We start from the raw sequence: 576,716 nt of genomic DNA, 5'->3' as shown, positions 1-576,716 counted from the left end.
ACAAATTCATTTCTAAACTAATGTTGAGCTGCCCCTGCTTCCTATGACCTCTGGCATTGACACCTTCTGCCTGCTTTCTGAAGAGGAGGGGATGGAAAATTTGAAAAGCCTGAGCTCTCATACTGAAAGAACTGATGATGTGTATATTGACAAGGACTCCGAAGGCAAGGATTCCTTGTACAGTTGAAAATCAGACAGCTAGAAGGAATGTCTGTTCTTAAAAGCATGCACACTTCTTGTGCACGGCTTCCCTGCAATCAGAACATCTGAGTCAACAGGTTTTCAGGACTGGAAACTCTGAGTGTTGTCTTAATTGTTTATACTGCTGCAGCAAACTTTTAAACAAAAATGTTTGGAGTTCCTTTGCATACTTTGCCTACCATATGCTGTACCAAACAAAACAATGACATTCTTTTAAAACCGTCTTGGCAACAGGAAAAATGCTTTGGCTAGACAGCATCATAAAAAGTTGCTGTTAGTTAGATGATAGAGTTATTGCAAGATACTGCTATTGATGCATGCATGAACATACTCATTTATAATAACAGATATATATGCAGATGTAGATACGTATACATTGAATTAAAATGGGTTCTGGTCCTATTCGTGTAGGAACAGCACAGCAAAGTACAACTTTAGAGCTGTTTCCTATAAGCAGTTGAAAGGAGTCTTAAGCCATTACTTAGTAAATATATATATTCTGAGCTCTTACTGTGTAAGTGTTAGGGGAAAAGAACTGTGAAAGAGTTCAAAATACACCATATCAAGGTTGCATTTTTTGGCTGGAATGTTTTAGGAACAGAATCTTTTTTCCAGTATGCAGAAGTCTGCATTACAAATTGGATCAGCTACAGCAACTTGTCCGGTTCTATTGCAGTCATCTGACAGTCCCTGCAACTCTTTATTGCCAAAGATGCTGTGTTAAATTAAAAAGAAAAAAAAAAAGAAAAAAAAAAAAACCAACACAAAAAAGCCCTCTCACTTTTAACAGTTAAAGCTGCTTCATCTGATTTTATAACTTCCACTCTAATTTTTACATGAAAGGTTGTTTCTAAAGTAGTTTGCAGCTCACTTTCTGTCTTGATAAACTCTCCAAAAGGCTTCAGACTTTTTTCCTTCACCATCAACTCTGCAATCCAGTACTTTACTGCAAGTACTCTGGCTTCACAGACACAGTTTGGAGGACCCTGCTGCAGCCTGACTTCCCTGTGTGGCTGACTGTACTTAGCAAGTGTAAGCTGTAGCCAAGACTAAGTCAGAAAAGTCAAATTCCTTTGGAGTCCTATACCACCCCCCCCATCCCATTCCTTCTTCTCCCTTCCCCCAAGTCTCATCCTACAATCTTTCAGAAAACATTGCTGAGGAGAAGAAAATAACTTAATTGCAGTTTTGGCACAAAGGATATTTTACAGTTTTGCTTTTCAAGCACTCACCTGATTCTGCAAAAGTGATGATTTCTGAGGTTTGCTCCACGACTTCATTCATTTCAGCTCTTCTTCCAACATCATCCTCTATTTCCACATAACCATCCTCTCCCACCTTTCCCACATGGAGTTTTTTGATGGCATTTAAAAGTGCTGCCTTGGGCACCGGCTGGGTGATATTAGGTCTGTCCCTCAAGTGCAACATGTTCAATATGTGCTTCTTTACTGCTTCCACCATCTCAGGCTGTGAGCTGGGCACATCCTTTGAAAGCGTGGCAAGGGCACATGATGGACAGTCAGTGACTGAACTGTGCCCCTCGGATCCTGGGGTTGGGGAACTCCTCACTATAATCCAGCAAAGCACCAACAGAAATCCTCTCTTCCAAAGCAAAGGCATCCTGGCAGCAGAAGTTGTTGTGATTCCCTTTTTGAAAGGCCCTGCTTTTCCTCCCCCTTCACGAACAGTTTTTTTTTGGGGGGGCTGGTTTAGTTAGTTTGTTTGTTTGTTTGTTTTTTCCTTCTCTTCAGCAAATTCTCTGGAACAAGAACCAAAAGTTTTCTGTGAAGTTTTGTTTGCAGGTTCCCTCTCTGAATGCAATAAGTGCTGTAGATGTTTGTGGCTGTCAGGGAGAAGAGTTCTGACTCTGTCTCAGAGTAGGAGAGAGACACAGAGAGAGGGAGAGAGAGAGAGAGGACGGATTGGCCTAAAGTGAGTGAGTGAATGAGAGAGGGAGGGAGTTTTGTCTGTGAGTAAAGGCTATGATTAGGAAGGGGGAGGAACAGGCAGGCTGGCTTCCTTATGCTCATTGCTCCCCTAACACACACCTCTCTTCAAATATCACTACTCGTGGTTCCTTCCCTCCTCCCTTTCTAAAATCTCTTCTCATTCCTGTAAATTTACTCTTCTTTTTCTCTCTCCGTTCGACCCTCCCCCCCAGCTGTCATTTCCCCCTTTTCTTTTCCTTTTTTTCCCACTTTCTTTTTGTTTTGTTTTGTTTGTTTTATTCCTTCGACGTATCACTGGCTTAACTAAACAGAGGAAACATGAATGAATGAAAAGGGTGAAATCTTTAACGAGCACCTTACTCTTGGTCCTGCCTGCTATTGTTAGGGATAGCAGGAGATGTTAAATAGCTTGTGAAAGAGATGGGGATGAGGGGAGTGGCTCCAAATATTTTGGAGAGAACATTATTCTGCCCTGAGTAGAGAAAAAGATCTTTTCTGGAGGTTATTAACACTGGCAAGAGATCTGAAGGGTGCAAAATCACACTGTTATTTGGAGGGCTCTATAATACATGATACACTCCCCAGCTGCAATATGCAGTCAGGCACTGAGAGTCTAAACATGAGCTGGTACAGCACATATCTGTGATGTGAAGGTAGTGCCCTCCCACCAGAAATACCCCTACTTTTATGCTAGTCTGTGCCTAGAAGTTCTCAGGTAGTTATATTTAGGTTTGGGGTTAATCAAGCAATGCCTGAAAAATGTTTTGAAGGTAAAAATTGTTACATGTCATCTGGCCAAATCATACTTGGTTCTGGCTCAAGCAAATCCCTCATCGATGCCAATAATAATTCTGTCTGAGTGAAGGCTGAGTAAGATCTTCTACATTTGGCCCATTGTTATTAAAAGGCATGTATTGCTTCATTCATTTAAATCATGCAGAGCAATCATAATATTAGAATAAGACAGTAGGAATTAAAAGAAATCTAAAGCATTACTAGGAGCAGGAGTTTCAACCAGTGCTGGTAGCCCCTTGACAGTTTATGCTCTACAGTGAAAAAGCATTCCCGATGTCACTGCCATGGCTTCATGTTGCCTTCAGATTCTGTCTCCTCTCCATTCTGTTCCTTACTGAGCGAAGCTGAAGTTAGCCAACTCGCTCACATTTGAATTTGATAATGGAAAATGGAAAAATTACAGCTATAACTATAACTTTTTGGGATTCTTCCCCTCTGGATGTTAACTTGTACAGATTTTCTTAGAACAGCTTCTTCTTTTTTAAGTGTTTACCCTTTTCCTTCCTTTCATTCTCTTTCTAACACAGGTCTATCTTCTCAGGTGTGCTTACCTCCGACCCAGCAAATATTCCACTTTCAGTATATTACCATCAACCATTGTATTTCACAGTGGAAAGGAATAATTTATAAATATAAGCATTTAGAAGTCTCTAATTTCCATGAGATGACTACAGGCACATGGGCTAAGAGACAGGCAAGGAATTATAGTTAGAGTAAATGAAACACACAGAAGTAATTGAACAATCAACCAAAGTTTTACAAATGTTATATATTGCAAGTCCTTTTCAATTAAGCTCTTTTATAAGTCTTTTACTGTTATAAGGCATCCACAGTACACCCTCATCTGTGTTTTACTGACCTCAGTTGCTATACAGTTATATACTGTTACACTTACAGGTCTGTCAGCATTATAAACCCTGCAGCCATTCTTATAAACACATCTTTGTAACACAAACCTCACTATAATACATTGAAATTTCTTGGATCTTGTGAACAGCCCAAAGTCTGTTGTAATTATACGAAGTCTGAAAGTCAGCTTGAAATAGAACTAAAAGTTTAATTGGACGAAAAAATAATTTCAGATGAAAATATGCATTCATGATTAGATGTACTAACAGATGACATAATTAAAGGAGTTATTTATAGTTCTAATATAGCACCTATCCCAATAGTGTCTGATGAAAAGGAAAAGATAGACATAAACCAATATAAAATACAGACAAGTATGTTTGGGTTCTTGCTGTGGAGTATACGTTGCTTGCCATCTACTAGAGGTACACTTATCGCATACAATCTCTATTACATATAGGGATAGCATATTTCACTTGCATGCCATGATGATGACAGATTTAACATTAAAGCATAACTTTCTAAAAACCACTATTTTCTAAAAGAGTCTGTCAATACCGCTGATTCCAGTTCATTTGTACTTACGTGCATATACATATGTGTACAAAAATACATAGCATTTGAATACATACAGAAATGGTGGTTCAGACTCTTTCTATAAAATTACCTGAGCTGCAAAGGTCTGTATATGTATTCATGCAATATAACCCTAGCAATATGCAACAGCATGCACAGGAATTAAAAGTTTCGGTTTTAAAAGAAAAAAGCCCATTTAAAGTTTTACCTCTCTAGTCCTGACTCTCAGAAGGAGACTGCTGTATTGTGCACTAAGAACTGCTGAAGTTCCTCTTTGTGGTATTTATAATGCGAAGCTTTGTACTGTACTTCTCATGTGTACACTCACATATAACGTCTGTCAAAAGTAAGTGGGCCGGATCACTGTGCTGGATTGGTTAATCCTGTTACATCAGCATTGACTGTTTTTCCTGTATGAGACATACTTCTGGTAATTATCTAATGGAAACTCCTAATTGTCTAGCATGACAAAATATCGTGGATTCAACTTGTAGTGGTGATCTCCATTTAAAGGATAGAACTTAACATCAGACTGAAAGCAAACATTATGAGTCAGGAAGACACACTCCAGCTTGTTTCATTGCATAGCTATATAGATATTATTAGATGTAGATTTCACTGATTTAGTTTAAATATAGTATTTGCCAGATATTTAATTACCAGTTTGCAAATTGTTTTCTTCTTCTTTCATACTTCAGGATATATCAGATACTCTTTCTGCAAATTTGGATCCTTTTCAAATTCAGGAAAATGCATTTTAGTAAGAATCCTTTTGCTGTGGATGATTTTTTTTTTATTCAATCTCTGAATAAATATGTCCTTCTGTTTAACTTAGGGATCCCTTTAAAGCTCTTAAAAAATGAATCATGTTACTCCTGCCCAAGTCTCCTGGCTTTTTGACATGCAGATTGCATCACACTATTAAAAATGGCTTAGACATCTAAAAATAAAATACAATGAATGACAAGTCACATTTTTTGCAAGTGTGATATTAACACTTGTGGAATAAAATAAAAATCAGTTTTCATTTCATTTTACCTTAATGAAAATCAGAAATAACTATGCCAATTAGGCAGTACAGAAGTAATATATATATATAATATATATATCATATATATATATATATACACATATATGTGTATACATATATATATATATATAAGGTCAAAAGTAAATCTAAAATCCATCTCCTTTCTTAAACACACATAATAACTGGCTTTATGTGGTACCATTTATGACAAATGGCATGATCATGCAGTCTTTACTCATTCAAAACACCCACTGATTACCAGAAAATCCCCATCCTTCAGATTTTTTTTTGGCCTGAATCGTACTTATAATTGTATTTTTATGTCCTGTTGGTAATGTCAGTTTAATCTGTCTTGGAATATGGCTGATCTGGATCAGAGAAGAAAGATTTAAAACTTTCAGTTTACAGTGATACCAGAGAGTCCTTAAAGCAGTGTTTATCCCAACTAGAGCATGTGCTGTATTCACACAACAGCTTTGGTAGAATGAGCAAAAAATCAGAAGTTAATGGGAAACATATGACCAGATAGGTTGTTTTGTTTCCCATTTTTAATGTGCATATAAGAAATTTTCAGGCTGTAACATGATGTGGATTGAAGCCTCTTGAAACAGGTTTCAGTAGCTTTCCTGCAGTCTGATTTTGGTGGTTCCAGTTGTTATAAAGAACAGCTTTTTTATGGTTTCTTTTTCCTTTTTTTTTTCTTCTGTAGCAGTGAGAGACTTGCTTCAAGAAACAGAAAATGAGCATGCATATACCTAGCTATTCACAGTTATTTTTAATGGGGATCCTAAACTGAGTTTTGGAAAAAGACTTTTCCATTTTGCAATTCTGTTTTTCTCGGGACCAGAGTGAGTTTGGTTTTAACTGTCATCCTAAAACTCTTGAAATTAGTTACATACTGGTAGTGCAGGGACTGTTGCAATTTGGCAGCAGACGTGCTCAGCAAGGGATCTTGTATTGCACTGTTTTTACAGAGAATGGAAGATTTGCCCTGAAAGTAACAGAGCTATCTTCTCCTTGGACTCACAGTAGTGTGGTGCTCCACTTGCAGCAGCTGGTATGAAGGCTGCTGACCATCTACTGATGCAGCACCCAGCCAGTCCGGAACTTCTCCCGCAACGGCAGCGAGTCAGAGAATTCCTGATGAGAAAGCGTGTGGTCTGTGACAAAAAGAGAAAGCTACCTAGTGAAGTACAGCAGGCAAGTATGTGATTTATAGTGCAGGATAACTTCTGAAAGGAGTTTAGGAGAAGTGAAAAGCATTATTCATTTCAGAGCATGCTCCTTATTGCCTCAGGGAGTTTGTGTATAGCTTTACCAAAGGCCTAATGAAAGCTTTACTCAGTGACTAATTTTTTTCGCACCTATTTCTCTCTTTATAAATATTTTTCTCCCCATCCCCCCCGCACTTCTTTTCATTTTGTAGAACACAGCAACACCTGCTGGCAGTGATCCGGGAGTACTGCTGGAAAGACCCACTGATCTAACTCTTCAGACCAGCTGCCATTAAGCACTGCCAAGCCATATTAATGAGCTGCCTCTATTTTTACCCCTTCCTGCCAGAAAGGGCAATTGCTCTTGGGAAAGACTGTAGCTGGTTTTTTTGGTTTTGTTTTTGGTTTTTTGGTTTTTGTTTTTGGGGGTTTTTTTCTGATTTTTTTTCCTGTCAGCTTCATAGTCCAGATAATCATTGTTCATTCAGTGAAGCTGGGATTTCTAGTTTAAATTCTGATACCACTGATTGAGTCTACATAAAACATCAGAGTGATGCTGAGCTCACATGCATATTTTAGTTCTAAGCTGGATCAGAAATAACTAAAGGAATGGGACTGAGAAAGAAAGGTTAGTATTCCGGTAACCTGTCTTCTTTTTCCTCAGTTGTGGATTTTATCTTACAAACCATAAAAAAGTGATCCAATGCCACTTCATTATTCACTCAGTGGATACTGTGTGATTTACTGACTACTTTGGAATCTCAAACTGCACACAACATATTTTTCCATGTCCATTCCTGCTTTGAAGAGCAGCCGTTAGAAAACATATTGGCACAGATTTCTTTGCAAATCAGCTGGAATTTCACTCTGTTGTACCTTATTTTCCTGTAATAGCAAGAAAAGATATGCCAGAAACTTATATTTAGAAGGTTTATGTTTCTACTTTTATGTAAGTGGACCAATTAAGGCTGATCTTGCTGTTGCTACTAACTCAAATGCTTATGTGCTCTTTAGAGGGGCCAGTGATTTCAATAATAATTAGTGAGCTGGTCAAAAAATAAAGTTCATCTGAGGATAAGAACTCGGTCTAGAGCGTAGGGTAGATAGTAGCTTTCAATTTCTCACTTTTTTTTTTTTTAATATTGATGGATGACACTTTTTGTAGGGGGGCAGGATAAGTATAAATGTTCTGTTTTACAAAAATCTTATGTAAAGTCAATCTGACTAACAAAAGCAAGTATGTTAATTTTCTTTCTAAACTATACCTATATCTTCTGACCTGACATTTATTGATCTTTTTTCTTGCCAACTCATGGAACAGTGAGCTTTAACAAGGATATTTCATGTCCATGCTATTTTAGCATTTGTATTGCCTTCTTATACTTAAAATAAAAACCAAGGCATATCAATACATAAGGTGGGTGACACAGATGATGTTATTAGCATGATGGGATATCACTTAAATATGTGTCATAATCAGAACTTGCTCAAAACTTCCCATTTGGGGGCAAACCTATTTACAAAGGGAATTTTCTTGAATTTATAGAAAGACTATGTAGTTAAGTTGTAACTGGAGAGAGTAGTCCAAGGAACCAAAGTTTTTCACACAGCTTGTTCATTTGACAGGGAATTTTTCATTACATTACTGGAAAAGTAATCTTTTTTTTCTTGAGAAACAGCTCTGTAATGTGTAAAATGTCTTCAGTGGTGCTGTCCTCAAAGATATTTTGAGGTTATGATTAAAGTCACATCAATGATTCAAACCACACAGGGAAGGACCACCAGGTGATAGATCCTGTTTGGCTCCATGTAGGGTGAAAAATTTATGGCTAAAGTTGGAGCAGCGTTTAACATTTACATGTGAATTTAAGCTACTATTGAAAGTCCACTAAATTAATTTGCATGCTGTTGAAAATTTAGACCGTTGCACAAAGCATACATTGGAATAATTCCTTGTGTAATTGTACTTCAGTCAGCATAGTTTTATCAAGGACGTCTTTGGACCAAGTTCAAAATAATGGGAAGTAGCATTATTTCTCTGACAAGCGCTGAACTCTCTGCTCTGTGTCCCTTTTACTACAGTTAGTCAAATCACAGCACAGACAACAGTGTAAGTACAGACTACTGTTATCTTTTGGCTTCTAGGACCAACTCCCACTGCCACTGAAGTTAGTGTTGACTGTGGGAGTAAAAACCAAGTGAATCAAGCTTTGACTCTAAGGATAAGTATTAACCATCAGTGGATGGAAAGAGACACAAAAAATCAGGCCTCAGACAAAAGCTGTTCAGATGATTATTCACTGATGTACTACCCAAAGTAACATTGTCTGTGGATTTTAGAAAGATTTACAACTGTTTTTGCAACAGGAGCATTAGACCCTTAGTTAATGTAAATGAAGGTACCTCTTCTGACTTCAGAAATTGGGTTGCATCAGTAGAAGATCTGATGTAAAGTCTATTTGTTTAATTTAACTTCTATGTATTAATGTCTTGTTTTTAGCTTTTCCTTTTAAAAACAAATCCTAGTTTTCGTCTTGTATGAAAGGTCCAATTTCATCTTGTTTTAGGTTCCTCAGTAATGGGGATACACTTTGTCTATTATGTTTTGATTACTTCTAAATCTGCTGATGTATGGAAGGGAATTGAATGAAGCTCATAAGATTGCCCCTTTTGTTGAGCTGAACTCAACTACACTCGAAAATCTTCCAAGGTAGTCATCATGCACAGGTCATTGGGAAAAGTTGCAGTGCCACACATCAACAGATATTCCCATCTGTGAGAGTGGCCAGCAGAGAATTGCCATAAGTGAAATACTGAGGACACGAACAAGTGACTTAAAAAGGATATAGATCTTCTGCATTGTTGCTGCTTTGTCATTGTAAATCCTCTGTAGAGCAAATCACTGTAGATAAAGTGAATACATCCTGCAGCGAAAATGGTAAGAGGACTCCTGACTGCTTATAACTATTTAGTGTACAGAGTTTTAAATGGGGACAAGAAAATCTGGATTCTATGGCTCTGTTCTTGACTGCAGAGGACAAGCACCTCATGTCCCCCTCTGTAAAGCTGAAAGAATCAATATCTGTTCTGAGATCTGTGGGGCAAAAATATCAAACCAGCCCTTGCTGCTGTTTGGTTTCTCATGGCCACTGGTTTCCATGAGGGTTATTTAAACTAGTGTTTGGACTCATGTCCAATACAAACACAGGTTAAGTCTGAGAGATGGGTTGAGCTTCAATGATCATTTTCATGGAAGCACAAGAAATTACTGAGAGCACTTCACATGTGGGGAAGTGAGGGGAGTGAAAGGAACAGTTATCAATTACTGAGGTAATGAAGGTGCCCGCCTTCCCCATACATAGTCTCCCACCTCCTGCCTCTGTTTTAACAAGCACTAGAGATTACCCTGAGATTCCAGGTTCAAATGTAAACCTGCCTAAGTTTTGAGAATTTATCTCAGATTTTTCCTCAAATCTGGGGATTTAACACTTAAGATTTGACTTGGTAGCAGGAAACTGAACCTTTGGAGTGGATATGGCATTACCCAATCTGGATTTAATTCACTAATCCACTTCCGTTAATTTTTCTCATGTGACTTCACATTTTATGGTTGAAATTTTATACTTGTGGTTCAGTGCAGGTGGGACGTGTAACACGTAGTCAGTTAAATACCTACTTGCCAGGTGTCTGATTACAGACTGCAATGTGCAGGAACTATTTGGTTTAAGTCTGTTTATTGGTGAGCACAAAATAATACCCGCCAAGCTCAGAGGTCTTGGAGAAGTGCTCTTAAAATGAGCTTTATAACACCCAGTAACAGTTAGGGGAACAGAGGGTTGATAGGCAGCAGTGATGGCCAGTTGCCTAGAATATCAGTTCCTCTTCAATAACTTTTGTATGCCAACTATGAACTTATAAACAGTTATTTTCTTTATTCATTGTCTGCTTATTGGTGTCATGCCCTCATGATGACTCCTGCTAAAAGGGGTGACATAAGGTAGCTCAGAATAAAGTTTTTGTGTGCAAACAGGGCTCAACTGTGTGTCTATGCACACATTTTTTAATTGCTCCTTTGAAGCTGCCCATTCAGGGACAGTAACCAAGCATCTAGGAAGTATAAAAACAACAAAGAAGTGTTCAGATGTTTCTCATAAAGCACATTCTTTTTGGGGGGTTAGTTCTGGTTCTTTTTTTTCCCCCTTAAACTGAATTTAGATCACGTGATCAGAGTCAAATTGACAGCTTTGAACAATAACTTAATCTGCTTGCTCACAGGAGAGAATAGCAGGGACAGCCACAGGACAATGTTCCTCCCTTACCCATGTTCTTGGGTACACAGAGACTAGCTCATGCCCTTGGCTCAACAAGTTCTTGAGACGTTCAACAGAGTTGCCTGTTGTAGTGTTTTGCTTTGAGTGGGAGCTGAGCTGAAAGAAGTGAATGCTTTCATACAAATCAGCAAATAGCCAATCTAGAAGTGGCATTCAGGGAAATATTCATGAGGGATATCTGCAGACTAGGGAGAGAGGAATCTTGGATGTATTATTTAGAGGTCTCCAAACTTAAAAGTGTAATGTGAAGTGGCAGTTCAAAAAGGCAACAAAATGTTGGATGTTGTCAGGAAGAGTGTGAGAGCAAGACAGAGGGTACCATTTTGCCACTAAATATATTTGGTGCACCCACGAAGTGAATGCTGTCTGCAGTTCTAGTCTCTGCATCTCAAGTAGGATATATTAGAGTTAGAGAAGAGACATTAAAATTATTAAGGTTTTGGAGAAGCTGCTTAATAAGAAGAAAGGGAAGAGCAGCTTGGAGAAGAGAAGGCTGAAAAACCATATGCTTGGGGTTTAGAAAATCATGAAGATGGCAGATAAGGTGAATGCTGAACTGTTATTCCACCAAATCCTGCAGCACTAGGGGGAACTCGTTGAAACTAGTAGGAGAAGATTTAAAACAGATACAGTGCTTACACAATGAAAAGGGAGCTTCTGGGATTTGTTGCCACAGGAGGCTGTGGAGGCAGACAGTATCAGAAGACTCAAAAAGGTCCATTAAAAACTACCAGAGGGAATAGGCAGGGACATATCCTTTAACATCCTTAATACAACAATTGCAGATGCTGGGGAGCTTGAAGGGACTGGCCCACAGAAAGCAGCCAGGCTCACATTCTCTCTCCAAATAGCATCTACTATTGCCACTGCTGGAATGAAAAAGGGGGTTAGATAGACCACCAGCACAACCACTCAGGGAGTGTCCTTATGTAGTAGTGAGGCACTCCTGTCTCCATGCTGTGGAAAGAAGAAAGCTCCTGAAGGTGATTCAGAGTAAGATCCAACTGTTCCTGCCCTGAATCACCCTCAGGAAAGCCCATCACTCATCACCAATTTCAAAGGAAATTTACTCTAGACAAAAGGAAGTCTTGTGAATAACCACGTTAATCACAACAGACACAAGCTGAGTTTGAACTCTTGCTCTAGAACAGAAAAAAGTGTCATATATAAAAACTCAATCCAGGCACTCCACAGTCATTTTGGTGAATGTTTTTAGGAGCAAAAACACTGTATCAGATTATTGGTTAACTTTGATCACCAGCAATTGGAAACATTTCCTCAGCCAGTGATGTTGAAGCAGTATGTCAAGCTCTGGTTAAGATGAAAAGTTAAGAAAACATTTTTTGTATACATTAGACTGCTTTCTCATAGTCTCAAAGCTGAATCACTAGGAAAGACTGCCTCTGCTGTCTAGCTGCAAAGCTGGTCTGAATCGCCCAGGTATGGCCAGATGTCCTAACATTTATGGGAAGTCTGCTGCATGTTAGCATCTGGAAATGAAACAGGCTGTGAGGCTGGAATAGCAGGATGACTTCTGACTCAGAAAGAAGGGTGAAAGTCAGGATGTGATTTTTTTATGTAAAAGCTACCCCAGTAGATTCATTTGAGCACTCCAGCTCAGAGACATGAAATAACTGCTTAAGGGACAATTAAGTATTTCATGACCTGATGTCTATATACAGTGAGCTATTTGGATGTGCAAATATAGACATATTTGGACATAAATTACTAGAGTTACACATGTGAAACATTTTTAGGCATCTGCTGAAAACCTGGTCACTCCAGAAAAAAAATTAGTTATTCCCAAGCATATTCTGAGATTCAAGAAAAGGCTAAAATACAGTACAAACTGCATAGAATCTAAACTTACCTTTTGAATGTTTTCTAACTGTGAAGTTAATTATAAGGGATAAAATGACTGATCTCTGGTAGCACAAATACTTGGTATATAAATTTTCTTCAGAAATCAGCTAATTAATCACCACTAAATCCTTTGAAATAGCTATATGTCTCTTTTAACTTTGAAGATACAAGGTGGGAGCTTGCTCACGGTACTTAATTTGCTGTTCAGGACTACCAAAGAAGTCTGTGGTCAGGATGGAAATGGGAACCTACCACGATTCTGAAGCTTTTTTCCTACTTGCTAAAATATGTTTCTACCTACTTATGAACTGTAAAACCACACAAAGCTGCACAAAGCCTCTGACAGAAATGTTTAGAATACAGTTAACTGGTCTGCAGTTGACTATTTCAGTATCTATAGTACTCCTCAGCTCATCTTCTGGCTGAGTTTCCAGATATTACCATTGGGACCATTATTCACTGATTCAGTTTAGAAAATTCTGTTTGTTTCACTCACAAGAAGTCTTTTGTGAAAGTGAGAAGTACAATGTTATTAGTGTTTGGACAAGTAAACAGTTAGCTTGCACACTCTATCTTTTGTTTAATTAATGTTCAGAAAGGGCATTTGAATTTCCCAGCTCAGAGACAATTTTGGTAATATAATGTCCAACCTCTGCAGCTCCAATTTGGAACTGTTTTCTTAGTGCTTGTGGGACAGAGAAGTTGAAAGTAGTTTCATATGGCCTTTATATTATCAGTGCAACTGCTGTACACCTCGCACAAAGAAGTTAGTTTGATGGAAAGAGCCCAAAGTATCTGACCTTCTCTCAGAGCACCCCCTACTTATAGTCTGGGCTGCACAATGTAAATGCTGTTACTCCACAGGGGTAAGAATTCAATTTATACCGGTAGTGCTTTCACAAGAGCATTTCAGTTCAGTAGGTAAATATTTCCAGGTGGCCAAGTCTAATTTTAGGGACGGCAAATTTGCAGGGGTTAAACAGCAAACAAAACTGTTATAAGTTTCTATCAATTTGAAAAAAAGAAAATGTAATTTAATACAGCATTCTTCTAAAGATTAACCAGAGGCTTGACACACTACATAGCATGTCTGACTGCGTTGTTGCTATTAAAATCCATGTTCCAAACATTCGTAAGCTTCTTTTGTAAAGATATTCTGGAATTAGCAATGAAGAAAAAAGATATCACAATACCAGTAGATGAAGCAGAAGATGTGGATCATGCAGCTTTATGTTGGAAAGGCCATTAGGGGAGTTTTTTACTAGTTCTGAGTCTGAGTGTGTGTGCATTGAATGAACAGAGAAAGGGAAGAGCCTGCTTCAGGCCAACAGAAATATCTTGCAAATGTAAAATGAAGCAGAAGAGTTTAAATGGTGGCTCCTATTCAGAAGTTCCACTGGAAGTGTCCTTCCAGTTTCAAGGGCCCTTTGTGATGTCAGATGCTGTTAGCCCCTTGTTAGTCATTGCCAGAGGGGAAAAAAAAAAACCTCAGCAACACACAACGAAATTTGGTCAGTTTGCTCAGCTGCTGTTGATGTCACCCCTTGCCCACTAAGAGTAAGTTACTGTAATAATCCTCCCCTTTTATTAATCACAACTTTGTAGAAAGCAAGAACTGGGTGACATCTTTATTGAAGAGGACTGGGTCAGCTTTAGTCAGCTTTGCTATAACATCTCTTGTGTGTCACATGAAAATAATTACCAGCTCTCACTTTCCATGTCTGACCAATCATCCCCTTTTTTCCCCCTTATGAGGCTCAGTCCCCCTACAAGCCTCAGTCAATTTCAAACACCTGCTGAAGGTGTAATATATTTAGAGGTGAAAGAGACTATCTTTAACTGGAAGTTGGGATATTCCAGAGGAACCATATAATATGAGGCCACTTGCCATATAAACCATTAATGGTATTTATTATAGTAAAAGCATCATCTTCCATGGTATAACATATTAAAGTGCCTCAGATACAGGCTATCTCACACTCTGAATGTGATTTCAGCATTGGTATATTCCAGTATGTTTTTGCTGCTCTGCTTTTGTTTTGGATAACATAAAATGTTTGTCTCCTTGAACAACTATCTATATAAAAAGACAAATAAGCTAAATTTCAAGGGCATTTTTTTCATTGTTGATTTTTTGAAAGATATTTAATTAGTTATTTGCTAAGAAGTCAATGCCTTTTTGTTTGCTGACCTATTGCCTAAGACTGAAGAAGAAGAGTCAGACTCTACTCTTCACTTTTGCCTCCATATTTCAGTCATTTTCAGGACAAAAATACCTTCTTACTTCAAGAGAAGTGCAGTTGAGAAGAGGAATTTAGACAGTAAGGGAAGGTTATTTCATTAGGGCAAGTGATTTTTTCACACCACTGAAGAAAATACAGGAGTTTGAGTTAGACAGCCTGTCATGTGTCTGTCTTCTAATTGAGATGTTTTCACTATCTGATACCTTCTCTTGCTGTAGAGACTTGAAAACTGTCATTAAAGTTACATATTAACATTCTCTTTGGAAAGTTAGCTGTTTGAGATTCATAAGTTTTTCACTGATGAACAGTCTCCTCAGGTGAAGTTATTCTTGTATTTTTTCCAAAACCTTTATGATTTTGTGCCCCTGCTTCAAAATCTCTTTTTTTAAAACAAAAACAAAACAAACAGGAAAAAAACCAAAACCCCCAAACAAACAAACAAACTTTGTAGTTTCATAAACAGAAAAAGGTTGTTACTTTTTTGCAATACAATACAAGGAGCTTTGCTCATTTTGTTTATTTACTGTGATCTTTTAAGGTTTTCCCCTGGGGCAAAATGCCACCTGCTGTATGACAGGTATTCTCTGTTGGAAGGTGCATTGCATTGGTCTCCATGGTACTAAGAAATCTGTAGCGCACTTGAGAAGAACTTGAAGTTTGGTCAGCATGTAAGATAGGTCACCTATACAGATCCATTGTCAACTAAGCACTCTGCATAATGATCTATATTATTATTATTATTATTATTATTATTATTATTATTATTATTATTATTATTATTACTTTGACACCAAACTTGCATTGCCTTTAGCAGTTTCCAGCAATGATTTAATATTATATTCTATGCTGTGTATTCAGATTGCAATACTGAGACATTGGAAGGTTGAGTGGAATTAAAATGATTTGCACTGTTCTAAGCAGTTCCCAATGTGCGATAGAAATTCTTACCCTGTGTACCAGTTCTAAACTTAGGAAACTCTGAATTTTTAGGAATCAGATAGAATGTAATGAAACTAAGCCTTTTTTTAATAGCTATAAAAATATTAAAATAATTTTTAATATTTCACTATATTTTATAGTATTTATAGATAAATATTTAATTTATGTAATGCATTTTACACTTGAAAAAATGCATTTAATCTGGGTTTTGTTAACGTAAATACATTATGGCAAACAACATCTGTAGTTATTGCTAAACTTGAAAGTAATCCATTATAAAATATGCATGCAGTCTCCCATTTTCTTTTTTACAGAAAAAAAAACATGGAACAGAAATATTTATCATTCATGTTCGCTTTTTTTCCTTCATTACTGCTGACATAAAAATTCCAAATAGAATTTCACTTCATAAATTGGAGGTGTTCCATTTATGCCTGATTTATAAACTAGTTGGGACAGGAGGTATTTATTTTTGCAATTAACATGTATTGATCATAGAGTTTCATTAATACTTTTAGCGTTCCTCTGCATCTAATTTATATTCATTGAAATATCATGCTGTTCAATATTTCAGCAGAATCTATGATTTTAATGGGTTATCAAGAGCTTTAGGGGAAAAGGAAAATCATATCACTAAAGAACACCCATAAAATAAGATGATTTGGAGAAATACACATTACTACAGATAAGTGACACTTAATCTGATGTCAACTGATCAGGTTTAATCTTCCAGTCCACTTAGGCTAACCATAAATTGCCATAATGTTTAAATTATCCACCTTTCTCAAGGCTGTCTGATTTATATTTAACATCATGATATTTGTCATATATACCATTTTGCCTGATTTTCTACTTCAGTCTGTCTTGAAATGATTCTGTGTGATTCTGTGAAATATGCTATAACCTTTAAAAAGAAGTTGACCATGTCAAGTTTGAACAGTGTTACTGGAAGAATACAGGAAACTTGCACTGCTTCTGGCTCTAAGATACTGTATTTCGTGCATAAAGGGGATTTTGGTCCCCAAGCCATTAATCTGGCACCTTTCATGAACACTAAATTCACAGCCAAAAAGGTTTAGCCTAGGAAATATAGAATTCTGTATCCTTTTCAAATCTCAAGGAAAATATAGGCAGTTGGAAGTTAATTAGAAGCTTAGAATTTGGCTGGAATTACTTAATGTGCTTATTCATGAAATTCAGTGTGCCTAGATTTGCTAACTTGCCCCATATGACCTCACTCCAGTATTTGCATTTTCACGTGATAATACATTTGAATGCGTATTAGCATCACGCTGCAAAACATGCTGCTCTACCAAGCAACATTATAAACTTAAGTTATAAAAAATTTTATGTTGTGTAGTATTGACTTGATTAAGTGAGTTTCTGTATGTTCATGTATGATTGCATCTACATATGTATATATATAGACATGAATAGGTGAGTATGATTTTTTATGTGTGTGAAGCCAAGTGCTTCACTAGCCAATTTTTTAGAAATAACAGGAAGGAGGTAGACTTTTAAAGTATTTCTATACGGATTGTCCTGTCAGTTTATGTTTTTTAAGCACAATTTCTTTGGCCTGTATACGCACCACAAATATCAACCTCATTCCCTCAGAACAAAGAGCAAGGGCAGATTTAGGCACTGCACATCTTCCTAATGGTTGTGACAGTAGGGTTGAGCATTGTAAACACTGCATTGTGGCATTCAGGTAGATGAAGCCCACTGTTGATTTCTTAACTGCATTTAGTTATCTTATGCAGTTATAAATGACTGAGGCTTCCCTTTTTCACACCAAGTGCACCAGGCCAGTTCAGCAGCTCTCAGTTCATATGGTGTCTTGCCAAATGTTTTCTTGACACTTTTCTTGTGAAAGCCTTCTTGTCAAGGGTTTTGCATCTTATTTCAGTTTCAGACTGTGACATTCATTTATTATATTTGAGGGAGTAACACTCCTGGAGTCTCATCTCCAGGGATTCCTCTTTGAAAGCAGATTTCTGCTCTTCTAGAAACTAGTCTTTCTTTTTCTAGTACAAGACAGAGATTGCACAATAGGAACATCATGCTTATAATTGCTCACAAGGTGACCGAGGCTGTTATGACTCCTAACACCTCAGGGAGACAAGTGAACAGACCACTGGAAAGACTGGATGCTGGTCATCATCCCTCATGCCAGTCAAAAAAGGGTCAAAGTACTTCTGAGTTTACCACAGGCACTGACGCAAAGCATGGCTGTCACCATAGGCCTGTGAGATCCATCAGCTGTGGTCCCATTTCTCATATTTCCATTTCAGTGGTTGTGTGCTTATTGCTATGAGATGTGGCAAGTTTGGTACTGTAGAATAGATTGATAACTCTTCTACCTGTCAAACTTATCTTTCAGGGCAGAATTCTCCAACTCTCATGCATTTATAATGCTTGCCAAGCTGAGTGTCACTCCTGATTGGCATCTTTGTCCTTGGATATTTCTTCTTTATACTCAAGATTTAAAGTCTCTTCCAATGACAGCCCAGATTGCCAGTAATATAAATGTCATTGCAACCATTATCTCTGGTCTTTGTAGCTGTCTTTCAAAGTTTTTTTCCTAGGAGTCCTATTAGTCCTAACTAATTACAGGTCCCATTTTCAACCATCATTCTCTTGGAGTTCCTGAAGACTTTAATTAAAAAAATCCAGATTATTTTCCTCAGAAAATCACTGGGAAAGTTCTACTCAATATAGAGGAGAATTTTTGAAAATATCAAATGTTCTCCATGCTCTGTTTTGGGACATGGCTGAACTTTAAAGCACAATACCTCTTAAAGTTCCTAATAATTTCTGTTGGAGTATTATAACAAATGTTTTCTTGAAATACAAACTGTCTTACTTTTCTAGGAAGTTGCTGTTAATACCATAGAAAGATTTGTGGATGTTCTGGCACACAGTATCTCTGATGAAACCCTGTTCACTTTTTACTATTCAGCTGCATGTAGCTACATGCCCTCAATTACCCTTTTCTTTAAAGCCCTCATGAGATCAGTCAAAAGTCCTTTTTTTGCCTGGATCACATTTCCCCCCAATATCTCTGGCAGCCACACTCAAAATTTGCCAGTAATTCAGTGCTCCCACAGCTTGACAGATTGATTAACAGATTGTTACCAGGCTTACTGTTTAACAAGCCAATTTTTTTAAAAAAGAATTTGGGATGGCAGTTACCTTGTGATTTGAGCATGCTTAGCTGTTTCAGTTTTGGTTTTGCTTCAGATGTGTCCATTACAAAATCTCGTTTACATTCACTCTATAACCTTCTCCTTTAGGCTCAACAGCTGCATCTTTGCTTGAAAACTGAGGCACCGCAATCAGATCGTTGTTGGAGCCACACCTTGAGTCCTGTCTGACCCTTTCCACACAGCAGTAATTCTTGTTATTTTATTATTTGTATCGAACAAAGGACCTTTTCCTGTTTTCTTTAAGAAGTGTCAGGAAAGCCATGAAGTCTGTGTGACTCAATATAACTTCACACTTCTTGACCTCCAAAATGCAGTCCTGTTCATGCATACTTAGTTCCTTTTCTATAAAAGCATTTCTACATAATTCTAGTTTTCTTCTTGTATCCTTGTCTGCCCTGTTAGATCTAGAGCCTTTTTCAAATGACTTCTCGTATTTTATGAAACACAAGGTAAAAGAAAAGGAATACTTGAATCTACTGAAGTCCTCAGAACTGGCAGTAAAGAATAAGGCATGAAAGCTGTTAGAATATTTTAAAGTTTCTCAAGCTGCAACAGAATAAAAAAAAATAAAAATCTGAATAAAACATTCAGTTTATGACATTTTCTATCTACTTCAACCATTTTTATTTTTTCTACATGTTCATACTATAATTATTTGAGAATGCAATTCGAAAAGTGTTTTCAAACCCCATTTGTCAATTTCTGAATGATTGGCACTTCTGCTGGGACAAAAATTGAAGGTACTTTTTCTGTCTTTATTTCCCAGGGAAGATATAAAGGAAAACTTCCCTTTTCTATTAAGCTTCAGCTTAGCCAAGTCAACATTTTTTCTGGAAAAAAAGTTGCATATGATGGAACATTTTCCATCCAAATAAATTCATTTAAATTTTATTATCCAGAACTGCATTATAATGCAGTGTCATATTAAGCCACTACCTTCTGTCACTTGGCTGTCCCTTTCATTTTACAAGATGCAAGTTCATTATATGCTGTAGTATTCTGATTCCAAGTGATTTAATCATACAAGCTAGGGTATAAAAAGTGTAGCAATTTGCCTTCTGCCAGGTCCCATCATTTTTTACTGTATCGAGTTAAAATTATATGGATGGATCAGCATTAGATGAAAGGTATCTGTGTGAATGGAGGAGGCTGATGAAAAAGAGGGTTTTTTCTTTTAAAAGAACATGTAGAAGTATGTCAGAAGCTGAAAAGATTAGTACTGGGATAGAGATAATCCTTTGGGAGCATAAGCAAGGCCAAATTTCTGCCCACTTGCTGTCATTAAGTGTCCCAGGCTAAAGGAACTTTCAACAAATTATCTTCTTCAGTCTTGCCTCTTGGACCAGTTCTTACTTGACAGTTACATCCTATTGATCTAACTTTCCATCACAGTTCTACCTGCATGGTATCCTTCTCAAAGCCTTTCTTCACAGCAAAGCTATAATGTTTAGAAGTTGTCATCCTTCACTTCTGAGCTATTTGTGCTCAGCTACCGGGGAAAAGATCATGCAGTCCTAGAATCATAGAATATGCTGAGTTGGAGAGGACCCAAAAGGATCATAGAATATGTTGAGTTGTAAGGGACTCATCAGGATCATCAAATCCAACTCCTGGCCCTATACAGGACACTCCAAGAACCATTGAGTCCAACCCCTGGCTCTGCATAGGACAGCCCCAAGATCACACCATCTGCCTGAGAGTATTGTCCAAACACTTCTTGAACTCTGTCAGGCTTGGTGCTGTGACCACTTCCCTGGGGACCCTGTTCCAGTGCCCAACTACCTTCTAGGTAAAGAATCTTTTCCTAATATCCAACATAAACCTCCTCTGACACAGCTTCATACTGTTCCTTTGAGTCCTATCACTGGTCACCAGAGAGCAGAGCTCAGCACCTGCCTCTCTGCTTCCACTGTAAGGAAGCTGTAGACCATGATGAAGTCTACCCTCTGTCTCCTCTTCTCCAGGCTGAACAAACCAAGCAACCTCAGCCTCATGCAAATTCCCCTCCAGCACTTTCACCATCTTTGTGGCCCATCTTTGGATACTTTCTAATAGTTTTATATCTTTCTTGCATAGTGGTGCCCAGCACTGCATACAGTACCTGAGGTGGGCCCACAACACAGGTGCAGAGTAGAGCGGGACAATCCCCTCCCTTGACTGGCTGGCGATGCTTTGCCTGACACCCTCTAGGAAAAGGTTGGCCCTTCTGGCTGCCAGGGCACACCGATTATTTATGTTCAAGTTGCTATCAACCAGGACCCCAAGACTCCAGTGTCTCATTCCCCAGTCTGTATGTACATCCAAGGTTGCCCCATCCCAGATGCAGAATCTGGCACTTGTCTTCATGAAGCTTCCTATGGTTGGTGATTGCCCAGTCCTCTAGTTTGTCAAGGCCTCTCTGCAAGGCCTCTCTGCAAGGCCTCTCTGCCTTCAAGGGAGTCAACAGCTCCTCCCAGTTTACTATCATCACCAAACTTACTGTGTGTAACTTTGAGTCCTACATGCAAGTCATTTATGAAGAGCCTTGAGCCTAAGATGAAGCCCTGTGGAATCCCACTAGTGACAGGTCACCAGTCTGATGTTACCCCATTCACTGTTACCCTCTGTGCTTGACCTGTGAGACAATTGCTCACCCACCACATGATGTTTATCCAGCTGTGTGCTGGACATTTTGTCCAGAAGGATACTGTGAGAGACAGTATCATAAGGTTTACTGAGATGCAAAAAGATTACAAGTGGCTTACCTTGGTCAGCTCGGTGGGTAACCAGGTTATAAAAGAACATTAAGTTTAACACACTTTCTTCTCTTGAAGCCATGCTGGATGTGACCAATTACTTCAGGTGTTTTTCAACAACTCCCAGAATAATTTTCTCCATAATTTTACCAGGCACTGAAGTGAGACTTGACAGGCTTATAGTTACAAGGGCCATCCCTCTTGGCCTTCCTGAAAATTAGGGCATTTACCAGCTTGCAATTCACTGAGATGTCTCCAGATTTCCAAGACCACTGAAAAATCACTGAGAAATGTCTGCGATGATATCAGCCATCTCTTTGAGTACCCTGGGATAAATACCATCAGGCCCCATAAACTATAAGGATCCAGTTAGTGAAGTGCATAATGCTCATTTTCATTTGTGATTGTAGAAGGATCAGACAGCTTCAAAACTGTTGTAGTAGCTACCACAGATCTGATTTCTACCACCTGTATGCTTAATTTCACCTTTTGCTCTATAGACAAAAAAGTATGTGTATTTCAGTGAAATTTAAAATGTGTTCATTTTTTTATGCTCCACAGATCAAAAGTACAAAAGTTATATTATAGTGTGGAGTCAATATAACAAGATTACTCTTTTTCAGACTTTCTCAATGGAAACTGGAATTCTTCTGAGAACAGTGGCTCAGCAGATAGTGTATTCTTCTTTTTACCATTGTTCATTTAGAAATAAAATTCATTTATAGCTCTGTCTTCCTGACAGACAGTAATTTGTATCTTGAAACTTAAGACCACTAACTCATAATTTGCAGAACTTGACCATTTCTGGTCAGGAAAGTTTCAAGTGTGAACTCACACAGAGACTGAATTATCTCTGTCCCCATGAGAAATAGTCCCTCCAGGTCATGGTTGAGGTCATTATTAGAATGTTTTCTAAAGGCTTGTCAGTATTCAGAGCATACTGTTTGCTTGTTCTTGGGGGATTTAACCCTGCAAATTGCTGAGCATTTCTGATAGATACTGAGCACCATCAGCTTTCATTAGGATTAAGATAAAATTGAGGACACTCAATCTGTCTTGCAAATGTTTAGTATTTCATAAGATTGAACCTTGACTGATTTTTTTTTTCACTTTACAGTCCCTAAAGAATCTTAAATTTAATTACAAAAATTCTGCTGAAGCTCAGGCAGAATGGACACTAGTAAGTGCCAATGGTATTTGAAACTGTCTGTCAGTGGAGTATTGAATTGCTCAGTCTGGGTTTTAATAGTTTGTACTTTCTAAATGAGTACAAAAATATTATTTAAATCCTATGTAATGTAAAAGTAAGTAAAATGTAATTTTAATGCAAGACAGTACTTGTAGAAATTGTTGGATATCTCTTCTGTACTTAGGGGGGAAAAAAGACATTGGGCTTAGGAGCTCTTTTTAAAAGTCTAGTGAGGGCTTAACATTTTTCTATGCACTCCTTCAAATCAGAGATAACTAAATGATGAGATAAGTGGGTAGCTCTTTTTTTGTTGTTTTTAATTCAGTGAAGGCCTCCCAGTGCATATTCCTGTTGGAGTTGATGAATAGCTCCTTTGGGGTACTGTAAGCTCCACTCAATGTATTTATGGAATATCTTCCATTTACACAGACCACATTTTTCTTGATCAGCCCATAAGGATGAGGAGAGACAAAAGGAAGCTGTAGGTTTCTTTTCTTTTTTTTTTTTCCCTTCTTGTCACTGTTTTATGCTCTCAGATTCCATCTGACCTTAACCTTAGAAGATATCCTCCCAAACCTTAAAGCCATCCAGTTAAAGGGTCCATTAGCCATTACTCTTCCTTTTTAGGTTAAACAGTCGCACTCTACTTACTTACTTACTTACTTACTTACTTACTTACTTACTTACTGGGAATGAATGGTAAGAAAGGTCTGTTCTTCACCCAGCTCATGAAACAGCAGCATTTTTGATGGACTGTCTTTTTCAGCTATACCTTTAACACAGCCTCAAATGTTTCTTATATTTCCCTTACGGTGCCACTGGCAGCAGATCAGTCAGTGTACTGCAACAACATCCTTAGAGTTTTGCAGTATGTATCAGGTCATGTGAGTTGGCCCAAGGTTGCATACCTCCTCCATGGGCTTCTCTAGCTTTTTCAGACCTGCCTAAAATGGCTAAAATGGCTAAAATACAGTGACCGTAGCACTGTTGATGGGGGGAAATGAAAAGGAGATGAATTACAGACGATAACACATGCTTCCATCATGAACTCCTCTCCTATAAGTGAGTGGGAGGTGAATCTGATTCACACACTCCAAGCTAAATGGATTGAAAAGTTTTAGGTAAAGAAAAAATATTCCTCTGTATCAGTGTAGTGTATGCTGGGATGTTTCTGGTTTTGCCTTTTTACAGCAAAACTCATGCTTTATGTCTCAAAATCATTCTACCCTGAAATGATGATAGTTCCCAGTACTTAAATGCTGATGATGCTTGATGCTGTATTCTTCCTATGGCACATTACAGTTCTGGATGCTCATTATTAATCATCATCTTTCTTAATTGTGTTACATAGGAACTGTTTCATGGCCTGTGACATGTGGAGTAGATGTTCTGTGCACTGTTTATAATTAAACATCTAATTCATAGTAGCCTACAGTGCAAGGAATGGTTCACAGATGGTTCCAGATGGTCCTTTCCAGTTCTGTGTTCTCACATTTTTATTACAGTTAAAGGGTAGCACCAGCAAAAGGTAACTGGCAATCTCTGTAACTTCTCTTCTGTGGATTTAAAATGCTGTTTGATCTCCATTTCCTTTGAAAGAAATAAGGAAAAATATGTTACTTAAAATCAAATGCAGAAATGAAGAGTGAAATGTAAAATTAAATTATTTTGCTGTAGTTAGTTAGAAGGTTCTCACAACTGTATTTTATTCATTTTGTGTTGAATGGCAGTGCAGCTACCAAACCAAGAGCTCACCAAATGTTTTCATCCCTCAAACATCTAAGAACATCTTGCCTCTTCTCTGTTATTAGTAGATCTAAAATGCCCATGTGTAGGAAAGCATCAAGACTTTCCAAAACTATACAGATGCTTATCTATATCTATGCCTTTATCTGTACTTATATCTTGCTAATAACTTGCATATGAAACACTTCATATCTTGCAAAACAGACACATGACACTTTTGCTGCTGCGTAAATATTCCATGCTAATGTTCCCACATGCTTTACGTAACACACACATGCATTCTGACACAGGGGAATGAAGCAACTTGGTGGGGGAAGCTGCAGACCAAAGAGGTCACTGAAATGCAGAAGTGGGAGAACAACAGATCTGCTACAGGAAAGGTCCCAGACCTCCTCTGCAGCAAGTAACTCATGAAGAATTACCACAGTAATCCATTCCACTGAGTGTACAGCTTGTCCATGTCAGACAGGCACACACACAAAATATACCCTAGTTAGCAAGGCCAGGGTAGTACTGAAGAGCTCATTTTACGCATAGTCTGTAACACTGAGTTTCATGCTCCTTCAGTCATTAGTTATGGGGATAAGGATTCAATTAAGCCGATATATGTTTGAAAGTTCCCACTGAGGGAAGTGCATGTGTCTGTGTTTCTGTGATTGTGTCGGTGACTGTGGCTCTTTGTACTAGAACTGTGGGTGAACAAAACTCTAAATCCAGAATTAGGGAGACACAGGGTAGACTTTGAATTCAGACCATAATCTTGTAGTTCAGATTCATCCCTGTTGTAAGAGTTTGTGTGGCTCTGGATGAGTGGTAGTGCTTATCAGTGTCTGTACAAGCAATTGCGTAACTAAGACTGACACAAGAGAGTGAGATGGCAATAGGACTAGTCTTGCCCTTTTGATGAATCAAAATTTCTTTTCAATTGAAAGACTCTGTAGTGTCACTCTAGCATATTTTAAAACAAGAATTGTTTTTTTTAAATTCTGTTTTCTAAAAATTCTGGCTGTGGGCCAGCACTTGGAAGGAAAATCTCTAGTTGGTGAATAAAAGTTAGCCAATCTTTGAACTAGACCAGGATCTCAAAGCTGAGAAGGAGAGGGTAAATCATGAGACAGTTGTCTCCTGACACTGCAGCAATTTATGGGAAATGAGAGGCTGCAGTGCTTTTAATATTAACCGATTTTTACCTGAAGAGTAAATATTCTGGACCAAATCTATGCCCCAGACCTGTTCCTTAAGGCATTCAAGAAAAGATAGATTTGGTTTGCTATGTATAAACCCATTTTTGGTGTTTCAGCCTGAAGGGGTATTCAGCTGGAGGTAAAACACTGGATTTAATTCTCCATTTGAATAAGTAATGGGGAAAGAAGCCTAATCTGATATCTTTTTTCATCATGGTTTTCATACATTTGATTTTTTTGTTTTCTCTTCAGTCTGTTGAAGTCCCTAGAGTGACCTTGACAAGTGATTTCTCTCACTTCTTCTCAGTGTGAATAATCCAAATTTTTTCTGTGCTTATGGATTTCCTTGAGACTAAAAGGCTTGAAATAGCAGCTTTTATCTTAAAATGTTTAAACTTGATTGAGTCACAATAAGTCTCTAGCTGCCTGGATATGTAGATAGATATCTGTTCTTGGCACCTATATGGCCTTCACTGATATAGTCTTCAAGCATCTAGAAATCCTAGCAGGGTTTTAGTCCCACTACCCCTGCCGATGGAAAACTAAAATGTGGCACACAGGGAGGCGGCCTGTCCAGAGGCTCCTGGGAGGTCCAAGTGCAAGTTCACAGCAGCATCCACGAGATCAAGCCTATCTTCTCACCATATTATCAGAGCAGTTGTGGGAAAAAAGGGAAAAGAGCCTTCTTTATCATATGTTAACACACTTTCAGGCTAAATTTGCCCCTTCATAACAGTCATAATGGTTTAAAAATAAGTTTAAACATGGAGAATGTTGTTTTAAAAAATACACATACAAGCAAATCAAATGGATAGCTAAGGGCAAGTTCTCTTACCAGGCTGTAATAAAAGCAGACTGATTAAGACTCAGGGACTTCAATAAACCAGTTCTGGATTTGTGGTGGAACTTGAAGAAGCGAGTGAGCCAGCAGAGTCAACACTAGTGAGCATCTGTAATGACAAAAAGTGACAATCCTTTACCTGCTATCATTGAAAGAAACTTCTTGGTCATTTCAGATGAGACATTTTTCTGGTTGGCCCATCAGAAAATGCCGTATTTTCCTTCAGGATTGATGTACACCATCAATTAAATTGATGTTCATACATACAGTGAATCCAGGAGTGTAACTGATATGTAATCTAATGTAACCCGTCCCACACTCTGTTTACAGAGTTTGTAAAAGAAATGTGAACAGGGCAGCGTAGAGAGGAAGGTGGTGGTTTGCTGAGGCTATCAGCTTACAGGTTCTGCTATGGCTGGCTTCACCTGAAGCTTTTTTAGTCCTTAAAATTGACTTACCCATCCAGACCTTTTGCTTCTGCAGTGTGAAATGGGAATAAGGATGTACTTATCCAGAACCAAGAATCACAGAACCATTTGGTTTGGAAGGGAACTTTGGAGGTCACTGCCCAAATTCCTGTGCAGAATAAGGCCAACTTGAAGCCATACCTGGGTTGGATCAGGGGGCCCAGGGATGTCACCGTTTCTGCCTGGTATGTGAGACCTCATGCATCAGATTATAGGCTAGGGAGAGGGGGCAGAGGGACCCCTTGGGGCAGGGTCTTCTGAACATTATTTCCTGATGCAGGTATTAGAGGGATGCTTCTGGCTTTCTGAACATCACGGGAGGCCAAGGCTTGACATGGCAGGTGGGCGAGATGTGGGGTCTTCACTCCAGAAGCCCCTTGGTTGTCTCCTCACCATGCAGGATACATGCCAGGCCTAACAGAGAGGTAGGACATGACAGAGTAGCAAGAGGACAGAAGCCAGCGTGCCATACCTCTTGCAGGAGCAGCTGTGGCTTCCCCGCGTGTCCATCCCTGCATCTACAGTAGGCTGGGAAAGGGCAGCAGTAGATTGAGTGAGGAATCTCACAATCCCCATTTATAACACAGGGTACAGAATAGCCTTATTGCTCCCCTGCCTTGGGGAAGAATTTGGTGAGTGTAGTGAAACAGGAAAGTAAAAAGAGAAGCTTCTGCAGATGAGCTGCGGTCGCTGCTCTCCAGCAAGCCTGTGACCTGCGCCCTGGCCACCGCTGTTCTGCTTGCACCCTCCTCTGCATGCGAGCGAGCTAATCCCGCGGAACGGGAGCCTGCAGCCGGAGCGGTAATTAGCCGCGAGCGCTCATTAGTGTAACTCCCGCGCTTGGTTGGTGTTCGGGCGCCCTCTCCTGGTGCGGACCGGCCGTGCGGGGGGCAATGTCCAACGCCAGGGAAGGGAAAGGGGAAGGGAGACTACCTTTATCCTATGCCTTGCTGCCTGTGTGTAAAATCCTGTACCGCCTGTAGGACGTTGCTGAGCACTCAAAACTTGGTCTGGTCAAGTTTCCCAGACGCCCTCCTTTCCCCCTTCCCCACCCACTAAAATTCTTCCCTTTTGCTTCCCCTTCCTGTGTTTTTTAGTGTCTGTGAGAAAGGTTGAATTATCTTGCATTTTTTATGTCACTGGCTTCTCTGATGGTCTATAGAGACAGGCATTAACATTGTTCTGTCCCTGTCATAATTTTGAACTATCATCTCTTCCAAACACCTGAGTCTGTGTTGCTGCAGACAGGTCCTGGACCAGTTAATCTGAGGAACTTAATGCTGGTTGCATATTGGCATATATGAAAGATTCTTCAAGAACAGCCTTATAATTGATTGTATGCATCTTACTGTTTTGACACCATGACGCATAACTTAAAAAGGCACAGTAGCTAGAGTAATGATCTTGCAGTGAAAGTAATTATCCTGCAGAACAGTCTGGATATAAGTATAATTTTCATTCATTTAAGTAACTTCTGCTACATTCAATGAGCTATAATCCAGTGTAGACTTTTTTCTTCCTTCAATCTGTTCCACAAGGAATTCTTCAGCTTCTTATAGCGGATGAACTCCAGCAAAATAGGAACTGCATGAACAACCACAGTCATTTGCCACAGGGACCAGCAAAGACTAAGAGCATGAGAAAAAAGGAGCAACTTCTACATAGCTGTGAAAAAGTACCTGGGCTGCCAGAAAAGGGAATTGCTCTGTTATTGGACACAGATTGCTGTCACATGAGCAGGAGGTTCAAGGAAGCTGGGTTGAATGAGGCAGGAACATTCTTCAGAGTCAGAGAAGACCCTTGTTCTGCACTGAGATCAAATGTTTAACATCCTGTCTGCTACTATCTGTAGCCTGCTCTCAGCTTTGTTTCTCTCACCCAAAGATCCAGGGAGAAGTCAGTAATTGTGTAAGGCTGGAGATGCCATGTGGTATGCAAGGGAGTGGGAAAAAAAGCAAACCTTTGGCTTACAGGCCACAGAGTTGACATAGACTGAGGTTGTGGGCCAGCCACAATTGTCTTGGGACTGCTGTTCTCTTCTGCTGGCACGTCATCTGCCTGCAACAATATGCTGACTGAGCCTGCTTGTCTGTTGTAGCGCTTATCCTACCACTCCTTTGCCCTGTATTTCAGTTGTAGATCATAGCAGCTAGTCTTTTTCTGTTCCTCTTCACTCAAGGCAGGAACAGAAGCAAGAGATTTTCTTGTGAGCACAGATACCACCCTAGGATGTGGGAATGGGCTCCTCAGATTTCTTTTTGCTTTTACCAACCTGTGAATCTTTCTTTCATATTCGTGAAGTCCATGTCAGCACTTCAAGCTTTGGTTGTGGTATGATAGCACAGAAGAGTGTCACACAGACAGCCTACCTCTCTGCAGAATCTGACTACACAATGCATGTTGCAGTGCTGTGGGTAGTACCCCACATATCCTAGTAGCCTACAGAAGGTAGTAGTAGTATGTATTCCTAGAAAAGAGAGTAAGGAGAAGTTAGAGATGAATGTGTTTTATTCAGTGAACTATCTGCAAACACAGACTTCAGAAGAAGCTTCCTTTGAGAAGGGTTCCAAAGTGCTTGTGGAACTGGCATGTGCAGATAGCAACCAAGATGCCTATGGGTAAAAATGTGTATCAAAATAAAAATAAAAAGAACAGCTTAGAATTAAACTTTGGCTTCTCTTTCTGTGCTTCCTCAGGAAAGGATATAGACTAGCAGCAAAATGTTCTCAGCATCAGCAAAAACTCTGGTGCTGTCAAAAAGATCTGACATGCGTTAAACTTCTGCAGATGCAAACTGAAGTCATGTCAGATGTGATCACTGAAGGAACTGTGTGCCCTGAAATTTCACAAGAAGACATTCCCCGCAGCTCTCTGAATGCCCATTGGGACACAAGGTTCCACTTACAGTCTAAAATATGGGGAGGAGGAGTCGTAAGCATTCTTCTTTCAAAAGTAATTTTCTTGCCATTGTGGCGAATATGGATAGTTATATTGACAGCATGAGACGAAGAGGTGTAACAGTGCATGTGGCCCCTTGAAGGACCTGTGGGAATAACTGGTACTGCTGTATAACAAATAAGTATCCAAATACTGGAAATTAGCTGAGAGCTATGATTCCCAGCTGAGAGTTATGATTCCCAGCCCAAAAGGAACAGAGAAGACTAGAGGCACATCTTTTCAAGGGATAGACTTTCAGAAGGGTCGAGGGACTAAGAGGCTGTTGCTAAGTGAAAGAGTTTTTATTCCCTCCTAGATTAATTTTAAAGTGCATTTCTGTCCAGCTTGCTCAAAAAATGTTTATCACACAGCTATGGCTTTTGTTGTCCTTGGCTGATAGAAAGCAAAACCAACCTCAACTGTGTACTCAAAAAGAAAATTGTGCTTAATGTACATTTTCCCTCATCATCATTCTGCTGTTCTCTAACCTGCTTTGGAGGAGGATTATCTGGAGGTGACCTTAGATAATGTCATTGTCTTTTGAATGCTTGACCTCCCTACTAGGGTTAACCAGAGGGTTGCAGTGGTGCTTTTCATGGTACTGCATGAACAGGACTGCAATCACTAAACTTATTTTATTCATTTCAGGATGCAGAAAGTAGATCACAACAACTTCAAGTCATTAGTGTAATGTTTGACACATTTTCTGTTTCACTTTCATAGATGTTGCTTATTCCAGCACTTGAGACTGAATTTGCATTAAAGGCATACTTGGAAGAGGTACAGATTTTACCTGGAAAATTCAAAAAAATCTACATCACTACAGATAAGCCCATTCCTTCTGGCATTTTGCCACTTCCACATAAAATTTATTCCAGAGAATTCCAGTAGAAAATTTAAATCAAAACTTATTGAAATAAATGAAAATTATCATTCAGATCTCAGTATTTCTGTCTGAGTGTTGGTAAGGTTGTGAATGGGAATTATTTATATGAGCTGTTTCCTCCATTGCTAGTAAAACCTTGTCTGCTGATAGTTGCCACTATGGCTTGATACTCAGCTGGGTGTGGGAGGCAGGTGTGGGCAGGAGAATGCAAATGTGTCTAAGGTGCTCTTCTCACACACTCTTACCTTTTAGAGCTGTTGTTACCTGTTTTATAACAGCAAATCTAGATCTCGGCAAAGCTCAGTGTTACGTTATGTTTCTGCTAAAATAAGGATGAACTCCCTCCTCTCTACTGAATTGTACTTAGTCCTCATCACATATGATCCCCTCAAGCTGCAGTGTGAGGCCAGTTTTCACCTCTTGCTTCACACTGCTGGCTAGCTGGGATGCCACTTGGATACCACACAGGCAGCTGGGACAGCCATATCCACTGTCTGTGGTTGAAAGCCTAACCCAATTGTGACATTTGTTTCTGACTTGAGACATATTTGGTCTGTTCTCAGGTGAATATTCTGGCTTGGCATTGTGGCTGTGACCATCAAGCCGGGGAATAGTTTTCTATGTGTCATTCCTGACAGAATGTTTTTCCTTTGCTGTTTAACAGAACTGTAAATACACTATTGTACTTATGTATTTATGACATTCTGAACATCAATGCCCATATTCATACATTCAGCAGCATCAACGCTGAAGAAGCCAGTCCTGTTCAGTGGTGCACTCAAAGATCCAGTCGGATCCAGTTACACATCTTTACTAGCACTTTGTGCTGTGTTTAAGGGAGTGAGGTTGCTGCAGCCTTTCTCAGCTGTCTCATTGCCCCATGAATGTTTTGAGCAACTGATACACCTCGTTGGCTGTTCATTTAGTAACTTGAACTGCTGATATTCTTCGCCTTGCACATCATGATTTAATATGCATAAGCATTGACACTGTATAATTGTTTATTAGTTTTGGCTTCTCTTTGAATTTTAGAGTAGAAATCATATTCTAAGAAATAGGCTTTTAGGTCAAATTCTCTCTTGCTTTTCCCATAGTCTGTCATTTCGTGAACTTGAATCAGTTTTTTTCATTTGTGTTCTTTGGAACTATCATGTCTTTTATCTAAGCATATATCCCAGGCCATAATAAAACTTGCCTTGCCTTTTGCTAACCTTTTTCAATACCTTTAATACTATGTTTTTCTTAAACTGCTGAAATCATCATATTTCTCCTTCTGACACTACAAGGTTCTGTTAGTTCTTTTCTTTCTCAAATGCCGAGATTGTGGGGCTTTAAATGTTATTTGCTTACTCCATCCTTATAAAACTGTGGATTTTAATTAGTGCAAAGCTAGAGGGGAGAAATATATGTCTGGGATAATTTTCATACTCTGTGGAATGAAAAAGAATGGATTTTATTGAATGGGCTTTATTTTTAGTTGATGTAGATCTGTTTATTGACTAGCTAAGCATACAACTTCTCTTGAAGTTGAATTATTTTCCATATCGGTTGCAGTTAAAGACTAAAAAAATAAGTTTGTAAAATACATTTTTCAATTGGAAAGCAGTTAATTTATATAAATAAAGTATTATGCTGTAACAATAAACCCTGTCAAAATTCTCTATATTAATACAGTATTTGTGTTCCATTTAGGAGCAAAAGGTGGCTGCAGTGTTGTTGAGAGACATTGGAATAGATAAATCACTGCCCTTTCTGCAATAAGTACCTGTTCTTCTGAGAGATTCATAAACAAGAAGGTAGCTTGATCAAAAAAAATATTTTAAAATAAATAGACAGAATTCTTGGTGGCTGAATTGTTTGTCTCTATGTGTCTCAAGGCAACACAAAAATTACTTTTTACAGGAATATTTTCAGTAAGATACGGAACATTCCTCTGTGGCTTACTGCAGTTGAAGACACCCACAGAGGTTATTAAAAATTGCCAACATCTTCAAAGTGGTGTATTTGCTTCAGCTTTCCTTCCCATCATACCAGAGTGCGCTATGTTCTGCAGGGTGCAAATGATGCCAGCCATTAACTTGCAAACAGTTCAAGCATGGACTGCACAGGTGACCTCATTCACATGCTCACAGGATGTGAGCACAGGCCAGGGAACAGAGGATTGGGCACTTGTCCCCCTGTGACAAAGTACCCCAGCAGCAGTTGTTGAGGCTGGAGTCAGCATACTCCTGCAGGAGTGAGCTATGGCATAAGGAGCACGCTGAAGCAAGGAGATACCTGAAGTAGTAAAAAAAAAAAATGCTGTTGTAAATCAACTCTTTCTACTTGGTTTTGATTCCTGGGTAGGTGGTGTCTATTCAACCAGATTTAAGTTCAGCATATGTTTCTGTATTACACAGAAAACCCGTCTATGTCTTTCAATATGATCAACCTAAAAACTCTTCTGTAAACTGAGTCATTAGCTATTGTAAATCCATCACTTCCCTCTTTCCTCAGGGATCACTGAGACTGATTTTAGGAGTGTTTAGGGAAAGAATAATACTGACTTAGCAGACTTTATTTTATATACCTTATAATTACTGTGAATGTAGAAAATTTTTTTCTCTAAGCAAGTTCATCAATGAGTTTTTTTAACGTGTCTGCAGCAGGTCAGTCAGATATATGAATGCTCTGTTTGACATTGGGCAGATGGCACAGAGAGGTTGTTCTTCCTTTTCAGTAATATGTGCAACAAGTCCAGTGCTATGGCTGGACTGCAAGAAGGGTTTTATGAATCTGCAAATATTTTTGGTGTTGGGCTTCATCTGTATTATCAGGCTGAATTTTTATAGAAGCCCTTAGTCAATGGAATTTCTTTTGGCAGAAGGATCATTACAATTATTGATTTGCATCTCTTTGTGAGACTTTTTTTTTCCATATCATATAGATCTGAGGGTTGTGCTGGTTAGCCTCACTGTACATGATCTATAACATCCACAGCAAGAATCTTTTCAACTAATATCAAAGCTGAGCAAGTATTTATCCTAACATCCGAGATACAGCTGTGTTTCTGACCTAGAGGACCATTGTTTCATTAGGCCTGATTAACTACAGCATTATTCAGGTTTGCTCTGTGTGGATTTATATCAGTGTACAACTTCAGTAATATGATAAATTAAAACCAGTGCGCCAAAACCTGATTCAGCTGAAGTCAATAGCAGCAGTGCTGCTGACCTCACGTAGCAGAATGACCTGTTTGAAAGCAGTCGTAACATCCTTCTATCTCAACTTCCTCATGGCTTTTTATGACTGAAAGTGGAAAGAAGCCAGAATTTTTTGTTTGTTTTAGCTTTTTGTGTGCTCTCAGCAGCATGCAATTGTGCTGCTTTTGCAAAACACAGTATATATGTTACAGTCTCCAGTTCAAAGGATGCAGCTCTGCTGCTGTTGTCTGTTTAGTTATTGTTTGCCCTGCATTTACTAGGCCTACAAAAAGATCTGATTTACTGCCTTACTGTTACCCAACTGAAGGACATTTTTGTGGCTTTAACTGTTTCATGTATCCTTAAGAATGGTTTTAATTTCCTTTTTAAAGCATAATTGATCAAATAAAGAAATATTTGCTGCCCACGTGCTTGACCCTTATTTAATGAACAGGAGCTTTTCTTTCTCTGCGAACCATTTATTCTTCTTGAGCTTGCTATCTGGATTTTCACACTTTAAAGTCTTTTTCTGATAATGTAACATGCACTGTGCCATTTGATAGTGGGGTTTTAACACCATTTACCTCAGTGCGGCTCTAACAGCTTTACCAATTGAGGATTTGGCCCTGATCTCTGCTGCATTAATTCACACAGGGTCCCTTCCAGCATCTCTGGTCAAGGTTAAATCAGCTTTACACAGCAGTCAGAGAAAACATTGTTGATTCATTCTATATGGTACATATGAGCCTTGATATTTTTCCTGACTGTTTTGAGATGTTTATGTCAAGTGCCAAGCAGCTATCTAAACACCGAATATCTCCTTGTAATAGAGTTACATGGTTCCCTTAAAATCATGTTTGAATTCCAAGTTTTAAGTCAGTAACATGAATCAGCCATACCACAGTGCCCGTGGTGACAAATGAAAGACAAAGGCGACAGATATGTGACATAGTTCTTGAGATTACTTTGTTTCTTACATGTGTTATAACCTCTCTCTCATGGTCTTTACTCTTTTCTCGTGTGAAAGTGCTGTGTATGTACAGGGAGAAGCGCCATCACATGAAGAAATGTCACTAAGTACATGTGAGGAGCCTTCTCTGTGAGGAAAGGTATATAAACTGTCACATAAAATCCAGTTCTCCTGCTCTAGTTTTTTCCAGTTGTAGTGAAATTTTACTAGATTGACAACTCAAGCCTTGTTGGAATAAAATATCTACCCCTCCAAAAATTCAGGAGTGCTGTGCCTCATACAGACTATATCATATTTATTTAAGGAATAAACACTCAGCTTAAATATATTTTGTATAGCTTCTGGAAAACTATAGCTTATGTTGGGCACCTTTATTAACTTACTTTGAACCTCTTGTCACTGATTTAATAGCATAAAAATTCCATTCTAATATCATGGTACCTATATTTACAGTGTTCACACCATGTCATGTATATCATCTTTGGAGGCATCCACTGAATATGGGAAAATCATATAACTCCAGCTGTTGTTATTACTTTTAACCCAGTGAGCTTTTGGGAATTATTCCTGCTGTCTCTTACATTATAATAGTGCAGTGCATAGTTTTGTATAACATCTCAATTTTGTTACAATTAATACAGAGTCCATAATGTAGCAAAAGAAAGTTTTGATCTGATTTATGAAAGAGTAAGGAGGAGTGGAGAAAGAATGTTAAAAATTTCAGAGATTTTGATATTCTTTGGCAATGACAGTTGTAGATCTGTTCTACACAAATTAATCCTGCATGAAAATGTGATTGGCCTTATGCATACCCTAGCTTCACTTGAAATGGATGTCCATCTAACTCCCATTGGTAGATTCATGTCAAGGAAATATTTGGATATGCTACTAAACCAGTTTTGCAACCACAACCTGGGTTAAGATCTGGATTTACTTTCCAGTTTTCCATATGAGAAACTTTATAGGGGACACCTGCTTCCATACAAGTGACATTCAAGTTCTGCTGGGTTTATATGAAAAACAAAACATTCGGTACTTCACCCGGGACGTGTCAGGAGGTTGTGCTTTCATGTTCTATTGCACAGTAGGAATGATAATACAGCCACATCATTTTGAATGCTGTTGCTTCATTTTCCACCTGCCTTAAATCTACTTTGCTGTGCACCAGCGTCTCAGCAAATGTCAATTCCCAGGAGCCGCATCTGCCAGTTTCCTGCCATAACCACCAAACCACACATGAAGGATTCTTCCCAGTACATGATGTATTCATTTGGCCTTGGAAACCCAGCCCTGTTGTGCCTGATCATCTTTAGACAAAGTCCCTCAAGGTGCTAAGAGACAAAGAAATTTGTAATGAAGAAAACTATATGGTGTCCCTCTGTTTAAATCTCATGGGCAGATCAGAGGTATATTGTTCCTATGCAGAGCAGCAAGGGAAAAATCATTTTCTTTGCTGTTGCAAATGGAGAGATCATGACACTGGAAGAGCAGGACAGAAAAACCTCAGATAAGACTCTTTTTAAACACCTTTAACTAACAGCATAAGGGTTTTCTTCCTTTGACAACCCATCATTTTTACATTGCCAAATTCCAACTCAGACTGATTACAGTGGTTTCAAAATGCTGTATCCATACCTCTGCATGGGCACTTGACCCGTGAAAGGGGAAGCTATGTTATGTGGCCTCCATGTTTCCCTGATTACAGGTTTCAGGCAGGAGGATGGGTAGTTCTATGAGGCTGAGGAGTCATAGCTGATCCTGAAAGAACCAAATCAGTAGCAGGAAAGATTTTGTATGGCCAGTGTAGATGCGGGCAGTTTCTGTACCAGCCTTGTATATCGGGTATCCACTAGTTGAAAGGTTTTGTACTGACAGTAATTTTTTTCTCTATGTCTTAATAAAAATTTTCTGCCTGCAGCTGTTTGCATTGCAGAAGGCCTATGTTAATGCCACTTAATCTGAAACAAAGAAATCTGAATAATGAAAGTGATTGGGACTTCTGGAAGGAATGATAGTTTTAGGATAATTTCACACGTTCAATGTGTTTGCTGCTTGATATTTTATTTCCATAGCAAACATCCATTTTTCCATTTTACTGTGCAACAAAGCATGAGGTAAATTTGTTCTGTGAATCTGAATACCCTCAGTTCACAAGTTCCTGAACTTTAGTTGCTGGGAGTATCAAAGTCTGAGCCAAGCTGAAGGGCAGCCCATTTCTGTAACGGTCAGAGTAAAACCCTTGATCTCAAACATCTTCACTTATCCAAGAATCAAACTCTGGCCCAAGCTTCACAACTTTAGCCTGATCTCTCACAGTGATACTAACATTCCGCTTTTATCCAGAGGGTGCTACCAAGAAACCACTTGTAATATCATTAATCGCAAGATGTGCTTGTAAGTGTAAGAGAAGCTTAGTGTTGCTTAGTGTTCCTCACCTCGGCTCCTGGCAGAGTTTGCATGGCCAGTTCATAGCAAAGAAGGGACATGCTGCACTAGCTTGCTGCTGAGCAAAGAAAGTGGTTAACCTCGCATATGTCTGCACTTCTGTCTCTCTACAATGTGCTCGTTGTTGAACTGGACAGCTATCGTGGAAAGACTGCTGATTCTCTTCCCATGTTCTTTAACTGTAGTCACATGTGGCCAAGCTAAACCCCCGCAGTGCAACTGTTTTTTCCTATTTACACATGTTACTAAGAAACATCAGCTAAGGATATGTTATTACAAGTTTGTGAATGACCCTATTCTTGGCACAGGGCCAAGCCAAACATTTTATTTCATTTAAAAAAGCAAAATGTGATAAAGTCAGTAGTTATGATTGACAAGCAGAGGTGGAGTGCTACTATGAAACAGAAAGACGGGAAATTCCAATGATCCTAATTAATAGGCATAGTCATTAATTCCATCAGTGGAATTATGAAACAGAAATGTTATTCTGTCTTAAGAGCAGTTAGGCCAGGAAAGGTTACAGGAGACAAACTGTAAAACAAAGACTGATTCATTGATCAAGGCACCTTGATATGACAAAGATGATTTTTTAAAAATCTTATTTTTGTTAGATTCATTAAGATTCAAGTCTATAACAAAAAATAAGGGGGAAACTAAAAAACAGAAATATGATTTAAGTAGCAAGGGTAAAAAATGAAGGGTAAAAAATCAAGAGACAATTCTATGAAATAAATTAAGTAGAATCTAAAAAACTTTTAATTATCTCTAAGCTCAACACAGAATGCTTTCTCTTTGTCACGTGAGTACTATCGTAACCAATTTTTCACTCCTCCCTTTCATGTGTTTATATGTACAAGAAGGAATATGTCATTTTCTCTTTAATGGTCTTGTTAGAACATATAAACCAGAACATTCTAGGAACAAAATTACCCTCTTTTTGTGGTTATTTTCTGAGGACAGATAGTAATTCAGAAATTATTTTTTCCCCCTCTTTGTACTGGTTATATCATTGCAGACTCAAAGTGCTGGCATGAGACACACTGACTGCACTTGGAGTAGAATTTGGAGGGGATGTTACTGGTGCACTCACTTGCACCATTCTGCTTGAGAGTTTGTCAGTGTTTCGATTGCAAACTGTTCCTTGCACAGATTTATAATTAGGTCATAAAAGTTCCCTCCCAGCTAAAATTTGTACTTCTTTTAAGTTTTATGACACAAGCACAAAATAAAAGTTGGGATTTTTTCATGGAATATATTTCATCATAAGCCATAAAGATTTATGCACTTAAATCTCATTCTTGTTTGGAAGAGTTACACATCAAACTCCATGTGCATGCATCAGCATAGAGTTATAGAGGCAAATCATCACCTGGTTGTCCCTAACGTCAGTGAAGCCCACAGAACAACACTGATTAACACCAGCCAATCTGGCTCATGGTTGGTGTTCTTCATTTGCTGGCTGTGACCAAATTGTTTTTGTTAGCTCTTTGATCAACGCGCTTGCAACAAACGTGGGTAGAGCCCTTCCCAAATCTTTGTTCGCGAAGCCCAGCCATGATGATGATGATCAACATAATTTCAGTATGATTTCTAAACTAATGGTAAAGGAGAGGGAGGCTCCATTTCAATGTACCTTATAAATCTGGAGTAAGGACAAAACATAACAGATATTAGAGAATGAAATACACTTTTTTTTCATCTATCAGAACTAACAGCCTGAATTGAAAATAAGTGGGGCCCATGATGCCCATTGGCCTCATTGTGTCTTGTCAAAAACTATAGAAAGGAACAGCTGGAAAAGCATCCAGAATATCCACAGTCCCGTTTCACAGGATGATCTCCACTGTTATGCCAGATACAAGGTTTTATCACAAACTCTGAAAGAATGACCATTTATTTGTTTATGAATTATATTTCATTCCAGACATAAGAACTGGTGCACTATTTTCATGTCTGTTACTATTTGTGGGAAAAACTGTGCTTCAGTTCATGAGCGCCATTCACCAACATTGTATAGGGCTGGCTGCTAGAGAAGCATATGGGCCATTGTATCAAAGGTTCACTTCCTTCCTGAAGATTTAGCAGCCCTATCAGTGATTTGTTTCTTTCCCAAGAGTACTGACTGTTCTTCCTCAGTTACTGTGGATTCTTGGAAGATCTTACCATTCATCCGAAAGCCAGATCTTCAGGTAGTTGTGGTGAAAGCTGTGGGCTAGATAATTAAAGGATAGTGCAGTTGAAATGGTGCCAAATCCATTCTAAGTGCAGGTTTTTTGCAAAACCACCACAAAAATACTTAGGCTGTCATTTCACGTTATACTTTTTCTAATAACACTGCTGCTATTTTACCAATCTAGTTTTCAGGGATTTCGTTCTCTTTTGTAGACACAGCCATACTGTATTTTCTTAGCCAATAACTAGGGCTGTGTGAAATACTCTCTCTCAAATCCCAAACCACCAGGCACTGTCCTGGTTTCAGCTTTCTTTATGCAGTGAAAATTCAGACTAGGAGGGTCTGTTGAGAAAAGGGTTTGTTAAGGTTCACAAACCTTGCAAACAAACTTTGGGCCTATTTTGATTAACTCTGTTTCTAATGGGTGGAGGCATGTTTGAAAATCAGGTTGAAGATGGCTCCTCCTGATGCATTTCCCAGGTCTTTGGCTAAGCCAACCAGACAAACCAAGCCTCCACTTAGACACTGCTTCTGAACAAAATTTGTAGCGCAGTCTGGCACTCTTTACCTCTCAGGTGGTTAACCTATGTTGGAACATAACAGTGAAAGAGCCATTTCAAATTATTTTGAAACATGCCTCATTCTCAGTACAGGCATGGAACTAGCTAACAAGAGCTGCATGGATATAGTGTTCAGACTTCTTGGTCTTCATCCAAGGGTAGTCATAGCTCAAGGTCTTAAGTTACTGTTAGCTATATATTCAGAACAGAATGACAATTTTAACTCCTAAATAAGGTGATTAAAAAGAAAGCTCCCCTCACCCTCATTTTTAACTCTCTGAAACAGCTCTCACTACAGCATTAAATGTGCAAGCATGTATATGCATGATGGAGACACTTTTGCTTTTGTTTTTTGTCTTTCCTGATGTTATATTCCTGAAACACTGTTTTATCACCAGATGAAAGTGTTGGAAGTGAAATATTGCCGTGTGGCTTACATTAGTGATAGTAATAGTCTGCTCCAAAATTACCCACCCAAAATGCCTTTGAATTTGTTTGATTGAATTGACCCGACAAGGTCTTGGACATGGCTAATTTTTGTTCTCTGGCAGCTTGTCTTCATTAGGATCCTGCAGAAGCAGCATTCTGCTGGAATAGTGTCATTTCACAGTATGAAGTGCTTAAGGTTGGTAGATTTGTTGCCTCACATTTAATAAGTATTGAATTTTTCGTGATTTTGGTTTTTTTCTGTTTTTTCGATATGCATTCTAGCTCCAAAACTGGGGTTCCTCATATCATCTCCTACTAAATGGGAAGCTAAAATAGGCAGACTGTACAAAAAGGGAAACTCTCTGTGTGGGAGAGGCACTAAATCGAGCATAAGTTGTGGCACTGTTGAAGCTAATTCTGGCTAGCAAATATGAATGAGACTGAGTAATGCTGCAATCTATCATATCTCACCCAGGGCAGTGTGACAGCACTTGCAAGGCATCCCATGTAAAAATAAAACATATCTTAAAAAGTGTTAGAAACTGGTATGAGGTGACCTGCTTGATTTGAAACACGGAGTTATCAAAGAAACCAGCCCTCTGTCAGTTCAGGTGTACCCATGAAGTAGCAGTCCATAGTGCATGTGCTGTGGGTTTCTAAAGTGCCCATTGTTTAACACCAAGCATCACAACATTACCTGAAGGTTGGGACATATATTGAACATAAAAGAAACACATCCAAAATTGATCAAAAAAATCTTTTTGTCCTTTTTTAATCTGCCATAGGCACTGCCACAAGATGTTCTTGAGATTAGGAAGAAAATCTCAAATTGTCTGGAGAAAGGGACAATGTTTCAGATGGAAGAATGATGAGAAGACTACAGGAACCAACAGAAGAAAAAAAGAAAGTGATGGTGGATAAGATGGATGAACTTAGTGCTGGCTTGAAAAGGAAAACAGAATTAGAATATACCTGAGCAGGGGAAGGAAGAGAGGGAGGGAGGGAGAGGTGTACTAAAGAGGAGTCTAAATCATGAAGCTGGAACTAACTGACTGGGGAAATCTTTAAAGGCAAACAGCTAATGACAAGGTAGGTACAAAGACTGTATATATCCTATGTGTTGGAATACTGGAAAGGGACATACGGCAACAAGGAAGGGTAGGTGGTCAGGGGTAGTTGCCCAGAGGCTCACTGCCATAGAGCAGCAAGAATGAATAGATAAGGAGCTACAATGTAAAATGGTAATTGAGGCTGTCTGGACAATAAGACTGGGACTGGGAGAAGAAAAGGGACTGTGCACAAGCACTCTGAGGACTCAGATGAAGAAAGAGATGTGCTGAGAGGAGCAAGTGGAAAGGTTTCATGACAAAGATGAAATCTGGATTCTGAGGCAGCAGCAGGAAAGAGACTAATGAAGGCAAAGCTGTGTCAGAGGAGGCGAGACAGGAGATTTAATGCTGACATGGCATAGACAAATAGCTGAGGAACATGGAATAGTACATGTGATATTTAGGTCCACTCACAGTTCCTTTGCCGTCAGCAAAAGTCTGTTTAAATGCTAGCAGAGTGTGTGTCATCCCACATCAGTGTTGCCAATAAAGAGGTCAGCAACCTATTACTATAAGCTACTCTGTTAAATTAAATTACTTAGACCTGTATGGAAAATTCATATGGTTGGCAGTGCAGCACTTACAAGTAGTTTCATGATGTAACTTCTGTTTTTTCACTTTGCTTTCAAAAAACGTAAAAATAAGCACAGAAAAATGCATATTGATAGTACTATTAAAGTTTCATTTAAGCACCTGGAAATTTTAAAATTTCCAAAGCACTCTGAACTTAGCAATCATTATTATGTTTCCCTGCCCCATCCCATAAATTTGCTCTCCAATACCATATTTAATTGCAAGCATACTGAGGTTTTTTGTTTTGTTTTGTTGGGTATTTTTTTCTCCACAGGCCATTTGCACACTGACCTGCTTTGGGAGTGAATGAGTACTGGGGAAAGATATTGTCTTTAATACTATTTCTTCATTTGTTACACAAACCAATGAGATGCATAGTGATGGAACAAGGCGACTGTAGGAAGGAGAAGAAGAAATCACATGGCTGTCCTAATTGAATACTGGCTCATGCAGTTGGATTCTCTCTCTTTCCCATTACCATTCAGTCCCTGATTGCCAGGCATCACACTTTTCCACAGGTGGTCACTAATTGTGTTTTCCTCATTTCTGAGGTCCTGACAGGAGACTCTAGGGTCTGGTTTGCAGAAGTGCTGAGCATTCACAGCTGCAACTGAAGTTAGTGGTACTTGCGTTTTTAACACATAAAGGACTATGTAACATTATATACTCTGAAATATCCATATGATAAATTTTAAGTGAGCTGGTTAGTGAAACCAACTGGCATGAAAAATACAGGGATTTGAATGTGGGGGGAGTTTGGAATTTCTCAAGTCAAAAGCAAAAATCTTTCTGTAATTTGGATCTCAACAAGGTGGGTGGAAAAGACATACCAAAAGGGCCCCAGCTTCAACTGAATGAATAACCATCTCGAAAGGGATATTAAGACTAAGCAGGGAGCTTACAAGGGATGGAAAAAAGGATCGACCAGCAAAGAAAGCTATATCTTGGATGTCAGAAAGTATACAGGGAAAGTGAGAACTGCCAGGAATCAGACAAAGTTGAACTTTAAAAAGAAAATTAAAGTAAGCAGCAAGAAGTTCTTTGGCTATAGAAATAAATAGAGAACAAAAGAAGAAATGAGATGAAATTGCAATGATATATAAACTAAGGATATGGCAGGGATTAGATTCTCAAAGTATAACCAAAAAAAAATAAGGAAGTACTTTACCTCACTTTTCAAATACGGGGGTGATGGATGGGTAGGTTGACAAGTAGGAATGAGAACCTGGAGAAACCAAAATGACGTGAAGCAAAATCCAAAATCCTTGCTACAATGAAGTGAGGAGAGTGGATAATCTCCACTTCTGAATACTGGCACACGAAATTGCATGTCACAGGTAAAGTAATTTAATAAATCTATAAAAAGGTTAGTACCAGATAACTAGCAAGAGTAAATGACACATTACTTACAAAATTATATTTAATATTTCTAGTAAAATGAAAGAACAGGTTTAGTGCTCCTGAAAGGAAGGTAATCTGATTTGGAGAATTTACTTGCCTTCTAGGCTAACCTCCCTAATATGCAGCATTTTAGTCTATATTTTAAAGATAAGTAGAATTGGAAATGGTGGGGAAAAGAAATAAATTGCAGTCGGAGTGTATCACATTTTGTCATGCCAGGATAACCTAATATCTGTGTTTGATATTTGGTGGATTTTGTCTGTGTGTATTTCACAGAAAATTTCTTCTACATTATATATGGATTAAGGAGCAACAGACAGGGCTTAACATTGAAACTTCAAGGTGGGTAAAACAGTATGCAGGAATTGCTGAGACTTCCTGCTGGCAAGGGAAAACACGTAGGCATTCACCATGATTGGTTTTGTGACTACCTATTTGAATATTTTCATTAATGATGCTGTCTCAGAATTAATGGTATGTTAATAAAATCTGCTCTTGAGCACCGTCAAAAAAAGGAGATATCCAAATATCTTATGCAAAGAATCGTATGACACTCAGGACTGGACTCTTTGTGAGTTCATGCACATTAAGAGCTAAAGCCAGAAATTTCTGCTCTAGGCTAAGAACCCATCAGTTTCCCAATGCATGAGGAGGATAAAGGACTGGGGTTTTGGATCGCATGGTGACAACAAACATTCATGTCATTTGAGGGAGCCCAGGAAGAAGCAAATGAAACTCTTGAATTATGTCAAAGATAACTTCAGTAAAGATAGAGAAGAATTAATACTATTTTATAAGTCACAGATGAGAGCCGAGAAGGGTATGCCTTGAACAGTTCTGGCCCTGTGTAACAAAGAATGATGAATTTAAACTAGAACTTTTATCTTATAGGAGAAATAAATAAAATAAATAAAAACAGCTTTGCTTGCTTTGTCTGGTAGAAAAAAAAGGCTAAGGCAGGAAATTGTTAATCTCTATAAATACATGGGAAGAGGTTTGAAGGTATGGGGGCAGTGAGAAGGAGAATATGCACTACTGGATTTCAAGGAAGAGTTCTCTAAGCTAAAAAAAAACTAAGGGCAAAAGAATTCAGTGATAGGAACTACATGTGTATGCATTAGCCTAGGAACTGCGATGAACTCTGTATCAGAAGTCTACTGAATAGCTTCTGGTAGAAGAGAGGTGACCATAAAGGCTATGCCACAGCTGTAGCTAGCATCTCTCCACTGCATACTGACTTTCCTGCTACTTTCTTTCCCTGTGACTGGCAGCAGTCTGGATTCCTCCCTCTAACCTCCAAGCGGGTTGCTACATGTTCCCTTTAAAATACATTTGTTATTGCCATGTTCTTTGTGCCAGTACTTGCTGATTTTCTGAGGCCAGACATTACAAGCACATAAGTCACAAAAGAGACAAGGAATCTTGTCTTGCCAGCCCATTACAGCGTCATAAGTCTCACAGATGTTCAAATATATTGGTTTTGAAATTAAACTCCCACTATGTGGTTGAATTATTGCTGCTAGTGAAGGACCTGCTTCCATCCTATCTGACCTCCCTTTATTGTTTGGTGACGTTTTCATGGTTGTTTGCGTGTACTGGCATATCTTATTTCCAGTGATGGCAAAAGCTCCGAATTTCCAAATACTAGACTTGTTTCCATTTGTTATAACACATGGACTGCTGCTCTTATCCCATAGCAATATTCATGTTTTTCTCTACCCCTGTCTTGCATTTGCCCATGACAGTGGGCTGGGTTAAATTTGAAGGTATCCCTAATCCAGTATCTAATTTCTGAGGATGCTCAAGGCCAGATGTCTGAAGAAGGCTGTGGGAAGAGGAAAATGTAGTGAGACTTCCTCAAAATACTCTTCAGGTTCCAGGAATTTGTGGCTCAGGCAATTCCTGAGCCAGAGATGGGGCCTTTGTTTTTAATAGCTCTGATGGATTTTTCTTCTGTGAATTTGTTCATGAATTTTTAAATGCAAGTTAACTTGTGGTATGCCACAACATCCTGTGGTAAGGAGTTAGCTGGCTTTGCTGTGAGTTAAGAAAGTTAAAAGCTACCTTTTTATTTGCTTGAAAAATGCTTCCTGCTTTTCATTTGATGCCCTCTGGCTTGTATACAAGAAGTAGTGTGTAGTTGTGTCCTATTTACCATGCTTATGCCACTTGTGATTTTGCAGACATCTATCATATTGCCCCCTAGGCTGAAGGGTCTTACCGTGTTTAATTTTTCCTTAGATGGAAGCCAGTTCATAACTTTTGTCAGCCTTGGTATCCTGCTCTGAACATTTACCAGATTTACTAATTATTTGGGTGTAGTGGATAATGGTTCCTCCTATGACAGTTAGTACTGGGATTTCATGGCCAGCCAGTACTGAAAGGCAAACTGATAGCACCCTTGAATTCCAAGGAGTTCATTATGATGGTGGTTTGTTTTTGAGCCTTTAATGTGGCTCTGTCCAGTGCTCGAAGCAGTGCTCTGAGCTGCCAGCTTTGCAGACTTCCTCAATGTGTGTAACACTGTCCCCGTTCTTCCTTTACTTATTTCTGCCACTCCCTTTTCATTGTCATTATGCATACATCCTCTCTGGCTTTATGCAGACCCTTTCACCCCATCTTGAGTGTCTCCATCTCAAGAATAACAAACATAGCTCTAAAAAGTAAATATCTTCTGACTTACAACTTCAAATGCCAGCAGATCCGAGCCAACCTAGGTTACCTCTCCCCCACATTCCCAATCTTCAGTTGCTAGCACCTACTATCAATTCCTACCTATTTCTCTGGTTTTCTATTCCCAAAACCCTAGTGTGTCTCTTCCTCACTGTCTCCTGCCCTTGCACCTCCTGCCTATGCTAATGCCTCTGGCATAGTCATCATAGCTATTCCCCATTTGGTAGCTGCATGTACAGAGATCTTCAACCTAATCTCAGCCTTTGGTCCTGTCAGGTTCTTATCCCTCTACCACTACCAGCTCAAAGTGAATGCCCTCATTTCAAGTGGCTGTCAGAGAAGGGGAGAAGGCTTCCAGAAATTAAGAAAAACAAAAGAATGCAGGAAAATGTGAGAAAATTTTGAATTGCTTCTTTCTGTCCTCTTTCTTGCAATTGTCTTGAGACCTCACAAGTGAGATAGCCCATCTCAAAGCTTCTGTCTTCTCTACCCCACAGACTGAGGCACTGTAGATTATTCTTACCCTTTTTCCAGGTCCATTTGGGACCACACCTGTGTGGTAATATTGTATGTTAATTGTCTAAGGCAGAGCTTAGAGGAAGCAAAGGCCAGAAAACCAAAGGGCCGTACATGTAAACCAGTGGACTTCCCCTTTCATCTTCTGGTCTAGGTATTGCTTTTATCTCTCTCTTTCTCAGGTCTGACCAGTACCTCTCAGAGATCAAAAGATGTCTGGCTTCCTCTTGTCTGCATTCAGATACATTAAACTCTTAGTACTTGCTTGGGAATTGGTTGTGACTGTTACCATGTGATTAACTGTTCTTGCCACCTTTGGTCACCTTTGGCTGCTGCAACAAGACTTGATGAACTACACGCTTGGTGCTTCTGAGTCCCTCTAGTTAGTGACAGGTCTAGTTCTCAGAAAACTTGGGTAGCTACATTTGTGACAATAATATTGAGACTAATGATAAATTTCAAATGGGATGGCAAATAGTCAGGTGACTGGTTCAGCACCTCAAGCCAATGCTGACATCAAAGACACTGAGCACTTTTGCCCAAAGCAATTTTGGTAGTAACCCCCCACCTTACTGCGGTAGTGAAAATCTTTTCAGGATTCTATTATGTAGCACCCTTTCACCTTCCTTTGAAGACTTTCTCTTGATTAGTAGATCACTAGTTTATTTTGTACTAGTTTTTCGCTGTAATGGTTAATGATCATTCATAGAACTACTGTTAGTGACTTTATCATGGCTAGAATTTGAGCTGTACATGGGAAGTCATTTCTGGCTTCAGCTGGTCTGGTGCCTTATGAAATGTGGCTTTCTATGCTAGAAAATATTAAACAAAGTAATTATTCTTGTCCTGTCTCATAATGAGAAAAAAATCTGATTTAGTTACATGATTTGTGCTGACCTGCTATTAGTAGGTTGGCCTGTCAGTGACACTAAGCTTTGCATTCTAATATGGTTTTGTGTACATGAATGTATTTGTTTCTTCCTGAAAATTTGCACTGAATAATAATTAGTGAACTGATAAATTAATCCAGTCTCATATTTCTTACCTACCAGTGCTGTATTTCCAACAGACTGGAAGTCTGATAAGTTTGTTAATCTAATACATTCATAGAAACCTTTCTGGTGATAGATTAATTAAACATGAAAGACACTTTAACTTATCATTTGCTTGCTACCAGTCCAAATCTTTGCAGAGGCCAAAATTGCCATCTGTGCGAACTGTTTGCTACATTATTCCCATGGCCTACTGATGCCTAACTGCCCTGAACCACAAATCATTTGCTCATTCTTGTTCAAGCCATCAGTCTAGCCCTCTGGGCTTTCCAGAATCCAGCAATAAATCTAGCTCTGACGACCCAGATCTTCTGAACCCAAACCTTAAAATTAGGGTTAATAGTCCAGAGACCCCTAAAAGCAAGAGAATTAATCACAAGCCATTTGTCTCTGTTAGTCTAGCTGCTAGTCCTACAAGTCATGCAGTACCCAACAATAAAACTACCTCTTTAGTCCTTGCTGTCCCGAAAGTAATCTGAACCCTAACCCTAGCTTTTAATGTAACCTGAAAATCAGTATCATATCCTGAATTAAGAAAGTGTCTTTAATCTGTGGTACAATTAAGAGATCAGTTAGACTTGATGTAGATGACATCAGAAACTGAAAAATAATGGCTTACAGTTATCTGCTGTCAATTTCCATGCTAACCCACTCATGACAGCAAGTCACCAATGAGTAACGATAATTTCTGATGTTATTATGGTTAGAAATGCAACTGAAACTAACTGGCAGGAATGTTTAGTTTTGTGGCTGTGATAAACGGTCAAGTTATAATTAGGAGTATATCTGGGTATAGAAAATGAGGAACTGATGAATTAGCTTTGCAACCAAATAATTTCCTCTTCAATGAGGCAAGGAAAAGATCTGGAGCAAGAATCTTCTAAGGCTGGAAACACAGAAAAATGTAGAGGTAGTCTGGGCAGATGCTCCTATATTCTTCTGATCTGAAAGTACTGGCCTGAAAAAGGTAAGCTGAAATATCTAATATTGAGATGATCCTTATTCTAATACCTACATAGAAACAATCCTCTTCAGCCTTGCAATCTACAGAGAAACAATTTGTCTTCAAAACCCTAGACCTAATCTATGCAATTTCCAAGTGGCCAAGTGTACTAAACTACATGTTCTTGCTGAGCTCCCATCACCCTTTGTCTGAAGGACTTAAAAAATAATAATAAAAATATTCTCTCACAGTATCTCCTACTCAGAAACTTTCCTTGTTCCAAATGCTACTGTTGTCTTAATGCTAGTATACAGGCCAAGAATAGGTAATGACTCTTCTGGTACCTTCTTTTAGTATCTGGTCTTTGAACATGGCTAATCTGCAGTCCTGCAATAAGACCTGCCAGGTAATAACAGCCTAAAGTACTCAGTTCATGCTACTCTCAATGCTAAACCTAGCCCAGCAGTTTCCATGTGCTGGCAAGGAGAAAGGACATCTTCTGATTTGCATTTGAATATAGGAGTGTTAGAAAGTAGTTTAGGTTTACAGGAAGCTTCACAGAAAGTGAGAAATTTTGAGGCTTACTTTACAGAGAAATTCTGCTTTCTCAAAATTAACAGAAACTTTGCGGTGGCTGGCACAAGATTTACCAACCCTGGTAGGTTGCTTTAACTAAGTCAAGTTTACACTTATTGCTTAATATTGATTACTGCTGAAAACCCGTGGGGGCGTGGCTAGGCAAGGCGTTTTGGGCTACAACTGGAGTGGTGTGCCTGATGCCTGCTCCTGCTGTCTTTTTAAGGTGCTGAGGGCATTTTCACTGGGATGCGGATACTTGCATGTATATATTTGGCAAGAACTAACTGTAAGGTTAGGACTAAGTCTTTTTTGTCCTTGGGTATGTGCAATAGCTGTCTTAACATCTTCAGTGTTATGCTTTATTGTAAGCTACAAGGACTAAGGCTGTTTTAGGCATAGTGATTATTATTGGGGCTTGTTTTAGTTGTAGTGATAGTTGACATTGATTTAAGGTTTGTTTAGTGGTTGGAGAAGTAGTTCAATTGGATAACAAAAATGTGTTGTTGAGGGGCTTTATTGAACAAAGGAAAAAAGTAAGCTCCAGAATATTAATTTTTTTCCTCCTTATAAAACATGAAGATAAATACTGGTCTTCATACAGGTGATATTAAAGCCTCATATGCTGGAAGGCTTGCGTGCAAACTTCTGGCACTGAGGCAGCAGCGGAAGCTCTCCAGCTGTGTTCATTTCTCGTTATCACTCTTTATATCCCTTCCAGTTTGAAGAATATCAATCGAGGAAGGAAATGTTAACAAAGCACACTGAATATTTAACAGGTCAGCTGAGTCCCTGCACCTTGCAAGCTGGGAACTGAGACAATAAGGGAAAGGTGCATGCAGTGTTGATTTTTTGAAGGAAAAGCCTATGGGATTGGGGTGCTTTGATCCTCTCTTTCCTGAGGTAGGAAGACACGAAAAACACAGCTCCAGGCAGTTCTTGCCAAAAATGACACTAAAATCAAGAAAATCAGCCTACTTTAGCTGGTAGCAGAGGAACAGGCACTTCTTGGTCTGCCTCAGTGCTGGCCTTGGGTGATCACCAACAACACTGCACATGCAGCTTGTTCTCAGTCCACCTGCAACCTGCTATTAATTTGATCACACATATTAGGCTGGAAAAAACTCCAGAGAAAAACACCCATTTTATGGATTGGGTTTCTTTAAAAAAATTGTTTGTCATCCTCTGTATCCTCTTCAATACTGACTCCCATTTTGTTCAGTAAGTTTTAATTTGTTCATCAGTGACTTGGATGAAATTTTCCTCAGAAAATTTGCTGATAACACAAAACTGGGACAAGTGGCTGATACCCCAGAGTACTGTGCTGACATTCTGCAAGACCTGGAAAGGATGGAGAGTTGGGTGGAGGCACCTAGTGAAGTTCAGCAAAGACGAGTGCAGGTTCCTGAACATGGGGAGGTACGACCCATGCACCAGTACAGGCTGGGGGCTGACCTGCTGGAAAGCAGTTTTGCAGAGGAAGACCTGGAGGTCCTGGTATCCATAAGCCAGAAATGAGCTCCTGTGGCTAAGAAGGCCAAGGGTATCCTGGGACACATCAGGAAGAGCATTGCCAGTAAGTTGAGAGGTGGTCCTGCCCTTCTATTCAGCCCTGGGGAGGCTGCATCTGGAATTCTGTGTCCACTACTGGGCTCCTCAGTACAAGTGAGACACGGAGCTCCTGGAGAGGGTCCAGAGGAGGGCAACAAAGATGACTAGGGGACTGGAACACCTCTCTTGTGAGGACAGGCTGAGGGAGCTGGGTTTGTTTAGCCTGGAGAGAAGAGTGAGAGGGGTTCTTAACAATGTATATAAGTATCTGAAGGCAGGGTGTCAAAAGGTCAGAGCCAGGCTTTTCTCAATGGTGCCAACCAATAGGACAAAAGACCATGGGCAAAAACTGATGCACAGGAAGTTCGACCTAACATGAGGACAAACTTCTTTACTGCACAGGTGACCAAGCACTGGAACAGACTGCCCGTAGAGATTGTGGAGTCTCCCTCACTGGAGATATTCATGAACTGCCTGGATGAAATCCTGATCCATGTGCTCTAGATTGACCCTGTTCAAGCAGGGAAGTTGAACTCGCTCTGGTCCCTTCCAACCTTACCCATTTTGTGATTCTGTGATTCTCTGATGAGCGTGATTCCTGTCATGGACTTCAGGCTTCTCCTTCAGGGTAGGGTTTAGGCAGTGAAAACTGTGGAGCTAGATTTGTTCCCAAATCTAACAGCCACTGAGAGGGGAAGATGTTGCATAAAGTTAGTAGGGGAAAAGAAGTTATGACTAATATCTGATGCCTCATCAAGTGTGACTAGATTAAAACAGACTAGGACTAAACAATCTGCAACGTCATGTGAACCATAAAATTAATCATAGGCCATTTGATCTGGAGGCTACTTACCTCATGTTGGTCCCGTTGGCTAGTTCCCAGAAGAAAGTTCCTGAAGTTCTAGACTTCCTCTTACCCGTTTTACTTCTGCCCCAAAAGACAGGTTCTTGAAGTGTTGAAATTATTTTTTGCTGCTATCTATGCCTTTCATCTTACCTGTTATTTGAGGGACAAAAGTGTAAGACTATTCAGAGACATTGTTCCTCTCAGTTTCAACCACGAAAGAGGTTTGCCTCCTTACAGAAACAAAACTTAAATTTAATTTCTATCAAATAAATGCATGACTCTGGCAGAAATTACAAGATTCTAGAGTAATATTTTTACTTCATCTTTTCTGAAAGAAATTCTATCAGTACACCTAGCCATATGTTCTGAAACAGAAATCACAAACCACTAAAGAAAGGAGTTACCTGTGAACTAATTCTTCCTGCTACCTACATTGCTCTGTCTTATCATAGCAAGACTTGCAAGACTCAGAAATAAACCTCAATTTATATTTCTCCTCTTCTTTTCCTACAAATCCTAAGCATCTGAAAGACATGCTTACAACTCAAGAAAAAGTATTTGAAAATCCAAGGTTTTATGTTAGAACTAGCTCTGTTAGTTTTCTTTTCTTTAAAACTGACCTAACTATAGTATTCATTCTGAGCTCAGAGGCTAGACAGAAAAAAATCAATCACACACCTTTACTCCACTCTAACAACTGCTTTCTTCATCCTTCTTTACCAGCACCTGCAAGACTGAGGGTTGTGTTTCATTCTAGTTTTCCTTGTACTAAATTTCAGCCCTGGAGCTGACCCAAACCCTAGGCTAAAGGCAGTAAAAGTAATCCAAGACAGTTTACATTACAAACTTTTTTGCAAAATTTTACATCGCAAACTCACATTTTTAAGCTGTATCCTTCACCTGCTTTTTTGGAGTTCCAAGATTCAAGAAGAAAAGCAGCTTCTTGCTTTCTAATCCCAATCCTTGTTGGAAACACACTGGCTGTGCTGCTACTGTGTGCCATGGTGCTGCTAGGCATCCCAATGAGTGCTTGGGCAAGGCAGTAGGAGAGCAGCCAGGCGAAGAACGTGAAGTTTGCTAAAGCAACCCATATGCACATCTGGCTAAGTAGAAAGCCAGGGTTGATCTTTATAGGGACAAATATGTAACTGGCTGCTGCAGCTGCTCCTTGAGCATACAAAAGAGAGTAAAGATGTCCTTCCTAGATAGTTCCTAGTTTTATCTGCTGAATTTCTCATGGAAGACCATTTTTTCAGGCAGTGACAAATTAACTCCTTCTCCAGGGTACACCGTCTTATTCTGTTTATTGTTCTTTGCCATAAGATGTCCAAACACACCTCTATTTCCCCTGTTCTGTGGTAGCAGGAAGTGTGGAAACTCAGTGGGCAGTCTGTGGAGCTCTGGCCTTGAGATTTAGGTCTGCAAAGTTGTCAGGTACAGAGGTTGTCATGGACAGATCTTTTCTTGGTCTCTGTACCTCAGGTCTTGAAGTGGTGTGAGGGATGCCCAGAGGCTACCCACACTGAGGTGTCCACTGCCTCCTCCTCCTCCTTTCAGCTGACCATGGCATGCTGTTGGGAACCCTGGGATGCCAAGATCTGTACTGAGAAGTGGGATTGTTTGCTGCAACATCCTAGCTGTCAAAGAGCTGCTCGACAGAAGCAAAACACCTATTTCTAGCAGTTTTGTACTGCAGAAAAGCGGTTTCCAGTGTTCAGGAACAATTCAATTTATTGATGTATGTATATCTTTATACATAAAAACTAATCTGTGGGAACTTCTTCTACAGGTGAAGGCATCGGTGGCATAGTTTCCTCCTCATTACACTCCTCCTCCTGACCCTGGAGGCTCTACTGGATGCATCAGAAACCATACCTCTTCTGCTTCTGGTTTCTGAATTCCAAAACAAACTTAGGCCTGTTCTGAAGAGTAACCATGAACCACATCTGACTCTGCCCATGCAGACAGATCTTACAAGAGCCATACAAGGCCCAGTTATAAGTAAGTTAGGCATTTCTGTTCTGGAAGGAAGAATGTACAGGGAGAGTATGATAAGGGTTTATAAATCTTTGGTGGAATGGAAAGAATCAGTGATGATCATTTGTTCACTATCTCATTCAATACAAACCTAGGGTAATCAATTTAAATCAGAAAGATGCCACAGTCCGAAGGGGGGATGGGGCCGGGACACAGCACGGATGGGTTCAGGAGGCAAGGTAGGGTGCAGGTAGAATGCTTTACTGAAGCGTGCACGCAATTTTTTATCAGCTCAGGAGGGGAAAGGGCCAGAACACAGGGTGGAGCATGAGTCAGACAAGCGGAGGGACAAATCGGGATAGGGACATGGGCAAAAGGGGGAGGAGTGTAGGAGGAACAGGGGAAGGAAAGGGCGAATGGAGGCTGTCTCCTTCTGCAGCTTCTCTAGCCAGTCAACAGGGAAGCAGGGAAGTGGACAAGCCTGGACATGCCCGGGAGATACAAATTCTGGGGAAACATACAATATGTATATACATAATAACTGTAAAGTCTGCATCATAAAGTCCTTTCAATCGCTGTCAATTTTTCCACTTCTGAAATCGTTCCCATTCTGATTCTTGGTCCTTCACAGAAAGAGGCATGTTTCAAAATGCTGAGGAAGTTGATTCTTTTCAGATCATATAACTAAGGCTGGATGACTTGGGGATAGTGTTTGCATGTGTTCAAGGTGAGGTGAGACTAGACAAGTTCATGAAATTGAAATCCATGGCTGAATGTGTGGTGTATTATCAGCTTACTCTGTTTTATACTCTAGGCATCTTCCTATTATCATTCTCAAGGCCAATTGGACTGTTGGTTTGACCTTCTAAGGCCAATTCCATGTTTCTAAGTCCAAGCTCTACATGGCTTTATCGAATCCGATCAGTGAACTGAAACAGCCACAGATCCAACCATAGCCACAAGCTGCTCTCACCTGCCACATCAAATCAGTTTCCTAGCCAAGCTGAGCTCACAGTCAAGAAGCAAATCAAACGGGCCAGTCCCTGCTCTTCTAAATCCTAACCCTGACCTTAATGTGTCCCTTGAGTCTGGGACACTAATTACAGTTCACTTTTCTTTGAAAGACATGCAATAAAGGATTGAACATAGCTTCTCAGACACTGTCATTTTGAAGTTTAAGCTGATACTATAGGTGTAGCCAAAACTAAAGGTGCCTCAGAAATAATCTTACCTTTCACCCTTCCTTATTCTGTTCCTGCAAGTCTTGAAGGACGTAGCAGTAATGACGTTTATTTTCATCTCTGCTTTTCACATCTCTAACACTTGCACTATACCACAGCTTTTTGACGTCTCATGTCCCAAACAGTAAGCCCTTTGCCAGCACTGGCAGTGCAAGCTTTCCACTTGCTCTGTGAGTCTTGTAGGATCTGGCAATGAAATTAAGCTCTTTTACAAACCTTAATGCTGTCATCAACCTTAATGTTAGTTTTCCCAGTCTTTCCTTTAATCCTGACACCACCAGTGCTCTTGCAATCTCTTCATCTGCTGAAAGCTGTTCTTCCTTCTCAACTGTCTGTCTACTGGGAAAGATTTGTTACACCCTGCACTTGTATTCAGTGGCTGAGAATGTTAATTTCTGACTTTCATGTTCTTTCCACAGTAGGTACTCTGAGCCATGATTTTCAGTCTAGCTGTGTCCTGAGTCATTGGCTTCTTTATCTTGCATCAACGTACTTGTTCTGCACACTAATGGCTGCCATCGGTTTGATTTTTCCCTTGGACAACTCCTGTGCTATTGACATGTATATGCATTTCCCCAGGGTAGGAGATGATTCTCTTGATATGTTCTCCTGAAAACTAAAATCACTTGTCTCACAAATAATGCTGCTTCTGATTAGAGATTCTTTTTTGTTTCCAGAGTTACACTGGATACCAGAACTCTCCACTGTGTAACTCACATATCTAAGTTACCCTGTACTTGATTTCAGGTAAAAACAAAATATTTACCCCACCTCCAACCCAAATCCCATACCTGTCCACAGTATCCTTCTGCCTAAAATCATGATAACTATATTACTCCTGTATTTCCCAGCCAAAGTATGGCATATGAGATAGAGACATTGCCTTATTAATCCTTACAGTCAGTTCCATATTCTGGATCCATTTCTCCTTTGTACTGCTTTAGTGATTATGCAATATTACTGTCTAGAAGTCCAGCTTTCCTGTGGAGTGAGTCAGATTGCTTCTCTCGAGTCAGATTGCTTCTCTCCATAAATGTTGCCTTGTTCTCTTCTAAAACACTCACCTTTCTTCAGTGTGAGCATTATTTCCCCACTACTTCTGTCCTAGCTAATAAAATGGCAGGATTTCATTACCCTTCCATTAAAGAGGCTCTTTATTAGGAGAAACCTGTTCACAGATGCTACAAGTCAACTCTAGCTAGTACTATGACTACATAATGCAAAGAGATTGGTGTCTCCTACAGACTTTCTTCACTAGCTCACACTCCATCTATGTTGTTGCATCTCTAAAGAAAGACTCAAGCAGTCTACACAGTTACTGGTATGGTTTGAGTTCTTTTCAGATAGTGTGAAGACCTCAGATAGGAGAATTTTGCTTCCAAATTCCTTGTTGTTTGGCTACATTCTCATGGTTAACACTTCTCAGCAGAAGCCATTTTTAGCTTGTTTATTCAGTGACAAGAAACCATTCGAGTTCTCTGATTCAGGACAGTATGGAAGGGCAGGGGGAGGAGAAAACAAAACAGGGTGGTGGTATTTCCAAACTCTAGTTCTGACTTGGATTTCATTTCTGCTGACATCAGATCATTGATCCAAACACTGCTACACCCAATTTGTACAAGTTCAAGTAAAATTCAGACTGGCAGGCTTGAACATACACTCTCTGATAAAAGCTTCAATTGCATCTTTCAGTTGCTTTGAAAACAGCAATAATATAGTGATGTGTTTGGCCTGGTGTTTCAGGGGACTGTGCTCAATTCACTGATCCCTGAGCTGCATTTTTTTAGAGAGAGAGGTTTGTTTCATGCAATCTGTGCATAGTTCATGCAAAGTGCCCTCCAGTCACTTCTTCCTCCAATCAGTACCAGGAATTTGGCATTACTAAGAAGAGGTGGACATATTTTGTTTCATTTCAAACCCACTCACACACTTTTGAAATGAGGAACAGAACTCCAAAAGGATTAGATTTGTTTTCCTTTTAAAGGGGGCAAAATATCAACTTGGGCTGATGTGAAGAGAAGGAAGTCCTGAATTAACAATGTATGAATTCCTAGCAGTAGCCAAACACTCTTCCCTCTGTCTAAGTTGTGAAGATGATAAATACCATATTATCAGTAGATCCTGTTCTTACAACTGCACCCCAAAAGCTCTCTCATTCTTCTGGAAAGCTCTCCCATTCTTCCCATTTTCCCATGAACCTATTCTGCTATGGACAAAAAGTGTACTCCTTACATTTATTCATCTCTGAATGCTGCTGCTGCCACTTCAGCCACTGCTACCCAGGAATATAAACTGCATGCAGGGTAAATGTAAGATGTTTACATTTGAAAGGAGTACAGATGCCAAAATACTCCTCTGCAGCTCTGAGCAAAGTGTTTCTGGCCATGCCAATAGTATAAAACTTTCATGTTAAGCTCTTTAAAAAAGCAGTGTCCTTCTAAAACAGGGGGTTAGTTGCTTCAGAGCAAAGCCACTCTGCAATTTTTTATAGTGGTATATACCTTGAGTTTTGCTTATGGCACTTTGCCTTTATGCCTTTGCTGCTGCTGGGTTTCAGATTCAGTAGCAACATCTTGCATGTAGCAGGGCAAGCCTGGGTTTCTTTCATTTTTTTTCTCTCTAGACAAAGAATAAAGCATCCATTTGCAGAACCAGGCTGCTTTTTTTTCACAGCAAATGAAGACAAGAGATTTTGGAAGGATAAAGGCCTGTCTATCTCCCCATGTGATAATTTATGTGACTTATTTTTTACAGCTGTTGAAATTACTTCTTAAAAATATGCATATTTTTAATAGCTCTATCCATCATTTGCCCCTCCACTTCAGCTTAAGGTCACTGCCTCTTGCCACTGTGCACTGAAGCTGCAGTAACAGCGGTGAGATTGGCAGGTGTAGCCTCAAATTAGAAGAGGTGAAGCTAGGTAACAGTGGGTTAGGGCAAACAGCTGGCATGATGGAGCTGTCTGCTGAGACAGCTGGATATCTCTGCTCCCAGCTGCTGCTGCCGCTGCCAAAACAATTTCTGTGCTTCTGCTCTTATTTTTTTGCTTCTCTGCTTGGGGCTCAAAAAGCTAAGCAAGGACTCAGACACTGTTTTTCTGATATGTTTATAGGTAACGTCATAGTTTCTTACAGATATGTAGTACAATCATAATTGCAAACCTCTTGAGTGGAGAAGTCGTGACTCAGGACAGCTCCTTCCAGAAGATGTGGCGCCTGGATTTTGGTTTAGTTTCTTTGTCTTTTCTTTCTTTTTTCTTAAAGAATAAAAATATTCCTAGATAATAAGCTCGTTGCAGAAGCTGAGACCCTGAAAAAGAAACACCAGTTCTCATTATGGGTGTTATAAAAACTGAGAGGCTTGGAAACCTTGAGGTTTTCTGGCCATTCCCTGTACACAGCTGAGGGAAAAGCACTCCCTCTGAGATGCTTGGGTGTGCAAGAGCCAGTGTCCTGCAAGGTGCTCAGGATTTAGAGGTTGGAGGTGAACACCCATATTTTCACTCTCCTTGTGGGACCTACATGACCATTATTGTTATTGTAACAGAAGCAATGGAGTAGGAACAGGAAAAGGAGACTTATGAGTTTTCCAACTCTCTTCATTTTTTTTTCCCTAAGCCTAGGATTTTATAAAACTCTAACTCCAAAAAAGTCTGAGCTGCTTACAAAACCTCCAGCTCCACAGGGTTTGCTTATCCCTAGTAATTATCACTTAATATTTGGCTCGGCACAGCTATCTTTCAGTCTTATAAGGATAAATGTATTTGTTTCACTGCTATCTGAGCTCTTTTTCAGCATCAGACTGAAACCTATAGTTTATTATTCCTGGAAAGAGGCCTACACACACTATATGTTACTTCTGTAGTTCCCTCAGTCAGTGGGAAATGCTTTAGTATTATTATCATTAAATATTTTGCCAGACACTGTGGTCTTCCAGCTTTCACATAGATAGGGAGGGAATGGATGTGTGGCTAAAGTGCAGACTTAAGAGATGGGAGACAGGAGAGTTTTTTCCTTATCTGTGCCAAAATGCTTAGAGAGAAAATTCCTCTGGTAACAAGAAAGGCTATAAGGCCCTTAACTAGCTACTAGCTTCTTGTACTCAGGCTTTTCAAACCATTAAATTAAATGAAGCATTTAATTACCACAGGTGCATTTAGCAGTAAGGTTCAGACTTAAATAACCTATACAATACTTCTTTGCATCATCATTTTTTGGTGTGTATAGAGCAGCATAGGCTTAGCTCATATTTTTAAAGGAGAAATTAGAGGATCCTCATTACAAAGGTTGATTTTTTCTGTTGGTTTAGTACCTTCTCAGCAGTTGTGTTATTAGTACCTTCTCAAATAGTATTATTTTTTGTTGTTGTTTCTACATATTTAATCTAAAGGTTCCAACTGGAACTGTAAATAATGGAGGTTAAATGCATAAGACTTAATACCAATGTATTTAATAATGCTGCAAAAATAAAAACTAGGGAATAAATGTTAAGGTCATATCTTTCAATGTCCTAAGGTTCTAGTTCAGAGTGGAAATGATAAATGCTGGTTGGTTTAATACCTACAAAGCCTTTAATTTATGCAACATTTACAATTTTTATTATATTAATATTATGTAACAGAGGACCTTAGTATGAAAGAGCAATGTCAGAGCTGGATGAGGCTCAATATCATGGCAAAGTACATTAGCAATAGGAAACACACTCATTTCAGATTTCTGAATACTCCTGTGCCAACTGCTCTCTAAATTTGTCATTCCTGAACAAAGACCCTGAAGCTTGTTTATGAGAGTTCCCTAAGCCACTGCCTGGAAACAATGTGGGCCAGTCATCTCATCTGTGCTGTAGTGTCTAATGTGTCTGCAGTTTCACCAGTTATTTCCCACTGCTCAAAAGGGAAGGCTTACAGGCAAGCACCAGTGCAGTCATATGGGAAAAAGAGCAAGAGGAAATATTAACAAAGAGCTGACTCGACGGAGAATCAGGGATCCCCAACTCCCATAGCAGTGGTCTTACTTTGAAAGGAGGAGGTTCACATCCCAGAGTTTCTGTTGGACTGACTTTCAGTCCTGCGACCTCAGCCAGAGTTGCTCAGATTTGGAAATCTGGCCCCTTCAGGTACAGTTGGAGCATATTGATTTCAGAGCTGAACTTGAGGAAATTCCAATCTACTCTATAACCCATCCACCTGCACTCTGGGAGATGTAACTGAACCAGAAAAAAAATAGGGCTCATAGTTTGGCAGAAAGACTTAATGCAGGTGGATGTAGAAGAGCCATATTGCCAAATGCAATAGGATGCTGATCCTTTCCACCCACCCCAGGAGCCGCCTGCTTTTCCCCCAGCAGCAGAGGCCATAAGGACCAGAAACTCCCGTGGTGGCGAGCAAGTTAATAGTTCTCCTAATGGCCTACATGCGCTACATGCATCAAATGAAATGAGTAGGAAAATGGTTTATTACCTTCCTTAGATCCAAGGTCAGGTTTTTCAAAGGAATTTAGGTACATAAAGTTGCAGGTGGACAGCTAGTAATGTTTACAAAAGCACTCATGTGCCAGATTCCCGTGGATTTCGGTAGAGGTTAGGTGCATGAAGATAGAGTGTCTTTAGGCATCCAAGTCCTTTGAGAGGTGAAGTATTTTGCATTTATTGCAGTGTCCTGCAGGGTGCATAAGGATTATTACTATAGAGCAGCTTGCGTGCTGTCAGTCCAACATACTGTCTTACTCTCCAGTGACTTGCTCATCTTCCCATACCCACTGGAAGAAAATCTGTTGCATCCATCCCACGTATCTACCACCCGGGGAGCAAGGCTTATATGTGTTCTGGAAGCCTTCTCTTGACTTTACTTTTCTTATTAAGAAATGAAAAGTATGGGGGAAGGTAGGAGGTGGAGAGAAAGAGAGGCATCAGTGTCCAGCACACAGCACATTACCAGCTACGCTGCCAATTATCGTGCCAGGATTCCCTCGCTCTCACATGTTATGTTGTTTTGATGTAACTAAACGACAGTTGCATTCAGCTGCTTCTTTCTATGGGAAAAACATCTTCAAAAGAGCAGATGAGCATGACCCCATTTCTCATTTTGTTTCCTATTACTTTAATTGTATATACATTGAGTGTATCATCTATCGTGGAAAATTGCTTTCGTCTCTGTAACATCTGCAGGACACTGTTATGGCAAAGACTAATGCATCTGCTGATGCAGCTTTTCTTCTCCCCATTTTTTATTCCATTTCATATTCACGAATTTCAAACCTGTGTTCCTAGAGCTGTACTGCTAAACTCACTGATTTCACTGGGAAGAGCAGGTGCTCAGCGACATGACAGATCTGGCCATTTTTGTTTAGGTGTCTAAATATGCCTTTACTAGCTTAGACATTTGAACTCAATGTTTTTGCTCTGGGAGCATTAATCTTGCATCTCAAGTGTACACTAAATTCCAGTTTGCTTCCTCTGTCTCAATCTGTTAAAAATTTGGTTCCATGTTTTTATTAATACCATTCAGCAGAGGATTTTTATGTTGTTTCACCACACTGTCAATCCACTGCTTGCTCATTGGTAATCCCAGACTGATCTACATGTCTCATACAATGTTTATTATTAGAAGATGAATTTAACCCTTATGCTGAGGCCAATACTTACAATTTCTTTGCATGCCAGGTTTGTGTGATTAACACTGAGGCTAATTTATTCTATGAATGGCTCTGTTTAATCCCGTGACTGTCTGTGTGCAGCACATGCATATCATCCCCAAATGCCTTGGTACACATGTTAACAATGGGAAAAATACTTGGTGGAAAAATGTAACTTTCAAACTCAGCTGCTGCAATTGGCAGAGGCCAACTCTCTTCATCCACAATTTGTCTTACTTGATCTTGTGACTGCTTGTAGAAATGTCCCAAATTGTTTTTCTCGCATTTTTCACCTGCAAGACTTAAAATTAGAGACAGGAAAAACATTTCAGCAGTATTGAAAAAAATGTTTTTCTAATTGCATGCTTTAGTTTTTTTAACTGAATTTTTCAAAACATTTGTTTAAAGATGAAAATACTCTAGTTGGGAAAAAGAAGGAGGTAGGAAACTACAGATTTCCACATGCTGAGTTCTTTTTAATCCTATTTTTAGGGAAGTAAAGACAGTTTACTTCTCTTCAAGTGAGCTGTCAGTTTACTCTCCAAAGTGAGTGGAAGTCTTTCTGAGAGCCATAGAGATCCTGGGACATCTGCCAGAGACAAAGACATTCACAAAAAGGTTCACTACCTGGTCTTACTTCCTGCCTTTTTCTATTCCACTCAGTAACATCACCACATCCCAAGGGCTGCATGCCCCTTGTGAAGTCAGAGCCAAGATGAATATTCAGGACTGGGCCTGCAAGTCCTTTTTGCCCACTCCTCATAGTACCAACAGTTCCTTCTCAGATCCCATTTGTAATAGAACCTGCGAAGTGACAAGGCCTGGCAAAATAATGCTTTAGGAACATCTCAAATTTATGTGTGTGTGTGAAGGCCATTTTTTTGTGCTAATAAAAATTTATGTATATATATGTATAAAACACATTACACATTCCTAGAAAATTAAGCATGATCTACTCTGGTTTGCTTAAATCCTAAAAAACCCTGAGCAAAACAGAATTCAGGTTAGAGACATTGAGAACATTTCCAGAAGCACTGAGCCCTGACTTGCAGCTCCCATTCCATTGTATTCAGTTTCTGAGGCACCATCTCTAACTGTGTGTGCCTGTAAATTACAGTGTTTTGAATCTCTCCTTTGATCAGATTGAGTTCTTTAAAAAAAAAAAAAAAGGAATGGCTTCAATTTTGTAATACCTTTGGTGAGTAATAATCATCAGGAAATTTATTAAGGAATAAATCTGGTTTTGACAAGGAATGAATCTGAATCATAAGTAAAGCTTACAGCTGATTTTTAAAAACAACTGAATAGGTAATTTACTTCAAATGTCTAAATACTCACATGTAACATATTCAGAAGAATGTGAGTCTACTTCTCAGAGGCATGCAAGTTCCTAAGTTCCTGGGACTTCCTGACTTCCTGTGGAAATTAGGCTTACTAGATTTTACTCACAAAAAAACCCCAAACGAACAACAAAACAAAACAAAAAAAAACCACCAAAAAAACCCCACAAACCAAAAAAACCCAAACGGATGTTGATGCTTTTAAGTCACTTTTGGTGCTTTGCAAACATTACATTCCAATCAACTCAGTCCTTACTGTAAGCACAAAAGCTGATATTTTCACCTGAAAACAGATGTTCCATTCTTTTACTGCTCTCTTCCTTGCTTGACAGAACTGGCTTCCTTTTCCTTTTCTTGAGTCACAACAGAATAACCTTACAGCAACCAGTAACCTTCTTCTTGGCAAAATGAACTAACACACAACTATTGTAAATTCACCACAAGCTATAGATAAGAAGACAGGACCTTACATTAGTGCAAACATAAACATGCATTTAGCGTATGTATTTAAGCCATTTAGACATTTATACCTCATTCCTGTGCACAAACTATGAGAATGATAACAAGTGTCAAAAGCTGTGGAAATAAGATTGAAAGAATCCTTGTGGGTTTATTAGGAAAAAAACCCCTACTTCCTTTTCTAATTTTTCCATCCCTCACTCTAGACATTTTGCTGGGTCAATCCTCTGTTGAAGTCAGTGGGAGTTTGCCACTGATTTCAATGGAAATAGTTTTTGATTCTTTTACTGTAAATCCCGTCTTAAGAGAATCCTGCTGATCTGTAATGACTCACTCAGAAGCAGAACTTTTGAGCTATTTAGAAAAGCCCTTTTCTGTATTTAGCACTGCTTAAAATTTATTATTCAAAAAGTCATATAATGAATTAGCTCAGGAAATACAACTGAAAAGTTTCCTTTTTCCCTTAGACCCAGCCTCTTCCTCTCTCTACCCAGCTCCTCCCCCTAAAAAAAGAAAAAAGGAGTATACAATAATGCCAGTAATTATGTGTTATATGATTTTTATTGCTTTGCAATTTATTACAAATGTTTTTGTGGGTGGTACAAAGTATTTGAACAGGTTTTAAAACTAGTCAGAAATTTATTAAATATTTGTGATTGTTATTACAGGTTGTGTTTTATGATCTAAGGTTGATTTATATGTACAAAAACCAAAAGGCAACGCAGTGTAACTCTTTCAGCATTCTTCTTTGGTGACACTCTACAATGCACTGCAAGCCTCTCTGAGCTGAAGGGGCTCTACATATGCTGAAGAAAAAAAGTGACCATTACTGAAACAGAAACAAAAGCCAGAATATTCTGCATGCCCTGCTGCTTTCACTAACTCTGGTTGGGTTTCTAGATAGTATTTACAAAGAGCTTTTTGCAAACTTTACAAAACATGAACTTTAGATGTTGGATTAAGAACATTTTGCTAAACTAAATGTTGAAGATCACTTGAAATGCACATATAGAAATATTTTCCAAAGGAGAAGTCAAATAATGGCTGTTATGATGTACGTCTGATTAAAAATCTATATCATTTATTCAAGGAAAGGCACATAATGTATAATAGCTAGGCCATAAGGTTACCCAGATTATTTCATGATGCACATATTTTAAACTGTGCAGTAATGAGTAAGATTCCAAAAAAGGACACATGGATGTATTTGCCCTGCTGATACCCTGCTATTTAGCTGACTTTCTCAAAAGTGCTGGTAGACCTTCCATATCCTATCCTATTTCAAATACAGATCATAACATCAACCACACCATACAAGGATTCCCCATACATCTTCTCTCCTCATTTATTTTATTTTCCCTGTTGGTCACCCATCAGAAATTATTCCCATCCTGACCGGTTTGAGAACAGATTATAATGAACAGCAACCAACCACAGAAAATCTTAAATTTGAACAGGATGTTTTCAGATAAATAAGAAACATACTTGGAAAAAAAAAAAAAGAGAAAGAAAAAAGAGGAAATTCAAATGCGATGGCTGTTTATGTGCATAAAGGCTTTTCCCTCTTTCCCCCTAGCTGCTAGAAAACTGTAGATTGCTGGTAAATTTAGAATTGGATTTTTGTTTCTACTTTAAGATGGAATATCCCAAGGGAAAACAACAGGGCTGTTGCATGCACTGAGGTGGCATCACCTTTTCTTTACAAGCCTGGCGTACTTGACCTGGTAGACAAGTATCTTGCTGGCCCAGAGACTGGGCAGTAATTTGTTTTCAGCTGTTGGAGGTAGTGGTGGTTGGGCAATGAGTCACATCTCCCTCTGCTTCTGTTGAAGCAGAAGTATTGCCAAATTAATGACCTGCAAGATTGTCTAGGTTTTTCAAACTGTAAGGTCACAAAGAAAAACAAAGCATGGCTTGCGCTTTGAGCCGTCTCTATGTACTTGCATTGCAGCCAGCAGAAATAGGTTTCTGCTTCATTTCAGCCTTCAAAACCCATGGGATATTTTTTCTTACGTCCTTGAAAGCAATGCAAAAACATTGGTATTACTAAGCATAGAAGGAATTGGTCCAAGTGACCCTCTGGACTGACAGGAGAGGGGAAAAAACCCAATAAGACATGTATTAAAATCCATGGTAGGCTGCTGAAGAATAGTTTACATTTTGATCCAAGTTCATTCTGGCCTTGAAAGCAAATTCTGTCTAAGCCAAGCAAGGATCCACATGGACATGTTCTCTTCAACTCTTCCCCTTGACTCTGCTGTGCCGGTCAACATATTCCCAACCCTTGGCTAAATTAAAACATGCCACTGCACGCACAGGTCTCCCTAGGTAGCAGATGAGAGAAATGTCATATAACTTAAGCCACCTTTGGAAAGTCTAAAAGCATTATACTGATGTAAAAAAAAAGTATCATGCTGAATGACAACAGAGTCTTTCATTTATTCATTGGCTCTTAGAGATTTTGGTTGAAAAATTCTGTAAGCTCTAAGTTTTTGGCACAGGTTTTAAGTCTTCGTTGAATCCATTAAAAAACTAGGTTGTAGCAAAGAGGCACATCATTCCTTCTTTAGGCATTTAACTCCCATTTATATCAATGGAAATTAGATAATTCACACATCTGGTTTTCCATCTAACTTTTCCAACTGTGTCCTTAGGGTACTGAACTCGAGACACTAAAAATGGCCTATTTTTAATGCTAAGCAAGTCACTTTCAGCATTCTAGGTGCTGTTATATTGAGTAAAATTTGGCATTTTGAAGTGAAGGCACTTAGAGTCCCTAATTTCTTTTCATCTATTTTGTACCTTTATTTGCTTTTAGGTAAAGGCAGGAAAAACAATATACAGCTTCTCTAGCTATATTTGTATCTTCCACCTCTAATTTCACCTTAACAAGGTCATGGATTCAACCCCTATTCAGGCCATTCGCTTAAGAGCTGGACTTGATGATCTTTGTTGGTCCCTTCCAAATCAGAATACTCTGTGAAATCTCTGAATATAGGGTACATTGATAAACATTCCCTTTCCTAACTTTGAGGAAGGTTTATTTCCTCCACTATTCCTTGATCCATCGTAAATGTCCCTCTTCATATTTTCTATTCTTACTTTTCAAATTTATTACAAAAAATGCATACGTGCACATGTGCCTATACACAGACATGTACATGCATAATTATTGTTTAGGTGATTACACATAAGGGCTGTGCATTTTGGTTGATATGGTAAAAAACTCATTAAAATACAGTTTTATTGTGTAGTATTCATAATGTCCATTTCAGCATCATTCTCACTATGCATTTCAGAAGTATCTTTAAATTCAATGCAGCATAAAAGACAGACAATTGCTTTTCTCTAAAGAACTCATTTTTCTGTAGGTAGGTGAGACACTTACTTTTAATTGTTCATCACAGAACATTTTTTAGAGTCTTGATAACTTCACTGTCTTTTGCCTAGAACACTTCCAGGTAGTTAACTAGTTTCAGGAATAAATACAAAAATTCAGATGATGTCAAAACCAGTGCTGATCTTACAAGGTAATAAGTACCCTGAATACAATCCAGGAAATACATTTATCTGTAGGCGCACCCTGGTAGTGTTTGTGGCCCATGACTGAAACTTTAAATATAGTCAAATCAAAGTGACATCTTCCTTTGAGCTCTGTAATGCCAGGGCTTTGCCCTACAAGTTTGTAATCAATGCATTGTGAGCACATTGCTGTACAACTTGGAAGAGGGATCCTTATCTTCAGTGACCCCCTGCTCAGTGACATTGCACCCCATGGCAGTGCCTCAACAGGGAAACTTCTCATAAAGTGCTAAGTGTGTATTTGGGTTCAAATAGAATGACTTTATTTTGTGTCTTCCTGGACACACATCTAAACATCACCTAGGCAGCTTGCTGGGTTGGTTCTGCCTCAGAAATCTGCTTGGTGGCTTTTCTAGAGAGTAGCTATAAGAAGCCACCATGATGCAAAATTCAGGCTTAGTATGCAGATCATAATCCAGGTACTGGCCTTTGCAAGGGACTTTTTCTTTTTTAACACAGAAAGTAGAGAGAAAAGGACCCAAGGGTTCACGGTGGGGACACTGCAATGGCCAGCAGCTGAACATGGGTGAGTCCTGTGTGAGAGTGTGTGGAAAACAAGGATGGGCTCATCCCAGCCCTTGCATTCACAGAAGGGGTGACTAAGCCAGGACTTTGCCCTTTTTCAGAAGTCTATGATTTTCAAATTCTTTTAAGAGTACCATGTCTGTGGTTCAGACATTCTTCTGCTTAAACTTTGATCCTTGCTTTCCCATCATGTTGTCCTGGTGGGGGGGGGGGGGGGGGGGGGTTAAACTGGAAGTGTGGAAATGCTCCCCTGAAGCCCCAGATGAGTTTCCAAGAAGTGTGTGTGACCCCCAGGCAATGTGGGGCAGGGCTGGGAGCCCTGCAGGTTTCACCTCCCTGGAAAGGAGTTGTTGGAGCTCTGGGGCTCAAGGGAGTGCAAGGAAGAGGGCGTTTGCCTCAGAAATATCTGGTTTTGAAGCAGGTGGGACCCCATGGATTGAGCCCACTCACAGCAGACTGGTGACCTTACACAATGAGATTGAGCCAGGTTGTGACAGATGGTGTCCCTGGATCTGAGACTGGGTCCTGGCTCCTACAGTTTTGTTAATTAATTGTGAGGAACATAAAAATTAACTTGATAAATTGTGAGTACAGTATAAAACCCTCTGATTTTGTAGATAGCTTGAATCCTCTGCTGGAGTAAAATGACAAGGATAATCAAAGTTCCTGGTAGATTTTGGTGGTTTTCTCCTGGCCCTTGTCAATTGATTCACAGAAGTAATTCTGGAAGAGCAGTGCTAAAAAACATATGAGCTGACAAGGTTTGTTGGATAGGCAGGACTGATGGGATAGGGCCATTCCTGGTGCTCCTATGTGCCTCAGTAGAGTTTATCTCTAGCAAGTCATCATAGAAAAACTAACTTGGTGGACTGTATTTTTCCAGAGCAAATATAATCACCTAAATGATGTATCATACATCAGGTAGGCTGGAAGTCTGATTTCTGAGACTGCTGCTTGAGATGTTTTACATAGTTAAGAAAGAAAGAGAAAGAGACAGAATTATCCACCCTCTGCTGACACTGGTAGATGTCCCTGTGCCAGTGGGAGATAATGGGTAATTGGATTTGTTGCTGTGCTTTGGGGTGCAGGCTACCACTTGGGGAAGGGCTGTGCCTGCCAGATGCAAACCATCATTTTGTGTATCTGCAATGGCACATGGAACCAGGGATGGCAAGGCAAGGGTGAGCATCAGCATGAAGACTTTTCTTGCAGGCACATCCTCCATGCCAGCAGCTTGAGAGGAGTCAATTGTCCCAGTTAAATCCCCAGAGGAATGTCCTTCTCTTTGGTGAGATTCCAGATAACAGACACACACTTTAAAGCATTTTTCTATCCCAGCAGTGCCAGTCTCAGGGCAAGAGCCCCATTCTCTTCAGGGAGTTCTTTTGAGATGTGGGTGATGTCTTTGTGCCAAGATAGTCCATTTACCTCCACAGTGGCTCTTTCCAGCAGGTTTCCAGGAATGAGAAGAACAGCTGGAGAAACTGAATGCTATGCTTCATTGGTGGGGGGGAAATTCTCGTACTGCAATATTAGTACTCACTGCCTGTTGTGGTCACCAAGCACTGTCATCAAAGAGGTTTCAAGGGGCTGGTAAGGAAGTGGGTTGTACTGAAGCTCTCACACTTGAGCAATTCAAATCCAGAAGGGTGATGCAGGGAGTATGTAAACAGTGAACAGTAAACAGTGAACCAACTGTAAAAAGGGAAGTTTTATGCAGTGATGGGGATGCGGGAAATGAGAAATGACAAATTAATGAGAAACCCTACCGAGGTTAAAGTAATTTACTGATTAATTTTGGTTTCACTTTGTTTGGTCAGAGTGGAGGGGGGAGAAGACATAACATTTCATGATAAATCTTTTATTGGCACAGATAACAAGTATCAGTACCAATAGTTTATGCTGTACCATTCTGCCAGCCAGATGTGCCAGCTGAACAGCTGTTTCAGATAATTTATTTTAAAATCTGATTGGAAATCATCTTTTCTCTGTTTACCTGTAAAGCTCCAGTAGGGTTTTCTGGTATTTATTCTTTAGGGGGATTTTTAAGAAATAAATAAGTCACTAAAAATACCACTGTAGTGATATTGTGACTAGAAGCAACCCAACTTCCCAGTCTAATTTCTTGGGACCTTCCAAGTATAGTTACAAGGTTGTGTAGAAAATCAGGAATCTCCCCTTTCCATTCTACCCATGTCTAACCCTCAAGGTCATGCAGTAAATTACTTCCATCCAATATCAGGATTTAATCTGATTGCTTCTTTTTGCCAGGATGATGTTTGGGGATTGTTTCTCCAGTTTGAGAAAAGGCTGAGAATGGTGAGATGGTAGAGGATAGCTTCATTTTTAGGAGCAGAGATGAGGTACAATTCTTAAAGGTTGGGTTCTTTTTAGTGAACCTCCTGGAAATGCACAGTTGATAGAATTTATGACAAAATGATAATCACTAACTCTATAGATATTAGAGTATCTGTCCTTGTAGCCCAGGACAGTGCGATTTGAGGTGAGGGAGAGGGTTTTTTACTAAGATAGGGTCAAAGGCAGAAACTTCCTTTGCAGCAGAGTTTCAATTATTTATTAAACCTTTGCCTGCTTGAAAAGTGCTCAAAAGTTTAGCTGTGACACTGATGGTGGCAGAGAGTGCAAGCCTCAAATCAATGTCTCAAAAGCACAAAGGTGTATTCAGCTTCAAAGTATTTTGCTTTGTCCTTCACTGAGTTATATCCCACATATGGGAACACTGGCAGTATATTTCAAATTGGAAAAGAAGGAAGGAAGGAAGGCAGAAAGGAGGGGAGAAAGGAAGGGAGAAAGAAAGTGAGAAGGGGAGAAAAAGAGAGAGAAAGAAAGAAAGAAGGAAAGAAAGAGAGAGAGAGAAAGAAAGCCTGCCACAAAATAGTTTCCTCTTACTTTTCAAATGTAAAAATCTCAAATTAAGTGGCAATGTGCTGCAACAAAGGCTATGTTAAATGCTAATCAGTTACTCAGTGAAGATCCATGATCTTTTAAAAGCAGCAGTGGCCAAATTGAGGGAGGTGATTCCTCCCCTCTACTCTGCCCTTGTGAGACCCCATCTGAAGTGCTGCATCCAGCTCTGGGGTCCACAGCACAGGAAGGACATTGACCTGTTGGAGTGAGTCCAGAGGAGACCACCAAGATGATTAGAGGAGTGAAGCAGCTGTCCTATAAGGAAAAGTGGAGGAAATTGAGATTGTTTAGCCTGGAAAAGCGAAGGCTTTGGAGTGACCTAATTGCAGCCATGCACTACCTACAGGAAAGATGGAGAGAGACAATTTACAAGGGCCTGTAGTGACAGGACAAGGGGCAAATGGTTTCAAAGTGAAAGAGACTAGATATTAGGAAGAAATTCTTAATTGTGGGGGTGGTGAGGCACTGGAACAGGTTGCCCAGAGAAGCTGTGTATGCCCCATTCCTGAAAGTGTTCCAGGCTGGGTTGGATGAGGCTCTGAGCAACCTGGTCTAGTGTGAGGTGTTCCTGCCCAGACAGGGGAGTTGGAACTGGATGATCTTTAATGCTCCTTCCAACTGAAGCCATTCTATGACTATGATCTTATGAATCATCCAGCAAGAAGTGGGTGCTTTACACTAAAGAAGAGAAACTAGGAACTTCCCCACTTCAGTTTCCAATCAGAAGAGGATTGTGCTGTAATTCTGGCAGATTGCAAGATGCCAGGGTGTCAGCATACCAATTTTGTTTGCCACTTGTTGAGAAAACTGGCCTTCTAATCCTAAAGACTGGCTTTCGTTCATTCTATTTTATTATTAAATGGTTTAGAGCATTACAAATTTCACTCCTGAATTTGCCAAGAGAAATCAATGGGTTTTTCTAGATATCCCAAGATATTTGTATGAACGATTTCAAATATTAGGTACTAGAATCTCACAAACTGATGGATATTGAATCTCCATTCATCACAATTTCATATCACCCTACTTCCATCTGCTTTACCTGCCATGCTTTCTTGTTTCTTTTTCATCTTAACCCCTTTTTTGGTCATTATAAGAGAAGGAACTTTGAATAAAAGCTTTCTAGCATATCATATGTATAATTACATAAGCATACAATATTGAAACTATCATTCTGAAGCATAATAACTTATATGAGCACAGCAGACATCTGGAATTATGACTTAGAAAAATTATCTGACAACTCGATGCACTATTACAAATTCAAATAGAAGAGAAACTTTCAGCTATAGTGGATCATGGTGAGCTCTCGGATGAAGGAGGATTGGGAAAGAGATGTTTTTAGAAACACTTGTCTTATCCTACCTTGGTGAGAGGCAGGAATGTTTTCACATGGAGAACAGGAAAAACAGGAAAGTGCAAAACCCAGCAACAAGTGGTTCAATTATTCCATAGTCTTCTGTAGATGAAAAGAAGAGAAAACATCACAGTATTGGGTAAGAAAGGCAGAGTCATGATGACAGGGCAGATTTTGACATCAGATTTGGCACGCCACAGGCCATTCTAGGGCCTTCTGACTGCCCTGTGTTTTAGACGAGATGATGCTGGATTATCTATGCTAAATTGAAAGTCAATCTGGCTGTTTCATCTTCCAAAGGCAAATTCTTCATTCTTCATTCTTGGCCTTCAAGTTGGGAGCAAGGCTATATCATCATATGTGCAGGTACACTTATTTGTTCTCTTTATTCTAAAGCTGGTTGGGCATGAAGAATTCAGAGCATATTTAGCTCACACATAATGCATGCTTCTAGCATGCAGCTGGCTTGCATCTGACCAGCTCAACACTTGGGAAAAAGAAATCTTGTTTGTTGCATTCATCCCTTTAGACTTGGCTCATTTGGTTTTGCTTGTTGCAATGTAAGGTAGTTTATGCAATATTGCTGTAAAAGCAAGCTGGAAAGAAATAAGGAATTTTGGAGTTGCTTCAGGAATGTTTTCCTCTACTGTAATCATGTTACACTTGTACTTTATGACCAAACTGTTAATTCCTTGAATTTACAATATCACTATGATCTGGATGTACAAAATTAATTTATTAACAAGGTAAAAGCATGTGAGAAAGAGACAATATTTCCCTCCAGATTGCATCATATGAGAAAAAGTAGTCATTTGGGAAATAATTGTCTTCCTTTGACACACAAGAAATAACAGAGGGGAATTTTAAACGTGAAATGTCTGCACAGATTGAAAGCAAAACTTTTGAAACTTCAGAACTCTAACAGATGAGACATGCCTACAATGCTGACAATTCCTATCAAACCCTGCTTGCAAATATTTTTAACTTTCCAGGTGATACATATGTGTGTCTCTATTTCAGAGCATCAGAGTTCAGTGTTTTTTGTCTAGAAGTACAGCTTTGACTTTCTGTGTATAAACCAAGAGAATAATTTCTGGATGTAAATCCAGTTTAGGACAAGGTCAAACCTGAGTTCAAAGAAGTCTAACATTTCAGTTCAGATTTGTTTACTCTGAAATCTTGCCAGACCTCTATTGTCCATTATGTCCTCTGTGTCTTTTAACATAGCAGTTCAGTGATGGTGATTAATACACAGGAGCCCACAAAGAGCCTCTTGGTCATGTTTTACCACCTAATTGAAAATAAAGTTGAGTCTTCTTTTCTTCTCACGATGCTGATGGAGATGTGGTATCCCTGGGACCCATAAAAATATTCCTATCTGTATCACATTTTATAACAATAAAACTTTTGACGGATAAAATCCATCTCCATGTTCCAGCTTCTCCCCACTAATGATGCCTATTGTGTAATGCTGTCATAGTTACTGTGACTTATTAATGTAAAAGCTCCGATAATCCCTGTATCTAGACCAAGAAAGAGCTAAATACTTCTTGATATTTCTGTGAAGAAGTTTAGAAGACCTAAAGGAAAAATTTGGGTCCGTGAAAATATATAAACATTTCTTCATAAAGCAGGTCTCTTTTTAGGCCCCTTGATAAATGACTGACATGTCATTTTGCAATATGATAGCTACAATTCTAACTTCACACTTCTGTTGATATTTCTACAGTCAGATCAAAGTACTTCTACCATCAGATCTCAATATATCAGCTGATATCCAACTCGAAGCAGACTCCTTTTCTGCTAGGGGCTGTCTCAGACCTGAAAATTCACAGTGCCTGAATCCAATAACCCCACTCATCTTTGGCATTTTGCATATGATTCCCTGACTACAGAGTGCTTGTGGGTTTTGATTCGATTATCCCCTTGAGACTCAGTATGCTGGATGTTTGGATTTGCCTTCAGTAGTGCCATTCATGTGGTAGTTCTCAGCATGAGCAGTTTGTCAGAATGAGGGCCTTTCACTATAGTTCAAATGTTCCTGAAATCCAGAAGGGCTCTGATTTCATAGGTCTAGTAGAGGTTTCTCACAAAACCAATGGTATTTTCAAGATATCCAGAACCACAAATTCAACCCCCACTGAATTTCATTTTCCCTTACAGGTCATAATTGTTTTCACCACTTTATGGCAGTACTGGCCAAAATCAATTTTTTACAACTCCACTTCCTATCCATACTAAAAGGAAAAGGTTGGGGCATTTAATTAGAGCTATTTATATTTTCAAAATGAGGAAGACATTCTGAAAAAGGAATTGTTTCTGCAGCCAATTCCGGGACCTTCTGTCTACAAAATCTGCTCTAGACACTTTCCCACTGCAACTTTCTTTCCATTATTAGGAGCTTACACCACTTTGTATTTAGCTTGGTATTTTGCCAAAAAATATTCTTTAGGTCTCTATAGTACAAAATCTGACAGAAAGCATAACACAAGGAAAAAAAAGGTATTTTTAAGTCCTGACTTTTTTCCATTTTCCCATCAGAAAATTTTTTTAAAAAATATTAGTAATATAAATCCATCTCTGTTCCAGTTTTTGCTCTGGTTATTTATACCTTTTAAATATGATCCATGTAGAGAAGTCAAAAGTTATTAAATCCATTCAGATAGTTCTTCAAGCTATTCAGGAGCTGAGTGTACCTGGCACAGGCACCAGATATTTCCTTTTGGTTTCTGAGCTAGAAGTAATACTTGAAGTAAATTATTTTCTGCTGTGATAATGATGATACTACCAGACGTCCTAAGTGGAAAAGGCCAGGGAGGTTCTGATCCTGACTCTTGTTCTGATATTGTCTCTTACTTTTTTACCCTAGGAAAACTCATCTCAGATTTCGTCTGTGGTTTTCAGTAAGAATGGTGCTTTTCCCTTCTTCCTGCACAATTTTTTCAGACAGATAGACTGAACTACAAAAAGGTCAAATGACTTACTTGAAGAGTAAACCATGAGTCAGTTGCACAGCTAGCTCTGAATCAAATCCTTTCCTGTCTTCCAGTCCAGCCAGTAGACAACACATAATTGCTTTCATTGACCAGAAAGCTTTAATGAAGTCAGCATTAGCTGTGGTGTATGCTAGCGTGAGTCTCTGAACAGTGTTAGTATACATTAATATGAGTCTGCCAAAAAAAGTCACCTTCTACCAGCAATTAATTTGGTATGTGGCAGCCAACAGACCTTGAGACCCTCTCTTTGCATGCCTTGTGTCCTGTCTGTGTATGGCTGTTTGCACACCTTAGTCATGGAGCTGTGCTCCCTACGTTCTCAATCTTCAGTTCAGCTGCCCTTCCTTGACAGTCAAGAAGAGGGAAAAGGCCTTTTATTCTTCACTGTAGTCATATGAGATCATGGTTTGGAAAATGTTCAAAAACACTGGAAAAGATAAACTCAACAATCTATTTTGACCTTAGACTCTAACGATATTTGGATTTATCTGGCCTCTATGCATGTGCACATATTTTGGCAGATAGATATCTGAAAAATTTGTAGGGAGCCTAATGGAAGATACTCTAAAAAAAAGTAAATATGGCTGAAAAGGAACTTAAGCAGGCATCCAATCCTCATCTAAAGCAGGATGGGTTTTATCTACATCATTTCTAGCAGGTGACTCAACTTCTATCCTCTACATCTCCAGGCAATCTGTGCTATCGCTTCACAAATTATTAGGTTAAACATTCAGGGAACCTTTATTGCCCTCTCTTGTTGAAATGAGAATGTGTCACTCATGTATATAATGTAAAGTAATAAAAAAAAATAGAGCTCATGCAATACAAAATGGTATATATTAAAAATTCAACAATACAGAAGTGTCTCCAGTGAGAATTTCCTTTCTCTTATGGCATATTTTGCAATACAAAGAGCTTTCCACCCCTCCTCTTTCTACTGAATAATGCTTGGTTCTGCCTTTCTCCTAATAAAGCTCTATTTGCAAAGATTTTCCAAATGTTATTCTACACAACTGCCTGAGTATGTGAAGAATAAGTAATAGGAAAAAGAAATGGTTTTAAAATTACACTAAAGATTTGACTTTTCAATTTTTCAAAGCCAGGAAATTAATATTGAATCATCTGACTGTGCTGTGCTGTGATGTTTTAGCTCATATGGCACACAAGATAACCACTGTTCAGCGACCCTGTAGTAACTCAGCAAAATGGGATGACTGGAAGATGACGCTTCTGCTATAAATCATCAGGTCTGTAGTGTATATATGTAATAGACAGGACTTAGGAAGTAGGAAAATATGGGATTCTTATGGAATGCCAGAAGGAACTTTTTAGCATGTTTCTTTTACTGATGACTGGTTGGCAGATCAAAAAAAAATTCTCTAATGTAAGATCTCCATATAAATTAAAATGGAAAAAGCTACTATTAGATCATCTTTTCCATCCTCCTGACACTGTGGAATTGTTCCCTACAGTGTGTTCTTGGGTGTTTTGTCCAGTCTTCTCTGAAATGACTTAAGGAACAGGATTTCCACTGGTTGTCCTTGGAATCCCACCCCACATTGTAGAAGATCTCGTTAGTAGGAAATGTTACTCTAAAGCATAAATTTTCCTGCTCTCCATTTCATCTCATTAATTCCACTTATACTCCCTTCTCTGGTCCTAATCAATCCCTTTACCTCTTAAGAGTTTATATCCTCCTAGGACTTATGGGGAATTGTCATACCCCAATTAGATACCATTCAGCCAAGATATGTGCAAAGCCCATTCCCTTCATTTTACTTCAGCCCACATCTAAGCCTTGGCTCGTTTTTTCTCCTCTCTGAAGTCCCTTCGGTTTGTCATCAAGTTGCCTTCAAGCTAAGCTGAAGAGAGTTCTGGTCCCTACACTGCAGCTGGAGACGCAGCGATCAGGTTTCCAGAGCACTAGCTACCCCCAACTCACCACGAAGTCGGATGGAGTGGCCACAGAGACCACTCAGGAAGAAGAAGAAAATAGCGGAGAGTAGCAGTTTGCAGGGAAAGAGCAATTTAAAATGGCAACAAAACAGCATAAGCTGCAGCCCTGCAGGGAGAAGAGCCGCAGCAAACCTTTGCAGGAGTGCTGGGAGCTGCACCGCCCCATGGCAGCGAGGTATGGCACCAATGGCTCACACCCTGGCTGGCAGCCCTGAGTAGTGCTAGTGGGGTAGAAATGCCCCCAAATCTCTCTGTGCCCGTGCCTCTCCAGTTGTGCCAGACAGAGCTGGCATCACCACTTTGGTAGCATTGCAAACCATTTTGAGGTGTCTCGCGCCGTGACCTCACGTGCAGCAGCAACCTGGGTGAGCCTGTGTTTCCCAGATGGACAAAGCCCACTCTGTGTACAGGTTTTTTCCTTGTGGCTGTAAAATTAAGGAGTGGGAGAGAAACCTGGGCTGTATCTTAGTCTCCTGGTGGTCCACTCCCTCCACCCAGCCCTGCAGACCATCCAAAATGTTGTCATTTTACCCCAGAAGGCAAGCAGGCCTAGGGTAGATCCAAAACGGATTACAACATAATTCAATTCACAGGGAGGGGTATTTTTGAAAGAGGATTATTTTTTTTCTCTGGCTGGCTGCCAAAAATAAATAAATGCTGTAAGTATAATGTAATGTTTTTAGAGGGCATGGTGATGGAAAGAGAAGGCTCGTTTCCATATTCACATTAGAGAGAGGGAGAGGGTAATTTGATTTTTGCAGCACTGTGCAAAACGGTCTGAGGGTATGTAAGGTATAAGTGCTGGCATTTCACAGAGGAATTTTAAACACAGTATAAGTCTGAAGAAAGCAGTGCTTCATTTCTAATCAGAACAATGTACTATGGCTGTTTGGTCTGCATTTCAGCATCAAAAAGCCTCTCCCTGAACCTTTTGTGACCTTCAGAGAGTTTTACATAATTAACTTTATTAAAGACACAGCACAGATTTAGCACCAGGGACCAAAAACCACAAATTACTGAGGATCACATGTTTTGCAAAATAATACCATTCATGTGATTATTTGTTTTGCTCTCATCATTTTTGAAATATTACTCCATTGCTTTGACTTGAATTGCTGGTTGTAAAAGATAACCAGTTCCCAAATAAAATGTAAGTCTTTACAAAAATATTTCCATTGCATAAAAAACTGTTCTTGGATGTCATAAGGCTGAGTTTGATACTTGTATTAGGGATATGATTGAAAGACACCAGCAGTACAAAGGCTTTCAGCTATGTAGACTATCATTTCACTGGGCCTTTGTCAAACTTTGCTTTTACCATCTGCATTTTAGTGTGTTAATCTCAAATTTTAAAATGTGATAAGGCCAATACAAAAACAGGTCAAGAATGCATGATGATACACAGCTGGACCTTTGCATCCAGGGAACATTGGGTCATCTTACAGAGAGCAGTTTGGGGGCTGCTTTTATCAAAGAATCCACAAGATAACTGCGGGGACTTGTAACAGAGGGGAGCACAGTACTAATATTCCTTGGACTGTGCAGAGTAGAGTTTGAAAACACAGCACATGACCAAAGCATTGCCAGAATGGAGATACCTGGCAATGGGATCCACTTACCTCATGCCTGCTAAAATGGAGACCACCTAGTTGTTTTCTCTCCACTCACACAAGAGGTAGTAATTTCCCATTGCCTGAGGGTGGTAGAAAGAAAAATGCTCAGAATGTCCCAAGCATTCCAGATGGAGAGCTCTTTTACAGGATCCTCATCTGCTGCCAAACACCATTTTTCCTCATTCCTTTGGTACAGGATGGCTGTGGATCCCTGCCCATCCACTTGCCTTTTCTAACAGGTTTCCTGACACACTCACTATCTCAAACTGTGTAAAAAAAGAATTGGACAAGTGCAGTTGGGTTCACACAATCTGTGTTCACACAATCTGTGTTCACGTGCCTATACAGCTGTGTAAGGCAAAGCTTATATTTTGCTCCTCTGTCCTGTTTCCAGCAACTACCAAGCTAAAGAAAATGGTCAGCTACGTTACAGAGCTTATAAACTGTTTAAAATAACCCTGCCCTCGTCCACACTTTACCTACAGCCTTCATGGTCTGCTGGAACTGCTGCACGGATTTATGCAACCCTCTGCTGTTAGCACACCCTCATTGCTGCAAAAGATCTCAGCTTGAGACCTTCATGTGTTAAAAGAAATTAAGGAAGTTGCAAAATCTGTTGGTACAATAATAACAGTGGGTGTTCTTACAGAAACCAGTATAAGCTGGTTGAGTGGCACATCTGGGATGGTTTTAAGAAGAAACTTGATTAATACCACAGATGATTGCTATTTAAAGCCATTCATTTTTGATGCATAGTTTGGGGGAGGTTCAGTTTACCCCTAAAGAAAAAGCAGGAGTTAATACAGACAGTGAGTGTTCGTGCCCCAGTGGATGATATTGATCACTGGCAATTTAGATTTGATATTTTAAAAGTAGGGAACTTGATTAGAATAAATATGAGGACATTTCAGTGAGGTAAAAAGTGCAAGAAAAACAGGAGCAAATCCCTCTGCCCGTTAGATCAGACATTTGAACTGAAGGTCAGGTGTGACAATGTCATTTGGAAAGTAAAGTGGAGGAGAAATAAAAGGTCAGATATGATATGTGGTTAAAGAGGAATCTGCTGCAGCTCACTCCACAAGTCTGACAAACAAACAAACAACCCTTTACCCAAGGAAGGTGAGATCTAAATGAGAAATTAATTGGGCCATGACAGTAGATGTAAGTAGGAGAGGACATGAGGATAAGTCCACAACAATAAACGCTGCTTTTTGGATACCATGTATGAAAGTTGAATGCCAGTGAGAGAGGATTTTGGAGCAGATAAAAACATTTGCATGTTGGTCATTCAAAGATTCCTGTTTCCAACACTCTGCTTGCAGGGATAACTTGTAAGGTTATGATCAGGGTGAAAGACTCAGGTTGGAGGAACTTGGAAGAAACTCATATTCAGTGAACTAATGGGATAGCAGAGAACTCATCCAAAGTGAAGTATGAAATAATAGGTGAGATACGGAACAGATATATTTTCTAAGTAGCTACATATAGCTGTTTTTAACCAGGACTAGAAAGTCCATACAGTGACTATTTGTGTCACTATAGGTGAGAGGAAGAAGCTGGAAACCTTTTACTTCAGAGGGGTAAGCCTCACATCCCTGAGAAAGTGAGGAGTGAGTTAGCAAGAGTGAAGGACTAAATTTGCAGTGTACAGTTTACTAAGGACCAAGGCCACATAGACTCTACTAAGGAAATTCAGCTCTGCTCTTTGCTGGAGAGCCTGATCTGAGCATTTGTGTTCAGAAGTAGGTGGAGATGGGTGGGTGAATCGTCCATAGCACGCTGAAACTTTTAAGAAGCACTATGACAATGTCAGTGTCTTTGTGGGACACAGGGAGGTACTTCTCTTGGTATAAGAGAGGCTAAGATCAATGCAGCTTTTGGGATGAACAGACTTTAGGTAACATTCAGTTCAGCATACGGCCTAGTTGCAGCACCATATGGAAAGAGATGATATTATAGCAATAGATGTAATGGATCTGATTTTGATCTGGCTCACACCAGTTCTAGGCAGATGCAACTCCTTCAGCTTTAATGGACTTACCACAGCTTCACACCAAATGAAGTGAAACAAGTTTGGGGTACAATATATCTACATTAAGCAATGAAAGACTGGTGATTTGTGTGATATCTTTTTTAATTTATCTTTTTTTTCGTTAACTAAAGTGCTAGCATATTGTGTGGGGAGGCATTTTTAATTCTTATTAACAGTTGGCATTCTGTTTGTTGTAAGCTGTGTGTGGGTTTCTGTGCAAGACAAAGGCATGGCCCTGCTCTGACTGGGAAGCTTTGTGCCAGCTCTTCACTGAGGAACTTCACAGCAGTTTTGGACATATTTTTCTGCATTGGGAGTGGAGGGAAGACAACAGAGCATGTGTGCACAGCAAAGGCAAACTTTCCAAACCTGGTTAATCTCACAAAACTCTTGCTGTTCAAACCCTGGCTGCTCTAAATTAAATGAAGCTGGAGGAAGAAAAAGCACAAGGAATAGAAGAGAGGAAAGAAAGGAGAGAAACTATGGAGAACGTGAGGAGGTAGCAAGCTAGGGAGAGAGCACCAAGCAACACGCAGCTGGTGATAGCGGCGCTGTTCTTAGAAAAGAAGAACATAGAGGGAAATATTTTTTTGCAGATAAAAAAGACCAAGAGATTTGGAGCTGTGCTGCTATTCCTCTGTGTCAGAACTTGCTTCCTGACAAGCCATTTCCCACCACTAGTCATCAGTTTTTCCGGAGAACGTGGCTGGAGACAATGGGCAAATGCTCTTCTAAAAGAAGAGCTCCCAGCTTGGTTTAACATGTATATGCAATTCCCCCTCAGGTCTTGATCAGCACTCCGCTCTTTCCATAGCTGCATAAATTGATATTGCCCCCAGCAAGCAACCCCACATTTGGAAGGACAGGGAGGAAAATGGGGGAAGGTTAACTTGGTAGGGAAGATGGGAAGCAGCAGAGAAAGTCGGGGCTGAAGAAAACAGCAAGAAATTAATTCTACAGCCTTCCTCCTCCTCTTCTAGCCTCCTTCTTGGCTGTGGCTGGAGCACATCTGAGGAGCATGCAGCACTCAGGGCCCAGGAATTTGTATGGCCTTGACATTAGCAGGAATAGCCTTTTACAGTTGTTAGAGATGCTTTTTTCTTGTCAACATGGAAAATGGCCTGTTAAGTCCAGGCCTGGAAGGCAGTTGCAGATTAGGGAAATTGTCTTTGGAGTTGTTTGTATGGGCCAATGTAAATTTGAAAAGGACAGTATGCTATTGTTTTACTTTTTTTTGGCCACAGCTAAATAAAGAAAATATGTTGTCAATATAAGAGGTATCTACTTTCAGCTTTGCAGGCTTAAAAAGACTGATGATCTGGATTACAATCAAAGTTGGGGATTTCATTTTCCTATAGGCTGCTTTGATGAAACATGAAGAAAAATTGGCTTTTAAAATGTTATTCTGTGTGCAGAAAGACATTGCCGATTCTTTCAGCTGATTTGTTGCCTTTGCAATTTGTTAGCTGGTTGTCAAGTAGAAGTTCATAGAAGGATGTGCTGCAACAGCACAGTGGAGGAGCTGGAAAGGCATCCCAAAAGATGAGAGTATGTGATACCCACCTACCTCCACAACAATTCTCCACACCACGGTAGTCTTACAGAACAAGGGTAACCCACCGAACTACACTCGTGTAAGACCAGGGCTTCAGCTGCACAGACAAAAAGTTTGATGTGACCACAGACAGCTCTGCAAGACACTCCATGAGAGCAGTTCCTTTGCCCCTCTGTCTCACTTCTTTTCACACACAGTCATCCTACCCAAGTTTGCTGAGTGAGACTTGGAACAGCCAGCAGAAATGATCCTGTGTCATTTCTCTTTCATATTTATCTGTTGGGCCACATGACTTGTCATAAACAGCAGAAAAAGAGAAATTCATTGACAGTGCAGGGGAAAATAATTGTTGATCCAGTGAAGTTCCCATGGGTGCTGGGGAAGTGACGAGGTGGAAGTGCAGCACAAGTCACACCATGTGAGTGCATTAGCCATACTTGCAGTCATTTGGGTTGCCACAACAGCTATGCAATGACAAGGGCCAAAGTATGCACTTCTGCAGAGTTGCAGAAGGGAAAATGCAGCATTTGTTCTGCTTTTAACTCAGTTGATGTCAATGGATTCATAATCAACCCATGTGAAAGGAAAAGCTTTTCTGTTTTGTTTTTTAAATGTTTTAATCTGTTCCATAGTTCTATACCAATAACTTGCCCTTGAATGTTGCAACAATCTGCATTATACTTAATATAATAATGTAATTTTTTTCTAATATGCCAAATGCTGCTAAGAAGCTACTCCCCAGTAAGGACTAGCTGTGTGGAAGATTTCAGCTCTTGGAGTTCAGCTGGTTTTAATTACCCACATAGATAAGTGTAGCCATTTATTTTCTTTGAACTGGAAAAGGTTGCTTTTCTATTTTTAACCCCTGAAGACAGCTGAGTAATTCAAATTAAAGTCCTCAGTCCAGAAATAACTTTTTTTTCTTATTGCCCTACAAGGATTAAATTGTTTCTCATGAGCCAAGATTTAACCCATACCTGCTCAGTTCAGTTTGATTATATTCAGACCAGGTTTTTGCAGCTTGGTAATAACCATAACCATAGTATCTGATAAACAGCGGGCCACTGAGCAATGTCTTGCAATTTTCTTTTGAGAGAGAGTCCTTTTGTAGCAATATTCACACAGAGAGGCATTGCTTAGTAGGATTCTTCACTAAGATGCTACTCAACATGTATAAGTGTGACAAGATCTGGTCCAAAACAAACATGTATGACCAATTTTCCAAAAGATCCCAGTGTGTTGCCGTTAATGCCACAATGGGGAGAGACTGCGTGCTAAGCACTTACAGAAATCTGGCCCTTGTTTGAATGTGAATGGGGGCTTGAGCTCTTTAGAAAATCTGGCTGCAATTGTGGGTGCTGAGTACTTAGGAAGCAGTGGTGGTCTTGAACTGGGGCTGCCATTACTGATTTACACCCTTGTCAGCCATTGAATTTTAACAGAGTTACACCCTTCTGGAATTGGAGCAGCACAGTCAGGCTGCTATCATTTATAAATGAGAGCACATATAGATAGTTTATTTTATTGTATTGTATTTTATCTTATTTTCTTTATATTTTATATAATTATATATTTTTAAAGAAAATTCTTTTGAAATATTACCCTGTTGCCTGAATCCGGACTGCTTCTGACTGTCTGCCAGTTCCCAGATTAAATGTAAGTCATTATGGAATGTTTTCCTCATATGGGAAAGACTGGAGTGGCTTGGTGTTAGTTTTGCCCTCCGACATTAATTCTAATTACCTCAAAATGCAAACATGTTTGAATTTCCAGCAGATGACATTATTTTCTCTTTGACATCAGACATCAAAGAAAGAAAAATAAACATGGGACAGTGACAGCATTAAGCCTCTAGTCATTTTTCAGAAGGTTTTTCATGTTCTGTTCCAGACTGGTTCTCCTTTAAGTCTTGTCTCGGATATTAGGGAGGGGAAAGGTTTACAGACTCAGAGACTGATGGAGTCTTTTCCCTTCCAATTCTCTTTAAATGCAAGGCGGCTGGGGAGAAGGAGAGAAACAGTCTGGTTTAGATCAAGGTTGGAGTCTTGGTTTTTAGAGACACACCCCTACCCCAATACTTTGGTTATTTTCTTAAATTTATTTTTAGTGTTTCTTCTGAATGTTTATGGATGATACTGCTGCATTTAAAAATTGCAATAAGTCAAAGAGGACATAAATTTGACAAATTGGGACTGGCAAACACAAGAGAAGAACCTCAAAATTTTGCAGATGTTTAGTACTTTTGAGAGATCATTTTTTGTCAGGTGTCACTCCTACTGAAAGCTGATGTTGCCAGATATTCCCTCTAAAGAGCACTGCCCTTTCAGACCTTTCAGGTCCATAGGATTTGAAAATGGGCCAGACAAGGGAGCTGCCTCTCCTTCTACATGTCAGGGTTTGGGATGTGCTAGCTTGCACCCGCATGACTTTCATGAAGTTGTTGCACTGACAGCTCCAAGTCAAACTTCATGCATCCTCACACAGTGCCAGGATCCTCTCACCTGCACCCCTGCCTGCACCCAGAGCCCACTTCTTCCCTGGTTTGTTCAGGCTCCTGGGGTGCCCACTCTGCATCTCAAAAACGGATGCTCAAACTGACAGACACCATGGAGAGACATAAAGGTTCAATGACTAGAGACCCTGACTGTGCTTTGGTGAGGCAGGCTACAGGAAAGTCCTTACAAGAAATCAAATTATGGGAAAATTACAGAAGTCTCTTCCCAGGGACTAGGATAACAAGGTTATTGCAGGACATGCACTGTGCTAGCAAAGCTGTGCAGGGAAGCTTGGACAACATATCTGTGCTACTTGCATACCATTTTCTTGACCACTAAAACTGACTCCTGAATTTTAGAAAAGGTCAGCTTGTGATGGACCCAGCCTGCAGAAGCTGGTGCTGTGGTTTTGCAGTGCACCAGTTCAGCATGCTCCTTTCTTTCCCTGATGGAAAAATAGCTCCTTCCACTGCATGGGGCAAGTAATAGTTTCTTATAACATGCAGCCCCCATCCCCACCCCCCCCCTCCCCCCAGACACACACATACTCCCAGCCCCATCTCCATTTAAGAAGTGTAGAAACAAATAATTTTCAGTCAATAAATAACAATAAATAAATAAATAAATAAATAAATAAATAAATAAATGAACCCTGCGCTCCACAGTTGTTGCCTGCGGTGTGAGCTCTAGTATTTTGAAGTGTTCTCATTGGGACCCACAAATGTTTGTAATAAATCTGACTGGCAAAATCTTGGGCTGGAGCCTTTGGGCTGCTCAGCCAGCTTCACACCCATCCTCCTGACCCATTTTCCCTTGGTGCCTGTCCAGGGCAGGCAGCAGCTCCCCAGGGGCCCTGTAAGGGCTGTGGGTTAAAGTGGTTGGGCTGGCGGGCATCAGCCAGCTCACCTCCAGCTCCCTGGAGAACGTTTATCTTCATGTTGATACAGCTGAGGATGGTGGAAAGATGCACTAAAATCATTTCTGCTTCTCTCCTATCTTCTTGCAGTGGACACAGCTATAGCCTAGAGCCTGATGCTGTCAAACTGAATTTTTTCCAGGAGATTTTATTTAATCACTTCTCTGCACTACAGGAGATTTTATTTAATCACTTCTCTGCACTACCTGGAAACTACACCGTGACACTCTTTCAGCCAGGAAGCATTGTAAGAAAGACCATAGTAGAGGGAAAATACTTGGTTGAGGAACATGCTTTACCTTTCCAAAACCACCTACAGTGACTCTGAGAGAGGTCTAGCAGGAGACATCCTGAAGGGCTCTTTTGAAAACGAGAGTACTGAAAATCTACAAAAGTCAGTATTTCCATTTAGGTGCTCAGAAATGAATGTACTTAAAATCAAACTTTGTACGGAAATTTAAATCAGCCTGAATACTAATACTGGCAACAGCTCAGCATGTTGGTAGAGCATACCAGTCCTCTTCAGGCAGAGTATGTCGGTTAGGAGTATGTTTTCAAAGTCAGATAATCCAAAAACTCTTACAAATGGCTTTGATTACTTCCTGTCTATACAAGGCCAGTTTTTTGTAAGGGAATGGACAACTGCCTGAGGAGAAATGGTGGTAGAGTATGGGAGTATCCTTTTTCACACACATCAGTGCATATTTGGTATATGAGGTGGTGCTTACACAGTTTTCGCTGTTCAGGCAGCCAGTTTTTTAAAAATGTGGTGGGTGGTGTTTCTGTTTCTTTGATGTTTTCAAATGGGATCTAGCTATTTTAACTAGTTAGTTTATTATATCTAGCTCTCTTCTAAGGTCACCTCAAGGCTTCAGAGGAAATCAGACTTGATGTCGTCCAAGCTATTTCACCAATCTCTAATTAAAAAGAAAAAAGCTGTATCCTCTGGTAAAATGATATTCACCCTTCATGTTTATGATGTGAGAAATCCTCTTGATTCAGAAATGCAGAGTCCTTCCTTTCCACTTAGCGGAGAGTCTACTAGATGGTAGAAACATTAGGCCAGTGAAAAGTGGGTGATTTGTTCTCATCTCTTCTGGATGCTGCATGATGGATGATACAGTTATATACACACATTTCGAATCAGCCTGGCGCACCACCCAAGGTCGTAAAATGAGACCAATGATAATGGAGCAGGATTATATCTTCAGCAAAATCTGAAGAAGGCACTTCTGGGACTCCACCAAGAGAACAAGCCTTACTGAAAGCAGTTTGTGCTCAAGCTTTTGCTACAAACTGTGGTGTTTTGCATGATGTAGGACAACTGTGTACAGCACAGGCTTACTCATGAGGGGTACCAGGCAACCCCAGCCATTTGCTGGTATTGTTACATGTACAGAGATTGATCAATCATTGCTCAGGTCAGGTCCTAACTAAACTTTATCACTAGCAACTACAAAGCTGCACAAAATTATATACGTGTGTGATAAGTAGCAATGTATCCATTAACATTGCGTGACTTGGTGGAAGTGCAACTTCAGAAGTGCTTAGGACAACAAGATATTGTCTGTGGGAGCCATCTAGTTTCCTCGTGGAAAATGCATGACGGGGTTTTGGGTAGGATTGGATGGATTTTGCTGCTTTGAATTACTGTATGGATGACTTAAGATATTTTTGTCCTGTATGATCTCTGCTGTGTTGGTGAATAGTTATTTCTGCCTTGATGGTGCATTAAAGTTCCCGTTAACAGTCAGATTCTCTTCAACAGCAGATATTAATCTTTTTAAATAAACATAAGCATGTAATTTTATTTTTAATATTATTTTAAGTAAAAATAATTCCTTTGTTATCAATACCTGTTTGGCAGTTTCACTCTTTTGTGAAGCATATGTCTGGACAGGAGTCAGAGCTTGTTTTGGAAGAGATGGCCTGTTGCCATACCCCCTTGCTGTTTCTTTTAAATCTGACTGTAGTGCATCTTTGAGCTTTGTGGGTTTTTTTCCTCTCTCTCTCTCTCTCTGTCTCTCTCAATCTCTGTTTCATGCCTAGCAGTGGTGCTTTAGACATTCAACTGCGTCTAGAAACACAGGAATTTGGGAAACTGTAAATGTTATCATCTCTATTGTTGGTGTAGGTAGAATGACCACCCCAGAGAAAAATATTGTTTTGTATAAGCCAACAGCTGCTGTTGCTGTAGGTACTGAGTGAGCCTGTGCTGCAGTCATTAATCTTGTATTCCTCCTGTAGCCTTTCACTAATGAGAAATAAAAGCAACATCACTGTTTGGGGATTAGAAATGGAGATGGCATCATTCAGGAAGGAAGACCCAAATCCACTACTGATAGTAGCTGGACATCTTTTCAGATAAAGCTTGGACTTCTGAGCTAACACTGCTTAACTAGTGAAATAGTGTCTGGGTGCTTTCAGCAGTTGCTGTGTTTTGGACAGGAGGTGACCTTCATGTGCATGTTCATAGTAACCGGGGGGGGGGTGGTATGCAAAAGTACACCATTCCATGCTGAACCCACGGGCAGCTAGAACCTGTTCACAACTGTGCGAACACCAGTAGAAAGCTCCCATCACAAGCTAGTTTATTATCCATTATCACTGTGCAGCTAGTACACAAAGGAATGATTGCAATGAGAAAAATCATTAAGTACTTATAAACATGATGTTTTATACTTGCTTGAAATTTTAAGATCTATTGGGAAATAAAATACACCCTCCAAACCCAAAAATATAGGAGAAACATGAACAATGTGTGCTGTGCTTCTCTGAACTACCAATGTTTTGATAGTAGTTGCCGGATATTAACCTGGCAGTATATCTGCAGGGACACCTACAGAAGCTTTTCATATCATGTTCGAGATTAGCTCTTTGGGAAATGCTGCATAAGAAAGGCAACAGGCAGTCAGGATATTCTAGTGATTTACTATGCGCTCTGTGGGAAGAAAGTGAGTGCCCTGTCAGCAAGCCTATTGTGTGTGCAGTGCTCATGCACCAGGCAACCTGGGCGGCTCTGAAGTCCTCAGGAGAAACTGGTTAAGGAGGGTTCTGACTTCTAGCCACTGTACCATGTCACATGTTATGTGACATTCATTCCAGTTGTTCTGTATGCCTCCTGACAGTCCCACTACAGAAAATAGCTTTTGCACATGCCTTTCTCAGCACACCTATGAACTCCTCAATGCGCTATGGGAAACACAGACCAACCCTTCCATAAGGGAGGAGAGAAGGATTTATAGATGTTATCTATCTGGACTTCTATAAGGTCTTGGTCCCCCACAATGTCCTTCTCTCTAAATTGGAGAGATAGAGATTTGATAGGTGGATAAGGAATTTGGTTGCATTCACAAACTAGTGGTTAATGACTCATCTGGATGGAGATTGATGACAAGTGGGTGTCCCTCAGGGGTCCATATTGGGACCAGTGCTGTTTAATAGCTTCATCAATGACAGACAACAGGGTGGAGTGCACCCTCAGCAAGTTTGCAGATGACACCAAGCTGAGTTGTGCAGTTGACATGCTTTAGGGATAGGATGCAACCCAGAGGGACCTGGATAAGCTCAAAAAGTGAGCCAAACACAGTAGTCAATCCTCCAGCTTCCTACATCATGTCCACTTCCTACATCAAGCCAGGTGGTTAGCAGTCATGGCAATTGCTTAACTTATTTTACACCTTTAATTTGATATTTGGAGTGTAAAGAAGGTGAGGCCAAGGTTTAAATTGAATAAAATAAGGCTCTGACAGCCAATGCTGCTAGGGGTCTCTAATTCTTTTTGATTTCAAATGCTTCTGAAAGTCAGAGCCTAATTCCATATTGTGGCACCAAAGCACTCTAGTTTTGAAATGTAATGAGCACTAACTAGGGCAGTCAAAACTGGAAACTGAGACCTCTCTCTCAGACTGTTTATATATAAGATATCCCCTTGTTCCTGTAAGGTTCCTGTTTGTTTGTAGTTCCAGAGCTTTCCATAGCCTTTTCATGGCACACACATATTGCACATACATTTCAGTATGAAGTGCGTGAGTGGACTAATGTTTTTAGCAGTCCAATACCCACAGCTTGAACAGTGCTCATCTTTTGCATACCAATTAGTAAGAAACCAAAAGGCAGACATATTATCCTCTCAATATTATTGGGTTCTTCCTTGAACCATGGGGAGAAACCTTCTCTATGTAAACATAGGGATTGGAGCTAAGACTGACCAAATGGAATGGAAGAAAAAGAAGGACTCGTGTATTTTGGAATTATAAAATGGTACCAACTGGAAGCAGGATGTACCGACTACCTGGTTGTTGGGTGAGGGGGCAGCATTTTGCAGTGGAGGCATGTTATAATAAGAAGTTCAAGGAATCCATTGTGATTCAACAGCTGGTTCAATCAAACCAGCTGAAACTGCCTTCAATACCATCCTGGACCAGATTTTTCAGAAGAATTCAGCAGCTTGGTAGCTAAGCCCTTTTGCAAAACATCTTGCCACTTATTGTCACAATAGAAGCTGCTGGATGCTGACCACTTCAGAGAAACTGGACCAAATGCGAGATGCCAGGCACTTGAAACTCTGGCACTGGGCTCTGTAGAGAATTCGATCCATTATGTGCTGCTCCACTTCAAAGTGGTTAGCAGCTTGTGACAACCGTACAGCATCACAGCAAATGTCACTTTTTGTGCAAACATTTAAGCAACATAAAGCGGCTTTTTAGCATGGTAGTAAATTTTGCATAAATCTCAATTTGCTTTGATTTTTTGATTTTTTTATTTTTTTTTTTTAGAATTTTCACTGAATGGAAAAGAAATACTGGGTTTGGGCCTTTCTGATGAAAGTATTTATAAAATTTTTCAGTGTAGCTTGGGGTGCAGGAATGACACAGGAAAGTAGTGTTTCCTCACCAGTCTTGTTTACTGTTTTCTGATACAACAAAAAGAACATTATTGTCACAAGTTTAAAACCAGAAAGAGAGAGAAAACCTATTCTTCTGAGATTTTCTTTGTTTTCTGCACAGTTTTGTGTTTTAATTTTGGGAGAAGAGAAAGGACATGCACCTTCTCAAAGGAAAAGAGGAAGACAGTTTAGCACCAAGAGCTGAAGTTCAGCTCTGCAATCCGGGTTCAGACCCATCTCCAGCTTTCAATATAATCTTTCTTTGCATATTCTTTTTTTTTTTTTTAAATCAAAACCAGGAATTATACAGTTGTTGAGATAAGAATAATTAAGAACAATGCATTTCCTTTTAAAGCTCCTCAAAAGATAACCTCTAATAAGATGAATTGAGCATCTCATTCAGGCCACACACAAATGATAGCTCATATTTAGTAACAACATTTTTTGGGGCAAAGATAAGCTAATTTTGCTCAAGAGCAGAGGGTGGTCTTTAAGCCTTGCATTTGTCAAAGAAACAAGCACTTTTTTATCTATTGCATATAATCGTCCACAGCTCAAGAGGAATAATATAGAGGGAGGGGAATTCAGGCAATGTATTTATGTTGGAGCACAGGCCTGAGTATTTGAACTGAGCATAAAGTTAAAGAGACAATGGGCTGTTTTGGGAAACCTCACTTGCAATCTGAGATTTATATGTGCTGATGCTGTTGCTCCCATAGGTACTCAGCCTTGCAAATAAGTGCTGCGTGATCAGTGATCTGGGTGCCACAAAGCTCGTTTGGATTTACAGGGAAACTGAAAATCAGTTTCTCATAACTTCCACATCTGTTGCTTTTATTAATGCCCTTTTCTTTCTATGGAAAAGTTTCACTATTGATCTATACAGAACATCATCAACATCATCACAGTGGAAGTGAGCCTGCAGGATGCTGGGGGATCCCTGTGGTCCTCTGTTACCTACCCCAGATCTGCTGGGATGTATGCTGTCTGGCTGCTTAGCAGTGGATAGATAGATGGTCCTGCCCTGGCAGTATCCAGAAAGACACAGTCAGATAAAGCATTAGGACCCATGTGTGGTATGTGGTCCCTTTTGTTCTGGATATATGTTAAGGTGACTGCAGTTTGCTCTCATGCACACTGGTGTGAATCCAGAGAAGCACAGTGAGGATGCTTCTTGGTAGCCTTTGTGCAGGGTCTTGGAGAGTAGTTCAATCTAGTCCTGGCTCTCTGTGCTCAGGAAACTGGCTTCATTTGAAGAGTTCACGGGAGAAAGCCTAAATATGAAGAAAAGGCAAGACAGTGCAAAACATGCCGGTGACAGGTCCTCCTCCTCCCCTCAAGACATTCCACCTGAAAAAAGAGAAGTACCAGCTGGAGTTATAAATGATTCCAGCTCCTAATTGCCAAATGCTTTCCCTCTCCCCTTTGTATCTGTTACAGATGCATCATCCACATATGAATGTTTCCTGGAATTTGGTTCCAGAGATTTGAGCCTGTGAAGTTTTGGGGCCAGGCTTACTCAAATGGAACTCCCAGGGAGCAGAAATTGCTTCTCTGTTTAAATCAAGAGGCTTATCAGGGAATGCAAAATGATTGTTTTACAGCTAAAAGTCAAAAGATCTAACCAGTCTTCTCCTTGCTATTTGCTGCATAGCTTTCAAATTGAAAGAAAAACCTAAACCCAAAATGAACAAAAACAATAAAAAAAACCAAACTCTTTCCAGTCCCCATGGTCCTCCAGACAGCCAAGTCTGTTTCTGTCACCACCCTTCTAATTACTGGAAAGACCCCATTTGGCTTGAGAGATCAATGCAGGATTGTTTTACACCAGCACAGATATTTTGCCTGTTTAAGCAGAATCTAAAAGAGTAACAGAGTGATCCATTAGCCAATGAAAGAGTGTTCAATCAAGCAGTGCTCTGTATTTCTCCAGCATTTTTCACTCAAAGCAATTAAGCATTCATTGATTACAAGCATTAATTAGGTCTAATCACATGCCTGCAAATGAGGCGTTATGGAAACATGAAAATGAGTGCTGTGTTTTGAAGCGGATTTTGATGGTGAAGAAGGAGATGGGCATCTCATGGGATTCCCAGGAAGCCCTCATGCACAAAATTCATAAAGACATGGTACTGATCATCTCCCAAGAATCAGGCCCTGCTGGTCCATCCCAGGCAGGGCTGTCAAACACGGAAGCCTCTGATTTTCTTTTTAGCTGAACTTCAAACACTACTCCATATTACTCCATTATAATGAAATAGAGCACAACAGGGGAGAACAGGCAAGTGAGCCAGAGGCCTTGCAGCACTGAGATCAGTGCCACAGCCACCCTGGCCAAGGACCACACACTGAATGGGGAACTGCTGGGGACAGGAGTAACTCAAAGCAGTTGCAGAGTTTGCCAGACTCCCTAGGACTACCTGGTGTGATTATGCTGTCATTTTTAATCCAAAGGTTGTTTTTCTCTTTTTGTTTGTTTGTTTGCTTGTCTGCTTTGTTTGGTTGGTTTTTTGTTTATTTATTTTAAGGTAAGACAATTTACCCATATACCTATATGTATTTAATGATTTTAGCTAAAGGTAAAGTCACCTGGTTTGCTGAAAAGTAGCTTACAAAAGCTCTGTTAGTAACTCTATACCTGTCTGTGCTTTCTGCACCTACGAGGTTGTTATTTGATGCATTTGTAGCATGGCTATAAGACAGTGCCTAAACACATAAAAGGGCTTTTCTCTCCCAAGCCTGGTCCTGCTTTTCACAAACTCAACCTTCTTGTTTTACACACTTCTCCATTCCACTCTAATTTCCATTGTTTAATCTCACCCAGCTCTTTGTGTCCCTTCCCTCAGCAGGGACAAAAAAAAAAAAGGGCAAAGCCATCATTTTGTAATGTTGCAAAGTTGGGTGGGTTCATAGGAAAATATCAAAACAACAAAAAGGAAACCCAATCCTTTCTCCCAGTACCCGTGGCTTGATTCCAGGCTGAGAAAAGAAAAGACTGCAAGGCTGCATTCACAAGGGCTAGCATGGACACCTGGCTACACGGCTGCAAGGCTGCCAAATTGCTCTTCGGGAACAGTATAAATCATGAGTGATTTATGGATCTTCCCCACAGTGTGCCCACACTTAGCTTTTTGTATATCCCTACACCTACTCCTTTTCTAAAAGTTAATCAAGTGCAAGGAGACAGGGAGACCCAATGTGGTTGCATGAGTAAAATCAGTAGGCATGTAAAACCCACAGTCTCATGATAAGACCACATTCCCATCCCAGTCTGGCCTGCTCCACCCTCCCTCTATGCATGGCAGTGGAAAGCTGATGCTCAGACTACCATTTGCTCAAAGGCTGTTTTTGTTTGCACCCAGCATAATTTACGTGCTTAGCTTCTTCTGCAAGATGCTGCAATCCTTTCTGCACACAGAGGAGGGAGGCTCATAGCCCTAGTGTCTCTGGTCTCCGCACTTTCAGAAAGGCCTACTTAAAGAATATTGCTTTGACTTTTCTCTTGAGAGCAAAAATGAAAAGGAAGGTCAGGGGCATAGCACCACTGTAAACCAGAACATATGGCCCAGTATGTGGTGGAAAGGCAATCCCTCACTGGGGTGATAATGATTATGATGGGGTATATTGCAATTAGGGTACCGGAAACAAAGCCTTTCAGCATTAAATCATTGAAGTGATTGCAGTATATGACAGTAATTTAAGAGGGAAGAGAAATCTGGGCACCAAATGGTACAGCAAAGACAGGACCTTCACAAAGCCTGTGAGCTGGGATGATGTGTAAATGGCAGAATGCAGATGCTGACATCCTTGTAATACTGTAAGTAGGCCCAAAACAGAACAGGTCTAGATAAACTACTGACTGCTTACTCCTGGAGATGGTCCCCCACGGACCCATGGATAAGCTAATGGGCAAAGCAGATCACAGAAAACCTTGCCAGTGCTGCTGCTATTGCTAAATGGATGAAGTGTTTGGGAAATGCCTGCTGTTTCTTGGCATGGCAAGTAGGGTGGCAGCATCTGAGTCTCTGCTTTCTTCTGTCGGTGTTTAATGACTCTACAGGTCTCAGTGGAGTTGCCTCCATATAAAAGTGGCACGTCAGCAAGCCAGATCAGGCCTCAACATCTGTAAAATGGGATAGATTCACAAGGATTTAATTCCGTCTTAAGTATGTACAAATCACATGGGATGACACTGTCTAATTCCCTGCATTTCTACATAGCACGGTACTGTCACTATTCACTGGGAAAGAATTTCATATTTGCATTTTTCCAAATGCAGTAATACTGGCATTGCTCATCTTCTCCCAACATTCAATAGCAATAATTTTTCCCTCTGGAGAAAAAGGCACAGATTTTCCATATTGCATCATACTGCCTATGAGGGTCCTTGTCCTGATTCCATCACCTCTGCAGTGAAGTGGAGAGTAAGTGGACAGTAGGCACATCTAATCATGCGTGCTTAAAAATCAGAAATAAAAGCAAACATAGGTTTTTACCTCTGGCACTTTTAAATCTGCAGACCAAGTTGAAGTTCTGCCTGCAAATATCTACTGGTAAATGCCATCAAGTAATATAGGCATTGGAGAGAAGATCAACATCATGCAATGCTTGCCTCAGTTACTGGCAACCCTCCAAAACAGCTCTAAATCTGGGAGTATTACAGACCCACTGGGGACCAGGACTTCTTGTCTTGGGTGCAGTACTAATAACTTGACTTTTCTTTTGAGAGTTACAGAATCTCTTCACGTGGGTCCATGCTGAGCAGCTGTACCAGTTCAATTGTCTGCACCATGGGACACTAAGGGTGCTAGATCTTGCTCTAAGGGTGTAAGTAGGGTTTTTTCCTTGAAGAGGCAAAAAGTTTTTGGTTTTGACTTAGAGGTTTGAGCGTCCAGGTAGCCTCAGGAAGTCCAGGAAGGTGATAGACTTTGCTCTATACTTAGATGACAGTTTAGCTCAGTGTAAGAATACAGTCACTTTTTAAATGTCATATGTTGTCCTTCTGAGTGCCAGTAGAGGGCATGTCCCAGCCCCAAGCTGATGCCTGAGGTTCTGCCAGGTGCTTCAGAAGTGCCTCATGCCCATGCTAAGGCACTAGATCTGTAAATGCAGTACAATCAGATCACGTGATTTAAAGATCTGACCCTGCTCTATTGGTTTCTGCCAGCGCAAGAAAGAGTCTTAAAGGACAGCATCTGACTTTTGTCAGTGAAGAGGTGACATTCCTACCCAGAAGAGATTTTCTGAAAGGGTTCTCTCACTAGACAGTGACCTGAAGCCACTCAGGTGTTACCCAAGCTTGTCCCATTCTCTAAAAGGGCTGTGCTGATCTGGAGCACAGATTATTCCCAACTGTCAGGAGCAAGTAGAGGAGGGTAAGCTGGCTGTGGTTTTTGCTCTGGGTCCAGCTCCCAGAGGCTGTGCAGATCCTCTACCATTAAACAAAGCTAAGCTCATGAGCTATACTTGCGTTGCCGTTGTCTTTGCTGCTGTTTTTGTTGTTAATACCTTGGCCACTGCTAGTATGTCTGGTGTTTTTAGCATGGGAGCCAAGAAAACAGCATTAACTGAACAACTTCAGCGCAGCAGAGTTTGCCAGGTTGAGAAACTCTCTGATGCCGGGAAACAAAGTAAAGTCTCTCCCCACTTCAAGTCTGTGACATGTGTTGGCTTACAACCATGGAAACCCACTGAATGATGAGGGTGGTAACTACAAAGGCTAATGGCAGGTGCTTACATTTGATTATATTTTTTTGTAAACCACATCTGTCAAAGGTGAGAGTGAAGGTGTTGGATGAACAGGCTTGAAAACACATAGCGGCTAAAACAGGGGAAAACCGGTGGGTTATATTGGGGATTTTTCTAATTGCTCTGAATTATTCACAATATCGGTGGTTTCCTGTGACATCAAGCTTCTGAACATCGCCTGATTGTCATGAACTGCAGTGCATCCAATTTTCCATTCCCGACTACACCCAAACCGCAGTTCATCTGAAAAGCTGCTTCTGCAGAAGAAGAGTACCGGCTGGCAGCTGAATAACTGATAGATGGGGGTAACACAGAGGCATCTGGTATGGGGTGCTCAGTACTGGCATGGATGGATCCATGGGATGTCTTTCCTTGTATTTCAAGAGAAATTATGACAAAACAACTAATGAGTCAAAGGGAGCAAGTGAGAGCAGAGGCTAAGTGTGTGTGAAAGACAGAGCTCTGTGGATTGCTCTGCTTGTGCCAAGAACTGGGGAGTTTCTGTCAGCTGCTTGGGAAAGTCGAGCAGCTGGAGCATAAACTACTGTCTTGACTGTGTGTCGTCTGTTTGTCCGCAAGCACCACTGCCCTCTTTTGGGTGGAATTAGACCTGTGCGGCTGCTTCATCCAGCAGCACACGCTTCTGAGTCGCCTGGGTGCAAGAAAGTGTGACCACTCCTACAGCGGTGCTGGCAGTGATGCTACCGTGAGGAGAGCTGGGCAGCGTAATGCTACGTGGCAGGCTCTGCTCAGTAAGGATGCTGTTTGACAGCACCGTGGCCAGTGGCGTTACAGGGGTAGCACATCTGCCATCATGTTCTGAGCCAGCTGTGGTAGGCTCCTCAGACAAGCTGCAGTTCCTTGGGTAAGCTATGATATCCAAGCTGCAGTCCCTTCACTGAGTGCATTTCCCCATCTCTGGCACTGCTCTGCCCCATCATCTGCCATACAACAGGAACAGAAGAATGAGTGAGCAGCCTTTGGCTCCAGCCTTGCTGCAGGCAGGTGATTATGTTAGGTGTTGCAGAATGGTGCCAAGTTCTGCTGAAAACAGTACATCTGAGACTTTCACCATGGAGACATCAAAACTTGTTTTGTTGGGGCAGGGTGCACCTTGAAACAAGCTCCCCTCCTTTGTTCAAGTGCTCAGCTGGAGGACCTCATAAGCTGTAAAGGCTGTTGTTAGCAGAGGCATAGATTCAGGATATGGGTTGACCTACCAGTTAAAGTCAGATCTTGGAGGAAACACGTGGTGATGCCATTTGTCTCAAACAAGAGAACATATCCTTTTGAGAACCAGCTCATGCCCCCAGACATATCTGATTATACTTAATTCAGCTTCCTCAGCTACGACCATGCCCGGTCACAATCTGACAAAGTCCTTACAGTGACCCAGACATAAAATTTGATGTGATGAGTGACACTTTTTATAAGACCAACTGTTTCATTATGAAACTTTTGAGGCTGGAAAAAAAAAATCCTAAACAAATAAGAACATACCTCTGTTAAAAGGCTGTCGGAGCATTTTTATGTATCCTCCTTGCAGCAATTGTGGCTGCATGTAAAAGACAAGCATGCTTTCTGATCGTGAGAGAGTGGCTAAAAAACATGAGTCACACAGTCGAACCTTGTGACTTGGTAGAACTAAGGAGGTCTCCTTAAAGGCAATTTGTGGAAGAACTGGAGAGAAACGCAATTTTTCAAGGTCAGCCAAAGGCTAATGAGCACTCTTTCATAGTGTGATTGTATTGCCTGAATTTCTGTATTTCAAAGCCAGTCTAACTACTTTATTGCTGAAGCACTGTAACTGAAGAGGCTGTAATAATATTGACAAGTAATCCTGCCAGAATCTGAGACGGTATTCAGCATAATACGAAACATTTTCTCCTTGCCTGGACAAGTACAGAACAAAGAGTTAAACAAATATGTAGTTCCCCAGAGTACCACTTATCTTTCTTCCCAAAGGGCATGTGTACAGATGCTTTGTAAGTTGGGTTGTCAACAGTTGAGCCTTGTGGCCAGATTCACATGTTCTCCACCTTTTGCTTGTGAGCTGCAGGAGACTCATCTCCAGAGGGACAGTTTTTCATAACTTAATTAGATTGGCGCCATTTGCACAGCTACAATTTCGAGTTGGCTCAGTTTTACTTCTGCTCCAGCTCTCCAGTTCAGGGGATTACAGTAGCACCAAAATTGGTTCTGAACTAAACATTTGGCAACTACCTCAGGTCAAGGAGGCAATTCGTGTTACTGCTGTTGCTAAATTAGAAATAAATAAATAATCAATGTGCAGCCCTTAATGAGAGACTAAGAATGAGAGACAAACTGTTTTTGCAGCTCTCCACTGTGAGTGTACATAGGAATATGTTACATTTTTTTCCCATGAATGAACAACTCTAGTCTAGTAAACCACTTTAGTTGAAAGAGAGCAAGCTCAAATTGCATTCTCTTAGCACAGCTTTGCACTATGCTTAATTTAGTGTAGCTTTAATCAACTGGGAATCTGGATGGGCTAACCGAAAATCAGCCAAACAAATGTTCCCACTGGAGTTTTCAGTGGTTTAACTAAACCGGTTTAGAAATGAAAAGGAGCAAAATCACTGTGATTTTTAGCACAGAGACAAAGCCCTTAGCCTTGACTAGCTGTATGCTTCAATTACAACTCAAGAAAAAGGAGGTTTGCAAGCAGTGAGTGTAGACTGGAGGAAAAGAAAGAACGGGGCCACCTTTCCAAGTGCCACATGTAAAAGGCACCTCCTGCCTACGATGTACAGATGTTCATTAAGAACAATCTACAAGTGTGAGTATCTGGACTCGCTTCCATGCACCGTGAGCCAGAGAGACTCATAGCCCCCACTACCCTCCTGCAAGCTCCTCAGTGTGGCTCATAGTGCATGTGGGCCTGCTGAGGTTTTCAGTTTTTACCTGGGCAGCTGGTAGCTGGAAAGCTGCTCAATTGTGACTTCTTTACCAGATTCAGTGATGGACTGCAACACATCTTGAGCATGCAGTTTTGAAGAAGCCAGCTGATAAATGACACTTTAGCAGGTGCCAGATGGAATAAATTAAAAGGCATCTGGCAAATCCTCTGTAAAGGAAGAAATATAGATGTTTGCAGGGATGGAGAAAAATGACTACTACTCATAGAGAGTTGATAAGAGGGGAAAACAAAGTGTCTTTTCATGTCCCTTCTGAAAGCAAACCAAAACACAGACAAATCCACAGTCCAGATTTTCTCACAGTATCACAGAATTTGTAGGGTAGGAAGAGACCTCTGGAGATCATCTAGTTCAACCCCTCCATCAAGGTGGGGTTTTATCACCTGGATATAAATAAATGCAATTAGACCATATTCTGTCTAACTCAAGATTCTTGCTGCAAAAATTTTTCCTGCTTCAGTGCTTACAAGACTGAGTTTGCCTATTTACTGAAGGTACTGACTGCTTTATGACTTTTCACTTCCCCTATGACATGAGCCATTTGTGAGCTGGAAGCAACCTGTGGAAATCAGGTAGTTGCTTGTCTACAATACTGAACAAATACTTCATAAAGAAATTCAAGTCTGTGGGGTTTTTGGTGACCTTTTTTGGGCAAGTGCTTTATTCAGATTCTGAATTATATAGGTAATTTCTGGATCTTCACAAATGGCCACATGCATAATTTTCACCAGTGCCCAAATTGTGACCTTGAGAGAGAGCCTGTTGCACTGATTTTTCTGCAGAGGACTTTCTATAGAAAGTAGAAAGAAATTTAGTGCTATCCAATAGCTTACCTGGCACACATCAGGTCTCCCTAGGATTCTTTGATAATCAGGGAGTGGGAAGGGGGAGAGAGAGAGAGAAAGAGAGATACAGAGAGAAAGTGGAAGAGGGGAAGAAAGAGAGGAGTGGGTCCATCCAGAAGGCATTTCAAAGCAGATGCTTAATTTAGGCACACTGAATCATCCCCTGCAGGAGTTTTTATCTTTCTCCATGGACCAGGGAGAGGCTGAGTGACTCAGCTGATTGCAGTTGGTGGTGTGAAATCTATCCTTGCTGAAGCCAATGAAAACATCAAGAAACAGAGCCATCCACAACCTCTTTAAGTAATTTATTCACCCTCATTCTTAAGACTTGGTGCCAGCTCTCTCATTTAATTGGGCTTAAGTTCTCTTCCTTGTATTGTTGTGATGGCTTTCTCTGCTGGATGGAGAAAGATTTAGCCAGGACTGTTTCTGTCTTTTATGCAGAAATCAAGCCTCTGAATCTTCTTTGTGATTACAGGAATAAACTCCTCTCCAAAAGTCTCTAATTCAGATGCAGTTTTGCCATTTATTGTGTGCCTTTTTGGCAGGTTTTTAATGCTCCTTTGGCAGTCATGCCTTGCAGCTGTAGCCAGTACTCAAGGGCCAGACAGCAAGGCTGCAGTGCCCTGCTTGTCCCCTATCCCACACTGCCTTCTCCATCCCACCTCCTGCTCCCAGCCCAGGGCAGAGAAATAATGACCCAGGAGTTTTCTGCTTACCTACAGCCCAACTGTGTATTACATGGTATTTCTGAAGATCTGAGCTCTCTTCAGGATACCTCTTGAGATCCCTTTGGTACAGCTCTCAGGCAGACAAAGACGCTGCTGAATTTTAAAAGTTACCCTTTTCTTAATGGACTGGAAGATAATTTGCCTTCTTATATAAGATAAATTCCTTGCCACTTCTTTCCAATACAGAAATAGTACGTAACTATTTCAGCCTTTTCTGCATCAACATTACCAGTTTTCCTAGGATTATTTTTTGTTCTTAATATATTTTTAAATTTCTTGTTCTTCCTCAGTATGGAAAACCTGAATATGTTCTCCGCTGAAGCACTGTTTCCATCAAGGCCCATAGCTTCCCTTACAGCATTTTTGCATTTCATGATGTCATCAATATTCTTTAATTTTTCCTCCTTCTTTGTTACGTATTTAGTTAGTAGTTTCCAGTTGCTGACGAATTTGAATAAGTTTTTAGCTTAAGCTTCAAGCTTGAATGTGGAGGGAGGTGGATTAACTATCAATTAATTATTAATGTTATTAGTATTAACTTTTATTTTATTATGCCTGTATAATTTTCATTAATTTTTTTAATATTAAATATTTCATCCTAACTATATTTGGTGCAGTTCTCAGAAACTTTGAGAAACCTTTTTGATACAACAGTTGGGTATATTAATCACTCCTTTCAAACCTCTCTTTGCCCGTAGAGAATGTAATCACATTGAAATCTTGTGATTTCCAGTTCAGGAATCAATCAGTTGTTATCTGCCTAAATGGGGTCCATAGTAAAGTCATCTTCTTCTGTGTGTAATCACTGTGTCAGTATTATCTATTAGTTTTAGAAACTCTAGATTGTTTCACGATGGTATCAGTGGGACCTCAATATTTGTCTCAAACTCAAATCACCTATAGCAACCAATATTTTTTTTTCTTTATGGTGTAAAATAAAAACAACTGCTGAAGGAATAAATCAGCCTTTTCTTTTCCTTGGTAAAGTGATCCTGAGAGCTCCCTGTATTTCTTCTTGATTTTTTCTGTGACAGCAGTCACCCAAATTTAAGATTATCTGTTCTGAATGAGTCCCCAGAAGATGACGGCACCCAGAACACGTTTGTCTTATTGCTTCTTCCATTTCTGATGAGATGACAATATCCCAACATCCTGGTGTTAAAGGTTTTTCAGCCAGCCTAATGCCATTATTTATCTCATTTCATCTTGCCAGCTATACCAACTTGCAGAATTTATATGTAAGCATCTGAAAGGAATTGTTCATTCTTTGAGTTAATTATCAGATCAGCTTGCTTCATTTTTGTTATGCCAAATTTCAGATTCCTCTCTACTTACCTTGAGTTATAATTTCAAATCATCCAGAAACTATGACTGGGAAGATTCAAACCCCTTAGTCTGAGATGTAAGGTTCTCCACCTGGGCTTCCTGCTAAACATGTATTCAGCAACAAAAACACCACACAGCCCCACTATTTCCTGCTGTCTTTAATGTCAAGCTCAAAAAAACAAAAATCTGTCAATATTGTTTGAATGCTTTTCTTTTTCATCCCCACTCTGGCATTTCTGCATGCTTTTATATGCAGAAGGTACCTTTGACGCAAACAGTTACAGTGCTTTGATTATACAAAAAAGTATACACCACAGATGAAACTTTTTGAAGCTTTTCTCCTGTTTCTTTGACCTGCCTAAAGAACCTAAACAGCTTTGCTGCTGGTTGGCAACAGCTAAGTGGTTTATTAAAGTGTATTTCTGAATTAGTATCTTTGTACACTGTCATAGTTTGAAATTGGCCCCCCTGAGAGGCTGGGGGGGCTCAGGGGTGATTGGGTGCCAGGACAGTGTTCCCTGGAGAGCCAATCACCCCTCATATTGTTCACTTCTGCTCAAAATCATATATCACAGCACCGGAAATGGTTGGCAGGGCAGTCTTGGTTGTTTTGCTGTTGGTGTCTGCTGCGTATAGGTGGACAAGGCCAGGGGGTGGCTGGGCTCCCTCTCTTCCCCTCTGGGGGGGAGAGCCTTTGGCTAGAATTAGAGTCAGCATTTGGAGTGTGTGCTGTGAAGGAAGAGATTCACAGCACCTGAGGTAAGAGGAGAGAGGCAGGCTTTGCAGCCAAGCCCTCTTCCCCCTCCTTTTCTGCAGTGAAGCTGTAGAAGGGGGCTTTTTTCTTTCTCTCCACTGTAAGTGGAGTAGGGGCTCAGAATTGAAGCTGAGCCAAGAGACTGGGCCGTGGAAGTAGGCCCTGCACTCGGGAGAAGAGTCCCGGGCAAAATTGGAGGCGAACCAGGAGCTCGGGAGCTGCCTGCTGAAGCTGACCAGGGGCAGCTGAGAACTGATGTGGAGGAATGAGGATTCCAGAACACAGATGCTTGATAAGCTACACTGCAGCAACCTACGAACTGAGGTGAGACACCGAGAGGGAGAAATCAGCAGCAGCAGAAGAGCAAGGACTCAAAGCTATCTTCTTGGACTTCATGAGGAGAGACTGCAACAAACAACTGCTGGAACTTGGTGAGGAGGGAGTGTTCAGGAGCCCAGAACACTCCCACAGCAAAAGACTGTGTTACATATCAGCCTTAAGGGCTGCTCCTGGACTGAAGTTAAAGGACGGGCTTGAAAGGACTGACTGATAGTAATGTAATATACATATATATATATAGTTGCCTTTAGTTTGTATAGTATTTATTTGTGTAAATAATATTTCCCCCTTCCCCTACAGAAGCCTTTGGCCTGAAAGTTTCTCTCCGGTGTTAGGATAAATTGTTGAGAAGGGGGGTGGAAGCCTGGAAATTGGATTTTAGATTTCTAATGTGGCTCAGACTGCCACATACAGCCAACTTCTAAGCTGTTATGAAAGACCCAGTGAGCACCACCTTTCAACATTTTAACAACAACAACAATGACAACAAAAATTCAGCCCTACAGGCTTGGGGTTTCAGAATAGGCTTCTTCCTAGTATGATGATGCACATGCTGCTACAATACACACAATTAAACTAACCCAGCTGAAGAATAAGATTTTGTCTTGCATTTATCTTTTGAAAAATATTTCTAGTCAAATAAAACTATGAATTAATTAAATGAGCTTGTAAGAGAAAAAAAAAGTACCTGTTTTGTTTGAAAATGGCATAAGTATTTTACTGATTTTTAGATCTATGTAGGCATTTTACTTTACAATCACAACAGAAATTATGGTTGGTCTTTTCTTTTACTAGATAGCAGTTCTCTGCAGTTTCTATGCAAACAATGCTTGATGTGAATAGGAAAACCCAACTTTTAAACTGCCTAGAAAGGGAAAAAAGAAACTGTATGTTTCTTGTTTCCTCTTTCAGTGGAGGCTGAACCTGTGAAAGTTTAACTAGCCATCTCTCAAAATTGTATGTTTCTATTGAGGGCTGAATTTTTTGTGATCAATGTGTTTTGTGTCTCTGTTTTGTTCACTCAGACTTGTGTGTTATCAAGAAATTGATTTTCTGAAGGCATTACCCATCTAATGTCTTGCACTTGGGTTGCTTTATAGTGTTTCAAGTTGATAATCATAGAACTGAAGGAATCAATAAATATTAGTTGTTCCATTGTTGTTGTGGTTTTTCAATCAGGTCCCCATTAGCAACATTAGAATGTTTTTGTTTTCCATTCTTGTTTAAAATCAAGCTGGATATCAAAATCTGGAAATCCTTTGCAAGATAGGCTTCCACTCTTCATGCAATTCTCTGGTTACTTCATCATGAGTTCTCAAGATGGAGCCGTAAAAAGAAGACAAAATTTAAAATGCTACAAAATGAATTGTGCTTCTCATTGTTCTCGTGTTTTAACCATCGGCAAGTTATGCCTATAGATAGTGGATTTATAGTGATTTACCTTTACCCTGGCTTTGGCCCCCCCCTTACCATAGTACCTGGTGAGGGCCTGAGCACCTGGGCTCTCGAATGAATCATCTGCACCGGCTTCGGAAGTAAACCTTCCCAGCAAAATAGCAGCAATATCCGGACTGGCCATCAGTTTCTATTCCGTTCAGCCTCAGCTGATATATTTCATATGTTTTTGTAGCTGAAGCTGGGCCAGGACTTCTCTAGCTTTGACAGGAGGGCTAAATGAGAGCAGGGAATTTTATATGCCTCTTCCCACAGCATTCCAGTAACCATGCAGGAAGTCATTGATCAGTGGGATGTAGGCAACATGCACAAGAAAGGTACGTGTGTGTGGCCCAATGGCCTCTGCTGCATGTGCTATGACAACACCAGCCTCTGATTCAGTAAACTGAGGGATAAAAGACTAGGTGGTAAGCCACACACACCATGGCTATGGTGTATCTCTGTAGCTGAGTGAACACAGTGTGGTCTGTTTAAAGCCTATTCTATAAGGCTGTGTGTTTCTAGCTAATGCTGTGGTTTGAATGCAGTCATAGGAGAGTGATTTTCCTGTAAAATTGCTTAATGCTCTATCACAAACAGAGGGGCAGTTCCCTGACCCAGTGGCTCATCCTACAGGAACAGCAACTGACCTCTGGCAAAACACTTATGTTTGTTTGATTTTCCTGATCTGTATGGCTCCTCTGTACCACAGCCCAGGAGAAGAGCTGTTGTCTCTTCAGATGTCTGATATTCAGGCTATGCAGCACAGGGAGGGTAAAAGGGCTGGTGTGCCATCATGCTGAGCCAGAGCTGTTAGCATTAATGGTTTTGCAGGGTATCTCTGCCCTAAATGTAGTCAAACTCATTCCTAGGATAAGTTTACTGACCTTACTGGAGTTGCATGGAAAGAATACTTATCCTGTTGTCATATTAGATATGCTGTGGACATAGAGAGGATCCAAAAAAAAGTATTTATTCAATAAATGTACGTAATTTCTCTGTAATTGCTTTAGAGCATTGAAGTTGCCATGGAGAGGTCTTCCAGGCCTCTACCTTCCTACATTGTACCAGGCACTGTTATACTGTAAAGGCAACCTCACTACAGCAGGTTGTATGCATTAGCATGGAAGGTGACTGTTTGATTTTTCATCTTTCCTGTGCCTCAGTTTCTCCATTTGGCCACATTACATGTTTTGGGGTAGGATGCAGCTGTGATGGGGTGGACAGGGAAGGGGTTGATGTCGGTTCAGTGGCTCTGTCATTGCATGACTCGGAGCATAAACTAATGAAGTAAATCTGTTTTCCTTCTCTCTCTCTTTTTTATCTGTGATTTTCCACACAGAGAAGAAATGAAGAGGAGGAGGCAGAGAGAGGTTATCATTCAATGATGAGACAGGCTGTAGAGAAAAAGATGCTTCTCCTTCAGCAATCCCAAATGTGCTCCCAAATCTCAAAAGAGCTGAATATTTCAGCTGAAAGAGTCAGTCATGAAATAATCTTCTCCCCGGACACCAAAATGGTTGTCGTTATTGTACAGCATCAACAGTCCATTGAGCTGAATGGGGGCAGCCTGTGCAGATCTAGTGTTTCAATCTGTCCACCTGCAGCCCAGTAAATAATGGTGAGGATAGTTTACTGTTACAGAGGGATTGGAATTGCTAGCTGAATGGTCACAATCCAAGAAAATGTGTTTTAATTTAGCTAAATGAAAAGTAATACGTCTGGGAACAAAGAGTTCAGGCAGTACCTACAGGACAGGAGACTCTGCCTTGGAAAACAGGATTATAGGGTCATTGTGGTAACTACCTCCACAAAAGCTGCTGGTTCAATGGGGATAAGAGAGCTCGGCTAACTCTGGGAATTTAGAAGCAAGTAATAGGACTTGGGGATGGCAGAAGCATCAGCAGGAGAATCTCTATGCTGCAGCACTAGATGGTGGTCTCACTTTTTGTCCACACCTCAGTGAGAACAAGGAAACACCATGGAGGACCACTGATGTGATGGCTGGGAATATAAAAGCTTTTTTATCACATAAGGGTGAAAGCTGGCAACTCAGTCAACTTTTCTAAGGCAAGGTTTGGTATGTCTTTGTAGTGCTGGATCACAGCATTGCAGTGACAGGCCACTAAAGTTACTCTAATTCAGCTGTGACATGAAACCTTACTTCCTAATGGTGGATAATGCTAAACCTGCAGGAGATGGTAAAATCACCTCAGGGGGTTGCTTTTACAGATATGCCTAGGTCTACAGGACAGAAACTCTCCAGCATGAGTATGTAAAGTTTGATTGGGATTATCATCTCTGAATTCTCATTTCTGTTCCTTTCTGTCATGGTGGTGGGGAAAAAACCAAACCAACAACAACCAAAAAACACAAACAATAATCTGCATTTCCCTCAATTTGCTCATTGATGCAGCTCTTTGCTGAGACAGTGATGTTGCCCAGTGTTCAGCTTCAAGGTTTGGGTAACAGGCAGTGTGTTTTTTGGTATCTCTGGAAGCACTGGATATCAATGGGGGTAAATGCTTTGGAAGATGTGAGCTGGTGCAGTACATCTCTCTCCTTGGGAACTACCTATGGACTGTGGCTGCTACCTCTATGAGGACTTGCTGAGCATTGCCCTGCAGTGTGGCCTCAGAATCACTTGCCAAAATCACTTAGTAACATTGCATGAGTCATTTCCCCACTTTGGTCTCTTCTAGTCTTTACATGAGGCACTGAGCAGCGTTGCTTTCAGAGGACTATGGTGTCTTGGTCAGTTTGAAGCCTTCAGGTTCAGTGCTGATGCTGCTGACATGTGCAGCATGGGAGCTCTTGCCAGTTGGTCACAGCAGGCTCATTTTCAGTCGTGAGAGGTGGGGGGTCAAAACACAATTTTGTAGAAAGCATCTAGTCATATCAAACAGCAGGTCCAAGTATGCAGTTTTCTCTGTGACTAAAAGACATGAGATCTTAAAGTATATGGAGAGGGATTAGGGCCACCTAGGCAATATTTCTGGGACAGGACTCCTACATCATCATAATTATTATTGACATTAACTTTGATCTCTATGTTGTTTAATTTACTGCTTCAGGAAAACAAGGCAGCAGTTGGCTTCCCAACCTTCCTTAATTACTTTCTTTCCCATCAAGGAGTGTAGAAAGCTATTTCATGCTATAGCAGAATTTAAGTCTTTGCACATTGCTTTGTCACACCCCAACCACAGACAGGCCTCACCTGCAGAGTTTGCAGTGCAACTTGTATTTGAACTTCTCCTGCTTTGTACCTTGGGTTTTGGATCCGCATTTTAGTAAAAGGAAGGCCAACTGAGATGAAGGGATCTGACTCCTGCTTCAGACCTTCCTAAACCATGGGAGTATCCCTCTTGTGGAGCTCTGATCCAAGCCCATCTCTAAACAGAACCATAAAGCAAGAAAATGCACCAAAAGAAAAAAATAGGAAAAAACCGAAAATAAGTGCAACCTTCCATCCAACAGTGGTTGAGTTATTACCACAGTTACATCACAGCTGAAACAGGTGCAAGGAAATAAGCCTCCCAGAAGTTTTTATTCATGAGGGACATGACTGAAGAAAGCAGAGGGAAAGGAAGAAGGCAGAGGTAAGGGAAGGAGCCAGGGGACAGCGTGGAAGTCGTTTCTCTTGGGATGTGGCCAAATTAGTAGCTGTCCAAACCCAGGAGATGTCTTGGATGCTCCTTCTGTTACTGTCTTTGCTTTTTCCATTTTAAGGCTGCCTTTTTGAAGAGTGAGTGATAATGCCAGTGTTGTGTTGCCCTCTAAATGCCCTGTTGCCTGGAACTTCCACAGTCCACTGAGCCACGTTTAGGCCTGATGCAAGCAGGCACACAGTCTTCTGAGCAGATTTTATGTAATTTTCAAGGAATCCTTCAAGGACTCATCGGCTCAAATAATTCTCTCTGCCCCAGAACTGTAGGGAAGGGAAGCCATTATGGGAAAGCTCATGTTCTTCCAGCAGCTGCAGTCTCTTTGGGTGGGATTCATCTGACTAAACATAGTTGCCTCCATCTGAGCTAGTCATGTTAGGCTCCCTTTATGGAGGAGAATATGGGGAAACAGGCACAGCTATGAGTCACCCCCTCTCCAATTCAGTGTCTAAAAGAGGTCAAGCGAATCTTGCCCATTCCTCTTCTTTGCTTTTAAAAGGACCTGCAATAAAGAGGCCAAGTGTAGGTCTGTAAAGTTAGATGAAGCCCATCCTTTATCTGGCGTTCAAACCAAACAATTTGATCTTGGACCAAAGGGCCAAGCTGTGATGAGGGCACTGCCAGCAAATGCCGAGTAACCACAGCAGAATGGGGTAAACTGGCTCAGCTGTAGGTGATTTCACTGTGGAAAGACATGCAGTGCTGGAGAGGAAATGGCCTAAGGAAAATGTCTGTAAAAGTCACAATGAGATATCGTCCTAGTGCCAAGACTGTGTTTATTTTGAACCAGATCAGGCACCTCTGCTTTTCTATTTTGCAGGCAGAACTTACTGCCCTCCTGACACCACTGTAACTTGCTGCGTGACCAGTTACTTCCTCACTCCCATCTGCTCTTTCCTTCCTACCTCTCCTGTCCAGACTTTAGCATAGTAAATCCATCTTCCCGTGGAGCACCAGGGTGCTACCAAGTGCTCACACCCTCAGGCGGGCCTGAAGCAAAGAACGTTCACCATTGATGGTGGAGCTGTGAGTCTAGCACACTTGTCAGTGCCACAAACGCTTGGGCGTCTTCCAGCAGAATATTGGCTGTCTGCTCCCGGTGCTGCTGCTCCTGCTGGCCCAGGTCTGCTATGTCCTCTTCCCGTCTGCCTGGTCTTGCGCTGAGCTGTGTGTCAAAACAGAGGAGCGTTTCCAATGCGATGTGTGCGTCAGGGACACATAGGGAAAGGAAGTTCAGCAGTTGCCACAAGCAGCAATGAAGTTACGTTACATTGTTATCTGATGAGAAAAGTAATGAAGCAAAAATGCTTTTGAGCATGTCACGAGCCAGCTCCTCTCTCGAGAGATTGCTGCTGAGGACCCTCAAGACCTTATGTGTAACCATGACTGTAACCCATGAGTAAGAGTGTGAGGCATGCACACAAGGTAAACAAATGGTTAGAGGGAGTAGCTCCAAGTCAATTCCTCCTCCAACTTTTTTCTTTTCCTTTCTCACCATTGAAGGACAAACAAAAGCTTAAGTGCTGTCATGGGGAAATGCATTTGTCAAGTTTCTTGCTGCTGTGTCCCGGTATGCAACAAGCCTATGTATCGACACTATTTTTGCATTTGCCAGAGGTAGCATATGCAGATATTATGGTAGAGCCTGGCAGAATGAAGTAGAGTGCAGAGGAGACACGAGGCTTTTCTACTCTAACTGGTTCTGCTCAGTGCTAACCTGCAGCTAACACATGGGCTAAGTGCCAAGTTTCCAACTCCCTGCTGTAGGTTGTCGACTGAGAGAGAGGGACTGGTGCTACAGGGGATTTTAGTTTTCCTCCCAGAAAAAATCAGAAAAGTGAGTTAATTTGTTTAAAAATAGTCAAACAAATAAATGAACATGTGTGTATATGTTGCACATGCACATGATGTATTTTGGAAAGACCGAAGGAGGGGAAGTCCTCAGAAACCGATGTTGGAATTTAATACCTCATCTGAACTCAGGACTTGGGTTCCTCAGCCTCAGCAAGATGCTCATAGACAATTTTGTGCTGGGACTTCTCAGAGATCACCTTTTCTAGCTGCTAGGCAGAGCTGTGGTTCTGGTGTCATTAAACCCGCCAGAAGATTTGATATCAAGGCATCTCCTTGCTCTGTACTTTGATATTTCTGGGAAAGCTGGCTGGTAGGTAAGGAGTGGTATGTTCATTAAGTGCCCTCACTTGCAGTTAAAGGGCCAATCACACTCCTACTCCTTGACTCTTCTACAAAAACTCACTGGGGATGAATAAAATGGTTAAAGGTGCATGATAGGAAAACAGCCTGGTAATTGCATTACCTCCATGGTGTAATGACTGCTGGTACAGCCCAGGGTGAATGCTCATTTTTGTTCCCTCCCTCCAGCCATAATCCCTTTCTGGGACCGAGAAGAAATATCTTTGCTTCTAATTTATTAGCATCCTGGCTGTGTGATTTGTGTGTTTGAGCCAAGTGGCACAAACTGACCTGTTCTGTAGCATCAAAACAAGCTGTCCCAGATCATCACCATCCTTGCCAGAGGTGCAGATGCATGGATGGGATCCTGCATCCCATGGCTGGATTGGTATTAATGCCTATTAATAAAAGTAGAGGAAGAGATTAGGAGGGGAGAAAATCCTAGCTCTTTCCTGGCAGTGCCTAGCTCTACTCCAGCAGAAAACCTTCCTCATGCTGCTGACTCACTGCAGTCCATCACCTGAGTCTTTGTACATCTTTCTTTCTTTCTATCATCTCTGGATGATAATTATTTTTTTTTCAGAAATCTGAAAATCCTCTCCACACAGCTCAGCTGTCTGTGGCACCCAAGCAGTATGTTTGCCTCACATCAAAGTAACCAGCTCCTACAATTTTACTCCAAGATTCATCCTCTTATCCCTTGCTTTCAGCACTTTGGCTAAGAAGCTTTAACCTTTCCAGAAGGTGATGTGGAGGAAAGAGTTGAAACCACAGAATTACTTCTTTCTTGAGAAATATATCCAGAAATGTTTCACTATTTCAGTCCATGGAAAAAGAGAGCAGGACTGTACCCCATGCAGTTCTGGGCTTGCAGTGCTCCAAGAGACAAACAGGCATGTAAGCACTCTAGCTTTAAGAATTGATTTCCTAAGTGAGTTGTCAGCTCCTGGTGGCTGGAAAAATCTGCAAACAATTTCTAGTCACTGAACAAAGCAAATCTTTGTACTGTGCTGTAATAGTTCATTATTAAATAAGGGCTCCTTTGTTAGGCTATAAGAAATGGTGCGTACTCTGCCGCTCTTCACAATGTGCCTTGGTGTGACTTTGCAATGCATATAAAATTCTATTTCATGTCCTGTGAAAAGGTGACATAGTGGATTATTTTAATTTCAGTAGGAAAAGTGCAGGGTGAAGCAAAGATCATAGCACAGCTCTGATGACTGAACTTCATTTGCTGATGCATTTGATTCACAGTTGTGCAAGAGAACATGGAGACTGGACTTTCTATCGTTTGCAACAGGGTAAATAAAGAAAAACATGGGCAAAATGACTAGTGAGGAGACTGAGGGAAAACTTTAGCAGCTGCAGTTCTTACAAGTTGTGTTTCTTACTGGGCTGTGTTATTGCAGTTCCAGGCTTAAATGAGTCAAAAAAGGAATCAAAGGGCGTCAGTGTTTTCCCATCCAGAAAAGCAAATATGTTTCCAGCTCCCTCCCTTCTTTCTTTCACTCTGCACCCAGTGAGTTCTCAGTAATTTGCCAGTTTTGGCCCTAGAGCTGCAGATCCCTGTTACCCTGCTCAGTGTCTGCTTGTGTCATGTGTTGATGTCGCTTTGCAGGAGACCAGACCAAGGTACAGGCATGGCAGCTGTAAGCTCCTCACCTGTATGAGAGAGGCTGGATAGGGAAGATCTCACTTGACATGTTCCTTATCCACACAATCCAAAATGCTTCCCTTGACCCTAGCTTTGAGACTTGAGATCCTCCTCTCTCTGCTGGTGCATGAGGCCTTAAGCTTTAATTCTGCTAAACTCAGTGTTTTCCTTCAGATTTCACTCAAACACATTTTGTCAGGCTATGACCTTTTAATCAACTCCATCAGATCATGATTTAAGTTTATATCCCTTGTAGGTTTTATCTGTTGCTGTATTTTGCATGGAGTTGGCAGTGCAAAAACAGGATGGTAGTTTTCCTGATTATTCCTTCCCTATGTCACACCATCAGGGCTTTGGGAGACCCCCCAGAGCGGATGCTTCCCACTGAGCAGGAAGAATTGGCAGCCAGGGCTGAAGCAGGCATTGGGCAAGCGGTTTCTCTGAGCCCTGTCCACTTTTTTCTCTTGGCTAGGCTGTAAATGAGGCTTTTCCAATAAGTGTCCAGCTCAGCTCAGGCTGCGGCTGCTAATTCCAGTCGTGTGGCTGATTCATATGCCATCTAATAATAGCAGCTTTCTGGCCATGCCAGCACAATAACTGACCATGGAAAACTCCACACTGCTTTGGGCTGCTGGCCCATCAGCCTTCCCAAGCCTAGCTGGCCACGGCTGGTGGTTTGCCTTTGAGGGTAGCGCTGTGCAGCTCAGCAAGAGGCTGCAAATTGTGCTGCAGGCATTGCTGTGAGCAATGCTGGTCCTCTGGCTGTGAGTCCTGTGTCCCAGAGCCAATGCCACCACCAGGCCAGTCTGGGAGCTGGCTGAAAATGCACTGCTCCTCCTGATGTTTTACATAAAACAGTTGCTATTAATAATCCGCTCTGCTGGCCAGCAGCCCACTCAGGTAGTTGGACTCAGCTCTTCAAGGGCAAAACTGTGTTTGTCCTTACTTGCCACCCATGAATACCGTTTAGAGCATGTTCAAGAAGCTGCTACATGGCTGCCAGATCCATCTTGGAGACAGAGCCACTGCTACTCCTGCTACTGAAAGGCAACAGGAGGCTTGCTGGGGATGCTTCATTCACTTGTTTGGATGCTTCCAGAGAGGAAGGGCAATAACAGGGCAAAATAACACTCATGTCCCCAGCTAGACTTCTGTACCACCTTCTTCCATGTTCCTGTGGGATTTACCCTGCCTAGTGTTTGACCATCTGAAAAGGAAAGCAGCAAAGTGGTGGTGGAGACTGGAGAGGTCTCAGCCCCAGGGACGCGCAGTTGAAGCCTTGACAGGTGATGGGTCTAAGTCTTGGCTGCAGATCAGAAACAAGTCCAGGGTGGGGGTGAGAAGCACACTATTACCCTGCGTTTCAGCCCCAGTCAGTCAATTAAGGATGTCCCTTCACACAGGGACAGTGGTCGCAGCAGAGCCCATGGATGGGCGTGGCATGCCCGCAGCGGGATGTCTGCAGCCAGGCCGGCACTGCACATGAGTTGTGATTCCCACAGCGTGGCAGCACTGAACTGCTGATACATTCTCGGGACCTCGGGCGCAAAGATGGTTCTTGCCCCATTGCTTCCGGCCGTGCAAGCTGCACTGTGGCCCAAGGGAACAACACACATCCAGGGGACACAGGGGCACTGCTGAGCCCTCAGAGGTGACATCAAACTGGAAGAGGATAAATTAGAAGCCAGAAAGCCAATGTGTGATGGAGCCGAGGAGGCATGCGTGAAACTCAGTAGGATGTGGCAGCATGGCACGCAGTACTGCAGTGCAAGGACAGGGACAAGGCGAACCCCTTCTCTACTGCTATCAAACCCTGTTGCTGTGAGCATGGTTGCCCTCACAGGCCTCCCCCACAGGTGTCCTAGGACTTATCTGACTTTAAATCATGGGGACAGTCGCTGGCTGGGCGGGCCAGGCTGTGCAGGACATGGGCTCCTCAAACAGCATCACTTTGATGCCTCTGGCTCCCACAGCTGCATAGCAGGGCCACAACTTCCCAGCAGTCATAGGGATGGGGCTATGCTGCCACACCACCCACACTGAAGTCGAGGGATTTTCCTGGGAGGCAACTCTCTGATTGTTTCACTTTTGCCATTTGTTTGTCTCCCCTGACATAAGCGGGAGCTGAGGTTTTCCAGACCCAGGGGCACGGTGGCACAGGTCAGGGTGGCACAGTTCAGCTCCTTGCCCCAGTTGTGCTACCTGGGGAAGGACCTGAAAGGCAGGCGCCATAGCAGGGTCCAGCTATGCTAGTACAGGTGGTGGTCAGGCAGCTGTGGTGCTCACCTCCCAAGGGCATCAGACATGCTTTTTGGAGCCTTCCTGTATTGCAAAAATCATGACATGGTCCCTGAGCAGAGGAGGAAGAGCTGTCCCTGGAGGCCAGCTGCCCAGCCCTGGGGTTGTCATAGGTGGCAGCTTTCAAGGACACCCCCAGTTTGAAACTGGGCTGGCTCCACTTTTGCTAAGTGCATGTGGTACCTCTAAAATTACTAAATGCTGTCCTTTTGCTTTGTTTTTCTTCCTCTAAATCTGATGTTTTATTGCAGTGGACCAGCACTTATCAGCCAAAAGACTGACCAAATGGACTCAGTAAACACAGTGGTCCCGCTATCTAGGGCTCACTGGCAACAACATTTGGGGTTTTGAGGCTCTCCATTTTTAAGTTTAGCACAAGACCAGCCAAAGCATGGGTTGTCTTAAATTTGCCCATTTGTGTTTCTTTTAAAGCAAGGAAGTTTACATTCAAAACTGATAAAACCCCTGAAGTTTTCAGGACAATGTTGTCTTAAAACTCATCACCTGGTATAGGACAGGAGAAGAGAAAGCTCTGCAATCCACTCTCCTGAAAGAAAATACTTTGTATGAGAACATGCACAAAGAGAAGAGGATCGAGTTCAGCAATGCTCATATTTAACTGGGTAGATCAAAGCCTGCATTACTTGCTTCTGGACTGTAGATTTTGTTTGTGACCAGCTGTCCTCCACAATGAAATGTCCAAGGGGATTTCATATTCTCCTGGGCTTCCTCCAAAATGGGGGACCTTTGCAGCAGTGCTTCTAAGTGAAGCTTGGCAGAGAGAATTTGCACATAAGCTGCTGAAACTGTGGGAGCTGCTAAAGTCAGAGCCACCCCTGCAACAGATGACCCCAAACTCCAGTCCTGTTTTAAACAGAAGAGGCCCTGGCTTCAGCATCAGCAGAGAGGTTGCTGGGGGGCAAGAGGACTCCCTATCATATTTTGCTGGCTGATGTTCCAGCTCTCTCTTTCTCTGCTACTGCTCCAGCTAAACTGGAGCCCAGTACTTTCCGGCTGTCCATGCCAAGCAGAGCTCAAGTGAAGAGCAGATTGAAACTTAAGCTGTCTCAGGACATGAAGGTAAGCAAAAAGTGCTATAGTGGTTCAAGACTGCGCTCCACAGAGCTAAGAAAGACGTTGCTGCCTCCATGTGTGTGTGGCTGAGCCTCTGCACAGCTTCAAGTATTTTCTGTAATTGGGAGAAAACAGCAGCAATCTCCAAGGAACCAGCCAAGGAGAGGAAAAAATAGCATGCGGTATTTTTGGTTTCCCCTGTGCTACAGCCCAGACTTGAGAAGAGGAGGAAAGGGCAGAGAGAGGCATCCAAGGCAAGGAAAGGATTGGATATGGGGCAGGTGTAGGAGTTGTGCCACTGGGCTTGCTAATGCTGTACCAGTCTGCAGTGAGGCCACATGACGGGCAGGGACTGGGACACCACACTGCAGACTTCAAAGTGACATGAATTCCTTTAATTCCTTACAATAAAAGAAACAAGCGTGGCACAGTGTGTCCCTAGTAATGGTGTCCAAAGGAGAGCTCTTGCTGTCTGGGTCAGCAGCAGGAGCTTGCCTGCTCCAAGGGTGATGTGAGGAGGAGAGCGCAGCCTTGGGAGACCAACCACGCTGTTCCTCCCTCAAGGGAAGCTTGACATTTACTGTTGCTGGAAGGGAGCGAACCCCAATCCCCACAGATGCTGCAGTACACTTTGCCACTTATTGCAGCCCTGCAAACCTCCAGCTTCTGCTGTGGCAGTCTCCAACCTCACCATGGGCACTGGGACCTCTTCCCACTGATGGTGTGCCACCAGGTAGTGACGAATGCGAGTGACACAGTGCAGGTGAGGAGACTTTCAGCTCAGGCAAGAAAGAACCTAACGTGCAGCCACTTCAGAGAGCTTTGAGAGGTACCTATTTTCCAGTGAACTCCACAACTCTGTGGGTTCAGTGTCTGATAATTGTTTCACCCACAGTATGAGCTGGGTTTTTTTAACCCTCTTTTATATCTGCAACCTTCTAGTGAGAGCTCAAGTTCAGATTCTGCAGCAGGATGATGATGGGGTGCCTCAGACCATTTCTTCTTTGAAGCTCTGTCCAAAAAGCCATATTCAGGCAATGTCATGGAGTGGGGTCCCACAGCCAAAGAAAGTCAAAGGAGTTTACTGAAAGCAGTGGACCGGAGGTTGAAGTGGTCAGCAATGACAGGAATGAGACATATCTGCCCTTTCCCAGCAAAAGCCTTCTAGGCAAATAAAAATTTTTGCCAGTGAAAATATTACCACAATGCTTTGGCAGTGCGGGATGTGCTGTAGCTCTTCAAAGCAAAACTGCCTCAAGACAAAATAGGCAAATTGAGTTTTTCCTATGGCTTGGGAGGGCTGGCTGCTCATATAATGGAAATGGGAAGTCTTCAAGCAGTAAAGGTGCAGCAGAAACCATGCTCAGGATGGGGAAGCACACATTTCTCATGGTTCTCCCTCAGAGGATGCTGCCTGAAGCCACAACCCTTTCTCTACCCAGTACTATAGGTGCCTTCACTTTGGGATTTTTCTCTAAGTGTTGCTATAGGAACTTAATTACTTCTGTTCATCCAGGTCTGAACAGCTCCCTGCTCCCACTCCTCCTCTCTAGCATGGGGCTGGCAGCGCCAGGGCTCTGAGGACAGCAGAGGATGCTCAGGTACAGCAGGAATGAGGTTGTTCAGCTCAGCTAATTAGTGCTACTATTTCTGTCTCTGGCCTTTTCTCAGTTTGTATCCATCTGGGGCTCTTTTCAGTCATTATAGAGCTTTCCACCCTCTTGTTTTTTTCCTCTCTCCTCCTCTGTCTTCCAGATTTTTGCCACTGTTTCATGGTGCTGTCCAAGTTATTTGTCTCTTCTGTCTTGCTCTGGTCGTGGGAACATTAGTAATGTTTTTCTGCAGAGCAGAGTGGCTTAGAGACTGCCTTGCAGACCTGACAGCCATCCTAGTGCTGCTGGCAAAGGCTGGAGCAGCTCAGACAGCCCCTGCAAAACGATGCTGTTTATGGTTCATCACCATCTGATCTACCCACTGCTTCTCGCTCCCGCCTGGGCCCAACTGTGTTGCTGCCATGCACAGCCGGGCAGGAAATGCAGTCCTGCTCACTTGCTCCCCGCTCTTCTGCTGCAGCCACCCCGCATGTGGGGTGAAGGGAAGCGTGACTCACATGGGCCTCCCACCCATGAGTAACAGTGTTGGTCTATCACGTCTCAGCCAGTTGGGGCAGCTTGGAAGGAGGGCGGCTGCTTCCTCGGCAAGGCATGAAATAGGTCACTCTGTCCCCAGAACATGGGTGACACAGGACCAAGACTGCAAGACACGGCAGCAATGAGCAGCCTCACATCAGACGCAAGGGCAGTACCCCATAAAGTGGGGTAGGCAAGGTCCTACATATGCAGGCAGAAATGGGTGCAGGGATTCCTGTTAAACACCATCAGTTCTTCCTTCTTCCTTGCCCAAACCTGCTCCTTTTTTTTCCTGGGAGGTGAACAGGGACAGTCTGAAGCCAGTGAGGAAAGACAGGCAGAGATGGTGGGAACACAAAACAGTTATGTGCTTCTCGGGGTGGAAAGAGGCCCAGGTTATTAAATAGCAGGCAACTTTAGCATGAGTTATTAATACTAGTTGTTTGTACTGGGAAGTGGTGCCTAGGGGCTCCCATTGCACTAATCATGTAACAAAGCTGTGTTCCTTACACAAATAGCTTGTATTTCAGCCTGCAGAGAACAAGTCGTCTCCTTCCCATTATCCCCTCTTTGAAAAAACAGCATGAAGATTACACAGTCGAGCCCACAAAAACTGGGAAAGGAAAAAAATTACACTAGGCTGTCCTACAGTGCCATTGCTTACATCTAGCCAGCCCAGTAACTCCATCAGCACTGTGGGCCCACACTATCTGCTCTTTCCCTGCTTCACCCCTGACCATAGGAGGCCTGGCCTTAGCATTATTGGTGATTTTTGTGTTGCCACTGTCTTTGGTGTTTGAGTGTAATAAAATTGTGCCACCTGTTTAGGGTACAGGGAGGCTCTGGGTGGTTTTTTTCCTGCCTTGCTGGTTGACACTGTATATGTCTGTTGTATTTTTTCCAGGCTTTGCAAAGTGTAGTTCCCTCTCGGGTACATGCCCTTAATTAAATTAACTCATTTACAGTCTTGGCACTAAAGCACAGACTAAAGGTCAACAGCATCTGCTGATTTTAGATGGTACAAACCACAACTGCCCTGCTATTTTTGTTTTCCTGAGGACTTGGCATTGAGTTTTACCAGTGCCAAGGAAACATAGGTCTTCCTGTCCCTGGCTGCAGCTTTGAACATACAGCCCAATCTCAAATCAGGCAGGAGGACCAGGAATATGCTCTGGAGCCCAAGCCCTTTACCTAGAAGTGCTCAGCTCTGGAAATGATGTGGCCCTGGTGCCTGACCTCATACTGCAGGGCAGCTTCTTCATCTGCACCCTCAACACAGGGCACAACCACGGTGCCGAACACCGCAAGGGTGCCCATGGCATCTTCTGCCCTCTTGACATTCATCCTGAAGTAGATCCACCTGGTGGAAGAGATACATCTGAAAGATGAGCACGCAGGGCGTGGTTAAAGGTAGTGGTGTGATGGCACAGTGCAAGGAGCACAGAGAGGCGCTGTCAGTCCAGGTATGTGGGCTCCCTTATTTGTAGCAGGTGTGCAGTGCTATTGACACTTGTGTAGCATGATGCTCTGCATGTGTGCATGTCTTCGCTGCATTAGCATGTGTGAGGTGGGAGTCCCTCGTCTCCCACTACCTGGTAAGGCTCAGAAACACCGCATTCACCTCTAAGCCTGTGAGGCCATGCTCTGTGGTCAGCACGAATCCTGCTACTGACTCCCCAGTACCTGTAGGCCTGCTTGTTTCCCCACTGGTCCATCATGTCTTTATCTGAGGCTTGTTCCACCCCCACTGCTGACCTCCTGTTAGTATAAGTTGGGAAGTCAGTGTCACATGTCCCCATCCCACAGCGTGAGCAGATGCTGGAGCACTGCCACAGTCTGGGAGGATTTTGGATTGCAGAACATAAACTAAGGCGCCATGGCCACCATCAAGATCCCTGTCCTACTGCAGGGTCTTCTTGACCCCTACCAGACCACTCCAAGGACTCTCCTCCTGCCTCATGGGCTTCTCAGCTGGGCATGCTTCATGCTTCACCTCTTCCCCTTCCAAATCTTAAAGTCTAATGACAACAGTTTAATAATGGCTGAAGGTAAAAAACAAAACCCAACAAAAAACCCCCACACAACAAAAGAAGTTAAGATGAGCAAATACCTCCCTTGGCCTAGGAAATGGCTCATCTGTTTTGGCTCAGGAAGGACTTAAGACAGAAGCTGAGCACTGACAGCTCAACAAAGTGGTGATCTGTGAGGTACCAGCAATGGAAACAAAAGGCCTTGAAATGAGAACAGCCCAGACACCATAATATTACAACTTCTTTTATACTATTTACCACAACTAACTTGATATCACCTATCACTGCTGTACTTGACAGGAGCACTCACTGAGTATGTCCAGCTTTGAAGATGACTGCATCTAGGTCTTTTGCAGATCACACAATAACCCACCTGAGCAGACATCTACTGGCTAATCCAGTCAGAGGAGCTCCTCTTCCTCCTTCCCATGCTTCTTCATGGGTAGGCAAGCCTTTGTGAGAGACCCTTGGCAAGCGAAGGATGAAAACACAGCCTCCATAGAACAGCCCAGAATCTAGCACGGCTTAGCTTTGACCTCGGAAGCGGCTGCTTGTGCAGCAGAGTTAACCAGGTCAGTCTCCCTCCTCCTTTCAAACACTTTATCTGTGTGGCACTGCATTTTCACTTTTCATTTTATTACCCAGCATCCCTCAGCCACTTTTCTCTAGAGGGAAGGGAAATGCCCCGTTTTGTTTTCCAACCTGTATTTAAACTGAGAATGATGGGAAGCAACAGGCTGGGAAGCAGAAAGAGAAAAGCGAGCAGCTATGAGTAAAGCAACTCGTGCTGATTGCAACCAGGCTCTTCAGATGGATGAAAAAATAACTCCCTCCCCCAAGGAGATATTTTAATAGTTGAAAGCTAAGAACTTAAGTACAAAGGCTTTTGTTTTTATTGACATTGTAAGAAACATTTTTTTCTTTGTTACAAAAAAGCTAAGTGGTTCTGAAAGCAGAAGTACAGTTCATATGTACACAGTGCTACAGACCCTTCAGATCAACCTAAGGCTTGAGAAACATCAGATCATAACTGCAGGTTTATCAAATGAAGACCACTAAGGCCTGTTACAGCTGAACACTATTCCTACCATACATAAATGTATTTACACATTCTCTTTTCTTTTTTCTTTTTTTTTTTTTTAAAAAAGGATTACAAGCTTTATAAAAAAAATTTTTAAAAATTGGAAAAAAAAAAGAACACATTTTTATCTTACACATCTGCAGGACTGACAACAGTGACTGTTCCATAGGAGACATTCCACCAATTCAAGGACAATTACACGTGAATACCAGAGGTTTACAAGACATTTTAGACACTATCAACAGTGGTATGTGCTATTAACTGAATGGCAAGTTCAGCCTCATCAGGAAAATTTGGCAACACATCCTGGTCCCTCTGTTTTACAAGGTCAACGCAAAATAAGGCACATATATTGCGAGAATATAAACACTGCTGTTCAGAAGGATGAGCCACTGCAGAATAGGAGTGGGTGAGCTGACCAGCCATTTCATCGAGGCAGGGGGGGAAGCAATGACTGGAAATGAGCAGCCAGCCGGCATCTTAATGCACGCACCATTTGGGGCCATTCTCCCAGGAGAGAATAACGTCATCTGTCATGTGCATGTATTGGGCCATTCTACTCACCAGCAAAGGCCCTGTGGAAGCTCACTGACTTCCCTGTAAACACACCTTTCCTTCACCTGGGTGTAACTGATGGATAAACTCTCACTGACTACTTCCACTTCATGGAAAGTAAAACTGCCTAGAGAAATACACATGCTTCAGGCAGGCTGAGTGTTACTGATACTTCCAAGGCCAAAAGTAGTGAATATGGAAGAGCCTCTCAGAGCCATTAGAAGTAAAGGTGATTTTAGACTCAGGCTGCAATACTTTAAAAATAGAAAATTCATGATGTTTTGTGCATCTTCTAGTACACTCGGATGAATGGTGGGTTTCCAACAGCTATGACAAAAATCAACTGATGTGCCAGATAAACAAAAGCAAGCTTTGACTCTGTAACAAAGAGCAGTTGTAGAAGGGTGCCAGTAAACATGTCCCACCAATGCTGGTGGGACTTTCCCCAGACTGCCATACACCAAGAAGGAGGTTGACAAGTGAAAGCTGGTGTCCAACATAACAGACCCATACTCAGAGAGACCAGTCTACCTCATCAAAACAGAACCAAAACCCAGGATAGCTGGGCTATGATGTATTACTACCCTCACAGGTACCAAAACGGGTTCTTTAGCATAAACCAGAAAAGCATGAGACAATACTAAAAACTGAAAAGTGACACATGAACACAAGTGGAACATATGCTTAATGGTGAAAATGACAAACCATTTGTAAAAACTCCCCAGGGACACAGTGGAGTCTCTGGTTCCTCACCTTTGCCAAATCAAACAGGATGCCTTTTTGGAGCATGTGGTTTCTGCCAAGACACACTGTTGGCCCAAGACAGGGCTAAGTGAGTGATAAAGGTTTGTCAAATCCAGGAAGGCAAATTAGCTACTCAAACAGTCCCTTTTAGCCTTGAGCAATATGAATGGCTCCTTCTAAGCTCTGATGGATCACATCTGTTAATAGCTTCCCAGCATCAATTGCACCAGCAAATACAATTATGAACTGGAAAATTGAGTTTAAAAAATAGTTGGGGATGGTTATTTTTTTTTTAAATGTATTGGCTCTATAACAATAAAAGGATTCTCTCCCAAGCCACCTACTCCCAAGCTGGTCATAAGTCTCCTTGCTGAAATTGTTTATAAACATGTACTTGACGGCTTAATAAACAGTCAGTGATTGGTTACCAGGAAGCATCTGAAACATGTCCAGCACAGCCCTTCATGCATCCCTTCATGCCCCAGCAGCAGGGCAGGGGCAAGAGTTGTGTACAGGCAGCAGGTCTCTACAGGGCTGCCTCTGTACAATGAGAGCGCAACAGGGAACAGCTTTGTCATGCTGCAACAGCAAACCCATCATTTGCCATGGTAAACTGTGCCCAACTGCCATGGCAGCCCAGGGATCACTGCAGGAGGGCCGTGATAGTTAGTCAAGGGCAGGGAGGCTGGAAGGGGAACTGGCAAAGGGTAAAGTGCAGAGCAGGGGAATATATGTGCATGAGTCGGGGAGAAAGAAATGCTGGCTAAAGATACAGAGAAAGACAGGAGCTGGATGATGACAAAAGGTGTAGGATATTTACATTTGTCTTGATTTCTGACATCGCAGCTCACACTGCAAATCACTTGGTATGTGCTGTGATAAGCCCAAATACGGCCCCAGCACTGGATTTCTATGTTTTCCTACTGATTTACAGCTTTGTCCTCTGACTCTAACAGCTGTTAACAGATCAGTGTTATCTGACAGCTTCACAGAGGTTCCATTCCTACACATTTTCTCAAATGCCATGCCCTGAATCAGCTGGTATTTCATGGTTTTTTTTACAGTTCAAAAAAAGTGCTATGGCTTTCTAGCCTATGGAAATCACCTTCTGGTGCTATTTCTAATATTGACTGGGCTAAAGTTTATCTGTATTTCAAAATCAACCACACTCCTCCTTCCCACTGTATACCTACTATAGCACCAGCTCCTTACAGACATCAAATCTATGACTGTAAGTGCCTGGACCATTTACATCCCATAGCTGCACTTTCCTATCAGGATTTAACTAAGAAGTCTGCAAGGGCTGGACCTACACACAGCTTCTAGGAGTGAGTGAACATAAACCTTGGTCTGGTGACTGTTTCCCACCCCAACCTGTTTACTCAGGAGCACTGTGTGTTCAGGGGTGCGACATGGAGCCCAGCACAGCCAAAAACATGCTGGAAGAGCTAGTGCTCACAGAGTAAATGCCATTCACCTCTACCAGTGAGTAGCTTCACGACCACAGTGCATTGGTTTCAATTTTTTGCTTGTGCAACTGAGCCTGGGCATTGACCCACTGGTTTGTTTTGAAATTAAATGCATGTGGTGTCACCGAGAGAGAGAGAGATTGGCTTGGTCTTTCTTTGGTTAGAGCATGATGCTAACAGCACCAAGGCCTTGGGTTGCATCCCTGTACGAGTCATTCACTTGGGAGTTGGATTCGATGGTCCTTGTGGGTCCCTTCCAACTCCGAATATTCTGTCATCTATGAATTTTTGCCATTCCCCTTATTCCTCTACTATTTTTAATGATAGTTTAAATTTCTTAATTTTTTAAAGCCTGGACACAGTGGAAAAACACTTAAGATTATCAGATTGCTTGCAATTGCTTTGATTTATTTGGCTAGTCTGAGAACTGGGTTAGCCATTTGTTTTCTACTTCTTTTGCATGACACGACCATGATGCTTTTGAAGCTGTAATTGTGTGCTTTGTCAATGGGTATTTACTTATTTTAAAACATATGATCCATCCATGAAGCCGTATTTGCTAAAAGGGATGTACGACACATTTCTCCTGGCAAAGGAATTGTTACTGTGAATAAGAACCAGTGGCTCAGCAAATTACATCTCAACAATTTGCATTAAAAAAAAAGTCCCCAGTATAGAATACTGCTATTTTGTTATTTTGTTGTATGAAATACTCCATACGACCCTGATCGTATCTCCACAAATGTGGTATGCAATGAGAGGATTATAGATTACACAAGTCACCAAACATACCCATCACTTTATCATCCAGTCATTTAAAAAAGAAAGCTGAAAAACAGAATACCAAATACTGTAAAAGATGAAAGTTGGACTAAAAATAGCTTTCTGGTTCTCTCCTTCCTCTGAAATAGGTCAAACACGACACAATCTCATATCATTATTCAAGGCAGTGACATCTATCTGTGTGTATGTTTACAAAAACCTTAAAACATTCGCTAGGGATCAAAGGGTTGATGGTTTTAGATTTCTTATTTGCTTGAACCTCCCAACTTCTTGTGCTCCATGACTCTAAAACTGCAGCCTAGGGTGCATGGCAGTGCATTTCTAAACTGGTTGTCCACCTCAGTGTGATGTATCCAGTGCATCCAGAGAGGATTTCATCCCTGCCTGCTCACTTCACATTATGCCTGGTTATTTTGTGCCTATATGTTTAAGAGGAAAAGTTGCAACAGTTTTACAAGGTCTAGCTTTGTTTGAGTAATAGAAAATTGCCAAGTCATTTCATCAGACCTTTTTTTACAAAAAAACCCAAAACAAAACAAAAAACATGCACTTCACACGTTTACATTGGTTTACAATTAAAAAACAAAAGAAAAAAAGGAAGCATACAGACATTCAAAAAGGGAGAGAGAAAGCGAGAAAAGAGAGAAAGGGAGGGAATGGGTGTAGCAATACTGATTCAAAACTGAAATGGAAGACAGTTTCTCCCTAGAACACTTTAGGGTTTTCAGAGTCCTTATTCCATAAAAGGAATATACTTGAAACACATCCCATTTAGGTGAGATGAGATTGCTAAAATACATACACAACTAAAAAATACGAGTCTTTTTTTTTCCATCTGTTATCTCCTAAGGGTTTTTTGTTTTTCATGTCTATTGCATAACAGCAAGAAACTTGCTTTCTTCTGCAAGCGAGGTCAACAAAGAGCTCATGTCCCCAATAGCCATGTTGGTTGTGCTTACAGGCATAGCTGGGAATGTAAGAGATGCTCGGGGAGTGGTGAGGCGTGAGGAATTGCGGGAGACATCTTGAATGATACTTGGGCTCAGGGCTTCCGAAATTAAGCTGACATGGTCCCCATCATCTATGATAGCATCAAAATCAATTTGCACACCCTCTAGGCTGTTGCTGTCAATGCTGTCAACTGTGCTTGACACTTGGTTAGCCCCTGGGGAAAGAAGCTCAGATGAGTTTTCAGTTGCAATCCCCTGTAGCAGGCAGTTAGCTTCCGAACCAAAGAAAGAACCTGTTTTCATAGCTTGGTGGCTAAAGCCTGTGGTTTGGTCATACAACTGACCAGAGTAATTCTGCATGTTAGAGCAGAACTGTGACTGACCTTGCATCTCCATCTTAATGGTGTTTACCCTGTATGTCTGGTTGCCATCACCTATGTGTCCTTGCTGTTGTGACAGGTTGTTTCTCAATACGTTTTGCCGTCTGTTGCTGCTGTAATTAGTGCATGACTGGTAACTTTTGGCCACTGGCAAAGCTGAAGGCTGGCTACCAATGGTGTGAGACACTGGTGGACAACTCTGCGATCCTTGATACAGGCTGCTTTGTGAGGTAGGACTAACCTGCCCTAGCATCATTTGACCGGATTGATTGACTCCCTGGTAATGAACACCATCTCCAACTGGTTGGTTTTGCAAATATTCCTGTTCCATCATATTCCTGTTCTGCATCCCATTTGCCATACTGGTGGCTTGATCACTAGATGCCATGGGATGGCTGAAATTCTGCTGGTTCCCACTCACTGGCATGTTACTGATTCTCAGCTTCTGCCCTTGTACTGCCATGCCACAGGAATTGTCTGTTGCCCCAGACATCATTGTTTGCCTGCCAATGCTTTCACTGTAAGGCTTACTGGACTGCATGCTGAAAGAATTACCAGCTACGCTGCCAAGAACCATGTTTTGCTGTAAACTGCAGGAACTATTGTTCTCCACCAGGTTCTGATAGCCATTCTGCTGGGCCATGTTGCTTCTCTCCAGGTTCTGCTGCTGAACCATCATATTGTTATACAGTCTGAAGGCCCGAGCCTGCTGCACTGCTGACCGCTGACTGCATTTCAGCTTTGAAGGAGATAAGTCAGAACTTCCTGAGCTTACTTCATTCCACTGAATGGGCAAGTCGCTCTTATTTGCCTCGGGACCTCCCTGCTCACTGCTTGGTGGAGCGGCTTGGTCAAAGTTGCTGGGGTTGTTGTTTCCTAAAACTGAGCTGTGATGCATTTTGTTGCTGTCTAGGACATTGTTCAACAGGTGGTCGTACGTGCCCTGGTTCTGGGAATTCAGATACTGAACCACGTCATCTGGCAGGAGATCCTCATCATTCAGACTGCCACCTGCTTCCATCGTAGCAGCCTCCAGGGCGACGTTCTCGCTGATGCTTGGAGGACAGGGGGAGCTGAAGCCACGGAAGACACCCCCTTCAGAACGGGTATAGTTCTGAAGAACAAGGTTGCGCTTTTCCACGGATGGAGGCAAAGTAGGAGGGTTAAAGCTATTAAGACTGTTGAAACGCTGGACTCTAGGGACAAAGAGGTTGTCGGAGGCCATTCTTACTGGATCACTGGCTCTCCTTGTGCCATTTCCTAAAGCATCTTGAGACAGAAAATGCCTCCTGCTGTAACCATTTGCCCCACCATCACTACATCTTCTAGGAGCATTCACTGGAGGCAGAGGAGATAATCCTGACTCCTTGCAGTCACCCAAGAGTGCCATCCTTGTTTTGAGGCTCATCCTCTCCATGTTAGGCAGTGGAGTTGGTGGGGGTCCACCAGTAGCTGCTGCATATTTAGCTTTCAGCCTGTATTGCTGGGCTGGGGTGAGGCTGAGAAGACTTGGCAGGTCATCACACTGGCTAGCTTCACTGGAGCGCCGGGAGGCATCCGTCGAGATGGGGTCATAGGAGTCTGCAACGCTTACGTTCTGCGGTCTTCCCTCTGCCTGTGAGGCATCGCTGGACCTCCGGCTAGAGAAGCAAGGTGAGATTCCAGAGGACCTGCGGCTGCTCAGGTAGGCTGAACTGATTGTGCTAGTATTGCTGTCCCTCCTGTTCAGCATATTCAACACAGTGATGTCCGTACTTGAAAGTTCATTCCTGTTTGGCAGAATAGTCATGGATCCTCCTACACTGCAGCTGCTGTTCGACTGGGTACCTGGAGGTAAAATTCACAGTTAAACAAATGGGCATTACCCAGAAACTGGTACAGAAAACAGCCAGTAAAGTAAGTGCAGTATAGAGGAAGAGCCTGCATCATCACAGCAAATCATAGCAGTGCTCCTTCTTGAAAGAAGTAGGGATAAAAACTGTATCTTTAGGTTAAAAGCTAATTCAGAGACTCAAGGGTAACATAATAAAATTTATAGGCCATAGCCACAAACTGTCATCAGCTGGTGGAGTACTCCAGCCTGCAGTGCAGCTATGCTGACTGATGTGCCAGAAGGACACATTTTTAAGAAAGCTTTTTATAGGCAAAATATAATTAAACAGGCATTTGCATGGAATGTCAAAATACACAAATTGGAGGCTATTCAAGGTCATTCCTAAGACTTCTTGAAATATTCTTGAAATAACTCCTAACAACTGCAAAACATCTTTGCTGGTTTCCTTGTTTTGTTTTGTTTTTAAGTAAACAGAATACATTTCTCAATTTTACATAGCTTTTTTCGATTGAATGCATCTCAGAAAATGTGGGCTGTCACTGCTGGGTGGAGTGCAGAAACCTACGGGCATACTGTAGGCAATGTAGAGGCAGCAGGGACATCCGTTTTGGTCATGAGCAGCTCTCTGTAAAAAAACAACTATGGGTCTTCAGAGTTCAATCTTGCCTTGCTCCCATTCATGGATATCTGCCCTTTGCAGCAGTAGTATCTGTAGTAGCATATGTACAATAGTATCTATACATATGATTTCTTCTATGTATCAGAACAGGTTACTTAAAGAGAAGCCCAACACTTGTCTGCAAAGGGTGCCTTGCACAGGCCTCAATGGAAAGACTTTTGTACAATAAATTGGCCAGTATTTGTTTTGTCTACCTTGCCTCAAAACAGCACAGGATTATGATTACCTTGGGTCTAAACCTTTAACTGTAGGGAATATAGCAATACTTAAAAATATGATGAGTGACTCCCTTGCTAACTCCTGTTCTGTAAAACATGGGACTATCAGACTTCTCTGAGGGCAGGTAGCAGGACTTGCAATCAGGAGATAAACAGAAAGTGATCAATTTACAAACCATTTCACAGCTGATGAGCTTCCTAAACTGTGCAACTCTTGCAAGGTTGCAAGACTGAGCTAGCAAGCAAGATATTAAGGACAAAAAGTATTATCACTCTTCTTATGTGTATCTCACCATTTCCTATGAGAGGCGGCAAGGTTGGGGCTTTGGAAGGTGGAACGGGGTTCAGTCTTGGAAGCATTCCATTAACTTGTTTCAACCTTTCTAATTTCACTTGCTCCATCCATTTGGTCCCTGTCATATTCCTCCTGGCCTGTAAGCCAAGTGCTGTGGTGGCTGTGGAAATGGTAGAGTCCATGACTGGGGTTTCATCGATGACACTGAGGTCTCCTACACTACCACCACCGGTCAGAGTAAGCTCGATCCCATTGTTGGAATAGTTGCTGATGGGGGACTGTTCGCTGCTGCATGTAGACTGACCACCAGGGCTTGGCTGAGATGTCTGTTGGAGAGAAGAAACAAACGAAAGTGAGGATTATGCAAACTGTTAACCAGAGCACTCGCACTAACTGAGGGTCTAAATGGAGCCAAAGAAAACTAAATACACAGAAAACTTTAGCATTAAATTGTAACAGTGGTTGTTCTTAAAGAGGTTTTCTACATATTGATTTTAACTGCAGTGAATGGCATTGCAAAACACAGACTAAAATCCCCTTTAATACCTTGCTGATAGCATAAATTGTATCTCCATGAGAACTTATCTGAATTATTCCCATAGCTGCTTCTATAATTTCTTGTCATTCATGAGCACATATGGATAGATACTCTACTTTGGGTATGTGTTGTTCCTGACTGAAGCTGCAGCTCAATAAACCAAACCAGAACTCAGACATGTTATGAGGTCCTAATTTACACTGCTAGGCTTGCAAGCAAACAAACAAACAAGACTCCAACAACACTGGAATTTGGTTTTTTCTTTTAATTAGACTTGTGGCCAAAGAATGTAAGTATTTTCCAGGCTTAAGGCTCATTGTTACACGCAGTGGTTGGCCTGAAATGTTGGCATGTGATAAAACAGGGACAAAGCATCACTGTAAATAATACTGTATCATATTCTCAGCATCTCATGACCTTAGCAGAACTCAGGCCTAACTTATACCTCCTCTTATACCTAACTTACACTACCTTGCCCTGAATCAAGAAGGCTGATCTACTGAATCAAATCTTTGTTTCATTAGAATTTAAGATTTTAAATGCAAGAATTTAAGTAGACAGTACAGGCTGCTAATCCACCACAATATGCCTTCTTTCTTAACAGTGTTCCCTGCTGCTCTAGAAGAACTCTTGCTGAGGGGAAACACGGGCTAGATTTACTTTTTATAAAGTTCTCATAAAAGAATGGGAAAATTGACAAACTGACAGACAAAACACAGAAAAGACAGACAGAAGTCTCTAGACTTAATATCTCCTTGTAAGGTTCTATCAGTGTGATCACAGATTAGTGGGGTATGCAGTATCATCTCGCTCCCAAGAACAGTTTCATGTAAGTATTTAACTTCTAGGGTTTCTGATGTGGGTTTTTAATTTTTTTTCTGCCACGTCATGATTTTTATGCACATTTTATTGACAAATGCTAGCTAGAATTTCTGAAGCAGCAGTGATGGCTCTCACTTTTAACATCAGTGAATGAAGATTCATGGCACTACTGTAGCTTCATACGCCCCTGAGGAGTCCATTCAGATGCAATAACCATTTTATTATTTCTAACTTGAACGATGATACTTAGAATTTATGAGGCCACACTGAGCAAGTTCATTTCCAAATCCTGCCCACAGCAGATTTGGTGACAACAACAGAAAACACAGTCACTATACAGAAGAAAGTTTGTGCTTCTGGACAATAGTTCCATGCCATATGGCAGAACAGTAACAGTGGTCAGAAGCCTGTTCTTGTAGCCACATGTCAAGATCATAGTGAAGTAGGGTACAGAAATAAGAGCTGTATTATGGGGAACATGCATTTCTAGATGTGCAATACAGAAAAAAAAAAAAAGGATGTCTCATCTAGAAGGGAAGGTACAAAGATTACAAAGATATTCCTGAAGACATTTCACCAACATAAGCCAGATTTTTCAGATGTCAAGTGTTGCAAAATGCTCACAGGACATTTCAATTGGGAATGCGCTTGATGGATTGCACATTACTAAATAAAGGAATGATTGAACAACAGGCAGAAGGCTAAACTAAAAACATAAATAATGTTGCAATAAGAAAAACAGCAGAAAAGTTAAAATGCCCTCACCTTATTACCCACTGTCCTTAGGAAGTTAGAATAAGACATTTAAGAGCATTAGACAGAAAAGACATTGGATTAGTTGAAAACCAGAAAATATATCTTAATTCATATACACAATGAAAAGCAAGAAATACAGAATTATTTTTAAAATATAATTTTCAGCGAGAAATATTTAATAATACGTAAGCTATCGGCATTAGTAACTCTCCCATTAATTTTATTCATGCTAAAACTGTCTATGTGCAACACGCCTCAATAATGCTAGACATTTACCTAGCTAAGCAAAAGAGGAATGGATTTTGTAATCTAAGGGAGTTATCATCAAAGATGGCAGAGTTAAGCAGGAGTTAACTCTGGGCCCTTGGAAGTTTCTGAATTCAAGATTAATACTGAACAGTTTGGGCATGAGCCTTAGGCATAACATAGCAGTAACTCATATTTCAATGAGTAATCATTTTGAATTGCAGTGTGATTAACAGTATGAGCAGAATTTGGGCTCATATTTGTACTCCCCAAGGGTTGGATACAGATGAATCGTAGACCCAGATGGAGAAGAGGATGGAGTGACTGTCTTTGAGAGTATTAACACTTGTAAAGAGGGCAGTAGGCACATGAAATGCAGGCAAATGGAAAAACTTCTACATTTAAGACAGCATCTAAAAAAATGGAATATGGTCCTTGCAACAGTTTAGTGCAATATGTTAAGGTAAACCAGAGGAGACCTGCAGACATTCTTAATTCAACTTTAGTTAAACTTGGATTAGGTTAATTTGGTTAAATTAAGTATCAGATTAACAGAAAGGGTTACATCACAACAGAGATCAAATGTTATCCAGAAATGCCCTCCTGCTGTTTAAGAAAGCCAATTTATCCTGCTTCAGTTTGATCCATGACTGAACAACCTCAAGCCCTGATTATAAAATCTGATTGCTTCCCCAGGTTTTCCATAAATTATCATCATAAATATCATCATTTTAGTCTTTTGGATTTTTTTGGGTTTGTTTTCTTTTTCATTCTGGCTGTGACCCTGCAAGATTCACATTTGCCTTCTTTCTTCTGTAAACAGAAGAGTGGAAAAAATGCTTTTTTAAAAATGAAAAATGTGATTTTCTCATACTATGCTTATTCCAGAAGATGGAGCTTTATAAGAGAAACAATTATTGTGAGAGTTGCCAACACTGCACATACTGCATACTGCACAAACTAGATGTAATCTTTTTATTCGCTATTTCTTAGGCTTTCAAAACATTTTACAATGTAAACAAAAAAGAAAACCTCACAAAACCTAGCCTTGTGAGCTAGAGTTTACAGGCTTGAGCATTTCATAAAGGGACTATTAACTGGTTGCAAGAAGAAAAACGGGAGTGGCACGGTGTATTGCATACCATTGGTTTTTCTGACTTGACCGCTTTCACTTGGAGGCATTCTTCACGCTTTGAGGTAGTGTTGCTGAGGTCCTTCTGCTCACCAATTGCACCCTGAGTCTGATGGCCTGGTGACCGGGTCTGAGAGTGGCTGCCTGGGTCTCTTGGTGGCGGAGGCCTTGGGTGGATATCTCCCCGCTGCTTCTTGGTGACGTGTGCCTCTGGGCCATGCACGGTCTTCACGTGTTTCCGGAGAGAACTGGGGTCTGTGTAGCGCTTTGTGCAGCCTGGTATCTTGCAAACATATGGTTTCTGACAAGACATGAAAAACACTTAAATTAAATTTAATTCCATGTGAGACTCCTGAAAACTCCTTGGAGCGCAGCTGATGTTAAAGTTATACACTTTCACAGGGAATTTGTTACCTAATTCATGGTCTCTACAGTGACCTAATCATAGAATGGTTTGGGCTGGAAGGGACCTTAGAGATCTTCTAGTTCCAACCCTCCTGTCATGGGCAGGGATACCTTGCACTATACCAGGTTGCTCAAAGCCACATTCAAACCTGACCTGGAACACTTACAGGGATGAGGTATCCACAGCTTCTCAGGGTAACCAGTGCCACTGTTTCACTACTCCCACAGTAAAAAATTTCTTTTTTATTTATATCTAGTCTAAATCTATGCTCTTCTAGTTTAAAACCATTACCCCTTGTCCTATCAAATTGTGACTGCACGTAGTGAAACCCATTAATTTCCCTTGATTTAGAAGGTACCCAGTAATGCTGCATAGTTGACAGAGGACAGAGTCTCTCTCTGATACAAACTGGCAAAGCTTTCACTTAGCTTAACAGAAGAGTCAACATAGCTATGGCAATTTATGAAGACTGGACTAATTTTCTTTTGCTGTCTTTTGCTGTCTATTGCTGTCTATTGATAGCGCTTCTAGTATGCCTAGTACCTACTACTCGACATTCAGAGGCAAACAGCCCCCTTCAAAAGATGCTGGGACATTTGTTCAGGCAGAATTTACTGAGGAAGCATTTTTTTCCTAGCTCCTTCAGATAATCAATATGAAGTCAAAGTATAAGATAAGTAACACGAGCATTTTCACTTTGCTGCAATATATGCACTAGTACTATTACTAGCATATATTGCACTAGTACTATCACTGCTACTAGCATAACTGATCACTCGTTTTTATTAAAAACCATATCCTTTGTCTGTGAATTTCTATACTTCACTAAGCAATGTAGAATAAAGTAAATTCACTGTGTTATAATTTAACAAAGCCTTTGTTCTTGTATTATGAGAGGATTAGAGAGAAGAGTTGAGCACTTCCTAAATCCTTTAATTGCCTCAGGAAGCAAAGTATTGTTCACTCACTTTTATTACTGAATTGTTTCCAAGAAACTACTATTTTAAAGTTTTTTTCATACTAGCCCTCAAGATATAAAAAAGACTCTCATGCAGAGTTCCTCAAAGCAGTTTTCTGTCTGCTTATACATGGCACTGTGGAGCCTTTGACAAATGTAGCTTCTTCATAGCCATCTAAGCCTGAGCCTGCTTCCACTGACACCAGTGGAAAAAAAACTCCCATTGACTTGAACAGGAGCAAAAATGAACAATGTAAAGTTGATGCTGAGCTACTGAGGCAGGTTTTCGCAAGATGCTACAGCAGTACAAGTCACTTAGCGCTCTTCTACATGTGCAAGGCATATCAAGATATGTCAGCTGTTTTTAAAGCTCTCTGTATTACCTACGTACAACCAAAATGGCACTGCAAGCAAGTGCTGAAATTTGGTCTGTGCTTTTCATGGTATTGATGGCACTCCACCAGCATACATTGCCCTAGAAGATTAGCCTGTTTCAGTGTGAAGTAACAGTGAAGGAAATGTGGGTGCACCTACCAGAAACGATGTGCAGAATAAAATATTTCTTGGTGACTTACTGTTAGACACAAAATTCTGATCTTAAAACAGAGGCAGTACAGGTCATACTGTTAAGTTTGAGAAGATCTGACTCATCAACTAGGCAATGCACAGACTGGTTCAGAGTGAATGAAAAAAAAGCTCAGTCAGCTACTGGTAAGACTTGATGAGCTTCCTTGGTGACACCTTGCACCTTGGTGACAATTTGCAAAATCACTGCAGGTCTTCAGTGCAGTTGTTAGTTGGGCTGCTGAGAGCACACAGGGCAGAGACAGGGCAAACTCAGAAATGTGTAATGCTCTCTGCTTCCCTTGTGACTGAAAAGATGCTGCAGGGAACCAGGGGACTGGAAGAAGATGAATGCTCCCAGGAGATCTGCCAGCCCTAGTGCATGCCTGTGACAGAACTGACAGACAACCAGGGAAGGATACAAGCCTTTTGGAAATGGATATAGCTGCTATCATATGTCCTGACCTTCCAATACTCCTAGATTTAGGCTAGAAGTGAAGCAGTATAGGGACAGGTCAAGGAGGAGAGACTGAATTCTGAGATGGGATGTTGAGATGATGTGGCTCCTTCTGTAACCTGAAATGGGGCAATAAAACAGGGACAATGCAAGAAGATGGTGCGACTCCTGAAAGAGGAGCCAGCAGTAACAGGAAACACACAGTATTAAAGAGGTGTTACACCGAGAGTTTGGGAAACAGCTGTGACTGCCACAGCTGGTTTGTTTAAGAAAGATCAAATTCCCTGTACTGCATTCCTAGTCCATCAGGATGGAAAAAGAGAGTGAAAGAGCCCAGAGAAAAGGAAAAGGTAGAAGTCAGAATTTATAGGGCAACCCAACTTTCCAAACACTGGAGAACATGACTGTGCAGCAGCCCATAGGATGCTGTGAGATGCTGGGGAAGCTGCATCCCAGCAGACGTCTGGTGTCACCACCCACAGAGGCACTTATAAAAATGACCCATGGCCTCTCCAGGTCTGTATGACACATTGTGCTGCTAAGAGCCATCTAGAACTTACATTTCTTTCAGGTTGATGAGGGTTTCTATGCCTGTCCTCTGCAATACATTGCTATGACCAAACTGTAAGTCTCTTCACTGACAAATCTTATTATTAACATTTTGGAGCTGTGCTTACTTACCTCATTGGAATGAGTCCTGTTTTGGTGCTTGGCCCTGTCAGATGCGTTGGAGAAAGCTTTGTTGCAGCCTTCGTGTTCGCACACATACGGTTTCTCTCCAGTGTGAGATCTCAAGTGCGTTTTCAAGTTTTCTAGTCTGGAGTAGGCCTTTGTACAACCTTCAAACTGCATACAAGAAATAAATCTGAATTAATTTTAAACTCTGGACTTGCAGGAAATGGTAAAATCTGACTTATACAAGTTTAGAAACTTTTCAAGCCTTCATAACCTTGTCCAATGTAGTTTTGATTTGGCAGATTTTAATTTACTCAGGTAAACTCCGCCACAGCTCAAGTTAAAATGCTTTCAACATTATGTAAAACTTCTCTTGCAGGAGAGCACAGTATTTGTGTACTAAGACAGAAATCCACTGCAAAGTCATTAGGAGGCTGGTGGCCAGCAATAATATCCAGCTCTTTAGGAGAAAGAGATTTTAAATAATTATGTAAACTGAACTCTATTTCATAATGCCTTTTAGGGCTTCTTTGTACTTTAAACTTAAGGAAGTGGGCCAAATTATCCAGTGAATCCCTCCCTCCTCAAGTTCTTGTCAGATGATGAAGCAGATATGGTAGTCTCTTCCCCACAGGTGCCTGACAGACAAGAGTTCAGGGAGTGCATTACCTGTACTGCTCTGTTCTCTGCACAGCCCCAGCTCCCCTGTCCAAGCCTAGAGCTCAGACCATTTACTCACAGTGCATTTGTGTGGCTTTTCCCCTGTATGTCTCCTCATGTGGACCACCAGCATATATTGGGCTTTGAATGGTTTCTGCTCCCGGGAACAGTCCAGCCATCGGCACACAAACTCCTTCTTCTCCCCATGTATATGGTCATTGTTGATGTGCTGTTCAGGTAAAAAAGATATTACAGTTTAACAGAAATGTAACAGCAGCAGCAGCCTTACTGTAACTTTACATTGGAAGAGCACTGGATACTCAGGTGTGAACCAGGACCCTGCAGCACTGAAAGAGTAAGAGGGTCATCTGCACTCCCAAGTGATCACAGGGTTCAAATTATAGATACCACTGGAAGTCTGCTAAGGCCCATGAATCTGTTCCTACTGACATCAAGAGGCTTTGGATGGGGCCTCAGGGATACAGGTTGATAAATGAATCTTAGATAATCTTATGCACAGTTCCACTTGAGCGACTCATTGAGTACTGTTTTCTTAGCGCAGGGAAGCCTTACTTAAGAGCCCTTCAACATAAACCAGGTTTTCAAAATCAGGCCTCTAAAAACACATCCTCCAACCTGAAAAATCAGCAGAACTGCTAAACCAAGTTTCCACCCAAAATTTTAACTCACTCTCCTTTACCCATATTTTCTTTCAGTAAATGTACTGGGGTAATGTACAGATTGTGGCAGGGAAAACAAACTCCTACACACTGTGAAAAGAAGCTCTGAGCACCAAAGCACATATCAAGCCAGCTTTTGCCATTGCCAAGTCTATCTCTGAAAGTCTCAGGGAGGGACAGCCATCTTGCTGTGGTCAATGTCATCCACATGAATGTATCCAGAGGCAGGACAGGGCTCTGTACCTTGTACTCTTCCATAGAAGTAGTTTGCTCTTCTCCTTTCAGTCAGATCCAGTTCAGGAGAGCATTTGAATACGGATTTAGTTCACTCTGACTGTATTTCTGAGAAGAACCGGTCAGATGAAGCAGGGTCAGCCTCAAAATTGGTTTGGTTTTTTAAAAGGTTTGACTGCTTAAACTTTTTTTGCACAGCTTCAGAACACAACAAAAACGAAAACTACACCAGGACTTCCACAGTTTTTTTCCAGTAGGAACTACCTGACTCATCCTCCCGGACTCTTGGAGAAACCCTTCCCCTCTACCATACTTCCTCTCTGTGCCACTAGATGGCCGCATTTCTCAGCGAATGAGCTTACTCCCACTAAAGTACTAGACAAAACCCTTCCAGAGTTTATATTTGATTACAGCACAGGGATGAAATCTGTATCTATTCCATAATGGGCTCACAGAAAATTCCAACCCCACGGAATCTCAGTAATTCATGGAACACAAAGAAGAAAATCTGAATCTTCTCTAAAGTCTTGAAATCAATCAGAAAACCAAATAAAATCACTTATGTTCATAATTATGCACCATTGCCATGGCAAATAGAAGTGTATTGCCCATAAAAGATGACAGCTCTTTTTCTTTTTCTGAAACTTTATTGTCATTTCTGAAAAGTTGTGACGGGGTGCAGAATGCATGAATAGAGCAGATGTACTGGACAAAATACAACCTGTAATGTGCAGGAGTTTATGTTTCAAGTGCAGATCTCTCATCCATTCATACTACACAAGCCTGTACCAGAAGCACACACATGCCCTGCGCTGTGAAATGGCATCAAAAGAGTACAGTGATGTTAATGTGTACTCTTTTCTTGAAACAGAAAGAAGTAAGAGGACAAAACTCAATGCATTCAAGTAATTCTTGACCAAATCTCTCCATAAACATTATGGACTGTGTATTACTTGGTTAAACCAACACAGCCACAAGAGGGATGAAACTGAGTGTGCGACACAGGCTTTCTATTTGATACAAAACCCTCAAAGCTGGTTCAATCAGTTCAGAACAGCACCTCCTTTTACCTCCTGCTGTGTGGACACTCAGGCACCATGGAGGCTCTTTCAGAGAAATTCTTTATAGAACGGTTTTTCTTTTTGTCCTTGAAAATGATCTTGTTCCTTGCCCTCCAGACCTCTAGTCTTTAGCAGCTGACCTTTCTCATGGGCATAAAACTCCTTTCCTCACTTCCTCCCCACTCCAGCAGCTGACAAAACTGGTCAACAGTGGTGACTTGATCATTTGCCTCTCTCCATCACTCCACTGTCTCACCTGCCAAGTATCTTGCGATAAAGCTCTGGTCTTTCACAACTGTGTCCCTCCATACTCATTTGCCCTGCTCTCTTATCCTGTTAATCCTTTCCTACTCCCTCTGCTCTTTCTACAGTCAAACCCCTCTTTGTGCTGTTTTTCCTCACTGCTTTGATGCTCCAAGTGGCCCCTGAGATCTCACCTGCAAATCCATCTCATTCTCATTCAACCCCTCTGAGGATCCTCACCTTTAGGGGAAGCCTGGAAGAAATGAGCCCATGATCTGCTAACATGGGTAATTTATTTAGCTCTCAGGTAAGAAGCTCAATTGCTTTTTGCAGAGGGGTGATACTTAAGCAAACCTAGAAATGTGCCCAAATATTGAAAGGCTGGTCTGGAAGACACTTGCTAGACATAAAATCAGCACAAGAGGCCAACTGCAGAAACTAGCAGTGCTCTCAGGTAAGGTAATTTACAGTATTTGTAATCCTGAGCATATAGGATCAGATTCGAACACCCTCACTCGCCTAAGTTATGATGTGAAAACTTATCAGTCATTGGCTATGGACACATAGGCAGAACTACACAAATACAAACCAGAAACTAAATCTACACTGGGATTTTTTACCATTATAATTTGGCAGAAGGAATGTGCAGTATTTGTGACATATTTAAAGGAAGAGGGAGGTCTTTTTGTGCAAACAACAACAATTAGAAAAGTTCAGAAGTTTGTGAACTCTGGCATTCACGTTCTTTGACTCAGATAATTACCTTTGGATTTTGTACAGTGTTTTTGGCTCCCTGGTCTCTATTATAAGAGGGAATGAACAGTTTTGAGCTTGTAAAACAAAGAACAGTCAGGAATAAGAGTATTATGCAAAGCAGAAGCTTTGGTACAGTACAATAAGGATTTAGAGGGTTTCAATTTATAATCTGTTTGTAACCTTATTACACCCATGAAATGTCACATTCCAGGGACTAGATCAGAAGGATTTTTTTTCCTGGTGAAATTGAATTTTGATGCAGTTTCAGGGTGTGAAAAGGCTTTTCTTTTAATTTTGTGGGCCCAAACCTGCAAGTTTTACTTACGTTCGTAATCCTTATTACAGTAAATAGGCGCATGAAAGCCAATGATATTACTCCCTAGTGTCAGGTTTGCTAACACAAGGCTCTGAAGCACCAGCTCTGTCTTATTAAGAATTTCTGACCTGAAAAAGAGCCCCCATTAAAAGCTGGAATTCCACAAGCTATTTCCCATTGCTCACAGCTCCAAAAAGCTGCTAAACAGGGGTCATTTGCAGAATATCAGTCACTTTCATGCCACTTCAATGCTCATTACCAAACCTCGGTTTCTCCTGGCTCATATTCTTTTCTTTAAAAAATGTTATTATCATCCAGCTCCAAAATACCCTAAAATGAACAGAGGGAACTGACCTAAATAGTGATTTTGGTCTCAGAAAGAAAGACCTGGTTTTGAAGGAGGAAGCTCTGAGATGGATTTCAATTCCAGAACATAAGCCCCTACCAAACTAATTGAAGTCAAGGCTGAAGTTTGCTTGTCAACTCTACTAGGCAAGTTCAAAAAACAGAGATAATGGGAAGCTCAAACCACAGTATCCCAGAAGCATAAATACTTACATGGTAAGAAATACTACTGAAAAAGCGAACACCTCAAATCATGCATGTTGTCATATAATCCATATCCACTGTATGTGTAATTTTATATTACAGCAGATGAGGTGAGATGACACTGGAGCCAGGATAGTGTTCCATTTCCCTCCTTCAAGTGTGTTTTTAGAAGAAAGGAGAATCTAAGCATATCCTAGCTAACTGCTTGGTACTCATTATTCGATACATAAACAAAGGCCAAATATGCTCTCACAGTGGTCAAACAGCAGGAGGAAAACCTCTCTATACCAGTGGAAAAAGTTACGAACAACAGAAAGAGACTGTCACTGCAACTGAGTTTGCATCTGAAAGCAAAGTGTTATTTGGTGGCTAGAGCAGAATACATTGGGAAAATCTCCCAATTATGCTTTCTAACCTAAACACTCTACCCTAGAGTAACCTGGGAGAAAACGGGGAAGAGACCATGCTGTATTGGTATAATGTGGTAAGTTAGAGGCAGAGTGAAATGCATATCCACATTGCAAAAATTTGATTTAATTTCAGTTATACAATGAAAATTTCAGACTCTTATCTTCTCACAGTTATTTCCTTGTATTTTAAAAAATTTAAAAGGAGGTGCTAAATATATTCCCACTAAATCTCATTACTAATATCAAGCAGAAGCAGTGTTTAAGCCATCTTTTAGCACAAATCTCCCCCCTCACCACAGAAAGTCCCTCAAACCAGCAGAGCCGTGGGATGTGATGCATAGGAGACAAAGTGCAAAAGGCAAAGAGGCATTGCAGTGGAGCGGCTGCTAAACATAGCTCATCCCACAGCTGCATGAGAGAGTTGAGGAGCACACAGGCTGCAGAGAGGAAATGTGCAGAGACTGTGTCCGGCAGTAACAGACTGCATAGCTCTGAAGCTAGTCTGGAAGGTGATTAGCTGTCCTTGACCTGCAAGTCCTACAGGGAACACTCTTATTTCTGTGCTTTGCATAGGGAATATAGGTTTGTCCTTAAGTCCACATACAGTTAAAAACAGGAGGGGGTTTCTTGGTCATCAGGTCCATCCCCCTGCTATGGCAAACCCCACTACACATAATCCTAGTCACAAACAGAGCAAGCTTCATCTTCTAAGTACACTGGTGATCAGCTCCCTCTGCTCCCAGTGGAAAGCTCTTCTAGGAACTCACTCCTCTGCTGGTTAGCAACTAATTTCTAGCTTCGATTTATTCATAGGCAATTTATATTCATTTGTTCTTGTGCCAACACTATCCTTTAGCTTAAACAGCTCTGCTTCTCTGCAGAGTGTTTAGTTCTCTCCCTTCCCCACCTTAACTAACTGGCAGACAGCACTGTCCTCTCTGTCTTCATTTGCTGGATTAAATAAACTAGTTTCTTCTGGTCTTCTCTACAATGACCAAGTCCTGATTCCCCTTCTTACTCTGCTTTGACTTGAGGTGCAGCAGTTCCTGTGTCCTATCTGTGGTTTTGTTCCCAGGTTCCCCGCTGCCCCTTTGAAGACTGTGTTGGTCCATCCCTCCTCAGTGGTTCTCTCAGCCTCCTCACCTGCTCTAATACAACTTCAATCTTCTTGACCAGAATAGTGTGAAGTACACCTGAGCTCACCAGACTTGCCGTAACAGAATTCAAACTTCCCTGTCACCACTTAGGTGTACGTACAGATCTGCCATTTGTTTTAGACTTGAGACTATAATCAGAGCCTCTGAGTACCTCGTAGCTTATGAATGTAGCCCTCCTAATGACAAATCTCAGGAAACAGTATCTTCTGCTATGGCCACAGTAGAGGCAGAGACCTAAGATCCAGGAAAGCTAAAGCCCACATGCATAGAAGTATTTAGATCTCTGATTCCCACTAAAAGTAGTCAATTGTTCATGAGTGGTGAGCATACTTCTGAGGTTCTTGAAATACACAGCTTCCTGAGATAGCTGAGTGATTGTAAAAAGAATATCAGCATTCAGAAAAGTGACAGGGCCTCACTTAAGCAAGTACCCATGTTTCCCAGCTCCCCAGGGATGCAATACACGACTCATCACTGCTCCTTGTTACCATTTTAGGTAGTCAGGCAACTGAGAGATGACATCAGGCAGGCATCCCTACCATCTCATTAACATCTTGATAAAGACTGACTCCATGATCCATAGCAAGATGAACAGACAAAAGCATTGTAAAGAAGTAAGGATATAAAGGAGGTCCTGGTGAGCCAGGAAATATCTTGTGACAAAAGAAATCTCATTGTGAGGAGGAAAAAAAATGCATCTGCATGGAGTGAAATCCCCAGCAGACTTTTCAGACACATTCCAATCACTGCAATCGAGTCTCCCTCTAGCCTCTGTGACCCTCTGTTAGAAAAATGCAAGCATTTTAATTTCCTCTTATCTGATGGAAAATAGGTATGGATCCTGACTGCCCTTTCCTTACCACAGATCATTTGCAGGCACAAGGCTAAACAGCCACAAGAGCCCAGTGTCTCCTCCCTGCTGCTCAAGTTGATAGTACACTTTTGACCTCGTGTCCTTAGGGTGGCGTAAGTACTTAAGCCATTTTTAGTTCCTGAGATGGAAGAAGCACTTAAGTTGCTCTAAGACTTTATGGTGGCATAAATGCTTAAGCTGGTTGCAGTTCCTAAAGCCAAGTCGAAGCTATAGCTATATGTGAAGAACTTTGCACTTCTGCATAGGCACATGCCTGTGGAGAAGCTCAGATAACTGTCTCCAATATCCTGTTTCCTTTCCTTTGGATGCATTTATTGTTATTCTTTTACAGTTCTTGTGGTTGTCTTTCATACTTTATGGAAGACTCAAGAAATGCTATTGTGACAGATCTCTACTAATGTTGATTAGCAACATGACAATTTATACAATTTGCTGATCTGGCCCAAAGCAAGTCAGTGCCTCCACAGTTTTGTCACCTTTGCTGAAAACAGTTAGGATCAGCTGCATCTTAAAAGCACTGCACAGTAATTTCCTTTGTGTATAATTAATACACTAAATACTCTGTCTCCTCACTGCACTCCTCACCTCACAGTGTTTGATCTTGTCACTCAATCTCAATTTTTAAAATTTTTCTACTATTAACAGATTAAGCCCTCTGCTCCCCCTAGATTTGGTCACAATTGTAAACCTAAATGACTGTAAAACTAGTGGCATACCACTTTTCATAATCAGATATTTTGAGGTTCCATGGGAGATAACAAGAAGAGAGAGATAAATAATATCCAACAGAAACAAGTGATGCACAAGACCCTTGCTCACCACCTGTTCGCTGGTGCCCAGCACATTCCCGAGCAGCTATCAGTGCATCCCAGCCAGCTTCTCCCAGTTTATGTACTGAGTGTGAGGTTCTGTGGTATGGAATATCCCTTTGGCCAGTTCGGGTCAGAGGTTCCCAGCTGTGTACCCTCCCAGCTTCGTGTGCCCCTGCTCCCTGGCAGAGCATGGGAAACTGAATAGTCCTTGACTCCGGGTAAGCACTGCTCAGCAACAACTAAAATATCTGTGTGTTATCAACCTTAAGCTCATACTGAATCCAAAAGATAGCATGTACCAGTTACTGTGAAGAAAATTAACTCTATCCAAGCCAGAACCAGGACAAAAGCATGCAAATATAATATATATATATAATACAAATATTTGTAATTCCAGTGTGACTAAAATGTCTTATTCATTAAGAAAGGTTAAATCACTACATAAAGTTTCAGCTAAAAAGATGGTTATTTCAAAAAGGAGTGAAGTATGTGGAAAATGAGAAATATAACTTACACTGTTTTACAAATTTAACATGAATTCCGTGTCCATGACTATTAATACTTAGTTATAAGAGCATACATTCACTCAGCACTCCAGCTGAACTCATGTCTGAAGCTCATTTGTTATTACGCTGTTCTGGACACCCATTTCTATCCCTTAAGAACTGGCAATAGCAGCTAATGAAGAAAGGGAGGGGTCACAATCAGAAGCCTAAGTCAACTGAAAAATGACGATGATTTATAAGTTGGGACAACCCAGGTAAGTAGATGGACAGGGATGACAGGCACAGGAGAAGGGCAGCACAGAAACCAATGGGTGGAAGAGAGGAGGGAAACAGTAAGAAAGGAAGACTCCAGTCTCGGAGGGAACATTCCCATATGAAGGGCAGACGGAAAGGAACCTCAGAAATATTGCAACAAACAGTTGGGGTCAACAGCTGTCTTGGGCCAGCACAGCTGCCACTGGGAGAAGTCATATTTAAAAATATTTACAGCCATATTTAAAAATTTAGTAAAGATCTGGGGTCAGTGCAACACATGGAAAGAGACTGTCCTTGTCTCATGGGGCATTCCATTCTTCATGGGGAAGGAAGGAAGTCACAAAGAGTAAGAGCACTCAAACTAATAGTAATTAATGAATTTTTGCATTTTGTGTTTACTATAAGGGGTCATCCTTCTGTCTCAAATACTGTTTAACTGAGCCATGGTAAATCAAATGATTTTTTATGTATGGCCTCGGAGAAGTCTTTTTCTCTAAATGTGAAACTGTACTACTAATAAACAGGAATATGCTAATTCAAAGGACACAACTCAAGAAGACTCTTTGCTTTTCACCTCCTACTTTCAGCTGAAAATACAGGTCTATTTTTTTTTCATCTCTCTGCCTCAACAACAACAATAAAAGTTCTCAATGCCTCAGTTAAAAAAAAAAGATATTTTCTTTCTGCTTCCCCTTTTGTTCTCTTGAAATAAATTCTGTAGTTGTCTTCGTTGTCTATCAATAGGTTAAACATATCCAACTTGTATGTTTAAATGCTAAAGATGGAGAAGTCCCCAAGGATACGTCAGTCATTGGCTCTTGTACAAAGAAAATACTGTATTTTGCTCAGAAGAGCTTTCTGTAGCAATTTAAACACAGTGAGACAGACACAATATCCTGGTGAGAGGAAAACCTGCCTTATTACATTCCTGACCCAGGAGAAAGGATCTGCCCTTAGGACATAAAGAGAATCAGTGGGAGGGAAAAAAAAGTTATCTAATCCTAAAAATAAAGACAGTGGTTCATAATACAGCATGACCTTCTTTTAATCTCTGATATAGTAGTTATACAGTATGGATGTGATATAATACCAACAGGGCAAACACAGCTTGCTCCTCAGGCTGGGAACTGACTCCCTCAGCCTGTATCTGTTTCCAGCTTTTTGACAGTTTTTTGGTAGGCTCTGGAATATTCTGTAAAGTGAGTGGAACTTATAGGATATTGCGGGGATTCTTTCCCAATAAGATCACATCTTGTTCTTGTTTCATTTTATATACATATATTCACATATACAGTACAATTAAGTCTGCTAGCAGCAAAATGGAACTCCATCAAGGGCAATGTTTTACAGCTCTACCTTGATTTCCTGTGTCAGAGCATGCAGCTATAAAGCAATGGGTAGAAACTGCATCTTTATTTGCTAAACCTGAAAATTTAATAAATGACATTCTGCCAGAACATCAACATAAATGTTGTGGACATTAATCATTCCACTTTTACAGTGGTAGGAAAGATGTTTTGATGGCTCTCAGCTTTGTTTCTTCCCTGATGTTTTCTTCCATAACTCTGTCTAAAATCAAGTGCCTTCTCTTTCTTGAAGCTTGCATTCTTGTATTACTAGCTGGAAGGTTAATAGGTGAAGCTGGTATGTTACAGGAATTCCAGCTTCCTTTACTCTGTTTTTTTCCAGCTATATGGAAGTAATTTTTCAATGCGTGCTGGGCTTTACCAGCTCCTCCATCACTGATGCCTTAGTTCAAACAAGGTATCCCAGCTTCCATATTTTTGCAATGCTAAAAAAACCAAAACCCTCCACTTCTCTCTTCAACCACCTGTCCAATCTGTGACCTCCCAAGGACAGGCGAATCGAACAGAGAGGTGAAGAAATTGACAGTGGAAACCACGAGCCAGATGCTCAAATCAAGTGTTCTCTAAAGGGAACGTTTTGGTTAAGTCTTTGCCCTCCAAGGATAAGCCCTGAGAACTGAGAACTACTGAAGCAGGGAAAGATGTAACAAGATTACATGAGGATGACAAAGTCTGGGGCACTGAGGTGAACAAGCCTATAAGTAAGAAGTGCCCTAAAAGAGTACAGGGGGCTAACCACAAGCTGACCACTCCTGGTATTTCTCCCAGCCACCTTTTCCTACCTATCTGCTGTCTGCATTATTTCCCAGCTCTGGGTGCCCTCCCAACTGCCTCTACCACAGTGCACCCTCTGCCCAAATCCTGCAGGTTGTGCTACACACATTGGGTGTGTGTAGCACCATTGGGTGGATGCTGGTAAACTCTCCTCAAACTTCAACAAACTCCAGTATCTTTCTTGGTGTAAATTGTGTGTGTTTGAACACAAACTGAGAGCTGCACTGAGCATGTAAACTACTGTACAAACAGCATGAAAGCCTTTTGCTGCAGGGTTTTTCCTTTTTAAAAGGCAACCTTACAATGAGAACCCTATTACAACTTTCAGCTTTACCAAGACTTCAGCAAGGCACAGAAATCACTTTTACAAAAATAATCTTACGTATCTATGTTTGGCTCACTTTTACTTTGGGTTTTTTTATGCTCTTTACATTCAGGTGCTCAAATTACACCCATATTTTACCTGTCTTCTATACAAAGGTCACATGTGACAAATTTAGGGCAATTTGGTGCCTGTACAATAAACCAGAAGACCCAAGACAGACTAGCAAGGACAAAAGCAGAGGGAGAAAAAAGACAGGTGAAGTGTGCAAGAGAGATGGAGAATTGAAACTTGGCTCAAAAGGCCAGGGCTGGAAGAAGAAACTCAACAAAGGCCATTTGCTGATGGGTTTAAGACCCACTGCTAACTAAGTGACGAAACGGTGATGTTGTTCTTCGCAATGCAATAGGAAATGAAGGTGGTCTTCTCCCGAATCCTATATACCCTAGCCCTGCACTGATGATCTTCAGCCTGTTCCGCCTGCCTTCCTTTCATTCTTCTCCATCACACATGCACATAAGCTCTCCCCACAGGCTTTTTGAGAGGTGGCTACAGGCAGAAATTCTACAGTTTGAGCTGCAGGAAGAACTCCTGCCTTCAGGAAACAGCTCTACAGCATGACTGCAAGGAGGTGCAATGTCTGTTCAAGCTCACAAGAGAGGAGATCCGCATTGCAAAGAGCTCCACACTCCCCGCAAATCCCTTATTTATTCCTCTCTCAAACTAGTCAAAGCAATAGTGCACAAACAAGGGAGGGTTTTCCTACGGTTGGATGGGGAAGAGGTGAAAGACTGGCCTGTAACCAAACATCTGCCCTTCACTGGTTCTGAGTTTGCCAATGAATGGTGCCTAGAAAATGTACTAATACCTTCTAGAAGTGACTGAATAAGGAAGGATAGAAAACCACCTGAGGCTCAACTTCGAAATTTTCTGCTTCATGATCTTTGCATTTAAGGATAAAAATTGATTTTACGTGCAACTGCTACAGAATTTCCAGGAAAACCACGTTAAAATACTCCCTCACAGGCAGTATGCAATGTGAGCAACGGTTGACTTTCTCCTTTACAAATCTGGACTAACATACAGCTGTGTACAATCTTTAACAAAAACATACATGAAAAACAGGTCTTACCTTAGAAAAAAAAATAGAAAAACTTGAACAGTCTGATACTTAGCACTGATACAGGTGTTAGCGTAACACACTTAAAAGCATATATTCTATTTCTGGATTTTTCTCACTGGCAAAGAAAGACCACAGAGAACTCCTGCCAGCACACATGAGAAGGAAGTAATCAAAAAGAGGCATTACAATAAAGTATTTCATCCTATTTGCAAATAGTATGAAGAATGAAAATGCTGTCCTGGTTTTGAAAGAAGCACACTAGCACACACGAGGCAGAACTAAATACTTTGGATGTTTTCCCACATTTCTGCAGAAGACAAAAAACTATAGGCCTCCTTCCTGCCATCATAACTCATCTGACTTCAATGGAAATCAGACCTGCTGTATATATTAAACCTGAAATTAACTATTCCCCCACCCCATATTGTTTGGCTTTGATAAATTCCAGCCATTGCTCCAAGATGCACAGATCTTGGTTCTATGAGCTGCTCTGCTCATATGGGCTCTTATAGCAGGCTGGAGCCTATTAAATTCGATTTGGTCCAAACACATTGAGCTCCCTGCAGGAGTGGGGCTTAAGTAGCTCTTATAGTTAGTTATTGAGCTGTGGGTTCAAACTATGCTAAAAGTAATAATATTCTCCTTTAACACAGGGCACGTTCACAAGAAAATAAAATTCAAAGAGATTTCCAGTCTTTACATTCCACAGCACAGACCAGAGCGGTTGGAGCCAAGAAATAAAAGCTCAGGAGTAAAAATGCCTAGAGAAGAAAAAATGGAAGTAAAAAAGTACCCACCAAAATATCCCAACAACTGGTGCACCGAATGAATATATAATGCCAGAGCTGTTTTATGAAAATTGTGAGGCTTTAACAACAAAAATCTGTTAAAATTTACACTGCCTTTCAGTGCATGTGTTTGGAAATACACATCAAACAGTTTAGAATCAACAGACTCCGTGAATTAAAATGTAACCATATATCACAGCAGCTTCATATGATTTTATATTAGCAGAGACAAACTGCTTAATCCCATGAGCCAATTTAGAAATCTATGAAAGGATATAGCAAGACAGAATAAGGAAAAGCAAAAAAGTACAATTTTAACAAGATTTTGAAGTCTTCCAAACTCCCAGAGTGGTACAATAGGTCATCTGCCTATGCAGAAGGATTAGCAAAATACTTGATCCCTTACAAAAAAGTTAAACAACTGCCTCTTTTACTAAAAATCCTGTGCTTCTAAAAAGGGAAATAGCAAAGTAAATGTCAGATATTTAAATGGGATCTGCTTTTCAAGGTGTATTAAGCATCTGGGCACCAAGTATGTAGTCAGGACTTCCTGAACATGCACCTCCTTTAGTTTAACTTTGGACCAGATTTTGTAAAACCACGCACTTTTTTCTATTTTTAGTATTTGATTAATGATTAGAGCACAGTTAACACTGATCCACTGAAAGAAAACATATTCCTCAGCAGGATCTTCCTGTGTAAATCAATTGGTAACTCTTTCGAATTGTTTTTAAACATGTGTCCACGGACACATGGACACACACAAATTGTCTGTATGATAAAAATACCAATTCTTCGTTTGCAGAAAGAGACTACTGAAAACCAGGATCTTTTTGCAATAAATGCACTTAGTGTCTCCTTATACATAAACCATGAAAGCTGCAGTTCAAATTAGGAAATAATGCCAGATCCACTTTCTGCAATGAAAGGTACAAAATACCTCTAAGAAAACGCGGAATATAGTGATTTAAAAACTCAGAGCTCTTTTCTCAGAAACTACAAAGAAAAATTCTGGCAGTGATAAGCAATACCAAAATCTTTACTAGGCAATATATGTTTTAACATTTGTTCCATCACAGCGGAGATCCTGGTAGAATTAATCCAGCCTCAGTGGCTGACATAAGCAGGAATGTGTTAAAGCCATGACATCACAACTGAACTAGAGAAAGTATCTGGGGTGCTTCCTCCTAACACCTCTAAGAAACATTTCTAACAAGCTTCAGCATGTGCAACAGTTTATTGCTGCTCTGAGATCCCCCTTGGATTTTTTTTACCGGACATCCACTTCTAATTTCCCTTTTGCATCTGTGCTAGGCTTGGTCAGCCCGGTCACATCCCAGCAAATTCAGGACTAGCAAAGGTCTCTGTCCTGGGTTAGAAGTTAATCATCCTTGATGGTTCAGGCAGCAGCAGCAGCAGAGATTCACCTCTTTTTGCCACAGGATAACATTTTTCTATCCTCTCACATATGCCATAAACAGTCCTGCATTGTAGCTAGACTAAAGACATATGTTTGAGCTGATGGAATGAAAACTGTGAAGCATTTCTTATTAGAACATGGGGGTATCACCTAACACACTTAGGAAAGAGCCAAGGTCAATTTGTTTTCTGCCCCTGCATTCCACACACTAACTTTAATTGACCTCCAGTGAACTTACAGGTGCTTTTGGTAACTAAAAATCAATCCTAAATAGTCTGGTTTATCTCAAAGATTTGTATCTTCTCCTATATACCACTGTGGAACCGTCTGAATGGGACAGACTTGTGCTGGCAGTCAACCACAGAAGTCTGCAGAAGTAAAGGAGAAGGCAGTCCTGTAATCTCTGTAACTCTTGCTCATCCAAAAACTTACCAGAGTTGGAGCCTGGCACTTTCAGAACATGATATAAAACACACTTCTTTGTTCATTTTTTTACTAACCATAAGTGTCGGAATTCCGTCGGCAATTAGTTTACTGGCTGGTAATCCCTTTGCTCTGATCCATGCAGAGAGAGTGGTTGCACTGGAGGAAGGTGTCCAAGGCTCTGGCTTTGCAAAGTGAAGTGTTCTCTTGATTTAAATTACAGTGACCAAGCCTGAAAACTTTTTACTTGCCTTGCATAATGAAGTAAGCTAAACTCACTGTTAAACACTCTAAGCTGAGTGCAATGTAGCAAATGGTAAAATACTGCAGGCAGGGTTTTCCTGGTTATCTGCAGTAATATTAGGAATAGTTTAGGCACAAGAAACATATGCAAACACTATCCCAATGGTTGTGAGATACAGGAATATACATCATATGATAATTAGCACTGAAAACAGTTTAAGGGATAAAGCCTTTATTTCACTAAATTTAAGAAATCTTACACTTAACAACAACAGCAAAAATAACTGCATACTCATAGCATACTAAACTTCTCTACTCTCAGCTCTCATACAGAGGTACAGAACCCTTGTAGTAATCCTGCCTAGTGCTGGTAACTGGCAAAACAATCTACAATGCACAGTTCAGAGCTGCAGGGACACCTTTTCCCTAGCAGGAAATGTGTCCCCATCAGGCCAGGTGGGCTTGATTAGTTTTGACATATATGTATTGTTTAAGGTATTCTGAAACAAAGGGACAGAGAAGCTCCTATAAGCAGCCAAACTCTCAAACCCATTTTTGACTAAGTTTCCTTCAGTTCTAGGCAAAGGCTTTCACAGGAAAAATACAGTCACTACCATGCTCACATGTGCCGTGAAGAGCGAGATACTACCTTTTCAATTAATTCAGCCTAAATAATGTGGTTTTAAGTGATGCGCTCCAATCCTGGATTCCTCTAATAAGGAAGCATCAGAGCTAAATAAATACAGGAAAGACACTTGTCCTTCACGAATCCTAAAATAATAAAAAGCTACAAAACCATACTGGGCCTCCCTGGATGCATTCAAGGTGTGTTGTCCTTATCTAGTGGGAATCATTGCTGGGGTAAGGTGCTAACGAGAAGCAAAGGATGGACTTATCTGTGCTGTGCTTCTCCCTGAAAATTTAGTGAGTGCCTACCTGCTGCTGTGCTGCTGCTGCTCTTTCTTTTAGTGCGTTCTTGGCACATGTAGGAGAGGATAAAAGCCTAATGGGTGCAAGTGTCAGCACAATATAAATTGCTGCAACGAAAAACTTGATGCATGGCTTGGGATCTGAAAGAAGAATGTCCACCATTGTTTGTGATTATGGATCACATCACAATCTAATAGCAATTTTTATTTAATCAATAATTTCCATGCTGAACAGACAGCCCTGTTACAGAGAATCGACAAGCAGGTACTGATAGCGACAAGGCTTGTTATTAATCTTTACCCTGCCAACATTTCAACCAAACTACTGGAAAAAAGCACCACCAAGATGGATTTAGAAGTAGTTCTTTCTCTTTCTTTTCATCTCATTTCTTTTCTTTCTTTCTCTCCTTCTCTCTTTCTTTTTCTTTCTCTCTTTCCCTTTCTTTCTCTCTTTTTTCTTTCTTTCTCTTTCTCTCTTTTCTTTTTCTTTCTTTCTCTTTCTCTCTTTTTCTTTTTTCTCTTTCTCTCTTTCTTTCTGTTTCTTTTTTCTTTCTTTCTCTTTCTCTTTCTTTTTCTCTTTCTTTCTCTCTCTTTCTCTTTCTTTCTCTCTTTTTCTTTCTCTTTCTCTCTTTCTTTTTCTCTTTCCTTCTTTCTTTTTCTCTTTCTTTCTTTCTTTCCTTTCTCTTTCTCTCTCTCTTTATCTCTTTCATCCTTTGTTTTCTTTTTAGCTACACAGTCCCATTACCCGTCTCCCTTTCCAGGTATGTAACGTTTCATACACTTCATATTCTAAGTTTATTTGAAAAACCTGGGGCTTGAATTACACAAAAAGGCAATTCATATTAAGCAATTTCACAAATCAGTGGGACCTAGCCCAGTGCTGAGTGTTAGCCATTATAGGCTAATAAATCATACTTTCTCTTTGAGATGTCAATCGCCAAAGTGCTTTGTAAAAATGTTGGCATCTGTAATTCAGCGAAGCCTTTTCATCTTGAAATAAGATGCTCCAGACTGATAACAAGAATAATCCTCTCTTGATCAAAAAAAAAATCTGCATTTTACCAATTAAAGCTGCTGCCAGAAGCCAAACGGAGCAGCACTGAGACTCCACTGTAGTTTATCTCTGCTAAACACAAGGAGGGATACAGTTAGAGCTTTGTTTCATTTTCAGCTTGACTACTTTATCTCGTGAAGAACTGCTGCATCTCAGCCCTGCGATACACATAAGAATGGTATATGCAGACCTCATACCTACAGTGCAAGCCACCAGAGGACCCCCTCCTGACAAAACCACCACCCACTCATTTTATAGGTTAGGTACTCGACACCTTGAAGAAAAGTCATGCTCACACTAAAGCTTAAGCACGGGAAATACACTAAATTAGTTTTGCCATGATAAAAGGCCCATTTGCTTTTTTTTTCTTTTTCCTTCTGTTAAGAGGTTACACAAACAATAGAGACTGCAAAAATGAATCCATGCAGCCCAGCCCTCTCAAAACCAAATGCAGAATCTGCACTCACACTCTTTAACTTGCCTGTCCCTGCTTCCATTCGTGCATGCTAATCTGACACTTTTGTCTCAGAAAAAGAACTTTCACATGCAGCTGGGCCAGGACTCATATATTTCTATTATTCCCAGCATTGGTTTTCTATGGGTGGATCTTTTGGGTAGATATATGGGTGACAAAAGTGGTCCAGAGACACACCACACCAAACACATCAAGGCAGATCTTCCACTGGTTCACCCTAATAACACAGGTTTCATAACAGCAAATCACTTAACAGTAGCAAGGCATGAAAAAGCGGCACAGAAAGAACAACTCTTGTCCAGGCGAATCTGTTTTGTCCTAGCTGGTTGGCTAGGACTGAAAGGTACTTGGAGTCTATGCACAAGCCCAACCCTCCTTGCAGCTACAAGGCAGCAAAAAAGCAGGCAGGGACTTACTTCCCTTTTCTCTCTTCTCCATGATATGCCAAACAAGAGTCAGGAGCCAAAGAGTCAATTCAGTTTGCAGCTTTACTCTTGCCTATGCAGTTGTTACTCAGACAGCATGAGCTCTCCTGGAAGAGCTGGCAGCTTCTTACCCTACACTTTTCCCCAAAACTGGAAGTCACCTATGATATCACCAGTGAACCTGGAAGAGTTCACTAGCTGAACTCTCAGGTAAAATAAACACTTCCAATAAGTACGTATATCCATAAACCCCCTAAATAGTGCTGCGTGATTAAAAGCATGGCCCAAGGTCAAACCCTGCTCCCTGCTATGCACAGCCCTTTCCACCCCAAGTGCCCACTTACTATGGTTAGAGTGGCTAGAGTAACTACTCAGGGCGCAGGAGTACTGTTCATCCCTATCCACAACAGTGAAAAATAAGTGTTATTTAAAGGACATGCCATAGTTTAGCAACCTCTTTCAGGGACACCAATTCAAAGACAATGATTTTGGCAACTCATACAAACAAGCCGTGGCAGCAGCAGTCTAACAACAAGTTTTCCTAATGCTGTGAAAGAAATGCTAATTACAGAGGAATTAAAATAAAAAAATGATTACATTTCTCTCTCTAAATCCCCTCTTAATACTTCACAGATTAGAGTGGATTTATTTTTTTGTAAACCTTTCTCTATCAAAAAAAAATCCCCACTTTATTTTTTTTCCCCTTCTCCTCTGTGATTCATCAAAAGCCAGACTCTAGGCAGGGAAACTGCCGATGTGCTTGTGTAGTGGAGTGCTTAAGAAGACCCGAGCCAAAGCACAGCTGGCCTTTGGGTCAAGCCCAGAGTGAGTAAGATCTCTTCACAAGGCAGCACTGATGACTTTTAACACTGCTGGAAGGCAAAGGGCATCACGGTGACTGGCGCAGAACAAGGATGTGCTGAGAAGGCAAACAGGGGCCGTGCCAGACCCTGAGGGCTTCTGAGGCTCCCAGAACAGCAGCGAGGTCTGTCTGCGGTTACTTAACCTTAAAACCCAACAGCTCTTAGATGGTTACCTTTGACGGGGGGTTAAAGACTTGATTCATTTAAACAACTCTGTGTTAGGTACCCAGACAGAAACCAAGAGAGAATGAACATGTAGTCAAGGGTACAGATCTGCTTACTAGCTTTCCTATGCCATGTAATAAATTGCTGGACTATAAATGATTAAACCATTCTCACACAGTTCAAAACAATGGATTCAGCATCTTATAATCCGGCACAGTGAGGTGGTGTCTTAATTAGAACTCAGCTTTTAAACAGGCAGTGACAAAGAGATTTCAAAATTTAAAAACTTCTGGACAGATGTTCCTCATGATTATTTGCTATAATCTCTTCTCCCTTTCTCTCCTCCCCCTTGTTACCTCACAGCTACAAAGATCAAATATACTGAAGGAATGCACAAACTGGAAAAAAACCTTCCTATGGCACTTGCCTCTGAAACAACTCCCCGCCTTCTTCATGTTGTCACAACTTTCAGCCCAAGCCCTGGGCTTGTCTCACATGAAGAACTGATTTCTCTTGGCCACAGAATTGCTTCTCCAGGTATGACTTAGAATCTGGACTCCAGTGAGTAAAAAATAAAAGAAAATGAAGGAGAATAAAACCACCAGCAAAACCTCCTTTTTTGCTGTACGTAAAACATTCTCCTTTTGTCACGAAAAAGAAATATTACTATAATGGATTTCATGTTCTTATCTACACCTTACTCTTCAATTTAAAGGAAATATTTCTGAACCTTTCAGGGCAGTAGCTGTCACTGCCATGCACAATGAGACTGCGAATGGGCTGAAGCCTCTCTGTGTTACTGCATTAGAGGCAAATAAAACTATAATGAAAATTTACTGAACACTGCCTCTGAAAAGAAGAATTAAAAATTAAGTAAATCCCTGCACTTATTTTGAGAAACACACAAACTGGGATGCGTAAAAACACCCCTCTGGGATTGCAAGAGACTTGCTTTCACAAAGTTGGGTCTTCACCTACATCACAACCATTTGGCAAGCACACCTCCAGCACTCAGAGAAAAGAAACCACTAATGCAGAAAAGATAATCTGGCTGTTAGTGCAGATGTGTGTAATTGCCTCCTTTTAGGCATTGATGCCTACTTGCACAGCTGCACCCAGCTTTGGCAGCTGGAGGCTGTTTGCTCACAGGGCAGTTTCTCCTCTTGCAAAGTGGTGAGCAATGCACAACTCCCAGGGTCACTTACAGGACTGCCACTGCAGCTAGTACTCAGGGGAACTGCTTTAATCTGGCTTACTGACCTATTGCAGTTAGTTCTTTATTTAGAGAAGAACAGTGAAGCTTTCTCCAGTCCCTACCTACTGCTCTCCTATAGGAGAGGAGCTGAGAAGAAGCCGCAGGCCAAAGACAGCATGGTAGCAGAGAAGTGAGACTTTCAAGTCTCTGGACTTTGAGTGTCCTTATTTCTGGGTATCCAAAATGACCTGCTGCAAAGAGGCCTAATCCTTAAGAGAGTGGTGTGTTCCCCACCTCCTGATCAGTCGTGTCTACAAGTGTTTTGAGGTGCACAGCATGGATTAAGGCACCTCATATCACTACAGATGCCCTAAAACCTGAGCAGAGGCCAGCTGTGGGCACAGTCCAGGTTTTATGTAGGTCTCCGTGTATTGCGGGTCAACTTCTGTTGGTCAGAGCTGAACCAACCCTTTTCTGTAGGAACAGAGAGCAAAAGCATTAAGAAACTCAAGACATGGAATTTCACGTTAATGGTTCTTCTGAGTACCCTCAGTGCACTGCTATTACCTTGGAACAAGTGAGTACCTGAGAAACACAAGGAGATTCCCTCTAGTGCAATAAGGGAGGCAGGTAGAGCAGCACAGCAGTTGCCCCAGGGATTGCCCGGGGAGTGCTCCAGTCACTGGGGCTTTGCAAACAGACAGGAAGACTTCAGCAAATGAAATCCTGAATGTAAGCCATTGCTGTCAGTTTAGGGCTTTTTGATCTCATCTAATCAAATGTAACAACAATGAGAGAATTTTATTGCTGTACAATTAAGGAGAAAACACTAACAAAAAACAGCTCTACAGTTCTTCAAGCATGTTTTTGAATAAAAAATAATTATCATCAAGGCTACACAGCAAGGGGGATGAGAAATAGGCAATGCTGCGTTTTTCTGATTGCCATTGTATTAATATTTAACAATAACTTCAGTCATTTCCTTGAAGGATAATTTTCTTAAACAAACTTTTATCTTTACTGTCTAACCCTTTTGCAATATTTTATTCTTAAACTGATTTCTGGGGGGAACAAGAAAAGACAAACTGCAACAAAAAGCAGATTTATAAATATATACAATATCTTATTAGCTTCTGGGCGCTCAAGTGCATTTATCGCATATTTAAAACAAACTTGAACTCAGCTAAGCCCAATTATAATATCTCGCTGGGCAGAGAAATTAATTAAACAGCTGAATGATAAAGACCCCAGCAGCAAACTAAGGCTTTAAAATAAATAAGATCTTTTTTTTGAGGAGAAGAAGGAAAAGAAGGAAACCTATAATACACATTTTAAACAGTAATGTAACCAACCTTTTCAGGAGTGCAACACACTGTAAGTAAGACTACCTGGCAGGGGAATGCGGTGGCAGCTCACCAACTTTGTGCTTTGCTAATGTGCAACACACACACCCCTTCTGCATCAACTTCAAATAACCCTGGGATCCCAGCAGTGCAGCTCAGCGACAACCAGAACAAGGGCAGAACTTGTCAGGATTTAAGAGCTTTCAGCAAAACCCTTCAATTGCAGCCGGTACCTTATTCCATAGAAGGATATCAATTATAGATAGTGACTTGCTTTAACAGTGCAGTCGGTACTGTCAGAGGCTAGATAGACAACCATGAAGAATCATGAATCTTTCTATTAACTGTAAGAGAAGGAGGGGGGGAAAGGATGGATAGGTGTTATAAATAAGGCAGAGTGAATGGTTTAACACCTTGCCTTTTGGTGTATGTATCATGAAAATTTAACCATGCTGAATTCTAAGTGGCACATATCGCTTGAAAATATGAGCACCCATGCCAAAATCATTGCAGTGTCAGACCCTTCTGGGTGGGTCAATAATGATTCTTTTAGGTAGCTTTTCAGTTATTTATTCATAGCAGCCCAGGTTCTGCCAATAAATTTAGACAGAAAACCTTGTCTCTTGGGGCCTAAGAACACTTTCACTGGCACTCACATTTTACCCTAACAACTGCAGGACTTTGCTACAGAAAGTAATGCAGAAAAATGACATAAAATGCTGGCTATTGTGCCCAAAATTGCAATTTCTGCTCTAAAGCTATATTCAAACACAGATTTTGTTTGCATTTACCATTTCATATATGCTATATCACACATCATTTTGTAGTGCAGATACTACTAGAATCCTACAGTTAATTTTAAGGTAAATTGTGTCCCATCATTCCCCAAAAATAAAGCTATCCTCATGTGACAGAAAGACCAGAATATGCACAAACTCATATTTACCTTTTTCAAAACACATGCATATGTGCTTGTACATACACCCTATACATAATAGGAGTAATGACATCCACAATATGGACTGTGTGCACCGTGTATTGTAAAAAACCTATTCTGAGCTCTGCTCAATCTGGCATGACTAGAGTTCACACAGAGGTATCTAACCCTTTAGAAAACAAAAAAAAAAACAGCTAGAAACATACTTCCATCTCTTTCCTTAACACTGCACTTTAACACTAAAATTTCAGTGCTTTGGGATGCAAGACTAGGATAACACTCTGTTCTGGGTCTGATCTCTTACTATTATGTATGGTTACGACCAGTACGGAAAGATGGCAGATTTACCTGGATGAGTTTTGTTAGGGCAATTAAAGCCTTTATTGCCTTTATCTACGACAGTTGCCCCTGCCTTGGTGATTACTACTCCAGAGCAGAAGCAACAAAACAGGATGTTTATCTATACTTTTGACATCCTGTCCAGCACCGTACTTCAAAATCTTCAAGCTCTTCAAGCTTGGCTGGAGCAACTGAGTCTGCCAGTGGGTTGGGAATCACCAGGAGAACAGCAGCACGTGCAGCCAGGAGAGGCGTCGTGGCAGAGCTCTGCTGCAAGATTTGGAGTCTCAGGCACCTCCAGACAGCACCAAACAGCCTGATGTACGTGGCCACAGAGCTGCAGGGTGAAAGACCTCATGCCCATAACAGGTGCTTTTCTTCTCTTTCGTTTGAGCAGCATCTAGCACCATGAGACTGTGGACTTGACAAGGCCTCCAGCTGCTACTGCAGTGTAAATATTACTGAGTAAAGGATGTACACAGGCCTCTGAGACACATACAATGGCAGGCACGCACATGCACATGCCAAGGCAGGAACTCAGGAACAGTGCTGACACTGATTTAAGGGCAGTTACAGCAATTTGTATCTACTTGGATTCACCTACCAGTAGTTGGGTAGGAGGCATACATGAGCCACATCATTGGAGAGATTTTCAAAGGCCTAACTGCTGCTCAGGGACTGAACACTTTTTGCCAGAGTGACACACCTAAGCAAAACCAGGACTGCCCTCCCATGAAGCCCTACTGAGACCAGACTTCCTTTCCCTAGTTCCTGCAGGTGTACATCAGAGGGCTGTGGCAATCAAGGGCAGACGAAATGCGTGAGAGATAGACTGGGGTGAGCGGCCAGACCTTCAAACAGAGTTAGATGTCTAAAGTCCTTTGCAATTCTGGGCAGAAATAACTTGTTCAAGTCCCCTCAGCAGGGCTCTGCCAGAACAGCAAAAGAAATCACAAACCAGGGCCCCATCACTGAGTCCTGCTGACTCTTACAGTATGATCTGTGCTACTTAAATGTGATGGTTGCGATGATGAATTTATTGTCTTCAGGGTATCGAGTCAGGACTTGCACCTTGTAGTCTTAAATGTCATCATAACATACCTGCCTTCTGAGCCCTGCCAAAATGAACTACTGGTATCACAGAAAAATTTCTTATATTCCTTTTTTTATGTGCAGAGAAACCCATTTCAGATGTTACAATTGTGCAGAAGTTAAAGAAATACACATTTTTCCACTCTTGCTGTTGACAATTATAATGCAGTCAAAATGCTAAAAAATCCCACCAAAACCAACAAACGAACTTAAACTCCAAAACAACTAGACTATCACACTGTCAATTTAATTCACTTTAAAATATAAAATATGAGGTATTAGCTAACAAGTTCAGTGCAATTCCATTAAATTTTACATCTGAAACATTAAAAATCCTCTTCTTTTTTTTCATTACCAAGGGCACCTTTATTCTGAATTTGTCTCTCATTTCATATATTTTGATGCATATTATTTATCATCATCACTGGGATACTGAGAAAGGTTTGCCAGGTATCATAAAGCTTCAGCCTTACAATCAGTAGCAGATATAAAGACTGTGCCTAAGCAGAGCCCCACATGATGTCAATTGGTCTGTTTGCACAGAACCAATTCAAAGATCAACATTTGATCTTTTAATTTAAATGTGTCCAACTCTCTGCAGCAGCCATTTGTGTGGCTTTTCTTCCCAAAAAGATACTGTGACACCAAAACAGTTTCTCCTCACATTTCATTTTGGCCTATTTAAATGTTAGGGAATTATTTGTGCAAAATGTCTCCAAAGGATTATTTAAAAAATGTCACATTTTCTACATTATTTTATTTTTTTATAGTCTTTCATTTATCATTATTGTTGTTACTGCTGCTGCTACTATTTAATAATAACAAGAACCCAAAAATACATCTTGATGAATAACTGCAACAACAAGAGGTTCTTGCACTCCAACAAGTGAAAGCTGGCATTGCTTTTACTAAAGTCAGCTTTGCAGGATCAGTTTACCATTTTGCATATTGTTTGGAAATATATGGTGAGGTGTGCTTTGTTTATTTTGGGTGAAAAATTAAATTTTTTCAACAAGCTATTTCAGTAGTACTGGCCACATTTTGCAATAGATTTTGCCCGATGTCCAGGAAAGTATTAAACTGTTTGCTAAAATAAATACAACTCTGACACACTGGTCATCTGCTGAAGATGTTCCTCTCTGTTCTGTACAAGGAATTCACTTTTTTCAGAGTATTCAATATGTTCTGCAATGCCAGTAATTAAGAAAGGTGCTGTTAGCTAAGGAGGTTGGAAATGTGGGGGGATTGTACTTGCCAGGTTATATTCCAGATTTTGTTTGCTCATTTTCTAGCTTAGAATGCTACAAAAGAGTAGAAATCATTTGTTTTAGAGAGTGTCAGAGAGGAATAAAAAGCAAGGCAGATACAACTAATATTTGTTGTAGCACAATAAAAGATCATACAGTTTGCTTTTGCTAAAAAGATTGATGTAATTCCGTATCCATGTATTTAGCCAAATAATCCACTTCAGTTTACAGACAACAGTAAATTGATAGCAAACCCCCCCCTTAGGGAAGGGAAAGCATTCCCCTCACCCATTTCTACTGTTACAACCCCTTTGGGGAGAAAAAAATCAAACTTGGCTAAAGGTTAATAATCATTCATGTCCAGCTTACTATTACTCAATAACTATCAAAGTCTCTAACTCAAAATAGCGTTTGCTGGCTTACAGGATCAGAGCCATTACAATCTCTGTTGAAGACTTTATTGAATTTTACACTAAGCTTTAGCTGACTGAACAGGTCAAGCACTGTGGCTCTGAGTTTTCTTTATTCTCAGAAACTCATAAACCCCTCTCCAGTTTGCAGTGCTGTTAGCTAAGAAACTTGACTCAGCACAGGGTCAGAGAACCTGACCCCCATGAAAAAGGTCACATAGTTTTAAAACCTAGTTCCTGAATACCATTAACTTACATGCACTAGCTGTTCCTGTGTGTCAAACTCCCGAGAACAGCCTTCCCAGTGGCAGTTTGTCTCATAGACCACTTCAGGCTCCTGTTTGCTTTCATCTTTGTCCCCTTCCTCTTTCACCAGGGTCATTCCTTCTGGCTGTTCCTGGAGAGAGGAAAAAAACAGAGGTGAGAAGAAGAGAGAGGAAAGTCTGAAACTGAGGATAAAGAAAAGTTAATTACTTCAGCATTAAGAGAAAGATGATAGGCAGGGGTGTGAGGGATATTATTTTACTCTCAGTTCACTATGTTACTCCATTCTGCAAAATACAGAAGCCCAAAGCAGGCCTGACAAGCCAGAAGCCATTTGTAAACTATACATGTAAAATAAATTTTTCATTCCCAGAAGTACTCAATGCAGAGAATTTCTAAAACAGAAATCCCTTTACATTCCAATTAAAAATAAATCATAAAGGCTTGGCTTCCCTCACACTTTAATTTAAGCAGCTTGTTATTTGTACATCTGCCTCTCTTGATTCAGTGGCACCACTAATGAAAAAAAGACTATTCAATATAGTTGAATTAATTGAAATTTGATTTTAGTACTAGGATTAAACACAAATCAGATCACCAGTAATCCAAAGTGTGTTTCCACCGTTAAAACAATGACAGGTTTGCACACTAAAACTCTTCCATGAGCAGACTGGTAATTTTCAAGCTACTTGTTAGTCTGTTCTTGCCCATAACATGTGAATAGAAGGAGTGAGCAGGGGAAAGAAGTATTTAATTTTGGGTTTTGACTTCCCACCTTCAGTTCCTTAGGGTCCCTCATTCTCCTTAGCTTGTTACTTGCTGAGAGTAAGAGTCAGATATTAGTGTAAACATTTGGTTCAGATTATGCACTTCTGTTATTTTTCCATTTTGAACCTGCTGAAGGATTTAGGCAGACCTCTGCTTTGTTTTCATGTATTCACTCACAAGACTGAGGCTCTGATTCTAATCTCCCCTGGGTCACTGTAAATCAAGAGTCACTCTACTAAAACCAGTGGCATTACTGGTATAGAAAGTATAGCAAATGAGACTGGAGCCCGACAGTGGGGCCTCAGTGCGGTACAGTGCTAAGACCCGGTAAAAGTCAAGGTGGCCTTAAGTATTTTTGCTGAACAGAACACATATCCTCAATAAAAACCTGTCTCTTGTTCACTTTTCCAAGACAAATAGAGGGTTGAGCATGCTCTGGCTGATGAGAGGTGCCTCTATCAGCCTCCTTCCTCCCTACCCCCATTCTGCAGCAGACGCTGTACCCCAGCAGCCCCTCGCACTTAGTCCTCGCTACTGTGAGCTGAGGCTGCCCGTGTGTGCACTAGATGAAGGGCCGTGTGAGTGCAGGGAGCCTGAAAATGTGCTACAGACAAGGTGCCTTTTCCCTCCAGCAGTGAGACGAAAAGCTTATGACTACAACCTGACTGCCATACCTGCATGCTTCCTGCTCCCGGGCTGGGGAGGTCCTCATCAGGCTTTATCTTGGAGCGCTTGTTGTGCATGGGATCTCCTGTGCTGCTCACTGCAGATTCACTTGTGGGTTTATTCTGCTGAAGGCAGTTGGGGATTTTTTTTCCCCAAAAAAAGACAAAATTAGACTGTAATAGATATGTAGCTCTATGAGATACTGTATCCAAATCGCACTGAATTATTGATATGGGTCAGAACCAACTCACTGTCAGTGTGTGTGTGCGTGTGGGGAAGGGCTGGGCCCAGACCTGCAGGTCCATGGTAAGGCCTGTACATCAGGCCTGCTGAGGGCACAGGGCAGAGCTGGGAGGTCCTGCAGCCCACATGAGCCCACGGCATCACTGAAGGCCCTGCAGCCGGGCTGTCAGTGAAGGCAGACCTGCCTGGTAACCCACCCACACCAAGCCCCCGGAGCCTGTGACTGCCTGCAGCACACCTCACTCTGGCCTGGAAGGCACTGACTGGATATCCTGCCTGGGAAGGAAAACTGAACTCTGTAAATACACGAGACTCCATGTGAGCTCTGTCTCTCTCTTTTCTCCTGCTGCCTGCACCACGTGAACCATCAGATTTTTCCTGTCCTCTCTCTCCTTCTCTTTCTTTACCCTTTTAGCCTGTTTTCTTCTTTTACTCTTTTCCGTCTCTTGTGGGTAACTTAAAACCAATGAATAGTGTTTCACTAAAGCTGATATATTGATTGTTTGTAGTGAGTGTTTTCAGTGGAATGGGTCTTTGTGCTGGGTGTTTTAGTGAAATATTTTTTCTTGATTGTATTTTACTCCTATAAAACCTTTTGCCAAAATGTCTTATTTTTCTCACTAAATTAAAAGAATTTCTCTTAGAGAAGAGTGTGTGACTCTTTCTCCAGATGCGAATTCAAGGTTATAACAAACCAAAAGGCTTTTAAAAAGTCTTAAATAAAATGTAACCACTCTGGGTAAGTTATGGCTTAAAATCTGGAGTGTAACAAGCTCCAAACAAAAATATGCAGCATCCGCTCAGCAACTTTATTTGGAGAAGCTACACTGTTAGTTACATGGAATATGCAATTACAATTGTACTTCAATTACATAGCATTAACTTGGGGAAGAGGTGCATTGCTCAACCTTGTAACAGAGCAGGGAGGGAACAGGAAGGGGGCCATTTGATATATTCCTTGCTACAAACTAATGCTGGCTTTGTCAGGCCATGGAAGGGTGGGAAGAACTTGATTTTCCACATAATGACAACTTTGGAAAGGCAACTTTGAAAACCAGAATCACTGTACTCAAATAACATAAGAGAAAAATTCATTTTTTCACACTTACAGGAAAGGTTTTGCACTTAACATCTGCACACAAGATCTCAGCTCTTCTACTACGTTTCCCATTACTATGTGGATAGAAAGAAAAACTGTACACTAATGTGAGACTCAGACAAAAAATCCTAGGTGAAGGCCTGGATTCTCCCAAGTCAATAGCAAAATAGCTGACATAAGCAGGCCAGAATCTTGTGTTTCTCTTGCTGTGCTAGACTGAACACTATTATCTACACCTGCAAATGGAATCTCGTAGGAATCCAGAAATCTTTTAGAGATATCTGAACTTGCATGGACCCCACAAAAAAATCAATATGCTTCCTACAGCAGCATGTTCTGCTTCTACATTTGTAAAAGCTAGCCATGAGATAAACAGCTCCAAGACTGATAAATAACCAATCCCAGGTCATCTGGAAACAAACAGCACCAGTTAATAACAGGCAAATCACAAACTGTGATAAACACCACCTTATGGGCCTGATTCACAGCTGCTCGTCCCCAGCTTTTGAGAATACACCTTGGTTTATTGAAATGATTAATTTAAACACAGTAAATGCAATTTTGCACAAACCAGAGAAAAAAACCCCTTTGATCCTTTTCATCATCTTTGAGTTACTCTCTTAATCACAGAGTTACTCACTTCAAGTTACTCACACCTGTACCAGGAGGGCTGCCTATATTACAGTCAGCCTGATTTGAAGGTGAAGTTGTTAATCTTTAAAAGGTTAGTGTTTTGATGTGTTTTGCCCCTTTTTGTTACTTCTCACCTCTGTTAAGTTCCTGTGTAAGGCCCAGGAGAGACAGCTTGGATCAAGAAGATGCTGCAGCACCTTGAAATATTTATGAGGACTAAAGAGCACACTACCAATCAGGAACTGTGCATACACTCCTGTGATTTATAATAAAGTGACTGCAAACACTATAGCTGCAAGAAAACTGTTATCGAAAGGTCTCAGTGACAGTGGTGATTAATTGCCATTGAGACAATGCCACTTATTTAATTTTTAAATGAGTGGGGTGTAAAGGTTTCTTTTGTTGCCTCTCACCTGTGTGGACTCAGAAGGTCCAGAGCTGACCTGGACAGGGTTCAGGACACTGGGGATGCCAGGGATAGGCCTCTGGGTAGGAAAAGTTGGAGCAGGATGGATGAGTGGAGGGCTGTGTCCAAAGGCTGAACCTAGGGTTTGCTGACGACTTATAATTTGCTGATGCATTTGCTGGAGGGATACTGGTGTAGGAGGGTATGTGAAACTCAGAGCAGGGCTGAATTTGGGAGAAAAAGGAGGGAAGAGGGAGGAAAAACATGAGGGTCATTACAGTAAGGAGCCATACAGATCAAACCTTTAATTATATTTGATATCTTTAAACTACTTGAAGTCAGGTCCCTCCCTCCCCCTCAGAACTTTCTTTGTGCCCCAAAGGATGATAAATTCTGGTTTTAAATCCAGAGTTGCGCTGGATTTAGTAGTGAGTACAAAAATGATACCATAACAAAACATAACATTTTTTCTAACATCTACCAGGAAACCACGGAAAGTAGACTGAAATAAAATTCAGAAAAACTGAAATAAAAGGCAAGCAGTTCAATAACAGCTATTTATTGCAATAACAAACTTTATATAAAGAAAAAGAATGGGTGCCTACACGCTTTATAGTACTTTTATTGATAATGCAGTTCCCCTATGTTCACGTGTATGAAGCAGTTCCTTTAATCTTGGCTCATGCTACGCTCTTTCATATGTCTCTAGATCTTATTACAAGAGGAGAGAAAATCAATTGGTTAAATGTGTTCTGAACACCATGCTTGTCATATCACTCATTTGTTTGCAAAGATGGAAAGCTCAGTTCATCCAGAATGTCACCTAAAGAATTTCCATCAGTGCTGTTTGGTTACAGAAACTGATGGATTAACCTTTCCCCTCTGAAATTGGTGATCAATGACTTTCAATGTAGAAATATTCCAAGGGGAAAGCACTTCTCCTTCTTCCAGTTAAACAACATTAAATGTCTATTAAAGCCCATTATGCATGTTAATACCTGTCATCACTTCATTACTTCACTGTATTTCCGAGACCACAGTGACTTTGGAGGAAATTATGCTGCCACCTAAGGACCTATTTTGTGGGTAGTGCCAAAGCATTCTTTGTGTCACATTTGAGAAATAAATGGTGTGGGACTAAATTTTCACACACAGGAATATGAGATCCTCCTGTAAACATTTGGCAATAACTTCCAGTCATAAAGAAAAAAAGAAAAATATAACAAATATTCATTGATTAAAAAAAACCCACACCGAACTACCACAGTTCAAAAGAGCAATGTTAATTGAAAACAGGTCTTAAAAGAGAGTGGTGCGAGCAGTATACATTTCCAGAATCAAGGCTTTTTCTAATAACAAAAGGGTGGATTGAATCCAAATTTACAGTATGGATTCTTAATTGCTGTTGCTGTTAAGTGCATTAACTGAAAATATCGTGATACAAAAAGCTAAAATAATTTCAAACATTTTAAGTAATAATTCTACAGAAATTCTGTGTTCATTAATATGACTATACATTTTGTCTGTTTGACTATAATCCATACAAAGACAGCTTCAATGTGATTAGATTACTATTATTCCTGGTGAGAACTCTGCATTACAATAGTTTACCCATTTAGGACAGAATATCATTAAGAATACCCTGGGAGAATTTTACTCGTCTTTGAGGAACTCTTTTTTCATTTTGCATTGTATTCTTTCTAATAAAGGGAGGCAGAAATGTAGTGAAAACAGTAATTGTTCACAGCAAGAGTTAGGGAGAAATCAGTAATAATATTCAGTTACTGCAGCTCTATAGTCCCTGCTAGTGTTCCTGTAAGCAACCATGAATGATTACAGCACGACTTAGCTAAGGTAGCCACTATGGATGATTAATAGGACATTAATCAAAAGATGCATATCAGGCTCAGAATTTGTTCACAAGCTTTTTTCTAATAGCTGATTTCATGTTCACTGAGCTCTATGCCAGTTTGTTCAATTTATTCTTCAGTGTACAAGCCATTCATCAAAGAACATAATGATTTAACACCCCTTTTCCTTTTTAGTGAACAAACATTACTAAGTGTAACTACTCTGGTCTGTTCATTAAAAAACACACAATTACACTGCCATATCTGAGCCTTACTACACCCTGGCATTTTTTGCTTCCATACACACACTCTGAGTCCACCTCGTACTTCAAACACTAGACGGCACCATCCTGAAGATGTTATCAAATTCACCAAGATCAACAAACACAACACAGAAACAGTTTGGATGAGGTACTTTATTTCTCTGTGACTGGTTAAAGCCTAGGACAATTTCACCCTTCAACTGAATCAGTTTAAAAGCAAAAAATAACTCGACTGGTTTCATTGGCAGTTCCAAGCACATAGTAGCCCTGGAAATACAGGTTGGGTTTGTTTTTTTTCCTTTCTAGACATTTGACCATGCACAGCAATAACTAGCTTTGCAAGTTCAAGTTCAAAACTTTGGTAATGTTCTTCAGACCCTACATGGTAAAAAGACAAATGTACGACTCAACCAGTCCAGTGCTTAAATGTTGAGTAAGTGTATTTGGTATTCCCCTCCCTATATAAATTAAAATGGCCTCCATCAAAAGGACAGATTTTACCTCATAGAGATGTCCCTATTATCTACATCTGTCTTTGCACTGTATAAGCCTCCAGAAGGAGGATGCTAAACCAGGCATTGACAAACTTGTAGGGTAAAGAACAGGAGACAGACATCATCTTAGCTCACGTCTGTTACTGGAAAACAGTCCACTAACAGCAGATACGTTAAGATACAGCTGGACAGGTGTGCCAGGGGAAGGAGGAATCTTTATTTCTTTAGTATCTTTCCTTTGCTCTCTGCTCATCAGCAAGGCTTGAGTCTAAGGTACTAGGATTTTCCTACAGAGCCTGGCAACATGCACTTCATTTCCTCTACCTCCAAACTTCAAACACCTTAGAATGAAAAGAAAAGGTGATTGTGAGGGAGCAGAGGAATAGCCAGAACAGCTAAGGGGAGTACTCAGAAATGGTGACAATGGTTCAGACATCAGGGTGATTTCTTAAATAGCTCAGATAGCTGTCTTCAAATAAAAATTCTCTCCAGCTGTTTCTGGAGAGCTCCTCATAAGGCAAGTTGACCTGGCTGGGTTTAATGTCACTCTCATGCAAGATGCTGTCGCAGGGCAGCCTGGACGATTTTTCTGATTTGAACAGATCAGAAAGTTCTGAAGAGAACAGAAGGTGGTAGGTCTTTCTCTGCCTTTCAGAAACCATACAATAAAGGTATGTTGAGGGTCAAAAAGAAGAAAAATAAATCAAAGCCCTCAACATTGTTGGCATGACGCACTCTTTTGGGAAGGGAAGGCTTGGATTGCTGCCCTCCTTCCGAAAGTTTTTCACTGCACTTTGTTCAATAACTCTTGAATACAGGACAGATGAAGAAACTCCATAGCCCAGAGTGTCCCCTCAGACCCCATGTGATCCCTCTTCCTTGACTAGCAGCCATATGTCCTCTTGCTGGTCCCATCAAACTCACATTGCATTCTATCCAGGAGGCCAGCACCAACAGGAAGGGTGGACAGTGGCACAAGCCAGCCTTGCCCAGTTGTTCCAGCCATGTCTACTTAGAAACATGCAACAAGACAGCAACAGTGTCACTCAGTGACTGCCTAAAATTCATTCCCTGAGGCAGTAAAATAAGACCTGAAAGTAGTATTTTTGAGAGTCCAGAACTACAAAAACCAACAACCAGGTTTTTCAAAAACAATGAGTAGTTCCAGAGGCCTCAGTGTGAGTCATGTTTCTTTTAACACACATTAAAAAGGCTGCATTTTAGACAAGGAGTGCTCAAGAATTCCAGCATCCGGATACCAGAAGAATGCAAGATGCCTGCCCCAACCATTCACGTTTTCCAAAACACCAGTCACTTCCAAAAACTTTTGGATTCACAGAGATGTAAGTGAATTACAAATCTTTCCCTTCCGTCTACCTACGAAGAAATGAAAATTTACACCACTGGAGGGAATATGATTTATATTTGTGTTACAGAAGGGTTTTTTAAACAAAGTAGAAAAGGAAAAGAAGATGAAAGCCTTTAAGGCCACTAATAAACTACATGCCAGTTATCCTTTTAGTTGTTGAGTTTTATGGGGGATAAGGGTTAGAAAAAACATGGAACATTTCTGCTTAAGCATTCAATAACTCATATACACTGACAGAAAAGCTCATCAGTGATATCATTTATTTTATCATACTGTGGGCTTCTGTGTCTGCCTGTCAGTCTGTCCATCTCTCTCTCTTTCTCTTCTCCTCATCTGTGAAGTCTCAAACTCCCTTCACCAGAAGTAAAGCAGGGCAGTGAACTACATTGCAATTACATGAGCACATCAAATTTTAGGAACAGACTTCAAGAAGAAGAAAAACAGACATTATAATCAAAACCAAACTTCGTGGCTACTTTGTGGCTGTCCTACTAACAAGGTCATCCAGTTTCCGGTCACAGCTGTGGAATTTACCACAAAACATCTGTGAATTCAAGTTAGGAAAAATTCCTTCTTTCCTATACATTGCATAGGTGTGCCTAAGGAGACAGGCTGATGCGAAATTACTGAGGAGACTCCAATTTTGCGAATACTGCAAGGACTGTTTCATTATATCCCAATAATTCTGTTTTCTTCATAAAAACTGTGAAGGTACCCTCCTCATATCAGATCTGCAGGATCTGATGCATGTAAGTCTTGCAAAAGTATCTGAGCCCTTTCCCCTCTCTGGTTCTGCTTTGCATGGTTTTAGCAAAAGACCTTTTCAAGCGTGTAAACTAGGAAGCTTTTAATGAAAGACAGAGGAGAACAACTTAAAAGAGAGTTAAAAAAAGCATTTGTGGACTTCTGGAGTAGCTGCAGACATAGCAAGCAGGTTCATACGGGACTAGACAAATCCAAAGACAACAGGTCCATAAAGAAATACTAAAATGAACAAGTGAGAATGTATACTTTGAGGTTGCTAATCTAGTGATTATTCATTTTGGGAAAGCACAGAGAGAACAAAAGTTAGAAAACTAGACACACTAACTAGAGTATCTAACACACCTAGTTGGACCCAGTGGGATATTTCTGATGTATTAACTTTTTTCTCTTGATTTTCAAATTTCAAAAGGATAGATTTCTTTCTTTAGGATATCCTTATTTACTCATATAGAACCGCATTATATTTATTTTATTAAAAATTTCTTTCCTATCCTCTATCCTAAATCTTTCCTCTGTCAGTTCAAGACCGAGCACTTTGTTATTCTACCCAGCATTCATTATTCACCTTCCCCTTCCCAGGCTCTTCCTCTCTTTTCTCTTTTGCATATTTGAAATTATTACTATACCCTCTTCCTGTCCAGTTTGGAAAAAACAACTCATCCACGCAAATTTTCAGACCTCTGATTCTTTTCTTTGCTCTTCCTTGCAGTACCCTCAACTGTCCAACATCTTTTTGAAATAAAAAGTGCAGAACTGGTCACAGTACAGGAACATGTGGCATAGTGAGACACACTGGCTCCATCTAGACCACTGTGCAGGAGAGGGATTCAGGCCCTTTGGCCTGAAGGGACTTTGATGTCCTCGTGGTGCATTCACAGTTCAAACTCTTGCTTCATGAGGGAGGATCCCCCTGCACTGCAAGGGGACATGCAGGCCCTTCTGGACTTGTGGAAAAGCCTTGGCACCCTGCAGCTTCCAGCATTCATTCTTGTCATCAGGGACTTGCATTAGACAGACCAAATGATACAAATCCCTCCAAAAAGGACCGCAGTTCAAGAAAGGGAGATGCAATTTGTAGACAGACTGGCTTCATGTTCAATAAAGCTGATCATCAGGTATAAGGATAATATGCTCAGTTAGGTACAGATGTCCCCACTTTATCTCAGTCTCCCTTAAGAGTTGCATGAAGCCTGTGGCCAAGTGAAATTGAGAAACCGGGGTGCAGAAAACTACTAATGAATGGTGGAAGAATACCTAGATTCATCGAATTCAATGATATTTTTATCCTTTCCTTAGACCAGGACAGGATTGCACCTTTAGTTTTTTATTTCGATTTTCAAAGACCTTATTAATTATTCATAATTGTTTATGAATGTTGTTAAGGAGCAAACAAGCATCTTTTCTGTTTTACAAATGTACCAAGCTACTGTTCAGGAAAGCACCCCTAGTAACTCTTAAACACTTCTGGGGGAGGACTCACTTCAGCAAGCCCTTAAGTGCTGTCCTAAACTCTGGGTCCTACAGGCATAGTAATCTTAAATTAATTAAGTCATAATACAAGTCATAATTAAGTTTACAGTGATCAAATACTGCTTCTCACATGCTCAGATGCTTTTTTTTTTTTTAATAAGGACTAATGTAACAGCTTCATTCATCCCAGGATAAAGTGACATGTAGGAGCCACTGTTCAAAACATGGGACATATGTAAGGGTGGTTGGGAGTTGAGCCATGGTTGCTCAGGGGGTCTGCATAAGCTGACTTCACGCCCAGAAGTTTACATATATCTTTTGATGGAACAATGTATATGTGCAAGATGCAGTCAGATATGGAAAGCAGTACAAACTCATAGTTAGACCGCAACAGAGATGTAGAAGAAAACAAGCCAATAAGTTCTCCTTAGACAGCACCCAGAAGAAGCATCTAGTAACATCATGTAAAAAAACCATCTCCTGTTGTTTGAGTTGGCAGAAACAGGAATGGTGTATGTTTCTCGTAAACATACAGAAGTGAATAAAAAGAAGTTTCCAACTCTGCAATCTACTACTCCTGATAGAAACAACCTGCAAGAGTGAATGCTGACAAATTGCTCAGGACACAAGAGTGACAATGCACTTAGCAAACTTGCAGCCATGAAGAGATTTGTGAAACCCTGTTTCATGTATCTCAGACAGAAAATGCAAACCAAATGGCATTACAGGAAGGAACTCTTTAAAATGCACTTTTGCTTGGAGCATTTTACCCACAATATATGTAACATTTTTAGTAATACAAAAGTTGTGCTTTAAATTCTGTTCCTCTCCCTCTACTTTTTCCCTGAAAACACTTTGAGAAGACAATGCAGACAAGTCATCAGTAGTTTTTATGGTTTGTTATTAAGTACAGGGGAAAACAATATCAAACTGTGACTGTGAAACCAGACATGCAGTGTGATCTTCAATGCAGGTATGAGACTTAAAATCCTTTGAAATAATTTCTCAAAAATGACTACGTTTCACAAATATCCCTCTGCGTTTGTAATGCTGACACCTTGCATTAAAAATCACTAACTTAGAGACAAGTCATCTAACTAAACTTGTAAAAAGGCATATCCTGCATCTCATAAAGCATAGCATATATTGTTTTAATCAGTTTTCATCAGATAATAGTCATGGTTTTACAATTCTATTTAATTCACATACATCATTGCCTCTTTTTTTTTTTTAATTTTCTATTACCAGTTTAAAATTAACGGAGTCTGTGGTTTGTACTTTCTCTTCAGCTTACCTTATTATCTATTCTGTTTTATCTGCTGGGCTAGGTGAAATTTTTCTTCATGAATACATTGTTATATGACAGACTAAAATAGAATAGTTTCACTGAGAGCAACAGAGCCATGCTGATTAACCTTCTATGCTCAGACAGCACTGTCAGCTTTGTCTTTCTTGCTGGGTCATTCCTGTGCAGGAATCCTTAGTATCCTAACTGGACTTTGTATTAATGGTACCTTGTATGATTCCTCTCTGCTCCCTCCATGCAAGCTCATGACACTTCTGGCAAACATAATTTTGAACTGAATTCATGACTTCGCATTTTTCGCTTTCTAAAACTGGTATTATTTTATTACATGGAAAGTGCTAATTAATGAAATGTTAAACTCTAGCACACTTTTCTTAGGTTGAGAACTTACCTGGAATTATCATTGCTTTAGGACCAACGACTTTAAATTCCTTGAGTAATACTGAACCAGTCTGGAGCAAGTTGCTTCAAACTGACTTTTAAATACAAGATCTGTGACATAAACATTTACAGGCATACATACATAATCACACTTGTATATACGTGAATCTGTACCTGTAAATGTGCATGCAATATGTGCCTGTGTAGTCTGTATTCTTTATGCTGCTTAGCTTCTTAGATTTTACACTTTCCAAAGGCAGAAATCTTGCCATTCATGTGTATTTCTGGTGGAAGACATTCTTCTAATGCAAGATGTAGGTGATCTCCAAAACAATCTCACTGAATGTCACCCTCCTATAATCTATATGAACTTTCTCCAGCTGCATAGTTACATTTCTACAGAGACTGATAGAGATGTAACTTTCTGTACTACTGATGAATTTTACTTTTATTCACTTTGTGGCACTTCTCTGTCATTCACACTTCTTGAAAGCAGGTATAAAATGAAGCTATTATGGCATGATAGTGCACTATATTTCCTTCTTTAGATTAACCACACAGTACAAGATCATGGAGAATAATGCCCTGTATATGTGATGTGTCTAGTTATAGTAGGACCTGTTTTGGTGGGGTTACATCTGGACTGAACTCAGTCTGAACTACAACTTAGCCTTCATTTACAACATATTGCATGCAATTAATTAGAGAGCTTTTAATGTAAGAAAAGCTTTCACTCAAAGTCAGCTTTGCATCTCACTTAGGCAGAACCCAATAATAAAACAAAACACCTATAATGCTGGCATAATTAACAAACCCTTTATCATGTACATCCTATCATATGGAGTTTCTTGCAAAATGTTGCTCTGAGTATATTGTGTTCTACCTGTTCTACTCTAAACATGTCCTTTTCAAGAATAATTTCATTAACCAGCATTTGATTGTGTCCTTTTATGCAGAAATATACACACTTAAAACTTACAGTCTAAAACAGTCTAATTCAAAGGTAAGCATTAAGTAGTTGGGTTTTAGTAAAAGTTAAATACATATTCTCGAATGGGGTCTTCTGTTTCGTAGTGCAATTGTCAGCAATCTGGGCATGGAGTTAAGCAATGAAAAAATTAAATCTGCATATATGACAAAATTATTTTGAGCAGCATGGTAAAGAGCTAAGTGGTTATCTTTAGAGCCCAGTATGCTAGATGAATGAGCAATACTGATAGCAAGATGCATATCGATACTGAAAGGGAGTCAAAGCTACTCATATCCTGGTTCTAAATTAGCTGAGAAAAATGACAAGAAGCACTTGCTTGTCTCAATGCAGAATTCAATGAAGGAATGAAAATTTGATCAACATGAAGCTATGGTAAAAACATGTTTAAAAGACTGGAACGGCAAACAGAACAGAAAATCATAGTGCATTTGAATTGCTGATCCTCGTCTGGAATATTACTGCAGGTAGTAGAGGGAAACTCTTTCAGACAACATCAGCAGAAAAGACAACGCGAGAACTCATAAGAGCAGACTGAAAACAACCATTGGCCTGAGAAAGGAGATGAATCAAGGAGACATAATAAGAATATATGAAATATTGAATAAAGAAGGAAGACTGAGAACATGAGGGCTTCCTGTCTTATAACTATGAGACATTCTGTTAAATTCAAAAATTGGATAATTTAAACCTGATAAAAGGATACTCTTTCCTTTTTTTTATAAAGTGCCTAATTAGCCTGTTGGGCTCTCTGCTGAAGATACTTTCACTGTTCTCTGTGATAACTTTATACTCTATTTTTCTCTTGTTTTTCTCTTTGTGTTTGCAAAGGAAAAGTAGAGAAATTAATACCTAGTCACTTGTCTCTAGATATAGCACAGTTCAGAGAGGAGGGCACTGATTCGTTACACAAGCGCTCTATAGAAGGAGCTTATATGAGATGAGAAAATAATTGAGAATCCAACACCTGCTTTCACAAACACAGACTCTTGTCTTCCTCACCGATATTAATCCACTGCTGTCTACGCTCAACCTACAAACCTTTCTAGTGCTTTTTGTGAAAGTACCCTCACTACCATTCCCTGATGCTTCAGATCAGTCCAGAGCAAAGTGAGAGGAGCCAGAACAGCCAGGGTCTGGCTGTAATTAACCACACTATGTTAACTGCTCCTTCCTGTTCTGATGCTACCAGGAAAACAGGGCAGAGGGGGGGGGGGGGGAAGTGCTGCTGTGCTTTCTCAGTTTCTTTCAAACCTTCGAGGAGATCCCAAAGGGCTCCCATGCTCACATGAAACTGAATTTTCACATTATGAGACAGCTAAGCTGTATTCACATTTACATCTGCCTAGAGCCAAAAAAAGTCCCTTGTAGTAGGTGGGACTACTGATTTAAACACCTTGTATCTGACAGGGAATTCAGCTAATTTTCTGAAAACTAACTTTGTAAATTCGGTATTGCAGCACTGCTAAGGCACTAGAAGTTCTGAATTTCAAATCACAGAGAACATGAAGTCTCAACCTCCTGTGTTTATTAAAGACCAGCTAATCTTTTGTAAAAATTTTGAATCAGTACTCTTAATATCATGGGGAGTGATTACCTCCTCTATACTCACTCCAGACCATGCTGTCACTCAAAAAGAAGTGCTACTGAAGTGCAAAGTCTAATAATTGTCACAGGTAGCAGATATAACATTAAGTACATCTTGACAAAAGATTAATAGCAGGGGTACTGCACTGCAGGACCGAAGCAGGTAACCAAATGAGTAAATGTCAAATGAAGGATTATCCTCATTTGATGCTATTGCATACATCTCCTTTCTGCATAATCTCTCCCAGCTGAGACCTAAACCAGGTGTTTTCAAATGCACAAAGTAGAAGCTCTACCTGGTGTGCTAAAGGAGATCCACTATTAGCTGTCAGCAGGAGCGACATCTTCTTTTCAAGTACTCAGCCAGTAGTCAGGATACAGCACTACACTGCCAGCTGACAATGACAAAGCACCCGCCAAGTCAAGCTCTATCTGGATTGTGCTAAACTACTATTATTTATTATTCGAACTGCAGTAGTACCCATGTCAAGGACCAGAGCCCTCCTGTGCTTGGCTCCATACAAACAGAGAGCAAAACATGGCTCTTTTCATCTGATTTCATCCTCAATATCCCACAGTGCTTATATAGAGGGTTCTATATTGAAAAGTTGTGTGAAGCATGGGATGTAATCTTTTAGCCAAGGATATCCTTTTTTTAGCCAAGGCAAAGACCAGTGAGGTCCTGGAGACACTTTCTTTACTCAAGTAGCATCTCTGCAAAAAGATCACTGAGCCCACAAAATCAAACATACCAGAACTAAACCCGCCCACACCTTCATGTGCTGACTGATCAGCTTTTCGTTATTCAACAACGTGCCCCTTTTCCCCCCTACATGATTCATAACTCAATCAGTGCACAAGATGCACAGTAGCCTTCAGCGAGAGGCCCTCTGGTATTTTTCTTCTCCTTGCATGGAATAATGCCCATAGGTCTTCCTTCCATTGTATTTAAACCATCAGTGAATAAATAATTACTGACGCCCCCCTGAGGTTCTCCACTGTGCTCATCACTGTATAATCTAAGTGCTTCACAAAACATTAATGCTTTCAACCTCCCTCTGAGGTAAGGGGGAAGGATTTATTTTGCACAGGAACGTGAATCAAAGAAAGATGGAGGTAAAAAGTGTCACTTGTTACAGTTGCCCTATTTCAGGCATGAAGACCTGGGCTAGTTAACAGGATACAGCACATGAAATGTTCAAAACAGCCGTCATTATCTCCAAGCTATGCCTGTGAGAAATTCAACTCCTCTGCAGAATTAAGAGTGGTAGGCTGGGATTCCGCAAGAGAAACTGTATGAGGCTGGTGGTCACTTCTGACTAAATCACTTTGCCCAGCATCAGGTTGGGATTGTGTTGCAAGAGCAGAGTCTGCTTTTCAGATAGCAAACAACCAGATACGAGGCTCCCTCCTCTTTTAGAGCTGCCTAGAACAGGTGAGGCAGGGTCCTGCAGCTCTCACTGATCCAAAGAGGATGTTCAGCCTGAGCACTGAAGCAGGCAGGGGCCCTGCAAATCCTGTGCAACCCTGAAATGAAAGATGGTATCAGAGCATAATCACAAGGGGGCAGTACCTTCATTCTCCTAATGACTGGCTTCAACATGCTTTATTTTGCAGCTTTTTCTCTCTCCTACTGCGATTCTATGTCAAGTTATATGAAAGCATTTTGTGCCAGCTTGCTTAACCTGTACAGTTCCTAGGCTGACTCCTGTCTCCTCTGAAGACTGCTTTCTATTTCACAAGGCCACTATGGCTGGGCAGACAGCTGAGCCTCCACAGGCTTTCCAAGGAGGTACCAGAGCTGCAGCTGCAGAGAAAGGTTCTCCTCCCTCTCTGTGGCCCTGGACTGGAACATGTTGAATGCTTAGTACATTTAACACATGTTAATAGAAACCTCTTAAGGGCTTATCACTTAGCTGAATGGGACAATTTCTCAAGAACAGCAAAGATCAGATCCACAGTGTCTAGGCAATATTCCTGACAAATTCCAGCTTCTCGGTATGAAGGTAAGCAAGAGTTCTTTTAGTTTACACTGGAAAATCTCTTCTTCCCTAACTTCATTCTGACAAATTAATAGCTTTGCTGATGCTTTTTGGAAATACTCAGCATTAGACAGGTATCTGCCATGAAAAATGCTGCCAGGTGTAAACTGTTTGGACTAAATTAAAAGTGATTGGAAACAATATCTAAAAGTAGAAGGATTGTGTAATGTTAAGCAGTTAATGCTACTAATACTATCTAAAGTAGAAATCCTTCCTGTCTTGCAATTCCATCTAGAGGCCTGCTGAACTGTACCATTTTCTTGCAGCAACTCCTATGAGGTTAACCTGCAAGTTACCAGAAGCTGGGATTTTACAGCAGGAAAAGTTTTTTTCTACACTTGAATCACTCTTTCAGACAAGATATTAGATGGGATGAACCTACGGTTTGATTCAGTACAGCAGTTCTTGTGCTGAATGCATTATTTACAAGACAGTGAGTTGCAATAAATTAGATTTTACTGATAGTCCCATTGCTATTTAGTCTTGGAATTTATTAAAGCAATGAAATGTGGCTTGTGTTTAATACCTTACGTCACTGTTTATTTTGGTGTAACTCTTTTATAGACAGATTCACATGGGAGAAGTCAAAGGGCACCAACAGAGGTGAGTTGCAAAACTGGAAAAAGAGGTAGCTCTCTCACTTTCCCTCCTTTTGATTGAGAGGAATGGAGATGTACATTTCCAACTTTGCATGATGAATAGGAATACTCTTATCAAAAAGGAAAAAAATAATCTTAATTTAAATCATGTGAAACTTTGAATTATGCATTCCTGGAAAGTATGACCAGGAAGGGCTGAAAGCTTTGGTCAACGACAGGCTCAGTGATACCAGTTCACAAGACTCCCTGTGCTGCTCCTTAGCATTCTTACTCAGTCTTTGCCCACAACTTTCTCCAGTTCCACAACTGTCTTCAACAAAACTATTAATCTGATTCCAGCTTTGCTTTGGAAGAGTGAAAGCAGAGAAGACTTACTCCACTGAAGAGATTATGCCAAATTTCATGCACTATTTGCTTTACCAAGGTTACAAGCTATGGAAAAGGAGTTTAGTTATTACGTGGCATCCCATCTTACTGGCAGTGCAGATAGCACACCTCCACACTGTACATGTATTTAACAGATGTGGTCCAACTGCTGCCAGCCATTGACATACATATTCTTCATTATTCATATTCCTCATTACGGAGCTTCATAATTGGGACCATGGTTTCATAGAATGTGGAGTTGTATTGCAGAGCTATGATATCATACCTGTGAAATACTACACAGTACTCAGTCAAATCAGAGCTATGAAGCACGACTATTTATAAGAAGTGCTTAAAAAAAGAAAAAACAGTACTTATACTAATATCAATATTTAGAATGCTGTCACTCTCAGTTTGGAAGGTTCATGGTTTCTAACACACCATGCGTCATTTTCTCCAAAAGTGAAAGTCCCCATAGCAGTTTTTCAAGTTGCGTTTCATTTTTGCTGGAGAGGCATTTCACAGATTTCACAGAATATTCTGAGTTGGAAGGGACCCAGGAGGACCATCGAGTCCAACTCTTATATGAATGGCCTATACAGGGATCGAAAAGGGATCGAACTCATGACCTCGGTGTTATTTTTGAGCCTTGCCAAAAATGGGTGTCTCATCTCAAGAAACTGCTGTAAAGACTTGATCCTTTGCCTCATTGCAAATTGAAGGTGGAGGTTGTTTTTAAATCAGTGCCCAGAAATACTCTTTAAGTGTCATAAATGCAAACCCAGCATTTTCTGACACTTTGGGGAGGTGGGGGATTTTTTTTTTTGAATACCAAAGGAGCTTTTCTCAGTCAACATACAGCCATGTCACAAAACCAAGAATGTTCTGCAGTTGCATCTTCATTTTTTCTGCTGCTTCTCTTAATTTTCTTCCACTCTTTCCACTTCCTTTTTTTTTTACAATATTCCTTTTGTTTCCTCTCCCTGTGCCCTATTTTCTTCCCTTTTCTGTACAACTTCAGTTCACCTTTCACCTCTTCCCTTGCTGCTCTGCTCTTCTGCCTCCAGAACCACCATTTCTGACTGTTTTCTTGCACACAGAAGTGAAGCAACAAAGTGAAAATCACAGGATTTCTGATGATACTGGATGATAACAGTACGTCTTTGGCAAAAAAAAAAAAAAAAAAAGATAAGTTCTAGTCAAACATTTTAATTGACCAGTACCCCACATCTGGTCTTTACTCTCTGATGATTGTAATGCAGGAAAATTTCACTGTCCCTCATATCTATATCCAGAAGAACCCAAGTGACTTAAGTCACAAACCTACCCTAGAGTTTCTTCTCTGAAAACAGATTCCTGAGCAAACATACACACACTGTTACTGCTGGTGAGTTGGAATATTACCTGTATTGGACAAAAATAAGTCAAAAAGTCCCTTGTGGTTACCTCTCTGAGGAACACAGAAAATATCTTATAGTTTAAATTAAGCTCCGATTAATGTACCATTATAGAAACTGCAAAATGCACATATTCACAAAAAAACCCCACAAGTTACTTAAAGATGTGAGTACATATTCACATTTGTGTGTGTATGATGCATAAATGAGAATATACAATATAGGCAGAAAATACTATTCTTACCTTATTGCACTTGCAGATAAGTGGCCATAAGAACCACTGGCTGATGAACTGCTACGGGAGTTATTGAGAATTGTGACCAAGGAATTTGGAGATGTCCGTATCATGGTCTGAAGGTCAAAGCTGTGATCAGATAGGGGGGATATGGACAACGTGCGCTTTCGGCTTGGTCTGGCTGACAACCTCGGACTTGGAAACCTGGTGCCTGTTATGTAAACACAAGCAATTATCCACCAGGGTACTTCATCGCATTTATTTGTTATCGCTGATGGGTAGAGGGAGACACCAACACACTGACAAGCCCACTCTCTTCACTTGTGATCTACTGGCTACGATTGAGGAAAATTAGAAGAAAAATCTTTCTTCCCGTGGCTTACCTCAGGGGAGTTCTGTTTATTAATGTGCAAGCAAAATGATAAATTGCTAAACAAAAGGAAAAGACTTTTATGAGTTATCCCTCTCATTTCTGGTGATTTATGAATCTGATGGCTTCTTAGACATTCACATCATTAATTCAACCGTGAGCAATGAGACAGTGGTTCAGATCTGGGATACCAGCAAACCCAAACCCACAACGCTTTAATATATACAGTCAAACCTAAACATGTAAAATACAGTAGAGAAATGATGTGGCAACTTTTCTTTTGTTGACCATAATTCTGCCAGGTTGATACTTGATGCAAAACTAAAAATCAAGACTGAAAAAAAAAAAAAGCACTAAAAGGTCAGTTCTATTGGCAGAATTCAAATTGACATTCACAGCATTAGACTGAGAAACAGTAGGCTTTATTTGAATTTGTCCAAGATCCCTTGATATTCTTTTGTTGGTGTGTACAGGGGCCTATGACTGCTAAATTTCTTTAAAATGGGAGATTAGGCTTTCCGAAGTGGTAAAGAGAAGGCAATCATACAGATACCATTTACATAAATACATATTACATTTCTAAATTTTATGTCCTGCTCTGAAAATCTCTACCTCTTCTGGTCTATTTTACCATGTCATGCTGACTGTCTGCAGTCCTGAAAGAAGATATATCACCTTAAATTTATTTCCTTTATTTAATTATTTTCTATCCTGGTTGAGAGTGGGCAGGAGAGAATTAGCTTCCACACTGCATACTGAACAATTTCCTTTAACAGTACTGCCGCTTCTACCTTTTTAATCCCTTTAGTAAAGGACTGAATCCTAATGATCTTGACAGACAGGGTCATGCAGGTCTTGGGTTTGATGCCTCCTTTACAACTACTTCTCCTACAGTCCCTGACATTCTCTGTAACTTACTAATAATTCACAGTTGGCCACAAGCCTCCATTATAGGTCTGCCTTTCCTAATTCTTGTTCATGTCTTTGTGTCCAGGACCATTTTTTACCAGGGTATTACAGTTTATTTGTCTAACATTAATCGGGAAAAGAGCCCAACTCTAATTAAACTCATCTCAAGGTCAGAGTTGGATTAGAATCTGCTATTATGTTTTCCTCATACACCTGAGCGCGTTTCCCTTCTTTCTGTGCATGCTAGCCAAGATTTTAATATGGTATTAAAAACTGCCATTTTATTGCTTTTGTGAGTGTGTGATCAGATCTCCATCTACAGTCCTTCTCCTGATCTGTGCTTAGATTTGCCTCAACTAGACAACATCAGCACCAATTCTCTTTGGCCCACGTAATATAGAGTTTTGCTCCTTCCTGCTGCGTCTCCAGAATAGGCCTTAGTCCATTCTGTTCCAATATTTCAATGAATATCCATGCTCTTAATTCATCATTTTAAATTTAGATATGGCCATCTACTTATTCGTAAAAGCTACTACACATTATTTTATGCAATCTACTTTATCTCCTTTTTAGGAGCTTGCTATTGTACTGCGTCTGCTTGATATTTTATTAGTGCTGTGCCTCATGTCTTTCAGAGGCAGAGATCTTTCATTTGTGCTAAAATAAGAAACAACAGTGATCAGCAGCTATAAGAAACTGCAACATATCTAATAAAGAATTACCATATACATGTCATGGTAAAACAAAAATAGTAATAATTTGTACTTATATCTTTCATCCACAACTCTCCTCTGCTGACTGTTCAGCCAGAATGAACTAAAACAGTGCCTCTGAAGTTAGTGCTTGTAATGTAATTTGCCCCAGATGAGGATACAATTGAAGTGCTTTTTAGGTTATCATGGTTTTACAAGGGGATAGCTAAGTGCAGGCATTATACTCCCCGCAGTGCCCTGCAGAGTCTCAAAAACTGCAACGACTTCACTCCTCCCCCTCCTTGCCCTTTCTGAGCTGAACCCATCCCTTGCCTAAGTCATGCTATGGCTCTTGCAGCCCTGCCCACTGCTCATTACACCTTCCCCTTGCCTGCTAGCTGCTGCCAGGGCATCCCTGTGTCTGCTCTGGATGCACCAGATCTGCAGCCAGTGATGGAGAAAGACACTCCCAGCTGGCCTTCAGCCACATCACACAGTAGTCTCAAGCTTCCTCTTTTCCTCCAGACATCACCTGTTTCAGGCCCCATCTAAATCTGGGAATTTCGCAGTCCCCTCCATCTACCTGGGAAAGGAACAAGCTCTTAAGGGCTAACAGTATCCTGCAGAAAGGGAATATTTCTGCTTCACAGCAGGAGCCAACAGCTGAGACCAAGTAAGAGCTCTACAGAGTCTGACCACTGGAGAGGGTGATTCACTTCAAGGGAGACCACGACTTTCAAAATAGAAAATACAATTAAATGGAATTACTGTTTTTTCAGATCTTTGTGGTTTAATTAGTTTTCACATGCTTAAAAAGTCTTGAGCATGAGCTGACCACTCATGATAGGACATTTGCTAAACCATTCATTTAGCGTAACATCAGTTACGCTTTAGTTAGTATGCCACTATGAAAAGGAATACCTCACAATTTGCCAGTGCTTCTGAATATTAAACCAAACTGTCTAGCCTTGCCAAGCATTTATTTTAAAAACAAACACTTTGATATTTATTTAGCAATTTGAGACGTTCATCTGCTCACAATGTTCTCCCAGCAAAGTATTACATTCTCTACTTGATAGTCCTTTAAAATCAAAAAATCCAGGAGCACTGATTCATTAAAAATCCATTTACCTCTGTGCAAGTGCTAATAAAAGACCATCAGCTTTGGCAAAGCATGCAAATGGAAGCTTACAGTGAAGATATGTTTAGAGATGTCACCTTTTTGGTGTAGACATTATAGAAATAAGAAGTCAGTAGTTGACAGTAGACTTGAGTGTGCCGACAAAAAATCCAGCAGGTGCCAGAAGAAAAGATCTTATTCTGAGGTGGAGATCAATTCTAAAATAACAGATATCTATCTCCATCATAAATTTCAAAAATGGAATATGCCATCCAGCAAATTTGCCCATGAATTTGATTTCTGAGTTGAAGTTTTTAGCATTGCTTAATCATTTATAAGGCAATCTTCAGACATGTATCATTTATTCCATCCCTTTAAATCAAACTTCATCAAACCTCTTTTATTACATCCCTTTAAATCAAACTTCTTTGAACACGTCTCAGGCACTAGTTTTTGATGGAGGCTGTGAATATGGGAAGTCTCAGGGGTTTTTTTAAAGTTAAACGTTCTTTTCTTTCTTTTTCTTCTGGTTTCTGTTTACAAATGTGTAAAAAATTTGTTTTCACTTCATGAAAGTTTATCATAAACTTTGTCTTAGTTTTCAAAATGATACATCTGTCATCAGTATTAGAGGAAAAGGAATAGCTTTGATACTCTACCCTCATTCTCCAACTGTGCCTGAAAAACAGAAATCAAACCCAGACCAAAGCTCCTCACACTGGTTTAACTCTTTGGGCTGGTGTATTGAGTCCGGCTGAGCTGGACTTCATTTCCCCACAACAGCCCTCACAGTGCTGTGCTTTGCATTGGTAGCTAGGAAGTTGTTGATAACACACCAGTGTTTTGGCTGCTGCTGAGCAGTGCTGGCACAGCATCAGCACTGTCTCTCCAACATTCCGCCCCCCATCAGTAGGCTAGAGTTGGGCAAGATCCTGTCAGGGGACACAACTAGGCCAGCTGACCCAAACTAACCAAAGGGACCTTCCATACCATATGATGCCAGCTCATACATAAAGGCTAAAAACATGGGGGGGGGGGGGGGCAGGGGAGCATTCATTATTTACAATGTTTGCCTCCCAGAGCAACTGCTATGCGTGCTGAAGCCCTGCTTCCCGGGAAGTGGACAGACATTGCTTGCTGAAGGGAAGTAGAGAATAAATGTTTTTGTTTTGTCTTTCCTTGCGCATGCGCAACCTTTTGCTTTTGCTTTAGTAAAGTGCCTCATCTTAAACTGCGAGTTTTTTTCCATCTTATTTTCTCTGTCTTGCCCAGCTGAGGAGTGATAGAACAGCTTGGTGGGAATCTGGTATCCAGCCAAGGTCAGCCCAACAGAGCTGGCGAAACTCTTTAGATCAATTGGGTTACTACCAGTGTCTCTCTAATGCCAACAGGGGTAGGTCACTACTGGATACTTTGAAAAGGAGAAACCTCCTATTCTGAGTGAGCATAGGCAAAAGTTAATCACAGTGAGGATATTAATACTCTCTGAGGGAATCTTGAAACGTCAGGTAACACGCTTGGCTTCCACTGAACACCATTTAAAAGATTAGAACATATTCTGCAAGTGAAAAATGCTGCTATCAAAACTGTACTGGCATACAGTATCTTTACAGCCACAACAAGCAATTTCAGTTCTTGTTACTGTAGTACTGTATCTTCTGCATCTACTCCCCTCCTAGTTGTTTTGATGTTATACTTAAAGGTAGCAAATCTCACTTTTTTAGAACAAGTAAGAAGATGCTCAGGGCCTCTGGCCACCAAAACTGCAGAAAAGCTTTATAGCAACAAAGAAAATTTTGGCCCACTTTTCATAGCACTCAGGACAGGATGAAGAAAATTACAATTGGCCTTACTCTTCCTCAATGTATTAGACAGTTCATGGACAGTGAAGTTCAGAGCTTCAAGAAATCTACTGCTCTTTAGGCAAGATTTAACTTCTGAATAACACTTCTTCCACTCTTATCCCCATTTTGAAATCAGTTTTCCAGCACCACAAAAGAGCAAAACAGAAGTCCCCAAACTACACAAACTGTATGTAACACGCTTTGGAACCCAGTGCATGCTGGTGTTGGAATTATTTGCACTACAGAAGGGGGCAGAGATTCCAAATTTCTGTGCAAGATGCTGTATAAACATACAATTAGGAGACAGACTTGCTTCACAAAAGAAGAACAATGTCTTGTTTGCATCTATTTCGTTGTTGTGCGGAATAAATGAGCAGCAGCCTTTCAGTCAGTTGAGTCAACTTGCTCAGAATTTGATAGCAGATAATGAGGGAAACTACTCATGTCTCTTCTGTTTCCTTTGACATGTCTGGGCAAAGGCGAAAGAGTACTTTTAGGATCACCATACAAATCCTTAAGAAGAAAGATACAAACAAATGGGATTGCTTTGCATTGATCACTGCACTTTGTTATTAAATGCATACATGGGCATTCTTATTGTTTTTTTAAAAGTCTTAATATCAGCTTCCTGCTAATTGTTTTGTTCTTGTTTCTAATCTAAAAATCTGACAAAGAAGAAAGGAGTTTTCTTTAGCATGATGAATGATAGGACATTCACATTCCTACTTAATGACAATTAATTTACTGTATACCCATGCAAGTTAAGATAGTTTTAATTAGTTTTTACAAAGGAAAAGGGTAAATGCATACTCTATTTAGATAAAAGCAGCTATTGCCTGACTAAACACATTCTCATCAAATATAGAAGGTGAGCTGTGTGACCTTACTAGGATTCACTCTTATTTTAATTTTCTATTTACTGTTCAAAAATAACCCATTTGCATAATAGTGCTACACATTTTTTGTCTTTAACTCTGAAATAATGCCTAATTGAAAAGTTGCTGCTATAATGAATCTCCAATGTGTGATCTTAATTTTTAAAAACAAACACAAAACAAATTAAAGTGTGCATTTCAAATATATCATAGCTAAAGCTCATGACCACAAATATCCTTACTAGAGATGGTGTTTAGGTACCTTTTATGAATGGGTTGAATTTATCAGCAAAGGTCAAAATACTTCCCCTCAAGTAAGAAGAGATAACATTCTTGGGATGCAAAAGCTGCAATTCTATGTAGATTACAGCATACACAATCTCTACTAACACAGGAAGATCCTCGTGCAAATGCCATTCTTTGTATGAGTACTGCAATGTCTTCTGTTTTTCTTGTTTTCTGGCATACATCCTGGTATTCACTTTTTCTAAAGGCTGAATAAACACATTCAATCAAATCCGCATCCAAGTATGTGGTTTGGTACTGCTACTTAGATGCATTCAGACACTCTCTCACAATAGGAACCAAAATCATTGACAATATAAAATATCCCTGCTCATTGCAAGGGGGATTGGACTAGGTGACCTTTAAAGTTCCCTTCCAAGCCAAACTATTCTAGGATTCTATGATCCTTTTACACCAATGAAGTCATACCCTGGATGACTGGACAAGCTGAGGACAAGCTGGGGATTTGTCCTTGTAACTGGAACACAGCAGCAAATTTACATTACCTGAAACATGCATAGCAGAGTTTCTACTCTGCAAGATATTATTACTATGCATCCAATGCTTTAGCAGCGTGCCTCATCTTTTCTATTCCTCTCAAAATCCAAATCAGGAAGTATCATATTCTTAAGCTTTCAAGTACTGAAGCCTTCACAGTAATTTCTGGTTTAAGTCCAGACTACTTGTGTGAGTTTGTTTCTGAAGTGGGCTCAAGGTATGTTATGTTACTGTAAATTCTTCATGCATGCTTCCAGGGCAGTGCGACTGACAACAGAAACTGAATTTAAAAAAATCCTTCACTATCAAAATAACAGAATGAAAATAGCTTTCCTGCCCAGTTTCATAACTATCTGTCTTGCCTGATTCTTTAAAAATTGTTGGTCGTTTAACTACTTCACACTCCAAAGCATATGTTCTGCAGGGCTAGCTATCTATACTCCCATGCATTCCAGAGGTGAACCTCCCAACTCCCACACTCCTTGAGATCAGCAACTATGGCATGCAGCCAACAGCAGGAAGAAGAAACTGCACGAAAACATAAAGTTTAAAAATCTGCGGGAAAACAAGGTGGTCTATCACTACTGTATTGGTCTGTACTATCAAGAACCACCTTTTCTTGTCACCATCTTTTTATTTCCCTCATTGGAAGGAACAGAGTATATCCTGAAAAGTATGTAAGCATCTATGACTAGAGGGGAGTACTCTGCATAATCCTTTCTGGTTGATCAAAAGCAGCAGTAGCAAACAGTTTGGATCAGGGTCCTCTGTTTTCCTCCTTCAACAGAGAAACGGAAACAGATTAGAGGACTGAAAGATGCTGGGTGGGCAGAGAAAGGCTCTTAATATTATGGAAAACTAAGTAAGGATCTTTGAGAATTCAAACTGCTTTACCTTACAAGTGGTCTCAAAGTGTATTGGTCTATGATACACAACTTGTAAGCACAGTGAGCACTCTCTAAAAAGGTGGGGGATATACTCTTCTAACTGAAAAACAGATGTAAACTTTCTGTTAACAGAGAGCTCATCAGGGAAATACTCAGCCTAACTATGAAAGTGAGTTACTGATTGTGAATAGAAAAGGACATTTTCAAAAGCACTCAAGTCCTGCTGGAAATAAAATTTATAACCTGTTTGCAGGACCAGCCCTGAGCCTCTCTCTACTTTCTCTCAAAGTTTACTTTTAGGCTTGACATAACCCTTGTACATTTGGCAATCAATTCTCTGGTCCTCCAGCCTCATGAGGAGGCTTATGTTGACTCCCACTTCTCTATCAGTGCTGAAGTCTTTTGGGTCAGACCATGAACAATCCATATGGTTCCCTTTGTAGGACTGCCTAAATTTCTAGAAAATATCACTTACTATCCATGGCATGAAGATATTCCATATGAAGAGCACCGGCTCCTGCAGTGGCAGCTGAAGGAATGATGTCTGCATACGGGCTGCGCTGGCCTGCCAACAGAGCCATCTGATGATAATATTCAGCTGGACTGACGCCAGCATGTGGAGCTAAAAAAACCAACATAAAAGTACCATTAGTGATGTAAGATAAACAAGAAGGAAAGTTTTACCACATTGCTGGTTTCTCTGGCTATTAAAACAGCTTGTTTATTTTTTAATGTAATGCAACGTCTGCAGTATGCCACCCCGGTCAATATATTTCAACCAATCATACTGTAAAGACACCATTCAAAAAACAGCAAGGCAGAAAATATTAACGAGCTTGGTGATCTCATGTTTTTATATTTATTATTAAGTGACTCAAAAAGTGACAGGCTGACAGCAATGGAAACTAGTATGATTTATTTAGTTACATAAAAAAGCAGGAAAGCCTTCCTAGAGTTTTATTCCCATTTACCTCATCCCTGGCACAAAAGAATCTGTCTGTGAGGTGACAGTGTGGCTGAACGTCCATAAGCATTCAACTTTCTGGAGTCTTTACTTAGGGAACTGGAAGATTCTCAATCACAGTGTCCCTTTGTGTCTATGCTAATGAGCAAACAGAGGTAAAGTATGTTTTCAGGACAAATAATAGTTGTCTATGAACAACATAGGAGGACAGATGAAGTCAATGAATACAGCCATTCCATCCTTCAAAGTTCATATATAAATATACTTGACACACAAGCCTGTTTGCAGAGCTGAAACCACAGCCTGGATAGGCTCTACATCCCATCAGTGAGGTTATGAGTGAGGCAGTCCTCTGATAATGACTTATATTAGCCATTCTCTCCTGTAAAAATAACATCCAAGCTTTCTGTTCCCCTGCAGTTTTCAAGCATGTCTTCAACTAATGGGCAACCCTGGACAAATACAAAAATGAACATAATTTTAATATAATCTCCTCTCAGCACTTTCTGTGAAATAGCAAAGAAATTATTCAGGCCAAATTTTAAAAGATTAATAACTCACACTAAATCACTGATTTTAAAGTTTTACAGTAGTAGGCAACCATGGTATCTTTCCAGACACACTTAAAATACTTCCTGAGCCTTCTGACATAAGTGTCTGGGTTAACTAACAATAACATTGGCTGCAAACTTTAAAATGAACTGCTGTAGAAAACATAGTAAGCACATAATTGCATTACTAAATGTTCCATATGCCAAGAAATGCTCTGGTGCTCTTTAAAGATCATTTCTTACTATCTTCCTCAAACATAAAAAATTAGCCTAGTAAATGATGTATTGCATGAAGGGTAAATGAAGGGTAAATGGGAAGGTCCGCATCCCTGAATTTTCTCCTGTTTATTCCTGGGTAGCTTCAGCCTTGTTCCTGCTTTTTTTACAAGAGGAGACATTTGCTCCTGCACCACAGACACTGCTGAGCTTCATTTGAGCACTCTCCTCTACATACACTGATGACTCCTTCTGTACCCCGGCTCCAAATCCTCAGAGGAGTCCTCAGCCACCCCTGCCCCACCAAATCTGCTGGGTCAGGTGAAGTGACAAGACAGAAAGACAGTCTACCATTACAGCTGCTGTGGCAGTCGTAAATTACAGCTGGCAAGACTTGTAATGAATGTGAAACTGCTCTTCGTTATGTTCCAGATTGTTTTGGCTCCTGGCCATCCCCAGATCTGTGAGTCTGAGCCCAATAGTACACTGACCTAATTATCTAACTGGCCTCAAGCAATTAGGGTAGCAAGAGAAATCTCGCTGTGACTTTCAAGAGCAGTAACAACTTCCAAGTTTTCACAGTTCAAATGCTATACAACTTAAGCCATGGTGTCCATTACATTATTAGTACATTATATGCAGGTACCCCTTTAAATCACGGAAGTCTTTTATTTGTACTCTAGCAGTGCTCAAGCCATGACTCCGACCATCTGATCCAAGCAACCCATATCTGACAAAAGTATTTCATTGTATACTTGATTGATCATACAACAAACTCTGGATTCCAGAGAACAAACTTGCAGCTTTTCAATAGCATGTAGTTTGACTGAGATATTTTCAATGCCTTAATCAAGTTACTTACTGTATTTTCGTTGGATGCTGCACAACACCTAGACTAGGTAACTGATCAAGCTGTGAGCCTACACTAAAAGTGTAGTAATATGTATTTGTTTAAAACTCGAAGAAAGACTCTTAGGCTAGTCAATTTTGCTTATACTTATGACAGGCTAAGGTTGTGTATACAGTCAGTGATCAAGGTCAGGGGATGAGTGTTGAGACAGAGCATACTCAATTACCTCATTGTCTTGTGCCATCTGAAAGCCTGTCAGTATACCAGCTACCTACATAAGGCTGGCAGGTTTGAGACAGGCCTTAGAGGAGAAAACTGCCTTTCTAAGGTGGCAGCTGGAGTTAAGGCAGCTGAACTGTCACCAAACACCTACATTGCACACTGACAAACTGTAGCACCACCATAGTTATGACAGAGCTCCAGATTCAGCTGCTAACATGCAAGTGTCCATACTGGGGGAACTGAATAGTTCTCTAAAGCTTCCTGCAGTACCTAGTACCAGTTCTCTCTAAAGGCTGCAGTACCTAGAACTCACTGGACTACAAGGGCAAAGCAGCACACTGAGATCATAGACAGATTTCTATACTCTAGACACCTACATTTAAGTGCCAGAATCTGGAACCAAATTCTACCCTGAGACATCTCTGGGAGATCTCTGCCTTTCTGGAGTGTCAGTTGGATTCCAGGTCAGATATCCCAGTGTATCTCAGAAAGCCCTATGTGCCTACATCTCTGCAAGTTAATTCAGTGTGGTGTACCTGAGACCAAGAATGTACACAGTTTAGTGTCATAATGTTCTGTGATGGGTGGTTTCCTTCACACCTTCCTTTGTGTGTGCAACTGGAGCATACCTTAAGCATAAATGAAATTCTGCAGGAATGTGACCCGAAGAGTACTGAAGGAAAGATAACAAAGTGTTCTGCATATTAGCTCCTGTGAAAAAGCTCAAATATACATCACAATAGTTTTCCCAATTTATGCCATTACATTATAGCTCAATCATGTTTATCCTATATCAAAAGCTCCAAAGCTTCCAAAGTCAAAACTTGCATTTCTGAGCATTCAAATTGTTCCTTTAAAATATTTTTTAAACATTTGGGCTGAAACAAAAAGGGCAGAATTAGCAAGAATTCATGCAACATCCCAAGTGCTGCTAGGAAAGCCCTATGTGCATGCCATATACCTTGACTGACAATAGGTCATTAAAATTTATTCTCATAAGAATATGTGCCCATAACTAATGGATTAACTGTAAAGGTATATATTCTGATAAGCGAGGATTAATTAGTTATCCGTTTGGATAGGGTGCACCGCTCATTTTTCAAATTCAGCTAAAGGCAGTTTAACTCTGTTTGGTAAGTTTCTGAATACACTGGGAAGATCTTTCCCATAGTTAAAGTAACAGTTTAATTACCTTCACTACATAGTTGTTCCTGAATATGTTATATTTTAGCTCTCTTCAGCAAATGCTACAACTTTGAAATGTCAAACTGCTTACTCTATTATTGAAAAACTTACTACTAACAAGACAGTCCTTTTGCAACTCTGTTCATGGTTCACTTCAGCAAAATTCCCACTGAAATGAATAGGAAATGTGCCAGAATAAAGACAAGAGTGATCACAGAAGTTCACTTCAACCCAAATAACCTGGAAAGTTATAGCCATGATCACACCAAGACCTAAAGCATCGATATTTCAATTATACTGCCCACCATTTAGACTAAAAGGGACAGTCCTGATCATCAGCCATTTCTACATGAGCATCATTTCATTTTGCCATATTGTTGGCTAGGATAAACCGAAATAATTCTACATAACTAACAGAACTACTAAGTATAATGAGCCAGTGCACGCTTTGTATGATTGAAAAATACTATTTTAATTAACAAGACTTTTGCACCTGAAGAACTCCATAGTCATACACTGATGTACACTCAAAAAGAATCTGGCTCAATTTAGTGCAGATACAGTGGATTTTTTGGGAGATCAGAATCACACCCCAGGTCAGCTCCACAAACAAAAGATACCACAAGACATACACCACCCTTCCAGCATAAATTTTAAATGAGGATAGGCTTATTTTTTTCCTTCTCCCTGAAGTTTCAACGTTTGTGAGATGTACAAATGAGCCATGATCGGCTGATGAAGTATTGAAACATTTATGACATAATGAATATGTCTGACAAATCTGCTGAAGCTGCTTTGAACAAGGGGGAAAAATGTTGACAAGATTAATATAACTTAAGTTGCTACAATGACAGAAAACAGGAAGCCTATCTTAACCCACCGTCTGTTGGGCTGAGTCCACGGGCTGCTGAGATCATGGAGAGGGACGGGCTGCTGTGCAGGGACCTGATGTAGTCCACGTAGGGGTTAATGTATGGGTGAGGTGTGCTGAAGGGAGATTCTGATGCTGCAGCAGGATTTCGGTGCGGGGAAATTCTAAGGAATGGAAGGTCTGAGTATGTTGGGCTACTAGATAAGGCAGAAGGCCTGGAAGAAAAAAGGAACAAAAATAAACAAAAAACAGTCAGGTTATGTATGCAATAAAGAAAAACATTGTAAAGGCAACACAACATTCATTTCTTGAAGAATAATGACTAAGTTGCACATGTACTGAAGTCAACTGCCTGGAAAGAAAAAGGATAGGAAATTAATTCTTCTCTGTACTGATTATTACCAACATTTCTCTGACCAATTTTAACATGATTTTATATTTGGTTTAAGCTTTACATACTTCAATACCTTTTCTCCAAGGAGTTTAAGAGAAAATCACTTTAATTAGTATGAAATATGCACCCTGTATACTATGTAGTAATTCTTACTGAAATATGGAAGACATACTGAATCATTTACATCTTCAAAACCATGTGGCTATTGAAAAAGGAGCTTTGAGAGCCACACTGCATCCACTCCTTTCATTTGCCAGCTTACTTTTCCAGAATGTCCAAGATGCATGTTTATATAGAAATAATCCCAGAAAACCCAAGCTTTGTAAACTACTAAGACTGTATGCTCCTTTGGACCATTTTTTTTTGCTGTCCCTTCCCATTAGAAATACACAAAACTTGGTGGCAAAGGAAGAAAGATTGCCACATATGTTTGTTTTTACAATGGCGCCAGAGACCAATGCCTTTTAAAAAGACCCCATTATTAACTACCTCATTTTTGTGAAGGGAGAGCTGTGGTGCCCTCTCATGCTATGTGTGTGAAGCTGTGATGAACCAAGGCTGAAAGCTGAGTTCACAGCTGACAAAAGATAAATAACCTGCCGTAACCCTCCCCATCAACCCACCCTGTCGATATGACAGCGTCTGGGATCTGCGTGGAGACCTTTCTCTAACAGCATCCCATCTCCAAAGGCACTGGAAAAAGTCCAGTTTTCATCAGAAGGGGGTTGGAGTGCCTGCCCTTGCCAACGTGCTCTTTGGCAAAAGACAATGATTAAGCCTGTCATGCATTTGCTGTAGTCCAACTGGTTGACCCGAACTAAATGCCTTTTTGTCCCTGTTTTTCCAATTAATTTAGCATATATACAGCACAGACACAGGCAGCAGCTGTGAGAGCAGTGAGGGCAGGCTGTTCCTTTGATGCTGTTGGCTTACAAGGAGTAATCAAACAAGAAATGTATTTTTTTCCTTTACCATACACATTACATGATCAATGGAGGTAGTTGTCATCACCTAAAAGGCCAATTCTATGTAGGAGCCAATTCTACCCTGCCATCAGCTCAGAAATGCTAGCAATATGAGTGGGGCAGTGATCAAAGTCATGAATTCCTAACATGATGCCAGCTTCCCTGCTACTAAATCCATGAGAGCTCATAAAACTTGAAGAATGAAGATTTCTCCTGATGTGTTTTTCTCTTACTTTTCCCTTCCCTATTTGACTTTTTTGTTTCTTGCACTCCTACAGCTTTCTACAAGGTAAGCCTGTTTAGCCTTCCCATATGAAATTACCTCCTAGCTCCAAAGTTTGTTAGAGAGCTGCATTCATTCTGTGCAGCAGGTACCAGCTGTGCAATCACTCCTCTGGCACCCAAGCAAGTGACCCAGATGAAGCCAAACCCCTCACTAGTACACCTTCACCATATTTAAAATGCACCGAGAACCTGAAACCAGAAGGCATTTTCCACCATCGTGCAAAACAGACATCTTTTTTCAGAGAACTTTTTCTCTGCATGGTTTTAAAGTACCTTTGTTTTACAGTGGAAGCGCATTTTTAATCTTGCTACTGTGAAACCGCACCAGCCATGGAGCATTTGCTGTCTCGTGGTTCCCTATGATGCCAAATGTGGTAGGCAGGAGCTTTAAAACTCATGGCGATGTAGGAAGCAAAAATACTACAGCTGAATATCACATTACAGAGTGAGTTTCCCATCCTGGCAGTGAGGAAAATACAGTAGTATAGCAAATTTAATACAAGATTAACAAAGAAACTAAGTTTGGATGTCATTTTACAAGTCTTATTTTTTTTTAATGTGATCTCAACTCAGAGTTAGGAACACAAAAACCATGCAGGCAGGCAGAAGCCCTGGCCTCATCTGGTGCATATTGAACAGAAAACTGTTCAAATGCTTATGCAAGAAGGCTGAAAGTCTGTATCAACCTCAGTGATTCACTCTCCAGCTGGCCAACAGCCAAATGCTGCTGCAGGAGCAAGATTAAGAGCCAGGCTGTCAGCTTCTCTCTCTGTATCCAACAGGAGCCATTCAAGGACACCAGGACTCAACCGCTTCTCCTTCTCCCCAGCCCTGCCTCTTTCTCTGTCTGCTCCTCTGAGCTCCTCAGTTTTCCAAGGATGCTAGGGAAAGGACACTGACCTGGGTAACTTCAATAACAGCAGACATATAAACAGTATTATCTGAGGCAAAAATAGTCATCAGATTCCACACAGAATTCCCAGGTCTGGACTCTGATATGTCTCAATTTCTCTCCAGCATCTGATTTTAACATGCTTCTAACTTCTCTGTTCACTTTCAGACTAGACTTTTCTCGATCCTCTGTTTCCAGAGCCTCCTCTCCCCACAGACCCCTTTTCTCTCATGCCTTCATCTGTTCTCAGTCCCACAGTTTGAGTCATCCTGATTTATTCCAATAAACGTCACATATTCTTCCTTTCCTTTCCTTTCCCTCTGTGATTAAACTTCACTATGAACATCTTTCACAAGTATTAACTCCCTCCTTCAAACTAAAATGTGACTTTTAGAAAGGGTGCAGCCAAACACCCTTACTGTTGCTTTGTAACTTCATTGTGTACCACTAAAGAATGACTTTTGTTCTGTAAACAGTAAACAGTACAGCCCAGAAGTGGCTCTGCAGACACTCATTCAGTGATGAGCAAATCAAATCTTCAGATTTGGCTGGCAGTCTATCCCCTAACAGTTTTTATTTCACATGTATAGAACAACAGAATCGTTTGGGTTGGAAGGTACCTTTACAGGTCATCTAGTCCAACTCTGCTGCCATGAGCAGGGTAAAAAGCTGGGGACTCTCCTTCAAACTCAGGACTCTTTAGCCAAACGTCCTGCGATCTAGTTGTGTGTCCTGGCAAATGGTGGTGTGCCTTGGGTCTGACGCTACTTCATGGGATGCAATGATGCTTCAGCGTAAGAAGAGGCAAGGAGATTTTCAGTGATCCTGCTTGAAAATTTCTGCCTCACCTGTAAAGCCTGAGAGGGAGAACTTGCTCTGCATCCTCTCCTGTGCAGGGGTTTTCCTGTTAAATGACATACTCAGAAAACATTAGGGAGGGAGCGAAGCAGATGCATGCTGTTTTCTGAATTGGGTCCCCTGTGTCTATTCCTAGAGATCCTCCAAACTCAACTCAAATTTAATACAAAGCCTATCATACTTTCAATACATACTTGAAGTTGGAGATCTCCAGGTTTGTGTGTAAAAGAGATCCTATGGCTGTGTTTCATCATTAATTTTTATCCTGTTACATTAGGATGACTTTATTATTTTCTCAGTAGCCTTGATTATATCTACAACCCTGACATAAATAAGAAGGAACAGAGAACAGGGCTGGCTGTGAAGGAGTCTCCTCCTTTCTGTCCAGAAGGCCTTCCTGCTCGCTGCTAAAGAGGCAAAATATCATGCGTGCCACACAGCTTCCATATCTAACACAAGGCTTCCCACTCCCCACTTATATCCAGCCTGCCAGCTTCTTCCTGTCCCGACTCTGATGCTCTGGGAAATCTCAACTACTTAGCAGGCAAATGGCTCACACGTGCTGAGGCAGTGAGATCAGTGTAAGGGCAAACAGGTGTATTTTTTTCCTATTAGTCATGACACTTCTTTTTTGATGAATGTTACAGAGGTGTCTGGACAATATTAAAAATTTACATGGTCACACCAGTTCAGAAGCTGTGAGCAGAGTATGGTCAATCACAAAGCGTGTGAAGCCAGAGGTTTTTTTAAATGTTTTTTTCTGACCACTGCTGAACCACAGGTGAGCTATATGTAAGATTTCAGTTATTGGTCATGAAAATGGTGTGTCATTTTGTTTTGTTGGTTACAGCTGCAACAGATGAAATCTGCACAAGAAGACTGCCTAGCAGCCGGCTTGGATTTTAACCACCACAAAAAGCTAACCAAGTACAATTTCCTTTTCAGCCCATACAGCCCTTTTATAACTGGGAAAGGAAGATCATGGGAACCTGAGAGATGATGTAGCAAGCATGAACAAGCTATATGTATTTCAAAATGATCTGCATGCACAGATCTTTATCTAGTATTATCCTGAAAGGGATAATTCTTTCCATAAGCAGAGAGAACTGGGAATGGGGGGCTCCTACCACGTACTTTAGGCTGTTTTTTTACTTAAGTGTTAGCCAGTTTTACAATGAAGAAGATCAGATTGTCTGAACTCAAATCCTATCCCTTTCTTTGGTACTAATGGAGCACTCAACTTGTGCAGCTGAAATACTGCTGTCTGGCTATGACTAGAGGTGAAAGTCCCCAGGTAGGTAAGCCAACACAGTGCTTGTTGACTACAAGGCCTTTCAACCACCCTCTCAGTGCCATACTGACAAGATTCAGGAACACTTTTTCCAGTCATACAGTTATATCATTCACATAGACCTAGTGAAGAGCCAGGCAGAGGATCAGCCCAAAGTCCATGATACTATCTTACATGGATTTATGCATGTAACTGAGTTAGAGTGGTTAGCCCAGAAATTGAAGGAGGGGATGGGAAGAAAAGAGACCCAGTTCAGGGTGCTGGTGAGCAGCAAGGGCCAGTTGCTCCCTAAGAGAAGGCAAGCCAGGAGCCATGCACAAGCAGTGCACCCTGTGCCACCAGATCTGAGCTGAGTGACAAGAGCCAGGTGCTGGCAACACAGTCTATCAGCAGTCTGAGACAAGGCAAAGTAACAAACCAGGTCTGGGCTGGGCCAGCCAAGCGCAGAAGGAGATAGGGACAAAGACAGGAGAGAAGACAAACTACACCATGGTTCTGAGGGCTCCATCCAGAACAGCTACCTACAGGGAGGGTCATGAGCTCAGCCAAGGACAGGACCAAAAATAGGCACTACCTACAACACAGATCAGGCAGCTCAGCTTAAAAGGGGCTCCTGGGTGTATGAAGTGCTGGTAGAGGTCTCAGGTGAGGTTGCTCAAGACCATTATGGCCAATTGGTGGCCTCAGGGTACTTAGCTTGCTTTGGAGTCCTTGAACTATTTTAAGACATACCAAAATATCAATACAGTGCAAATTGTCCCTGTTCTTATATCGCTTGCAACTGTGAAAACTACAGCTGGCTCCATGACCCTGCCACTCATCAGAGCACATTCTTCAATAGCAATATTTTTCTGGAAGCAGATGTAAAGCCACTCGAGACAGCCACAAAGGTCTGTGTCACAGGAAAATCTGGATGAAAATTCTGAGGCTGGTTTGGTGTTAGAGAAGTGATCTGTCATAAATCGTTTCCAAATAACTTTAAGCTGTGCTTGGGCAAAAGCCTCTTCTAAGCACAACATTTTTAAAAAAGAAAAAAAAATTCATGGTGATTTAAGCCCTTTCTGATTTTAAAGGAAACTATAACTCCAGGACTGGAAATCTTAATGCCAAGTTTTGTCCTGATAAATTTTTAAATGGCTCTTTTATGAATCTGTTGAAAAATACATTTATATTGAAAACAGCAAGTGATTCTTAACTATAACATTGTAAATATGACACTGAGCTGAGGTTACAGATGGAACAATAATCTATCTCACAGAACAAAGCTTGTCAACGAAGTCGGATGAAATATTGTAACATAACCTAATTTATTATTGCCTTTTCATCCATCTTGTTATATTATGAAAGTGTCAAAGTTCAAACCTCGATATTTAATCATTTAACAGTACGTTATTCAATGCTGGAGCAACCATTGATGGCATAACTCTCACAGCAATGATATCCACACTGTTTCTCCGATAACTGTTCAATTCAGTCCTGCCTGAAGAATTGAAAAATATTCAACTCTTTAAACTGCCTATGATACTTTTCTTTTTTCTTTTTCCTTTTTTCTTTTCCTGTAATATTCTTCTGACGTCTGCAGACAAAACATGAACACTTTTATTTCTAGTAGATCCTGGAAGATGAACAAACAATAAGGACTTTCTTGGTATGTAGTGACTCCTCTTCTAAAGCACATGGCTCAATTCCTTTGTTAATATCTCCTATGTTAAATTTGTATTGTATGTTTAATGCCACAGTTCTTTGTACAGACTGAATCTTGAGCACCAGCAGTCAATAACTGGCTAATAATAAAAGCTTTTTATATTAAGAAAATTGAGCTTTGAGACTTCAATGCAAGGAGATTGAGGCCAGTACTGAGCATTTTTAAAATGCAAGTTCTTTTTCTCTTTGCACTTCCAATTCAATTGGTAAACAACCAAACTCATAAATATATAGTATGGGAAATCAATAATATAACTTTTAATACTTTTTTTTTTTTTGAATTTGCATCTTAAAATAGGCAGTTCATTCCCCTAAAATCACTCACTGCCTCAAAGCTGCTATATCGCATTCTTGGACTTAGGAAAACTAAGCAATTGATTCTGAACATTTAAAGAATTATATGAATACATGAAAATGTCAGAGCACAGTTCATGTAAAACACCTCAAGTGCTGCAAAAGAGTAAGCACTGTTAACTATATTTTCTTAATGGTGGAAATGAAGAAGAAGGAAAAAAAGAACATGTTTAAGTCCTGATATGAAAAAAAAAAACCCTCCTGATTTCCTATATAGTTTTCCATGTTCCAACACCTAGTGAATATTTGCTCACTTTTCCTCCAAAATTCACACTGGAACGGTACTCAGTATGGGAAAGTAAGTCACAGAATCTGATTTGGTAGCAACCTTCCATTCGGTAAATATATGTTCAAATAAACCATGAATGGGTCAGTGTCTATGTAGTTCATGCATAAGAGGAGCTAGATCAGGGTTTAAGGTACACAGGCTCTGGTTTGGTTTCCATCACTTATTGGCTGTCACCTTGCATAAGTTTGCTGTCTTCCTCATCTGCTGTTTCTCCATGTGTAAAATTGTGGTAAAGCACTCAGAAAATGTTCTACAGTGGAAAGGTCAGATCAAGAGATCCTATGTTATTAATATTTTCTCATTGAGGCAAAGACAATGCCTTCCAAAATGTGTGCAGTTTTGATATGTAAATTCCTAAAATATACAAATAACCTTACTTGGGGTTAGAACAAAAAGTTTCTCCCTCATAAAGTTAAAAGGTATCATTGCAGAAAAGAAAAAAGACACAAATAACTGCACAAGAGATGTTCATGGGGCTGGAAATCATGCATGACAATTATGTGATGACTGACAGCAAAAGATTATTACTCTGGTTCCCCTTTCCTTCTTTGGGAAGTGTTAACATTATGGAGTTACAGTTAAAAATTGGCTACATTAATCAGGGCACTAAATCCTTAGTCAGTGACTGTATTCCTATTTTTCAACTGACGGACTGCCTGAACACAGATCCAGGTTTTTTACATGCACCCTCTGCTACTTGTAATACTTCATAAATAACCCAGCCATCAGCTTGTGGATTCCCTCAAGAAGAGTTTATGTCATGAAAAGCAATGAATATTCATGCCATTATTTAACATGTTGTTTACATAAGGTCACCTGTAACACTGGTGACCTTCAGCCCACAGTAACACCTGTACTGACTACAGCAAGCAACTGCTGCTTCACATGCCATGGAGTAAAGGTACGTTCACTTCATTACACAAGTCTTGACTTGGAATCTTGATATATATTCCTTAAATGTATATGCTGATAGAGTTTTGACTGATTTATTTCCTTCATTATGAAAAATGCAAATAAAACTATCTAGTGTCTCCCAGTATTTCTCAAGTCCAGTTTGCTTGTTCTCCTCCTCACACAATGGTAATCTCCCCCACAACAACCTGCCTCTCTTTTTCCTCTTCCTTCTGTCCACCCACCCACCATTGTCACTGCCTCTGGCACTCCTCTGAAACACTGTCCACTTGGTCTTTGCATACAGAGCATCCCAGCTTGCCTCTCCTTTCTCCAAATCTTTCTCAGGATGCTGCAAAGAAATCAGTGACTAGGGGAGGATTACATGGATTTACTTGGCAATTTCTTTGCTTGCACAAAGGGTGCAAACATACAAAAAAGTGAACAACTATAACTACTCCCTCCAAATGCCACTTGCCTTCTAGGCTTCTTGCAGAGGTTATCTTGCAAATTTTGTGGCAGCTATGTAAGCTGGGTAAGCCTCCAACTACCCAGCCGGTGCCCCTCCCAGCATAGGCATCACATCTCTCTGCCTCTAACCACTTCATTGCTCTGTTTCAGGGAGCCAGAGCAAAGCTGCCAGACTGTAAACAGGGCAAAGGCACACAACCCTGCTGAGGAACAAGGGATAATCCCCAGGGTGAGGAAAACAGCTGGGGCTGGTAACTCCCAAGGCCGTCAGTGCTGACTCACCAGAGTTCATTTGCCAAAGAGGTCCAACTGTGAGCTCTTCCTGGCAGAGCTTTTTGTATTTGCACAACACTCAGCAGAGCTCCCATCCTGTACAGAGCTGTTGGACATTGCAGTAATGTAAACAGTAAATAAAAGTAATGCTAACAAGATACAATGTGATTTTCATCACTTCCTTTGGCTAGAGCCTTACCCAAGCATTGCCTTATTTTGCTCAGTTTGTGCTGACTTCTATGAACTATAGGTAAAGTAAGACCTTATAGCTTCATAGCACAGCCCAACCTCAGTGCTGGTAAATTTTTCCTCCCCTGCCTTCAGCTGATTCCAAATCTACTGACCTGTGGTCATTAATATATTGAGGATAATATATCAATGCTGCATTTGATGCAGAAATCATCATCACGAATATAAAACAGATGAACAGTCCAAGCAAATGTTATTTGAATAAGGCTGCCATGGACCTCCACACACCATTTCCTCTTCAAACTATACAGTAGCACAAAGAGAAGCAGAAAAATCTGAAAGTTCTACAGCCTACTCATTATCTGTTGTTAGTAATAATAGACTGGGCAGCAAAATTGCCAGCTGCATTCCTACAGCAAACTTCTCTGCTCTGCAATTCTCTTTCGATGCACTAAAGGTGGTCTCATTTGCTATTCAAATTTTAGCCTCCTCTAGGTTACAGGCAGAGCCTGCCATCTCTTGAAGTGTTTAACCACAGAGGCATCATCAAATGTGTATGTGGGCATATATAAATTCTGACTGCATTCATGTACCCCTTTCTCCCTTCCGTTGCCTCTTCCTCCCCTCCCTAAAAAAAAGGAGTGTCAGAAGCTTTCTCACACTTAATGTTGTTAAGTCAGCTAATTGAATAAACATTTGTTTAACATTTGCTCCTATTTCACTAATGCACTGTGAGAATGAGAAGAATTTTATTCCCCTTCTCCCCCGTCCTCCCCCTTCCTCAGGAGTGCCACTAGCTGTTATCGCAGTGACTAATGTGCTGTATGTGGCCATTATAGTCTTCAACTCTGAAATTACACCCAGGATGAACGATAGGCTCTGCCTGTATGCTGATTGGAGTTGGATGATGATTGATTAGAAGAAAGTCAGACTACGTAGCCATGCAAAAAGAACTGCACTAAGCCACAAGCTTAAACACTAAAGAGCATTTCACCAGTGGCTTCAGAGTTATTAGATGTTTTCATATGAACAACATTTCTCACATCCAGGTTTGTGCATTTTATCTTTAGTCTTTCAAATCCTGAAATTGCTTGGATAAGAGGGTTTTTTATATATATATATTTATACACATTTCTAAGAGTAGCCTGAACTTTTAGGGGAAATTGAAGAGGCTTTGTGTCAAGTACAGCTAAATCCAGCCTTTCTATATCAAACCCCTGCTAGAAAATTACTGTGCAGATGATAAGGCTGAAAGATATAATAAAAAGTGACTCTACTCAATTTACACTGCAATATTGGTATGACTGAATATTTTTCATTCAGGTGACTGATAAAATCACTAAACTGTATTGCAGATAAATAAAGGAGGCTTCTGTCAAGAATAAACACCATTAATCATGAAGTCTCACCATCTGAGTGGCTGTGCTATGCAACTGCACAAATGCACCATCACAAGTGGCATGTGACCTAGTGCCTCCTTTCTTCCCCCGGCTCCCTGGTAACACTGTCTTCTTAGAAAACTTTTTTTCCTTACTGCCTCTACAATATTTGGAAGTCCTGTAATGTCTTTTCCATTCGAGTTTATACACGATTGCAACTGAAATCTAAATTTTAGTGGCAATACATTCAGCTAAAAATTGAACCCACAAGACAAAGTGAAGCCAGGCAGACCGTGGCCGCGTTGCTGTAAATCCAGCATTACAGTGAGAAGTCTGTATTTAAATTGGTGAGGATGAGGCCTTTGTAATTCTAAAGCTGAAACAAGTAGGAAATTTTTATCAGTTCTGCCAAGCCTTACCAGCATAGGTATTAATTTCACAGGATATTCTGAGCTGGAAGGGACCCACAAGGATCATTGAGTCCATCTCTTAGTGAATGGCCCATACAGGGATCAAGCCCACAACCTTGGTGTTATTAGCACCAGGCTCTAAGAAGCTGAGTTAATCTTAGGGTCCGGTCCTTCTTACCATTTTTTTCCAAAATCACATTTTCTTACTAGTTTTATTACTTAGTCTTTCTATTTCCACATAGGTGCTGAGTTTCTTTTTAAACATACAAATACGAAATTTCTTAACATTACAAATCTACCTCAGTAGAGTCGATGGGTCTCCTTTCAAAAAGCAACTTACATGCTAAAAGTGGACATGTGCTAAAAAAGCTTATCCAGCAAAAGCACAGTCATACAAAAAGAAAACCAGACAACTTAGGTAACCTTTTTGTAACCTGTTTTAGAGCAAGTGATGATTCAATAGTGGCCATGTTATTAAGCTGGAATGAAGCAGTGCCCTACAGACTAATGAGGTTAAAAAATGTAGTTAGGTCTTCATGTTAAAGGCACTTAGCAAGCAGCCTGCTTGGCAAAGACCAACTGTGTGTTGAAGCAGAGGACTAATCACACAGGCAGGAATCAAATCGACTGGAAGAATTAGGAGACTTGCGGCCCCGAGGAATGTAATTCATGCAGAAAAGCAGTTGTCAGAGTGAGGCCAGGGAACTGTGTGGGAAGAAAGCAAAATAAACAGCTCAACAAAGAAAACAAAGACTCTCAAATACTGGCTTTTCTAGTGCTTGAGTACACTGAAACTTCAGTGGGGCATGTGACAAAAAACTCATCAAAGACGACTTCTATAAAAGCAATATACCGGTAAATGGTGAACTGGTTCAAAAACATTCAGGAAATGCCTGAAGTTCTTTAAAAAATAACCTTGAAGTCGTTATGTAGGACAGAGAAGGTACACATACATACATACATGTATGAAGGACTGGGAGAAGAAGAAAAAACCAAATGGGACAAAGCGAAGAGGGTTGAAATGATTTCTACGATTACTCTTCCTTTCTCTCTCTACCATTCACAGATCAGAAGAGGATGCCATCTGCATGCAAAGAGTGCTCCTGCCTATGTGCAGCAATACTCTCCATAGAAAAACAGCATTGTTACTTGAGATCCACTGCCGTAGTGTGAGGACCAGATTACTGCATCCACCAGGGGGGATTACCTGACCAGAAAGAAGAGCTTGATGTTGGTCCTAAAACTCAACAAAACTCATGTGCTATTCACAGGAAGATTTTCTTGTGGGTATGACCCATACAGTAAAATCAAACTGTGAAATCAACTGATATATGAATTTCACAAATACTCTGTTCTCTCGCAAAACAGTATTTTCAATTAATGTGTTATTACTCCCATAATTTAATGGTTTTAAATTTTTAGTGAATTAAGCTTTTAGCACTTTTAGGACTTAAGTACCTCTCTCCTCATTTCGTTCATTCACTGATGATTTTTTAAACCTCCCTACCTCGCACTCAAAGATTGCCATGCTCACTATTGTTTCAGCAAATTTCAGCTTCTCTTCTTCCCTTAATTAAGGCAGGTGTTCCTTCTCCTGACAAAGCCCCCAAAAAGCCTCTCATGTTACCTCAAATGAACAGTCCTCAACGTATTTTCTGTGATGCCAAGAAACACTCTTTTCACAATTTCAAAACCAAAGTAAAACAAACCCTTTCATTTCTAGTGCCTACCGTAAGTCACATCCACAATGTTACTAAACTGGGATTTGGGGAAGAGAGAAATCTTTTCTTTAATTCTGCTTTTATGTGCTAAAATAATATCTTCACTGTTTAAAACAAAAACACTTTGGCAATAACAAAAGACAAATTCAGTCATTAAAAGTCTCTCCTATTGTACTTACTACCCAGATTTGGTTGTGAAGGGAACATTTGACTAAAATTCTAACTTTAAAGGACTACAATCCTGACAGAAACTGTGATGTGAAGGTTCAGCATTAATCATTTCTGTTGAGGTATGGTTGGATTTGCTTCAAATCTCTGTACTAACATAAGCAGACAGCCTAAAATTGATATTCACAAGGATTAGTGACTGTTACTGGACAGAGAGTACCAGCTAGAATTTTTCATCTAACACTACTACTTGCAGCAGAAAAAAATAATTTATATAGATGTACAGAAATTCCTCTATAAAATTATATATATACACATTTCTGTATAAAATACACAGATTATTTTCTGAAATGCCTCCTCCCCCTTCCCCAAGACAAATATATGATTTGGGGAAGAAAATCCACTTTAAGAGCACACCTGAGTGACAATACCAGCTGTACAGCGCACACGTTATGCTGTACCCAGGACTGCGAGTCAAGGAGTGACCTTATGAAAACACAACAGCTTCCAAGCTTCTCCTATTCTCAAAGTACCACCACAAATAGCAGGTGTGCAACTCATGGATAAGGAGCAATATCCATGAGAGGAGTAGGATTCACGGGTATATGAAGCACCACTTACATCAAAGGTGAATGCTGCTAAGTTTGGAGGAGGGAAGAAAGATATTCTGCTAACAGTCATTTCTCATATTTTCTCTGCCAGTATCGAAGGTCCAGGTATGGGAGCTGGCTCAGGTGCAACCAAATAAGATGAGGAAAACACTCAGTTCTTTTGTTGGTCTGAGAAGTCTTGTCTCAGTCAGGCCAGCTTCTTTTTGATCCTTCAGGCACCGAAAGCCATTTTGCTGCTATGTAGTCCAGACTGCAAGTTAGTTCTCACAAATGGTGAATATATAATGGCTGGAACACCATAGCCCCCAGAAGAAACAAAAGATAAAGGCTTCACACTACTATTATTGTTCTATTTGTGTGAAAAAATGGATTTAAAAAAGCATTTCCTGGGCAAAGCTGTAACTTTGAACAACCTCAAGAACCAGAAATGGGTGAAAACACCACTTTTAATGTGACTGTAGGGGAAAACAAACACTAAGTATAAAGCAAATTAGTGTTCTGGCTGCACATTTTTTGGAGAAGTAGTACATTCAGTTTTGAAGTCTTTGAGGTAAATGCATTATCTATATTATTAGTTCTCTAAACAGAGTAGGTAGCTAGGCGTGCAGATGAAAACCTTAAGGGGAACAAACTTGCCAACATGGAATATACCTGCACAAGCAGGACAACCTACCCATCTGCTCCTTTGGCACCTTGCAATTCAATCTAATCACGGGAGTAGAAACACAGTTCCCAGAAAAGGATGGAAGCGTGGTGTCCAAGGAATGACTATGGCAAAAGACAGAGGCAGCTATGAAAGCTTCCTTGGTAGTGTCCTGATGACATACGCTGATAGTGATCTTCCAGGGTGAAAGAGAGAACACCTGATTGCCCCTGGTCATTCAGCTCCTGCCCTCCCCTGCCAAATCTGTCTACAATGTTGTTAAATGGGGCTATTTGCGTTGGTGGCCTCTATAAACTGGACTAGACTATCAATCTTTCCTTCCATGGGCCAGTGGAAAAGGCATGATAAATCTAGGCTGAATTTCAACAGGAGTTACAAGACTCAAAGATGTGTATCTTTAAAGAGATAGCCACTTAAATCTGATATGTTTAGAAATTCTCCCTCGTGTGAAATACTCCCTAACTTTCTGTTGATCCTTAACACCAATGGTCACAACACCTCATAAATAATGCTTTCAAGAAGATGATAGGTCAATTCATTCCTTCAGAAGCTTTGTATTCCTGACTCATGGGCTTCAGGACATATTGCCTTTGGTTTGGACAAGTGTATCCTCTCCTGGATTAGGAGCTGGCTGGAGGGTCAGGCCCAGAGAGTGCTGGTGAATGGAGCTGCATCCAGCTGGCAGCTGGTCACTAGTGGTGTTCCCCAGGGGTCTGTGTTGGGTCCAGTCCTGTTTAACATCTTTACTGATGATTTAGATGAGGGGATTGAGTCCATCATCAGCAAATTTGCTGATGACACCAAATTGGGAGGGAGTGGCGACCTGCTAGAAGGCAGGAGGGCTCTGCAGAGGGATCTGGATAGACTTGAGAGATGGGCTGATTCCAGTGGGATGAAGTTCAATAAAACCAAGTGCCAGGTCCTGCACTTTGGCCACAACAACCCCATGCAGCGCTACAGGCTGGGCACAGAGTGGCTGGAAAGCAGCCAGGCAGAAAGGGACCTGGGGGTACTAATTGACAGGAAGCTCAACATGAGCCAACAGTGTGCCCAGGTGGCCAAGAAGGCCAATGGGATCTTGTCCTGTATCAAAAATAGCGTGGCCAGCAGGACCAGGGAAGTGATCCTTCCCCTGTACTCTGCCTTGGTGAGGTCCCACCTTGAGTATTGTGTTCAGTTCTGGGCCCCTCAGTTCAGAAAGGATATTGAGGTGCTGGAGTGGGTCCAGAGAAGAGCAACAAGGTTGGTGAAGGGACTGGAGCATAAGTCCTGTGGGGAGAGGCTGAGGGAGCTGGGGTTGTTTAGCCTGGAGAAGAGGAGGCTCAGAGGTGACCTCATCACCATCTATAACTACCTGAAGGGAAGTTCTAGCCAGGTGGGGGTTGGTCTCTTCTCTCAGGCACTCAGCAATAGGACAAGGGGGCACGGGCTTAAGCTCTGCCAGGGGAAATTTAAGCTGGATATCAGGAGAAAATTCTTTACAGAGAGAGTAATCAGGCATTGGATGGGCTGCCCAGAAAGGTGGTGGATTCACCATCCCTGGAGATTTTTAAACGCAGATTGGACGTGGCACTGAGTGCCATGATCTAGTAAATGGACTGGATTTGGACCAAGGGTTGGACTCGATGATCTCGGAGGTCTTTTCCAACCCAGTCGATTCTATGATTCTATGATTCTATGATTTGTGTCTAACCTCCACAGAGTCTCCAGAAAATTGCCAACACCCCTATAAAGTTGATTATAAATGCAGTCATAGTGTATTGTAAATTTAGACCTGCAGTGTTGGAAGGGATTAAGCACCTGCTCTTTATGGCAACTTCATAGGGTCCATCTTCAATGTAAACCTTCCTCTAAAATAAGGTCCCAAGTCATTTCTTGGTCATGTATCCTAAAAGCGAAAATCAAACAGCATAACATTTTTCTTTAAATTGTTTCCTCTATTAATCGATAACATCAGTCATAAATGTTGGCCCAGCCTAGCCCGAGGCACACAGATAAAACACTCATTGAGCACATTTCTTTGTGATAGTTTAAACCCTAGGCCTTCCTGGAGACCAGCTTGTAACCAGGAAGGAACTAGGAAGGTGACCAAGGAAGTATTCCATGCTATCCCTTCACATAACCTGAGGTATAAATAAGCCGACCGGCGAGACCTCTCTCTCTTCCTTTCCGGCGAGGTTCGAGAACGGTGGGTCCCTGTCTCGGTCTTGCTTGTCTGGAGCTGAGGCCTGCGGTGACTGCTGTTATCTGCTATGTGTGAGGGGAGAGTGCTGGGCCGTGTCCAGTCGTCCTGCTTCTCCCAAGGGAAGTGGTGAGATTTTGTCAGTTCTTTATCCTGCTGGTTACCGGGTTTTTAGATTGTGCATACCTGGTTTGTTTCTGTCCCTTTGCATCCGTTTTTTGTCCTTTTTCCCTTCTCCCTTCCCCTCTTCCCTTTTAGGAGGCTATTTGGGGTTTCTGGGGTTATATGTATATAGTATTCTCACTGCATATATCTGTTTTATATGTAAAATATATATATTTTGCTATAGCTTTGGCTGTTCGGTTTTTTTCTTCTCTCTCTGGGAAGCAGGCTTTCGCTGAGCATTGGAGATTTTGGTAGAGAGCCAGCTCAAACTTGCTCACCTTTCAGTGAAATAAAGGTATCATTGAGGTTTTTTCCCTGGCATCATATAACAGAGAATATGCAAGGGGATGGCTAGTTAGTTTTCTGCACCTCAGAAGCACTGCTGACACCAGCTCAGGAGCCTGTGTTTTGCTACATATATGCAAACAAATATAGGCATATGCATAAATATATCTATATGGTGACAAAAAGGGAAACAAGGTATTAATTTAACTTCCAGTTTTTCATCCGTTAGGAAAGAAAAAGTCTAAACTACATTCAATCGATACTCCAAGATTATAGGACCTGATGTTTTTGTTGGGGGAGGATGAATTCTAAGTCAGGGAAAGACTGTGTGAGAGTATGATGAAGATGCTCTGTGTTCCTAAACCGCAGATGTGCTCATTGCTTACATTTCTTTGAGTTTATACCTACTCTCACTTTAGGAACTTCAAATTCACAACACAGGAATCTCACCAGTACACTTTAAAAAAAGAAAAGGGAAAAAAAAGAGCTAAGACTGTAACATTTCAGTTCTCTTTGAAGCAAGATTTAACATGAGTGGAAGAATTGTACTGAAAAAAAAGGAGTCTGTCACAGTCCAGTACCTCACAGGCCACTGCAACAAGTTTGACAGCAGCCTCTATAGAGTTGGCTTGCTTCTGGTTCACTGCACGTGAATACCACAGTCAATATCTGCTCACTCGACTAATACTGCTGACTACAGCACAAAGAACACAGGAATTTTGTCCAAGAAACCACAGGCTCAGAGCCTCTGAATGTGCACTATATTTAGAGTTTGCATTCTTTGAAGCTGATAACAAAATGAGATAATAGAAATTTTAAGCAGTAGAACTCAAGCATTGCAGCTATTCTATATATTTTTGGTTAAATGTTAAATTAAGGTAATGATCCACATGTTCTCAATGGTTTTGCCCATGAATATTTTTCCTTCTTGTTTTGTTACCATTTTCCCTCCAATTTTCCATCCTTCTCAGACTCTGAGTAGCTCTTTCCATTAGTTTTAACTGCAGAGATCTAGAATTACTCAGTCCATGATAAACCCAAGCAAAGATACTCACCCTATAATGTAAAAAGGAAACATGCGCACGAGCACACATAAATATGCACACTTGTATGCACATCTGCACACAGGGATTGCCACAACAGCTTGAAGTCATGCCTAGTTATTCCTCAGTCTACAGAAAAATGTTACATAGAACAATGTCCCGAGGCACGACTTTGCTGGCCATTCTTTTTGCTTCCATCATCTCTTAATTCATGCTGGTTTGAAAGCCTGCCTTAGGGAACCACTTCTCACTGGCAGCCGAGAATTCATCTAAGGACTGTTAACTGCCCAGACGGGGTAAATCAGTAAGTGGCGGTGCTGACGAGCATTGAGAGATACCTTGCTGCTGATAAACCTAGGAACTGCTTCTCTGCAACAGCATAATACATAAAAACCTCTTAAAGAATCTCTTTCACAGGACTGGGCTCCACCAGACAAACCTGTGCCACTCTACCTCTCACGTGGGGATGAGGTAACCGATACCGTTTAGACCAGCAGAGAAGCATTCCTGAGGACCACCAAGGGCTTTCCCTCCTTCTTCCTCCCCCTGCGTCTCACCAGGAAGATACCCTGTGAGTTGCTGCTACTCCCAAGAGACTGTATGATGAGAAGTGGTCAGCCAGCTGCCAGCCTCTAGAAGCATGTCTTTCTCATTAGGGCTGGGGGCTGCTGCCTCTCAAGTGCTTTTCTCAACATTAAAAGGAAAAAAAACGATCTGGGGGAAGCTTCTACCAAAGATTTTCAACAAAACAAAACATTTCATTTTACAAACTTTTCCTTCTACATTAAAAATCTCACCAAAATTTTCCTCTTATTTCACTTGCTGTAACTTCCCCAGACAGCACAAAATCAAGCCGGCTGAATGAAAGAACAAAGAGCCTCTGTTAACACAATATTTATCTGCTGCTATTGTTTCTCCTTTATAAAATTGTAGTTCCTTGGCACTACAATTAGCTACTGTAGAGAAAATGATTATGTCACAAAGTATTATCCACCACAGAAGAAGATGAATGACGTGAACCAAATGTAATCCGGTGCACTTAGAGGCAATTCTGTTGACTTTCATGTAAATGTGCTTGCTAAAAACTGGGATGAATTTAGCAGTGAACCCTTATTTGATCTAGAATTTATTTTCCAGCAGAAATAAGATAGCTGTTCCTCAATGCTACTTTTTCCTAGTAGGGAAAGAGCAAATCTGTGAGAAATATAGAAGAGTTGAATTGACTGTGCAGAAATTTCCAACTACAGCTTACTTAATTCAGTGTAACTGCACTTGTGTAAAATAGTTACATTCAAAAATATTTATCTATTTTACCCACATTTTAACCTACCTTTTTTCCTTTTAAGTGTCTCTCAGAATCAAAAATTTAAGAGAAGTACATAACAGGTTTTTTTCTGCAATTCAATACATGCTACCAATAATTAGCTTTCTAAACCTTTTGCAGTTTCAGATAGTTTTTAAAAACAGTCTGCTTCTGAAGCTACTCTGCAAGCATGCTTGCAAAGGAGAATTTATGATTTGCAAGTCTTAAGGCAAATATTACTAAACAAGAATGAACAGCTAAACAAAACACCGATTCACTATTTTAAATGACGCAACACTACATACTGAGTGAAAGATCACAGTTCTGGTCTAGATGCAGGCTTCCTCTTCCCCAGCTTCGTAAAAGGCCTGACACTGAATGAAAACTATCTGTTGAAGTTTATGTGCAGGCATCTGGCCCTGCTATTTACTTCTGTGAATTACTGTCTCCACGCTGCTCTGTCACTAAGAAAGAGCCTGCTTGCAGAGCCTAGAACATGCATATCTGTGGCATACGACAAACTCTGAATAACCTTAACGAGTCAGCAGACCATGTTGATTCCTTCTCAGAAACTTCCTATAAAAATCCTCTGGGCTATTAGAAGCTGCTTATTCTTCATGCCACACTCCAGGGACAGGTTTCTCGGGGTGTTTCCCATTTAATACAAGATTTCTCACTGCTTACAGAAACTACTTTCACGGATGATTTTGGAAAGCTGTAACTACAGTCATCTTTTCATGTCCCATGAGCTTCCCAGTCTTTCTTCTTCAATGGCTCCTGGCTAAACCATAAAAGCCATTCCAAGTCTTAAAGTAATTAAAGCCAATTCAATGAGTGATGTTTTTCATGATGGGTGGGGCTCTCCTTCCCACTGCAAAAGGATCAGTGAATGCTCTGACAAGCTGACGGACGCCTTGCCAAGTCTACAGCTTAGAGGTACACTGAGGTAAAGCAGCAGGTAAAAGATTTAAGAGGTTTAAACACTGAGTTTTTTAAAGAGAAATAAGAGCTTAGAAATGAAAGCAAAAGGAAAAATCAAATGTCCATGGCAGGGCTGGGAAAACCTGAACATCATATCAAACTTATGGCTAGCAGTTTCTCTCACAATCAAGGATATTTTGCAGAGCCAATGCTTTAATCTTATCACGTTTGGTCATCCCCCATTGTACTGTGTGGTCAAAAATAAGAGGCTGATACAAGTTGAGTGTCTGGGCCTGACCCTTTCCTTTCCCTTTTCCTTTCCCCTTTTCCTTTCCCTTTTTCCTTTTCCCTTTCCTTTTTCCTTTTTCCTTTTTCCTTTTTCCCTTTCCTTTCCTTTCCTTTCCTTTCCTTTCCTTTCCTTTCCTCTCCTTTCCTCTCCTTTCCTTTCCTCTCCTCTCCTCTCCTCTCCTCTCCTCTCCTCTCCTCTCCTCTCCTCTCCTCTCCTCTCCTCTCCTCTCCTCTCCTCTCCTCTCCTCTCCTCTCCTCTCCTCTCCTCTCCTCTCCTCTCCTCTCCTCTCCTCTCCTCTCCTCTCCTCTCCTCTCCTCTCCTCTCCTCTCCTCTCCTCTCCTCTCCTCTCCTCTCCTCTCCTCTCCTCCCCTCCCCTCTCCTCCCCTCCCCTCCCCTCCCCTCCCCTCCCCTCCCCTCCCCTCCCCTCCCCTCCCCTCCCCTCCCCTCCCCTCCCCTCCCCTCCCCTCCCCTCCCCTCCCCTCCCCTCCCCTCCCCTCCCCTCCCCTCCCCTCCCCTCCCCTCCCCTCCCCTCCCCTCCCCTCCCCTCCCCTCCCCTCCCCTCCCCTCCCCTCCCCTCCCCTCCCCTCCCCTCCCCTCCCCTCCCCTCCCCTCCCCTCCCCTCCCCTCCCCTCCCCTCCCCTCCCCTCCCCTCCCCTCCCCTCCCCTCCCCTCCCCTCCCCTCCCCTCCCCTCCCCTCCCCTCCCCTCCCCTCCCCTCCCCTCCCCTCTCCTTCCCCTTCCTTTCCTGAAATTTCCTGACATTTCCTGACATTTCCTGACATTTCCAAACCTTCCCAAACCTTCCCAAACCTTCCCTTCCCAAACCTTCCCAAACCTTCCCCTTCCTCTTTCCCTTTCTCTTTCCCTTTCCTTTTCACCCTTGTGTAACTGATGCGTGTATAAATTAGATACAAAATAACATATCTAAGAATCCGACTCTCTTTTTATCAACTTGAAGGTCACTTGAAAGCAAAACACATGCTTTGGTTTAGTACTGGAGCGTTGACAAAGCTCAAAGTATCTGTTCAAGGCATTCCTGTTAGGCTCATGAAGAATTACCTGCACTTGCATCATTTCACGGTGTAAGACCGCCAAACTCCAGTGCCACTAGTCTCAATCAACAGTTAGGAAAAAGCAGATCTTGTATTATCATTGATCCTAGGAAGCTACAATACACCAGCTTTACCTTAATTTCCTCCTTGTGAGGGCAGCCCCCACAAGTGTATGGGTATTATCAGGACACCTTCCCTTATGTTTACCTGCTCACGCTTCCTTACCTGCAATACAGAGCTAAGGTAAAATGGGATGGCAACAGGAAGAGACGGAGACCAAATGGATTCATGATGCATCTTGTAGTACCTTCAGTCCTGAAACTTTAACTTCCTACTGGCCTCCTGCAACACCTGCCTTAACCACTCCGAGACGTACATAGGCCATTACCCTGGAGCCATTCCTGATTTTGCCACCTGACTGATGTCCCCTGCCTCATCTCTGCAGGACTGCATTTCCTTCACAACCACAGTAACCGTGCCTGGAAATATCAGGAGAGGTCACCTTCAAATGCTCTCCAATCCAACTTTGAAATTAAGCAGATTGGGACCAACCTATTAATGCAACTTGGTTAAAGCATGAGAATAAATGAATGACCAAGAATGGTAGGCTCCTAAATTGTGGGATTTAAGTCCACCAGTAGAAGTTTGCCTCTGCCTTAGGTGCTTTTTTTGTTAATATAAGAAATGAAAACTCTAATCCTGGCTAAATCAGATTTTAAAAGTTGTGGGATTATAAAATTATTTACAACTGCATTGTCATAAAAATAGACAAGACATCCTTATTCTTTCTTGGCTCACTGCCTACAACTTTCATTCCAACAAAGACAACGTCAACAAAGACATCAAGCAACTGGAAAAGTTAGCCAATAATAAATTGTGATTTGGTTCTTGAGGAGTAAGAAAAATAGCACAGTCAGAGCACTAATTTCAAATAAACACCCTCATTAGCAGCATGATTTTGACTCACTGCACACCAACCACAGAAGATATCACACTCTAATGGATGACCTAGCAAATGTCAAGGACCAAAACTTAGTTGAGCTTCAGCTCCTGCTTTAGTACCAGACTTTAGAAATCAATTTTGAAAATTAGGAAAGACTAGACAAAAACAGCAACTAAAAGCAAAGCAAGGAGTGGGATTACTAAAGCTATGCTTCTGGTGCTTTCCTTTAATCATCTGATGTTTATCAAGTAATTTAACTTGCTAGTTCAATGGAAAGCAGCAAAACGGAATTACAATTTACTGGATTTATTTTTTTTAAACTAAGATTCATGCCTGGAATTTGAAAAAAAAATGGAAACACAAGCTCCAGCTTTGATTTTGCTATTCATACACTGCCACTGAAGAACAACTTAAGTTTCATACATCTTCTCTGAAGTATAATCAAAGATGTACTGTAGAAATTCCAGGATAACTACACAGTCCTAACAAACAGGTTTTGGTAACATGAAGTGACACATTTCAGTACATATTCATAAGGGTTCGGGGTTATTATTGGGCTGTAATTGCAGTTGTTCTAACACCTAATAAGCCATGGCTGGAAAAACAAAGGCAGGTTAATTTGTGATTTCCTCTACTCATTCAGAGGCAAATTAAGTGTCAAACAGCTAATACAGAACATATTTCATTTTATGAGATTTTAATTTAATTCTGCACCATATCGTTGATGCCTTAATGTAGGGTGGTTTATCTAAGAGGAAGAGCAATTTATAAACCTCTTTCAATTGAAATCTTTAATGATAGGATACGATAGCATAATTACAGCAATGCCTGCTAGTCCTACTATACATAAGCATCTGTCAGCAATTCCATCATAAACATAAACCCTTACTTTAGGGGTTTATAACTCAAATTATAAAAATTGGCTCCAGGCTGAAATTTGGGATAAAACAGTTCTGACCATCAGCAATTAAACTATAAGAAATATATATATAAATACATATACCTTTTTTAGAGCTGCAAGTACATAAGAGCCCTGTAACAACTCTAAAATTCCTCCTTTCTTTTTTCTTTTTCACTTGGGCATTGTTCAAAATTATGGGCAGACACTGTAGTTATCATTCAGATGAGGCCCTCTTCACATTCTTCTGCACTTGTTTTATACCTAAACTAATTCCACTAAGGTTTGACAAGGCTCTGGAACATATTTCTAGAAGCTTGGATAAGTGGAATCATGCCAACTTTTTGTCTTTTTTTTTTAAATTTATATTACATACACACTTTTGAGAGTATTGTGAAGCTGAGGAGAAAACCACTCATACAATGAAGTCATTGATGAAGCTGTGGGTAAACATTTGCATCCTGACTGGTGTTCTTGCTATTTTTTCTAAGAATTCTCAAATACCTTCTCAATCCAGTTCTTACTTCGGGTTTTTTTTCTTCTTTTTTTATAACGGCTGCTAGGATAGCAGTTCAAGTAGTGGCTCCAAACGATCCCAGGTGATCCTAAATGAGATCATTCCTAAGTGATACTCACACCAGGCTCAGTAAAACTTGCAAGAAAACCACTGGGTACCTAGCTCATATATATATACACTAAAACATACTCCTGAAAACTGCAGAAGCATGACAAACCTCAACATCCAAAAAGAAGCTGTTGGAGTCCAACCAATTTTTTTTTACGTTGCTTAATTGCCTATTTATATTTAATTACACCAACCACAACAGCTCCAAGGGTCCACTACAGCTCATCATTCCAACGGTGACACAAACCAAATGAGCAGAAGAATTAACAGATGTTAAAGGAAATGTAAATGGCCAGTATGAACAAAATTTTAAGCTTAAAGCTTGGGCTCATATCAGAGTGTATTTCTAAAGCAGCTGCCTGTCGTCATATCACATCACACTAAGAAATCCTCATCTCTAACAAGCCTCTGCAGGGCCTCTCACACAGCGGGGTATCTTTCCATAGAAGAAGCGTCAATTTTGGGTTCAGAGAGGACTACCCCTGAATGCCAGGTATGAAACAGGTTTTTCCAACATCTTTTGGGGCTCTTACAGAAACCCTGGAACCAGTGTAGGCTGCTAGTCCCAGTTTCCCACTGTCACCCAAAGTCTATCCACCCAAAAGCCCTGGCTGTGGACAGGGTTGTCATGGATGTGTCATGCTATGGACTGGGTTCATGGGACTGAGGCTTCAGGGATGGCTCAGGTCAGCAAACACAGCCTGAGTCCCACATGGCACAGGATTCCTGAAGCCCCTTTGAAGGCTCGCAGGCAGTACCTGGGTCTTGGATGGTTGTCTGCTGATGCAGGTTAAAACCCTTCCCGGGGCTCCTTTCCCCATTTGCCTCACAACAGAGAAAGCCAAATTCCCCACTAACTTCATAATGAGCAGGATCATCTGCCCTAGCTCCCAAAAACATTCAGGCAGAATATTGACTGCACTGCAAAATCTAGGATGATCCTGTAATGACCCTCTCTGAGCCTGCTGCCTTCAGCTTACAACAGTTTTTAGCAGCAAATTTAGGCATGTGCTTATTTTATGATGTGGTTGATTGTGGTGTAAATGGTGATGCATCAGAGGAACCCTAAGGAATAAATCACGAATTTATCTACTCTCTCTTTCTATAAATACCCACTTTTCCTCTAATGCCCGAGAAGACTGCAACACAGATTTATTACTTACCTCCAGGCAAATTTGCTCTGAAATTACAATTCAGTAATAGAAGACTGACCCAAAAAAACTGTTAGTAAAATACTGTGTGTGTACTTGGGCATGTAGTTAGGATTGTTAATATCAATTAATTCTGCTCACAGAGGAGGACTTGTTTTAAAACAACTTCATTTTTCTTCCGCATATATGTAATTACACAGCTGTAACTAATAGCCATGGCAAAGCAATCTGCCATCTAAACAACTAGCATTATTCTTCAAAGTATTACTTGTTCTTTTCTTCTTCTAGTTTCTCAGTATGAGAGGTGATTATTAGATATGATTAAATATATACATCAAGCCTTTTAGCGAAGTACCAAGCCTTGCTTTTCGGTTCCATTTTTAATGGTATATTATAGCAGCTTTCTGGACAAAACAACTGGTTTATCCTGCAATGCTGATATCCGTCTCCCCATACAGAGTAAGATAATATTTATTTCTACAGGATTTCACCACTACCACCCTTTTCTAATGCATGTTATCACTGGTATTCATTTCTTTTATCTTTGTGTAAACCATGTGCTCTATCACATTTGCCATTTTGTTTGGGTGACATTCCCATCAATCAACCAATTGCCTGTATGCACACACAACAGGGACTATGAAAATTTACCAAAAATTTCATTATGGTTCACAGCAGTCACAAGGAAAAAAAAAACAACCTTTGGTATGAGAGGAAATTTTAGCTATGAAGAATACCAAGCTTAATACAGACATATTAAAATACATGTTTGTCTGGCTGTATTTCACAGGGCTGAACACCTTTTAAATTAGTATTTATAGAATGACATAACACAAATAAACATCAGCAAAACACATAGGTAACACTTGCCAGCCACCTATCATAACAAGAATTCCTCAAGTACCAGCATGGGTTTTGCTTCATGAACAGATAACCTTGATGCTTTCCAAAAGTAAATCTCACTCTCTGGCAAGACTAGAAAAGTCTTCCAGGTGCATGGTTTCAACCACTGCAAAGGTTCCTTCTTTGAGGCAGCAGAATCAAGGGGAAATACACAATGAATATCACTGAATACTCACACATGCAGAGGAGGAATGGGAGATGGTTCATAATGGTAGCGTCCCTCATGATGTCTTGCATCAATTGGCACAGGAGGGTGGAATGCTGGAAAGAGGTGAGGCGGATCTGGAAAAAAAAAAAGCAACGTTTCCAGACCTGAGAATCTCCAACAACTCTTTAAAAACAACATTCATAAAGAGAGAACAGATATTGAAAAGCACATGCTAACAGTACAACGACTTGTGGGTCACAATCTCCTTCCCTGATGCTGTCAGTCAGTCTGTTGGAGAGAAGATCTTGGCCCACAGTGTTTGCATGAATATGTATTTACTAATTTTAATATTCTCTTTTTATAGCTTAAATGGAAAGGGATGTAAAGAAAGTCTTTAATAAATAATTATGTGCCCATATGTGAAGTGTCAGATCAAAAGGACCATCAAGGCTTTCATAAGCATTCCTGATTTATTTTTTATTAAAACAAGAAAAAAAATCATCCGAGGACGAAAAGCCTAAGCAGAGAATACAATACAATAAAAAAAGTATATCCTCAGAGATGTACACACAACAACAGATGTTCATACAACAGAAAGCCAAACTGAAGTGACATGCTGAGAAATATAAGTAAAACTGGAGTAAATCAGACAATGATGTTAAAAGGGAAATGCAACTGGGAAAGGCCATATTGGAGATGTTTAACTGCACCACACCAGTGGCCAAACACGTAGGAATGTGCACAAGGACAGGGAGACTCATTTTATGCACGGCTCTTAAAAGGAAGGATGCTTTTTTTGTCCCTATGGCTCGAGACCCAGGGACTCATGGCTGCAGTAAGCCCCCCTGCTCTATCTCCTCCAAAGCTTTCACAGGATGGGGGATTTTGCAGCTGCCAGGACTCCTGTTCCCCACTGTTTCCAGAGAGCCTCAGAGACAACACTTACAAAAGGGGGAATGTGGCTCTGACGCCCCCATGGGCTCTGCCCTAAAGGGCCAAGCACATGCCCGCCCTCCGCAGTGCTTCTGCAGCTGGATTGCTTCCCAGCTTCGGAGGGCACAATGCACACAGACCAGAGCTCTCCTCCGCAGCACACCGGTGCAATTTGTGTGCCTCAAGATGCTGCTCACTGCTGCCTCCCAAATGCTCAAATTTCAAGTGAGGTGCTAAGCATCTCTAGCAGCATGAAACAAACTGATCCTGCACAATTATTACCCAATTACCACTTTGGATGAAGTCATGTGTTTATCCAACACCAAAAGCTGAGAAGTACAGACATTAGGTCATGTCATGGATTTACTAAAATGCTTCTATAAAGAAAGAAAACCTTAATTATGCCCTGGCAGTAAAACTGAGCCTATTTCAGTTTTGCCCACTGACTCTTGAAGGTATGTTTTCTTTATATGTCCTGCCCTTCCTATTCAGGAAAATGTAAACCTCCTCTTAGATTACATTATTTGTGAAAGCATTTCCCTGGTGCCAGCTAGAGATGGTTAAACCAAATAATTTTTCTTTACGGTGTTTGTAAAAAGCTGAGTTGGTTTACTATTATGTTTTGAAGTTAGAGAACAACTACAGGAACAAACCTCATTGCCCTAAGGGAGTAAACACAGGGGATGAAGGGTAAATCATGTAATTTCTGAGGAAATATTCCCAGTATTTCAAGAAAATCTGGAAACACCTGACAAAGCCTGTCCCGTTTCATGGCTTGATTTTGTGAAACACCACAGTACATTTCTGCCATTTACTGACTCAGGGCTTAGGCACCGTAAATGAAAAACAATTGTGGCTTATGATGTAAGCGGGGAGCTCAAACTCATGGTAGTTTTAATTCTGGTTCTGCTGTACCAACTGGACCTTGGCATGTAACCTATTACAAGCTTTATTCCCCATGGCAAGCACTCATGGGAGTAAAAACCGGGTCACAGATGACTAGGAATACACTGTCACTGTCTATGGGGTAGCTGCTTGCTGCCACCTCCTGAAACACATTCCTCAACATACGCCAAGGTGAAGGGGAAAAGGAGCATGAGAAGTATGTTTTAGCACATCTCCCTGCCTGCCCTCTTCCCTGCTTTGCTGGTATTTGACTACAACATTGTAAGCCTAAGGGAGAAGGTTTAAAAGCAGGTGTCTGGTATTTTACTATACAAATCTAGCACCATTTTTTCAGCAAAAAGGAATTCACTTGCAACCTCATAGATGCACAAGCAAATCTTTCTCTGCCCTATATGTCTCAAGAGAGTGAGTCTGGGAAGCACAGGTAAATCCACAGAGACTTTGTTATCCATACACGTCAGACAGGATGTAGTTCACCTGGCCAAAACAAGCAATCCCACTCAGGGTGCCAAGCCTCCACTGTCCCATCCTCACCCAGCCTGAGCACATACCCATTAAAATCAGTTCCAGTAATTAGTAGTGAAACACCATTTGAACCCTACTGAATGTAAAATCTACCTTCCTCTATCTGGGAAATGGAAACTCAGAATTAAACAATCCAAAAAGGGTATTCTCCTTTGTGGGGCCTGTGCAGAGCACCAACAAGTTGTATTTACACATGGGCTATAAATCTCGAAGAACATCTTTCTGAGTCCTCTCACATTAAGCTCTTTTGTATATCTGGGTTGCTTCTTGTTTGTAGTTTCCATCTGGGAAACAGCCGTACTCCATCATGGCAGAGGGACCTGTCTCCATCAGCAGGAGTAGAGCTGCATATCAAACCCAACATAATTATCCATCTCACAGTTTATTATTTACACATGAGCAATGCAGCTGGTGAACATCATAACTCAAGTGTATGTGTAGTAAGTTACTACATTGTAGCCATCTCCTGTTGCAACCCTTAAGAAAAACCACATGATGACTTTTCCAAAGTCAGGCTAAAACTGCTGAAGCAGAATGAAGTGCCACTAAACCTGGCTACCTCCTATTTATCATACAATTTCCTGACTGATGGTTCCACAAACCACCTGCTAAGTGCTGTGTACTCTACTGTCAGCAGACTAACATGCTAAATGGGAGACAGGGAGAATAATGTACAGAACTACAGAACTGGTGGAGTCAATTTTACGGATGAAATTCAAATTCTCCTGTGTTTGGGTCAGCCCTCAGCACAAAAGTAGCTTGTACATTCTACATGCTTGGGGGCCCAAAACCCCTCCACTTTGAAAAGCATTGAATATTTATATGGAAAGACTCTTAGATCAAACACAGAGCTGCCAAAGCACCCATCGTCCAGGGCTTCACTTGGAACTTACTTGAAACTGCATAAAAATGTAATCGGTTGACATGTATTTATATGGAAATACATAATAAGGAGTTTAGAAAGCAGTAACTGAGGCTGTAGCCAGTTTCACATTGCTTTTTCATCTCCCATCCAGTAACTATTTCATTAAAGGCACCATCAGAATATTAAAGGCGCTTCTGCCACAATTATTTATGCTGTAGCTGAGTAAAGAATGAGACTACTCAGGCTAGAACTGAATCTGAACCTATCTGACTCCTGGTCATTTGTGTGAGATGCTCTACCTATCTAGAAAGCTCAGTGTAAAAGACAAGATACCTGCTCTGACTATGCTTTTATGTTTCTCATTTAAACTACGAGGAACAAAACTCTTACCCTTAGCAAAAACTGTTACCGTCACCAAAATAAATCAACAAAATCTGACTTCCTCTTCTGTTAGGGAAATTATTTATTATCTTCATAAAAATTCTGTGTAAGATGCAAACTACCACAGTATATGCCAGGCAGTTTTCTTACAAAGAGCCAAATGCAACTGTGAATCCCTGGACCAATTATATCCTTGCAGAGACTCCCTGACGTAAGTGTACAGTACGTAAGCAGATGCTGCCTGTGTATTTGCAGCCTTCAGTTCCAATTCATTAGAAGTACCTGATTCTGTGCTTAAATTCCATTATTTTCAAGAACTTGTAAGGACATGCTAAGGCACTGGAAATACACTTGAACACGTTCCTCGTGCATTACTGAATTTGCTAGCTGTTGCCTCCTCCTGAATTCTCTGCTGCCTACCACTGCAAGCTTCCTTCAGATGCTCTCCTGTCTCTTGCACAGCTAGCAGGGTCTCCTTAAAACAAAATGGGAGACACAACTGCCTGAAGTGCTACAGACTCATCAGTTTATCACTGTGAGATTTTCTGGAAAATACATCAATTTATGCTGACTTTTTGTTGTGTAAAACGTGCCTTTTTATTTCTGCTTCAAGAACCATTCTTGCTTCCTTAAAGCAGTGAATAGGATCATCTCTCTCAAATTACAATCATTCCCATACTGTAAAAAAGAAGACATTTGTTCTCTGAAAGAGAACTTGTTCGCTGAAAATTGACAACCTAAGTCTCTGCTGCAGCATTGAGGTGAAGAAACTGGGAAAAAGGACAGGTGTATATAGTCCTTGCTGCTGAACAGCAAACCTGAACTGAAATCTGATGAGATGTAGCTGTCAGCAGCAATTCACAGTGAGACTTGGCGGGAAGAAGGACAATGCCAGCTGGCTCAAAGGTGCTGTGCAACAACTTGAGACAATGGCAGAGGAGTTAGGCTGCTACAAAGTTCACTGAAGTTCATCATAACTTTTCTGTACACTCTGTAGTCTCTCAAATAAGCCTTACTTACTTAAGGGATCACTACATTTGGAAAGTTCAGCTGTGGTGATAATGTTAGTAAAACACTGTGCCCTCAGCTAGCTGACTTGCTCAAGCACCTTGTGATTCCTGCCAAACCCTTGAGGGAGACGCTGCTGAAATGACAGGCTGCATTTTGCAGCACATAAGAAAACATGTGCTACTGTACAAAACTCCTGCATTGGCTTGAATGTGCCCAGTATGGCCCCGATATATCTGCACCTGTGTTGTGAGGTCAGGGCCAAGAAAACATAGGACTCAAGCCCAACACAGGAAGCCCTTGTTATGTTTCAGCACATTTGTCCTTAGGACGATCAGCTCCCCAAATTACATGTCAGAGCTGAGCCAGGTGCAAAATTCCATCTTAGATATAACCTCACGTGAGGTGAAATCTCCTTCCCACTTAAATCCATCACAATCTTGATGCCGAACTTGGCAGTACCAAGCTTTCATACCAGATGTAACAGATACAGTATCAGGCAAAATATAGCCTCTCTGTTAATGTCTTTTCAATATGCAGAACAGTTTTGAAGAGTTTGCCAGAAAATTTCTACACTTCCTTTGGTTTACAAGCTGATCACCAGATGAGAATTTTCTAATATTCAGCTTTGCAGAATCCCTAAGGGCACCACTGTTTCTTCACGTACTTTTGCTTCAACTGATCTGAACTTAATGGTATTGCCAGGTTTTATGGCAAGAATTAGGTTCATAGTTGCCAAGCAAAGATCTTATTTTGGATTTCTGTTTAATTACAGTTTGCATTAGAGCTCAATAAGAGCACATGTTGTCTCTGGGGGTTTTTTTAGTTCTCTTTCAAAAAGGGGTGATTTATGTTTTCTATGTATGCTTATACAGAGGCTTTAATCAGGAAGAAAAAATGACTGAGCCACAGCCACACGTTAATGCACGCACTTAACTTTGTGCACTTTGAAGAGTCTCCCTATGGTGACTGGGGTTGCTGCTTAAGTGTGGCTGTTTCCCATCTGAAGCACTGCTTATTTTCAGGCTGATCCACTGCTGTGCTACAGCCAGTTATCTCAGGAGGCTTTTCCGTGTGTCTGAGTGCGCATGCACGCACACGCTTCCAATGTGACTTCCAGTCCTGTTGATATGGACACGACTAACTCACTATCTGACTTCACAGAGAAGGGGATTTTAAACAGGAAAAAGAAGTAGTCATGGCAAAACTGGGGAAAAACAGACAAATAAGTGTATAAAGCCAAGAAATGGACAGAAGGAGACTGAGGAAAAATAACTTCCAATGGGCAAGTCCTCTCCATTTCAGTAACACAAAATGTTAATTGTGATAACATACAGTAGATTTAACACATTGAGAGAAAAGACAATTTTCCATCAGATCACATCCCTTTCATGTGTCTGTGTGTATTAATGATGATCAGACTTCCCCTCCCTACCTTCTGTTTGTGCTCACAGATCTTAAAAATAAACCACGGGGGTTCCAGGCCAAACCTCACAAACTGAGCACTGAGCTCCAGCTCTGCGCCTCTTGTTATGGCTGAAAAATAAGTTCTACCTTTGCAAAAACAAAAATTAAGACTTCAGAACATCTTAGATTCCTGCCATCCATTTTAACACTTTTCAGTTTGTAAACTTAAACACCTTGTGGGAACATGGTTTATTGTTTTTAGTAATTCTGCAACAACCAGTATGCCAAACACTTGAAGGAAGAGCAGTTATCGTTATGCTGGAATAAAAATGGTTGGAAATTATTTCACCAGCTGGCACTGAGAGGTGTTTTAATATGCCAAATTTGTTGCAGGTATTGGCTAAATAACTGCTGGATTGATTTCAGTTTAAACACTTTATTATTCCTCCCAGTCACTGCAACTCTGTCTGAGCAGCAGGACTGCCTTCAGGAATATTAACTAAACTTCCTCAACTCCATTCAACTGACTCCAGTGCTCCCTGCCATTTGCCCATCTGGAAAAAAAAAATAAAACCCAACCCAAAAAAATGTGGTAAGAGACAGACTTGTAGGATAATAAATATATGGCATGTACAGAACACCTTGGACAGAAAAGTCTCCAATTCTTTAAGAATATAATTTGTAATTCATCATAGCCCAGTGATTTACAAATGACTGTTTCCACCCGGATGGATGCACTGGTAAGTGAAGAAAGGACTCCCTGTGCTGCCCTGATCGTGCTGTTATGAACTTGCCTGGGGAGTGGGGTGGGCACAGCACTGCTGCCCCACAACCCTCCTGGGACATACATTTTCTGAGCAGGAAAGTCAAAGCACACCATCAGCACAGTTTGCCCAAGAACAAACAGTGGATTGGTAGAAATGCATCAGGAATATCCTGCCTTCTAGCCAAAAACCACTGGCTGCTTCATCCCATAAGCAACCTTAGAAAACCTTCATGAACAGGAGTACAAGTGGATATAGACGGCATCTGTACACTGGCCCATGCTTTCAGGAAAAGAGGATGATGATGAGACATCTTAGCCTCATCATCCTGTTACATGGAGGTATAACTGTTTCATCTAATGTAGCTGGTTCCCAGTACAGCACAGCTCATCCTTTTCACAACCTCTGGATCACATGCAGCAATTCTTAACAAACTTAATAATGTGGTCTCTGTAAGAAAATGAAAAAATGTCCTCTGCTAGAAAGCTGACAAAAGTAATCCCTCCCTCCCCTACCTCCAAAGGACTCTGGAGCTAAAAAATAATTCAGCTTCTGCCTTGCAACGCGCTTGCTGCTTTGCTGTTCCTCCCCCAACTTCTCATGCTACCATGCGTCAGTGCAGCCTCCACCACTTATAAATCCAGCCCTGAGAATTATAAGAACCAAAATGAGCATCCATGTTTAACTCTCAAGAACCCCATACAAGTGGTTTTACCCAGATGCTCTGGAATGCTTCCCACCATTGATTACACATGTGTATGAAGGATCAAATCCTCAACATTTCCTCCTCTGCGTGCAGCAAGTAACTGGATGCAAAACCACAATATATACACAAATATTTTGTACCTATCTACCAGGTTCATACCCATTTCTGTAACACACAGCAAATTCCAGTGGTTGAAGGTGAGCTACAAAGTGGAAACTGAGGAAATGAAAAGATTACAAAAAAAATAAATCTTGATCCACACTGAAGAGAACTAAAAAAGAAACCTCACAGTGAGGCTCTCAGCTCTAAAGAACTTCTAAGCAGAAGTTTAACATGGGCTTCCTGAACAGTGGGAATGAGGTGCATCAGGGAACAACATTCCCTATGGCTCAACACAGCTCAAGGAACACATATGAATGCCCTGCTATCAGCTGCACATATTTACTCAGCAATGACAAATATCCGTAAGATGCAAAGGTAAATGTGGCTAAGGAGAGGCAACAGAAAGCTAGAAACCGGGGGAAAAAATCTAGAAATATCCATGTATTGCTACTGATTTGATGTGGGAACAAATAAAGACAAGTTGGGTAATTCAACAAGCTTTGGTGACATTCTTAGAAGTTCATAAAGCAGCAGCGTGAGTCAGTCTGCAAACATGGTTTGTTTAAACAACACTTTCGAGACTTGTGCGCTCTTCTGTGCACCAGAATCAAGCTTAAAAGCTATTTGAAAGGCCAAACCTCAAACAGTTGGGTATTAGTATAGCATGGTGAAAATCACTGTAGCTAAACAGACTTCCAGCAGCTGAAGGTCTGGATCACAGGGTGAAAGACTTGGAAATAGGTTATACTTAGCAGCTCTGATGAGTATTTTATGGCATGATAGGAATTAGAGAGGAAAATGCGTAATTAGATCAATTATGTCTATATTTAGATATTAAAACAGTTCAGATTCTATGGGATGCACAATCAGATGAACACACAGAGATTTCTTTTTCCCTGCTGTTCAACTTGATTTTTTAAAATTTCATCCAAATATTCATAATTATTTAGCTTCTCTCTGTATCATCCTTAGCAATTACTCTCCTTCTGTGGTGTTTACACTCCTTAAGCTCTTGTAGATGAGCAGACAGTTATTGCATGTGCTGTCAGACCACTTGGTAATATGCATTTATTGCATCCTTTCATCTCTATGTCTATATCCTAAATTAATCACGATCACTTGTTTTTGCTCTCTGGGTTTCTTCCAGCTTGTGCGAGATACAGGGTTGTCACCCCTGCACTCTTGGGCATCAGGTTGTCATGTAGGCTGACATGACACAGTTTAGGAGGAGGCAGCCTTAGAAATTTATAACACAAAAAACATATTTCTGCAAACTTATCTTTCCAGCAGGGGTATGTGTTTCTCATACACAGTCTCAAATACCATTATGTTCCACTTTCCCACTACAAGACAGTACCTTCATCACAGGGCAGTGACCTACCATAGCATTTCTAGGGGACTGATGGTGAAATAGGCACTGTTCAAATCAAATAAAGACAACACATATCAGCTCTTGGTTATTACTTCCTGACATTTCTAAATATTTGACTTTAGGGTGTTTTCTTCCTCCATGTTCTATCATCCTCCCTCATCTTCTCAGAAAGTTTCTCCCCTATATTTCATTTTTATGCTGGTTACTTTTTGTTTCACACCATTACTGAAGATGGAAAGTACAGTGAATTCCTTTAATTCGCCCTATTGACATTTATCCTAAGTGCTCATTCAGCCTATTTTTGAGAATGACATATTGTCGATATTCCAATCAATCTTAGTTACTTTTTACAAGCCAAGTTTGAGGAAAATATTGTTAACAAAAAGGGCCATAGTTAAATTGTGTCACTTCCCTGGGCCTCAGCCTGGTCACTGTTAATATGGAGATATCCTGCCTGAGATACTCTTTAGTGAAAAGTCCCAACAAGAGCGAGAATGACAGTATTTTTCCCACTACCCATTATTTCTTTAACTCCTTAAAAAGAGTGGCTCGATTGCCTATAACTGCTTGTACTTTACTAATCTCTCTTGGCTTTTGATCATGATCTTTTACTAAGGTCATTTTTCTTTACAGACAATTTCTTTATTTCCTACTACTCACACATAGGATGAGAGCATCGGCTTTAGATATAACTACGCTTTTTTGGATTTTTAGGATTTTTTTTAGTATTCCCCAATTTCTCTTCCCCACCAAAGGGCTCTCTATGGGAGAATATGGAAGTTCCTCATAAAGCCTTATCAACATTTTCACCTTCACCCTCTCTCTTGTTCTCTGCAGATATAACGGCAGGATCTGGCCTACACTTTTCTTACTTTGGGAACTAAGTGCTGCTTACCCAAAGTGGCCGACCCTTTACATCAACCACTTAAAGTGAGCACCACTGCTGAAAAATGGGATGAAGGGTATGTTATGTCTAAACATGCTTATTTCAAAATACAAATCAAAAATTAAGAGTAGACAACCTCAGCCTAATTAACACTCGTGGTCCTTATGCCCTGTGAGGACAGCCCCAAGTTAGCAGAGTACTGTGTCCACACCAGAGGTGCAGAGCAGGGGCACATGTCTGCAGAGGGCACCTGAATGCAGAACCAGCTGTGGCATCTCCTGAGATCTTCCTCCCGCACTGTGTCCTACTCACACCAGCCTCACAGCTAGGACTCAAGTGTCACAGACTGTGTGGGGTAGGTCCAGCCTCACCAATGAGGAAAAACTTTCCTGCTAATGAGAGAAAAGGAAAAACTGAAGAACAGAGACCTGAACAGGCAGAAGCATACAAATGTGGTAGTGGGCAAAGCGGCCCATAGCATTAGCAAAGATTTTCCTGCATAGCAACAGCACAAAAGCAAACTCTTCAGGGCAGTTTCCATCTTTACATCACCTGTCTACAGTGCTTAGCACAACAGAGCCTCAGTCTCTGACTGAGCCTTCTGCCACTACTATAGATGAGTACAACAGCGTAGCTTTCTTCAGCCTCCAGTGCAGGCAGACCAGGGAAAAAGTTACATCAGCTGCCTGTGCACAGCCGTGTTCTTCAGCTTGGTGATTAAGGGACAAGACGGGAGAAAATGTAGCATTAGGTGGAGCACAAACCCAGAAATATGAGAGAAGTGTGAAAGGACTGTTTTTCTGTACAATTAAGTGGGCAGGGAGGTACAAAAGAGGAGGTTGTTTTTCATTCCTCTCTACATCCTAGAGAAGAAGCCAGGGGTGCTATAAGGAGACAAAAGGAGGAGCCAGAAGAGGGGAAAGGTGGCCAAATGAGGATGAGGTGCACAGACCACCATTCCCTGCCACACAGCCAAGTGACAAAGGAGGCTATGGACACAGGAAATTTAAATGGCCTCCAGGGGAAAGTCACAGAAAAGAAGTGTAATAAGAGTCCAAAAGAGTTGAAACCACAAATAAATTCCTCGACTGCAAATTTTGTGTAATTGGCAGAGGAGCAACAGGAAAGGAGAGTCACCTGCCATGTTCTTACGTTAACCCCTGGGCATTTGCTTTTGGTTATTGCTTGGAAAGGATACCAGGCGGGCCAGTATGGCCCCTCATACTCTGTGCATTCCTGGTATGTTCCCCAAGGCCAAGATGGCTGCAAACCCTTTTCCCTGACACTTAGCCAGCACTTCACGCAGGGCAGTGCCAGAGCTGCAAGATTTCAGCTCTGTGGCATAAATATGAAGACATCCTCAGCCTGTAAAAGCCCATCTTTCAGCTGTATGTTTGCATGTTACACTGCATAAAAGAGGTGGTAATAAAAAGTAACTTAAGATGCCTGTCCCCTGTCCACCACGAGGCAATCCTCCCTTCCATGTGCAGAGTTCAGATGCAAGCAGGCTCTAGGAAAACTAGGGACTTCATTACCCTTCAGCAGAAGAGGAGGAGACAGTTTTCCTCAGTCCCATCCCCTTGGCAATCTTGGAGCTTTTCCAATGCATTAAGCATCGGTTTCCCACCAGTGAAGTGTTTGATGCTCTGCTAAATGCAGTGGTACTAAGAGAGGTATAGTAACCCTCCATATGGAAAAGCCATTTGACACAAAGGTTGGAGGTCAAAAGTTTAAATGTTCATGACAGAGACTACAACAGTCGTTTTCTGGTCAATAACATCAAAGGATTTGCCAGCTCTTAATGCTACTATTGTCACTTGTTTGGATCCTATTGAAATTCTAGCATATTTATTGCACTCCGGGAGTATAAGGACTTTTTGTTTGTTTTAATCTCTGTGCTGAGCCCAAGGAGTCTGAAGTGTTGTGACTCCCCTTGCTCCCAAGGAGAATAAGCAGAGAAACAATGCCAGAGGATGTGGCATTGTAGTCCCAACCAACTTGGTGCTTTCTTCCCCGCCAAAAAATATAAATGATGGATGGAAACATATGGTCTCTATTGGACAGGACTGGAAATCTCTGCTCCTGAACCCCCACATGACCGTTTTTAATTGTTTTGTGTTATGGCAGGGGGTGAAAAGCATTCCCCATCATCAAGGTCTCCGTTTTGCCAGTCATTGTTGAGAAAAGTTGTACTGAAGCCGACTAACACTCTCATTAGACACAAATGTGGCGGAGCCAGGAACAGCAGTGAGGTTCTCTGAGACGAATTGTAATGCCTTAACCACAAAGAGTATCATTTCACTCAGCCCTCCTTTGCTCTCTGAACTTCTGCTTGCAGTTAGGCAGAAACTTACTACCAGAGCTCTGCAGAGCATGTTCCAGGCATTGTATTGCCATCAATACCTGATGCTTTGCCAGGAGCAGGATCTGAGTTCATTTGTTTCTACCTTCCTCAGATTCCTGTTCTCCTCTCCACAATGAGGATTAGCAGTTTAAGTTATGTTGCTGACCTCCATCTGGCTAGGCAGAAACAGATGTCTGCACACTCGGGCACGATCTTATTTCAAAGTGGGGACTCTGGGTTACTAATGACGTTATAGAGGCAATAGCATATGTTGGATCTCAACAGTCCATTGTCTAATTGGGATGGTTTTAATCAAATATGAATGTACCCAAGTTTTCACAGCTAATGAATAAATCCCCCTTTTAAATAACGACAGCAACTTTGAGTTCTCCACGAGGCAGCATCCTGAGGAATGCCTACATGAGCAGCAGTCATCACTGAAGGCCTGTAAGAGGCTGCAGCAACATCTGCCACAGCTCAGTTCGTTATTTAAACAGCTCCTAACTGCCCTTCCCAGAGGTAAGCTGCAGCCAAATTGTTTTCCTTCACTTCACAAACCAGATATGCATGGCTTATGTGAACAGCCCAAAAGTTTACTTTAGTTTCTGTTTAAATACCTTCTACCACATATTTCAAACAAACAGTTCACTTCATTAAAAAGGCAAACAGTGTAAAGCGCAGAATACGAGCACTTGAGGAGAACCACACCAGGCAGAGAAATCCTCTGCCCCTGTGTAAACACTGCCTGCTCTGCAGCTCCCAGCAGCATCCGCCCGCAATACCACTTCAGAAGCCTTTTCACAAATACTTCACACGACTGTTTGTAAGTAAATGATAACCCTGAAGAGATTATCTGCAGGGCTGAGAGCCCTGATGACTATCACTACAGCTACACAGACAAAGAAAGAAAAGCCAAACAGTTGCTGCCAGCCTTGTGTGAGTTATGAAACTATAATAAACTCAGTGGCAAACCAGTAATGTCAGCTAAACCTGTTAAACTGGAAAAGCAGTGCCTGCTTTGGTGTATTTGTCTCCACAAAGGGCAGTAAGTTTACCCTTAGCAATGAAAACGTTATTGCATCTCCATAGTTTTTTAACTGATTGGCTAAACTGGCACACATCAGAAAGTTGTACAAAAGAGTAAGAAAGCTGCATAGCCAACAAATCACCAAATAAAGCACTAAGCTAATTCTTTCTGGACAAAATACACATGGCAATTCGAATGCCTCAGGAGCACACAACTTACTCTTAATATCCCAGAAACAAGTACAGAAGGGGAAGGTAATAAAAAAAAACTGGACACAGAATGGAGAGGCAATGGAAAGCAGCCTGTGTTAGGCGCCTCTTGTCACCTGCCCTCACCTCCACACACCCACATGGCTCCTAGGGACATTCACCTCTGAGCTGGGAGTACACTTTCAAGAGAGAAATGCAGCTCAGAACTGCTTTTTGCCAGCTGAAGAATTTCAATCAAAATACTGCCATTTGCATGTTTGAAGGAAAGGACACAAGGCAGCTCGTTACAAGTAAGGGCACTTTCACCACGTCCATCACTACCGTCATCATCAGAGTGATTACAGCAAGCTACGGGGATGGCATCTCTGCATCAGTCATAAGGCACAGACCCATGCTATGCACAGAACTTTAGAATAACCTTAAAAAATAAATTATCAGCTATCCATATGCTCTCAAATCCATTCTCAGGCAAAAAGAAACAACTAAAAATCTAAATATCCTTCAGGAAGTTCATAGACAGGGACAGACTGCACCTGACTGTAGGCTGAGGGTTCACAAGCTGTGAGTGCTGAAGTTATTCCACCTATCATATAAAGAGGAGAGGAACTGATACATTTTTTATTAGGGGGAAGAAAGTCTTATCAAGTCCTAATGAAGAAGGTTAGGACATCTCAGCAACCGTAACTTTAACCTTGCAGTGACTCAAAACATAATTTTACCCTGAAATGAAAATAACTGAAAAGTAAGTCCCACTAAGTCAGACTGTTTTATCATTAATTCCAGCAGAGTCAGCATAGCTAGCTCTTGTGATTTTATCTTGTCTTATTTTTCTTTTCAGTGTTTTTTAAAAGCTCCAGTATTTCCAGTCATGTCACTAAGTAAGAATCTCAGCTTTCATTTAAGGAAGATATAAAACCCCCCCAAAAACAAAAAAACCCCACATGTGTGTTTCCAGTTATCATGGTTTCAGAGAAAAGCTGGAAAATGAGAACTCCCCCAAGTGTCACAACCTGTGAGCAAATAAAAAGATCCAAGAAAAACATATGTGAGCAAGTATGTAGGTACAGGTCTGCTCTTGCAGTTGGTATGTATGTGTTTTGAAAGACCACATACACAAAGTTATTATTTTGAACATCTTGTTATTTGAGATGGCAGGACAGTACAAATGGTATCTATTGGCATTAAAATCTGTGGGTTTAAACTGTGATTGTCTTTAAAGTTGCTTGCAGAGGTTTTGGTCCTTATCAGAATTGCTAATCACATGTCAGTGATTTTTTATTTGACTACAGAGATGCTTTCCTTACACAGAGTAACTTTTGTCCTATCTATTAAGAGTTGAGAATTTTTCTACATTCTCCTTATATACACAGATTATAGTCTTAAAGGATTGCTTTTCAAAAGACATGAGGTAGAAAGATCCTTTCTGGGAATTTTAGTGGAAAGGCTGAATTTAGGTTTAAAGTGGAAATAAACCCCCCTAAGTTTCCGCAACAACTAGAGAAAATAGCAGTCATAGCCGGCTCTTTGAGGGGCTAAGATAATACAAGCAATAAATTTACTACTATTATTACAACTGATAACACAAACTGAGTTAATGGAACTAAAATATCTTCTAAACCAGTTCTTGGAGAGCTGATAATACTAACCTTTAGGTGCCAGGAGTTGGGAATTTCCCAGCGTACCAAGCTGGTTGACTAACTGACACTAAAAATAGGACTCCAAACCCTGCTGCTCTTGTAGTTTATGTACAAACAATATGATTTTTTGTCAAGCAACTCTGATCCATTCAGAAGGGTGAAAAAAAAATCCATTTCTTTCAAGAAGTTTATGGCCTGAGGCTTTTCTAATACAAAAAGGGGAGAAACAATTTATTTTTATTATGCCATTCCCCAATTTTCAACTTAAAACAGACCACTTCTGCAGGTTTTTTACAACATTCCAGCAAGTCCTCTGTTGCAGTTTTTTGTTCTTGAGCATGTACAGCTCCTAGTTGAAAAAATTTATGCCTACCCAAACAGCGCATGGTTTGTTGGGGCTGGTGGTTCAAGGTGCCAGAGTTAATCTAAGCACCACCTCAGGCACCAGCCAGCAGACCACAGCTTTTCTTCCAAATCCATTACAACCTCTTGCCATAAATGTCCAAGCTGCATCGAGGAGTCAGTGCAGAGATAAAGAAATCACACATCCTCTGACACACAAACACAGAGAAGAATCCCAGGAACACAGGAAAAGCATCATCCCATCTTTCTCAGCAAGTGTTATTTCTAGTTCTTTCTTTACTTGAGCAGTCTGCAATTAGTTTCATTTCATCTACCCATACTGCAGCGATAGAAACCTCAAATGAGCTAAAGAGAACAACTCACATAAGCATCTTATTTATGCACTTTCAAGAGTGAAATACATAACAAGCATTCACTGAAGAAATCCAGGTCTCTATTTTAGCTCCAGGAGAGATCACCATGGCTTGTCTTTTCCAAGTGTTTAACTTGGGGTGACATCTCTTTGGAAAAAATGACCTCTCACTTGATGCCCAAGCCCAGGGTCATCCTCGAGAGACTCTCAATCACGCTTGAGTTCAGCAGCCTTCTTGATAGAGGAATGTGAACAAGCAGGATCAACAATAGCCTGTGCTCATAGATTCATCTTGGTGACATATTCTCATTAGTCAAAATGAGATGGCAACCCTTCACTGATGTTTACAATAATGGTGTCACAAGCTGCCTTTCACTGCAGATGAAGAGCACATAGGAGGGGTTTGTTCCTCTCTCATGCGCAAACACAATCAGGGCTATAAAGCGGCAACAAGTACATTTGCCATTTTCTTCAGTTTACCAAAATGTATCTCCAAAACTTGTTGAACTCTCCCAAATGGTTAAAGTAGGTAGGAAATGGAAAGCTACTTTTCACAAACCTGCAGATTCATTAGTACATCATGGGTAGAACTTTGCAGAAACCAACAGAGAAAATCACCAATCAGCTTTAACTGGGACGTAGTGAATGATCCTATGATGAGGTACAGTAGAAGCTGAGACTAACAGCAGGTGTTTCAAAAGAGCTAGTATCTACCACCTTCTCTTTCACACACAAGGCTGGCCTGTTCTGGCAGGAATCTATGGAGCTACTTCCTAGAGCACCCAGGCAGACCATTTCAGGCAGACGTGGCATGTAAATCTTCAGAACAAGACGTACATGCCTTTCCTCCCCTCTCACCTGAAAGATTTTGGAAAGGTCAAAGTGAGGCAGCAACAACCAGGACTAAACAGAGAAGACAGCTGACATCTGAGCACCAGGCAGGCCCTCATGGGCAACTCAAGGAGGGCTACCTCATCAGACCAAGCACATGCAGGGACTTTGTGGCCAGGTGGGAAAGCTGTTTTCAAGATGAAAAGCTCCCTTTGGCTGTCTTCACTTCTGGCGTTTGTTCCTATTTGTATCTGATTACAGGTTTGGCATAGAATTTGCTTTCTGGAAAAAAAAAAAATCAAGGGAGAGTTTCCTTTTCAGACAAAGGCTTAGAGAGAAAACGAGCCTCACACTCCCTCCTCTCCTGAGCTGCACAGAATGGGGTGGGGGTCAGGGGGTGCAGTAAACCCTCTGTAAGTAACCCCCAATTAAGTTCATTCTTAACTGAAGCACTTGGATCATGGACAGATGGCTTTTCTCCTGTGCACGTGAGCTCAGCAGAGAGAAATCCCTGGCTCAAAGCTGTGTGCCTTGAGCAGAGGGAAACTCCTCCTCTGGCACTGAGCTCGTGTGCAAGGAAGACTGTGAAGACCAGGCTGAAAGGAGAGCTAAGTTAAGGGGATGTGCATAGCACCTGATTTGCACCAATGGCCAACTGTATGCTCAATAAGACTGACATCAGTCTGACTGAGAACCCAGTTTACTTGCCTCTCTTACCCAAGCCCAGAAAACCACAAAGCATACTTAGAATGTAATGACTTTTTGAGAGTCTGATAGAGGCCTGGCAGAAAAAGGAACTTAACCAATCCAAAGCAGCCTTGTCAAGTGCTGCACTGTGTATTCAGTTCTTTAAGGAAAGTGTGTCTTCCAGGACCAGGGACATTTGGTACATGTATAAAGCAGCCCACTGGTTGTGTGCAAGAGATGTGACCAGCATGTGCAGACATCAGAGAATAGCAGAGTTGCCCTGAGGACTGAGAGCTGGGTCTCCCAAGCACAAACCACACAATGATCTCTCAGCCCAGAAATGGCTGTCTCAAGGACTACCCCCTGCAGCCACAGCAAGAGGCCACAGCTTCCCTTCTCTGTCCTGGCAAACTCCTCTCCCATTCCCTCCCCAGCAGCCCCCTGCCATTGCCAGTACAGCAGGGACAGTGGAGTGGGACGAGAAGCCTGGAGCTTGCAATGTGTCTGCCCAGTCTGGTTCAGAAGGTCCCACAAGAGCAGAGCTCTGGTAATATAAACCCTGGTATTGCAGCTATAGGCAGTGAGCTCAGGGTTGGGATAGCCTGCATGGTGCCCACCACACTCAGCATCAGTATCTTGAGCTGGTAGGATGCTGGTAGACCAGCACCAGCCACAACTCCGACTGCAATGGATGCACAGGCTCCATGCTAAACTCCTGTAGGAACAAGCCCAGCTGTGGCCAGCAGGATTCTAAAGTAATGCTCCAATTATGCTCCTAAGGCAGCAGTAAGAGCCAGCACCTCGAGTGGGGCTCAGCTGTGCTAGGTGCTCTTTGACATATATGGACACATTCACTCTCCTGTAGAAGCTCATACCTTACCAGCTCCTTAGCAGACTGAAGGCTAAAACAGGCCAGGGAGTTTCCTGCCCATCAAATAAAAGAGGTGTCTGCTGGGAAGAGCTTTTCCAGCCAATGTTCTCTACTTAATATCCTAGTGCCTCTTCATATGGTGTTAACCCCATCAAGAAAATGAGGGGGGAAAAAAAGGGAGGCAGGAGGGATAAAAGTCAGACTTTGGACATGATCCAAAACTCACATTCCCAAAGCTGCTGAGAATCACCATGGGGACAATTCAGTACACACTGTTTTTCATTTGACAGCCTCAGACTCAAACCCTCAGGCGCTGGAATGTGGGACTGTGTGTTTAAATCCTGCCACACCACTCCAGCCACAGCATCTGGAGTGGCTGCAACAGCCGCTGCCGCCATAACAGGTATTGCTTTTGCTGCCAAACCAGCTGGGGAAGAGGTATTGGCAAAGACCTGGCATACAGATGCATGCAAGGGCTTTTAAACTCCTTTGCCCTCCCTCACTTGCTGGCAGCAGCCTATGCCAGTACAGACACTTTGAAACAGAAAAGAACAGAGAGAAAGCTGAAGGAGAATCAGGAAATAAAGTAAAAACTAAAAAGAAAAAAAGATCCTCAACAAACCAGAGTCTGGCATAAACACACATTTTAGGATCTGTGTGGATAATGAGCAATACTAGGGGACCTCTATGAGAAGACCTCATAGAGCTCATTTCTTTCTGAAATAGGTACAAATCTGGCAGGCAGCAACTGAAAAGAGGAGTAAGAAAGGAGAAGGGAAAAAGAGACCAGAGGTTGGCTCAGTGATGAAGAGAGAGAGGGAAGCTGGCCTCCTGCCAGGATTTTTGTGAATGGGTGGGTGTGTAGTATCCATTTCCTCTCAGTTCCAGGGGGGAAAAAACAACAAGAGGGTAGGGAAATGCCTCAAATGATATGTTGTTTGGTCATGCTTCAAAAATGTGCAACTACTGTCACATAATTTGATATTTTCCTATTATTCCGGGTATTTTCTAGCAGCCTGATTTTGTTCTTAACAAAGGTATTTTTCATTGTGTGCTGAATGTATTTGACTTTTACACACTAAGTGTCAATTCATAAAAAATGCAAGACCTTTAAGTGAAAAATTCTGAATTTATGAGTATAAAAGACTTTAATGTACCTTAACTGTCTTAAATTCTCATGGTGATTTCTACTGAGCTAACATTTTCTTCTTTCAGCATAAAGCAAGCAGTGTTGCAAAGAGTCTAAGACAATTTCACAGGTGTTATAAAAATTACAATTTCTCAAAATTACATTTAAAGTATAACTATTGTAATGCAATGCTGGAAAAACAAAAAAGGGAAGACCATCTGATGATAAAAACAATAACTAAACACACCAAAAAAATGAAATTAAGGGTCTAGTATGGTAAGGTTTGGGGTGTTGCTGCTTTTTCCCTAGGTGTATGATCAAATCTTGTCCTTATCTTTCATTGTTTGGATCTAGTTTTTCATTACAAATGTATGATCATTATAAAGCACATGAATTGTGTGGTAGAGATAATCTAAGCTAAATTAATCATATAGCATTGAACAGATTACAGCAGTTTGAAAGTTAGTTGCAAAACAAAGCAAAAAAAACTGTTCAGAATACATCACAAAACCCACAGGAGGGACTAAATCCAAGAGGAAGGAGTATACAATAATTAAAGCCAAGACTAAAAGAGTAGAGCCTGAAATCAGTTTCCTCAGAAGAGATTAAAATATATGACTCAGATTTCCTAGAGCTGTAGTTCCCTAAAGTCAACATGCTGGAAAGGAGGGGGGAAAGGCCAGTTTGACTTCAAGAGGGATAAATTTTCACCTCCTATTTTCAGTTATACTTATTACTTACATTCAAATCAAACCCCAACTTCACCATTATTGACAGTAAATTTTTCAAACATTCTAATGCAGGTTTTCAGAAAGCATGGCATTTTCAGTGCTTGCACTGTAAAGCTCCCAGTAAGAGATTAGAATAAGAGAATAGCATTTAATTAAGGGGTAATACCAAAAATGAAATATAATTTAGCCCTGTCCCCTGAAATGAAGGCATTTTTGGTTTCCCCTAAGCAGCAGAGAAGTTGCCCTGTGGGGATCTCAGCAGCCATTTGTATATTTTGTATACCAACAGCTTCATAAAAGAGCTTCTAAATAGCTCTCAGTAGTCATTGGTAAAACAGGGACTTCTGCCCACCAGCCACAACCCCCAGAGTAAGCCAACCTATCTGAGATTGTTTCTGTGCCACAAAGAGCAAGCGACCAAGTGAAAGCAGAAACTCTGTTCGTAACTCCTCCCCAGCTCAGTGATTTAAGTAAGACCTCGAGGCCTGCCCATAAAAAAGAACAGCCTCCAGCCCTGGAAACTAGCGCGTGCTTGAAAAGCATTTTAAAGATGTAAAGTAGAGGCTGTCACTTAATAGAGCACAAGTATTAAATAATGATAACCATTTAACATTCCCACAGAGCCTTTTGAGTCAACAACTTGTCACCTTGGGCTTGGTTGACAGAAGAGCAAAACAGCCACACAGAGCAAACAAAGTTCTGCTTGCATCTCTTCACTCTCTCTCTCAGGGTTTGAATTTCTTACAAACTATTTTTCTTCCAGTACTTTACCTTCAGAAAGGTTGCGTATTTTGGTGCTGTCTTGCCACCTTGCACGAATTCAATTTTATTCAAGTACAAACATAGAAAGCAAAAGAGAAAAAACTCCTTTTGGCAAGATTATTTAAAAAGAAATATATATATTCAGCCCCTGAAGGCTACTGTTGTTTCTGGCACAGCATATTTTGTTTAGATTTTTTGTTTGGGGTTTTTATATATATTCACTATCATTATTACACATAGATCTGGTAAGCTGTGTATACTTAAGTAGGGTATAGTATACTTGTTGTCCACCATTCAATCAATAAAAATATTCTTATTTTCAGTTCAGCACAAATTCACTCAAACAGCAGTTCACTCAAAAACCACTCAAATTCAGCTTTCATGCTTAACAGATGTGTCAAGGTATATTCTTTCACCTTTTAGGTGACGTCAGTCACTCTGAGAAGAATCTATGCTTTTAAAGTTAAATGGAAGTTTTACTGAGAAAAACATCTATAATGTAGCTGGGACTACAGATAAACTTATCACTTTAGGCAAGTTCTAGAGACTAGAAAACAGTCACAAGGAGTGTCCAATGGACAGAAACAATGAAGTTTTTAAAAACACCCTGAACACATTTTTAAATGCCCTTTTTACTAACAGGTAAATTGGAAGCAGAGAGCCCCACAAGGAAACTTGGTCATATAAAATGTGAACCACAGAGTGGGAGAACACCTTATATATTTAGTGGGCATCTGAAAGTTTGGTGACAAGACTGCCATTTGGACACATTTTCATCCCTAGGATGATTATTTGGTTTCTGGAATGCTGTTTGCATCCACTGTCTTAAACTAGGCATTTAGTTTCATTCTTGTCGCTAGTGAGTGACAAGACTGACAGCTAAGGTCATCCATCCAAAAGTTTAGCGTTCAGACCCAGGTGTTTCTTCTATGCTGCCAGAAAAATCAAAGACCCAACTACCCAATTTATTCCATCTTAATCAAGGTGTCTGTATGTCACAGGCTGCCCTGAACATTTCCAATTCTCATCACTGACTACATAAACCTTACAGCAGTCACCAACCTTTATCTCCCCTCATTATGTTCATCTTAACTCTCAGCCGCCTTCTTTCAACCATTCCTTTCTCAATATGTACAAACCAAAGGAAAAAGGGAACAATCCAAACACAGGCTGTGAGTGGATGCTCTGCAATACAAGACTCACATATATACATACAGAGCAAGAGAAACAAACAACAGAAGTATTCCCACACCAGGAAGCTGGTTATGACTTCCATGTGCAAATGATTAACCACAGGCAGGGCCACAGAAAAACACATAGAGCATCAGTTTCTTTCACAAAAAGAAGGGAGACATATATGGATTCTGGAGCCTGGAGAGTAAAGACAAAACAAAGTGACACACAGAATAAAACCTGTGGGGCATGAGAGAGACCCAAGCTTAAATCAACTGGACGACAACTGCATATTTATCACCAGGTGCATATGAAGTTTTCCCCTACATAGTGGTGTCTGAATGTATGAGATTGCTGTTTAAACCTGATCAACAGAATGAGGTACGAGAGAGATCTCTGCCCTAAATTTTGCTGCCTTATCCACTGTTAAATGAAAAACTCACTGCAACCAGGTGTTCTGAGTCAGGGTACCCATTAATCAGTATCTAAGCATACTGCAGAGACACTGTATGAAAAGAGAAGGAAAAAGGTCTAAAATAAAGTACAAAGTGAGCAGAAGCCAAGAAAAAACAAGTAGGAGCAGAAGCAATCCAAGTTAGGAATTACTTGGAATAGACAGGAATAGACATGCCTTGTTTCTGCTATCAGAAAGATGTCTTCAGTTCTTCAGGGAGACTTTGTATCAACTTCCCCCCTGTTTCTGGCTGGGAACATGGCATAAATTAAGAAACATGGCACCATTTGTGGGAACTCCAAGCATGCTATAAATCACAGGTCACATCAGCATGGTTCTACTATATTTTCTGGTTTTTATTCTTGATTACTTAAGAATTTGTATACAGACAATAGTAATTCATTAAATACCTCTAAAACAAACTCTCTCTTCATGGGCACCTGATCCTGCTTCCAAAAACAGATGTCTAGAAAGCTCATTAAAATAGCCCTAAGGACACAGTGAGGTCAATCTGTACAGATATGCTGAAAGCCATTGACTCAGCTGCTGATGGCTTGTAGACTAACACTGATTTCAGTGAAAGACTTCAGTGGGTCATCAGCCCCTATTTTTTAAGGGGAAAGCATTTATACTAGAACAGATTTCCCTTCCCTTGCAGCTAGAATTCTATTTCAGTTTACTAAAACTTAATGCTTTTTTCAATATTAGAAAAAAATCAGAACTCATGAAGGAGCTACATTTATACATATTAACAGATGTAAAAATAAATATATATGTGTTTATCTAGGGAAAAAAATATGAGTAAGGATCTAGCTAAGACTTTGTGCTTATTTTTAACTGACATAATAGGTTGTTAATTCAGTGCAACAAAATCTGTTATTAGCTACTGAATGACTAAAAATCACTTGCTTAGAGAAGGTGAAAGATCTGTACTGACTGCAGTCCAGTAATTTTTTTCTATGCAGAAGTGATTGCTACCATGACTATTTTTTTTTATCTTGAAGTTGAATGGTATGAAATTCATTAGATTTAACTATTAGAACATAAGAAAAAAAACTTGAAAACATGCAAGCCCAGAGTTTAATGTCTAATGTCTTATTAGTGGTGCCTACACAATTAAGCAGAGCGGTTAGACACAGAATAAACTCAAACTCTATCTGCCCTCTTTAGCAGAAACCTGTATAAATTAAACCAAGGTGAAGGCCCATTCTCTCTCCAGCTTTCTTGTCATGAGCTCAAGTCAGAGCTTGGAGCTGAGACAGGTCAGACATCGCAACTCACAAGAGGGACAAATCACATGGAGATTCTCCTTTACTTTCCTCCAGATATGCAGGGTTTTCAAGATAAAAGGTTCTTCCTAAAGGTTTTTTTTTTGCTCATTGCCGTAGATTAAGATGGTCAAAACTGAGTTACACTGATTTCCCCTTAAAGAGAAGAAACACAGCATGTCAAGTCAAATTCTCCGCATTCCACCCCAAAACTAAGCAAGTCACCTCATTTCCCACTGACAACATCTGGTTATAACAAAGTCATTCTCCAGCCCAGCCCCAGTGGTTGCATCTGTGATAAATAGCATATACTTATGTACTTTTCCATGAGGTCAAAAGAAATAATTCAAATAAAACTTTTATATTTATGAGCTTGCTTTGGCACCTGGTTTTCATGTCAGCATTACATGAGTATTAATAGGGTTGCAAAAGTCTACAACATAATCATCCAGACAACTGTATGTGTAACAGCATCCATGAACATCAAGCAGCCAATGTACCAGTTTTGAGAAGAAAGCTTCCTTACTGACAAGTCACTCATGCTAATTAAGTCCCACACTTGGTTCCAGTAAATGACAAACATCTCAAGATTTTACATGAGAAAGCTTTCCTTTGATATATCTGCAGGCTTGTCGTGCTCTTTTGACTTATTGTAAAATAAAGACATGGGACAGGAGGCTTTTGAGACTCCAAAAACATGAAGAAAAATAATGGAACTCATTACTGAGCAGAGTTTTGACTTGTTTGAGGTCTGCATTTGCTAGTGAATGGAACAAATGATGTTACAGGGTGAAAGCTGCCAAGTTTCATTAGAGTACTTCTGTGAAAGTGTATGATCTCAGAGGCTATACATGTTAATTTACAGTAGAGTTTAGATTAAAGTGATGAATGTGTATCTAGTGTACATTTAAGCACAATTTTAAAAGAAAACCAAGCTGGGGCCTTCCTGTTCAACATGCCACTGCATATTCTCCAGTGTAAAAGCAGAGCACCTCAAGCAGTTGTTACAGTCTCTATTGGCAGTACGACACTGTATTTAATTAAGTGTCCACTATAACTGTAAAGTTCATTTCCTAACCCTGAGTTCAGCTATCAGAATACAAGTAGTTTGAACAGTGTTTCATATCTGCTTGATAGGTAAAAGCTGTCAGAAGGTCCTGTCAAACATGAAACAGAGTAAAAGATTAATTTCGCAGCAAATTCAGTTGCTTCTTTTTTCTCTTTAGTTCAAGATGCTGGTTACCATTTAGCTTTTTTGTTTCACAGTGAGCAGCCCTAGCATTTATCTCTCCCAAAACCATTTCAGTGTTTTTCTACTCTTTTTACACATAAAGTGTAAATGAGATGAGCATGCGTGCTATACACCTATGTAGAAGTGTGGCAAGTCCATTCTTCAGTGAGGATGTATTTAGATATTTTTGTTTGTCTTCCCATTTATAAGACGTGTCCAAACCACACCTAAACTCACAAAATTAGAAACTCCAAGTCTGTCATTAATGTAATAAAGCTTACATCTCACATATTTCTTTTGAAAGCAATAGGTGATGTCAGGCCAGCTGGGCCTGCATGAGAAACTATGCATTACCCACCCACAAAAGGTAATACATTACAGAGAGCCTCCAAGTCAAAGCCTCCCCAGCTGATAACTTACCGTCAGAGCAGAGCAGTGAAAAGATGATGTTCTGGGGCAGGACACCAAGTTCAGTCCCAGATTTGCAAGAGCAGCTCCCCAGGCTGCACTGACACCTTTGGTCTCTGAGAACTAGCCCAGGCAGCACAGCAGCTGGCTGCGTGCTACTGCAGCTGTGCTGATTTAGAGAGCAGCACAACTTCATGGCAAGTAGCTGCATGCATTTTGAGCAAAGTTCACTTTGGTTTTTTTTAAATCAGGTCCATTTAAACTGAAATGGAACACTGTGCTTGTAGAAACAGGACCTACCAGCATCTGCTGACAGCTGTGCTGATACAAGCACAGCTCCTCTTCAGTGCTTGACATAGGAAACTGGGGAACGAATTCCACTTTCTGTTGTGTTACTGCAGATCTATTGACTTCAGCAAGAGATGGAGGCAGACACAAGCCTAAGGATCAGGAACACTGCTTCACAGAAAAGACTGTAAGAAAATCTCTACCATTCTCTATGAACTTGTGCATTTAGGTGAGAGCAAGACCTGAAACCACCTAATTAGCTGAAGAAAGAGGCAACCAGTGGCAAGCTAACGTATAGAAAATAGGTATGTATTTTTAAATGCCAGGGGATATTTTGGATGATGAGAGCATGGGTTGTACATAAACAGTAAGGAATCAGAATGATACTCAAGTGGTATTTTCTTTCACACTGAAATCTTCAAGTTAAAAACAAAGGCCAGTAAAATAAGAAGCTGTGTTTACTGGGTCCCTAGACTTGCCATCTAATACAGCTATTCATCAAAATACTGCATGCTTTTCGCATGACACGTGCCTTGTTCAATCAATGGAAAGCTGCTAAAAATCTCCTAAATATCCTATTCTAAACAACGCTTTGCAGCTACAACCACAGCCTGATTTTGATTTATTGAATAATTTGACTGGAGAACACCTTAAGTCACAACAACATTAAATGCAATAACTTTTCATTCTTTTGCTGAACACCATATGAAATTAAACAAAATAAAAATTGACAGCACCAAGTTGTCCTGAATCTATTCCAGATGGATTAAGTTCACTGTATGTATTAAGGGGAGATTTTAGCTTTGGTTTGACATTGCATTTCACTGACTCCCCAAAACAAATCAAAAATAACCTAGGATGTGTTACCAATTCTATTTTAAATCTAAATATTTCTGATACTAATTATGGAGCAAAGGGATAATGTTGAAGACATTTCAACTTTAACAGTCTTGCCATTCTGATTAAAAAATATCAGCTTTACATCTGCAAGAAATTTATAAAGTGGACTCTTTACAAATTGTTAGGGAGCAATTTGTGCACAGTTAGTTCTTTGTTTAATCGAGAAATCTGCCCAAACCCTGATTGTGTGCTTATTTCCCTAAGGCAGGGAGTGAAGGTTATTTCATTATGCCTTTTGGGAGCAGCAATCTATCTAATACGTTTCTGAATTATTCCAGACTGAGCTGTAGCTGAACATGAGAACAAAGCCCTGCTTCCACAGCAGAAAGACCAGCCTAACTCCCAGCTGGGAAGATTTAGGCAGAGATTTATAAGTACAAACACTGAAGAAATTTGCAAGTAATTGCATGTATTTGCTCTCTGTTGTGGTATGCAGTAAACTAATATTTATTAAAACATATCAGCACCATACTGCTCATTAGACCCTTCCTAGTCTCTTATTGCAAGGTTATAATGAGGGTTTGTTTTGATTTTTTTCCTTTATTCTTTCAGGGCAAGAGGCTAGCAGAAGAGGGCAAGAAAATCAGGATCATTGATTGATATCTGCTGTTTATGTAGATTATCATGCACACAAACTCTGTAATTAAATAGTATATTGTAATTGCTGCCAATGAACAGACAGGAAAACAGTACTACCTGTTCTATTCTAAGGAACAAAAAATCTGGATACTCAACCTTACTATTGCCTACCTTTTGTGTAGGCTACATACAGAAAATACCCATTCATTTTATTAGTGCATACACTCTGTGGGTTCATGTTTTGAACCAACATTCAGTTTAATTTTTACTGAGGTTTGAAGTTTTGTTCAGCAAGCATTGGTAAGTCTTACGGGGCTGGAGCACTAGTGACTTTGGAGATCATTCAGTGCACAGGAACATGGCACAATATCAACACATGTAATTGTTCCTGCACAACTCTCATTTAACTGCAATACAGGTGGGGTTTTTGGAAGATCAGGATCCTCCTTCATGGTATCTACTTCTCCTAAAGTTTTGTCAAAGCTCAAGTCACTTTGAAAGCCATTTGCTTTCCAAAGGATTCCTAACAAAGGGGACACCTGGAAAAGTTATAGCAATATCTGCTTTTGGAGAATGGTAAGAATACCCAGGTTTGTTCCATTCAGTGATGGTTCAAAACTGCCTGTTCCAAATACAGTGTTTCAAAAGTGTGGTTAACATTGCCAGGTGACAGAAGCCTACCAGGCTAATGCATCATTTCCAAAACTCCTAGTAATTCAAAAGTGAAGAAAGAAGAAGCTGTGGACATAAATTTGACTCTGCCTCAGCATCCTCGTCAGGTAAGGGGATGTAGATTCCCCACCTACCTGAGCATCATGGCCTAAACTGATGAGACTTTACAATTGTATTATATCACATTATCCAAGTGTTTTGTTTTAAGAGGGCACATTCTCTGTTTTGTAAGTTTATTTGAAAGTAAATATTCCTGTTTAGCAGTTAAAACTTAAAAAAAAGATTTTCCTGTACAATTCTGTATAGAGTTTAAAAGGAAATGTTTATAACACAGACTTTTGCTAAAAATTTAATGGCTAGTGACTTGTATGAGGGGTCTTAAGGAACAGATCATTAATAAGTACTTAGCATAAAATATCAGTTTTAGTACTCTATCATGCAAGATTTCTGTATAATTCTTAGGATTTGACATTACGGTTACAAGACCAGTACTTGGAGTTTTTGAACCAATGGTCAGAATCTAGCCTGTCTCCTCCTACTATAAAATGAAAATTTCAACTAATAATTACTTGGGATTGAGTTAATGTAGTTTAAAGTTGATAAGAATAATGTGCTTATTTACCATGTGGGTAATGTAAGATTTATGACAGCCTTAACTATTAATTTTCACATTTATAAGTACAGGGATTGTATAAACTAAGACAGGTTAATTTCACTGTTGTCATTTAGTAACTGTAACTGTCTATTAAAATGAGTGTTTTCTTTAGGGAGTTTCCCCATGAGGTCCCTGCACAACCTTCTCTGTCCAAGTTCTTTCGTTTTTTTATTTCTATGGGGATATGGAAAGTTTCAGCCTTGTTGCATGAAAATCCTTTATCAGAGACAACAATTAAGCCAATGCTCAACTACAAGAGACTTTTTGTAACAATCTGCAGTTTGTGGGATACAAAGCCAAGAATAAACACTGTAATATAACAATAAGCTTAAGAGTATTTTCTTTTTTTTTTTTTTAACAAAACAAAATACACACATACCCCAAATAAACAAAACAGAAAAAAAATCCACATCTCTTTCAGTAAGTAGGAAAAAAAAGTGAGTCTATCACGTAAAAATCTAGGTATGAGTAGAGCAGACCAGGCTGATAATTGCTCCTCTGAGACCTGCTGCATTCACTGCACACCTGACATCATCTGCACTTTAATTATGAAGCAAGATTAACCACATACATTACAGCACAGTTTATTTTCACCTTGGTTACTGGCAAAACACACAAAAAGATACCAAAATTCAAGACTAGAAGTTAAGGCCAAGATTTTTAGAAATCAGAACTCCAAGTTAGCGATCTTTAAAAGTGATTAGGTTAGAGAAAACACTCTTCATTTTCAAATCATCAAGCCCAGAAGAGCTTCCAAAAAAACTTCTTGATGCTCAGCACTTCTGAAAATTCAACCATTTATTTGTATTACTGCATCAAACTGTAGTTTGACTCTATGTAATTCTTGAAGAAATATTTACAGCTTAAACAGTAATCAACTATCAAATTACTGACCCAATCTCAGTCCTTAAGAAGCTTTATGTGCAAAATTGTGGCAAATAACACTTTGGAAGAACATCTATAAAATACAGGGTTTAAAATAGTTGCCCAAATTGAAAACCAGGCTATGAACAGAGATTTCAATCCACTTTATCTTTCTAGTTAATTAGTAAGGCATGAACGTAGCACATTAGACAAAGATTTTTATTTGTGGCTTTGCCACAAACTTCCTTGGAGATCTCCAACAAATCTCAACCTCTCTGCCTGTCAGCTGCTACAAATGGGAAATGGATCTGTGTGTAACTGCTTTGAGAGGAAAATAGCGCTTCATACCGAACACGTGACATGCTTGAGTAACATTTTGATTCTGATCTGCCACACAGTATTCAGGTCCTTGATAGACTTTATGGGCCACAGTTATGCTGCCTTTCCCAAGATGGAAAGCTTTGTAGCACATGCAAGCTCATGACAGGACCTAAATAGGACCGAGTGCACAGAAATAACCTAAGTTTTGAAGATTTTTCTCTTAGCGTGGACAGAAGGCAGACCAAAAAGTCTCATGTGGCGCTAGCTTTGGGAGACAGGCCAGGAAGAAAATACATAGAGCAGTTAGGAAAATAGATGGTCCTGTGCATATTTAAGCATGATGAAACTAAGTCTGGAAGGTAAGGGAGGGTGCATAAGATTTCACAAAAAAAAAATAAGAAGAAAAGTTTAAATTACCTTGAAAGAAAGAAAAGGCCAAAGAAAGAGTTGTGCATAAGGAGACTTTAAAAAGTTCTGAAAGAAGACAATTTGAAAATCCATCCAGTTTTTTTGTCCCTAATCAAACTCTTTGTTAATATGATTTGAATCTATATAAGTATTTAACACAACACTTGGCAACTAAAAGTCACTGATACTACTTAACTGAGGAGGATTCCTACAGTTCTCAGATCACATTGCATTTAACAGATTTTTTGAGTATACGTTTCTCCTTGCAGGTCTAGCAACTACAATTGCTACTGCCACTTCTGAAAGAAATTTATATGTGCTAACAACAGAATTCAGCAGCTATATGGCATCTGTATATGTAAGTAAATAAATAAAAAGCTTAATACACACACATGCTTCTGTTCTATTACTCTTTTTGAGTTTTCAGATTGTTAAGTATTTTCTAAACACAAATAAAGACACTTTGGTGAAACTGTCAGACTTATTTTGAGGAACTCCTAGTCCATTCCACACTTGTTAGCCTGAGTTCAAGTTCAATAACAATTCTGTTCTTTTCTAGCAAAAAAAAAAAAATCCACTGCTACTAATATAAAATGGAGAATTTACTACCATTGAAAATTTTCTCATGAGAGGCATAAAGCCCCAGAGCTGCAAAGACATTTTTAATATGTGTAATACAAATATATTATTTACATATATAAAGGGAGAGGTTTGGGTAGCACCTGCTGCAGTAGCTTTATATAAAGGGTCTTACAAAACCCTATTTTTAGCCAATTATAACTTTCTGAAAACTTCTTTTTCAGGATTTAAGTTTTCCATGATTATTCTCCAATTGAGCAGAATCAAATACCATATTTTTGCTTTATGACACAGCAGGAAAAAAAAAAAAAAAACCAACCAAAAAAACCACCCGAGTTTTCATTTTCATATATTGCTTTACTCTCAGAATGAAAGAATGGCTGAACTTTACATTCTGAACTCCCAGGGTGGCTGACCCCCACTGATTACTAGGTACTTTTGTTATTTAGAAAACACTAATACTATTATTAGTAAATGTTCCTATGGTATATGTACAAACAGTACCACAGCTGGCCATGTCACCTCCTTGTCTCCAAGAAACATTATTTCTTACAATCTGTATAATGACAAGCCCAGGAGTCAACCCCAGGGCCCAGAAGGAAGCTCTATCAATTTCTTGCCTCACTGTGGACTTCGCAACTGAATCCTCGAACAGCAGCATCACATTCCCAACAAGCTGCCTGAAATCAGCACCTTCCCTTTGTCCTATTCAGCCCACGTGCATTTGGGTGAAAAAAGAAAGGAGCCAGGGCTCTTTACGGAAGAGGTCACAATTTGGCTTGGTGTAGCCAAGCACATTTTTTCACCACAAACACACTTAGCTTTGTGCTGAAACATTGTTAAACTGCAGTGTTGACTTCCAGTTTGAAAAGAAGCTTCATAATGACACTTTCACATTGAAATGACACAAACAGCCACTAAATTCAGTTAAATACGTAGCATTGCCAGTTTCCATGCATTTATCATCAGGTGGAATAAAAATATCTCACATTCCCTGTATTTTATTAACTCAGAAATGTAACAGCAACCTGCAGAATAGCTTTATAGAAGTCAACTGCTGACAACTAGTTCTAATGTGTAATTAAAGAAGGGGAACAAAAATTTAACATCATGTTATTCAAGTGTTTCTATCTTAAAGACAGTAAGTATAGAATATTTTATTTATTCAATATGTGCATAAAGACTACAGCTACAGCACTTGATTATATGTGCATAGAATGACACACCTATCTGATTTATATAAATTTCAGCTGCCAAGAATATGTCTGTATTTCTTCAGACAACAGAAAGGGATCTTGAAGGGATCTTTAGCAACTCACATCATGACATTTCATTACCTTTATTTGAGTTAATCTTTGTTTTCCTTAGTTTCTGCTTCTCTCATCCTTCCACCCTCTCAGAATTAGCTATTAGGGAAAAAAATTGCATGGGCAGAATTTAACAATCTTCACAAATACAGTAAAAATTAAACACGTGCACTACTTTTAAATTAGGTGCAGTTTGGAAATGTAAGAATGTATGAAGGTCACAGGAATATTTACGGCTACAGTGGGACCGTACAGTTTTATATAGCCAGCATTAGCTATAGGGTTTTCTCTAATATTTTTATATATAAAGAAAACTAATCTGCTGTACATACATTATGAGCACTTTTAACATTCCACGTAACTTCCAAACAGAACACTCAAAAAACAACCCAGGAGGTTTGTGAAGCTGCTGTTTTGCTTGCCTTTCCTTTATAAAGTAATATCACTACATAACTAATGACAAGGTACTCTGTAGGCAACAATGCACGACTCATTATTTTACCCCAAAAGGATTCAACTTATAACTCTTGCTGAGTTTTCTACGTAGAAATGTTTTGGGTTTGTTTTTTTTACTAGAACACTACCTCTTATAATAATTTGAATTAGGGCCACCAAGCTGCTTGATATGGGTTCAGAAGAGCTAAACTTAAAGACTTCTACTGTGACGAAGAGTTCCTTTTGCTATTTATTACCTCCAGATCAGTAACTTTACTTTCCCCTGTCAGGATCACTGATACTGTTTTCACTTATCCAACATGAACCTTCCTCTTACTTTTACCTCAGCCCCTACCCTAAAGTTACAGTATCAAAATGACTTTGTAACATTTAGTTCAAATAGGGAAATAGCAAGAATAATACTGGGAAAAAAGAAGCCACTAACGTTCCTTTCTTTGCCATCAGGGCAGCATGCTTTTTTCCATCTTCAAGATGCAGATCTGTAACAGAGTTACACAGAAACAGTACCAAGAACAGAATGTATCAAGGAGCTGTAAGGCACTTGCTGGGGCATCCCCAAACCCAGGTATGACTCCCACAAATCATTGCTTCACTCTGCTTGTTGCTATTTCACCGGAAACAGGCTTTGTCCCTTGAAAATGGCAAATGTATTTTCATAAACAAACCCTTATAAGTGTTGTTCTGTCTTTTTAATAAATTAATACTGAAAATTTTCAACATTCTCGTACCCTAAACCCTGAGCAGAATAGCACGAATGCAAAATTCACTAGTGCAGGCACATGAATAAACCAGCAATATGATGATTTCTGATTTTGAAGCCAAACATCATCACTCCCCTCCTTTTAGAAGCAGAAAGGGGGGTGGGCACAAGAGAAGAAAAGAAAAAGAAAGACTGCCAAAAACAGCAGGCTAAATGGAGTAACCGGAAGCGTACAATTTACTGCTAATGGTTCGGTGTCTGCAAAGGACTGCTCAAGCTGTGCTCAACAAAAACTCAGTAATAGCCAAAGAGGGAAGCAAAAAAGGCAAGATGTTTGGCTTTACTTTCTGTCAAATACTGTTAAATATGAGCCACTTAAAAAAAATAGAATGAAAGAATGCAATAATGCTTTGTACAGGTGGTACTGAGGTCCCTGGCTGGGCCTTCAGACAAAACCATTCCCGTGTAAACCTTAAAGAGGATTAATCCTCAAGGACTACTGTAATGAGACCTTAAAAGGCTGAACAACAGCAGCGTATCACGGAGGGAAGCAGTAGCCTGCTCCCAGAAGTCTTCTCTAGCAGAGTTACATCAAAGCAAACTGGGACCAGATAGCAGGATTCTGCAAGAATCCCTTATCTCGGCACTAGCGGATGTTTCTCCTCTGATTGTCTTGAACTGCCACCTGTCCCAGACATCTTTGAAGGCAACGTTAAGCCTGTGATGGATCTGACCTCCTCGAGCTGAGATTCTTTTATGTCTTTCTTCATTTTCTGCTCTGTTACATTCTTTCCCAGCAACGTACACTACATGAAACAAAGGGAGTTCTCACTCCTTGACTTACTGTCCCCAGCTATTTGAAAGCAAAAAAACAATGTTAAGGATTATACTTCACCCGCAATACGAAGCTGTCCTCAGGAGACAAGTCTCTTATTTTTGAGAGTTATAACTAGATGGCTTTTACACGAAGGGACTTTACAATGAGGTTCAACGTTGCTGGGAGCCAAGATATGAAAGCTGCATACCAGAGATAGCTTAAAAAAACAAAAAGGTTCATAATACAGAAGTATATGAAAAACCACATTACAAAAATAAGCAGGAAAATAACCAGGAAGCAGCAATCCTCAGAGGAAACACCAAATTATTGTAGTATATGTACGCATCTCATGTTGCACACAGATAGCCTTTAGTACCAGTGTCCACCATACTGTAACAGTGACAAAATCATCCTAGATTAAAAGAAAAAGAGCTGGTCGCTCCAAATAAACCAGCAGCTCTGCTACCTGAGGCACATGCATACACTGACAAAGTATACACCCAGCTCACACAAAGGGATATGGCTTCACCATGGATGTTACGCAGCAGGATTTGTTTGCAAACAGTGATGGGCTGGAACTCCAATGCCTATGACTTGGTGACATGTACTTGCAGTTGGATTAGCCAGTTACAGAGCTGAAGGAAGGTTCAGGGGGATGCCATCAGATTTTTTTCTGATAGCTACAAGCCACAATACAGAAGTCACCATGGTTCTAAAACGGCTATACTGAGGAGGAATTCTTTTACAGCTCCCACCTCTGGTTTCCCATTCCTGCACTTAATCAGCTCTGGACCAGTTTTTAAGTCCTTTCTTCTAAGTACATGGCACTGTCAGAAGAACAAGAAGCAAAATATTGCTTGGCTGAAGAGGATTGCTGCCTGCCAGCAACACCTCTCAGTTTTCCCTGCACTGACAAAAGGGTGTCATTTGTTGTGGTTAGGTGAGACTCATGGAAGTATTATGCAGCAGGATGGAAGCAGGAAGAGAAAGCACATTCTGCTTTTGAAGCTCCCTGGGAAATCACAGCTGGAAAAATACAACCAACCATATAAATGGTGAGGTTCTGAATCAAATAGCTGAGCTGGACACTGTGGAAGACTGCAGCAAACAAGGAGCAGATATATAGGGTCTGAATTTAATTTAAAAGAAGGCATTACATGGAAAACACTGAGCAGACCCAAGTATTTTCTGGAGCCAAGACCTACTGGCACATGTTGCCATATTAATGTGGCCTAGAGGCATGCTCAGAAGGAATTTGAAGATGACTTCTTCCCATCCATATGACAATTCCCACAACAGGGTATCATTCTTCAGGACCATAGAGCATTGTCAAGCTAAGCACCAGGCTCCCATGAGGAAACTACAACAGTCACTTCTCAGTAGCCAGCAGAGCACACCATTTCAGATGAGTGCCTTCCTCAGAGAGTTGTGCCAATACTTTGTGTAGCCTTAACAAGCAGTATCCATGTCTGCATCACTTCTTGAAGGCAGCCCAGAGGTCACCCCCTTACAATAAGGCATGTCAACCTTGCGCTTTGCCAGCCTTCAAGCACAGCCTCAGCAGCAACTGGGCTCCATGCCTTGGATTCAGCAGGACCCTGCATGCCCAGGCAAGCCCCATGTGTTAACACAACACAGGAACACTCCCAGAGGCTATCTAACAAAAAATTCCAGACAAGGAGAGGCTGGTCTCAACACAGAGCATGCTTTAACCCACCTGTACAGACCACCTTTTCAGAGTATACACACAAAACTAACATCTATAGGAGGGTCCACTACAGCAGCCCTCGTCCTCCTCAATCCTGGTTTATAATGCACAAAAGATGAATGTCAATACTAAATGCTGGGTGTGCGCTAATCTGATAACTAACTACTGACTTCAAAAAGATTTGTCATTTCCCCACAAGAAGCCAGAAACACTTCTGCAGGTGACAATTCTGGGCTTTGTTCAGGTTTTTAATTTTTTCTGTGGGAGCACACAAAGCCAGATCAGGCTTTTGGCCTTTATTTAAAGGTGTTTCTTCCAGTTTGTTTTATGTGATTAAACTTAAAAAAAAAAGAACTGAAATCTTGTAAGAGTGAAATGAGTGAAAATAAGGATAGATTATGGCCATTGCTAGTCTCATGCAAAGTGTGGCATATATAAGCAGGCCATACAATAGGCTTTCCAAACCAAACTGGGCAGTTTCCAATCCCAAATACTGGGCAGCTCAGTAATTATCCACCAATATATGACTAGTGCTTCTCTTTTCCCTTCCAGGTAAAAGACAAGAATTCCAGTCCTATCATACTGGAAATTAATGTTTTTGATATCTGGCACCAATTTTATTGTTAAAAGCACTGTAGATCACTGGTGTCGATGCCAATTCAAATATCATCTAGCATGAAGCACAGCTTTGGTGCCAACAGCTTTTTATCACTGTACCATGCTGGTCCATCCCGGTAAAGTGAGCAACCACTGTTTATACATAACAAAGGCCTTGATCCAAATTTATTCCCCCAAGTAACCCAATTTCATTTCAACAACAATGTTTAACAGAAGCCAAGGCCAAAGCTGGAAGCTGTCATCAGTTGTATCTGTAGGTGGATTGGTGAAAAAGAAACATACAAATCAAATTCAAGTACCTTTTCATACTAAGGAGTCTGACATGCTGGAATGAAATTTGTTTCAACACATTTTAGCTCATTAGTTATTTGCTTCAACACCTGGTATGGTGTTATACTCAGCTGTTACCATAACCAGCATTTTTTTTTTTAAAGTATTTCATATGCCATTACTTTTGGTTTGTTACCATAGGCTATTTCAACGGGGACTGTAGATGGAGGAATTACAAAATTCAGCTCTTCATTTGCAAAATGGTAACATGGATACTTGGGAATTATGATTTTAAATTACAACTAGCCTGGAGAACAGGTAATATAAAAGGGTAGAATATAAGGCAACCAGGGATTATTCTGAAGTTTATTGAAGCCAGTAGCTGTTGATTCATTTAATTCATTGGGTTCTGGATCAGCATCGTTCAACTGTTTGGGAAAAATGATGGCTCAGGGTAGCACTGAAATGTGAAAAGGAAACCAAAATAAACAATGGGGGACCCTCTCCACTATCTTATTCAGTATGATACGTGAAACAAGCATAATTGAGATTAGAAACCAATTCTGTTATCTGGGGAGTTATCTGTGCTGAACTCCAAAAACTGCAAGACAATAAAAAAAGACAATAAGAAAAAAACAAAGTCAAAAGAATTTTTTGTGATAACTCTTATTTTTAAAAGGAAGTGTGAGGAAAGTGTACAAACCTGTACATACAAACATTTCTGTGCACATATTGCCTTTCCTGCTGCTGTGTACCAACCACTACCACACATATCAGTGGCCACATGGCAATACAGCAGCTGTACTCTTTGTACAAATAGATTGGTATTTAGGACAGTACTGGTTACCCACACTGGTTGTTGCTGCCTTGGCTGTAAGCTATATTATCAAAAATGAATAAAGGTAGCCTATATAACTCCAACTGAAGTAAGAAGCATTCCTGACCTGATCTCCAGACTCAGATGTGACCCACTGAGCAAACTCAAGAGCCCCAATTGTAAGTAATTTGAGCAGTGTTCTAATAAGAGCTTAGAGAGTACTGTGTAAACTACCTAAGTTAAGAGGTAAAGAGCCAGACTAAGAGGAAGCTAATTGAGTTGCTAGGTGTGAATAAAAGGAAGCAGAGGCTATGGCTAAGTGGCTCTCCTCCTAAGTACTGAGCTCAATCAATAGGAATAAAGCTGTATCTGCTAGTGATCCTGAAAATGGTTCAGTAACCAAAGCATTTAAACTGTCTTAAAAGTAAAGGCCTGGACTCCCACAGGAGGCTAGTACTGAGAGACTTCCATGGGACAAGTTTGAAACTGCACCTTCACAACAGGGACCATGCTACCTTTCAAAAAAACGTCCCTTGACAAGTCCATGGTCCATGCCATGGAGTGAGGAGGCCCACGGTGCCCCCACACTGCCATTACCCTCACTGCCCAGCCCGAGGCATCCTCTGTGACACAACACCCTCCTTCAGTGCCCACACGTCTGGGCTTCACCCCAGTCCCAAGAGCAAGTGAGGAAGAGTAAGGAAACATGGTGCACATCCAGATCTCAAGCATTCAGGATGCAAGAAAATTAACAAAAGTGAATAACAACAGAGGAGCACCCTGTAGACATTAGTTACCCTGCAATCTAATTATTGCTAGTTTTCTTAACAAAAGTTGGACAGTGACAGCAGAAATGGAGCAAAAAACCATGAACTTCAATGTTTATTTTCTACATTTGGACACAACAACTGAGGATTTTGCTGCCTAAACACTGACACACAGGAGCATCTTAGATCCCTAATGTATCTAGGGTGTTCATACAGAGTTCGTAGATATGACCAAAGATGCACTAAAGCCTAGTGTGTCCAGGCTGGCAGACAGATCAGCTAGGATCCTCGAAGGCGAGAACATGGTGCTCAAGTGCCAGTCTCTGCTTAGGCAGCTAAATTCCCACTAGTAACATTGACCAGAGAGAAGGCCACAAATGCAAGAAAATCACCTCTCTGGCAGTGTAAAGCATATGACCAGTACTCACCAGCTCAGAAGAATCTGCTTCACTTGACGAAAATCATGATCACTGAACCAGCACCAGGTTCACGTGTTCCCCATGCTTTGCCACGAAGACTCAAGTTGTTGCAGCCCCAAAGCTCCTTAAAAATACAGGTAACCCATCCGACACAAGATGTATGAGACTGAGTGCTGGCTAACCTTTACAAAGCTGTAAGCAGCAAAGTCAAAGGGGCTGCTATTCAAACCCCATTCCCTTGGCCAAAAAATGCACACAGGGCAAAGCTCATAAAAAGCTGACTGACAGCAACCTCAGGCATCACGGGATGCTTCAAAATCTGCAACAAATGATGCTTATCTTCCTTTGATCACTAGTTCTCTACATACCTCATACTTGGCTAGCTCCTTGCACTACACAGCCTCAACAAAAGTACAAAGATTACTCTGATAACTAATGGAGAACTAGTGATCTTGCCTGCTGACAGGTCGTAAGGAGAACAACAGTTATGTGGTTTGGGTTTTGGGGGCTTGAGGGAGGGGGAGGGCTTTGGTGTTGGGGGAGTGTGTTTCAGAGAACACAGCAATGGAAGTACCATATCTCTCATATGCTAGCAGATCTCAAGGAGGGAAGAGGAAACTTTATCCAAACTTTTTAACTCGGACTTTAATGGCTTCTCAATATATTTCCCCACCTTCTAGCTGCTGGTGCTACAGAAGCTACCTTGTAAGGACACAAGATCAGCCCAAATCCACTACAGATCTTCTTTTTTAAAAGAATTGTGACAAATGTCTGTGTATCAAGGGATACGGCAACTTTGAAGAAGCTTTTCATTATGTCCTGATTTAGAGATTGCTGATGTGCCTTGATGCTCAAGAGATGGATTACATTATTTCTTAGCTTTTTCTCCAGAGTTCTTAACTATGATTCTATGGCTCTGAGCAATGTATTCTGTCTCTTGCCATGAAGGCAGTATAACACAAATACATACTGCAAAGCATCTAAAAAAGCTTTAGCTGAAAAAAACAATCTGAATCCATGAAAGAGGTGGTTTTGCATTTGTCCTCTGTCTTTATCTTCCCTGTTCCTTCAAAAAAACAAAACAAAACAAAACACACCACACACAAAACATCATCCCACAGCTTGCACTTGAACAACAAAACAAGGAGAGATTAATAGAACTTTCTTTAATGTGATCCTCATTTTTAAAATTTTGAAGTCCAGTGGAATTACAGGGCCATATGAGACCCCAAATATTCTATTCTACCCTCCACACAAACCGGATCACCTCTTTCCATGTCATCACCTATAGTTTTCTGCTAAAATTAATACTACTGATCATGATAAAAAAAGAGTCAACACAAAGAGAGATATGTATTCACCTAAACTGGAAAATAAAACAAAGTGGAAAAAAAAACCTAAAAGATCACATTTCAAAGCTTTTCAGATATTGGCAGTTCTGAAATCCGTCTCAGGTTGAGGAGAGAAAAAATCCAGAAGAAGGAAGGACATCTCTACATGTTGTAATTCTATGGGTGCAATTGTTATTTCCAAGTAGGACCATCACACAGGGGCAGAAACTCCAGGGCTCTCAAGAGACATAGCTTATTTACAAAAGGACTCCAGAGAAATGGGCAGGAGTACTTGTAATGAGCTGAACTTCCCAAACATAGCCTGGGAGGCATCTTGGAGACGGTATTTCAATTTATAAGCTGCTAAGTTTACAAGGTCTACAGCACCTTCCTAAATTCCACACTGAAGTTGCCTCTGACCATAAGTTTGAATTTGAGAACAGTAATGTTTTTTGTTGGAGGTTATTGAAAGATACTATTACATTTTAGACTTTTAATCCCAAAAATGTTTTTGCAAACATGCTAATTTTCTTAAAGTCCTACACTTCAGTTGCTCAGCTGACACCAGTAATCTGACATTCGCTTTCATACTAGAGGCTTTTTTGCCTGTGAGTTTTATTAAAAGCTTTAGATTTTACTTTTTCCAAGTACTCCTACCTGATAACATTTGGAAACCACCCCCCATACATCACTGTCAGTAGAGAGTTTTGTTACTAGAGTGCTTAAGCCTCCCCCTTCCAAAATGCTGCAGAAAGAGTTGAAGAAGTAGGACCCAGATTTTCAGAGGTATTTAAGAGGCCAAACTCACTTTGAAATTGAAGAGCACTTAAATGTACTTAAAGACCCTGGCCCTAAATCTCTACGAGGATTCTTCACTGACACTCTCCTTCCACTGTCCAACCAGGCTGGGGAGAAACTCTCTATAAAAAGCTGTCCCAGGCTCCTGTCACCCAGAGACATTGGGAAACTAGTCCAATGTGCCACATATAGCTGGCCATTGTGGTTCAAGCCTCAATGCCATGAAAAGTCATTGCTTTCTAAGTATTGCATTTTAAGACAGTGTTTCCAGTTACCAGTTTGCATGTGAAAAAACAGAATCCAATCCCCTTTTTTTTTTCCCCACCCTCCCTCTCTCTTCCTTTCCTATGGGGAGATGAAGGAAAAGGAATTCTTGTCAACAGAAATTAAAATGCAGTAAATGAGCAAGTGCACCTAGTGATCCAGCATTGTGTTTTCCTTGCTGAAGTCTTTTGTTCACGTTGCAAATTGATTTTGAGATGACCCTAACACTGACTAATATAACTCAGACAGTTATGCAAGGCCCAATCCTTACAAAGCGTAAGTCCAAGCATAGTCAGTGGGAACTGAGGGCAATCAATACCTTTGGAGGGTTAATCCTATGAAATGTGCAATAAGCAGTTCCCACTTCCCCAGATAGATACAGAAGCTTCAAAACCAGCAAAATGAATCCTTCATAACGAGTACCGGGAAAAAGAAAAGAAAAAGGGGAAAAAATAAAAAAAAATAGAAAGAAGTGAGTTCCTGTGCAATCTCTTTGAGACGAAGTAATTTATCTGAAAGAGATTGCTGCCAGGGCCATACATTCCTGTATATATAAATTTTTAGATCAGAGCCAAGTGAACTCTCATTGCTTTTTACTTGAAATAGTTCTTCAGGCTTTGCTAATTAGGTACTAACAATTCTTTCATATGAGCTGTGAAACCCAGGGAAGAATATCAACAGCATGTTTTAAATCAAAGTGTTTACATCAGGAATGATTCATTTTTTCCATGAGGAATGACTTGCGAGACAGGGAGTCTTAGCACTGCCATAAATCTGCATGAAAATTAAAATTGTGGAAGAAAATAACAAAGGCAAGTTACTATCCCCATCTCCCCTGCCTCAGCCCCACCTCTACAGACAGAATTTACATTAACAAGGGGCTCAATCTACCTCTGGAATTAGTGTTTGAGAAACACAAGGGTTTAAATCCATTTAAGAAACACTGTTATTAAGGCCAGTAACCCTGCTCTTCTCACTAAAGAAAGGTGCAACATATGATGAGAAACTCCAGCATTTCTATCATTGTCCCTAAAGCTTTTTAAATGAAAAAAGTTTTTAAAAAATTAAACAAAAACACCCCCCCCTCCCCACACTTTGTGAGCAGTGTTTAAATAGTGGTTAAGAAATCTGTAACAAAAAAGAAGAGAAAAACTTTTGGTTTAGGCCTGTGTTTTCACTTTTATCTGTTGGAGGATAGAAGACTGTGAGCTGAGAATGAGACTGCACTCACAATCTCAGTTGCTAAATGGTTGAGGGGCTCTCTGGTGGTGCAGAAGGGCTGCCAGCTCCATAGCATGTTTCATCCCAGCTGTTTGAAAAGCTGGTTCACTTGAAACTCAACCATTTTCCCCACCCACACTCTGCAGGAGAGCAAACTCCCTCTCAATGAGGTATTTATTCCATTTTTATGGTAACTATTATTACCAACATTTACAACATCAGTCATTTTAATTAGAAAAAAAATTAAACCAACAAATAAATCCTGCAATGTACAGAGACTCATACATATTTACATGTAGAAATGCAAAGCACTCAAGTTGTTTCTAATAACTGTGGCTCCTGGAAGGGACATGCATTCCACACAGAATTGACTTAAATGCTCTTTTGCTTTTTTTGCCATGAAAATATGCAGATGTCCTTCTTTAAAAAAATTATTTTGCCTTTTCCTGTGTTACAGGAAGTTGCCCACACTTTTAAATACAAAGCACAAATTAGGGATCTTGACAAGTCTATATTTTCCTACCACAGGGAAACTAAGAAGTTACTATGAATGTTTACATATCTGACTATGTTGAATTAAAACAGTATTTTCTATCCATATGCCCAGCAAAACTAGCAAGAAACTAAGAAGGGAAAAAATAGCTTTGCTGGTTCTTTACCTGTTGCTACAGTGGGACTTGGGTATGTTTACATTATTCAGCCTTTTTCATATGGACCACTAAAAGTGTCAGTCTGAATACAATCACCACTTTGATGAAAGCATGTCTTACATATATAAATGATACAACCACTATGAAAATTTCAGTAAGACTGTCTGCTTTCCTATAAATCAAAGTAGACATTTGTCTCTTTAGTTGTCTATCTGTATCATAGCTATTAAAGGTAAATAAAAGCATGATGGTTCTTTATGTGACAGAGGGACTTTATAGCTTGAGGGACTTTATAAATCAGTGAATACAAATTTACAACTCACTACAGCAGCAGTGAAGCAGGTCTGTCCATCTGATGTTTTCTGACTTTGATTTTTGCTTTAAGATCATGATGCTCATTTAAAATTAACTTATCTACCTTTTCTTTGTTGTTGGATGCTGGGTAACTTCTGGTGTTCTCTCAACTTCTGACATCAATGTTTTTCTAGTAGTCCACACAGCCTAATCAGCTAGCATTAATGTGGTAGTTAGTTATAACTAATATTGGTCACAATACAGACACAGCAGCTTCATTAAATCTTGACAACTCTTGTCAAAAGGTGAATTTGAGAAAATAAAACAAAATAAACTAAATGCAAACCTCTCAGACACATTCAGACCAACCAGCCCCTTTTCTTCTGTGTGAACCTTCGGTGGTATCAATAACACTTTAAACAAGATTTAAGGGGTGAGCTGGCAGCTGGTCAGATGGTCAAAATGGAAATCGTCACCACTAAATTCAGTATAAGGTTTGTTGTTTGTTTGGGGATTGTTTTTGTCACACATTTCATCTCTCCTCAGCTGTACTGCCTACAAACAGAAAAGCTATTTTGCTTCCCCAAAAATACTTGCCTGTCTGTTTTTAAGTTAGTTTGGGGGTTTGTTAACCATTAAGCTATGAATGGTGCCTCCAACCCACAAGCTAATATTTCTATGCGCTGCTGCTCTTGAGCGGCCGTTTGCACTTCACATTCATGCCCCTCTGGAAGAGGAGTCTGCTGCCGGTGTGCTGCAGCACATCCTCCTCAACAGAAAGATGAGTAACTCCCCCAGAGGGTTTGAGCAGGTCTGTAGGAGAGAACAGGAGGTGGAGGGTGCACAAAAACCAACTGCCTACACTGAAGAAGAGCTCAAAAGCTTAACAGCAAACTTTTCCTTTAAATACTGATCTAAATTACAAGGCCAACAAGTGTTCGTTTTCTCATAATACCTCCATCCTTATTAACACTCAGGCTCCTTTTTTTAAGAAGGAGGTTGGTGAGACTTTAGGTTGTGCAAGACATACTTTGATCTGCACCCTGATGAGTGAACATTCCCCTTTGCTGCTAGCCCAACTAATGAAGGGATAAAATTAGCTTTTATCCCTGGCACTTTCTTTAGCAAAATAACAGGCACTAATCAGCTGTCCTCACTAATCAGTCGTCTGGCTAATGACCTTTTGCCTTAAAACACTAAAATTTCTGAATGATGTTTAAAAAAAAAAACAACGCGGACTGACCTCTCTCTCTTTGTGGGTCTTAAGCCTATCATCTGGAATTGGAGACTGCAAGGTTAAATGGCAAACCTGTATCCTGGCTGGGTGATAAATCTATAATCAAAAGGCACAAGCCTTGACACCTCAAGATGTACTTCATTACTACACAACTAAATGATTTTTTTTCCTCTTTTTTGTAAACTAGAAGCAGATGAAAAAAATTGCTTAACTCCCTCATATTTTGCCTGTGGAGAAATCCATTCCACATCTGTGTTCAAGTGTCAGTTAATTTCTTACTTTTTTATTAATGCCTGAGCAGGAATTCAGAAGTTGAAACCATTTGCCTTTTTTCCTCCCCCTTACAACTTCAGGGAACTGTAGCTGGGAAAGAAAATTGCAAAACCACTCCATCAGCCTGCATTCTCAAACACACTTGTGAATGTCTAAAAAACCCTCCAAAACAAAACAAAAACTCCTAAAGCACAGCAATAAGCATTCCAATCCCCCAAATTCTCATTGTACAAGGCACAGTTCTTCCTCCTCTCAATACCATATTTTAACGTTGTTTTAAAAGAGGGATTTTTAAGGCCTGTTTCATTTTCCTTCTGTGCTTTCTTTAATGAGGCCCTTTTTCTTCATGCATTAAGGAGGTGGAGCAAACGCAACCCTGGATGGCTGAGGAGGATTAGCAACAGATGAGATGTCCTGTGGAAGTTGCTTTGCAGAGGCCTGAGATAATTTCTAGCTGCAATGCAACTGCACCCTGGTTTTTAACTTCCACAAACACCACTCGCCCCAGACAAAGCAGTTCTCCCTGGGAATGATGCAAAGTGGCAAATAAAGTTACATTAAACTTGACAGTCTTCCAACTTTGCATCCCCGAATGAACCAGCAATCAATACTCACGGTAATGAGGGTCCATGTAACCGTTTCGGGGGTCCATGGTAAAGAGCGTCCCACGGTAAGGTACAGAAGGTTCGGGAAGGTGCGATATAGATCCATGGATCTCCTTCTTGATTAATGAGGCCCTTTCCTCACTCGACGTGGAAGGCTCTTCACTGATCTTGCTGAGGCCTTGCCCACCCTGCGGCTGCATTGTGATCGCGTTCCTTCTCTCTCTGTGATAGGTCTGCCCAGGACTTTCATCCTCTGCAAAAAAACGAGGGAGAAGAAAGAGAGAAGGGAAGAAAAAAGAGAGACACACACTTTTAGTCCATTTATAGCAAATACAATAAAGAAAAGTTCTCCCCCCGCCGCCCTCCTCCTCCCAGTGTAAGTTTGTGACAGGAGGTGCCTGTGTGGCTGTGAGGGATGGCCTGGGGATGCCTGCCCATTTGGAGCCGGCAGCGGCAGAGCAGTAGATCACAGTCACCCATGCACCGATGCCCCTACCAACGGGGCCATCAATTGTGCAGGAACAGACACAGGCTTGCTGTTTCCCTGCCTCTGGGACAAGGAGGCTGGGAGCTCAGGCTCCCTGATGGGGAGTCAAGAAATGATTTGTCACACAGAGGAGAAGACGAACCTCACCAGCTGGGCCTAAATCACACCCAGCCACCCACCGCTGCTCTGCAGCCCAGCTCCAGGTCCCTGGGGCTTTGCCTGTGTGAGGGGCTGAAGCCTTGCAGGGAGGTTGGTAGTGATCAGAACAAAGGTGGGCAACAATAAAATGCGTACAATTGCTCAAGATGGGTGCCCATGTAGGGTGGTGGGGTACACTCCTCCTACCTCTTCTTCCCATATCCCCACAGACGAATACACAAATTCCTAATCAACAAGGGGAAAGGAAAAAGGGCAGAGGGAATAATAATAATAATAACTAGGAGGGTCAAACCCAAGTCCTAGTTTGGAGTAAGGCTCTAGACCTGTGGTACCACTTGTGATGGGAAAAGAGCCTCCTGATCATGGCTCCACCAGCTTTCTATGCAGGCAGCTCCAGGACTGGGTGCTAAACCAACTCTCTGCACCCACATGAATTTTAACCCCCAGGGTTAAAATTAATAAAACTTAATAATAATAATAAATTAATTTTAAAAAGCACACATACTTCGAAAACCAGACAAAGTGGTTATATTCCTCAAAAGCCAGATGGGTGTTTCCAGGTGCATTTCACACATGCCATGTGGCAGAGGGGCTTTGTCAGGTGCACAAGTCTCTAATGTAAATGCCCTCCTTCAGTTTCATTATTGGTTTAAAACACAGAGACATTCCTCTAAACAAGCATGATTGATTGCTGAATCCTTGGCCGATACCCATGCTCTAAGTACAGCCTTCTTTTATCAACTACACAGCACATGCGAGTTTACACCAACAGATCCTGAAGGAGTACTGATAAAGACACTTCATTTCAAAGTTGCTCCGCAGTTCTAGAAGTACACAAGGAATCTCAAATTATTAAACACTGGGCACAAAAACGGTAACCAGAAAAGGAAATGAAAACACCCTTGGGAAATAAAACTTAAGTGCTCTTACTCTACAACCCGCATGCAAGCAAGAATGATTGACACCAGTGCCAAGACTGCACTTCAGTTGTCAAGAGATTTGAAGCCAGGGCTAAGTTTTCACTTGCACCTTGCTCTGGTGTACTTGTTCACACAGCAAAAGCACCAGCCAGCAATTCACTAGGTGACTACTTTCAGCAAGCCTGATACCAGAGTAACTCAACCTATGTGCCTTTGTACAAATTAGATTGGAAACACGCTCTGTCCTTATGGATACCTGGAGCTGAATTTTGGCCATTATACGTATAAACTAGCTACACCATTGCCTTGAATGCATTGCTCACTAGTTTTCTCCCTGTTCTCGCTCCCCCCAAGTAGCAACAACATGAAAACCCAGCACAGTAGCCTATTGAGCACTTAATTATTTTTCTATCTCCACGTATTACTGCAACCAGGGTCTGCTGACTTATCAGCATCTTCCAGGGACAGAATTCTTTTTACAGCCAGCAGTAATTCTCCATACAGAGAATTTCCAGGGTTGGGTCTGAGGAGAAATAGTTAATGGAAATAGACAACAACATTACAGAGTTTAAACCCTTTGCCCTTTTCTGCTTTTTATTAATATGCACAGGCACTAGTCCCTGCTCTGGATTAGCAGGGTTTAAGGTTTCAACTTTTTACACCGAAGCTGGTTTTAGTTACAGAACTGCAAAAGGGGGTCTAAAACTTTAAAACTTACAGGAGGTTTTTAGAAACTTGCTTGTATAACTAAAAAATAAAATATAAATCACCCCAAAGTCATATTTTCCATCAGGTTTCTCTTTAGCCAGAGTCTTTTATGTTAAATTTCAACCTAGAGTGAACTTTCACTGATGAGATGTAAACTCCTATAAAAATAGGGGATTACATTCCATTTGAAATTCTGACAGACCCTTAAGCAGAGCAACCTAATGTGTGCTAAAACAGTTCAGAAAGAAGAAAGCTAGGGTGATTTGTGGGGCTGTATAATCACTAGGATGATCAGATAGGATTTTGGTTCTTTTACTCTTCCATATAAAGATAATATTTGTTAAAACTGCCATCCTGGTATACAACAAGAAGCCGATGTCTGTCTGCAGGCTCCACTTTTATACTTTCCTTCTCAAAACATGCATGTGTCATGAATCAAGGTACTAGTGACTATTATGGAAAAGTCTGATTTTTCAAATTGCTGAATGAAATTCAAAACCTACTTTCAGTAACCTAGAAACTAAAGCAAAAATATGGTTTGTTTTAATAAGCTTTCCCCTTTTTTGGTTACTTGAGGAAAAAAAATAAAACGAGAAAAACAAAAAAGCAGCACTTTTCTTACTGCATCATCCATCTTTTTCGCCATTATGAAGTTATCGCCGTGTGCTGCGACGAGTCAAAAGTTTCTGTGCATTGTCTGCCATGCAAAAATTCCCTCAGAAGTATTTAACTACACATGATGGCATTTTTGCAATAGTGAGGCATATTCATTGACCAAACAGTTCGCTAAGCATTTGCTTCATGCTCCATGCCACTGAGCTGCTTTTGATAGGGGATAGATGAGAAATTTGACAGCACCCACGCTCCAGGACACGTAACAGTCAGAGGTTTGCAGGAGCTCCCCCAGCGTGGAGCGGGAAACTCGTCTTGCAGAAACACTGCCTACTCTCACGGCAGGTGAGCCACTCCAGAGTGCCAAAAGGGGAAAGCTGTCTAATCTTGTTCTGGTTCAACTGAATCGTTCAATAAAGTTTCTAGAGTAAGTGCAGGCAAGACGCACCAGGCCAAATTATTGACAGAACACACTGTCCACCATGGCAACAAGTGGGATTCTATAACAAAAATGTAAGCAAACAGCCCACTTCTCCAGCAGCGTCTGCCAAAGGGGCTTTACAGCCAAATACACGAGAACTGTTTTGTTACTGCTCTGCTCATGTTTTAGAAGCAGGGCCAGCTTTAGTGTCAAAAGAAACATTTGATTTACTAAAATGTTGCAGAGACACAAATGCCAAAGTTCATCTCCACCTGATTGCCAGTGGTGGGAGCCCACCAACTCCAGTATAATTCATCCCACCTTTTGTGGGTGTAAGAGAGAAAGGTTAAATAAGAGAAGAAAAAGAAAAAAATAATCATGCCCCAAGAGCAATCTGCATAAGCTTCTCTTTCTTGATGTATACCCTTACTCTGACTTAACAAGCCAGTAGCCAGAGACATGCGTTAGAAATGCCCAGTCTAGAATGATCACATTAATCCAGGATTCTCCCATCCACTGAGAAATACCTTATTTAGTCCTGCTATTCTAATCAGGAGCCGTTTTTATTAGAACTGCTGAGCACTACAGAGCACCTCACTGAATCAAAAAGCTTTTTCAAAAAACTCATGCTGGATAGTATCACTGAATAAACGTACTTTTAATTGCTCAGCTAATTTACCCAGAAAGTTAAAAAAATCAGTACAAACCAAAAACTAATGAAAAAAATCCATATAAATTTCTTTCCCTGTTGAATTTTTTGTTGGTTTTTTTTGTTTTGTTTTGTTTGTTTTGGGAGGGGTTTTTTGTTTGGTTTGGTTTGGGGTTTTTTTTGTCATGAACCAAAACAAAGTAGAAGCTCTTTTACTTTAAACCCTTTATAGTCAGCAACTAAAAAAAAGTTGAAATCTATTGATACACCACACTAAAAATCAGTCCCAACACACTTCAGAGACACCCCCGCTTAAACAAGACAACACCAAGCCAGTTAAATCTGTTTATGTATTAAGTTTCATCACCACATTTCTGCATGCAAACTTGCAGAGAGCATTACTATCTCCGGAATGATCTGCAAACGCACTTAGGCTGGGTAAGAGAAAAGACAAGGTACTTACAACTCAGTCCAAGAGACCCTGGCTGACGGTCCCTCTAAGCTCTCCTCTTCTCTTACCAAAATTCTCTGGCTACCAGGACATGGGCATTCCTCCCTCTTTTCCTCTTTCTCTCTTTCCCCCCCTCTCCCCATCTCCCTCCCTCTCTCTCAGAGGCAGTGCTTCTCCCATTAGAGGAATTAAAAGTGGTTGGTGCCATGCTAAATTTAACAAGCTCATTAGTATTCTTCCTGTGTGCTTCCTAGTGAACTCTCCCTATTCAAGCAGCTCTCTCTAGCTGAGGGGTCAGGCAGCTAATCATTAAATCAAACTAATGTCACCCTATCACAATCGGCCTAAGAGAAGGAGGGTTTATTATTTCAGTTTATGCTAAATAAACGGTTTTACAAATGGTCTCCAAGCAAGGTCAACAGCAGCTTCAATTACAAGACAAACTTAACAAGAGTTGCTATAAACCAAGTGCTCCATATTGACCTAAGCACAAGCTCGGCTCTGCATATTGCCACTAGCAGGATTGTACAGGAATGCATATTGTAAAATAAAGGAAAGGGTAATCTTTTCTTTGCCAGAATTTGTGACTGCACAGAGACTGCTCATTCACCTCTCCCCAACCAGATTGCTGCTCAGCTCAATTCACCCCACACAAAGGCTGAAGACCAGACCTCAATGGACCGAGTGAAACATGTTCAAAACTAGGCTCTCTATTGTGACTGAATTTCTTAACATCTTTTCAAAAAGCGGAGAATGCCTTGAGGCTAAAGGAAGAAACAGGCTAATGGTGAATTGGGAATACTGAGCAAATTTCAGAGCCCTTTCCTCCTAGCTTTTGAGGTTGAAAGCAAGCTCTTTCCTTTCAAGTTTCAAAGTCCTTTTTCCTCCCGCAGTGTCACAGAAGGATTTGAAAAGAAGGTAATTGTGCTCACAGTCCCCCTGATCAGAGCTTACGTCCTATTTCTGGTATTTCAGAATACTTCTTGCAATAATGGTGCATATAGCTCAATCCCTTAACCATCCTGCACTCTGCAATTGCTCATTAAATGAACAATTGCTGGTATAAAATGCCTTTTATGTTCAAGGTCTGGATATAAGATAAGCATTCTAGTACTCTAAATTTGGTTTACTAAGGAAACTCTCCATCATTAAATTACAAAACTGAAGTCAGAATATCAGTCTTTCCCAGAAAAGTAGCATTTTAGGTTGCTGTGAGCCAGAAGGAAGGGGAAAGATGGAATGTAAAAAAGATTGATTATTTAGATTCTTAATAGAGCACATACCTAAGTAAGAAAGCAATTCCCTTCATGTTTAAGAAAGTCTAAGTTTTTGACGCTTGATATTTTCTTTCTCGAAATGATGCAATAGAGCAACTGCCAGGCTCATTAGGACACCTGTATCTGCACCTTCTTGCATACACACGCTGATCACTACTCTCTGGCCACCTTAAGAGCAAACAGGAGGAAGTAGATCAGGAGGATTGTGCCTGCCTTTGAAAACAGTGCATGCTGTAACTGAAATTTTGTTTTGGGTGGGTACAGTAGTTTGAATTGGGCACTCCTGGTCCCAAGTTTGTTATTTTCCTGCATTTGGAGAAACTGCACAAGAAGTACGCACTCTGGAAACAGTAACACAGATATGAAGCACAATGTTCATAACTGGTTTTAAAAATAGACTCCAATCACAGGAGAGGCTACAAAATCTGTTAGATAACAAGTACTGTACTCACTTTATTAGCAATGCTTAAGCATACCTTATACAAGACTTTTGTGTTTATAAATAACATACATTATCTGAGCTCACCACTGAAAATGTATAGTTTTATATTCCCACTTGAAATGGATTTTCAGCTTAGTTATTTTTCCATTATCGTATGTATAGTATTTTTCAAGAACTGATTTGTGACCTCTGGAATATGAATACACAGCTCCTTTTTGGTTTTGTTTGTTTGTTTTGAAAAACCTGTTATATTCTTTCTTTGTAATCTTAAACTTTCACTGGAAGAAAAAGGAGTTATCAACAAAGCAGAGAGGACCCCACAAAAACCTACTTAATACTCTCCACACTCTTCCTTATTTTCCTCAACTGTGACATACGTTCATTTTTGCTGCATCTACTGCACAACTTAGTTCAGTTCTGTTTTCAAAAGTACAGAGGAAGACAGAACATATTGCATCGATAAAGCGCCTATGATTTTGGAAACAGAGCCTGATTATACACTCCTCCGGGTCAATGGCAGAGCTCCCACTGACCTGGACGAGACAAGACTGGGCCTGTGCAGAGCCCACACTGCTCCAACACCAAACCACCAATGCACTGTTATCAGTAGAACGTCGCTCACAGCCTTTTCCAACTGTGTACGTAACTCTTCCCCAAGACTGCTGGAGAACTTGAGAATGGTATGAAGCAGCTTAAAAAACTCAGGTGAACTTTTTCAGACCCCTAAATCAGAGAGAGCCTTGTTAGTAGCAGTGCCTTAATCTCAATTTTTTTATTATCCAGATGAGTTTACACTGCTTGCTGCCTCCCCAACTGCTCCCAGCTAAAACCAACTGGCTGAAGTTAAACAGATGTATATGAAATCATGTAAAATAAAACTACCTTTCAAGTTTCATACAAGCAAACACCTACCGGATTTAACTGAGAGTCTGCATCCTCAAACCCCAGGATCAGATCTATAGAACAATGCTAAAAATCTTCTATAAGCTGAAAAAAACCTAGTTAGGAAACACAAGAGGTAGCTGCGCACACAGCTATTTACACAACAAGGCACAGGGTGCTGTGGAAACCTCCTTGTTAGTCCCAGGACTCTCAACCTCAAAGATGGACGAGGAGGGCAGAAGGCAGGGCTGGGCTGCCTTACACATGATCCTACATCTCACTGATCATGCAGGATATGGGGAAAGAAAGAGAGAAACATTTGGGTATATGCCTGAAGTTACTGACCTGACACTTGAGCCATCCCACTGTCTTTAATGACTTCAGAACAAGCTGCTGAAGTTGCTTGCTGTGAACCAGATTCCCACAGTATCCTGTTGGCCAAGTTTGCCTCAAGCTGCCCAGCTGAACCACCAGCTAGCTGAGACGTGAAGCCTGAACCCCTGCAATGCCCAGCCGCAGGCCCAGCCTGCAGGGCTGAGACTCTCTGGGAAGCTAATGGAGGGACTAATTCTCAGCAACTCACAAGGTCAGCCTCCAAAGAAGTCGGAGCCTCATTCCTAAACAAGCCTTCTCCCAGCCCATTTCCACACAGGCTTTAAAATAACAAAAACAAACAATTTAAATCAAAACAGCTGAAAATCATTTTCTCCCTTCCCAAGTTCAGGGCTACGTGTTTCTCCCATGGCAGACAGTGGATTATTGCGGTGATACTTAACACCGCTGGAGAGCGCAGCCCCCAGCACTCTGGTTTAGGTGTTAGTGACGACATTGACTGCGGCAGGAGAAACACTAAACCCTGCACCTAGGTACCAAGCAGGTGGTGAGCTTTTAAGTTTACCTTCATGGGGCCTACAAGGCCCAAATTCTGCTTGCTTTACTCACACTGTAATCCCAGGGATTCAGTGAAACTACCTGTGCAAGTAGAGCAAAAGGGATGCATGTCCAGCATCAGAAAGGCTCCAACCATTTGGCACAAATAGTCTGTGCCTGAAAAATGCATTGGAGGTGTTTGTTAGCACGTGGAAATGCTGGAAATTAGCTTGATGAGAAAGGGGCTCTTAGTATTACAAGTGCTTTGTAGTTCCAGTGGATAAGAAAAAAAGAAAGCCTTAATGCAGAAGTAGAAGACATTTGAAGGTAGAATTAACTGGCAAAATTAACCTGTTTGATTTCTCCTTTTAAATTTGAAGAACTAGAAGGCCAGCAAAAGCATTTCCCTTCCTTGATATAATAAAATTTTATGTTTTGATTTTGCTGCCTAAGTGTTGGAAAACTCACATGAGAAAAAGAAATCTCTAGAAAAACCAACCTTACCTTATCACTCCTCCTTTGAAAATACTGCTCTACCTTACAAAAATCAGCAAATTCAGAAATGGCAAATTACTGTGCAACAGCCTCAGCAAACTAGAACATTTATTCAAAGTCTGCTGATCAGGGCTAAAACTCAAGCTTTGCACTTTCAGAATATCTTCAAGATCACTGCCCTTCTCCAATATCTAGCCTCTTCAAAGAGCCAAGAGACTCAAATACAACTTAAAGACAATGACAGACATGAGCATCTGACTATAGGCAGCCATTTCTCAGAAGGAAAAATTTCCTCAGCCTATTGCAAAACTCTCAAAAGGATCCTGATTTGAAAACATTATGAAGTTCCTTCCATTAGCCAGTTATTAGACTGTTAGTCACTGCTTACTTTGAGCAGGCTAATTAGTTACATCAAAGGCGCTACAATAAATTCCCAGGAGGGTTTGGAGGGGGATATATTTCTTAACCATCTAATAGCACGTTTATGCCTATCTGAGGGTAACTGCCTCATTTCGCTCAGACACTGGGGGACATATTCTGTGCTGTCACTTTCTACCAAGCCAGCAGCAACATCAGGCCTTAAAGGTGTTTGTAGCCTGATATAAATTTGATTAGCCACGCTTAAAAGCCACAAAAGAGTGAAAGAGGAGTTACAAAGCCTTTGGTGCACCATCTTCCTTTGCAACATCTTCAGCACAGTCACCTTGGCCTTGACAGAAAAAAAATTATTATAGTGTTGCATACGAACAGAATCGATATTTCTTCCCGTTTTCCTCGGGTGGGTGCAAACAGCTAAATGAAATCATTAACAAATAGCTAAGTTGTTTGCAACAACCCAGGCAACCCTTCAGTTTAGACGGCAGATATCACCTATTTAGTTGCGAAATTTAATTATTGCTGCATCCTTTTGCACAGTTGCAGTAAGAGTCGATGTTTCCACTATATCCCTGTACTTCTGGCCTCAGAAGCATATCAGTTGTTTAAAAATATGTTATGGGTTATCCAGTCCTGATTTACAGTGGCTGCAATCTCAGTAGTGGACAATGATTTCATCAAGGTCTCAGGGCAAAATTTGAATGCCATATACATCTCCCTGTGCATATGTGTATGTATTTCTATATCCACAAGTGTGATCACAGGCACCCTCAAGTTCAACTCCACCTCACATTCCATAAAATCCAACCAATTGCGTGTGGGGCTCTGTATGATACATGATGTCTGTACAGAAGTGTCCACACAGGCAAGCTGGATACCTGAACCTAGAAATGAGACTTTTCACATGCCTCATCAGTAGTCTAAGTAATTCAGAAGAATCCTACAAAATAAACATAAGGTTTACAGCAAAGGATGTTTTCAAACAAAGAAAAAAACTGGCCCAGAAATCTCTCTAACCCTGTACACCAAATGACTTGATGTTTTGAATGATCTTCTGGACATCAGTGCATTAGTTTAAAACAGCAGAGCTCCTAATCCACAGATATTGTGAAATATTCCTTTTAGCAGTACTACCAGGAATATGGTATTCTGAGAACCCCAAACCTGACATCATTTATTTACCTATAAACGTTAAAGTTCAGAAGCTGTCTTCCCTGCCCGGAGACACTCCTTACAAAAGAAAAAACTCTCCTTAAGCCTTTTGACCTTCCCAAACCTTCTCAAGGTCAAAACCTTGAGAAGTTTTTGACCTTCCCAAACACCAATCTGTTTTTCCCCCCCTGCTCACTTTCTTCTCAGTTTTCTCCACTAAAGAGGATGCACAAGCTCTCGCAGAGGTGCACGCTGCAATACTACCTCACACAGTGAGTCATCAAAAATACTACCACCAGCCACAAGCAAGCAGCTTGGGTCCCAGGATGAGTGCATGTGAGTGGGCAAGGAGGGATGGAGATTGGAGAGCCTGGAAGGAAAGGATAGACGAAACTTTTGATAACATGGTCTCCCCTCCCCTCATCTAGGGGTAAAAATGCTCTTAAAAGCTTTGGAGAGAAGGCTTGTGGTACATGGAGTTAGAGAATGTCCTAGTTAGAACAGCTGGGACCAGTTCATCACTGTATGGGTGCAACCCAAAACTGTGTATTCTACAGCCTTCCATGTCATTTCCCAGAAAGTGTTAGCAATGAACCATTTACACCCTCTGCCCAGAGCAGCCTGACTCCTCAGGCTACAAACTGGGTGTTAAGAGGCCTGCCAGATAGGAGGGTGCCTCCTGTCCTCACACCCATTGTGGAACTCCCCGCCCTGAGGGAGGCACTGGGCATTCCTGCCTGAACTGGAGAATATATAATCTCGGAGTCTTGGAACTTTTTTAACCACTCGTGGGATCCAGAGGATGACTGCAGATCACCACTCTCAACCAGACTGCAACCACCACTCTTGACCAGACTGCAACAGCACTCTCACCAACAGGATTTCCCCTCTCCCTTTACTTTGGATTCAGAGGGCCCAAAGAACACCACTCTGTTCAAGCCCCAGGGTGCTGGGTTATACATTTGGGTTTTGTGGGTTAAGACCAATTGTTTGTCTGTATAATCGTATTTATTGTATTATTTTATTAAATTGTTATTCTGACTTATAATCTCTCATTTTGAGTTGGGTTCATTTCCCCTGCTGGTTTACCTTTAAACCAGCACAAAGAATTGACTACCGCTCACCAACTTCCTCGTCAGAGCTTCTTCTCCTCCCTTCTTCACTTCCACTGCACACTTCTGGCCAGGGTTTCTAGCCTCTGGTAGGGTCCACCAGCCTTGCCTGCTATATTTGAGAAGAGGCAAGAAAACCTGAGACACACCAGTTTTGTCCAGGTTTCTGAACACGACCTCATAGGGAGAGGACCTGCATGCCAACCAGATCGCTTTATGGATCAAAACAAGTTGATGGTTAATGTTTTCTGTGGAGTTTTAGGGATGACGAAAACTGATTTTCAGACTTCATTTTTTGATTATTTCCGCATTTGTCTTTCTAACCTTAGTACTGTGTAATAGATTTTAAAAGACAGTGGAATACTGGCTGCAAGCTTTTACTGATCAACCATATACACATACTTAAGTGCTTATAACTGTCTTAAGCAACATTATATATTTCCATTTATCATTAAGTAATGGACACCTGAGATCATAAAGATAGCCAAGTTAGAAAAACACTACCATGTTCAGAAAGAAAGCATCAGAGCAATTTAAAACAGCACTCTTTTCCTACTACACTAGCCATGGTCGTTCAAAAAGACGATTCTTAAATGGTTAATCATATTTTGCTGGCTTCATCTATGCACAATCTGGCAAAAGGAGATTTCAATGTTTACTTATGATTTTTTCCTTCTCCTTCTTGGCTACCTAGATTTTCAGGCAACATTCATTTCAGAGAAAAATGAACTAAGTTTCATCCCAAAACAACATAAATAAACATGATTTGTATGGAAAGGAGGCTGGGAAAGGGAAAAGGAATCACTTGCAAAGTTCACTTGGCTATATACAAAGCAAAATAGATTAAAAAAAAAGTCACTGTATAATGTCCAGGAGTATAGTCACTTCTCTGTGCTGCAGAGGAATGCAAAACTGTAGTCAGTGAAAAAGGATCCATTCCAATACAGAAAGTATTCCAACAAGAGAATTAGCAAGTTTTGTTGTTTTTTCTTTTTATTTTTAAAAAACAAAGTAGTACTGCATCTTAAATGTATCACTAAGAATTCTAACTATTTCTAAACATACCAGGCATGATAGAATCAAAACTGGAAAACACCTTCCTCCACTTCTGCTAATACATTTGGTATGATAAAAAGGTGCAACACTTGCACTAAACAAAAGCAAGGCAAAAAGAAACAAAACTTATTTCAGAAAGGGTGCTTCCTCTTGACAAACAAAGAAAAAGAACCAGAACATTTTTTAAAGGAAAACATAATTTCCACAAGCATTTCACACACAACTGTCATGAGGGACTGAACTTCCAAGTTTCTGCAAAAGTAAAACTGTTGTGGGAGGGTGGAAGAATTCATGGCAAACTCTGGACATCGAAGATCTTTCTGCTCCTCATATCTCACCCTGGTATTCCACAAGCTGCTTCACTTCTCACAACTTTGTCTTCTTCATGCACCAAATGCATAAAACACTGATAACTGATTTCATAAAAGGATTTTTATATAGCAAATAAACACAATATGACTGAAGGATTCAAGGGCCATTTGATTTATGTACAGTAACATCCACTTAGATTTCAAGACAGAATATGTTGAACAGTCAGCCCAAAGCTGCCCTAGAGATCACCCTGTATGCTAAATGTTCCATTTCTGAAAAACAGTGTGCCTCCCACTTCTATTACATAAAATGGTTGTCCACAACTTGCACAACTTGTCCACAAAAACATAATTGTTTACTAATAACTATTCACCATGTCCCTCACAAAAGGGAAGAGAAAAAAAAAGAAAAAAACACATAAAATCAGAAGAAAACAAACAAATCAACCTGTAAGGTGTTATTGCCCTGAATTCAAAATGCCCACCCCAACCAGCCCTACTGCTATTCTGTCAGCAGAAGAGATACCTCATCCAAAACACACTGCTTCCCCCTCTTCATAACTTAACTATCTTAAGTGCTGAATGATGGCTTTTAATAAGCTTCATAAAAAAAAAAAAAAGAATAATACCAGTGGACTTGATTTACCAGCATCTCTACAGGTTGCTAAATAGCTGAAGAAACTTTTTGCCAAAGAGCAGCCATATTCTTTCTTCCCCAGTGCAAAAGAGAAGTTCCATCTCGCTGGCACCATGAAGAATTCATTTTTTTCCTTTATAGAGAAACCATAACCTCTTGGATCTATAATAGAGTTATCTCTCATATCATACTCCCAAATTCATCAGATTAAGAATAATACTTTTATGCTAATCTTAATGTTCATACCAGCTTTACCACAAGTCTTGTAAACATGAAAACTAGAAGACAACCTCTGTTCTAAATACCTTTAGATACCTCTACAGTTATTCATGACAATGTTGTCAACCATTTGTTTTATTAACATATCTCCCTGCAGAGCATATGAGATTTAACACATTTGTTCTATAAAATTCAGTTAGCCTTTTTAGATGCACCAGAATTGTAACATCAAAACTGGCTAGCTGTAAAGAAGAAATTTCCATTAGAAAATGTTTTTTTTTCATTGCAAAAAGACTGACAGTCCACAGCCATCTCACAGCAGAATACATACTGGGCTTGCTTGTTGCAACTCCTTTCTAAAGACTAGACAAAAATCTTTTCCAGAGCAGTAAGGTTACCACTGTCAGCTGCACTGAACTACATACTTCCCTCTCTTTCGGGTCTTATCTTCAAAAATCATGGAAACAAAGATGTAAACTTGGACATTAAAGAGTGTTAACATCAAAGTACATGCACTACTTTTGATATTAACCAAAGCCTTGAACCAGCAATCTAACTGGCACAAATCAGGGCTGTCTATGTAATTTCAGAAACAGCTGAACTGAGCTCTCTGCCGTGGCCTGCATTTGCTCACCGACTTTTCAAAGCACAGTATCCCTGTATGTTTTTACAACTACCTGCCAATCAAGAAAGCAGCAGGAATCCAAATTCACTTCTTGGCATCTTCACCATTTATCTGCCCACATTTCTAACACATGAAGCTTTCTATTTCTTTCTTTTCCTTCAATAAATTTTAACATCTCTATCCAGGGCAATTTCTTCACATTGACACAAATCATGGCCTGTATAACATCCCTGCCATTTGGTTTACATAAAAATTACTATTTATTTCAATTTAACTGAAAAAAAAAGAATACAGAAGTGCATAAATAAATTATGCAAACAGATGCCAATAACATACTTGTCTACACAAGACTCTCAGAACATGTTACCTCATAATATGTCATACAACTTCAGCCGCAGCAACACAACATGGCTTCAACTAGTGCAGTGTATGCATCTCAAGGTACCAATATAAACATCAGGGTAAATGGAATGGAAGGAGGAAAGGGAAGAAAGGGAAGAAGGGAGGGATAGGGAGGGAAAGAGGAAGGAAGGAAGAGAAGGAAGGGAAAAAAAGATGCTCAGATTTGGATTCCTAGCATTTTTGGTACCTTATTAATGTTTTATATTAACAGGACAAAACCCAGGATCCAGGATGCATGCTGTGATGCAAGACACTGTACTGCATAACTGTACTCAGAGGGATGGCTCTCCTCCCATACTACACCCTTCTTTTCCCTCATTTCTGAGGGAGGTAAGGGTGAATAATATCAAGGGAAGGCAGAATGGAGTTTGGTATCTACTCTACATATCTTTCAAACCAACTGATTGGATTAAGCCATTTTTGTATGAGGCAAGAATTTCTATACTAGATTTCTACCAAAAAAAAAGCAGCAGCCAGGTGGAAGAGATGCTGTAATACCAAACCTCTCACATCAAGGTTGCAGAGTGATTTCTCTGCATCATACGAGAAAGTATTAAGGGGCAAGGTGCAATGAGCATCTCACCAGAAAAAAACTTTGATCAGAGTCAGCATCTTATTAGACACAAGAGAATCAAGAGAGAAAGCCATGCCCTGGAGGCAATTCCCATTTCTACTCCAAGCAGCTTTGCATTTTGAGCAGAGCTGCTGATTAGGGATGTGACTTAGAGCAAGTTTCCAGGATAAATCTTAAAACAAAGCAGTGCCAGAATGCAACAGAAAAATTACATGTGGTTCTGTGAACTTCAGCAGTGTATGGATGACCCAGACATCCATAGTGCTTGTAAGTTATTGAGTATTCTCTTGAGGACCAGGCAGCTATCTTCCACAGTCCCCCTCAACCACCGAGAAAGAGAATACACAGAAATGCTTTCATAAACCCCATGGGTTTGTCAACCACTCATGAAACTATATGCAGACATGGAGACTGACTATAGAAACTATTCTGCCAGGCTGACCATAAATTCTCTCACAAACTGAAAACACTACACGTGCACAGCCTTAATGAAGAAAAACAATTAAAAATGTGGCCCAGGACTGATCGTAGTCAGCTTCATAGACTAGGAGCATGGTTGTAGAAATGTCAGGCTTGTATATCAGAAAGCTGGATTTACTGGCAAAAAGGTTCTCTCCTCAAGTCTCCTCTCCTCAACTTCTCAACAAAACGGCTCTTCACTTCAGTGAAAGCAGGAAAAAATGGCAGTGGGCCCAAAGGAAGCAGGAAACAAATTGCAGCTTAAACCAAAAAAATACCTATGGTCCATCAAGTTGTCTTGTTACTGAGGAGTAATTAAAATTTTAATGGAATGCAAGCAGGTTTCTAATCATTAGGCAACACAGTGTCAACAATATGGTTGAGGGATAGAAAAAAAATCTTAAACTTATTCACGTAGGACTCTGTACTGAAGCTACTCATCTGTGGAACACCAGTCACAAGAGTCCCTTATACCACTGCAACTACTTTGCAGTAGTAGGTCGTTAATTTATTTTCTCTCATCCCAACTTGTAATATTTTACTTGTAAGAACTTGAGAGCAGGTATGCATTTTTGCCACAAGTGTAACAAAAAATGAACGTGCACTCTTTATGAAGCATTATACATCTGTGCACACACAGAGCTATTAGAACATAAATAACACAACAAGAAAAAGGACAGTTTGAAAGTAATGTCAAGCACACAAGGCATGGCAAAAATAAAGTTGCTTGTGCAGCATCAGTTACAAGTTCACATGTGTAACTACCGTCTGCTTCAAGATGCCTACAAAGTAACATGCCATTTTTTTCTGCAGGACCCCAGCTTCATCCAGCTCATGGAGTGGACAACATGTGTTTAATAAGCAGTTTGCCACTACCTGATTCTCATCTCGGAGTTCAACGTGTGGTCCCTCTGCTCCATGTACTGTGCTTCACTGAAGCCTAGTTTCTGCAGACAGAATTAACTTCCTCATGGGCTTTCTCTGACACTCATCACAATATCTGAGTGCTTCATTAATATTAACAAAATGTATTTCACAACAGTTCTGCAAGGTGAAGAGATGGTATTATCCTCTACCAAAAGAGACTACCCATTTGGTGTCCCCAGTTTTATGCACATAGTCTGAAGAGCCTGAGAACCCATTTTTGGAGTATTTAGCATCATTTCTACTTTATAGAGATTGTTTTCAAGCATTATCTATGACTGCATGTGTTAGCGTGCACAAATAATTGCCTTTTTGAAAACCAGATGCGAGTTACATATGAAGAAAAAAAGCAAAAACATCTATATTGGTGGTGTTGAGTTGCTCCAAGTAATAAGAGTTCCAGGTTTGATGTAATTAATGACACCTCAAAAGGTCCTACATATTTGCACTTCTGTGGTTGTGACTGAAATTTCCTCACTTCTGGGGCCATTTATAAAAAGTCACTCTACTAGCAGATATTTTATTATCTAAAAGGTAAGTTCAGACTATTATAAAATAAGAAAGTGGGGGAGAAAGAGAGAAATATTATAGTCACATGTCTGTTTCTTCAGGCCACCACACTAGGAAGGGATGAATGCCTGTGATCATTTAATTAAAGACTGCATTATAATAGACAGGCACAGAGAATTCCATGTTGGCATTCCTGATTTGGTGATATAAGTAATATTCCTTTAATTTAATGACTTGCATGTAGCTTCACTGAGTATAAAAAAAAGCAACAAAGAAAAAAGGAAATGGGAAGCTGAACATGGCAGCAGTCAGAAATGGCAATTCAACCCACTGACCCTTTGAAAGCAAACAAAACACTTTGTAACCTTAGTAAATTATCATTTTCCAAGATATTCAGGGCAGAAGATGACAGACAGCATGTCAAGAGTTCACAGACAGTTGCTGATAAGGGCACATTTTGCATGTTGAATCTCACCTCAGGCTTTAAAAGGGAAGTTTGTTCTAGTGTGAACAAAATTGTTGCTTCTTCCACTAAAATATACTTTTTCTGCCCCATCTTTCACCTTGTTATTTTCAAAATGCTGCCTCTTCCCCACTACTATCTTCTCCTCCCGGTCCTATTTGCTATTCCAACCCTGCACTCCACAAATCTCTCATCGCAGACCCATTCTCTTCAGCCAATATCTGTTAGCCATGAAATCTAAGCTCTTTGTCCTATTCCTTGTGGGAAGAATCTCCTTGCTCAGTAGTTCCCATCTTCTCTCTCAATCTGTCTTTTTCTTAATCTTCAGTCATGCATGCCAGTCATTATGCCCCATTCCTGATGATTCCCTGGTTTTCCCTCTAGGTTCCCTGTCCAATCTCAGCACTTGAGCTTGGGTTCCTTTCTTCAGGTTCTTTTTATGAGATCTTTTCTCCCTCACCCCTTTCTCCCCTCTGACAGGGCTCCCACTCTCCAACCCACATTCAATTAAACAGAAACTTTCCCCCATCGTTCTCAGCATCAAACCCTGAACTAGCACAGGAAAACTGATGGGAGTGTCTTTCACATGATATTCAGAACAGTGGGGATCCTGTAAGATCTTCTTCAGTTTCCTCTTGCTTTTCCCTTTACGTTGTTAGCATTGCCTTTTCTTTGATGCAGCTGGCTCCTAGTAGTGACAGACGAAGTACATGGTCCTAAGGTACACCTGCATGCTTTTCAGGAAGAAGAAAGATAATACCTGAGGAGTAATTATCCCTGCAACTCTCACAGTTGCAGTTAAGTCTGTGGAAATGCCAGTTCATACAATCAGAACTATAAAGTAGCATCCATCTCACCTAACTCTAGTTGTCTAGGCTCCTTTTATTGTTGGTTGCGAATTCACACCTCCAGACTGTGATTCAGCCTATCTCAAAATGGAAGGACTCATCCTTTGGACGTACATGACTGACTATAGATCATCCAGATGATTAATGCCAGTTAAAAACCTATCTTTCAGAAAAATAAAGGTAGATAAGACAAATCAACTATCCAACTTTTAGAAATACAGAGAATGCAAAGTGGTTTTTTCATAGTTTTCTGTAGAAGGTACTATTTTGCCATCCAGTAATAATAATAATAATAATAATAATAATAATAATAATAATAATAATAATAATAATAATAATAATAATAATAAATGCAGCCAATCCTCAATTTACTTCTGCAACTGTTTGGTCTGATTTAATCTTTCTATAACATAAGCACTCAAATTGAACCTAACAAATTTAATTCTCTATTTCATAACAACAACCAGTATTGCAGGGAAACTTGAAGAGCAGTGAATAATTCTCTCTTTCAAATTATTCATCTAATCTTTACTGAAAAAACTTAAGTCCCAGTGATACATGCAGCTGCTTGGGACAGACCTGATCACCTTCTGTTACTGGTTAGATAATGAAGCCAGGCCAAAGAGTAAGAAAATTGGAACAGCAATACTGAAACAATAGCCGAACACTGACTCTTGACTGCTATACAGACTAATATTTTTTAATAAGGGGCTATCAGTGATGATCTCAAAGGTAAGATAACACAGCCAAATCAAAACAACCATAATTCTCTAAATTCTAGAGGAGAACACCAAACACTTTCAGCCTTATAACCTCTAAGACAGGTGTTTTTATGAGATAGGTAGATGGCTCCATTCCGAAATAAGTTCTCTTAGTCAGATGTCGTACTTCAGAGACACCTCACTATAGACATCCGAGTGCCTAAGATACAAAGGTACTGAATGCTGACAAGACCATTTACATCAGTGAATCATTCAGAAACTTTCAGTTTGGGCATCTGAAGGTCAAGGTGTAAAACTATACAGACTGTATCATCACTGTGCAATTGTGGTCACGATTTACTGATTATACTGTCTTTAGCAACTGAATTTCCAAAACGTGTGTCCTAGAGAACAACTGGTATTAGTCTGTGCCTGGTCAGAAGACTGGAGATACAAGAGACCAAGATCTCCATGTGCAGCCAGCATTTCTATGACTTTCTCTATCTGTGTGTCTGTATCTGTTTTGACTGTTCAGACTACAAACTCTCCACAGCAGGAACTGTCTGTTTTTATCAGATATATATCCTCAACTGAGCAATGTGAGGCCTCTCAGAATGGGTCCTTCAAAAGCACCACAAAAATGTTTGGGGTTTTTTTCAGGCTATGGAATTGGAGTCTCTCATAGGACTACTGCAAAGCCTGTATTTAAGCATCAGTTAGCCAATGTGCATACAGTTGGATGCCTTTGCAATAAAAAGGTGTGCTGCCCATTCTGTGTAAACATGGTGAGGTCTCAGACATGGCTGAGTCTCACAAAGAAAGTGCGAGAAATCTGTTGACATGTTTAACTGGCATGACTCATATTTTACAAAGTAATATCTTGAATGCAACACTCAGAATATTCAGCCTTCCCTTCCAATTTTCATTTGAATGTGCCTTTTTTCACTGTTGCTGAGGTAGTTTGCCTGGACAACAGAAGACTGTGAACTTTCAAGTATTTCCCTCAACTTCCTTCCCTCTACCTCCATCACTGTTACCTCCAATAATGCTTGGGGAACATCACTTGAGCTGGGGCTGTCTGCTACCACTGATCTGATCACGTGGAGAAGAAAAAGCTCATGTACCCTATCTTGCTGAGAACACTTTTGTTTTTTTTAAATCCAGGATCCAGTGAAGATTGATGAACTGTACTGTACAATTAATTGTCGCTGTTCCCAGATGAGTTATTAAAGACATGGAGTAATTAAATCACATCTCGTCTTTCTTCTTACACAGTCAGGACAATCTCCATGTTAGAGAAACTAGGGTAGAAATAGGAGAGAAAAACTCCAGATTGCTTTACTTGCAGAGCTTGACTTAAGATGGCTTTGAAGCAGCCCATTGCTGGGAGACTTACAACCATGTTCTAAGTGTGGATGTTTGTAAATAGGGCTAAGGGTAACCTTAGTAATTCGAGAAAAATTCTCAAGCATTTGTCCTTAGCTGGTATACATTTAGATTTCATCTTTTGAGTTTTAAGTTTAATTTCAAACTCGGGGGAGGCTGTATTTACCACTGAGGGATAATATAAGTTTTAAAACACTGTTACCATCTCTTAACGCAAACCAATCTGGAGAGAAAATCAACCACAGAACAAAACTGGGACAAGGGAATTGTTAACAAAAAAATACTTTTCCCTTCAGCTCTACAAAGAGATCACAGAACAGCTCTTTACTCAAACCAGATTTTAGATGCTTCCTTCCGTGCACAGTACATATGGCTTGGATCTATTTTTTCGTTAAAACAGAGCTACATTTCTTCCTGTTAGTAAACATATCACGGCTTCTATGAGAACTAACAACAACAAAACTTTTCTTGCTTTTAATGTAGATTGAACATGGGTACTCTAAATAGGAAATAATTTCTCTGACCGTATGCATAAGCTGAATGGCTCTGTAAGAGATAACTAACAGGTAAAAATACAACCTTACATAAAAAAAGCCATTCACTTTTACACAACCAGCATTTTAAGAGCTCTGTATCTAGCAAAAAAGTACTTAAACAAAGACTGAATTTAACTTGACAAGAATACCTGTGTTACCACTTCCCCTCCAAGCTTACTTTTCCACCTTTCTTCTTATTCCACTTTTTTCTTTTATTTGCCACCCCTTTTATGCTTGCCTTTTTTCCTCAACAAAAAGTCACTGCCGAGTAAAATATAAAACGCTAGCACGCGAACAGATAATTCCTTCCCATTGCCCTATCACCCCTTCCTCTGCCATCCTGAAAGCAATACAGTCACTCAGAAAGAAAAGTTGATAGTAATTTTAAGCAAAGATAACACATGAAATATCGCAGGGTTTCATGCTTCATGCCTCACATATAACATGGCACTGTCCACCCACTCCAGCAACTGGCTCCTATGGATTTAATTTCCCTCCCAACCTTCTCAGTTTGCTGTCAAATACAGTAGTGAATTTGACCGCATATGTAAGCAGGAATGCAAAACTCCAGATTACTAGTAATGCTATTTGTCTATTTTGCACACAGAGGGTGGCAAAAAAAGCAAGGAATCTGCATAGAAAAATGTTTAAAAAACCGATTCAGCAGCTACATCTTGCTAATATTAACGATAAATCCAGCTGGCCAGAAATCCAGTAGCAAATGTGAGCATAACTGAGATGTAGAGAGATAACAGCATCTGGGGGTAGCTTAGGCAAACATAGGCAAAAAAAAGTTCTCTGCTGTATGAAAACTGAGCACTGGGAGTGGGGTGATGCACAGCAAAGAGGAAATCCTAGCTAATCCCACGGGCTACCCAGCTTTGGATGTGGCACTAACTTCCATTGGCAGCACGAGCCTGCAGTGGAAGACAAGAAGGGTACTGGGGAAGACAAACCTGTAAAGGAGATGATGTTGAAATGCTCTACAAATCAACTTCAAAAACTATGGACACGAGGAAAATATGCCACAGTGATGGCATCCAGGATTATCATGGTGACAACTGCATACAGTGCAATGAGCTTGGAAACGGCCAAAACAACAACTACAAGCCAGTAATTTTGAACAAAAAGATCTGATGTATCCACCCAACTCTGACAGACTAGTTATTTGATACTAATTGGGCTCTGTTAAAAGCACAGCAAGAAGAGGCTGTACTGTGGGGCTACGGACAGTAGTCATTTATCAATTCTTAACACAGACCTTCGTTATCGCAGCTTGGCATCAATACTGTGCTCTGAAAGCTTCCCACTCTGATATTTCCACAGTTGCTACTATGCCAATCACAATGACTTTCTCTGAAGCAACCAACTTTCCCAGCAAAAGGCACATACTAAATAATGACAAGCCTGAAGCTCTCTCATTAACATCCATCCATCCAAAATAAAAGCATGCAGTACATTGTTCCAACCTTTGTCCATACCTTCTCTTCCCATGGTCAAGCTGCCCAGACATCATTGCACATAAAAGGATCACAACAGCATCCTTGTTTTCATGGGTACCATACATCTTTTGACAGAACCAAACACTATTTTTTCCCTCTCAAAATTGATACAAATAAACAAGGTTATTGTCTTGGCAGGCTTGCAAACAAATGTACATCACAGATACTATCACTGTTGACATTTTACTTCCAGCATTTAAATCAGAGGTCTTGTCCATATAATAAGTACATTTCTTTCAAAATGGATGACCGCACGCATATATATAGTGGCAACAAGAGGAACTGAGATGTGTCTACACACCATTTGGAAGGGCTCTGGCTAAACCACTTGTGCTTTTCTTGAACTCATTTCTAGAAATATCTGGCCTGCTACCCCCGAGGTGTTTAGCAGAAGGCAGAGTGCAAGCAGACCAGTGACAAAGTGCACTGGAATGTCTCACTGCAAGAAACTGCCCAAATCAGACATAGAAGGATCGTTACAGCAGCCCATCAAAATAAAGGCATGACTGTCTAGTAACAGAAAACAGATCTGAGCAGTTCTTAGGCTGCTGGCCTTCATTAGCTCTCACGATCCAAACTGCATCACTGCTTATAAACCCTTCTTAGTAGAAGCTGTAACTTAAACAGCAAGAGAGAAGAGAGGCAGGGTTCAAGAGAGGACTTCTTTAAAGCCCCTGACAGTTATCCCTCATTAGCAAAGACAAACATTTCTTGGAATCAAAAAGGAGAAAATCTGAGGCTAAAGGAAGAGCAAGTTTGGTGTCATGGTATCCAGAAGGACATCACTTTGAAGTGTTGCTTCTTTGAAGTATGAGGAGTAATGGCAGAAATGTGAGATTCTTGTGAATGAAATTAAGCAACAAGGAAAAAAGTCAAAATACTCCTAGCATTCCTGAAGTATGCCAATAAGCAAGAAACCACAGCTAGGCTAGGCTGAGTATACTCCCACTCATGATACTGCAGTACCTGGACAAATGCAAGTATGCAAGACATACTGAGGACAAGTTTTAACTGATACTACCCCATACACTCCCCCTTCTTTCTCCTCTATGTCCTTTCAATTCCGAGCAGGAAGAGAAAAGTAAAACAGCAAACTAGAAAACATGATTTTAGTTTGTCATGTCAGCCGCCAGGATTAGCTTTTCAAAACAATAAATCACATGGTTATGGATATAAAAAGTTCACATATTACTGAAGTTCACTTTAATTGAAAGAGAGAACGATCCACCCTTTCTACAACAATGTCCCAACACTGAGAATCCCTCAAACAACAGCACCTCATTCTGCAAGACCTTTAGGTTTTCTCAGTGACAGTCAGCTCCAGGGACAGGGACACTCTCGAAGTACATTAGCAACATCAGCCAGTCCTCAGAGCCCTAGGTTTGGAGCAGTGCACACCAAAGCAGAGAGCTAATGCTCTCAGCGGCAGAGCTGGAAGCACAGCCCAGCAGCTGCAATTTGTCAGAACCCCACCCAAAACAATCATCATCTTTCAACTGCTAGAGTCCGTGTGGTCAAAAAATCTTCCTCTCATTTGTGGCAGTAAAAATTGTTGTTGAACTAAGTCCCACACCTTTTGGCAAGCTAATAACCAAAAAAACCCTCAGTCCAAATAATCTGTGTTTACTCTGTGTGACTCTGTTTACTCAGTGTTTACTCTGTTTAAAATCAGTGTTTACTCTGTGTGACCTCCTGTGTTTCTCTGACACATACTACGTTGATATACTGGGTCAATATTAGTTCAGATCAGTCTACATTTTATGCCAACTGCTCTTGCATCAATTTTTATCAAGTCAGATGGAGTTGTTGTATCCAAAACCCAAATGTTTTGTTTTATACCTTTCCTGTACAAATTGTTAAAGGCTTTGCATTGTTAAGCATCTGGCAAAAGTTGATTATGCACCATTAAATCTCTTCTTTCACAGGAGCATAAGTGGGTTCAGGGCAGCTATTAACATATGCCACGGTAAAACAGCATCATCCAGTAAAATTTCCATTTGAAAAAAACATCTTAAACATTGAAAAACACAAAGAAAACACATATATTTCTGTTCAATATTATACCTCTTCATTTAACATCTGTGCTGCTATTCTTCCACTTAGAGAACTTGCCCACCTTCTTGGGTGAAGATAAAATGTGCAGCCTGCTCCTTTAGAAGAGTAAGTTTTCAGCAAGTTTTGTGCTTAACACAGTAAGCACCATCTAGGTGACAGCCAAAGAATGCATATTTGATTTATCCAGGCCAAAGAGTTGCCTCAGAGTACTAAAAAATCCCCAAAATACTTACATCCCCAGAAATCACTCAAGTAAAAAGAAAATACAGAAGGAGGCCTTACACTTCTTATGGGGTTGCTCAGAAATTAGTCATTAGTTGGCTTAGAATCTAACATCTTTAATATTTACATAAAATATCCCTACAGCAACTACAAAAATTACCTGTCCAAAAAGAATAGCTACATGTACCTTCTAGCTGTGCTTGATACATTTTAGCAGCTTCAAGCAAGCAAGGAGTCATTGTTATGTGACCAGTCAGCAGAGTAGCAGCACAGACTGAGCTGGTCAAGGGGTCAGCAGTGATGCATCAGGTTTTCCTGGAAATAATCTGGCATGTACTGGCAAAATACTTGAATCCCTGTCCATTTAAACACACAAGTCACACTCAAGCTGCCACATCCACACAGGTACGACTTTCTCCACACCATTACAGGTTCATAGAGAACAGTGAGTAATCCCACACCTTCTACAGACTTCAGCATGGAGAAATCATTAGCATCTGTATTATAATGTTGTGAGTACAGATAGGCAGCACACACAATGGAAACAATAACTATAATTCTGTCTACACAAGTTAATGATATGTTATAAAATGAAATGTTAAAGGATTTCAATTGATTCCACAGAAGCCTTCACCTTCCTTGACTCCCAAAGGTATGCTAACAAGCACAAGTAGCCAAATATCAAATACTTCACTAGTAACTCATAATGTTACACACGTCATTTCTCCCCTTTTTGCAATGAAATCCAAAGGCACGCTCACCTCATCCAGGCTGCAGAGGACAGCTGTGGGAAGAACTTGAAATTTAAAAATCAAAAGAATGGGTTTCTCCTTTATTTCTTGAATTTATGATCAGCCTCGGCAAGCTGAAAGAGGAAGCTCTGTCTTGTCTCTGAAACTAGCCCAAACACTACAACCTGACCTCTCCAAAAATACTTCAATTTCAGTCTGGAGAAACTGTTTCCATGTTTCGTTTTGAATATCAGAGTAAAGGCTGACTTTTTAATGTGATGTTGTATCATTCCTAGAAATGCGGTAACACCGAAGTCAGAGAGGACTTTCTCTTGCAGCTTTATAACACAGAATAAAACACATTTAGACAGATGCACATTTTAGTTAATTATATTGTGTTCATCATCGTATTCAAGGAATCTGGTGGTAACATTTGATCAACCATAACACATTTGTTCTATATCATTTCTGTTTATAAACCACATGGAACCCATCACTTCTACCAGTCCTACAAAGAAGGCACTCAGCACCACCAGCCCTGCTCAGTAGTGTACAGTTCAATCATTTTGGCTTTTACAGAGCTCTTTGTAGTGCTGCTTACCATTGCTGCAACTGCAGACAATGCCTGCCATACTGACATGTCAGTAAGATGACCTGCTCAACAGATCACATTCCTACTTGAGATCTTCAGAACTAACAGCTTTTCTGCTGACTTAGGTCAAACCAGCCTCCAGGATAATTGCAGAATGAGAGAGAAAAGCTGCTCGACACCTGGAGCTGAGCTTAAAGGAAATGCTTATTTTAGTTTGGGAATATTTCTGTTAGTTTTCCCAGATTCTTACAGACAGGACACTTTTGGAATTAAAAACTTTCCTGTCAGCTTCATCTGGAAAATAGCAACCAATTAGCACATCAAAATAAATTAAAATGAGAACAGAGCAGGGAAATGAGAATTATGAAATTATCTCTCATTGCACCTTTAAACACTTCTGTGTATGTGCCAAACTTTGCAGCATCTTTACCACAAATCAGAGTGTAGCCCCTTCACAGTCATGAGAGTAATACCTCAGCATTGCTGACCAGTATTCACAGGACTAACCCAGTCTAACAAGCCTCGACAGAACCTTATTTAAGAAATCTACTTATTTTAATATCAACATTTGGCATTGAAGTAAATGTTTATAAAAAGAGAAATAGTTTTCTTTGGGCACACACACTATCAGTAAGTGAACATAAAACATCAATATATACTGTTTGCTTACTGCAAATCTTGCAGCAATAAAATCTGTATCACATTCATTTCTAAACCAAGTTTGAATGCCTACAGCTTATAAACATCACCATCATGTGTCTGTAAAGAACTGCAGTGCCAGTATGTACAACCATTTAAATGATGTGATTCACAGATTTTCCTGTGTTTTGTGTATGTTGGCATATCTTGAGGGCATGCTCAGTCTAGTGTGGTGCCTGTTTTTCATTAAATGGGAACACTTTATAAAACAATAAATATAGCTTTTCATTAGAGCCCTGAGGCATCCATTCATTGCCTTATCTTGTCCCAAACAATTTTTGAAGAGACATATAATAAGAGTTCTCATTTTGCCAATTGCATTAAGGATTTAGGGATGGTGAATGAGCAGAAATAAAATCCAATATACATACGTCTACCTTCTTTTTAAACATACTAGCAATATCTCCCATTTCATTCTCTCCATCCTGCAGTGACTGGAGTCACTCCACTAATTCAGTGCTCAAGACTCTCAATGGAAACTAAAATATCATTACATAGGTAGCAGAAAAAGGGAAACTTTGACATATCTCTAACCAACCTGAAGAAAACTAGAATTGCCATTTCCATAAGTAAGACAGAGCTGAAAAGCAGCTCTAGAAAGCTCTAGGAACATAGAAGGTAGTGAATTTTGTTGCAATTACATCAAGTAGTGACTAAAGCATGAGAGACAGGTACTACTGAAATGAAGTAAGGTTATGCTGCCAAAGCAGCAACCCAAGACAGGCAACCAGGCTGAAGGAAAATCATGCAGGACAATTTCACAACAAAGGGAACTGTGGGGACGGCTGCAGTGAAGACAGGGAAAGAGACAAAGCAGACACTGGCCTGAGAAGTGCAGGGCAGTTTTAAATGGGGTTAACTCAAAAAAAAAGAAAAAAAAGAGAGAGGGCAAACAAGAGACATAAACAGGAACCTGGCAGAGAGAAATACTTAGCGAGGAGATCAGAAGATCAGGGCAAAAGGGTAACTCGAGAAAACTGAGAGAGGAAGGGAAGAAAACTGAAGAGGAGGTGAAGGCAGGAGAGGAAACAAAAACAGCCAGTCTTGCCATAGCATACACAAACAGAATTCCAGTTCCAAATCCTGGCAAATTCAGTAACTTCTTGTTTTGCTTTTCTGTGTCTTCCACTTATGCATCCTTATATTGCCTCCCTGCAGCAGGGCATCATCCTGTGCTAGTAACAGCTCCTGTCATCATCCGCTGGGCAGCTCCACCAGGAACTCTGCCACCAAAAAGCCAGTGCCAGTTGATTTATGCTGTTTTTGTAAATCATGGTGTACTTCCACGTTTACCACTACAGACTACACCACTCATCACTTGTAGACTTCGGTTAATGAGAACTCTGGTGACTCTCAAAATATTTGCAAACTGAGGTTTCTTGTCATGAGAGTCATCAGTTGGGGCCTGCCTGAATATTGCCATTAAAAAAAAAAAAAATTGTGGGAGAAGTTATTTTTGTTTCAGGTTTCTTTGGCTTCCTTAAGTAAAAAAAATTGTACAGGCCACTTCTGATGCATGAGGTTGCTTCAGCAGAAAGTCTGTGTTTCAGCTCAAGCTGTGATCTCACCCTCTCCTCCAACTTAAAAACATTCATACAGACTATTTTTCTAACTCTCACCATCCTAACCAAAACACGTGACATCACTCTTTCTATAGGTGTAAAAATGCCGTCTCTCTTTTCCACACACAGTATTGAATTACTTAATTAATCAGAAGGAAACTCTGAGTTTAAGAAGCAGGAAGAGAAGGGCTAGAAACTGGGGTTTGGTATGTTAAACCAACAGTACGTTAGTTTGTCATTAAATTGTCATATTTTTTCTTCAGACGCAGGTCTCTCTTGAATGTTTTTACCTAGTTGGGTATTTTCTGTTTGTTTCTCTCTATCCTCAGTTCTGTTACCCTATTGTCTTTTCTATTTTCCTTGTGATTTACCACAGATGTCCTTTCAAAAACAAATGCTCACATGCTCATTTTTCCTTCTTTTCATTTTAAGCTTATGTCTGTCCTTCCTCCACCCACTGGCTCGCTTTCTCCTGGTTATCCATCACTTATTTTTAGCTTTGTTTTGGCTGTTTTACCTTCTATCTATCACCATTTTAAAAAAGTACTTCTCTCTTTTTTTTTTTAACTCAGATGTCATTTCCCTTACTTTGTAAGGAAGTCTCCTTGTTTCTTAATTTACCATCTTCCACCACTTCGCATTTAATTTTCCAACATCCCATACCCCAGTCTTTCCAGTCCAGGACTGAACCATGCCTCCAGCAGAGTGCAAAGCACAGGCAAAGAAATATGAACCAAACTAGGAAGCAAATAAATGCAGCCTTGACTCAAATTCCCATGGTCGAAACTGGACTGATGCCCCCACCAGCTGGTGGGAGTCCATTCCCTTTTCTAAACAGAGGAACAGCTTCCTGGCTGCAAAGGTATTAAGCCTGTGAGCCCTTGCTACCCTTCCTGTCTTAGGAGAGCACAGGACCTACCTCCTGCACCACTCTTACCACACAGTAGGTGCCTCCCCATTTCTCCTCCCTTGCCCTAGCAGAAGGAACATCTACAGCATTAGCCCTGAGCCAAGCAAGGCCAGTTTGATCTACGCTGCTGCCTTCACCAACACCTCCAGCTATAATACCTGCTGCCTGTTACCACAGAGACAACACCATGGAGGCAAAAGGCCTGGGAGGGGAGAGCAGCAGGAGCTCAGAGCTGTCTTTCATGGGGATGCAGCCTGCGCACCACCCTCTGCTTCCCACTCCTCCACTCCCAGGCAGCAGGGAGTGAGAGCCTGAAGAGATCCTCCCTCCTGTAGGCAGCTAGTGGAAACCACTGCAAATTGTTTTATTGTCCTGACTCCTCTCTTCCTCCTTTTGCACAGGTGGGTAAGGAAAGGAAAGAGATCTTATTTTTCTGGTGAACTGAAGTAGTGTTATACCGGGCTTCAGAGTAAAAGCCAAGCCCTCCAGCAAGTAAGACAACAGGCCATTAAGGTACCATCTTAAACATCTACATCAAACAAGCCTCTGTATGTCAAATTCTTTCTAAACAATAGACGATTAAATGTAAGATATATGATCCTCCCTTTACAGAGGAGAATAGCATGCCCTGAAAGAATATAGACCCAAGTCACACAGCCAGTTTGTCAGACTCCGACCGGAAATGGTTTGGTCCCCAGCTCTCACTCACTACAAAACAAGGCTGCCTCGTTATAACTGTAAGAGATAGATTAATATTTAACAGTGATTCTTTAAGAAGATCTGGCTCGTGTTAGAGTTCCTTTTATTGCTCAGAAGCAATTAAGGAACAGCATTTACAGGCTCTGTAAAGCTGTGCTCAGTGATTGAAAGCTCTGGTGGAGCTGATTACAGCCAGAGCAAATCACAGGTGCTATTTAAAAAGTTAAGGATCCCACCTCGTGCTCAAATCGTCCTGGGGCAGACCTCAGGAAGCACTTCCAAAGGGCACACAACACAAAGTGCTACGAACTAAACACTGAAAACTTGTTTCCACTCTCAGTCAAAACCAATGTAAACCAAGAGAAGCCATTCAGTGAGGCAACACCAAGACAAAACTATCTAAGCCTCTGAAGGAGTCCTGCCCTGGGAGAGGAGTTTCCCCCTTTCCTGGGCTGGCTTATGTTCAATGAGTATCATTGTTCTTGCCACTGACTTGTGACTTTAGTGACTCTTTTCTCATGAAGTTTCAAGAGTAAAAATTACTCTCTGTATAATAAAGCCTTCCCAGGGCATACTATCACTGATTTAGATGCTAAGCCACTCTTAACTAGTCTGCAAACACCAGTAGTTCCCTACTGGCACCCAAGCCGACCTTTCCTGTGTTCGAGCACAATGGCTCTTACCATACCTTGATATAACAGCACTGCCTGCTTAATTTCTGCTCTCAAGGTTACTGATTACTGGTTTATTTTCAAGTCTGGAGACCAAGACTTTGTGTTATAAAACATATATATATATTCATATAAGAAATGTCATTAAAAATGCTTTGTCACTGACAAATAGAGCTGTAGCTGCACTGTAGAAACCAGAGAGAAATTTAGTCCATGTTTCCAGTAAAATTCTCAGTAAAATAGAACAAGAAACACCACCTCTTCCTCACAGACCAATGGAACACATATTCTTCCAAAACCTCAGGACTCATCAGGACAAAATAAAATCTGGAACCTACACAGCAATGGACTGTTCAGCCTCTTCATTCCATGCCAAAGTGATTCTTTTGGGGACATAGAGTCCACATATACAACAGCCAGAGACTTGTTTTTCCTGGTGCTCTGGTGATTCCTGCAGAACTAGAAGAGACTAGCAAAAAAAAAAAATCAGAAATTTTTTATACTAGTTTCCTGTTAAATACAAAATTGAAACACCTGGCATTATTTTAGTGTTAATTTGTTGGTGTAATATAGTGATGCCATGAGCTCATCTGAATATGGTATTCCAAAACATGGTTTTCCAAAATTGAATATTTTTATACAATCATCCCCACAGGAGGTACCCTTGAGTGTTTTGGGGTGTTACGCACCAAGTATAATGAAGCAATCTGCCTTTTGATTTCAAACATTCAGCTTGGTTTGCAATTGCTTGCAGAGTACTATCCACCTGCAGCAAATAGTTTGGCGCAGTTGGGAAGACAGCATTGTGTTTAGGATAAGAGCCAAACAGAATAAAGTTTGGGAAGGTGTTAAAGTGTTCATCGTCGAGTCCCCTTGAGTTAAAAAGGGGATAAAAAACCCCATGATGAGTTTTTCCAGTGCAGTGGCCACTATGAACTTCGAAGAGAAGGATCAGCAGGCTGTTTGCACTGAGGCATCTTTGTTTGTACCGCAGAAAACTCAGCAATTCCTATGAAAATAGAGTTTAGACAATACAAAGTATAATCCCACAATAAATTCCTGCCAATGCATAAATACTATACAATCTTCCTTGCTTCTCTCATCCTCACAGTCCAAATGTGTCCTCTACACTACATTGAAAGCAGACCCTATGCCCTTAATCATAGAATCATAGAATCAGCTGCGTTGGAAGGGACCTCCGGGATCATCAAGTCCAACCCTTGATCCACTACCACTACGGTTACTAGGCCATGGCACTAAGTGCCACATCCAGTCTCTTTTTAAAAATCTCCAGGGATGGTGAATCCAGCACTTCCCTGGGCAGCCCATTCCAATGCCTGATCACCCTCTCTGGAAAGAAATTCTTTCTAATATCTAACCTAAACCTCCCCTGGCACAACTTGAGACCGTGCCCTCTTGTCTTGCTAATAGTTACCTGGGAGAAGAGACCCACCTGGCTACAACCTCCTTTCAGGGAGTTGTAGAGAGTGATGAGGTCTCACCTGAGCCTCCTCCAGGCTGAACAACCCCAGCTCCCTCAGCCTCTCCCCATAGGACTTGTGCTCAAGCCCCTTCACCAGCCTTGCTGCTCTTCTCTGGTCCTGCTCCAGCACCTCAATATCCTTCCTGAACTGAGGGGCCCAGAACTGGACACAGCACTCCAGGTGTGGCCTCACCAGTGCTGAGTCCAGGGGAAGAATCACTTCCCTGGACCTGTTGGCCACACTGTTCCTGATCCAGGCCAGGATGTCATTGGCCTTCTTGGCCACCTGAGCACACTGCTGGCTCATGTTCAGCTTCCTATCAAATCCCACATTTCCATTCTGTGACAAACTCCTGACCTCTATTATTACCATGTTCCTTTAAAAAATGAAAATGATACACAAGAGACACCACCGAAATAAAGCCTTACATTAAGGAAGATCATTCCTGCATTGTGAAGTCTAAGGTTTTGCAGAATTCAGTTTAAATCTGTCTAATGTTACAAAATCCCTATCATTTTGGCTTTTATCAAGGCACATATGATCAAAATAGTAAAAAAAAAAGAATCTAGAAAGATCAAACTATCAAATAAGAAAAATATGAAAATAATTAGCAAGCATACTTTAAAATAAATATGACTTGTGTGAAACAAATACTTATCTCGGAACAAACCCTCACCCATTACGCCAGAGGAAATCTGCTTAGGCTCATTATGATGGGACACCAGTAAGAACAAAATTTACTTTCATGCTTCTTTATTTGAAAGATACAAACCTTAAAAAAAGAGATTTAATAAGTAAATAAACTGATTATTTAAGCCCTCAAGCTGTGAACGGTCTATACAGACACCTAGATTTACAGACTTAAGTAACCCACTTCCTAATAGTATGTGTGTGTTTCAGGACACATACATTACCTTCAGTGTTACAGTATTTTGTTTATAGCAGCACAGAACCCAAGGAATCAATGTGACTGTCTGTATAATGCAGCTGTATCTACTGGTTGAGAATTACTGTAATCAGTGGAAATATAAACCCAGATTTCCAATAATATCACAAATTTATTTGTGATTGAAAAAAGTTAATTAGAGACAGCTAAAATTGTTTGCTCATCGAAGAAAGTTAATTAGAGACAGCTAAAATTGTTTTCTACTCAGAAACACAGGAAAAGTTAGGATGGGACTGATCCTGGACATTAACTACAGTCACCCAATTACTACACTACCTTGCTAGCAGCCTCCTAGAAACATAACCAAGTCAGGTTATCAGTAAGGGAATGCACAGATCAGCTTTTCAAATATTAAATAAAATACTTCCTTACAATTCTGATGGTGTGGGGAATAAAACAAAATGTAAAAGGAAAGAGGAGAGGGAAAGGGGGAGGAGGAGAGAGCCTATGTGTCTATGTAAGGAATGTGGACTCAATATACAACAGCACTAAATATTTTATCTTCCAACCAAGTTTCTACAAAAGAGTCCTGATTAACATTTCATTGCCAAAGATGCACCACTATACTAAAGGCCTTAAAAATCTGCATTTAAATGGAATAAAAAAAATGTTATTCAAAAGCATCCTTTTAAAAGCAGTAGGTTAAAGGTTTGATTTATATAGACTTTAAAAAGGTTATGCGTTGCCTTTGTCACATCACAGTTTCACCATGTAGTTTCACCTCAGCTTCACATTTATGAACTGGATGAAGACAATACCATTTCTGAAGTGCAAATACAGAATTCTTTATTTTTTGTCTGTTAAAAATTCTCTTTAGTACATATAAATGCTAACATCTACCCTTTGAGGTGTTACTTTTTTTTTTACCTATTTCCCTGAAAAACTAACATATGCTACAGGTTTTAATTTTATTTTACAGAAAACAGCACATGAAAGTACTTGCTGGAATATTTATTAGATTCATCTGTTATCATTTTGTTACAAGATCTGCAAAGAAGAAAAAATATACTCATGGTTGTGCAAAAGAGCGTGGTTGGTGCAACATGACTGCAACATGAACTGGACCCTATGCCACAAATGAAAAATCCTTGGCTTTACCATATTTCAGCATGTTAAGTGTTTGCACAAGCAACGTTTGAATTATCTAAGGTCTCTGCTGTGCATCACCTATAGCATAATAATTCTCACTCCATGCAAAATCCAACTAAGCTAAATACTTGCTAATCAGTTGCTCCATAGCGAACCACGGCACCAAAAGGGCTCCCACAGGGGCCAGCCTCCATGGTATGCCAAACTGGAGGCCCATCTTCTCTTCTAACCCCCAGTGTTTACACAGGGAACTGGTGAGAGATCCTAAGCAAAATCACTAAGCCACAGGAGAGAAGCCAACACTTAATAAATGCAAAACACATCACAACCTAAATATGTTAGTGTAAATGTTGAATGACTTCTAATTATTTATAATCAGCAGTCATTAAGAGTCACGCTTTTCCCTCTTGATTCCTTCAGCAGAGAGGAGGCAAGCGTGAAAAATGGGTTAGCAGCCTTTCTGTGGGCCAATTGCTCCTGTTTACATAGGGACTCAGCCAAAGCCCATTAGGAAGGTACTGACCTCAATATGCTGTGGATCAGGCCCTGAACACCACAGAAGTCTCTAGCTTCCAAGAAGGTTATGCTCCCTCTGGCTTTATAGACAGCAGGAGAAGATATGAGAAGCCTTATCCTACAGCCTCTTTCCCAGAAGACTTTTAAACTTCCCATGAGACACAGTCAGAGGTTAAATAGTGCATAATCTCCCCACTGCCCACCCTTACCTCCCACAGACTTGCAAAGTGGGGGCCACCTTCTGCAGAAAGCAAAGAAGGGAGAAGTAATGCAATTATGCAAAAACTCAAAAGGATGCCAGGCATGCCCAAAAGTTCAGTGATGCCAACTGATATATGCTTTCCTCAACAGTGCTGAAGATCCTAAAGAAGAAACACTTGACAAGCTGTTTGTGAAACATTAGAGTCACAGTGGAAAATTTTGTAAATAGATGATCTAGAAAGTTGTCGAGAGCCGTTGAAAAACACCTTCTGTGTTTCCAGCTACTGACCACAAGCTCATAATCACAATGCTTCTAAAACTCCAGAATCTGCACCATAGGATACTTGATGACATAGCAAATAACTCTTTCATTGATGCAGCAGTAGCAGCTTTCAGAAACAACTCTGGCATTTAGCCTCTGAGAAGAAAATATTGACTTGACAGCAACTCCCGGAGCATATGCAAAAGCCATACGAATGATTGCTTCTGCCAGTGCAGACTCACATGTTCAGAGTGACACCTGCCACTTTATTCTAAACCACTGAACCATGTAAACCATGAGAGAGAAATCTCCTCTTACAATTGCAACAAAAAGAAGCCAAGAGACTCTTCTAATTCCATCTAACCCATATCTCTGACCTGCAACATCCCAGCGCTACCAGCACACATACATATAAGTGACTCCAGGTTAGCAGCCTGTGTAATACCCATCGGTATCCAAAGACCATTTGACATTATGTGAATCTGGGATTTTTAGGTCAGTTCTTATCTTCAAACAATCACTGTTTTAAGTTAATTTTACAGTAGAAGGTTGGATTAGTGACAGTTTGGAAAGTGCTACACAATGAAATTTCCTCACTCAACTTAATGGGCTTTGGGCAAGGAACAAAAGGGACTTCTCAAAGAAAGGAATGGACCCTACCAGTTAGGCAGACAGTAAGGAATTAAGGTAACATAAATGATTGCTATACAACCCCCAAAGGTGACCTGTGTCAACTCAGCTCAGTGACAATTGTCATTATCCAACCCACTTCCCAGCCTCACATTGCCCTCCACAGATCTGCTCCACTGTCGGTCTTGCTTGTCCTGTCAGGAGAGCACCTCTCTACTCTGCCTGAGAGGACCTTCATGCTAAATGACTCTATGAATCACAAATACCCTAACAGGTTTCTTTTTATTCTGCAATATACCATAGGATTTATTGTCCATGTCACTGCAAGCCTCATAGGAGTCCTCAGAGCATTCCAATCCTCAATAAGCACTGTAAAATGCAAATACCTAACATCATCAGACTTAATTGCAAGGGTTTATTGCCAAGCTGAGGGCAATTCTTGACATAAAATAATGAAGCTAGATTGCTACCTACTGGTACAGACTTTTGAGAGTATGACTTCCTGATTCTGCATTAAGCAACCCAAACAGAAGAATGAAGTGGTAAATTGAAACACGTGTAGGTGCACCCAACGTGTCCTCTTTTCCAGATTCCAGTAAGAAATGTAATTGTGCATTCATAAGAGAAAGGGTCTGGACCACAGATGCTCTCCAGTGCTACCACCATGAAAAAGACAAGAAGGTCCGGTCTGCAGTGCTTAGAGATTCAAACCATCTCATCTGCCCCAATGGTAAATTTACAGTACTGGTCTCCAAAGTGTGAAACTCTCCCAAATTTCCATTTGACATCAACAGCTATCCAACATAGTTAGTACAAGACCTCAAATCCCACCTTAACTGCTGCACAGCCAACAGTTGAACATATATCTGCAGAGATAAAATACCAGCATATAAACAAGTTGTGATAGCTTGTTTCTTGAAACCCAGCAAGGCAGTCTAATAAGGCAGGCACACATCCTTAATTATGCTGGCTCCAAAACAAGTTTAACTATCATTTAGGCAATTGCAAAATAATTTATAACTCAACCATAACTTGCTTATCATGAGTAATGTACATTGCATGTTATTTTCAGATGACAGCAAAGCAGAGAGGGGTAGCACCCTGATTTGGCAAAGGTTCCTCATGATTGTCTTTCATTAACCCCAGAAAGGAGACAGAGAGAAAAACAGCCATCATCATCATCACCACCACCACTCATCTACTTCTGGCATCCTAGAGCTAAAGGGAACATAGGGATACTCATCCTGATATAACATGTTACAAAATAGTCTTCCCCAGAGGATACAGGCAAGCTTATATAAGCAGCAATGAAACTGGGCAACTTTCCAGCAAATTTATCCAACTGCCTGCAGTCTCCCATTTCAAGGTAGCTGAAAAGCTGAGTGCTGAATAAAGTAATTTGATTCACATCCCATGCATTTTAATAAAGAATAGGAAAGAATGGATACCTATTAGTGTTTGCTAATTTTATTTCCTAAAATACTGAAATGTAAAACATCCTTCTCCCTTCCCCTGCCTTCATCGGTCCTTTTAGTTTTAAGACGCTCAAAAGCATTTCCAGCACTGAAACAAAAAGAAATACATGTTTATGGATAGAGGCCTCCTGAGTGCTAAAAAAAAATGTATCAGATACCAAACTTTAAAAAAAAAAAATTAAAAAAAGTTTAATGGAAGCACTGTATATTCTAAGCAGAATCTTCTTGTCCCTTTCTATCTCCTTCTATCTCTCCCTTTCAATTCCATTCCTTGAAATGCACTGGAATCACATGGTAGTAGTCACATGAGCCAACTTCATGCTCTTTGCAGACCTCGTAAGAGAAAGTTTAGACTGGATGGACCTATCTAGAAGGGAACAGTTGAAAGAGCCATGTCACTGTCTGCAACATATTTATTTTTTTTGCACATTTTTATTTTTATGTCTCATTTTTCAAACAGGAGACTGATTTTGCCCAAACTCCAGAACGAGTAAAAGAAAAGTCTATAACCTGAAGGAACAGAAAGCTGGGAAACAGATTTTCAGTGAGATCATTTCATACCTCTCATGGCTTGTGTTTACTTCAGTTAACATGCACCTACCTTCAAAGACTCTTTACATTTTGAAGAATTAACTGTGGCTAAGTTCTGAATGCTCTCCCTTTCAATTACAGTTTGATAGCCTGCTATATACACACTGCTGCCCTCTGCAACTCCTCCAGTAGAACTTAGGAAAAGCAATTTCACAGCTCTCTTTATTGCTAAAACAAAATATAACCCCAACATAATAAAGAATTCTCGTTAGTTTCTTCTAATTTTCTCATTGTTTAAGTATGTTCCATGTTAAAATAAGTTCAACCCTACAACAGAGGGGATTTTCAATACTAGTCTGACAAGGATTTGGTTTCCACAGCAGTCAAGACTCCTGGAAACTCAGAAGCACCTGTACAAAGTAGTACTGCATGCAGCCAGACCGTACCTAAGACCTGCAGATATGAGGGATACCCATCACATCTGTGCCGAGCTCAGGGCAACTCCACTCTCACAGTAAGCCTGACTTCTCTGAGACTGCAAAAAGCCAGCAGTGAACTCTGTGCCAACATCCTGAACTGTTCTTTTGCTGGGCTGAGGTTCTGTCTTCCCAAAGAAGTGAAGAGCCTACACATCTCAGAAGGCTAACAAAATCCAGCATATTATAACTGGCCAAATAAAAACACAAAAGCAGAAGCCCAAATTGTGTTCAGATACTCAAACAAAAAACTCCTGTTGCTCTTCCTTGGTGTCTAACGTTTATGTCTAAAGGTAATATTTTTCCCCACAATCAAGGAGTCTGAAATACAATGTTTTTCTCAGATTTACCTATTACAGAAATTAACTTATTCTGTATAAACTATTATGCACCTACACAGAAGCTAAAACTACTGGCCCCATGAACAACTATGACTTCGATCTAACAATGCTAAAATACTGATTTTTGACAGGTTCGCAGTCCAATACGACAAGTAAAAAATTCACCTGAAATTTGCTTAAATAAGAGCACCACAGAGGAGCACAGAGCTTGCTCTTTCTTTCCTTCCTTCCCTTCTTCCTTTGGGTCCTGCCTTTCTTTCTTTCACTCTTTAAATACCTGGTGTAATTTTGGTATCTTTACTGAAGGTTCTTATTCACTTATAGACATAATTATTATTTTTTAGGAGTAGGTTTATTTTTAGCATCTGTTTGAGCCTTGAAGATAAATGTAGCAATAAATCACAGTCCCTTGAAATATTTTTATTACATGAGATATTTTGGTATCCTTCACACTAAGTTATTTCTCAGAGGGAAAAAAAATTTCTTGGTGCCAAAGAAAATGTATGCAAGGCTTTAATTCTGATTTTAAGTTTGACAGCTGAAGAAAAAGGTCTTTGGGAATTTAAACAGCAAAACAAACCTGCCTTCCTCTATCATCTGAACAATCAAAAAAAAGTGTTCAAAGCTGAGAACAGGACTTTTAAAACTGTTTCCACTATTATATATGCAACATTAGCCTCAATCGTGTCAGCAAAAAAAATGGTGTCTTGGAACAGATATTTTAAGATCAGGGTGACTGTCAGAAGAAGATGCTAATGCACATCAAATTGAAAATATAAAATAAAACCTACTACTAATATTTATCTTTGACCAATACTTGGAAAACATGGCACTAACTTAGACTGAGATGAATGTTGGAAATGAAGTTGGGAGAAATCCTCTGAGCGACTCCATACCCATGTTCTTTGGCAGAAGCACTGTGATCCTGTACCTGTCTGGTGTTTGAAACATGCTAATATCCATTCACTCAAACTCTTCAACCAAATATCTCTGAAGAATAATCTATCATATGCACCTTCAGAAAAGACATTTAAAATTATGTTCAGAAAACAGTTACAGGTCTTGTATTTCTCTAAGCAAAATTGTGCTGTTTTCAATTTTGCTGATAAAAACTGTGAGATGTGTGATCCTTTATGAAGGCCTTGAAAATGCCTGTAAAATACTGAAGGGTTTTGTAGCAGTTTATGACTGAATATTTAAATATCAGTTAAAGTAAAGGATTCCCATTCTGCTTCCATGGAAGTCGGTGGTGGTTGACTTCATGACAGAAGCAAGGTCTGTACCTTGTCAAATCCCTGAAACCTGGAGTAGTTCAAACTACAAGGAGCAATTCTATCATAACTGCATGGGAACTAAGACATCATTATTTTTCCCTTTGTTTCTGATCATACGGAAGAGCCTTCAAATAGAACATTTATAAAAGAAAGCACATTTCCAGGATTAGGCCCTGAGATAGCACGATGAGAAGTTATCTACAGTTTCAGAGATGTGATAAGTTAGTGATCAAGGGTGTCAGGAGCCCAGACATCTCACTGAAGGGAACCAACTGAAAGACAACGGCTTGAGTAAGGAGACTGGAAAGAGACACACCTAAGACTGAATATTTAAAACCTGGATTAGTTAAGGATTTGCTAAAAATCCTTTTAGTATTTCAGTGAGTTGTGGACTACAGTTTTAAATTAAATAAAGCTCAGTCTTACCACTAAAGAACAATATGAAATTATGACTACAAATGCCCCTTACAAACCCAACATTTTATGGGGTTAATTTTTTCTCCTCCCTGTCTCACTGTGGATCCTGGAAGTCATACCCTGTTGACCCTGGAAGTCAAGCCCTGACCCCAGGAAGGGATGGATGTCTCTGACCCGGAGGGTGCAGGCAGCTTGGTCTCCTCAGGCCAGCTCCATGAACCCTGAGGGGTAAGGAAAGCACAAGCTCCTCCCCGGGGACACCACCTGTAACTCACAGAGCTTGAACTACCGGCAAGTTAAGCAAAACAGCTGAGCTGGGGAGAGCATACCAAACCTCCCTCTGACCTACGGCAGATGCGATCCCCAGCCACAGGTCTCCGTCAGGCTGTGAGAAGCTGAGGATTCGCAGACACTTCCAATGGGAAAATCCATGGAGTTGAGAGAGAAACACAACATGCAGTGTAGTCATATCCCAAGCAAGCCCGCTCTGCATCACACTGTTGTGTGCTCAGCACTGAAACCAGCCCAGGCTTAAGGGTTCATCACAGGTGCTGAGCGCCCCGGGGAGCCTCCAACAACTGGCAGGGTTTAGCTTCCACCCTCCTCTCCAGCAGAAATAAAAATTCAAAAATAAAAGCAGCAAGACGGTTTATGAGGAGCATTTTATCTGAGTTAAAGTTGGAAAGGGCTGTAAACTCCCACAGGACATCTAGGTTTACACACTTCAGATGAAACTGTAAATTGAATATTAAACACACATTTTTATCAAATCATATTTCTCCCAGAGAAGGATGAGGACTGCCTGTTTATTTTTTTAATCTGATTCACTATGTTTACAAGTGGTAGGAAAGCTGGTTATATCAGCCACTCCATCTTTTTAGTTCTATTTGAATGACTTTGATTTTGTTTTTCTAACACTGCTAAGAAAACTATAATGCAAAAAAAAAATAAAATCTATAATCTGTGGAAAAGCACTCTGAAATCCATCAACCAAGTTGTATCCATAATTGCTTCCCTGGCTTATCAAAAAAAGGCTCATTTGCATTATCTGTTATCTTTAGATACCCATCCTGGTCTATAAACAGAGTTATCAATCCCGTTCAGAGGCCAGTCCACAAATTGAAGTTTTCTATAGAAGGAATTAGCTATAAACAAGCCCAAGGCAATTTTCTTTGACAGCCAATGGTAAACCATAGGAAGTAACTTCAATAGTGATTTACAGTTCTTCTCTGGTTTCCATCCAACTTTTCCTTCTTGTGCTTCTGTTCCATCCAAAAGGGAATTTTTCAGATGTTCTAATTTCCCATTCAAGATGCAATCAATCCCAACTCTAGGTGTGTCTAATCCAATTTTTACGGTATGTTCATGGGCCAGCACCAGAGAAAAAGAACTCTCTTTTTATTTTCTTTCAATTGCCTCTGCTGCAATCACAAGACTTGTCATCTCCTGGTGTGAAATGCACAACAGCAGAAGAGAGAGCAAAGGAGATTTGAGAGAGGGAGAGGGGGAGAGACAGAAAAAAAAAATGAGCCAACCTACTAAAAAGAAAGGGGAAAAGAGATACACAAAAATAACTTTGACATTTTTGAATAATCCTACATACTGAAAACTTCCATTTAACAGAATAATTAATTAAGTCCAGCTTTTAAAAGCCTGTGTGGAGTTTTTGAGTTCCTCATTCAAATTACAATATATTGTTAGGAGCGGGATACTTAGGAATGGACTCCAGCTTCCTCATCTATACTACAGTGCAGTCAGATTCAAGTCCCACACTGCTTACTCATGCACACCACTCTTACGTACACGAGCAAACCCCATTGTCTGACCTCCCACACCACTGAGAGTCAGAGGACTGCTCCTCTTTTATGAATAAAAGATCTTTTCTTTTAATAGTTTAACATACATTTTGGCCCACTCTGAACTTCTGAAAAAAACCCTGAAGATTTAAAATATTTATTTTTCAATCTCTAGTTAAAAAAAGCATCTCTAAGCCACTGGTACGCACAGTGGATCTTAATGTGCACCCCGGGCATGGAAAAGAAATAACAAGCAAGGGCATGATTCCTCTCTGGGCAAACTACAGCAAAAGAAAGTAAAGCAGACAAAAACTCAGTGTGAGAGACCTATGTGGATTTAAATCTGTGAGAAAAGCTGCAGAAGAACAGAGAAGAATTACACTCAGAAGTTTAGCAATTAATAAATAATCCCTGTATCAACACAGACCAGTAAAAACTGTTTCCTTTTACATTAAAGAAAAACACATTTATAACTCAGACCATGAAGCCTGTATACTGTCCTCTTCCTTTTCTCTATATGTGCATATACTTGTGGGACATATATGTGTGTGTACATCTATCTATATAGATCTCTATGCATATATGCTATTTTGCCCCTAATTGAAAGCTACCCTAAAGGGTAGGCACTAATGGATTTGAAGCGATAAGGTAAAGGCAGACATGCAAAATGCTCCCGAACTTCTGTTCCTAATCAATCACCAGAGATCGGTGACATCATTTAAGCCTTTGATCAGAGCTCCCCTTTCAAGCTTAAAAAGGGGGATAGATTGACCTCCACTAGCGGAGGTACTGAAGAAACACCTAGGATACAATTCACAGTGAAATATGAGAAGTCACCAGCATCCCTCTTCGGAAAACCTATCCCTTCCCACCTTCCTCAAGGAATACAGCGTGCATTCCAGAGCAACCAAGCACAAACAACAGATTTGTCTCTTTCTGCAATAATTAGAAAACAGCCAGGGTAACAACACATCACAAAATCCTTTCAGGTTTTATTTTTGAAACCTGCACATATCCTAAGCAGGCAGTTTACTACATTTGCTCGCATTTAAAAATCTTCTCAAGTCCATTAATACAACAACACAGAAAAAAAAAAACTAAACAAAAAAAATATAAAGGAACTTATTTTTGCAGAATGTCTGAGTGGAATAGCTTTAAGAACTAAAGGCTGACATCCATTTTTAGAGAAGAAATAATTTTCAGGAGAACCAGCATCACAGCAAGCATTCACTAAATTTAGCACCAGCCTTTGTCCACATCAGAGCATTCAGGGAGTTTGTATCACTAATCCCACTTCAGCTAAAATTGAGTTCCATTGTTTCTCCTTTCATTTGAGTTTCCATGGCACTTACTAGGACTTAAGTGTTATTTACTTAGTGCAGTTTGTTAAAAACAAAAAACAGTAAGTCCTAATGTGAGCATCAGGTTTGCTTTTTATTTCTTTTTTACTTTCAATAAACTCAAGATGCAGTCAGCATTTTACAGTCTCGGAGATTTCTTCCATCTAAAAAATCTTCAAGAAAAGCAAAGTTGAAAATAGACCCGAAAACATTTATTTCGTTGTTTTGGCTTGATTTTCCCCCATCTGTACTTTTAAAAAATCTAATTGAGCTTCCTGAACAGCAGCAAAAATGTAGTTTATTATCTCCCTCATCAGGTGATCAATGATTTCATTAATAAGACAGATAACAAAACTGTCATATCATCGACACAGTTATGAAAGATGATCCTGGCTTCTTGCTCCATTTTCCAAGGTCTGGGATTCTCTGTGGCAGCTCTGAGTCCATTCAATATTTTCCACAGACAGAGAAAAGTGAAAATCCATTTTGAAACCAATTTCAATTAGGATCCAGAAGCTGTTATCACAGGTGTCGCAGAATGGGCCCGTAAGTGGAAATGTCGCCTATCCATTCTGAAATGAAACCTTATCAGGGGCTACGAAGATGGCTGAGGACAGCCTATCTGTAAATTACTTTTCGTTCTGTGTTAACTCAACCCTAGTTCTGTCATATGGAATTCTTTCCAGCCCCTCATAATAATCTAATGACTAACTAGGCGCTGTACCAAAACGGCTTTTATTCTGCTCGGGCTTCCCTCGCCGAACGAACAGGGCTGCAAATGCAAATAACTGGAGGCGGCCAGGCGAGCAGCGTATTTAGTAATATCATTTAAAGCTCTCATAGTTTATTACAGGAAAGTAACGGGCTTGCATTCTGAAGCCTGTCTCCACCCATTGCATTCCTGGTGATTTTTCAATTGCAAACTCCAAGGCCCAGTTATTTCATTAATTCAGTACCCAAGTAGTGAGGCTTTTCTCTCACATCTTTCAGTCTCCTTTTAGCAAATTATCCCATGACGGAGGATTTATTCAGTCAAAGACCTCGGACTTTGAGAGGCAACAAAAGAATCAAGAGACTTTCTGGTCCACCTGCCTGGCGAATGATGAGGCAGGGTAAAGCCTCCCCTAGAGAAACCAATCAAACCATTGTGTGGCACAGTCAGACCTTTTCAACTGTCAAGCCAGGAGAGCAGGAAAAGAGATGAAAGAACTCAGGATGAAGCTACCATTTACAGAACCATGTGGGAATGGTCTCCAAAGATTTAATAATTGGGATGGAACTCAACTTTCTGAAAACTAAAAGAAAGAAAAAAAAAAACAGGGGAAAAAAAAAAAAAGAAAGGGAAGGAAAAGAGAGAGAAGAAAAAGAAGAGAAAGAAGGAAAGAAAAGAGAGAGACCAGGAGGAGGGGAAAACACTATTGGTCAGGCCCAGAAGGAACTTTTTCACACACAGAATCCTCTGTTGTTATGTATGAATCCCTACACTGGAAAAGAAGATAAAGGCAAGCACACGACAGGGACAGAGAGAGAGCAAGAGAGAGAGCTCATGAGAGAGCTACAATATTAACTTCAGTTTCAGCAATTTATTATCCCATCTTAGGAAAAACTCCGTCAGTACAAACCTGTTCTATTATGCAGAACAAAAAAATCCCCTTAGTTTGGGACATCTGGGTGCATTTTCAAGCTATTGCATGCATAAGACTTAAGTTTCCACTTGGTTGCATGTGGAACATGCATGAAAAGTCGTCCTAAATGAATAGAAACCAGCATATTTTAAGTGGTTGGCATGTGCAAAGAATGTGCACACATAGCTCCCGTGTAGCAAGACTCCAGCTAAGTGCAGGCAGTGCTTTTTGATAATCTGATCCATAACGCCTTAAAAGCCAAATTTTAAAATCATCTGCACAAAACCCAGTACATTTACTATGTACTTCTCTTTTCCAGAGTGCATCTGCACACTTAAAGTATGCATTCATCAGTAGGTCCAGATCACATTTACAAGCAATTTTTTTTTCTGAATTGCCAGCCTTATGAACAAAAACAGAATCTGCAAATTAAATTGTGACCACTTATAGTATACATCAAAGGCAAAGGCTGTTAATGGGAAATAAGATAACAACACAGCACTAAAAATCCATCTCATTTCCTCTTAGTTGGGAAGGCAGAAGAATGCTTCTCCCTCCCCTTCCACTCTCACCCCAAAATAATGACATATGGCATACACAAACAATGTAGCTTTAATATGGTACCTTCTTTACATAATCACATACTGTACCCTTAGCTCACTTCTCCTACTTATTGGCATATGTATTTAGTAATAATTTCTATGTAAGCAGAAGCTGAGGTTTTGATTCCTCTGGAAAACAAATAAAAGAAAGGGCAGGGGGGGAAGTAAATAGAAACATACAGAGCAGGGATATAATCAAAGGCAACACTGATGCCTGATTATTTCCTTTTAACTGAAGACAGATATGAAATAGAAAACATCTAGAAGAGAAAAGATGAATGCCATTTGAAAACCTGTTAAGTAATTTAATTACTTCAACTGCCTTAATTTACACAGTTCAGATTGTAAAGCCAAATACTGTGCCTGCCAGAGGGGTTGCCTAGCTTTAAGTCAATTAAAAGGATTTTTAAAAATTCTTTTTATTTACTTTAGGAAGATGATCTGCTCAGCATAGTTCCTTCACTTGCAGATTCTCTTTTTTGGGATTCAGAATCCAGGAGTTTTCTGTCTTAATTTTTTAATTAAGGGCCCTTCCAGCCCTCCCAAACCACGTGGCACCCATGTGTTTGTTGACATCCATTACCAGCAGCTGGGAGGAAGATGCCATCACTTGAAACAGCAGTGCTGCTGCCATACACCTTCCCCCCTTTGGTGGCACTGGCTGGCACAGCAGTGCAGCGTCATTAGGAGGCCCTTTCTCTTTAAGGGTATCTTCCCCTGAGACCAATACTTACACCAGTGAGATATCACTGAAGCTTCTGCTGCCAGCAGCCTTTTTCCTTCTAAAAATCAAACCTCCTGGTTGCTTCCTTCTCCTCAGTACTTGTGGGCTGCAACGGCTGAACTTTTTGAGGTCTGATTGATAGCAGACTTCTCAAAGCACAGAGCATGGTACTGTCACCATACTGCAGAGAAACATTTTATACCTTTTTATTATTATCACTTATTCTATTTCAAAACCAAGATACTATTGGAATATAGTTGCTTGGGTGTTTTGTGGTTGGGTCTTTTTTTTGTTTTTCAGGAAAAAAAAAACTCCCCAGTGTATAATATCCTAAATTTAACCTCCACTTTGTCCAGGTGGCAAGCTTCTGCTGCTAACTAATGTTTTCTCCTGATTCCACCTCGTGTTATCCAGCAGGATGTTAAGTCATTACTTACTGATTACAGTGATTGCAGGGATAAGCCACTCAATCATCTCTTTCTGGAACTTGCAAAGGGATACAGGAGGATTGACATTTAATATCCCTTATGCTATTAACCACTGCAGCGAGGGGAGAGAAGGGGGGAAAAAATGAGGGAAATCTCGGCAGAATTAATGAAGCAATACTGTACTGCACTTGCAGAGATCACTGGGTTTAGAGTGGGGTAAGGGTAGGGCTGGCTCACTGAGGAACAACACTAGAAAATCGTATCAGGCAGAATGAGTTATTACAGTCTACAAAAAACCATAACTTGATGACTGAAATTTTATTAGTAAGCATAAAGGACCATGGGTGCATTACTCCAAAAGAACATGTATTTAATCAGCTACTCACATCAGATTACAATATACCAAGACATGCAGTCTCCACTTAATTACAACCTCCAATACTTTCATTTTCAATATTTTCAAGCATCAGGAGATTCTGTTCTTCCCAAGAATAAGTACCTTCTTTTAAGTTTATCCTCTTACAACTTGGCTGCAAATATTAGAACAGAAGGGTACACAAAATCTTACAGGTTTAGGTCTTTGCCCTTATTTTTCTGGGCTACCACATGTGACCATTCTACCCTTAACTTTCATGCTGCTGTGTACCACTTACAGATAGGAATTACCTGCAGTATTTCTCTTGCTGAAAAACAAAACCCTCAGAAAAACACATACATTGAAGTCATCATTTCCAGTATCTAATACTACAGGATGTTTACTCCTTGACCTAAAAATGAGAAGTAAAGAGGGCCCCTCCATCCCCTTTGATTTCAGGGCAAGAGGATGGCATCTCCTGATCACTTTGTAGAATCAGGTCTCATATAATCAATTCAGCACTCAATTTACAAGTCACTAAAATAGTACAGGCAATGGGTTTTGATACCTAACAACCTCTTTTGAACCCTGACCTCTCAACAGGACCCTGAGCACATCAGTCCAACGAGGGGGCCAAGAATGGGTATTATGATTAACACCTATTTTATGGTGAGGCTTGAAAGCAAGCAGCAGGATAATAACCAACTAAAAGTTTAAACAGGAAATGTGATTCTTGTGGGGTTGCAGACTGCTTCCCTCAGTAAACCCTAAAACTACTAGGAAGAAGGAAAAAAAAATAGAAAGGAGACCTAGATGAAGCTGGCTCTTCTTCTGAAATAATCAAAGTGGACGCATGAACTTCCTCTCATTTATTCATCTATCAAGTTTGGTTTTAAGTTACATCATCATTAAGATAATAATTTCTGCTTTCTATCACTTTAAAGTATGTTCTCAATAACTATCTGATTCTGATAAAGGTAGTCAAGTCCACAACCTACATACGTTTATAATTAGCTTTTTTTAAGGCAGAGTAATAGGTTAATAAGAAATATCAGATTACACTGGAACAAGCTCATGGGTCAAAAACCAGACAAAACACATCAAACTGAAAATAAGTGCTTGCCTGTCAGACACTGAAGGAGTTCCTATACAATAACTGCATTGTTTTAATGCAACATTAAAGACATCATTTTAGAGCCAAAATGTCCAAAAGTGGAAAGCATTTTAGTCACCAACAAAATTCACAAGCCAAACAGTAAATAAATCAGGGTTGAACACAGCATTACAATTTCCAAGCAATGCTGTGAAGTGCAGCTTTGCCTTGTAAAAGTATTCATTCAGTCCTCACAGAAATTCCCCATACTTTTTAGAAATTAAAGCAAAAAATTAATTATATCCATGGTACAGATTAAGTGAAAAAAAAAAACAAATGGCACTGAGCTGAGGGCTGTGTTAGGTTAGCATGGCTCTTTTTGGTCAACACCTCTTAGGAAGTACTCTATCAATAAATCTGATTCACCTCCAAAGCAGAGCACAGAGTCAAAGCAGCCTGCCTGGTACAGCATTAAAGCCACTGCTTAATTGTGAGCATGCAAACAGCCATATTATTAGGGCAAACAGAGCTAGTCCCGTGGCTAACGCAAGGCATTCACTCAAGCTGGCTGGACTGGAGTTCACGACTTGACTGCAGGGCTGGGATGGGAAGGCTGTGACTCCCCGTGCCGGGTGCGGGAGGGCAGGGTGGTGAGCACGGCTGCACGGGCAGGGCAGGGCAGGGCAGGGCAGGGCAGGGCAGGGCAGGCAGTGGAGTTGGCTGCTCCAGCACTCAGCGCTCAGCCTGACACAGGGGCTTGGCGTGCTGCTGGTCTCAGGCACAGCTCGTGTGCCAGGCTGCGGGACACGGCAGCCGGGGAGCAGGCACGCTGCTCGCCCTCGCCGGCAGAGCAGCGCGGAGGAGCGGCCGAGAACAAGCCTTCCTGGCGGCATTCATCGCGATTAAGCAAGGCAAGTCATTGTGTGGACTCCTGCAACGTTTACAGCGTTCACCTGAAGATTTCTTTTTAATCCTCGAAATTACTTGAAATTATAGGAGGTACTGTAATATCCAGTGGAGATCTAACAAGGCAGGTTTCATGACCTGGGAAAGGCTCTCCAAGGGGAGTACAGAACTAATGTAAATGATTTTATCAATGGACACTACTTTTCAGAAAACCATTCTTTGCAACTTCATAGAAACGTGTGTGGCACGCAGCAACTTTCAGGATGACCTAAATCCAAGCTCTGACATAGGAGGGAACAGGGTCTTTACTGCTTTGTCTCCAGAAAACTGGCACGGATGCACACGTGAGAAGACAAGACCTGACAACTGTGGTAGCAAGGTGGTCCAGGACATTGGCCTCATTACTCCAATGTAATACCGGTGACACAGTCATGACACAAATACAATTTGTTTTTGCTATAACCTTGCCAAAGCAGATCACTGTGAGGCTGTCGAGTCCCACGATACCGAAAAGTAAGCTGACTTTATACCCTAGCACAAACTTTTTTTCACACAGCCTTTTGTGAATTAACATCTCCATTAGCAGCTTTCTTTAGCAGTTTTTGTCTCCCTGAGTATTAGCTTAGCAGTAAATATATCAGTCAAACAAAGCAGTAAAAGGAACAATTTGCAAAGAAATGTATACTATTAAATTGAATCCGGTTTGGTCAAGGCATACAAAATTAAACAGAAAGAAGAAAAAATCAAAAGCTTGCAAAAATTAATTCGAAACAAAGCAAAAGTGGTCCCACTGGGTATCAAAGGGCACCAAAGTTTTTTCTTAGTTATCTCAAATTATATTTGGGGGTTTTTTTACTTTTTTGATCGTTGTTTTTTAAAAGAAGTTTTAATTTGCTACAGCACTAAGACCTTCCCCACATGTTTTGTCCTGGAGCACATTTTAATGGCTCAGTTATAAATCCCTGAAATTAGGGGTTTATAATGGAAATGCTGGCAGGCCCATATCTTACACATTGCTAGCATCTCAGCAACACAGTCAGAGTTTGTAGTTAGGTGAGTGTAGCAGAAATCTCTTTGGTGTTAAGTAGTGACAGGAACTCAGCAGAAGTGGCCAACATGTAAACTATGGCCCAAGCCTGTTACAGTGCAGCTGGTACCTTCCAAAGGGCACCCTCAAATCTGAGCCTCAGAAATTGCACTGCTCCCCTTCCAGGTCACCTTTCTCACTTTCTTTCCCTTGCACCTAGGTTAACACCAGGCTCTTCAATAAACAGTCCACACATCATATGGTTTTAAAGTTTTCCACACTCAACAGCGATTTTAACATAGATCCTTCTACTGGATGTGTCACTCACTTCTGGGAGCTTTTGAAATAGTAGTATTTTCTTTGTTTCTTCATGATTGTAAGCTTTGCATAAAAACCATAACTAGCAGCTTTCAATCTGTTTATGACCTAAGTTCTGACTCCTTCAGAAGACAGAGGCACTGATATTAGACATGATTATGAGGTAACATTGGTATGATAGGCAGATTTTGCTCTGCAATGACATCAGTCTTCTGACAAGAACAACAAGGATCATTCTGTCCTTTTGTTATTTTTAAGGGTACCTTACCTTGTTAAACAGACTATTCAAATACAAATCACCACATTTAACATTACCACAGCCCTTGCAAAAAAGAGGCACTGAATCAACAAAAGCTGCTTTTTGTAGGAGTGTTTTGTAGGAGTGGAGTCTTATACCAACTGAAGATGTTCCTGTAGTAATACTTATTCCAGCATTAAAGAACAAAAGATGCAAATGCAATGCAAGCTCCAGCTTTCATGCAAACTGTCCTTGTAACCGAAATTCATTATCATGACAATCACATCTGCAAAACGCAAAACTTTTAAAACACTGCAACAGTAAAACTCATGTTTAAGTTCCTAAAGTTCTGGTATTAGTATTTGTTTTGGTACATACTCCATGGAGCCTCTACACTAAGAGGAAATTTTTCATATCCGAGAAGGAATCGAATTTTTTATCCCTTTGAAGCCCAACCCTGCATCTCTGGAACGTCGTTTATTCTTATTCGTTATACATGAAGGTAGATTAGAAACCCAAACCTTGGAGATCCTGGTGATTTACCTAAATATGAATACTAACAAGACTAACACTTACCCACTGAAAACAAAGTAGTGTTACCTTAACAAATAGCAGCCTAAGGCCCCAGGATGTGTACTACATTAGCATCTCATTCCATTAACAGGAGACAATTCCAGTGACAAAAGTTTGCAGTCATTCATTAGACTTAAAATCTTTCCAGCTCTTGGGAGTTTGGTGCCCCTGATATACAGTAATACTCCATCTAGGTGAAGCAGGTAGTTGAGAACTAATACTACAGTTACAGAGAGAAAAAATATTTGACCACAGAGTAAATCAGTGTCAGAATTGGGCTAATTTTAGCCGTCTAAATCCAAATGTTTAATGATAACATTCAAACTAGCCCAAACAGTCAGAGATATGTGCCAATATTGAGTTTGAGTACAAACCTCTGACACATCAAAGAATATGCATATGTGTTTTTTAAGTGTGCATCTGTTTGAAAAGTTGGGCCAATGTGGAAAATCTTTTTATAAAAAAAAAAACAAAAAACAATGGGGAGCTCTTCAGCTAATGTGAACCACTGTAATTCCACTGACAGCAACAGATCTGTGCTGAATTACACCAGCTGAGGATCTAATTTCATATGCCTTAGAAAACTGATGCAACTTTTTCCATAGCTGCTCAAGAGTTTCTATACCTTTGTGGGGAACAACTCCAACTAGTAGGTTAGCAGGTGATGAGTTTGCTTTTAATCTGAAGTCTAGTCACACAGAAGGATACTGGGACAAGTGCCATCGAATTTTTACTGACCCACAGAGATTCCCCTCTAGTATGGATGTAGGACTCATGTATTTTCTGCTGTAGTCTGTTTCTCTGAGAAAGCAGAAACCTTTATTCAAGATATCAAAGTAAGAATCTGACCTGGACCACAAGCCCAGATGAGTGAGCATGACAGAAGCAGAAAGCATGAACATAAAATGTTTTGCCAGGAATACACTGAGTACAAAATATACAGAAAGGTATCTTCTGTTTTTAGCCATTGCTAAACCGATTTGCAAAAAACCAGCAGTTAATCTTCAGCTATCCAAAATACACAGGTCGAAACTCTGCCCACACCCTTTCAAGCAATTTTTTTCCTAATGCAAAGGGAGTTTTACATTAATAGGAACCAATACACTCTGCCCTCTTACACTGAACAATGAAAGGGCTAGGGCTGGGATTACACATTCTCAGGAGAGGCAGGGAATATGTAAAATTGTCAAGTGAGGTAATCTCTGGGGAGGATTAAGAAAACTACTCCAGTTTTGCAAATCTACAAGCTGTACATTCACAACTTTGAAATGAATTCACAGGAGGACAGGCTCCCAGCTTGAGGTTTTGTTCCTGGCCATTAAGGAACTTTGGGGAGAGGGGGGGCAGCCCTTTGCAAGAAGCAAGTTTATTTGTAAAAGAAGAGGAAAAAAAGACCTTTGCCATTAATTTTGACAGAGCCACTTCTGTCTCTTTAGTATTAACTAATTATCTAACTAGTGGAAGATATTTCAATGGCCAAATGCAAAGAACTTGCAAGACCTGCCAGGCTAATCTAGACAATTTCCAAAACAGCAAAAACAGGAACTTCCTATAATAAATAACTTAGCACATTTACATCTCAAATTAGAACATCTGGAAGAAAAAGACTATGCCTGATGCCAAAAATGGCCTTATTGTATCCTACCACTTTCCACCACACCCCCCTCCTTGCTCGTTTTCTTTAGCCTTTCTTTAAAACAAACACTGATCCAGGTGCAAATGCTCAATTCACAAGGAATGCAGTGAACATAAAATTACTGTAGGTTTGGCTGCTAGTAAATCCCTGCTGTTACTCACCATTGGAAGTTGTGCTGGAGGCAACAGCTTTCTCACTGACATCTGTTCGACTGGAGCATTTCACAATGGAATTCTCCACTTTTTTCTTCTCTGTAGTGGTAGAGCTATGGGACTGTGCCTCCATGATGACTTCTCATTACTTCAGCTCTCCTTGCACTAATACCTGAATGAAACAAGAGTCATAAACTTTAAAGACTGTTCCAAATCTTAGCCCAAAACTTTTCACACCTCTCACCTGAAGAAGAGCCTGCAGCACAACTGAATTAGCAGTTCACAGGCCATTTCTGTATGCTCATCAAATTATGTTTGCATGCATGAATTCCTGAGGAATTTAAAGAAACACTAACACCAAAAATAAGCATGTTTGCTTTTAAATAGAATCATCATGAAAAACCACTATGCTGCCTGCTTGATGGGGAGGTCCATTTTTTTCAATCCTGTAGGATTTTAATGGATCCAGGAGGAAAAAAAATGGTATTTTCTCATATGTCCAGAGCACCTTGGAACAATGAAAGAAAAAATCAAGACAGACCTTTGTGTTGACTCTAGAAGCCAAATATTTAAATTTCAGCTTTCATGATACCCCAGCACACTGCAGTGGGAATTATCCTGTCTATCTCTACACCTTGTCTTACTTGTGTAAATATCTCTCAGTTTGTTTGTTCAGAAATCTAACTCAAACAAAAGTGCATTGGAGCAACACCCTGAAAACCACAGGGAAAGGCAAATATTATTGCTGGTGGCACATAATGAGATCACTTTCTTTTGCATGAAAACACTGGAAATGGAAAGTTCTATAGAGATGTGTGTCTGGTTATTTTGCCTTTCCTGGCCATTTCTCTTTATTCTCAGATCTTTTACATTCCAAATATAAACCCAAGAAGCCCAATATAAACCCATATAAGCCCAAGCTTCCTAAAGGGTATCAGTGCTTGTGCACCAGTGCAGGCAAGTCAGGCCCCAAGACTGCAGGGATCTTGGGCTGTGAAGACAAGCGTTTCCAAGCACTGGTCTGCAACTTAACTTGATGCACACCTGTCTGTCCAATTAAGCTTTACACAAATCATCAATATTCAGCACACACCGTGCTTAGAAACAGTACTTTGATAGTTTGAACATGAACCCGTGCAACAACAACAAAAAATAATAATAAAGAGAGTATTTTCTGCTCTGAGCAGCACTGCAGTCATTAGCGAAACGGGTCTGAAATAGAAGGAAGTCACGCTGTTCTAGAATAAAATAAAAAAGAAAGGCTTCAAAAAAAGCCACAAAGTATAATGAAGCGTAATTACATTACGAACCTGTTTCCTCAATTCTGACAGTCAAAATAAAAAAAAAAAAAACAAGAAACAAAACCAAATCAATCCAAAAAAACTAAACCAAAACAAAAACAAAACAAAAAAAGGGGTTACAAAGCCAATTCATCACTGTCTAGTAAACCTTCCCCTTCCCACCTTCCTAGTAGGAGTTCTTTTTAATAGTACAATAAAACACTCCAAAGCCTCATTGTTATATAGTAGGGATCAAAGAAGAGCCCAATCACTAAATGAATCATTATTTAGCTAGTCAGCACAGCCAGGGATCTGGGCTAGATATCAGAGACTCTATGCCACTGACCTGCTGTCTAAGCTTTGGCAAGGCATTTTTCTTCCCTTGAGTTTCTTGCTTGCTAAAAAGAGAAATAACAAAGCTCTGCCTGCTGTAGCAGAGTACTTCTAAAACTACTTGCAAGATCTATCTGTGAAAGTGCTGTAAATATTATTGTGATCTGTGAAACAACTTCCTACCAGAACTAAGGGGAATGTCAGGTGTCTTAAACAGGGAGCAGGAAAGATCTAACAATACTCAACTTGCAACAGCCCTCATTTTTACCCAGCAATGCACAAATCACCTTGAGATCTCACACAAGCTTTGTAAACAGTATCTTTTCAAATTTTTCATATGCTTCCTCCCCTTTTCCCCTTGCACACCTCATGCAAGAGCATCCACAGCTTTGGTCAGTTATCATGTATAGCTTGCTTTTCAGTCCCTTGCATTTCTGCCAGGCTGTTCACACATGAAAAGAACATGCTTGTTTTCTCTGTACAGCCCTAGCCACATAAACACCAAAATCTGCCTATACCCATCCTCCGCCACTGCGTAAGTCCTTCAATCCTCTGAATAACCCTCTTTGAGTTATTTAACATTCTTTAAAAAGAATAACTTTCTATGCTGTCTCAGAAGGAATTTAAAAACCTATACATCTTCAGTTGTGGTTATTTTTCTTCTGTTTTGCCTCCTCTCCTAAGGGCCAAGACTGCTATTCAGGTGGCACCTTCATTTACATGAAAGAGTGTGACTTTGAAAAATCTGAAGAGGAAGCTGCAGAACTTGTCCCCCATTTTGTTTGGTTCTTGGTTCACAAGCATGTTTCTTTTCGTTTAAAGTCATGAAAAGAAACAATTATACTCCCTACACAACTAGAAAGGAAGAAGCCACATACTCTGCCTCCACAAAGCCAGTGGAGTGGCATGAAACATTTGGGCAAAGGTCACAAAAACCTTTGATGACAGGTATCTACAGCGGCTCCACTGCCTCCTGCCACATAGATGTCTGTGCAGATATGTGCGAGGAGCCCCCACTTATCTCTACCTCCTTTCCCTCTCCACCATGGAAGGATTACAAACTGATCCAACCACTGCTCAGAAAAGGAAGGAGATGAAGGTACTGAAGAAAACCGTAATCTCCTAAAAAGCATCACTGGGTCATCTGCAATTCAAGAGAAACGTGTGGCTGCTCAAAGTGGCATCATCCATTCTCTTGGCTACCTTTTCCTTTCCCTAACAGACTACCAATAAGATTTTTCTGGTGCTTTAGGGTCATCTTCTTTAATGGATGAAAGACTAGCAGACATAATTCCACATTTCCCATCACTCTCTATCACTTTTTTATGCTATCTACTGCAGAAAAAGATACAGAACAGAGGCCTAAGTAGCACTTAAATTTTTGGACAGAAATTGCAAAATTGGCCAAGAACTGATATAAACATCTGCTCTTGGTACCTGTTCTGTTTCATGTCTGCTTAGTTTACATCCAGAAAGCTGCTTTTATTCATGTCAGCATGGAAGAGGGAACACTGCCGGAGTAAACTTTCTTACTCAGCTCTACACTGTGCACCACAAGCCAATGGCCCTGGCACTGCAGGTCCTTCCTCTGCTCCCAACCCACACACATGGGGCATGGGCCCCTGCAAGAATTCTTGCAGATCCAGCTACACTCCAGTGCTGTATCAACTACATGGCAGGGAAAGTAAGGAAAACCAGGAGAGCTGGCAGGATTAACAATCAGATGTATGTGGTTTGGTATGTTTTGCCAATAGGGAAGCAGTCAACTGAAAATCAATATGGTGCCCCCAAAATCTTTGTTTTCCTTAAGACCAAGTTGAAAACACACACCAGACATGCATATCTTCTAGAATCATTCTCCTTAATTTTGGCTGTGATTTTTATTTTCTCTCAGAAATTGTGCTGAGATGTGGGAATTACAGTTCACCAAAAAAGTGAAAATGCCCAATACAATGTAAAGATGTTTTTCCACTGGTTGTTAACCCCTATCAAAAAGCATTCTAAAAAGCAGACAGCCTGACATTGTATCCACATTAAAATATAAAGTGGCTTATGTTAGGGTGTACATGGGTCTCTCCAGCATGTGGGTCAGTGACTTCCCTGTTCCTACCCCCAGGCCTGAGACAGTCTGTATCTATTCTGCAGCAAGCTCCACTTTCAAAAAACCTGAAAGCTGGCTATCCAGCATCTCCATGTGCATATAAGTGGCAAGAAAATACTATAACAATATATGGGGAAAAGCCTGAACTTTCATAGGTAAATAGAGGGATAAACATTCCTTCCTGAAAGCAAACATTCGTGGCTTTTTCCCATTCAACCACGCTGGAACCTACTGTAATTTCCCTAAAGCCTGAACCCACTGCATAATTAATTCCAGATCCCCATTTTAAACCTGATCCCTCTCAAAACAGCAACCTGCAGGTGTGTCTCTTCTTTTTAAAACATAAATGTAAACCTTCACCAACTGCATATTATATTGGAGGAATTTTAAGAACAAGCTACTGGAATGAACTGGAATGAGGAAAACTGTCTCTTTTAAAAGAAGTGTCGACAAATGACAATCCGTTGGAAACTTGTTTTGAAAAGAAGAATTCTTTCAAGCAATTTGAAATTATTTAACTTCCAATCCTTATGTATGTTGATTATAAAACTGTGCCTTACAGTAGTAAAAATAATCATATTATACTAGGGAGAAAAAAAAACATCTTTTTGTTCATTTGCTTTCAGTGCAAACTAACCAAAACCACTGGTGCAGCCCAGTGCCAGGAAGAGCAGGAAACATGACCCTTCCTGAACATAGATTTCGAGTTTTCAAGAAATCTTCAGCTCTGTGCTCCTTCTCTCTGAACTACTTATTAAATCATTTTATTTATATTGCATACATTAGTTGAAAAGACCAGACCATGTAATCTTTATTCATAGGAATAGGCTCACTGACCAACAACACTACTTCCTTCGGTCTAAGTGCTGAAGTGTAAGCATCTAAAATTCTCAATTTGCATGTTAAAGTGGTTTATGTTTCTTGCAAACTTAAACCTTCTGCATTTATTTCGTTTATTTTTAATTTTTGAGGGGTATCTTTTAATGTGTTGGGTTAAAAAAAACAAAACCACCAAACAAAAAACCAAGTAAATCCTTTCCCTCTTTTACTTGATGCTGCTGTAGTTGTATTCAATTCATTAACAAGTGTTTTGCATCCACTGAGAAGAGCTGTCTGAAATAGCAGTGTCACAGCATTCATCATCATTACATCAGCAGTAGGGAAGTTCATACTGATTGCTATCAGCAACCAGAGTGCCCCAATCAGCGTGCAAGCAAACATAGCATGTTTAATTTTTCAGAAATGACTCTGGGTAGTTAGAGTGTTCATAGGTACTACTTTGATCCACACTACTGGAAGCAGTCTTTGGGAATACAATGCATCTTGAACAGCACAACTGTATGAAAGTGAAAAACACAAGGGGAGGCATGAAGAACAATCAGGAAATTACAGTCTCTCTCAACCATAAAGGACTCTTTATCAAATTTATCAACATGGGTTACACCATTCCTTGGGATTATTTAAGGATAAAAAAATGCATCTTATTCAGATACATTCAAATGCAAAATTTACATGAGACAATTTATTATACAGGAGCTATTTCACACTGATTTATACCGGCTTGATTCAGGTACATTTAACTTCCAAAACCCTCCCAGATTTCAGCATTGCTTTCTATTAAATCTGCTGGCACAGCTGCACTGACAAAGTAACCCCTGACAGTACTTTCTGAAAAATGCACGAGTGCTCAGACATTTTAAGTAATATCTTCCAGTTGTAACATTAACTTCTTGGTATATCACACCATTTTTGCAATAGCTGTAGGAACTAACCTAAATACCATATATTTTTAAAATAGTTTTATCCTTTCCCAATTCTCTGTAAGCTAAACCAGAATTCTGCAACTCCCATTAACTACTCCTGGGCAAATTTTGTTCAGGTTCTTCCCTGTTGAGACAACTGGTCACAGTAAGACTAAGACCAATATAAAGAGCACAAATAGCGTTATATCCACTATTTATAAAACCACAACCAACAATCAAGAAGTTGAGGGGGAAAATTACATGCATGATCTATAAATGCACTAGTTGCTGATTGCATACTTCTTAATCTGTTTCAAAATGCTAAGAAGAGAAAGAAAAGAAAGAGAAAGAAAAAGAAAGAGAGAGAGAGAGAAAGAGAGAGAGAAAGAGAAAGAGAGAGAAAGAGAGAGAAAGAGAGAGAAAGAGAAAGAGAGAGAGAGAGAAAGAGAGAGAAAGAGAGAGAGAGAACAACAAAACCCCCTTGACAGAATCAGATAGGCAGATTTGTTGCTTGAAATTATTTTTAAAAATAACCCAAATTAAGGGACACAACATATATTAATACGATCTTTCCAAAGTTATTACTATCTCCAGTCTTTTCCTGTGTTACATTCCTTTGATTTCTTCCCCCCCATAAAGACTGAAAAACAACTACACCTAAAGCCTGGTTAATGATGGCCTGATCTGTTCCTGATAGGTTAAATAGCTTGTGGCAACAGTAACAGAGGATCACAAACACGAAGGCAATCAGCTAGGCAAAGCAATGCTATTAGCATCCTCGTGATTAAGATCCTAAGTGAGAAACTATTCCATGGCATATACTGAACTACTGATCGAGTGTAAGAGTTTTTCGACTCCAGAGGAATTACATTTTCTGACACCTCGCTTTTACAGATAAACTCAATTACCAAAAGTTCTGAAAATATTTAAAACATACACGTTAACAGTAGGATCAATAAGTGGCACTTTCTACTCGGGCAGCACATCAGTTGCTTTTAATACACATCACCCACACACTCCTAAAAGTAGATTATCTCTACTTTTGTTTTGGGATTTGGAAAGCTGTTAAAAATAACCCCAATTAAATGTTTTTACTATTACTTCAACAGATTAAACTCTGTATCTACATAAAACAGCTTTCCACCAGGAAAGAAATTATTCATGTTTTCTTACCCAGTAAATAGAACTTAATGGACGAAGGATCTAGGTCATACTGTCCATATCCAACTAGTCCATCCCTCACAGAAGCTGCTGTTTAGGAACGTGAAACATGCAACACGGAGCCCAAACTTAAAGCACATCTTAGTGGCTTTACATTTCAGATATGATGTATCCTCTGAATTAAAATTTTATAATCCATTCATTATCCAAGAATCTTTTAGAATAAGGAATTGAACTTTAAAATTAAAAAAAAAAACAAACTAAACAACCCCACCACCAAAACAAAACAAACAAATCAAGTCATTAACTCTGCATCTAAGCATGTGTTATTTTAAGCACATGGTCTTGAGTTTTCCTTGTTCCTTTTTGACTCTCTTACAAACTATCTAAATACAATGGAAAGAATAAAGGTTATTTCTTAAAAAATATAAAGTGTCACATATTTTTCAAGCCTTCAAATGTGTAAACATATTTGGGGAGAGGGTGTGTTTAAAACCAGTAATGCTCTTATCCTGAAGCAATCAGAACTCCTTCCAATTAAGCAGTCTAATATTGCTAAAAAATACAGAGTAAGCTGTGTTACTGTTTTTTTTTGCAATCCTAATTTCCTACATGTCCTTTTGCTTCAAACTCTGCAGCAGGAAAAACTCTAATTATTATGTCAAAGTAAGATTAGCAGCAAAAGAACTAGCACAGGCGGGTATGAAAAAAATCTCCTTTGGACTGTACTGTTTGTAGCAATAGGTTAAAATGAGCAGTGACACCTCAAACTTCCCAACCAAGTCTACACTACATTTTTGCCTCCATCTTTATTCAGAAATTCAGCAGCACTAAATCCAAAACAAATGACAATAACTTCCTTTGGTAAAACATTTGTTTTATGAAACCTGAAATTAGTTTCATTCATATGCTCAAGATCTGAAAGGCCAGGAGTATTCTGAGAGGACAGCAAAGGGGACAGCCAGCAAGATTTGCTGCGTGGATAACATACCCTATGACTTCCTCTGCTGATACTCCTATTAGCACTAGGAATACTTATGGTGACAATACAGGCTGTTTTCTTCCTTCCCTTCTTGTCGACAAACAGCTTGGTTAAGCAAATTACAAACATCTGTAATGGCTGTGCTTTGCATCACTTACTTAGTCAAGTAAGAAGTGACTACAACTGCCAAAGAAAAATGCAGAAATACTCTGATTTCCAGCACCGGAGCTAAACATTCCAGTGAAATGACCACTTTCTTCACACTTTTTACTTTATCTCATCAGTCCCAACAGATGAAAGTTTTCTTAGAATCAAAACTAGATCTATATATCAGTGTCAATCTATACAGGAACTGAGCTCAAGGAAGAATGTATTTAATATACATCTATTGCAAAGATGTGCCTTCTGTTCCCAACTTATGATATGCAAATGAAAGAAGAAAAGATCGTATTCCATATTTTACAATTAGCATTTTAAAACAAGATCAAAGGAATCAAGTAGAATGCTTTTGAAAGTGCAATGTTTTGATCACAGTCCCATTCCAGGAAGCCTGTTTATCTCCTCAGCATACTCTCAGGTTAAGGGATGCCTCCATCCAGAATTTCACATTCTAACCCAACACAGATGTTTTAAGACGTAAAAGAGCTAGAAAAACTCCATATACCCAGGAAGAACTTCAAGTGTGAAAGGTACTTTATAAAACTTTATCTTCAGCTTTTACAGTTTACTTTAGGTTTTACACCTGTCTCACAGTAGCAGTAAAACTGTATCATGATTCCTTCACGATTTTGTAACTTGACAAAACACAACAGCACAACTCTGAACTGCTGCACTACAAATGCGCATTCCACAATCCACTATCCCTGTTCAAATAACATAATCATAGAATTGTACAGCTGTCTTATTTTCACAGAAAAAAGCATCCATAGTGAATTGAAGAGCCAAGTAAAACCACACCAAACCACATCCTGATACTAAAGAATTGGTAGTGCTAGAATTTCATTTCAATATACAGGGTTCAGAACAGCGTACTGAACTGACACTAACTTGATCTGTGTTTCTGACTCTTTGGTTTCAGGTATTCATGCATTTTATCTAATGAAGGCTTTATTCTCTCAGCAGCTGGATGATGTATTCTTTACACACAGTTGATTTTCTTGACATTAACAGATTTGTATGCGAAAAAAACATAGTATCATACAAAGCAGCAAACGCTGTTGGGGGAGGTTCATCTCTAAACCACCAAAAGGTTAGATGAGTACTTTAGCCCTGAACTAAATATCAGGTACCAAAAAAAAATGCAGTAGCATTTTGACCATCCAGAAAAAAAAAAAAAAAAAAAAAGCTTAATCTTCTTGGTAATCAGTGCAAAAAATAACTTGACATAAGAGTGGAAACTTCAGCTAAGAAAATTATTCAGTCAGATCTCCAGGTAGTGGATTCTGATATTATCAGTTCTGACACTCAGCAACTATTTAGACAAACACATTCTATCCCAATTGGTTTCTCCCTTGTAATCTAACTAACCTTGCAGGCGTTTTTAACATTAGTGTATTGTCTTTATTTCTTGTTTTGTTCTTAAAGAGACAGAGAAACCAACTCTTCAGATCAGCAGCCAATATAATACGCTTTCAAGGTAAGGCAAGTACAATTTACATGTACAGTGTATACCACAACAAAACCACACTATGATGCCAGCACAATCTTTAAGAAAGTTTTCCCCTAAATCTCTGCAGAAAGCAGCCTTAAGAGAAAGCAGGGATTAGAGTGAGCTGGAAGGTAGGGAGGGGACTTACCTCAAAACCAGCCAAGCGGAAATCAGAGCAGTAATTCTACCAGTCGGCAGAGTACACTTTTAGAGCTATAATGGTGCAAAGAAGTGCTGGGCAGCATTGCTTGAAGGCAGCATAATACACTGCTGACTAATGACTGGGCCACGAGGACAATGAATTTGGGGGTGAAAACTAACAGAAACTGTGCAGTACCTTGACAAATGGGCTTTCAAAATTTCATTCATTGAATAACCTTTAAGCGCAAAATTGGCTCAAGTTCTCTCGGGAATAACATGACCCAAGTTGTTGGACAATAAGTATTTTCCTTTTTAATTAAAACTATTACACCAAATACATAAACATGATCACAGTGAATAAAATATAAGAGTTAACTATTTAGCAGCTGGAAAAGACCAGACCCGGAATGTGAAGTGCAATACCATTCGTTTAGAAGGGTCAACAAATTCCAGGGTTAACTACCTGATTCACTGAAATTCATTCTTGGCAAAATACATTTTCCCTTCTTTGAGACTTAAAGGAGAATGAGAACTTCAAAGGTATGTTTAATGAGCTGCTACAAATACAATTGGTTAAAAGAGGCTCAGAAATTATGTACTAAAAGCTGCATTGTGCTTAGAATTACAACTGAAAAAGCCTCATTTTAAAGAGTCTGGTCAAAGTCAAGCCCCCATAAAACAAATCAAGCCTCCTATAAACTTTGTCACCTTCTGTACTGACAAATACATTAAAACAACAGAATCTCTCTTTAAAGGAGCTCCTTTTTTTTTCCAGTGCAACTCGACTTCCAATTTGAAAATAGTAATTTTGGCTCTTTTTACCAACAGAATGAAATATCTAAAGTGTCCCTAAATTAACAAGTAGCACTTGCCATAGACAGCATCGCCTTTAGCAGCTCCTAAAAACTTCAGAAAAGGATCTTAAAACAGGAAGCTTAGTGAGCTCATAAAACTGTTGTTGGAGCCAGGAACACATAGCATATTTAATCTGCAAACTGTGAGAGTCTACAATGATTTCAGCAAGATCTGAGGCATGCCCTCAAGGTTTGCTGGGATCTGGGATTAGGGAGTTGATAAGAACCCTCTACTGCCCATGGACATGTTTTTCTTCTGCAGTTAAACACAAATGCATAGAGACGTTTGACTGCTGCTTGGCGTTACTGCTCAAGTTATATAAAAGCTTTGCAGCTCCTTTTGCTGTCAATATATCAAAGTTTAAAAAAAAATCATCAAAGTGTGAAATTTCATTTAAAGTCTGCCAGTCTACAGCTCTATTTCACAGACCTATCAAATAAAAGTAAAGATGAAAAATGCACTGAAAGAACTTGAAAAGTTTGCAGCAGCACCCATGCCCTATTTTTGTTTATTCTGTCTCATTTTATTTGATTTTAAAGTATAACAAATCAATTCCCTTATAAAAATGACAAAGTCTAAAGGGAGGAGGTCTATAAAACCTGTGGTTAAAAGACAACTTGAAATCATTATTACAGCTGAACCTTTTGTTGAGTAAAAAGCTTCCTCTGTAGCCATTTTAGCATTTTAATTGCTTAACTGCAAGTTGGCAGAAAATATCTTGAATCTTCCAAAACAACCAGAATTACTACAGAATATGAGTGCCAGAAAAACTAAAGCCTTCTTCAAAGTATTCTTTAGCTAGGGATTTACAACAATTGCATAAAGAAGAAAAGCCTGACTTTTAAGGTAATCTACTATAGTCTAAAAGCATTAACATTCCATTACTATGGTTTTCCTGAGGATTTCATGACTCGTTGATTCACTTTTCCTTCAAGTCTGTTTTTTCTTTGTACGTTACTGTCTTCATATAGTTGAAGGCACGCAACGCTGATCATTAAACTGCTTCCTTCCACAACTCCAAATAAACCCTGCTTTAATAACCATCACATTCCTTACTTACCAGGCAAAAATGACTAACTTTTCACTAGACTCTGCAACATAAAAATATGCCATTCCTTCCCTTAACACACAGGATGAAATTCAAACACACTAGGGGAGTGCAGGTAATGAAATAGCTTTCTAAAAACGAGGCAGGAAGTGTAACTGAAACTTTCATGGGTCACTATCAATGCATACATTTATCTTCTTAAAAAGTTAAGTAATCTGCAAGGTGAACAAATTATAATATCACAAAACTTGACTATTTCGGTTTCTCAAAAAACTATTCAGAAAAACATTATTTATAACTATTGATATTTTAATTTCTTAGTTACAAATTGGTTTTGTGTTTGAAAATGAACAATCTTTCACGACTGAAGATTATAGCAGTAAAATGCTGTCTTGGCCACAGTATGTCTTCTCAAGCAAAAAACGTTTACTCCACTTAAGCAGGGAAATGCAGGTGATGTCTTTGTTTTGCAGTACTTCCATAGAAATGCTCTGGAAAACAGCATGTTCTACTGAAAAACATATGCTATTATCAGAAGTCAAGAGTGCATTCATTTGGGCACCTTAAGCGATCATTTTACTTCCACTGCTGCTTAAAAGAATATACATACACTGAGACAGTCCTTTTCTTACTCATTCTTCCTACTCATTCAAAATCACATAATCCTGCTTTTAAAGAAATAATCCCCCCTCCTTAAAATAGCCTTCTCTCATAATTACTATTATTTATGCTTTTAGAATTGGGCTATACACCAAACTGAAAGTATTTACATACTAGCTAGTTAAACCCAAACCTTCATTATATAAACAAACTCTCAAGAGGCTGCCTACAGTTTACATTGCCAAACTCATTCACCATTACTTTTAATATATATTTCCTCAACTGAAATACAGTGGTGCAGACACAGCAATTTTTACACTTTAAGGTTACTTTACTTTTAAAACACTGTATTCGTCTTCCTTCAAAATAATCATGACATATATAATTAAGAAACTGTCAGATCATTATTAATTTTTAATAAAGGATCTAAATGAAATAATTATAGGAATCAATCAGTGAGGCACCTTTCCAAATTACAATGCAATTGCACAAATATTCAAACTACTTAAGGCCAGTTCTTGCACATTTCAATCCATAATCCCGCTGAACACCACATCAAAACCAATTTTGTAACACAGAGAAACATAGTGATTTCTCACTATTCCACTGACTTAAACGGTTTCAAAACAGATACCTACATCACACAGAGAGAGGCAGCTATGCCCTCTTTAAAATGTTTGTCGATTTAATCAGCCACATATCTCAAGGCCTCTGGAAAATTTTGCTTCCAAGTTTTTCTGTAGCACGCACACAAAAGAAACGAAGTCTACAAGCTGAAGCTTAAAAAAATCACGTTTATTGACCCTTGTAGATGAAGCGGGAACTATCGGGGCACGACAGCGACCAGCACTTTGCAGAGGGTTGCTACTTAATAGGCCTTTAGTGAAGCAGCCTCTAAAACGTGACACTGTGTATCAAACGGACAGCTATCCATACCTCTGACTAAAAGGCTCTTTCAGATCCGTACAGTCCATCATTTCAAACTGAAGTGGCAGCTGGAAAATGTGGAACAGCTGGCAAAGAGCTGGGAGAAAATGTTTTACATAAATATATCTACATACAAACTGGCAGAAAGCCACGGACACCGTACCCGCAGGCCCGGATCAAAACTACGCACCAGAGGGTTAAAAACAAAATTGGGGAGTGAGGTGGGGAGCGGGGGGCGTGTGTTTCCTTTTACCTTTTTTCTTCACGTGGTGCGCGGGTTGGGGAGCGGGCGCCAACACCCCACCGACTTCACGGGACAATCGGAACGGCGGCGGACACGCTCTGCTCCCACCCTCCGAAGTTGGGCGGCGCACGGCCGGGCCGCGGTGCCGAGGAGCTCCCCTGGGGCAGCCGCCCCGCTCCTCCCGCCGCGGCCCGGCCCGGCCCGGCGTCCCGCTCCCCAGCCCGACCCCGTTCCAGCGGCTGCACGGAGCGGCACAGAGAGGCGCCGGCACCCCCGCACCCCGCTCCCGATCGGGACCCGCCTGTCTCCTTGCCCGCAGGGAGCAGCCGGCGGGGAGTGACGGCCGCCCCGGGCGCCCCTCCGATCCGCCAGATGTGACAGCGCCTTCTGCCCCGCTCCTCTCGCCTTTCCCCCTGCGAAGTTTGCGGCCGGCCTCCTGCCGCACGGGCATGAAAACGTCCGGGAGCCGCTCGGGGAAAGGGGGCGAGGAGAAGGAAGGGAGTGGAAATAAAACAACAGCTGCCACCCGTACATCGGCAGCTCCGCCGCGGGACGCGCACGGCCGAGCACGGCCCGGCCCGGCCCGGAGCGGGGACTGCCCCCGCCTCTCCCCGCACCCCACGTCCTCGGCTCCCGCGCTCCGTGACAGCCATTTTGGGGGTTAGACACCTCGCTCCCCCCTGCCCTCCGCCTCCAAGTTAGGGAAGCGGGAAGGGGGCCGGGAGCGGGGCCGGAGAGCTGAGAGGCGAGAAGAAAGTGGCCCGGAGCAGAGCCAGGGGAACAAAGAACTTCTCGCCCAAGTAGGTACGTACCTGCCGCCGTCGCTGCCGCCGAGCCCCCGCGCTGCCCATGGGCGAGGGCCGGGGCCGCCCGCTCGCCCCCGCGCCGCTCCCCGCCGCCGCAGCTAGCGGGGCCGGCCCCCGCCGCAGCCGGCGGGCATCCCGCGGGGGCAGGGGGACGGGACGGGGCACAGGCGGGACGCAGGCGGCAGAGGAGGGCCGGCGGGTGTTGTTGGTGGTTGTTTTATCCCTGCCCGCCTCCCGCGGGGAGCAGCCCGCGCCTCTGCCTCCGTGTGGGGTGTGTGTGCGCGGGTCCGACATCAGTTTCAGTGATCTTGTAATCTGATCCTTTCTGACTCACTCGCACTGACTGACATTTCTGATTTGGTTCAACAAAAAGAGCCGGGGGGGAGGAGAAGAAGAAGAAGAAGAAAAAGAAGAAAAAGAAGAAGAGAGGGAGCAAAAGAAAAAAATATCCCCAGAAATCCACCGTCTGGTACCAAACAGTTTTCGGAGGGAAGGGGGGACCCCTCCGTCCCGTCCCGCCCGTCCCCTCCGGCCCCGCCGCCGCCCCGCATTGTTTTGGCTCGGAGCAGCCACGAAAGGAGGGGAACAAACACATCGCGCCGAGATACTCACGTGTCGGAAAAGTTGTCCCTCTCGCTTTCCTCTCTCTCGCGCGCTCCTCTCAACCGCTTCCTTCAAGTTTTACAGATGTTGCGGGGCTGCTCGCCGTCGCCGCCCCCTCCTCCCGGCGCTGCCCTCTGGATCAGAGCAGGGGAAAGGCTCTTTAGGGATAACTCCCGATTCAAACACCCTCCGCTAAACTTTCCCCCTTCCCTCCCCTTCCTCTGAGCGGTGGAGAGGGCTCCGCTCTCCTTCCCCCCTTCCCTCCGCCCGCTGGAGACGCGGCTGGCTGCTGCCCGGGGCGCGGGTGCCCCGGGCCGGGCGGGGAGCGGGGCCGCTGTCCTGGGGGAGCGGCGGAGGGCGGAGGGCTGCGCCCCGGGGTGCGGGTCGGGCCGCGGCCTGGCGGGCTGCGACGCGCGCTCTCGGCATGACACCCCCGCTCCCCTCTTCCTCCTCCTCCTCCTCCTCCCCCGCCATACCCCCCGGCCCGGCCCGGCCCGCCCCGGCGGCGGCCCAAGGGCGGCGACACCCCGCCCACAGCCAGGAGGCAGCGCGGGGTGACGACGGGCCCCCCCGGAGCGGCCCCCCTCCGCCTCGGGTCGCGCTTCCTCCCTCTCCTCCTTCTTCTCCTCCTCCTCCTCTCCTGATCCATCCTTCAGCTCAGCCTGCATCCGCAGCCCCGTTTCCCGCGCACCCATGCCTTGTATCCCCCTCTCTCCCGCCCCCCAAAAATTCAGGGCTTTTGCGGGGAAAACGTGCCCTCCGGCTGGGTTTTCGCTGCGTGCTGCGGCTTCTGGGCTCCCGTTTGTTCTGGCGCCGCGGGCTGACTTGACTGGAGGACTTCAAGGAAAGTTTCACTTAAGCCATGTGACACTGGAAAACAACGCTTTCGGAGAAAAAATACAAGTGCTTGGGCGAGGGGAAGGGTGGCGGTGATGCCTTCGTCTGCTCCTTCTGTCCCAGCCGACCTACCAGCCGCTCCAGCACCCTGCCGGGCTTCTCTGGCCTTCACCCTGCAAAACAGGGCTCTCCGCTGCCTTCCTCCTTGTCCTTCATCCCCATCCTTCCCCCGCCCCGGGCTCCCTGCGGGTAGGTCTCCCACAGCAATGCACACTGCGGTTCAGAAATAGCAGGAACTAGGATGCCATTTGTTCCAATATGTCCATCCTTCGGGAAATTGTACATCCTGACAAGACACCTTGCCTTTTTCTAGGCAAAAGTGAAAGACTGGCCTTTGATGCCATGCATTTTATAAAGCATCCCTTGGTCTCACCATAGAAAACGTTAATTTTGTTACAAAACAAGGTTGCTGGTATTTGTGGTTTGAGGTGACTTGGTCAATGAGTTTTTCCAGAAACAAAAAGAAAGCAATCTTGCCTGATGCAAAAGCTATTTCAACCTAGATTTCCTCAGACTCACTGTTTGTGTCAGGTTTTCTTTCACCTGGAAATCTTCTCTGGGTGCAAAGAAGCAGCTTTGGAGAGATGCCTATAATATAAGGATGTCCCTGGCATGGTAAGGCTAATTGCTCTGGCAATCCCAGGGACTTATTTATTCAGGTTGTACAGCACCAGGTCAGCACACCCTGACTTTCAGGACAGACACAGTAGCTTTCACTGTGAGTGAGAGGTGCATACCATCCAAGCTGCCACGAACATCTGGGCCAGCAGGTCACCAACACCTGACTCACATGCACTGCGGTGAGTTAGAGGGGAGTACTAGGACACAGGATGACAGCGTGTGACCTGGTGCCATGACTCCATAGCCAGCAATTTCACCACATACCAACGGGAAAATCTGCCCCTGCTCAGAAGGAGCAGCCCTTGGTTGCCCAACCTATACTGCTGACAGGCGCAGCGCTGCGCGGGAAGGAGAGTGTGCGACAGCAGGATCTGAATACAAATATAAAGAGCTGATATTCTTCCAAATTTTGTCATCTTATATGAGTTCCTTTTCCAATCTCATATCCCTAGGAAAATGGTGCTGTTTCATAATATACGATAATGGTAATATGGTACTGTGGATGTTTTGATTTAGGTATATGTACTATATATACCGCTCTATGTCTGCACCATATGTAGCATTTATGCCACCCCCGGTACATATATATATATTGGGGGGGGGGGTGGTGTACAGAATAATTAGGCAAACCTCTGGTCCCTTTACAGGTCTGTTTAAGAGCAATATGATTCCTTCAGCCCATGATACCCTTCTCTCATTTTCTGCCTATTGCCTATTCCTTTCTACTTTTGCAATCAATTTTCTTGAACTTTTTTTTCGTCTTTGTATAATGAAAGCCCTTAAAAGCAACAGGGGAAATTAACCAACATACAAAACGTTACTTTATAAAAGAAACAAATTAATGTGGAAAATCCTGTTTGTTTAACCATTTATAATTCAGTATTGCTGATGTTAAGATATTGCTTTGAACAATAGGTAGAAAAGACACTCAAATGGGGGCATGATTTTAAGTTGAGGCTGGCCCTTCAAGCCAGTATTCCTCTTAGATTTTTTTAAAGAAAAAATTGTTTTCTGTATGTTTGGACATCTTCTTGTATCATAAAACAATATTTCATATTTATTCTGGGGGGTTTGGTTTTGTTTTGCTTGTTTGTTCTTGTTTTGTTTTGTTTTTAATATGATTCACACCAGTTCTGTTCACGACATCTATTTCTGATTTAAGATAAAAGAATCCCAAACATTTCTCTACACTCAACTCGCGTCAACATTAAGACAGACAAAAAAAATTACAAACTAAAGAGCCGATAGAATGCTTAAAGCTTTACTTATGAAAAATAGATTCCTAATGCATTTCTGAGCAGTGAGAGCCTTGAGAGAACGGAAACACAGGAACAACAACTGAGGTTTCTGCCTGAGCCTGTCTGAATGGCCAAGCAGAAAATAAAAACAAACTTTGAGTGGGTGACATTTGCCATTTGCCATATTGTATTTCAACACCTTGACAATGAAGAGCATAAAAGAAGCTCAACAGGTCTTCTGCAAAAGCCAATTCCTACTTGCAGGGAAACATCATAGACAAATCTTGGAGGTCAGTTTCTCTTGGAAGGGCAATCCAGATGTGTGGAAAAATCATTATATTTTATTAATTTGTAGTTTTTGTCCTGCTATTGCATCTTTCAAGTATGATTCCTCTGAATCAGACATGAAAGGTGCTAAGAAAGGCACCTCCCTGAACAGAGCTGCCCATTTTCATTGTGCTTAGCTGAAGGGTCTTGGATACTCTAAGCTTCTTTTACTCTCTTTAGGGAGCAATGGCACTGATTTCTGGTCATTTATGCAATATCCATCACAAGAGAACTTGGCCAGTGCATTTTGCTCCCACGTATGCATACCCCTTGTTGCATGGCTGCCTCATATAGCAGAGAGGTCTCAAGAGGTAACTGGTGAGGAAAAAAAGAGGCGTATGAGGTTGTACCATGTCAAAATCCTCAAAGTCTGCAGAAGTTGCAGCTGGGGTCACAGGGAAAGGTACACGGCCTCAGGTGGGAGGAAGAGCTGATGGAAGTGACCACATTTGGGGAGGATATAAATGTCAGGGCAAAAACCTTATCTGCAGTTACTAACGGGGAATTGGTGTAGGGAAGGCAAAGGGGATGGGGCCCAAGTAGAGAAAGAACTAATAGGGTGGAATCTCTTAGTTTTGAAAGAAATTATAAACTGATGTACCACTGCATACTAGTGTAAAGTAGTAGCTTTAGATTCTTTCATTATTTGGATTTTTCTTTATTATTATTATTATTGAAAAAAATGGAAATTTATCAGCAAATTTTTCAAAGTAACAACCCTCACTCAAGAGTCTGAATTTTCTAAGGATGCTTGTTGTAGCCCTTCACAGACTTGATATTCATAATTTGTCCTGGTGGTCCGTAGCAAGGGAGCTTTGTGTCTTTCTCCTTCTTCTACTAACACTGGGGATCTTGCTAGATTTCAGTGGAAGAATGACTGATCCCCAGTGATCAGGATTATCTTTCTACTTTAGCAGTAGAAAGATACTCATCTTTTATCCACCATCCTATTTCTCTGAATGTCTAATCTAACTAATCTAGCTATTTATATTATATAATAAAATTAAATAGATCAAAACCCAGTAATATTTTTTATCCCCTTCTATCCTTATTTGTAAAGATTATATATTTATTTTTAAAACTCTGTTGTAATTGCTGAAGGAAAACTAAGGCTGGCTTTTATACACAGAAAAAAAGAGTATTATTTTCTGCAGAAAATTCTGTACTTTTGGGCTGTTTACATATAAAGTCTGAGCTCTCAATCTCCTAAAAACAAAGTTTTGTTCAAGATACTTTTACCCTCCCTGACTTCAGATGTATATTTGTATTAAAACACTTCATTATTATGAACATTCTTCAGAAGAATATTTTCTTCTTCCAAAAAATTTAAAATGGTGCTGTTTTGCCTGAGATATTTTTTAATATGACCATTAAGACACTAAAAAACCCAAGCAGAATGAGTTTCCTGTGTTTGCTTTTAAAAGCACCCTATACATATTAATTATCAGGCAGGGAACATATGGGGAAAAACACAGTGTCTCTAACAGCCTACATCCAATAAAGACACAAAAATAGATTTCACACAGAACTAGCATAAATAATCTGTTTATCTCCTTTTTGCCATGCTATAATAAGAAATGAAATTGCTAATGGTGCTGATATTTACGTTGTTATAATTAGATAGATCATCATTAACATCCTCTTTAAATGATCTGGGATACTTTCAACCTCTCTCTAGGGAATTGTCTCAGCTTCTCTCCTATCTGAGCCATTGAACTACATGTGAAAGGATTTAGCAGTATTTTGCAGGGTGTGATCACAAGCCCGACTTCAGGAAATGGAGTTTATATAGACTGCTCTGGCAGAATTTAAACCAGTTCCTTGAATGAAATCACCTTTATCATTAAAAAAAGACAGTTTTTCCTAGCATATCCAACCCTACTTTATCATTGCCTAGTACAGTTGTGTCAGTCAGGGGGCGGGGGAGGGAGGGGGGAATATCACATGGATAAAGGATCCGTCAAAATGTCTTTTTTTTTTTTTCCAGTTGGTGATGCAGTGAATTGGACAGACATATCCTGAGGTGAATTCAGACACTCCCCTAGGAAATGACTAGGTTTTTCCCTAAGACTTAAATCTACTAGCCAACATTTTAAAGTTAAAGCATTCTCAAATACCATGGAAAGCTTGCAGCCTTCAGACTTTTTGCCAGTCTCTTAAATGATTATTTCAGTAGCTGGTGGATGTCCATTGTCCTAGTTCAAATGCACATACAAGGGCTTTGTTTGCTTTTTTTAAATGGCAATAGAAAAAAAAAGATAAACAGCATCTAAGTAATTTCCTCTTGGCCTTATGTAGCTAAAACTGCTTAGTGGGCATTTGTCAGTATCTTTTTCATAACATGTTAGTGCTCTACTACTACACTACTAGCAGAGCATCCCCAGTTAAAGTTGTCCCAGGTAAGGTGTGACAACAGTATTTGTAAATCCAGTAGCATTCCATGGGCATTAAGGGGCCCCTGAGAACTGCTAGTTTATTCTCTTGGCCACCTGCATGCAGACTCCAATCTTGTCAGGAATCCAGCCAATTTACTGGCCTTAATCTGTCCTTGGTGGACACTTGCCCTTACAGTAAGATACAGTGCAACATATTTGATATCTAGACAGGAGACATCTGAGATTAGTGAAATCTAAAGCATGAATTTCTCACCCACCAAGACCTCATGTGATATATCTATCTATATCTACCCCTCTCAATCTCTTTCTCACATCTATCTGTCTATACCAGTTGCCAGCTTAGTCTCATTCTGAATGGAACACTGAGCTGTGCACCCACTAAACTGATCAAATAAAATGCATGTACTGCATCAGACGATACTTTGAAGGGACTGCCGGTGACTGTGCTCCCACCCTTACTCCTGTCATCGTACCCCATATCAGGCTGCAGTTCAGACAGACATTAAATCTCACTTTATAGCCTCTAGAACTGGATCAAAAAAGCCGCACCACTTCAGTATAAAGCTATTCTGTTGATAGAAAGTCAGGACATCAAAAAACACTAAGGAGCTTGAACAGTTGGGATTTATACCAGATGAGGTCTTCTCTATTCCCCTGCAGCCAACATAAAACCAGCACAAGCTCTGTCTGGTTAATTTAGCAGAAAGGTGATCAGGTATTCACGGCAGATCAAGTTACTGCTGGTGTGTGACCCAGCAGCGTGCACAGCTCTCATTAATAACAGAGGACAACAGTCCCATGTACCTATACACATACATATACAAAAATGCTGTTAGAGCCTTTCATTTTCCCTGTAGTTATTTTTCCTTGCATGTCATTTATGTCAGACTATTTGAGTCCTCCTCTTCCTTCTTCTGTAATGAACATTCACAAGAGGCCGGGAGAAACTGATTAGCAGGAGATTAGCAGTGCTTCACAAGGGAGTAACCTGAATTACACCTCTCTGTTTCCCAGATTGGAGGGTTTTCCCTCAAATGGAGACAAGAAGAAATCTGCAGCTTAAGTTCATGCAGTGTTGTTCAAAGAAAAGCAAGGACCTGCTACTCAAGAAGCCAAAAAATATATGCACTGGTGTGCCATGTTCCTTTTACTAAGGCTTAGTGCTACACCATTGCCTAAAGACCTTTAGCAAAACAAGCCAACCAAACATGGGATTCCAGGATCACAACTGATCCCACAATATGCCCCCCTTGCTTGAAAGTATCATTATATTTATTTCTTTGGTACTATTTTTTAAGTTTATCAGTCACAAAATTGAGAAAGATAAAATACAGTAAGATTGAGCTCTCTCCATCCAGATTTGAGGTCTTGGACTGAAAGACTAAGCAGATAGACCTCAAAAGTACACCTAACTAGTTATAGAAATTGGAGGTTTGGAGAGGAGCCCCATGGATCAAAACCAACCGTCCCCAGTACTAGTCTGGCTGTAATCCTCACCACTAGCAGTCCCGAGAGAAATACAATGCCAGTTGGTAACTAACAGTAGCCAAACTTTCTGGCTCTTTTCAGAGTCCTTCAACAAGCCTGGACAGCCAGGGATCTACAAGTCTTAAGTGAAAGCAGATGTCACATTTTTATCAGTCATATCAAATATGAATCTTGCCTACCAATTCAATATCAAGTATATGTAACAAATTGGAAGAGCTGCATATCATTTTGCTTGAACCTAAAAGGTTTCTGTCCTGTAGTACTCAAGCAAACGAAAAGTCTTGAAATTTTACTTGAATAAACATTGCAGGCTGGTGCTAACTTGTTATTGGTACTGACACGGACCAGAAATTGGCCAACCAAGAAAGCACTAGACAAGGAAAACAATGTGAGATGTGAGATGATATATAATCCTGAGTTCTGAGCCAGTAAAATAAAGCCAAACACAAGTTTTGAAAATAATTACCAGAGTATTTAGACAGGAAATATCACTTCACAATCTGTACATTTACCCAGCACAGTAAGACCAATGTTCCATCAAAGGCCGGAGAACATTTTACAATGGAGACCAACCATGGTTTTATGATTATCATCACCAGTTCAAGTAACCACCGTGAATAGCTACAGAGAAAAAGCAAGCTTGCAGAATATCTCGAAGTCAAAAACTAACTAGAAAAAAATCCTAAGCCACAAAGAATTGTTCTAGGTAGTCATTTTACATGCATTTAGGGTGAAAGACAATCCAAAGGAAGAATGCCGAATGCCATAAATGTGCATCTATCCTATGCTCATTGTAAGCTTTCAAATTTTCCCTTTCCAAAAGCATAGCAATTGTGCAGATGGATGAGTTCTTACCCTTTTTCTTGATCTATTATTTTACCCTCTCAATTTTATTCTGCCCTTGGATTTCTTTGTTTATTTATTGAACTATTAAACTAGACTTAGAATCAGATTTTTTCTACCTTTCCAGACATTAGTAGGAACACAAACAGGACTAAAACACTTCCTTTTTTATGAAGTTTTCTGAATATATTTGGTGAATGATGCACATGGTACCACAGTACGTAATCAAAACAGTGTTTGAAACTAGTGAATTTAACTCTCATACATCATGAGATGTCCTTCATAAAGATTAAAATTCAACTGAAATACTACTGAAACCCCCTCCTTTCCTTCTGGTTATTCAGACAGTGAAGAGTATGCTTTAGAAATTGAAACTGCACTAGACTTGCAAATTTTGGTTTGCAACCGTGAAGGCAGGGAATACATAGTTAATGCAGTATAATAGCCAATGCTCACAGGATTCTGGGATCTTGAGTTTAAAGAAAGAGAAATAAGTACTCACAAAACCCCATATGATACAGTGGGATATCTGAGCTAAGAACTGGAAATCTGACAACACTACACAAAGGGAAAATTTAACAAGGCTGACAGGAATCAAGGGAAGGTACTTTTCATTTTCCCAAGTAGATAAACCCAAAGGAAATTCATAAGCAGAAGACAGTAATATGATCTAAAGATGACAGAGACCTCTACTCATCCTTCACCATATACGACTTCATGACTACTCATACTATGATCCACACATAGATTAAGATCAGCTAATGGATGGAAAACAGAAAAGCAAAGTAACAAGATAAAAATTATGCTGGTGAGCAATGAGAGCTTTGTGGAGAACTTGCAGCCATGATATTATCTCCATCTAAATGTATATAAAGTATTTGGTCAGTGAACTCCACTGTTCACTCACACTTCACTCTTCACACTTCACTCACACTTGTGAGCAGACATCATGTCAGCTCCACTTATTGGGCTAAAAGCTCATCGTCCAGTTTGAACTTCTCATCTGGACATCCTTGACAGTCCCTGTGTTGCAATTCATTGCTCCTAAAACAGGTGACTTAGACAGGGTGGATGACTCAGTCTTGGGAAATCCAGGTCCAATTAATCTTGCTGGTTGCAAGGAAGTCATGGGAGGAGGCAGGCATCTGGCTGCTCCAGCATTGCCTGGTGAGACAAATCCCACCTGGGCTCTGACCTGTCAGCTCCCTAAGCGGTGCTCGCTTCCATCTGTGGTTCCTTCCAGGCAACCAGTGACCTCGCCTTTGGTTTCTGTGTTTGCCTTCTTCACCTTTGCCTGATAAAAGTATCCCATACAATACTTCTGCTATTATAACATGAAAAATCCCTGCTCATGAAACTTCATAAACAGCATAGACTACTGCAAGCAAATCAAACCTGTCCTTTGTTCTCTATGCTGGCTTCCCAAAAAATCCCAAAGAAGATGAGATTCCTCAGCTTCCTATAGCTAAAAAACATGCCTAATGCTTCGAGGTGATAACCACAATAATAACATCATTCCTTAGACACACTGGAGCCTACCAGAGTGAACTTTGTTTGTATAGGAAACTGGGTTAAGGCAACACTGAGACGTAATCTTTACTGTCTTCTGTTCCAACCACAAAGCTGCGAGCTTCTACCTGCCATCTCCATCCAGGTAAGAGAAGCACAAACAACTAAGAACAAACAGAAACCTCCAACTGTCAAGGTACACCTTCAAAATTTATGTGCAGTAAGACAAAGAACAGCTCTGCAGAGCTTGGAAAAGATATGACTCATGAGCAACATGGAGGATGAAACATTCTGAGGTGGAGTAGAGGAAAGCTTAGTTTATAGTTATGCCCTCCAGATCCCACTTAGCAGGCCAAGATGTGATTAATTTGTTGTACCATGCTGGGTTGTATAAGAGGATGTGCTGAGCCCTATTATATGAGCAGTCTAATATCACTGACTGTACCAAACCATTAAAAGTTCCTTCACCCAGAGTCCAGCCTACTCAAGGAGGTTACAGACAGCCAGCAATCTACCTATGCTGTATCACCTTCGATGCAATTGTATCACTCCTTATATCTGTTCACAAAGAATAGAAGCAATGGCCAGAGAACATTGACTTTATTAAAAAATTCTTGGAAAACACATAAATTCTTTTTGTGTTGATATTCTTTATATACCACACAAAAAGCAGCGTATTTTTATGGTCTAAACCAGGCAATTTTAATGGAGCAGGGAGAAAATGTGTTGGCTTCCTAGTCACAGATGCATTATACATTTATACATACTATTCTGGTAAGTTTTTTATAAGCCCAGTGATTGATTTGTATGCTCTGCCCCTTCTGCCTGGATGAAGGTCAGTGGGCCATATTCTACAGTCCTTATCCAGTTGCCTCTCCATTGTTTTTTACTGCTTGAGTCTGGGAGACATCAGTAAGAAAGCTGCCTTCAGCAAGAACAGATGAATAAAAACTTCAAAAACTGGTCCTGTATTTGGTCTGCTATCTTTTGAAAAATCTGTCGAGACTTGTGGTAACAAAATGAGGCTGTAGCTTCTCCAGACTCTGACTTTTGAACAGCACAGACTGAACCACAGAGTCAAATCAGTGGCAACTCTTTCTGCATCCCAGATAGCAAAAAAAACCCCAAAACAGGATCTTATTCTGCGGAGAAGAACAAGAACTCCTTGCCTCTTCCCAAGCACGTAAAGAGATAAACTTTAAAATGCAGCCTGCCAGCAGCAAAAGTGAGCTCCTCAGGCTGGAAGAAACTCAGGGATTTACTGAGGTGTCTTCCTCCCCAGGACTCTGCTGGAGGCAGAGGAATGCTGCTGATGTCAAGCAGATGGTTGGCAGAGAGTAAGAGTTATCCTTACAGGTAGGCCAGCTTCAGGACGGCAGGATGCTTCACAATGCCAGCACAGTGTGCTGAGAGCAAGGCAGCCCAGATGCAAGCATTTCCAAATATGCCTGGGATGGGGCCTTGGTGGAGATGATTGAGGCAGTGGTGAATCTGCATGTGACAAAGGCATGAGTCATAGGAATGAGGTCTGCTTTGGAGAAGAGGTAACTGCAGATAAATGTGAAGAAAAATGTCCTTCTCAATTAGTCTTGGATTCCAGTTATCTAGCAAGAAATGGAAAGCTACCCAGAACTGGGCACATGAGTAATAAGTGGCAGGTACACACCCTCCCAAAGGGGCAGATATTATCCCTACCATAACTCCTGATCATTTTCCCACATTATTAACAGCAGTGCAGTCTTATCTGGATGGCACTCCCGCAAACTGGCCCACCTCAGTTCCCCAGCCTCATGTGCCAGGGGAGTAAACCAGTCCTTCCAACAAAATCAATAAAGACAGTAACAGTAAAGATAATATCTTTGTCTGCAAAACCGAAGACACACAACAACCCATGCATCCTCACTAACTGCCCCTCTTGAGTTTAGGGTCAGATAAAGGACCTCAGGGTCCTGCCCTCAGAGAAGCTTGTGGTTTCTCTGAAGCTGAAAGGCATAGGCATGGACTGCTCTGCCTTCAACAGGTTCCCTTGTACTTATTCCCAGGTCAGTTGTGAAGCTGCTGTTACTTGGACTCCATTTCATGAGCTGAGAAACACCTCCTTTCTATAGGGGATGAGGCCTCTTTTTTTTTTTTTTCTTCCAGAATGTCAAAGGTGCCCAAACATGTTTGGGCTTATACAAGAGACCCAGAGTGATTCTCATCCTCATGGATAAAATATATTAAACAGCAATGTTTTCCTGATGAAGAATGCAGAAGTATGGATTTCATACAAAATCTCAGTCTTTGTTAACTCTAGAGTTTTTTCTTTAGTGTGGAACTGAGACCAGAGTACCACTCTGCTAGACACAATACTCATGAACCTGAATTTATACCATTTATTCTATTTCAATGCCAATCTAATTTTGCCTTGCTTTTCAAAAAGCTGAAGATTTCACAATGTTTTTCTTAACTAAAAGAAAAAAAATATATTTCCACCAAGGCAACCCTAATGACAACAAATGGGCTGCCAAGAAAAATAAAATAAATACATATTTCTCTGAAACAAGGTTACCTTTCCCTACAATACTGACCTGTGAGAAAGGGATTGCTTTGAAACCATCATCTCCCTTATGCTATTTAAAGATAGGATATGGACAAGTTTTTCAAACAGTGTCAGGCTGGACATGATCCACCTTTCATCATATTTCAAATTAATTACCTTTGAAATGCAGATAGAGCAAACCACTGAGCTGACGCCCACCTTCTCACATAATTTGCTAAGGTTTTTCTTATCATATAGAAATGTTACGTCTGTTACTGAAGATTCAAACATGCAAGCATATACAGACTCACATTTGGGCACAGACTGTTACACAGTATTTCTAGTCTAGTCCTAGGAAGATTCCATATACATTTTCGGCTGGGCCAGAGTCCAAATCTGATGGGGAGAGAGGGGGAGAGAAGTGCTTAAAAAGTTTTAGACAAACAAATCTTGTTAATTTTAGTGCAAGGTGAATATCTAAATACCCAAGCTAGCTTTGAGAATGCCAGCCTTAAACTCTTAGTGAAAAAGTTTCTAGATTTCCTTTCTCATCTGGTAAGTTTCTAGATTTCCTTTCTCATCTGGAAAAAGCCTAAAATTTCCTTTACAGTGCTCAGAACTTCTCCTTGCTATAACTGTGTTACTACATACAAACCAGGAGAACCTGGTTCTGCTGGTATAAATAGGCTGCTCTAATTTCACTTTCCAATGTGCTTGACATATAAGAAGAACAATTGTTTTAATTATTTTATGTGTTGGCATTGGGAAGAGATTCTTTCAAAACAAGTATGGTTGCTTTCCATCATCCTGGAGCACATTCAGAGCAATCCTGCTGAACTCACTGAAATTACCTCTGTGTAAATCTGGTTTTAATGAGGCAGCCTTGAACTAAAGCAGATAGGTATTTTTGACCAGTCATTGTCAAATTAATGTCTTTCACAAGCAGACTCAAAGGGCCAGACCAATTTTGATGTCATTGCATCTGCTTAAATTAGAAGTATGTTTGGCTCAGAATCTTTTCGAGTGGTGTATTAGCCAGACAGTAGATCAATAAACAACACAGAGAAACAAGTATCTTGTTTAGAAGTGTGCAAGTGTTTCTACAGAGGAAGGAATATGACCATTAGGATGTTTTTCAAACTGTAAACACAGTTACCGAGATGTTTAATTCCCCTCTTAAACTGCACGATAATAAATACAAATAAGCAACTTCAAAAATCTGGTTAACGTTCTTTAAAGTAAGTAATCAAACTATTATTTTTTCAAGTCAAGGAAATTCTATTTACATTCCTGCTTCTTCACTAACACACACCTAATATTTTTGGTCAAATGATCCTCAAAGTTGAGTATCCCCAAATCCCACAGGAGACAGGGAGCACCTTGGAGGGCCGGTGGCCAAGCCGGTCACTCTTTTGGCATCCTCAGCTCTTTGCAGATTCAGCCAACATTTATGTACTTAATCTAGGTGTGGGGTGAGTTGCATACGATTAAACAGTATTTAATTGTGACATAAATTGTCCAAGTCACTCTTTCTACATCTTTAAAAGATGTCTTTTGAAATGAATTTTGCTTATCTAGGAATATTTTAATAGACAGAATGCAGTTCTGCCAAAAATAATCACACAGGACATGAGTAGGAATCTATTCAGTGTTTGTAGGGAACCCACTTCTATTAAGCAACTGATCTTTGTCAGTCCCACGAGTGCTCACCATAAACAAGTTCACTGTATCTGTCCACACTGCCTATCTCTTTGCTTCCTCCTGCAATCTGCAGCACAACTAATATACCTGGACCTTCTAAATCCATTTGTTTTTCACCCTCTGGCTACTTACTGCCCCGGCAGGCTTTGCCCCATCATTAGCAGTGGGAAAACCTCTTAAAACCTTGAGGGGAATAACAGGGCTGTTGGGGCCAGACAAGGAAATTGAGCTCCAAGTGCAGCGATAAGGAAGTGACCGCAATGGAAGGGATTCTCTACACAGTGATGGAAAGGGGTGGAAGGAGGAGAGAAGGTATAGGAGTGGAAGGGAGTAAGATATCTGACTGGAAAACTCAGGAAATATTAAAGAGAAAAAAAAAAAGAAAAGAAAAAGGAGGCTAGAAATACATCTGCTCATCACTTTCATGAGTTCATTACAGCAGCAGGAGATGAATTTGAGATGAGTTTGAGATGAAGGAGCTGAACGGGAAGACTTCAATACCAAAAAAAAGAGAAAAGCAAATGGAGTGGGAAAGGAATACATATTCTTTTGCTTTGACTAATTTCTTTTGGCTTTGTTTTTTTTTCAGTAAGACCTGGCAGGGATTTGTTCTACCAGGGGCATTTCCCTGCGCTATTCCTCTCTGGCTGCACTGGTCCCATTTCCAGCTACGAACTGACTTGAGGGCACTTCTAAACGAATGGGAAAAGCTTTTCTGGGCATACGGTCAGGCCCATACCATGACCCGAGCAATTAGAATGCATGGAAGCAGCATGTATTTTCTACAATTGAGAGCCACTTTTCTGAGTGTTCTGCCACAAAACAACTTTGTGCTGCATGAAGAGGCTGCCATGGCATCCAGCTGCTACAAACATTTCCAAAGAGCCCATTTGTTTAAATGCATAAAACTTCATTTTTCCAACCTCTACCTCAAGTTCCAGTTACAGCTTTTTGGGAGGAAAACATACTGACTTCTGCATTTCTGTAAATGCTACAATTCCAAATTTCAGGAACTCTCTCTTTGCAAATTTTTCTTCCTTTGGCTACTTCATGTTCCTTTTTTTTCTCCCCTACATGTTTGGAGATTGTCCAAAGAAATTAATTAAACTTGAAGGACATGATATTTGTTTCTTGTTTCAACCTCTTTCCCAGATTCCTGCAGCTGGGCGTTGCCCTTAATTAACAGCATTTTTGTTTGAAATCACATACTTAATGATCCCTATGTTCTCACTCTTTGGGTTTTCCTATTTCCTTTTTCTGTTTCTTTCTTGTTTTGTTTTGTTGTTGTTAAAAAAAATATAAGTTTATTTATTTGCAAAGACTATACCGTTTATCCAAATGAATAATATCTTTAAGTGCAAAAATAAAAGCCACGCCATTTTCTTTGCTTCTTTACTGTCTCAGCTAAATAGCTCTGTGGTTTCTATTTTTTTTTCTTTCTTTTTGTGTGTGTTTCTAATTCCAGCTGTGCAACACACATCAAACCAGTCTGTGGTTATACTTCTTGGTAAACTATGCTACTTAACATTTCATTTAAAAAAACAATTAGACTTTCTTCCTCCCAAGAAAACAAAATGAAACTACAATAGTATTCTTTCAGTTACATCCACAGATACTGGATAGTTGATTTCCGTTGTACATTAAAAAAATATTTTTCTTTTTTGTTGGCAACACCACATATTTTAAATTTAATTAATGTTTCAAAAGGTAAACTGAATCAATTAGGATAACTTTTCAATGGAAATGGTGAGATGCAGAAGAAAGCATTTTTCAAAGTTAGTAGAAGGATCTTGTGTGACTTCCCTGTGAGAGGAAGGCAGCCAACTTGAAATCAGCTGAGTTTCATCAATAAGAGAAGAACGGGGCCTAGTGGAATCACTCTGGGACTCAGCTGCTTGCAAAAACATTTTATTTCCCACAGTAATGTTAAAAAACCGGGGGGTTTAATATAAGGATGCTTTTTTCCTCCCCCAGCCCCCAAATTGCCAGTGTCATTTTATCAAAAACAGCAAACGAAACACTTTTCCAAAAAACATTTGATGAACTCTTTAGAAGTGCAAATCAAGATAAATTCTTGCAATAGAGAATTTATGTGACTGGAGTATAAAATGTTTAGAGTTTCGTTATGTCTTGAAGAGAAAATAATGTTACACCACCCTCCTAGGAGGTTTTGTTCCTCAGCACCTCCTTTGTGGTAGGTAGACAATAACACACTGATGATGTGCCAGTAACCATTAGAGAAGGGTAGCAACTATGCAAGGTGATCTTCATGGGCCAGCAACTGTGCAGTAAAACCAACACTCCTTTCACATCCCTCTTCTCGCCCTGGCTCTGCCGATGCATCAGGAAAAGGACTGTTCTTTTTCGGTTTTTGTGAGGACAAACAGTGACTTCACAAAAGGACGAGCATGAGGAAAAACAGCCAGGTCAGGCAGCATAATCTGAGGAGTCTGAGGTCCGAAAGAGCCCATGACTAACACCTACCAACTTTAAAGCCCCTGCCCACTTTAATAGTTTACAAGAGCAGCAACACTGTTTTATAAGACCCAAAAATCATCCTCCTCTCTTTTACCACTAGGAGTGAGATAATGTTACCCTGAAACCATTAAGAAACAGTAGTTCTACTTGCCATATTCAAAACCAGTCAGATTTTAAGTACAGGCTACTACTGGAGCCCCAAAACCTAGGAAAATCTGTTTTTCATTAAGGCTTTGGGTCATATGCCATTCATCTGCATGCATGGCACCCTACTGATACTGGCTTGTGGGACTGACACACAGAACAAAACCAGTGTGTAGCTCTTCCATGCTGCATTTTTCCAGTGGACGTATTTCAACCTCAAGCTGTAAATGGCTAAAAATGTGGGCACTGCCTCTCTCATGACTCATGCCCAAACTTCCCACTGATGCCACTGAGGAGAGGTATGTAGGAAATGCAGGATATATTGCCTGTTCTCATGAATGGAGGTTATAGCACCTCCTTCAAAAAATCGTTCTCTTAATTATCAGGAGTGACATCTACTTTTGGTGAGCACAACTCAAATCAGCTAAAAGATTATGGGGAAATGACCTCCTACTTTCACCTCTGTAGTTACTAGGTAATCATTTGTCTTTCTTATAAAACAGGAATCATATTCCTTTTACATTGAGATAAGGGAAATGGAACATATCCAGCAAAAAATGCTAACTATCCTCCAGCAGACCACAGAAGTCAGACAGATGCCAGCATTAAAGGAGGCTAACGTTGGTAGACAGGAAAACAACTGAAAAGAGCTTTTCCAGAATTCACACACCCCTTCTCACCCCCAAGTTGTTCAATGGAGGATTACAAAGTCTCCAAGAACATGAGCTAGCAGAGCATGCATGACACACAGAAATGCCTGTGTAGTGAAACCTAAAGGACTGGGTTCTGCAGAGTGGTCAGCCAAAGACGCTTTGTGTTGATGATGTAATATTTGTAACTTGATAGTCTGCTTGAGAAATGTGATGAAGAAGTTTCTGGAACTATTTTGATCTGCCTTGGAGCCTCCATGTGTACTTGCAGCTGAACAGTTAAAATAAATCCACTTCAGAAAAACACTAATGTCTTCATTAGTTGAACTTGATGGGTAGCACGAAGCCCATCTCTCTTCTGGAGCTCGGTAGTTTGGTTAACAGGTCAGACAGCATTGTTGACAATACAAATTACTGAACTAATTCCTTTCATACACGTTGATAAAGAGATAAGATAAACCCCAGCACAGTACAGGTGTTTACACTGATGTGACACTTTGGTACCTCTGATTATACTATGTCCTACTCTCTACTCGTCTGACTACCAATGCATTTGTATTTAGAAGTCGTTGGCTGAAGAAACTGGGAACAGGAGGGGAGAATGATCATTCCTCACACACTTGTAACACACATACATGAGCAACAGTAATGTTGCTCAAAGTATGAACAGTGAAAGGTGGATTATTCTTTTTTCCTGGTGAGACTGGGCCAAAGTTGTAAGGAATATGAGTTGAACGGGGAAAGGAACAAAGTAAAACAAAAGGCTTTCTTCCATGAGTCAGGAAAACAGGGACTTTTCCTGCTCCCAGCCCTGTCTCGACTGTGCTCCAAATGGAAAACATTTAATTCACACTTGGGGCAGGAAGCAGGATTCACTCCTCCTGTATTTAGGCAAGCCCACTCCAACAAACCCCTTTGCTCTCTCAATCCTGCAAACTTATAATCAGACTCAAGGATATCAACCGTAAAACAGTTTACGATTTGGTATTATGAAAAAATTTATTCCATCAGCACCTTAACAAATTAGGCAAGTACACAGGCACTCTCCTTCCCACCCCTTGTCCAGAATTTCCACTGGGAACAGGTGCTTGAGGCTCCTGGTTCCACCATCACCATTCCTGTATCGCACCTAGCTTTTATATGACATTTGTGGAATAAGGATAGTTACTGTTCTGGTAAGATGATCTTGTTTTCAATATGCCTCATGATGTCCCACATAAAGCTGTACCAGCATGTTTTCAGAAGGTAGAAAAAAGGTGCAAACACAATAGAAATAATAATCAAGCAAGCTTAAGCAGTGGGGGAAGGAAATGAGCTAATTTCCAAATGCTCAGTGCCCAGTCATGGAGACCAAGGGCAGGTAAACAGGAAAAGAGAGGAAGGAGGAGGTCATTACACCTTTGGCTGGAGAAGCTGCTTGGGGTAGTTGTTTGAAGCAGCTGCTGCACTTATTTTTAAAAGGTGAGGAAAGATGTAGGCTGAAGGACTGTCCAAGGCAGTCTAGACCTTGAACGGGCTATGGAGTCCATACAGCCAGCCATGCGAGTCAGTTGAAACATTGTGATGATGACTTAATGTTGTTAGATGTTTATTAAGACTCCTGCTAAATGCATTTTTGTTCTTGTAAATTTTTGTAATTTTACATTACTGTAAATCTACATGTTTAATTCTTGCTTTGAGTTATAAGTAAAAATGCATCTTGGCTAGTTAGCAATCTAACTCACGATACGCACACAGGGAGAAGATGAAAACCTCCCCAGTGTCAGCTCCCTCACACTTCATTCCATTTATTTTCCTTTGAATAGTGGGGACTGAAACCTGTAAAAATACAAAGTCAGATCTGTTGAATGGGCTCACTCTGGGTTCGTGGTGGTTCGCAAAAGTAGAAGCCCGTAAGTTGACAATTTACCAGAAAAAAGTGCTGCTGTCTCAAGGCATAAAGATAGATTTCTCTCCATACTAAGGGTACCAGGAGTGGCCAGGGGCATATTCTATAAAGAGGTTTTGGTGCCCAGCCATGCAATGGGCAAGTCAGGCAGCCTGCTGAGAGAGGCTTCATGGGTCATGATCCAGGGCGAATTGTCATGCTTCCCTACAAAACACATCCTAGGAGTGAAAGTGTAGAATGCTTAGGACACCACAACATCTATGCAGATTAGAACAGGCCCAGCAACACTTAGGCATCTGAAAAGCCTCCCAGTCTCTAAATGGATCTTCTCTTAAGCCTTAAAAATGTAGGGAGGTAGGGCCAGCAAATCTAAGGAATTTGTTGATTAAGTGACTTCAATCGGTGGGAATTTTGTGGGATCCTGGACTCAGCTATCTTAATGGGAACTATGACAATAGGGCACCGGTGATGATACGTGTTGTCTTCCCTCACAGCTTAAGAGAGACACTGGCAGAACAAACTGTAATTTTAATTTCCCTGCTTCTGTTTCAGGGAATCTTTGCGTTTTCATTTAATTCTCCTCTTTTGTTTGCTGCTTTGTATTATTTTCTCCTTATCCCAATAATCCAAAAAATGTTATTTTCTCTCTAATTTGTTCCCTTAGATGGCAGGGTAGGGAAATGGAAAACAGAAGTCAGAGACCTTGGGAGTATAATGAAAATGAAATCATGTGCCTCCAGATTAAAAAGAGGAAATGTGTTAAACCTTTAAAAATACAGATTAATCAATTATGTATGCAAAAGAGGACACAAGAATTACAGTCATGAAAAGTGGAAGGAAATTCAGAAGTACAGTATATGCCTCTGGGATCCTCCTGACTCAAATCCAGTAAAGGGATGTATTTTCCCTCCATGCATGCCCATAAATCCCATGAATGTCAAAGGGACACTGTTCATTTAGAATAGGCTCAAAATTTAGGTTTAAAGAAAAGGAAAAGGTTTCATAAAATATTATCATAACAGCAACAGCTTTAAAAATTTTAAGTATATTTCAGTGACTACTAAGGCGGAAAGAAAAACAGAGAACTGAACTTCCATCACATTGTTACAATTCCCACACCAGAGGCTATCATTTACAGACACTACTATATTTCCTTTAATTACGCATTATACTAGTGGAAGAGGCCTGTGTCAGCCCAAAATGGATGCACCAGGGAACTGTATGGGGAAGTACCTTGGAAAGGATACCTTGTGCTCTTTAGGTTAATCTGATTACCTGGCTTGCCAGCAGTACTGTAGAAAAGAGAGGGATCAAAATGCCACCAACTGAGTTTAATATTTGGTGTTCTGCTGTTGCAATCCTTGGGAGATACTCAGGGTTTCTTCTAGGTAAGAACATATAGAAAGAAAAAAATTAAGTGCCCATTTATAGATGCACGCTTGAAGGGTCAAATTTTATCCTACCAAATTGTCTGAAACAGTAAGCTAATTCTTAAAACCAACACAGACGTAATTCCTAACAGTGCTGGTGGTGTTTATCTGTTATTCTGACTAGGTTTCCAGGACCACATCTTTTACAATGAGGAGTGAATACCTCACTGTCATGTTGACAGTTTACATAAATGTAAAACTTAAGTTTTTATACAGAAATAAAAAGTGATAGAAATCTCCTGTTGATACAAGTCCAAATACTTATTGTCTCAACCAATCAGCAATATGTTAAGAACATTTTAATTAGTGCCAAATGAAAACCAACAGAATATTTCCCTAGACCCTCTTTCTAAATTTTCAGAACTTGCCCTGAACTTGCTGTAAAACTAGCTGGGTTGCATTCTAGGGTCTCTTGCAGAAGAGCTTTTCTAGATCTTCACCACTCTGGTGGTTCAAAAGTTTCTAGTTTTAAATATATATATATATATTTGTGGCCAGTGGTTTTCATTTGTGTTTGTATCAACATTGACCTGAATAATTGACCTGCTTTCCCTACCCGCTCTTTATCCTTCCTACCACTGTAGAATTATATACTTCTCCCAGACTTTTCTTTGCTTTCCTGCTTTCATCTCATCCATTAAACTTGCAGCTCCTGGATCATCCAACCAGTGCTTTTTTGTATAGTATGCAAGGACACAACTACACTCACAGTAATTCTAGCTGGCTCTTACTCATACCTAGCACAACACTATTCTAACTTCTGTATCTCTGCTGGAAATGCCTCACCAGTGCAACTGGGATGGCATGTTACTGCTTGTGGCCATGTATCCATCAGCCTTTTTTGCAGCAGTTGTTGGCAAGTCAAAAGTTCCTGGCCTAGGGCAGAAATGCTTGTTATTAGATGCTAAATGAACATTTTCTACTGTTAACTATCATTGTATTGTATTGTAACTACCTAACTCCTCAGAATCGTTCAAGCAATACTTTCTGTTGGGTAGGCATTCTGATTCTCACAAATACTGACAATGCCTTCCAATTTGTAAGGTCTAGGAAACTTTGTTAATATAAATCTAATTGTAGTATTCATTAAGAAAAATATTAAATAAGGTCCCACGTTGGCTGCTTGTGAACTCTGCTAGCTTCATGTTAGAAAGCACTAAGAGTTTTTGAATAGTTACAGTAAAATAATATTATTTCTGTTGAGAGAGAACCATTTGTCACAGTCAGTAGTAAAAGGTGAAGATTAACAAACAGAAGAGATAGTTATACTGATGTCCAAGGAGATTTTGTTTCTGGGTTTACTTCTGTCCCCAAAGAATTTTTAGGTCTGTGAAAGACAAATATATTTCCTTACCAAAGTATCTTTCCATTGTGTCAGAATTGTCTATAGTGAATAGTTCACATTTTGTTCTTTCAGGAAGCAGCTTAGCACTGTTGACATTATGGAAGCTTTCTCTAAAGCCAAAAATGCACATTTAATATAATACGTAGTTATGACTATGCTATTGAGGTGTTATTGTAGGTGTCATGGAATATCACCAAGATCTCTGTAGAATCTGCATCACTTTGCAACAGATTGGCACTTGCTCTTTTTCATTAAAGCTTGCAGCAACTAAAAAACGCAACTATGTCATTGTATCTTTGCCCGTACACCATTTGAAGCATCCACCAATTTTCATAGTTAGCAGAAACTTCTTAGGAATGAAAATAAGTTTAACTCATGCTTAAGAGATTTCTTTGAGATCCCTCAGAACAGTTAGATAACATAATCTAATACATTAAATTTGGGTTTAATTTAACTAATGGATGATTACTTTTCCTTTAATAGTATATCTAGGTATATTATTCCTACCATTTTTTCCACTCCATCTTGCTTTTTTCCCCCACTTCATTTCTCCATCCTTTTTTTTTTGGGGGGGGGGTTTCTTTTCTGAATCCATTTACAAACTGCAATCCTATTTGGAGAAATAAAATTAGTTAGTTAATTAAGTCAAATATACCGATAAGCAAACATTATCCCAGTGTGTATATCTGAGGAAAGCATTCTATCTTTACATTTCCCAAAGAATCAAATGCTGTGATTTTGTGAGAGGAAGCAAATTATATTAAGAAAACTTTTGTCACTACAACTTTGGAAGTTTTGTCCTTGTGCAAGAAAAAAAGGACCTTTGTTGCACAGTGGTGTCAACCTGCAGTAAATACTGTGTTTGTGCAGTTGTGCTATTTTATTTAAATACAAAATAATTATCACACCCCACAATAAAAGCTGAGCAATGTCACAATTATACACACATGTAGTGCTAAACATCACAGTTTTCTAATCATTCAAAAGCTAGAAGCATTTCCTAGCTCCCTTTCCAATTTGTTTCAACATTAAGGAATATATCCACTCACAATTATACACACTGACTTTATGAGGCAACTTAAAAAAGATGTTCAGCCATGGCAGAGACTATCATGAAGGAAGCAGAAGTGAGTGTTTGGGGCAAGGTCCTATTACGTTAGGTGTTGACTCATTCAAAGTTGGTTGCAGATGGATAATAGGTAGTACACTGTGATTTCTATGCAGCAAATGGGTGTTGGGAAGAGATGCTGAATGCTCTCGGTGGTTCTCAAGCTGTTTCCACCTCCATGATGTTGCCCTTCCAGTGACCTTTCTTCAGAATTTATTTCAAAAACTAAAATAGGCTTTCCAGGCTACTTTGAAATGAATTTACTTCAGGATCAGCTTACCTTAAAAAAAAAAATAAATAAAAATGTCAGTGATAGTTGTCTGTTTGTTCCTCCCAAGTTTCTAAACTAGAAGTTATTGTGATCGCTCAACCTTTTTGTCCCATATGCACTTAACTCATAAGCAACCACACAACATAACGATTTTGTATAGCATAGGACACATTTACTATAGTAACAGTTAGATGTTGTCCCAGTAGCTTATTCTGACAGCACTTCTGCCCCTTAAAAACAGATCAACTTACTAACAGTGACTGCTTTAGAGGTCCAACACAGGTAGGCCTGACCTACCTGTGTTTACAGGATTGATTTCAACATCTGTTTTTAAAATTCCCCTATTTCAACGTAATTTACTTTGTTGTTCCTAAGTCTTTTTTCCACAACTTTCCATAGCCTAGCTCATGCAGTTTAGACAGCATTCTCTTAAAAATATCATGTTTTGTAAGACTGTGTACAAAATGTGATCTGCAAAGACAAAATATTAAGTTGCTATTTTAATAGGGCTACTTGTCCTGATCAGTTGATTCATCCACAAATTCAGCTATAAAATCAAGAAGTCAGATGTCTGTGCTGTTTCCTAAAAAGCACTACCAATACCCAATTATACATTCCCCTCACCCCAAACTGCAGCTAATTTTCATCTGCTCCATATAACACAAACAACATTTGTTAAGTATCGCAATCCAGGCACTATTCAATGGAAGTTTTAATGTGAATTCAACACTTTCATTAATTTACTGGAATTTCCCCCAAAATGCACACATTTGACAATGTGCAAGCAACACTTGTTTTATTTCATACTGTTTCTTAATGACTGAAAGGCATGTGTTGATTTTTCGCTTCGGCGTTTAGCATTTATGGTGTTCAAAAGCTGGTATTTGTGTTCCGCAGCATGTTCAGAAGTGTTGAGGAAAAATAATTAATTTCACTTTCGAATAAACATCAGAAGTCTCATAAAGAAGGCAAAGAAAACTTTTTGAAGGTATTTTAAATCTTTGATTTCAAACCTAGATGAAATATGGAAGGTTAAACTCCAAGCCTCCTGCCTCCTTCTTTCATCTGAGAACTGTTCTGATGGAGCAAGAAGTCTTGGAGACCTGGCTCCCAGAGCAGGCACTCAGGCAAGATGTTTGGAAAACAGGCAAGATTCCGTGAGAATGTCATTAGCACTTTGTCAGAAGGGTTTTCAAAGAGGTAGACTTCTGGAAAATTCTCTATTTTAAAAACATTAGCTTTTTAAGGAATTTTCTGCTGAACTAAGTTTTCAATGAAGTGTCACTTTAAGCAAGGATGAGACCATGATGTGAAATCCAAACCATAAAGACATGTATAAGTGCAGAACATTGCTGTGAACACAATGTAGCCTTCAGTACTATTCTGATGAAAAATGAACCCCCTTATTTCTCATTCTGAACTCCCCAATGTTCTTCTTACCTTTGAAATAGGTCAATGCCAACCTAGAAAGTCATATGCCTTCAGAACTTCTTTTTCATATTTCTGTAGTTTTCCACTCTCAAAAGATGTTTTGTTTTTCTTTACAAATGCCCTGCTTAGGAAACCTGAACTGAAAACTGAGCTGCTTCAATTAGCATGTCTTATTTGTCTATGTTTCTGTTTCTTGATTGCATGTGCTTAGATCTTCAAAACCGATCTTTCCAAATGAATTTCCCACAAATAGCCTGTAAGATATATTTAAAAATCAGATTTTTTTTAACATTCTTTCTAGATGACTTTTCAGTTGTCACAGTGACCTCATCCTAACCTTTCTTCCAGTCTCAATGTTTGCTCTTATCTGTTCCCTTCCTCTTTCCTTCATCTCTCATTCTCATTTGGCTCTTTTCTCTCCTCACACTTCAAAAATAACTTGTTTCTTCTCCTATCTAAAATCTCCTTCCTTTCACCCCACTTACAGCTGTAATTTCCACCCATCTCTTTTCCCTGTAAGCAGACTGAAGATTCTCTGTACAATAACTCCATGAATTCCTCTCTTCTGGAGCTACCTTAAAGTCCTCATGTGTTCTCTTCCCCCTTTACCTTGCAGAAACCATAATGGCAGTTCCTCAGCTACATCTCAATACTCCTACTCCATCTTCACCTTTCTGGACCTGTGAGCATCACAAACACTTTCAAACAGACTCCTCTTGACCACCTCTTCTTTCTTGACTCTAAATATTTCCCTGCCTTTTTCCCTCAAAGTGTCTTCCTTTCTCCTGCTTTCTGTAAGCATCTTCTTCCCTTCTATCTATTGTTGATAATTTCATATGCTCATGCAAACAAATCACAGTTTCCATAATACAGAATCATTGCTCTGTTCCATAGCAATTTATTCTAGACATGTGTCTTTCTATCCAAATGAGAGCCTTGATATGTTTGGATATCACACTTGAGGTGACTAAAAGCCCTGAATGTTCATAAGTCCTTTCCCTTATCTTCATCTGTGATTGTGGTGAGCAGCACTGCCTTCAGACTTGGATGTCCACATGCAGAAGCACGAGATCCCGTCTTCTCGCTGAGTCTCCCATCTGTGTTGCCAATTCAGTCCACATCATGTTTCCACATGCTATCTGTAAACAATAGTCTTTATTGTCTCTACTCACTGCTGAAGCTCTTGTCCCGTCGCTCATCTTGATTAGCGCAATGCCCTTTTCTGTGGTCCTCACAAAAGCGCTCTTGCCCTGCTCATTTCAGGCCCCAGCTATATAAATCATTTTCCTGGCCTGTTGTTCTGACTATACCCATTATCTTTGAACCATTTCAATGATTCCTTTTTCCTCTGGGACATCAAGCTTATTGTGACTCTCTTAACTTTCAAAGCCCTTCATGGCTTACTCCCAACTTGTCACTTTTTATTCACTATCAAAATATAAATACCCAGCATCAGTCGGCCCCAGATGCCAGCTTCAATTGATCAATTTGTTAAATTTTCCAACAAGCATCTTTTGTGCTTTCTCCCTTGCTGCCCCTCAGGCTTAAGAAGAGCCTGCATGTGCATTCATAAAACCAACTGTTATCCTCCTTTGAATCCCTTATTAAAATTCTCCTTTGCCAAAAACTTGAACATGGTTAGCTCACAGGCGCATGGAAAGTACCCCCTAGTATGATCTTGTTATTCCCTTATTCTTATCCATATGTGGTCACTGGTCTTATATTTCCATTATATAATTTTATGCCCTTCGAAATGGAGCCTGGTTGTTTCATGTTTCTGCAGCACTTGGTGCACAGTGGTTCTAGACCACAATTTGGCCTGCAAGGTGCTGTGGTAACACAAATGAGAAAAAAAAGTGAGTATAAAGAAAAGCAGCAGACTCATTCACATTTGCTTCTCTGAGAAGCAAACAAGCAAGCAGTGCAGAGAGATTTCTTTTAACATTTTGTATGAACATTTGCAAGAAACTTCCTGCTGGTTTCAGGCAGTGCAGAAAGGAAGACTAGACAGCCTGTTCTGATTTGGACAGCTAAGCACAGGAACAGGAGCATGGCAGACAAATAACACACGGGTAAAGACCTTTACATATTCATGGCTATAAGCTAAACACAGACTGTATTTTCTAGAAACATGGCTTTGGAACTGCTCACAGAGCCAGGTCAGTTACAACAAACTGAGTATCAGACAGTTTAAGCTGGTTTGAGCTTCCAGCACATAAAAAGATGCATACTTTCTTTCTCCGGGTTTCTAATTTTTTTTTCAAGCTAGTCAGAGATAGAATAATAATCTGTTATTTGCCTGCTGTTTTCATGCACCCATCTCACTAGCAGAGCTAAATTTTTCAGTGTTTCCTTGCATTGCAATGCTGTTGGACAAAGTTTTATGCTAAAGTTTTTGAAGGCAAATGTAGAATGGTAAAAAAAATAGCAGCTCAAGTACAGACTGCAGCAACTGTGTGCTTTCTGGGGGACTGTCCAGAACACTCCTGACCTTCCTTAGTTTTAAAGGGATGGATGGGAGAAAAAGTACCCTACACCATATCCAAGATTTTAAAGTAACCACAGCGAGCCCTCTTATAATTAAGCCACTCCACTCCATTCACTTTCTTTCTAAGTTCGCTGTAACCAAAATTGCAGTGTCCACAGTGGAAGAATCCAGGAGCTTTATTCTCTTTCATTATAGCTAGACTTTTGCTACATCGGTGATTCTCAAAAGGGGAATTGTTAGTGGTGGTTTTCTCTCTGGATCAAAATTATAGCACCTATTTCTACTTCTTTATGCACAGCTCAGCAGCTCACTAGGGTGCACACTGCGTACAAGACAGCATTTCTGCTGCTCTGGGCTGGCTTTACAGGACATCTCTGTGACTTGTGTGTCTTAGACTTATGCTTTTTAGGAGCTTTATCTTTCCACCTTCCTGAGGTAAAGTTGAGTGCTGCAGGAACAGAGCTCACTGATTAGAAGCTGGGTGCTAGATATTTGCCTTTAGCAGCAATGAGACTGGAGAAACAACAGAAAAATGGATTGGCCACACGAAAAGCTTTGGGTTTGTTTTGACTTAGATTAATTCAATTATACTTTAAAAAGTTAAGTTCCAAAAATAAGAAATCAGTAAATTTACATAGAGATTAAGCAATAAAAGGTCTGTTGCACTGTATTCTCATTGGATGTCATAGCTTTCACTCTAAGCCAGAATTACAAAATATCACTTTTAAGGGGATATAGGTGTCTTAAATTCCTTTCTCGTTTTTTTTTTCTTTTAAATATCACCTAAGACCTTATCTCCTTTGCCTTGCAATGTAGAGTGCTCTATGCATATAGAATCCTTATTGCCATGCTTTTAAGCTGCAATGCCCTGCAGGCTCCCCCTCCCTCTGCGTTGTATCCTATTTGAAGACCTTAATGAAAGGGCCTCATTCCAGAATCACAGCAGCTTGTCTGCACAACCAAATTCCATCTCCTAATGAGTTCCTCTAAATCTGCCATCAGGTGACTTTATTGACTCTATGATCATAATGAGGTAGCAGCTCACTTTCTGCAGTTTTGCTGGTTTCAAGCCTGAAGTTCTCCTCTGCTCCTGGACTTTAGCTGATATTTAATGATGAGGAATCAAGCAGGGTTTTAATGCCTGCAAGAAATGTCCCTGAAGTGCAAAAAGCCCCAGACAGCAGTCTTGAAACTTTCCAGAGCCATATGAGTCTCTACTGGTACACTAACAAACAGGAAATCAGCCCATCAGTAGCTAATTGACATATCTGAAGGTTTAATTGCTGCCCTATTAGAGAAGGTGATGCAGTATTCAAGTTGTCATTAAAACAAACACACTCTTTAATACATGAGGATTTGTCTGAAACACATATCCCTACCTAATCTCCAAATCCTTAGTTTGAAACTGTGCATCTCCCAACTTGTTTCACTCTTTCATTCCAGGGTAATTGGAAGATTATCCTATGACATGTGAATAGGTACAAGCTGTTCAGGGAAAACTGAAGTCTTTAATGAGTGCTGTGCAGGCAGCCCAGACACACATGGAGTCCCATTACCATCAGGATTCTAAGAGAAATTTCAGCTAGCGACAGCATCTTCCTATGTGGCTGTAAAGCATCAGGCACACTTTTGTTCTCATATATCTAATAAGGGGATGGAAGTGTGGTAAATGAAAGTGAAGAGGCCACCTGCCTCTGAATGTTTTGTCAGGGTTTTTTCCTGGGTTTTCTTTAACTTTCTCACCTACAATTTTTATACCATTTCATTTGCTCCTTATGTGTTAAAAATGGATTATGCAATTTTAATTGTGTTTGAATTCTTCAGTTTCCACTCAGTCCTGAACTCATCTAGAAGCTGAGCAAATATCACTCAAGAATCGGAAATGTTTGTCTTCACTTCCATTTTTTTCTCTCAGTTTTTGGTCTTTGTTTCACTTGAGAATAGAATTGAGGGACTCCAATCACCAGCAAAGAAAATCAAGCTCAGAAGTTTTGCAATATCCATTGTGGTTTTGTGGATTAGATAGAAACTTTCAGACAAACCCTAATTTTTTCTGACCTTTAGACAGAACAGAACTGAAATTGAGGTTCAGACCTTCTCTCCATGAATTTTACTAAGAATCATAGAATCATTGAATGTCAAGTGTTCTTTTGGTAATTTGAGCTAGAGAACTTAGCTAGAGATCCCAAGCCTTTACATTTCTGCTTTAAACTTGAAAAGAGATATTTTTACTATTCCATTTTCACTGACCCAATGTTTTTCACTTTTTCCCCACCAGACTTGTAGAATTCTCACATTGGTGGTGGGAATATGTATGCATATATGTGTGTGTGTGTGTGTGTGTATGTAATGTATAGTTAGTGTAATCCTTTAGGTATTAGTTCAGGACTGTTCCCAATAATATCATCTTATAAATAGTACCATTTAGCAGAACATCTGGAATTGGTATCAGCTACTACACTTTCCCCTGTTCACTCTTTACATTCGTTCCTTACCACTGGCAAAAGGAAAAGAGGCTGATAGTAAATATATCTCTTCTGGCTCCCAAATTTTATCCCAATATTTTAAAAAGCATTCAGTTATATACTGGTGGCTGTATTATAATAATCATGTAATAGCATTCACTGGCTCCTGTAGCTCTAACCACAATATAATTACAAAACTCATTAAATTGAAGGGGGCCAAAATGACCAATATGAGATTCAGTCCTCCCACTAGCAATGGAAACAGAGAATAAAAATGGAAGAGCATGTGAGAAGAAGAAATACAAGTTTGAATTTGAATAATGGAGACAAGTATCTCCAATGGATGCTTTCAAAAATGACTCTCTAAAGTAGGATTTGCAAACAGAGATGGTCCTGCAGCCCAGCTAACTCAGATGAGATGACCTTAGGCCTTTGAGTGCATACGCATGCAGTACACCCGTGTTAGCTGCACAGTAAGGCTGAAATCATGCAGGCAAGGCTACAACTGGTCTCAATCTGGTCCTGAACCAAGTCTGGGATTCTCTGTGCCTGCAGCCCCACATACTGTCCCAGAGCAGTCTCCTTGCTGACTGGTGTATCCCTACAACAGCCCAGTTGGGTAGGCTCAGCATCCTCATTTCACAGCACTATGTCTCAGATCAGCACTGAATTCAAATGGAAACCTGAGCAGAGACTGGAGGCTGCTGATCCCAGCCAGCCCCTGTGACAGCTGCCTCAAGGGACTGCACCATTGCTCAGAGCCTGCCTGCATGGCCAAGGTGCTACAAAGATTTAATTAAATTAATCTGCCTTGGTGATCACCTAGACTGATACTAGAAGAAATAATTCGTGGAATCCAGTGCTCCATTTCCAAAGACAAATGGTTATCCATGTTTCAGCACTGCAATAGCACCCTTTCTTGAAGGTGTGAATGTCTATTGCCATGGTTATTTGAGAGACAGCTGGCGTTTTCAGGGCAGTGGCAGTGGTAACATGTATATCACTTACCTTTCTCTTAAACCCCTTCACTGATATTCGGTGCATCTTTCCTGGACCCACAAATATTCTCTCATTTTTATTTGAGTTGAGATTCAGCCATCTTTGTGTTTCAGATGCTGTTAAGCATTTAAGGAACAAAACTGCCATCAAGGGAGTGTTTCTATGTCATTAGAGTTTGTGAGGCAAAAAACAATAGACAGGCTTTTGGATTATTTGCTTTACAAACACATCATTCTTTTATAAAATATTGTAAAGAATGCCATTAAAAAGCCCTACATATTAAATCTCTTTAGTCTTATTAAAATAAAAACTTTTCATACTGAGAGAAAATTGTCCAGTCTTGCTTGGGCCTACAGGATTTAAAATATGTGAGGGCCTGCACCATCAGAAGAGCATTCCAGAGACCTGTGGGACCAGGAATTATGCTTAATTGGAACAAAACAACCATTCCTGTTTCTATTTCAAGTCTAACATATATGGCATGCATGCAGCAAGACATCTTCTCTTATTTTGCCCAACATATATTCCAATAAGGGCCATCAGGAGAGTGGTACTCTACTGCATCCTTTTTCATGCAATCCCAAAAGAAAACACCACCTTTTTCTCCTGTGGTTTGTAGGAAACAAAGAAGGGAGCCTGTGTTGTGTTCAGACAGATCCAGAGAGGATTCCACTGTAAAATGCAACAAGAAGTTGGCTCAGCCATGGTTAAGAGGTCCAAGCATAGGACAAGCCAAATCACAACCCAGACATCTTGAGCATGATTGTGTACAGGCTCTGCCTAGGGCTGATGCTTCCTAAGCCTCACTCCTTACAGCTCCAAGCCTCTTCCACCTTTTCCCACAAAAAAATTTTGAGAGAATTAATCCATGTGGGGCCTTCCATGGGAGGTGTTGGTGAGATTCCCTAATAAGCCTTTTTCCACTTTGCATCCAATAGCTAGCAATGGGGCAAGCAGAATATGGAGGCCTAGAAAACACTGGTATATGACTCCAGCTCGGAAGGGAGTTGGACCAAGGAAGGTGGGAGAGAAAGTCCAGCTGGTAAGATGACCAACCTGGCTTTGAACCATGGCTGCTCCATGGCAATAGTGGGATCAGCCATGTGATTGCAACAATGCTCTCTGGCCAGTCTCTTGTCTTCAAATATTCCCTCTAGGGGTAATATCAACCTTTTGCCTACATGTTTTTGTGTTCACAGAGATAGAGAGGTGAGGTTTCACCAGTAGGCGCTTCTTAGCAATAATTTGGATGTTGCTGCTGCCTGAAGAGTTCATGAGAGTCCTTTATTTTTATCAGGATAGTTCACTAGGCAGAGGCACATTTGGAAGCAATTAAAAAATAATGGGCCAAACTCACCCCAGTATAACCCCATTGAAATAAGTCACTGAGCTTAGCCTGGGGAATTAGTTTTATTGCTTTGATGATAGTTTTGACCTCAAATGGTTTTTCCTTAGTCTGCCATAGACTGGGAAAACTGAGTTTAAGAGTATTTAGTTGTTCTCTCTCTCATCTTTACATGCTGGTGACTCCACTTCCATAAATATAAATGTGGTGCACAGCAATCTTCCTGATCACATAAGGCAGAATAGAAGGTTTGGAATTTTTTCTTAGGCGTGAAGGTGATACTTCACATAATTGCTAGGAATAATTGTTGTTGTTATTTGTAATACTATTCAAAGGCTGCAGTTGGACTGGGGCTTCTTCGTATTTGTTACAATGTCAGAGTTGGGAACCCTTCCCTTCAGACAAATTTGGGGAAACAGTAGATAGCAATATACTGTGACAAATAGGTATGGGTCACACTAGCTACATGCTTCATAGAGCTCAGGCATTCTTTGTTTTTACTTAAAGTTATAATCAGGGGGAACATGTGCAGAAAAGGAGGAAAAAAAGAGAAGAGCCACCACTGGTCTTTCTATGGCCAGCAGGCTATATTTGGCCAAGACCAGCACAAGTCTAAGCCTTAAGATAGGAATTGAAGAAAAAGAAGTTTCATGCTTTTTCTTAATAGGGACAATGGGATAGCATAGAGGAACAAAGAAAACTTTTTAATGGAAAAGGAAGTATGTTGAAGAGAATATTTATGTTCCCATAAAAGACCTCAGAGGCTGTTGCAAATGATCTTAATGGCAAGAATGTGCATACAGAAAGGTTGCTTTTCCCTTCCAACTATCTTTTGACTATGTTGAGTATCTTTCTGTGATCCCCAGAGTAGAAAATCACAGATCTGTGAAGAGGACTTTTTTTCTCACACATACCCATCCAAATTGCCTGTTATGTCCCATTCAAAGGCAGAAAGCCCAACAGGCACCAAGAACTTGGATTAATTTCAGATCCCAGTTCGTGGTTACAGAGCTCAAAGCTGAGTGTGGGCAAAGGTTGTTACACTTTGGCTCTCACTAATTCTAGCAGTGCAAGAGGAATCAATGTTCTCCCTTGAAACCTTTTAGATTAAGCCCAGCTGAATTCCCTGTATTGCTGATGTGATCACTTGTAGGATAGTGTTATCCCTCAATGCAAACAAAATTAATTAGATTTGGACTAATGAAATTAACTGGTAAATAGAAGAATTAATCCAATGGACATTCATCTCTTGTCTGAGCAGGTCAAGGGACTTGTCCAGTACCTTAGGCATCTCGTTTTTTGTTGTTCATAGAGATGAATAATTAAAAGATATAGGGCATGAAGTCTACCACAGACTCTTGGCTACTGGGAACCCGCCAGTATGTGTGCTTTATTAAAATTCTGCTTAAATTATTGGTAGTGCTGTATTGCCAGCAAGAACAAACTGATCTGCATCATACAGGGTCATTTGCTCCTTCCCACTCCTGCACACTAATTAATTCTGGCTGTAGTCGTGCATTAGGGGAGGTGCTGGAGGCATACAGATGCTGTGATATATTCAAGTCATACATCAAAGGAGGTTACTGAACTATTAGCCTTGAAGAAAGGATCTCTGGCAAGATTATTAACATTCATGCTTCTTCGCCCTGGATTCCTTCTTTTGTTTGGATGTACACCAAGAGTTTCTTGTGTACACCTAGCTTTTCCTGTGTTGCTGTTTGTGCTGGCAATCTCACAAACTCCTATGAGCTACAGAGGCGATAAACACAGTGCTTGCCTTGTGCAGTTCTGGGGGAGCTAATATTTTAGTGCATTAGTCCTACATGAGCTTTGCATTACGCTTGCAGCACACTCTCTCCAGGGTTATTTGCCTGTTAGCATCACCATGAAAGAAGTGTTTGCGTTGCTAACACTTCATAAGTGTATGCTTCATCTTCCCCATTATTTCCCATGTCTAATGTAATTTGCTGGTCTGAGTCTTACTGTTATTTGGAAGTCTAGTTCTCATATACACTTCTTAGGTAGACAGTGGTGCAAAGCTATAATGCTTCTGTTGGAGGGAAGGTGGGGGGAAATGTTATTTTTGCCATGATTTGCTTTCCTTGTGCTTTGAGTATAATTTTTTACATGACTAGTCTAATCTAAGAAGATTAGGTTCTAGTTCCTCACATCTATAAAGTCTTTGAATTGGAGCAACTTAGACACGAATGAATTCAAGCTTGAGAGAAATACAGCAGAAGCCGAGAAGAGTATCTGAAAGAGAAAATATCAATAGACAGTTTGAAGCCCCAGGGAAGTATCATACAGAGAGTATGATCAGCAAAGGCTTGAGGACGAGTACTGCAGAACCAAGAACTGGAGAACAGTAAGGCTTCAAAGCCTGGGAACCCAGGAAACGGGGAGATCCAACGCACAACTCGACTGAACTGAAAAAGGATGACAACCAAGGCAAGACTGGAGACAGTGAAAATTGCACCAGCATGAGCTATGTCTCATCCTGATTTAGCTTCTGGGAGTTAAAGGTTCTTTGTGTCTTGAAATGTAGGGCTTAGCACAGTTAAATTGTATATCTGTACAATGATTGCTGTCTTACAAAAGAGGAAAATACTCTTAGCTTAGAGTTCTGTTTGAAAATGGGGAAAGAACTGTAGGTACACACAAAATTCAAGAGAAAGATGTAGTATTCCCTGTAAACCCTTGCTTTGACTGAGAAAGCCTGGGAGAGTGCCAAGAAAGAAAACTTAAATCTGGATGAGCTGTCTCTTTACATTAGCATCCTGGGCATCCTCAAAATCTGAACTTAAGAAAGTACTGGCTAGGAGGAATTTACAAAGCCTTTTTTGGAAAATGAATGTTCATTAACAAAAAATCGATATTTTGTGGAAAGAGACCAGTTCGGAATACTTCTCATTTTGACAAAATTCGTAAAAATATTTTGATGATATTGAAATAATGTATTTTGACACTGTTAAAGAAAAATGTCCTTTTTCGTATAAAAGGGTGTTATATTTGCTGTTTTGAACATTTTGAGTGATGAAATACAATGTTTGACATTTTTCATCTCTGTTAGACTTGAGATTTTTTTTCAAAATCTCAAAAATTTTCGGAGGATAAGAACATTATTTCCAACCTACAGTGGCTGGTGTCTATTTCAACAGCAGTCAATTTACTTATCTGTCCCTTATGGACGTTCGCTGATTTGAGCCAACTCAGCTGCTTGAACTGTCTTCTGAACACCCGATGCCATGGACTTACGAGCGAAAATACATCCCCTTTAAACTTCTGTCTTAAGTTTCGTCAGTTATAAAAGTGTTGAAGCAGAAGCATCCTGACTCAGAGCTACAAAACAGAAATGAATGAAAAAGGAGTCACCCCTGGGACATCTCCAAACAATATTCAAATAATGAACCATGAATAGATCTCAGTCAGAAGTTCCTGACTTCGGTTTTTTTATTAAACCATCATATGATGATTTAACGTCAGGGAAGTGTTTCTTGATAATTTTTAATTAAAAAAAGCTCTTAAGCTTTTAAAAATAATCCATGGACTCTTCAACCTTTTACAAACTTCCACAATCAACTGTGACAGTTTATGTGTGCAACTGTGCAAAAATTAGGTTATAGTTGGAATATTTTTTCATTTATTTTCTCTTACATTGTTTGCCTGATGGCTTTTATGTGTGAATATCAGAGAAAAGTAATGTCATTTTGGAAGAGGTGGGAATATAAAATTATTTTGTGGCCTAAATCTGATTGCTATTGGTCCATGAAAATATAAAAATATAAGTAACATAAAAGTAGGAGATTTTTCTGATGGTATAAGGTGTGAAAAGAGCAAAATCACAGCATCTGCAATAGAAAGTAAATATTATTAACATCTGAAATTCAAGAAATACTCAATTTTTTTGAGTTTTCACAGCTGACTCATTCTTCATTAAACTAAAAAGAAAGTGATTCCCCCCCCATTAGTTTAATTTTGCAAAGAAAAAAAAAATCAAGCTTGTAGTTGAAACCTAAAATTGAAAAAAACCCCAACAAAACAAATTCATTTTCTTCAAGGAGGATGAGGAAAGGGTGTGATAAAAGAAAGCCACTTTGCTTATCATTTTTGGGAATCCCTATTAATTCACAAGACATAGAATAACCTCAGAAAGTTTGGCCTAAACTGTTATGAATTCATGACAATTTTGGTAAGGTTTGAGCATTGAAATACTGTGAGATACAGTGAGGCCTTTGGCACATCCTGAGTTTTTGGTGTTTCTGGGTCCCCCTCCTAGCTGAGGTGGAAAAAGGCAGGGTGAGCTTTTGAAGGTGACTGACATTGGACTGAAATCTGGGCTGTGAGTTTGGCACAGCACCTTGCCTGAAAACTGTGGCTATTTCTTTCTGCCTTGATCTTGCAGGCTAATTCAGGCAAAGAACAACCCCAAGCACTGGGATGCAAGCAGATATGAGATCCAGAGGATAGGAAGCAAGATGGATGTCGACTCTGCTTAGACCAAGAAAAGCAGTAAAGATCTCACTCAGAGGAAAACAGACATTTTAAGGCCTCTCTTCAGAGTGTCCACAGCTGGCATGAACTAAGGTAAATTTGACATTTACCTGAAAACTTGCAGACCTCAAAAATAACAATGGGTCAACAGCAAAACTAGACTAATGCTAAATATTCTGACTGATTTCTCATTTGCAGCTCATGATTTAGTGATGGTCTGTTACATGTAGTGCAAAGTCAGGTACAGCTGATGAGCACAGCACTGATCACCCTCAAAGTGGCAAGAACTCCTGCCTCCTTTACCACTCAGCATGCATGAGCACTGCAAGGTAACCAAAAAGCTCTGGAACCTACTGGGAAGGTTTGTATCATGATGGTTCAGACACTTTGAATCTCCTTCAGGAATAACTTTTCCTGAGTATGCTCGACGCTGTGAAGCCATGCACTTTTATGGGTCAAAAGATTACTTATATAACATACGTACGTACACAAACATGCACACACTGACCTAGTATGAGTAAAGAGGGTTTGCACTTGTAGCAATTTCAATGGAAAGCAGCAGCACAGATACATTGAAATGTTTTGTAGACCCAGGAGAAAAACAGACACTGGTATCCCTCATGAAAAACATGAAAAGCAAAGCCTGGAATCAAGTATTTCTGTATTGTGGTTTTTTTTACTCTTTGGAGCAAAGAAGTAAACACTAAAGCTAACTATCTAAGAAAATAATAATTACGTTATGAAGCTCACTGAATACTCTAACATTCTTCACAGTTTGCTAGTGAAAAGTTACTCAGCCCAGGTGGGTTTGCAATGATGCACTGAAAAAAATCCATGATGCTTAGTGGCTCTCGTATACATCAGCCTGTGGAAGCTGCAGTGTTCCTGCTCAGGGCTGTAAAACAGAACATACTGGCCAGACACAAGGCTTCAGACTAGAGCTGCAGACAGGAAAGGCCTGTTTTCTCTGAAATATGTGAATACAAATTGGCACTAGCACTTTGGTGACATTTCCGTGGGCTCAGCGTTGTCTTTCTAACCACCACCATGCCCCCTTTGAATTAAAAGATATGCCTTCTCCAACAAAATGATTTCCAGAACATGCCAGCCAGCTCCTTTAGGGGAATGACTGTTCCTGTAGCCCAGGCAAGAGTGGACACAGGCAGCACACAGTCCCACTCACAGCTGGCCCCATCTGACTTTCTGCACAGAGAAAGTCCGCGGCTTGGAGATCATTTATCACCAGCACAAGGGATGGTGACCTACCAGGGCAGTAGGGGGTTCCCACTGCCTGCAGCCCAGGGAAAGGGCAAATGGGCCACAGTAACCCACACTGCTGCTGCTCTGTGGGAAGACTGGGCTGAACTGTGGTTTGATGGTGGCTGCAGCCATCCCTGAGCAAAACTGGTCACACTGAATGGAGGTGCAAACTGCATTTAGAGCCAGCTGCCTCGCTCACCAGTTGTGAGCTCGCTGCAGCAGTCACACAGGCACATCCAAGCAGAGCAGACTCTCGAGAGCCAGCAGGGCAGTGGAGGGCTGCTAGGGAATCCTGAATTACCCAGCTCTGGTAACAGATGAGGTTTCAGTTTAGGAAAGACAGCTCAGCAACTTTCACAAGCTCTGAATGCACCTGAAAAGGCATAAGGATCCTCTCTCCCAGAAGTGTTACTTGATGTCCTCAAACTGCAGATTCCCACCGTTGTGCTCCTTTGAGCTAAGGACTTACTCATGTGTTTAAAATAATACCCCTCCACCAAAGCAATATTTTCCTTTGCCCTATCAGTTCCAGCTGCAGATTCCCACCCAGTCCCTGTTTTGAGTTACACTTCAATAAATATACTTGCAATTGAAATCATCTTTCCTTTTTGCCCTCCCCGTGCTACAGATTCCCACACTGACCCCTCCTTCAAGCCACAATTAATACATAATTTATGTCTGAAATAAAAATCACCTCTTCCTCCTGCCTTACCCATTCCAGCTGCAGTTTTCCATTGCCATCCCTGCTTTGAGTCATGATTAATACATATGTTTAAAATAAAATAATGAAAAAGTAATCTCTGGCCTCTGCTCCCCAGCTGCAGACTCCCATTCCTATCTTATCCACCATTTCCAGCCTGTGAGCCCTCCCAGTGCTACCTCCCAGTCAAAGAAGGAGCCTCCCCCTCGCAGCAGCAATGGCCTCCAAGGCACCTCTTTGTGGATCACTTCTATCTCCTTCAAGGATCAAACCCCACAGCCATGAGATACAAGCCTTTCTTACATCACTGACACTTTCAGCGACAAAGAAAAGAAAAATGCATTAACAGTCAGTGAAACAGGGAGTTGCCAGTGAGGGACACGTCTGAAATTTTCTCTTCTCAACCTACAGGGTTTTGTTGTGCTGCCCAACAACAGCAGCTTAAGCCTGCTTAAATGCTTCAGTTCTGCCTCAGCAATATTTTCTAACTGATTAAAGGGAGCCTGAGTGACTGCACAACCTGGTGTGAGGTTGGGCCTTGATGGGTAGCCCATGGCACTGGTTCCAGCAGGTGATTCTCCTTGTGGAGTTGACAGGGATCCTGGGTAGTAATCAACTCCTAACCCCTCGTCCCCCTGCTCTGTACCCATTTATTTACACAAAAATCCTTTCACAGGTGAAATTTATCAAAAATGTTTTGTTGCCCTGAAAAAAACAAACATGTCTGTCTTTGCCCTTCTTCAGTGAGTGAAGCATCAGTAGCCTTCAGTGGGATAGAAAAGCGGAAAGCATTGGTGCTGATGGGGTAGAGGACAGCCTGGAGGCCTTCACCAGCATCCTCAGAGGAGTAGTTGATAGTTGTCTGACTTCCCAAGCACTATTCAGATGAGATCAGGTTTTGAAGCTTGTTTCCCAATTGTTTGGACATTAACCTGAATTGAACCCTCACACTATTTGCATCTTCAGATTTTTCTCTACTTTCTTCAGCAGCCATAAAAAAACTTTTTGTGTGGGAAAGGAGAGGGGAGAGAGAGAAAAGGGAAGGGAAGGTTTGGGAAGGAAAGGGAAGGTTTGGGAAGGGAAGGTTTGGGAAGGGAAGGTTTGGGAAGGGAAGGGGAGGGAAGCTTTGGGAAGGTTTGGGAAGGGAAGGTTTGGGAAGGGATGAGGAGGGAAGGGGAAGGTTTGGGAAGGGATGAGGAGGGAAGGGAAGGTTTGGGAAGGGAAGGGGAGGGAAGGTTTGGGAAGGTTTGGGAAGGGAAGGTTTGGGAAGGGAAGGTTTGGGAAGGTTTGGGAAGGTTTGGGAAGGTTTGGGAAGGGAAGGTTTGGGAAGGTTTGGGAAGGTTTGGGAAGGTTTGGGAAGGGAAGGTTTGGGAAGGGAAGGTTTGGGAAGGTTTGGGAAGGGAAGGTTTGGGAAGGGAAGGTTTGGGAAGGTTTGGGAAGGTTTGGGAAGGTTTGGGAAGGGAAGGTTTGGGAAGGGAAGGTTTGGGAAGGGAAGGTTTGGGAAGGTTTGGGAAGGGAAGGTTTGGGAAGGTTTGGGAAGGTTTGGGAAGGTTTGGGAAGGTTTGGGAAGGTTTGGGAAGGTTTGGGAAGGGAAGGGAAGGGAAGGGAAGGGAAGGGAAGGGAAGGGAAGGGAAGGGAAGGGAAGGGAAGGGAAGGGAAGGGAAGGGAAGGGAAGGGAAGGTTTGGGAAGGGAAGGTTTGGGAAGGTTTGGGAAGGTTTGGGAAGGGAAGGGAAGGTTTGGGAAGGGAAGGTTTGGGAAGGTTTGGGAAGGTTTGGAAGGGAAGGGAAGGGAAGGGAAGGAAGGGAAGGAAGGGAAGGGAAGGGAAGGGAAGGGAAGGGAAGGTTTGGGAAGGTTTGGAAGGTTTGGGAAGGTTTGGGAAGGGAAGGGAAGGGAAGGGAAGGGAAGGGAAGGGAAGGGAAGGGAAGGGAAGGGAAGGGAAGGGAAGGGAAGGGAAGGTTTGGGAAGGTTTGGGAAGGTTTGGGAAGGTTTGGGAAGGGAAGGGAAGGGAAGGGAAGGGAAGGGAAGGGAAGGGAAGGGAAGGGAAAGGGAAGGGAAGGGAAGGGAAGGGAAGGGAAGGGAAGGGAAGGGAAGGAAGGGAAGGAGGGAAGGGAAGGGAAGGGAAGGGAAGGTTTGGGAGGTGGAAGGGAAGGGAAGGGAAGGAAGGGAAGGGAAGGGAAGGGAAGGGAAGGGAAGGGAAGGGAAGGGAAGGGAAGGGAAGGGAAAGGGAAGGGAAGGGAAGGTTGGGAAGGTTGATGGAAGGGAAGGGAAGGGATGGTTTGGGAAAGGTTTGGGAAGGGAAGGGAAGGGAAGGTATGGGAAGGGAAGGTTTGGGAAGGGAAGGAAGGGAAGGGAAGGGAAGGGAAGGGAAGGGAAAGGAAGGGAAAGGAAGGGAAGGGAAGGGAAGGGAAGGGAAGGGAGGGAAGGGAAGGGAAGGGAAGGGAAGGGAAGGGAAGGGAAGGGAAGGAAGGGAAGGGAAGGGAAGGGAAGGGAAGGGAAGGGAAGGGAAGGGAAGGTTTGGGAAGGGAAGGGAAGGGAAGGTTTGGGAAGGGAAGGGAAGGTTTGGGAAGGGAAGGTTTGGGAAGGTTTGGGAAGGGAAGGGAAGGGAAGGGAAGGGAAGGGAAGGGAAGGGAAGGTTTGGGAAGGGAAGGGAAGGGAAGGGAAGGGAAGGGAAGGGAAGGGAAGGGAAGGGAAGGGAAGGGAAGGGAAGGGAAGGGAAGGGAAGGGAAGGGAAGGGAAGGGAAGGGAAGGGAAGGGAAGGGAAGGGAAGGGAAGGGAAGGGAAGGGAAGGGAAGGGAAGGGAAGGGAAGGGAAGGGAAGGGAAGGGAAGGGAAGGGAAGGTTTGGGAAGGTTTGGGAAGGGAAGGGAAGGGAAGGTTTGGGAAGGGAAGGGAAGGGAAGGGAAGGGAAGGGAAGGGAAGGGAAGGGAAGGGAAGGGAAGGGAAGGGAAGGGAAGGGAAGGGAAGGGAAGGGAAGGGAAGGGAAGGGAAGGGAAGGGAAGGTTTGGGAAGGGAAGGTTTGGGAAGGGAAGGTTTGGGAAGGGAAGGTTTGGGAAGGTTTGGGAAGGTTTGGGAAGGTTTGGGAAGGTTTGGGAAGGGAAGGGAAGGGAAGGGAAGGGAAGGGAAGGGAAGGGAAGGGAAGGGAAGGGAAGGGAAGGGAAGGGAAGGGAAGGGAAGGGAAGGGAAGGGAAGGGAAGGGAAGGGAAGGGAAGGGAAGGGGAGGGAAGGTTTGGGAAGGTTTGGGAAGGGAAGGGAAGGGAAGGGAAGGGAAGGGAAGGTTTGGGAAGGGAAGGGAAGGGAAGGGAAGGGAAGGGAAGGGAAGGGAAGGGAAGGGAAGGGAAGGGAAGGGAAGGGAAGGGAAGGGAAGGGCCTGCGGTAGATTTCCAGTGCCTCAGTCACAGAGTGGAGATCAGATATCCTGGATGCCACAGTCCTGCCATCCTAGTCAGCACTTCAGTGCCTCCTCACACCTCTGGTATGGTCAGTGTGTCTATGCATGCTGACATGAGGATGCCAGAAAATCTTTGTTCTCAACTGGGGTTGGGGGATTCCAGCATGGGGAGTCTCGCTGCTGTTCTTGCATCTGCTCCTCTGAGGGGCTTGTGCAGAAAGGGCAGGACATGGGGGCTCCCGTCCTGACCCTGCTGCATCTGGGAGAGTCTGCTCTCATCACTTGTTTGTTTTAATTGCTTTTATTACAAATACTCAACTAATTTATTTCTGATGTATTAGATAATTTTCAGATGGTACAGTTAGCAGAAGCAACACCTTGTTAGTTGAAAGCAAATATCCTCCCAAGAGATGAAGCCGTGTGAGTCGACGCGTGGACCATCAGCTAGGTGACCTGGCCCTGTCTTGCACATGATGTTTAATCTTACATTCCCTATACCTCAATTTATCTCAGAAAATCATCAGAGAAGAGTTTATATCCTTTTTATATTTACACTAGGGCTGGTACATTAAGACCTGATTGAAAGTTTGTACCTAGAAGTATTGCTGTGAGATGCAAAATAACAATTGTTCAAAATTACAGGAATTTGGAATTCAGTTTGGTTTGCTCATTAAAACAAATATCTAAATTCTAAATTCAAAATCCATCTGTTAATTGGCTCCTCTGCCAAGGAAAGTACTTTTTCTTATATAAGTAACCTTGAGATGAAAACACTAGTCAAAGGTATGTGGCAGCAGATTGTGCTTCAGATACATTTCTCACTTCATCTCCTAGGAACAGGGATTAGCTTTTCTTAAAGCTAAATGCGGAAAAATATCCTCTCTTCCACCTGTCTCAGTGGAAGTTGGAGCCCCTTACAGGCATAGGGGAGTGTCAACAGTCCTGTCCTGCAAGCACATGAGACTCGCTTTCCTCCACGAAACCAAAGATGAAGAACGGCAAGGAAGGAAGCAGTAGTGCTGTGAGGGTTGATTGGGAACCCAGGAGATGCACACTTTTTTTTTTCTTAACTCATCAGCTAAGGCCTTTGAGATCTACTTATGGAAAGTCCTGCAGAAAAGGTTGGCATTGTTAATTAAAGCTTTCATGTCTTTCTTACTTGGTAGGAGATGAAATGCATCTGTCAGTGTTTGCTGTCCCAATAGCTGTAAAGATATTGGGCCATGACCTTAGTCCTGTACACATTGCTACCTGCCCTGCTTATCAACCATGCTTATGTCAGCTTCCATTTCCTTATTCTGGGCTGAAAAGTTTCTGTGGCACTTGTTTTAAGTAGTGTCACTTGCCTGAGAGCAGCAATGACAAAGGAGTGCCCGAGGTGTGCAAACCTAGTGAAGCAGATCCACACATTACACAGCACAGCCCTCTCCAGTTGCTCGGCTGTTCACATCCTGCCTCGTTTGCCAAGCAAAGCTGTTGGAGCTCCTGCTCCAGCTGCTGGGCACAACTATCCTACAGGACCTGAGCTCTGCGTGTCTGATGGGGTATCACCAAGAGGCAGGAGAGAAGTTCTGGCCCTGCACTGCTGGGTCCACTCTAGCAGGGTCTCACCAATAGGTACATTTCCCACCTGCTCTCTGGAAAATTTGGTTTGAAATTTTGCTTGAATGGAAGTGATGTGTTCAGTAACACTGGTGTGCTGAGGACTGAGTAAACTCTGCTGGTTTCTGCCTTGGCAGAGGGTATGTTAATAATGGGAAGTATTTGGGGCACAGGGGGCCCCTAAAGCTCTGAGGACTGAGAAATCAGCTGTGGCTCATACTGAGTGTAACTACTGCAGAGTTCAGTCAACATGCACTCAACAAGAATGACCATTTATCTTAAATATTTAAATTTTGATTGTGTATGAAATGAGGGGGGAAAAAACATGATATGAAGTTAGGATTTAATAGCTGTTTTGTAGCTTTTGAGGCATATACAAACACTTTGTGGATGATGGATAGTTCTACAAATATGACTTTCCCAAGAAAATCAGTCCATTTTGCAACTGTAATGAATCATGATATACAGTAGTCCAAACACTGCTTGCCAGCCAGCTACCTTAAGACAAGATGCTAAGGGAATATTTTTCTTGATTAGATAATGGGCTGGTTGAAATTCTTTCAGCTTTGCTGAAACAGAAGTTAGCAATTTCAGACATATCAGATGATGCATCAATTTTCTGTAAACAGAAGACTGTGCAACCCACTTTATTGAAAAGGCCTTTATACTGCGCTAGATTTAATCTCTCAATTTGAGAAGCAGCCCCATGAAATAAGATGTTTGCATGCAAAATCTCCCAGATTTCCAATGGAAATATAAAACAAAGAAGAGCATGTTCCCTTGGGGACTGCACCTATCTTGGATTAGATTTTCTCTGATGTTTTTGCATCATATTACCAATGGCTTCAGGGAAGTGAAACAGCAGTTTTCTTTCTTGAGAACAAAGGCTTGTGAAGTTAAAAAAAACGTTAATATATTTAAAGTACTTTTGGCCACTGTTCTTTTTATTACTCTGAGAATTCTGGAGAAAAAAGGCATCTTATTGTATTATTTTATCATCTGTGTTAATGAAATTTGCATTTAAGGCTACAGCCTGAGAATTCTGTAAAGGAAAATGATTTCTAAATGAGTGCTTTCTGTTTCTCATGGACATAGATGTTTTAACTATTAGTACTGCTCTGATAATGAAGAGCTAGCTCCAAAACCACTGGAATCATTAAAAATATTTTCTTTTTTTTCCCCTTTTTCAAAGTTCTGTGAATTTTGGAAAAGATCCACTGGCCACACACGCAATGTATGTAAGCTTTGTAGAAAGTTTTGGAGACCCAAGAGCAGGATTGTGTTCTCCTACCCTAGATTTCAGTTCTGACACCTTTCCCTATTTGAGTGAGTTTCCCCATTGTTAGCTACATTTTATATTAAATCAATTGTAGCAGCTCTCAGAGCTGTAAGTTTTGCTCATATGGTTTGTCCTACTGAATGCAATGGGTTAGTATCATGGAAGGGAGCCACATCAAGCACTTTTGTTCTGCACCTGTATAGATCCAAGGGAAGAACTTTACTTTTGCTGTGCTTAACCAATGTAGCATATAGTTATTATAATATATAAACTAATTAATAATTTAAAAATCCTCATCTATTGGTAAATAATTTAAGAATGTGGGTTTTGTCTTCCCTGTTTGGACAATGTGAATTAATAAAGCCCTTTGCAAAGAGGTAATTCTTTTTACACACTTCAGGTAGAAAGACTCATTTTTGTGTTTAAATCACTCAGTGTTGGCCTGAGCATGCTTTAATCCTATGAAGTGTTATAATGTTTCATTGTAATGTTTTAAGTGTTATAATGATAAATGCTTCAAAAAGGTGTCTTTAACAGATCATTCCTTTCTCTCAATAAGAGATTAGCAACAGGTATTATAATTTAAAAATAGATTAAATAAAAAACATGAGGGTAGATTATCTGGGAATTTATATTCAGCCTTTTTAGAATATTCAGTGAAACAGAGGACATGCAATGATTTAGAAGAGTATCCAGAGGAAAATAGCAAATAAACACCTCTTCTCTAGGAAGCTCATTTGATTGTGGAACTGATGGCCTCTGAATGGTAAGAAAGCAAAGCAAAGCAAATGCGCAATTTGTTTTGGGTTTGTTTTTTTTTTCGTTTTGCAGGGAAGTGAGGGCAGAGAATTGGTCATTGCTATGCTTGGCAAGAGTTTCTGAATTTCTGATTAAGGATATTTAAAGTAAAGACAAGAGCTTGGGAAGTGTGTGCCTACAATTCAACTGGTTATAAACAGACAGCTAATTTTTAGATCTGAGTAGCACTTGGATTGGCATGGTGGAAGGTAATCACTGAGGATACAGCTACATGTTTACTTCTCTTTAAATTTTACATATCTGCTGTTAACAGTCACCAAGATTGCTCTTGAGGCATGTCAGTACTACCATTTCTACTCCCAGTTCACAGACTAGCTGGGAGAGCAGTACAGCAGCATAAGACAAATTATGTACAGCCACTCAGCAAGACAAAGAGTTAGAAAAAAGAAGGGTTGGGGGGAAGAAGAAACCAAGCCACAATGCCATGGGTAGCGCAGCAACAGCTGTACTCCTATTACCTGAATGTTGAGAAGATTTCAGTTTCACAAGGTCAAGGAATACAATCGAACCTACTACAGAAAGTAAACTACATAACAGAATATTGCTGATTAGCACTTCCTCTGCTTGTGTTGCCGGAAAAAAAAAAACCAAAACAAAACAAAAAAAGCAACAGCTTCTTAGGCCTCTGGACATGGAGAGAATTGCCAGCAGTATGCATCAATAAAGAAATCAGGTAACCTTCTCGTAAGTTGCTCAACTTGTCATCTGCAACCCATGTAGACAATTATTTGAGTACAACTTTTGTTGTTGTAAAGTAAATCAAGGAAGAAAAAGCAGAATTAAATTTCACATCTGACATATAAAAGGCAACACCACTAGTACCGAGTGCAAAAGCACTAAAAATGCTTGTACAAAGCAATCCATAAATGTACCCATCCTATTGCTGTGCAGGCATTCCTAGGTTTATATCCAGTAAGTTCCTGCAACCAACCAGTAAGAAAAATCTTCGCAGTGTTTTCCCAAATGGTTAACATGAAACTGTACCTGTTCCATATAAAATCCTTTTGAAGAACATCTAAAGTTCAATTTAAGAGCAGCATAGCTCTGCTCCGCATTAGTTGCCCTTCAATTTCTCATAAATGCCTTTGTGTTTCAATGTCCATACATAAAAATCCTGTGGATGGCTGCAAAATCTGTATATATGTATACATATGTAATAAATATGTGATAAAAGGATATGTATTTATTATAACAAACTCTACTTGTAACACATCACTGCTACTGTATCTAATGTGATAATCAAAAAACTATATAGAAAGAACTAGAGTCTTAATTTTGTCATTGCTAACATTCAGACACTGAGACGACTTCACCTAAGTTGACGTGGGGCCTCAGTCTTGAACCACTGGTCCTTACTCTCTTCATAGTCCATGGAATAAAATACATACTTGTAGTAGATCCTTCACCTCTTCCTAAGGTGGACACCCTACAAAGACCTGATGAATGCCTCCTCGGATGTGCCTGCCTCTCTCTAAGTTATCTGCAAAGTCCAGACAAGGACACCAGATATGCTACCAGCATAAGTAGTCATGGTAAGCACCTAAGTGGGATGAGACGAAGTCTGCACTTGAATCATGTAGGTGAAGGTCTGACCTTCTATAGAAGAAATAAAACCAGAACAAGGCATTAATTATTCGAATAGCATAAAGTTGCCAAGTCCTCCTAAAGCTCACTGTCCCAAATTATCAGATACCTTTGACTGACTGTTTATTCTTGTCCCAGTCCTCCTTTCCTCATCTGTAAAATGGACATAACCACTGTATGGAGTATCATGGAGTACCACTTCGTCTCATATTTCAGATATCAGTCTCAACATTTGTGACATGTTCTCCCAACTCTTGGTCTCAGAAGTGACCCTACATGGAAATTAACAATTCTGTACTCACTGCAGGGCCTGATGATACGTATTAAATAAGGCCTGGGGCCTCATGTCAGCTGGGGAAGTAAAAATAAATAATGAATTGTAAAGCACCACAGAGGAATGACACTAACAGAAGACTAGAATAACAGACTGGCAAACTGACCTCTTAAAGTCCAGTACTAAACATAGTGCAGTGGACACAATATCACATATTTGTTCATATACACATTCACATATATTTTCTGTCTACTTCTATGCTACATCATAGCTTTTAGCATACCGATCAAGTAGAAAGAACTTGTGAGGAATTATATCTAATAATTCAGTCCACTGAACACCAGTGTACAAGTAAATACAGGAAAAAAAGCTCTGTTTATATAGCCACACCCTCTTCTGATTTTTAAAAAAGCCAGCTGATCACTACCAAGAAAAAATACCACCAATATTCATCCCTCTAAACACAGGGTGGAGAGAGGTCACCAGAACCAGTCTTCTTATTGGGTTTCAGGTTTTCAAAAGTACAATGGGGACATACTACTGGTTGTGGGGTATTTACTTACAGCACCCAGAACATTCCTGAGCTGTAGGACACAGTAAATACACATATGGAAGCAGCACAGGTCTCTGCCTTAGAATTAGAAAAACAAAGAAAGTGAGAGAAAAAAATCCAGACTGATATGATCAAAATATTCATACATGGTGGTATGAACTCCCCTTTCCTCTGAGTTATCTTCTCTTAGGTTCAAACTTTGGATAAAGTAGATTTGCATGCTTAACTCTGGGCATTCTTATCTTAGGTCCATTGAAACAAAGAGGTTTTGCCATAACTGAATTTTCATCTCTGCTGTGAGAAGTGCAAATTTTACTTCAAACTCAACATGACCCTCTGAGACACAGTGCAGTGCATAACATCAGGCCTCCTGTCTAGGCTATCTTCAGCTCCTCTTTGCTGCTTTTCCCTTTGAGTCATATACTGTAAGATAAAAATGAATGAAACATGTTAATAGAGCACACAGCTAAGTTGAAGGGACACAAATATATGAGATCATGTAGGATTTTTGAAAGGATAACTGAAAGAATTCTTTTCAAGCAGCTGGTTGCTATGTTAAAAAGCAAGTTCTCCCTGTCCATTTGGTGTGGATATGATCTCATCTCAGGTGGTTTAAGAAATCATCTTTCAAATGTAATTAGGTTAGAAAACATGTACACTCAGATCTGGAGATTTTGGAAGCACGGCGTGAATTTCTGGTGAACTATAACTGGAAAATGCAGAGGCAATATCACATTTCTTATCTGGTGATGTGGAGTTGTTCTAGGACACAGCACTGCTGGAAAGGCAGTGTGGGACACGAGTAGCTGTGAGAACCCTGCTAACTCTTGAGATGTGCTCTTTTTAGGGACAGCTTTTGGGCCTTCTCTCTCACACGTCCCTTTTATCCACACATCTTGTATTTCTAACTCACTCACAACTCACAACAAAGTCAACTACAACCAAAAATCACAGTGGTATGAACAGGACTTGACTCAAAGGACAACACAGAGCAAAATCAGAGACTTCCAGAGGTAGACGTCCAGAGGTGAACCTCTGGGTTTGGCCAGCCAACTCTCATTGCCTTCAGTAGGACTTCGTCGTAAAAGAAAAACTGTGTTTTGCAAGACTGAGCACTTTGTAAGGCAAGGTCCTCCAGTTTATACATCAAAACATAGAAGGTGCTAACACTGGTATTTCTGTTGGGCTGGATGACTCCTTTGTAAGCTGGAAGCTGTGCTTGGCTAGCTGATGATAGCTGCCTATACATGTGTGGTAGGAGAAAACATACTGCTGGGCTTCCTTCAGCAGCTGTTCATCTCCTCCAAGGTCCCCGCACAAAAGTGCTGCAGAAGATACCCTGCCCATCCTCCATTTAGGACTACATTGTTCTAGGGTATTAGAAAAGCCTTAGAGACAATAAAGCTAAGAAGGAATATTTTGGATATTAACATCACAACCTTGCATGAGTAACATTTGTTAAGGTGACTGGGGTCTTACCACTGAAATTCAAATGCCGATGGATGCAATCACCTATACAAAAGGATTTTTCAAATTAAAAGTCCTGTAGAATGTACAGAAAGAAATTTTGGTTGTCTTTAAAAAACACACAGATGTAACAGGCTAAGGCTTTTTCTATGAGTTTTGCTTCTAGACTTGTGCTTGAAATCAATGTAAAACTTGAGTGTTGCATTGTGCAACAAAGGTTCTAACAGACATTGTTCAATAATCTGACAGGTATTTCCCACTTGAAAATAATTATAATTTTCCATACCTTAGGATATGTGTACTTTATATAAATGTCAAATAACCACTCAGCCTCACCATAATTCAGCTTTCTCTACATTAGAAAAACCCCATATGTTGCTTTGTAGTCACCTCTAGTAGTGTGACTTGCAGAGAAGGGAGATAATTTAGCCAAATACAAAATGTAAGCATAATTGCACTTTAAAGAAATGCAGTTTTCAGCTACATAAACTGAGATCATCTATGATGACCAGATTTTGTTGCATCGGGAAAAAGATTAATTCTCTGACATTGAACCCTGAATTTCTGTTTTGTTGAACTTACAACTGTTTAAAGATTCTTTCTAGTATAAACTTGAGATTGGCATATGAATACTGAGGATTACTGTGTAAAGTCCCAGCTGGAGCAAGTCTCTGAATGTACTGTGTCATTGACTCACACAGGAAGAAAAGGAAAACCTGGTAAAGTACTTCATTCACTTATAAAATATGAGCTAAATTCTTCTCTCTACCAGTGAGCAGCCTTGAATTCAATAATTATACAATCACACAGGTATAATTCAAAGGAGAATTTTGCGACTTGTAGAAGCAATAAACCTAGAAAGATTCCATTGACTTGTCATTTCTTAGCAAGATATTTTTATAAATAAAACACTAGGTGTTTCTGTAACTGCAGATCTTATTGCCACTGACTTTAAAGAACAAAAAAAATGTGGAAACAAGAAAAAGAGTGAAATCTGTCTATAAAAAATGTGAATAAATGTAGCTGCTTTCCCTTTTAAATAATTTCTGGATTTGTGTCTTACTCTTTTAACACTATCCACTTGATTAGACAGAAAAAATGTTGTTGGAAAACTATCAACAAAGGATCAAAGCAGTCAAAAAAAAGGCATTTCTGTCCTCTGTCCTACCCAGAGTCATATGATCCACAGGTATAAAACAACATAATTCCATTGAGATGAAACAATCTGGGCAAGTTTCTTTTAAATGGGCAATGCTGTGAAGAACGATACAAGCAGCAGCAATACAGTTCATTACAGTGGTGATTTTTAGATCCCTAATATACAGCCAGTTTGTGATCAATGAATTGGTTTAAACAGGATGTGATTAGACCAAGGTTTTCTTGGTCAGTATATAAACCCATTGGAAACCATAGTACTTACTATGTACTGAGATGAAATATCAAGAATTACTGAAGGCACAATCCAGCAAGAAAAAAAAAATAAAATCAGTTCTTGTTTTCTCTCCTTTTCAATATAAGTTTTAATAGGCTCCTTTAAAGGGTGCAACTGCCCAAGAGTGCCACTCATATGAATCTGTTGTTATGTCTAGCACCATTCAACTGCTCTTGGCAGTTATTAGCTCTGCATTATCCCAAAGAGAATTTTTAAGTTATGGAGTAGCTCACTCGCCGATTCCCATCACATGAAAATAGTCTTCTTAGATTTTGTTCTTGTGTGACAGTCTCAGTCACTAAAAAGAGGTTCTGAGGTATACACAGGTATGCATGCTCATGCACACTCTACACACAGTGCTACATATGCATATGTGTGTGCAAACATGCACACACAGACACACAAGAAAAACTCTACAGGTATTTATACCAGGTCTGTGTCTGAATCTCATGAAAGAGAAATGCATATTGCATCCAAAAAAAATCTCATTATTTTCCACAGTGATATTTGCATGGCCTTTCTAAGCAAAATGTGATGCCACAGACACTACAGGCTACCTGGCATGGCAAAAATTTGGGCATTCCCTCGTACCAAAAAGAAAATATTTCAGGAAATGCACAGAAAGGCAGAAGCACAGTCACAGAATACTTTGTTGTCCATTCAGTTCTTATTTAGGTATTTTAAATCTGATATTAATTTTTCAATTCTTTCAGATATTTTACTTCTCAGTTCACTAGCCAAAATTAACATCCTTGTGAGCCAATACTTCAACCATTCCCATGCCTACAGCAAACATCGCCTCATCCAGATGTTCTCTGCCAAGAACAGGCGTAATATGTGTGGAATAGGGATACATGTTGTATTTACCTTAATTTAATAATTAGTCTTCTGGATGACAGTGACCACATCTCAAACATTAATAGCCTCTATTGTGTGATCACTGGTATCAATCACAGCTGTTCCATAATGAATCTCATAAAAATATTCAATCAGTGATGGAGAGGGCCTTTGAGATCCACAGAATGAGTTTCAGATGTTTGCAAAGTACTCTGAGGTAGGCTGCAGCTCACACAAGGGAAACTCTACCAGGTGTTTGCAGTTTCATGCCTGCTGCATAAGTAATGTAACCCATAAAAAGGATTTTTTTCCCTCCCTTGGAGCAACTCTTCCAGGGGAAGCAGAACAAATAAGAAGATAAAGAAACACTTTTGGAAATGGAAATTTTGACCAATAGGGGTGAAATTCACTTTAGTGTTATAGCAGTGGATAGGGAAAGGGTAAAAGATGTTTCTGGGCTTTTTTGTGGTTTGTTTTTTTTTTTTTAGAGGGAGAGGAAAGACTTGAGGTGTTTTAGATGTAGGAGAATACATGAATATAGTCTGAATGCTGAAAAACATAATTGGTCCAACTTTGTGACAGAAAAATTCAGTCTTTTCACAAGTTTTGTGGACTATTTTCTCTCTTGTCTTGCAGATAATATCTTAAATGTAAATAAACACATCTGAACTTTTCTCAAACTATGCATCGTATTACTTCCCCTTTAAATGATTGCTTTTGATGAAATGCAGTATATGAGACCCTATATACTTGAGCTAAAGCACTGGAGTAACTGTTTCAGGTTGGAAAACAAAAATGAGGATATGTGTGAGGGTCCTCTATACTACCATACAGAAGGCACAGTGGGTTAAGGATCCAGAAAGTTTCATACTTGGTTTCAACAATGTTTCCTTTCAACAGCTGGGACTATGTCCACTGAAAGGAAGCCATGATGCAGCCCTATGCCCTGATCTCATGTTGCAGATTGCTTTCAGGTCATACACCATCACGATTTTCTTTTAAATAAATCTTCTTTTCCATAAATGATAGTTTCTCTGGCAATGCCATCTCTTGTACAAGGATTTTTACCTCTTTGCCTCAGTATATTTGTATTAGTGTAGGTGTAGGATCCATTCAATCTGTACTTAGAGACATGACAACCACTATAATCGACATACCAGTTGTCTCATTCCTTGTATCTGCAAAATGAGTCCATTACACAGCAGCTTTTTCTCGTGCGAAACCTGCCTATGAATACTTGTCCCATTACTCACAACGGGAAAAACCCCAAAACCAGCAAAACCCAAAAGGGCCAAACCCTGAGAGGGAATTCTCATGAGAGACAACTGTCTTGTTAAAATTTCCATTGGCAAACAACACACCTCAGGAACAGCTTTCTGCGGTAAGTGAAGTTATATATTTCCAGAGACAGGTGAGGATGTAAAATTGGAACAGATTAAGTGTGTGTGGGGGGGAAGTTATCCAACATTTTTTCAACATCAGAAGTACTGCTCGGCACTGGACAGCTCTGCTGCATACAAATGTGCACATCCCAAGTTAAATACAGAGACTTCAGCAGTTGCAACAGCAAAGTACAGTTGGGACATCAGTCGGACGCGCTCCTTTGATTCCCTGCCCAGTTCCAGGGTAGCCTTGAGCAGTCTGAGGCCAAGGGACAGCCTTAATTTGTGGCAGCTGGACACAGTCATTGAGGTACCATATGGCAGCTGGGAGAAGCCAAGTCAGCCTTCCCCTGCCCTGGGATACCCTTTACAGTGGTAGGAGGGAAGCTCCAGCCCCACAGGGATTGCTCCTAAGCCCTGTGTAGCTTTAGCCCTGGGTCTTGCAAGGTGTCTTAAGGGGACTGCAAAGGGTTTAATGCTAATCTGTCTCCAAACATCTGTCCAGGCACATCCTCTGATATCCAGAGAGATATTTCTCCACTGGAGAAATCTCCTATGGAGTTAAATGCTCTTACAAATTACACAAGTAATGTGACCTTTGCACTGAGCCCATCATTTCTGCATCACTGTGGGAGCAGCCACTGGGACACCCTCCTATGGTATGTCTTGGGTGACAGCAGCTCCCAGGGGTCAGGGATTGGACAAAGCACCACAGATTTGGGAGCTAAACGCTTCAAAGACATCTGGTTTCAATAAAAGTAGAAACTGGGCCAAATTTGGTCTGCAGAAGTTTCTTACAGTTACAGCACTGATGTCTTATCTCAGCAACATCTTAGCTTTTTCATACCTTCACATTAAAAGTCAAATAATATTTATGTGCATACAGTTACAGCTCATGTGGCAATCTTCTTAAAAGACATTAATGTAATGTTTTCATAGTTGAGCCAGTAAGAATACAAAATTGTAAATTACAGGGAATAATAAATCCCAATATGACACTCTGAACATCCTTTAGGATCCTTTGTTTGTATTGCAGGATCCAGAGTTGTTTTTTTGGTTTGGTTTGGGGTTTTTTTAAATCTATATGTGACCTAAGATAACAGCAGTAAAAGGAAAAGGAGAAATGTCTGCTCAAATCTCACATGCAAAACCAGGTTTTTCTATCTAGTTTAGTCTAGAAAAACAAGACAGTCTACCTTCCCAGAAGGGCCAGACATAAAAACAATTTTACTTGTGGCTTCAGACATATTCAGCAACATTCTGGATTAGTTTTAACCATTAGGTAATGCAAGATTCAAAACCCATTGCCCCTTTCACAAACCCAATTCATAAACCTTCAACTGAATAGTGCATTCATGTATTTCACGGATGCATAACCCAAGAAAAAAAGTTTAATAAATTCTTCTATTCAATGACTGGATCAGAACATGTGTCTTCTCCTTAGGAGGTTAGGAGGTGCTCAGACTGAACACAAAACTCAACAGTTATTTTCATCCATTTCTTGACTTCCTCCACAAAAGTAATTTGGCTCATTAGCATGATGATAAGCCATTTTAAAAATTGTTCATCTCACTCCTTTTTGGGGTTCACTAGTGTTTGAAATCTTTTCCATTTTTTTTTTTAATTAAATGAGAAAAATATACTGGTTTAAAAGTGCTTGCCCTCTGCTACCCTCAGACTTTGCTAAGTGAAAAAATCCACTATGACATATCAGAGAACCAGTGCAACTTGAAGACGAAGGGAGAAACATCTTAACTCATCAGGTTTCCACTTGAACTTTTGGCCTCAAAGAGAAATCACCAGGGCTTTTCAAATGCTGGGAAAGCTTCCTTGTTAGATTCAGGATCTTCTTTCTGGTACAAACCAGAAAACTTTTGCTTTCGGAGAGCCTTGCACTTATTTTTGGTATGGTGTGTGCCAAAGTGAAATAGAAATTATATTTGGTGCCAAAGATATTATGCCACTGAAAAGAAGATAAATCCTTGACTGTCAGTCAGTCTGTATCTTGTGGTCTGAAGCTGCAAGGGCAGCTGCTAAATCTGCAGCTGCAGTGACACAAAACTTGAGGTATTAATCAGCAATAAGAGCTACATGAACAAAAGCTAAGCAATGTGCACCATACCCAGCTCTAAAGATTGCCACATGAATTAACCCTTGTTTCACTCCTCTCTTCCAGGAGTTCTAGAGTTCTACAACCACAAACCCACCAGTTAAGTATGGGGATGTTGCAATCCCCTCTGTCTTCCTATCTCTCCCCAAGTGGACAGGGAAAGGCTGTGATCATCCAGCATTAAGGAAGAGGAGGTGGGATCAGGGAAAAAAGTTCTGGTAGCAAAACAATGTGGGGCAAGGATGGGCTTGCCTCGGTAGTACAATGAGAGACTTACCATATATTACTGTAATGAGACTTTGTTGACAGATTAGTTTGGTGCTGTTGAACCTCAGGCACTCTCTGCCTCTCTCTATCTCCCATGCTTTTTACTGCATTCCTTCTCAAGGTTTTGTTTTTGAGGGATGAGAGGAAGATGAGGCAGAGGTGCAGGAGGAAGGCAGTCTGCCACATCTACCCTTTGTTTGCAGGAATGTCATCAGAGGAGGATTTGGGTGCAGGAACCTGAGGATCTGGCAGGAGTGGGGTGTCGCAATCGGTCATGCACAGGGTACAGCTGGATCATAACAGAAAAGTCACCAGGAAGAATATAAGCCATGCCAGGGTCAGATGCTCCTGTGATTTGCATTGGTGCAAAGATGTAATGTCAAAAAAATGGCAGTACCTGGAATTTATAGTGGTGGACCTGAAGTCAGGATGAGACCCACAGGTCTGAAAAGGGTGAAAAAAAGGAAAAATATGCAGAATGTGAAGGCAGAATGGAGAGACAATGAGATAGTGAGAGGATATACTGCACCAGGATAGTGCGTCAGCAGCTTTGGAAATACAAAAGTGGAAATGGTTAAATTAAATTGCATTTTAGTGCTCTTTCTGGTATGCTTGAGTATCATGAATATTATAATCAAGAGATTGATAATTTTGATATCTTAGCAGAACTGAAGTACACAGTCCTCAAAAAGTGTTAGATTGTATCAGCGTGGAAATCCCAGTAACTGGAAATTTCAAAGATCTTCAGACAGATCCTTAACTGCTTCTGTGGCAGTGCTCCCTTCTTCAAGATTACGTTTTGTTATTTGATTTTTAAAAAATATCTCTGCTAATAATTAACAAAGATTTGTATCTGAGAAAACAATCTCATTTGCCTGTTAGGTAGGAGGCAATCAAAACTTTGCACAGTGAGAGTCCCAAGGGACAAAGGGTAGCAGCTCCACCGTTCCACAGTGTCTCATCAAGCTAATTCACAGTGTCATATGCAGCAGAAACCCACAGGTGCTAAATACAATCTCCACTATGAGCTTTGTGACCAAGCCTGTCCTCAATAGATTTTCCTGAACAACCTTGCCAAGGGAGGGAGTTTGCAAGCATGGTATTCAGAATGACTGCTGTTTAACCAAACCAAGCAACTAATAAAATAGCCTACTCACTGATCAGAATGACTGAAAGCAAGGATAACCATTAGGATGCCTCTATGTCTTCTGCTGGAGAACTTACTAGTCTTTCAGAGGGGTATTTCTTATTGTTACTGTGAAGAGTAGCAAGTATGACAAGATTTTCAGAACTTCATCCATAAGTGCTAATAATTATGTTGCTACTGAGAAAGGATATAGTGAGGGGGGGAAAAAAGCCAAGTCCTCAAAATAGACATTTTTTTCCAAGCCCCAAATGGCAGCTCAGCTTTCCTTTTAATAAGCATTCTGAGTTGAATTGCCAATGCTGCCGTTGCAAATTTCTGCCAAATTTCTCCAGCAAATTTTACTCAGTTTTTAGTCTACCAAAATCATATTCACCTCAGTTGGAGTTTTATTGGCATTGGAAGTGAATGAAAAACCTGAGCAAGGACTTTGGAATGTGGCTGAGATATTATATGTCTTTGCATGTGTGTTTATTCATTTTTAAACATTATTATTTATACCCTCTGGAAGCAAGAGAAAAGAAAAAAAAGCGGGGATGTACTATAGGTTAGTTTAACAAAACAACAATGATTTGCATTGCTGCTGACAACTATCTTGACTCTCCAGCACTGAGAAGTGCCAGATGGCGAATTTGGAACAGTTAGCAGCAGAAAATGTGACCATCCCAGGTTTAGGGAGTCTCTGAAAGGAGGATTTGGAAACTGGAACTCCACATAAGGATATGATCCAGAAGCAGAGCTTACTTTTATTGAAGAGGTGGCTGCAGGTAGCGTGCAGTGCATTAAAAGTTCTTCAAGGTCTCTGTTCTATTGTTTGCCTCCATTCAGCTGATGAAAAGAAGAAAGAAAAATCTCTTCTGAATGCATATATATAGGGGATTTTGAAGAAGAGACTGACAATGTAGAAGTCAGCTTAATAAATAGGTACTATATCATTGCAAGCAGGAACCTAGAGCAGAGTTCCAATTCAATGTTTTTGGGGAAGACTCAGTGAGCATATTGATAATACATGCTACCAAAACAACATTTTCAACTGACTGATGCTGTCTGGCGGGATTTCATGCCTACACATTTTAGCGGGAAGGAGTGGCCACATATCTGACCAGCCAGAGTGGGGTTAGGGTGATCAGTTGGGACAGCTATGTCAGGGAGGCAACATACAGGCCTAGTCTGAGAGTCAGATGCTTGTTTCTTTCTCTTTTCTTAACAGATTCAACACTGATAGAAGGCAAAAGCAGTGGTGTGTAGTATTCCTGTCCCAAAATGTTACATATCTAGGTAGTTATCCAGGAGCCCCCTATTCCTTCTAACACTGAAAGGCAGATATATGAACTGCATGAGTTACTCCATCTGAAGGTGCATGTCTAAGATGTTCTGGGTAAATCCCACCTTTTATGGTTCATACTTTTCTTGACTACACTGAATGCCAGAACACCCAGGCCTTTAGGTGAGATGTGAGGGCCTAAACAGACACACATCATGATCGGCACCCCAGGGTGTCCCACCTGACCTCTTACCGCCTCCCCTGAAGGGCACAAGTCTATTGTAGATCATCTGCTTGGGCTCTGACTTTGAAAGGAGGATTTTCATTACATTTTCCAGCCCTGTCCAAATGTCCTGAATACCTCTAGGTATATCTACAGTGGTGCCAAACACCTGAATTGCTCTCGTAGTGGGGGAGCAGCTACCAGGTAAACACAAATCTATTTTGCGTTGTCGAAAAAATTTTGCATCAAATGAAATTACAGTACAGCAGAGCAAAGGTCCATTGAATACATTATGCTTTCTCCAACTGTGGTAGTTAAATGGATGCCTAAAGAAGAGAAAGAACAAGATAGGCATGTTTGAAATTTCCCACTAGTTATCTCCCACTCTTCAACTATTTTCAGTTTGGGAGTTCGTGATTAAGTTCGTGGTACCTGTGTATTTAATAATCCTCACTGGGTTTCTCTTCCAAGGACATGTTCAGTCTGGCCTTGAACTCAAACTAACTTTCACCAAAAACAGAAACAAAAAAAGACAAACATCCTGCCTTCCCCAACCACCCAGCAGTACAGAAATGTATCCAAAAATAGAAAAAGTCCTCAAAGACCATGCGATCATTGCTGGTTTAGTAAAAGATAAACAGAGTGACAGAGCAGAAATAATTTCTAAATATTTTCTGCTAAAAATGGTGTTGGGACAGGTTACAGGTAAGACTCGTAAACATCCACTAATTCTCAGATGGTCCCATACAGGCAGACGCAGAAGGCCTAATACTATGCTAGTCTGGAAAACATTGGCCTTTTTTCAAGTTCTGAGGAACTGTAAGGAATTACGTCAAGATTTTTTTAATACATGTTAAGCAATGAAAAGAGGTTATTGCACTATAGATGGAAAATCAGATTCCTTAAACATCCACTATGTGTCCTTGTTAATCCTTCAGTAAAAAAAAAAACCTCACCATCAAAGTAATTTTTCATTATTAGCCTCTACAATAGTACATTCTGCTTTTCTTCCCTTCTCCTGTTGATCCCAAATTTAAAATGTATTCTTCCAAATCTCATCCATTACTGTAAATTTTATAATTGTATTTATTGTTTCACATGTTCATCTATTAAATTAATTTAGATTTGAGAATACTGAGGTAAAATATCTTTTGTAGAATATAAATATTTTTTTGTAAAAACGTAAATGTAAATACTGAGACAGGCAATGATGTTAATATGGAAATCCCATGCAGCAAGTCCATTTGAATGAAGAGCAGGAGAACATCTCAGTAGCGTAAGGCAAAACATATTATAGGAATGGTGATTGTTTCAAAACCACATGCAACAAACTGAGGAAATACATAGTGATTATGGGAACAGGCTATAGGAAAGTGGAGGGAGAGAAAAATCAAACAATCTGACAAAGATCTCAGGTGACAAAGAGTTTGCCTCTTTTTTCATCCTTTTGATGTGACCAAAGGACAGAATTCAAATTGTCATGGATGTAAATAACTACAAGAGAAGATGGTAAATTAATTACTTGGACAGAGAAAATAAAGTTGGAGTTCTGCTAAGAAACTGATATTTAGCAATTGCCTTATGATATAGTTTAAGATACAAGAGACCAAGAGTAAATTACAGCACTTCTCTGGAGGCTGTTGTGTTCATAATACCAGAAACTGTATTTCAAATGTTCTCTGGACAGTCTTTGGGGTCACTAATTGTTGTGCAAAGGCAGCATAGCTCCTCTGGCACTTATAGATGTGCTCTTTGAACTCCAGGGCAAAGATGAAACATGTGCCTAGGGACTTTCCGCAAGACCAGGCTTTGGGACTCTGGTGCTGAGGACATTGGAGGATATTGAATGGAATAACAGTAGGAACTGGAGAGACTTTGGTAGATGTTTGCATAAGTTTACTGAGTTCAGGAGTGGTCTCTGAGGAAAAGGATGACTAATGCGTAATTCCATAACTTTAAAAGTGAACCCATAGAGACATGGTAGGAAACTACACACTAGTCAGCTTGACATGAATTGTGAGCAAAAACCTTTGAAAGTCTTTTAAGAGTCAAAAGGGAGAACATTTGGAAAAGAGTAGATTAACAGAAAATAGCCAGCATGGCTTCAGGAAGGGGAGGTCACCACGGCTCACTAGCAGAGGGGAATTCTTTGTGGATGTTACTGCTGGGCTAGGGAAGGGGCTACAGTGCATCATTGCTGGGGCTGGGCATTTCTCAAAGCAGTCTGACAAGCTCTACAGTGGTAATTAATGGGTGATTAATAAAATAAAGGTATGGAGTTTATGGAACTGGAGGAGACTGTGTATTCAGACTGAGCTAAAGCAGAGACTAGAAAAGATGACCTAAAATGGAAAATTTTAAAGACGAAAAGTAAAGGAGGGCTACAAAGTCCTGCAGGAACTTGAACTGGCTGGAGTAAACAAATAAAAAAAAAAAAAAAAAGGGGGGGGAAAGAAAGAATAAAACCCAAATCCCAAAAAAAGAGAGGAAGGCTTGTTACTGATTCAGCAGACAGTGACCAAGACCACCACTCCTTGGCAATTATTAAGCCCCTCAATGCACTGTATGCTAGGTAAGAATTGCTATGGTCTTTTTGCACAAGAGGGAAAACAGAAGCACCGCAATATTAATAGCTTGCCCAAGCTCACACCTCCTACTTCAGCTGTATGGCACATCAGCAGCACTTGAAGGAGAAAGGTAAAACCTAGGAGTACGATCCTGATGAATAAGTAGAAGGGAAAATGATTTTTTCCCATATCTTGTTTTAAAATAAACATGCTTCAAATCTGGGGGAAAAATCTTATGAGACAAGGGAAAGATGTTGATTGATCTTCCCTGGGAATTTGTATATTGAAGTCTACCCTCTGGTCTCCCTGATGAGGTCCCTAATGCTGAGAGCTCTTAGGCACCCAAGTTGGACTCAGGGTGACTTCTTCCAGGGATACCCTCACAACAAGATGATTTTCAAAAATCACCACCCTTTATCTCCTGGTACAAATATATCATATCCACTTGAGGTTTCAAAGTTGCAGATGGAAACAACGCCATAGTGAAATTGCACTTCACCTAACTGTCAACCTAACTGGTTTGTTTGGGGTTTGGGGATTTTTTCCAGAAAAGTCTGGGTGCCAAAAGCTTGCCTCTACCATCTGTGAAAGACCGTGATCCTGTAGCGCCGTCCAACTACCATGAGACCAAGCAGCTCTGTCCTGGGCACAGAGATGCTGGGGCTGCTCAGCCTCCTGTGCTATGTGAAACCTCCCCTCAAAGTAATGAATCACAGAGCCACAGATTTCAGTGTGCAACCTTTTCCAGGCTTCTCCTGCTGTTGACGGGAACTGTAAAGGCCAGGACTTTACTCTGACTGCCTGTGGGTTTCAATGCCTCTTTTTCCTTTCCTTTTCTGGTGCTTCTTTGCCCTGTCTTACATATTCTAATTAGCTTTCCTGGAGGAGTTTTACAAGATGAAGATAAGCAGCTTATCCTAGGCAGTTGTTTGTCTTCACGTTTTGCCTCAGAAAAGATGAAAAAAACATTTAAGGACTGAATTTCTATCTGAACCATTATTTGAGAGGCTAGAGAACATAAATGCTCAGGGCAGTCAAGCAGGGAACTTGAAAAGGAATCCAGCAGAAATGTAATAAAACAAATATTTGAAGGGATTTTTGAGGAATTCCAGGACAACCCACTCCTCCCTTTTTATTAGCTTCACCAGTGCTTGATAAAGTGGCTACATTCTCAAAGTGACTCACAAAAGACACTTTTTAACCATAATTTAAGAAGCAACTATGTGGTTGTATGACTGTGTTACCCCACCAGAGAAGAGTTTCTTGAGCCATGCATTGAGCTGACATTTCCTTTTCCCAATTTCACTATTTTTGGGAAAAGAAATATTTGCCTTCCTTCAATAACTAGCTTTTGGAGTCAGTTGAGTGTAGCTGGGAGACAGCACAATAAATATTGCTAAGCCACAGCGTAATTTTTTTAGTAAAAGGTCATGATCCGAGTCTCTCCAGATATTCTGGCACTTACTAGCTCTGTATCCTGTGAGTTTGATTTCAGTTTGGTCCACAAATTAGTAAGACTGTACTTGGCATCCCTCATGCATTCATTGCTGTCTTGGTTCTCATGTTATGAAGGAGGTCAAGCTTGCACATCTTACTAAAGTGGTTTCCTTGCTTAGGAAAAACTGTGGAACTCCCTCCCACCACATGCTGTAGAAGTCAAAATATCAAAGGGCTTTAAAGTACAATTAAACAAATTCATGGAAGTCCACAAGAACATACAGACATAATCTTGAGTTCAAAAGTGTCTAAACTGCAGTCTGCCAGAAAGGAGGTAGAAATATTGAGCAAGGATCGCTGTAAGATAACTTTGTTTTCATGCTAAGATAGTCTTTTTGGTAAAGCAATGATGCAGTGTCCACTAGAAAGCTAAGTAGCCTAGCAGATGTTGAACTCAGAGTTGAGCCCCATGAGGAGGAAGACATTTTTCACAACACTGAGCTACAGCACATATATTTTATTCTGCATGTCCCTCTTTTTTTTCTGAGTTTTGTTTTGATATGTTCAGCTGGTGTTCAGCTTACAGAAATCAACCCTAGAACAGGAGAAAAAGCAGGCATGAGTACACACAAGAGGACTTCAACATCTGTCAAGGTGGTTTCTAGGTACAAGGCTGCATATTCAGAGGAGGTTTCTATATAGAGAAAATGGGAGGTCTAGGAAGTGATTTTAAGATGGATTGAGGGTTGAATGGCAGAGAATTTGGAGGTTTCATGATAGGGTTGGTGAAAAAAAAGTAGGGTATTTGGTTATTGGACAGGAGGACAACGAAAGAATGAGGAGTAATATGGGCAGCCTTTCACCTCTGTCCACGTGGGCATTTCTAATCGTCTTTCTGAAGGGAAGAAAGCAACTTTCTTCCCATATTCTCTTTCTCAAAGACACACATAGGTAAACAAATGCACAGTCCCTGACTGTCCAGTTCCCACTCCTCCTTCTCATTTTGCACAACAGTATAAGTTTTTTATTCTATTGGTAGAGAAACACAATGTAAGTTTTTTATTCTATTGATAGAGCTTAGGATAGTGAGAATGCCTTCTTGACACTCCAGAGAAGTCTGATTGTTGAGCAGCTTCCCACATGGCAGAAAAACAGTGGACTCTATGGCTCACTCACTCCCCATCCCAACCCATCTCATCTCCTGCCTTAATGAGGGAATATATATTTGATTCTCTACCTCTGTTCCTTCTCACATAACAGATAAAGTCTTCAGTCCACGAGAAGAGGCTCTTTCATTGAGGTCTTGAGACTAAATATCTAGGAATGACCCAATCAGAGGCTATTTTCTGGACACCTCATCCAAGAAGCTGATCAATGAATTTCAACTGTGTTGTGTCTCCTGGGAGAGAGACTTGCAGCAGTTTTGGGGTAAGTAGCAAGAACACAGTTTTTCAAAGATATCACAAGAGAAGATAATTGCCTAACACATGGCTGACCAGAATAATTGCGGAAGGTCAAAGAACTTGAGGAAGAGCATAGATATACCAGCTGCCAGAATATACAGGCAAAAAAAATACAGTATAAATAATATTAACCAGAATAAGTTCTTTGCATTATTACGTATTATGTAAAAGTTTTACGTGATTTTTTATAAAGGAAAAAACAAACAAACAAACAACAACTTTAGGAAAGACTTATGAAGTACTACATACTTACTGGGATTGCTTTTTCACGTATCCTTCCTTGGAGAGCAAGGAAAATACCTATAATATTTTTGTAGCTCAGAAAAAATTATGGAGTATATACTCTGATACATTTACTATTAATTTAAGGTCAACATCAAATTTTCCTTATATAGAATTTCTCTACACATCTACTTACATATATTTTGCCTGTCCTAGTAGTATATGCATGTCTACCAAATCTACAGCAAAATAGAATCCAAATGCCTTGAAACACAAGGATAAAGGCCAAAGCCAGAAACTGTTCCAAATAACACCTCAGCCAAAAATCTATGTCCAAACAGTCACTGAAACATTAGGAACTAAATAGTTTAGGACTATTTCCACTGCTAATAAACCTATCCCTCATTATTAGCTACCATACAGGTGCTTTAATTTCTGTCCAAGTCTCCTATGGACAAAGTAGACAAATAATGTTGTGAGTTCTGTGTCAGATTCTTCTCTCCCTGTTGCTGTGCATCTTTCCTGTGTGCTGCTGACATAATGCCATTTGATTAACCCTGATGGCTCTTTTCCTTTCTTTTTTCCTTTTTAAGCAAATGGATGTGATCAGCATCCTCATAGGAAATGGTTGCATGGTTTTGAACACATAATATTTTCTCCAGAATCAAAATAATTGTTTTTCATTGGCTGTATTTTTTGGGTTATGGGTTTGGCTCAGGTAAAATTTTTTCTTCACCATTATTGGAAGAGGTGAGGGTATAACTGACCTCTTAATAACTGAGAAGAACAAGGAATGGAATAGAGGAAAACAGTATGGTAACAAATATTCAAAATATGAAATTTAGTTCTTGTCTATCTGTCCTTTCCTCTCCTTGGCCCTCCATTAAAAAAAAGGAACCATAAAACACATATAGGAAGATGAGGATGGTCAAAAATAAGAAGTGGCTTCCAGACAGAGAGAATCATAAAATCATAGAATCAGCTGGGTTGGAAGGGATGTCTGAGATCATCAAGTCCAACCCTTGATCCACTAACGCCCGGGTTACTAGACCATGGCACTGAGTGCCACATCCAGTCTCATCTTAAAAAACCTCTAAGGACAAAGAATCCAGCACTTCCCCGGGCAGAGCTTAAAACCATGCCCTCTTGTCTTACTGATAGCTGCTTGGGAGAAGAGATCAACCCTCACCATGCTTTAATCAAAAAAGCTGTGGAAGTTTTTGACATACCAACCTTAAGTCTTTCACATTTTGCTCTACGTATTTCCTAGGGGATTTCAGAGTAATCAAGGAGGTTTGTAACACATTTGGGCTTAAACCTGAACAACTCTCCTGGGTCATTGTTCCACTCTTCTGATGGTCCTTCCACTTCCTCTCAATTTTGGACTGACATGAATCCTACTGTTGACCCAAAACAACCTTGATTTTCTTGCCTCTGTAGCTGGAGACAAGAGCTTCCAAACACACAGTTGTTGACTTCGCAGATGGGCACGCTGTCACTGTCAGTGTAGAGGCATTAGTCTAGTTAGGACACGAGGCACAAGGGGAGATTTAGGGGAAAAAGGTAAACAAGGAGGAGACAATTAAAGTATCCATATCAAGCTTTGCACTGCTGACCACTGAGGTAGAAACACTGGAACAGTTCTCATCCATTTTCCACACAAGTTTTATTCTTGCTTTAACATCTGTGGTAAGACAGATAGAATTAATGAAATAAAAAAGGAAGGCTCTGTGGGTCTTCTGAATGTTTTTTGTGATAGGGATTTTTCAATTCTCTCATGTCTTGCACAGTACCTTGAAAGACCATCCCAATCCATCTGGCTTGTGCAACTTGCAAATACAGTTGCCGAAAGGAAGAAATAAGTATGGGGATGATAAATATTCATGGTGCATGAAATAAGAAAAGAAACCGTTTCTTCAGAGAGAGAAGAAGAGAGAATAATACACAAGGTATGGGAGATATTAATGACTACTGTAGTGCTGGCAAGAACATGTCAAGAATTGGTGCACATATGCTATTCATAACTTTTTAGACACCATTTTTTTTGCTGCACAAATAGATTTACAGTATGTTTTTAACCAGCTCAGTAGACAGATGAAGGAAATGGCACAGTGTGTCAGAAGGCAAATATTTCCAATTCCCCCAGTACAAAGATATAATATCCTTAAAACAAGGCATTTCCCACTCCTTTATTCCAAACTTCTCTGCCATAACAAGCCTCTTGTATTGGCTCAAACTGTACATATACCAGAGTCAAACAATTTTCTGAGTTTGGAGGTTTGGATTACTGAGTAGTACCTGCCTCCATAGCCAATGAAATTAATCCCAGCATTTCAAACATCCTAGTGACCTGTGTATGCCTCTGACATTTTGATCCTTCCAAATCCATGGCTTCATTTTAGGTACTAGTGGCCTAAGTTATGGCACAGTACACACCAAATCATCAGGTGCACAGCATTTATATACTGTCATTCAGTGCCACAGAGATCTGACCTGAGAGACTTGGTGAAAACAGTTAAAGCCAGAACTATGTTTAGAGTGAAGCAATGCAGGAAACATAAAGTGAGTGCCCACATCAAAGTATCCGTGACTACTCTAAATGGCATCTGCTCTTTCAGGCTCCCACAGTATTATTTGCTTTAGCATTTGTGGTTGATCTGCAGTCAGACCACACAATATACTTCAGGAGTGCATCTGAGGAGATAATCTGAGAAAACAACCGGTTTTTGCTCTGTTTCCTAAACAGCATCATCATCAAAACTTACTGAAATCAAAAACAAAAACACAGAAAAGCACAAAAGGTTCAAGTCCCGGTCAGGCTGGAACCTGGAGAGTGACACATATTCCCTCCAACAAATGCATTTCTGCACCTATTTCAAGTTAATCACCAAGCAAATCTTTCTTGACCTGAATGGGGTGCCGAAGAAATGCAAACTAAGATAAAACAATGGAGATGAAGGAGGAATTAAGCTGCAGTCAGAAGCTGATTTGGAAATTACAGTTAAGCAACTTCCTCTTAGCTCTATGCAAAGGATGGAATACATTTGCAAGGCACACACTATTGCAATACTGAACCAGAGGCCATTTTTGCACATCTTTCATTGACTCTTAAGATCTCCATCCATATTCTTTCAAAGGAAGGCTTGATGAACCTCATCTTATAGGAAAGCTTAAAATCACTTCTCATCCGTAACCTTTTTATAATTATACTTGCCCTGAGATAGGAAATGGAGATTACTTTTCTTTTAGCTCAGTGCTGAGGATGAAGGATCCCTGCAATAGGAACACTCATTTCAGTATACACAGGTACAGTATCTGGCACACACAACCTCAAATGAAGGGCAACACTGACAATAAAACACGCAATTCTCTGCTACAAATGCATCCATGAAGCATGAGACCTAAAAGCAGTTTTAAATATTATTTTCACAATGTTTTGTAATGTGCTGTCTATACTATGTGGGTTTGATCTGTTTTGTTCTTTACTACAAAGTGTATGCTTAAAATAGGATAACCTTTTGCAGAACCATTTCCAGTATTAACTGTAGGAAATATTGCTGGAGTAAGTAACAGCCTAAAATAGGAAAGAACTTCTAAAGCTGAATCTTCAAATTCCTACACGTCATCTTGTCATTTTTACCCATGGAGAGTGTAGACAGCTACCAATCCAGAACAACAACAAAAGGCTGCAGCAGGAATTCTTGGGGGGCCATACCAGAAGTGAAGTCTATGATCTTGTCTGCATTGTATGTTCTGAATCAGAGACTCATCTGCTTCTCAAAAAAAAAAAAAAAAAAAAAAGTGGCTGAAACAAAGTGCCCTACTCTGTCATCATTTTCCATCCTATTTCAGGGTAGAGAAGAACCAAAACCCATGTGCACTCAACTACCATATTCAACTCTGAAATGCAGAAAAGCTTCTAGAGGATAATAATTCACTAAGGACTGACTTTTTATGCCTCTCTGATTATATTCTTAACTGGAGTAAATGACTGAACCTCAGGCACACGTTCATGATGGGGCTGTGAAGAGATGAATGTCACACACACACAGAATCACACACAGAATCAACCAGGTTGGAAAAGACCTGAAAAAGATCATAGAGTCCAATCCACGACCCAACACCACACTGTCAACTAGACCATGTCACTAAGTGTCACATCCAGTCTCATCTTAAAATCCTCCAGGGACAGTGAATCCACCGCCTCCCTGAGCAGCCCATTCCAATGTCTGATCACTCTCTCTGTAAAGAATTTCTATCGAGGAGCAAGAATTAGAATGGGAATGATTTCAGAAGTGGAAAAATATGTACAGCGATTGAACGGACTTTATGATGCAGACTTTACAGTTATTATGTATATGCACATTGTATGTTTCCCCAGAATTTGTATCTCTCAGGCCTTTCCCAGCTTGTTCACTTCCCTGCTCCCCTGTTTCTCTGCTGATTGGCTGGAGAAGCTGCAGAGAGGAGATAGCCCCCATTCGCCCTTTCCTTCCCCAGTTCCTCCTGCTCTCCTCCCCCTTTTGCCCGTGTCCCTATCCTGGTTTGTCCCCCTGCTTGTCTGTCTCATGCTCCGCTCCATGTTCTGGCCCTTTCCCCTCCTGAGCTGAAAAAAAATGGCGTGCACGCTTCAATAAAGCATTCTACCTGCATCCTGCCTCATGTCTTTGACCTGTGCTGTGCCACGGCCCCATCCCCCCTTTGGACTGCGGCAAATGTCTTTCTAATGTCCAACTTAAATCTCCCCTGGCACAGCTAACTACTGTGCCCTCTTGTTCTACTACTGGTTGCCTGGCAGAAGAGACCAACCCCCACCTCGCTCCAGCCTCCTTTCAGGTAGTTGTAGAGAGCAGTAAGGTCTCCCCTGAGCATCCTCCTCTCCAGGCTAAACAGCCCCAGCTCCCTCAGCTGCTCCTCATAAGGCCTGGGCTCCCAGACCCTTCGCCAGCCTCATTACCCTTCTTTGGACACTCTCCAGCACCTCAGTGTCCTTCCTAAACTGAGGGCCCCAATACTCAAGGTGTGGCCTAACTAGTGCCGAGTACAGAGGCAGAATCACTGTTCTGGTCCTGCTGGCCACACTATTCCTGATACAGGCCAGGAATGTCCTTAGCTGTATGCTTTCCCTTAGGATAACTGGAAGTACCTCACACAACAAGCAGGTTTTGTATTCCCTCCCCACATAAGGGAGCTGCTCTTTCTTCCGTATGCTATTCACCTTCCCCTTTCCTGAATTTTTCCTATTTTCACTGTGTTCTGATTGGTCTGAAATCACCACATATTGGCCCAGTATCCCACATGCTAAGTGAACACCTACCACATACTTAATTACATAATGGCCTACTAATATTTTCCATATTATTTTTCCCTCTGCTCCTAAAGAAAAATTAGTCCCTGTTACTGGTATGGTGTTGGGGGTTTTTTTACCTACCATTTCATATTTAGTATATACTATTATTGATGTGCTGACAATAAAGCTATTGATTTTTTCCAAAGCAAAATAAATACATCCAGCACAAAAGTACCTAAAACTTCTGTAAATAAAGACAGCAAAATTAGTAACTACTGAAAAATTCCCTGAACAAATTGTAAGTCATTTTTCAATGCAGGTATAAGAACTAATGAAAACCCAAGGATAATCAATGAATTGACCACCACGTCTTAGATAATGCGTTGAGTGCTTAACTTGTGGGATGGTGTATCTCTTGGCTATTTGTGAGCCAAGTCATACACATGACTCTGAAATACCTATAAATATTTGTACAGTCAAAATTCTTTCCTTGCTGATGTACCCCTACAGCACATTACAAAGAGATAAAACCAGGCTGAATGAAAATTCATTTTTAATGCGATGTAAGCCTTTTCTGAAGGAGTCTCATGGTACTCAGTCACATGTTCCACATTCAATAGTCAGCAGTAGCTCCTGTACAAAACTATCCTTCCAAGAAACATTATTTTGCGCTTCAACATACTGCTATGAGTTTCAGGACCAGCTTATTGTAAGGTTGTCTAAAGCTTGTTGTATCACAGGAATTTGGAAATTACACGATAATACCAGGAGAACAACAATGTGTAATCTGCAGAGGTTGTTGTAGTGAGTTTACTGTCAGATGAACATGGAAGAACCCCAGCAATCGTTAATGGCAGAGTGGTCTCTTCATAGGATGAACCTCTTACTAACACTGAATAAATGCTGACATGAAAGAAAATCTCTCTTCTGTTTTTTTATTCCCATGTGAAAAAATGGTGGATTTTCATCTTATCCACAAACCTTTTAAATCACTTGAAGACAATCCAATTCCTTATTTTAGCTTCTTTGGAAGCCTACAAGCCCTTTGACACAAGTCAAGTATTGGCCAAGCAGAGGAAGTTGCAGTTGGCAATGTGAAGTTAGCTTTGTATTTCCCTATATGTTTGTTTATCTGTGCACAGTCAGCATACTCGCTTCTGAGCATTGCATTCTAAGAGATCTTATTCCAGGAAATGTGGCAGGCTACAGAAAGCAAAATAAAAAGATCCTTATTGGAGAAAACCATGAGAAAGAATGGAAGATGGGATGGATCTGACCAGCAGTCCCTTGAGCTTCAACCAGACCGCAATTATCTACCACTGATGGTGCAATGCCAGAGCTGGTCTCAGCTCCGTGCAGCAACTCCATTATTCACAATCATCCCAAACAACTTACCTCCCAGACAGAGAGGAGCCAGTTGGGGTACACAGTCTTGCATCTTTTGCACATTCCTTCAGGAAAAAATGTCAAAAATTTTTATATAGTTCTAAAAACTAAGCATTTTATAAGGTATGCTTTTATATGCACACATATGTTTAGGTGCTAAATAATGGGTTTTCCTTCAGTTATGGACTTTAGTTCTCCTTCCCTTTCTTCATCTCAATCTTGAGCCATTCTAGGTGTTCTCTTTGTACAGATAACTTTTCTTATCTATGTGCTTTTAAAATTATTTCTAACTGGTAATAAATAAGCTATTTCTTTGTAACCCATCTCCCTATCTCGTGGATTGGTAAGATATTATGATTACGTAATGAAAACACATGTAAAAAAAAGGTTTTTCTTTGATTCTTTTTTTTAAAGAACAAAAATTTTTACATTTTTCAGAGAGAATTTGTTTTGTTTCAAGCTCAGAATTTTAAAACAAACTAATTTCCCCAAATAAACAAAAACAAACCTGCATATTAGGGCAAATGAAAAGAAAAAAAAACAACAAAAACAAAACAAACAAACAAACAAACCCCACAAAAACCTGCTCTCTCAGAGGGTCCCTTATTATTTTAGCAAATCATAATCTAGATGAAAAATTTCAGAAACTTTGGATTCTCAAAATGCTTGAAAAGTTAATGTAGATAAAGTTTACCAATGGAAAGTTTACAGTATTTTTGTTTTAGCAGAGCCTAAAAGTCTTGTGTTTTTTATTAATTTGAGGATTATAAAAGATGACAGAATCCATAAATCAAAAAAAAATATTAGTCACAAACAGTCCAACATGTTTTCTCATAGTCATATGATAAATCCCCTATGCATTCACATCGTTCCCATGATCCATCTTTATTCAGTTTTATTAGACTGGCATTCACAGACTTCTGATTAGTTCATTCTTACAGTAAGAACAGTCAAGAAGCAGAGATTTCATAACGTACACACAAACTTCATGAGACACACACAACGCCAAAGATCACAAAGAGATCAGCAATGTCAGAAGAAACCATCTGGCAGTCAGGATTTGTAAACTGCTAAATGTAGTATTTATTTTTATTAAAATAGGGTATTAAATGAGACTATAGACTAGGTGCTCTGGGAAAACCACAAAGTCATCAAGGGAAAAGTAATGGAGACAGGAGTGTGAGCTGGAAATAAATGGGGTGTTGAGGCCAGATTCAGTATTACTGAGAGGGCAACATGAGAAGACATGATGTAAGATGGGACCTCAGATATCCATTAGTGTTTCTTTCTCTCCTAGAGGAATGGCAGCTTCTGACTAGGAAGAACAAGTGGAAGAAAAAAGAGAAGAAACTACAGGGGAGACTCATCTCTAACTTGTGTCTAAACAGTGTCTCATCCACTCCTGCTGCTTCCCACCAGATAACATTTCCAGCCACTCCTGGTCCTTCACTACTTTGGTTGCAACAGAGCAAGGTTGCAGGTAAGTCGGACCCACACACATTATCAGGACAACATCAAGTTTGAACATGGTTTTGATAAACAAGCGGTTCTCTCTCTTTCTATGGCCAGAAAAAAAAGAGTTGTGCCAAGATGGAAGTGATTTTTTTAAGTATTAGGATTAGCCCTAATATAAGCAGTGTTCACAGGTCTGCTCAGCTGCTATCTAGCCCTGCTGCCTGTACTCTACAAGTCCTTAAGTCCTGAATTTTAAATCCAGGCTTGCTACTTAAAATTGCATTTTTGCACAGCCTCCAGGGTACTGCCTCACTAGGGAAGTGCAGATGGGTACATAACTCTTGTCTGATCCTGGCTGAGCTCCAGGATGTGCATTTCCATGTGCATCTGCCTTGCAGAGCTCACCTAAGCAGCAGCAGAGACTTCTGCGACTAAGAAGAGATCTGACTCCCCACTCGTCCCAGGCGTATCAGCGCTCACGTGGATGACAGCCTGTAGGAAGTTCATGGTGATCAAGCTTGTGCTCCTGCCTTCTTTCTCTTTGTCCCCATTTTCTGCCAGTTCCCAGGTTTCCACATTCAATTCTCTCCCCTGCCCAGCAAGGTGCAACTTCACAACACCCTCCTCTCCTCCTCCTCTAGATACTGTTTGTCTTACAGGGAGTAACCCTTCCACAACACACAGAGACAGTCCAAGGACCATGTTCCAGAACTGAGTTCTCCCAGTTCTCAGCCTCAGGCCATAGCACCAGAGTGCATTGCACAGAACCCACATGCTTGCTGTCCCTCCTGCTGTGCCAAGGAGTCTTAACCAATTTTCTGCAAAGGCATACAGCAGTACTGAGATGAGTGAACAGTAAGGAGAATGTCAACCAAAACGGTCTCTAATTTAATGGTCAAGGTACACACTGGACAAATGACACAACACTCTTAAATAGGCTCATCTTTTCATCATTTTCTCTCTTTGTGTATCTGCCATCCTACTTGTGCAAAGCTTCTTATAGATCTCCCAGGTGAGTGCTGAAACCCCAGGAGCTCTTTTGGAGATGTCACTTGAACAGTATGAGTTCACCCTCAGCATGATGCAAGGAGTACCCTCAGCCTGGGCTTGGAGTAACTGCTTTGCACGCTTGACATCATTTATATGTAAGTTTATAGTTGGAGTTCATAGTCTTCTGGATTTTAACAATACTAACCAATTCTGCATGTAGCATCCTACTTTTTTACATTTAGTAGAAATTTTCTGCAGACATTTAACAAACATTGCTATGCCATACTGAAGGAACATGCCTTTCTTTGAGCCCTGACTTCTAATATTATCCACAATGGGTGAGTCATCGTTGCTGTAAACTCAGAGAGAACTGAATCTGAGGATTTGAGAACAAAGAGCACAAACCTTAAGGAAACCAGGTTTCATTATCTACATTGCTTATGGAACAGCTTGTTTCTATATATATCATTTCAGAATCATATATAGCACCGTCATCTTATTTCTGAGGAACATGATTAGGCATCAGAAAAACATGTGCACTTTGTTTATGAAGGTTATTTTTCCATAGTGTATGTAAGGATATTTTCAATGGGTTTAGATAGGCAGCTTATGTTTTCCTTACATAGCTGAAACATTGGACTTGATTACTGTACCTCAGATTGATGAAAAACATGAAACAATGTGATTAGAAGCACTGCAATGAAATTGCAGCAGAGCCCAACCAACATTATCAGAACAAAATGTTCATGTCCCAGTCCAATTTTTAGCCCATTTAAACCTCCCTGAATTGCTTGTCTGTTCACTTGACTGCTCACATGTCACTTTTACTGCCACAATTTTTAATTTGCAAGATATTGATGTAAGAATCAACAACAACAACATACAAATACAGGTTAATTCCTTTTACCATATGCAGTACTAAACCACCTTTTCAGCACTGACCCACACCTGTCAGATGAAAGAGAAGAAAGCTTTTTGTACTACTTTGCTATCAGAAAGGCTAGACATTGTGTTACTTTCACACATTGCTGATTAAACTAAAAACAAGACTTCAGAAATGTGCAACTGTAAATTGTTGAGCTACAGAGCTGCAATTAGAAGGGAAACTAATATGGACAGTAGGGTGCTCTAATGCAAAGTGTGACATTGATAAATCAAAGGAAACCTGCAATTTGAGCAGCAGATATTTCAACTTATCACCAAAGATAAGTTGTTTTGTTTTCACAGTAATTTTGTTAATGTAAATTTTGCATTTGCTCAGAAAGACTAAAAGGCCCAGTAGTTGCATCATTAGAAGAAAAAACAAACCACATATTCATATAAATAAATAATTAGAGTTCCCATTTAATTCCTGCTATAGGAGGCAAAGACTCCAGACGGCTATACACCAGGAATTCTGCGGGACAGGAAACATGGAACTCTTCATTGCTGGAACAAAAAACTCATAGTTTCCAGAGTAAAGGTCCTAATTTTTCCATAAAGCAGACCATATTTAGAAGAAAATCACAGGTTAGAAATTGAAATGGGCCATAAGTGAAAACAGAATTAAGAAATTAAACATATGCTAAGTGCAATAAACACATTCATAGATTTCTTTTGCAGTAATAGAAATCAGTTACTAGGTAATGTTTTATACCTTAAATACAACTCTATACATTTTCTTTACATTAACATACTCATTTTATTGATTCACTGTATTTTTCCAACTGTCTGATTTTTAGTTTACTATGCAACTTAGGGACAAAAGTCAACATAATATGAAGGACATAGTATAGACCACTTTCCTAAAATCAGAAATTACAAATAATTGGTTGTAAAAACTGGCAAAGCCACCATAAACCTCTTTGACTGACAAATATTCCAGTCTGAGGAACAGTTTTCCATTTTTAAGATGGTCACAGCAGCAGTTGCCCAACCATGGTGCCTAAGACAGGGAATTTCCATATTTATTCTTTTCATAACATGCTGCAACAGTCAATCTTCCCTATTCACTGTGGCCACAGAAAAGAAACAAGATCCACGGGATGAACTTAATATATGAACTTCAGAAGATAAACAATCCTAGCTACCTGTAATTTTCAAAGTGCTATTGATCTCAAACTGTTTGCAGATCCTGTAAGTGAAACGTGGATTTTCTAAAGGGACTTGGTCCTTTCTTCCTAAGTAATTCAATGATAGGCAAAAATGCCCTCCGCGACAAGGCAGTCTTCAGTCATAAGCTCAGCTTTTCTAATAGGGGTCCAAAACCACAGAGTTCACAAGATTTTGCCTTTTGCAGTCCCTTCTTTGCAGTAAAATGTAGGTCTCAGACATCACTGCAGAAAAAGGTTGATTTGTAGTGAATGCAGAACACAGTGAGATATCCCTATGGGAGGAAAATAATCCATGCAAAATTCAAAAGGAACTTATGCTTACTGGGACATCCCATTTTGCCTTGTTTCTGCTAAACAAAGCATTAGAGGGGATGGGAATATCTGCTCAGGAATAAACAGGTAAAAAAGCTCAAAGCAGTTTCACAGTCCTCCTTCAAAAATGCATGAGAACCCTTTCACTACTGTTGTCATGGAGTGCTTTGCTGACAGCCACGCAGGAGGCTTTCTTCACTGAAAGGTCTGTTTGGATGTAATTTGTATACTTGGCTTCTTTAAGATGCGTGAATTTAAAGCACAAAAATAACAACTTCCAGCATCATGATGAAGAATGGGAGATGGAGGTCTGGTGAGATTCAAGTACCTTCATGTTTGATAGAAAGCGTGGTAGAGATCATGCCATTTTCTCAGTTCTCCTTAGGCAAAGATACAGGAATTAGGCAACATGCTTTCAGTGTTGTTTATTGGAAGAACCAAAAGTGTGCTTGGCTGCTAGTTAGCACAGAGATAGGGAGGATGTGCTGAGACTGCTCTCTGATGCGAAGAGGACCAAGACACGAAATACACACCAGTAACTGGACACCTACATTCCTCTACATCATGCTAGCTGCAATGTTAAAACAAGAGCAGTCTCTAGACCTTTTCCTGCCTAGCTTCATCCCACTGATTTTAAAGAAAAATAATGGAACAATTAAATAACAGAAGGCAAAATATACATGCTTTTTTTTTAAACATTATCATTTGGGAAGTACAGGGTCTGATACCAAGAATTTCTGCAAGATCTCTTAGAAAAGCCTTGCGTGTAAGGCAAGCTGCAGCTCCTGGTTGCCATCTCGGATGACTTTTTCCTTTGAATACTGACCATCTGCAGAGCTTTTAATACATCAGTCATTGCTGTGGGGATGTCTGATGGATATTGAAGGAATACAGGGATTTATACCTCATAATTATCTTTCTCAACTGAGACCTACAGTCACAACTAAAATACAAATAATAAATATTAATAACTCTTCCTAAGAGTTAAAGCGATCATTTCAGACAGTTAAATATTATTCAAGTAGGCCCCTGATGTGCTTACCTCTGTCTCATGTGTATTTTTCTGCTGCAGTGTAAGCTCAGTAATGAACAATTTAAGTGTATGCCAGATATTTTCATTGTATGTTCTTCCTTAAACAGGATCGCAGCAGTTAGTCGATGGACCAAGCTCAACTCTTACTTACAGCAAGGTGACTCTGAAGTAAATCACTCGGATTCAGTTGAAATACATTGGTGTATAGCTGAGAGGAATTTCCTCTGATAGATATCATTTCCATGCATGATATACATACATTCCTCAACAGTAATTAAGGCCAGATGGTGCTTCATATTTATACTGTAAGTGCGTGGCTATTGTTTTTCTCTGATACCTCAGAAGACAGTTTTCTGCCATTCCCATACATGGCCAGTCCTTTCCCACACATTCGACAGCTAATAACTTACAAAGATTCTCCTGAACAAGTATCTAATGCAATTTAAAATTGAAAAGCTTGGCAAGGAATTAGGTAACAGGTGCCTGGTATCCATCTATTGTGGATTTACAGCTGGAAGGATTACAAGCTGGGTCTTTCTAAAAAAGGTTTGGAAATCAGTGTCTCCAGAGGAATGTGTGCCGAGGGCTTGACACTGGAGCAGGGACACCTCCTGCTCTATAGGGGCTGCAACCACAAAAGCGAGCAGGGTACATGGGTTGGAGGTGAATCTGCGCGCAAGGGCACGTGCAGGAAGGTGACATTAACTTACATTTTTAGACTGGCAATTCTGGTGGTTTCCACATATGCTTTAGGCTTGGGAAGACTCCAGAAAAGTCAGCCAAGATTGTCAATTTATTCAAGCTTTATAAGAAAAACTCTGAAAAACTTTTGAGATATACATATACATTATATATTACATATCAATATATATTTAATATATATTTAATATATAGATGTATACAGGAGTATACATGCACAAATATGTGTGTTTGTGTGTAAATATGTATATATGCATATTTTTAGTGTTCACAGTCCTTTACTTGCTGCCTCTGTAATTAAAAGAAACTCGTACTGGCAGAAATGTTAGTACCACTACAAGAGATAAATAGAATACTGACTGATAATTGCAGTTACCACCTGTGACTCAACTAATTTCTCAGACATAAACTCTGCATAAACACACAATGAAAGACTGTTTCTGTGGGGTAGAATATGCCCCTAGAGGAATTTTCAGAGGCTACATTGAGTATCTTACAAATTTATTACACTCTTTATCTTGTAAGACAAAAGCCTCTAATTGTGTCAATCATAAATAACAGCTGTGGTTAGGGTTAGGGTTATCCTGCAGGATATAGGTTTTTTATCAGTAACCAAGTTTCTGAAAAAACTTGACTTCACTGAACTGTTGCACCTTGAATGTGGGTGAAAGTTCAGAATTAACTTTGCAAACAAAATCTTTAAGTGTTCAGGATTGAATGAAGATTATATTTGAACAAGCCTAGATTTTAAAACAAGATTCTTTTTTCCTTATGATTTCTTCATACATTATGAAGATTACATACATTATGATTTCTTCTCCAGCCAACTGGAGAAGGTCACAGATGGATAATTGGATAACAAATTCTGTGATCTTCATAAGAGTACAGGTAAAGTTTTCTAGAAGACTAAGGAAATAGGTGACTGGCCTTTACTGGTTAACTACCATTTTTCCACAGACATATACGTGGAGTATGTGCTTGTTATATGCCTGCCCACTATTTAGCCCAAAGGTGGTTTGGGTCTGGACTGTAGTTTCTAAGTACATCTGCAGTACAAAAACAAGAAAAAGCAACAACCACTGAAGAAGGATATGCATGATTTTCTTTTTAATACTTTCTAAGGTATCAGCTGGCTCAGTATGAATATTTTGTTTCAAGCAGATTAAAGTATGGATCAGATTTCAGAAAGCATCAGGATGAATTCTTACACATCAGAATTGCACTTTTCTAAAATATTTCAAAGCTGTCCTCCTCCTTTGCCTATCCCTAGACACAGGTATGGTGCTGCGTATCATCACAGGGAAGTAGAACAGCCAACACCACAGAAACTGTGCCAATGTCCACATGTCACCATCAGTTACTCTCTGTGTACACCAGCTTTATTGGTGTAACTTAAATGATCATCTAGGTGAAGAGTGGCTAGTTTTATTCAGCAAGAGAAAGGTTTTACTAGCAGAGCCAAGAAAGCATTTTTAAGACTTTACCTTCTCAGCACTGCCAGCTCTCATAATTGTAATTAATGTTTGTTTTGCTCAGAGCTCCAGGTTCTGGAGTTGTGAAAAATCTCAGCTTTCATTAAAAGGAAAAGTAGGTTTTGTGCCTGCAGAGACAAGTCTGAAAACAGGAACTTAAGGCCTAGGGGATTAAAAAAAAATAGGAAAGGAAAAGTACTTAAAAAGGCATTACTTTAAAAAACATGATTTTAGAAAAAGTTAATTACATTAATTTTTTGGACTTGAAGTATCATTTCTAAATGCAGAAGGGTGCATATGATATACCTTACAGCTAAAAAACTTCTTGCAAATGAAGATAACTTTACTTTTCAGAGCCCATTTGGCTTCCACAGAGCTCACAAATGATCAAACAGAAAGAATGGAAAGGAAAGAACAAAGAACTTCCCCCCATAACAATCCAATAAATGGGCCACTAAACTACCATTCACCTGCTCACTCACTTTCCTGAGTGCAGCATGTCAGGGTAGCCCATCACTGGAAAACATCTGAGAGATGGATAGGAGAGTACCAGACACATCTCTATGATTTAGATGCTGCTATGGCAATATAAGCAGAGCAGGTCATTGCACTCTACACAACTTCTGACTGGGGGATATGTCCCCACCTGCCTGCTTCACACTGCCATTCCTGTGCTAGACCTGACTCTACAGTGAAGGATATGAGACTAGCTTTCCTACAGCTATCTCCTATGCCTTAGTGCATTGACTTTCACAGCAATAGGAGAACTGAAAGCCAAAATGACACAAAGCTTCAGCAGATGACTCTGCTTTCATCTTCACAAGATCAACAAGTATGCCTCCAAGTAAGTGTCTTCACACACCACATAATCTCTCCTTTTTCTCTAGATTAAACAGTCAAGACATATTTTTTCCTAGCTTCTTTTTCCTTGACAGGCAAGAAGATGGGTTTGTATTGTGACCTCCTCAGTGCATTTGCCATTCCCAGTCCTGCCACATAGTCTCACACAAGGTGGCCACAACCTTGCAGGCTCCAAATTCATCTTGCTGTAGGTGAAAGCCTTTACATACAACAGTCCCTACTTTGGGGATACAATGCTTCACACATCACTGAATGAAACTACTACATGTTTGGGTTTTTTTCCCCGAGAAATCAACTTCTTTCACAGGCTGTCGTTCCTTCATTTTTATTCTGGTTCTGGAAGGCCTCAGAGGAGATATTATACACATATGCTACCAGGGGAGTTAAGAGCACACTACAAGCACTAACTTTCGGAAGAGGAGAACTGGGGATTGCTGATTTAATCTATCTGTAATAACTTGGTAAACATCAGCAGGAGGCAGGTGTTGCTCAGAGCAGCAGGCAGTGTACAGAAAACAAAATCCTTAGGACAGGATGGATCAGGCAAATCACAGCATGACCAGTTGTAGTCAGCCAAGGTGCTCTGTAATTTGTAAAACTGTCCCCAGGAATTGTCCATCTGTGCAGCCAACTATGTGTCTGGGGAATACAGATATAATCTCCAGTTTACTGGGAATGAGTGAAACAGACAAGGACAAGCACATCAGTTCCTTGAAAGGGAGGACCAAAAGGACATTATGATCTGAGGGCTTCTGGGATTTTGGCAAGAGTCTAGAATCTAAAGGTAACAGAAATTGTGCAGCACTTGTTTCAAGTAGAGCAAATGTAAGGAGAGAGTAGTTTCCTCTTATTCCATAGGTTTCGTATTTATCATTAAAATATTAAGATGAAAGGACTAATTTTTAAGACTCATACTGATAGAAAAGTCTCTGTATTATACGATTAACATTTTGAAGCTGTAGAAATGCAACCACCACTTTATAGCATGATGAAACATCCACTTCTCACTGTTCCCCCACTGCACATTGCCCCCATAATTCATAACTTCCAACTTGTTCCACTTTAACCACATTTCCAATCAATAACCTTGATTTTGGCAATTTTCAACTGCGGAGCTTTGATTTCAGCTCTTTAACATTCTTTTAGCTTCTTTGTACATCATAGCTATAAAATAAGTAACTGATGTAAATAATTTACTGAGAATGTTGGCCTCTCCTCACTGTACCAGTATCAATAGTAAGTATGGTCATTATTTAATCAGTTTTCATAAAAGCAACTTAAAATATCCAATGCAATCATCTCCCACTTATCTTGGTCTCTGTGAGCACTTGAAGCTTTACTTACTAGACCTGAATCTCTGCTGTCTGTGCCTAGTTTCTTTTATCTGTTCAAATGTTCTCTTCTGTCTGTTGCTGTGTAAAAGATCCACAAAAACAACAGGGGAACCACTGGCAATGGTGCATTAACTGTATGTGAATGCTCTTAATGCACAGTGTAAATTAACTACAATAAATGAGAAACTTCCTGTCCCTCATCACATTACATTACAGTTACCTTATGTATTATTTGTTACCCCAGATGTTAAAAAAATTTAAATGGAAATTTGTTTTTGTGCTGCCAGTGCTCCTGCAAGGGAAAGAGAAGAGAAATACATTAGGATAGATCAGCAAAGTGAGTATGGTGGTGGCAACAGCTAAAGCAGCAGAAAAACTTTGGGGTAACAAACCACTGAGGCAAATGGAGAAGGTCTGCACCTTTCTACATCCAAGCTATGTGTACCTTTGTAAAATATATGAATAGGTTTTCTTCATGGTCAGAAGCAATGAACACTTAGGACTGCTTTCCATGCAAGTTATATATGAATTTCCTTAAATTGGCTTAGCAACCAAATCAATTACATCAACATCTCCCCTCAGCATGGATTCTTTCATGCCCTGCAGTAAAATAAATGTATCAATCTTCTCATCTAGAATAATTCAATCATCTCCAATTTTGGATGCTTGAGAAAATGGGCAGGTGGAAACTTCTGGAGACAGAAGTTCATTGTCATCACTAAACACAAAAAGCATAACCAATGTTGGTATTAATTTCTCAGTATCCCACAATCAGGTAAAACAATTTCTATGCCTGTTCTAGATCCTGTCCTTGCTCCTGTGAACATCATCATTCCAACTCCACAAGGTAGCTTTTAGATATATGCAGGGCCTGTTCTCTAGCTCTGAGTCCAGCTGGCACGATTTGGCCATATTTATACTGTCAGTCTCTTTCATCCTCTAAATCACAGTTAAAGGAACTAACTGCATCCAAGCTGCAGTCAGACTTAGGGAACCACCCCTGGTCCATGCTAATTCTTTCAGCATGCTTGGGAGTTGTTTGGGAGAGGGCAGGTTGGTGCAGGACAAAACCTTAGCCAGAAGCACACTAACAATGGTGCCAATGAGCTCCGATGCTCAGACCTTGGCACTGCTTAATTTACAGCTTTACTTGAGCTAAGAAATTCAGGAACTGCCCTGAATTGTATTAGTAATCTTTCATCTTAGATCTGATTTATTGCTAAGAAACTTAATTCTAGCAGTGACCAGACAGTAAAATCTTTTTTCTCCAGCAACACAGGCTGTTGCATGTTATCAGCATGCAGAGCCAAAAGGCTCTGCATGCCCAATCCAAAGGCAATTCAAGTCAGAGGAAGTCTGGAAAATTAATAAAGAGCAAAACAGGGACATCATTGTGTCACTCTACTATTCCTTTCACCTCCTTCTCACCACCCCCCACCCCCTTCAATACTGTACCCAACTTGAGACCTCTGGAAGAGGGACTTAAAGAAAGGAAACAGGAATGATCAAAGGTGTGAAATGGATTTCATATGAGGAATCACTAAGTAGTTTTGGACTCTTCTGCCTGGACTTGGTGAGGATAAGATGAAGGTCTATAAAATCCTGAGTAGCAAGGAGTGGCTGAATTGCAAATAACTGTTCACTCACTTTTCCAATGCAAGAACCAGAGCCACCAGATGAAGTCAAATGGAACTGAGTTTCCCACATGTGGAAGTGTTTTCTTTAGCCAGCAATTAGAGAGCTGCAGAGCTTTTACCAAAGAACTACATGGATGCAAAAAGTTTACATAGGCTTGAGGGGAGTCTGCACAAGTGATAGAAATAGAAATCCCCTGGGTGACAGACAAACTTCACTAGGCCAAGGAAATCCCCTGAGCTGAAAATAGCTGGAGGGTGAAAAAAGGAGTTATCACATATGCTTGCCCTATTCCCTTTCCTGGAGGCACTACTGGGAACAGAGCCCTGGACTACGTGCCTGGGGCCTGAACCACCTTAGCCGTTTTTAAATCACCACTGGTGACACAGAACGACTGAAACATTCTATCTTCACCATTATCAGGGCTGAAATCACGCTTACAATGTCCCTGTGGTAAGTGCTCTCTTTTCTGAAGGGTCCTGGCCTTGCACGACACCAGGAAGAGGCTGTGAGGCTGTCCCTCCTGAACACTCCATATCATCTGCATTTACACTGCAGGGTGGCCAGATGTTTAAATCAACTCTACCTCATCTAAACAACACTAAATTACAGCACCAACTTAGCCAAAACTTAAGGAACAGGAAAATTATCCTGATGGCTGCACACTAGGTCATAACCTTGGTTAACACAGCAAAAATAAACTCAGTATTTTTTCCAGTCAGTTTTTTAATGTCTTTCAGAGGCAGCGTGTGGATCTTCGCCAACTGTTAGCACTGCAACTTTGAATCCTCCCTGAAATCCTGCCGGATTCAATTTTCTGTTTAAAATTTTTCTTGTGATATTACGCAGGATTTGGGAGTAAGGGAATAGGGAAGGGTGAGCTATCACTGCATCTGGGATTTGAAAGGCTGTTTCAATCAGTTTTCTCTTCTGCCACAGGAAACAGTGATTTATTGGTGAAATGCCTAATGCAGCTGGGAAGCTCTGCTGAAGTCTTGAATTTGTGTGAATATTTCCCACGTGAGAAAAGCCCAGATGGGAAATAGCCACACAATGGGAGGGAGAAACCTGGAAAGCGGTAATGTCAACAGAGATTTAATAGAAATAGTAAGAAGCAAATTGGACGTGCAGTAAAAAGTAATACAGTAGCAAAACAGATCAAAGATATTTTGGCTTGAGTCACCAAAACCTTCATTTCAGACACTGGAATGTAGCCTTAATTTCTGGGCATGTTGTTACCTGAAAGACTAACTGGAGTGAATTCTGAGAAGAGCAGCAAAACTTGTGCAGTGAGAGACCAGTTGCTAATAGCACATTCTGACCAAGCTATGAATATGGAGGCACAAGGGGAGAGAGCACAGCTATGTGGGGGATGCGAATGCCAAGCTGAGAAGAGACTGCAGAGGGCATGATGCCTTATCACGAAAGACAAAGAAGTGTTGCAAAAAAAAAAAAAAAATTAGATAAAAGTTACAGAGGAGCTTCCTGACAGTGGCATATGGTAAACTGTGGAATGGCCACCAGAGCAAAGATGCCAATAACTGTGATGATTTAGCCCGTGGAAAGGAGGTAAAAGCACAGCAGGAACATTCTACATTGGTGGACACATGGGTTGGAAATGTTAGGCTTTCCCAGTGCTGAGCTGTATAGCCTGCAGATTCATGAGCTCCTGAGTGAAGATGACACAGAACAGTCAAAGACAGGTTGTGACAGATTTTCAGCAGATTTTCAGAAATGACCCAGGCCTATTCAGATACAGCCATCCCTCATGACCATGCACACCACAGCTGAACATCTACCCTTGACCCACTGGAGGAGGAGAGGGGGAAAGTCATACTTCCTGGCTTGAATATGTAAAGCAGATGCTACACAGTTTAAAGTAGTACAGTAATCTTGTACGTAACTTGCTTCCAAAGTCTTCTATACAAGAAATTATTACATCATGCCTACAAGATACAATTTTGGTACAGAAGAAAAAACAATTTGCCATGGAGTCAGTATTCTGATTAAATAGTTTTTCAATAGCAGTTCGATTCTATTATTTTTGGCAAAAATCCCCATCCAAAACCCAGTCCTTAAGGTTAAATATTAGGGAGTAGTAGGGAGCCGAATTAGTCATTCTACTCCCTCACTCTTCAAAGAAAAGGAAATCAAAATTAATAGAAACCTCTGATGCATATAAGATTATTGCCCTGAATCTTTGCCACCAACTTTTTGCAGTAGAGACTACCACATGTGCTTCAGCAAGCTCAGCCTGGGTGAAAAGAGTTAACAAACAGCTTATCCCTGTTATCAGGGATCCTCAAAATCACTACAGATGTCACCTACCAGAAGCAGAAATCATAGGGTCTGAAGGACAGGGTTAAACACAGAGTTTAAGACTTAGCACTGAATTCTTAGATACTTTTGCCTTCCAGGACCACTAGAGTTATCTCAGTAGGCTGTGTATATGTCTGATTCTCAGTTTTAAGCAGAGTTAGCAAGGTAAACCTCAGCAGTGTGGCTTTACGATGATCCCCTTCGGAAGGCTGAATGTGAGTGAAGCTAGAAATTTAAGAAGTCTGGATCAGCACCAGGCACTGGTGAATACTGCCAGCATTTCCTGCTCCTGTTCAAAGCTGGGTTAAGGGTGTCTTGTTATCTCTGATTTTATTATTCTGCAGATCCACAAACTGTATTATGACAAAGAGTTATGTTTGAAGCTTCAGGAGACATGATTTTAGGTACATTGAAGTTTATAAGACATGTGGACAACTGGATCCTAGGCTAGCTTCTGCAATTGTTTTTACTTGCATTTCACTCATATTTAAGGATGTACACGTCTTTAGTTTCTTCTAGTAATTTCCAATGAAGTAGAAAGAAAAGTGGAAAAAAAATTAATGGTTTTGCAGTGACATTTAAACAAAAATCTACCTCTTAAGTGCTAAGTAGTATTTCAGCTCCTTACTCCTCCAATGACATTCAGCTCCCATGCCATCAAGGTCAGCATTTATTTTTACATGTTGGAATAAGCTCCTGACAATTAGAAATAACTTTCTACTGGGTACAGGGTGCCACCAGCAACATGCTACAGGTCTCCTGCAGGAATAGTGCAATCTTAAAAGTGTATCACTTAACATTTCATACTTTATTCACCTATTTCACCAAGGTTTAGAGGGTTGAAATGTCGCAAGTGTGGAGGCTGCTATTACCTTTTCTCAGAAGCACTGCCTCTGTGCAATCCCTACAGGTCTCCAGGGAGAACTGAAGCCTTTCTGTACAATCTCACTGACTATTTCTGTTGTGTACTTGATCCCAAACAGGAGGAAATGAAACATAACCATTCTGTGGGCTGTGAAGTGGGAGGAAGAGCAGACCTGTGCCTCAGGCATGGCTGGGAGGCAGTCACCTGGGTTGGGTGCCAGATTCGAGAGATCAAATTCATACCACGGTGCTATGCACTCACCAGTGAATTGCAGAGTTGCATCTCCTGTCTTTCATTTTCCTCCAGGTGAAACAAAGATGATATCAGTTGAGAGGCCCTCTGAGGTGAAAAAGCCCCTAAGCCTAACAAATATCATCGGTGTTAATTTTAACATTTTACTCCACTTTCAAATGAGTGTTGTTCTTATAAGGGCAAAGAATTATTTTCCTCTGCCCTCCTCTAGAATAAACCAGGAACCCTGACAACAGCTTCAGAGGTTAATGTGACAGCTACCCACACTTTCTTCATGAAATCCAGACGTGTTTTTGTTAAGCAGCTAAGAAAGGATTTCTTTCAAGGCTGTGTGGCTTTTGAGCCTTGAAAAATCTTATTAGTCAGATAGGGAGAAAAAAGTGTATATAAGCAACCTGTTCTAGGAATCTAGAGGCTCATAAAGAGAAAGAATACAATTATGCTGAGCTGCATGGCCAAAAGTTTAATGGATCAGACCCCATGTGCCTTAACACACTCAGTCTCGCTCTGACTTGCTGAGCTGCTTTAAGCCCTCTGTCAAAACGGCATGAGCCTCAGCACTTCATTTCACAAGCACAAGACACCAGTGTAAGGTAAAGCTGATGCAAGCTGGGAGTAGCTGGATCAGTGAGATATGACTCTCATGTCTAAACAGGGCTTTGGACTGAGCAGAGCTGGTTTAAAGCAACTTTCTCATCACAAAGCAGAATGGATAAACAAAGCAACTAACGCACTTCCTCTGACCCCCTGGTTCTTAGCTGCAAAGGCAACCACTACACTCCACTGTCATCACAAGGCCCTTGTCATGTCAGCACAGTCATTGCTGAGAAACACTAGTGGTAAAATTCCTTAATAAACCAACATCCCTAAAAACTCCAGAGAATAGAGGCTTCTAAATTTTAAAATTTTATTAGAAAGATATTTTCTCAAAGACTTCATTTTGAAAATTAACCCCAAGGCTTGGAATAACTCTAAAACCTCAGTGGCTCTTTAAAAAAATAAGCAGCCCTTCTTTTCCCATTTCTGATTTCTGAAATAAACTATTACACACACACACACACAAAATCTTTATATCTTAAACACTTACAATTTAAAATTTAAGGGTTTGGCTTCAGGAAGCAGTTATACAAATAGAAGGAAACATTTTGTAATGCAGCAATCTTGGGCCCAGTTTTGTTATAGCACTGGGCTATTGCTCTCAATTCAGCCAAGCTACAAAGCACTTCTAACAGGTTTTCAGGCCAGAAATCTCCCTGCTTCTTCCCCAGTGAAAACTACCATTGAATAGTGGCTGGAGAGCTGCTGCATGTTTAAGAAACATGAGAGAAAGTCAGAGATCTGATTTAGGCTTCTTATCATATCTCTGGAGAAATCTGGAGACCATTTTTGTCTTATTTACCCATCTACAACTTTAAAGTAGTTTTCCTCCTGCATTGCACCAGTCCTGAACCATTGTAGGACAATGCACCGGTAACCCCAAGTTACCTGTTAACATCAAAACTGTGGCCCATATGTCCTTTCCTGGCAGCCCCACAGCACGGTTTTACTAGTGATGGGAAAATGAAGACCAACTCCTTCTTGAAAACCATCCCCGAATCTTCTCATCTCTTCCTGGACTAGTCACTGTCTTCTCATTTCCCTTGTGCAGGATTACCCTCTCCCTCTCCTCTGTGTTTGGACAGTGGATACAGCAGTGTGCTTTGCTCTTTGACCTGGGTCATTGGGTATTTTTGCAATATAAGGATTTGTAAGGAGGAGATTGGTTGATTTTTCTCTTGCATGCCGGGCTGAGGACTTCCTGGGCTTCCCTCTGGCTGGCTCAGTCCTGCTGATTTCAGTGGGAGGTAAGAATGCCCTGCACCTTTTTGAAAAGACACCGAGGGTCCCCCTGGCAAAGGATCTCCCAAAACAAGGGCTTTTTACCATTGCAAAATGGTTCCATAATTAGCCTTTAAAAGCTGTAAATTACCCCAGTAAGCCAAGAAATTTGCATTTGTAAAGTACATGCCTGAGGTGCAAAACACATTAACAAAATATACAAATAAACAAAGCTGTTCAAAACCAAATGCAATTATACATTCAGGGCAATGTGCCATGGAAATAGACATCGGTTGTGCATGTATGTTTGAAGGCAACGCTATGCCCTGAGTCCAAACTGTTTCATTTTTCCCTTAGGGAAAAAATACTAGAAAATAGTGGTGCTATTGTATTATTTGCAGGGTAGCAGCAGCTATGGAAATTCATTGCATTTTGTGCTGGACATGGCCAGTATGCAAAGGCAGACATCTGAGAGCTCCTCCTTTGCCTGAGAGGTGCAAGCTGCAGTGCACACCTCTGTCTGTGACTGTGTTTAATGCCAATACTTACGCAAGGAGAGTGCCAGCAGGCACCTTGAGGTGATTTAGGGACTGAACCTCCATTCCCACGGGAGGCCTTCCAAACCCCTCAGGCATTTATAGCAATGCAATGTATCTGTGCAGCTGCTATATGCAGGCATCACCTGCAACCTCCCTTGAGTGGCACTTCTGAAATACCAAGAAGCTAGAGATGGTCCAAGAACATTGCAACAATACAGACATTCATTTTAGTAATCTTCCCCAGCATCCTGGGGACTGTCCTGTGGATGGAAGTGTGACCTTGGAGCAGAATAATTTTTCAGATGTATATCCTGATACATAAAGGGTGGCTTTGATTACCACACAGCTCAGCCACTCACATTTTGCATCGCTCTCATGCCTTTCCAGCAACGACTGTGGGACCTTCCTGATGGTAATGGAAAAATGAAATTTCACAGTTCCTGCACAAAGTCCATTCTCCTCCAGCATTGCACCCAATATATCCTTCAGTGAATCTCATTGCCTTTAGCTTCTGTCTTTATATACCCATACGCAGCTTTTAGTTTTTATTTCCATATGCCTAACTCTGTGTTTGATGTCATTCAGTGCAATTCGGTGATTTTTAACAAGTGCTTTGCAAGGCCGACAGGAGGAAGGCATCTACCCTTGTGGACAACTCTTAGGGGTCTCAAAAATGTAACTCAGTTTCACCTATGCAGCTGAAGCTCCCTGCTCAATTCATACAGCCTGCCTTATGCCTGTACAGATGTAGGGACCAGACCCCAGTGCACATTGCCTTCCTACTTTGTCCTTGGTCTCCCTGGCCAGGGAAAGTAAGAGTTGCAGTTGCAGATGTGTGTGAAGCACAGAAAAGCTTGGAATTACAATCCCTGTGGAACACCTGCATGAAATATAAACATGCTTTTCCAAAAACCACTGTCACCAGGCTCGATGACCCTACATAGGGCCCACAAGTATATGGAACACTTTCTACAGGTCCACAAATCCAAAGTGGCTGGAGGCAAACATTCAGAGAGGTATGACAGTAGGACAGCACCAAGACAGGTTTTCAAGTAGGAACTCTGGGTGTCCTTTCTATGAAAATTTGTCTTTTGAAAGGAACTACTAGACCTTTTCACAGCAGAAATTCCGGTTTATTCTCTGTTTAGGTCATGGCTATCTGAATTACCTGTGTTTTGAATACAACCCTTTATCCTGGTGGCTGTCACAAGTAACATAACACCAACAAGATAGGTTAGGCTTATTCAAATCCAATGAAGAGAAGTCTGAAATTGTTTTCCTGGCTGTATCAACAGAGATTTAGTGCTATCTCTGAAGGGCTTTTCTGAGTCTTGTTTTGGGAGATTTTGGGTGAGGAAAAAAAACATACCAAATTAATTCAACAGACAGAACCACAAATTAAAAATTTTTTGACCAAAGCAGACATCATCTCACTAGTATGTCCTTGTTTCGTAGTGTCAACTCCAGGTAACAATCCTGTTCTGACTACTCAATTAAAAAGATTTACATTTCATCATAAGAACGTCCACATACACTTGGTGTTAGATTTGCTTGGTTACAGGATAGCTGGAGCTCTGTTCCTTTCTTATTTTTGTCAGGGTTTAATTTCTCCTTTTCTGGATGTCGAGTTTGCACTTCCCCTCAAGTAGGGACTGCTTTCTTTCCTAGGCTGGGTTCTAACTGCAGTGGCCTCTGTAAGGGCAGATCAAATCTGAGTCCCAGTGGCTGCTGGTCTGAGGTGTGATCACAGGCATAACATGGCCCAGCCATCACACTACAGGTAAAACTATATTGACAAAATAAACTTTTTAAAAATAGATTTTAAAGTAACAAAAAATCCACTTGCGTGTTCATCTGTCTAGAAACTTATCTCCAGGGTGAAGTTTCAAGCATCCCCACAGCTTCTTTGGCTCCATTTTGCTTCCTCCTGGCAACTGTCAGCTAGTTCTTGAGAAAGCATCTCCCCTGAGCTGTGCCAAGTTCTTCTGTGTATCTGGGATTCACTCCTCTGTGAATTGCAATCCCGGGCTGAATGACAGTCTTCAAGGCTAGTGACTCTGTCTCTCCTAAGACATTTAAAATCTTTCAGAAGGTTTGGCTTATTGTAGTCCAGTTCTCCTTATGCTTGTTTTTTCCAGAAAAATTTTACAAATTATATTAAGAAAATACAGCTCAATAATCCAAGCATAATGCGTGGCCTGTCTCAAACACATTAAGATGGCAGAAATCTTTATGGAGCTGTTTTTTTCACTGAGGAATCAAAATACATGAGACTTTTCTCAAGGCCCATATGGTTTATCTGGACTTTATTTATGTGACTAAGTGGTCACAGGATCTTCTCAAGATGCAGTGCCCAGTTGTGGATGTTAAGAACATAATAACCTGGGCCAGTGAAAATGAAAAACAGGTTTGGTGTCTTTTCGCTTGGGCACAGAACGTGGAGGGAGCCAAAACTCATAGATTCTTTTGAAAAACCTGACATTAGAGACTTGGTCAAAATCCGGTATATCATTAGGTAAACTGTAAAAAAGATATATTGTTGAGTTATATACTTTTATTTTTAGCTCAAATTTCTTTTTGAATTTGAATTCAAAATATCTGGCTAGCCTATTTCTCATTTCTTCTCAGCTCCTTTACTACTGAGATGGAGACAGGAGAAATTCAAATTCTGACATACCATGAGAGATCCTGTAAAATTGATTAGAAAAAACCCAGTTGTGGAATTTTCCAGCAAAAATTTGAAGCTTTGGAAGGAAAAGATAACAAGCAGACATGTACTTGTTTATGTGAACTGCAAGGAGTGAAAGTTGCTTATCAACAGAAAAAAGGGCAGAATTTGGCCTTACCCTGCATGAAAATAACAGGAAAACACAACAAAACCCATCTCATGAAGTTTAGATTAGATGGTAACTGCAAGCTGCATAGCTCAGATCAGGAATCCCAAGCTTTCCAAGAATACGGAGGACCTCGCTTCAAGGGTGTGTATTCAACCTCTCCTGTGTCACACAGCTCAGGGTTATTTGGACCTAGTACTTTGCAGCAAGCATATAGAAATTTTAATTCAGATAGTAGAGAGAATACAACTTCCTGATGGAAAAATCCTTAGATAATGACTCATAAATACCTTAGTATTTTCAATTTTCCCTTCTGTAGAAGGGATTGAATAATAAAATAAATAAAATAGTTTTCCTCCTTGTGGAAAGGCTGCAGCAAGTTTTCCTTTCCATTTTTTTTTCAATGCATTATGCAAGCATATATGTATTGTACCTTGTAAAGATAGTCATAAAGTTTTTATTGTGGGATGGATATAGATGTAGGTGACATAGATTTGCAAGGAGTAAATAATCAACTGTGTGATTATAGGACTATGTGTCCATTCTGTGATCATCTTTAGTACATTGCAGAATGAACCCCTATAGAGCTAACATTTGTAAAACCACTTTGTAGTCCTCAGATGAAAGACACTACAGGAGTGCAAGACATTATTATCATTATTCAAACAGTAAGTCTGAAATAAAGCATGAAACTACTGCCAGAGTGACTGTGGGGAGGTGGGAGCAGGGCAGGGGTGCGAGAGAGGGTAAAACAGCAGCTGGCATTCTCATCTGCTGCCATTAGCACGGATCACATATCTCTATGTGGAGAATCATTTTCTAATTCTACCTTGGGAGGAGAGAGTGGGAAAGAGAGAGCCATTCATCCCATGTCATTCAGAAAGGACCTTAAAGACCTATTTATTATGCTGCTTCCTTCAGGGAGCTTGCTATAGGGTTTTGATTTCAGCTACAAAATACTGATTGCTGAAGGAGAAAAAAAAACTTCCTGAACCAGTGCTCTCCCTTCCTCTTCTCAACCCTGAATTTCACAACAAGTTATATTGTTCTCTTTTCCCTTTCTGTTTGTAATGTCAAAACATATATGCACATACACAGTCAGAAGATCTCTAAGAGATATGAATATTCCTTTCTCAAGAACAACGATAGTGGAAGATAGCCTTGATCCTGTCTAGAAAAGCCTGAGAGGAAGTTGTTTAACCCTTTCCGGTGGGATTCTCAATTATTTAGATCAAAATTCATTTGGATTTGTTCAGTCCTTCAAAGCTGAACAGTAGAGTTAAAATGGGACCAGATTTCCATTTAATAACAGAATGATCACTCTTTGACATGCAGCTCCTGCTCCTAATTGCAGCTATTCCTCTTTACAATGAAGTAACAGTTTTAGATATCAAGTCATTGTGTCTACAGTTCTTATCCAATAGGAGGTTTAGCAACAAATAAGCATTATTCATATATGATAAAGGCAGAGCAAGCAGAAATAATCAGGTTTTGGAGCATCCCTAAAACACTGAGAGCAGACATGTTTAGGTATGAACACATGAGAAACCAATAAAATTTCAACTGTGTTTGCCTGACCTTCCTTCTTCATTGTGTTGGGAGTGGTGCAGGCCATGGGTCCTCACCCATTAATCTATTGATGCAGTCCTCTATTTTTGTATGTTTCCTTTAGGTTACCAGATATTAACCAGCTGTTGTAAAACCAGGAGATCAAGTGGAGTATTTGGGGAGGAAAAAGAACAGAATTTCACCACAGGCTAAACACTTACGGGGTTTGAACTGGGGGTGTGGAGTTGTGCCTGTTTACTTCAGTGAGAAAGTGTGCCCATTTTTTCCAAGCATCTTGCAACTGAAAAATGTGCAAGCACAACTCAAGACCATATCTATATTTAATCTTGTGACAACATTTGTCAGAAGTGGATTGACTGATTCCCCCGTGCTCCTTAATGCAAAAGCCTCAACCACTTAATCTGTATCAAAGAAGTAGGTAAAAATTTCAGGTTGCCACCACAAATCACCAGTGAATACACTATTAAGGAAATTCTCCTGACAACTGAGGCAAATACAATACATTTGCATTGCACCAAATATCAGAGCCCCTTTGCGGACCTTCACAGATGATGCTGAGGTAAGTAAATTATGAACTGCTACTTTTGCCGTCCCTTTTAACCCAGCTGGCCCTACTGACTTATCAGAGCACATTGTTTGGCTGCAACATTTTGTGGGATGTCACAGGACTAATGACAATAAACTGGGCCTCTGACAGCTATTGCAAGTGTTTGTGACATTGGAATTTTACTTCTATATCTGCCAAGAAAAGTAGGAAAGAACAAGCAAAAGTGTGAAAGATCCGAACTTACTGCTTTATCTTTTATCTCCCTTCCATCACTGTATTATTTTTCTTTAAGAGCTAGTTGCAAATAGAAACTGCTACATCAACAGTATCATGGTCACTGCAAAATGGCTGTTTTGCCCAAATTCTCCTTTTTCTGCTTTTTCTCCACTTTCCTGCAACTTTGCACAAGCATAAAACAAGAATAAAGTTGCATTTAAAACACAGGCAGAAAGGGGAAATACGGCAAAAGTATGAGAAGAAAGAGACATTTTACTGTAATATTTTATGAGATATAAATCAGTTCTACAGGGTTTGCACTTTAAAGTCCATTATAGTACATTAATTGTGATTTTATACACTAAGTGACAGAGTGTACTCCTCCTTAGTATTGAATTTATGAATAAAAGACGATCACCAGCCTGTGTTAAACACTGGTAAAGGCGTTTCACTAAAGCCTTTGGCTACGGAATTCCATTTCTCCAGCTTCATTCACATTCAAATGTTCACACTGATAACTCAGTTCTCCTCAGCCAGGGGAATAAAGGATGCTCTGATGCCTGATTCTACTTTCAATTATGCTACTGCAACTCCAGAGTAGCTACGAGGAAGTCAAGTTTCACACCAGTATGAAAATCAGTACAAGAGCAGATTCGGTCCAAAGGCTGCTCTGACAACGTGTCAATCAAAGGTCTTTCCATCAGACTGGATGGGTCAGGGTTGATAGTGTAAAAAAGCAGTGACCTGGATGGCACTGCAGGATCTCATTAAAGAAAGCAAAACAGAAAGGACTGACCCAATACTTGAGAAAGTGCAAAGAGTTCCCTGGCCTCAGCAAGCTGCATGCAGCTAAGGCTGACTTGATGCCTCTGACAGCGATGGGGAGAGCAACAAGGACCTCAGAGGGGAGAGGTGGGGCGGCACTCGGTCTGCCGTCACGTCCACCACCCTTCCCTGAGGACCCAGCTCCGGAAACCTTGGTGAAACACATGTGGCCTTGAATCATTCAGCCCTCTCAAAAACATAAACCCCAAAACAGGCCTGAAGTTTGTCCTCAGCCTCACAGCAAGGGGCCAGAGTACTGCCCGGAGTTTATAGCCAGATGTTAGCTTTGTAAGCCTCGAAAATATTCCTGTTCAAGGTTGTGTTCTTGTAGTCGGGCTCTTTTCCAATTTGGGTGTGTAGCTCAAAGACCTCCAGAAGTCTGTCTAAAAATTTATAATCTGTTTGAAGAAATTTGGAGATATTAGCAACTTAAGCCTTCAAGATACTGTATCCATTCTGATCTGTCTGGACAAACGTTATGATTATTGTAAGACTTTTCTGTTTCCAAGCTTGGTGTGAAAATTCATACAAACTTTGAGGTGACTGATAGTGACTTTTTAAATCAGAAACCTGAAATTTGGATTCCCTTTGAGGCAGTTTGAGAAAGTGGCCATGTGTAACATGTTTTGATCACTGAAGAACATTAACCACAATTTACTCTTTTCGGAAAAATCCTTGATTGACATGAGGAAAGGGAAGGTCACGTCCCAGGTTTGTCCTCACATCTGCTCACTAGACTTGATTCCACATGGGCTAGTTGCTTGTTACCATATGAATTGTGAAGGATGTTGGTATTCCAGATGCAAGAACCTCACTCAGGGAAGAAATGCTAGAACGATAAAGTGATTCTCTAGGTGGGTCTTTATTGAAGTGTCTGCATAAAGGATGGTCTTCCTACTGATAAAGTCTGTTTTTTAAGATTCTCCCAGAAAATTGCTCCAAGACCTCAAATTCCATGGAGCAAATATTAATCTGAAGCATAATTAAAGTGGAAATCATGAATTTGGAAAGTCATTATCCCCAGACAGCTGTACTCTTATAATACAGGTTACAAATGGAACATGATGCATTATTGTGTCAAATAAGCAAAATCCTATTTCTAAATCCATCCAAAATACCTGCTTTTTAACAGAAATTTCTAGCTAACTCAGCATTTGTTCATTTCCCTCCTGTGTAATTAGCTATCATATACTTCTTGTTCAGAGCAGCTAATGCTATTCTACTTCAGTTATGGTGCAGTCAGGATAACCAGATAGTAAGTATATAACAATAATACATTGGAAAGGATTCAACACAGAGTAAAAATTAATCTATATTCAGTGTTGCAACATATACTAGGAAAAGAAAGCCTGGCCCTGCACTGCCCAGGAAAACAAGAGCTTTCAGTTGACTTCAGAGGACTTAGGGTTTCACTGCTCAGTTCTACAGAAAGCTTACATAGGAGTTATTGTGACAAACAGCTAAAACAGAAAAGATTTGTGGGGTTTACATGTCTCTCAGTATCAGGAGCATGTATCAGAACTGAATATGTCACTGTATTATAAGACTAAACTTTCAGCTTCTTTATATCTCCATGCCTAAAGGAGAAAGTGGGAGGGAGAAGCCCTCAAGCTCCCATTGCCACTTACATTTCTTCTAGTGCTCCATTTTGCTTGTATTGCCCTACCTCGCCCCAGTCAGCTGGGGCTCTTCCCTTGGCACTTCTGAAAAAAGCAGCAGGGAGAAGCAGCAGTTCTCCCTCTTCTTCCCATCCATGATGTAGAGAGCAGCCTTGTTCCATCCCACCAGGGGTGTAGGCAGCTGGCAATTCAGTAAGACAATCACAACCTTCCCAGAAGTTAGAGGAAAGCATGTGGAGTGCGGCTGGGAAGGGGACAGAGGAAGCGCTTGGAAGTCAGTCTGTGTCTGTTCAGGCCTAGCACTTCTATGATCAATTGTTTTAGTAAAAGCCTATTTTATTTTACGTATCGTACAAAGGGTTTTTCAAAGACAAGCATTATCAAAGCCACTTTTACGAAGTCCAATTGCTTTTCTTCTGAATGTTTTTAGTTCACTCTAGCTTCCCAACACAAATAAAGCACAGTGGTTGTGGCAGTGCTTATTTCAGTGAGCCCAATAGTAAAAAACCCACGTGTTTACAAGGTAAATGATAAAGTACATAAAAAAGAGGCAAGCAGTTAGCATGGAGAGACAGATCATCAAAAAATTGATTTCTAAACAGATATCACTGTACAAGCCTTGAAGAAGGGTAATCTGAATCTGTAAGCAAGGTGGATCATGGAAGATAAGAAAGAGGAAGCAAAGCATCTCCTTTCTGAAAAAGAACAGGACATGAGTTAGACACTGCTACCATGAGTGATCCTGAGAGCCCTCTGGCAGCTGGGACAGGCATTAGTGGACTCTTACCCCAGGAGGAATGAGACCACGCAAAGACTGGTCTATTCTCAACCACTTCCTGACAATCCTCTTCCTATTCATGAAGGCCATGAGGACTTCATAGACATGGGTGTTACAGACTGAGAATAATGGGATACACGTGAATCTGGATTCCCTCATGAAGACTGTGGTTTTGTGTGAAATTCAAATATTCCAAGATGGCCATTGAGGAACAAGGGCATAATCCAGAGAAATGCTTCCAGCTAGCAAGGACAGCTGAAAAAAATGAGAAATAACCAACCCAACCAAGGATGTAAGAAGAAAATGCTACAACAGGAAAAAAAAAAAGAAGAAGAAGGTGGGGCACTTACCTTGTATCTGTACAGAGATAGATAATAAGTACAGAGATCCATATTAAAAAAAGTGAGGTCACCATAGGTTGTATATACGGCAACTCATGCTTTTGTGTCAACACTAGTTTTGCCAGCCATACCAACATGCACAGCATAGGCCTCCAAAGGGCTGTGCAAGTCACTACACACTTTGCCTTCACTTACACTGAATTTTGTGTGTGCAAGCCTTCACTGGTATTGTTTCTTGTGCAATTTTTATGCAGTCATCCTCTCATTTTCTAAGTAGATATGTTGTTAGGAGCTTTTCTGATGATTGCAGCGAGACCTTGGCAGATGTTACAAATAATCAGTACACACACACTGCAAAAGGAGATAGCTAAGCATTTGAGTTTCCATATTTGCAAGTGTGCTGTTAAACCAATTTTCTTCCAGATGGAGAGTGTAATCAGGTGCACTGCAATCCTATGAACATGGATAAACAGCAATAGCTGACTGGAGACACATAACACACGTTAGCCTCATACAAGGAAAACATATAGAGGCCAGTGGGCAAGTTCTGGCTTTTGTGAGAAACCCACCAAACAGGAGATATTAACACTTGTGGTTTATAGAAAGAGATGTAGGAAGAACAGGACAAGCCTCGAACAGGACTGTAGTTTCATGTCAGATATTCTCAGCACTAAAGGGAAGGAAATACAGTTCCTTGTGCAGCTTGCCTGCTGAATATACAGATACATGTCAAGGACAGACACATTGACTAGACTAAAGTTGAAAACAGATCCCAATTGGAAACCTGAGCCTGCTGAAATGTGGAGCTCCATTACCCATGATGGAGTCTCTAAGGAAAGAGCTGGCAGAGTTACATCTTTATTCCCACTGTAACAGTGACAAGGAAGAGTTCAGGTATGCCAGACTTGCGCCATTACACAGTTGGAAAACTGGTGTCAGTATAAATGTACTCCATAGGGCTTTGGGGGCAAATCATTCCCACTACTGATGCCAAAATCTGAACCCAGGCATACCATGATAGAAGAACTCTCCTCACCAACTCTCCTGTACCTTTTGGCAGCTATACAAGTACCTCTGGCTGGTCACAAATACTTCTGGCATCAGCCCAGCCTGCTGGGTAAACTGAACCATTCACTAGAGCAACTCCCAGCCACCAAGGTTGTAGCTAATGACAGAAGGAGCTGACAACAGAGAAGCAATTCAGGATTATGATATCAAAACATCCTGAGAAAACGGAAAGCATTAAGGAAATCACCAGAGCAGGGATTATGAAAGAAATTCTGGGATACAGAAAGAGGCTGCATAATAGACAGAAGACTGAGAGACATGAAGCACTGGTATAGTCAGCATAGGTGCAGAATCTCATTGTATGGGAAACGTAAGAGAAATAGTAGGCAGGCACTGACCTGAAGTCATCAAGCATGGGAAACTACTGTGTGGGGTTTCAGACTGAGACTTAGAAGCCATATATGTGTACGCAATACATGTGTCTGGGAATCCAGCTTTCACACATGACATACCAATATGCCCTAGAAACACCCCTCCTGGCTCAGATCTCCCAAGTCCTTTCTGAGAACAGCATTTCTGCCTTGGGAGTCAAAGCTGCTGTGCACCATGGCATGAGGGGCCAGCAACATCTTTGCTGAAAGACCCCAGGGGTCACAACAGAGGCAAATCTCAGGGTTGATCAGGTCACAAACAAAGCAACTCACACAAGAGGTAACACTGTGCTTCCAGCTGAATGGGAAAAGTAGCATTGCTCCAGGGTGACTGACAGTGATCCAAGATTGGGAATTATCTCATGAGACTAGTACATGTTTCACATCTGGGGCTGGAGTCCTATATGAGGTGATCCAAAAAAAGTTTGCACTATGCTGTTCATGAAAATGGAATTTGGCGTACGAAACCATAGCTTCTAATTTGCAGATTCCATAGCTTCAGAAATCCCAAACCTAAACCCAGAGAAGTGCTGACAGGTGGCTTTTCACTGTCAGTAACAGGGACTCTATGGTCACAGTATATCACTGCTCTCATCCTTGTGAGGATCACAGAATCACAGAATATTCTGAGTTGGAAGGGACTCGCAAAGAGCAGAGTCCAACTCTTAAAATGAATGGCCCATACAGGGATCAAACCCACAACCTTGGTGTTATTAACACCATTCTCTAAACAGCTGAGCTAATCTCAAGGTGATCCTCTGAGGGACATGAGGGCAAGAGGCAAGCTCAGGGACCTAATGTTGTATTCTGTTCATAACCTAACATCCCTTGCTCAGTCAATTGCCCACTGTCCTCTGCAGCAGCATTCATGTAATTCAGTGCCAAAGGGGAATCCAAATGCAATGCATCTTCCCTCGAATGCCTGCAAAAGTAACATCATCAGCAGAGACAGCCCAGAGATTGATGTCAAAGACATAGAAGACAGAAGTATCCTGCTTATCAGACAGCATGGACCATCACATACCAACATGAGGCATTTTCCTGAGGACTAGATTGTTACTCAGCATTGACTGAAGGTAGAGGGAAACATGATAACTTCCCATAAAGAGCCCAGAGCAGGAGCAGTGCAAGGCACACAGGGAAAGGGAACAGAGTGAAAGCCAGCAGCCTGCTTGTCACAAAGAAGCTAAAGACCTGCGGTCACAGTGCAAATGAATTTTTACCTTGCTGTCAAATAGATACATAAAATAAGGGCAAGAGGCAATATCCAGGTTGCACTGGAAGGCTTTTTATATGAGGTAGCTACAGATCCAGGATGGCAAGACAAAAGGCAACTGCATATAGAGGACAGCACAGAGGGACAAATAAAATCAAGGCCAGGGGACATGGGATAAGCCTCAGCCAACAACACTGGATGTCACAGCATTTCAGACTGGCAAGTCTGACTCAAGAGAGTCAGGCTGGCAGCATGAGGGGAGAAAGTCTCCTGCTGGCCACTCTGACATGAAGCTGCTTCAGCCACTGAAGCCAGTCATTGGCTGCAGTGGCACGGGCCACATTGTTCTTTGCCTCAACAACCAACAACTAGGGAAAAAACCCCCCAACAACACACACTTGTAAGAAAGAGCACTCCAAAAGTTGGAAAGATGACCATAGAAGTTCTCTACCAGGCCTAGTTTTCATATTATATGTGGCCACCTACATAGAGGTGGAACAGAGGGATGGGAGTTGTGACCTGGAGGAGCTCATGGGAAGCACCTGGAAGTCAGTCTGTCTGCACTTGGCCAGAGCACTGCCTGCATGTGTGACACCTCACAGATAAAGGGTTTCAAGCCTGTTTAATATTCTGAGCTTGGAGCATTGTCCTTCTCAGCCAGAACGCAAAATGAGATGCAATAACTTATTCCACTTGAAGGGGTAAGGCTCTCTTAGCCCTTACTCTCTGCTAGACCCCAAGAGAAAGGAGACGGGGTACAGGGTCTGTGACCAAGTTGCAGCTCCTTGTTTGCACAAATCTGGGACAGCTAAGCACCATGCATTGCTCCAGGGAGGCTGTAAAGTTACAGTCCTGTATATGGTGTTAAAGAGTGCTGTGATAAGAGGGGTAGTTTTTTGAGGAGGACATTAAAGCAATTCTTGAATACTTGCTCATTAAAAATTCTGCTGCTGTTTTAACAAGAGTAGGATGCTATGTCAGGCACTGTGAGGTTTTATTAGGAAATGTGAAATCATGCCAAACATTCCTGGCCTGAGTCTCATATCAAGCTTAAAGATCAACTCCCTTGATGTGTCAGAAGATCCTGGACTTAGCTTTTAAACCTGTGTTGCCAGTTCAGATAATTTATATAAACAATCTTTATCTCTTTCAAACCTTACCATGTCTCTGCAGAGATAAAGCCCCAAAAATGTAATCTGTAATTCCTTTTACCCTTCACTTCCCGGTCCTACTTCATTTTCTATCCCACTAGCTTTGCTTCTGCTGGGTTTACTGGCTCTTCCCTTTTCTTTATCCCTTCCACAGAGAGTGTTCTCAGTCTGCCCCTTTTACAGCCCTGATGTGAGTGCTTGCAAAGCAAGGATGAAGACATTTTCCCCTCCATGTCAGGCTTGAAACTGTTGCTGTTGCTGACCTCCTGCTGTTACAGTACACACCTTTCCATGTAAAGGTAGCAATATGATTGTCTGTCTGAGGCTTTTAGGTGACCAGCAGCTGGGGTTTGAGGAGATGCGCTCAGCCACATAGACACACTGCTAGAATGGAGAAGACAGTCGGGAAAGCCCTTGGGAAATCCCAGTGTTTTACTGAAATCAGGACAGATACCAGTTTCAGCAAATCATCTGGGACCCTAAGAATGCCTTGCATGGCTAAGACAATCCCAGTAACGCAGCACATCTGGTAACCCCATGGACAAAACTTTCCAGGGAAAGGTTAGAAGTTTGATTAATAACTCCTAGAAAAGCAAAGTGCTTGATGCCGATCTCACAACAGTTTTGCATTAGTTTTACATGAGTTCACCACAGGCTTTCAGCACTTCTGGAGCAGCATTTTCTGATAGGCAAACTTTGGTACTCTATCTCTTGCTCCCCCAAATTTCAAGACATTCACACTCCATAGGTTTGGAAATTTCTCTGGAATAGCTGTCAGGGGCCTTTATAAGTGTATCTTAGAGTATATATTCCCAGTTGCTTCATATGTCACGTACTTCACTTCCCAGTTCTGGCAGGCGAGATCCCAACAGATGCACGGACAGCTCAGCATAAAAGTTTATAATAAATGCCCTAGTTATTTATAGATATACAAATACCCATACCTTTTTATTTACTTGCTGTTGTTTTTACATGTTGACCTGGACATCCAGACATTAAAACAAGTTCCTCGTCCAGAGCCTAGGCACCCTAGCAGATTAGTTACATAATGAAGCTGAGATGAGAACAACATTAGCAAGCCAAATGGCTTCTCTTTGCAGCAAAACAGCCTAGGTATTCAGCCCAAACCTAATCACCCTCAAGATTAATACAGAAAGCTAATTCCTCCAGCTAAAATATTCATATTCCCAACTGAAGCTCCCTGAATCCAGCCTCTTACTATGAGACGTGCTTTCTCTCAAATGCTTCAAAAGCACCACCTGGGCTATGGCTGCATGACAGCTGACTAAAAAGGGTATATAAGAACAACATACCACTCTGATATCCTAAGCATGTTTGAGTGCTACACAGGTAGGCTGCAGACTTGGGCCCAAGGTTTCCTGGGTTGCTCCAGACATTAGGTTCCTACAGCACCGTGGCAGAATGGTCACCATACCCAAGATAAAAGTATTTATTTGGCTGTGCTGTACTTTAAGGGAGGGAATAAGCTGCCAAGCTGAGACTTCCCAGGGATAAACACCTCTTGCACAATTTTCACATATTTACTTTCCTCAGCTCCGTGTGCAGGAGCACAAAAACCAAAATGTACATCACTGTGAGCGTGACTGGTAATATTTTGATAACTCACACTCACACATTTTGCAATGAAGTCGGTAGATGCTCCCAAGCCAAGCTTACAGAGTCAAACTGGAGAAGGAGTGATTCTATAGCGGGGGGTTTGGGTTGGGACCTCAGCACCATCAAACCCTGACAAACATGCAGCTTCAGGGCTCAGTGTCAGACCCATGGGTGGAAGAGATTGCTGTTGTGAGCACTGCAGTCAGGTCAGGCTAGACTTCTTACAGGGATGCTTGATGGCCCTTTTACGCCTGCTGCATGGGAGTCAAAATGCAATCCAGAAGGAAGAACAAAATATTCTCTGTGTTTGTTTTGTTTACTGAACTTTACATTTCCTGCACACTATACATTGAGCAGAGTGATTGCTGCAGCATATGTATCCAAAGAGCAAGACTGCCAACGACCTTCTCAAGATATCAGCAAAATAAACAAACATAACATGCAAATCAGGTGGTCTGAGTGCCAGCACTGGGATAAACTGAATCTGCGGAGAAACTGCTGTTGGAATTTCCCTTCAAACCACACCAAGCTGTAAAGTCGCTTGGGTGCATGGAGCAGTCAAAATCAGATCAGTGTGTGAGCATTTTAAAAAGGGTAGATTAATTCACATGAGCCAGGCAGCTCAGTTGGAACTGCTGCTCTGCTGCTAGCTCCGACTGACTGCTTTCTCCGAGCGTGCTTTTCCTTCCCCTGCTGAAGGCTTTCCCCGGTGAGAAGGCAAGTGTCCCCAGTGGGCACGCTCCTAGTGCAGGTGCTGGGCAATGACCTGCCAGCCTTTGCTCCATAGCTAATGGAGGCAGCTGCAGAGGGTCTGTCCCTGGCAAGCAGAGAATTGGGACCTGCCCATCAAAGGTGATTCTGACCGAGAGCAGGAATGTGTAATGTTCTCCCTGGGGCTGACTGCTCACAGGCAGCGAGGGGGAAGCTCTTCAGAGCAGTCACTTCTCAGGGAACTGAACCTTGCTCTGAGTAAGGAGCTTCAGAGGAGTAACATACATACACATGTGTGTGTATATAATGTGTACATATGGTTGGCGGCTTGAAGTGATTGACTTCTGGGAAAAATGAAAAATGTTACTGAACCCTCATGGAAAAGCCTGGAAGAATTTAATAGAAAATTACAGCCTTTCTCAAGAATTTAATATAGAATTATATAGGACAGTTAAAAACAACAATAGAAAGGATATTACTCTCTATTAAACTCTATAGGTTTCAGAGCAGTTTAAATAGGGCCTTTTAATGTTTCTGCAAAGATTCCTATTACATCCTGTAGGGGTTTTCCACATGGATCTTAGCAGCCATCAGGGAAAACCTGGTGCCAGTGAGCTCCTAAGCAAACAAGTCAAGTAATTCTGATAATCTACATTTGACCGAGCTTTGCAGCTCTGCTGCAGCTCCATGAGCCTCTATGGGATTAGAAACAGCTCAGGGAAACTGAGGTTTTGGAAAAGACTTCCCATTCTGGTGTTCCAGTACTATGTGGTCATCACCACATAAAACAACCTTTCCTCTTTGAACTGACTGGACCTTTCAGGGATGTATAGATGTAATATCTAAACACAAAGAATAACCTTCATTTTGGACTGGGATATGATAATAAAAGTAGTTGCATGAAGTAGGATAAAGTATCTAGGGATAACAGTGTCTGAGACACCCTCTGGAAAGCAGTCTCTGAGGCATGTGTGCACTAGCCACTGCCCTCAGCAAAAGTGCTGCCTTTGGCCAAACTTTTTGTTTCAGATCTATTTTTCTCACAGAATAATAATACATGTGTACTGGCTTAAGCACTTTTAATGTGTCGAATTAGATACTTTATGAAAGGTATCCATCTTCATAGTCCTATCTTTAAGGTTATAAGAACAGTGAACAAACTATTTGGGTTACAGCACCCATATAAAACATCATTACATGGTAAAATACACATACAGTAATATATGATTAATTTACCTCTTCTTGACCATGGAAGATTTATTTTGGGTATTTCACTGTCTTCAGTTTAGTGGTGTTTAAAATTACTATATACATATTGCACATTTCCCCCTCAGCAGAGCCATTCTAAATATCCTAAAATCTACCTCTCATCACTCGTAAGAACTTGAAAAACTGGTGTCCATCTTCTTCAGTCTGCACAGCCTGACAGTACCCCGTAGCTTACAAAACCAAATGAAACCCCCAGCAGTGCTTACATCAACAATCAAACACATCAGAGCTTTCCACCAAATCGCTCCCTGACCTGGACAGTGGCACATGTCCATGGCAAAGTACTGTTCTGTACAAAACCTTTTTTTGTTAATCAGGGGGAATGACAAAGGTAGAAAGCAAAGTAGTAAGCTCAATCTATAGTCCTACCATAGTCCAGATAAATTTTCATACCATTGTTTGAACCCTACTAGACTCCTGTCACTGGAATGAACATCATCATTACATGAGTGAGAGTTTCATATACTAAGATGTTGAAATGCCCTTCAGTTTCATTGAATGCCTTCTGTTCATAATTTTTTTAAGTATCAGAATACAAGAAAGCCCTAACTGTACTTCATCATAGACTTTTTTGTAATAACTTGATATACTTGTCTTCCTTACCTAATAACAGGTCCAATTCAACTTACCTGCTATTGATTTTCTTTTAGACTGTATGAATTTGGCATTCTTAGCAATAACATAGTTTTCAAAAGTTGTTCATCCTTTTGAGGTTGAAATTCAGTTATTTTTCAAAGTAAAAATCATTTGCTTATGAAACCTCAGCAGGGTAACAACAGCAAGAATTAGTGTATGGGTCCTAAATATTTTGCATAATTCACTCAGCTCTACATATACCTTACTTGAGAGATGTCTAAACAGAGGAAGAGGAAGCAAATTATATACCTGAGCTGTCATTATACCCCAACTGGAGCCAGACACAAAAATCCCCTTAATATCTATGGCAGAAGCTCAAGTTTCTTCAAGGATTCACACAGTCATACAAAACTATTCATGCCAAGTTATTTATTTTTGTAAACATGTCTGCAAGATGAGGTTCCAAAGGTTGGAGGGGAGAGGAGATACTGAAGGACCCATTGGACAGACTTGCCTCTGAAAACACATTTTCCACATTTGTTTGTGGAAGATCTCTCAATGTGACTTGCTGGTTAATATTGTAAAACCAGTTGAATCATTAGTTGTGTCTGAATCTAATTTTTCTCTGGATGTCTGTCTTTAAGGTCCAACCATATTCGAATGCTCATTGCATGCACAACTGCAAGGAGGGGAAGAATCCCTTTGCCTGGTGAGAGAACCAGAAGCAAGAATCCTTCTGGGGCAGTCTTATCAGCAAATCTATAGAGACTTATCAGAAGATACACATCCAGAGGTTTTCAGACTGCCTTTTTGTACTTCTCTGTAGGCCTGAAGTTTGATATAATTATGGGACATTTCCAAGGCGGTGGCAGCAGCAACAGACACTGTCTAATCTTTTCAGAAGATGTAAATCTGCTTCAGTAATTATCATAATAGATGGTTTGCTCATGTTTTCTTGCTGGGAAAAAATACCATGTCTTATAAATTCCTCAGTGCTGTAACATCAAAGCAGCAGGGTAGGCATGCAAATCCGGAAGGGAGGGGAGACTAATTTGATGAGGATGTATATTTGATAGACAGAGATTTCCTTTAAGGGACCATACTGAGTAGTGTATGCCCGACTGAGCCCTGAAATCCTATATACTGGACATGAAAAACATGTAGATCAGAGGTGCTTGCCCTTGAAGAACTCAAGTGACAGCTCATAACCGAATACAATTAGGAAGAGCCAAAATATTTTGAAACAGCACTTTAGAGAATTAGACATAAGACAGAGGAAATCCTACACTGCTAGCAGCACACAGAGGAAAAGGAGGCTGTCTGAAACTGGGCTTCTGAGGGTCAGAAGGGCTCCTTTGGGACTGACAGAGGCACAAGAATACCATGTCTCTCTCCCTTGGGCTTGCCAGTCAGGCCAAAATGGTCCTGGTCTTCTCATCACCAGGGTCCCTCTTGGTTATTTTTGCTCTCTTCAAATTTTAGTTCCCTTGACTGAAACTGAGAGAATCCAAGAGAGCTTTAGGGATCAGGGCACACATCCTGCTTTCAGATGGGCAGAGTAATTTTTCCAAAAGAAATAAATGGCATCACTTTTTTGTTCAGGAAAAAACACCTCTGTGTGTTATACTCCAGTGAGCAATAGGTTCACATTGCAGAGAAATGGTAGGAACAGAGGAAATGAAATTTAACACAAGAGAGGAAAACAAGTAAACATTACATATTTTTTTCAAGTGAGTCCATGTGCGAGTGATTAACTTTTGCTATCGAGGGAGGATAAAGGGGAAGCCAAGATTCTCTGTAACCATTACAAGAAGTGAACACAGCAGCAAATATGGAAAATTTCACCAGTTTGGCAGATGCCATAAAATATTTTTATCTCGAATACCTTATGTTTGTGGTCCTAAAACTGATCCCAGCCTAGCAATTTGTAATCTCAGGAAACATTGCATTAGCACTCACAGAATCTCACTTGTGACCAACTCTTACAAAGCTACACCTCTCAAAGAAAATTTACAGTCTCTGAACTGGGAATGTGCCACAGTGCAATGACAAACACTGGTTCGTCTGCAAAGATAGAGTGTTCCCATTCTCAGCATCCTTGGGACCGAGGGAGACAGGCTGTTGTTGAGCGGCTGAAGAATGCACACTGCTCAAAGTTCAAGAATGTGGAAATGGCAGAGCTTTTTTACAAGGCTATTAAAAATGACATCTTAACAACATCTGCAATTAAAAATGCTCAGAGTTGGAAGAGACCTTCCAAAAAAACATGTGGATCATAGAACTCATTCCATTCTTATGACTTAGAAATCTGACAGCATAAGCCCAGAAAAATGAGAGAAGTCTCTCTTCCCTGTCTGTTGTTTAAGCAGCTTCCTCAATTCCAAATTACCGCGAGAAATGATGGTTGCCTTGACCCTAGGGTGTCCTCCAGCAGTCTACTGCTACAGATGTTATTGCAGGAAAAGGGCATTGCTTGTTGTATATCACCTCTATATGTCATTAATGTATTTCATATTCTGCGTATTGAAATATACCTCAAGCTGAAAAATAACACCAAAAATCTTCAAAAGGGAACTGGTTAACTCAAGAATTTGGTAAAGTAGCTGCACTTTTCATTTTCATGTTTTCTATTCAGGTCCATTCACCAAAAAGCAGTGGAATTTCTGTGAAATGAGATCTTTTCCGATCTGGGTCTGAGCAGAGCTGTGGGCTCTTCTTAAGACCTATCACAGTTATTAGCACTATCAAGACACACTTGTTAGTGATCTGAGCAAACACAGCCTCAATGGGCCATAAGGGCACAAAAGCTCAACTCAAGTCTTCCACCTGATGTGAAGGCACCTCCTGCTACCACAAGTTATGATTCACATGCCCTGCAGCTGAACAGGCATCTTCCTACTCCAAGGCTGGCAGGATATCACCCTTGTCAGGACTCAAATTCATGCTGAAACACAATAAACAAAAACAACAACAATCAAAAAAAAAAAAAAAAAGTGAAAAGTAAAGGAAAAGGGACTCCTTGGTGGGGTTCCTGAGAGCTACCTGGCATGTAGGATAAAACGGCAGCTATAAAAGGAACATTCAAATTAAAGAATTGTTGGGATAGGGTTAATACAAGTTTGTTAATTATCTGGTAAGGACCTGCTCAGATATACTTTGTCTCTGCATGTGCACGCACACAAACACTTCCTTCAGTGCCTTGCTTGAATAATAAGGCACAACAGGGCAATCATTGTTGTACCATAATTGCACTCCTCGGGTGTATGCCAGCCACGAACCCAAAGGAGGAGTGCTATCAGCAGCCTGAGAAGCATGATTATGGCCCAACAAGATATGCCCTGTTGTGACTTATTACAATTAGAAAAGCTATCTACAGTGTTGCAAACATTGAGGTGAGGGCGACAAGAAATGTTTTTTAAAAGCCTGTGTTCTGGTAGTGCATATTTAAAATGTTGTACCTGCTGCTAGGACTCCCCATTAGCCAATCATATTGCTCAAGTGTCCTTTGAATGACATACTTCATGCCCCATCTCAACTCTATGCTGAAAGATTAGAGGAATTAGTAACATTTTTCAACCCTCTTTGAGCTCTCAAGAGACCTTCAAAGCAATAAGTGGTAGACAGCGACTGAAATTACGTGCTCCTTACCACCACCAAAAAAACCATTGTTGAATATCTGGGGACAATTAACTGCTTTCCTTCCAAACAGGTATCTTTTTTTAGCAAACAACTTGTGAGTGTAGTTAACAGACACTAGCTGAAAGTTAAAAATACCTCATGCTCTCATGAATACACATCTACCATTCTTCAGCTTTCAAACAAGGGCCAAATGGAAAGGAGGAGATCTACCTATTCTACAGAAAAGTTGTGAAGATTGATTAGCACGTAGGATGGCCTCTGAGAGTTCAACTGGCAGGCATTACAGGCATGCAAAAGAAAGTATTGGGGAAAGCATAGACATACAACAAGCTGCGAAATATCTAAGTGGGAGACAGCGTTCACCCTCATGTGACAAGATTTATTAAAACAAAAACAGTGCCTTTTTTATGTAGGGATCCAGGCAGAAGCTTTTAGGGGATGTTTGTTTAGTAATCCTAAATTAACTAGGGACTATGGCAAGTATGCAGGACTAAAAACAGACGTAAGGCTCTTCATCCAAGCAAGAGCAGAATGGGTCCTGCATGTTCAGAAGGCTCTTTCAGCTTGAATATGAAAGATAGCCTCAAACAAACAAAGTGATTGTGCACAGGTTTTGATGAAATCTGAGCTCCCTCTAAACCACATTGGAGTAAAAGCTGCCTCAAAACACTTCTTGTAAGAAAACAGCTAACACAGACATTGCAGCTTCAATCAGTTTTGGGAAAAATAATAAAAAGAGGGGATTGCATACAATATTAAATTCAGAGAGCTTTACAGACAACATCTGGACGTTGGGACAGCTGGAGCAGTGTTGTGTAATGCCTGAGAAGGGCAGAATAAAAAAACCCTAAGAAACTGCCCGGTTATACCTAGTCATCAGCCAGTCAAAACATGCTGGAGCTAATGTATATTAATCACTGGAAACCTTAGATACCTTAGATAAGTTCAGTAAACATTGTCTATTACAATATTAAAAAAAAAAGGGCTTTGAAACAGCACTGTGCTCAGGAGTCTGATCCAGAGCTCACTGAAATATGTTGGAATGTTTCCATTCACCTCAGTTAGTTTTTGTACATTGAGCTTTTTCAGTCCCAGGCAGCAGTTCAAAAATAACTTTACAGCATTATCCCAATTGTTTATTTGTATATGAACGGCACTGAAAAAGCAGACATGGCCAAGCAGAAAAGGAACACTTAAAAATATTTTTAAATTGCCATCATCAAAACCACTGACAATATAAAAATTCAACTATTTATGATGTTGTAACACTGGCTTTAATAGGGATGATGGTGGAGAAACTATGTGTAATATAATCAACAAGCTAACAAATCCCAAGGCTCTCCTGAGGATTTTCATATGCAGAATGTTTAAAATATTAAACAAACAATAATAGGGAAAATCAGGATATGATTAAATAATTTTAACAATCAGTCCTGAAAAGTTCTTTCCAAAATTTGTTCAAACTGTTTTGTTGTCAGCCCAAAACTGCAGAAAACATGATATATATTTTATGTGACCCAACAGGATAAAAATAAAGCTCTGTTCGTCCACTGTTGCCTGACTTTGGGTTCATTGAGTAGATTTGAAATGAATCAAGATGTTTAACATCTGCCTCCTGTTATTAGGATATTCTCTTCCTATTTATAAACAAATGCATTGTTGGGGTTAGGCTGCAGATTCCATGACTCTGTGGTCTCATGTTTCCTTAGCAATCTGAACTTCAGGCCACTAGTAAAAGGTACATTATAAGTCTTCTGAAATTTCTGAAATCTATCAATGCATGTAAGAAAAAAGGATTAATTAAGAGACAATACAGTCTTTTCGCTTGGCCTTACACACCTGACCATGTGACCATATCATGTTAATGCAAAACCAGATTTTTTAATAAAATTAGCTCATGAAAAGTATTTCTCAACGTTTTAGTTAGAACAAATGACGTTACGTTTGTGTGCATGGTCGTCACATCTTCTCAAGATTCTCATGCTATTAAGGCTCATATATCTCCCAGCTACTGACATATATGCTTGAAAATCTCAACACTTCCATAAACATAAGTACAAAACACCTCCCTTGTTCTCCTAGTTCTATTTACTCCCTTTCCATGAGAGCTTATGTTAATCTCTCCTTCAACCTACTTCCAGTCACTGAGTTAGTTTGGATTCCTCCTTTCTCTCTTACATTTGGTTCCTTGCTCCATTCTGGCCTTTTCCAGTTAATGTATTGAAAGTAGACCCCTTTTCTCCACCTTTACTGACAGCCTGGTTTGTGTCTCTGTTCTCTCTCACTCACTCTGATATAATACTTTCCACTATGCTCTTCCTGACTGCATGCCTTTTGCCTCTCCCTGCTACCCTGCATTTTGCAGAAAAATAATCTTCCCTAGCATGCCCCTTCCCCCCTTTCCTCCCTGTAAAAAAACCCCAAAACTAGCACCACTTCCCACCTTTGAAAGTTTCGACCAGAACAGACTTCTTCTCATTCCAGTTCTGCTCTGTATACTGTCTCCATCTTAACCTGCTTCATTCAATACTTAACAGTACCTGAATGTCTTTGATTAACATAGCCTTAGAGTTCAAATTTACAGTTTTTCTGCTTGTGTTCAGAGTATGTTCATGGCCAAAACCCTTAAAATACATGACTTCACAGCATAATACTGCACAACATATGGGTAAGAATTTATATGGATACATTCACATCCAACTTCACTACAAACAATCAGATCTTAGAAAACAAGGATTTTAAAAAGAGGAATATTTTTTTGAGAGCAGAATTTTATGAGATCACCTATTCCAACCAGAAGGAATACTAGTCTATACCAACTGTGGCACTACCTAACCTGTTCCTAAAACATGTAATTCCACTATTTCTATCCCAGAGACCAGTGCTGACACCCCCTACCAAGTTGCAAACAAACTGTCCTTGCCTCAGCATCAGCCTGTCACTTCTTGCTTTATCCAGAGAGGGTACAGAGAGATATCTATTCTCAATCTCTTCTAGCGCAACTTTCAATGTACTCGAAGGCTATGATCATCTTTCCCTCTAAGCCTTCTCTTTAGACTAAACAAACCCAAATCTTTCAGTCTTTCCTCAGGAGGTCATGCTTTCTAGGTTTCTGAATATTCATGATTTTTCTTTGGGCTATCACTAATTGGTCTCCTTCCTCCTTAGAGCTGAAACCAAAGCCAACTAGCAATGAAAAGAAATAATTTCAGAGTTGATTTACTCTTTCGCAGTAAATGAAAGATACTCCCTCAAACAACCTGCGTCCTGCACTCTATTGCTTGGTTTTAGTATTGCTTGATATAAAGCTACAGTGAGCACCTTAATACCAAAGGTAACATTACTAAACATGATAATGCAGACACAGTAGCAAAACAATAATTCTTAGTCAATACTTTTTTTTCTCCTTTTTCGTACCTCCCCCCTTTACACTTAAAAAAAAGAGATGTATTCATTATCTTAAGTTATCCACCATTAAAATTTCATATACAAAGAGATTTTGGCTTACAAATTGAATGGATGTGGTTCTATATGTCTCATTTATAAAGCTAAAGTGTATTTAATTTCCTGATATTTTCCAGTGTATAAACTATCTGGTATATGCTTGAATTTCTAATTCAAGGAATAATCACAGAGCTTATTTCTTAGCCAGTGTAAGAAATGTTACTGCAAACGTTGTATATATACAAGGAATATATTCTGATGATTATTTAATTGGCTCAAGCAATGGAAAACTTGCAAATCTGGTGTTGATTATCTCAGGTCCTAAGCAGGAAAAATATATAACACATTCGACTTAATATATGGCTATATACATGATTAATGTATTTCCAGGATGTCCTACATGAACATTATTTTCCAAAGATGACATTTTAATGATATTCAACATGAAGAATGTGGCACATGTTGAAAATCTGTCATGTCTTTTTAAATATCTTGATGTATGCACATACATGCATACAATCCCCATAGCATGTATTCCTTCATTGAATTAATTCGCATACCTAGAAGGACCATGTCCGTACCCATTTTCACAGGCGGGGAGTTCAGTTAATGCAGTTCCCTAAGTTTGGTTAATCACTCCAAGTGTCTTCAGCTTAGGTACTAAATAGTCCTCTGTGTGTAGCCCATGCTTCTCCCGATAATGCCTCTCAAAATGTTTTGACTTGTCCCTCCTCATCACAAAACAAGACACATGTTGGCTGCGTGGTTACCTCAAGTAGTGCTGGCCCGAACCAAATTTACACTAGGTTTCGAATATAGTCTTTGGGCCACTTTTCTCTCTTTCTCCATGTTATTTAACATTATTCGTGCTCTACTCAGCACATCCTTGAAAAGATCTGGCTCCTTTGTTTAATCAGGAGGGTCAAAACCAAGGACTAAAAACTAAGTCATCTCTTGGACACAAACACAGATTCTCTGATCTGCCTTTGGTTGAGGCTAACTTCACCTGCCCTGCATCTCTATTGGAGGCACGAGCCCAGTAAGATCTTTCCTGCTGGCATCCTTGGTGCCCCATGTCTCTATTTCCATCACCCACAGGTGTTGGAATGCACACAGTGGTTAAGTCTCTACCTGGTGGACAGCAGTACACAAGCAGCAGAAGTTCTGGACCGCTTTACGTACCAAAGGGAAAAAAGCAGTTGAACGCCATTTAACCCATGCCTACTTTCATCTACCTATTCCAGACTTGGAATTTTGACTCCCTTGGCAACAGTGATGAAGCCATGATGCAAATGCAGAAATACAAAGGCAGTACAGCAACACAAGGACTATTGTCTCTCTTAGCAACATCACGCTACTACGCCATTTGGTCCAGCGTGGCTGTCTCCTCGTCCAAGACGGGTCAGACTCTGACCAAGCCAGGAATGGGTTTAGTTCACAGAAATCATGCTTGATACTAAGAGCTGCTTGTTTTTTTTGCAAGGCAGTGACCTCAGCTGGCCGGTACCTCAGGAGACCATGTGTCATCATCAGATTGCTGTGTTGGCACAAAAAGTTAAAACTACCCGACCGCCCCCCGCTGCTCTGACCTCAGAGGAAACAAACCCAAACGGGGCTTGGAGGCAACGAGTAACTGAGTTCTCCTGCTGGCTGGCTGAGTGGGTGGTTTTTGGCACTCTCAGCCCATTCCTAAAAGCCATATCTCCTCCTGAAGGGTGGGAAGCATCCCTGTCCCAGGAAATAACTCAGGGAGTGAAGCTGCGCGTGGGGTTGTTTCCTGCCTTGGAAAGATAGTAAAGGGAAGCTGCTCCAGACCAGTGGCTGGAGGGGTGCGCTGGTGTTTGTGCTAGATGGAGCCAGCCACTGGCTAGTTTAACTCCACAGTAATATTTACATCACTGAGCCCATTTCTCAATGCAGTAGAAACAGGAATGAGAACTTCAGTTTACTAGGAAAGGGCCTGGTTCAGCCAGTGGTATAAACCATTTGATCTCTTTGTTTTCAAACTTCACCTGCTCAGGAACTCGATTATCATCTAACCAAACACCATCTGATTCTCTTATTACTTAGATAATGAAAGAGAGCATTTTTCTCCTAAGAAATGTTTAAACCCTTTTGATACACTAATAATCTTTTACGAAACACTTCAAGCTTTTTTATGACACAGAAACATAAAAAGCAGGTGGGAAAGTAGAGTATAACCAGACAAAAGCCACTGATATCTGAGTGTGTAAAGTAAAATCTGTATAGGAAGACAAAAATAAATAAAAAATCATGCAGGTATTGCAAAAGTGTATTACAGATGCATAACTGTACTGTAATAATATTCACTATTATAATAATAATGCTGTCCATTTCTAGCCCCAAGTGGGCCTAAACTACACAACCCAGATTTTGTGAAGAGTACATGGGGATGAAGGGGATATCAACCATCAAGAAATAAAGAAGGGCCCCTATGCCATCGAAGGGTCAAGATAAAGGAAAACCTATAAGAGCATTTATAGAGCTCATGTTCTAGAGCAGATAGAGAAATACCTCGGAACACTTGAGAAACAGGGAATGGTTGAACACTGGGAGAGGTTTCCTAGGGAAGTTGTGGATACCCAAGTCTTGGAGATACTCAAAACCAAAACCAGGCACAGCCACGAACAACTTGCTCTAGATGACCCTGCTTTGAGCAGAGGGATTGGTCTAGGAAATCTCCAGAGGTACTTTCTGAACTTCGTGATTCTGTGAAAGACACATCAAAGAAAACTGGACTTGTGTGCAATTTTAAGGACAATTGTGGGGAGGTAAGTGGAAACACAAGCCATGAAGAGCTTAGCAAAGGATCTCTCTTGTTTCTGCTGTGAGGTGCTCAGAAGGATAAAAAGGTGAAGGAGGCCTGGCCCAGCACAACCACTGGCTCTGCAGAGGTGGCAAATAAAGGCGTGGGTTAGGACAGTCCACACAAAGGTGTTCCCAGTGCATCCAAGTTATCCTAGTGAGGCTGCAAATGGCTGACTGGGGGGCTGTTGCAGCCCAGTACTGGATGTCAGGAAGAAATTCCTTCTGGCAGAAAGAAAGGAGCAGTTTTCCTGCAAGGAATGAGCAGCTGAGAGAAATTTTGCAGCTCTGGGTGAACCTCAATTGTTGCCAAGCTACTCCCTCCCGTCAGCCCAGTCCTGCCTCCCCCCCTCCCCACTTTATCCTGTATTTCAGCCACCTGGAGCTGCAGCCCTTCCCTTGGGGTCCCCCTTAGCCTTGGAAACGGCATGGTATTTGGCTTGGAGAGGGCAGTTTTACTATCAGACTCATTACCGAGGAGGATGTTCACTCCCTGACTGGTGAAAGTCATAACAGGCAGCAGTATGTACTCTGTGCTGGGGTTCACACAGGACCCCAGCACACATCACTCAACCCCACTCCCTCCTATCACCCACTTCTCCGTCATGTGCGTCCCATTCCCTCCCAGCCCAGCACAGCCGTGCTGCACAGACAGCTGCCCGTTACTACTCAGTAGTTGCTCGAATCCCACTAAATGCTTGTCAAAGTGCCCAGAGAGCTGAAAGTGAGCTCTTTAAATTACATTTGTTGAAAGATCCCTGGTGCCTGTTCCTGCTTTTCGTTTTCAGCAACTCTCTGAAATCATAGTTTGTTTTACAGTGATGTTTTGTTTTTCTTTTCCTGCATCCAACCTATAAGTCATGGATGATGCGTATTAAACACATTGAATGGGTTTCAGCGGGACTGCTCACCATATGTGCATAAGACTGAAATCTGGGACAACGGCATTTTTGTATTTACTTTCCATACTGGGAAACTGTATGGTGTGATGCTCCCTTATGCACAGCTCTGGACAGACATTTGGCCCTGTTTGAAACCTAAGAAAGAGGTTGAAGAGAGGGAGGAGACAAAACCACTAAGGACATCACCCAGGACCAGGAGGAAGAGCCAGAGTCTACTTGACGGCTTAAAGCAGAGCCTGGAAATCAGGACAGCTTGGATTATTGCCTGACCACAGCTGACAACAGACAAGTCTCTTCACTTTCTACGCTTCTGTTTCCCCATCTGTGAAATTAGGAGAGTCAACAAATTTGGTTCCTCTTTCTCAGGGAAGGTATATAGAGAAAGTATTTTGAGCTCCTTACACAGAACCACTACTTTGTATACAAGGACCTGTCATATCTTTTTAAAAGAGTTTTTAATTAGAAGAAGAATAGCCCTCTCGATTTAAGAAAAACTGAGATTTTTATTCTTATTACACATTTATGACCATACACCAGGTTATATGATTTTTTTTTAAATCCTGTGCCTTTCCAATTTTGCTATATATGTCATAAGAAAATAATGGATGGTGTCCAAATTCCAATTCATGGAAATGGAATTAATATCTTTTTCAAAATGAAAACCGGGGAGCAATATGGGGAACTCTCGGAAGCCCTGGTGGGTAGTAATAGTTGGACTCATCTCTCCTGTCCCAGTGACTCATTCTGGGAATGGATAGTGCCTCTGTCTTCTTCAGATGTTTAACACCTCTCTAACAAGACTTACCATCAGCTGGGATGTGTGAACAAACAATGTTAAGCAATCTGATACTTTCTAGAACATCTGTCTCTAAGCTGTGTCAGGGCCTGATTCTGTCAGAGGCGGGTGGGAGTTGGCAAGGCTACACATCGGGCTTTTTGGTTTTAATACCAGTGGTGCGGAATTTTGGTTACAAGTCATCCCTCTCAGATCATGTTTCTGAAGATGTAAAGAAGAAAACAAGGTTCAGAAAACAGCAGCCTGCCAAAAGAAAGAATATTTTGAGAAGATTTTTCTGACTCTGTCCAGATTATGTGTAAATTTAAGTTACTAAGAGAAAATAAGAACCATTTGTTTAAAGTTCAAATCCTGTCTGGCCTTTACTAGGCTAGGTTTCAAACATTCTGTTTTGCCTGATCTCCGCGTCTTAATCCATCACCTTGATGCAACTTCCCCATGAGAGATCTCCGCAGCCCTATCCAAGCAGTTGGACTTGGGAACAAAAACATCAGTGCTGGAGATCTCTCCTGGCAAGTTTTGTGTGTTGTCAAGTGTTTGAGCACAAGAAGAGTATGAAATACCTCTAAGCTGTGTGGTTTCAAGTATCTCAGGCTGAGTAGGTGTCAGAAAACTGAGTTCAAACCAAACCCTTTTCTCAAACTTGTATCTTCAAGGGAAACCCACAGGTTGAGTTAGGCCATGGATTCCAAAAATCTGATAATGCCTTAACTCACCCTTGCAATTTGGCTGTCATGGTTCTACCACAGTTCAAATTTACAGCAGTCTCACCTCAACTGTGTTGAGACAGAAATCCCAAATTCAGGAGTACATGGAACAGGCTAGAAACAAGTATTGAACATTAATTTAAAAAAATCCAAATTTTCAATCATCTTTCTTCTAGATATTGTAAGTAGTTTCCAAATCTGAATTGCATAAAAACAATCCAGATTTTATATGTAGGTACTAAACTGATTCTGTTGATTGGGAAAACTTGAGGATCCTATAATAAAAGTGTAATGAAAGCAGTGTGGTTTCCTGACATTTCCAGTGTACTATAATTCATTCTATGTAATTTATAAGCCCTCAACTTATTTTTTAAAGGTCTGAAAGCTCAATGTTTCATGGATATATTCCCTGTGAAACTTACCTCAACATATCTTTGGTTTTTTGATAGGGAGCTTTAAAAGGTTAGCCAAACTGTAGGCACTAAGGAAAATCCATGTTTCTAATAATCCCTACTCCTGCTTTCAGGGGAAAGCCTTGCCCTCCCTTTTTTTTTTTTTTTTTTGACCAGCAGCCCAAATGCACACCCTGTCCTGCCTATAGATCTCCTGTATGGACCTTCAGGGAGGAAGCAGACATACCACCCCCCCTTAACAAATTACATTGAGCAACACATATTCTTTTTTTGCCAACAGTTTTTCAGGTAGCTTTGGTTGGGCATCCACAATGCAGACACACTCAGAAAGATAAGTTGTCTCTCTTCTGATGATGCTCACAATGACAAGAAGAATGCCCAGCCAGTCAGAGAAGCAGACTATATGAAACTATTGATGAAACAACTGTCACCCATCAGACAAGGTCAGAATCAAAAGGGAAATGACCTAGTACTGCAGCCATTGTCAGTCACCTCCCAGGTAAAGAGATGAATGTACTCATCAATCTGTTTGCCATTACTGATAATTATTATTTTTCTGAATATATATGTCCCCTTTCATTTCACAAATACAAAATCAAGCCTATGTCACTCAACAAAACCTTTGCTGCAAGCATTTTGTCAAGTTAGATGGTAGCCTGCAGGAACACTGAAAATTTTACAGGCTATGGAGACTTAGAAAGATGAACTGTTGCAGCCTCTAATAATCAAACTATTGTAACGATAAGAAGACATGATGATAAATCAGTGGTTTCCACTACCAATTACCATGCTGAGGGGAAAACCAAAATGTGCATGGGAGAATGCAGTCCAGTATGAGCTCAGGGAGTTGAGCAGCCAGCCATTCTGTAAACCCTCAAAGCCCGCACCTGTGCTGATGGGTGGGGAGTACTTGCTGCTTCCCTCCATGCCCAGGCTCTTCTTTATCCCTGCATGATAAACACCGTATTGGTTCACCTCATGGTGAACTGCTTTGCCAATGTGGAGTGACTGGTGGTGATCTAAACACATGTGCATCACTCAGTGAAATAATCCCTCATCCATCGAGCAGCAACAGAGAGGAGAAAGCCTAATTTAGATCACTCTTGAGCACCCTCATCTCATGCCATCAGCCCACAGATGTGGCTGATGAACTTATCTACTCCATAGGCCTGCTGAAATGCTGTTCAGGGACTTTTCATTGACTTATAGGATGTTGAGGTCCTGAATCCTACTGACCATTGCTGATGATCACTGAGTAATTGCTGAGATGGGTGAGATTTTCCTGAAAGACCTGACTCCTGAAGTCATCTGGTTACATGTGGATCTCAGTTTTCATTTTAAAAGGAAAGATTTCTAGCCCTGGTAGGTGCAGAAAAGTCCTCAAAATGTGGCATCTAAGGACTCCAGTAGGCAATGCAAAGAAATGAAATTATATCCTTTTAAAAAAATCTCAATATTTTAAAATCAGTCTTACAGTTTTTGAAATTCCTGACATTATGTGCTCCCTGACCTCAGAAAAGGCTTGTAATACTGACAAGTTATTTCATTAAGATATAGCAGCCACTGTGCTGCAACAGCCACCTCTAAAATCTTTTCAATTGCCCAAGGTGACTAAATAATGATACTTCATTATTCACAGGTTGCTTAAGCATTCTCTATATTAAGTGCAGGGAAGCTTAGATAACATCTAATTGCAAAGTGAAGCACTGGAAAGTTTCTGAGGGTGGCAACTGCATACCTATTTGACATTTATTTATTTAGAAGTGCTTAAGACATGCCTTTCACTTATCCTAGGCAGACACAGAGCCTTGAAATCAAAACTCATGCAATAACACTTGGCTCAGTGCCTATACTTGGAAGAATTTTTTCATCACACCCAAACTAAGAAACTCCTTTCCCAGTTTCTATCACTTAATCATCCTTCTGCAGACACCACCCAGAGTAAAAAACTGGGGTAAGCAGAGAAATCCTCGCTTAACTAAAAGGCAGCAGATGAATCTTGTAAACATATTACCAGAATAATATGAAAAAATAAAAAATAATACCCTGAGTTTTGGCTGCCATGATTAATTTCAGAGCTAATTGTTCTCCAGCTGTACAAAACTCTGGATGTGGGGATTCTTGACCGAACCACTGACACAACTGTAGCAATGGCAACTTTATGAGCAAGGCAATGGGGTAGTTCATGACTTAGTGTTAAGAATCCTTGGCAAAACTCTGTGGCCACAAGGCATAGTTTCAGAATTAACACTTACAGGACAGGAAATCATGTTATGGCCATTGGGCTGGGAAGAGCCACTAAATACAAGCCATGGAACCAGTGATTGTTGTGCCTTCTATCACACACTTCATGCTGAGCTGTATTTTTTCAGTGGTTAATATGCTAATACAGGCAAGACCATACACACAACATTCTCTATCATCCCAATCCTACTACACAAATAGGTTTGAGGCCTCTTTCAAAAGACTCTCCAACAATGCCTTTTAAAAATGTCTTCCCTTCCCCCAACCCCAGAGCAGCATATATCAAAAGAAGCTTTTCAATATTGCAGCCCTAACCCTCCCTCTCAAAAACAGGCACTTCGTGTTTCAGATAAGCTGGACCATATTTGGCATTGCTCCAGCCCTACTTGGAATAGCACATTTAGCATAGTTTGTTAAGTGTAGAAATCTTTACCATTGCTCATTTTCAGTAAGGCACCTTTCCAAGGGAAGGGAGTTTGCTCTGCTCCCTGCCTGTTTAGAAGGAGCCAGGGAGTGCTGTATTCGGCGGCGTACAAAGAAAAGCTTTTCACTCCAGACAGGCGCATGCACATGATTCCAATATCTTCACTCTGAATTTGGAAGCTACAGCTGCTACTTTAGACCACAGCAACTGAAAATACCCCAGGGGGAGAGCAAGCAAGAGGTTCAGATCCTATACATATAGTTTTGACAACAGTGTGGTTTGGAGCTCTGCTGCAACCAGCAACCATCAGTGCAGCACATCCTATGGTGCCAAGAGAGCACTCTGGGGCAAGTGGACACATAATGAGTAAAAATAAAATTAAAACAGTCTAGTTCTCATCAAGAGGAGAAGTGAGGAGAAGAAGCCATGGCAGAGGGCTGTTCTTATCAAATGATTCACTCTGGACAGGAAAGCTATACTTGCCCGTAAAGGCAGCAGCACAGGAGATTTACACAAATGGCTCCATAACACCAGAGGAAACATGTAGCTAGTGACAGAATCAGGCCCTTAACAAGTAAGGACAAATAACGGTAGCACCAGAGCATCCTTTCCTACTTACCACCTCTCCTGCTTCTCCAGACCTTACTGACTCCTGGGGAGCCTTTCTGCTCTGCTCATTTGGTGTTTTTGCTAGAACAGTCAGTGACATCACCGGGAAAGATGAGCCTACATCATCAGGATATGCTGGGGCAAGCCCAGAGTGGGCTTGTTTGGCCTGATACTCCGTGAAAGGCTATATATACTGATAGTCCTTCAAAACAATTGAGCATTTTATTAATATCCAAGAGTGTATGGCTTTAATAAATTCTGCTTTGGGGTGCTTTTTGGTGTGCTGTGGGTCTGAGAATTCTCTGTGGTTTGTGGTCACTTGTTTTTCTAATATTTTGGTCAGTGTCCAATCTCAGTAGTGTAGCTGGATATACCCATGTAATTACTGCTAGAATTGAATTTTCCACACAGCACAACTTTACAGCCCTCTGGTGTTCCCTGACACATGAAGAGAGTTTACTGCCAGTTTGACCAACTTCTATGTATTCATGCTTTCAAGTGAAGGGCAGAATAACATTAACTGTTCTCTTCAAAGTCCTGTAAAAGTGCTTTAGGATGGTTTAGTCTTCCCAACAGGAAGTGAATTTCACCATCTCCTCTTTTGTGACAGCAAATGTTTCCTGAGGTGTGGTAGAGCTCAGAGGGAAAGTTGGTATTTGAGAGTTTACAATCCCATCCCTCATTTTAAAGGACCTAACCACAATTCATCTACCACCAAAGGAAGGCTTTCCTCCAAAAGATGCTGGATAGAGAGGTGCTGGGTGGGGCTGTGCTGGTCAGAGTTGCACTTAGGAGCCCCATCACCCCGTGGTACATCACCACCACCCAGCAATGCAGCAATCACAGAGTCCCAGGGCAGGATAAAAGAGAACATCTTCCTATGTGCCACTGACAGGTCTGGCCCAAGGGCAGCCTGCAGGTATCTGAGAGGAAGTTCTCGAGGAGCTGCTGGAATTACTTGGGCTGAGGGAGACGGAACTGGCCCTGGATGAGGCTGCTAGAAGTTCTCTGCTGCAAGGCCAGCTCCCAGTGGGGCTGTGCTCAAAGTTCATCTGATGGATGTAAATCTTACTTCAGCCTTCAGGGAACAGATGCGAGCCTCTCAGGAGATGAGAAGAATCATCAACCACTGGAGGTACCCTAGGTTTTCAGGCCTTTTCAGCTGGATAACAATGGCCAGACCAAGGGAATGCGTTCCGAAGGAGCACTGCAGAACTTGTTGTCCTCATCCCCCTGCAGAGCCAAGGGCAGCAGCCAAAAGAAACGGGGTGCAGAGATGTTGCCAGGGGTCCCACTGCTTTGGAGCACCCATTGGTGGTCTGCCAGGTACAGGAAGGATTCTTACCCCCAAGGTAGATCAGGCATGGGGCATTTGGTCACTCTCAAAAGCCCCTGAGATGGCTCCACGTAGGGCAGATTAGGGCTTGGGCATCTCCTGGGAGGTGTGACCAGAATGTGGGAGGAGGAGCCATGTCTTGCTCACATGCTCAGGGAACAGACAATCACCAGCATTGGAGTCAGAAAGGAATTTCCCCACTGGGGCAGCTTGGCACCGGTCCCCAGGGTTTTTTTACCTTCCTCTGCAGCATGACCAGTGGTCAGGGCTCCTCCAATTCTTTTGGGGTGGGTTGCTGCCTGCTGCTCAGGCACCATGAAGATGGCCTTTTGTGCCCTGCAGCTGAGGGAAAGAAGGTATTTTTCCCTGCAGAGGGTACTAGCAAGTGTCTCTAGGGGGTTTTTTATCTTCCTCTGCAGCATTTAGCATAGCCTCCTGCCAGTACTCCTTTGGGTTATTTTGGCCAGGTGCCAGCTGCTCATGCTGCACAAAGGTGGCGTTTGTGCTTGTCATCTGCAGGGAGGAAGATTTTGAGACTCCCAGAGCGGCTCCACGGGTGGATTCCAGGGGTTGTTTCTTGTCCTCTGTGGCAGAAAGCACAGCCCCTTCTCAAGGCTCCTCTGGACCCTTGTGGTCATCAGTCATTTCATCACACCAACATTCACAGGTGGTTCCAGGTGGACATATAATAAGCAAACTCTTCAGTCCTTCTTGGCAGCAATCTTCCAGGTGTGCAGGGCCTCTAAAGAGGAGTCTTTCAGTGTCAGATGCCTGCCTCTCCAGCCACCTCCTTACCCATGTCAGCATTACCAGCATCAACCTTCCTCTTCATTACATGACTGCAGAATGCACTTAAAAAGTCATCAGCAACCTTTATTCACGCTCCTGCAGAGTAAAGCGTATCCCCACAGACAGCAGTGACATGAACTGCATTGCACTGACCCACCAGTGTTTGGTCTTCTGGAGCTTTTTCACTGTCTGGACTAGTTTGGCATTTTCTCCCATGAAACTTCCCAAGTGGACGCTCAGTCAATGCTGGACAGGATATTTTGTTCCATGGCAGACATCAGCTTTGAAAGGGACTGGACTGACACCACCAGCTTCATGTTCAGAGCCCACCACACACCCCAGCTATGGCTCAGACAGCTAATGGAGACTGGATCAGCTGGTTGTGACTACAAGAAGCTGGACTCCAGCAGGCTACTGATGGGTGGAATCACCCGTAGCACATCTCTCAGGCTCCACCCTTCTTGCTTTCCTGTCATCAAATGTAGGAAATAAGGAAGCTTGTGATCAGGTCTTTTGAATTTAGATTGCAGAAAAGCATCATTCAAGAAATGTAGGTTTCCTTATTCACATCATATTCTGGATTTCATGGCACTCATGTGGCAGAAGAAGCTCTATCTCATGGTATAGTTCTACAGCCCCCATCTTCCCTACCACCTGAGGCTCTGACAGAAGAGACATCCCCTACATGCTCCTTGCATGAACAACTGCAGGGTAGAAATAGGTAACACATCATCAGATGGAGTGACACAATATTCTGCTCCAGGTTGGAAACTTTGGTGTAGGCAAATGTTTCTGGAGGCCTGAATAGTTCACAGGGTGTCTATGAGCCATGAATGGGATTGAGGCAAAAGCATTCATGTGTGTCAGGCAGGAAAGGCAAGAATTGTGCAAAGCCCTGGTGAGAACTAACCTGTATCAGTATGGACATTTCTCATTCCTTGGGTTTGAAAAACACAAATTTCACCTGAGATGAAGATGAACAATGCCTAAGCAGGTTATTAAGGGCACAGAGTGCCTACAGAAGACATAGATAACTGAAAGGACAAGACAAAGCCTGAGAGGGCTGCCACCACTTTCAAGAAAGATATCAAGGATGAAAAGGCTACTGAAGTGCAAGGAAAAATATTGTAAAGAACATAAAACCATTCAGGACTTTTTTCCAAGAGCCACCTCACCATAAATGGTGTCGTAGCAAACGTCACTTGGTGCCCTATTGAGAAATAGTAAGGAAATCCTGCATGCTCTCTACATCTCTGCAAAGATCACACAGAGTAAGTCAAATCACTTTCTTTCACCTCTGACACCACTACGATGAAATGAATGTATATGGTATCAATATGCTTATTTATATGGTCTGAATGTACGTATGAATTTTGGCACAAACGTACCTTCCCTACCCTTTCAGTACTCAAAATACCAAATACTAAAGGAACAAGATATTTGCTAGGGTTTAAGATAAGATCTGAATGTCTTTCCACAAAGTGAGGTAGGCAAACAACTCTCAGAAATCTTAAAGTCATAAATGAGCTGTGAAAGTTTTACCCCAGAGCTGAAGTGCGTTATGGTGGGTTGACCTTGGCTGGGTGTCAGATGCCCACCAAGCCACCCTATCACTCCCCTTTCTCAACAGAACAGGGGAAGAAAATACAATTAAAGGCTCATGGGTTGAGATAAGGACATGGAGATCAGCGCTTGTGTTCTCTGTTTTACCAGTCCATTTCTAAAAACCCCAAAAAAGTACATCTCTTTATAGCAACAGAGGCCCTTTCAATCTGCTTGTAACTGCTTTGCTCAACAGAACTCTACACCCGAATAGAGCAAATGATAAAGGAGACCCACATTACTTCTGCCAAAACTGTCAAATCCCTTCACCTTTTTGTGGCTGAAACAGCTTCAACCCCTGCACAAGTCTGTCCACCTGTGAACAGCTCCTCTAGAATGCTAAATCAACAAAGCATTCCTGAGAATAAAAGCTGAGTTCAGTGCTGTTACATGCTCTCAGTCCAAGAGGTTTTAGCTGTTTTATTAAAACATTGGCTTTAGTTATTTGGGCTGGATTTTTTAAATGCCCACAGACTCCTAAGGACTGCATTCCAACACATTAAAATGTATTATATTATTGTAATATTTGTAGTAGCACTTATTATAACTGTGTTCAGGGAGTTGGGATCATAAATCCTCCTGGTCTGCATCCATACCCGGGCTGGAGTATGTTTATGTTTGATAGATGGGTTGTAAAATGAGGGCACATTCTCACATGTGAAGTGTGAATAGTTTCTGCACTTATTTATTGCAGTTGATGCTATGTGGGGCCTGGGACAAACCTTGTGTTCCAGACAGAACTGACAGAAGGGGAAATGACGGTGAAAAAACATGTGTTGTCAGAGCTCCTGAATAAATACCAATTAAAATTTCCAGTTTATTTTCTTGGACTTTGAGTCAAGCAAACAGTTCTAAAAACCATTCCTGATCTCTGTATGTTCACTTACTGTAGCTGCTACACTATTTCAACACCAAAAACTTCCCAATGCTGGACCCCATTCTGCAGGTCTGAAAAGATGCATAAAAAAGTGCTTGGTCAAACCCAACCAACATGGACAGAAAATAGAAGCAGGGAGATATGGAAAAGATTAGGCTTGAACAAATGTGCAAAATATACTATGCTCTCTGTGCTAGAAATTTGTACTCTGAAGCTACTTAATACAGCCAGAAAATGATACAAGTGATGGCTAGATGGAGTTTTAATCTCAAACTATTGCCCCTTCTGTAAGGCTGGGCTTTCATTCTTACACAAGGGCTTCTTCAAGGACCGTGGTTGGTTCATCCCTCTGAAGTTAATTAAAACAACATCTTTCATAAACATTAAAATCCTTCACTGTCTTACAAAGCAAAGGAAGACAAACAAGGCTATAACATGAGAGGATGATACATTAATCACGTCTCAATTAGGAAGGCACTTGAGGGAGATCTCACTATGTGCAAGTTGCTTGCAAATATGTTGTTCAACCTTACCAAAATCAAGTGTGTTGTATTTTGGCTCTAGTGTGCAAGCACAGAGAAGCAAGTAGGATGAGACAAGACTCTATCAAAGCAAATCACAGTAAGAGAGAATTTTACCTCCTTTAAAATAAAATAGGGAAAACACACCACAATTTAAGAATGTTCCACACCTTTCAGAGATGAAGGTGCAGTAAGCAAGAGTGGAATATTTGAATGTCACAGATCTTCTGTAAAATTTCAAGGGTCAGACTTTAAACAGAGTGTCACAAAAATAAATGGCAGGAAAGGCGCATGAAACATAGAGGGGAGCTGATGCCTTTGGAGCACATGATGACAAGGAAGGTAGTGTAGGCAAGAGAGGATGGCTTTCAGTTTGAACCTACAATTTCTTCATTTCACTTGAAAATCACTAGGGCTGTGTATGTTTCTTTCTTATTTCCTCCTTAAAGCTCACTTTAAATAAACCATATATTTGCAAACATCCTATAGACTTTATTTAGTATTAAATACATAGACAGTGATAGCACTACCAAAAAATCTGGACACAAAGGACATGTAAGTATTCCCACATTCCAGCCTTGGGTTTAAAGGTACAGGAGAGGCCATGCATCTAGTTGCACAATGCTCTTCTTTCACACATGCTCATACTCAGCCTGTTAACAATTACAAGGACCAGTGACAGAGAGGACTATTATTTGCAATGGTGTCACTGAGACTGTAAGATCCCAGCCAAAGCATTAGGGTCAGTTGCAATGCAGGCTGAAAATGGCTCTATGCTCAGGTGGAGGCCAGGGACTAGTGCTGTCCCTCAGGGCTCTGTCTTGGGGCTCGTGCTCTTCAACGACAAAAGGACATAACCTCAAGCTATGACAGGAGAGGTTCAGGTTGGACATCAGGAAGAATTTCTTCACAGAAAGAGTTGTCAAGAATTGGAATGGGCTGCCCAGGGAGGTAGTGTAACTATCCCCAATGGTGTTCAAGAAATGACTGCACTTGGCCCTTAATGCTATGGTCTAATTGTCAAGGTGAAGATCGGTCAAAGGTTGGACTTGATGATCTTGGAGGTCCTTTCCAACCTAAGTGATTCTGTAATATCTTTATCAGTGACACAGACAGCGAGATCAAGTACACTCTCAGCAGATTTGCAGATGACATGAAGCTGAGCCGTGCAATTTGCACAACAGGAGAGGATGCCAACCAGGGGGACCTGGACAAGCTTAAGAAATGGGCCAATAAGAACCTCACGAAGTTCAACAAGCCCCCAAGTCCAAGAGTTCTACCTGCATCAGAGAAATCCAAGACATGAGTCCAGACTGGTGGAAGAACTCCGTGAGAACAGCCCTGGAGAGGACTTGGGGGTGCTGGTGAATGAAAAGCTGAGCATGAACCAGCAGTGTATGTGTAGAGTGGCAGTAGAAACCAAAGTGGTTTTATAGAGTCATGAAACAAAATCAGCAGCAAGACATGGGGAAAAAAAGCAACCCAGGATCCCCTTCGCTTCTCTATCTGCACATCACTGCTGATGTGCCATCAGAAGGTGGTGTGACAGGACAAACTATGTCTGTGTTAAATGGGCAAATCTGCCTTGTGTTCTACTGAACACATATCCAAACATAACAGAAACATAAATGTATTTAATTATGTGCCCTAGAACAAATCTGCCCAGAAAAGTTGCTTGACACTCCATTGAAAGACTGCAACTAAGAACCTATTGAGGCAGCAGTATGTAGCTATCAGCTTTGAATGATTACACTCCTGAATCCTGTAGGGAAATGGTTTTCCACGGGCGAAATGCCAGTATGAATAGGTCAACACTTGTGAAAGAGGTGCTTGGCAGAGACTACTTCAGCATGTGTTTCTGCTTTCAGTATTCCCAAGCAGGGGGGACAAGCAGGAGATAGAAGAGCAAGGTAGTCCCATTGGCTTCATAAACTTCAGACTCATTGAGGAAAAAGGTGGAACTAGGAGCTTTCTGGATCCATGAGCATTCCATGGGCACTTCAGTATACTAAGAGCATAGTGATTGTGGTTAAGAGTATATTTGGCTGTGGCAGCACTCCTGCAATAAGTGTCTCTCATTTAGCATGGCACCATGAAGCAAGGAGTTCTGTAGACCGATAACCTCAGATGGCCTCTGAGGGTTGTGGCTGCAATGCTCAGGAGCTCTGACACTGGTCAGCGGACAGTAAAAACCTGGAGAAGTTCTTTTGCCTTAGCCTGATGAGCCGTACAGAGTCGAAGCTAGAAACAGTCTCTTTGCAGTCCCATGAGGTCTAGAGTGTGTCAGATCTCCCATTTGAGCAGCTTTGAACAGACTGGTGGTATCTACTCAGAGAAACTATGCTAACTCATTACTCTTTTCTAACTGCAAAATTTTGCCTGAAAATGGAAAAACAACTTCTCGCTCATTGCTACAGCAACTGATCTGCTAGTGCAGGGATGTCAGTCCTCAAGCGAGGCCACCACTGTCACAACCAAGTCCAGGCTGAAAGTGCGTAATGTCCTCCCATTTTTTGAAGGTGGAGAGAAGCAAGGGCTGACCTTCAAGAAACTCAGCCTCATTGGTGTCTAGTAACAGCAAGGAAAGCAAAACAAGACAAAATTTATTTCAATCCTGTGGATGGAAATCCGCCAGGTATGCACAGACCACTTGCGTTTGCAGAGGGGGAAGGTAGGATGTATACACAGGTGAAGATAAAAAACCTAGAATTCCAGTGATTACATAGAATGTGAAGTCAGCGTTAATTGAACTTTTGATTCAGATCCCAAATTTTAGTGTTGTGATAGTACTCTTTGATCAGAGATAAAGAGTAGTGAAAGTAAAGACAGGCACAGATGGTTTGCATTAGAGTCAGATTAAATTTTCTTCCTTCAAAATAGCTTCTCACACATTACATTTAGACCTAAAGTTCCATATTTTTCCTCATGCTTTCATTTGCTATATTTACTTAGACTTGGCTATTTCCTCTTGTACGTAATTTCCTGGAGCAAGACGTAGCAAACCAGTGGCTACTTCAAGTAATCTCAAGTTTCATCTATTTCAACAACCATAAAATGCCCAAGTAAGTTTCCTTTTCTTCCAGAACCATTGTTCCTTTCTGCCTTTGCCATCTCACAATCAACTCAAAATTTATCAACCCCTCACTAAAATGTGAAAGGCTCTCAACTCTTCTCTTTTTCACATGCATAAGGCCTGTAACCTGTGAGTGTGTTTACTGTATATTGTATCTTCCCTTTACTCCTTCTCTAATACTAAAATCTGATTTCTCCATCTCCATTCATCTATCCAGATCTTCAGCAATTTCTGTCCCGACAGTCACAACTTTCTCTTTTTTTGCCTGGGTGACATCCATGTAAAACAGAATCGGAAACATTACTGCTTTGTATTTGCGTAAATACAATCACTCTCTTCAGACACCATCACTGACTTCCCCTTTTTCATGACATCAGGTTCAATCTTTCAGTCTTGATCTTCAGTGTGACTCACAGTTCTCCCAGCCACCAACATTAAGTTGCCATTTTCTTTTAACTGCTTCCACTCTCAGTTACTGGTCTTAAACTATCCCATTTTCACACATAAAAAGTGTGCATATGTTTGTGTGTCTCTCTCTCCAATCTCAGATACACACAACTTACACTGCTAGTCCTGATCACATATTTCTGAGCAGATGTTCCCACACTTTCAAACTGAAAGGATGAAAATATGCCTCAATATTCCTTCTTATTTACTATATTGAAATTATTTTTGTAGTTCCTGTATTAACACAGATCATATTTTCTTCTGAAATATGCCAAAGAGAAGCTTAGCCTTTTTCTGACATGACAAAATTTTCTGAGAAAGGTGCACAGCACAGAGCCTTAGCATGTTAGAGTCTGACGCAGGTCCTTGGGCCAGCATGCACATACAAGCAACTGCTTGCGTACCTATTTGTTGTTCAGCTGTGAGACCTGGTAAAACTAAGAACTGCTTGACTTGCCATGGGAGGCACACTTTTGCTTTAAAGGTCCTCTTCCACATGGCAGTTCTGGTCCATTTTTGTAACAGCACCTAGTAAGGTCAGTCAGTGGTTGAGGAACTGCAGTGTACTGGGATCTGCTTCCTCCTGCTGCTTCTCTGCTACCTAAGCCTCAGGATAACTCCTGAAATAAACTGCTTTTAGAATTTCCTGCTGTATATGAGCCTCATGTTACCTTACTTAAAGTAACTTTCAGCCTCCACTGTGTCAATTGATTGACATTTATCCACTCGTGTCTCTCCCCATCATCTGCTTTTCTCCTCCCTCCTTCACCTACTCCTTAATCAATCCCTTGTACTTTGATCTGTTCAGAGTGAGCCTTCCTTCCTGCTGTCAAGTCAGAAAACAGACACAGGCTTCATCACACCAGGAAAAAGAGTATTATTATACAATACTACTTCACCTTTTTAAGAGTGTTTAATGCTCCAAACTGCCCAAGCATGAACTGGTTCGTATGACACAGAACAGGAAATGATTTATAAAAGAAGAAACAGAGGCAGAAAGGTAACAAGAGTTGTGCGAGGTCTCACAGAGAGATCATGGCAGGGTCGGAAGTCTCCTGAATTCTAACTCCAGACTTTTAACTCTGCTCATTTTCCAGAACATGCTGTGTTTTAGGTGTTTCATTTCATGTGTTTCATTTTATCCCCCAAATTACTAACTCATCTACATTTGAAGCCACTGTATCTTCACTCAGCATGCAAAAAGCATCAGTGTTGTGCAGGCATGCACTGCACATCTCATGGATAAAGAAGAAGTTGACTCCTTGTTCCAAGGCAGATCTCACAATGACCCTAAAGCCCAAGCTGGCATTGGTAGTGCCACAGTGTTTTTTCCACCAGAGCTGAAGTGCTCATCTCTACACTGCACCAAGAAGTGCTGCACTCAGACCTTCAAGCCACCTCCAGATGAGCTGGTTCACCAATGCAGCACAACACACAGCCACACAGAGACACAACACACATCCATGCAGAGACACCAGTGGGCCTCCTACGTCAGGCATAGGCGCCTCAGCATGGAGCCAGGGTTTCATTACCTAGTTTCAGACCTCTAAGCCAGTGCTTCTGTCCTTAGCTCTGGCAAATCCATACAGGCGAGGATACCTATAGCATTCAAAATTACTTTTGGAGCCTGGGGCATAGTGCTAGGTCAATTTACCCCCCAAATTCATAATCTGGCCTTTTACAGACAGAGCAGTATTTTAAGATCTCATGAAACCTCAATTCCCTACAATTCTTTTGCTAATACTTCCTACTAATTTATGTTTAGAAGTATATAAACAAATGTTAAAAATAAACCCAGTTTGAAAATTTTCTACACTTACAGGCAGATACAGGTGGAAACTTCCAAAGTCTACATACACATACACATATATATGTATATATAAAAAACCATACAGCCTGTGTCTAAACCAGGTGCCTCTACCCACATCTGAATTACAGTGTAAACACAGCCATGCATTTACCCTCTGCATGCAATATGTCTGAATAAATATTTTGTTAGCCAGCATGTTTTTCTGGTTGGTAGAAGGATTTCCAGAGCATTAATTTTTTTTTCTAAAGGCCTGCTTTATTTAGATGTATCCTATATTTTTCTGTTTTGTTAGATTTTTCAAGGGGCTCAGAAATGTAAGCCCAGAGAAACAGGCTAAAAATTTAATTCCTTAAACTGCAGGAAAAAATATTGGAAGTCACATAATGCATTTACTTTTAGGGAGAAAAATTTACTCCTGGGAAAAAAAATGTCATCAGCATGGTCCCTTAGACACTGGCCTGTGCTTTTCATATTATTGTTGGTTTCACTAGTCATTTAAAGGAATCAACAGTACCCCTCATTTATAATTGCAAACAGAAATAATAACAGTTACAGTAATAATGGACTACTGCTACCAGGCAGACATCAGGCCAGTTTCACTCCTACCTCCCAGGTCTCCCAGTCTTTTTTTCCTCTCATTGCAGCAGAAAGGAAAGAGGGAACCCTGCCCAATTTCATCATGGAGGTGCTATCCTCCACTCACTTCTCTTGCTCGTGGTTTGAACACCAATAAATAAGAGCAGAAAACTACCCCAGTAAAAACTAGAAAGTCAGTAATATAAGAGCAAGATAAGCGCAGTGACTTGACACATATCCTGAGGCAGTGAATTTGAATCCATTCCTTGATCTGAAGTGCCAGACAACTTTCAGGTTTTTGATATGCGTATGCTGCAGTAGCTTTTACTGAAACAAAGAAGAGAGGAAGAACAAAGGAACAGAAGGAGAAAAGAGAGCATCTCTTCCCAGTTGTGGCATACTCAGTCAGAAGATATAACTTGGGTCCACAGGGTTTATGCAATGATAACCCTGCCTTGGACTGTTTGCAGCACAGACTTTGTGAACAAGTGTGCCTCTCCATCATGATGTTTTAGGAGAATTTTTATATGCATTAGAAGAGAAGGCATATCTCAACAGAGGGGTCACCTGGGACAGAAGAGAACACTGGTGAATTTAGGAACAGAATTTAAACTTGACTGATTTGGCATATGCAAATCTCCCTGCTCGCTACCTCTGAAAATCCACAGCTCTGACTCCTCTGCATCACCCTACCCTTTCTCTGATCAAGTGTTCATGGTAGCAAACTCATAGGTAACCATACTGGGGACAACTCTGCTGAAGCCAGAGAAGTGGCATGAATTCAGCTTGCTACTGCTATAGCATCACTGACCAAGTGTTAGTTAATGTCTTCTACCTTCATTACCTGAGGGTAACAAACAACTGAGTCCTAATTCACCTAACACACTCATGCATGTCTCCTCCTAGACTTCTGATGTCCACACTTAGCCTTGCCTGATTTTAATCACTTTTCTAGTTCTTATTCAAAGCTGTCATTCTAGTAGTTCATGCTCTACTTTTTTCATCCACTATTTTGTCTGCTATATATCCTTTTAAAAGAATTGTGCTGCTCCAAAATGAGTAACTCTTTCGTGCAGCACAAGTGATATTCCCATTTATACAACTGGAATTGGAATTACAGTTCTTTGGGAAATTCTAATTAGTTTAATCACATCTCGTGTGGATGACTCAAATCTATCACATTAGTTTGTGCAAAGATACTCAGTTTTTTCCATTCCAGATGGATAATCTACTAATTTTCTACAGGTGAAATGTCTGGGGTTTTTTCTGTGACTATAAACCACTTGACATTTTCTTTTACTGAATATCATTTTATCAATTCTAGCATATCTTCTCTCTAACTTAAAAAAAAACCTACACGGTGCTTTAATTTCATTTGCAAAATTGAGGTGGCTTGACTTTTTTAAGAAGAGAATCAGTGGTGAGACTTTTTTATAGTTATTCAAGGAAAATCTTCACCACATTCTTTGGCTCATTGAACAGATATGAATACTTTTCTAATTTAGAAGTATGTATGTGATAGAATGGGTGGATCATCACATTCAGTCTCCTGAAAACACAAGCTACCATGTAACTACCCGCAAGAATGCAGAAGTGTCCTTTTTATGCTCACAGTAACCTACACAGGTACCTCCAACACCTACAGGACAAAGCTACTCATGTGCTGGCTCCCTGCAGAAACAGGGGATCTGTGGAGTGAGAGTGTCTGGAGAAACACAGGAAACAGTGTCCCATACTAATGAGGAAGGACAAAACATCTCAGAAGCTCCTCTCCATGGGACTTGGCCATACAGCTTCCAAACTGACCATCTCTGCCCAGTGGGATGAGTCATGCAACCAAGAACCTGAGAAGTTTCCTAGTATCACCAAGAGGCACCTGCTTTTCCCTACTACAATCTTTGGCCTCAAATAAATGCTAAGAGGCTTCATAAGTTATGCTTTAAGGAGAGAAACATGTCTTTTGCAACTTGGTAAGGCCAACCTAGGCAACTCTTACAATATCAATACAATTTGACAGCTTAACAAGCAGGAAGTACCCATTTCCTGCTTCTACATCATTTGAGGGACAGCAACCAAAAAAAAAAAAAAGGGGGGGGGAGAAAAATTCAGGATGACTCCATCTCTGTTAAATAATTCCTATCACAAGTTTACCAACACTGGTGGAAAGAAGACTTTGCTTCCTTGCCCTAACAACTGCATCAAGAGGCCAAGGACTTCATTCTTCCAGTGCTTAAAAGTCTTCACAGTTCCACCCTGAAACACAAACTACTAGGGCCTGTTTGAACTTGCAGCACTTATTTTAATAGTTTTGTTTATTATAGTTCTTGTTTTGCTTAAACCCTGCAGTATTTAAAAGAGTACTAAATCCATCATTCCTTAATAAGCAAGCTATGCTTCTGCCAGTACCCAGGGCTGCTCAGTATCTGCTTCATGAACACTATCAGCAAATCAGAGAACTTTTTAGCTATTGAAGGCTGAGGATGTGTGTTTAGACCTCTTCTCTCTATTTCACATAGACATTCACGGGTACCGAGTCCTCACTGTCTGCTTGGTAATATTCTAGCCTTTGATGTTAGAAACATGGAGCAACACTAGCAGGTAACACCAGCCCTTCACATAAATGAAAGTCCTTTGTAGTTGTACAGCAAAAGTCACAAATCATTCTTTCTGTCGTAGACCATCGGTTTTTATAGCTCACAAAGCTTACACACACAGAGAATGCTCTAAGAAAACTACCTGGGAGGTGTTTCACGGGGACTTGGTGATGATCCATCTGATGTCCCAGATGTAGCTCATTGTCATAAAGCCCAGGGACCAGGTGGATGAAAGCTCTTTTCACATATTGTATACTAGAATCAAAACCAATAAGCAACCCTCATTTTGAAGAGGCTACAGCGTGTATGCTACACAGTACACATTCACCCCTGCCTGAGAGCAGTTACATGCAAAAAGCTTGTTGCCCTTACTATTACCATCCTCTTCAAAACTTGCAACAATAGCCATGCACAGAGACAAGCTCTGCTACCAGGCTGACCATAGACACACTATAAAATGAAGAAAGGTGGCACAATCTGTTAGCACAAAATGGTTTCAACTACCTTCCACCCCCCCAACCTCACCCCCCCCAGTTGCAGTGTTTAAAACCGGCTGCCATTCAGGAAATTAAATTCAATACCTATGATGTGATTTTTGAAAGTGCAGCTTTTCAATGAAAGAGAGATGAAGTATTTCCAGTATTTCTGAAAAATCAAACTATTTAATTGAGTGTCTGTCTGAGAAGGACATAAGCCTAGTTTCACACACCTGTTGTGAAAGCCTTGGGCTTCAATTAAGGGCAGGTAAAGGATGCATAATTAATATAACAAGACACCAGGAAATGAATATGTTAAAGTTCCTACTGCAGTTTTAACTTTGTCAAAACACGCAGGTCTTTTGCTGTTTTTCTGCATAGAGGTGAATTTCCTGTTTTTTCTGGTCAAATGTATAAGCCAGAAATTACTCATTTAATGTCAGGAAATGCAATTTGACTGAGTTAACCATGTTACTGGAAAAATCTGGATGGAGTAAATTATTTGGTGTCACTTCTTTAATAAAATATTACCTTCCTTCTCTGTTTATGAATTGTTCATGAGCAGACATATTTTTACTAGGGATTTTCCTACTTGTTCAAAAGCAGCAAGGAGATGACATAAGTGACTATATTCACTGAGAAGGTGACATCATTCAGAAGATATTCTTGACTCCAGCTTCAGATACTTCCTACTCAGTCCCTGTGCAGAGGTCCAGCACAGGGCTCTCGCACCAGTCCATCTTACACCTTCAAAATATAAAATTTAAATGCACAACACTCAATTTTACCTCTGTGAGACTAGCCACAGAATTCACAAGTTCCTAAATACATTCATTTCAGAGCCAGTGTTAACAATGGCTACCAAACATGTGAAGTACAAATGTTCAGATGACTATAATATTAACATGTATTTTTGCAGACAAAAAAACCCAAATGGTAATTTCCTCCAAGTGAAATTTTCTAGGTAGCAAATTTAAAATCAAAACCCAAGATCCACTGTTTAGTTCACAACCCTGTGTTGCTAGTAAGAACCTCCCATTTGTATTTCCTTATCTTTGAATTATTTGGGCCATCTTATCTTTGAGCTAAGCAGGGTTGTTTGCATATCTCAAAACTAGTGCATTAAATCTCCCAACACCCTTCTGGAAGTTGAGCAGTTGCAAATTGCTATTTATCTGAGGTACTGGGGTGGTTTCATTATGCAAGGTCACATAGTAAAACTAACACAAGGTGAGGTGCACAGAATGTTATTTAAAAAACCAGAAGGAGGGTTGCTGCTTTTTTTTTTTTTAATAAAGAAGAATTGTGCAACCAGTTAGCAACAAACTTGAACAAACTTTAGTTTATGGGAGAAATATTACTAAATATCCCACAAATACAATTTCCACATATGGGACTATACATGGAAATTAAAAAAAAAAAAACAACAAAACCAACCCGCCTTGCAGAAATGCATGTCGTCATAGATATTATGCTATATGAACTGTTTATTGGAACTGTGTCCCATGTCAATACTGAGGAAAATAAAGAATGGAAAATAACTTTGGAATTGAATAGAGACCCTGTCACAGTTAAATCTGATATTTGGAGCCCAGGCCAATATTCTGCCAGGACAAAAAGTATACAAGAAAATCAGGAATAAATTCAAGATGGAAAAAGTAAAAGTTAAATTAGAATCATATGGTGGAAAGAAATATCAATAATTAGGCAAATGTATAATAACCCTATGAAGTCAATTACTTTTATGACAGTGGGACTGGAAACACAGGCAGCTTTAGCTCTGAACATTTGCAAAGAATTAAGACTGGTTAGAACATACAATGGGCGCTGTGTATTATCTAAACAGACAATGAGAAACCAGAAGACTTCAAAGATATTTTTGATACAGCAAAATACAATAAGAAGAAATATTTATTTTTTTCTTTCAACCTGAGGTAACCCTTTCCTCCCCAGTCACTCTTGCACCCAAACAGTTTCCATTCAGCCTCTGCAGGTGCTAACATACACAAAGAAAGACTGTAAAAGAAGACTGTAAAGAAAGTATACCCCATGAAAGCAACCAAGAGAAAGAGAAGACTACTGTTCTTACAAGTGTTATATTTTCCTGATTTTTCTTCCCAACTAACTTTATTTCACCTTCTGGCTATGCCTGTGTTTGGGCTACCCAGATCACAGACCCTATCTTTGCGTGTGTTCATAAAATATCTCTTAACAGACCTCACTGTCGAAAAGTCACTCTGTTCTTTCTTTGACCTGAGCAGATGCCTGCTCTGATTTCTGCTGTTTGAGGCCCTACATGAAGACAGGTCTCCTGCAGCAGTGAAACACAATGCATTGAATCCATAATGCCACTTAGGAGTCAGGACTGTACCCAGGCTCCCAGGTTCTGTTGGACCAGGGATGTGTTGGGCCACATTTCTAACATACTCCAAAGGCTTCCTGCAGTGTCTGGGCTGGGAGAGCTTCTTTTGCAAACAAACAAACAATTTGCTCTTATGGAGAGCCCTGGAAAAGCGCTTTGAAAAATATCAAATAAACTTCATTTCACAGAAGGTTGGAGACGCAGGGAGAAGTGACAGTGATCCCATGACAGCTGGCACCAGAGTGCCACCACCCCAGATTCTGGCATGGCACTGACTTCACTAAGCAGCAGTAGCAACCAGGTACTATTCTAAAGACTGCTTCTGTAATAATACCACTTGAGTTGACACAAACATGTACACGTTTGGCAGATGCTGTAGCCACCACCACAACTCCAAAAGCAGACAAGTATTGTTGTATCATCCAGTTTCTCATGCCATTTTGACTAAGCACACGCAAGTATTTTCTTACTACTAATAAATAGGCTACCCATCAAAATTTGGAATGGACTTTTTATTAGAAGATGCTCACCATGACTACAGTACATTCTATTGGAAGAATCCTGGAGGGTTTTTATGTACAAAAGCTACTCCAAGGCCTATGAAAATCATAAGTATCTTTACATTAACTTCATGAAGGTGCCTTAATTTATTTTTCTTTATATTGTAGCTATAGCAGCTTCCAAATTTTGAAATACAAAAACAGAGGCATATGCAAGTCAAGGCCAGGTCCATGGATGAAACTAATCACTCACACTGAGTTTATGTACCCAGAGACAGTAGGTTGAGACTTCGAGTCCATGTCTAGACCACAGATTTCCCAAGGCTGTAGAAGATGATACTTCTGCCAGCATAATTTTCTTGGTTGCCTGCCACCTTTGCACACATCTGGGGCTAGCTCCAGAGTGATGGGCCCCCAGTGACAACAGAATCCTTCTTGGAGAAATTGCTCTGCTGATTTTCCATGCAAAGCTGCCTCCCACAGGTGCAAACAGAGCAAACCTACAACACTTCTAACAGTTAACACACCGCCAAAGGCAGCAGCTGCCTTTTATGTATTGGCCTGTCAGTGAGAATAGGAAAGTAGGATTATAGCACAGGACCAAAGTCCAATGCCTTCCTTAGGAATTTCACTATGATGGATTAGTCACACATCTCGCCAGAGGCATACCCTACCGATTAAGCTATAGAGTCACACTCATTCTTTTTCCTTATTTTCCCCATCTCCCCCAGATTCCCTGTGGATCTGAACCATGTCCTACCTGCCTGGATATCTGCAAGGAGGGCTGGAGAGTGTCCTTCCCAGAACAACTGATAGTCAGGAAGCTAGGCTGTTTCCTGCAAAGTGGGAGATGTTCATGATAGCAGGCTTTTGGTAAGAAACCCAGCCACTGCTGGTCTATATGAGGGGATGAGAGTGTGGAACCAGCTGAAGCTTCTGTTCTACTAAAAAAAAAAATAAATCTATCTATCTATCTCTCTATTTAAAAAAAAAAGTTATTTTTACGTCCATTTTGGGGAGGAACAATACACATGTTGAATTCCAGAAAAGGCTGCAGAGGTGTAAATCCCAATCTGACATAGATCCTATGTCAGTCTGTGCTCGATACAGAGAAAGGGAGAAAGTTTAAGATAGCTTGCTTTTCTCTGGCTGGTATCAAAATTAGGTCCCACAGCTCCAGTCTCTCTCCCAACCTCAAAAAAGCTCAGAAACAGGATGTCAAGCGTTTAAATCCTAAAATAAATACTGGCGTTTAAATCCTAAAAACCAACAACTTTCTGACAAAATCACTAAGCTCAGGGCATCATCCCTGATTTCTTAGGTTTTAACACTACATCTTAATCAGTAGACCATCAGACCTCTAAAAATTTTAGTATATATTCAATACCAATTTATTACCAAGTAATTGCATTACAAAGGAAATACAGGACCTATTTGTAAAGTTTCATTTTATTGCCACCTAAATTCATGTCTGATGTAATACACTGGAAGCACCTCCTGGAAAGATGAAAATTTTACCTCCAAAGTCATACTCGACTCAAGGAGAAATTGAAATTTTGTTATACAAATTTCTTAGTTTTTTACAGTTGAGCCTTTAAAGTCAATAAGAAATTAGACTCACTCAAGCACAGGATGATTCCATCAGTAGCCAGAACAGATGTCATACCCCATATTTTATTTTATTTAATACATTCGGTATAAAGGACAGACAAGCTTTAAAATGCTAAAACTAGAAGACAAACCAAAACAAAATAGCAGAAAATAACACCAACAAACCTATTTTGATGAATTAGCAGTCAGCAATTTACTTCTAATCAGGGTTTCTGTTAATATAGCTTTGGAATTTTTGAATTTTTTTTTAAGGGAGAGGTAAGGCCAAATTCTTTGAGCAGGAAGGCCTGGTTTAAGTGATTTTATCTAACTTAAATGCTATTTTTGCAAGGTCAAGTATCCCCATGCTTATCTTTTCTAGACACAAATATAACTAGTTCCACACCTCTAAAAGGCACATTCCTTCCTCAAGGTTCAGTTCAAGAGTCTCATGACGCTCACAATTTAAGAAATTACTTGCAGCCTTGATACATCTGTGGAATCACCGGGTTAGCTCCACAAAAATCAGTATTCCAGGGCCACTAAAACTAGGGGATCCTAACATGTCCTGATATATATCAAGACTAACTCAATCAACTTCAGCAAAGAAACAGTTATGTAAAGGCCAAGCATGCAGGAGAATTATACACAAAACTTTTTCTACGGATAGATAAATATACCTGAAAAATTTACGACTTGGTGATTACACTTGGAGTGCTACACATATTCACATACTCATAGAAATACTATGAATGGAAACACTACATGAATTATGAATAAGAAAACAGAGTCCACAGTGATCAACAGCAAATCCCAGATTATTTATTTGGTGTCTTTTCAATCTATTCATAGACAAGACCAGAGGGAAGTTCTCCATTACAAGTTCTGTTGCAGACAATTGTTCTGGTCAATTAAACAAAGTTATGGCACTGTTTCTGAAATGACAAATAAAAGACAGCACAGAATTGAAGTGTGGAGGGAAGGAGGAGGGAAAGACTGGTTTAAACCACATGACTCATCAGAATAGAAATGTAAATTCAAAATACACAGCTGAACTTTGTTGTCTCTTCATATACATTGACTAGGACTATAGAAAATAATTGCTACAGACTTTGTGGATTCTTTTTCCACAGTATTTGGAAAAGAATTTTTTTTTTCTGTTATATTGTCATGCTTTTCCTGACCTTCTTCTATTCCCAGGACATGTGACTGAATCAAAAAGAAAGGAAAAATTTTTAAATTACTTGTATGATTAAAAAAAAATCTGGGAAAGAAATTATAAAAACAATTGTGGTGAGCTTTGCCACTTCTTTTTTTTTTTTGTTTCTTTTAAAGAAAGGTTATGAATGACCAAAAAAAAAAATAAAAAAAAAAATCAAAGCATTTCGATTAGCTTTCCTTAGGTTGGGGCCTCAATCCCTGAATAGAAGTCAGTCCACTATAGGTGTCTCTTCCTACGTCCGGGCAAATTACAGTTCTCTGCTCTTAGTTTGGGGGGACTAGGAGTTAGGATTCTTGGTTTGTGTCCCCTGACTACCCACTTATTTGCAGTGTCAGATCTCAATCTTTCTATACCATCATCTTTTCCCAATAAGGAGGTGGAAGCTTAATTAGGTACTGGAAAGTTATTTTAGTATCCCAAGTAGATGCTGTCATAGAATGAAAATGTAACTTTCCACTGAAAGAACGCAAGATAACTCATGCCAGCTTGCTTCACTCCTCTCCAAGAGGCAGCTATAGTCCCGCTAACTGGCTGTCAGAGTAGAGGGCTTTGATTTTGGAAAGGGCACCAGCAGGACAGCTGCAGTCTGCACAGAAATCCAAAGGATTACTTGGACCTAGTTGGTGGTCATGTTTTCTTTGATTCTGGGAGATTTCATCTGCTGCCATCTCACACAGCCCCATGCAAAGACAAAGGCTTTTCATCATCTGAACATTGGTCCCTCCAGGAAGAAATTAAATTAGCTGACACAAAAAGGGACAGCTTGGAACTGAGGTTGTTTCTGTACCTTTCAGGACTGTTGAATATGTGAATTGAAGTGCAGAAACAGCAGTTGGTGACTGGGTTTCCTGCATCCCTACCTGGCCACATGCTGACTGGTTCCTGTGTAGCACTATATTGGTTCTCAGCTGTCACTGGAGCCAGGACCATCACCAATGGGAAATGAAGCTGAGTTCCCCTTGCTCCCAGCACTCTCTGCAGGGATAACAAGGGAAATTTCCTCTAAGCACTGTGTACTGTGCTCACTAGCAATCCAGAGGCACAGGCTGTGCTCCCAATTTCCACCTTACGCTGATGGAGAGAAGGTTGAGGACTTTAATCTGCCTCTCTCTCTCTCTCTCTTTGGAACTAGGGAAAGAAAAAGCAGCCCAATGTCTTTCCCCCCCTATTCTCCAAGCACACGGAAAGAAGGTCCAATGGATCCAATGTCCCTTGAAGAGTCTTCAGCAGTTTCCCTTTTCCTCCAAAAAAGGAGCAAAGGGATCTGAGCGGTATGAAAGAGCAGCTGTGGATGACGGAGAGGAGGGTAAGTCCTGTTTCTGTGGGATTCCCCAGCCTCTCCATGTAGTACAACTCAGAGAGGTCTCCAGGCCTACCTTATTTTTCCTCTGCAAACAATAAAAATAGTGACACAAATTACCGTATCCACTTCTCTCAGGTTTGAATCAAAATAAACCAAACTCCGGAGCTGCTTCTCAGCCGCCTCTACATCCTCTGTTCTCCCAGTGCCAAACTCTTGTACAGACTTATTTCTATTCTCTGCTGCAGAATGAACCATTCAAAGTAATTAGCTATTCTTTTTCCTTTCCTCCCCAAAACATGGAAACTCACGTAAGAGGGAAGGGCAGGGAGAACTCTGTGAGTTTTGCTGCTGGTCACGTAGTTAATTCTGCTGATTGAGTCACAGCTCTGTTCTCTTCCTGATGTTTTCAATTATGCACATAAAGGCAATAGGTCCCCCTGCAACACCCCAGCCTAGAGCCCTGGCCTTTACTATTTGCCACCAAATTATGGGGGGCTCCAGATTCCTTCCAGAACTGGCACATGCACACCTCATCAAATGTACAGTTCTAAAATAAAGGCCTTATGAAAATGAGACATTTTTTAATAGATTAGGTTACCTTTTTGTGCTTTCCCTTCCCCAGTGGATTTTGTATCTCTACAACATCGAACAAACCCCCAGATAAAGCAACAAATACAACTGCACAAAAAACACTTAACAAACTAAGAAACAGCCAGATGAAATCACTTCTGACCAGGAAAAATATATGGACATTGTTCAGCATTCTTGGACTACCCAATACTAGACCCAAAGTCTGCTCCTGTTCACTCAGAAGCTTTTCCACATTACAGTTGAGAAATCCAGTTACCTTATAAAAAAGGATAAGGAAAAATTCCCTTCTAGTACTGGATCAAGCATACAAAGTGTTTGTGGTTTCACACATCTCCTTTCAAGCTGTTTGCCTTTCCCCTAACCTGTCTCTAGACCTGCAAATTTGGGTATCTTCCCAGTTCAGTTTCTTATTTCTCTTACTTGCACTGAAGTCTTGAAGTTTTTCCATGTTAAAAACATCTGCATGTTTAACTTGGATATGTCTTAATTTATCTAAAAGAATTAGAGTTTGAGAATGTTCGTTGTGAACTGAAGAGATAGAAATGCTAAGTAAGTTATATCTTCCAAGTTTTAGTCAGTCATTTATATGAAACGAAGTTTACAAAATAGGTTCTTCAGATTCTATTACCTATATTCTTGTGGTAGAGATTCAATGTTTCCTTAAGAGTTTTGTGGCCCAAATAAGACTCACATTTTCAGTGAAAAGAACAGAAAACAAACCTTCAAACTCATAACTCTAAAAGACACTCTTTTTTTCTTTCGAAGGACAAACCCCAATGCCTCTTATAAGCCACTTCAAGTCTCTCCTCCTTATTTGCAAATTTCCTTTGTTTTGCCTGTCATCCATGTGTTTCTGTTCTCCATTGTTACTCAGTTACTCAGCAGAGAAAAAATATTAAGAAGCTACTATTCATTTACTCCGATTAAGTAATCCATGTATCTATAAAATGAGCAAACTGCCATTTCAGTCTCTGTTCCTAGTCTCTCTGGGTAATCTGTCACTGCAAATGATCTGCTTTGCCCTGTCTGCCTTCTGTGGTCACTGGGAAAGCTGAGTGTTACCCCCAATGGATATGGTTCTTGATCAAAGGCCAAATGATTGAATAGGTCATTTCCTGATTCTAATTTTATACATCAGGCATTTTCTCCTTGGAATTTTATAAAGCTCTTGAAGAAGCTCTTGGACCATATCAAATATGAAAACATAACATTAGATTTGGAGGACAATGGAATAACCATAAGGAGGGGTAGGTTTAGTAGCCTCCCATGACTTGGAGACACATTCACTGCGTATTGGAAATGCTATGGGGCAGCACACTGATCTCTTATGTTTTCAGAAGAACAAAATGATCTTCTTTGTCCAATGGTGCTCTGCTCTTTAGTGTGAACTATATTTAAAATGATATTGCCCGGAGAAGAGAAGATACACTCAATACAATAAATTTCACAAGGTGACCATGACCACATGCAGAGTTACTCCCTCCATGCTGTCAGCAAAGGCAGAATCCTGCCTAGCTTTCTGTGGCTAAGCAGAGTACCTAACAGATTGCTTTTTTCCCCTTAAAAACATTTGGCCCCATAGTAGAACTCCATTTTCCACAGCACGCTATTCTCCTATTTGATAAAACTGATGCCACTGATGACAGAAGGAGCCATTTAGAAGAGAAGTATCACTTACAAAGAGGAAACAACATAAGATGCTGAAGTCAGTGGACTTTGTGCCCCTCACCCTATCTGCTACTGCCCATAGGGAAGAGGAAGAAAGATACTTCAAATACTCTGAACCTTCAAGTTCACCTGAGACACGTTCAAGAATATCTGTGTAAGGGTCAGGCATGTTTTTTTCTCTCAAAATGAGACTGGAGACTCACACAGAGTTTGTGAGCTGGGGCTTATGGAAAACCCCTACATCCCACCCAGTATGACAAAAATGAAAGCACTGGCATGTCTCACAGACCAAGCAGAGAGGTATGGCATGGTGGACGCCGTGTTAATTGTTTTTACGAGTCCACTAGACCAGGAACTCATAAAGGGACCCATTTTTACAGACTATGCTTAAGTCTCACTCTAGAAGCTATGCAACTCCAGAATAAGCTTTGTTGTGATTGGTGAACACTAAAGTTGTATATTTGGGCACAGGAGCTTGCACACAAGAGCCCGGAATTCTAGTAAATCTGTTCTACTAGACCTCTTCTGGTTTGCTGCATCAGGCTGCCAAGTACACAGGCTCAGAACTTCAGCTAGAGGGAAGAGAAAGGACACCATATGTCATCACTTGTAATATTGTGCTATTCTTACTGTTCAGCCTCTTGGGAGCTAGTACTTTTAAAGCAGCATTTTCAAAAAAGAATTGCAAGCACATTTGTGGAGAGAAGCCCAGTGACAGCTGATCAAACTGCTTAATTAAGCATTCGCATAAGTGTAGTTGTGGAAGCAGTAACTGCACCCCATGCTCAGTCCCACTTGAAACAGGGCTAAATATGGGAAGCAGAACAGATCAGAAAGCTCATTGAAGAATTACCGCTTCTGCTAAAAGAAAATGTGAATTCTGCCAAATGCACCTTCCATGAGAAAGTTTTGATTTTCTCAGAAGTTTTTGATTTCCCGTCACAAAAAGTAAAATTTTTAGCTCCAGGATGTGCTAACAAAAATCACAAAAAGCGTTCATAACAAGAATCATAGTGTCTCTTTTCAGCCTCATTTTCCAGTCATCTTCTTAGTCCTATTGTCTCATGGGAGCAGTAATTCAAGTGCTGGGAGCCCCCCTTCTCCTTCCTCTTTGGCTCTTGGGCTTGAGCAGATTTTCCACAGTGCACCACAGTATTCTTTTTATTTGGACTCCTGCAGCTCATGATGGAAAGAGTCATCTGAATGGGGGGCGCCAGCCCTGGAGGAGAGTAGATCACGAGAACCGCAGCTTCCATGAGTCACTGTGGTAGATGCATGGGACACAGAGGATCAGGCCAGCAACTTTCAACATTTCCCATTTAAAAATTGCTTTTTGTCCCTGATCAGGAAGAGAACTCCAGAACATATTTTGTAATACAAATTCACATGCTTAACCATCTCTAATCATATAAAAAAATAGGCTTATTGCATGGTCTGTTTCCTGGCCTCTTTGAAGCCTCTCATTCCTCAGCCTGGCTCCATCAGCCCTTCCCCAGATGTATCTGTGACAAAATAACTGCTTACTTTGTTTTATAATATACTAGCAGTGTAGCATCTGGCAATGTGGTTTGGGTTTTTTGTTTTGTTTTGTTTTGTTTTGACTGGAAAGAAACCTTCTAAATACTCCAGTCAAATCCAAAAAAACATTAAATCAGCATTTTTTAACTTATACACAGAGGACAAGGGAGGATTTCCTGACTCATCAAGTGAGAACAGAGGCATCTGTATGCCAGCAACACAGGTGGTTGTCACTTAATCTGACACCATGAAGAGGGAATGGGTGCCCCTCCATCATCACACAGCCCCACGATGCAGTCCAGCCAGCTGGGGGGGAAAGGTTTAGGACAAATCCCCCCAAGATGATACCCATGCACATTGTGGGTCAGTTTGGCAGGAGACAGGGCTCCTGTCACACACAGTGCCTTTCCCTGTACTTAGAAGAAAGCTTCCCATGTGTGCAGGATATGCCCCCTCCTCCTTTTTATCATTCCTTTTTTTGAAGGCCCTGTCAGTGAAATGCGCATTTCAACAGTGAGTCTCTCATAGCTCTCCTTATCTTTAATTTCCTTCCACTATAGTCTATTTTATGGTGCCTTTCCTTTACTGACAATTTTTTTCCTTTCTCGTTTCTGCTGCAATGGCCAGATCATGATCAAAACTTCACACAAGTTTAAGGGAGAGTCTGGAGGCAGAAAATGTCATGCAGGTCAAAGCAGAGATGCAAGTCAGGGCAACAAACATGGTTGTCCTTCAGGTTTAGTTTAGCCAGAGCCCTTTTCAGCCCTGTGTTCTATGACAAAATAATTTTATTTTCTTAATCATCCCTTTTAATAGACCAGAGACTTTCCTTCAGATTAGGCATAAACAGTAGGAGCAGTAACAGTCATCCATTTTATCATCAGTTTTCTCAGAAAACGCCTGTTGGGGAGGAAGGAAAAGCCTCATCTCTGGCTAAGAATGTCTTCTTGCAGGCCAGGGAAAGAGCTGTCTCCTCTCCTGCTTAGGGGCTACCCTCATCCCTGGATAGCCTCCAGTTTTCGAGGGGGGTGTGGGGGCCCAAAGTGAATTCTCTGTTTCTAAATAGTTCCTCTCACACCTCCCAGAGAGGTGCAGTAATGAGGATGATGAAGGGGTAGTAAGAAGAGGAAGGGTAGGAATGCCTAGACCAGAGTGAGCCTGGGCTGCGTGGCAGGGATGGTGGCATTACGGCTTGGCAGCAGGGAAAGAGAACATCACAGTACCTGGGGGAGCTGGGGGGTGGGGAAGAGGCTGAAAAATCAGACCAACTTTCTCTTCAGTTTGACTGGTATATGAGACATCCCTTACCAATGTCTCTGGAACATATGTCTCCAGTTCATAGGAAATTAACAACAACAAAAAAAAAGTTTTAGGCCAATTGGACCAAAGTCAAATTTCTAAAAAATGAAAAAATACTCACAAACTGGAAATCTTGCTTTTCAGCAAGCTCTGGAAAACCCTAATCAACAGTTTGAAAAACCCTTTTACTGTATGTTATTTACCCTTACAGTAATACACACTTTTCCTATTGGAAACACAAACAGCATGCACAGCCGCAAAAACTGGGAACGTTTCACGCATTATTAATTAAAAAGTGGGATGAGAGGGGAGTATCTGATGGTCACTATTCAAGGAATCACATATTCATCTTTGAATGCCCTGATGATCTCCTGTTCCTGTAACTGAAAAATGTTCTTCTGAATTCCTGTATGTTCACCCACATCATACGAGGTTTGTCATGCAAAGCTTCACTTTTTACTGTTCATGGCAGGTTATCCTGAGAAGGCAAAGTGTCTCCTATTTCAGGCCGTAGGGAGGGTCGCCTTGTAATAGCACAGTGTGTAATGGGTTTCATTGCGCCTGGGAACCAAAGAATTTGACCTTTGAGAAAAATAACATGAAGCAAAAAATGCATTCAGATCACAGTTAGGCTGAGCTAAGAGTACAGGTGGCAAGGGAGCACTTTGAATGTTGTCCATGTGGCCTCACTGCAGCTCCACAACAATAAGTCCTCCCCTTTGAAGAAAAAGTTTTAAATTTAGGGAGGTAAAGAGGAAAATTCATTAGGGGCAGTCCCACCCCTAAATATTCAAAAGTCATGAATCAGGAATCAGATGTTTGAGGAATTATCTGAAGATCATGAGCCAAAAGAAAAAAAAACTTTAAAAAAAAGAAAAGAGAGAGAAGAAAAAAGTTTAATCCATTTGTATTTTTTCTGGGTTTTGTGGCTGTCTTTAGAATGCCCCTGGGTCATACTTTCAAACTTCACAGCCTGAGGAGCAGAAACTGATTTCTATATAAATGAAAACTGAGATTCTCACCTAATTAAATGTCTCCAGGAACGAGAAGTTACAGGGAAAAAGCCATCAAGTATCACGAGAATTGAGATAAAAATCACAGGATTTGGCAACACTGAATTCATCATGAGTTAGGAAGTGATAGCACTTGTTCTAGCTGAACAGCAAAAAACAAACAGGCATAAACCTTATTCAAAAATATTTTGCAGGCATGACTGCCAAACTGACAGCCAACTTCAGTTGGCTGTGAGTAATACTATTCACAATTTCAGAATATTCATATAGCCGGTAGGTATTTCTGGAAATCCTTGAGAATCCTGCATTTTCCATGATGCCAGAATGATTAATTTGTATTGGAAGTTTGTTACTTGCCAATATCCATCTACTGCTTAAAAATCTGAGTCACACGATCAGCAGCCAGAAACAATACCGTGCTGTATGTTTAGACATCCAAGACGCATAACGAATATTCAAAGGAGAAAGTTTGCAATCAAACTGCAGGCTGAAAGTTATGCACTGAAACTGTTTCACTAAGAAGTGAGATTAATTAATACCTTCTCAAAAAGCTAGCCCGATTGTAAGACAGTATGTATTACAGAAAGGCAACTACATTCATAAGAAATATTATTTAAAATTAATATTTGGATTATCACAAGACATTAGTTCTAACTACAAACAAATAAGCAGAGATGCTCTTCTAAACAGAATGTAAACAGATCCCCAGTCTTCACTGCAGATTTCAGACCATCATTTTAGCTCTGCTTATGTGAAAAGTGGATGAGGTAGATGTACTTCTTAGCCAGTCTGTTTTGGTCTATCTATGCAAACTTCCCAGTAGAGCTAGATTTGCAGTTCAGCGTATCTTTGGGGTAAACAGTGCACTGTATGATTTATATATGGGTTATCGTTCAGCCAAAGTCTGGCATTTCATTGATATGCCTGTTATTTAGATGTATTCAGAAGCCTTCCAATGCATATGAGTTTTTCCCCTACACTCAGTGTATTCTCAAAAGAGATGCAAGAGCCAGATCTTTTCTATTCCCCAAGGTTAAAGGAAAAAGTGAGATGTCCTTTGCTTTTTCAACTCTTTATCCATATAGAATAATTCATCTGCTGATATTCATAAGGTGACTTCCACCAGCAAATGTAAAGATGTCAGGAGGAGAATTTTTAAGCACATATGTAATTGTTTATGATTGGTATCTGCTTTTATTTAGCATACTTGCTAGCGCTCTCTTTCTGCCGCTAGTCTGTAAGAATCTTTCTTGCCCAAGAAATCCGCTCTTTGGGGAACTATATTTCATGTTCTTTCACTCTTTGCAAGCTCTGCCATAATAGAATCAATGTATCAAATCAATCCCACAAAGCAGCCAAAGAGTCTAATGGTAAAATTAGGAGACGGAGATGTTTTCTAATGGAAATTTTGGCAGGAAGGGATTAATCTGTGTTTGCCCACTTCCTATGCTTCTCCTTCCCTTCATATACAGTGTGGGAGAAGTGAGACACAGAGAAAGTGTTTTGTTTCATCCCTATTAGTGTTTTTTTATTTTACCCCAAAAAGTCTTGCTAAGAAAACCCATTGAGATTTTTGAAATCACATCGTTGCATCCAAGTCCCCTTGATTAATAAAATATTTAAGTGTTGCAGCTCTAACATTCCTTTGTAACACCGAGCAAGCACAACAGCTTCAGAGGGTGCCCGCAGAGCACCCCACTGCTCCTCCAGCTCTCTCCCCGCCATTTACAGCTTAAAATCCTGGGCACAAGCATATGCAGTCGGGCACTTTTCCTCTCCAAGGGTGGAGCTGGGCAAGGGGTGCTTGGAAAAAACTTGTCACCCTACCCCAAGTTAGGCACTGCAGGAACGGAGGTGTCCCCGCTGTCCCCCCAGAACAGTACGCTCTGCCCCAGCCCTGGGCACAAGGATAGCCACGGGTGGCAGCGGGCAGTGGAGCTGGTTGATCCCGCTGATTCCTCTCTCTGCCTGACGCGGGAGGCACGATGTTGACAAGCAATCTGCGAGCAGCGCTGACTACCCAGTTTGAGGACATTTGGGGAGCGCGATACGGGGCAAAGATCTGAGAAGAATGATGTGTTCCCTGCCCTGCATCCGGAGCAGCGCGGGCCAAGCCTCGCTGCGTTGTGCCGCCAGCGCCCCCGCGGGGCCCGAACCGCGCACAGCGGATCGGCCCGGCTGCCGGCTGGGCTGGGAGGCCGGGTTTCAGCTCTACCTGCAAGTCAGAGAGAGGGTTACTGGAGAAAAAAAAAAAAAAATTAAAAAAAAAATCAACCTGGAGTGCAAAAGGGTCGGTCGCATGCCTTGTGCAGCTGTGCAACTGTCCCAGAGCTGCCTGCTTGAGTTATGGCTAATAATTTTCATGGAAAGTTCTTACAGTTCGTGACCCAGGAGACCCCAAATATACAATTTATTCGGGCATTAGTCAATGGCGAATTTTTCCCTTCCCAATGCATCGCCTGATCTGTACCACATTGTCAGCGTCACCCTACAGAGCAAGAGAGGCACAAGGCACCTTAACACAGGGTGAGGAAGGGAAGAGGGGAATCAGTGATTGGAGTAGGAACAGCAACAAAACTGGACAGATGTAGCCTTTAACAATCCTACATGCTCATTCTCAGCCTATCACCCCCACAGCCCATAACATGCCCACATTTATTGAAGAGGACAAAGACCTAAGCCACTTTCCAGTGAACACATTTCAGCTAACTGGCATTGCCTTCAAACTCCCATTTTATCCCTTCTTCCAGTAAGCAAACTGCTGTCCCCAAATCTACTGCGCCACACATCAAAATTTCTCACCTGCTTGTAATGACAACTGAACAAAACTGCTGTTCTTATTTACAGTGATCCTCACTCAAGAGCTTTTACTTTGCATACAAGTCCACTACAGCTCTTTGGGATGTTGGGTCCAGAGTTTCTAAATCTGAAACTCTAAAAAGAGTGGCATAGAGCAATGTCTTATGGAAACAAAGACTAAATATGCTACCGGCTTCAGGAAAGACATGCTGTCTTGATGTGTTCATGGACACTAGTTACTCATACCACATGCTCCCTACTCTTCATGGTACAAATTGTTTGAATGATGATTATATTTAGAGAACAATTGCATTTATATATTAATAACTGTTTGCTATTCATTGGTTATTATTTTCTTCTCCAAAAATTTCAGGCAACCATTCAAGGGTTGGAAGTAAAACAATGTGCCAGACTTTTTTGAAGGAGTAAAAGAGTGTGGCTGTGCAATGATTGATTCCCACTAACAAGACTTTATGCAATTTAGGCCACAAACCACTCCTCACAAACACCAAACAACTAACAGATGGAGTGCATAGTCCGCTAACAAAGCAGAGGTTGAAATTGAATTCCCCCAAATGGTCTGGCAAAAATCTGTGGAAAACAGGATGTCTTTCCGAGTTATTGCAAAAAGAAGAGAGGCCTGAATTAGGGAACAAATATGGTAATGCCCTAACAAGATCTACATAGTAGATAGTGTGGTTGTTGTTTTCCTTGAAGTTTCAAGACTGGATAGATAAGCACAATTTTAGGCTTAGGTAGGAGAGGTTATTCTGAAGAGAAGTCTTTCTCTTCCTCCCTACAGCTGCTCCACACAGACATAAAAGAAGGCAACAGGAAAACTCTCCCAAATAGTAACTCATGCCTCTTACAGTCCTGACATATAGTTGGGCAAATCTTGTCTTGTGAGCAGCCTCAAGTTAGTTCAAGACAAAAAAAGAGTGCTCAGCCTTCCTCCCTTTCCATTTCTTCACTCCAAAACCGTTTAGTGATGAGAGAGAGATGAGCTTATGATTAGCCAGAATAACTCTAGTACCAACCAGATAGCTCACTTCAAACATTTACACAATCATCCTAGAAACAGTTCAGGTACTGAACTACCTTCATGCAAAAGATGACAAACAAGTGACTTGAGCAGAAAAAATATATATTGAGAGATAGACTTTGACACAGATTTTTATTGCCCTATGACATTCAGACAACCATGTTTTGTTGGTTGTTTTGGTTGGTTTTTTGTAGGATGTTGTGGCTTTGGACAACAAGATGAGCTGATTGCCTCCTGTAAGACCTACAAAAATGAGTTAAGCTTTGTCAGGAAATATTCTAGGATCTGTGTTATCTGCTTGCTATTATGAAACATTACTTCAGATCCACAGGAATAGCTGTAGTCCTTTGTGGCTAAAGCTACCCATTGGAAAAAACATCTGATAGATGTGATAGCAATCAAGAAACATGTCTTGTGAAATATGCAATGTGGTGTGGTTGCTCTCCAGCACAGTGTCCATAGCTGAAAAGGCAGGCATTCAAGACTTTCAGTGAATCTTGTTGATGAGAGTTTTGTAAGCTTGACCACGACTACTGTCAGAAACCTCAGTTAGGGGAATTTTATCTCAAGGAACTGGTGGATAAAGTCAATCCTCCTTTTGTTATAATACTTGACTGAAGTGACTCTTCAAGAATGTCATGCAGAAGGCCCTGAACAACTAGGGCAGGCAAGAACTGTTCTCTGGATTAAACCCACTGCAGGTGAAAGGCTGAAGGCATTCTGGAACACCACAGCTGATGGCTCTGTGTTTCTCTCCTCCCCCCCCACCTCCCTATCCCTGCTTCTGATCCAGTGGGAGTGGAGAAGGAGAAAGTAAAGGCTGCTTGCCACTTCTCCTAAAAGACTGAAACTGATGTGAACAAAACAACATGCTGCAGCTAAGCAAGCTACCATGGTCTTGCCTGGCACCAGGACAGCAATCATAGACACTGTAGAGCTGTGGTCATAATGACTTAAAATACTTCTTTCTTTTGTGGCAAAAGTAATGCACCTGTTCATTAAAATACAAATTTGTTCTTTTTCCTAATGATTCTACCAGAAACATATAGTCTGGAACTGTATGACATGTTTTTATCTTAAGCAATTGCTCAATGGACCACCTAACAACAAATCTTTAATGAGGACCTCTGACCAGTGTGATATCTTGGACTATACTTACATGTCCTAAATGCTACACACAACCTCCATTCTCTGGGATCCGGAGCACCTTTTTCAATAGGAAGTATTAAGCTTGGCAGTTTTGTCTGAACTTCACCTACCTGGTCCTTAGTGCATTGGTTTCACCCAGCTCTCCCAAATTAAATCACAGTCATCAATATCGTGTAAGAACTGTGACATTTCTTTCCGATTCCCTCATCTGAGCCCACAATTTATCCCACATTGCCTTCCCTGGCAGAATAATCAGGCACACTGTCTATTAATAACAACAGAGGAGGCAGAAAGACATAACAAGAAAACTGTACCGAACACTTTATTCTGCCTGGGATGTAGAAATAAGACTTGACATAAAGAATAACTGCAATGAGCATATGATTTATTGTTTATACCATGTCATAAGACAAAGCTCTTAGATATTAGTGGCCTAATAAAGTGACATAATTCTTGCTATGTGTTTATCCATGTGGTAAATAGATAGCACAATTGACACCTGAAGCACTGTAAGAGGAGCAATGGCTACAAAATCAGAACTCTGTGAGGTAGTGGCAGAATTTATTGCTAATTCCATCTCTCAGGGAACTAAGAAAACACATTACTCTCCAGTAAAATTCAAATATTCAGTGAATTAAAAGATTATTGGTGACAACATTGCAATACTGCTCCCCTTTCCTCCATCTTTCCTCCACCAGGAGAGTGGGACGTTCATTAGAGAATTTGAAGTCTGACGTAAAACTCTTGCAGCACCTCAACAAAAAAGAGTCTTAAACCTAGAAATTCCATTTTACAAGGAGGTTGAGAATGTAATATTGTTTCTGATGCAGAAGGAAACCTTTTCAAGACAAAAAAACTCCTAGTGCAACGTCCACCACTCCCCTTTGGGTTCCTGCATTGGCCTGCATGCCCCGAGGAGTTGACTTCAGCAGAGTAAGGTGTGACCATCTGCATCTACTCTCCACGACAGCACCCTAAGAGCAAGACTGCTTGCCTTTAGGAGACAGAGATGTCTGTTACTGAGTTGAACAATACACCCTGGAGTAGGATAACCTTCTGGACAGAGATATTTGAAGCTTTCTGGTAAATGTGAACATCACATTAAAAAAATCCCAAACTCTAGTGGCTATCCCCCATGACAGGCTAAGCCTTCTAGCACACACATGGCATTGAATGTCTTTTCAAATTCAAAGTTCAGCCATAGATCTCAGGCCACGCACTCAGTTCATGTGAACTGAAGTCATCTGTCTTCAGTGAGAAAATGTTCAACGCAGTCCTCTCCCTAGTCCTTATTTTTTGCGTAACTGGTTTGGGATTAAGGTCTACTCTGATCCTGCACAAAGAGTAATGCAAACACAACGCTACACAGGGATTAAAGCTTACTCTCAAAGAGCAAGAATGGTATAATTGGGAAGTGAGCATATCAGAGCCGAACAATGTCAAGCTTCACATCTTAACTCATTTTATCAAAGAGGAAATCCAAACAATATGTCCAAATTGTTCAGAATTCAGTCATGAAACAGTTGTGGGACAGACTGCAGAATTCTTTTGCCTCTCATAGATCATCTATTTGCATAAGAAATAAATCCCCTTGAAACTGAAAGTGCCCCAGTCTAGCTCTATTCTTCTTCATATCCATAAAGCCCCCTGACTCAAGCAGTAATTTTGCAGACAGACTTGCCCTAAGTAATACTTCTTCATGTCATGGGGAGACAGTAATACCTCTTCTCAGCAAGGGCAAATTGGCAATAGTTTCTCCTACTGAAAGGCACAGTCTGCTTGTTCTTTCACTAAAATATTTATATCTGTCTCTGTAACAGTTCCTTTAGCTAGGAGCAAAACCCTAGTTAGGCAAAGCACTGGGAAGCTGCCACATGCTCCTGCAACTATATGTTGCACATAAAATAATTCAAACACACTATTAGAGTGTGTAATTTAGCTCATATGTAGTTAGTATGTGCAGAGTTTGCCAAGTGACTGCATTCAGCTGGAAAATCAATTTATATATGCCAGTTTAATAAAACCTGAAAGTCTTCCGCAGTACATGAAGAAATGTTAGACAACGTTGAAATTGTACATTATGTAAAACCGAACGTAGCTGTAAATTACAGGCTGAGTGTGAAGGATCATTCGTCCCCTGCCAAAATTCATATAAGCAGTCGCCAATTTGGGAATGGAGGGGGAAACATACCAAAATAAAATGAAACTTTGTACAACTCCAAGTACAAGCTTCCAGGGCCAAATTTTGGTAGAAGAAACTTTAAAACAAAATTGACTTTGGCTGTGAGCCATCTCTTACTGATTTAAATCTGCAGTAGTCAGGGGCTACACTGGTGCAAATGAAAACAAAACACAGGTGATTTAATGGTGCAGAGGTCTTTCTGTGTACTACAAGTGAGCTCTGAACTCTCAGTCTGGACTAACCACATTGTTTGCCTCTTGAGGTTCCCATTCATTCTCACTTTAGAAACACTATTTTCTTGTTTATGAACTGCATACTCTACTTCTCTCTGTGTATAAATTCAGCCCAAGCAGTAAATAGGCTACCCATTCTTTTGCCTGTGTTTTACTGATGGTAACTCAGGTGTCTTGGTGGGAAGAGTAAGATGTTGCCTTGTGATCGCCATTGTGTGCAGGTGCAAAACAATGGGCATCTCCAGTCCTGTTCTGAAAAGACAGACATCAGCACTGCAAAACACACAGCATGGATGCTGCTAATTACCATACTTGCTTCTGCTCTCAGAAGAGGGATGAATAGTGAAATGACACACAGAGACTCCAGGAATAGCACTTCTCTCTTGTTTCTTGCTTGAAGCATTATAGGGAGAGTTGGGAATGTCTGTGCCCAGGCAGGAGACAAACACATGACTTCAGTTTTCAGATCTATCTGTTAACACCTCTTACTACCACCATCAAAAAAACCTCTTATTAGTATTAGGGAACACACAAAGCTACAGAGATGAACCAGGCTTTATTACACTGGGTTGGTTACTCTATTTTCTGGACAAACCATACAAGGCAGGAAGAACAACATTGATCTGTAAAACAATGCTAGTCTGATCCTCTTCCCACATATGGCCCCATCTAAAATAATCATTTAGATTAAATTAACTCCTCAAACTACATTTGCATAGAGGTTTGTCTGCAGAGTACAACAGGTCTTGGGTGCATATTGTTTGCGCTCTGCCTACACCACCATGACCCCCTTTCAGGGTGCCCCTGATGCAAGGTGACCAAGAGTAGCCAGACAGAAAACATTTACAAGACAGGTAATGTGAGTTTTACTCTTCTGGTGAATCACCCTGACTTTGCTCTGATCCCAAAAGAAGAAAGACACTCTTCGTTCAACACTCAGGAATAAGTTCTGTTCTTTGTAGCATTAAAAAAAACCCCAAGGAAACTCCATTTAAATCAATGGCTACGCCATCAAGATCCTGGAAACTGAATTTGGCCCAGGTCCTAACATTCGCATCCTAAAAGCATTTCCAGCTTGTGGACGTTGAATGTTTTCAGATATTTTGATTGTCAAGGGAATTCCTCAAGCCTTTCAGATGAATCAAATTTATCTTAGCAAACTATTTGCTTCAGGGTTGTGGGGTTTCAATCCTTACTCACAAGAACAAGCTCTTATTCTTGCACCATAACCTGCTAATCTCCTCACCAGTCTCCTCATTCACCCTCACTTAGGGCATGCTGTTTGTTGGCACAGAGTGTTGGCATGCATCTTTGTTTTCACAGAATATACAGTTTCACCTTGGCTTAGCACTTGACATCCTCAGTATCAATACAGCTACTCACAAAAGTAAAGGTCATTGATTTAAACCGCAGGTATTCAAGATTACTTTTTTACAATTGCCACTGTCCAACATATAATTAGGCTTTCATGTGCAGAATGTGTTTCAAGAACTGCCAGTAATTTTCATTCCATATATGGTAGTTTTTATGCCAATACATGTGCTTTATATCTAATGGCAAGAATATTTAAGAGAGTGGAAGGTCAATCTTTTATAGACAACCCAAAAAATAAAATAAAAACTGAGAAAGAAATGGAAACATGCATACTCAGCAAGAACCCTAGCAGGAAAAGCTTTCTAGGTGATTAAATACAAAAATGACTATTGTCCAATTGGTAAAACCATCTTGGGGCATGCATGAACACCAGTCACAGAAGTGCCTGGAATGTGGAGCCATTCAAGCTCAGCTTTTAACAAGGCAATTCTGGACCTGGCCACAGGCCAGGTATAAAAGCCCTGGGCCCAGCATGGGCTAATTTACCAAGCTCTTACGATGGCAACCTCATCTAACCAAGTTTACTGGCTTTGAAACAAACTAGGAACACTCACACAGTCAGTAGCCATTTGTCAGCTGGGGAGACAGCGCTGAAGAGCTGGGAATAAAAAGACTGTATAGCTAGCTTTGCTAACTTTATTCCCCACAGCCATTCCTAACTATGGCCTTATACCGAAAAAAAAAGAGAAATATAGAAGAGATCTAGTACAAATAATATTCAAGATGCAAAAATGCCAGTTTAAAGAGTGTTTACAGCCCCACAACTCATTCTTCTTCCCTAAATACAACTATTGATAAAATACAAAAAGTACCATTACACTTCAGTCTGAGCTAATTATATTGACACAGGAGAAAAACTAGGAGTTATTGTATCATTTCACCTATATCAGTGTGATTAAAGCAATGCAATTTATGTATATAGATAAATTTCATACTGCTATGCAAGGTAAAAATAACAGCTGTTGCTGAATACTGTATAAGACTTGATTTCGTTACCTCTGCATGAACAGTTTCTAACCATGCCACACTCAAGTTTTCTGATGGATGCAAACCATACAACATCACTAGAATGACTCAAGTTCCCCCCAGGATGTAATCAGTTCAACATAATTAAGACAAAGCTCTCTTCACCATCAGGAAAAAAACTTAGAAACTGCAACTTCCTTTTAAAGCATACTGGAAAGCAGGAGAAATAACTTTCAAAGGAATATTTTCACTAAAAAATAAAGACCTTTCCACCTATTGTATCAATTTCACACTCAATTCATATCAGCAATAAATATTTATGCTACTTTGTTTAGCTTGGTTATACCTTCAATTTGGTGAGTTTATGCTTAAAAAGGACAAAAGTAGATCTACCATTGATAATAACAAAAAATAAGGCTTGCCTTTAAATCAGAAAATGATAATGATTTTGAGATTTGAATCAGATGGATTTGAATCTTTCTCTTGTATCCTTGACCATTTCCAGAGAGAGATAGGAATATGTTACAATCTTTGTGAAACAGAACAAAACCTAGTATTCAGCAAGTAAGCAAGCCCCTAGGGTTTCATCTTGAGGGTTAAAGGAGCCTGCTTGGTCCCTAGTTTGCCAGGTTTTATTGCTTCTAGCAGGAACTGTGTGCTTAATTCTCCATTCCCTTCTCAGATGCAATCCTAGGAAGAAGTGAATGATAGTTTTATCATGGGGGAATGCTACACCACCAGTCCCCATAAATATGCATAATTCAGGAGTACTTTGAGAAGGTAGCATTTGATTCCAGTGGGGCCAAATTCACCTTTAGTCCTGGGGAGACCCACAAGACACTTCTGTCACTAGCTCTGTTGAGAGCCACGGATCAGTCACTCAACACATAGGAGGTTCAAGCGAGTCTGAGGGCCTGCCCTTTAAACTGCAGAGCCTCCTAGGTAATTCTGAGTTGGGTTCCCAAAAATCAAGTCTGAAAGAGGCACCAGCCATGATCCACCAGCATTGAACAGAACATGATGGTGAGGAGACAATCTAAGTATCTGTGTATGAAAAAAAGATGGAGGATTTTTGAAAAACAGTTGATTAATGGGAGAGTTATGGCTGAAAAGGAGTGGTTTTCCAGTTCTGAAGTAGCTTCCTCCAAAAAAACAAAACAAGTCTTAACCCAAAGGAACGGGAGAAAAGGCATTCAGTCCTGCCATAAATACATTTTGAGGTGAAAGAGAATAAGGTGAGGTATCTGTATCACTTATATTTTTATGATGACTTCCTGAGCATAAGAATCTCTGTCATCATACAATAATTTTAGTAGAAGCATCTAACACTGAAAGCAGAATTTCAGATTTGTTTTTATTGTGGATTTAGTTTCTAAGCAACAAATTACTAATATTTCAAGAGGGTTACATTCAGTTGAAAACCCATAGTCATATAAATTATCTATGTATATATGACAGAAGAGAAGGTGGGAGAAATTTCTGGAGCTTACTTTTACTGAAAACATTTTATAAAATAAAAAAAGGGAAGAAAGAACAGTTGAAAGCCATTTTGTATTGTGAAGATATTGACACTTTTGAAATGGAAAGGCCATATAGGTCTCTAGTCCCAGGTACATTCACTGAAGAATCTTGTTGGGTTGTAATAATCAAACTCTTAAGATTTAAAGAAAAGGAGATAATTCTGATAAAGGCAATACAATACTCGAAAGAAAGAAAGCAGAGGATATAGAAAGGTGAGAGTGAGTTCATATTTTTGCCTGTTCTCCCCAAAAAGAAAAGACAAGAGAAGAAAGGAATTGTTGAATTTGAGTCTTTAATGCCAGGAGAGGGGAAAAAAAGTGAGATGTGAAATTTTGCAACCTACTACCCCCATAATAACAGCAGGAACCATCACCATCTAGCAGAGGCAGTTGAACAGTTTATCAAGGAGATTTTTCCTTCTGCTATGGATTTCACTTATGCAGCAGTGCATGGGCTTTTCCATGTTATTTGGCCCTATTTCATGGCTTTTATTAAAGATTAAGGCTTAAAAGAGAAGAGAAAGCAAACAGAAAACAAGTACAGACTCAACATCTTGATGGAAGTTTATACTGTGGGTCTGCCTTGTTGCTTTAAACACAATTGTTTTAGCTCCAGGCTTTACAGTTTCAAACTGTGATTAGTTTAAAGGCTTACTGAATGTGATTTTATGGAGACATTAAGTGTTTTAATTTCTATGCTTATTTCCAATTCATCATATACAATCCTTAAAAGGAAAACATCCCAATACGTTTTCATGTTTTTCATTAGAAAGTATCATTTTCAGTAAAATATACGAGTGTAGGGCATAAATGGGATGTAGGAAGCTGTCTTTGGTCAGGTCAAGTAGCAGAAGTGTCAGTTTGTATACAATTATTTTTAATACTATGTAGAAAGCTGTAACTGATGGGGATCTGATTTTCAATGTGCTGAGTTTTCCAAGCTCTCATTTGTCATATTGAGTTTGCAGGTGTTCAGCCCCTCCTAAAAGGTAAACTATAAGTTATGAAGTCTTTTTGTTGTGGAGATGTCTGTCCAAGTGTAAAATAGTGCACTGAGTCAGCTTCTGGGTTCCCCCTGTGGTCCCTCCACCACTCAGAGTATTCTCTAACATACAGACAGGAAAAACCCCTTGGTGTGTCATGGCTCACTTCTGTACTCGGGGATCTCAAATGCCAAATAAGATTACCTCATGACACCAGGTCATAAGAGGGCCAATATCTTCCAAGAATTGTGACCTTGCAGCAGGGTGGGGAAACCTGCACAGCCCACCTGCTTCTGCCCCATCCTGCTGCTTAAGCCCAGACAGGGCGCTTGCTGCCTCTGTGCTCCTCCTTTCTACCCTCTCCAGTATTTGTCTTGGCTCTTCACGCTGCCAGGGTTTGTAACCAGAGGAGCATCTACAGAAGCAGAAAAGAAGTGCCTTCCCCAAGTGGTTCGTCTTCCATCTAACCTTCAGGCTATCAAGTTTCTACCTAGGAATTTCTGCCATGCCTGGTGCAGCAGTGGCATCCCAGAGCACTGAATTTGTAAAGTTAGGTAGCATGTGAGAGGACTAGCATCAACGTTGCCCTGCTAAGGGACATCTTAACCCCACACCTCCCACCATTAGGTGGCTGTTACCCCTTACACAGTACCTCCAGTGGTGGAGCTAAGGAAAGAAAGGCAGGGAGCATGACTGCAGCCTGGCAGTCAGGGCAGTCACCCGGAGGGGAAGCAGGTAGCTGGGGTAGGAGGGAGAGTTCAAGGTCCTTCCCTGTGAACACAGGATATTTTTTAACTTCTGGGCGTGTAGCATGAAGAGTAGGAAGCAGACACAGAGACCCAAGTTCCCTGTGGATCCAACCCTCTGTTTTATTATGTGCATGTACAGCAATGTTATACAGCAGACCTCTGGTCTGATTTTGTGTCTTCAGGCTGCAGTTTAATGATGAATAATTAGGTTTTGGACAGCTCTTGGCAAAGGCTGCCACTGAATTCTTTATGCTGTAATGGATGTTAATCTGAAAATTGTGTTTGCAGTTCTGTTTGATCATCTGTAATGAAAGTGGTCAAATTTTAATTTGGTCTTACAAAAAAAAAACAAATGAATTACCACACCTATTTAAAATCCTACTCTTGCCTTACATTGGTAAAAACAAGCAAGAATTCCACTACATCCAATGGTCATATATGACCATAAGAGATAAAAAAAAGGTTCTCAAAAACAATTTGAAAGTGTTAAAGGTTCAACAGCAGCATGAAACAGTGGGAACTCTAGTTATACTACATAGCCAGACAGAACTCAAAATCAGTGATCTATCATTGCAACAGAGCAAGCTACAGCAACTATAGCTGCTAAGTTGTATTAAATATTTGAAAATATCAGATCTTCCAAGGTACCTAGATTTGCAATTGCCTGTTCTGGGAATACCATTGCAAAAATTTTGCTCAAAAGTGGCAAGATGCAAGAGACTGTCAAATCCACATCTTGTTACTGATATGAGACACTTGTAGCATTTGCTATGAACTACAGGAACAAATTACTCATAATTGACTGAAACACTGATCAAAATACATTACATAGAAAAATAGGTGAAATTCAGAGAAGCTCCTGACTATATAAGATTTCAGCATGGATGAGAAAGGAAACAGGATCAGAGGCAGACGGTGTGACATAGTCAACGTGACCGAGCACGTCAACGGCAGAAACACAAATTACAATACAACCAAAAAATATTTATTTTAAACCTTGATATAGTAATAGCTGCAGAATTAATCAGTGACTGAAACTGTTAAAACAGGAACTTGTGACAATGCTGAAGTGAGAACTAACAAAATAGGGTAAATGTCTTTCTGTGAATGCTGTGTTCCTCGTGCTGTGACGGGAGTCTGAGTGATGCTGGCCTGCAAGGCTGAAGCAAAGTGGATCACAGCGTAAACTCTTTATGGGGATACATTTCCACTCACTTTAATAAATCAGAGACAAGCTAGAGACAATAGGATTTCAGTCTGGGTAAGGAAGGAGACACAGATGAATAAAGATTTCAGCATTTGGCTTCACCTTTGTATAGAAATGATGCCTTAAGCCCCTAATGTTTTTTTTTGTTTTTCTAATATTTGTAAGACTTTTAAGTTTTATAAGTAATGGAAGTAGATTTTAAAAGCAGCAACCCCCCCCCCCCTTTGTCCCTTGTCCCTTTCCCTTTCTCTCTAGCACCCTTGTTTACACATTCCTTAACCCTCTTACCCCGTTCTATGCTCCCTATATCAATTCTACCCCTGAAACCAGTAGAAATGTTTAGTCTTTTGTCAAGGCAAGGCCTAGATTGTTGGCAGAACAGCATATCAGGGCCTAAACAAGAGAACACGGTCAAGAATTAGGTAACTATGTACCATTTGTGCTCTGATGAAGAGGAAGGTGGGATGAACACGGGGTCCCAAAAAGCCCCCGGACCCATTTTTCAGGGGGTGGACCCCGGGGTGGACCAGAGTAAAGGCCACGGGGTGGACACATCTGGGATTGTATGGATGGTGTTATAAAATGTAACCTCTCAGGCACAGCCGGCGCGCGTCTTGTAACATCTTAGCCTTGGCAAAATAAACCCTTTCTTATCTCACGCCTAATTAACTGCTCCAGGAGATTTTTTCAGCACTTAAATTCCACAGCAACAGAAATAATAAAAATACATTGCACAGGTTGCATATCTATCAGTTACATTCATTTTATCTACAACACTTTATTGGTCTCATGCAGCTCTAGAGAACAATTCAAATCTCAAATTACAAAACCACCTAGTTTAAGGCTCAATCAGTACTGAAGCCTTCAGACCTGAAACACAGTCTCCAAGTTCCCATTCAAATTGTCATCAAAGCTATACTCCAGCATTAAGTCCATGTCAGCCTTAGTGGAAGCAGATGAGGACTCCAGCTGCATCTGGTTTGACTTCCCTTTAATAACTACAGCCAATTGAGCCATATCAAAGAAAATGTAAGTATTTCCTTAAAAAGTAACTATTATTTAGCTTCCAGGAAAATAATTGCAAAAATGCTGATTTAATATTTAATAACTCTTATTTTAAATATAAGATCAAAATATCCACTGGACTAGAACAGGCCAAAAATATCACAGAGTAAGTTACAACATTCTCCTTTTGAGCAAATTTGCTCCTGTGTAGGAAGAAAAATATTTGAAAAACTCAGCTTCTATGACAGAAGGTAAATTTAAACTCAGATCTGAGCTCTTCAAAGACTGGCTTAATCCACAGACTCTGATACATGTCCAGTAGAAAAGAATGGCTCATGCAAGTCCTTCACAAGCTCTAGCCCTTGCTCGCTCTGTGATGCAGATGCCTCTACTCTGGCCTCTACCTGCTGGAAAACTAAATCTTCAACAAAATGCAGGGGGATTTTGCAGTTGCTCTTGTCAAAACCAGCAACACTAGCATGCAACACAGAAAGGTACCTTCAGGCACTCAGGAAAACATATTAAACATATTTTCCACTTTCTAAATCACTGATATCTATGTCACTGCTTTCCTTGTCACAAACAGGAAAGTTTTATTGTCCTAACTAAAAATGGAGACCCATGGCATACAGAGACTGAATCTCAGGCAGATTCTCAATTTTTATATACCTTCTTAATAAAGAAGATACTAGTTTTCTCTAGTTCTTTTGCAGATCAATCACATTCTGCATGTCTCTAATAAATTCTTCATTAGATATTCACATGCCAAAAATCAATTAAGTGTTTATTTTAGAGGAGAATTTCTCATTGTATCTATTGATAAGCTCTAATGCAGCCAGACACGGCTGGAAAGCAGAGACCCAAACCCCTACACTGTAGTTTACTGATACTGGTATTTATGCTCTCTACTCCTTTCAGGCCCTTCTCTGAGCTATGGTTATACGTCAGCACCCAGCTGGGTGGGTAGAAATAAATTAAAATTCCACAGTGCTCATAGAGAACAGACACAAATGTATATCTGAGGGATATATATCAATAAAAATTTATCTTGATTTTTTGCTATGACAAAACATTGAACTGTTTAAGAACATCTGGACAAAAAAAGGACTACAAACCACAATTTTCCTTTAGAAATATATTTAAGGGGACTTCCTCTTCGACAGAAGCACGTAATTCTTAATGCATGAGATTGTTTTCTCCATCACAGATGTAAAATAGTGAATTTAGCAGAGATTTTGGAACTGATGCATTAACAGCTAAGGCAGCAAATTATGTTTCTTTTCTAAACATTTGTACAATTCATATCACTAATATCTGAAAATGTCTCAAGTGAAGTGGAGGGAGAAATACCATCTTTTAAAAGGGAACATTTCATATTTAGCTAAAAAATTTAAAATCAAAATTTCCCATGAGTTTATTGTATTTTGGGGTTTCAGGGGAGATGGGGGTTGGTTTGTGGGGATTTTTTGTTGGTTCATGGTATTTTTACTATTGGGGTTTTTGTTTTGTTTGGGTTTTTTTAACAGATGAAAATAGAAAAAAAAAATCCCTGGTTTTACACAACTATTTCCAATTAAAAAGAAAAAAAAGTCACTTTTTAAATCCCAAAAATACTATTAAAAAAAACAAATCATGAGGAGAACAAATTTTCATGCTTGGAATTTTTTTCCACAAAGAGAGAAATTTTAAAAAGAATGAAAAATTTCTGCCAAAACCCTCTTTATTTTCACTCTGTAAAGCCCTTTTTAATTAAAATATAAATTCAGCAATAAAAATTCTACAAGTTTTCCACTAGTATTTACAAATTGGAAACACTCTTTCATCTTTCCCACACTGGGTAGAAATAGCTTAAATTTAAATTAAAGCAGTGACTATTGCATGAGTCTTTGTGCGAGGAAATCATTGAAGGAAAGTCTGAGAAATGTATTTTAAATCTTAAAGTAATTGTTTTAGTTTGGGTTTGGGTTTTTTTTTCCTTTTACAAGAGGAGTGTTGTAATTCATCCCATCTTTGTCTGGAATGAACCCATTAAGTGTTCCTCCCAGTGGTCAGCAGTTTCCATCAGCTTAATTTTCAAAGAAATTTTTAAGCTTGAAGTAGGAAAACCAGAAAAATTTTGCTGATTCATTTTTCAGAAAAAAATATTTACTCCAAGAATGCTGGTTAGGACACATGGAGGTTTCAAACACCCGGGACAGCAGCACTTCTGAGTAGGAGCCACACATGGGTTTGCTGAGGTTTAACTTCATAACTCACTCCAGCCAGACTTCCTTTAATGTGGACAAAATCTCAGGACACTACTGACTACCTCGAGAAGAGTTCTCAGTACTAGGAACACAGATGATAAACTTTATGATCAGGAAGCTTATATGGTGAGTAAAGCACGAAAGTACTCTGTGCTTGACAAGTTATTGGGATAAACAGATAGGTTTGTTTGGTTTGGATTACTCAGAGGTTTTCCTATACATACCGCTTCTTCGCTTACTAAAAAATTTACTATTTAATAGTTTATAAGTTCTAGAAACACACTTTTCCAAATACTTATGTCAATCCTTCTTCCATAGCAGGGTGTTTAAACAGTACACTAGTTTATTTGAATAGAAGCAGAACTGGCTTGAATCTATCCTCAAAAATTTCTGGTCATTTGTGAAACAGTTGGATTCATTTTTCCCAGCACAAACCATCAAGATTGATGCCATTTTCCATTATCGGTAGAAAACAGGCCCAAGAATAACTTGCTCTTTATTTCAGTGATGATAGAGAATAAGGGTAAAATGATAAATAACAGTCCCAGTTTGCCTACCAAATCCTTTCATGAGTTTCATGCTTGCACACGAGCTGACTTTCTTCCTTCAGCTCTAACCATGGCACAGTCTGGTTCTCACGACTTGTACCTGGAGCACTACCAGGAGCACAGCTACCATAAGAAGAGTTTGTACTTCACCACCACAAAACCAGGATGACAGAGTAGCGACACAAAGTCACTGGCAGAATTTGCTTTCAAAAAAAAAAATAAAAAAGGAATAAAAAGAGAAAAAAGGAAGAAAAAAAAAGAAGGAGAAAAAAGGAGGAGAAAAAAAGGAGGGAAAAAGGAGAAAAAAAAAGAGAAAAAAAATCAGAAAAAAAAAGGAGGAAAAAGAGGGGGGAAAGAGAGAGAAAAAAAAAGAGAGACCATAGCAGGGCCCAGTTCAAAGCATTTAAATCATACTGGAGAAATTCCAAGAAAGATAAATCAAGAGGGTAAAAAGCCAATATGAATACATGCCAGTGTCAGGCAATAGTGCTAGTCTAGGCTCATACAGTGAAATTCTGCAAGGCATTTGTGGGTCAATGCCACTACCATTACAGGCCTGTACAGGCTGTGTGAGTACCTGGGGCAAATCTGGTAACCTAGGTAGTTTAAAACAGTAAACTCCTAATACACCTTACTCAAAAAAAAATGTACAAGTAAATGATAAAACACTGTGATCATGCTGCTCTTTATAAGAGTCCAAACTGGTTGCAAGTTATTAGCCCTTTGCTCCTTCTGTGTGTCAGTTCAAGCTAAGTCTAAGGGGAGCCCACATCCTATCCAACTCTCCCATGACCAAGCATGGGCCACTCTCAGCTGGCAAGCCTAGGGGTTGCAGCCTATATGTAAAAGCAAATCAGATCTCTTCAGAGGAATGTATCAACACAGATTATTCCCATGGCACACTCCTGCCTCTTCAAAACAGCATTACACATCCACAAAGAGTCACACCTCTGCTCAGTACAACACTTTACGTGCTTCTACCTAAATTACATATGCCGCTACAAAGCATCTTAAACTGCAAAGGGCAAGTTGGACCCATGGTAACATCAGTCTGACCTTACTAATTTCAGTGTTATATTGCACTGGGTTAAATCAGAGATGAATGCATCCAGTCTTCTGGTTTCCTTTATAGCATCAGTGCACTGCCATTTTCAATTCTCTCCTGAGTAGCTGATTCAGAGAATTCAGGACTGTTGAAAGGTTCTGCAAAAAAATGACTGAAATAGTTTATAAATCCTAGGAGAGAGCATAACTGCACAACACTTGTAGGACAAGGAACATTCTTTACAGTGGTTATTTTATCCTGTGATTTATATTGGTCTCCTCCATCTGTCACATGGCTACAGTGTTCAGTTCTGCATTGCAGGAATTCACTTTTGGCCTCATGCTACACTCTCCCTGCCAGACCAACACTTTCCTTCTGTTTGTGGAAGCCTTCTGCATTTGTTTTCTGTGTGACGATGTCAACAAACAGCATTAAATTCTGTGGGATGCCTTTTTTCTGTGTTCTTTGGTGATAAGACAGGGGTTAATATTATTTCAGTGAGAAACTGAAAGAATCCCATGATAGTCTGAACTCTAAATCAGAGTTTCATGTATAACTCAAAAAGAAAGTTTGAGTCCATCCTCCCTCAACCGTTACCCAATTGCTGCAATGAAAACAGCTATAGGAGAGAAAGTATCTGCATCCAAGGACTGAGACACCTCCTTACACAGGTTCAGATCCTGATTTTGATGGTCCATGAGCTTTGAGGACATTCCTGTTCAAATACAGATGAGTCTTTTGGAAATGATCCTGGCTATTAAGTTTCTGTGATAGAGATTATCTATCTATCCGTCTATCTATCTAACTTTTTCTTTTTTTTTTTTTTTTTTACAGCTGTTCCTAGACTTAGTTTGATTTTGAATATCAGCCTCAGATCTTTATATTGCCAAAATTCCTCCCTCTTTGGCCGGAGTCAAAACTGGGTCTTAAAATACACTTCCTAACACTACTTCACGTAGAAAGCTGAGCCAAGTCTCTGTCTTACAGCACAGGCAGCTGGGAAGGACGACTCATGTCTTCCTCCAAAAACCCACAGGAACATAGTCACACAGGCCACTCACTTTCATACTATTATGATCACCTACTTTAATTCTCTGGCTATAGAAATATAGATTAAAGCTGCAATTAATATCTTTGATTCTGCAGTTCATATACCTTCACAAACAGTACTTTTAACTTTCCACAACAGCACTTCCACAGTTCCATGCGCACTCACAGGACATTAAGCACAACAGGCATTTGCTGCCAGTAATAAGCACAGACCATCAGAGATTCACAGAGTCCCTAAGGTGGGAAGGGCCCTCTGGAGGTCTTGATCACCACTCCTGATGCTCTCTAACCCATGCCAAAAACAATTTTCCAGTTTAAGAACACTACAACAGCATAGAAAACTGTAGCTATGAAGGAAGTTGGTAAGATAATACAGCACTACAGATCACTGCAGTCACATCAGGAGATGTCTGTACAGAAAACAGAAGCCTATGGTCGGTGGTACAGGTTCCTCTACTTCAATGGCAAGCTTGATGCAACTGCTCCAGGCTAACCTGCAGCCACCCGAGGGTGAGCAGCTTCTGCATCCCCTCAGAAAGTCTGATCAGTCAAACTTTCTTCACCATTCAACTCAGGATGTGAAATCTTAAAGGAGTTGCTTCTTAGATATCAGTGGAAATAAAATCTGATAGCAGCTTTCTCCTTAACCCAAAACCAACAAAAGCCACCCTAATTATTTCCTCTGCAGGAAGTCCCTTTGGGGATAAAAGAAGTCATACAGGAATTGGATCACTTCCTGGATTTGTGTGCCTCTATCAAATGGCACACAGCAGCAAAGCCAACAGCACCCTATCCCTACTTCAAAGTATAATCCAAGAGAAAGGAAAGAGAGATTCAGAACTAGGAGGTTTGGACTGCTTCCTCCACTATTCCCAAGGTTTACTTGATATGTAGGCCAGCTAAAGGTCCCCTTTCCTTTGTCTAGAAGGACCTGTCCTGCTAATGTGAACAAAGGAGGAGACAGAAGTTGCAATGCAAATTGAAAGTAACAGAAAGAGAGACTGGCAAAGTGGGTAGAGATTTGAAAATGCGGGAGGTGGGGGGGGGGAGGGGGGGGAAGAAAATAAAAAAAAGAACTTCTGAAGATTCTCTCTAAGAAAAATGAATCTTCACTGCACTGGAGCTTTTGTTAGAACATCTCACACTTTTATCTTGCTCTCTCTTCTTGACACAGTAAGTTATTTTCAAGCTGACCATGACACTGTCAGGGCACCACCGCATTGTTCTTCTCCCAGACAGCCCCCTCCCAACTTTGGCACAGTGCTCCTGTGGCAAGAGTGACAGCACCTCCAAGGGCTGAGGATGCTCACACTCATAATGGTGATTAGAAACAATTGTCTGTAAAAGGATTCAACACACTTGCCTTTATGAAATCAAGAGAAAGGACACAAAGTGAGTCTGATGCAAAATGAGGTGGAGCATGAGAAAGTTGTCAGAGACAGGGGAGGCACCTCTTTTTTTTTTTTTGAGTTTTAAATGCCTAGGAGTATACCAAAATTCAGCATGCAAGTGAAGAGTTCACAGCAATTTAGCTTTTTTTATTTTAACATGGCTTTTCTAGGTAATTATTGCAACTTTATTGCACCTACATTGCTAGAGCAGCAACTTGAACCCTGATGTGGCATCATTCAGAGGCAGAGCAAAAAATCATGCCTGTCCTTAGGTACCCGCAGTCAGAGACAAAACAGAAAAAAGGCAAAAGACATTTCCACAGGAAGTATAGGAATCCACGTTTTACAGGTGGTATAGGAAGGGATACTGCAGGCTTGATCCATGTTTCATCAACGCAGACCTAAGCCCAAGTCTTTGCAGACTAGATGCTAAGTCTAACCAAAGGAACTGCTTTTCCCTTGGAGAAGGCTTTGGGGTGGTGTGCCTGCAATGCTGATTGCAGCTGATGTTACCAATGGATAATCACAGTTTGTCTAGAAGAAAAGCCACAACCTCGTGCCCTACCAAATAACACCTACATGCTTTTTAAAAAGCCAAAGTAATTCTGTGGGAAAAGCGTAAGTCCCGGATTCTCAAATTGTGTTAACAAAAAGTTATTTAGCCGATCTTTATTTTAGTTTACTCCTTTGGAAACAGAGCTTGTATGAGGCATAATATGCATCTAACACTTACCATTCTTGAGACAGAAAGTAGACAAGGGTAAATATTATTGCTTACCCTTTCCTCATGATATACAGATAAGCAGTTAAGAATACTAATGATCCTAACACTCTGGACAAGGTGATATGACTACCACCTGGCAAGCTCAAAGTTGCAAGGTACAGCCTCCCACTGAAAAGATAGTCCATCCTGGTCGTCTAGCAAACTGCACATCCAGAATGCTTTAGAAATACCGTACGAGCCCAAAGTTTTGCAGGACTTTGCATCTAGTGTAGTGTTTCTAGTCCAGGATGAGGTTACTAAATTGATGAGTTCTTTCAGAGATTTGAATCTCAATTGTGAACATCAGGCTGAAATACCATCTTTTCATGCACTCAGAAGGACAGCTTGCTAAATGGAAATATTTCCAAATGTCATGTGTATGGAGGAAAAAAGAGTACACTTCTGTACTTCAGAGAAATTGCATTCTAGTGATTCTGAAGTCTAAGAGGTGTTACAATCTCTGAATAAAGTGGAAAAGATGTTGAAGAAAAGCGGGAAAATTATCATACTTCATTTCCTTGATGCCTACCCCAACCAGGTGTGATCTCAAGCATACACATCAAAGGAAGATTGAGATTTGCTCTCCCTCTGGAAGGATGAAGACTTTCCACCATTCAGCATGACACTGAACCATTTACCACTGTTACTTTAACAAATATTTAACTTTGCTCACTGGACGAAAGATTGCTTTCCAGTAATACACTCAGTTTAAATAGATACAGACAGACCAAAAACCACCCACCCACATTAGCACCCAGAATATTTTAGCAATTGGAAAAAAAAGATAACCCAATAACATCACCACACCAGAAATACTGTCTCCAAAATAAGAACTACAAGCCCACGACATCAAAAGTTAAAATTGCATTTAAAAGAAATTCTTGTGTTTTGAAGAAGAAAGACACAGAAGCGGCAATATTCCTAATTAATGCCTTCTGCAAAGCTCACAGTTGCTACCCACAGGTCCTCCACAGAGGAGAATGAAAACCTTTTGCTGGGAAAGGAGTCAGCAAATCCGTAACTGAGCCTTCTGCACCAAGCTCTAAGCACCTTGCACACTGCTGACGTGTCTCTCAGAGAAAATGCACAGGAAAGAGCCTCATGACAGTGGCATATGGGTAGGGACAGTCATCACTCAAGGAGATACATACAAAATGGGCCCCAAGATCAGCTCAGTTCAGATCAGGCAGAAGAGCCAATGGATTCACACTAAGAAATCCATCCAGAAACCCCCAAGCACAAGGCAGCAAGTCTTATTGCAGGATGTACACTGGGAGATGCTGCCATGTAGATCAGCAACTGGCTCTAATGCTGGGCCTGGATGGTGACCACAGCAGCGATGTAGAGACCAGCTCTGCTCAGCAACAGCCCTCTCCCCAGCTGTGGGAGCTGTAGGGAAATTCGCATTTATCTACAAAACAGGAATTTCCTCTCCGCGTATTCACCTACCCAAAGATTTTCACAAAAGGAACATTTTGACCTCCAAGTTTCACTCCAAGTGCAGCTTTATATATGGCAAATTGGTTTCTGTTTGAGGTGGCCGAGGCTGTCCTGCTCTCTCACAAAGAAGAGAGACTCAGCAGCAGCGCAGGACACCTTGTGCTGCCCCAGTGATATACCTTGCATACTGTCTAATTGGTCATGAGCTGAGGAAATAGAAAGGTTCCCACTGTTTGTTCTTGGGGGCATGCAGTTAGTACTGTTTTGACATATTTGTGTGAAGAAGCTTTTATAACAAAGTTTGTGGAAACTGTCAGTTCTACCATTAGTAAATAACTGAAACAGATTATTAACGCAGGGGCAAACCAGTGTAGGTGTACAGATCTGTATCTGCTGGAGACTTGCTCTCTTGGTTTTTTGAGATGTTCTTCATAAGAACTAAAGCTAAAGACATCAACACACAGCTTCCCAGACAGAGGTGATGCTCCAGTGCATCCAGAGTTTGGACAAGATTTCATCTCAAATTGTGGATGTTTTCTGGAAATCTTCAGGAGCAATCTGTGCCTCTTGCTCATCACTTGCAAATGCTCCTTTGTGTGTAAAGGTACACGTAAGTCTACACCTATTTCATGTGAACATGACTGAAGTAAAGTTTCACAAGATTTACCATGCTTTCCTTAAAGAACCACATTGGAAAAACTTAAAGAAGCCATAAAAGGCTTCCTGCTGGAAAGAAGCTGCAGGATAAATCTATAACAAAATTGACTTTCTATTAGAGTTTAGGTCCCTTGCCCTAATGTGGCAGGATTTTAACAGCTGTGGCACCTTTTGAAGCCTCATACTTTAAGTGATTTCCAGAAACTATTTCAGTCAATTGCATTAAAAAAAAAAAAAAAAATTAAAAAAGGAGGAAATTCATTGCGTTGTGTATAATTTCTCTTTAATTGCCCAAAAGCTACATCAAATCAAAGCATGAAAGGAAATTAACTATGGATATTTTTAGTAGATGTCTCCTAACCAGTTATTCCTGTGTTCTGTTTGCATGAGAAATCGAAGGTAAGAGGTTTATGTGCAGACGCCACGCTCCTCTGAGATCATCTGTTGACTGCCGTGAGACAGAAAACAGCTTCAGAAGACAGAAAAAACCCAGTCATTTGAGAAGGTTTGCTGCTGGCAGAACTATCTTTTTTCCCTACTTCAGTTAAAATTTCCCCTAGGCAAAAAAAGGCAGAAGCATTGAAATATTTACAACAAAACATGTAACTGCAAACATGCAACCACTTACAGTTAAGTTTTATAATAAATGTGACACGGTGTGAAGAATGGTCCTTGCTAGCTTGTACCATGTAAGCAGAAAATCTTTGCAGAATGGCTCATTTTGTTCCCAGTAGCAGTTCTGCTCACAGATCTGACTGAGACACAAGCTCACACATATGTATGACACCCAGCTGCAATGGACTGGTAATCCCATCCAACAGCACAAATAGATTCAGGAGACAAAGCATTTCATAGCCCGTGTCAGATGCCTGAAGCTGGATAGTATAAACACTATTCCTTCTGCAGATGGTCAGGAAAGAATATGAGAAACATCGACTAGGTCTCCTGAGTTTCATTTTTAGCATGTTGCAGGGCATAGCTGAATAAGGATTTGAAATCAAATGCAAGGTTTCACCAGCTTTTCTACGAGTAAGGGAGTTGTTTCTGCTCCAGAAAAGGCTAAGGATATGGCTGTGTTTCAGTAATGGTTCTGATCTTCACTGTCTTATTTGAAAAAGAAAACCACGAAGAGCAGAAACTGGTGGGTTAATTTGCCTGTGTGATAAGAAGAGAATTAAATTTTTCAGTCAATAGGTAGGGTCTAGATAGATAGATAGTGTCTCTCACAGCACTGCTGAAATGCAGACATTGTGCTGCAAACAGTGGGAAAGAATGGAACTAGTGGAACAAACCCAGACTCATGTCCAGAGACTGTTAGCATCCATTTAGACAGAGCAGACAAGCCCTGGACATGCTAAGGTTTTCCACCAGGAATCATATAAATCAGCATCTCCTCACAATGAAAGGCTTGGGTTAAATCTAGTCAGAATTTGAACTCATGACTTTAAGAAGTCAAGACTCCAAGAGTCTCTTACTCTAGCACATTAATCTATTCCTGAAAAAAAAAAAATTCTATAGTGTGTAAGAAGATGGAGACACACTGACAAAATGAATCTTAAATGAATCTGTGAATAGAGCCTGAGCTTTAACATACCAAAAGGCTATGTGCCTAACAAATAGACCAAAGGTCTAAGTCTGCAAGCTGAGAAAAGGGAATCCTGAAAAAGCAGGGTTTGGGGGAGTATAACACCTTGCCATTGCAGTTGGACTCACAACATAGGAGGCAATCTCTTCCATTTTGGCAATTTCAGGAAAGGACGATGAGATATGAGAATTTAAAAGCAACATCTCTTTTGCAAGTGGGAAATAATAAGAAGCAGAATAAAGCCTGATGATAGGAGCACTAGAGAGAGAGAGCACTAGAGGGGCTTTGATAGTCTCTAAGTCACTGCTCCCATCCCTAATGCGTACAGTGTGTATTAATATATTTCATACATTTTCTTTGGCAAGTTTAATGGAAACAGAGGCTTTCAATGAAAAGGCTAACTGAGCCAAAACTCACAAATACCCAGCTATACTGTCTATGTACTCTTTTATTTCCCCTGCCTTCCCATTCCCCCTTCAATAAAAGAGCATTTAAGTGACATTTTTTCCACTTGGCTAATGTGGAAGGTGAACTGATCTGTACTGTGAAGTTCTATATTGGTTCCTCTTTTATTTTTTCAGAGACGAAAAAGGGAAGGAATAGAAAACAGCCTCTTTAAATGAAATATGCTCTTGTCAAAACAATTTAACAAATGGAAAAGGCATGCCCATTCTGCTAGTTTTCCAGAAGTTCATCAACCTCACTGTTAAATGTTAGCATGTAAGAAAAATTACTCTATTTGTTCTTTATGGTTTGTTCCCAAGATCAAAGTGCTGTGGGCTGGAGGGTGTTTGACATCCAAGAAACACTCGCTGCTGCAATATTGTCTGTAGTGTCTTTTGTTAGTTTTGTTTCTTTATAAGGCTTTAAAGAACAGCAGTCAACACTTGCAGCACATTGGCATCCCATCAAATGCCAAACTTGTCCTTTCAGAGCACATGGGAGGATAACATTTTTATGACTCTTTCATTAGGTCCTTTGGTAGAAGCAACTGGAAATTGTCTCACATCCCAATCTCCTTTCACTTGCAAGAGATTTGTCCAACAGTGAAGTGAACACTGTTAATCCCTTATTTTAAAGAGGCGTTAGAGCCTTATATAGATAATACCAGCAATTTGTTTTGGACCAATCTATAAATCATTACAGGCTTCATTCTGGTTTTGGGGTTGTTTTTGAGGGTATTTTGGGTTTTCTTTTTTTTTTTTGGGGGGGGGGTTGATGTAGAACTTGTTGTCCAATGTAGTGTTTTTCATTTTTTTCAGTATTTTGTATTTAGCTCCTATCAGATGGTGGATGATATTCAACTGGATGAAAATTTGTGTCAGTAACATAAAACTGCTTTATTTAACCAAACCAGTTTAACTGACTCAATTAGCTTACACATATTGTTTCAGTAGAAACGTTTCAACACCTACGGCTCAGTTTCAGAAAAGCAGTTTCAATCAAGGTCAGTTAGCTTAGCTGAGCTAATGTGATTTAAAAAGCAGCTGCTCCAAATTCCACCTCATTATAAGGACAGAAACTTTGTTTACTTCTAGAAGGTAACCACAGTTACAAACACATCCTTCTATTCGCAGATGGCCCATTTATTTGAAACAATTAATCAAGTGCAAATGACTTTGCTACAGATAAATAAATAAATATTAAAAAATATACATAAAACACTATATGTCCTAAGGGCCATAGGTCTAGAATGATCACCTGGCTCAGGTAGTCTAATCCCTAGCTCTCAAGAGTAACCTTCTTACAGATAATCCCCTTTATAAACTCACTGAGCTTCATCTTCTACTGAATTTTGTGCCCTGATTGCTCCCATGGAGTAGTCAGAGTTCCAAGCTCAGCCACTTTAATAGTTAGGAACTTTCTTAACCCCAACCAGTATCTACTCTTGGCCAGTTTATAACCCTCTGTTCCTTTGCCAACATAGCCCTTCAGATTAAGAAGTTATTTTCTGCCATGATGTATTTAAAGACAAAAAAAACCTTGTACTCTCTCAGGTTTTGCCTTGCCAAGTTAAACAAGCCAACCTTGTTTGTAAAACAAATTCTCCATTACCCTGATCATCCCTATGGCCTTGTCTATGCAAACTTCAGTTTCAGATAATCTTTCACTGTTAGTCAAAACCATATGTGGCATCTTAAACAAGGTCTCATTAATGATCCATATATGCAGCCAGTAATACCTCCTTGTCTGGAATTACCTTTCCTGAGACACCCTAGGATTTTGTTTACCTTTGCCATATCTCCACGGCTTATGTCAGCTTGTGACAGAGTGAGTCCTGTATATTTCTTGGTTGTTTCCAGCTGATGACCTCCCAGCTTACAGCAGCAGATTTCAGTAAAAGCCCCCCAAATGCATGATGTTATCTTCTGCACTCAGAAATTTTACCCCGTTTGTAGACCTCAGTATCATCCAAGTCTTTCTCAGCGCTACCTCAAACTCCTGTTGGACTGCTGTCCCAAACTCCCTTTATACTGCTGATGCTACCCAACTTTGTGTCTGTGATTGAAGAATTACACAAAAGCAGTTCCCCAGGATGAACTGCCCAGAACATAATTAACAATTAAAAAAACCCTAACCCTTTCTCTGTGCACCAGGTACAACCTGCCCTAGGTACTTTTGAAATCGGTAAGAAAGCCAGAGGAGCAAATTGAAGCTGGGAGAAGACAGAGAGCTACAACCAGCACAATCACATCACTGCTTTAATGGGTCACTGACAGCAATTTTTCCCCAAGACAGTGTAGTAACGGTGAATGTAACAAGACGGACTTCAGTGGGACAAAGGACAGAGTTTGTGTTTGACTTGAGCTTATTCGCTCAAGAAGGTTACTCTGTAAAAGGCAATGTGAAAGATAGCATGGCCAAGTTTGTGCAAGAAGACAACAAAACCCCAACAAATTACTTTGATTATCTGATGGAACAAAAGAAGACCCAAAAAAGCAATGTAAAATGGCAAAGGCAAATAGAGAGGAGCAAAGACACATCAATTTTGGTACATTGGAGAGTCTGAACTAAATACTGATAAAATACAGAAAGATGAAGGAAAGTTATTATGTAATCTAAACTATAAACACAAACAATGATTATTTCTGGCAGAACCACATCTGTAATGAAATGTGTCCAAAGGAGAAGACAACTGAATCCAGAAAGGCCCAAGGAGGGGGCATGTCCTCACCAAGAGGGTAGATTCATGTTGTTAAAACAACGTATAGAATATTAAGGAGTATCTTTAAATTTAAGGTCTGAGAGAGAAAGACAAAAATTAAATCTGTTAAGAAAGAAATTAAAGAAAATCTGGATTCACAAAAAGAAAAACTCTTGACTCAAGAAACTTTTGTGAACAGAAATTTTCAAGGGGAGAGAAAACCAATGAATTGTTAAAGCAAATAATGATATGATTTCTTTTCACCTCCACCAAAAGCCTTTTTTTTTCCTTCACAGCTAACCTACCTTCTGACTTCTTCCTATCGTAACAAAGAAATTCTTCATTCAGCAGAAACTATTCCCACCACGCAATGCCTTAGGAAACTGGTGTCAAACATATTATAGTTTCCTGAAATTACTGATGTTAAGTCAACCACCAGTCAATTATATCTGATGCATGCTGTCAGCTCACCTACTAAAAAAGCTGTGATTTACTAAATATGCTTGTCATTTTCCTTTGAGCAGAGTTCCCAAAACATGTGTGTTTGAAAACTGCTTACTAGAATAATAACACAGGGAATTCTGCAAGAAAGTCAATACCACCAGAAGCCTACAATGCTTTCTCAGAAATAATCCACCAGTCCCTTGAGTACTATGGGGTCCCAGTCTTCCAGTTGGATAACTGAGAGCTCAGAGATGCATCCAAGCTTACATTTTGTAGAGCTTACTGCAGTGATGCAGTCACATTGGCTGCAAAGACATGGTTCTCTTATCTCCCTGAAGAATAACCAATTCCCAGTCAAAGAAATGTTAATACTAACAAACAGAAACAGAACACAAGTGACACTGCTTCTTTCTCCCTCTTGGGAAACCTGCCTAGTGATTATGAACATAATGCAACACATATAAATTGCTTTCTGCATGGTAGCCTTCTACAGTTAAATAAAGAAAATTGTAATAATCTTCTTCTATTACCTACATGTTAAACTCTCTTGTTTGGATGGGACAACAGCAAGTGCACATATAAAGGAAATTAATACATATTTCAGATAACTGAGTGCAATATGCATCTGTTTTAAGATACTAACATGTATTTTAATTTTTCCGAGGTTTAATGAAATATTCCATAGAATTTTTCCGAGGTTTAATGAAATATTCTATAGAACATAGTATAGAACATAATATAATGTATAAGTGTAAATGTTATTGAATTTAAATTTTTTAACAGGTGCATATATTTCTATACATACAAATATACTTTTTAGGAGAAAGTTTAATTACATTTAGATTGCTCTTTTTGTATTTTTCTGAATTTTTACAATGTCTTTATGAATAAACAATGAGATGCTGAAAGAGTGAATGAAACAGTTCATCCTCTACAGCTCCCCAAGGTGTTAAGAACAGTAGAGTCAGGAAATGAACTTAAGAAAATCCCACTCTAACATTTAAACACTAGTCATAGCAGCACATAACATTAAAAACTTCAAGTAAAAACACCTCTGCGAACATGATAATTCATCTAGAAAAAACAAACAGAAGATGAACAGTTTTAGAATCTATGTTTCACAAAACATCCCAAACGTAAAGTGAAACTCACTAACCACTGTTTTGAAAATGTTGAGCCAAACAAACAAAGCTCAGAAGGCAATAGTTTATCTAGAACATACAAAATCCTAATTTCCCTTTGCAAGTCAGAATATTGCTCACTTAGCATTTTGCTGCCTAAAGTCTCCTTCTACCCCTGTTTTGTAGGTAAAGAGCACGAATTCCTCTCCAGTACTGAGTGAAGCTTCTCACAACTTGGCTGAAATTCAAAAAGTCATCCCATTTTAGCCCAGATAGCACAGCCTGGACTTGCTCATCTTCTGCTGTCCAGCTGCAGCCAAAGAATGACTGCTCCCATTTGTTTCACCCCTGCTTTATCTCAAATTGCCTGCTGCAGTCCAACAAAGCCTTCTACACTCATTGCAAAGCTTTTCCTAAATTTCGTCAGTTAATGTCCAACCTTTGGACACACCTAAAACACATTTACTGCAGTAGCCCTGAGAAAGCAGCTCAAACACAGAGTCTACTGTAATTCTTCCAAACACCACCCTTCATAACACATCTTAAGTCCCTACATTTTCATACTGAACTGTCCCCCACCTGTAGCAATCCTGTTCTCTAATCCAATCCACATCACCCCAAATGGAGGAACAAACCGTGGGTATGAAAGAAGATTGAGCTATTCAAACATAAAAAGGCAATTTAAAGACAAATTCCTTTAAAATATGATGTAAATATACGTGAGAGTTATAAATGGTCAAACAACAGATTAAGGCCAAATAAAAGAAATTTTGGTATTTGTACAACACTGTGCTCACGTACAGACAGTCCAAAAGCATTTTCTTTCATGTCTCTTTTCTTTTTGTGTAGTTCAAAGTGTTGAAAACAACTTAAGGAAATAAAATAAGAAGGTGGAGACATAATCAAAATTCATTAATCACCTAAAATAATTAGGTTTTATCTTTAGAATTTACCATTACACTCATCGAGTCTGACTTCTGCACACAACACAGACCATCAAATGTCACAAAGTAGCTCCAGAATTAATCAACATCTTTAAAAGACTCTGCTGAAAAGCCTTAAACCCTGGAAGGTCTAAGCAACACATCAAAAAAAGCCATTAGATTTCCTTGATTGCAATTACAACAAACACCAGAGAATTTTGTCTGCAAACAGCCCCTTTCAAACAAAAAATAAATGCAAGGCCAGTGATCTGAATCCTGCTCACTGACGTATGACTAGCAGTTTCATTCAGAACTTAAAGACTGATAAACAGTCACAAGCTACAAATTTCAGATCTTTCGGTGAATGCGTACCTTTATTCTTTTTTCTTCTCCTCTTCTGCCTTTTCATGAATCCTTATTCAAAAGTGACACATTTGTTCAGTTCAGGGAGATTCTTCTCTCTGGAGGGGAAATAATTTTTATCAGTAAGACTCCCTGGTGATCAGGTAGACTTGGAACTGCTGTTAATCAGCCTTTTTGACATGGTACCTTGAATAGCACTTCCCATGATGCTTTGTGTGCCTACCTTAATTCTTTCCTTTTGAACTCACCATGACTTAGAGGTGTCTTTTTTTCCCTTTGTGTGTCTGAAGTTATCCCTCTATTAACTTTAATTGGAAAGGTACCTTTTGTTCCCCTAGAGTAGTCATATACTAACCACTGAACTCCCTAGGCTCAAATTTCTGGGGTAGCAAGAGTTCAGTTTTCTGATAACTCAAAAAAAAAAGAATCCAGAGAAAAATGTGATGCCTTTATTATTCCTAATAAAGTAAATGATATTTGATATTTACACTAAAGACGATTTGTTGCATCCAGCAAATACAGAGGATTATACTGCAAGTCACAGTGAGTTCAAAAGAAAGGAATTAAGGGCAAACACACAGAACATCACACAGCACACTGACCCTTACCATCTGCAAACCCTAGTGAAATGTATGCTGCTACAAATAAATAAATAAATAAATAAATAGCCTTTTTTCTGAGGCACTGGGAGAAATCTGCATTCTTTCGTAGAAGCAGAAACAATAAAGCTTTGTTTCCTGGAGACTTGTACCTTCTCTCAAACTCCACTCATCTCCCTCACAATACCACTGGTGGTGAGAGAGAGGACACATCCCAGCCAACCTCCACCTTACTGCACTCCAATTAGCCACACAAGACACCTGCCTGGGATGGCCAGATAGTTACCAACCAGAATATGTTACAGCTGAGTTCCCACCTTTCCCTCAGTATTTGCTCTCATTTGGGGGCCATCCCCTATTTTTCAGAACTTCAGAGACTTCTGCTGCTCTTCAAGGTCTAGAAGAAACTATGTGAGGCCTCAGAAGTTTCTGTGAGGTGACAAGCAGATATGTGCTTTGGATATAACACATTTCTTTAAGAAAGCTAATTAAAAGTAAGATATCCCTGGGCATTTTGTTGCATATTGAAGAAATTTGTTCTCACCTAGTTCATAGCCTGATTGTGGTCAAATAAAATGCCAAAAAAAAAAAAGATGTTACAAATTGGTCTCTGAATCAGAAGCTACATCTGAACTTTCGCAGAAAGCTGTCTCATCACCTTCATTCTGTTCAACTGTTTGCAGCCACACAACATGAGCTAAGATTTATCTTGTCTTGATTTTCTTTGTACCAGAAGAAGAATTTGGACTAAGGAGGAGCCAGAGCAGCAACATAACCAATGCTCCTGCTCCACAGCTCAGTTGTAGCGGCAACTGAGTTATAGTAGAAACTATCACCCTCTTTGTACTGACAGATGAAAAAAAAACCCCACCCCTAAAGGTGTACAGCATTTTGCCAGCCAGATGGTATAGAGCTGACCCATTTCTTTCTGCATAGGGTAGTATCTGGACCCCTTTTTGTTTTTAAAGCAGTCATCTTAGGGCAGCTAACTACAGTATTTGTGCTTAAGAAAAGGGGTTAAGCTACTGGCCCTGTGTCATACTCCTTTAGAGCTGTCTATATAGCAGAGAATCAAATTCACTGTCTTCAGTACAAGGTCTCTCTTCATACCTTTCACGAGTGAGAGCAAGAAATTAACATCCACTGTACAGGCCACCTCCTTCCTCAGCTACAATTATGTGAATCATTTATCCTGCTCTCCTAATCAACAACTAACTAAGATACAAGCAGATGTGACTGAAGCTTCTATGTACAGTGCTGACCAGATTAAAAATGCAACCGCACCTTTAATACTCAACTGTTTTTCTCTTCTCCTTAATCCCTGAGTGACCACAGACTAAAATGCAGGTAAAAATTATTTAAGTTTTAAATGGTCTAGTTCAGTACATTAAGCTACCTGCATTTTGGAGTCCAGTCTTATTTCTCCCTTCTTCCTTTTTAGCGTTAACCACATGCTACAAACCTAAGGGGTTTTATCCTCCTAAGAAGTATAACACAAAACTGTCCTTTGCAAAAATCTGCCAGACCTCAGGATAGGCTTAAAATCACTGATCTGACAGTACCCCTCACAGGGTGTATGTATCAAATATTTTACTCACATAGTATCATCCCCGAGGGTATTCAAGGCCAAGCTGGATGGAACTTTGAGCAACCTGCTCTAGTGGAAGGTGTCCCTTCACATGGCAGAGGGGTTGTAGCTAAGGTTCCTTCCAACCCAAACCATTCTGTGATTCTATGATCATTTCAGTGTTTCGGGCAGAAATAAAGTTTGAAGTGACTCACTGCCAGTGAAAGGCATCGGTAAAAGGACCTTCTGAGAGAAAAATCCTATTTATTCATCCAAACTACAGACCAGGCAGCTATTTGTTCATCAGGACCCTAAAAGCACCTCAATCGTGACATAAAAGCGATGCCCTAGGAGGAAAGACTCCTATAGTATCCCCTTTCTGAAGGCAGACCCAGCTAGCCCTGTGCAGCAGCTGCAGCAACACATCCTGACACGGGGGCAAAATGAGATGGAAAAGTTTGTGGGTCAAGGACATCACTTAAGGGCAAGAGGAGACCCGACTAGGGGAAAATTTATGTAATTTATTGCCAATTAAAAGAGAGTTGGATGCTGAGACAAAAGTTAAACCACCACCTTGCTTCCATCCACTCATTTTTCCAGGTTCATCTTCACTCCCGACTCCTCTACTCCCTCATCCCTGAGGGGTGCTGCAGTCAGCCCAGGGCTGTGGGGCTCAGCTGTGCCTGGCTGTGCCCAGCACAGGGCAGCCCAGCCTGGTCTCTCCTCACCAACACTCCTACAGCCTCTGCCAGCACCTGGCCCCAGCCCAGGACCATGCTGAAGGGCTCATGAGAGTCAGCACCTTTTTGAGGCCAGCAGTATCCTTGGGCCATCAGCAACTGAACCTGGGGAGCAGTAGGGTGCCCAGCAGCCTGCAGCCAAAGCAGACTGCTCCCAGCCTGCCTTAGCCTGCCAGCATCCAGCCTGGTTCCTGGCAGATGTGGTTAGTGCACTGACAGAAAGCAGCACAGGGACAGAAATTACAGTTCTTAGAATCGGTGTATAATTCCCTTCTTTTCTACCCAAAAAGGCAGTACAAACAGAGCTTTCCTTACCACATAAACAAATTATTTGAGGGGGGGAATCCCATACAGCAGCTTTTCCCAGTGTGATTCAGCTTTCTGGGGAAGTTTCTGGGAAAGCACCATTGCAAGAATTTTGGCCTCTAGGACTGAAGTAACAGGCAATAATCAAAAGTGAATTAAAACAACCATGGAGCTAAAAGAAGATGCTCCAAGCCACGGCACCAGCAGCCCTCTCTGTTGGGACTGCAATGCTACCTCATACCAGCTCCAGAATTAGTTCTTCTTCGTTCCTCTGACTGCCAAGTCGCCTCCCTTCCCAGCTGAGGCAACACACCAAAGAGATGTGCACTGAGACTGCTTAAAAGCAAAACCAGGCCTGGAAGTTTTTCCTCCCGCCCCGAGAGCAGCCATCTGAGCACAAGCCAGGCCATGCAGAAGGTGGAATTAGTTTTTCCTACATGCTCTTCCTGGGCTCCAGGGGAAATCAAGTTCTGCCATTAGGAGGGAAAGAGAAACAAGCCCCTAGCAGAGGTCATTGATAGGGTCTGCGCTATCTTGTGCTGCTGACACAGGTGTAATACACAGCTCTGTGCTGCACAACCCAGTTCATCTGGGCCGGTGGTTGTCAGCAAAACACTCAAGTGCTAACTGCTGCATTTGCTGGAATTGTTCAAAATATGTGTGGATGTGGCACTTGGGGACATGGCTTGGTGGTGAACGTCATGGTACTGGGCTAATGGTTAGATTCAGTGATGTTAGAGGTCTTTTCCAACCTTAACGATTCTATGATTCTCCCTCCCTTCCCACCCCACCTTTATTACCAACTGCAAGGACAATCCATGAAAGAAGGCACAGGATGTCTCACTGGTACAAAAACCCTTGCAGGCTGCTCTGCAGCATTGGCAGCCCCCACCCCCACTCCAGCTCCACAACTTGTCTTTGAAACGGCCTGATGACTGATTATGGGAATCTTCCCCATGCAGTACCCCCACACCATGACACCTCAATCATACTTCCATTTCTTTTATAAAATAAAAAATGTTTTTTTCTGGCCCAGTATGTTTATCAGTTAGTCTGAGTCAGTTATCTGCACAGGTTTACGGTATGCAGCCTAGAACCATTAGATTTTTATCATGTCTTATGAAAATCATACACAGCTTACTCTTGTAGCCGTATATTACAAGGGAATCATGTATAGAGAGACTGGTTCTCCTTAGATTACTATCTCTGAATTGATGCTGTATGAGGCACAACTGCTTAAAAGGTTATAACTGAAGTAATTTTTGCCATTACAGGTAATTTATGGCTCCTGTGTGTCTGACCTGTCAGATCTTCTTAGAGAGATCAAACAGGGTCTGTTTGTCAGATGCATTTATCTAACACTTGTTCCTCTGCAAGATTCAAAACACAATAGTTATTCTTTTCTTGGGTGTCAATTTTTCCCTGTACATCTTGCCTCTTAGTCCTTGTAAATGTCCTCCTAATGCAAAATGCAGGGATGCTTCAGCTGCAAATGTGAGCAATGACTACCTCTCTACAGGAATTTTTAAAAGAGAGAATTTTTTTTTTCATAAGCAGGGCTCCAATCCTTCAGAGAGATCTGAAGTTATACACACAGATGTTTTGAAGATCCAGCTGTGCCTCAAACCTTGCTGCATTATTTTCCCCTCAGCTTTACATAACTCTGAGCTGATCTCTGCTGTTGGGAAAGAAATACTTCAGGAAAACTTCTGGAGAACAAAATACCCTTTCATTGGATAAGGTAGGTGTATAAACTCAGCCCCTTCCTGCACATCAGCCTCCACTTCACCACAAGTCTCAGCCCTCATGTCCTGCTGGGTTTCCTCTTCTCACGTGGCTGGAAGTTATATTCTGCTTTACATACTCGAGGCTATACCCAAATCACTCACAAGATGGCAAAAGTTGTGACAGTTTCTTGTTTACTCTGCACAAATTTCACAGTAAATTGAGCACATGTAAAGACAGGCAGGAAAGCAGAGGAAGGCTCAGTGACAACACCCACAGGGCAGCACAGGGGAACACAAAGCTCATCTTCTGCACGCACTCTGCTTTCTGCTGTGCAGATTCTTTAGGGTTACAATAGCTCTGAGGGTATGCACAGCAGAGACAAAATGTTAGCCAGATAATGTAGGGGGAGAGCCAGGAGACACATTTTTCAAGAGGTCTGGGGATTTTGAGAGGTATCAGTCTGCACAAACCTTGCCAATGGAGCTGAGGAGATGGGACAGGCTGTCTAAAGGACTCACTTTATCCTGTTCCCCCAAGCAAGGAACACCTGGAAATGAAAGGACGTGCTTCTGCATCAGACACAGGAGTCTTTGGGCTTACAGAGAGGAAGGGCATGGGAGAATTCAGCTGTGATGTTATTCAATGCCACATGGCCCCACAACTCAGGCCCACAGGGTGCTGGTGGGGAAAGGAGCCACAAATGGGCTGAGTAAAAGGAGGGTCCCCACTCCCTGCTTTCCTTGCAGCACCACAATGCTCCCTTACCCACAGGAGACAGTGGAGTCTGCTGCTGCACTGTGCAGTCATGTCCACAAGAAACAGGGGGAGTAATGTAAAAATGTAAGGAGTCCAGCAACACTCAGACACACTCATGTTTCACGTTTATGGACCTTTTACCCATTCTACTGTCCAAAAGGCTGCATTTCTCAATGGCTATGAAGTGTGAAGTGTCTGGAAACACAGCATGCTCACTGTTGAGGAAAGAAATTTACAGAAGAGCTTTGCCAGCTTAACTCTACATTAAGCTTTACCTTCCCGTCAGGTATGAAATGACAGGACATGCTTAAGCAGGCACTATGATTGGAATCCTAGAGAGAAATGAATAAAATAAATAAAATTAAATAGGAAACAAATAGATATAATTTATTTATTCAATAATAAATAAATATAAAATAACAAATTCTTATTTAAGTAATAATAATAAAGAAAATTAGAAGAACTATACTTTGCTGAAGGTGAAATGCTTTAAGTAAATTGACTGAAGTGGGTTTCTTCACTGACATATCTGTTTTTACAGGGTTTACAGTACAGAAGTTTTGTCAGCAAATGTAAAATATTCTAAAAAAAACCAAAAAATTCTTCAAACCATGTATACAGGACAAAGTTTCAGCTGCAAACACGTGCAAAATCTAAAGTTCTTAAGATCTAAGGAGCTGTCCCAATAACACAGTATGTGTTTGAGAAATGCCGGTCTTTAATTCAGAAACATCTAATGCTTGCAAAAACTGTTCCTCATATCAGGGAAAATGTTGGTGTTGCCAATTGCTTGACATGGCTTTAGTGTCCAGTAGAATTAAAAACTGACAATCAAATAAACCAGAAATTGCTGCTGCATGTTATAAATTATTTACATATATGGTTACAGGAACTGCAGAAGTATGTTAGTTGCAAAACATCACTAACAACCTCATAATCAATATAACTAGCACCCTGTTGGAAATATTGCCCAGCTCTGTGGATGATTTTCATCCACATTTTTGAATCTTTCTAGACAATTTGAAAAGAATCCAAGTATATTTATTCAAAATTCATTAAAAGCTTAATAAGTGTAATAATAAATAATTTGCTTCTTCATAGATTAATTTTAACACTGAGTTATTTTACCACACTGATAAAATCTATCTCCATCTGAAATATTATTCAAGCTGCCTCAGGATCTGCCACCTTTTTTTTCCTAAGTTTGTTTTTAATTTTTTCTTTTCCTTCCAGTGTCTTAGATGAGGATCTCTCTTTATCTCTGCCCCAAGCTTTATGCTATAACAGTCTTGAATGGCATATCACAGTCCATTTCTGAGTACTGGAACAATGTCTTTGACAATATGTATTAGCATTCTGGCACTTTCCTCTTGAAGAAATTTCTATGTGCTTCAAAAAATAGACGATGTTAGGAGATTTGGACAGACACTAAAGCAGAGGAGTATTAAGTCGGTCTTCTCAGAAACCATGTTGGTACTGCAAACAGAAGACAACAGAAGACAGAAAACACCTAGAGTCTGCTACAAACCAGAAAAGAGTTGTAAGGTTAAGGATTTTATGAAACATGGAGAATACCATACTTCCTCTGGACAGATTGATCCTTTCAACTGAACAAATGTCATAAGAAACACAGGCCCAAAAATCATGAGTTTGAGCCATATTAGTCAAGACATCAAAACCTGAAGAAAGTTTAAAATAATTTCACTGCCTATAGCTGCATGATGCCAGCCTTCACAGTAAAACACCAAGAAAAAAAAAAGGGGGGAAAGAAAAAAGACAGACAAGGAAGTCTTGTTCATTTATGAGCATAACTACAGCATTACTAAGACTATCAACACATGTTGGAAACAATTTCCTAATGGCAAAATGAAAATATGTGATTTATAAAAACATACCAAGGAAGGAGCTAGTGCTCTCATTCAGGTAGTATTGATTAAAGGAAATCCATGTGTTGTGCCAGACAGACTTTAGTTCTGTGATACTTAAGCACAACAGACCTGGATAATGGACATAATGCTTATGGTAGAAATGCCAAGTAGATATGAAGCAGTTGAAAACACTGACTTTAACTGACAGCGTTAATTTCAGAAAAGTTTTACTGACCAGTTTTAATTCCAGAAAACTAAAGGCTGTGGGCTATCCACATAATCTTATGGCCGGATGCTATGCTGTTTTCTGTTCAGGATATCAGCACTACACAGAGTCTTTTAGATATTTTACAGACATCAACCATGCAAGATATTGATAGAGAGCCTTAACAGCATGTGGCATCCATAACATGTTTTTTGGATAGCAACAATTTCAGAAGCAGAAAAAAGTCTGCCTTAATACAAGCAATTTTTTTGTTCACCACTGATACTTTTAAAATTTCTCTACAATCTGGCAGACCCAAATAATTAACTCTCTAACCTTCCTACAACTTACAGAAATGCTTTGCACACTATTACTGCCACAATCCTTTGAGAAGCTGAACATTAATTTAAGTCATGGGTATAGAGGAATTTCAGGTGTGTTATTTATTAGTGGTGGCAAGGGATCATTTTCTCTAAAAACATTTTGACAATTAAATCTACTGGAAAAATATACTTACCTTCCTGTAAAATAGTACCTTTTAAAAAAGTTAAACCAACATTTCCATTAATTAATCCACTCTGAGAGGATTAGATACCTTACTCTGAAGGCACTTTTGTTTTAAATCAAGGTCTATTCTCAATGGACTTATGCTCTATGAGGTCCAAGGCAGTTGACTAAAATAAGTTATTTCATATGTGCTATGCAGCAATCTATGTATGCAAAAGTTTATAATAGGAAATGTATCAATCTGATAATCAAAAGAGTAAAACCTATTGAGTTATGCCATCAACTGGAAATGTTAATACATATTACAAATCAATGCCTTCACACTGGTCACTGACACTTCAGCAATAATTTACCAGTAAAACAGACAGTGCAACATCTGTCAAGTCATTCCAGAATCACCGTTTTGTGCATCAATACTATATGAGAGTGGAATAACAGCAAATGTGGGAGAGAGACAAACTGACAATGAAAGGCAATATCCCTTAGAGGATGTCCTCTCTGACCAAATGTCAGCTGCTATCAGAACTGGGGAGGAAGGTAACAAGAGAATAAAATGCAGTAGAAGTCACAGCACATGTGTTTCAAGGAAGAAGCAGCCTGATTTCATTCATTAGGTGAACTGTGATCTGTCAAACTTGCTATCTTACTAAACTGCAGCTATTTTGTTACCTTGATCTCCTACTCCCTTCCTTAATGTCAGGGTTTTGCTGGTTTTGGTCACTGTCTCACAGTGGTTACACCAGCAGTGCTCCTGGCGGTGACTCACCTCTTTATCCACTGAGCATCTGCGGTGTACAGCACCTGCCTGTATCAAAGGGGACCTACAGCAACAATCCTAAGAGTAGCAATAAACAATACCTTCCTTCCTAAAAAGACTCTTTCAAAGACACCCAAATATAACCAAATAACTGTCTGAAGTATTAGCACAACCTTGGAGGATTTCTACTAAGGGGAAGAGAAAGAACACTTCTTTCTAGCAATCTCACTTGTTATTAATGTTATTAATAAAGTCACATTGGAGGGATGCAGTGCACAAGCTTTGCACTCAGAAGTGCATGGCCATGTCACGACGAGACCTAACGCAAGTTGTAACATTCATCTAAACTCAACGATTATGGCAGGTCTTCCTGCACCCTCCTGGTGCTGCACTATGTTCATTATACAACACAAACGCACGCAGGGCTCCTCTAATGTCACAGGGCAAATTCTGCTCCTGGACCTGGACTGTCAGGTCCCAGAATCTTTCCACAGAGCACCATCTATCTGAATGCCATTTTACGGGGAAAAAGGCAACGAGAAGCACTTTCAAAGCACTTCCACAGGAGAGGTGTGCAAGGAAGGATTTTAAACTTTGTTATATCAGTTTTCTGCAAATCTAGTTTGAGAACAGTTCCCTGATTTCATTTCAGAGTGGTACATGTGCCAAACAAAACCTGTTGCCTCCCTGCATCTATTAAAGCTGGAAGAAGCATTATTTACACCAAGCAGACAAGCCTTGGGTATTTTTCATCCCCTCTTATTCAGTATGAAGCTCCTGTTAAATCATGCAGCTCCCATTTGGGGCTGAACAAGTTTCTCCCTGCAACTAGCTACTTAACAATGACACTTCTTCCACTTAACTCAAAAAACAAAGCTGGTGCAGGGATCACGCAGAAACACACTTGAATTCCATGGATGTCCTTCCATGACATGTGTCAGATATAGGACCCAGAGGCTCACAAATGAAATATGAACTACCCAGTCCCAAATTTTTACACATCTGTTTGCATCTCATATTAACAACATCCAAAAGAATTTCCCAATCATTCTGAGGGCTGTATTTCTTAAACAAAAAAGTGAGAAAAGACAATATAAAATGTGAATCTATTGTTAACCTACCGGTAAATACCCTGATTATAGCTGTTTCCCCACCAAAAGAATTTTAAATTAAAATACCAGTATTGTTTAGATACTTGGTGGGAAAATCTTAATAGAAAACTGACTGAAGTTTGCCCCTTTTGCCTCACAGTGAACAAAATATATCACTGCCTGTCATCTTTTGTGTCTGGCTAGTTACAGACATCCAAGTGTCAGGCAATACACTGCAATAAATCATGAAGTTAGCTTAAAATCCACCTGATTTCCTAAATTCCAAGCACAATAAAGGTAAGTTGGGTTGTCTCGATACTTCTGTTTTCAGTTCTTGTTCTTTTGACCTCTGTAGTTCTTCACTTTTCAAGTTGTTCTCTGCAAGGCTGAAGACTAACTGTTTCTTTAATAGATCTGGTTATCTAAACGCCAGCTTCCAGCATGAGCTGCTTACAACTCAGTTAAGCTGTACACAACTACTTCTATTTCCAGGGTTTCACATTTTTGCATTACACAGACCTGTGATCTTGCAAAGATTTATTATAACCCCCTGTTCTCTTCAAGTGCTCTAAATGGTTTGACTGAATTTCTCATAGGGGATTTTTCACAGGGCATAAATTCAGTCTCTGCAGGAGCAGTGTGAGCAGGACTGTGCCATGAGTGGAGACAAACCAGGAACCACAGCTGATCCAGCACAGGCCATGCCCTCACTCTGGGTGCAGTTCCACAAGGTCTGAAGATGGGGTAGAGCCTGGTGGTCATAGCAGAGAAGCCCATCAGCAGCCTCAGACAAGACAAAGTAACCAGGCAGTTCTTAGGTCCATTCAGCAGACAAGGGTAGGAGGTAGGACTGGAGATAGCACATGGGTCCCTCCAGAAGGCAAGGTCAGAGATAGACATGCCCACGGCATGGCTCAGGTCAAGGCTGGGTGCTGAGCCCTGAGCTGAAACAGGGCTCCTGGGTGAAGGGTAGAAGCTGGTCGGGGCCAGCAAGGCTCGATATCGCCCAAAGGACCCCGAGAGCCATAAGTTTTGAGGGAAAGCTCAGGCAAAGTCCTGACTCCATTGAAAATGAAAGAAAATACTGCCATTGATTTCTATGAGGTCAGGATCCATCTGATGTCTTTCTTTTCTGGCTCCTGTGACAGGCACCTTAAGTGCCCTTGGGTCACATATCAAACAAAATAGATAAGAGTGATAAAAGTTAACCAAAGCCATGCAACACTCAAAACACTGCTCAGTCACAGCTGTTAAGAATATCAGCACTAACAAAATAAAAATTGCTGTTGTGTTTCTGGCTGGCAGTGGAAGGTTTTGAAGTTTCTTTCTGAGGTTAGCTGCCAACAGTGCCATGGGAGTGCTAACACAATGCCATTTCACTTTAGGGCTAATATTGAAATACAGTAAAAACCTGCATTTAAGCAGAACTATAAAGATTCCTTTTGCTATTGGCAACTTTTAGATCATGTAGAGTGAGTAATCTTCTTGTGTGAGGGTGATGTTGCCCTCTGCTGGGTAACCCACAACCAGAGCAAAGCCCTTGTCCTTTAGAGTCTCAGCAATTCAAGCAGAAGCAGCCCACATATTTTTGATACTAGAATCTTTGCAAATAGCAGGTGATTTAGGTCTGCTGCACCCCAAGAAGGAGGAAGGAGTACATTATTGGCCTCTTTTTACAAGTGAAGAAACAGAAGGTACAAGAGGGATGCAGTTTCAGTCCTCATCTCTTTGTAAAATACGGCCCATTGACTTCCAGTGCAGAATCAGATGCATCGAGCATTTTCAAGGTCATGTAGAAAATCTGTAGGAAAGTTAAATAAAAAGAAAAACAACAAAAAAAGAGAGGCTCTATGTTTCATGACTCTCAAGTTTTAAACACACAATTGATAGAAAAAACAATCCCTCAAATACTTACATGTAGTCCTTAAAACCTCTAGACACCAATTATATACTGCAGGCTGTGTCTACATTAATTCTTACCTATATTCATTTATTTGGTTTTCCTCCTTTCACAAAATCAGATTTAATTTTTCTTAAGTAACAGATAAATTACCAGTGTCTATATTATCAGCACCCTATTAAGAGCAGGAATCCAGCTTGATGCCACTGGGACGTTGTAACATTCCTATCTCATCAGTGATCAGACTAAGGTCTAGGGAGTGAAATTTATCAAATGCCATTGTACAGTGTATCTGGAAGGATGATAAACATGATTAAAATTCATTTCACCAACACAGTTGCTCATATGTATTTGATGTCCTTTTCCTTGGAATGGTTAGACAAATTGCACTGTTCCCTAAGATGAAATTCAGTCTTGGATTTTATACAACATGCCCTGATAATACAAATCAATATTTTGACAAAACACATTTTTGCCTGAAGATGAAGTATAATGTGTAATGAAATACATTTAAGTACTTTATAATTTATCCTGAGAGCACAGTGAATTTGACCAAATGTCATATATCATTCCATAGAAAACTAGGAGGAATATATAATCTATATTCCTTTAAGAAGCAACTGCACTGAGAGAGTGCACAATTAAAGACTTAATATTCAGAAAACATTTCAAATTAAAGATCTGTGTGCAACTTCCGAAAGGTGTGCATTGTTCTACACAATTTAACTGAAAGACCACAGTTTTTCCTCAAATGCAGTATCATGTCCTTTAATTATTTTCATTTTTAAGATAGAGTACATTATCTTCTGTGTATCAACTTGCTTTTGCCATGGACCTGCTTACACATGGACCTCACAAAGCCGGTTTACACGAGGGAAGCCAAGAAAACTCCAAAAGATTTCTGTGGACTTTCTGCATGTGTGACTCTTGCCCAATATCTATAATGAATTAGATGATTTCTGCTGGAATTTCCATGTCCTAGACCCATTTGGCTATTCACCCTCCAATAGCTCTCTCTCTGTGGAGCACACAGCAAAAATTTCATAAGCCCCAGTGGCACAGACAGAAATTTAAAAGTTGATAACTTAACATGCCAGTACCTAAATCCAGTGTAGACCAAAGGCATAAAAAACATTTAGGAACCTGATTCTCTTTCATTTTGCAAGAAAATATGACAATCTACATATCTTAATTGGTCTTGGTATGAAGCGCTAGGTTCATGGTCAGATAAATCTACGAGTAGGGATTTAGCCTTTGACTGAAATATGAACCAGATGAGGTAGTATTAATGGGAAGACCCTAACTCACCAGTCAAGGCTCACAGATACAGGAAATAAAACCTGTGTATTTTGCTTATTAAGGTCTGCTCCATGTAATAACACGCCTTATTGCAGTTCCATTTACTGCTCTCTTGGCCAAAACAGCCTCGCCTTTAGTCTTTACAAGGACTTTATCAGAATTCAAGACCTAAGTGCCCAGACCATAGTCATTACACATGGACTGTTTTCACTAAGGCAAAGACATGAACATGTTCAGGCAGTACACAAAGATCTGTTGCTAAAACATTTCCCACTTGAATGTAATCGTTCTCCAGTTAGGAAGTAATCACCGAAAAGAAAAATCCTACAGATGACATGCTGAGTTTTATGTTCGCAGCAGGTTAATGTATTTTCCATCCACAATGGAACTGTTTGTAATTTATAGGCAAAAATTCTGCCCTGGTGTAAGCAAGTGCAATTCTTATTGATCTCAATAGTAGATGCACTCATTTATAGTGGGGCTGGTTTTGGCGTCATGCCTGTTTAGTACAAGAATGAATAATATTATAAGACAGGGCATAGGTTCACAGTACGTGTTGAAAGCTTTTGCATGTGAATGTTAAAATATCTTGCCTCCACAATAGCAACTATTTTGGGCTGGAGAACAGAACATGTGCCAATCTGAGTTGCATAATGCTTTCACATATCTCAGGGTTTGCTACTCTGAATAGTTCCATACTGAAAGGCTGCTTAATATCTCCAGTACATTTACTGTATAGGTCCTGTATCTAACAGCACGATGAAGCATGTTGCTCAATAGATGAGCTCTGTATTCACTCACAAAAACCCAAGCCAGCCTGTAGGAGAGACTGAGGGAGAGCTTCTCTTGCAAAGCCTGTGGCTTACACTATTTTGGTATGAGTTTAAAGAAAAACACTCACATTTTTTACACATTTGGTTTTCATTTGTTTGAATCAGTTTTGTAGCCTAATAAAAAGACCTACAGTTTCATAAAAGGAAGTTAACTGGTTGTCTTTGGGCAGTAGGAGACTTTTTCATATATTACTGCATTATTTTAAGGGCATTAACTGCAGCCAGCCAGTGAGCTCTGTTATAGAACTGATTTGATTTAGGATTTTTTTAATTACACTCTGTTTTATTAGAAAACAAACCCGAATGTCAATGTGAAAATACTGGATCCTTTCTTATTACACTGCTCCGGCCTGGAAGGCAGAGCACTGCTTTTGTACTGGCTTGTAAGCCACTCACATTTTCTCCCACTGCCTGTCTGCCTCCTGGCCGGCAACAAATTCACTCAACAGGAGCAGAGATTCAGGGTGCTGGTGTTCCCATTCAAGTAGCAGGAAGGGATCTAATTTACCAATACATTTTCACCTTCCAACAGAAAGGAATCTGACAGCCTGATCTCACCTTCCAGCACTCAGACCCAAGGGGGAGGCAATTTGACTGTCTAACCTTGTGTTTTGGCAGGGGGAATGGAAGGGAAGTAACCTGACCACTGCTGCCTTCCTGCCTTCCCACTGATAATGCACAGACCTCAGGATGGCCATAACTTACCCAATTAGACAGAGTGCCTGCCGTCCTCAAAATATACTCTGAAAACTTTTCTGAAATGGATGATCACAATACATAGCTCAGGAGTAAAATGTGTTCTTCTAAAGCTCAAGGAAACACACATATACCCTGTTGTAAATATGTTTACACGACTGTCTTCTTCTAGACAGCACAAACAAGCCACTCTGTGTAAGCACTGGCAGCTACCATTCACCTCATAGGTTACATATAGGATAATAAATATATTGAAAGTTTAATTTCCAAGAATCTAACCTATTCCCTTTTTATTTAGACTTTTCCATATGCTATGTCAATACAATCACTTTACAGTTATGACTAGAATGGCTATTCAGTGTATTCAACTATACATCAAGGGGCAAATCAAGATGAGGGCTTAGTCCAAAGAAATAGAGTAACAACGCTAGGCAGGTTGAGTGCTTTGCTAAAACCAGTAAAGAAGAGAAAGAGAAGAGAGAAAAAGAAAAGAGAAAAGACAGAATATGAAAAAAAAAAAAAGATGAAAAAGAAGGGGGGAAAAAGGCAAAGCTATTTAGGGTCTCTTTAACAGGAAGTTTAGCTACTGGCTTGACTCCAGCATCATGGATCTTTTTGCTCCTGCCTAATGCAATATATCTTTCGGTGCCATTTTCTCAAATCCCGTCCTATCAGGCAGTGTCACTGTCACATCTTCTCTCAGTAGCTAAACGGCTTTAGTTCCTAAGCAATACTCACACCTCTGAATCACACTGGAGCTGAATCTGGAGGAGCACTGTAGTAATGTGGGAGAGTTATACAAACCTGGGAGCTATTCCCAGCTATACCTAGATGTTTACAAAATAAAGGGACTTTGAAGTCTAAATTTCACCCTGGACTATGGGAAGCAGCAGAGAGAGTCAGAAAAGGTAGAAGAGACATTTTAGATAAAAAATTGAAGACCTGTTTGCCTCAGTTTTGACCTTTTCTAGGACCCTTGCCAAGGAAACAAGCAGCTATAAGGCAGACTATTCTTGATATTTCGGGAGGGGGAGAAAAAAGGAAACTAAAAAAGACAAACAAACAAACCAACCAAAATACAAAAGCAAAACCCTAAGTGACAGAACACTCTTAATTGGTTACCAGAGGGCTGGACCTCAAACCTCCTCTAACTTGTCCCATACACCCAGGGTGATAGGACAAGCAGTAAACTCTAGAGGTCTGAAGACCAATATCTGTTGAGCACCAAAATTTCAGCAGCTGGAAATTGATGTAACTCAGGCAATCACCACTTGTGGACATTTGGGGCTGTCACAGGTAGGTTAAAAAGTGAGTATAGCGAACATTACAAACAGCACACACAGTACCAGAAAAGGTGACTTGGCTTCAATATGCTACAGATTGGTCTTGCTGAGAGCCAATTACTCATCATGAGGATCTGAGAGAAATTCCTGTATAAGCATAGTCTGTTATGCTAAAGGGCCAGCTCCCTGTCAAAGACAATAGCAAACTTCACTGCCTTCAGCCAAGCAAGAACTAGGTTGGTAACTAAGAGATTCCTTAAAGCAGAGGAAGGTTTTGCTGTGAGTGAAAAATCACGATTTGCCATGTAATACACTGAGCATTGTACAAAAGACGTGTTCTTTTTGCAGGATAATGGAAGCCCTTCTTTTATAGGAACTGAGATCCATATCTGACATGTCCAGCTAGAGTTTTAAGAAAAATCTCACACATACATGTCAGTTATTGAATAATGCTGTTTAAAGCTAGCAACTGTGAGCTGTTAGGCTTTAAAGAATAGGTAGACAGGCAAGAAATTCCACCGAGTGATTTATAAGCAGGTGGACAAGAAAGTGGAAACTTTTGTGAATCTTGGTCGTAATCCAGCTCAGAGCCTTATTTTGATGGAGAGCTCCCTCTCCTGGATTTTGATTGAAGCATATTTCCCAAAGTCCAGACCAGTTTATTTTTTCCAATGCAATTGAAAGGTGTTTTCAACTAGAAAACCAATCTATGTGCCACACAGACCTGCTAGAGCGAAAAGGAGCTACCACTGTGGTTTTAGTTTTTAATTTGTATATTTAACTTAATAGATGTCCCAGGCACAAGAAGGAGGGTTTACCCTAGCTTATGACTTTTTTTTTTTTGCTACCTAAATGCAAGTTTTGGATAATAATTACATCATTAAGAAATAGCTTTAGTTGCAAAAACTCCTAGGAACTTTACTTCTGGACAAGAATGCCTTCCAGTTAAGCAGCTCAAAAAGAAAAATATCTATTTGGCTGGAAGTTCTCCAGTGACATGAAAAATAGCCTTTTAGTCCCTTATACAAATCAAAACACTCTTGCATGAAAAATCCTTCCTAATCTGTGGGGAATTTCCTCCCCCATAGGAATTCCTTCTTAAAACAGACATTTCCTGAATGGCAGGTGGGACTGCAAGAGACTGAAACTGCAGCTTTGAGTAACGTATATTTCTTAAAGAGAACAACCTTTCTGGGCAGAACCTTGCTTCAATTAAGATTTTTCTTTAATACAGAGGGAGTTTAATACCTCAGTGCAAATATATCTATAAGACTATGCTACAGACTGTTATCATAGCCACAGGGGAATTCTTTATTTCAGAATAGGATAGGAATGCAAACAAAACTGAGTTTTGCTGAAAATTAAACAATAGTAGTAATAATACATACTGCTTTGTAATCTGAAAATGCATCATACCTCTCTGATTTTAAAGAATGACTGTAAAGTGTGGATTTAATTTAAATGGAATAATAATCCCATTTGAAGTAAACAGTTTAAATGCGACAACAAGGATGTGACAAAAGCTATATATCGCTTTATCAGAGAATCATACACTGATGACAGGTGATCTGCAGCCACATTAAAGAAAGAGCACCAGTCCTAATGTTTGTTGTTCGAAAAGATGAGATATGTAAAGGGCATAAGGAAAAACAGAAGGAAAGAGAACTGTTTAATGTCAAACAGTAGACTGGATGGAAAGTCAGGAACAGAGCACAGGCTTCTCGGAGACAAGCTCAGTGTTCTCCGCAGGGCCACAACTACAAGCTGAGTTTCTAACTTCTAACTAATGCCATAACTATTAATAAAGACATTGCTCTTTTCCCCTTCTGCTGGACTGGACAGCTATAGCTCTGGAATGAATTGCCCTGTAGGTTTGGGAGGGTGTTGTACGGGTTTTTGGTTTGTTGGGCATTTTTTTTTTGTTTTGGTTTGGTTTTTTATTATTATTGCTATTGTTGCAATATAGAAGGAGAAAAGTTGTGAGGTATATTAAATTCCTATTACTTAGCTTTGCCCTGAGAAAGATTACAAAAATTTGACCAGTGTTATAAGAACATTCTTGATTTTAAGAGAATAACAAAATAAACAAATAAAAAGCTCTACTCTTTTCTTACTACAGTGCTTCAAATAAAAGTACTAAGTTTATTTTCAAACTCACATAACTTGGTGGTGTTACAACAGACTGTTGTTGAGGAAAAAAAAATTTTTTTAATCTCTTCTAGTGCACTCTAATTTATCTGTAGTAAACCTTTTTGTTCATCTTTCCTTTGGGCAGCACTAACATTCCCCAGTGCTTTGAGCTGCAGTCCTCCCGTGTTTAAAAGTATCTGCCTGGGATATGTGGGCCCTGCATTTAGCTCCCTCCAGGGCTGTGACAACTCAAACCATTTGATAAGCTCTGTGACACACAGCATTTAAAAAAAAAACTGGACCCACTATTAAAAACAATAGACGAGTCATCAGTCATGTTTAACTCTCCCACGGAGAAAGTCTGAGAGGACAATCTGCATTTGTTTTCTCTCAGGACATCTGCCTCCATCTGTCTCTCAGGTCAGCCTGTCTGCTGGCAACACCTGGTAATACACACCTAGTAATAGGAATCAAGGCAATTCTCAATATTCAGTAGTTCTCTCTGCTGGTAGCTCCAACTTCTGACCAAAGTGAGCTTGCAACAAGAAACAAGATTTTCAATGATAATACCTATCCCACATCACCTCTCTGGGAATCTATTGTGCTGCTTTCCTCCTGCCCTTCCCCACAAATGACCAAGGCAATGACATCGGAAAATCCCATTCCAGCACATCATGACCTTACCTAAAATACTTGCAATATGCCTGTTTATGTGTCAGTTCCACAGCTAGGAAATAGAGAGGTGTTGAAAACATACAAGTTATCACAGAGATCCAGAGTTGACAGTACTGGACACAAAACACAGACTAGTTTCAATTCAAGTGGTTTTTTATGTGTGCTTTCTGTGCATTTGAGGGCTTTCTGTGGACCAGCCTACCCAAGGTACCTTTAGCAGAGGCAAGAATGCTTTCAAGACAGATTCAGCTGCATAGTCATGATATCAAATCTTTGTCTTCCTCACGTGCCTGTCAATTGCTTCAACAAATTGCACAAATTTCATACAACTCATTTTTATTCACCATCCCCTTCCCATCCAGTAATAAATGAGGTCAATATGCCACAGTAAAAATAATGTATATCATATATTTAAGGGATAGTATTACAATTAAGAGTCAAAACAAAGTTCAAAGGAAAAATTCTAACATCTCATAACTTTTGACTTTACAAACATTAATGTTTTATGAACAGAGTTTTATAAGTTTTCTAAAAAATGAGCAAGCCAAAAAAGCCAGAACTTCCTCAGGTGTCATCATATCAGCATCTATAAGAGCATGAACTTCAGGTGCCTCACAAGTCACGCTCATTTGAGCCAAGGGAGAGAACAGCAGCAAGGTGTCACCTCCTGCTAGCGCTGCAGGAAAATGAGACTGTGAGTTTCCCAGACATTTCCAAAAATCAAAGGTAGGAGTTCTGGGTTCTGCCCTGGATGCTAATCCAAAACTTAACACACCTCCTGCCTTGGGGTCTCCCTCTGTCCAGTTGGACTGTTAACAGGGTTACCTTAACATGTCCCCATCTCAATCCTTTCTGTGATAAGGACGCAGATTATTTTTCTGGGGGTGGTGGTCTTTTCTTTTCCAATCCACACCCTTTCTTTTGACATTTTTTCCTGTTCTGATTTTAATTTCTCCTCCAAACACTTGGCCAATTGCTCTCAGTTCACATCCCTGGACCTCCAGCAGGTGATATTAAAAGATAAATGCTAAAGATATATCAGTGAATCTCCAGCTTGAGAAAAGAGTAATTCTGCTTAGTCCTGTCCTTATAACCATGAGGTAATCTTTCAAAAGAAGAGTAAGAGCAAAGGTAAAGACTCAGATTTGGATACCTTCTGGAGAACCAAGCAGGAAGTGAATAGATGATAAAAAAAAAATAAATCACACACACAGAAAAAACAAACAAACAAACAAAAAGAACAAACAAAAACTAAAACAAAAACTATTTCTAATAAATCTGAAAGGAGAAGGACAGAAAGTTTCCATTGCTTTGGGTAAATCAGGTGCCTACAAATCAGGTAAGAACCACAAGAACCCCAGGCTATCACCCAAACATTTATATTTTTTAGATATGAATTTATACTTTTTAGATATTTATTTATCTCCAGAAAGATCCTAAAAACTGTGCTTCCCTAATACAAGGCCTCTGATCCACGTGGGCCTAAAGCAGCTGTTTGTAAAGGGCAACTCTATACAAACAGTATGTCTATGGTGTTGGATGCAAATCAACAAGAGCAAGAAGATAGTTTTATCCTGAAGTCTCCCTGTTGCTCATATTTGCTCAATGGAGCGTGCAATTTGACAGTGCAACTATAGCAACTTCACGGCTGGCTGCTGCCCCTGTCGGCAGATACAGTCTCTGTCTTACCTGTGTGATCTCAGCATCACCTTGGCACTGGCAGTCTTCTCTTTGTTTAGTTCCCTGAACAGTTTCAGTAGAGGATCAACCAGCCTTGCACTAAGGCAAAGGTAGAAACATGTCTCTAATGATGGAAAACAGGGGAAGCAGGACTGTCCTTTTTGGGAGCAGTTGCTCCCAAACTTACAAGCATGCTATCAGACCAAACCCTGAGTTCCATCCCACGTGCTTGGGATATATTTTGTGAAATTGATAATGTAGGATTAATTCAAACTATATTTTATAGAGATTTTCAACAGGGTGTTTTGAGATCTACTAGAATGCAAAATGTTTAATCTGATTAAAACAGCTCTATAAGTCCTACATCCAAACCTTCAGTTCCACTTCTAAATGGTTACCAAGTTTAGTCTCTCTAGAGGTCAGCACAGTATCAGAAATAAGGAAAAAAAAAAAAAAGAAAACCAAAAAAAACAAACCTTGTTTAACTGGAGTTTGAAATTTCCTCTGGAACTTCCAAGGAAGAAATAAAGGAATTCATAATTTTCCAGAATAAATAGAATTCACAGTATTTTAAGCACGTAAAGTAACTGATGCTGTCCAAAAAATGGTAGAATTCGGGGAAACACACTAACTACACTCTGTCTCTGAGTGCAGGCTACAGTATTAGTCCTAATCAAGAGGTTACTAACAAATTGTAACAGATGTAGCCAGGACTGCCAAGTTTGAACCTAAGCATCGGGGCTGAGCCATGACACGTGCACTCTTTGTGTCACCTTAAGTATCGTCCTTACAAACAGCTTTAGACTGGCTTTTATGTACATATGACCAAGTGTAATGGAGTGCCAGTAGAGCAAAGGCAAACAGCTCGGTCTCATACAAATCTGAGAGTACTTGGGAAATTTGGGTTTGATGAGAAATACATATAAATATTATAATCTGCGACAGATATAATCTTGTTCCAATATTTTCCGCTTTATTTAAAAGGAAAGCTACCTATTTTGTTCAATCCCACAGTCTGGAATTTACAAAGATAAAAGTACCTTTCAGCATAAGCAAACTGCAAAACATATTTGAAGATAAATTTGCAATGACAATTGGCATTAAACAATTTATTTTCAAATACATTCTGCAGGCTGTTCATTATGAGGGGTGCTTTTATCTTCTGGATGCTGCTAGGCTGAGCAGAGATGAAGTTTCCTCTTAACTCTTCCAGTACCTTACAAAGAGCAGAATCGATCAAGATTTTCTTGATCAAGTACTTACACCTGCATTAGATGAACATCACACTTCAGGGGCTCAGTTTCTAGTCCCAAACAAGAAGTAGATAACCACAGCTCTCCCAGATCTGACACCGACTTCTAAGTCAAAGAATATTTCTTCCTTAATACAGTCCCTTAATGCTTTTTCTCAACAGAAACCCCAATTGCTGTGCTAACAGTGCCTTTTTGGTTAGCTACCAATCATAGCAGCTTTACCTATTAAGTAGCAGGCACGCTTCACAAGACCAGAATTTCCTGTCTCCCAGGTGGGAATCAGCATCTTACAAATAGCTCCTTTGTTGACAAGGGAAAGGCAAGCTCTGCCTCCATTTCTGGTATCTGTTCTGCTTTGTGTGCCTTGATCTTCACTGCAACTTAGTTGCTTTTAAAGTCACAAGGTAAACCATGACCCTGCTGAACAGTGTAGTCCATTCTCCACACCTCTGCCTTGCTACTGTTATTACTACCCTTTCCCTATACAATCAACCAGGACGGGAAACAAATTCAGCAGAAGTCAACCTTTTTTGTTTTGAGTTCTTTTTCAGCAAATAGTTCCCCTGGCTTGTCTGACTGCATAGCTAGACAAATGTTGCAGGGGCAAACTTAGAGGGTGGGAATAAGAAGTCAGGCATGGGGGAGTGGTAGACACCTATTCCCAGCATCGTGATTTTTTGTTGCATTTAAAAAGTAACTGCATGACTTCAGACTAAAATAGAGGTACAATAGAAGCTTTGATATCAAATTCTCTCTTAGACCCTAAAGAAAATTGGGATTTGGAGGCATATACGTTACCTGGTAGTATGAACCACCTAGAGACTGCACCACTGTTCAAACCTACCCATTATTTCCATTCCGGCTTCACACTGTTAAATAGGGAAACTAACTAAACAGTGGAGAACAAGAAGAGTCTAAAGACAGGCAGATCCTTCTCGATGTCACTGGAATTTAGATTGGGCTGTAGAATGTAATCCTGCCTCTGTGAATACTCCATTTCTATTTCTCTGTGAGTAGAATGAGAAGAAACGGAAATCATCTGAAGACAGGCCTTAAGCAGTAAACATTACAAGCCAAAGAAATTCTGAAACATTCATTTCTGCCCAGCTTGCTGTCTCAGGGAGGAGGTGGGTAGGGTGAAAGTTGGAAATTATTTTGGATCACTACATCCAGCCCCCAGCTACCTCCATCAGATCACATAATCACTTTCTATTTCACAGGTTAAATTTCCTTCATACTTATCCAGTGCTGCATTCACAAAGATAAACAGCACATACCATAACTGCAAACTGAGCAGAATCCACGGATATTCAAGCCCACATCTAAGAGAATAACCAGGATGCTAAGGAAAGCTATTGCTTGATCCAACAGGTGCTGTGCTCAAGGGCTGTTGATATGGAAAACTTATCAAGAGTGATAACAATGAAGTTATGAAGTTGGAGCAAAGGCACATACCAAAAAGGTATTCATGGAGAATGAAAAGTGCCAGGTGAGGTTTAGGTTAGATATTCCTGGAGGTTTTTGAGACTGGATGTGGCACTTGGTGCCATGGTCTAATAACTACGGCAGTAGTGGATCAAGGGTTGGACTTGATGATCTCAGAGGTCCTTTCCAACCTGGCTGATTCTATGATTCTATAATTCTATGAACCCAACCTACTGGTGTGATATTAACCTCAAGAGGAGCATTCTGGAAGGGGAGTAAGATGACTTCTTTGTTTATATAAGATTAAAAAATGCAGAAAGTATGACCTCTAGCATTCCTCAAAGCTGCTTTCACTGAAGTTGATAATACATCTTCCATTAGCTTTACAAATACTAAAAAAGGAAAAACAATTCATGATACAACATGCTTCCCTGGTACAAGAAATCTATGGCTTTATTATGGTGCTCACAAGCCATTTCTAGAGTATACAGTGTATTTCTGAGCAATGTTTCTGTTTGTTCCTCTCATAAACAGAAATTATACTCTTGCAGACAATGTTGCTGTGTTGTATGAATATTGCCATCATTCGGTGTGTCATACAAAAGTTTAAAAATTATTGAGAGCTACAGAGTCTCGAAACATTTTTAAAAAGTGACAGAGGAAAATAATAAAATCATTTTGCATTGCATCTTCCACATTTCATGGAGATGTCTTCTGCATGGCTCCTGCAGAAGAGCCAAGGTGTCTCTGCTAAGCATTCTCCCATTTCCTCATAACCTGCTGGAATTGGGATACTACAGTGAACACCCTTGACAGAGCAGGTGACCTCTGGTTTCTGTGCTGCTATGGTACTTGTTTTTCCATAGACCTTTCCCTGCATGAAGCACTCCATTTCAGAACAGCTTGCAGAGGTAGTGGGAAGCCATTCCATATGGAGCCAAATATGCTGCTTGGTAAGCCAAAGATTTCAGCTGTTGAGAAGGGTCACATTATCTCTGAGTAAGCATTTTTGCCCTCTGGCAGAAAGCTGAGAGGATGAAGTTTTACAGATAAGAAAATATTTCTATCCACTCCTTCCTGGAAAAGTTCAGGTGAGCTCCTTCCCTCCTGACCTCCTTCAGATGACCCTCCATAGAAGGGAGTCTAAAGCTGTCTTATGAAATAGTGATAAACATGCATTTAGAAAAGAGTGACAGGAGAAAACAGATGCAGAAAGGAAAGGCAAAAGGGCTGAAAGGACATGACGCTGTTGTGACATGAAAAGACAAGGAACAGGAATACAAAGTGGAAATTGTTGTCTTGATAAAAGCAGGAAAAATATTCAAGCCAGCATCTCCTACTAAACACACTAGCAGATTAATACATCAACTAATCCCATTTGTCTGTCTTTCCTCCGCAGAGTACCACTGCATATTGCACATCTGTTTTGCTAGCTCATACTTTCTTGCCTGGTCTCAAATGTCAGTCCCTGGCACTGTCAGTAGCTATGGACAAAGCCAGGGTGGCATGAGAATTTCCACTAAAACCAATGAGGCTTAGGGGGAAGCCCCAAGTGCACTTTAGAGCTGTAACACTGCAATCCACAGCTCTGTCTAGTGCTGCCAAGCCCTCTTGTGACAGAACCTGCATGGGGGCTCTTCTGATACAGCATTATTTTGTCTGACCTAAAGCTGCCACTGCCAAATCAGCTCCATTTGGACTAATTACTGCCAACTTGTCCTTACATAGGCAAGGACTAACTACAACCCTAATTTCAAATTATGTATTTTCAGTGAGTTATGGAGCTACCAGAGGAGATCATCTGAGATGACCCAGCAGCCACTGACACGACTCTGTTCTTGACCATGTGCTCCCACTGCTTGCCTTCATAAGCTCCAGAGGTACTAAGATACCTCTACTGAGGTATCTTAAATCTTCAGTCTAGCAGGAAAAGAAAGTTTTCTGCCGAATCAGCAAGTTAAATCAGCTTCCCAGGAAGCAGTTAAGCACCACTGGTAACAGAAGAGAAAGCACAGGGGCACAGAGCAGAAGAGGAGAGGGAATCAAGACTTTTTGAGTGGCATTTCTGCTTTGTTCGTTAAGCTAGTTGAATGATCTTTTATTATTCTACCCAGATTCTACCCATGGAATTCATAACTGAATCTGATTTAGATTGTAGCAAATTACACCTCTCAAAATTAAATAAGGGCTTCTGTAAAGGCTTTTATATCACTTCAGATGCAAGAATTCAAATTTACATCCAAATACACATGGCCAAAATTAGAGTACCCTTAATAAAGTAAAGATTCACATGCTCTGTCTTTTACATTTCTCCACTCCTTCAGCTGGTACAATTAACAGGAAGTCAGAGTGAAGTGCTTAAGCAATGTGGAAGCTTTCTACAGATGAATCTACACAGCTTCATAAAGCTCCCAGCTTACTATATTCTTTTAAACTGAAAGTCTTAGCAGAAAAGACAAGTTATAAACCATTTCTTCTGTTGTTAGAGCTTTAGAGAAGCTGCCTCTTATTTATCTACAGTATTTTCATTACATTCACCAAGTAACATTATACTAGGTTACATTACCTAATGATTAGGTGTTCTGGTACCAGATTGTTAAATAAATAGCACACAATTCTCTGTGGAAGTGCATGAACCACTCCTGGGAGATGACCATTTAAGCAAAACAGAATCAGATCACTCTCTTCAACACACCGAAGTGGCTTAAAGTTGCCTTACTCAAGCAGTTGGATATTCTTTTACAAAGTGGACCTGTGGGTTGATTTGGTTAGTCAAACATCAAACCCAGTTCTCAAATGTTTAGAAAGGGAGACACATAAAACCTGTGACTTCTGACAGTTTTTCTGCAAAGATCAACTCTCCACCTTCTTTTTGGCCATGCATCATGGATTAATTTCTCAACCATTTCATTCATTTTTCCATCATTAGCTCATGGAAATCTCTGTCATCAAATTTAACAAGGAAAAAAACGTAACTATTCCAGAAGCACTTAACTTTATTGGAGAGAATGAGACAATCCAAATAACACCCACACAGAGCAGAAACAAACATGGGATTTAGACCTCCCCAAGCATGTAATTAGTGACAGCTAGAAAGAAGTGCTCTCTGGGGCAAAATTGTCCAATTAGAGCTTACTACATGGCTTCTTCACCCTCTCTGTGATAAAAGTGGACCTCAGCTTTGTGCAAGGCTCAACTGAGGACAGCAGGACCTGTTTCAACTTTAGCATTCGTGAGTTATTCTGCCTACAAAGAGCACACACCCAAAACACCAATTCCTTCTGACCTACCAAAGGTATCTTAACTTTCCATAACATCTTTCTCTCTCTCGTGACCTCCTTCACCTCCTCTATATGGTTCCTCCTCCTCCACCCTCCCCCTCATTTCTAGAAAACCTGAGATAAACACTTTATTTTGAGACATTTTTGAGAGGTAGTAGGTTATCATTCATTCAGTCTTGTAGTCTTATTTGTGCCTCTATCCCCAGCTGTGAAGTGACAAAATCTTATTTACCTTTATAAATTACATTGAACACTGTGGGGGGGGGGGAAGTGTCTATGTTCCAAGTAGTGCTGAAAGTCTGGCCTGAATCACAAAACATTATTTCAAATTGCTGTATTTAGAGCTTCTGATATGTAACTTAGCCTACACTTATCGATATATAAGAGATCCTGACTTAATATTTTTGTCAGATTTTCCAGAAAAAGGCCAAAATCTGCCTTATCGACAAACCAAAACAAACAATCAAACAGTTAGTTCTGAAAAGCCTCCTGAAACATTAAACAGTAAGTAAAGTACACAAAACTCTTCTTTTTCCTGTGAAATTTGACTAGAGTCTTTGACTTTCCTTTTCTCTCATGTTAATCTCATAAAAAAGGAGAACTCTTTGCAAAACAAAAATAAAGTACTTGAAGGGACAATACCACAGATCCTTTTCCCAAGACATGGTTATATCTTACACAAGATGCCCCAGAGCACTTACATTTGTAAGCCCTAGGGCATTAGCTCACAAGAAAAGAATGCACTAGTCCTAGCATCCTTCACCTTTCTGGAAAGTCTGGTTCTTAATGCTAACAAAAAAAAATAATTTGCTTTTAAAACAGAAGTTTCTGTCTCATGTTGTGTGATCTAATCTCACAGCTCCTTAGCACTGAGCCTACTTCTCTAAATTGAACAGTTTTCCAAATTATCTCCTTTGGTAAGATCGCAAAACTAAAAATTATTCTGCCTATAAGGTATTCTGCAAAACCCACCCAAAAAACCAACCATATAAGAATTTGCTTATTTTTCAAACAGCAATGAAAATAACGAGACACATTTGGTTTTAAGTGTTCTGCAGCTTGTTTCAGAGATCCAAATTAGAATCAACACCTTTCCCTCCCCTACACTAGTCTAACAAAGGATACTATTCAATATGTTTAACATAACCCAGTTTGACCAAGGATCCATCTAACCTAGTGCCCCATTTGCAAAGGTGGCCATGAGTTGATGCCCAGAGAGAAGTAAAAATTTAGAATGAGTCTTTATATTCTATTCACATAATAGAATGTAATATATCAGTCTCCAGCTAATACTGTCTCACTTTCCAGCTATTTATGAAGGTTATAAAAAGGCTTGACAGTGGCACTCAATGCAAGAACAAGAGACAACAGGCATAAGTTAAAACAAGGAAAGTTCAGACAGAATATAAAGAAGCACTTTTGCACCACGAGAACTATCAAGCATTGGAGCAAGTTGCCCAGAGAGGTTATGCAGGCTCTGTCCTTGGAGGCTTTCAAAACCAGGCTGAATAAAGCTCTGAGTAAAATGGTATAATGCAGGTGACACTCCTTTCAGTGGGACATTGGACTAGAGATCTCCCAAGATACTTTCCAAGCTGAATTAGCCTATGGTCCTATTTTTCATCTGAGAAACTCTTGATCTGGATGTTGCTTCCATATCCTAAGTTGCCTCAGTTTTACTTTTATATGCAGTCTTCTCCTGAGCCTGTATAAACTTCTGACAACTAGTTCCTCCACCATCTGACAAACGACATCCCTTGCTTTGATCCTAGCTCCACTGAGCTATATTTCATGACATTGGTTTGTTTTCAAGTGAAAGAGATAAAAAGAGTTAAAAAGTAGTAGCACAGGAAGAAAAGATATACATTTTAAAAAATTATTTTAGTATCTTTTATTCACAATATTCTTAGTCCATGAAAACACTTTTAATAAATACTCTGCACTACATTTCCAAATTTGGAGGTGAGAATGAAAGGAGGCTACATATCACACCCAGTTACCATTATTTGCTGTCAAAACCTCTTAGCACTGTGCTTGCTTGCACATTACACCTTTAGCATACTTGCACTCGATTGTTAAAATGCAAAATAAGTTCTCACATCCAGTCATTGCATAGGCACAGAAGCACAACAAGGAAGAATTGCTTGTCTCTCACCTGCTAGAGTCCCAGCTGCAAGTCTCCGTATCAACCAAGGCACCTGGACCAAAAAAGTACTAAGAATGAGTGACGTTGGCCCTCCACAGAGATGGTTTGACACAGCAGCATGACAGCCAGTCATGCTCCAGGTGTCAGCAAACAGTTTCAGTCTCTATCGGGTTTCTATTAGGTATCCTTCAAAATTCTAATTCAGTTAAGATAGAGTTCACTTCTCTTGTCCTGACTAAAGAGGCTCCGTGGACACTTGCACAGCTTTCCATCTTCTGCACATGAGTGAGGCAGACATAGTGTATGAATAGTTTGTACAAATGTGCCCACTATGCTGCAACCTCCTGCATTTTAACAGACACCAAATATTTTCCACCACCTCACAGAGGAAGGTGGTGATCCATCTCCACAGTATTAAAGTCATATTTGCTACTCCCTAGGAGTCCAATATCAATACATAATCTGGACAATTAAGACTCAAAAGACCACAAGGCTAAGAGGAACCACTGGATAATCATACCTAGGGTTTTTTTTAATCCACCAGGTTTTTAAATACCACTCAGTTCCCTCATAGTAAATCCTATGATTCAAGCCACAGTCCCTGGCTATACCTCTGTCCATCCCACTAATGACTGCTTTAGGACCCAGCTTTTTGGGGTTTTCCCCCTGAAGGAACAACAAAACATAAGTCAATCCTGTATCCTTCTTTTCTATAAAATAAAGAGATTTGGCATCTGAAAGAATTATCTGGACTGAGGACCACGTTCAGGAATACAGGGAGCGAAACTGTTGGAGCAAGACATTTCCAGGTGCAGCTGCCATTGCTTAAGTGCAGCTTTTATCCCTTTATCCTGTGCATGTAACTTGCTTTGTTGGCTGGGGCTCATTGAAAAAATTATAGTTAAAAACAGTAGGTCTGTAACACACCTCTGTCCTCACCATTACTTATTCTTTCAGCAAGGTTAACTGTATTTGCTTTCAGATTACTGAAGATATTGAACAGTGACAGGTTCTGTACTAATTCTAAAATCCAAACAAACTTTTTGGGATTTCTCCTTAACAGTATGACTGGCAGTAGTGAAAAAAACGGCAAAACTAACTTTGTCTCCAGACAAACTAACCTGAAACCCTGCCTCAAAATACTTGAATTCCCTGCTTCAAATTTTTAGAAACTGTAATAATGAAACAAGCAGAGGAATCTAGAAAAATCAAGACGGGCAACTCTGCTCAGTGAGCCTCGTTAAAAGGGAAGATAAATAATTCAGAAACAAAACCGAGATCCACTGAGGCAGTAACATGACAATTCCTCTTTCCTTGTACAGTAATAACTCATTAAGAGTAACGGAACCTGTAGCATATTTGTTTACTGTTCCTACACAACCAACAGTCCCAATACCTCATGAAAATATGTGAAATTGTGTGTAGGAAAAACATTTTCAAGGATGCAAAACAAGACTTCTTAGTCTATACCGAGGAATTTTGCTCATTGCAGGCAGTTATGTGCAGATTTCTGGCCTGTGCATCATATTGTTACCTCTTAAAAGTGAGTCAGGAACAAATTCTTTCATATTGAAGAAATATTCTTCCACATTTGAAAAAGAAAAATTGTTACATATCAACATTCATTTGAAGCCAACAGCACAGGAGAAAGCTATGGCTGCAGACATGTATCAGTAGGTGTTCATGGGCATTGGTAATTTTTTTTCTCTTCAAGAAAAAAATAAAATCCTTCTGTTGCACCATAAAAAGCTTGATTAGAAGAATAATGCCTCAGGCTAACCCTAGAGGTAGAAGCTACTTGAAAGGAACACTGTGCTGAAAAACTAAGCTGATGCAATATTAAACAAGTGAAATCAGGGAAAAAGGGTAGGGGGAAATCTTGAGAGCCAGATTCTGAATTCCTTTACACTAATTTGATATTAACCTAATTCTGCTAATTACTGCAGAATTGCTAGTTAGAGCAATTACACCATTCACTCATATGAGTGTAATGTACAGAATCAGGCCCACAGTTCTCTATCTGCAACACAGAGCTGCACACACAGCCCTAAGCTCCACTACTACCCCAGCAGACCCCAAAACATAACTAACCTGGTTACAGTTACCACAGCCTCTGAGTGTCTGATCATGATGCACTTCCCTGGATGGGGAAGGTCATGGGGAACTGAACCGCATGCATGCAAACAGAGCAACTTCTCTGCATCAGAAAGGTCCCTTGGAACAATTGTGCTTTGCTGATTAAACCACATATAGCAGCCAGGTCCTCCTTGGAAATTTGACTGGTTCTGTCCAAGCCTTTTAAGTGCATCGTTCTGGGACTGGGATACTGCCTAAGATATCACAGACTGAACACACACGCCCGCACAAACACACAACTTTTCAACAATGAAAAAGGAAAGGCTTCCCAATGAAATGCTCTTTGATCCTTGACCAGAACATCACAGTTCTTTCACGTTGTTATTATTTTCTTACAACACAGAAGTCAGCTGCACAATTTTTAGTCACACCTCACCTTTCACCTTTTTCCATAAGGTACATTCAATTTGTCAAGTGTCATATCAAAGGATTTTGAAGATCCTCATTCAAAACCAACAGGATCAACTGCTTTGAGAAATCAGCACTGCCAGAGGCAATCTTGTGACGCCACTGTCAGCGCTACTGCAATCTAGGCCACCACAGTCCCACCTCTCTGTCCCCAAAGTCCTTTACTGCTTGCAGAAAAGGTTATCTCACCCTGAAGCAAAGGGCAGGAGCTACATGATTACAGTTCCTGACAGGTCCTACATTTGTTTTGAGAATGTAATTTGATGCTGTTTTTGCAACCTGTTATTTTCAGGAAGGCGCCAAAGCATGCAGAGGTACGAGCTTGCCTTTAAATACCCAGAGTTTTCTGTCTGTCACTCACTTCAAGTTTTGCTCCAAAGGCTTGGGCTTAACGCAGCATTTAGGTAACAATGACAAGAAAGATGGCAATCCTTTCAGCACTGCTGATTCTGGTTCTGGTTGATCTGCTAAAGGCACACGGTGAGTCAAAAACATATCGGAAAATCCACCTTTGTCAATTTGAAATAAGATTCACATTCCAGACTGTACTTCATTCTTTTCCCCTCCCTAAACTCCTACTTGGGCTCTCTGATCTATCAACCAACTATGTACATGTTCAGATATCCCTAGAAATACCTTGGTTTTTCAAACCATCCTCCTCATCCATGTAAATTCCTTTCATTTCATTCACAGGTACCTCTGTTACTCCAGTGCTTGAGACAACAAGCGTGGAGCAAAGCAGAGATCCCAGCACGCAACCAAGTACAGAGCTGCCCCTGGACTACAGCGGAGACTCACACAAGGAGAATGGCACAGAGCAAGTTGGGAACACTGGAGTGCAAGAAGGTGGACAGATCACTTGGGAGCTGAGCGGAGAGCCAAGTACCGAATTTACCCCTAAGCCGAGTGTGGAACCAAGCCAAGAACCAACCCAGGAGTCATCCACTGAAATATCTGGTAAGACCAATTTTGCCTTGGATTGCCCACATTATTGTTATCTCCATTTTGTTACTCCAATGCTCCTATCTTTCCTGCACTAATGCAGCAGGTCCTTGTAGTCGATTTCTAGCAGGGTATCTGGCACACCAGAGATCTAGCCATCTTCTTCTCCTCTCCTCATTCCAAAAACATAAATAAATTGCTAGCAACAGAGAGAAAGGTAATGCTCCTTAAGACAAATTGTATTAGTTTGGATGAGTGCATTTTACAGCTGTATGTGAAGTAAAGAGGTCACACCTCTCCTCTCCATGGAAGAGATTTCTCTTGTGAGTATAGTTAAGGCTGGCTTATAGTGCATTTTTCTAATGTGGAAAAAAACCATGAAGCCAACAAAATCAAAAATATTTATATGGTCAAGTTTCATTGTTATGAAGGTTTGTGGTACACTTGAGTTACATTTTGCTCTGGTGAACATCATCCCCATAAAGATGGGCCAAATTAATCCCTACAGAAGAAAAACCTGAGAAGGATCTTGGTACCTACACAGTGTAAACTTCTGTGCCCTCTATCTCCATGTTTCTCAGTACCACAGCGAGTTGCTTTAGCATGTACTCAGTCTCATTAATAAATAAAGGGGCACAGATTCATTATCAGATGTTGTTAATCCCTTTGGGGATTTGGGGGAGGTTGGGGTGGTATATATTTTGTTGGTTTGAGGTTTGTTTTGTTTTTTTTTTATTAAGAGATTAATCTCTTATGTAAGACATTATAAGCGAGGATCTTTTAAATTTACACAAGGATCTTCTGAACAATGAAAGTGTGGGGGGGGGGGGAGGAGGGGTTGTTTATTTGTTCTTTACAATAGTTTATACAGGAACAATCTTGATTTCCATGCATTGATAGGAAACAATTTGCAAAACCCCAATTCTGAGCAGTGTAGTAGTTTTACATTCACTTTCTTTGTTTTTACTCTAGAATAAATTGCAACATTAAAACTTGATGGAAAAGCAACATCCACGCATCTACAGAGGTGATTTCATCACCAAGAGCACACGTGAGGTGCCTGTAGCAAGCTAGATGGCAGAGCTGTTCCTAGAAGTACAACTTGCAGGAAAACTGTAACCATAACCTTCAGTTAAAGAACTCCACCTAATTCTTCCTTATTTTACCAGGTTAATTAGATACCAGGTGACCTGTGCTGTTTTGCTTGCACAATAACTTGAAATAAAGAATGTCACTGCAACTATACATGCTTCGTCATTATTGTAATCCTTTCCTTGGTCCACTTTAACAAAAAAGATTTAAAAGATTTTAGGATTTTTTTTTATAGGTCTCCTCTCAAACACATTCCAAACAACTGATGCTTATGTTTTCTTATTTTATTACTGCTGTGACCAAGCCTACCTTTAGTTTGCAGGAACTAGGGGCAGGGTTGTGAAAATATTTTCAGACAGTCTCCAGACGGTATCATCAAATGAGAGGGGCAGTTCAAAACACAAACTACTATTTAGCCCATTAAACTACCAATGAATAACAGTTTTACACAACAGTGGCTACAACACGCAAAAACTACCTCTGACTGTTTTCACAGCTTGCAAGTACAATGACAAACAAGTCATTGATCTGCAAGTTTTGTCAGACAGAGCAATAGCAAGTAAAGAACATATACAGAAACATGAATGTATTAACAACTTAACTTATTGATTTATTTATCACATAATATCCAAGTGCTTTCTATTGTCTGGCATCAATTGCAACATTCCTTTTTGCTATTCTTACTGTTGGAGCAAATAGAGCAGGCTGAGCACTGCACAGAACAGAGGTGCTGGCTCTCCTCAGAGACTATAGAACCATATAGAGATAATGTAAAATAAATTTAAAGTGTCAGAAGAATAAGGTTCCCTGAAACAGTTTAGGAATCCATCTTTGCAAAAGAACTTAATACTGAAAACTTTAACTGAAAAAAACCCAAACAAAATCCATAGCAGCAAATGAGATGTCTCCAGATCCTCTAATGCCTGGTGTAGCATAGACAAAGCAGTTGTGTGATACTGGAAGAAAGGATAAGCAGTCTTAGATTTCCATTTTTTTCAACTCAATTGCAAACATAATTTTGTATTTTCTAATTACTCACTTGGAAAGTCAGAAACAAGGGAAGTTCTATGTCTAATCCCCTATTTGTGAAATTAAGTAGAAGATATCTAAATGCAACAAACCAGAACACTGGTTTATACATGTAGATCACCAGTATATTCAAAGGTAGTATAAAAGCCATCAAATATTACACATTTTTTCTCCAAGCCAGCATTCAGTTTTGGGTTTCATCTTGTAATTTTTACAGCCTGTCAACATCACACTTCTGTTTGACTGATAAGCCAGATAACCACCGGAGGGGAAAAAAAAATCCACATTCTGAGTTTTTTTATTGCAAAATGCAACAGGGAGACAAAAAATAACAATAGAACCCTCAAGTTGCACAGGGGCATGCAGGAAGAGTTTCGTATTCCTAAAATAATGCTCATATGATTGGCAGAAATTAGTAAAAGAGAAAATTGATTCAATAACAAATAGCGCATTGGGCAAAAATGACTGGTAATGACGAAAATCACCACACGATGGCTCCAGATACAGAGGCTTTTAAATAAAGTTGCACTTACTAGTCATACAAAAGTATCACTACAAAACAAGTCAGCCAGCTCTGCAGCAGTAGGGGTGAAGGAATACAGCAAACAGAGCTCACCCACTCCTAATCCCGGTGACAGAGAGGTTACTCGCTTTTCACAGCTTTTCCTGGGTCACCTACCATGTACAAATCCAAGCCACTGCCCTCTCATCCATGGTTTAAGAGAAACTTCCTTAGAGAGTGCCCAAGAGGATAGTCAAGATTGCTAAATGGAATACTACAAGGAAATTGATGGAAACCCACTCCTCGAGTCACAGCAAGAAGGAGAAGAAAGCAGCTGTCTCCCATTTATTCATCCAAAGTCCTCATCACTTTAAAAAGGCTGCAAGCAAATTAACTTAAATACAAAGGATTAGTTCTTAAAAGGCCATAATGAATTACCATGCATAAGTGCACTGTTACCATGCACCTAGCTTCGAATATACCCTGTAATATTGTAAAACAGATTAATCAGTGATAGGTCATTGGTGAAGAGGGGGCATTTCCAGGAGCACTGAGGGAGATTTAAACAGCTTCAGGGAACATGAGAGACCCAGGCCGGCAAACAGGGTGTGGCGCAGGCAGTTTGCCAGACAGGCTGCAAAGATAGGGCACAAAACTTTGGGAGTGACTAGAAGAAGACTAACTGTGCTTTCAGCTCTGTCAAAAGCCACTTTCAGAAGGAACATGATAAACCAGATGGACCTCACACAGCACCATGCAGTTGTCCAGGTCTCCAGCTGCAGTGACTGTCTGAGCTTGTCGCTGATGCCAGAGGGCAGTGGAGACAGCATCTGTCTGAGGTGTGAACAGGCTGACAATCTGCTCAACCTGGTGGCACAGCTGAAAGAAAATGTGGAGAGGGCAAGGAGTATGTGCCCTGGTGGAAGACCTCCAGAAACAGGTGATCAAGCTGCAGGAAATGCAGGGAGGGCATTAACACAGGCTTGGCAAATCCCACCCCCCCCCCCAAAAAAAAAAACAACCAAAAACAAACCAAAAAACCAAACCAACAAAAAAACAAAAACCCACAACAATAACAAAAGAAGAGGAAAGGAACTAATAAAAGGAAGGAACTTCCTTCACAACCAAACAGGGTGATTCTCCCCCTATACTCTGCTCTTCTAAGATGCCACTTGGAGTAGTGTGTGCAGCTCTGGTGTCCCCATCATAAGAAGGACATGGAACTCTTGGAGCAAATCCAGAGGAGGGCTTGGTAAAAGGACTGGAGCCCCTCCCCTATGAAGAGAAGGTGAGAAAGTTGAGGTGTTCAGCCTGGAGAAGAGAAGGTTGCACGGAGACATAGCAACCTTCCAGTATCTGAAGGGGAAACAGGAAAGCTGGAGAGGGACTCTGTCAGGAACTGTACAAATTGAAAGAGGCGAAATGTAGGATAGATATTAGGAAGAAATTTTTTAATGTGAGGGTGGTTAGCCACATGAACAGATTGCCCAGGGAGGTTGTGGATGCCCCAACCCTGGCAGTGTTCAGGGCCAAGCTAGACTTATTCAAGGCCTTGAGCGACCTGGTCTAGTGGAAGTGTCCCTGCCATGGCAGGGGGGTTGGGACTAGATGATCTTTATGGTCCATTCCAACCCCTTAATATTTTCTGTTTGGACCTCAACTTTTACAGGTCTGAGTTGCAAACAAAAAGAAACCCTCTCTCCCAGGCTGTTCGTTCATAAATTATTCACTAGGAGGTTTCTTGTATCTTCTTTCAGGACTTGATACAAAACAGAAACAAAGTTCTTTTTGTCTTGGACAGATGACCTTCCCCACCTCTATTCCCACATCTACTGGAGAGGAGAGCCATCATACATGTGGCCAGAGCAAGAGGTCTCATGATAGGAATGAAAGGCACTTTCCTTCCAGCTGTTTCTAACATTTCATAGACATCTGTGGTTGTGCTCTGGTAAAACCATCATACCATGATGCCTCCCTGAGCTCCTGTATGCTGTTAACTACTAAGGCAGACTTGCATTTCTGCAGCAAAGCCAACATATTATTTATATTGTTTCATTCTGTTGGTCCTCCTTTCCCCTCAGAAGAAGTTTCAAGAAAATTAGTGGATACAGTGGGGGTTGTATCCTGCCAGGAGGTTTCACTACACTGTGTTAGACTGTAGGAACAAGGTAGATGTTTTGTTGGAACTCACCACGGAGGAACTGTGAAATTGGCAGGCAGTAAGTACAGCGGATGCTGAAGCCGCAAAAAACCCAAATCCAGTTCCGCTCATCTTAATTAAACCCCATGTACTACTTCAGCAACCCACAGAAACAAGGGGCAGGTAGAGAGCAGACTGCCCTCTGCATTGTTAAAAGTTTAAGGTAAAGCTATGCAGCATGTGGTTACTGGTGACAACCACTAAGAGTTTTCTCTACGGGCATAGTAAGAGCAGAGCAAGTCACATGGACAAGAAGCACACTTTTGGTCCTTGGAGTTCAGCTTATTCAGCTAGATGAGGCTGGCAGAGTGGTTTTGTGGGCACACCAGTATCTTTACATCACTGTTGGGGACCAGAAAGTAATGGGTTGAGGCCATGGCTAAGGGCAGCACTGCAGCCACACTGTACTGTAGGAACAGATTTAGAGTGGAGGGAAGGAGGCAAGAGAATGTTCTTTGCCTGAACCATAAGCTGCATAACAATGCCTATAAAATATTCAGTGGTTATCTCTTTCACTGACCTGATAAAAATGTATAGCTCAGGGCCGAGAGGCTCACTCTGACATCTCAAAATTTTCCACTAGGAAACTGATGCAAATTAATACCAAAGAGCAAGTGCTATCATTACAGCATTCAGGAAAAAAACATGAGAAATACTTCTAAAACAGCAAAACTCTCCTGGGGAAAGAAAAAAAAGAAAAAAGACAAAAAAGGATTTGTTTATTCTACACTTCGAATAAAATCAGCAATTACAACACCAGTGAAAAGGCTTCTCTCTGCTACAGAGCAAGCTAGGATTTAACAACATACCCCACAAACCTCCTCACTGCCACACCAACACTAAAGGACCTCACTGAGGCTTTGTTTCAGGTAATTCACATGCAACAAAGAGAGACTCAAGTTCACTGTGAGTCCTCAGCAGATAGTAGACCAGTATCAAAAACCACCTGGGTGCTGGCTCAGTTTAGGAGGATTCTGTTATCTCGAGTTGGGCATTGCACCCAGCAAGACTTTGCATTTGGTCAAAGACTAGGAGAAAAGGGAATCAGATTTGCATCCTTGGTCTGCTACCACTGGCTGTCAAGTTTAGCCCAAGAGTCACATGTTAATGCAAATAAACTCTGATTTCAACTGATTTTTCCAGGAATTTTAAAGCTGTTGCCCAATTCAGTCTAACATGGTATACATGTAGAGGTTCCTTTCGGTAAGAGAAAGAAGGCTTAAGTTGGTTTCTATTCATGGCTACTAGTCACGTCTTCATAAAACATCATATACCAAAAAGGCACAGGTGTCTATGCAAGGTACCTCTGAATCAACAAAGAATTCAATCGAATAGGATAGGTGAAAGAAATATTTAAGTTCCACGGAAGTCAAGCCCAAAGTTCATCTATGATGGATCTTACCTCTCTGTAGAGGACAAAAATGACAAGGGTACAATAGCTATTGTGCTTTAACTGAACTTTTTAATAGGGATGGATACAATTAATACACTGTAAGCCAGTTAACAATTTTCATTGACATCTTATTACTTTAGTGAATAAATTAATGGTCAGCTGAACAAAAAACCCGCAGGGAATGAGTGAATATATTGCAAATCCCTCAAGGAGTTCTTCCACTGCTACATTTACTGTCATCACTGATACACACCCAAAACTGTATTGCTATGATTCTTCTGTTTCTCAAAAAGCCTCCACTGCAGCACCTACAGTATTTCCATGACTAACTGATTCAATGACTTATAGTCCATTATCAGATGGGCAGCTCTTTGGTAAAGGTGTGGCAGCAGATTCTTTGCTTTCTGTCAATGCTCGTGGCTGATGGACAAAAACGCTGAATCTGACGCCTTGGTTTGCTGCTGCCCTCACAAACCCACTATTTGCGGTCATGGTGATGGCTTTCAAAGTGTCTCCTGTCCCAAAAATGGTTAGAGAACGGCTGTTGATTTTTGAACTAGCCACTAGTCCTAAGGCACGCTCAGATGGCTGATCTGGCACCACGGTAACCCTTTTAACAAGCAATGCAGCTCGCTCTTTCTCCCCAGGTCCTCCCAGCGTTTCCAAGATGGACTGAAAATCTCTGACAGCAGATTCGCAGGCAAAGAGCTCTTTTCCCTCCATGAACTCCTCCAGCTGAGGCAGCACTCTCTCCTTCCTTTCTTGGGCTGCTTGCTCTGTCAGCACTTTTTCTTTGAAGACAAAGTAGCAGCCTCCATAGCTCAGAGCAGAGACATAGGTTATTAAGGTAGTGATGTCCAAGTTAACTCTATTGCAGACATTTACTTTGATCTGAGTAGGAAAAGCAATGCTGGCCACTAAATTCTCCCGGTCCACTCTGGTCACCTGCAGGAGTTCAGGGCCTTCTTCATCTGATTCACTGGCGCTAGGGTGCTCGCTGTCTGCAGATGGCTCCACCAGTGAGTTCACAGCAACAACATCTCCTCTCACAGATATTCCCATCTCCTTGAGTCTCTCTGCCATAGGACTGGACACGCTGTTGTAGAACGCAAAGATGATGTGGGGATTGCTGTACTCCACCGGCTGCTGATGGCTTGCTTGCAGGAAGTCCTCTGCCTGCTCAATGACGCTTTTGTCACCATACTGGCCTCTCCCCAGCCAGATGTTATGCAGAGCCTCAGCTTTCCGACCGATGGCCTTCACCCATGTGTGACCTCCGTTTGCAACAACATCTACCACCAGGGTCTGTTTGTCTCCAAACTTGTCCTCATAAGCAAAGACATGGAGGACACTGACAACATCCTCCAGATTTTCTGCTGACTGAATAATGGCTTGGAGGTGGGTAAGGTTTGTACTCTGCAGATGGGACTCTTTAATGGCCACTTTCCCTGCCTCCACCTTGTGTAAGAAGTTTAGCTCAGCCTTCAGTTTGCTACATAGTTTTGCCCCACCTTCTATTCTCCTTTTCTGGGACTTGGAAAGGGCTTCTGCTCTCTTGATCAAATCTTTGGCAACAGCAATTCTTTCACAAAGCAGTGACTGCACAGACATGTTGGAAACATTATTCCTATCAAGTGAGAGCAAAAGAGAAGATTGTTATTGCATGGCCAAAAATAAAGACAGTGAAAAGAGGTCTTTACAACAGCATATACTCAAGCTTTGCGGTAGACTTCATGCAACAGCTACCGGTATTGTAAAGCACAAGCATCTGGAACCTCAGCACAAGTCCCAGCAAAGAGTTCAATTCCTTTCCTTTACCTTTGGACATCCAACCCACAGACTCAGAAAACCTCAGTTCTTATCTAGGAAGAACAGCAGCATTCAGGTCTCCACACACACCTTCCAGGTTTGTAGTTTCTTTCCAGTGCCCCCTCCTCCTTCTCTGCATAGGAGCCCTTCACTGAACCAGTCACTTAGATGTTAACTCTTACAGCTCGTTTGCAAAAGCTGCCATCCAGAGCAAAATTAGAAATACAGTTAATGCCATAAGTAAATGCCTCTCTCTCTCATCACAGTTATCATTAAAATTAAAAGATACCCACCATGCTCACAGATACACATAAAAACTGTGAAGTCTGACTCCCAGTAAGTATTTTAACACAGCATAGAGGAAGCCCATTGCACTTTACAATTCTGGGGAGCACGGTTCTATCCTCTCCAGCTTCCAACCTGCACTGTTCAGCTCAGTGGATTAGCCCCTCAGAGACTGGAACGAGTTGCCCAGAGAAGCTGTGGATGCCCCATGTCTGGAAGTATTCCAGGCCAGGTTTGATGGGGCTTTGAGCAACCTGGTCTAGTGGAAGGTGTCCCTGCCCATGGCAGGGGGAAACTAGATGACCTTTAATGTCCCTTCCAACCCTAACCATTGTATGTTTCTATTATACGGCATTGCGACAAGACTATGATTCACAATTCTAGAGTCAGGAGAACCTAGAAATTGCTATGCTTTCTAATTCTACCAAGAGATGTACTGTGTTGCATCTGATAAATCTATTCCTTTGCATTTGTATTATTTTAGTATGCCTCCCTTAAGTAAAGTATGATAGGAATTACTTCACTGAATGCGTGCTGTCTTTGAAAAATGTAGGATTCATGCCACAGCAAACAACAGCACAATGATGGGCAGTAAATAACCATAGTGAATAGTGAAATTAATCAATTTTGACTCCCAGTTACAAGTATAAACACTGTAATTCTTACCTAACCTGCACGTTGAAGCAAACTGGTGTTAAAGGACAAGACAAACGAGCAACAGGACACGGCCTGGGTCTTACAACAGGCTCTGCCAGTGCAGCAGTGGAGCCTGCCTTCAAGGAGTGGAAATCACCCTTGCACTACGCACAAGTGGAAACACAGCCAGAATTAGCTGCTACTGGCCCAGTCAACATCCAGCATGTCCAAGAAGCCCAATGCCTTCCGACCCGACCTACTGACTCTCTTTAGACAGAGCAATCAGCCTTTCCCCCCCAAAGTCTTCTCTTACAAGCTTATTCTTGTGTGTAAATCAATGAGTAAACCCCCACGGTTAGCACTTGGGCACCTTTCCCCACAGCAGCTACAACTCCTAGTCCAGGCACACTGAGACTTAAACAGAGAGAACATCAAGGGTTGCAGTGAGAGTAAACCCACAAACCCAAATACTTTTACAGCACAACAACTGCACGGTGGCCCCATTACGAACCGCAGGCTCCTCTTTGCCCCCTCCTTTCCCCTCAGGGCCCGACGTTTCCCGTGCGGGGACCGCAGGACCGGCCGCCCCTCCCCGCCCCCGCCCCGCCATCACGTGGCCGCAGCACCGGGGAGGCCGCGGCGCCATCTTCGGTGAGGGCAAAGCGCCCTTAGCGCTCGCCCCCGGCCCGGCGGCCCCGGCTCCCTCCACACTCGCCCTCCACCCACATTCTGGCCCCGGCAGGGCGGGCGGCGGGACGCCGCCGGACGCCGGCTCTTGTCCCCACTATCGCCCTCGTCCCCCAGTCACTGCCGGGGCGCGATGTGCCCGGGTCAGCCTCGCCTCTCCGGGCGCTCCCAGCCCCGCTCCCTCCCCCGGGCCCGCCGCCTTTCCCCGGCCCCCGCAGCCCGTACTCACAGCCCAGCGGGCACAGCCCTCGCCCCGAGCCGGCGTGGCGTGTGGCTGCTCGGCCCGGCCGGCACCTCCCCCGGGGCCGCCGGGCGGGGACACGGCACCACCCGCCTCGCTCCGCCGCACCCGGCCCGCCCGGCCTGGCCACGCTCACCAGGGTGCCCGCCGCTTGTCCCGAAAGCCTGTAAGGGCCAAGGGCAATACGTCAGGTCAGACACAGTCACTGAGTCACAGAATATGCTGAGTTGGAAGGGACCAACAAGGATCATCGAGTCCAACTCCTGGTCCTCCACAGGACCATCCCCAAGAGTCACACCACGTGCCCGAGAGTATTGTCCAAACACTTCTTGAACTCTGTCAGGCTTGGTGCTGTAAGCACTTACCTGTGGAGCCTGTTCCAGTGCTCAACCACCCTCTGGGTGAAGAACCTTTCCCTAATATCTAACCTAAACCTTTCCTGACATAACTTCAGGCCGTTCCCATGGTCCTGTCACTGGTCCCCACAGAGATCAGTGCCTGCCCCTCCTTTTTCCCTCACAAAGAAGTTGTTAAACTGCATTGAGGTCTCCCCTCAGTCTCCTCCAGGCTGAACAGACCAAGTGACCTCAAGGAAGGGGGAAGTTGCCGTCCTTTGGATGCTAACAGCTTAATATCTTTCTTATACTGTGGTGACCAAAACCACACACAATATTCAAGGTGAGGCTTCACCAGTGCAGAGTAGAGTGGGAACAGACAGGCCAGAAACAATTTGGCCTGGGACTTTCAACTTCAGCAGAGAAACAGCAGCCATGGCTCCGTGCACGCTGGACCCACGCCCATTGAATCCATGAAGCTTGGACAACAAAACTAGCCCATAAAAAACGATTCTGTGCTAAATGTGAGCAAGTGTCCCCTATGCTTGCCCCAAGTTGCTGCCCGCCTTCGTGCAGCAGACATAGCCATCGTCTTGCCTCTCTCCATGCAGCAATATTCCCTACCTGCATGGGAAAGACTTGCCTTCTTGATCGCTGGTTCCTGCAGGGAGTAAGTGCCTAAATGATTTCACAAGATCTGGAAAGCAATAGTAAGACAAAGTAAGTTGTAAGGGGCTTACTGCACCTGTACTTTACTGTGTGAGTGACCGTGCACTGTAAAAAAGGGGTTGTGCACTCTCCCTCACTGGAGATACTGGGGAACTGTCTGGACACAATCTTGTGCCATGTGCTCTAGGATGACGCTGCTTGAGCAGGGAGGTTGGACTGGGTGTGGTCCCTTCCAACCTGACCCATCCTGTGACTCTGTGACTTAAAGTAATAACTTAATGAAATGATAATACTGTTCTCAGAGCCCGATCCTAATAGTTAATAAATCCCAATTCTCATAGGTGTCACACTGCTCTATCTTGGAGCAGACCATCTTGCAGGACAAACAAGCCTCAGGTGCCCAAGCAGCCATCACCTGCTTTAAGTGATTGCTGTCTCTTCTTCTTTCAGATTAGGAACAAGCTAAACGAAGCAGTCACACTTCATGGCTAGCTGAAATAATCTCACCTGCAATTTGTCATTTCTCACAAAGAGTATTTGTCTGCTTTATAGCCCCTTGACCCCACTTTATGCAAGGAGCAATAAATCATTACTATGGAAATTATGACTTGGGGCTCCCATATCATACTGCAGAGAGACAGCCTGAGGAAAGCACTCTAAAGGGAAAGTACTCTCAGAGGAAAGTTACAACTGCTCACCGTTTTGAAGCTTTTTGTTGTAAGAGGAGCCTAGTGATAGTATTCTCATGTTTTTCAAGGCACACTTCTATTTGTCCTCAGAAGAAAAATGTGCCACCATTGAAAAATAAATATTATTTTACCAATTCAAATAGTTTATATTCCTAAAAAGCACTCAGTGAAGCAACCTGGCAACCAGAGGTGGTCATTCAGAGTATCTGACAAATGTAGTAGCTTCATGCTGCCACCCATTTGCAACATTGGTCCAACATGAAGTAAACTCAGCAACACTTCTGAAGTACTGAAGTGCTAAAATTGCCCTGTGCTGTAATGATTGCCTGTCCTGGCAGGATGGGGGGGAGTGGGGAAACACCCCCTCAACACTTATACCTATTATCAGGTATCTCACAGACAGTATTTTCCTAATTCAGAACACAATAGCTTCTGTACAATGCACAAAACAGTTACTACATTTAAATTATTAAACCACAGGAAACTATGGATGATACAGGTTTTTTTCCCTTCCCTTTGCCACCTGTAAATTAGTAACATTCTCCAGATGGCAGGTGCTCAATTTTTTAAAAACCAAAACCACAGCCCCCAAACCTCAAGAGATTTTTGTTTGTTTCTCCCACTGTTGCCATCTTGGCAGTGAGAAAGCATGACTTATTTGAAACTTGCTTTGGTTTCAACTACCCTTCATAGGGTGTTCTTTGCTAATCAACTGTTTCTAGTAGCAGAGACAATTAAACTACTGCAGTTCAGGCTAACCATTTTCTGAAGTACTTACCTACATTTTTTCATATAGAAAACCCTTTTGAATATTTATATATCATTAAAACACCGACTACGTATAAATACTTTAAACTGAAGATGCAGCAATATCAAGTCTTCAGTTTCAGTTCCGAGTTGTTTAATTTTCTCTAGAATAAGGATCAGAGTATGGACTGATTTTCAGAGCCAAATACTCAAAAAGTGATCTGGAGGAACTGTTTGGACAGAGCTTTTATTTCTGACATTAGGAAATAAAATTTCATTTATGGCATGCTTCAGAAACTCTTATTTACCTGATGATAACATGAACCATCAGAAGACAGACACTGGAAAACACAAGTCAATTAGGTTATACACTACTTTCTGCAGACTGATACTTTGTATTTCCTTCATCAGTTATGGCTGGATGACATGTAGCCTGCCAGGCACCTCCCCTCCACCCTTAGGCTTACACACAAGCAGAGGGATGCAGCTGTCACTCCGAGTTCATTATCAACATTTTAACTATGAGATTGCTTTAAAAAAATATAAAATCTGCATACAGTAACTTAAACTGCTGCAGACCAGGTTATTTCTGCTGAACCCCCCACCATATATTTATCCTTTCTTTTGTAGTAAATTCTGTGTTTCTTTATGACCTGACCAACTCTATACATGTAACAAATGTATTGATACATACACCCCCCACAAATAATATCCAAGTTCTGCACCTGTCTTTAGAGTTATCTTGCAAGTTGGAAAATATTTGAGGACAATTCAAGGGATAAAGTCATTACATTACGTACTCTCATTCTGTTTTGTAACTCCTGTTGATTTTTATTGATGGTGATAAATGCATTTAGTTTTCAGCAAGAGTTATTACTTCTATTTTTTCTAACAATATTTCAGGGTTGAAAAAGTGCAATTTCTAGGGCCACGAAAATAACTCAAGTAATGGAAAACAAGTTCTTGTGACACAAAGACGAAGAAGGTCAAAAGCAGAGAGGCTCAAGTAGATTGCAGTTCATACCTGAAATGGAAGACTGTTCTGTCTCTTTGTGAAAGTACATGATTTTTTACACCAGATAAAACCATTTCTGGAAATTACTTAACATTTAAACAATATTCCAAAGTGAAAAATTATCCTGTCCGCTCAACATTTAAATTCTTTAAAAGGTCTAACATGAATCCATCATGGCTGTATGGGAAAAACTGTTTCCTCAAAAATAAAGATACTGAAATCTAAGCTTTATGCAGATAAACAAGCTAGGATTAAAAAGACACACGGACACTTTCCCCCAAAACATTGGCCTTCGATTTTATTCTTTAGCCTTTTTCAAGCTGTCACTATAACTTTACATTTTGTACAGTATTTTGTGTATCAAGGGAAAGAATTATCTTTAACAAGATTTCATGTATTACAATATTAAGGACTGTTGTATTTGCACCCATGATGTTTAAAAAATCTCTCAGACAAACCATGTAGAAATAAGTATGCAAAAACTGCAAAGAAAAACATTTAAGTAGCCAAAATTAAAAAGACCTTTGTGTGAACCACACAGTCTTGCTTGGTTTCTACTAGGCTATTGCAGCCAAGTAGTCTTTAACCTCAGTTGGAGTGAGCCTCCTAAAACCAGCTTCATTACAGATGCCAACTTCAATGTTGTCTTCTGTCATTTGCCCTTCAAAGCTCTCCTATTAAAAAAAATACAGTTCAGTGGATCATATCAATGAAGTCATAACATAAGAAACTTCTTTCTTAAATATTTTGCTCACCTTTAGTGTTAAAATAGCTGTATGAATGGCATCTTCGAGCTCCAAATCTTCATTGTATCTGTAAACAGACATTTATGTATTTCAGCAAGGGACAAAGCTCTTTCCAAATTTTACTAATTCTGGAGTCTCTAAAAACCCAAACACTACTAAAAATCTTTCTCATACAAATATTATTTGTAAGCACTGTAACATTATGAGTCAAAGTTATTATTTGTCAAAATAAGAACAGTACTTTTCACACTGACACTGTATATAACAATATTGCTGCAAATTATGTTGAATATAATGTTTATTGCACTCAGACAATTCTCCATAAACACAAAAGTTAGAGTTTAAATAAATCAAATTTCCTGTGCATATGTAAGTAAGTAAACTAGAAGCATCACATCTTAAGTATTTTAAAACTTTATTCTGATAATCTAAAAAGTGTGCATTTTTTTTAATCTGGCTGTTTTACGTGGAATCTGAACAAAACACAGTATCCTTTTAGACAAGTATCAAATACATTACCTTTTCTCAAGGAATGTTTTCCCATTGACATAATTTTTTCCCATTGCTGTTGCTTTCCATGCAAAGTAAGCTCCCTGTAAAAGCAACAATCTATTGAACTGTTCTGTGTGACTTAGTCAAACACTATGTATTCAATTACTTGGGAAAAAAGTACAGCAACAATTACGAAAATACTGAATGTTCTGAGACTATGGGAGATAATTTTGGATCACATTCAGAATAATTTGATACAGGAACATATGCTGTGAAAATGTACAGAATGTTTGTACGGGGCCCAAACTATTTTCATCCTCCCACTACTTTGAAAGATGAACTAGTAAGTAGGTAGCATAGCTTTGATTTGGGATTCCTTAAACAGAAATAGTATGTTTGCCTTTGAGAAAGTGCACAGTCAGATCCTTACTGAGGTTCACTCCACTCTTCTTTTTGAAGACTAGGTAGTATAAAAAAACTTGTTGCAAACCAGCTATCTGATTTATGTTAGCTACTAACAGGATATTTAGCCATCACTTGTATTCTCTCTGGCATGAAGACTATCAGCAGGTCTATGCCTTAATCAAATTGCCTTAAGGAACCTGCATTTTGCTTTTTACGTTGGAGAATCAGGCAGTAATTCAAACTTCTGAAGCTCACTGATGATCATGACAGTGACCTCCTCGTTTTTTTTGTCTGAAGCACTGCACCTCACATGTGCATCAAAGGGTAGTTTTTCAGAAGTGCAGAGCAAACCTAGCTAATAAACTCACTTAACCACTGTCATTAAATACAAAGGCACGTGCATTATGTTTCACAATACAACAGCTTTTGACTTAACTTCCATTCAGTTTTGAGCAGCATAAGCAGACTTTTTTTTTTTCTGGTATCTGTTGCAGAAGGCAATTTTTGCTGGCACAATCAACTAGGAAAGGCATGAAAAGGGTTGGTGATCTCCCTGAAAAGCAGCTCCCATCCCTCAAGCAGTTCAGGAACATGTAGGTCCAGAATGATCCAGACTTGCTCCAAGCACCTACTGAAATGGCTCATTCTGAAGTTATGTTAAGGTATCTTTTGTTCTAGCTCTGCATTGTTCTCATCACAGAAAGTATTTCATAAGCATCTGTGAAATTTCATGTTTTATAAAAGCAGCAGAATTTACAAATGTAAGATACTTACAGATGGATCCGACTGAAATAAATACGGCCGCCCTTCATTCCAGCCACATATTAGCAGTGACACACCAAAAGGACGAACACCACTACAGGAAAACAAAATGATAAATTATTCAGTGAAAGGCAAAGGTGACTAAATTATTTTGGATGTGTTAACCTTCTCCCAAATGGTTCCCACCAGACTGTAGCTGTGATGAGGAATGACTAGTCAACCACCAGAACAAGCCCAAATAATGCTGCCTTGTCTGACGTGTTGGTTTGCAAGATATGGAGACTCATTCTCAGCCAGTGCCAGTCCACGCTCCTCCAACTGGCCCACTTTCTGTGCATGTTCTCCACTGAAAAACTGTCTTTGACACAAAAACTTGAATCATTGGGTAGCTGTTACTCCTTACTTTTAAAAACCATCTTTCTAAGCAACTTTGCAATTCCACCACATACCCAGATTGCGTGTATTCCTGCATCACAGAAGCAATTCTCTGTACTAGCTGAGCTGTTGGAATGGGCTCATGATAAACCAAGTAATACTGCTGGGCCAGCTTCCGAGCTCTGTGCACAAGTACTCTAAAAACAAAGACAAAATTACTATGTCAAAGAAATTCTAACTAGAACTGAAAACTCTTAATAAATACAATGCTACAGAGTTGTTCCTCGGTCGTAACATTAATGTAAGAAAACAGACTGTGCTGGCTTACCTTTATCAACTGAGTAATCTCTGAAACACTTAAACTGAAACTAAGGTTGAATAACACCACTTTCATTCTTCACATAAAAGGTTATTTGACAAGGTATCAGATATATTAAGGAGAATTTCAAGTGAATGTCATTTTATTATAATAAAATATGGTATTACAACATATACTTAGAAAGACTTAGAAACAGCTAATTGCTACCTGCTTCTTACACTTCTTGCATGAAAATGGATCTAAGTGGTGATCAAACAAGATGTTTTCATACCTGTAATCTGGACCCATTCCACTGTACACTAAACCTATATGTTTGGTAATTGGTTCTACTTTGTGGACACTCCTTTCATCATACAGAATGGATTTCTGCTTCTTCTCAGTTGCCAACACCACTCCATTTGCAGCTGGAAAAGAACAGGAAATTTTTTTAAATATTAAACTAAAACTATGGAAAGCAGTTGAAACACAGAACAAGTTTATCGGACTAAAAATTTTCTTCCTCTATTTTTAAAAAAACTCTTCAAGTTTACAATCGTGTTAAAGAGAGATACTTTGATGAGTCCACCCAACCCATTGTTTCTCATTTTAAATAACCATACAGCTCCCACAGTCTCATTCTAAAGATTCTGAATAACATTAATAATTGAGTAATCAAAGTAACTTTTTTGTGTGTAATTTCTATATATAAGGATAGGAACAATCAAAAAAAACCCAAACCAAACACCTATCTCTACCACCTGAACGTCTACAGAATCACCCAGAAAAGAACCCCAGAAAACACTAAACCTATTAAAACATTTGAAAATCCACTGAAAGAGTAACAAAATATGTAACAGAAGGAAAGATAAAGAAAGGTCCAATACACAGGACCCAGTACATAATCCAAAATGATTTAGTTCTCTCAAAGGATAGTCAGAATCCCAAATCCTTCACTAAAGTAGTTATTTTCTGGACATACCTTTAATACCAACTGATGGAGCTCCTGCAGCTACTGCAGCCAAAGCATATTCAATCTGAACAAGCTTTCCAGAAGGACTAAAAAGGAAGACACAAAAGAAAGATTAACATAATTCCAATGCACTCAAATCTTTCCTACAACAATCTGATGCCAACTTGCTTTTTTAAGCCTCTTTACATCCGGCAATAGCATATTCTGACCAGAATTTAAAAAACAAACAAACAAACAACAAAACCCCAGAGGTCTGAAGACCTGTAAGAGCTTCTAAAGGAGTTGGACTGGTTCAGCACAGAAGTCACTGCTGCACAGTGCTACTGGGATACTCACACAGCATTAACCTACAGCCCTCATGAAAGCTAAGGTGTCACAGGTGGGGAGCAGTGACTGGGATGCAGGTTGAAGGAGGACGAGTCCGTTCTCCAATTTTATACCATTTTAAAAAAGTTTTCCACTCAGAGGGAAAAATCTTCAGAGTGTGTCATGAGTTTCTACTCACGATATACATTATATGTGTGGTGTCCAAAAGTTTTCAAGACACTGAGGTTCTCTGCTGAAAGGTACCAGCAAAAAACAGCTATGCTTTTTGACAGATAAGCACAAGACAGAAACAACCTCTGTTCCATTTCCAGGTATTCCTGAATTTCTCTTTAACAATCCATGTGCTGGTAATGGATGCAGGATCATCAGAACAGAAATAAAGGAGTTAAAGCTGGCATAGTAACTTACTCATTAGGAGTGGGATCAAGAGGTCCATTCTTGACCCTTAGAGAAAAGGACAGCACAGAGACAGCCACTCACTTGTCAAGTGATTTTGCAAGTGGGATCTAGTGCCTGGGCTGTATTTCAGACACCGCTGCTTTAACAGTTGCAGAAGTAAAATAGAAAATTATGTAACTTGGTGCTTAGATGAGTCAGAAAGAACAAAGTAAGCCGTAACCAAGCACTGTAGTAATTTATACACTGAGGAAACAGGTTATAAAGGTGACAAAGTAATAATTCTGGCTTCTCCACTACAAAATACCAATAAATCAGAACAAGAGTTCCGAGCACATAGTGCTTCTGTACAATACGAAAAGTTTGTAACTCCCCCAGGAAACCATTTCCGAAAGCTAATAGAGAATTCAATCTGCTAGAGCACAGCAAGCATGCTGGGCTGCTTCCATCCATTAAAAACACTCTTTTCATCATTTTAGGTCATGAGCTGCTTCATTTGCTTAACTGCAACAAGCCTTTAGCAACTCACTCTGCGATTACACAGCACAACTCTCCTCTGAGGTTAAGGGGGTCTAACTTCACCACAAGCAGCATATAAAGGTTCTTGCTTTTTTGCCAGTTTTTCTTTTTTATATGTATAACCTAGTCCTGGATAGCTTAATAGTTTCATCAAAAAATGAATGGAAGGTAATTTCCTTTTCTCTGAATTAATCTTAAGTCTGTGTATTAGAGCAACATCTCAACAGACACCACTCCAACAGCAGCATATTCATTCTGTGCATGCAACCATCCCACATCCAGGCTGTGCACAACACGAAGTACACGGAAAGCAGCAACTGCAGAGTGCAGCAAGAAGAAAAATACACTACTTTATAACTCATCTGCTTCATTCATTCCCGCATCTGCAAAGCCTGTTCTGAAGCAAGCTCTCAAGATACCACAGCTCAGCTGTCGTCACGCATTTCCAGTTAGCTCAGAACCACAGAATCACTCCCCAGCCTAAAGAGTCGGGGGGGGGGGGGGGGGGGAGAACCCTGCTAAGCCGTTTCACCAAGCACTCGCTGCAGGGCCAGTGCCGAGACAGATCTTAGCTTGGCCCACAACGAGAACAGACACAAGCAGCGCCCGCAGCGGGCCCCGAGGTCAGCGACAGACAGCCGGTGGGAGTCGGGACTCTCCCGCAGCACCCGCCTCCGCCCCCGGGGGTGCCAGCAGCCCTTCAGGTCGGCAAGAGTCTGTTGCAGCTGCATGTCCCCCTCGGGCCAAGGCAGCACCGCCCGATCCCCGCCGCTCTCCCCACGCCCGCCGTCCCTGTGCGGGTCCGGCCCCCGCTGCCCCTCAGCGCCCGGAGGCCCGATGACTCTGCAAAGCGACCCCTCGGTCCTGCGTCGCCGCCGCCAGCAGGCCGCTCCGTGCAAGCTGCGTGCCGCCCTCCCGCTGGCCCGGCAGCCCGCCCGCCGCTGCCCCTGGGCCTGCAGCCGCCCCTGCGCTGGCACCTGAAGGTGGTGAGGGAGAAGCTGTAGCCGCGCTCCGCCATCTTGGCACCACCCCTGCGCTCTCCGCGCCGGCTCCCTCGCGCACGCGCGGCCGCCGCTCCCGCTCCCTGCGCGGGGGCACGGCGAGCGCGCTGATTGGTGCGGTGGCCGCGCGTGACTGAGCCTGCCAGGATGCGGTTGGCGGAGAGGCGCGCCGTGAGGAGCGCTGGGAGTTGAAGTCCTCCACACGCCCTCCACTGCCCCTCCCTCCCGGTAGCGAGAGAAATGCTGGGACTTGGAGTTCCCGTCCAGTGTCCCTGCTATGCCGCGGCATGCGGCGGGCACTCGGTTTCCCAGGAGGCTCAGCGACAGGCGCACCTTCCCGGAGGGCTCGGCGAGGCCATGGCGGTGCTGGTGCTCGTCCGCTCTCCGCTGCCGCGGCTTCGCGCTCTCCTCCAGCGTTGCTGGGGGCGACTGGAGCGGGGCCTCTTGCCGGGCGGCCTAGGGGGCCAGAGCCCGCCCTGGGGTAAGTCCCACTCTGTTCTCCGCCCGCTGAAGGAACGGGACGCGTTCCTGTGCCACCTGCTCTTGGTGACTGCCTTGGCTGGGGGGCCGGACTAGATGATCTCCAGATCACTTGCATCTCTACAATTCTGTGATTCTGTGAGGGGGCGGTGTCAGGGCTGCGGGACTCGTTTTACCTTTGAACTGCTGGGGCGCGGCCCTGGCATCCGTGAGGGCGCAGGGCGGGGGCCGCCGCTCTGACCGCCTTCCTTCGGGGGTGGCCGCAGCATCGTGTCGTGTTTCCGCGGCCGCCAGCGAAAATGGGGTTGGCTGTAAGGAATTTCGCAGAATCACACCATATGCTGAGTTGGAAGGAACACACAAAGATCATGAAGTCCGACTCCTGGCTCTGCATAGGACAAGCCCAAGAGTCACACCCTGTGCCTGAGAGTATTGTCCAAACACTTCTTGAACTCTTATCAGGCTTGGTGCTGTGATCACTGCCCTGGAGAGCCTGTTACAGCACCCAGCCACCCTCTAGGTGAAGAACCTTTTCCTGAGATCCAACCTAAACCTTTCCTGACACAACTTCAGGCCATTCCCATGGTCCTGTCACTGGTCCCCACAGAGGAGAGATCAATGTCTGCCCCTCCTCTTCCCCTCACAGTGAAGTTGTTAAACTGCAATGAGATCTCCCCTCAGTCTCCTCCAGGCTGAACAGACCAAGTGACCTCAGCTGCTCCTCATACAGCTTCCCCTCAAGGCCCTTCACCATCTTTGTTGCCCTCCTTTGGACACTCTCTAAGAGCTTAGTATCTTTCCTATATTGTGGAGCCCAAAACTGCACACAGTATTCAAGGTGAGGCTGCACCAGTGCAGAGCAGAGCGGGACAATCCCCTCCCTCTTTTTCTTTCTCCTTCAGGACCAGCACTAGCTGTGCAAGCTCCAGCTGTTCTTCCACAAGCAGCAGATGAAAGCAGTGAAAGGAGTGCCGAAGCACCGGGTCTGTTGGAGAGCATCCTGTGGATGGCAGTGCCCAAGAAACGGCGCACCATTGAGGTGAACCGCTGCCGGCGGAGGCATCCCAGCAAGCTTATAGAAGTAAAGGTAATCACCAAGCTTCCACTGCCTTGCCACCATAACAACCACGAGTAATTTGGTTGCTGGCAAACAGGGCAGAGTAATATTTACACCAGTCATTTTTTACCTTGCTTGTTTTAGAGAATCATCGCAGTCATCAGTGCTGACTGAAAAAGCTTTCTGAACTTTGTTTATAAATAAAGAAGCATAAAAGACACTGTAATCTTTAAAATCCTTTGGAAGAGGTACATTCTTTGTGTGACAGTAGTCTGTCGTTAAATAAACAGTGAGACTTTAGGTGCAAGCCAACAAAATGAATTTTGGCTGAACAGATAGAGTAAGTGGAAAAGCTCTGTGCTTTCTATGCACCTAATTGAGTCATTATCAATAAGCGTAATGACTTAGATACTGACTTCACAGGCTGTTTTTAGTAGTGAGCATTTGACATAGCAACACATTACAGAAAAATTATATAGAAGAACAGATTTTTGAATGGTAATTGAACTTCTCTGGTATTTTGTTTAATTTTTTTAGTAGTTTGTGATTGCTCCCTGTTCTTTTGTTGCTGCTGTTCAAATTACAAAATTTCCTGTTTTCCACTGTTGTTTCAGAGGAACATAGATGTTTGTCCTGAGTGTGGAAACTTGAAACAGAAACACATCCTTTGTGGCTATTGCTACGCAAAGGTCAAAGCAGAAACTCATCTGATACGGATGGAAATGCGCAAAATGGAAGGAGGACCATTTAAGGCTCCAACTGTAGAGACTGTTGTCCTTTATGATGGAGAAAAGCCTTCAGAAAAAGATGAAGGCAAACGGATCATTGAAAGAGCCAGGAAACGCCCATCTTGGTTTGTTCAAAATTGATGCTATAGATTTAATGCTAACAAAAACAGTTGCTGCAGCAAGAGAAAAAATTATTTTCAAGAATGTTTTCTCCTTCACTCAATGTCAATACAGAACACCTATGGACTTTTGGGAAGTCTGCTTGATTCGTGTCATGCCATATGATTTGCAGTCAGGTGTTGTTTCTGTAGCATACAGTAGGAAGTGCTTCTCAGTGATACATCACAGCAGTCAACAAAGAGAAATCGGGATCTACTTTGGATTTGGACATCTGCGTACAGTACACTGAATAATTTACATGCTAATGTTCTGTGCTGGTTTTTGTAAATAACATCTTTTTAATAAAGGGAAAACATTCACAGGTGTACAATAAAGTGTTTTAAGTTTTCGGGGGAATCTGCTTTTTAGTTTTGGCTGCTGCTGTTTCTGAGGGAGAAAAAATGTTGAAAGCCAGTGTTGTTTAGAAACAAAGTTTATTTACAAGGAAAGATACAGTTATTTGGTTATTTCTGTGGTCTGGATCTCTCCACAATGCTGCTGTTTGAGATAATTGGTGATATTCCTGGTTTTGAGCAAAATAGTGATTGATACATAGTATTGGTACTTTTTCTGCACTGGATTGAAGGCTGAGTGTTCCTTCCTGTTGTCAGTATACAAAATTATTTTCTTTCTTAAAGGGATATGGAAGACCTATTTTCCCCCCTTTACAGTGCACTTGATTTCTTGAGTAAAATAGCAAATTGAAATGTAGTGACTGGAAATCTGTAAATTTGACAAGGGTCAAATCTGACTTTTTACCATCATTGCCCTTAAGTCATCTGGGTGGTCAGTGTGTGCTTGGGAAAACTGCAAACAGCCGTCCTGCCTTTGTCTGGAATCCTCTGTGGAGAGGGGCAGCTTTGCCCTCCACTGTCCATTGCTGCCCCTCAGTGGTGCAGTTACAGCACCTCACTGTGGATTTTCTCTTAGGTTTTAACCACACAGCAGCACCACTGCATTTAGGATTTAAAACTGTTTTCAGTTTTTGTTTAGGATTTCAGGATGCAAACAGTACTTTTTGGTATTATGACTCAGACGGCCCAATTTGCTGCCAAAAAATGCAGGACTGCCCCAACCCAGTCTGGGTTGCCCCTGTGTTTCTGTGGAGATTAAGTGTATATGCTCCTGTGCTGTCCTAGTTCAGGGAGTTGTGCTGACTTTAAACTGTTCCCTGGCTTCATACATCTTGGTTTTTTGGTAGGGAGCTCCCTGTACCTTAGCTTGTGTCAGAGTCATAAAAGTGGCAATGTGGACCATAGGAATATGAAAGTAGAGGACACAGGACCATGCTTTCCATAATAGCCTTCATTTGTACTTGGCTGAGCTCCTTATGCCTCCTTAAGGAGTGGGCTTATGTGTGCTGGAATGCTTCACTTTTGCTTCCCTTGCTCTGGATCCTGTGTTCTGAAGCATAACAGGTAGGAATGGATGTTAGTGGAGATGTTACATTTCCTCCATAGAATAAGGGAATAATGAAAGCTGATAAGTGTAAATTGATGCCATTTAGTTGACAGTATCCAAGCAAACAACATAAGTCCTTCTGATTTGTCCAAACAGGATTTATTCCAGTCGTATCTGGTTTTCACTCATTTAGAAGTAAAGCCAATAAAAGATGGCAAGCAGGATGCAGAGTGGAAAGCTAACTTTTGACACAACTGTATGGGATGAGACTGACATACCAGAGGTGAGATTAGCCAAGCAGTAAGACAGATAAATATACACCTTTCCCTCAGGACAGTATATTTTAGGGAGGGGTGGGTTTTTTTTGTTTTTTTGTCCACATATTATAGGACCAATTACACCTTAACAACTACACTGTCTTAGTTGCTTTTTGTATATTAATATTTTTGACAGATCTCTCTAGAGAAATAAGCTAAATTAACCTGGGATATTGCAAGTCATGGGCTAATTTCTCAGAAACACAGAGCTATCATTAAAAAAAACCCACTATTTTTCTCTAAACATGAAGGAGGACATGCAGCTCCTGCTAATGGAGTAAAAATTATAATCATCAGTACATTGCATTAGTGTATTGCATTACAGTGTTGGTGAAGCAATGAAGATGCTTTAAAAATAGAGTCCTTACAAAACATGAGTGACGTGAGGCTGTGTGAATACAAGATATTTTAAGATACTTGCCGGGTCACCGTTAGGTAATGATTCCTACTTGGAGGAGTCCCATTACGTTAGAGCTCTAAGCAGTAGTGGGAGCCAAGAGAACTGGTTAATATTCAAGCATCACTTCCTCTGAGGTTACGGTTGGTGCATCCCCATGGGTAAGACATCAAGCAAAGGGAGCAGGAGACCTGCATGGATGAGCAAGGAGCTTCTGGCAAAACAGAAAGAGGGAGTCTACAGAATGTGGAAAAAGAGACAGGGCACTTGGGAGTGATATAGGAATGTTTTCAAAGTGTGCAGGCACAGCATGTGGAAGGCTAAGGTTCATTTGGAATTAAATCTGTCAAGGGATGTCAAGGACAACAAGAGGTCCTCCTTCAAGTACATCAGTAGCAAAAGGAAGACTAGAGAAAACGTGGACCCATTGCTGATGGTGACAAAGGATATGGAGAAGGCAGACTTACTGAATGTCTTTTTACTTCAGTCTTTACCATTACTGCACCCCTCAGGAATCCCTGACCCTGTAGGCAAGTGAGAAAGTCTGGACAATGGAAGATTTTGTGTTGGTTGAGGAGGATCAGGTTAGAGTTGTGGGTGTCAAGGCAAACTTGACTCTCACAAATCCATGGACCCTGATGGGATGCAGCCTCAAGTGCTGAGGGAGCTGGGGGATGTTATTGCTAAACCACTCTCCATCATCTTTGTAAGATCATGAGGAAGAGTTGCCTGAGAACATGAGGAACTTCAAAAAGAGCAAGAAGGAAGACTCAGGAAACTATAGGCCAGCTAATGTCACCCTAATTCCTGGAAAGGTGATGGATCCTGGTTGTCATCTCTAAGAAAGCAGAGAAAAAGAAGGCTGTCAGAAGTACTAGCATGGATTCACCAAGGGGAAATCATACTTGACCAATCTGATAGCTTTGTATGATGGAATGACTGGTTGGATAGATGAGGGGAGAGCAGTGGATAATGTCTACCTTGACTTCAACAAGGCTTTTGACACTGTCTTCCACAATATTCTCATAGGCAGGAACTGGCTGAATGGCAGGTCCCAGAGGGTTGTGATCAGCACCACAGCATGCAGCCAGGTGCCTGTAGCTACTGTGTTTCCCAGGGCTCAGTACTGGGTCCAGTCTTATTCAGCTTATGGTTGGCCTGGATGAGGGGACAGAGTGCACCATCAGCAAGTTTGCTGATGATACAGAACTGGGAGGAGTGGCTGATACCTCAGAGTGCTGTGCAACTGTTCTGTGAGACCTGGACAGGCTGGAGAGTTAGTGAGAGAGGAACCTAATGAAGTTCTACAAAGGCAAGAGTGGGGTCCTGCACCTGGGGAAGAATAACCCCCTGCACCAATACGGGCTGAGGGCCAGTCTGCTGGAAAGCAGCTCTGCGGAGAAGGGCCTAGGGATCCTGGTGGACAACAAGCTGCCCATGAGCCAGCAGTGTGTTCCTGCAGCCAAGAAGGCCAGTGGTATCCTGGGGTGCATTAGGAAGAGCGTTGCCAGAAGGTTGAGGGAAGTGATCCTGCCCCTCTACTCAGCCCTAGTGAGGCCGCATCTGGAGTGCTCTATTCGGCTTTGGGCTCCTCAGTACAAGAGAGACATGGAGCTCCTGCAGCAGGTTCAGCAGAAGGCAGCAAAGATGATTAAGAGGCTGGAGCATCTCTCTTACAAGAACAGGCTGAGGGAGCTGTGAGATGACCTTGTCAAGGCATAGAAATGTTTTAAGGGGAGGTGTCAAGAGGATGGTGCTAAACTCCTCTTCAGTGGTGGCCAGGAACAGGAAAAGGGGCAATGGACACAAACCGAAACACGTCTGAATATGAGGAAAAACTTTACTGTGAGTATGGCTGAGCACTAGAACAGGCTGCCAGAGAGGCTGGAGATATTCTTCTCTGGAGATATTCAAAACCTGCCTGGACACAGTCCCGTGCAACCTGCTCTACATGAACCTGCTTTAGCAAGAGGTTTGGACTAGATGTTCTCCAGAGGTCCTTTCCAACCCCAACCATTCTGTGATTCATTTCATAGCCATATAGCTTATGTTAGTACTGCTTTTGTGCAATCCAGACAAGAAGAGATGCTTGATAATGTTTCACAGTCATTTCTGAGTAATGTGAAGGGAACGTCAGTAAAATATCTGGTATTCATGGTGTCTAAAAAAAAAATTAGAACTGACAAATATTGAAGATTCATAGATATAGTACCAATTGATATAGTACCAATTAATTTTCTACAGCAGAAATTATCTTCAGTGAGAGTCAGAGCAGTTTAGTTTGAATGACTTTTCCTTCAAAAGAAGAGCGAAGGAAAGCCCATTTTCAGAGCTCTGCTGTATTACCTCTGATAATGCAAAGCTCCATTACTTAAAAAAAATTAAAAAAATCAAAATTCCTCTAAAATATGTGGCATTGTCTGTTACTTGAAATAAGCCCTATTTATATGTAATTATGAAATAAATGTAAATGGCAATGGTGCTAATATAGGAACATGCACTTTTTGAAACAGTCTACATTAAAATTAACAAAAAGCAAGCTGGTTGTTGCAAATGCTGTAATCTAGAATCCATTTACATGTGCCATTTGATTCTTTGGGTACCTGCTAGTAGTTGAAATAGACATTTTTTGTCTAAAAATTTCATATGATCATGTTATATTTGATTATATTTTTTCTTCCATAGGGATTTTATGTAAAAATTATTTTATTTTACATTTTAAGAAGATTCAGGAAGATGATGTAACATCCTAAAATACAAGGATGCAGGTTGCTAATCAATTTTGTATCACACTAAGATCTGCAGACATGGAGTTGATCTCTGGCAGTGATCAATTCTTAGTATCTTTAGTAGCTGATAAACCAAATTTCTCCTTGATCACCTATTTAGCAAGAAAATATGAATAAAATGTTTCTGCACGATCCTCATCTATTCTGTTGAACACACTGAACAATCAGAGCTGGCCTTTGGTATAAAATACCCTTCTTGAAAGCACTAGGTGGCAGAGTAGTGTAGCTTTCCAGTAGGTGCAAAACAAAAGCCTGAGATCACAGGTAAGATAGGAAAGAGTGCACCTGTGTAAGAAAAACATTTGCAAAAGGACTTTTATAAGTATGAAGAAAAATACAATAGTTGTTATGAAATCTAAACTAATACATTGTAATTAATTTTTCCAACTATAGTTAATTCAGTCTATACAGAGAACTTATGCACTGGCTTTTGTGGATATTTATGCACTTCTTCTCTTTGCTGGGTGAATTATTTGAATTGTACCTCTCATTTTTCCTTAAATACAGGTAGCTTTGTATGTTCCTCTCTATGGCTAATATATTCAGTTGGCTGACATTTTATTTATGCAGCTATAAAGTCCTAAAAGTAATAGATCTGGTGGCATTCCAATGAATTTCCAAGCATAACTGTTGTGAGTTCATAGAGTCAATAAGGATCAATTTGCAAACAGCAGAGAGAAACTGAAAAGAAGAGGAAACCAATGTGGTCTTTAAAAGAATATTAGTTGCTCGGAAGGGAATAGAAGATTTTGTGCTCCTTCAAAGTTTTAAGATATTTTGGAAGCACACAAGTGATAAAAGTGCCTGTGTCTTTAGAACTTGTGAATTAGTATTTAAATATGAGATACTAGCAAAAATCCTTCGTTTATCTCGCATGACTGCCTTGTGTAATTTATGCAGTGAATGAGGATCAGTAAAGACAAGGTGTTTCCAAATAATTTGCCTCACTCTTAACCTGCCAAAGACTTAAGAATGGGGCCAAAGGGAAGGAAAATCCATTAAAGGAATGAGTAGTATTACAGTAGTATAATAGTAGACTATGCAGCAGTGATGGATCTAGTTTTGCATACTCTTATGTATATTCCTAGGAGATTCTGTTGAAGTTAGTGGCATATAATTCAAGGCAGAATTTGGTCCAATATGCTGAAACCCTGACCATATATATATATGCAAGACCATATATATATTTAATGCAGAGCATGTATACCAACCCAATTTGGTTCAGAGCTGAAAACTAAGATTGAATGTAGTAAATTGAGACAAATCAGTTGATACTTGAATTTCTTTCAAACATCCTGTATTTCAGTTTTCCCTGGTTGAGGTCAATACACAAACTCTTCTCTACACAAGATGATTCTGATGGAGTTGTTCTCACTACACAAGCATATAGAAATGTTCTGACATATCCTGGGTGTAAGCTAGATTAACCCTTTGGGATCAGCTCATGAGGCTCAAGAGGAATAAGTACCATAAATGCAGCGTGTGACATGGTATAGGAGGGAAAATCGGCCCCTACTTACAAAGCTGCCAGCTTTTGCATCCAGCTCCAAGGAATATAATGTTTCTATTCCGAGCCCCATCACACAGGCTCATCAGCTTGTCCAGCAATATGGCTTACAGCTCTGTTTCCCATTGTGCTGTAGCTCTAGAGCACATTAGGTGACATTCTGTCAGTGGAACTAAGGATTTTGAACAGACTGTTGGAAAGATAGACGTTTCATTTTATAATCTGGGATTACTCTTTAATACAAAGAATAGTGGCTTTGTAGGGGCTATATTGAATAGCTTCAGGCTAAAAATTGACAGGCCAGTCCTGTAGGGAAGGTTTGTTCTAAATATAGCAAGTTTGGAAGTTCCTACTCATTCATCTTTTGGCTGTTCATACTCAGTCATAGTCAGATCAAGTAGAGCATCTAAGGTGTTTTGAAGAATAACATCAGTTTTCTGTCCAGTTATAGATATCTTACATAATTCTGTCGCTCTTAAACAGGAAAAATGATACCTCGATCTTCAAGAAGCCATTGACTTCAGTAGGATTTCTTTTAAAGGAAACTGTAATTCCAGGTGACTGAGAGTCAGGCCAAACAACATCAAGCTGTTGGTTACAAAGTTACTTAATGAGATCGTGAAACCTTTACTTTTAAATTTTCATTTTTTTTAATTGAAATCAAGGAAATAAAAATTAATCCTGTCTGTTGCCAACACCCATCATGATGCATCACTTGAGCCCAAGAGTCCAGTTCTGCCATAGTCCTTTTGGATAAGGTCATTTATGAATAAATAATGTAATCTTTTAAGGGTTCAGAATAATGCTGACACATTTGAATTACTCTTGCCCCAGATGAATTGGTCTCAGATATTTTTGTCCAGCACAGAGCAGATTACCACAAAGTTGCTACAAAAAAGGAATGGAGGAAGGGTTGAAGACCAAGAAGGTATTGGTGATTGGCAAGTATGTAGAAGTAAGAGGCATCCTGTCACTGTGTATGTAATACGAGGAGTACAGCAGAAGTTACAGCATGAAATATACCTACGTTGTCCAACTGAATGAATAACTGCGAAGTACTTGTGTGTCCGGCACTGCAGGAATGGGGAACATAGCAAATACCACACCATCGCACATCAGTTTGATGTTAGCAATTCCTATTGGAAGCAAAATGACACAATTACTACTGATAGGTGCCAGAAGAGCAAAGGAATTCCCCAAAATTGTTCCCTCGGTCAGTGGCGGAAGGAACTGAAGCTATTTGCAGATGCAGTGGGTTTCTATGGCTGGGTTTTGGTAGCAGGGGGGCTACAGGAGTGGCTTCTGTTAGAAGTTGCTAGAAGCTTCCTCTGTCTGATGGATCCAATGCCAGCTGGCTCCAGGATTGGCTTCCTGCCTCTGTCCAAGCCCAAGCCAGTCAAGAGTGATAGTAATGCCTCTGTGATAACATATTTAAGAACAGAAGGTTGTTGCACAGGTGAAAAAATTCCAGCCAGGGAAAGGCAGAATGAGAGCATGTGAACAACAATGTAGACACCAAGGTCAGTGCAGGAGGAGGAGCAGGAGGTTCTCCAGGCTCTGAGGCCCCTGCAGCCCGTGGTGCAGACCATGGTGGAGCAGCTGTGCCCCTGCAGCCCATGGGGAACCATCAGGGTGCAGAGACCCACCTGCAGCCCAAGGAGGAGCCCATGATGAAGCAGGTGGATGCATGAAGGAGGCTGTGATCCTGTGGGAGGCCCAAGATGGAGCAGGGTCCTGCTGGACACCTGTAGCCCATGGAGAAAGGAGCTCACTCTGGAGCAGGTTTTTCCCAGGTAGGACTTGTGGCCCCTGTGGGGGACAGACATTGGTACAGCTCATCTGTGAAGGACTGCACCCCATGGAGGAGTGACCCACAGGACAGCAGTTTCATGAAGAACTGTTGCCTGTGGGATGGACTCACACCGGAGAGGTCCATCAAGGACTGTCTCCAGTGGGAGGGACCCTATGGGAGCAGGGGAAGGACTCCTGTCCCTGAGGAGCGGCAGAAACAACACTGTAACACCCATTTCCTGTCCCCCTGCACTGCTGAGTGGAAGCAGGGAGAACGTGGAAGGAAGGAGGGGTGGGGTAAACGTGTTTTTAGGATTATTTTACTTCTCACTCTTTTGCTCTGACCCTGTTAGTAATAAATTCAATTAATATCCCTACTATGAGTCTTTTTTACCTGTGATGGTGACCAGTAAGTGATCTTTCTCAGCTCTTACCTCGTGAATCCTGTCCTGTTTCTTTTCTCTCCTCTGTCCAGTTGCAAGGGGAAATAAAAGTGACTTTAGTGGGTACCTGGCATCCAACCAAGGTCAATCAACTGCAACAGATTATCAGCCTGTTGTATTCTCTGCTGTGTCACAAGTTAGGGAATAATGACCATTATCACTTGCAGTGGCCATTAATGTAGTTAGGTTTACATTTTGATCAAGTAAACTGCTGCAAAGGTACCATATATCAAAACATTTGATAGGACATAAGCCCATGAGGGCCTTTATCCAGAGCTCTTCAGATAAGCTGGAAATCTGATTTATTACTACATGATGCCCCCTTTATTTTTATATTTTTTTCTTCTTTCACTTGAGAACAGGAGAAAAACTGTGATTTTTGCAGGAAGCTTCCAAGGACCAAACCCAGGCACTTCTCATCTGCAGAAACAGTGTCTTCCCCTACAAGAAAAACCATTCTGTACAGTAAGTTTTTTTATAAAAACAGCTGGACAACAATGGCAGAATCTGTCCTCAGGAATTTTTAATGTATGAATATAAAAATAAGTGTAGTCCTAGAAGTAAAAGATTTCTCCTCCACAGATTAGATTCCTTTAGTCCAGGAATAAGGTGCTTTCTTTATCTATTATATACAAGACATTCTGCCTAATAAGAAAAACAAACAAACAAACAATACAAGTGATAAAATTGTTTGGAAAGTAAAACAAACAAGAACATAAGATCCAGAGATCATTCACAACTAAAACCAGCAGTACCAATGTGCAAAGAATTGGTTTAGATCGCTTCTCAAAGAAATAATTTTTCTTCTGAGACACTAAAAAAAAAAAAGGAATAGAATTTGCAATAATTTTTTCCTTTTTCTTTATGATCAAAGAGTTGTACTTTGCTTTCAAGCTCTCATAGTGTATCTTCCTCATGTTGCTGATTTGGCTGATATGAGTATCAGATTCAACAGGAAAACCATTGAGAATAGGTAGTCTTGATCAAAAGTAATTTAATTCTTTTCAATTTATTGATGTTTTAATAACCCTGTTATAATTATTGATGTTTTAATAACCCATTGCAATGACTGAATCTTCCCAAGAGCATAGACATTGGCTGTGTTAATACGATTCTCAAGAATGCTATCTGTATCAGGAACATATCACTTGAAGGAGAGAAAAAAAGGATTCCATAACCTTTCACAGATCTTTTAGCTACATTTTGGTCTGAGAAATATGAAGGAAATTCTGAGACTTTAAGCAAGATTCCTTTCTTTTCAAAGATAAAGTTGAAATGAAAAAAGTTTCACTGAGTTTTCCCAGCCTGTGGAAGTGAAAAAAATAAGAAGACGAAAGTTCATTGCTGAATTTAAAGCTGTAGAGAGGATTGTCAGGCAGGCTACTTTTTGTTCATTCTATATCCGTATCCCAAGAGAATTTCTCTTACACGTTTGCAGTCAGTGTTAATCATGATCACAAGTAGATCTCCTTAAAAGAGCAAGGAGCAGAAAAAGCTGTAAGGAAAATGTGAGTTACGAGTCCCCTACTTCAATAGTAAAATCCATAGTTAGTTTGGTCAAGTAATAGGCATCTACATTTCATAACTCAGCATCTCCCCCTAAGTGGTTACCATAAGCTATGGTCCTTAGTGGGTATGTTGTCAATAACTGGAGAAAATTGTCCCCATCTCTCTGTGTCTCTGTTTTCTATATTCATTGATTCTGATTCTGTGATCACTGGCCTGCACAGAAGCTCTAACAGCAGCTCTGCACTGACAGTCTCAGAGGAGTAGTTGTAAAAAATGGTCATTCCCACTGATTGCTGAGGGACAACAAGAAAAGACAAAGCCTCGTAGAGACAGCACAAACCACATCTTGGTTTGATTGTATGCAGCCAGCGGCAGCAGGCTTGTGCCTGTGTGTGGTCTGTGTGTTTTCTTGATTGTGCCGTGTACTGTGGCCCCTAAACGGTAAGGGACAGATTCTGCCAAATGTAGTGGCCAAAGGAAATATGGACTATCTAACCATCTTGGGTTCTGAGGGAGCAGAGGCAAAGACTTTTATTCTTATTCCTGCTGCAAAAACTGCCAGCTGTTGTCTTCCATGGCCTGCTTGGTTCTCTGCTTTCCTGGACTCCATCCATGAAGCAATTCTTACAGCAATGCCTGAATATTTAGGCATTTGCATGGTAACTTGGCCATTGTAGACTCCCCTATGCTGCTTACCACACTGCCAAAATATGCATAGATTTGGCATGTCTTGTGATTTCTCAGTCTAATCACTTATTTCCCCAGTTTGAAATGTTAAGAAAACACTGACTGTTTAAAACCTTCCTTAAAAGAAGATTTCACATTTTATACAGCCTGATTTTCTTAGCATCCTCCTCCTATTTTCTGCGAATGGCCTTGGGGCTAATTTCACCTTTGATAAACTATTGATCTAAGCAGTGTATAGGGGGAAAAGCATGGTTCCATATTTCCAGCCAACCTACTGCTGGGCTCTGCAGTAGTCCCTGTGAATTTTGCAACAAATGAGTTCCTGTAGGGCTGAAGTTAAACCATATGTTCAGGCTTCCTCCATGTTTTGTTTGAAATCCTGGACTGGTGCAATTCCTGCTCTCTTCCTCAGTCATTTTCCAGTAAAGCCAAATACAGAGCCAAAGCTCAAGAACTGGTCAACAGCTTGGTGCAAATTACTTTCAGCATTCAGTCCCTGAGACAGTCAATAAACATGGAGGACTCTCTGTACCTTGTTGACTTCTTCTTTCCGGTTTGTATTTTCCTTTAAAGAAAAGGACACTGTGCTTTTGTGAAAGTCAGCTCCAACAAAAGAAGGCTTTGTGTCTGCACAGTTCCAGTGGTAGCAATACGTAATACTAATAACAATGAAGAGCCCGTGCTGAGAAGGATCCTCCATTTGCTCACCCAGAGACATGTTTCCAATTTTTTTTTTATTTCTGATCAGCTTGAAAGACAGAGGCAACATACAGAAGAAGAGATCTGCTGCATCACTCATTATGCTGAGACTAATATGGCTTTATATCTTATTTTAGCCACAGAGGAAGTCCCAGGGCCACAGGGGATTATCAGAAAAGCAGCAGTATGGACATGTGTATGGAGGGGGGATTGAACAGCTGGAGAGTACTCAGTGCTGGTACTCTGTGGGGAAAGCAGAGATCTCAGCATAAGTGTCAAGATCGTGTTGTAAGCACACTGATCTCGCAAGGCCGTGTAAAGACAGTATGGACTGGTAGTTGTGGACCACCACCAGTTGTAGAGTTTATATTCCATAATGGCCATCATAGTTTTGATTCACTTGCCATGTGCTGCATCTGGCTGCAATACCTTTCAATTAATTTATGCACTGTTTTTCTCAAAGCCAGCAGGAAGCTGCATTTCGTAATTAATTTGTTTTTAATATTGTATTGGTGTATGAGAAGTGCTTTAATTAGCCCAGCACTTTCCTTGAGGGGTAAGGTTTTTTTCTACTACTTATTCACACATATTCCATATATTCTTCTAAGTAGAGGAAAATTGACTTACTATTTTAAGAACTGTTATTGCCTAAACAAGTTCTCTAACAGAAAAATTAATTACTTCATTGCTTTGTTCAGAAATTCTTTTCAAGTGGATGACCTTTTCTCAAGTTAATAACTAGAAATGTGTATCAATATGGGAAGCATACATGCAAATTTAGCAGCTGAAAGAAAGCTGCAATAAGGATACTTAATTATGTCATTAAAAATGCCTTTTTACTTTCTCTCTGCCATGTCATGTATAATCCCAAATCTGTTCTTCCTCTTGCTTCACACATTCCTTTGTCTCAGTGAAGCTATCCACTTTCTTTCACTATTCTCACATCTCTGACCCATCTGT

General features: G+C 40.7%; 5 protein-coding genes and 1 long non-coding RNA gene across 9 annotated transcripts in view; 2 read left to right on the top strand and 4 right to left on the bottom strand.

Moving 5' to 3' along the window:
- The window catches only part of INHBA (inhibin subunit beta A), a 21,025-nt gene extending 16,379 nt beyond the window's left edge, over positions 1-4,646 (bottom strand). The window contains exons 1-2 of the mRNA XM_051798769.1: positions 4,579-4,646; positions 1,434-1,960 (exon numbers count right to left, since the gene is read on the bottom strand). Of these exons, the coding sequence (XP_051654729.1) occupies positions 1,434-1,821 (388 nt within the window). The 5' untranslated portion in view covers positions 1,822-1,960; positions 4,579-4,646. The remainder of the gene's footprint in view (positions 1-1,433; positions 1,961-4,578) is intronic.
- Positions 4,647-120,705: 116,059 nt separating this feature from the next.
- Positions 120,706-330,942, bottom strand: GLI3 (GLI family zinc finger 3). 2 transcript variants are annotated; one of them, XM_051798690.1, is made up of 15 exons: positions 330,462-330,942; positions 315,991-316,153; positions 263,231-263,473; positions 218,099-218,204; positions 192,364-192,569; positions 187,971-188,117; positions 180,025-180,226; positions 164,911-165,127; positions 162,531-162,644; positions 161,081-161,221; positions 136,117-136,266; positions 135,384-135,548; positions 132,328-132,618; positions 128,822-129,149; positions 120,706-127,624 (listed from the first exon to the last, which is right to left on the bottom strand). In XM_051798690.1, the coding sequence occupies exons 2-15, from the start codon at positions 316,112-316,114 to the stop codon at positions 125,337-125,339; spliced, it is 4,722 nt and encodes a 1,573-aa protein (XP_051654650.1). In that variant the 5' UTR covers positions 316,115-316,153; positions 330,462-330,942; the 3' UTR covers positions 120,706-125,336. The 2 variants fall into 2 exon arrangements, with proteins under 2 accessions (XP_051654650.1, XP_051654649.1); XM_051798689.1 differs by lacking the exon at positions 330,462-330,942 and adding an exon at positions 329,053-329,538 and having other exon boundaries at positions 162,531-162,647.
- On the top strand, positions 329,747-367,031 carry LOC127476202 (uncharacterized). The gene is made up of 3 exons (XR_007906512.1): positions 329,747-329,847; positions 366,438-366,619; positions 366,725-367,031. It is a non-coding gene; the product is annotated as an uncharacterized LOC127476202 (long non-coding RNA).
- Positions 367,032-548,437: 181,406 nt separating this feature from the next.
- On the bottom strand, positions 548,438-552,273 carry CUNH7orf25 (chromosome unknown C7orf25 homolog). Of its 3 annotated transcripts, none has more exons than XM_051798759.1 (2): positions 552,035-552,273; positions 548,438-550,015 (listed from the first exon to the last, which is right to left on the bottom strand). In XM_051798759.1, the coding sequence occupies exon 2, from the start codon at positions 549,997-549,999 to the stop codon at positions 548,731-548,733; it is 1,269 nt and encodes a 422-aa protein (XP_051654719.1). In that variant the 5' UTR covers positions 550,000-550,015; positions 552,035-552,273; the 3' UTR covers positions 548,438-548,730. The 3 variants fall into 3 exon arrangements, with proteins under 3 accessions (XP_051654719.1, XP_051654721.1, XP_051654720.1); XM_051798761.1 differs by lacking the exon at positions 552,035-552,273 and adding an exon at positions 551,630-551,689; XM_051798760.1 differs by lacking the exon at positions 552,035-552,273 and adding an exon at positions 550,288-550,997.
- Positions 552,274-555,713: 3,440 nt separating this feature from the next.
- PSMA2 (proteasome 20S subunit alpha 2) lies at positions 555,714-561,902 on the bottom strand. Its single transcript, XM_051798772.1, has 8 exons — positions 561,769-561,902; positions 559,559-559,635; positions 558,872-559,004; positions 558,356-558,478; positions 557,919-558,000; positions 556,767-556,840; positions 556,257-556,314; positions 555,714-556,175 (listed from the first exon to the last, which is right to left on the bottom strand). The coding sequence occupies exons 1-8, from the start codon at positions 561,807-561,809 to the stop codon at positions 556,059-556,061; spliced, it is 705 nt and encodes a 234-aa protein (XP_051654732.1). The 5' UTR covers positions 561,810-561,902; the 3' UTR covers positions 555,714-556,058.
- A 115-nt stretch (positions 561,903-562,017) lies between these two features.
- MRPL32 (mitochondrial ribosomal protein L32) lies at positions 562,018-564,568 on the top strand. The gene is made up of 3 exons (XM_051798773.1): positions 562,018-562,273; positions 563,175-563,359; positions 563,944-564,568. The coding sequence occupies exons 1-3, from the start codon at positions 562,033-562,035 to the stop codon at positions 564,196-564,198; spliced, it is 681 nt and encodes a 226-aa protein (XP_051654733.1). The 5' UTR covers positions 562,018-562,032; the 3' UTR covers positions 564,199-564,568.
- The last annotated feature ends 12,148 nt before the right edge of the window (positions 564,569-576,716 follow it).

This window comes from Manacus candei, unplaced genomic scaffold (genome assembly GCF_025592945.1).
Source record: "Manacus candei isolate 608988 ecotype Guabito, Panama unplaced genomic scaffold, ASM2559294v1 h1tg000049l, whole genome shotgun sequence".
Taxonomy (NCBI): Eukaryota; Metazoa; Chordata; class Aves; order Passeriformes; family Pipridae; genus Manacus; species Manacus candei.
Note: the sequence above shows the minus strand (reverse complement) of the source record. Positions and strands in the feature narration are given on the sequence as shown.

Bases quoted from the DNA above. Each gene is read 5' to 3' on its own strand.
- MRPL32 (XM_051798773.1), top strand. From the start codon at position 562,033: ATGCTGGGACTTGGAGTTCCCGTCCAGTGTCCCTGCTATGCCGCGGCA. The intron at 562,274-563,174 runs GTAAGTCCCACT...TTTCTCCTTCAG, and splicing joins GGGCCAGAGCCCGCCCTGGG to GACCAGCACTAGCTGTGCAA. The intron at 563,360-563,943 runs GTAATCACCAAG...CTGTTGTTTCAG, and splicing joins GCAAGCTTATAGAAGTAAAG to AGGAACATAGATGTTTGTCC.
- CUNH7orf25 (XM_051798759.1), bottom strand. From the start codon at position 549,999: ATGTCTGTGCAGTCACTGCTTTGTGAAAGAATTGCTGTTGCCAAAGAT.
- PSMA2 (XM_051798772.1), bottom strand. From the start codon at position 561,809: ATGGCGGAGCGCGGCTACAGCTTCTCCCTCACCACCTTCAG. The intron at 556,315-556,766 runs GTAATGTATTTG...GTCTGTTTACAG, and splicing joins AAAACATTCCTTGAGAAAAG to ATACAATGAAGATTTGGAGC. The intron at 556,176-556,256 runs GTGAGCAAAATA...TTTTTTTAATAG, and splicing joins CAGCTATTTTAACACTAAAG to GAGAGCTTTGAAGGGCAAAT.
- GLI3 (XM_051798689.1), bottom strand. From the start codon at position 316,114: ATGGAGGCACAGTCCCATAGCTCTACCACTACAGAGAAGAAAAAAGTG. The intron at 162,648-164,910 runs GTGAGAGGCAAC...AACTGCCTTCAG, and splicing joins GACCTTCTGAGTCCACACAG to CAGAATAAACCCACAAGTGA. The intron at 127,625-128,821 runs GTGAGATACACA...TTTTACCTCCAG, and splicing joins GCCGCCTCTCATAGGAAATG to GTACCCAGTCGAACAGCAGC.